The 472,985-nt window shown below is 45.6% G+C and overlaps 3 protein-coding genes and 1 non-coding gene across 15 annotated transcripts; 2 read left to right on the top strand and 2 right to left on the bottom strand.

The window, feature by feature from the left end:
* The first annotated feature begins 34,469 nt into the window (after positions 1-34,469).
* Positions 34,470-166,945, top strand: LOC126542247 (CREB-regulated transcription coactivator 1-like). 8 transcript variants are annotated; one of them, XM_050189228.3, is made up of 14 exons: positions 34,470-35,124; positions 44,451-44,525; positions 50,617-50,883; positions 52,081-52,157; positions 54,589-54,683; positions 67,781-67,861; positions 71,703-71,818; positions 75,451-75,527; positions 79,275-79,549; positions 87,059-87,258; positions 101,468-101,782; positions 144,439-144,723; positions 153,465-153,717; positions 165,318-166,945. In XM_050189228.3, exons 1-14 carry the CDS (start codon positions 35,014-35,016, stop codon positions 165,545-165,547), a joined length of 2,457 nt encoding a protein of 818 aa, XP_050045185.1. In that variant the 5' UTR covers positions 34,470-35,013; the 3' UTR covers positions 165,548-166,945. The 8 variants fall into 8 exon arrangements, with proteins under 8 accessions (XP_050045185.1, XP_050045183.1, XP_050045181.1 ...); XM_050189226.3 differs by having other exon boundaries at positions 34,909-35,124; positions 87,068-87,324; XM_050189224.3 differs by having other exon boundaries at positions 34,910-35,124; positions 54,589-54,677; positions 87,059-87,324.
* Positions 166,946-169,557: 2,612 nt separating this feature from the next.
* LOC129387704 (apolipoprotein D-like) lies at positions 169,558-188,228 on the bottom strand. 2 transcript variants are annotated; one of them, XR_008614886.2, is made up of 5 exons: positions 188,080-188,228; positions 187,810-187,943; positions 187,223-187,308; positions 185,525-185,617; positions 169,558-174,856 (listed from the first exon to the last, which is right to left on the bottom strand). XR_008614886.2 is itself a non-coding variant. In XM_072286413.1 (4 exons), exons 2-4 carry the CDS (start codon positions 187,245-187,247, stop codon positions 174,732-174,734), a joined length of 243 nt encoding a protein of 80 aa, XP_072142514.1. In that variant the 5' UTR covers positions 187,248-187,308; positions 187,810-188,228; the 3' UTR covers positions 169,559-174,731. The 2 variants fall into 2 exon arrangements, 1 of the variants encoding a protein (XP_072142514.1); XM_072286413.1 differs by having other exon boundaries at positions 169,559-174,856; positions 187,810-188,228.
* A 31,032-nt stretch (positions 188,229-219,260) lies between these two features.
* On the bottom strand, positions 219,261-450,929 carry para (sodium voltage-gated channel paralytic). 4 transcript variants are annotated; one of them, XM_072286410.1, is made up of 30 exons: positions 449,915-450,929; positions 297,747-298,205; positions 295,993-296,198; positions 294,223-294,351; positions 294,047-294,138; positions 293,222-293,419; positions 292,591-292,651; positions 291,300-291,444; positions 290,191-290,367; positions 287,241-287,507; positions 278,735-279,148; positions 276,651-276,750; positions 275,324-275,389; positions 273,426-273,703; positions 271,099-271,272; positions 267,147-267,322; positions 264,829-265,003; positions 263,621-263,782; positions 259,888-260,095; positions 259,643-259,764; positions 258,205-258,406; positions 250,982-251,262; positions 249,464-249,637; positions 240,596-240,718; positions 231,511-231,774; positions 229,450-229,506; positions 228,616-228,753; positions 228,045-228,152; positions 226,172-226,442; positions 219,261-225,501 (listed from the first exon to the last, which is right to left on the bottom strand). In XM_072286410.1, the coding sequence occupies exons 2-30, from the start codon at positions 298,098-298,100 to the stop codon at positions 224,411-224,413; spliced, it is 6,213 nt and encodes a 2,070-aa protein (XP_072142511.1). In that variant the 5' UTR covers positions 298,101-298,205; positions 449,915-450,929; the 3' UTR covers positions 219,261-224,410. The 4 variants fall into 4 exon arrangements, with proteins under 4 accessions (XP_072142511.1, XP_072142513.1, XP_054933093.1 ...); XM_072286412.1 differs by having other exon boundaries at positions 273,426-273,679; XM_055077118.2 differs by lacking the exon at positions 240,596-240,718 and adding an exon at positions 238,316-238,438 and having other exon boundaries at positions 449,915-450,928.
* Positions 382,575-382,646, top strand: TRNAR-CCU (transfer RNA arginine (anticodon CCU)). The gene has a single exon. It is a non-coding gene; the product is annotated as a tRNA-Arg (tRNA).
* Positions 450,930-472,985: the final 22,056 nt, after the last annotated feature.

Genomic DNA, 472,985 nt, shown 5'->3' with positions numbered 1-472,985 from the left:
GAGGTGAATTCTAGCCCTCACTAACCTTTGATCACTGCACCTTTACCCTACCTAACACTTCCACATCCTGCACAATGCTGGGATCGGCGGAAAGTATTTTTTTATTGAACATACCTTACAGGCCCCTTGACAGGGCATTGTAAGGGGGGTAATAAAAAGTACAAAGTAACTTGTCAGTGTACAAACGTACGGCTCAAATTTGCAATTTAACACAGAGGAGAGGAATCGATGCTAATGTGTTATGACGGCAAATATAAGGTTGGGCGGGAAAAGGATAACACGAAGAACAAAAAGGAAAAGAAAAAATATTGGCTGACAAATATGCGGATTCTAGACGCAGGCGTTATGAAATCAATTTCATTTCTTGTTTCGCCATTAGAGCTTTTCCAGGTCCACTTTTTGTTCCAACGCTTCCTAAAGAAGGTGTTCATTACTTGCAGTTTATTCCTTCCCGCGAGTTCTACCAACATCTCACCTCGAGTGTTTCTAGAATCCACGCAGTGGTTGCCAATCGCTTGTTCACCAGCCTGCTTTTTCCCCACTTTTGCATTGAAGATTCCCATGACTACAGTACATTGAGTTTTCACTTTTCGCATCGCTTATTCAATATCTTCATAAAACTGTTCTATTTCTTCGTCGTTACTGGAGGTTGGAGCGTAGGTTTGTACTACCGTTATTATATACCTCCTATTCAGCTTTATTACGATTACTTCTACCCTCTCGTTAATGCTGTAGAATTCGTCGAATTCGTCAATGTTTCCCACTATGTCCTTATGGATTAGGAATCCTGCTCCGAACTCTTTCTTATCTGGTAGTCCTCTACAGCAGAGGACGTGACCATTTGTCAGCGCTGTATAAGCCTCGCGTCCTCTTCTAACCTCACTAAGGCCAATGATATCCCAAACAATGCCTGATAGTTCCTCAAAGAGTCCTGCCAGGCTCGCTTCACTTGACAGATTTCGGGTGCTAAACATTGCAAAGGTCAGTTTAAATTGGCGGCCTGTCCGGGTCCAGAGATTCTTAGCACCCTCTGTTGCGTCACAGGCCTGACCGCCGCTTTGGTCAGGTGCTCCGCAGCTGCTGGGGACTTGAGGGCCATGGTTTAATCGAATGAGTCACTTGGGAGGGTGTGGCCAAATACTGCACCAGGGAGGCCAATTCCTGTTCTGGTGAGGGAGTGTCTTTTGTTGAAGCCCAGTGGGTCTTCCTAATTTGGTTGTACCTGGATTAGTATAGCTCCACTTGCTCTCGGCGTTTTTGCCGTTCTCAGGCGCCACTCCAAGCTTAGAGATATAGTGTACTGGAAGACGTGAGTTCGAGTTTCCTACCTTCAGATTAAAAAAAAAAAAGTAAGGACTTTAACTTCTGACTATGGCGACCAAGCATCCAAGCTATCTCAGTCAGATAGCCCTGCAGGCTGTCAGGCCACCTTATGTCGGAGAATTCCAGCCCAGAGGATCCTACATGCCTGAAAACATGCATGGGTTATTTGCGATATACGGATTTTGCTGATCGCAAGAGGTGGCACAACATAGTATTTCTCAGTCGTTCTAACATCGTGGCTTCGGAATCTCCCGTACGCATGCAGCCAGGAACGCTCCTAGGTACACAATATATTTTCGGCGAAATTGAACAGCACTTAAAACGAGTGTGGAAAAAAAGAAAAAGAGAAAAAGAACTTTCAGCGTTTACCGGGAATTCACGAGTCGCGTATGCACGGAGGTACACCCATCAGCTTACGGTCGCGTCCGCCTGCCTGTGGCATCGGAGAAGTCCTTTCAGAATGAGACGGAATTGATATGCCCTCCGTCTTTTGCGCCGCCGAAGGCCGATACGTCGGGTGTGAGAAGGGCGCGTTGTCAGAAACTTGGCAAATCCGAAGAGTGGTGAGGCGGGCCGCCAGAACAATATGGTTCTGAGCCGCGCGCAAAATAAACGACTTTGGAAGTGACCTTTGCACGGACAGCGCTTATACGATGCTTGCTTTAAGCTACAGCGAACACGTCTGCAATCAGTTGAACATTGTTTGCACACATTGCGCGCGTGGCGTGTCAACTATTTCTCGAGTGGGGTGAGGGCAAACCGTAAGCTATCTGATCTCTCTCTCTCTCTCTCTCTCTCTCTCTATATATATATATATATATATATATATATATATATATATATATATATATATATATATATATATATATATATATATATATATGTGTGTGTGTGTGTGTGTGTGTGTGTGTGTGTGTGTGTGTGTGTGGGTGGGTTAAGAAGCCTACAAATAAAAACACCAACGACAACACAGGGGAAATTACTGGTACTCACTAATTTAAACAAAGAAATTATAAATTAATGGAATTGAAAGCGGAAGAAGAAACTTGCTGCAGGTGGGGAGCGATCCCAAGTCTTCGCATTACGCTTGCGGTGCTCTACCAATTGAGCTACCGCGACGCCGTCTTTGCATCCACTTTCTGGGGCATTTATGTGTTACTACTAGAACGAACCCTGGAAGCGTTAGCCAGCGCCACCACTCACAAACCTTGGCGGCGGATGTGGAACATCCTTTCGGCTGCAGTCTTCACGAGTACGTGATCTTTTTGGTGAAGGCAACTGGTTAATAAATCCACACATGCTACCTGAAGGCATCAATCCTGCCGGATTCTAGATCCTGGTTATGTAGTGAATGAGAAGAAAGGGGGTTAACCGAGGGGCCCGACTTTTATTAATCATATCCTAAAAAGCCTACAAATAGACACACCAAGGGACACACAGGGGAAATTACTTGTACTTAGTAATTTATATAAAGAAATTATAAGTTAGTGAAATTGAAAGTGGGTTTATATATATATATATATATATATATATATATATATATATATATATATATATATATATATATATATATATATATATATAGAGAGAGAGAGAGAGAGAGAGAGAGATTAGAGCCTTCGTCACGGAAATCTCCCTCTTTCTATATATATGAAGAAAAAGAGACTACGACGTGCGTTGGATTTGCCTTTGTCAATGTGCGAACGAAAGCATGCGAGGGTGAGCAGACGATGGCTGCTCAATCTCGCACGCGCAAGGGAGGCAAGCAGGGAGGAAGCGCGCCGTCTTCTGTCGCGTGCAAGTCACCAGGGGCGTGAAGGGGCGTGGAGGCGGGGTGGTTTACTCCGGCGGCTGCTGCGTGTGGCACAGCCGCGCGGGCATTGAAAGCGAACTGCGAGGAGGACAGAGTCTAGGTGCGTCGAGTGCTGATAGCTTCGTGTGCGCTATGGTCTCGCCGCTTGGTTCGCGTTGAAGCGAGAGGCTGCACGAAGGTCAATTCGCTCGCTGCTGCTAGTCCTATCTTAAAACGCATCGTCTTACGTGACGGACGGACGGGTCTCCTCGTTGGGTATGCATAGAAATGCCCACGCATTTGAAGATTAAATGCACTGCTTAATCCATGCCCAGACGTAAACACAAACCGCAGTAAAATAACCGCAGACGAAACTTTTACTGCTAATGATGTAGGTGAGGCTTTCAATAACTTCTTTACGTAAGTTGGGGTGAGGTCACGTGATTTTGTGCGATTTATGAACCCGCAATTTAGTGAAACTGTATTCCTGTTTCCAGCGACTCCACAAGAGGTCAGGACTGAATTTATGTCTCAAGCCGCCGTGCTTGCTTAGTGGCTAAAGGGTGTTTGGCTGCTGAACACGACATTGCGGGATCCAATCCCGGGCGCGGCGGCCTCATTTCGGTGGGCGCGAAAGGCGAAAACTCCCGTGTACTTAGATTTAGGTGCACGTTAAAGAACCCCAGGTGGTCCAAATTAATCCGGAGTCCCCCACTACGGCGTGCCTCATAATCAGATGGTGGTTTTGACACGTGAAACCCATATATTTTTTTAAGTTTATGTCTCTTAAAACCAGCAGTTGATGCGACATGGATGACCTACAATTTCGGCCAATTAAACACGTCACTGCTATCGTGACCCCTGTTTTGTAGTACTTGATTAATTTAATCTTTTGATTAGGCACTTTTCCTAGGCGTCTTCAGGTGGCCAAGACTTCTACTATATTTGAAGACGACGACCAAACTAACATCAAATTACAGACCTAGCTAATTCATTTCTGCCAGTATTTTTCATACGTAATCGAAGAAAAAGAGAAAGAGATAATATTTAATGGCAGAAAGGTGGAGAGGTCGGCCTGAGTGAAATGCCTCTAGCCTGCTACTCCACGCCGGGGAAGGGATTTGGGGAATAACAGAAATAGGATGTAAAGAGGAAGGATGGTGGTGGTATGGTGAATATGATGAGGGCATGCACAGCACAATGTTTCTGTGTAATGCGTGCGTGCACACTTCACAGCACAGCAGAGTCATCCTCGCGAGCAGAGGTATAAGTTACTGCAGCGTAGCGAAGAGACTGTCTAAAGCGTTCATAATTTTTGCCGCTGTTAGCGCCACTGGGGTATTTAAACCGGACAGTAGCAGCTGCAGGGCGGCGATTATTTGTCGCATCATGGCTTTGATGACAGAATCCGATGGCGATATCTAAGTGCACTGTCCTTGCTCGCGCTGACAGTCGGAGGCCCGTGAGCGCGGCGGTAAGCGTGGCCATACATACGGTTCCGGGCTTGCGCGGCTCACTTGAAGCAATGGTTTACCTTTCGATGCCGATTCAATTACCTTCTGCTGGACCTGCGGAATTGGAGCCAGGAAGATCTCGCCTGGACCTACAGCTTGTCCACGCCGACGACGCGTTCGTCTCCTTCGGTGTTGCACTGACGCTGCCGCCTCCTTGTGGGACATACTTGTCTTGCTCATTTGGTTCAGTATTTTTTTCTCCTTTTTTACGTAATCGAAGAGTAACCGAATTGAGAGGAAATCATAAAATCGTGTTTACTCAGAAATTATCCCATCTGTTTATGTACGTAATCGAAGAGTTAATACATAAACAGATGGGATAATTTCTAAGTAAACACGATTTTATGATTTCCTCTCAATTCGGTTTCACAAAGCTGTGTTGAACAGAAACCGCTTTATTGTTGCACAAATAAATCACGCTGGAAGAATTTGACGAAATATACGCGCTCCGAATTTTTATTGATTACTTCGAGGCACTCGACAGAATTAAGCGCGTTACACTAGTTAGAAAACTGGAACATTATGGATTTCGGGGTAACTTCCTGACCGACATAAAGACCTGCTTAAAATACCGGCAGCAAAGATTTGAAATTAGTGGCTGCAGATATACTCAGACAAAATTAGCACATGTCGTGCCACAAGACAGCGCCCTAGGCCCGACTATTTTTTGTATATATGTATTCATGATTTAGTAAGCCTAGATAAAAATACAACTTTCATTATTTATGCAGATGACACGAGCCTATTTTTGTGGCCTGCGACCTACATACACCTATAGACAGAGCAAATGGTGTCTTCGAAATCACTGAACACACGGTGAATAAACGGTTGCTTAAAGAAATACAGAAACAAAAAAAATACGGAAACAAAGCTGTGCAGAGAATTGTAGACGCTCCACGCGATTCACACACTAAAACCATTTTCGATGCCCTTAATTTACAACCAGTCCCTCACACCTATGATACACTTTCACCGAAGCGATATCGGGCTTGGTCGGAGAAATAACGATTCCTTCCTGAGCGTTAGCATATTTAACACGCATGCCCGCCCATACAGTACACGCGATACACAGGTTTGTAAAATTCCTTACAAGCGTGCTAATTGCGGTCGACAAACGGTCTGCGACTTACTCCCAATAACACTAAACTCCGTGCCACAATAAAATAATGCGATCTTCCTTTTATACCTGCAGCTATTTTCCGTGTACATTACGCATGCGTGTAATATGCGCCCACTGTAGATTTACCACGATGTTTGACATTGCATAAAATTCATTTCTTTTTAAACAGAGAGTGCTGTTGCTGTTGCTTTGAGAAAAGAGGTGAATACCTTTGTCAAGCCTTAATGGCGTTTTGATTTCGCCCCACAGCATCCCTGTCGTGTATGATAGTGGTGGGTTTTCTTTGATGTTGAAATAAAGTGATTGATTGATTGATTGATTGATTGATTGATTGATTGATTGATTGATTGATTGATTGATTGATTGATTGATTGATTGATTGATTGATTGATTGATTGCGCGAGTCGCTACTGGTCTTCTTCGACTTCACCTTCGACATCGTCTTCGTGACGTTTCGGTCTTTAACAGTTATGACGCTGTCAAAGTCAGATACGGTCTTTGTCTTACGTTTCTTTAGCATTACTTTTATATATATTAGCAGACTAGAGCGCACTAGCTCACGTCGACCCCTCTGTCTTTCCTGTCAATAAATTCTATTCTATCTATTCCGTCACCCCGGCCCGCGAGGATAGGCGCCAGCGATTCATGATGGCGAACATATTTATCAGCGAAGACGGGCCCTTATTCGCAAAATACATTACGCCGGCACTGTTCGCACGAGCGAGCAGTTTCACTCATAGCTGTTACGTTCATCCTTGTTTTGTTGTGTCCTACCGCTACTGTTCGTACATGCGAAGCAAGGCGTTCGCGGTAACGCTGGCAACAAGCTAGGCCTTTCTTTCTCTTTTTTTTTTTCGGCAATGGCCATATAGGCATAACAAAATGTGAATACTTCGAAACACAACATGGCAGCGAGACCCAGATCGATCGTGTCACGTGTGCACGAAATCTGTCGCAGCGTGCCATGGCTGCTATACGAGTTCGCGTTGGGTATGTGTACGTCCGCAGACGCAAAAAGAGCGGCTCGGCCAGGGCCGTACCCAGAAATTATTTTAGTGCGAAAGCACTACTAGCCTATATACCAACCTGGACTTCACCTCTGCCTGTGTGAAGCCTCTTCATACGCGCGTTTCTTTTCTTCACGCGCGTTTCGCGTGCACAGCCCACAAGAACCACTTCTCTCTCTCTCTCTCCTTTTAATACAAACGCCCACGTGCGTATGTGTGAAAAAAATATGAAAAGTGAATCGGGATCGTCGTCGGTAATGTCTAAAGAAGAGATTCGTCGCGCCAAGCACAGCGAACAGCAACGAGCTCGGCGACCGAGGCAGCGGGCCAGAGTCGAACGACGAAGATGTGGCCAGGTGATGGCGACTAATGCTAAAGTTGCCGCTTTCGTGCGTTCGCAGTCACGATCTGTCCCAGCTTTGACATTTGCTACCTCAGGCGTTTCCATCTCTTCTTGGGGCTGTGGTCGATGCCGCCGCTAGCAGTGACCACCGCCCGATCGTGATTGATATTGACAACCCCCTGATTTCTTTATAGAAACATGCGCATACTTTTGTGGACTATTCAAAATTTCAAAATAATTTACAGTCAACTTTGTCTTCTATGACAGGTACGGAAAGAGATATTAAAGGGACGAACCTTTCTGCAATACTGAAAGGTACCGTTAAACAATCTGAGTTTGTAGTCTCATCGACAAAAAGGAGTACTGATTGTCCATGGTGGAATAGTGATTGCGCACGAGATTACAGACGCCGGAAAGCTGCATTGAAGAAACATATTTTCAATCAGTGCCCTACTAATTGGAATTATTATAAGTATGCTGCTGCTATGTTTAAAAGAACAATTTCGTTATCGAAGGATAATTATGATGAAAAACGGTACGACTTTTTATTGAAAATCGGTAATAAAAAAGTACTGTTCAGGCTTCTCCGTTCTCTCACGGCCGTTCCAGTGCCCATAAATATCGACTCAGTTGTTCTGTCACCAAAAGAATTGTTAAAATCATAAGGTAAAATTGCTAAAGGTTTAGAACAGTGCTTTACAACTCAGCTGCAGGTAAACTTCGTAGAGGCTCTGTCAGGGGATGATTTCTTAGAGGTAACAGTGGAAGAGCTTCAGCACGTTGTTCAACTGCTCCCTGGCACAGCTCCAGGTCCAGATGGCATTACATCAGGCATGTTGAAAATATTTCTTCACCTCTTCCCGCACGACCTCTCCAGTATAGTTAATTGCTCCCTCATGAACCTATGGATACCTCCTGATTTTGGAAACTCGCAAAAGTAATCCCCCCGCTTAAAAGGCAAGGAGCGGGAATGAATATAGGTAATATAAGGCCAATCGCACTAACTTCGAATGTTATAAAATTAATAGAAAGGGTATTGCACATTCGTATCATGAAATTTTTAAATGCTAATACATCATTGAGCCCATGTCAGATTGGATTTAGTCCTGGATGCTCGATATTGTGGACACATGTTGATTTAGAGGCACGCATTAAGCTTGCCCGGCGCAGGCGGCAGTGTACAGCTTTAGTGAACCTTGATTTAGCTAACGCATACGACAGCGTAGAACATGTCATACACTTTAATGCTTTAAATAGCAAGAGTTTTCCTCGATATATTATAAATTGCATATATGAATTTTTAAAGGATAGGAAATTTTATTGTTCTTAACGTGGCTTGTTGACGCAAAAATATAGTCAATCAAGAGGAGTTCCCCAAGGGTCTGTCCTTTCTCCCATTTTGTTTAACATTTTATTAAGCTCAGTTCCATTGTTTGATACTGTACAAGTATATGTCTGTGCGGACGACAGCATTCCTTGCCTCTGCGAGTGATATCCACTCATTACAAAAAACACTGCAGTCATAATTAGGAACGCTTGAAGCTTGGTTTACAGATTTTCGTATGTCGCTTAATGCCAACAATTGTGTTTCTACTGAATGTACCGCTAAATATCTCTCTCCAATACCGCCAGCAAATAATTCCCGCAAGTTGACTTTATCAAATATCAAGGTGTAATATATGACGCAAAACTGAGCTGGCGAAATCACGTTGACCACTTGAAAAATAGGGCAGCACGCGCTGTTGGCATGATAAGCAGACTCGGCCGACACTGCGCTGTGCTACGCAGGCGTATTCTAACAATGATTTATCGCTTGTACGTTCAACCGGTGCTGGAATTTGGGTGTGTGCTATTCTCTGGTGCGCCAGCATACAAAATTAACCCCCTGGTTCTTCTAGAGAGGAGGCTCTCCGGAATTGTCTTGGTTTACCAAAATTTGTAGCTAACAATGTTTTATATCAAGAAGCACGACCGCGTACTTTCCTCGGCCGATTCCGCATTCTAACAGTAAACGCGTATTTAAACATTTATGAATATTCTTCGAGGCGATCACAATTTGTACGTATTAGTGAAATGAGGACATTTTTCGATTAGCATTGTTCCCGCTTACATAGACCTCAGGTTTTCTTTGTAGAAGCTAAGCTAGACCCAATAAACGTTAATGTACGTGATATCTTTCATTTGTGCAGACAATCCCTTGCCTAATATAAAAATTTAATTTGATGACATATTTCCATCAGATATCAAACTCCTGCCCACTACATATTTAAATTGAATGCTACAAGGTCATTGAAAGCAAGTGGGAATAGATCATGTGATCGCGACTGATGCGTCAATGAGTGAAACGAAAGCGGGTGTGAGTATTTTCTCCGAGTCCCTATCCTGGTCATATGCATTACGCCTTCCGGATTTCACACCTATATTTCTGGCTGAACTATCAGTCGTTATCTTAGCTCTTCAAAAACTTCCTTCAAATTATTCAACAGCGGTTATAGTGACCGATTCACTGTCAGTATGCACATCACTCACTTCAACGGGTGAAAGGCCGTGGCTTAGAATCCTCCAAACTGATGACTTGGAATATTGTACCTGGGCGGCCACGTCTCGCACGCTAGCATGAGGGTTTGAGGCCATAAATGCTAGAACATCCGTGCGTAGGCTAGGACTCAAAAGATGGAGTCCTACGCCGCTGTCTCTTGGAGCTGCCGGTTTGTCTCAGGTTTTCACCATTTCTGATGACAGTCAACACATTTGGTCTACCGCCACACTTCCATGAGTGATACGTATTTGCGACCTTCCTCTTTTACCTTCTGCTCATTACAGGAAGACATGGCGACTGGGACGAAACAACACGCACCTTTAAACATTTGCACTAACGTTGTCAATTCGATTTCGTGGTGATAGGCTTTGTGGCAAAAAAAAAAAAAACCACCCGTGCGCTTTATCACCGCTAAGACAACAGCTAACACGGCTTGTATCCAAGTAACACCAAATGCGACGTTTACTACGGCCGAGGCGCGGCAGGTAAGATTTCATCACGATGTTTTACAGCGAAGCTGTATATGGCTAGCCGTTTTGTCCGTCCGTCCATCTGTCGTCTGTGCGCCCGAAAACTCCTCCGGCGCAAACCCATGCGAATGCACGCAAAAAAAAAAGTGAAAGAGAGGGGCGCGATGGCTGCGCCAGTAGTGGCGTCGTTGCTCTCCGTGGCAGCCGAGCGGGCACGCAGCGGTTTGTTTCCGGCTCCGAAATGGGTAGGCCACGCTTCATACGTACCCCTGAGGAGCAGGCAGCTTTCGATCAGCAACACCGCGAGCAGAACCGGGAACGAGCTCGTCTACGCCGTCCCGATGCTGCAGCCCGGGCACAAGAACAGGTTCGTGCAGAAACGAGCGCAAGCAGCAACTGCGTACCAAGGATCCGGCAGCCTCCCAAGCTGTCGTTTAATGAACTGTCGGGATTAACCCAGTGATAAACACCGGGGCCGCACCTTTCAACTTCGCTGGTTTACCCGTCTGTACGGAGTGCTCTGGCGGTGATTTTTTTTATTTGCTTCATTTCGTTCTGGCTAACTCAGAATGAGCCTGTTCGAGGGCGCTGCTTTATGATGAGGGTGGGAGCGAAGTCACGTAGTATTCGCCATATTTCGCAGGTTTTATTTATCAGCCGGAAAAAATTAGTACGCAGTTAGCACGTCGCTGAAGATACCGCAGGTAGATGTCCCTTGGCTGTGCCTACAAATGCCTCATTGACACTTTGATAATTGTCATAGTACGTCTTGTTACGTTTCGCCTACGACGCGCGGTATAGCCGGCGCGGATGCAACGGACGCCGGGGCTTCGTTCAAAGCGGCGGACATTTTGGCCCGTTCAGCGCCGCCGATACGAGTTCCCGCCACGCGCGTCCAGGCATGTTTCAGTGCCACGTGTCTTCAAGTGTGCGTGTGTGTGTGTGTGCATGGTGGTGCCCACGCTTGTCAAAGCGCGGCAGCCGGGGAGAGGAGCTCCCCAAGTGTGAAGCGAGGAGGTCTGACCGGCGCCGACTCGGCGGATGCGTCACTACACTCGTCTCAACATGTCTCTCAGCCTGTCCGTGCCCCGCATCACGTGCGCCTCTGACGAGGCGTTCCTTCTTCCCCTCAACTGCGAGAGTATAAAAGCAGCTGCCCCCGGACGCCAAGAGAGAGGCTTCGATTTCTTCCGTCGAGTTACGTGCTCTCCTGTATCTCCACTTCGGTCGACCTGACCGCCCGCTCTTTTGCGATGCTAGAATAAACAAGTTGTTCTGTTAGCAGTCGACTCATGCTTTGCCCGGACCTTCGGATGCTTCCAGTTGTGCCCCAGGCCGCCAGGCCAACGCTACCCTTGGGGCTTGCGACCCATCTGCAACAACTCGTGCCAGCGGTGCGATTGCAACAACGGGTGTCAGCGCTGAGATTCCAACAACTGTCTGTTAGCGGTGAGATCGCGACAACGGAGGCCAGCAGCGAAGATATGCAGTTGACTGTATGCTGAGCAGCACAACGACCATCCGGGAGCAGAGCAACGAGCCCTGTGTGATGACTGGTTGCCTGCAGCGGAACGACTGCGCTGAATTCTTGGCTGCGAGGTTTGGTGAGTGCGGGACTTTCTTCTTCTGAGCTTTGCCAGGCTTTTGTTAGTGTCAGAAACAGAGCTGGTAATTGTGGTTGTCGTTGCTGCCGGGTTAGTTTGCGGCAAGACAATAGTAGGCAGTAGAGAAAGCAGCATTCAGAGCAGCCATGGATTTGAAGTCGTTGCGCAAACCGAAATTGCTGGAGCTTGCAAGAGAGTTGGGTCTGGATGTCTCAGACAAACTCAGAAAACCAGAACTGCTGAGGGCTATTCTTGAGTTAGAAGCTGAGGATGACGAGCTGTCGGAATGCCTTGAGACCATTGAGGAGAGGGAGACGGCAAAAAGACAGGAGCGCGAACTTCAAGAGCAAAAACAGAAACAGGAGCGCGAACTTAAAGAACAGAAAGAGAAACAGGAGCGCGAACTTAAAGAACAGAAAGAGAAAGATGAGCGCGAACGAAAAGAACAAAAAGAGAAAGAAAACGAAGAGCGCGACCGTCAACACGCCTTGGAAATGAAGCGTCTCGAGGTAGAGATTGAACGCGCTCGTAATGGAAGTCAGGCACACGGTGCAGGAGAACGAGTATTGTTCAAAATGACTGACCTGATGCGGCCGTTTAAGCTTGGAGAGGACATTGGTTTGTTCCTGGTTAACTTTGAGCGAACATGCGAGAAGCAGGGGTTCTCTCGGGAAACGTGGCCACAGCGCTTGCTCACTTTGTTACCCGGCGAAGCGGCCGACGTAGTCGCTCGCTTGAAGAGAGAGGAGGCAGAGGATTTCGACCAAGTGAAATCGAGTCTGCTAAAAAAGTACAGGCTGTCAGCGGAGGCTTTCCGTCGGAAGTTTCGGGAAAATGAGAAAGACAGAAGTGAGTCATATACAGAGTTTGCCTACAGGTTAATGTCAAACATGCAGGAGTGGCTCAAAGAAGAGAAAGCGTTTGGTGACCACGAGAAAGTTCTGCAGTGTTTCGGGCTGGAACAGTTTTATAGTCGGTTACCTGAGAACGTGCGGTACTGGGTCTTGGATAGGCCAGACGTTAGTACGGTGGCTAGAGCCGCCGAGCTAGCCGAGGAGTTTGTGACGCGTCGGGCTCGCGGAGCTAAGGACGGTCAAAAGGGTGAATTTGGCTCCAAGTTTGAGAGGCCGAAGTTCACGCCCATGAGAGCAAAGGGGGACACACGTAGTTCGGATGCGAGTGAAAGCAGTCCGACCGAACGTAAGGAGACGGCGGCAACCGAAGCCGAACGCAGAAAGCGGTTCGAGACGAGGCAAGCGCGCGTTTGTTATACGTGCCAGAAGCCGGGTCACTTTTCGGCGCAGCGTCCAGAAACAAAAACAAAAGTCGTGTTTTTGTCATTATGCAGCACTGAAGAGAACATGAAGCTTCTCGAGCCTTACATGCGAGACCTCCTCGTGAACGGGAAAGAGTGCCGAGTGCTTCGTGATTCCGCAGCTACAATGGATGTAGTTCACCCCTCTTACGTAGAACCCGATAGGTTCACGGGCGAGTGCGCATGGATCAAGCAAGCCGTGGAAGCTCATAGCGTGTGTCTGCCCGTAGCAAAAGTGCTTATTGAAGGACCTTTCGGAGCGCTTGAGACGGAGGCCGCAGTGTCATCTATGCTGCCCCCCCAGTACCCGTACCTATTTTCGAACAGGTCCGATCACCTCCTGCGCGAGAAGGGGCTTTTGTTTGGTGAGGCTAGCGTTCAGGCCTTAACCAGATCGAAGGTTCGGGAGCTCGCTGCAAAGGCGGTAGTTGCGGGGCCGACGTTGTCGAACAATGAGAAAGGGTCAGAGGCGCAGCAAGCTGATATTCAGAGCACGCCCGAACTGAATAAAATTGAGCCTGTAGCGTTGAAGGCACCAGATACCGGAGAGGAAATGCCCGATAAGGGAAAGTTAGAAGAGCTATCTGCAGATTTGCTCATCGCGCCTACGTCAGACGGACTAAATTGGTTGCTAAAAGTCAGCCGGTCGGCTTTGATAGCCGAGCAAAAAAAGGATGGCAGCCTAGAAAACATACGCTGCAATGTCAAGGAAGGTATCGCCAAGAAAAATGCTCGTTTTGTGGAAAGAGGTGGGGTCCTGTACCGGAAGTATCTAGACCGCAGGGGAGTGGAGTTCGATCAGCTGATCGTGCCTCAGTGCTACCGTCAGGATCTGTTGCGCTTGTCGCATGGGGGTTCGTGGTCCGGACACCTAGGAGTTAAGAAAACTAAGGACCGTCTCTTGCAAGAGTACTATTGGCCAGGGTGTTTTCGGGACGCAGACCACTTTGTGAGGACATGTGACACCTGTCAGCGGGTGGGCAAACCAGGGGACAAATCGAGGGCGCCGTTGAAGTTGGTACCTATCATTACGGAGCCTTTTAGACGGCTCGTTATTGATACAGTGGGACCTCTGCCGGTAACAACCACGGGGTACAGACACATTTTGACTGTGATCTGCCCAGCGACAAAGTTCCCTGAAGCAGTGCCGCTTAAAGAACTCAGCTCAGTTGAGATAGTCAATGCACTACTGTCCATATTTGCGCGAGTTGGTTTTCCTGCGGAAATCCAGTCAGATCAGGGCACGGTGTTTACGAGCGCTTTGACGACAGCCTTTCTCGAAAGGTGCGGGGTAAAGCTGTTACACAGCTCAGTGTACCACCCACAGTCGAATTCCGTTGAGAAGCTCCACTCCGTCATGAAGCGCGTGTTGAGAGCATTGTGTTTTGAACAACAAACTGACTGGGAGCTGTGTCTGCCTGGGGTGAAGTTTCCATTAAGGACCGCGCCGCATGCGGCTACGGGGTTTTCGCCAGCTGAGCTAGTGTACGGTCGCTCGCTGCGATCTCCGCTTCGCATGCTTCGAGACGGATCACTGCCCTCTCCAATGGCTGCAGACTATCTCTTCCACAAATGGCCGCCTCCTGCGCTGGAGCCTCGCTTCGCAACAACATTCCTTTGAGGTGCGTTACAAAAAGGGGAGTCTCAACGGCAACGCCGATGGCTTAAGTCGAAGCCCCTAACGTAGGAATCAGCCTCAGAGTTATTTGTTACTGATGTTTTTCTTCCTGAGGCAGGATTTTTAACATATTGCTTTTGTTTAGTGTTTCAAAGTGATGACGTGCTTTCTAGTGCAATTTTCCAATTTGTGGACGCGTTCTGAGTGCTGCTAGACTACTGTAAGGAACTAGGCAGTGGTATAAAAGGGGAAAGAGCATGACATGGCTTAGTGAGGGTTGTGTCGTGCTTGCTGACTGAGCGGTTGAGTTTCGGCGTAGTTCTAACGCTTGCTGGGAACGAGAGAAAAATGGCAACTTTCCCGAAGTCACTTTGCAGTGTCCTGTGTGAACCTGAACGTGAGAACGAGGCCTTCTCTGTGCGCTGCGCTCAAGAAACGCCGAAGGACGCCCGACTTCGGTTATGAGCATCATCGAGCGACATCCCTCCGGACAGCGGATGCAGTCCCCTGACCATCGGGATCTCCTTCCCCCGGCGGGGCGGTCTGTTCCGTTTCGCCTGTATACGACGCGCGGTATAGCCGGCGCGGATGCAACGGACGCCGGGGCTTCGTTCAAAGCGGCGGACATTTTGGCCCGTTCAGCGCCGCCGATACGCCTCCCCGCCACGCGCGTCCAGGCATGTTTCAGTGCCACGTGTCTTCAAGTGTGCGTGTGTGTGTGTGTGCATGGTGGTGCCCACGCTTGTCAAAGCGCGGCAGCCGGGGAGAGGAGCTCCCCAAGTGTGAAGCGAGGAGGTCTGACCGGCGCCGGCTCGGCGGATGCGTCACTACACTCGTCTCAACATGTCTCTCAGCCTGTCCGTGCCCCGCAACACGTGCGCCTCTGACGAGGCGTTCCTTCTTCCCCTCAACTGCGAGAGTATAAAAGCAGCTGCCCCCGGACGCCAAGAGAGAGGCTCCGATTTCTTCCGTCGAGTTACGTGCTCTCCTGTATCTCCACTTCGGTCGACCTTACCGCCCGCTCTTTTGCGATGCTAGAATAAGCAAGTTGTTCTGTTAGCAGTCGACTCATGCTTTTCCCGGACCTTCGGATGCTTCCAGTTGTACCCCAGGCCGCCAGGCCAACGCTACCCTTGGGGCTTGCGACCCATCTGCAACAACTCGTGCCAGCGGTGCGATTGCAACAACGGGTGTCAGCGCTGAGATTCCAACAGTCTCGAACTAGATAATTAAATACAATGCGAAAGCTCTGCAGGACTATAAATAAAGTTGTTACCAACCAACCTAAGTAAATCTGAGTTACGGAAAAATTACTGGCAGCTACTCCACTGTACTGGGAACAATATGGACTAAGTTTCCTTCGAGTAACACATCGCTTCTTTTTTAATCTTGGTGCATGATAGTTAATTGGGACACCCTGTATATATTTATGATCTCTGCGTGCAAATGACGATGTTTTCATCCCTAATAAATGTTGTAAATTATTAGAAGTGTCTTTTAATGAGTACTTAGCTATGCTTACTGGAAAAAGAAGCGATACTGAGACACATACGATTCATGTTGATGAAACGCCGTTGATAAAGAGTCTGCCGAAGGGGTCACTAAAGTCTACAGGTTTATTTTTTTTTTCCGGGTCAAAAAATAAGGCAAAGCATTTTGAAGCGAGGTGAATATACAGCAACATATTCATTCTCTAGGTATAAGCTATCCATACCTTTAAAAATAATTGTTAATTGGCTACCTCTTTCTCTTAAAAAATATGATGAACTTTGCCCTGTGTATATATTTAAATATATCTTATATGTACATGGTGTTTACAGTGGAAATTTAAAGCAATGTTGAACTGAGAAAATACGGATGAGGCAGCCGCCGTTGGTACTTCAAGGGACTACTTCGGTTTTTGAAAGAGACGGGATTGGACAAGCGGCTGTGACAGTGATATCACGTACCACGCAAGAGTGATGGACTCTAACGGACGATGTGTGTGCTGTGCCATGTGCTCTCTCTCTCCCTTCCCCATCTTTCATCCCCCCATTCCGCTCCCATGTGTAGGGTAGCAAACCGGTTAAGCTAAACTGGTTAAGCTAAACTGGTTAACCTCCCTGCCTTTCCTTCTCCACTTTTTCCTTCCTTCTAAATCGCTTGTTCTCCTATTGTTAGGATTTGCAGAAGTAAAGCAAAGTATGAATTAAAATCTGTACACGTCCGCGCCAACAATGACTATAACCACAATAAAAAAAAAATTTACCCGCCGTGGTTGCTCAGTGGCTATGGTGTTGCGCTGGTGAGCAGGAGGTCGCGGAATCGAATCCCGGCCACGGCGGCTGCATTTCGATGGGGGCGAAATGCGAAAACACCCGTGTACTTAGATTTAGGCGCACGTTAAAGAACCCCAGGTAGTCGAAATTTCCGGAGTCCTCCCCTACGGCGTGCCTCAGAAAGTGGTTTTGGCACGTAAAACCCCATAATTTAATTAATTTGTTGAATAAAATTTTAAGTGAAAAGGCCGAGGCAAGCCAAAAGAGACCTCAAATCATGTGGATGACAAAACTCTGGCAATGACGCGTTAGATGGGGGGGGGGGGGGTCTTCGGCATCGCCGGGGGGGGGGGGGGGGGTCAGCCCCCCATCCCCGGAATATTCTGGAGGGGGCTCCATCCGCACATCCCACTCAATTCTCAATCAGTGATTGAGAATTATGTTTGGGAATGCTGCATCAGAACTAAATCTGACAGAAAGGGAGGAGGAGTCGGAATGCTCAACCATCAGGGAGCCAAATGGAAAAGAGTAAATTCAAAATGTCAACAGCATCTTTGGTTATCAGGTACAATGAGTGAAAATAAAACTTGGCTGGGCGTGACGTATTTGTGGACCGGAAATAATTGCACAGAGAAGAATCAAGAGTTAGTGGAATGCCTAAGTGTTGATGTTAAGGGTTTCGGGAATGATTCCTAAATTATCCTATTAATTGACATGAATGCCCACATATAGGATCTAGATGGCTATACCGACAACAACGGGAAGTCAATGCTAGATCTTTGATATTTGTCCAACATAACCTCGCTATCGTGAATACAAGGCCTAAGTGTTACGGGCAGAGCACGTGGGAAGTGGGAAGACCATTGATTACTGGCTGATGACAGAAGAAATTAATAATAAGTTGAGAGAAATTGGTCATTGACGAGGAAGGGTATAGCAGCATAGGGAGTGATCATCAACGCATCATTTTGAATATTGAATATGCAGTTGGGAAATAGAGCAAGGAGCGCGAAATGGTCAGTCCAAATTTGAACACTGAACAAATAACAAATATAGTCACAAGAGTCGAGGAAGAACTTGGCAAATGGCCAAACAAAGAGTGAGAATATAGTGAGCTTCTAAGTGTAATAACGACAGAAATACGGAAAAAGGAGCAACACGTTCGTTGGGAAGGAAAAAAGAAACCGAAAAGCTGGTGGAACACGGAGATAAGAGAAGCGATCGCCGAATGACAGAAAGCATCTCGAGAGCACCAACAGGCAAAAAAAAAAAAAAAAGCGCAGTTGCCGCAAGTTGCCAGAAAATGGAAAATCTACCGCGAGAAAAAAACCTATGTTTCAAATACTCGTGCAAGCAAAGACAAGAGGTGAAAGTGAACTTTGGTTGTCAGAAATACGTGAGCAAAAGGAGGCTGCACCTAGAATATTTTGGAACCACATAAAGTTATTAGGCAGGAAGTCAACAACAATACAACAACATATTCTATACGAAGATGGAAACACACTGGAAAGGAATGCGGCCTTAACTTACATCTGAAATATAACAGCCGAATCATTCCAAGGCAATGACGAGGTTGTACTTGGCTTGTACTTGGCAGACGAGTAAAAAATAGTATGAAAGAGAACCAGATGGAAAAGGAGCTGGTGCTGACAAATTTCAACTCGAAGAAAGCCGAAAATTTCGAAGCGCAAAGCCACAGGGCTATACGAGGTTCCCGTTAGGCTGATTAATGAACTAGGACCAAAAAGTAAGGAAGCTCTGTTGAAAGCAGTAGGAAAAAGTCTAAAAGATAGATGAATACCAGACAGTTGGCGACAAAATAGAATTAATTTAGTTTATAAAGGCAAAGGGGAGAAAGATAAAATTCACTCGTATAGACCGTTGAACATTACATCGGTAATATACAGGTAAGCAATGCAGGCTATTAAGTTAAAGCTGCAAGCATGGGCAGAGAATAATGAAGCTAAACATTTCGACAGGATGACATGTCCGGTTGGGAAATTGATTAGGACTTTCAGATTGACTCCAACCAAATAAGTGAAGTGTCTCCCCACCTTCCGTACTCTCCCCTCCTTTTTTTTACAAACGACCCTTTAAAAGCTGCACACCGCCACCCCCGAAGAACAACCCCTCAACAAGGAGCCGAATAGGCTCCGAAACGTCGGGCTAATAAAATTAACTTATCTTATTGGAGACAGTCTGAAACTCCTAAGCACAGATTAATTGCACTTTGGCAGAACTTCAGAATGGCTTTAGAATAAGTAGGCGTCTGGATGATAACTTATTCGTCCTTACTCAGTGTATTGAAATATCAAGAGTTGAATATAATGTGGCCTTTTTAGACATTACAGGAGCGTATAGGAACGTAGACTGAAATATTTTGCGTGATATTCTGGAAAGGGAAGGCTTAGACGACAATGTCTATACAGCTTTTGAGAGATATTTACCTAGAAAATACCATTTGCGTTGAACGGGAAGGGATGAGGAATGAGGAGAAAGTTGATATCAACAAGGGACTGAGGCAGGGGTGCCCTTTATTCCCACTGCTGTCTATGCTGTACATAGTGAAGATGCAAAGGGCGCTAGAAGGAAGTAATATCGGGTTTAATTTCTCTCTTTCATTCTCGGAATAACAATTTTATGTAGCTCGCATTGAGGAACAGAAAGCTGCATCGGGAGTTTTTCATGTTGCTCTACAATTTTTTTCATTGACACTTTTCATCTCATTATAATAGTTGAGACGTTGATTAATTAATTAAGACTAATTATGAAACTACGCAGAATGTAAAAAAGAAAATATTCTGAGTATCTCCAAGCGACGACAAACAACATTACCTTGGTTCTTTCCACCTACATGGCGTTTGCATATCTCTAAATCTTGGTGCATGATGGTTGGGACGCCTTGTATATTGGCTCTGCCAGTGTTAGCCTACGCACCGTCACCAGCGGCGCCATGGCCGTGAGTGACCATGAAGGATGTGTGTTGCGCCTAAGTGAACGGATGTGCCAGATTCATCAATTCACGTTCGCATATAAGAATGCTTTAGCATTGGCCGGTAGCTCCTCTGTTGTGATTGCCTAATGAGAGCGAGTTCTGTACAGTCACGAACAGCGGGCGAGCCATAGGCGTATCGGAAATGTTTCATGAATATAGAATATTTTTGTACCCCACAACGCTGGGGTACAACAATGAGGCGACATCTACTTCTAGACCTCCCTCCGCGCCTTATACATGGCCCAGTTTGACTCAGTCGAGCTCAATCTAAAGCTCATTTCTTAAAGTCACTTGTTCCGTGCAGCGCCGACAGAGCAGCTATGGCTGAGCACGGGCTTGGTATGGCCGTTTGTTAGGCTCAACAAACGATCCAGGCCCGCCTTGCTTTATCGCGAACGCTGCCAGCTCATGATTACTGCGTCGCAAGTCTCAAAGAGAGAGAGAGAGAGAGAGAGAGAGAGAGAGGAAAAAGAAAGAAAGAGACCGTTGGAATGCCAAAGGTCAATATTTAAGTCGCGCTTCATGCAGCGCTGACAGGACGTCTGGGTCGAGGGTCACGCTTTTGCAACTCCACTGAGTTAACGGCGTCCCTCAGCTCCCACAGCACTGCACGGAATCACTGGCACAAGGCTACCAGCAGGCGCTCGGCAGCCAGTCTGTTTACATAACTCGAGCTCATCATTGGATGCCGGAGCGCAGGCGTCGCGCGTTCGCTCGGGCCACTTCCTATAATAGTCTGTTGCGCTGGCAACCGCTTCTTCGTCTGCCAGCCGGATCTAGTCCCGCGGACCCATTCCTCTTTCGTGATCTACATAGGAAATTACGATATTTCATGGTTGGAGCAGGAAATTACGATATTTCATGGTTGGAACAGGTAATATGTACGTAGACATTTCCCGGCCTGTCGAATGTACTAAACCAGGATCTAATGTAAGAGGTAGGAGTTGCGCACTCGCTAAACAACATAATGCTTACTAGCCGTGGTAACGCGTAGTGACGAGCTATGGCGTACGTTGCGCTACTAAGCCCGAGGGCGCGGGATCGAATCCCGGCCGCGGCGGCCGCATTTCGATGGGGGTGAAATGCAAAGAACGCCCGTGCATTGGGTGTACGTTAGAGAAACCCAAATGGTCAAAATTAATCCGGAGTCCCTCACTGCGGCGTGCCTCATCACCAAATCGTGGTTTCGGCACGTAAAGCCACAGAATTTACTTTCTTAACTTACTGCTTCTCGCCCCCCCCTCCCCCCACTCCTATTACCCGCTTTGTTCTTCCTTTCTTTTTTTGCCTTGTATCTATTGCTTCATTCGTTATGTTGAATCACGCGGACTTAAATGACTATTGTCTCGTAACGTAAGCTAGGGGAGCTATCAACCTCGTGTCACAAAGTCTCCTTCACACTATAATATATATATATATATATATATATATATATATATATATATATATATATATATATATATATATATATATATATATATATTATACTAAACGATCACGAACGGTAACAATACATGCACCCTCAGCGCACTTCGAACGTTCGGTCCATTCCTCATCACAGCGGTGGATCTGAGTGAGCCTTTCAGAGAGTATGACTGGGAGCACGATACCCCCACCCCCCCCTTCCCTCGCCACTCCCCCTCAGCAGAGAACAGACGCATTCCATGACGATGAGAACAGCACGCTCGTAATTGAGTTGTCAGGGCCGCGTCACAGGTCGCTGTGTTTGGACGTGCAACATCTAACTGTTGCTCACTGTCGCACTCGAGCGTTAGTTGCTGCGGAGCCTTGTTTTCTTTCTATTTTGCGACGAGCCGGTTGGAACATCAGCAATACACACACTGGATACAGGTTCAAGTCTCTTCGAATACTTGAGAGAAAAATAATTTTACTGGTAAGCAGTCGATGCAGTGGCGGAGACCAAATCTTTGTGAAAAATTACCGATGTACATATCAACCATATATAGTTTTATCATTGTAACCACTTGATTGGTAATCTTTGCACATATTCTAAATTGAGGGTAGGGGAGAGTGGGGGAGTTCATCTTAAGAGAAAAGTTCAGAGGTAAGCCTGAACTACAGGCAGAAAAAGAAAATGATATGGAGAGAAAAGTAGAGGCGCATGAATTAAAAGAAAAGAAAAGAAAAAGGGGGGGGGGCAGGAACACCTATTATTACAGTGGCATATCCAGTTCACTTTTTTGGGAAAAAGCCGCGTCAATTGGCCTTCGGTGCCTGACACATCTAGTACTTTGGCCACGCACATAAAATAAGACTTTCAGAAAGTTGGCCGGTTCTTAGACAATGCTTGTCCCTTTCGCAAGTACAGCGGGCACCCACGAAGCACGTGGTCGATAATGTCCAGCACGGTGGAGCCATCGAAGTTAGCGCTATCCGCACGTACGGCAATAGTATATCGAGAAAAGGACACGCCTAGTCGCAATCTATGTAGAAGGCTTGCGTGACTTCTTTTAATGTGGCGGGGTATGCTAAATCGAAGGGCACGAGGACATACCGTGGCGCCGCCTGCCGCCAGCGCCTGAATGACGTGTTAGGTTGGATCCCGTGCCGCAGCGACTGAATCAGCACCGTCGCGTGCCTCCTCTTCCGTCGTACCGTCGCGGTATATCGGTTGGTTGCAGTACTTTTTACAGAGAGGCGCTTGTTCTTTGTTTTGAGTCTAAGGTATTATACGCTGTTATTAGATTCGTCGGACGATCCCACCGCTGTCAACCAGATGTAGGAGTCGTCGGACGATCTCGCCGCTGCCACCATTTGAAGGAGTTGAAGGTCGTAGAGAGGAACTCGGTGAACAGGATTTATTTACATTATTTACATCTTAGACAAGACATACATCGACAGTCTAGCGTGACTCCCAAATGGTGCACGCAAGACTAACATACAGCAAACAGCTTACGAGCACACAGCTCACGAGTACATTTCGAGCACGACAACGAGCACGCAGCTCACTAGTACATTTCTAGCACGACAACGAGCACACATTAGCAGCCGGCAAACGCTGCTTATAAGCACTTGGTCCCCCCCCCCCTTGATTCCAAGCGGACGGAAACGTTCGTCCAGTCATCGTTCGACGTCACCGTTCGACGCCACCGTAGATGACCCGCCCTTTTGGAGGAGGCGGGCTCACATGCACGTGTTGCACAGGTTTCAGTGCCGCCTCGAGGGCCGATGACCTTTGCAGAACAGCCGTCGCCTCTAAATTCCAGAGCGGACCTCGCACAGGAGCCTCCACCGCGGTTCATTGTCTGGCGTCTCTAAAGGCTCATGGGGAGGTTCAGCCAATTACCTCCCCTCGAGAACTCCCCTGAGCTGACCCCGCGCCCCGTGGCTGCCGGTTATCCGCAGTTCTCTGAAGTGCGCCCCGTCCGGTTGGAGTGGAACACGTGCAGCGGGCTGAAAGCTGCAGGCCGATCCTAATACTGTATACATATGCCGGGGGTTTCTCTGCGCCAGTTTGGGAGCGATTGTGCCCTTAAAGTACTGTCGCAGAACAGAACATACGGTAGCTGCTACAGAAGCTCGACGATCGTTAAATCCCTGTGGCATATTTCGAATGAAAAGTTCAATTCGCGAGTGTGAAGCAGTCGAGTACGTAAAGCGGGACACGTGCACGCGACTAGTGCAACCAGTCGCGCACTTGGCACAGCGACATGCCTCATAAATCTAGGGCCGTTAATTGGTTTGGACATGTGAAGGGATCTCGTGGTAGACGTTCGGAATTTCATGGTGCGCTTAACATTAGCGGTGTGCGTCATTCTTCATTCGAAACATTCGAATGACGAATCGAATAGCGTGCTATTCGATGCGGTCTTCGAATCGAACAGTCGCTATTCGTGACTGAGAATATTTTTCGAGTACTTTTCGAATATTTCAAATCGTCAACTGCGTCCAATTCAACATAAAAGAGCAGCGGTAAATTTTCGCCCTCGCGGGCACAGTATAGACATAAAACATCAAAACTTGCGTTGTGGCGCAGGCTACGTCGCTTAGGTAGCCATTCTTTACAGGCTATAGGCAGCGATCATTCGCACGCTCTGAAGAGTCCATTGTATGCGAATAAACTACTTATTTGCTCCTAATGCTCCATTTGTGCTTTTAATAACAACGCGTCATAGCTCACTATATGTAATGAGAGAAACTTGCTAACTTTAACAATACTAGGATGTAAATGTCGCTTTACGATATTGTGATAACGACTGTTCATTATTCGTAAGCTATTCGATATTCGATTTGACTCCATTCGCTTCTGGCACTATTCGATTCATATTCGATTCGATCTCAAAAATCACTATTCGCACACCTCTACGTAATATATACATAACTAGAACTAACACTGGGAGTGTTAGCCAGCACCATCACTAACAAACCTTCGCAAAGCAAAGGTTTTTGAGTGGTGGCACTGGCTCACGCTCCCAGGGTTAGTTATATTTATCATCATCATCATCATCAGCAGCAGCAGCAGCAGCAGCAGCAGCAGCAGCAGCAGCAGCAGCATCAGCCTGGTTACGTCCACTGCAGGGCAAAGGCCTCTCCCATACTTCTCCAACTACCCCGGTCATGTACTAATTATGGCCATGTTGTCCCTGCAAACTTCTTAATCTCATCCGCCCACCTAACTTTCTGCCACCCCCTGCTACGCGTCCCTCCCCTTCGAATCCAGTCCGTAACCCTTAATGACCATCGGTTATCTTCCCTCCTCATTACATGTCCTGCCCATGCCCATTTCTTTTTCTTGATTTCAACTAAGATGTCATTAACTCGCGTTTGTTCCCTCACCCAATCTGCTCTTTTCTTATCCCTTAACGTTACACCCATCATTCTTCTTTTCATAGCTCGTTGCGTCGTCCTCAATTTAAGTAGAACCCTTTTCGTAAGCCTCCAAGTTCATGCCGCGTGCGTGACTACTGGTAAGACACAGCTGTTATACACTTTTTTCTTGAGGGATAATGGCAATCTGCTGTTCATGATCTGAGAATGCCTGCCAAACGCACCCCAGCCCATTCTTATTCTTCTGATTATTTCCGTCTCATGATCCAGATCCGCAGTCACTACCTGTCCTAAGTAGATGTTTTCCCTTACCACTTCCAGTGCCTCGCTACCTATCGTAAACTGCTGTTCTCTTCCGAGACTGTGAAACATTACTTTAGTTTTCTGCTGATTAATTTTTACACCCACCCTCCTGCTTTGCCTCTCCAGGTCAGTGAGCATGCATTGCAGTTGGTCCCCTGAGTTCCTAAGCAAGGCAATATCATCAGCGAATCGCAAGTTGCTAAGGTATTCTCCATTAACTCTTATACCCAATTCTTCCCAATCCAGGTCTCTGAATACCTCCTGTAAACACGCTGTGAATAGCATTGGAGAGATCGTATCTCCCTGCCTGACGCCTTTCTTTATTGGGATTTTGTTGCTTTCTTTATGGAGGACTACAGTGGCTGTGGAACCGCTATAGATATCTTTCAGTATTTTTACATACGGCTCGTCTACACCCTGATTCTGTAATGCCTCCATGACTGCTGAGGTTTCGACTGAATCAAACGCTTTTTCGTAATTAATGAAAGCTATATATAAGGGTTGGTTTTATTCCGCACATTTATCTATCACCTGATTGATAGTGTGAATATGGTCTATAGTTGAGTAGCCTTTACGGAATCCTGCCTGATCCTTTGGTTGACGGAAGTCTAAAGTGTTCCTGATTCTATTTGCAATTACCTTAGTAAATACTTTGTAGGCAACGGACAGTAAACTGATCTGTCTATAATTTTTCAAGTATTTGGCATCCCCTTTCTTATGAATTAAGATTATGTTAGCGTTCTTCCAAGATTCCGGTATGCTCGAAGTCATGAGGCATTGCGTATACAGGGTGGTCAGTTTTTCTAGAACAACCTACCCACCATCCTTCAACAAATCTGCTGTTACCTGATCCTCCCCAGCTGCCTTCCCCCTTTGCATAACTCCCAAGGCTTTCTTTACTTCTTCAGGCGTTACCTGTGGGATTTTGAGTTCCTCTAGACTATTCTCTCTTCCATTATCATCGTGGGTGCCACTGGTACTGTATAAATCTCTATAGAACTCCTCAGCCACTTGAACTGTCTCATCCATAATAGTAACGATATTGCCGGCTTTGTCTCTTAACGCGCACATCTTATTCTTGCCAATTCCTGGTTTCTTCTTCACTGCTTTTAGGCTTCCTCCGTTCCTGAAAGCATGTTCAATTCTATCCATATTACACTTCCTTATGTCAGCTGTCTTACGCTTGTTGATTAACTCGGAAAGTTCTGCCAGTTCTATTCTAGCTGTAGGGTTAGAGGCTTTCATACATCGGCGTTTCTCAATCAGATCTTTCGTCTCCTGTGATAGCTTACTGATATCCTGTCTAACGAAGTTAGACAGGATATTAGTAACATATAATTATAGTAGTAACACATAAATACCGCAGAAAGGGTATGAGAAAACGGCGCTGCGGTAGCTCAATTGGTAGAGCATCGCACGCGTAATGCGAAGACGTGGCATCGTTCCCCACCTGCGGCAAGTTGCTTTTTCATCCACTTTCATTTCCATTAATTCATCATTTCTTTAATTCAATTAGTAGGTACAAGTGATTTCCCCTATGCTGTCATTGGTGTCATTGTTTGTTGCCTTCTTATGATATGATTAATAAATATCTGGCCCCTCGGTTAACGCCCTTTCTTCTAGTTTATATACACATATATTACTTTCTCGCTGTCTACTTACCATGATTTAAATGCGGCTCCATTATCTGCATACGACTTTATGCTGCGAGCATCTCCCTCACTTAATATCGTATATGGATAAATCGCTTTAGCGTCTTGCTTAAGTTTTATCACCCGTGGGATGCAAGGCCTTCGGGTTCAGTGCGGGCTTTTGTTAATTCTAGGGGTGTGCAAATATTCGAAACTTGCGAATAACGAATCGAATAGTATCGTATTCGATTCAATATTCGAATCGTATACTCACTTTTTGTAGATACGAATATTTTCCCAATGTTTCGAGAAAATTCATCCCCGCGGTCATAGTATATGTGCATAAAACATGAAAACTTACATAGTGGGGCAGGCGACGTCGCTCAGGGGGTCAGACGTTACCGTCTATGCAGCGATGATTGGCATTCTCCGAAAAGTCCTGTGTATGCGAACAATGCATACACAGGACCTAATGCTTCATTTGTGCTCTTAATAAACAACGCTTTATAAGGTGCAATGTAATGACAGAAGGTTGTTCACGTTATGAATACTAGGATGTGAACATTGCTTGATATTATTATTGAAAACGTTTATTCATTATACAAAAACAATTCGAAAATATTCGATTCGATTCGCTTCTGGCACTATTCGAATCGTGTTGATTCGGTCTCAAAAATTACTATTCGTGCATCCCTATGAACTTCCTGCATAAGAAGCATACATGTCGGGCCGTGTAGCAGTCTCAGTGTTGGCATGCGCCCCAGTGCATAATGAAACTTACTGTAATTTTCACTTTTAGCGTAGCAGACGCCCAAAGACAGACAAAAAAAAAAGAACAAGAGCGCGAAATTACGAAGTGAAGTGGAGAGTGGTCATATGTCTTGTTTTATACTGTAAAAGTTCATAATCTTTGTCTCCGTTTTGCATCAAGACCGTCTTTACTTACGTTTCTGGTGAAAAACATATCAAATATGCTTTTTCTTCATTACAGCAAACGCCATCACCAACTGCAACCCGGCCGCGTCTTGAACGCTGACAATATTTGACATGCAAGCTGAGTGATAACAAAATTCCGAGGAGAGGTCTCTAACCCATCCAGGCTGCCGAAAAAAATTCTGACTCGTTTCCTTTTGCATGGACCAGGTCTTGTCCTTGCATTCAAAACGAACAATCCGACTAAAACAAGAACAGGTCCCGGCCTTGATTGGGTGCATTCCGCGATGAACGTATTAAAAACACCTAGGAGACTTCTAGCAGCCTTTTGCTATTCTAATACGGCAATCAGTACAATTCAACGGCAAAGGACAATGTTCATTACATCAAAATAAAATACATCTCCTAAATGGCGAGATAATATCGCCGCGCATACTCGCGCTGCGGTGAAGCGATGTCACGTGATTTAACTTTCGACGACATGTTCGACGAAGGCGGTGATGGCGATTATCTTAAGTGGCATTCCCTTTGAAACGGGGCGCCGACAAATACTAACCCAGCCTGTTTGATCTAATCAATTCTTGCTAAACATATCGCCAGTATGGCATTTTGTCCATCTCTCCTCGATCTTTTATTTCCTCATTAAAACGTGCACATCTGTATTGTACAGTTTCCTTATGCCTGCAAGGACTCCGGTTTTGTCAATCTCTTCTGTGCTCTTTTTCCGTCAATGGTTCAAACGTCTCTCGCTTATCTCGACTGCTGCCGCTTTGAATCCCAGCTAGCGTTTCTGGGAGATGAACGCTTCCTACGAGGCCGTGCTGGGAGATTATCTTGGCATTCCGTGACGACGGGTTCAGTTGTTTCCGGACTTTTCCTGCGGCAAACACATGCGCCTCGTCCTGTTGCGGATATTTGCCCAGTGTGTTTTTGTCCTCGGGCAGCCAACACGGGCCTCAAATAGCAAGGCACTGACTGCCCTTCGTGTTATCGAGCAGAATTTCCCTCCTGATTGCTTTCTTGACGCATTTGTAAATCTCCACGGTCTTCTTTTCTCTCCCCTCCTTTGCCTCCACTTTGCCATCTCTGTTTCTCCATCTTCCTTTTTGATGACATATGGTGCTCCTGATCTATTTTCGCTAGCTTTAAATTAATGACGATGACCATAAAGGCTCTGGCACGCACCCACTCACGGGGATTTACCAAGAGTCGGTCAGATTTTACGTATGTGCTAAGCGAATAAATTTAGAAATCCGTAATTTTGATGAATAAATTAAAGCGAGTAAAATCCAAGACAATTCAGTAAACAGTAATTCTAATAGAACACACAAAAAGAAAGAAAATATATGTACATATTTATGAATGAAGCAATAAAAGAATAATTAAATGAATAATTCAATTAACAATGAAATCGGTTTGATTCAACAATGAATTTCTCTATGGCGATGCGCACATACCTCTGTGAGTGTCCAAGCACAAAAGCTCCTAAAGGCAGCAGCACTGGGAAGTTCAATGGAAGGTCGAACTGTCGCATTGTAACTGGCAATGTCCTTTTTCTCAGGGAGGAGAAACGCCGGCAGCCCAGTAAGTAATGTTAAGTTGTTTATAATGCTTTGCAGAAATGGCACAAAAGGGGAATTGCCAGACCGGATTTGTGCGTGTATAAATTTAGGAGGGGGACTCGACACAGCAGCCTCGATCGTTAATGTCACTTCTGTCTGTCTTGTTTTGTAAAATGTCCTGCCCCAAGGGAATTGTAAGTGGTGCAGTTCCGTGCTTGACGTTAGATTTGATTTTGATGGCAAAAGGGTGTATCTTCAAAACCTGACAGACGTGATGAAACCCGTCGTTGGAAGGAGGGTAAACACAGGGCATGTAATGGAAGTCTTAGCCAAACTACAGCCGCTTCATTCATAAATATATACCTCTGTGTCCAGGCACCCATATTAATCGTAAAGTCCGCAAACGACTTGGAGCCAGTGAGTGTAGAGTATTAAATATATGTGACTCGCCGGGAGCAGTAAGTGGTGTGCACACAACGATAAGGAGTCTGTGATTATTACCGCGGTTGTCGTGGAAGGCTGTAGCGTATACGCAGTGCTAGGACAACGGCTAGGAATTCCGCCAGGGATATTGGAAGGAAGTCTGCGAGCCGAACGGAAAAAATCCAATCAATGACATTGAAATAATACCAACTACGGCCATTTCCTCACACTGCGAATCATCTGTTGCCATGATTACGTTTGTGTGAAGCTGATTAAGTTGGTCCTGGAGTAAGCTGCTAAGAATATGCCAGCCAGGGAAGCTGCTTTGCATTGTTGGGACTTTGTCATCTTAAGTAATAACCAATGAACTTGAGATACTGCTTTCTGTGATTATATCATCTATATATACATTTAACGGACTCAATACCTGTGGCCAATACCTGTGGCCAATACCTCTGGCCAATCACCTGTGGCGCGTGAAACCGAAGAGACCATGAGACTCCAAGAAATAGAGCTTGTTGACTGATGAAGGTCGACTGGGACCTCTTTAGTGGAGATTCATAGAGCCTTATGAACGTTTGAACGGTGAGTATATTAAATCTAATTTTTAGGGAAGCGATAAAGTCGTTATTCCTTCATTTATTACTTACATTCAATATTTAAAATATACTTTATTTCTGCTAGGGATTCTGGGCGGTGGGTGGGTCCCTCATTCCAGTGCTCCACTGGTCTCTGCGGTTTGCTGAGCTCGATCTAGAAGAGCTCCCTGGTTTTCTAGGTCTGATTCCTTGTAGAGCACAGCGTTTGCTACAAACTTTGGTGGCGCAGACATAAGCGGAGCGCTTCCCGTTCCAGCAGAACTAGCGGACGCAGCTTATAAACAGGTGAGCCGGAGAATAGTACACAACCGAACTCAAGTATAGGACCGATATACCTGCGGTAAATCATTATGAGTGTGTCTCTGCACATGACCCATCAATTATTGCTTATCCTTCTCAGTATCCCCATTGTACGGGAAGCTTTTGAAGTTATATGTTCAATATATATGTTGACGGCCAGTCAGGATTTACATCATAAATAATTCCAAGGTGCCTAATTTTCCCACTTGTGAAATAGTTGAGTGACGGTATGAAAGGGATTTAATAACTGGGCCTTGTAGAGGAAAGACAAGATCAGCGCTCTTATTTACATTAAGGGACAAGCGGATGCTGCCCAGCCGTGCTTCTAACTCGCATAAGTATCCCTGTAATCACTCGTATAGTGACTGAATATCACTTGCCAAAGAAAAAGAAACGCTATATCATCAGCGTAAACGTACGTGCTTGCATTATGATGGCAAGAAGGAATGGAGCTGAGCAAGATATTAAACAACAGCGGGGATAAAACTGCGCCTTCCGGAACCTCAGGTGTTTGTCTGAATTTTCCCGATGAAATTCAACTTTGTGCACAGTAAAAATCCCTGCCCTGTAAGAACTCAGTGGTCCACGCTGCAAAGTATTCGCGTAATCGAATTTCCTGCATCCTCTCTTTTAAAATGGGGTATTCCGCATGATCGTATGCTCTAGAAACGCCTAATGTAGCTAGAGCCGCACATTGTTTGTGGTAACGTGCCAACTGAATTCGGCTCTCTAGCTCGACGTGAGGGCACCAGATTGACATCCCTGACCTAAATCCAATTTGGCATAGGCTCAACAATTCTCTTGTGGTCACAAATTAATTCGTATACGTGCATGTAATAATCTTTCTATTAACTTTACAAAATTTGATGTTAGAGAAATAGGCCGAATATTGTCTAGTACGTACCCTTTGCTTTGATCTTTAAGCAGTGGAATCAGCTTCGCGATTCTCCACGCAGGAGGGATCCATGCATATTGTATAGAATAATTTACGGCATGTAGCAAAACGTTTGCAGGGACGTTAAACAAAGTTTTAAGAATATTGGTAGTGAGTCCATCGGGACCTGGGGCTGCAGTTGGTAAACATGAAACAAGTAGGACAATTCTGACAAGAAAATCTCTTCTAAACCTTCTATTGTGCCCTGTCTCTGAGGAGAGGTGGGAAGACAGGTCGCGAATCGGGTCTCCAGATCTCTCGTAATTACATCTAGAGAGACAGCTTTTTCACATGTAGTTAAAGCTACGGACTCCAGGGTATAGGGACGCGGAATAATTTTTTGGGATATTAAAGACTGAAACAACGCACTTTTATTGTTTGATTTTGAAAGAAATTCAAAATCACAGACATTGTAATAATCTTTTGCCTGACATACCGCTATTTTACATGTTCCACTAATAACTTTATAGTTGTTCCAGTTTATAGGAGACTGGGCGGCCTGGGGCACAGCTGGAAACATCCGAAGGTCCTGGCAAAGGATGAGTCGACTGCTAACAGAACAACTTGTTTATTATAGCATCGCAAAAGAGCGGCCGGTCAGGTCGACCGAAGTGGAGAGACGGGAGACCGCGTTACTCGACGGAAGAAATCGGAGCCTCCCTCGGCGTCCGTGGGCTGCTGCTTTTATACTCTCGGAGTCGAGGGCAAGAAGGAACGGCTCGGGATGAGGCGCACGTGACGGCGCCGCACATCCGCCGGGCCGGCGCCGGTCAGACCTCCTCGCTTCCCAGTTGGGGAGCTCCTCTCCCGGCTGCCACGCTTTGACAAGCGTAGGCACGCACACACACACACACACACGCACACGCACACACATACACACACACACCCGAAGACACGTGGCATTGAAACATGTCTGGACGCGCTTGGGAGGAAGCGTTGCGGCAGCGCTGAACTGGGCCAAAATGTCCGCCGCTTTGAACGAAGCCCCGGCGTCCGTTGCATCCGCGCCGGCTATACCGCGCGTCGGAGGCGAAACGTAACACACTCCAAGCACAACAGGGAAATGATCACTGTTTGTCCCAACATCCACCATTTCCCATGAGGATATCGAAAGACCTGGACCAGAAAATGTAAGATCCAGCAAATATCTAAACTGTCCGCGAAGAAATGTAACCGAACCGGAATTCTGACATAAAAATTATTCATTATTGCTCCGTCCCATTGACGCTTTCCACACTAGTCTGATCTGGATCACCGTATGATACATGATGTGAGTTAAAGCCTCCATCCTATACAGTTTATTTACCGCAGTTTACCAGAACTAAGCCTAGTGGGCATGTATCCTGCACACCCGAAGGAAAGTATATATTAACCAACCAGAAATGCCTATTGCCAGAGAGATAATTTATACCGCTAGCATTTCACATTCTGGAGACATCAGCTGTAATTATATATTTGCCCTATCTCAATACTTGCTTGAGACCAGAATTAACTAGCCCCCACCTTTACAAAGGCGATCTAGGCGAAACAACCTACAATTACGCAAACAAAATATTTTTTTTTTTCAAAAGATAAGCAAGTTTCTTGCAGTGAAATAACAACTAGACAAATCTAGAAAGAACCCTGTACCTTGTACTTGGTTGTCAAGTTTGCTATCCTCTTCCTCAATTCTGTGTCCATGCTTGTAGTACCGGCGCTTTCAGTAGTGGCCCTTGCACCCAGGACATGACAGCGGTTTGGTTGAGACCAGTGACTTGCCTTAGCGACGAGCATTATGCCGCATGGCTATATAGAGTGTTAGAATATGTCCTCGTAAATGGGATTGAAATATATTCTGAACTATAGGGGTATATGCCCTGACGTCTACAATGTCACCATATTGTCGTACAGTCAGCACGGTTACAGGCTATGCGTTATCTAAATCCGCTTATTGTTTATTTGAGTGCCTGCCAACAACTCCAGCAGCACGGTGGAAGCTGCGAATTTGACTACGAAATGGCGTACGTGGCATCATATGAATACTTCCTGTACGGAATGCTACGGCGAGTTCATTTCCATCAGCAATAAGTGTCCGGTGCTCATTTAGCAAGGCGGACTCGTAATGTACGGCCACTTCGTGAGCAAGCAAGCTATAGGGTTCACGTCTAAACACTGAGGCAATAATCTGCATTTATTCGAAATTAAAGCTCGTGATTACTCAAACCATACAATGCACTTAAGAGTAATTTTGGTAACATCTCTTTGACGATATTCGTACCGAAAATCCTGGCAAAATGCTATTGGCGTTCTACGTACCATTTTCTCAGGTAGAAGGAGAGAGAAGTCAACATAAAACAGTTTACACACATTCACATGCACTTGTGCGTCTATCGTGCATCATCCACGGAACACTGTATTGTCGAATTCGCAATCTTGCCAGCTTTGATTGGCCCAGCGGGTTGCTACTGCTTCTCTGATCGGCCAAAAGCGCCACCATCACACACTTGACAAGATGCCAGAATTTGACATTGTCCAAAATAGCTTCCCACAATCGTATATATAAGTAGCTGATATCAAAAGCTGTGTAAGAATCGTCATTAGCATCGCTGATTATAAAGTTTCACTCAATAAATAAATAAATAAATAAATAAATAAATAAATATATATATATATATATATATATATATATATATATATATATATATATATATATATATATATATATATATATATATATATATATATATATATATATATATATATATATATATATATATATATAGCAGCATTAGCGTCACGTTTATAAATCGTAGAATTGACCCAGTCGGTGCTCGGAATACGTACACACATCCGCGCCAGTTTCAAGATGTTCTGAATCGGCCAAGAAAATTTATCCTCCATCGAAATAAATAATGAATAACCTTAACATCGGGATTACACGTAGCTTTGTCCTAGGCTGCTCAAGGAACGAGCGATAAGAACATAACTGCAGGAACCGAGGTGCTCGAAGTTGCTCCCGAAAGATACCCCATTTTGAGGGGAAATTATTTACAAGTGTTATGTCCTTCTTTTTCCATATTTCCAAAGCGCATCATTTTCTCTCTTCACGGGATGGGCGGTGAGTTTCTTAACGAGCGACCCTTACTCTTTGGCACGAACATTATTAAGCGAGTTTACCGTCGCAAGTGTATGGCTGCGTTCAACAAATACAATGCGGAACGAAGCGGAATGTGTTCACCTCTGTATCATTGCCCCGTCCCGATTTGCCACCATTTGAAAACATGTGGGCAAGAAAATGTATCGGGGGTGGAGAGGGAGGAGACAGAAACAGCTGTTGAGCTGCCAAAAATTGCATGCTTGCGCAGCATTCCTTTGCTGAACAGCACATGCACTGCAAACGCGTTCGCAAAAAAAAAAAAAAGAAAAGAAAGCACGCTAGCGATTGCAGCGCCAAGATTTTTTTGGTGTGCAGAATAAAAACTAGTGACAAAACTTGGGCCAATTCACTGAAACTTTCAGCAGCCACCGTCATCGCGCACACTCTTTGCTGCTATTGCATTTTTTTCGCGCTCGCTGCGCACCAGCGCGGCCAATGGTCGCATTACCTATCGTCGTTGTGGACGGGGTCGAGGGTATCGCGTAGTAGCGAGGCGCTTTTCTATCATGGCGAATCCGAGGAAATTCAGCGAGAAGATCGCTTTGCACAACCAGAAACAAGCTGAAGAAACGGCGGCGTTCGAGCAGATCATGCGGGAAGTGATGGGGGCAACCCGAGTAAGTGTCCGTTGTCATTCAATGCTGTGCAGTGCGGCGTCTCTGCGGCGCGCCACAACAAAACGGTCGCTGGAGCCTCACGGTGCGACCACGAAGAAAACATCGCGGACGGACGACCGTTTTCTTTTGCCTTGGACATCGATCAGCGCCCCTGTGTATTGTAGTTGGTGCATCCACGCGTTTGGAGCGTTCCGCAGTGCCCTGGCGCGCTTATGTGAAACCGTTTACCGGACTTGATCGTTCCTATGATACGCGTCTGATCGCAGGCGCTCTGCTGTCGCTGAAATGTATTGCTTACGAACCAGTTGGATCGCGCGCTGACGTTTCAACGCTCGTGTGCCGCACGGACCAACATCCCGGCCGCTCGCATTACCCCAAACGAAGCGGCGGTACGCTAAATTCAAGCGAGACGCTCCGAGGTGTCTGCGCGGCTGGCCCCCTTACAAAAACAGATCAATAGATACCCAGCAGCACACCACTTTTTCCAACGATTGCGTTGCGGGGAGAAAGGGGGGAAGCGACCTCGGTAAACTCCGTACGCGCGCTTTGTTTTCGCCTCCTGTGGTGCTTGCGAGTCCGTACAAAACGCGATGTTCGTCCGTGTACGGCTGTCCTGGACGAGCTTTCCGCGTGTATCGTTGACAGCCGCCCGTGATAACAGCTGCGCGCGATGACCCGTCTTATCCCCGTGTGCGCCGCGAGCCCCTCTCTAGCGAGCAGCACCTACCCAACGTTTGGCACAGGCCGGAATTTATGAGCACTCAGTACGTGCATGCTACCGTGATTGCGCTACGTAGTACTCTCTCTCGGACGCGGCATCTTATTCGCAGCGACCGCTGCCAGGCATGAACCGTTGTCGTGACTCTGGGCTGGTTACGTAACACTGAGCTCGAGCGGCATCGCTGCCGCATGTATTGTTTTGGAGGGAAACGCAATCGCGAACGCTGCTGCATTTCGTGCCTCGTGCGAAGCGTGCCGTATCGGAAATGCGAGTACCGCCGGCCGCCGCTGTCTGTTTAATCGCATGACGCACGCGCGCCTCAAACCACAAATCCTGTGGTTGCAGCGGCCGGCCATTCAACGAAATCTTGGGAGGCGAGCCACTCTTCTGATGGGGAATTCCGTGAACGCTGGTTATTCGCAGCGCTCCGTTGCGCGTATCAGCTGCGCAGACGCCGATGTTGTTTCTGATGTTCGTGCGGTGCGCATGCTGTAGACAGAACGGTGATTGCTGCCATAAATGCTAGCGCACTCACTGTTCACTGTAATAGTCCATTTTGACAGCTGTGATACAAACCGGAACTGAGACAGTAGCACTGCTCGCAGTTTGATTCACAAGAGTCCGCTACTTTTGAATGTCTCGCAGCGTGCGCGGTGCCTTGCGCGTTTCCTTTGTGAGCCTCACTTTACTTGATCGCTTTACCTTGATCAGATTGCTTGACAGACCGAGCCAACTTAACGCGCGGCAAAAAAAAAAAAAAAAAAAGAAAGATTGTTTGACAGCCCGAGCTAACATAACTCTCAGCAAAAGAAAGATGGCGGTTACATTGGACTCAAAGAAACCAGCCTAAGTTATGCACAGGTGTTTTTGAGGCTGCTCACAATAAAATATTGGGGGTGACAGGACAGCAGCTGCCATATGTGAGTAGTTGCAGTTCAGCTTGTGCCTCCTCCTTCTTCCCTTCTGAATTTCTTGTCAAATTATATGAAGGTATTTACAGCGTACATGAGGGATGTTATTTTGCCCTTTTTTGAACTGCCATTATACATGTTTACTTTAACAAAAAAAAAAAACAAGAAAACATACTCTGTTTTTATTCATGCCCGAACATTTCTCCAAGCAGTTCGCTTTATTATGGTGGAATGCTTCTATTTTCTGGGGAAATTCTGTGGAGACCTTGACCTTAATTGTTGATCATACTTTTTGTTATCATTTCATTTCCCCATATGAGTAACATATTTAATTTGATTTACTTCCACTGACATGATTTTCAAGTCTTTATCTATACTACTTGCCATAATCTATGGCAGCTTTTGGTATTCCTATGCCATATTCATCAACATTGTTGTTCTTTGCAAGCTGTGTTGCAGCATTGTATTATATTGCAGATTGATGTTTTGTGATGCTTATAATGATCAGCATGGCTCATACGCATGATAGTTAGTACTGCCTCCCCCCAAAAGAAGAGAAGGAAGGCAAGGCAGCACAACATATACATGAGTATATTTGGAGACCACACAGCTCTATGATATTTAAATTTGAGACAGCAAGGGAGACAAAATAACACTGAAAGCATGGTCTTCCATGACACTGCCTTTGCGTACATTCATTTGTATTGTTTCTGGGCCTAGACAATACTGTCTGAAGATCACTGAAGTTCATAGTAAAGTTTTAGCTCATTGAGGAAGTAATTGTGTTGACGAGATCACTTGGGCGTTTCTGGTACTTCGCTTTATTTTGCTCGCTCCAAATTGTTCTGCTGGTGTTGGTAGGGCATTGAATGCGCTTTAGCTGCAGTGTGGTGCAACAAAGTTAAGTTGTACTGGGTGCTTTCACTTTTTCTTCAAAATTAACCTTTTGAATCTGTAACCAGTTGCCCGCACCTGGTTGAAATTTCAAATGTCGCTCACAAAGCTGCTTAAAGCGTGTATATGGTATTGACATATGGCTGTGTGGAATAAAAAACTTCAGTTTATGATGGAAGATTTAAGTTGTAAAGTACAGCATCCGCTAGTGAGTGGACTTCCGTATGTCTGTGTTATTTCAATTCCAGTGTGCTGGAATGATGAGGCCTTTAAAGCAGGCTGCAGCTTGCAAAAATGGCTGTAGAACACAAAGATACAAACTACTTTATTTATCATTTCTTTGTAGATGTGATCGGGACATGCTAACGTTCTTTTGATAGAGGTTTAGTTTGCATAGAGGTAGAAAAGTGTAATTGCCGTTTTTTTTTTCTTTCACAATGCACTTATGTCCATGTAAATAAAGAAAAAGGAATGTTGCAGAGCTACAGTGGGGATCTCCTCATCTAAGTCTAAAGGTCAAGGGTGAGCAGACTGCGAAGCAGAGAAGCGATGCTGCATGCACATATGCTTCACTCGTAGTGAGTCAGATGATATATTAAATTTCTGGGGCTTATGTACAGGTGCTTGAAAATACAATATTTCAAAGGTTTATACGAGCAGCTTGTTTGTGAAAGCCAGCACATTTTGCATGTTTTGTATGAGCATTATTAATTTGAAACTATAACAGGAAAACCTTCCTGATAGCAAACCATTTGGGGCTATGCTGAATGTTTAATAAATGAGAGCTTTGTGACAAGTGCAGCTGCTCCACTGCCTTACTTCCACATGCAATGTAGCTCCTAATTGAATTGCCAGCTAACATTACAACTTAATTTCTAGGCCACTGGAGCGAGTTCTTTGGGTGCTGGTGTCACATATCTTAGTTTTGCATTGATGCTGTTCCAAGGGTAATAATCTGAGAGGGTCTGTGTTTTCTGTATAATAGAATGTCACAGTATGTGAAGCAGGGTGTGCAACTGAGACATAGTCGGTCGCAGACTAAAAAGAGTGCATAGACAAGTGCAGCTGAAAGGTAGTTTGTGTGTGGGCTTTAATTCTCCTGCTTGTGCACACACCCTCTTTGAGCATCAGGGTGGCACGAACCTCTCTTGCTTGATTGATTGAAAACATCTTTATTTGCTGAATATTTGTTGGAACTCGTGGGTGGGCCGCCTAGTCCAGTAGCCCACTAGTCTGCACTGGCCCTCCCCACCAGCCAGTGCTGATGGTCAGGATCATCGCTGAGCAGAATAGCTTCCCACTGCTTTTCTGAGGGATTTGGAATCGGGTCAACTATGGGATTAAATTGACATGCCCACACCATGTGGTAGAGGTTAGCTACCTCTCCACAGTGTGGGCATTGCGGAGAGTATAGTGTAGCGTACCACTGGTGTAACTTAGCTGGCGTTGGGTATGTATTGGTTTGTAGTCTCCTAAGGGTGTTCTCTTCTAACTTATTGAGGGATTTATGTGGTGTTGGGTACTCCTTCCTGGTTGTTCTGTATGGTGCGAGGTTGTCAGCATACACTGCTATAGCAATTACGTCGCAGCACCCTTTAAGGTCATCAGAGGGAGATGCCTGGTATAGAAGAGCTCGGGCATGCCTGTGAGCGGCTTCGTTTTCTCCTGGTAGTTCCAGGTGATTTGGAAACCACATGACTGAGGCTTGGCTGGGTGGATGCTTAATCAGCAATGACAACCCTGACCTGTGAATTAATTCATTATTGAAGTTGCGACAGGCGTTCTGGGAGCCAGTGAGCACATCAGCGTTGGTGTTAGACGCTATAGCTAATGCAATGTCTGCTTCCTCTGCGTGAGTGGGGTTGGATGTTTTCATCGCAGTTCACCATTGATCCTGAGGGAGTTTAGACCACAATAGTCATCACTCCATTCTTTGGTCCTGCGGCGTCCACATAAAGAGTGTCAGGTTGCTCGTCCCATTTCTTCTGCAGGCCTTCCCCTCTTGCTTTTCTCCTTTCGATGTTATATACGGCATGCATGTTCTGCGGAATGGAGTACACGTTGATGCGTCTCCTCACATCACGTGGTATCTCTTCCCTTTGGTCTATCGTATAGGGCAGATTAATCTTTTCGAGCAGATCTTTACCTGGTTTTGTGAGTGCGAGCCTATTGAGTTGTGAGAGGCATTGTGCCTCCCACATCTCTTTGAGGGTATTATGTACTCCTAGAGCCATGAGCTTTGCCGTTGGCGTGGAGTTTGGTAGCCCCAGTGCTGTCTTGTAGGCTTTCCTGATCAGTGTCTCGAACTTTTCAATTTCCGACCTGGAGAGGTTAAGGAATGCCGTCCCATACATTATCCAAGAGATTAAGAAAGCTTGCACTAAGCGGATAGCGTCCCTTTCTTTCATGCCATGGTGCTTATTTCTGATACAAAGTATCATCCAGAGGATTTGCTCGGTGGATGTTATAAGCTTCTTCATAGGGGTGGTGTTCTGTCGACCGTGCGGGATATACAGCCCTAGGATCTTGATCTCCGCGGGTTTCGGTACCGAGTAGTTGTCTATATACACCGTGATGTTCTGCGCCAGGGGTGTCCTCGGTTTCTTCAGGATGAGCAACTCGGACTTTTCTGGCGTACACTGGAGGCCTCTCTCCCTGGCGTACCAGTCCACCGTGTCTGCTGCTGCTTGAAGACGCTCCTCGATCTTGGCGTCACTGCCCGAGTTGCACCATACAGTGATATCATCCGCATACAATGTGTGTTTGATACCCGGGATTTCGGAGAGAAGGCCTGGGAGATCTTTCATAGCCAAATTGAACAAAAGGGGTGACAATCGCCCCTTGCGGAGTTCCTCTCGGGCCTAGAGTGATGGGATCTGATTTTAATCCACCGAAGTTTATAGTGGCTTGCCTTGCTGATAAGAAGTTTTTGATATAGTTGTAGGTTCGGACGCCACAGTTGGTGTCGGCGAGGCTTTGCAGAATATTTTTATGCAGAACGTTATCAAGTGCTCCTTTCAAATCAAGTGCCAGGATGGCCCTTGTCTGTGACTTGGGAGGTGTCTCAAGGAGGTCTTTGTACAGGTGCAAAAGGGTGTCCTGCGTCAATAGGTGAGGGCAAAAGCCGAATTCAATGTTAGGTTAGGAGGTTGTTCTCATCTAAGTATCTACTGAGTCTCTTGTTGATGACCCTCTCTATGAGTTTCCCCAAACACGAGATCAGCGATATCGGTCTTAGATTATCCAGTTTAAGGGGTTTTTTCGGCTTCGGAATGAACCGAACCTCGGCCGTTTTCCAGGATATTGGTAGAGTTCCTGTAAGCCCAATGCTGCTCGTTGAAGCATTCCACCAGCGAGGTGATAGTGTCATCGCTGAGGTTAAATAAGAGCTTTGCTGTTTTTTGGTCTGGACCTGGAGCTGCATTTTTTCTCATGGCCGCAATTTCCGGTTTGATTTCTTCTTTCGTGAGTAGGATGTCCAGCTTGGCATTCGGCAGCCCAGAATACTCCGGATGTTCCACGACTTGGGCCGTGCACAGATACCTGGTCTTGAGCTTTTCCCGCAAGTCTGTGTCCATACCCGGGATGGTGTGTACAATCTTCGTGAGCCTGTCTTTAGTGGCCGACTTGCTGCTGCTGGGGTCGATTAGGACACGCAGGAGCTTCCAAGTCTTTGACACACCTAGCTTCCCCTGAATACCATCGCAGAGCGTATTCCAGTTCTGTCTGGCCAAGGATATGGCGTAGGATTCTACCTTTTTGTTTATCTCCTCTATTTTTTTCTTGAGTTTGCGGTTAAGCTGTTGTCTTCGCCATCTCTTTGTCAATGAGCGTCTTGCTTCCCATAAATGTAGAAGGTGCGGATCGACCGCTGGGCAATCTTCTGTCGTGCAGACCTCTTTTGTAAAGGCTTTCCAAGTTTGCACCTCACCCTTAACCCATTCCTCTAGGTCTGTAATCGGGTTTGCAGTATATGCCTGGGCCTGTCTCCACCTGTCCCAGTTCGTAATTCTTGATGAGAGAGTGCTTTATGCAACAGGCTGTATTCGATTAGCAATACTGACAAGATCTGTTGCTGAGCCCTGTTGCATGGCTGTTGTAGAGCTGGGGCCGTATAACGTAAAACTATTCCATTCGGACTTTATTTCAATTTCCTGATGTCAAATTTACATAACCACTGACGCAAGCATCATGTGGTGACTCGTACCTTTTCTTTAACAGCCTGTTATATTATAGCGCTCCTAATGTTTAAACATTCGGAGCTGTAAAGGCTACTGTCCCCCTTAGTTTGCAAGGTGTTGGAGCAGCAAAAACTCTGCAGGGGCCAGCCCGTTATGTGACCTGACGGCAGGTCTGGTCCCATGCGTAGTGGCTTTGAAACCTTTGACGGAGAGCAAACGAACTCCGTGGCTGGCGAGGGATTAGTTTGGCCTTCCATGGTGTGTCTATTGGTGACATGAGCGGCTTGGTGGTACATTACCTTGCTTATGGGTGGGAAAATTTAGTTTCCCGTAAGTGATGTAAGGGTAATTGCTTTATTTTTTCACAATTCCTCTTCAGTCTTGCATGCATGCATATGTGCTTGTGCTGCGAGTGTAACTGTTGTGTGTTCGCCGTTTACTGCTCAACCAGTGTAGTGCTCCCACGGGTGTATCACAATCTGTCTGTAAAATTTTGAGGGAACTGAGTGTAATTTGTAATCTTTCTCCTCCTTGTTGTTAACATCAGTGATTAGGAAAAACTTTGTTTAGTTTTAAAGGCCAACTTCAAGGAAATTTTACTTTGTCTTAGTGGATATACTGTTGTAGCAACCTTGTAATCCTATCAGGCTAACCATTTATTTTTCACATTAGCAGCCTTTAAATAGCATCTAAGCAGACAATGCATGCATTTGGTGGTTAGTCAATATGACTTAAATTTCAGCACATCACCTTCGAGATTTCTCAGCTTGGTGTGAGTAGCTGCAGGCACCGTCTAATCTATGAGGTTATGTTAAGGAGCTGCGCTGGTCTCAACGCTCTGGGTCATGCCTCAGTTCTGATGACTGGTAATGGGGCTATTTCTTTTTTCGGTTTCCGGTGTCAAAACTTATTTTTGCTATCTTTTTTTCCCTACACTTGTATTTGAAACGTAAAGTTTGCACTGAGGCTGCTGTATACCTACACTATCTGTAACCGGGAGCAGCTTTAAAGGGGGGTGAGAGGAGGCAGCTGACTCCCTTCCTATGCATTGCCCCTCTTCTAGCACCATGTAGTGCAAAGTAATGGATTGCCATCATGCACTACAGTGGAAATGAAGAATCATGTTCTGTCCCCTCCGGCTCAACAGAAATATCCTGCTCCCACCCCTGCCTGTAACTTGGCTTTTTACACTGTCAAAAATTTCGTTGCAGTTGGCCCTAATGAGTTTCTGTAGTACCGGCAGCATTAACCCCTTTGAAATGATTTTTCATTGCGGGCAGTACCTTGGGGACATAATTTATTGGCAGATTCTACTGCCTCACTTTGTATATAGTAAGACCTAGGCATGGCTTTCATTACTTTGTATACAGCTCATCATTGTCCAAGCTAAAAAAAATTGGGCTGCAATGCATCCCCCACACACCCCCTTGTTGCTTTTGACCCACAAAACTGTGACAAAATCTTTAGATATGCTTCTCATCTGGCAGTTGCAAAAAATTTGTTTTCCTTTGTGGATATCTAGACTCGTTTGCCACATTAAAGTAGTGTGCTTTGCTTAGTCTGTTCTTTCTTGTCATGGAAAATGTTACTCATTGACCCTTTTTTTTACTCTTGCATCTTGAACAATGCTTATCCACCATTTGCTGTACTTAATGCATTCATACTGTGCTGAAATATGCATTCAACTTTTCTCTTTTTTTGTAAAGATTGTGTTCACTTTATAGACACTGAACTGTTTCATCCTTTTGACCAGAAGCTTTTGCAGATCCATACTTGTATGCAATTTCACCACATTATTGCCCAAAAAATATATTCAAGAATGTTTCACTATCATCAGTGATATTTCATGTGTGATTCTTAAAGACCACATGAATATTGGCATAGGGGGATCCACACGACGGTGTAATCATTCAATCAATTATGCGACATGGGTCGCTTTCAGTGACATCGAATCACTCGGTGGTTCAGTACCACAGAGTTTTAGTTCATTCAGACCATGGAATGAATTGATAGCTGTGCAAATCCATCCAACATGGTGCTGCCATCAACGTTCAGCTGCCTGCCATCTTAGCCTGGATGACCTCTACAGCTCTGCAAATATTGAAAGGCGATGCATTTGGACTAGGTGAAGTCCTTGTGTTTGGCTTTATGCTGTTGCTGTTGCTCTAAACTGTCAGCGCTTCTTGGCACCCCTCTGCAAGAATGAACTTGCAGATTGAAAAGTACTGTTCAGTTTTTTTTTGTTGTTGTTGTTGTCTTTAATGGAATTGCTATGGCATTTTGATACAGCATTCACTACTTTTAGCAATAAGCTTTTAAATGTAAAAAGAAGAAGGAAGGGAGGGGAGAAGGGAACAGAACTCCCTAATTTTCCATTCTAAAGTCCTTGTGAGATCCAGCCACTCACAAGAGATGTCATGTAGTCGTTATGTCAGAGATATATTGCTTCTGTATTATGTTGGTCTCTTCACTTCTAGGGTCAGAGATCTTGTGTTTGACTATATATATTAGTCCCTTGGTTTTGTGTTTTGTGAACATTATGATCTGTTTTTATCCTTGCAAAGCTTATGGAAGGGCAGTTATTTATTTCTCTTTATTTTGTTCTTGTTAAATTTTCAGAACAACCATGGGCAAGACAATATGGAGGGTTATGCAACTTCATATGACAGCTCTTACATCCAGCAAGCTGCCAATGTAAGCTGTTTTGCCACAACATTATTTTTGCATTGACACTTGTATCTGATATTGACAGGACACTACTACACTTTTGCTATCATTGCCAGATGGACAGATATATAATAGTGGTATTGTGTTTGGTTAGGGTAGTTATACCAGTTATGCTTTGGGCTATGTTTCAGGCACTGCTTTGTTTACGTCATTTACATATTCTGGTGGTGAAAGCTTATTTCTAGTTTCTCTTGTTGTATATGATGGGTGCGCTTCATGTGACATTGCAACTTGCCACATTTTATGCTCTGAGCTTTGTGAATATACTAAAAGTGCTTATTTGTTATGAATTTTGTTAGCATTTAAGTAACTGTTGCACGTTAAACAAGCACGAGCAAGGTTTGTCCAGCACCCCTACATTGTAATTTCAATTAGCAAAGCATAATAATAATAATAATAATAATAATCATCATCATCATCATCAGCCTACTTATGTCTACTGCAGGATGAAGGCCTCTCCCTGCGATCTCCAATTAGCTAAGCAACTCGCACCCTAATTGCTAATTGCTAAAACAGCTACTTTCCTTGTTCCTGCACTGTACATGGTGTACATTTATTTATTTATTTACTTACAAATACTGCTATCTCATTTAGAGACATAGCAGAGGTGGGTTACATGGCTTATGAACACACCATGTCAACCAACGTGGTTAGGCAGTTCTTTCTGAAATTGATTAGTCGGCAATGAACGCAGAGAACCATCTAAGTTATTCCATAATTCAACAGTGTGTGGAAAAAAAGAAAACTTGTAGCAATCTATTTTTGGAATGAAGGGATCGATGTTTAATGGGTGAGTACGTCGGGTTACTCCCGCAGTAGGTGTGGCTAGCGAGATAGGCGCTTCAATGTTGGTTGATCCATGTACGATTTTGTGCAGCAGGATTAGGCGGTCACATGTGCGACGAAACGACAACAGGTCCAGTGATAAAGCGTGTGCGTGGGATGACGGTGAAAACATACGGTCGTAACGGCCATAAATAAATCTAACAGCTTTTTTCTGAATGGATTCTAATTTGGAAATATCCTTTATGCGATAAGGCGACCACACTACAGAAGCATACTCTAAAACAGGTCTAATTAGTGATTTATAGGCCGTAAGCTTGCACTCTTTAGTGCCGTGTTTTAAAGTTAGTTTTAGGCACCCTAGTTTTTGCATCGCTTTAAAGCAGACTATATTGATGTGATTATGCCAACTAAGGTTAGTTGTGATAGCAAGTCCAAGGTATTTGAACTCGTTAACTTCGTTAATACTGTATCCTTGTGTGCTGTACGTAAATTTTAGGGGCTGTTTCTTATTAGTAAAAGACATTGCCACAGTCTTGCTGAAGTTAATGCTCATCTGCCATGTGTTACTCCAGTCTGAAAAGGATGAAAATACATTATTAAGCACTTCTTGATCACGAAGAGTAGAATGTTAGAATAGATCACACAATCATCTGCATAAAGACATATTTTCACTCGTGTGTTTCTGGCTACTTCAATAATGTCGTTAACAAAAATGATGAATAGGAGTGGCCCGAGAACTGAGCCCTGCGGCGCCCCTGACATGACCTGAGCTATAGAAGAGGTTTTGTAATTAAAAGTGACGGATTGGAATCGGAGGTGCAGGTAATCGGATATCCAGTCAATTAGTTTATTACCAGGAAAGATTGCAGCAAGTTTTAGAAGCAATTTTTTATCGCTTACCGTGTCAAATGCTTTTGAGTAGTTGACAAAGATGGCATCAAGCTGACCGCGGTTATTTAGTGATGAATACTGGTCGTCGCAGTGTTGTATTGATATGGTCAGTAGCAATAGCATAGGTCAGCATACTCACTCACGAGCACAATGACTCATGCTCTCTTTACATTCATTTCACACACTTAGTGAGTGATGAAAGGTGCGAGTTGTTGGAGTATGAATGGGAGTGAGTGCTGATGAATTTGAGTGGATGTGAAATATGAACGCAAGTGACTGGTGGCTAGTGTGAGTGGACGTGAGTATGTATGTGAGTGAGGCCCGGTGAGTGAGAGTGGATGCGAGTATGAGAGTGGCTGGATGCGGGTTAGTGTGAATGGAATTGCTGAATGCAAGTGGATGTTGGCGAGTGAGTGGGCAAAAGTAGGAATGTGAGTGAATGAGTGCAGGTGAGCTTGAGGGAGTACATAGGCCTGCGAAAATATTCGTGAGTGAATATGAGTCAATATTTGCTTATGCAGCTGGCCTATGGGCAATAGCATCCTTTTACACATCAAACAAGTACTGACCTAAAGTTTTATTTTTCATGTTTTTTGCTTTGTTAGATACCTGCTGAAGTCATAATAATGGCATGATGCATCAGTTTCTTGAGTATACAATTAGTCATTAACTGTGTCATCATTTATCATGAAGAGCTAAAGATGCACACCAAGTGCAGTGCAGCTGCGGAACAAAGCATGCCTTCTGTTTGTATCTGGAAGTTGGCTGTGGTGGTCATGTGGCATCACAAACTGCTGACGCTGGGCAAACAAAGCAACCCTCATCTTGGAGTACTAATCCTGGAGCTGCCAACACTGTGACTAAGGGCTTTGTCTTCATTAGGGTTAATAACGATCAGTTAGCCCGCTGCAGTTATTGAATGCCACACCATGAAAATGTTGTCAAAAGCTGGACATGCTCCACCAAATCAACCCTTCTGTCCATTTTACAGCAAAGCTGTTAAGGCAACAGTTTTTGTGTGGCAACAGTGAAACCTGCTGTCTGTTAAGGCCGCTGAGTGATGGCTTGGCTGGTAGAAACATGAATCAAACAACAGTCAGCAACGCAGCATGCATCAGAACCCTGATATTACTTTGAAACGTAATTATTGATGGTCTTAAAATAAAAGTTACCCTGCACATACCTCACTCGAATAAATCACTTCTTTGTATGGCTGATCTTACCCAGTAACCTGCAATTTTCGTTTCTCACATCATGTTTCGCCGGCTCCATGTCGGAGGTGAGCTAGGAGGTGCACAAATTGGTAAACATTTTGTGGCTGTCGCGTCTGGGCTTTTTGGCTAAGATCAATTTTAGTACCTGTTGTTATGAGTATGTTCATGCTGTACTGTTTCCTTCCTTTTTTAGATGGTTTCGTAGGAGAAACGTAGGTCTCTGTACAATGCTCAGATATAGTGAAGTGTTTGCAGTCTTTGCGAAGCATTTGCAGAGACCCTTGAGGCTGCCGATGGGTGTGAGAATTCTTATACAGCTTCGCTGTCTTTAATGTATCAGTTGCTCCGATTGGCATACATCTGTAAAGGATATTTTTATTCTGCTTCCCCTATATTTGACAACGGTTAAGCCTGGTCCTCTGCTTTAGCTTTTATAAAAGCATGAGGCACCCTTCCTGCCTTGTCTTCAGGGTTATCCCTTCATGTACTTATCACGCTCGGCTTTTGGTGATAGGTTCAGTGTGACCTGTTACCACTGCACATATCAGTGGTTTGTGAGGCTATGCTACAACCATTACCTGCGATTTATGGGATGCAGCCACCACTGCAATCACTGACGATTCCTACGATGCCACCAGGAGGCCCGATTTAAGCGCGAAGCCATGCTAAACTTGGTGCAAGATTTGAATACTTGGTGCAAGATTTGAACTAATACTTTGTTGTCCTCTTGATGCATTAAGGCTTGATCCCGTATTTAATAAGTGTATGGCCTTGCATCAAAGACAGGGAAAAAAAAATTGAGGCAGAAATTTGTGTCAGTACTCCTTTGAAGTTTGTTTTGCAAGGAAGTTGATTTTCTAAATTCATCAGTTTGCCTTAAATTACATGTACTAGACACAATCATTCTGTTTAGTGAAATTTACCTTGTTGCCTTTCTTTGGCATTCTGTTGGCCTTGGTGTAAAGATAGCAATGTTGGTATGATTTTTATCATTGTTTGTGTTAGCGGAAGGGTTAACATGTTGATGTTCAGCACTAGGACTTGTTTGGTGCACTTCATGCCTGTTTCTGCTGCGTCTGTATAATTTTCTGGACCACCTGATTGCCTATGTGGAACTTTGGCGCTGAGATAATGTGTTTGTTTGTAAATGTCCCAATTCCTGTCTTTCCTCTGTTTCTGTCCCTTTATTGCTATGTTTATTCAAAGGTACTGAAATAATTTGTAACTGCTTGTAGTGGTACATTTGCACATATCATGGGAATAAAACTTCAGGGCTTCTTTGCTGGAATGCTCAACAATGCTGTAGATGGTGTAGTGGCAAGAAGCCTCCTTCGCTTCTCAGGCCTGTTATGAAACAATTTCTATGAAGAATCTTGTAGGAAAGATTTCTAGAGTTGGGGTCATGCTGTCTTGTCATCATCTACTCTTGTATTTTTCATCTTGGGTGCCTTCTAAGTTGCTTTATTGCACAAATTGAACCCTGTTATATAGGCGCATGCATTTGTGGGAAGCATTCATGACAATATGCCAAAGTACCTAAGGAATAGTGTCCTTTCTTTAGGGATTGGTGTTGGCATTTGTCCTTTGTTTTTACGATGAACTCCTGCAACTTATATATAAAGCATCATTAAAGCCTTATGACTAATAAAAGCTTTGAGAGAGCAGGCATATATATATTCATGTGTACTTAACCATAAACAGCAAACAGCAGTTCTCATTGTGGTAAGAATGGTGCTGACATGGCCGCATTGTGGTCGTGAATGACATCGATAGCATCGACACTAAATGACATGTGCACATAGATAATCTGGAGTGCCTGGTCAATGCAGTATTATGTGCTCCCTATGTGGGTATTGTAGATGCATCAACTTGGGCAGTGCTTGGGAACTGTGGTCCTTTGCTTTTGTTACTGCTCTGCTGATTGCTAGTATTAAGAGTTGTTGCTTTGCCCTCCATAGGTTATGGTAGCATAAACTATGCAAAAGAACTACTGCAAGCACAGTTTGCATATACTCATGTCTCAGTACATAGGCCTTTTCTATAAAAGGTCCTTTGGAAGCGCAAGCTACTGCTATTTATTGCTGGTGCTCTGAATCAACCTGTACACCAGGATGGCTGTACAAGATAGGCTGAATAGCATCTCTGTCACTTCCTCTGGACAGCTGCTCGTGCCCTAGAGCAGGCATAACGGCAAAGAATGGCTAAATGTGTGCTGCTGTTGATGGATCTGAGATGCAAGCTCTTTTCTTCTCTATCATAAAAAATTTTGTTTAAAGTTGGAAAACAAGAAGTTAAAAATGGGGATTGGCAAGCTTTCTAAAGCTACCATGTATAGAACATTAAGCCTAGTAGTAGTGTGTTAACATTTGGCTTGTGACGCCATGATTTGCTACTTTCTGGAGTACACTGGTTCAAAAACAACCATGAAATGAAGCAGTTTATGGTTTGACAGTGCATGTTGTGTTGTTCACATGCTACTGCTTCAGAGGTATACTGATATGAAGATTTGAAGGCGCAATTTTTCTGTGTAATATATATTTTACATTTACTTGCAAACCAAGTCAAGTTCCTGGCTATGTTAATGAACTTTAGTGTATATCCCTGCAATGTCATTCTAGCTGCTGTTCTGCATGGCTTCCTTCTTTAATAGTTACTGGTAATGTAGTACAGAGGACCTGCAATATCTTAAATAAACCATTGCACCTAGAGTGACCACTCAGTCTAAAATCAACATATTCTGCTGAGCCTGATGATATTGATTGCAATATCACATTGCAGGACAGCAGCATGAACCCTGTGATGTGGCCAAACTTTACTGTTGTGGTGAGTGCAGGACAAAAAAATATCTATGCAGTGTGATTTAGAGAGCAGTGAGACACATATTGAGAGGCATCTCTCGTCTTTTAACAAATCTACAGCCTGTTGCTGACTGTTGCTTTGTACACGATTCATTCAATGGAAATAATGTTGAGTGTACAGCTTCTCAAAGTGCAAGTTATTCAGCTGAAATAGCTTGAGTGGCTCATGATTAGCCATGACTTTTCCATCAATTTAAAAAGAAATAAATTTTCTGCGTCAGTGTTTCTTTAAAAGGGTGCCGCACACATATGCTACTTTGCACTGTTATATATATATCTTCGCTTTGGTTTTGGTGTGGTGCTGTGCAGGGGGCATACTCGAAGCACCAGCTCAGCATCTCGCCTTCCCTGGGGGCCTATCGGGGCGGCTCATTGCCGAATGTGAACCAGATGAGTGGAGGGCCGGCCCACAGCATCGACCTGCAGGGGGCGCTCAGTCACCTCGAGGACATGCGCCAAGGCCGCGAGGCGTCTGCAGTGCTTCCTGACCGACCGCATGTGCGTGAACGGGGCCGTCATGCTACTGCTCCTCACAAAGGCCGACAAATGGCCTTTGACAAGCGTGTATCCTTCTGGGTATATGCACTGTCTGGCTGATTTTGGTGCACTGAAAGCAACCCGCACTAATTCAAAACTTCTTTGGGTCTAGATCTAAAAAATATTGACAAGCTTGAATGATGCAATACTGAGTAAAGTATAATTCATGCTAAACTATTGTTTTATGTATGAATAAATGTGCATAGCGGGCATTTATCTTGCTTTCTTTAACACTGCACCAGGCGTTGTCAGTTGCATATTATAAAGAAATTGCCAGTTTCGCCTGAAGGCAAAGCATCGGACGCGATAGCAAAGTTTATCGTTGTGCCTAGGGTGTCTCGGAACACCAGTGGGATGAGGAGCGTGCCAGTGGCATTGCAGGTGTTGAACCTCAATGGTGCACAAGATTAGACCCAAGGAAAGCTATTTCTGTTGATAGGAGTCCAAAAAAAAAAAGGAATTACAGAAATTTATCTCGATGTTGAGCAAGGTGTAGTATGCACACAGCTGTTCGGGAGGAATGCTAATGTGTGCATGCTGAACACTCGTGCCAGCAGTGGAAGCCCAAAGGCTCCAGCAGAGCCAATTGAGCAGAGTGGAATGGTGCGTCCACTTGGCTTTATTGCTTTTGGAGACAAATGCACTTCGTGTCCCTGGAGGCCTTCTAACCACCCTTGTGCATGGTGCATATACGCCATCGATAGCAGGACAGTGCGACAACGCCAGTGGTGATGGCGCAAGTGTGCCTCGGGCATCCGTATAATTGCTATTGCAATAATAAGAGTTTTGTTTGAAATCTGCAGATACAATATGGATGTATGCCTACCTTAGTCAACATATATGTGTGTAGGGGTAGCGAAACATTACAAAAAAGGTTTATTGTTCAGTAATCATAATGTATCGCATGAGGTTTCACTATAGCATTGTTGATGCGAATCATATTTTGATTAGGAAGTACTTTAAGATTATCGTTATTCAGCCAGTGTTGTCCACAAAGCCACATTTTGGTGTTGCTTTAGCTGGGGAGATAGGAAGGTTTGAGCTAAGAGCATACTTTGAATATACTGGCTTCAAATTGTGCTGAACACTTATTGAGTCAAGCAATCTTTTTTGTGTGCGATTTGTTTAAATCGACCTTATTCAAAGTTATATGAGTTGGTGTTAATTGCGAGTCCACTGTATGAGCATTTATGTCTTGTTGTTGATGGAAGTTAAGTGCCATTATGTCCTTGACAGTTTGGTGCTCAGGCCGACGTGTCTCCATACAGCTCGTCTCTCTACCTTTCCCCGCCACCTGACACCAGTTGGAGAAGGTAAGCCCCTTTAGCAAACAGAGTCATAGAGGTAATGTTAGTGCTATTCATTCAGTTGGGACAAACAAAATGCAGCATCTACTGTTATGAACCCAGTGGGTGTATAACTGCATGTTGACAACCTTTTCAGTGACAGTCATGCACTGTGAAATAATGTTGATGCAATGTTCATTGCCTTGATTATAAAGGAAATAGAATGACAGCACATCTGTAATAAGGAAAGGCTTCTAAGAGCAGGTGCACAGTGAATACAGTTTAGACCTAACATCCTGTAAGCTTTTGTTAGTTTTTATTCTTTTTGATACACCTACATTGTTAGAACAATAAGTGTACATATGTATGCATGCCACATGTCTGGAGTTGATCATTATATGTGCTCTGTCCTAATAGCCAAGGATGTTGTCAGTGTAAGTTAAAGCAAATTACGTTATATGCACAGTTCATGGACTGTTCTGCTGGTGTTCATAGTTTGTCAGCCCTGCCATGTGTAGTGAATTTTATCACAAGTGAATGACTGCAAAATTTTTTCTAAGCTTATGATAGCAACTCAGTACTGTAGCAATATGTGGAACTACTTCATACTTGTCAGCTTAATGTCATATATATGTACAGAAAACGGTATTAGGTCTAACGGCCCTTATCCTTCTTTTTCTGGTGCATTGATACAGCAGGTAGCTTTCTTCTATGTTTCTGTATTTTAAATCTTGTTTTCATCTGTATGAGTTTTAACTGATAGTGTGACACTCTTTGACTGGAAAATATATTGAAATCAAGCTGCAGTTTGCATGCAGTAGGCATGCTGAGCAGAGGTTGATGTAAGGCTAAATTATTCTTCCCATTTTTCATTGTTTTTATTTTTTCTTATTTTTCATGTGTGTTGCTACAGCTGAGCAGCAGTACGCTTTAGTGCACTGTTATTTTTTCCGCAGCTCCTATATACTGCTCTTTATATAATAGTTTTTCCTCTATGTTGTAAGGCAGACTGCTCTCTCTCTCTCTCTCTCTCTCTCTCTCTCTCTCTCTCTCTCTCTCTCTCTCTCTCTCTCTCTCTCTCTCTCTCTCTCTCTCTCTCTCCCTATATATATATATATATATCTATATATATACACACACACACACACAAAAAAAAAACGATTTAGTGTTAGAAGGCTTAACATTTTGCTAAACATGCAAGGTCATAATTGCCGGGAGCTTATATGTTGGCACAGTTTTAATTTCAAAGTAGGTGGGCTTTAAAAAAGCAATAATTTTGTGCATTCAAATGGTGTTTTTTAATCTCATTGGCCAAGCTGTCACAGTGCTGCTGAGAAAAAAAAAAGTTTAAGGCAGGTATGCAAACACTTTCCACGGGCATGGTGACCCGGTTTTTCATTGCATACTTTCTCCTGTAGCTACATCACACGTGTTGATCTGTCTTGCAGTAATTGATACTTGTGAGCATGACACATGATCTTGCCTTTCAAGTGCATCAAAGTTCAAGAAGACTGCCGACATTAAACAGCTACTTGTGCAGCAGGGCTTTGAGCATATGCAGCAACGTTTATGCAGAGCTTCCTCTGGAAAGAATATGTTTGAATTGCTGAATAGAGCTCTCCTGGGCCACATCGCAGAGTGCTGCCGATGTAACATGATGACAGTGGCCCATATGCAGTTGCCCTGGTCGGCAACACACAACCACTGCTGGTTTTAGGTGTGGTGCAGTCGCGCAGTGTTTGGTATGACTGTGTGCCACTTCGATGTGTGTGTGGGTGTGTTTTCGTGAACCTCAACAATTGTCTTGTAAACCAGATTTATGGTAGTGTGTGCTGCGGAACATTAGCATGTAGTGCTAAACTGTGGGATGAGAAACTGACGAAGTTGGCTTTTTTACTTGTGGAAGTAGACCATATTGTCCGGGGTGGACCAAGTGATGAAGAGTGACATCAGCTTTTAACAACTGTATTTCCTTTATTTCCTAGCAGTCTGGAAGGGGGCCACATGGGTGCGCAGATTGTTAGACTACTTCGTGGTCAAAAATATTTGCAAAATAGCTGGAACCTTTAGGCTGATGCTAGCTTATGTCAGCTTTGGCAGCTTGAGAAGTGGTCAAGAGAAGCAAACTTTTCGACCTGGGCAACCATTTTTACATACTACATGTTAACTAACTCCATGTGCAACTTGCTGCACCAAACTTAACTGAGATCTTCACAGCATCATACTGTACTTCCAGAACGTGTTGATTCACCTAGCTTAAGGGTTGAGATGTTGCTCGTCTGTGTTGTTTGCTTTGTGTTCGGTTAAAAAGTGCTGTTTTCTTTAGTTATCCTAACTGAAAACGCATGTATGCAAGCTGTTAGTGTATGTGTGAACAAAGAAAGGTGGGGTGCCATGAGAAGGCTGTGTTGAAAGTGCGTTCAGCACCTCACTTTCTCTCATGCTTTACTGTTTGCAGGACCAACTCGGATTCAGCACTGCACCAGAGTGCACAGACTCCTCAGGAAAATTTTCCTGGAGTTGGGCCTGCTTGTGGGCAGCGCAGAGGTACCGGTACGCACCGGGGGCTTCCCTTTCTCTCTTGCTCTGCCCTGTCTCGCTTGTCTCTTCTCTTTCTCTTGCCTTGCTTTTCTCTCTCTCTCTCTTTCTTCACTGTGCCTGGCTGGTGACTCAAGAATCTGGGACTCCATGTCAAGAAGGGTTTTGGTGTTGCCGCCTGCTTGATCCCCCCATACCTGTCGACCACGTCACCACTTGCATGAGCAGAGAGGACGGCCATTGGTGATGCGAACAGGGTGCTAATTGCTTGCGTGCATGCAAGCCAGATCTGTGCTGGCTTGGCATAGAAGGACGTTCTTTCTGGGCATTTTGCAATTTTTATCATTTTGTTTATGATTTTGTCTTTGTTATGAATGTGTTTGTTTACATCAGTGCTCCCTGGTAACTTTTTGTCTCACCAGCTATGATTGCCTGCTAACTTTGGCAGGCATTCAAAAAAGGTAGCAGTCTGCAACTGTGCACCCGAGTAGCGATCCTCGTGTGCCACCTGCTGTTCAGTCATAGCTAATGCTAATTACACTTCTCTTTTTATTGGTTTTGATGTGACACATTAGAGAACAAAAAGGTTCACACAAGATATGCAGACATAAGACATTTCTTTAATTAATAACCAAACCTCTTTGTAAATGAGAAAAGGACATAGTGCATTTATTTCTTTACAAATTTGACTGGAACAGATGTGGGACTCAAGGTTTTCTGGGAGCTCTGTCAACATTGCTGGCACCATGCTAACCGAAAAGAGCTTACAAAGGAGTTTACTGGTGCGACTAAAGAAGGCACTGGTAGATGATAAGATTACTGGTGGCCTTTGTATGTTAAGCATTTGAGCACCACTGTACAGGGATTTATTTTCTGTTGAAGCATAACTTTATTGAAAATGAAAACAGTTCTCGAGTTTCTTTTTTAACATCTGTGCCCCGTTGCTGGAACTGAAAGTCGAGTGGCTCTCGACATTTAAGTTCAGCTATGGTATCCTTTGCTGCTGCATATGTACTTCTTTTTGGCTTTGTATGTCCACTGTAAAGCTTGTACTGGCTGCTTCATGGGCAGTTTGTATCCTTGTGGGAGGCGGCGTGAAGAGGTAGCCACCATAGCCAAGATTTACAGTGGAACCCCGGTTGTACATCCCCCGGTTTTGCGATGACCCGGGTTTTACGACGGATTAGCGTAGTCCCGGCGAAGTCCCCATAGAAGCAATGCATTAAAAAACCCCGTTATCCGAAGAAATTTTATGCCTGACCCGCATTATATGATGACCCTCGCGAAGTGTGGGACGGAATGGCGGATGAAAGAAAAGTGCTGCGGGTCTCTTTCCTCACTCCATCTCTCCACATGCGGAGCGCTTGACACCACTCGACCGGTTCACTCCGGCGCAGCTTTCTTCCCTGCCTTGTCTCATCGTTGTTTCTCTTTCTCCCACCAGCAGCCGCCCGCGACGCTTGCTGTGCTGAAATAGTGCCTTTTCTTCTCCACAATCACTTTCTCCCTCTCTTCTCAATGGCGCCATCTCTCGTCGCGTTGGGGGAACGTTTCTCTCCTTCCAGTTTCCCAGCAGCAGATCACCGACAAGGTAGTGCGGAGAGGCCTAGGTTTATCGCAGATGTTCTTCGTTGTAATCCTAGCGACCAGCATTCTGCAGAGGTTTTGAGTTGTGTGGAGCAACGCGACGCTTGATGTCCCGAAATCGGACAGTTCTGTTGCTCGGCGATAAGCTGAATATTATCGAGGAAGCAGAAAAGTGGCATGGAGCCACGAAAGCCAGCATTGCCCGGGACCTTAAGATACCCAAATCTTTGCTTAAGATGATCCTGGCAAATACAGCGGGGATATTGCAGAATGCCAACAAGTTCGGGCTCAAGCGGAAAGCGGCAAAAGAAGGACAGCCTGAGAAGTTAAAAAAAGTTCTCGTCAAGTGGCTGCATCAAGCACGGAGCTCTGCGATCAACGTTGATGGCGCCATTCTACAAGAAAAGGTGGACCTTGTGGCATTGCGTCTGAGCATCGACGACTTTCAGGCATGGAACGGGTGGTTGGATCGCTTTAAAAAACGAAACAGGATTGTGTACAGCCGCTCCTGCGGAGAAAGCACTTCCGTGGACATTTCAACGGTGAATGAGTGGATGGAGTCGCTGCCGGAGATGATTGCTGCATGCAAGCCCTGTGACATTTTAAACGCCGATGAGAGCAGTATTTTTTACCATATGCAGCCCGAGCAAACCCTTGCGTTTAAGCATGACAGCTGTAATGATGGCAAGCGTAGTAAAGAGCGTGTGACGGCACTATTCTGTGCTAACGAGGACAGTTCTGACAGGCTGTCCGTGCTCGTTGTTGGAAAGTTTGCAAAGCCACGCTGCTTTAAGAACTTGAAGACGCTGCCATGCAGTTACAACTTCAACACAAAGGTGTGGATGATGTTTTCGCTCTTCAGCAATGTTTTGCAGCAGCTGGATAACAAAATGGGTGCTAAGGTGAGGAAAATATTGCTTTTCGTGGACAATGCACCATGCCACCCACCCGATATGTCCAGCCTGAGGAACATAAAGGTTGTTTCTTTTTCCGCCTAACTGCACAAGCCGGCTGCAGCCGCTGGATGCTGGCATCATTGAGTGCATCAAGCAAGTGTACCGGAAGCGGTTAGTGCAGCATCGGCTGGTGACTATGGAGCGCAGCGAGTCGGAAAAAAAAGATCACTGTGCTCGACGCCATGCATTTGATTACCAGTTCGTGGAACGCAGTGTCACGAAGCACAATCGCTAACTCGTTCAAGCACTGTGGCTTTAAGCGAGAGACTGCCTCCACTGCTGGGGATGCAACAACCTCGATGCCGCTTGAGGCCAATGCAGGCTTCGCTGACGATGATTTTGAGGGTTTAAAACTCGCCACAACCTTTGCCGAGTACGTGGAGATCGACAACAACGTTGTGATCTGCGGCGAGGTGTCGCTGGATGACGCTATCGAGCAGGCTTTGCCTAGTGCCAACATTGCTGCGACATCGGACGAGGACAACGACGACGCCACAAATGCCTTGCCTGTGCCTACCACGTTCACCGAGGTGCTACGGCACATAGACGGCATCCGGAACTTCATCTGTTCATGCGACGCTGCAGAGGACCTCCTTTTGTACGTTGCCCAACTCGAGCGACAGCTCTTGTTTCACGGATCAAACAAGGTCCAAAAGAAACTTACCGACTTTTTTAAAGTTTGCGCTTGCTGGCGGGAATCGCGGCAGTGGGCAGTGGAGTGCCGTAAAGGTTCGTTTGAACAAAGCAGGATTGGGACCTGTACTGCAGCATTAATTCTTATCGCATTCACTTTTTGGTAATTTGGGTTTCCAAGCCATGCAGAGTAGGTTAGTAGTTTACATTGAAGTTTCTCGTAAATCCGTCGCGCGAAATAAGTAGTATTTTACGACGCCTGCTTTTACAACGCTTTTTCACGGTCCCGAGAAAGTCGTATAATCGGGGCTCCACTGTATTTAGGCCGGCCAGCCATAGTGCCTCGGGATCTCGGGTGCTGCAGCTACCATGGCCACTCAGGTCGCATGTGCTCGCTTGTTCTATTCTCGTGCTGCCTGCACATGAGCCCATCTTCTTTGCCTGCTCTGGAGGCGATAGTCGCGTCGCTCTGGAGCCCCCCTCCTAGTGCGAAGCGCAACTGAAATAAAGTCGAGTGCTAAAGTCCAGGTGCAGATGGTGTTGTTGTTGCTAGTGTCGAGTTCACGTAATCTGAGAGAAATGTACTGGTCAGCAGTGAGTGAGGCGCAGCTACAGTGATACCGTAGTGCGAAATCGCGACCTGCTGCAGGCTCTCGTAGGTGCCCGGGCCTGTAGAAGTTGAGAGTTCCAAAATAAAACCGTCTGGCAACTTGGGACTTGCGTGGAGATAATGCAAGTGTTGGTCACTCATGTTGTTGAGGTAGTAGTGATTCTCAAGCTGAAGAAGCCAGATGACAGAGCTGCTGCTGCAAAACTTTGGTAGGCCATGCATCCGCGGAAGGTGTGAGCACAGAACATTGCAAGGCTGCTGCTGCTGCTTGTGGTGAAATGTTGAATGCCGATAGCATCAGGGTTGCGGTGCCGCTGAATGCATTGCGAAGGTTCTGCTTGTGGCGTCGCTGTGCCTGTGAGAGTGAAATTTGCGCATAATGGGGCTGGTGGGAGAGTCTCTGTATTGGTGATGAGTGAGGTTCGACAATCAGGTGATGCCACTCTGCTGAAGGTCAGCCCCCAAAGTACAGCGGTTTCAACGACATCCAGTCTCCCGAGGAGTTTTTGAGCCGGCTGGAGCTGTTTCGTTTAGTCACTGCCGACAAGAGGCTTACCCGCATTGTGCCTGCTACTCTGGAGCACAGCGCAAAGTTGTGGTGGTGCCTCTGGACCATGTTTGCATCGTGGGAGGAATTTACTTTTGCCTTCATTGTCTCTTCTATTGAATTCTTCTATTGATTGACGTGAAGCATTGCATGAAACAAGACCTCTGCACGCAGCACCCAGAGGAAAATTAAAAAGATTTTGTTTACGTGATCGTGGCCTATTATGACCGGATTGATGGCAAAGCTTCGGAATTAGAAAAGGTGGTCCGCGTGCTGCAGCAAATGCACCCACAACTCCAAGTCTTGGTAGAGGACAGTCTGCCAATCTCGCAGAGTTGGAGGTGGTTGCAGCACAAGCTGCTGGCAACAGGTTGGCCCCAATCTACCATATCCCTAAAGTGCAAGATCCAGTGGGCTATGAGCAGCCGCAACCAGCACTTCCTGTGTGTGCCAGGCCTATGTCGGGATGTTCTCAGCAGGGAATTTTTGAGTGCAACAGGCATCTCTATACATATAGCGCTAAGCGGATGGACTATTGGCCCTGACCTGCAATACATTGTGCTGTTAGCTAAGTAGCACAAGGGGCCAGCCACATTGCTCGCAATATTTATTTATTTATTTACAATAACTACAGTGCCCATGTGGGTCATAAGTGTAGGGGGGGTTATTAACATTGAAATACAAATACAATAATAGAAAAGGGTGGAGAGTCTTAGCACTTGCATACTCTCTTTGAAGAGGTTCTTGCAGCTCCTGATATAGGGAGTAGCATTCCAACCAAAGAAGGCAAGCACCACTCTGTAGCAACAAAATCACAACCAAGCATGAAGGAAGGGCTTGACGACTTCAGCCCTTTGTTCACTACAATTCTTGGGTGTAGCACCCTCGCTCAGCACTACATAGAGGCAGAGGATAGCGCCTGTGCAATGCAAGTTCCATCCAGTGAATGCTAAGAAGTGTGGTGAACTCGGAATGTACCATGGCTCAACTGTGACACTGCCAGTGCGACAACCGGGGAAAGAACCAGCATCCCGAGAAGGTGCCAGCAGAAAGAAAATAAAAAGTTGTCATCGAGATACCTGGGTGCACGCTTGTCTCTTCATTTCGTGCAGGTACCCACAGGAGCAGAAAATCGGAGCAGGGTCTTATAAGGAGAAGCAGTAGCCCTTGGACTAGTGCCCCAGTGCTCGTCGCGAAGTAGTAGAGAAGCTACCGGCTCGCTGTAGACTATGGACTGTTAAAGGTACCTGCCTACTCAGTGCCTCGAATGGACTGGCTGCTAGCACAACTTCTCAGAGCTCAGTGGTTCTCAAACTTTGATCTCTCCCAAGATTTTTTCCAGATTCCCGTTTGCAATGCCTACATTATGAAAACGGCCTTCATCTGCAATCGGGGCACATTTGAAGTCGCCAGGATGCCCTTCGGGGTGGCAGGTGGCCTGGCAACTTTTTAGATGATGTTCTAGTCTACTCAGAGAAGCTTGTAATTCACATTCAGCAGGTGAGGGAAGTACTGCTACGTATTGAAGGTGCTGGCCTTGCGATTAAGGGGGGACATGGGTTGTGGAGATTATTACCTGCATCTTATGGCCAAATCTGATGAAAATATACAAGCTTACTTAGTTTTTCGTGCTGATTTCAAATATGCAATAATCTTTCTTGTAGGTTCATTAGTTCAGGAGATTGACGGTGCTGCCACTATATTGTTTCCGGAGACAATGGGAAAAAAAACTGCTCAGCAGAAAGTGAATATTATTGCATAGCTAGATACTATAATGTGCAATAACTACAATGCTGCAAAAAGTTTTCAAATGAAATTTTAATTAGCCATTCTGCAGGTGATCAAAATTCTTTCCTTGACCTAAGGCTACCACACCAAAAGAAAATTCATAAAATGGAAATATACATATGCACAAATTTTGAAATTCTGCTCTCAGCACTTTGTAATATGTAGATTAGGCTTTCTGCTAAAGAAAGAATTAGTGCTCTAGCTGTTCTAGATCATGAGATATCACTTCGACAGTCTAGTGAAGTAACCCAAAAACATGTTTTGAGAAAAGTGAGAAAACGTGCAAAACCCTACTTTATTTACAAATTTACAGCTGTAACAGCTCAGTAGGCACCAGGCATGTAGTCCTGCTGACTCCCAGCCCCGGTGTGCCGTTTTTTGAGGGACTGGCGCAAATTTTCTGATGCTTTGCATTTCTTGGCTGATGCTGTCATTTGACGCCTATCTTTCTCGGCCATGAGGGTGCGACTTTGCTCGCTCGGATTTAGACATAGTTCTTTCATTATGTCCTTTGAGGCCCTTGCCCTTGCACACAACAATGTTCCCAGTATGACCCACGTTCAGTTCGGCGTAAAGTTCGTAAACCGACCGCGCGCAGTCGCTCGTCAGATTACGCGCCGCGCGATCGGCCGCTGGCGTCAACTTCGTCTTCACGTAGCTCTGGCACGTTTTCGTGTGAAGAGCCCGACGGCTGATGCCCATCAACGAGACAAACGTCATTGAGCGCGGTCTGTCGGTTCTCCGTTGCCTGCATGGCATGCGCAGCCAAAACGTTCACAGCAAAGGGTTTCATTCGTTCAGCACTGTGAACGCGCGGCGAGCTCCACACCGACGCAATCTTCCACAATTTGCGCACATAAAACGCAGCTTCACAGCGAGTCCGTATTCCCGCTCGTCTCGGACGATTTATAAGGCACCACTGCAGATGTTGCAGTTCGCAAATGTTAATAAAGTGTTCACGGCACTCAAATCCACAATCGTAAACGTAGTCCCATCAGGCGGGCGAAGTGCATCGTCGGTACTGTCACCCACACTCGCGTTTCCTCTCCGTCGCTGGAGCGGAAGACAACTCCGATAGCTTTGCTTTGGCTTTCGCTTCCTCCTCCTCCCGCTTGGAGGGTTGCCGGTAGATCGTATCTTGCCGTACGCGAGCGCTGGGTCGAAGGGTCAACGGCAGGCGGACTTGTCACAGTATCCGCAGCAGCCGATGCGGTCGTTAGGCCTGCCGTTGCTGCATCGACGATTTCGGCATCGGTCGCTGAGGTTGTGGCGTCCTGAGCGTTTTGCAGTGTTGAGCAGCGTTTCTTGAAGTTTTCGATGAGTGTCCGTCCCACTTTTTGCTCACCAAACTTGTGCCGCGTTCGAAATTTGCGTTCCGTTTCAGATATCGCGTTGACACTGGGGCAAGATGGCGCACCTCAGTGCGCGGCTCCAGGCGCGGAGCAGACGATGGCCATGCAGTTCCGCCAATCGGGAGGCAAGCTCAAGTCACGTGCACCGAGTGACGAATAGAAGGGCGTTCTAGTAACTTTCTTTGCCGTGCATTTTATAAGTGGCCAATGGCTGAATGGGGCCCGTTCTGGCGGGAATTTGAAGGGAAAAGTCGCCTCTTTCAAATGAGACCAAGATGTCCGCGCTAGCACACGTGGAAGAGCAGGCGCGCGTTTCGGAAAATATGCCGTTTCAGCGCAAGTTCCGCCTGAAATTCAGCTAGTGCATGTCGTATAAGGCGTCACTGCGGCTAAAATACTGATGTTATCGGTATGAAATTAACAATATAGATGCAATAATAGCTGTACATTCCAAAAATGCAAGAAAAAAAAATCGAGTTTATTTCGCGATTTTTGGTCGCCACAACCCGTGTCCCCCCTTAACCCAGACAAAATACTGGTGCGCCGTCTGTCCTTTAAGTTCTTGGGCAACATCATCTCACCTCGGCAGTGCAGACCAGATGTGAAAAGGTGTGTGCAGGGCTAGGTTACCCAAGACCCAGCACAACTAAGGTGTTCCAAGCCTTCCTGGGGCTTACTGGCTATTGTAGGAACGTCATCCCACACTTCTCACTGACAGCGCATCCACTCATGGACCTTTTGAAGAAGACAGCCGTGGCAGTGGGCAGAGAGTCAAGAGCAGGCTTTAGCTGCACTGAAGCAATCATTAGCTTTGGATGCAGTTGTGGGCCTTCCAGATCTAAACCGACCTTTTGTGGTTAAAACTTGATGCAAGCAGTGTCAGCATTTCAGCTGTGCTACTGCAGGCTGACCCTGATGTACTACAGCCTTCCTTCATTAGCAGGGTTCTTGCAGAGGCCGAAAGCCATTATACTGTCTAGGAGTGGAATTGCCTTGCAGTAGTGTGGGCAGTGGACAAATTAAGGGCCTATCTTGAATTTACTGAGTTTGAGATTCACTTTGATCACTCGTCCTTGTCATGAATGTTTACCACCGACCAAGCTTCATTCAGGGTCGAGCACTGGGTCCTACGACTGCAAGGCTTCAATTGCCAAATCAAGCACAGACAGGGACTAGCAAATACCTGCAGATGCCTTGAGCAGAGCCTCTATCCAGTGTGAAGACCGCCTAAGTGACAGTCTGCATGGGACACTGTTTTCCACTACTGGTCCAGAACCTGAAGCGAAAATTACGTTTGAGCAAATAGCAGTAGGCTTGGAAGAGGATGCCACACTCTTAGGTGACGCAGGATGGCTCATCCAAGAACAGGCTCTTGACGGCCATCTCCCAAAACTGAAGACTGTGGTCCAAGGGACTAAGCTCTCAAGCTCGGAGCCTGATCACCACCTTCACGATCTGGCAACGACAACAGAACTGGAGCCACGCGGACTGCTTGTTCAGCTAAGAGGCATCAAGAAGGTACCATGGCTACCTGATCATCTACAAAACCTGGCACTGAAGATGGCACACTACCACCCCACTGAAGGCCATGCCGGATTTTCCAAGGAAGGAAAGAAATCAACTTTATTCAGGTCCTGCAGGCCACGAGAGCCTTGGGCTCTCATGGAGTGGGCGTCTCCCACGACGGAACCGGGAGGTTAGAGTTTCCTGGCGGCGTCGTGAACCTGCTGGACGGCCCAGAGTTGAGGAGCGAGTTCTTCGCTCCGGATTGCTTTTTCAAACTTGCGCTTGTTCGGTTCGGAGTTTATGTGAGCTTGCGAGCACGGCCAGAGTAAAGGATATACGTTAAGGGATGTATTGCAATTGGTGCAATAAGACTTGTCGTAGAGCTCAGGCATGTAATGGTGTAATCTGTTTTGCGTGGGGTATGTGTCTGTCTGTAGCATTCTGAGTGTAACCGCTTGAGCTCGAGTGAGCGTGCGGTGTAGCGTGCTATACTGTCTGCGTTGTAGGTATTAGTGTTTAGTGATTTCATTGTATGTAGTGGGCGCGTCCTTATTCTCCGAGTGGTTGGGTGAAGCCGCGCGGTCTGTAAGCGCGCGCGCAGCCTCGTGTGCCGCCCCGCCTCGTTAAGGTTGGGGACGTCGCCGATCTTTGGTCCTAAGTGTGCCGGGAACCAGTATATGAAGTGGTTCTTAATCTCTTTCTTTGAAACAATTCTGAGAGCCTGTGCGCAGACCGTGCCCTTTTGGAAAGCTCTGATAGCGGCTATGGAGTCGCTGTAGATATGGGAAAGTTTGTCGTCGGTAACCTGTTCGGCCTGTTCAGGCTTCCTTGCAATTACCGTGGCTGCATATCTTGTGGATCCGCGGCCGTCCACAACCGCCACTGCGAAAGCTTTGTTTCCCGTGTATGCCGCCGCGTCCACAAAAGCTGAGCGTTCACGGTTCGCCAAGGCTTGGTTAAGAAGGAATTGTCCTCTCGCTTGTCGTCTGCCCGCGTTGTTTTCGGGGTGTACGTTTCTGGGTATAGGGCGGACCGTGATCTTGGCGCGGATGTCCCGTGGGAGGTCCGCAAAGTGTTTTTCTATGTCTCCTTGAGCAAAGCCTAGCTTCTCTAGGATCGTGCGCCCCGGAGGCGTCGTCGAAAGCCTAGCAAGCTGGGCGCGCTGCTGGGCTTCGGCAATTTCTTCCAGGGTGTTGTGCATGCCCAGGTTCCCAAGCTTCTCGTTGCTGGTTGGAATGCCGAGGGCTTGCTTGGTGACCTTTCTGATTTGGGCATTCAGTCTGTCTCTTTCGGATCGTGTCCAATTGAGCATTGCCGCAACGTATGCGAAGTGACAGGTGACGAACGCGTGTATGAGTTTGATGAGATTATGTTCCTTGAGGCCCCTGTGTCTATTGGCAATTCTTCTGATGAGCCCAATAGCGTTGTTGGTTTTGGTGATGAGCTTCTGAACCGTAGAGGCATTGACGTCTTTAGTCTCTACGATCATACCCAGGACTCTGATTTTGTCGACGCACGGTATACCATGAGACGTGTTGCAGGACGGTTCATCTAGCTGGGCATGTGGGTTGACATACCAATGTATGTACTGTGCTGTCTTTCAGTGTTCAAAAGCTCAATGCCAGCAGCCTGAGGGCCTCGTGAACAATGGGCCACAGCTCCCATGGAAGAGCTTAGTGTCAATATTATCGAGCCATTGCTATCGACACCTTGTGGCCACAAATGCTTGCTGGTGGCTATCGGCAAATTCACCAAGTTTCCAGAGCCCTTCCCTCTGAGACTGGCAACAAACACAAACATCTTAAGAGTGTATGGTTGCAGTTTTCTGTCGCCACGGCACACCTGTGGCCATCACTAATGACAATGGGAAGCCCTTTCGTGAGCACTTTATGGTGCAATCTTCTAAACAACTGTGGCACCAAGGACTGTCACACTGTGCCATACTGACCGGCACGACAAATGGTCGACCGCCATGATGCACTATTAAGCATTGCCTATGAGCATACTGCTCCAGCCACAAGGACTGGGACCAGCACATACCTGAGATCGCCCTTACTATGTATACTGCAGAGAGCGTAGTCGCTGGATATACTCCGGCCTTGCTGTGTTATGACTGTGAGCTCCGCACCCCATGGGAACCTGCAGATGACAAGGAAGGTACAGAGCCTCTGGCAGCGGCATGCCGTGCTTTTGCTGCAGAACTCCAGCAGTGCCTTGAAGAGGCCCTCAAGCTATGGAAACACCAAGCGGCTGCTTGGCAAGTGCAGAAGTCCAGTTACACATGTCGTTGGCAGCCAGGTGGTGACTTTGTGCTCTTAGTCACATCTTGAGTGATGCTGCCAAGGTGCCGGTGCCACTGGTGCGAAATGGACCTTATTGTGTAGTCAAACGGTTAGGCAACAATGACTTTGTTTTGACTGACCCTACTATGGGACAGTGTCGACTTATTGCCTACGCAGACCAATTTGTGCTCAACCATGAACCAAAGCTTCTTTCTTCCCATATTGCTTCACCTTCTGAGGGGGGGAGGGGGGAGTTGTGAGGGGAGAGTGGCGGTGTAAGTGGACCGAGAAATCCAGGTGAGGCGAGGCAAGGCATGGTTTTCGGAGGCTGTGCGCGCATTTGAGTCCTGTAGTTGCCAGAGGAAGGATCAGGTGGTGCGAGTGCGGCGGTGACAGAGTAAGGAAGACGTGGGTGGCACGAAGTGTGTGTGTTGCATGTGGTGTGCACGGATGGACAGCATGTGGAGAGCGTAGGGGAAGAGTTGTGGAGCGCGGTAATAAAGGGAATGTTTTCAACAAATGTGTCGGCCTGTCATCGTTCATAACGACATGCTCCACATTCTCGGGTACTTTGCATGCATGACAGTCTAGTGAGTCTGCGTGTCAGATGTGATCCAGATATGTTTGTGTTAACACACCTAGTCTGCCCCCTGACATAATACGCTGAAGACTGTGCTAATGTTGTGCTACTTTTAAAAGCATGGGGAAGATGGTGTGTATTTACAAATAAGTTAGCATAGTCGAGCTACAAGTGCTGGCAGTGCATGGAGGAAAAGCTCCAGAAGAGGTGGCCAACCTGTACCGAAAACTGTTATATTTTTCTTTTTGGTTTCACGCCAGCGTGAAAAAGACGTCGTAATGTTTCAGTTCAGGTTCGGCCAAAAATAATGTCTTTTTCCCGTTTTCAGTTTTCGATTCGGTTCCGGTTTGATACCGGGTGAATTGATACATTTGACCACTTAGTAAAGTATCTTGCTTCACAAATGCACTGTTGAAGTTACTGAATGTGGCATTTGTGGTAGCGGTAATGGTAGAGTGACTGGCACTATGACATTTCTAAACTTGCTTGCTCGCATATGCTTAGTGAGAATGTTTTCGTTTTTATGGCTAAATTTCTCCCATTTGCTTCTAAAATTGTGTTGGGTGTTGATGATTGCTTACACATTGGTTGGCCTTCTTTCATTTAAATTATCATCTGGGCTGTAGTTAGAGGTAGACTCTAGTGAAGACTGAAGTGTAAGTGTTAATGTTGTCACATACTTTAGCTACTTCACTCCATTCTTTTCAGTAGACCCGGTGGGAGTGCTTTGTACAAACCAAATCGCTTTGCCTATCTCGTCACCATTCTTGGTCATTCTTCACATGCTAATAGCATTTTAGCCTTAAGGCCTTTGCTCAGTTCTATTTGAACTAACAAATGGTCTTTTCTTTCTGTAACATCTGTAAGAGTATTTGGCAGCGGCCTGTAGCCTCTGTTACTACTAGCCAAGTGTACTTTATGAAAGTGCTTCGCAATAGTAGCTCACAATATTTCATTAAAATTCCTCTAAGTGCTAAATATGACTAAAGCAGGTAGCAGGTGTCATGAAAAAGCCGTTGTGCTGTATTGGGCTAGGTGAGAGAAAACTGTTGAAGCTTTTTCTATACTACTTTAGACGGTGTGCCAGTTTAATTGAGCAGATTTCTTAAAGCTGTCAAAAGCTCGCATAATTGTCATTGAATGAATGTTATTTGCATTGCCTTTGTCTGGTTTGGAGAAGGTATCCAATTGTGGTGCAGCTGTTAAGGTTGGGATGCCTGTTGGGGCCAAACAATCCCTGCAGCAACCCATGTTATCCACATCCCTTGCAGACCCTGTCACAGCTCGGGAATTGGACCAGATGTACCGTGACTGTACTGCACGAGTTGATGGCTTTGGGCAGGAAATCATGGGTACGCGAGCTTATGAGGATGCTCCTTTTTGTATGCGTAGCAAAGTGTTGTATAGTGTGGGGCAAGCTGAAACTGGGCCTGCCATTCTCGCTTTGTGTTGTTTAGTTGTTGGAATAGCAGTTGTGACCTATGCTGATGCATATTTACTTGCCCCGTTGATGCTGCATTTCGTTGCTTTACTTTACGTCATTACTTCATCGTGCAGGTGTGATGCCTACATGACGGTGATTTAACTGCAGTAGGTAGATGTGCTGTGAGGCTTAAAAGATTGAAAATTGTCAATTTTCTAGAAATGGCAGCTAAGGCTGCCATTTGTTTAGTAGCTTACATATTGTTCAAGGATATAGTAGGAGGCATGCCTCCTTTAAGGTTACTAGTGAAAGCCTATTCATGGTGCTTTAACTTACCTCAACAAGCTACATGGGGCAGTATGCATAATTCTTCAAAACAGAGGATGGGCATGTGCATTGGATGATTGCATATGCATGGGTACTGGCACTAGTACTTGCACTTATGCACGAGCACAAACAACTGGTGGAAGGCACATTTTGAAATATACACCAATCTATATCACTGTGTAGACTGGATCAGGGGTGGGAATACCTAGAGTGCCATTTGGGCTATTTTGATACTGAAGCAGTTTGCCGTACCAAATTGCACCAAAAGCGGAAAAATAACCAAAATTGTGCCAGGATGTGCCAGAACAGCTTTGGTATCTTTGTCTTTGGCAGGCATCATCGAAAGAGTGCTGGCGCTGTGCATGGCATTGTGTTGTTCGTGTCGGAGCCTGGGTAAAAGTGACTTTCATATTCTGGCCATCAGTGAGCACGAAAAGCTGCACCCAATGAAGTTCGCTGAATAAAACTAAATGTAGCAACATTCTTTTATCTTGCTACCCCAGCCGATGAGCAAGGGCAGGCGAGGAGGCCTGGGCCTTATCAGCATCTCTTGTTTGGTGCAGCGGAGTCACATGGCTGTGCTGGCACTGTTTCTGTGCAAAGGCGCGCGAGTGTCCATGTGCTGCTGGATGCACCTTTTGTTTTCTTGTTCTTTTTTTTGCTTTGGCTCATGCTGGCACCATGACAGTTACTCTTGATCACCGTGCCTAGCCCTATGATCGCGAATCCTGATACCTTATCAATTGCATTGCTGCATAGCACGATCACCACGATCAATAAGTTAAAACTGAAAGGGCAAGTGGCGATGGAAGGCACATGTGGCTATGAGACTTGGAAAAGGAAAAGCCAAGACAGGAGGAATGTGGCTCCCTTCAGCTTATTGAGGTGACTTGCACCCAATCACTCAATGTGAAGTCTAGATGTCTAGGTACTTCTAGTGAGTATAGTGAGTGGCAAATTGAAGTCAGGCATGTGCAGAATCTTGGTTTGAGCTAGCTGGCACTGTCATATCATCTAGAAATATCTCACTGTGGGGTTCACTAACCCTAGCTTCTTCACAGCTTTTGTTAGCAAATGCCTTGAGTCACTTCACCAGCACTTAATACAAAAATAGCATAAAAATGCCTTTAAGCTGCTCTTCAACACTTCTTTAATGCTGCAAAATGCAAGGCTTTGTGACTGTTATCCCACTTATTAATAATAATGCTATAAAGTAATGTTTGTATACTTCAGGCTGCTCCAATAATAAGATCCATGTGCTACAGACTGCTCCAAAATCAGAATTTGCTGCAGTCTGCTCCAGAATGAAATTTTATCTACTCCAAGAATTGCTAGAAAATTTCTTTGGGAATTTCCACCTCTGCTGGATTTTTCTCGAGCTGAAGTGCAGAGGGTGAGATCTGGATGGAGGGAACTGTTTGGGGGATGATGTGAGAGCAAGTGAGGAATAGAGACAGAGGCAGTTTTGTAATCTTCTCAAAGGCATTTGGGTAGGTGGCAATTATATCCTTCATGAATATACTTTCACTACACGGATTTCCGCAGCACTTGTTTGGTTACTCTTCGCTCCAAAATCTAGCTCTGAGTTGGAAGGTTTTTGCACCTCGATACTGCCAACTGCCAGCCTCTTGGCTAACCCTGTCAGTAGGACAATTGCCCCATTCAGATGGTGATCCAAATTCCCACTGCAGGGCAAATTTTTCTTCAGTTGTATAATGTTTCTTTGTGGACTGTGTGCAGGTTTCATTTGTAGTGTTGTGGTGTGGACAGCAACTCTCCCATTCAGACAGGGAACCTGCATTGGGAGCAAAAGCATTAGCTTTCCCATCTTCGATGCATTATTATAGTCTTTCTTTTTGAAACTCTGCATGATAATTTGTACCATCATAGCTGGGGGGCATAGTGTCTGCCACATTCTTGAGATTATGGGCCTCAAATATGCATTACGTGGATGGTCTATTCGAGGCCAGCTTGCCTTCCGCCATTTCGCCCAGCATTTTGGAAATCTTGCCTCATGGCAGCTGTAAATACTTTCCTAAGAACATCTCGTTCAATATCTTTGCAGTCAGAAATTTCTCAGCCTTGCTTAGTCTTTCCTGCTATAGTAAGTGGTTTCTGCTTGTGAATATGACAGAAAAAGAAAGAAGAAGAAGAAAAGCATTTTGAGGGTCACTCTGCCTGTCGGCTTCCGTCTTGGTCTGTTTAGCTTCCCTGTTCTGTATTTCATGCACATTGGTGTATCACACACCAATGTTCCTAATGTGTACAAAACTGCACTCACTTTGAATTTTGCTAGAACCTTGCCATTCAATTTACTAAAAACCAAGTAAAGGCCAAGCTAAGGGATGAAATAACAGAATAACTTTATCACACCCCTCCTGCGTTCTGTATGGTGGGAGACTAAATTTTATGTGTGTGACCTGACATTCAGCGTGAATATATACCATATTTACCCAGTTCTAACGCCCACCCAATTTTAACGAGCTTAAATAAAAGTGCACCTGAATGTAACATGCAGCTGATTCACACAAAAATAATATAGCATGCCCCCAGTGTTCGTGATTGGAAAAAGTATTCATGATGATTGGATTGAGTATTCATGATGAAACCGGCACGTAGTCGTCGCCATTTACACTTAATGGGCCACAGGTATTGAGTACACAGGGGCAATATACTTGAGCGATCGCTTAAGACACTGCTGTTACTGTTGTGAGACTCTGAACCAGACTTGTTGAAGTATGTGGCCAACAGCATTCCTGGCATTGTGCGCAGATGGCGAGTTTGGCTCAACGCCAGAAATGCTGTTAGTCATTACGCCGGTGCACTTAATGATGAGTCACGTGAAATCTCGTGAAAGTGATAGTACCTCTGAAAGTTATTGGCCGAGAACGCCACTCTAGATCAGAGTCAAGCGCAAAATGTACCCGCAGCATCTTTTGCAGAAATGTGCGGTGCTACCATTTTGTGATTTTCGTGACACTGCATTTGACGGCTCTGATGGTAGGCTGCTGCCAATGCTACGCATGGAGTTTTGGTTTCATGTCCGATTATAATGTGCAGGCAATTTTTGGACCCATTTTCTCTGAAGAAAATGATGCATGTTAAATTCGAGTAAATATGGTAAACACAAAAGATTCCTGATTTGAAGTGATTCATTGCCTATAGATTTGAAGGAAGGTAATTTAAGACGAGTTTGAGCACTTTCAATTTAGTGTTGTGAATATTGTCTGTTGTTTGAAATTAACTTTTCACTGTATTGGTCACTTCCCTGGTAATGCATCCCTTCCAACTGAAAAAGCATTTCTTGTGCACGTAACAGAGCATGTTGCATGACTACAAACATGCAACATGAATTTGTTTGTCATAGTTGCCCTGCGGCTTCAGTGGCCTCTCCGCAGCTGGCTGCTTTCGACACTTGTTTTCATTTGTGTCCCACTTAACAGGTATACAGGATATGAACAGCATGGCCATGGATGGAATGAATATGAAAAGCTACTGGGACCCAAAGGGAGGAGGGGGAGGCGACTGCTATGGGAACAGCCTTTCCAGTATGGGATGTGTAAGTACTCCAGCTTTTTATTTTTTATTTCTCCTATGGGACTTATGCGAACAAATTGTGCTTCCTGCTGTGCATTACTTCTTTAAATGCCATCTGCAATGACATTTTGGACCATGTCAAAAGCCTAGATTAAGATAGTGTTGACATAGAGGAGCCTCCCTGCAAAATGTGACGTGTGAAACACCGTATTTTACCATGTATAACCTGCCACCGCATATAACCCGTGCCCCCAACTTTAACAGTGCCAAAGGAAAATATAAAGCCTGCGCATGTAACCTGCGAAAATAACTGCATACAGCAACGCTCGCATCTTTGCAAAAACGGTCTCCATTTGCGGATGCACGTCCCGTCCAAGTCGTGTCTTCGACCAGCAGATCTCCCCCCCCCTCTTTAGTTATGCTGATAATCTTAGCTTCTTCTGCACTCTAAAGGACAGCTGTTGAGCGCAGCTTATCGTGGGCAGAGTTCTAGTTTGCCGGCACCTTGTGCACTATCGCTATTGCCGCATGCACTTTGCCAACTATTAAGCACAAGATTGCAACCCGTAAAGAGAAGGAGAGTGTTCAGCCATGAAGGTGGGGTTGAAGGGAGTTTTGACACGTAGAGGTTGGGAGAGGGTGGGGTTACCTAGGAGATAAAACATTGAATGGTGGAGAACCTTGCCTTGAGGTGTGGCTTCTCGGCAGCTCACACGGCACTGCCTTGATATGCGGCTTCACGGCAGCACGAGACACGTCTTCAGGACTGTCATGAAGCCACACCTCAATGCGAAATTTGCATATAACCCGCACCCCAAGTTTACTGTTAAATTTGTTGTATTTTTGGTGCGGCTTATACATACAAAAGTGCTGTAAGAGGGGAAGCATCAGTAAAAGCTTGCAAAGATAGCTGTTTTTGATAACGAAACTGAAAAAAAAAAAAAAGAAGGAAACACCACCATTACTGCTCGTCGGAAGTGACACATGGCCTGAAAACGCAGGCCTCCTCAGCATGACCTTAGAGATAAGCCCAGATCACATGTACGCTTACTGTTCATAGTGCTTCAGAATTCACAATCTAGATTTGGCTACTATCCTTTGGTGAAGTTGGTGCAGGACAAAGCCAGTCCGCACCACATAGCATGGCCAAACTGGAGCATACTGGCGCAAGCGTGTACTCTTGCAGTTGCATGTAGCTACATCTGCTGTATAGCATAGGTACCACAGCCGCCGCGAGGTGCCACAATGAGCCTGCTCACCGTCGACATGCTCGGACAACCGCATGCTCCACTTTCTGTGGGTGATGTAGCTCCCTGCGTCTGGTGACGCGAGCCAGCCCGAGTGCCCGGCACCAGCAGCGTGCTGGGACTTACGTCATAGCGATAACCACCAGATGCATGCATTGTCTGCTTAGGTGCTGTTTAAAGTCTACTAACAAGAAAACTATACAATTACCAGCCCTGTGGCTTTGCCAAGGTTGGTTCAGTAGTATACAGTAAAACCTCATTATAATGAAATTGAAAAGGAAAGAGGAACCGAAATTTCTTCGTTATATCCATTACTGCCTGTTACCTGAATATAGTGCCAAATGGTGTGCACAACTTTAAGTATGCATAGAAGAAGACTACTTTGTGAGCCATGGAACCACTGCATGACCACATGTGCGATGAAATCTTAATAAAACAGCAAAAGGTAGCACATCACGCAGGCTGGCGCAGGTTCGGGGCAGCTAAACATGGTCTGTGAGATTGCACTGGTGAAATATTGGGGGCCATGCTTAGCTGCACCAGCCTGCGTTGCATTGCAGTGAGAAACAGAAGTGTGATGGGGATAATGAGCTGCTGCTTATGCACAGCTACATGCATTGGTAAGGAAGACCAGCGTTGCTCGACAGCGCATTGAACATGGGCATGCAGGAGTTTTTAACTTGTGCACCAAATATGTTCAAAACCCAGCGGAGAAAGATACGTTTGGTGCGAAAGGGTCAGGTATTTATTGGTTTTGGAGACAAATCTAGTTCATTATATCTGCTGGCAGGACAATTTTACTTTGTTAAAACAGTCTTAAATTTATGGACTTGTATGGGGATTTCAAGGGGAATTTCACTTACTTCATTATATTCCATTTTGTTAGGATGAACTTTGACTGCGTACTACTTATATATAAAAAATTTAACCAAAGTAAAATTTTGCTGCAGTTGGCCTTTAAGTATACCACCTGTTATTTTTTTTTTTTCTGAGTGGATCTTTGAAATGTTGTCTGTGGCATGTATAAGTAGGCGAGTTGGTTATACGTGAGTACAACGAAGGCACCAAATAAAACAACGGACAAAGGAAGGCGACACAGGACAACCACGTAGACGCACTAACAACTGAGCGGTTTATTTCTTGACACAGGAATAAATAGCTGCTGCCAAGAATCAAAACAACAACAAAAAAAAGCACTGCCGTCATCTGCATCGCACAACGAAAACACGATACAGAACAGCTTCTAAGCGCTGCTCCCAAGATACGTTAGTTCCTTTGTCGATAGAAAAACTGAGGGTTTACTGATACAAGCATCACCACCTCCTCTTGATCTCAAGCGCCTCCAATATCTCCCTTGTCATTTGATCATCAGCTCTGTTCAAAACACAGTTGTTAGTGCGCCTGCGTGGTTGACCTGTGTCGCCTTCCTTCTTCCGCTGTTTTATTTGGCGCCTGCGTTGTAATCATGTAGTCTGTGGCAGATAACTTAATTGTGTTTTCTGGTGATTGAATGTGCAGGGTGACTTGTATAAGCATAGACTAACAAGAAGTGGCCAAGCTAGTAAATTTTGCTGCAAAAAATGTGAGGGGATTTGTGTGGGTATATTTTGGGCCCCTGCTGGAAAAAAGTGCCAGAGGTTTGGAATTTTTGTGCAAGAACTTAGTACTTAGTACTAAGTCTTAGTACTAAGTTTAGTACTAAGTCTTAGTACTAGACTAAGTTCTTAGTACTAAGAACTTAGTCAGCTTAGTACTGTATGGAATATCATTATACGCTAACTATTTATACAAATAGTATCATTTTTACACACGCATAGGCCAAATTGCGAGCAAATAAAAACCAATGCGTTCAAGGAATTTATTGTTTTCATTCATGGGACTCCTTTCAATGTAGGTAATGGGTTGGCATAGGCTCAAAAGATTGTGTTCAGAGTAGTACTTGTACAGCACTTCTTTGGGCAATAAATGCATGCTGGGAACATTCGTAACAAAAGGTGTTGTTTAAATGAAGTCCAGTTCAACTTACTGTGTGCATGCTAGCGGCACTCCGGTGCTATTACGCCGAGTTATGGATCGTAACAGTGGAATGTCCTCTTAGAAACCCGATGTGTTATGGTACTAGAAAAAATTTAAAGGTTAGATGACCAGCACTGAAAGAATTAAGGAAAAGTCGAAATTTCGAGCTAGTGCTTGAAGTTGCAAATCCTGGCGGCGGCGGCACTGCTGAGCTGAGGCCTCACTCTGGGCGTCCTGTTTTGAATTCATAGACCGGGGAGACCCCACTTAGGTTAAGAATGTTAAGAATGCTAACAATGTAGAGGTCCAGCCATTCAAAACATTTGTTAATGGCTACGAGCACATTTTTAAATGTTCACTGGCTTTTCCCTTGTGTGCTGACTTTATGCAGGAAATTTCAACCCAGCAACAGCAACAGCATCAGCAACAGCAGCACCGACCAAAATCCTGTGATGTCCCTGGAATCAAGTCAGTTTGCTATAGAAAACACTCTTCTACACTTTTATGAGTAGCTTCGGTGCTGTGAACGGGCATTTATCAAACCTGGTTGTTTTGATTGGTGCCTGTACAGTACATGTAGTAAGTGCAGCAGATGTAGTAAGTATAGTAGAACCCTGTTGATACATTTTTAGGGAAAAGAGTGCATGATCCAGAAAAACATAACATCTGATAATGCTTGTGGCAGTGTTATTGAGAAGACAATAAGCTGCACTCACAAGAAGTCTTATTTGAAGTGGCATAGAAAGCCATCGAGCTATTAAAAACCTGCTCAGTAAAGCTTGCTATCGCTGCCTGGTCAGATTGAATCTTAAACACTTTCTTGGAGCTGTTGTATTTTTGAATCATGCTGAATGCAGCTTTAGCTTGAAGAATAAGGGCATCTGTGGGGCTTGATCTTTTTGTTAGCCACAACGACATGAAGAAGCAAATAAGGTTAAGGGGAAATGGAAGTTGATGAAAGGCTAATTTGCCAAATGTGAGAGCTGAAGCCACATCTTTTGCATTATGTGGGTGTTGCTTTATCACTTAAGTTGCTGTGGTGACCATCCTCCTGTCGACTTTCTTGTGTATTTGTGTATGTGTGTGCAAGATTAGCGCAGGGGTAGTTTTCAAGAGCAGCTCACGACCAATACAGCTGTTTGTAATTTCCTTCTAGTACTTGGCGTTTGATGCTTTGATGATAATAGCCTCTTTTCAGCTTTCATGCAGCATTGTATAAAGTTGATTTCCATTAATTTGACCCTGAATGGACCGGTGAAATCCATAAATTTATATGACGGGTTGAATTATACAAGATGCACAAAGAATGCCCAAACACACCATTGATTCATTTGACAGTATTTGCCCAATTCTGGCATGCCCCCGAATCAAACGGGCACCCACTTTATGTGTCCAAAGTAAAGAACGAACGAAGGAATGGCATTAAAGCTCCTAAGCAAAGTAGAAATATCGTGTGCACTGGATTTTTTAGCAAGAAGAATTGGAGTTTTGCTATGGTGGCCGGTTTACCAAAGTCAGCTTCTCTGCACAGTTTGGAAAGTCAGCTTTGCCGCAAAACACCTGCGTTATGCGGTAAAACATGCAAACGTTTCGAAGGCTGTTTTGGTTTCTTATCCGTTTGCACCGTGCAGGCAGTTTTCGTCCATTTTTTTTTAATGCGTGCATTAGAATGGGATAAATATGGTAATCGGACATTGTGAGCTATGATTATTCTTTTAAAATCTTCCTAGGGCAGGCAAGAAATAGGTCTTTTTGACGGGATATTATTTTTGAAGCGTGTTCAACTCATTTACTGTCCCCTAAGCTCTGCCAAGACAGACGCTGCCACTAATGGGGTCGGTATTTGGATCATTGTAGGTCTCAGGTGTGTATATGCTGACTAGTCATGTTTGAATTATCTGGAGGAGGCCAACTTTAGGATTGAAATAAAGTTTGACCCCTTAGAAATGCATGGGCACCGGCTGAGACCTTCGGTCGGGTTCGAATTCACCGTAAAATTGAATTAACGGGAGTCAAATCAACTGAAGTCTAATTGGTATTAAAGCAACTGCACAAGGTATTGGAGGTCACGATACAGCATCCGCAAACATGAGTGTGGGGAGACTCCTTGTGTGTTTGTCCACCTCCTCTTGACTTTTGACTTGGTGAGCCGTGTTGAGACTGGCAATCAGTGATGGTCGGAACATGATAAGAACCTTTTTACGTTGCACGACAAGTACAGTGATGGCATGCGGTGGTCAACATAGGCACCACCGACGAACGAAGCTGGTGCATCACCAGTAGGTGATGCATGGTAGGTGATCTGCCATTGAAGTTTCTGGACATAACAACCTGAACGGGAAACATAACCAACAGGAAGTTAATAAGCATGACCCCATGGAAAACTAAACAGGGCGGTAAACAGTCCTGTTCGCCTTGTAACATATGAGCTGTGAAAACGTACAAACAGTAATGTATGAATGAGCTTCTACTGTGTAGAAACTTCATCTGCCTGACTTGAACCATCATTTCAAGGTTTTTTCAAGTTGTCCAATTAATCTTGCCATGATTAACCTCCTTGAACAAAAGCTCCTCTCAAATGACACTGGAGCAATATAGCCTGTATGAGTTTTCAACTGGCCAACCTGTAACTTAAAGGGCCCCTCACCAGGCCACATAGTAAATTTCGGTTATACACTGGAAGTTGTTATGTGCCCTCTAGGAAGCGTTCTGCTACAAGAATTTTTCAAATTGGTTCATGAAGAGCTGAAATAAAAATATTTCAGTGCCGCAAACCCATGATTTCAGGAGGCGAGAGCCACTGTCAAGAGAGACACTCTCTCCAATCGCCCCCCTGTGTATCCTCCGCAAGCGAATTCCTTCCCTGCATTCTCCCCTACCGTACCTCGAAGATTGCCTGATGCATGCGTCACAAGCTCTGCCTTCATTTTTTTTTTCTTCTCATTTTTTTGTGGTGCAGTGCGCTTCTGCTGACGCCGTCATGTGTGAGCTGTTGTGATTGTCTCGTTTTGCGCAGCGCACGATCTTGCGCGCTGTGCACGAGGACACCTGACTAGCGGTATAAGTCAGTGCTACGCGACTACTTAGGCAGACATAAGTGGTTTATATAGTGCGATTGCGCGCTGGAACATGGTAGAAAATTATATACTACTTTCGTTGTCTGCACGTGCGACTCCATGACATGGTAACAGGCAGACAGAACAGAAGTACATCTTCCTTGCTGTGGTGGGAAGTAAAACAAGAACACGCAGACATTCAGTCTGGGTGTTTTATTAATTCTCTAAGCTTTAATTTGTTTATTGAAGCAGCAAATTACACCAATAACAGATGTGGCTTTGAATAATTTGCAAAGTCATGTGTCACTACGAGCAACGTCACAGCAGTGCGATGTACGTAGGCGCACTTGTGCGATATTTGTCGACTCTCAGGCTGGGAGCGCGACGCCCGCGAGGAAAAGGGCAAACGGTGTTCGGTTTGAAATTTTAGCTCTTTCCGCAGCACACTTAGCATACTTAGCAGACACGATTGTTAGCGCCCATTGTATGTATGCACTGTGCTTGTCAGCTTGAAATGGCCACACCTGGTGAGTGGCCCTTTAAGATGGAAAACTTGCCCTTGCGTGACATGGTTGGGACAAAATGCAAATTAAGTTAGTGGAAAGTGTGCAAGTGGTGACTGCACTGCACCGTAGTCTGTTTTGTACTTTTGCAAGCAATGCCACGCAAGCTGTGGGTGTAGTGCAATCAGTAATAAAAAATAAAGTATCATTCTGCTCATTTTGTCATTGGCTGGTGTAGATCTGCAATTCCCTCTACATGGCAACTCTGTTTATTACGTCACAATTACTAGTATTTTATGTCCTGTCACATAATGTTTTCATAGGATTTTTGCTTCCAGTTAAATTTAGATGAATGTCATTTTGTACTGGCCATAGCCGAATGACAGTGGCTCACATGAATAGATACGAGCAGCCCAATATGCGAGGAAAAGTGCATGCTAGATCGTAGCCATTAGCTTGGCCAACTGCCTTGCAGGGAATCTGGCTTGACAATTGTGAGAAGGGCCCATTAACCTTCATTAGCTGACTAAGCAAACGCCAACATTCTGTATAACTAAAAAAAGGTGCCTGTGAACAATATTATGCCAAATTGCCGATAGCCCCTTTCTTTTTTGTCCCGTTATGATCAGGCGCAAACATGTGCTTTTGTCTTGCAGTATTTACCTGCCCCAGGACGAGAGCGGTGATGGCGTAGCATTGGCAGCCGGCAGCCCCAGTGCAACGGTGGCATCTCCTCAGGGGGCAGGGGGACCCAGCTCCGGAAACCTTCAGGCACCCCCCATGGGCAACGGCAACACGGGATCGCTTCCTGACCTGACTAGCCTGCACTTTCCGCCACCCCTGGCAACCCCACTCGACCCCTCGGAGGAGCTTGCTCACCAGCAGCATGGAGCCAGCCCGGGGCCACCGTCTCTGCCGCCCCTGCACCCTGGTCAGTGCTTCGCTCCTGCAGCTCTTGACAGTGCGGTGCTTCTGATGCAGTCAGCATACGCTGACACAATATTCGTGATTAGACTCCATTGTTTTACTTGTGTTAAGCAAGGAGGGAAAGGCGCTCCAGTTTGTTAAGGAGGGAAGGGAAGTTGGAACAGGTGTGCCCCGAAGGGATCTGCCAAAAGTGAGACTTCTAAAGGAGTGGCAGAAGAGGGGAGGGTTAGGTTTGTACGAGGTTGAAGCTGCTCAAACTATGGCCTTTATTACAGTTAGGTACTTAGTAGAAGAAGCGGTCTTCGTCTTGAGGTATGTCACGGTGGAGCACTCTCTTCTCAAAAGGGCAAATTCGAGTGCCCGCTGATCATAGATATTTTACCTTTTTCTTACAGCTTGATATTTACTGCACATTCTTGTAAGATTTATTTGAATTAAAACATTTAAACAAGCAGGATTTTCAGCTTACTAGGACTCTGTCACACTGCCATACATGTGGCACGGAGCATAATCTCCGAAATTTGCAATTCTTTATTTATTTCAGGTCTTGGAGGTTGTGCCTTGATGTGATGTTCAAGCTATGTGTTAAAGGTCGCAACTCAAAGCCAATTGATAAAACGAAAAGCAGCTGAAAAAGCTCTCTTACAAAGGTTTGGTACATCTTCTGTGCCATCGAGCGCGTTCTAGATGCCGCACTTATTGAATGCGCAACGCACAAGGTCCTCTGGTATGCTGGACCATACGTCCACGATCCACTTGCATAGCGTGGCTGGCGAAGCCCGCTTCAGCCGCTAGGTCGGCGTCACTGCAGACTCACTTGAGCGCATCCAATCTGCGTAACACCGCTTGACCGCGTCCTTGAACGGCTTGTTCACGCAAACATCTAAAGGCTGCAGCTGAGACATCATCCCATCCGGGATAACGACGAGTTCAGTGACAGGTTCGAGCTACAGCCTCCTCTCTGAGTCGGCCAAATGGCAATGAAATGTGTCCAGAGCGAGGATGGACGGGAATGACAACAGTGCGCCGGTCCGCCTACACTAGACGGACTTTATCCAGTCGAGCACAAGATCCTTGTTCATCCAGCCTTTCTCATGGCATCTCAAGACCACATTTTTTGGCAGCTCCTCACCTTTAGGCACTGTCTTGCACTTGAAGACGACATAGGGCGGGAGCTTGCTTCCGTCTGCTGTGCACGACAACATGACGGTAACTCGCGCTTTCTTGTTGCGGGTGGACCGGACATAAACTTGTTTAGAGCCCTTATCATGCACGGTGGGGGCGATGGCATGTGGGTCATTCCACGCCAAATCAACCAGCGTTTTTTCGACCATCACACATATAGCTGAAAAAATTTCCACATGTTTTTTAGAGTTCAAAACTCATCCTCCATGTTTATTTTTCCTTGCAAAAATTTTGTAGAATTTTGACGACACTTTGTTTTTCCTGCCAAGCTGAGCTAGACGGCATCAATCAACATTTTTTCTCAAAGACACACTGTGTGATCCACTCCTTCAAATTGCGTTTGTGGCAACCCAAAGATGCGATGTGACTGCGAAAATTGCAAATGTTATAAATATTCGAATACTTCGATTGGTTCTGGCCCTAGCAAAAGCGTGTAAAATTGCACAGTTTGAGTTTTTTTCTCGGAACGTAGAAAAACCTGGAAGTCAAACATAGAATATATGCCGGTAGGCCAGTTAACATAGTACAGCTAAAAAATATTTAAAGTATCGAAGGTTTAGCCGTTCGCATGAAAAAAAATTTTAAAATACCATTTTTTTGCAAAACGCTCCATATTTAAGGTAAAAAAAGGGGCCTTGGTGGTCGGCCTAAAAATATATGCATTACATCATTAGATAGCCCTGCGTGTCTACTTTGCGTGTGGGAAGTTATAAAAATGTATTATTTTTTAAACGCAAGAAATGATTTTTTTTAATTATCAGTATGTGGATTACCTAAACAGCGTACATATATGAAGCGTAGCCGTCCTGCAAAGACATATTGGCAACAAAGTGAGCCCAAGGAACTATTCAGGAAGGGGCTTGTGGCTTTTTTATTGTATGTAAACCAAGACAGGCGATTTCCAACGCCGTATCCCTGACTTTTTTTTCCATGGCTACGAAAATTTTATGTCAACCACGTTTGAATACATTAGCCTGAACATAGCCTGTATCACTTTTATAGCCGAGCAGGTGCCGGCTGTCGAACAGCTTCAACAGTTCTTGTCTACGACGAAGACGTGAATGCAACTTTTAGTTGAGAAAGTGACGTCGGCTGAAAATAATGTAAAGACCTTGTTCCGTTAATGCGCATAGCATTCGCAAACCTGGACGACAGTTCGACCTCCTGCTTAGATATTGCACTCTCCGGCACCCAAATTGGTTTTATATGTAAAAGGCTTTCACGTGCCCACTTGTGCAGCTCAAACGGTGTCAAAATCTGCCTTGAGAAAGGCCTTTGTAGGCTTGCCTTGGCAGCCAACCGTTTCAGGGTGCCACCCACCCCATCACAGGCACTTTTTCCGTGTGATGTAGCAAAAAAATGCCATGTAGCATCCAAACTAAAATCTTCCTTGTGGTAGCACAGGTTTGCAAAATTCTTTCTGTTCTTATACTGGGAAGCAGCCCCATCCGAAAAGGTAGTGCACATGTTCTACAAGCGGCATGTCTACTTTAAGTTGTTCCATCAGCACCTGCTGAAATGTCGAAACAGCGGCAGTCGTATGGTCGAGGCAGTCGGATATCACTACGTACGATTGCACATGTGGTTCATCAGAAGAGTCCGTTGAGCGAGAGTAGACTACAATCGGGTGTACTGTTGCTTGAGAGTTGTCCCAGTATATTTACTGTGGGGCGCTCTGAATGAGAAAGCTGTAGTTTTCAGAGAAATCCATTATAACTATGGCTTCTGCAGGCGTGAGAGCGGTCTTCAAATTGCGTAGGTGCCGAGCTTGGTGCTTGCTGACAAAGTGATGTGATCTTAAGTCGCTTATCATCTCAAGGAGACGGTCTACGAAGTCATTATGGGTAAACAACATTGTTTCCAATCGGCACCGCACTCCACTGACGGACAGAAATACTTGCTGCCAAATCCCGGTTCAGTGCAGGAGAGCTCAATATCAGCGATTTGAACGACGAATCTCCTGGGCAATTGTTGCATATACCGGTCATACAGCATTCATTCGTTATCTCACACACAGTCATCTGAAGGAGCGAATCGATTGTTTGTAAAATGCCCAAGGACTGCAGCATCAATTTTACATTTTGGTGGTAAATGCAAACACAAACGCAGTGCGTTCCCGGAGCACCGGCAAGTAAACAGTGGCGTGGCCTCAGGTAGGCGAACTTAGAAAAGCCGCATTTCAGCTCTGTGTGACTTTTCTTCCATTCCTCGTGCGCTTCCTTAAGATTCATTAGCAGCAATCTTTTTTGCTTGCCTCGGACGACGTCTTTCTTGCCTGGAAGACAGACGGATGTATGTTCATCCTCATAGAACTTTATTATGCTCCTTATTGTTCTGTCCTCTAGCGGTCTACTTAACTTTGATGTAGGAGAGCCCAAAATTCCTCCCTGTTGCCTAATTTTCATAGCAATGCGAACTTGACTTTCGGATGCACCAAAGTACTCAGCAACTTTTTTTCGGGACCATGAACTAGGCGCCAATGCCAGAAGAGAAATTTTTTTGGACCGTTTTCTTTCTCGTACGAATCGATCTCTCACGTCTTCAAGAAGCTTTTTATAGTCTTCCGCAAGTGCGGTGGTTGGTGCCATTTCATAGGCTACGCTTTGCACTTGAGCATCTTTACTATCATCATTGGGCAAGGTGCCGCCTGCAACATCCGCTTCTTCCTCATGGCGCTTCCGTTTTCTGCTCGAGGTCCTTCCAGTGCCATCTCGTGATGCAGCACAGCTTGTTGAGGTGGATGCATTCCCTTCAAATGTAGACTCGCATATTGTTTCACAATCTGCCAAGCACTTATTGGCTGCGTCTAACTTCGCCCACATTTGGAAACACCTGACTTTACATTGCGGACAGAGTCTTTCACCAGGAACCAGCCCCAAGAGAGACACTGCTGTAGCGAGGCCCAGAGATATGACCCACGTGCCCCGACGGTTTGACCCATGGTCGGAGAAAGGGTCCGAGCACATCTTTGACGCACATAGTGTCGTGAACTTCTTAATATAGACGTAATAATGGTGTGCACATACTGTTTCTAAACTGTCCTTGTCGCTTTTCGCACGCAATACCAGAAGACTAAGTTCACGTTCATCTAGGCTGTCAGTTCTAATCAGGCAGGTCTTTTTCACTTGTGTCGTCTTATGACAGTCTTTGGGTCCCAGTGAGCAGGGCTAAAGGTGTTCATCTGAAAATAGAAAATAAATTCACCGATTTGAGGGCTAGATTTTATTTATAATGTGTTGCGTGAATGATGCGAGCGCTCTTTCTGCGTTTAATTTATACTTATTTGTAAGTATTTCAATTTATGAATGTATGAAACATACCTTGCAAATTTGCAGGATTCTCTGGGGAAATTAAGGGGTCGTGAAGTTCCATGTGCAATTGGAGGATGCTTTACCTGGCACACACCAAGCACAAGCCGCATTGCACTGAAGCGTGCGTCTCTTCGCAATGAAATGCAGATGATCACACCGTCTGCCTTTCGTCTGCGTTGCAGACGATGCTAGCTTTGTCGTCTGGATCCCAGGCCAGCAAGGCTGGGCCGCGGAGCATCGGAATCAGTGCTCTACCTATATTGACGCGTCGGAAAAAAGCCGTTGCTGACACGAAAATTCAAAAAATCATTTCTTGCGTTTAAAAAATAATACCTTTTTATAACTTCCCGCATGCATAGTAGACACGTAGGGCTATCTAATGATGTAATGCATATACTTTTAGGCTGACCACCAAGGCCCCTTTCTTTACCTTGAATATGGAGCGTTTTGCAAAAAAATGGAATTTAAAAATTTTTTTTCATGGGAACGGCTAAACCTTCGATACTTTAAATATTTTTTAGCTGTACTATGTTAACTGGGCTACCGGCATATATTCTAGGTTTGACTTCCAGGTTTTTCTACGTTCCGAGAAAAAAACTCAAACTGTGCAATTTTACACGCTTTTGCTAGGGCCAGAACCAATCGAAGTATTCGAATATTTATAACATTTGCAATTTTCGCAGTCACATCGCATCTTTGGGTTGCCACAAACGCAATTTGAAGGAGTGGATCACACAGTGTGTCTTTGAGAAAAAATGTTGATTGATGCCGCCTAGCTCAGCTTGGCAGGAAAAACAAAGTGTTGTCAAAATTCTACAAACTTTTTGCAAGAAAAAATAAACATGGAGGATGAGTTTCGAACTCTAAAAAACATGTGCAAATTTTTTCAGCTATATCTGTGATGGTCGAAAAAACGCTAGTTGATTTGGCGTGGAATGACCCATGTGCAGATAAACTGGCGTTCGGTCAGCATTGCCGACTTGCCCTAGCTGGAAGTTCTTGGACTTGTGCAGCAAAATAATGTGGCGCTGGAAAGTCACAAGCACCTCTTTAAACGATTCGGGCAGCTTTTGCGAAATCGAAGTTTGGCGGCTTAGGGAAAATCCAGCACGGCACATGTAGCGATAAATCCAGTGCTTGCTCTCTTTGAAGGCGGAGCTCGGTAGCCCTTTTTCTCTTGCAAGCTCCTTAGCTTTTACCTGCATAGGCTCCACGCTCACAGCTAGATGTGTGACTCGCTGTTGGGGTACGAACTCCGTCAGGGCGAGTTCGATTTCCGGGAATGTCCCCCTCTTCCGGCTGCGAAAGCTTCTTCGCGTTCCGCTGCACGCGAAAAGGGCTTACTTCTGGCGACTCCACCCACGAATGCTTCCCTTGTTGATGCCAAACTGCCTCCCGACTGCACTGTTGCCGATGTCCTGTGCGGCTAAAGTAACCTTTATCTTGAAAGCAGCTGAGTAATGTTTTCGTGGTCCGGACATCTTGGTCCTTCATGCGGAATAAAAAAGATGCACTTCGCGAAGCGTGGTTTGCACGTGTGCTGCCAAGGTGCGTACTCAATAATAAAGAAACAATGCTGCAGCCATGCAACAAGAACAAAACCAAGCCGTAGCAACGCAGCAATAAGGAAGCCAAGCCGTAGCCACGCAGCAATATTGAAGTCAAGCCGTAGCCACGGAGCAATAATGAAACCAAGACTTCTAGCCCAAATATCTGACTGAAATTTTTGTTCGGATCCGCATATCATCATCATCTTAGCTACGCCCAATGCAGGGCAAAGGCCTCTCCCATACTTCTCCAACTACCCCAGTCATGTGGTTGCTTCGGATTCGCATACAGTACGAGGTAAAAATTTGTGGCGCTAAAAATAGGAAAAAAAACTCGTATTATATGCGGGTACTTCAGTACGTCACTCAGGCAGTCTAGGCAAACAAATGCTTCGTGAAGCCACAGTGGGGGCCCAACACGTGGTCTCTTGCCTCAAGATCATGGAGCAAAATCGAGATTTGCCGAGACATTTGGTTACCGGCACTTTTTATTCAGTGCGCGCTCACCTTCCAACTCGCTTGTAAGGCGTGTCTGATGCGGCTCGCGAACGGGCATGCATAGCACAACACCGCGCTTCGAGGGCACAATCTAGAAACTTGTGCGCAGCATTAAGAGAAAGTGCCGCAGTGGTAGCCATGTTTTTGTTTATTTGAAACGTTCAATTGGTTTCGAATGGGTATTGAAAAAAGAAAAGCCAACTGGAAATATTAAAACCTACCGTGCGCTCTGACGTTTTCACCACGTGTTGGGCTACCACACTGGCTTCAATCGCGTTGTGGTGTGCTCCCTCCTATCTTTTTCCTTCCTCCATGGAAGGAAGAGATGCGCCTCCATTGGCGACACTTTTCTGGGCAGAGCATGCGCTCGCAAAACCTGATGCGTCACTGCCTCCGCTCGCCTGCATTCTTTTCTTATCAGGCGCTGTCTCAGGTTTTCCGAACCTGTGCACTGTGACGTTCGCTCTCTGTGCCTTGTCGTCTGCTAGCCTACTGTTTCGGCTGCCGTGATGGATACACGGAAATCTTAGAATCCCCAGATTTCAGAACATTATTTCGTAGTACTGAGGTGTTAACATCACAGGGAAACTGAATAATGATCGTTATTCTGAAAAGTTAGGTACTGAAAAGTTAGGTATTCTGAAGTTCGTAGTCCTGAAATATTTTTACATTGAAACTATAAGAAGTCAGCAGGGGATTTCTGAAAAGCTTGTTAATCGGAAAAGTGCATTAATCTGGTGTTCGTGGTAGCGAGGTTTCACTGTATAGATGTATATCACTGAGCAAGGCAGGTGCCTCCAGTTACAGTTACAGGTCTGTGAGAGACCTGTAGCTCTTATGGCGGTGGTTGTGAATGAAACACTTGTGGTGAGGTCAACCTGTTTGGCCGCTCATAGAACCCAAAAAGTGCATGTCACAGTAGAGGTCTTTTGGTTTTGCTGACAAGGGCCTCCTGCGCTAATGTGTGGGTAGGCAATGCAGGTTCCCCGGGCTCTCCACGTGGCTGCACGAGCCCATCGGGGGGCCGACATGCGAGCCCAGGCCCTGCACCGTCACCGTCATCGCGGCGCCGGGCGCACCATAATTCGACAAGCATGGTGCTGGGCTCGGGAGGTCGCCTGCATGGTCCCAGCGGGCAGCAGGCTGCCACGGTGGGGGCACCCTCCGGGCAAGTACGTGCACACTCCCCCCTGCACCGCCGACACCACCGACCCCACCCACCCCGGATCACCGTTGAGGTAGGGAGGAAGGAGGAGCCCCCTCTGAGGAAGACAGCACTTGACACCTCAGGAGCTGTAGACCTTTTTCAGGCTTGGAGCTGGTCGTATGTGCGCGAAATTCAGATGTGCGCATTGAAAGGAGCGCATAACCATAGGATTCGTTATGATTGGCTTCAAGTGAAAAGTGCTTATTTTATTTGTGTTTCTGTTGCTGTAAATGCTTTCTGTTAAGTAAATTGGGTAAAAAGAAAGCTGGCATTTAATTATTTAGAGTATTTTGATACCACTCATTTTCTTGATATGCTTGAAGAAGACAGCTATGGACGTGTTGATGTCCAGTCCTCTTCTGGCAACTCTGCCACAGCCAAGCAGTTTGTCATCTTTTGTCTGTTCAGTCTGTTAATCTTTGTCTGTGTAGATTATTACAGACTACAGGCCACTGATTTCAGGATTTATGTTTATCACAGAGCCTATAGTGCGTATCTGTTGTCGCTACACTCTTCACTTGCAGGTTTCATGCTACACCTACTGTTATTATTAGAGACTGGATGTTTAGGCACTAAAGACTACTGTTTTAGGTGCCTACAACGGGCATTAAAGCTATCATTGAGACATATACAGTAAAAGCTCGTTAATTCACAACTCATTAATTCAGAATTTTTGAACATTCGAAGTAGCCGCTGCGGTCCGTCCAGCTATGCATTGAAAACAATATGTAACACATCCCGCTAATTCACACTAAAATCCGCACCGCCACTAATTCGAACTCTGTTCAGTCGTGGATAGGGAGCGTGCTAGTGCGCGGGAGCATGTTGACGATGCTGCCATTGCCGCACGGGTAGTCACTGGGTAGTTACTCTATGCGCAAGCCGTGCAGCTTTGCTTTTTACATCTGCGGCCCTTTGTTTAAGCCTGACTGAAGAGGGATGCATTTGTGTCTGGCCAGGGATGGCCAACACCTCTGTTGCAGGTCGCTTCTCTCCCGTGAGGCTCCGTATAATGCTCAAGGGTGATAAACTCATCGCCTTGCGCCATATGCTGTAAGTGCGAATGAAAGCGTGCAAGGGTGAGCCAACGAACGCGGCTCAATCTCATAGAGGATAGCAATAGGGGCTTGTTGGTACGGCATATCTTATTTTGTTATAGCGCAAGCTTGACACGGACAACAGAAGGCACATCTGACACACACAGCGCTGTGTGTGTCAGATGTGCCTTCTGTTGTCTGTGTCAAGCTTACGCTATAACAAAATAAGATCAATCTCGTATGCGCGAGCGAGGAAGGAGGGGTAAGGTGGGGCGGATGCGCGCCCTCTCCTGTCGCACGCGAGGCACGGGCTCTATGGCACGGGGGTGAAGCGGTGGGAGGGAGGGAGGCATGTTCTTCTCCAGCGGCGGCTGCTGCTTATGGAGCGGCCATGCGGGTGCCGTATCTTGAAAGCGATCTACGACGTGGCCAAAGTGTGCGCCCACCTAGGCTTCATCTTGAAAGCAATCTGTGATGTTTGGAGAGTGCTCATAGTGCTGGTAGCTTCGTATGTGACAGGCTTTCTACGTTTTGTTCGCATTGAAGCGAGAGCCGTTCGAAGGTCAATTTGCTTGCTGTTACTGTGGCAATTCCTCACTCCAGCTTTTTTCAGTGAGTTTCCGCAGTCATCGAGCGAGATGTGTTCATGTTTACCTGTGCGCACAGGACACTGTACTTGTTAATTTAGTTAGTATGCGAATGTTTACAAGTTGATACGGCCGATAAAGCTACTATCATTACTACGTATAGCTATCTACTAATTTGCTATCGTAATCGATGCTTCGCTTTTCGGGTAAAGCTGCGTCATTTTTTTTTCCTCCGCGCCAGTCGGCACGACGAATGCGCAAATGGAGCAAGAGCCATGGAGCAAGAGCTTGCGTGTTGGACAATGTTGGCCGCGTCCGGTTATGTTGGTTGCGCCAGTGCTTCGAAGTATAGGCATTGTTGTTCATGCCAACGGGACGTAGCGTGTATGCGTGCGTGCTCATGCCATATCCGACTATATATGCGCCTTAACCGAGCTATTTTTTTCTCTGACTTTCATTAGTTCGAATTTTGTATAATTCGAATTTTGTAGCATCCCCACCGAACTAGAATAAACTAGCTTTTACTGTATAGGCACCAGACACTGTCATTTAGGCATGTATAGGCTCAATTAATAAAAACTTCCACTGTGCATCTGAGAATAAACTACAATTTTTTAAGGAACACAGCCCACTAAACTCCTGTTTTGTGAAATTCACTTTATTTTCTGGATAAAACAAGAATGAGGCATGTTGCGTATGCTGCAAGATTTATCTGAAATTTAGTGTGACTAGACACCATGACAAAGTTGGGAAGACAGGGACAAACACACTAGCTCAAGATTTTCAGGTATTGTGTTGCGCCTTTCTTTACTCAGAATTGGTTTGTATGCAGTACTAAAGGAAGGCTTAACATACACCAAAGCTAAGGGAGATACTTGTACTTTGAAACTTTCTATAATCCAATGCCCTCTATGATTCTAAGATATTCGCCGGTCAGAACCTTTGACAGTTCTTTTCAGTACTGAAAACCTGAGATTCTTGTCTGAGACAGGTTGAAGTTTTGAACTAATGATCAGCAACATGTTCATTGGGGATTGCAGTGAACCTTACCTGAACTTCCAAAATGAGCCCCACATTTCATGTCAGAGTTGCACCGAAGCATTCAAGTTTCTCAATGATGTCAGACAAAAACATGAAGTCATAGTGCACAAGTACGCTAAGTCACTTTCAAGTGAATCGTTGCATAGTGCAATTCGAGCCCTTCTCACAGCGACGTTCTCATCGTTTACAAAGCTTTTACACCAACAAAGTTCTTGTGGTATTAATCAGCTGCCTTCAGCCAGGTTTCCAAGCAGGTGATAACATTATAAACAAACTAAGGCTAGGTCAAGACATAGAAGAAGGCATTTTTAGCCTCTGAAGATGTAATACGTATAGACATCAAAATTGAAATAGGCATTTATAGGCTCAATAAAAGGGCCACTAAATATTTTTAGGCCCGTAGTGTGTACTTATATAGGCACGATAGGGACATCAGGAAAAAAATAGACATGTTGCCTGAAGTTCCGGTCTCTAAATGTTATCATGAGTCTGCTTCTGAGAGTTACAAGAAAAGGATATGATACAGAAGGCAGATCTGTATCTCTTGACCTCTCCTTAGATTGTTTTTGTTATTGACGTGCTGCTGTGTGGACACTGCCACATCTGTCTGAGAACCGCTTTTTGGACATGCTCGACTATTTGGACTTCTTCAAGGCTATGTCATGTGTTCCATTGTGCCAGTGCATTAGGGTAACTGAAAATTTTGATGCCATGCTATATTTTACTTGGCTTTTTTGTATGTGGTCTGTGTGCCCCATCGATTTAGTATCACTGCTGGATTATCAAAGCAGCTATGCTTGCACATTTTGCCTTTAGTTGTACAGGGCATCACTGTTGTTACGAGTCAGTGTACTCCGAGTTTTATCCTCACTTGAGAGACAGTTGTTAGTGGGGGGTGGGTGATTTCTCCTCATTTTGCCGTAAGTGCTTCAAAGACTGACTGGTTGGCTTGGCGCAGATAGTTGCTGCGCGTTGGCGCATACTGTATTACATGCAGAGGGATGTAGAGGCTTTTGAATTTAGTGCTCACTGAAAAAGGTCTACATGCTTTGTCTACCGTTGGATCAAAATGTTTTGTGTTGGACCCGTGTTCCCAATGGGTCCTCTGTCATATAGGCACCTGCTTGATGCTCACTTGCTGTTCTCTGCTACTCCTTTTGCTGCTTACGCACGCTGTAGTGCCCTTGCTTTTGCAAACTTGTATGGTGCGCTGAATTGCCAAGTCACATTGCTGTACATTTCTTGCATGATTATTGTGGCCTTGCTGCCTTGTGAATGAAACAAATATACATCACCATAGATACTGCCGGGACTTAGCCAGCGCTCTCTTTGCTTCATAAAACAGTGACTATACAGTCAAACCTCGATATAATGAACATGGATGTGTCAAATTGTCAGATATAATGTGAATCTTAGTCTTTTTCTGGCAATATCTGCACGTAACAGATAGAGTAAAACCTTGTTAAACAAGTTAGGATTTCACGGGGCCGAAAAAAATGTCCGGATCAATTTAATGTTAAAATATTGAGGGTATCAAGTGAATAAACAGATGCTTACTATATCAACACGCTTTTACTTAATGAATCAGCTAGTCTTGTTTATACAGTCACCGACCGATTTTCTAGACCTGGTGGGAAACAAAAAATAGTCCGGAAAATCGAACAGTATAAAAACTTGTTCACTCCCCCCCCCCCCCCCCCCCCCAAATAATTTGATTAGGCTTAGAGTGGCTTAAAAGAAATCTCTAATAATGCCCTGCTTCATACTACGTTTGGAGGTGTTCAGGTTTGCTTGAATTTGCGCAAGCGTGACGTCATCTCCATATACAGTCGACAAGAGTGTCACCGCTTTGGCGATCTCTGTTGGCAGATATCGCCATGTAGATCGAAGAAATGAGCCACGTTACTTTGCACCACATGGCTCTTGCGAAGGCACGAGAGGTGGCACCGATCACACAAGTGCAAAGCTGCTCAAACACACACAAAGATGCGACGTCTCCGAGACATGGCAATAGCAACCGAAAGTTTAAAAAAAGGAAAAGAAAAAAAACATGAAGCAACTGATCTCGCTAAGGGAGTATGATGATAGTGCTGACCTGGAGTGCTGACCTGGAGTGATAGTGCTGACCCTGGAGTGTTTTGTCAGCTAATGAAGAGCGGCATGGCCCCTGAGACTGAATGATGGAGCGCATTGTCTATTGATAGCTTGCGCCTCCCAATCTTGGAGGCTATACAGCAGACCAGTGGAAGCTAAGCCAGCAGAAAATCCAACATGTCAGCCGTTAAAGTCAGGTAGCATGCCTTGGAATGAGTGATTTAGTCCGGAAAATCGAACTTTGGGGCCTAAATTCGTCCGAAAAATCGGTCGTAAAAATGCATTAGCTCTATGGGAACCCTGACAGGGCATCTATGAAATCCGGAATATCCATCAGTTCCGAATTTTTGGAGTCAGAAAAATTCGTCAGCTGCTGTATTTGGCACAAAAATGTGGAAGCTGCAAATCTCGTCATCTTGTGACTGATTAGCGCTCGCAGTGGCAAAGGCCTCCTGACTTCCTACGCAGTGCGGTCACAGTGCAATATCCAGGTCTTCATATGAGACATGCTTTCACTACTGCGTGCACATCCTGATTATTTTTTCGCCCGTGAGCTGGTCAACAACAGATCGTCTGTCCATCATGTAGCCGGCAAGTTTGATGCTAGCATGCGGGCCACGGTAGACTCTCTCCTCATCTTTGACAGCTTATGCTATATTTGTGCCATTGCTCGTACATTGCACTGAATCAAAACAAGATTACTGCTCTCGACAATAGTTGCAGTCGAAACTATAGGAGTGGAGCTGTCAATGGGTGATCTTGGATGGCGACCACGCAGTTTTGAAGGCATTCGGCCAACATGCACTGAGTCGAAACGAAACTACTCTTTGCCATATCCGCTGCGAACAAAACTGTAGTTGCTGTTGACGCAACCACGTATAGCAACTACGCTGTTTGAAGGCACACGGCCAACGTGCAGTGAGTCAAAGGGAAACTACTGTTTGCTGCAACCGCTGCACACAAAACCATGGTTGCTTTTGATGCGATCATAGATGGTGACTGTGCAGTTCTAAAGGCACTTGGGCAGTGCACTGTCACGCATGATGGTAAATACAAAAATAAAGGCTGTAGCTATAAAGCTGCAAACAGGCGCGACGTGCTTCAAACTTATTAGAGACTTTTAGCGTGTCCGCTATTCTGGCAAACTGGGGCGGTTTGGGCAGATTACTGGATGGTCGGGGGCGTAAACGTTAGCGGCCGGAGCAGTGAAGCCGCCTTGTGTTGTAGAGCTCAACCTTACAAACACAGAGCTAAAATTGCAGTAACCTACTTTATTCTGCTTCGCATGCCGGTGCAAAATTTCAGCAGCGGCGTAATTGTGTTCACAATTACGCCGCTGTCGAAAACTTACACCCCAGCTAAGAAGAATATATAATTGGCTCTGTGTTCAGGTTGAGCTTTGCACCACCAGCTGGCGCCTCCAATCTGGCCACTCACATTTATGCCCCCATTCATCCGGTAATCCGCCCGAACTGCCCCAGTTTGCCGGAATAGCGGACACGCTAAAAGTCTCTGTTATTGCTCATGTACGGTTTCCACTGGTGACTACGGCGATGTGGATTCTGCCTGTTTGTTTCGGTTGGACACTACTGCTGCTATTGCTGTTTTAGGTCGCACATTTGCAGTGCTCTGCGCTCAATGCGCTCCGATGGTTGTCAGAATTAATCGGGTGTATGGCCAAATACATGTATCTCCGAATTAACAAGTTTGATGCCATGAAATAATGCATACGCCTGCCAGGGCCAGAGAACAAGTTTGAACTGTCCGATTTTCCAAAATAATGTGGGTCAAATTAATGAGGTCTTATGTATGTGCTCATGACAAGTATCACCTGCCATGGTTGCTTAGTGGGTATGGTGTTGGGCTGCTAAGCACAAGGTCGCGGGATCAAATCTGGGCCATGGTGGCTGGATATCGATGGGGGCGAAATGCAAAAACACCCGTGTACTTAGATTTAGGTGCTCGTTAAAGAACCTCAGGTGGTCCAAATTTCTGGAGTGCCCCACTACACCGTGCCGCATAATCAAATTGGGGTTTTGGCACGTAGAACCCCAGAATAATTAATTTATTAATAACGAGTATCAGGAATATGTACAGTGTAATGAGATGTAACACTGTTTTAAAGAGGTTTGGGTGTAGTCACCTTTAAAAAATAATAATAAATAAGCAAGGAGTAATGGCTAGAGCATAGGCTAACCCTGCACCATATTTTATGCAGTAAGTGTAGTTAAATAAAGGACATGTCTGCATGAGCCAGCTTGGAAAGCAAAAATGACCTGCTTATATACTTTTAGTGTTAACATGCTCAACCCTTTCCGCAATTGTCAAGCCTGCTTCTTAACGTTGCACTTTTGCCAAACTAATTGTGCAGCATCATTGAAATGATAACGAAGTACCATGTGTGCATGCTGGCATTTCACAGTTGCACATGTTGTTGTGGGTGAGAGCCACATTGTCATTTTCCATTTTGCTGCGGAAGTCGCACTCACTGTACGCATGCCCATTGATTTGAACAGTGGCTGTGAACAGCTGGTGCCTCTAGGTTGGCAAGCTGCTCTGTGGGCAAGCTGGCTTGGCAACTAGAAGAAAGGCCTGTTCACAGAACCGCCGAAAAACGTAATACTAACGTCGGCGTACTGTACAAAGACTGCCTTGTGTTGAATCATCTGCTTTCCCAAGTCATTATCATATCTGCTAAGCTGTGACATTTGAATATTGTTCTGCTTTTCCTTAACTGAGATGAGTAATTTGGCCCTGCACGCTTAAGTTTATGCTGCTCTTAGAACAGCATCCATTAGTGTTGTCTGCCTGCATGTTGTTTACTGATGGGTTATGCTCTTAATGCACTGCCATTGTGTTGATGCTGTAGTTTGAAACTTGACAACACAGGTAACACAGCCCTACGGAGCTGTTATCTGCCTACTTAACCTACAGCTTTGTTACAACATTGGATTCTTTATGGCTTTGTTGTAACATGCCATGGTGGCTTGAGTCTGCTAGAATTTGGCTAATTCCTTGGTAATAATATATATATAGATATATGGCAATCTTTAGATTGCCCTTTATAAAACCTTGAAATAGTTGCAACAGAACATGGTCACTGTATGTGGTTACAGATATCTGAACCAAGCCACAATTAAACACAGTCGTGAGCATCACAAAGTTCAAGTTAATCACTTGTCTGAGCGTCGTTGTATAGTGTGCATAGGCTTGACAGCTTAGCCAGAAGCTTAAATCCTTTCCTCTTCTTGTGGCAATACCTTGCCACATTCTGGAACGCTTTCTTTTGTCTGGAAGCTTGCACCTGATGTTGGCCAGCTTCAAGTGAGCATGGTGAGCAGAAATGACCAGAGCATGATGGCATGCCTGAGAATGTACAACACAGAGGGCTGTATGTACTTGTGGCAGCGACCACTTCCAAAGTGCAGAAGTCGCATCATAGCACGGCCATTGCCTATGTGCAATAGAAGATGTCAGTTTTAAAGGACGTGATAAAGGAAAGTTGCAGACATTGCTCACAATTTTTACGAAGAGGGTTTGGTTTCGAGATGGGTGGTGATGGGGAAGACACTCTCAGCACTATGCCTGACTATCTGTAACATGCATGCCAAGTGCACGCCTGTGAAAAATGAAGCACATCACAACAAAAAGGGCTGTTAGAGGCTATTGCACTTATGATGTAATGAATGAGTTGCTTTTACATAGGGCTAAAGTTTAGTATGTCTGAAAGTGACGTAATGCCTCAGTACCAGTCTCAGTAACAGAGAAGCACCAGGGTGGTGTGTTGGGACAATAATTGTTCATGCAACATTGGTACTCCCAAACCACTTTATATCTCTGACCATGTCTGGCCCTGGTTTGGTTGATATAATAAAGAAGTAATTATGTTGTACTAGTTTGGAAGTCAGGCCAAATACATCCCAGCAACGTTTGTAAGCTCTTTACACAGAAATTCACAAAAGGATCATACAATTTTTTACGCCACTGGATAGCAACTTCGGTGCTGCGGTTTTTATCTGAAAAATATTGAAACATAAATAATACTGCAACCGTATGCAATACATTGAAAGAAAGTTTGGCTTCCATGTAACGCATAAATGCTGAGAGAATTTTCAAAGAGCAATGCATGAATTTAGCCGAACAAAATGTTTTGCCTTCAGTGCCCTTTTAAGTTGTACATGGGTAGGAACATGTTGTTTGAGAAGTAGGTTTCTGAACTTTCTGCTGCTGACACTTCTGCTGCCTGTTTTTAACTGGATTCCGCTCCTTGGGCCTTGCCTGCTATGCATGAGTGTACACCTGCACGCATGCACGTGTTGTTCTGGCAGGGGACTTGGCGGGACGAGAGCATTCCATGTCACAAGTCCCCACTCTCCACCAATAACACAAGGGGCAGTGCCCCAGGTGGGTTGCCAATAACACTGGGCTCTTTATGTTGAAGGGGCTCTTTCTCCTCTCGGTACTGACCTCCCCTTCTCCCTCCTGTGCCATCCGCGTGCCTGTAATGCCATGATGCTGCAAGGCATCGTCTGCTTTGTGGCTGCAGAAGTGCTCCCTCCGCTAACGGCTGCTGAGGACGGTCACTCTCCGCTTCTTGTCTCGTGAGAATTGTGAGATCTTCAGTGCCTTATGTTTGGAGTAGATGCTACTTCTAACAACATCATATATTTAAGTGCTGTGTGTGCACAGAAGAAAGACTGCACTGGGCGAGTGCCGACTCTTGTACAGTGAAATCTCGTTGATACGATCCCGTTACGTATGATTTCCCAGCTCTAATGTTCACAATTGAGAACATGAAAAATGACCCAATGCAGTTAAGTTTCCTTTTTTGCCAGTTCATGCCTACCTGGAAAACAGGATCTTGTAGCACCAACATTCAGTACATTGCCAAACTGTGATCATGTGATACGTTTTCCAGCTGCTAAATCCCAGGTAAAGAAGAAAAGACACAAGGCGTGCACAATCGAATACGGTAGCCACCCTCCGCTGCAGCTTCCCTGCAACACTCGGCCATCCGTCTCACGTGAAAACACCGATGTGCACTCAGTTTCCTATTCCGGCACCAGCAAATCTCCTTCGCCGCATTCACAGCTACCTTTGCCAACCCTTCACCTATCTGTTTTAAAGTGCGTGGGGTGTAGTTCCGTTGAAAGTCTACTGCAAGCTTTTAATAGGTGGTATCCCAAATGCGCCGCTGCTCCCTACTACTATTAGCGCGAAGTGCGCACCGTGTTTTGCCAGCATTGTAAGCGTCGTATGCTCGCGTCACACACCAGGTTGATTTCGTCCTGGTTTCTTGTTGCAGTCTTAAAATGCTGTGCAATATGAAAACAACAATGCATCTCGGGTCGCTTGGGGTCTCATCAGCTTGATATGCGTGGGCACCTCGTGCAGCAATGACTTGCACTGAATGGGCACGTGAATACTTCCTGCCAAAATGCCCCACCCGAAGAAGCTGCTGAGCAAGGCAAAACTTGAGGAGTGCAAACATAAGCTTGCTGAAGCCGAAAAAATGACAACGCTCGAGCCCCGCTAGCTTGGCACGTGTTGACATCTCATGCTGCAATGATTTGTGCAACACTTCGCATTACGTAACTGTTAACTGCACTTAAGTCTGTTAAACTTTTCAGTGAATTCGGATCGTAGGTTTTTTTCTCCTGTTCTTTGTTTCAGAACGTATGAACGAGGGTCTACTTTATTTGTTAATTGCAACACCTCTATCTCTTTGTCTTTCTTTTATATCTGTGTGTGTTCTCACATTCTAAGGGATATACGAACACGGGAAAATGCTTTCTTCCGACGTTTTGGCAGGGTTCCTGCCTTGGTCGGCTGTGAGAAAGGCCAGACCCCAGCCAAAATATCAAAAGAAAATTGTTCTGTTTACTTGCACAATAAACGTACTTCTAAAGTACACGCACCCCCAACTTTTCTCTTCCAAATTAAAATCGTTCTCTGCTCTTCCAATGGGAATTGTCATATTTCAGTGTTTACAAAGTCTGTATGCACTACTGGCGGAAGCAGCACGACAAGTCGCTCGCTACGAATTGGACGCACCATGCTTTGCGGGAGCCAAAGACTGGAGTGCTGTCACTATATTTTCAATTCAAATGGTGGTAATGTTTATTTACTGCCAATTTAAGTTATCGAATACATTTGCTTGTCATTAGTCTTCTAAATTTTTGCTTTTTCGAAAAATGTTCTGATAGAATTTGCTCTGCATACCCCCAAATTTGCCTCATTTTTTTAAAAGAGCGTTCATTGTGTGAGTAAATATGGTTAATGGTCTCATGTGTTTGTTCCTTCAGAGTTCCATAAAACAACTGGATCCGGTGGTGCATTTACTTGTGTACAGGGCATTCCAGCGAAAAGTAACAAACGTCTTAAAAATGACAGTGTGCTAGGGGGCTGAAACCAGCTCAGTGGTGTTGAGAATCACACAGCATAGTCTGCAGTATTTATTAATTAGTATAACCCATTACGTAACTTTTTAAATATTGGCTTCACCAAGAAAGTGTCAGTATGAAAGTTGTAGATCACATTTAAAGATGGCTGACTGAAGTGTTTGCAACTATGTACCGTTGATAGAGCTTCTTGTACTTGACTTTAAAGAAAGCCCGTGATATACAAAAACAAGCAAGGGATGGTGCCATTATTTTAGCGCTCCCAGATGACTGATCAAGAAAGGAAATCCTCTTGTCTCTGCAGCGTCGTCCACAAATACAAGCAAAGCCCTCGAGCGGCCAGTCGCTTGGTAATTTTCCGTGTTTCATGGGCTTCTTTCATGCTCAGAAAAACACTCTTATGTAGCATTTATTGAGCAACAGAAAGGTGTATCGGGAGTTTTTCATGTTGCTCTGCAATTTTCTCATTGAACTTTTGATCTAAATGTAGTATTTGAAAAGTTGATTAATTAATTAAGACTAATTCTGTAATTAGGTATAATGCAAAAGATAATCTGAGTATCTCCAAGTAACAGCAAACAACATTACCATTGTTCTGTCCAGCTATGTGGCATTTGTATATTTTTAAAGTTTGGTCAAGTTACGGGGGACACCCTGTATACTGTATAAAATGAGAAGGGAAACCGAGGGGCCTGATTTTCACTAGTGAAGTCATAAGAAGTCATGTGTCATTGTTTGCTGGCTTCTTATGATTTAACAATATATATATATATATATATATATATATATATATATATATATGTATGTATACTGTTTATAAACTGTCCACATTGCATCACTTTCTCAAGAAATAGGAACTCAAGATGTGCTGTAAAATGCTTTGATGTTCCAGCTAATATTCCTGCAGGAGGATTGCCATTTTAGGAAACGGTCCTGCTTTGAATACTGACCGATTTCGATTCTGCAGTTAAAGCAATTAATCAAAATTATAATCAGGTAAATATTGGTAATTAGCCTTTTTAATCCGGAATCTTTTTCGCCCAAGAAAAGCATTCGTGTTACAGTTTGAAATACTTGCATGTGAGGTAAGATCGTCCAGAATTATGGTACTTGCACATCACTTGCTACCTCAGGTGATATTTGTAGACTTGTTTAAAGATAACTGAAATGCGCACCTGGGACAAAAAAAAATATGCCATTATCTTTGCAAGTTTTTACCCGGAACAAACATAGACTTGGCAGGTGAACGGTCTCACATCTTATGTCAGTCTTTAAAGCAGTCGCTTTTGTAGAGGCGACTACTTGGAATTACGTGCCTGAATGGATGCAGCCGTACAGGCATTTAAGTGCTCACCCTCGTTGCAGGCACCCAGTGCAAAGCATTGTTTTCTGAATCAGAGATGGCGACATGATGACAAATTTTTTCTGGATGATCGCACATGGCGTCAAAATGTTGGTTTTTCTCACTTAAGCATCTGATTTGGATTTATGACCTCAGATTTGGTATGTCACGAAATGGCGACAACAGGGTAGAAGAGGTTAGCAATGATATTGGCAATTTTGTGCAAATTCCAATGTCAGCTGCTGCTATGAAGCTTTGTCTGCAAAAATTATCATTTTGTCTTGAACACCCTATTTTTTAAGTATAGTATGAAACAGTTGTCACTGAAACATGTGGTGTATATCTGTGCGATACATGTCGTGGTGCTCAGGGAAAACGTGGGGAAGGCGGGAGATGGAAATTCAAGATGATGACCAAAACGAGAACAAAGTAAAAGCGGGAGCTAACGTTTCAACAAGTGGACTTGTCGTTTTCAAGGCAACATATGCTTTCCTTGGTACAGTATATATAGGTAGGGTTCTCCTAAAGGGGAGAAGGGGTAAGATGGGGGGGGGGGGGCAACAACCGAAGGTGTGTTAGTGGCGAGGGTGTAGAATTGCGAATAAAGGAGTGCTGTGCACAAGGGCGGTGACACGGCCATGTGTCAGCTGGCATGTCAAAGGCCGTGTGCACAACAACACCCTCTGTTACCTGCTTTGCTGGTGGTCGTGGGCTATTGTGTCTCCGAAAGAAAGAAAAAAAAAAAGGAGCGGCAGAGAACGATGCTTGTAAAAAAAAAAAAAAAAATTACTGAAATGGAATAGCTATATAAATAAAAGAAAAAAAAAAGGGAAAGAAAGGCTCATTCTTCTGTGCTCTGTCTATTTGTCAGCACTGTAGTTAACGTTGCTGTAGTACTGACTTGCCATACTTGTTACTGTACTCCTAACAAGTTTTGTTGTGACTATTTCTAATATACTGTGTATGCTGCTTCTAAAAGTGTACCCTAGTGCCACATAGTGTTACTTTTTCATAGTGTTAATGTTAGTGACATTTGGAAGGCTGAATATGATGCAGATGAAGCTGTTTATATTATACTTTCATAATAGCAAGTATTCATGTTGTGTATATCTTGAATGTACATAATGTTGTGTGAATTAATGTGGTAGTTGTCTTCAAGGGTAGCAACTATTGCTCTTAAGAAGTTTAGCTCATTTGCAGTCGACTATGTTTTTTTTGTTCTCAACATTTTGGTTCTAACCACTTGAGATTACTTTTTGTGTTCAGGCAGCAGTGCATCTTAAACAAGAGTGCTGATATTCACTCTGTGAAGCTGAGGGAGTGGGCCAAATAGAGTTGGGGGTTGACTTTGATAGAGTTGACTTTGACTTTATGCTAAACGTATACATATACAATGTATCGTACCAACGAGGTGAGATGCAAGGAAACAGAAACAAATGGCCCAAATGGGCTTATATACTGTGAAATCTATGCTCTCACATGGATGTCATTATCACTGTGGTTTGGGTGTGTAATTCAAGAGTGAAAACACTGTCCTTCACTTTCTGCAGTTGTAATCAACCTTTTTGCACCAAATTAATAGAGGCATGGTTTTGAAAGAATATTGTAACAGTCTAATCTGGTGTGGGATGCTTGGAATCTAGAAGTTGTACTGCTTCCTTTTCCTTGGCAGGGCCTTACCATGGACACGAACGCACTTTCCTTGGATGGCTATGGGGGTAGTTCTCAACAAGCCCAGCAGCAACAGCAGCAGCATCAGCAACAGCAGCAACAGCAGCAACAGCAGCAGCATCAGCAGCAGCAACAGCATCAGCAGCATCAACAGCAGCAGCAACAACAGCATCAGCAGCAGCACCAGCACCAGCACCAGCAGCACCAGCACCAGCACCAGCAGCTGGGCTACTACCCACCCCATTCACCACAAGTTCTGGGCCAGAATCCCGGCTCTCCTCTGGGTTATCCCCCCTCATCACCTACCCTATCCCAAGTAAGTGACCACTTGTAAGTTGTGAGGCTTCCGCTGAGAAGTTTTCATCTTCTCTTTCTTGTAACTATAGTATTTCTCATCCTGGTGGCTAGGGTTGTGATCAGGCAGATTTTTTGCCTTGAAGTGAGCATAATACCCTTTTCTCAAGTATAACACAATACTGAATCAAAGAAGTTCAGTCTAACTTCTGAAGCATGCTTAGTAGGCTTGAGTGCATGTTCTTGATTGCAGCTTTTTTTTCTTTCCTTCTGTCTCATTTATTAATCAGATGTGTGGGGTGAGCGGTGTCTCGGTGTTTGAGTGAAAGCATTTCATAAACATACACTGAGGATCTCTCAAGGTTCCCCTTTTGTATGCTCCTGCTTGCACGACAAAGTTGGACACTGCACATATTAAAAGTCCTTGAATGGCCTATGGAAGGTGTATAGAGCAACTGGAAGGTTTATGTTGTTTACCAGGGGACGTATCCTGTAGGAGTCCACGTAGTGGACATGTCCATTTCGTCTGCTGCTGAAGTGCTCATTGGCTGTGGTGCCTGGCTGCTGTGGACGCGCAGGTCAGCCCAGCCAATCAGAACTTAACGGCAGACAAAATGGACGTGTCCACTAGGTGAACTTCTGCAGAATACCTCCACAGGTTTGGCTATGATGTCTGCTAACGTTAATTTATTTTAGTGGATTGGGGCTTCAGTGAGCACAGGGGCATGCTTTTTCAGCACGTATCCCATGACTCTGCCTTACTCTCTTATGGTGGCAAGACGCAAGTGCATGTTGCCACTGCAGTAGAAAACTATGTCCTGCTAGTTAACCCTTTCGCTGTCACGGACGTACCGGTACGTCATCGCGCTTCCCCCCCACGGTGTCACTGACGTACCGGTACGTTCTCTATCGTGCGTTCAAAATTTCGCGCCTGAGCGCAACGCTGGCGCTCCTGAATTGGCCACGCCATCTGTTGACTCTTTCTACAAGTTCGTATATTCTCCCCGACCTGTGTTAACCCATGTATTGAAGAGTACGGTGCGACTGCCACTCCCCACTTTCTCTTTGCTGAGTGGCGCGGTGGCTCCGCGTTCGCTGGATCATGCATCGCGCGCGTGTGGTTATGGGTTCAAGGGTTGTTCGGCCATCTCCGCTGGTTTGAAGGTTTTTATTTTTCTTCTGTTGGTGTGTCCGCTACGCCGCGTCAAGTTCAGGCGTACGTGCCGTTGCCTCTCCGAAAAGAGTGACTCGATTGCTGCTTTCGCTCTCTCGCCGAACCCTCGCTTCCGACTTGCAGCAGTAAACGTAAAGCCCTTCGAACTTAAGTTTACCCTTTTTCTATCTCCCTCTGTCTTCTTGATCATGCAACGTCCCATTTCTCTCCGTTGTGCGGGCGACTGAAAGCGCATCCTCCCAGCGTGCGGTTACTTTCGGATGGCTGAGCGCGCGGGACCTTCGTCTGCTCATTGGTGCGGTGGCTCAATTCCGATTTAGAATACGAGCCGAGCTCGGATTCGGTCTCGGACAGAGTCGCATGCGAGGAAGGGGGTTCCGCATCGTCAGATTCGGATGTTGAACGGATTTTATAGTCAGGCTGATGATGATGATGATGTTTACTAACAGCAGCTGCAGAACACTGAAATGTGCATATAGCATTGACTACGTTATTTGTATACCAATCATAATCAAAAATAAATTGCTGTGTTCATTCCCTGTTATGCTCGTTCCCTGAAACCAAGCCGACACTGGGGGTGCGTCACGGCCAGAAAGGTCCGACAGCGAAAGGGTTAATGCTATTGCCCAAGTGTGAATGCTTGAGCATGCACATTGCCTGGGGTGAATTGAAGGATGTGGCTACGTAGTCATTTACAAACTGCACACATGGTGACCTTGTCAGCATTTGTAGGCCTTGTAGCTTGCTTTGAGGGCTGGCAGATCCTCTTGATGTTTTTTTCTTTTCTATAAAATTAGTGCATTGCTGAAAAGTGGGGTAGAGGGACAGCAATGCATTAAGAATGGCTGGCCGCAGACAGGGGCAAGTCTTGATGTTTGTAAAGTTAGGTGAGCATTCTTCTGCTTTTCGTGAATTCTATATTTTGCCTAAATGTGTACAGTCGCCAACTGATAATTCGGACTTGATGGGGCCCCATAAAATTCTGATTAATTGGGTATCCGAAATAACGGATTCACGAGAAAATGAGTGACTTTATTCCAGACATAGCCAATAAAAGCTTGTTAATGCGTTGTTATTTGCATGCATGCTTGTATGTAACCAGGTCAGACTTGTACGTAAAGAATTACATGCAACTAATTACTTGTAATCAATTCAATTTTTCAGTGTTCTTGTAATTGATTGATTGCTTTTTTCTACTTAGTAACAATCATTGTAATTCAATTACTCTTTTCAGTAACCAATTATACATGTAACCAGTTACTTTGTTGGTGAGACAAACTATAACAGGCAACGTAGCTTTGAGCACTTTAATTTGGTGGGTCTGGATCCACCAGTAGGGATCGTATGTACGCATCGTGCACAGTAGTAGCATGCACATTGAGGGAATTTTCAGTGTGACTGATGATCTCTTCACAAGAAAACGAGGGAAGATGACCAACGAAAATTCTGCAAAGAAGTTGTTAGCAAAGACAAACAATGTGCGAAGGGCTGCAGAGGGCACACTGAAAGTGCGAGGCCAGCTCATTCGATTTGCTGTATTTGTGCAGTGCTAATAGAGAGTTTTAGTTTGTCCGGTACTCCGATGAACGCAGGCGAACTGAGTGTTTTACAGGAGGGGTGAAGGCAAGCATGTGAGCAGCCTGGTGGCATAGAGCTAACCAGACAAACAGCTAATATTGCCTTAATCAGTGTATTTTACTTTGCTGCCGGTGTAAATTTTCGGCAGCAACATAATCGTGTTGCTGCCAAAAGTTTACTCTAGGAGTGAAGCAGAATGCACTTGATCACTGCAGTATTAGCTCTGTGTTTGTCTGATCGAGCTCTGTGCTACCAGGTGGCTGAAACATGCAGAATGTTCACGTTTGTGCCTCCATTCATGCGATAAAATGCCCAGTCTGTTTGCGTTTACCTGAATACCGGACAAGCTAGAAAGTTATATGAAAGGCTGTGAGAAAAGTTATGTAAAAGTAATTGATTACATTTTATTATTACTCAATTACTTTTGTGGGGCAGTAATTGGTCGCTGTAATCGATTACATTTTTGAATGAAGTACAGTCGATCCTGCATATATCGAACTCAAAGGGGATCGCGAAATAGTTCGATATATCGATAATTCAAAATATAAAATATGCATGTCAAAAGCCTCTCTAACAACTCCACACATCTCAAGGCAGTTTCCCGATGTCGTGACCAACAGGAACTTACCGATCTGTGCCTCTAAGGCACGTAAAAAAACAAAAACACAGCGCGATGACCAGAGCATTTTATTTCGGAAGAAAAAAATCTGTGGCACCAGAAACTTGGGGGTGATCTGCTTTAATGGTTAGACGACATGATGGGCCGAACAATTTTCAAGAAGACAAACTTTGCGACCAGACTTCTCCAGTTCGGCATCCCACGCCTGTAGCCACTCAACGAAAAAAGTGTGTGTCATCCAAGCTTTCTTATTGGACGTGTATCGATCCGGGAGGCCTTTCGCGTTCTTAAAACAGCTTGGCGACCTGCTCTTTTCGATAACCAATGGCCGTAGTTTGCATCACCCATCCATATTTCCAGCAAGCAAAATCAAAACACGCACTTTGCTGTTCTTACTATGGCATGCACTGCCCTTCGGATGCAGTTTTGTTTGGCAGCATTTGGCAAAACAGTGCCGTCTCATCTGCGTTGAATATTTGCGACGGCGAAAAGCTGTCGGAAATATTTGGCCACCCTTCGGACAACCACTTCTCTATGTGACTTGTGCTAGTCGCCTCGCTTTTGCCCAAAAGGGTCTTTCCGATGATGATGTAGTGACTCTTAAATCGCTGCTGCCAGCCAGTGCCACCATTGAAGCTTTCTTCTCCGAAGGCCACAGCAAACCATTTGGCCTTCTCCATGAACATTGGGCCATCAACAGGTATGTTCTTGGCACGTGTCTCCAAAAACCAGGCGTACGATGCCTTCTTGACCTTGTCAAAGGTTGGGATGTGCACACGACACGCTCCAGGGTCACTGGACTGCACTGCCTTCAGCTTAACATCGGCTTTGTTCTTGAGGATTGTACTCAGGGTGTTGCGAGGAATTCCGAATGCCGCGGCGACCGACGACTTTTTCTCGCCAGCCTCCACCCTTCGAATGATGTCCGCCTTTGTTGAAAAATCCAAATGCTTGCGTTTTTTCGCGGCCATAGCTCCTAAACACGTGCCAAAAGTGGAAAGAAAAACGCACTGCACCACATGAGTCTCAAGCCTTCGCTTTGGCCTCGTGAATAAAAGGAACAAAGTGAATCGAAAGACGCACTACTCCGCGTCTCCGCGCTACCACAAGGCCAAGCCGCACTGATCTCGTTCGTCTCGCTGCGCCTGCGGTGTCAGCCAACTAAAACATAGGAAACGGGCGCCTGCGGTCAGCGTTGTTTCCCCCCTCCCGCGTCCCTTTCACACCCAATCGCGTGCCTTTTACCCACATGCCCTTTTCTCAGAGTGCGGGGCGGCGCGCGTGAGATCGCGGGAACATCGCGAGAGCTTAGTGAGGAGAAGCGCACTTGCGGGGGTGGAATGCAATGGGCGAAGCGTACTTGCAGGGGTGGAGTATGGTGGGAGAAGCGCACTTGCCGGGGCGCAGCTCAGCACGGAGTTCGATACATCAATATGCCGGTGAACGGGAGTTCTATATACACAAACAATAGCGCTATACTTTTGCATGGGATTTTGAAGGGGATTTTTCAACTGTTCGATATAGGCAATAATTCTATATATCCGGGTTCGATATATTCGGGATTGACTGTAATTGTAATTGTAATCAGTTGCTTCTTTTCTATCGTGCGTGCAAGTCTGGACCTGGTCAGCTTGTATTTTGGCAATTGTAATGCTATCGCTACAAATGGATGAAAGTGTGGTAAATGAATGCACCATAATATCCAGCCCTGGACAACTTGAACAGAGGCCAACTGTTGCAGGTTTCCTTGCAGCAGTCTTTGTCCAGCGATTCCCTCGCTTCTCCAGTGCCCACGTTGGCACAAACATTGAGGGTGGAATCAGCATTATTTGTAACTGCTTATTGATTCTAAGCGACAAAAACTTTTTACAGCAGCCAAATACAGTGCAGTCCACTTATAACGCTATCAAAACAAACGAAAAATCCAGTCATTGTAAAGATTATTGCTATGTCTGGACTGCCGTTAAAAAAAAAAGAAAGAAAGAAAAACTAATAAACATGTCTTTGTAGTTTCGTAATCAAATTTGCCACTTGCGCTAAAAGTAGATGTAGAAAGTAGGCAGTAAAAAATAAAATTTTTATTTATAGCTCTAAACGGTGTGTCAAGCGTTAGGTGTGCTGAAATACTCAGAAATCTGCACATGCTTTTGCAGAAGTTTCAGGTTCACAACAGCAGTGTGCATCGCGTTCAGCTGCTGCATAAACGCTGGGAGCAATAATTTAGCTTGCATGAAATAAACAAGTGACTCATTTGAGGGTCAGGGCTGGGAGGCCAAACACGCACAACAAACTGAATATGCAGCCTCCAGAACTTAGTGGCTTGGCTTGGCTTGGCCTGCAATCTTGGCATGGCTGGGGAATACAGGATTGACTTGGCTTTGCTACTTTCGGTTTTAAGGAGGCACTGGCGACAACAAACAAAAACTTTGCTTGGTGGCTGAATTAGTAAGCAGTTGTACAAACTTAGTTCGAATTATCAAACAACGTGCTGTAAGGCATTAGAAATTTCGGTCATCCTTATATGTTATGTTTATGAAGGGAGTGGCGGTGCTGCAAAGCTGTCTGAATAATCGATCATGTCCAAATTATCAGCGTCCAAATTATTGGTCGGCAACTGTAATAGGGAAATGTCAGTGTGATGGGCGGTAACTAGGCATTGTGCATTTATTGCACCCGTAAATATGGACATTGCTCTTGCCAGCTGTGGTGACACCACTCAGACATTCACTTAGCCGAAAGAGTAAGCTTGAGAAACTATGTGTGCTCTTATCTCGTGTACTAGACGTTAGGGGAATGCACATTCTTAAGCGGGCATGATGCAGGCTGCAGTACATAAACTTAGCTATGACATAATGTGTTATGATAGGGAAGTATGTCATCCTATGTTTTGTTGTACGTCCTGATCACTACAAAATTCATATCTATAGAATAGACTTAGTGCCTTATGAAACTAATGGGAAACTAACGTCACTTGTGATGTGGCCATAGTAACTTGCCTAGCTGAGAGGGCTGGGCCACATCCTGTTCCTAAGTCATTGAATACACGGGCATCCTGTAGCTTTCCAAAACATATTACAGTGGAAGAGCAAGCTATACAGGGGGCTCAAAGCATGGCACGATGACATTGCAGGTGGCCAACAGTATAATGTTTAGGCACACATTTGTTTGTTTGCAGTGACCCTCCACACCTTGGGTCCTAAAGGAAGGTAGCGGCAGCCGCAAGCTTGGTGCAGGCCCTGAAGGAAATACGTTAAAACCGAAAAACTGACCACTGACCTCAGTGTCAATGGGACACCAAAATATGGGAACACGTAGTGGGTTTTAAAAAGAATAAAAGGAGGAATCGCATGTCTTGCTACATTTGTGACAATTTGTTTGCTTACTGCACCATTGTTGCCCCTGGCATATGCTTGGTGTGTTGGCTTCATAGATTGTGTCGAATCTGTCCTTTTGCATGAAATCACAGTTCTGTAGTCTGTAACCTGCTTGGCTTTTTCTTTTTTGTTGCTATTGCTTGATTGTAAGCTATGTTGCAAAATCCTTCTGTTAAACTGAGGAAAAGGTACCACATACAGTCGCTGACCAAATTTTTGGACGCTGATGGGGCCACAGAAATATGAGAAAAAATTGGGCAATTCAAAAAATTAATTTCTTTTTTACAATGCTACCAGCATGAAAAATTAATTTGCAGACATTCACTAAATGTTGTGCTTAACAAGATAACATCCACTTGAAGTTTTGTGAAGGTAGATGCTGAAGAGTCATTTCGTCTGCGTCGTTGATTGCATGACGCCGGTAGTTTAGACTGTTTTGTGCAAGTTCGCTTCCGAGTTTTCTGCCTGCACACATGTTTGCTCCTTTCTATCCATAAGCACAGAGACAAACTTGGTAGACACACTTGCAGTAGTTGTTGGCTGGTTGCCTATGGAGTTGAACACCACTTCTGGTACAGCCATCAATCTAAATTGTGCATGTGATCTTCGGCTTGATTGTTGATGAGCCACTCATAAGAACCCTGCAACCCTGCTGACCAGCGGCGAATTTTCATGGTCATGTATACTCTATTCCCTAGGCCGTTAGGCCTAACCTTCAATGCTTTGTGGAGTATTGGCAACTAAAGTTACAGTCAAGAGCTGAGCTAATGTATATCTATTTGTAGTAGCTGCACGGCACTCAAAAGGCTGAAAAAACACTATGCCAACAAAAGTGCGGCGATGTGTGATGAGCTGACCAGCACCAACTTTGTTCATGGCTGCCACCTTTGTGACTTTGTGTACGTAGGCATTAGAAAAAAGTCAGCTAGACACCATACTGCGTCCAGAATTTTGATAGCTGTTATACATTGGTTTTATGGAGATGGGTGGCCACAGTGAGGTCCGAATAATCGAGCAGGTCCAACAAATTGGTCGTCCGAAAAATTAGTCAGCGACTGTATTGACAGAACACAAGACTATTATTGACTGTTAAATGAATTTTTATTGTGGAAAACACATTGAAGAGAATAGTTCGTTCAAATGTATGTACCTGTATATATATATATATATATATAAAAAGATGTCATTTCTAAGTTACTTCTGGCATAATTATGATTGGACATCCTTTTTTAACACGTGCACACACACAACCACAGACAAGCACAATTTGATGATAAAAATGAAAGTGCATGCTGGATTGAGTCACTATGGCGGCATGCTTAGAAAGGAATGCAACACCCACCTGGTAAAGCTTGATTAGTTCAGCCAGCCGCACTGAACCTTTACAGTTGCTTAAAAGGCATCTGCGTGGAGGTTGTCCAAATGTTTTTTGTTTCAGAGCTTTTAAGTCGGTGAAGCACTAACAGTTACGATAAAGAATTCTAAGGAAACATATTTATCCTAACCTATTAGTACCATTGCCTCAGAGCTGAGTTTTGTGTTCAATATTGCAAACAGTATTGCCATGGTAGGGTTCGATTCTAAAGGGGCACCTGATGAGCTAGGTAATAATAACCAAATGATATTTCAGCGAAAGAGAGTGTACGTGTCTATCTAAACAGTGCGACTACACCATAGTGAAGTAGAAAGGCACACTAACTATAACACATACACACATTGCTTAAAGCTAGTTTGGAAAAAGAATTTAGAGAGGCTGCTGAAGAAGAACCTCAGTGCGGCCATTAACAGCGAAAGGTGTTTCTCCACATAGCCATGGGCTCCATGTAATGTTTCCGTAGCAACAAAGTAATAATAGCTGCAATTCACAGCAAAGAACCATGAAAAAAAGCCATTGCAAAAAGCCAAGGAGGAAACAGCTGCCATTGTTAACAAGTGCACAAAGGTTCTGCTCTTGTTACCTTCTAATAATAGCTTTTTCTTGCTAAGGAACGTACAAAAGTGCTTCATCCTGTTTGAAAACTTTGCCTATGCTGATCTAAGTGAGCAAGAACATGCCTCGTGTCTTGTCATCATGCTCAATGTCAAAAGACTGTTATCTCAATGACAGAAGTCTAACAAACAGACACTGTTAAATTTTGCTGCCACTCTCAGCTTGTAGATCTTTTGGCACACGTTGCTTATGCTTGTTCCTGAGCATCCTCACACATGAGCATTAACATCATGCGCCCTTTCTGCATGCCAGTTTCCCAGTGCGGCAACGTGGTGTTAAGGTGCTTTTTTGCTTGCTGCTTCTGTTGCTTTTGTGTGTGTCATTGCAAAGGCTGTTAAAATGCATGTGCAGTGTATCAAGACCTGTTAAATGAGGACTGCAGTGTATGGTTACATTGCTAAATCAGAATGAAATCAATAAGGGGTCATCTATAGAAACATACAGGATGAACAGAAAAGCTTTGTTAAATTGAGAATTGGCAAATTGAAATTAGTTATGTCGAGGCTTGAGTGTATAGTGCCACTGAAGGGAATGTTCTAAAAATGCCCAGTTTTTCCTGCATATGGGCCCATTTACACACGTTAGTGCAATTGCATAAACAACTTTAGAGAAGCATTTCCAACCATTTACATACCTGCCAACTGCCGAATTTTCTGTAAAGCCTACAAATTCAGGCTCATATTGTGATTTTATTAATGTTGTGCCAAGTTCTATAATAAATAAGTTCTGTTTACAAAGAAGTTGTATAAGAAGGTGCAACACAAGATTGCAAGAAAAATGCATGCAAATAAGAAGTTCTGATGGTACTTGTGCTGCCCTCTCGTGGCAATGCAAGACGCCATATAGGCCACCGTGGCAGAATAGGAGAGGTGGCCAAACGAGCGCCGCGAGTGTGTCGCCGCACCTCTCTAGTTTCTTCAGCAGTCGTCAGGTGGCGAAAGGGGTTTTATGTGCTCAAAGATGCGCATTGCAAGCTTTCGCTGTGCTGTAAAAGGTCGGTTATTATCAAAAATTTTCTGGCTTTAAAACGCTGTTTATAATTTTAGTAGTTTGTAGAGGCTTTCCGTTGGGCTTGCCCATAAAAATAAGTATGTCAAGCTCTATGGAGCTTAAAGATTTCTAATCGGTGCGGGCAATCTCGACAAGACGGACACATAACGCCGATCGCAAGGGACACGGCATGTATTTTTCTGGAAGCGTGAAAATTCTTACCAGCGTGTGTACAATGTAAAAAAAAAAAATGGTTTTCACGTCATTCTGGCTAGCATTGGGCTCATGGACGTAGTTGAAGAAACTATGCCAAACAAAAGTAACAAGACATTTTATGGGCATTTAACTTGTGAATACAATTATGCTATGCTAGAAACTGAGTAATTTTTCAAGGTTGCAGTGTACAATGAAATACATGCACTACGACGGCACAATTGAGTGCAGGAAAGTATGGGAACACGAAATCTACGCCTTTTGTTGCGAAGCACTAGTTTAAATCGTTTTGATGGCTTCCTTAGTTTTTTAAATCTTGTCATAGGCTTTTCGATTTTTTTCTTTTGCATACTGGCGCATACTCATTGATACGTAGTAGTGCAGCAAATGAGCCATAATCGTTTTCTTGTGATCAGAGCATGCAAACATATATATATATAATGGTTAACATTACAATAGTACTTTTGGGACGACAGTAAATACCCTTTCTGTATAGTCGTGCAGGCTCATAACGAATTTTTTATTACAATTGTAATAAGGAAGAAGAAAGAGAGGTACTTGATCGTGAACATATAAAAAGGATATACGTTTCAAACGTTATTCATTTGACAATGACGCACTAGTCATCGCATAGTTCTCAGAACCAATCTGTATCCAGCAAAATAAAGAAATAAAACAATTAAATAAACAAGGAATAAACGACATGTCTGAAGTAACATGTAAATCCGCACGAAAAGTCCGTTTAAGCGATGGTAACAAACGTCAGAGACGTAAAAATACAGTCTGAATGCTCGTGACGCCCGCCGGCTACGTAGTTTCAAGTACGGCAGAGCGGAGAAATGGTCCCAGACTACCCCTGCTGCCACCTTACGCAAAGCGGCGGCAACTCGCGAGCCGTCGCATATTGCGCGGCGCATTGGCGAAGCGGTGCCGTTTGGCCACCTCTCCTATTCTACAATCGTCCTACAGGCATAGTTCTTTGTATACTTTTCAATGCCTACACCTGAGGTTCTATAGAATCACACTGATAAAGCTGGGGATCCTGTCAATTGCTGACAATAATACTGTATGTGGATGGGTATTCAGTATTGCCAACAACAGTGCAACGAGAGTTTCGCTTGTTGGGTCTCAAACCGTACTCTTGGAAATCTTCTGATCGTGAAAGAACACCAGAGGATACTTGCTTAGAGGGCATGTACTGAGCAAGTTTATCTAGACAACTTCATGACGCAAGCAAAATCGGCAACAGCAAAGTCACTGAAAAAGTTGCAGTTTGTTGCCCCTTGAGTTTATGCTGTTCCAAGTTTGCTGCTGCTTGTATGCCTCATTTAAAGGTAAATCATCACTAATAAAGTGTGCATGTATCCATCCCACAAAAGGCTCAAAGGAAAACGTTAAAAAGAGAAAGCAAAAAAGTTGTGCCAATTCTCTTCTTCCCCCTACCTGCAGGAAGGAACAAAATGTCCCTGTTTAGGCATGAATTTTATTAATTTTAACGTTCACGGGTTGTAAGGTATACATTTATCCTCCTCAACCTAATTTTGAACCTGCATTTGACCCCATGTGCTAAGTTAATTTGGCAGCTCTGCAATGGCATGGGTGTATCCCCACTGGTTCCACCAGGATAAGCTCCTCATTGTCCTTAACTGGTTCTGCTCTTTTGAGTTGAGTTGAATTTCGTTTACTTCGCGACAAACGTATGTCATGAAAACTTAAATGGTGGTGATGACAGGAAAAAAGAAAGTCCTAGGTTGTAGTGGACCTTTACTGTATTTACTCTATTGTAGTGCGCCCTCTATTGTAACGTGCACCTGTTTGCTATGACCTAAAAAAAGAAAAGTCCCTTACAGTACTGCGTATCTCATTCTTTCATACAGAAATACGACTTTCTCTCATATGGAAAAACAAAGATTTACTCCCAATACAGTAAAGTTACGATGAATAAAGAAAGCCGCATAAAGAAAGAAACCCGCTCATAATGCGAGGTTTTTTTCCTATTATTAGCGTCCCAAATTTTCGTGTCATACTATATGCGGATCCGAACAAAAATTTCAGTCAGAAATTTGGGCTAGAAGTTTTGGTTTCGTTATTGCTGCGTGGCTATGGCTTGACTTCGTTATTGGGCTTGACTTTGTTATTACTGTGTGGCTACGGTTTGGCTTCCTCATTGTTGCGTGGCTATGGCTTGGTTTCGTTATTGCTGCGTGACTACAGCATCGTTCCCTTATTGTTGAGTGTGCACCTTGGCAGCACACGTGCAAACCATGCTTCACGAAGTGCATCTTTTTTATTCTTCATTGAAGAACCAAGATGTCTGGACCACGAAAACAGTATTCGGCTGCTTTCAAGATAAAGGTTATTTTAGCTGCACAATACATCGGTAACATTGCAGCCGGCGTCAACGAGGGAAGCATTTGCGGGTGGCGTCGACAGAAGGAAGTCCTTTTCGCGTGCAGCGGAATGCGAAGAAGCTTTCGCGGCCTGAAGAGTGGGACATTCCCGGAAATTGAACTCGCCCTGACGGAGTTTGTACGGCAACAGCGAGCCGTGCATTTAGCTCCTAGTGTGGAACTTATGCAGGCAAAAGCTAAGGAGCTTGCAATAGAAAAAGTGCTACCGAGCTCTGCCTTCAAAGCGAGCAAGCACTGGATTTATCGCTACGTGTGCCATGCTGGATTTTCCTTACGCTGCTGAACTTCGATTTTGCAAAAGCTGCCCGAATCGTTCGAAGAGCTGCTTGTGGCTTTCCAGCGCCACAATATTTCGCTGCGCAAGTCCAAGAACCTCCAGCTAGGGCAAGTCGGCAATACTGACGAAACGCCTGTTTATCTGGGCACGCCATCACCTCTCACTGTGCTCGAAAAGGGCTCTAAACAAGTTTATGTCCGGTCCACTGGCAACGAGAGAATGCGAGTTACCGTTATGTTTTCGTGCACAGCAGATGGACGTAAGCTTCTGACCTATGTCGTCTTCAAGCGCCAGACAGTGCCTAAAGGTGTGGAGCTGCCAAAAAATGTGGTCGTGAGATGCCATGAGAAAGACTGGATGAACGAGAATTTTGTGCTTGACTGGATAAAGTCCGTCTGGTGTAGGCGGCCCGGCGCACTGTTGTCGTTCCCGTCCGTGCTAGACGCATTTCGTTGCCATTTGGCCAACTCAGGGAAGAAAGAGGCTGTTGCATGAATCCGGCACTGAACTCGTCGTTATCCCGGGTGGGATGACGTCCCAGCTGCAGCGCTTAGATGTTTGTGTGAACAAGCCATTCAAGGACGCGGTCAAGCGGTGTTACGCAGATTGTATAGGCTCAGGTGAGCCTGCAGTGATGCCGACCGTGCAGCTGAAGCGAGCTACACCAGCCGGGCTATGCAAGTGGATTGTGGACGCATGGGCCGGCATACCAGAGGACCTTGTGCGTCGCGCATTCAAGAAGTGCGGCATCTCGAACGCACTCGATGGCACAGAGGATGAGAACCTCTGAGAAGTACCTATGAGTACCTATGGGATGAGTACCTATGTGCAACAAAGAACTATTCGAAGAGAGCACAGCTGAGGAAGGCAGTGATTGAAGTGCGGAGTGCAATTTAAATAAATGTTTTCTTCGAGTTTTCGTAACTCGCATTATACGCGGATAAAACTTTTTTTTTTCCATTTCGCTTCCCAAAAATTTCACCTCGTACTATACAGAAAGTGGACAGTTGTCAAGGGGTGCCGAAGGTTTAGCCATCAATTTCCTTTCTTGCAAGTACATCAGACAAGCACAAAGCACATAATCGATAGTCCAATGTGTGATGCAGTTCTTACTGCATTGTACCCGGGCTGTCCACACAGGTCGTCGTCGACAGTACTGGGTAAAAGTCACGCCAAGTCTCAATCTATGTACTAGAATGCTTACATGACTTTTTTTGATGTGTGGTGTGCTGAATCGAAGCTCGGTATCAAGTAAATGGAGGCAGTGATGACAATGGTGTAGTTGAGACCAGTAACTTGCCTTAGCAATGCAAATGATGTTATATAACGTAGTGTTAGCGTCGGTTCTCATGAATGGGATTGAAATGTCGTCAGAATTATGGAGGGTGTAGGAGCCGGGGGTCGTGTGCTCGGAGTCTGGTGTCACAATAAGGGTCGCCCTGTAGCCTACGCTGCCAGGACATCTCGTAACGAGTAGCTGGCCTACGCTACCGGGGGGTGTCATATGGAGGCTAAACAGGGGCACACTGTCGTCCAATTTTTTTGGGGTGAGGGTTGCTTCTTTCGTGACGAGTACGAAGTTGAGAGGATGAGGAACGGAACAGGGGGTTTACATTACAAAGGCAAACTTATTTACATAGAACAAGGGGTACTCGTACTGGCCGGAGCATGGACCACGAGCTACAGGTCAGAGAAGACTACATCTTTCTGGGAGAGCACACAGCACACTAGAGCACACTAGCACACTCCAGCATCAAAGGTGTCTGCTTTTAACCCCCTTTGTTGTCCCTAGATCCCTAGGCCAGGGAAATGCATGGTCACACCATCTTCCAATCAGAGCGCTCGTAGTCGCTTTGAGGGCGAGAGTGTGCACAACCGCTCTGGCACCTTTGTTCACAGAACCCCATTAGAGAAGTACCCCCGAGCGCACATGGCTCACTGTCTCAGAGAAAGAAGGGGATGCTCGTAGACCGGGTTGTCACGCTTAACTCCATTTGCATGTTTTGGCTCCTGGTATGGCCCAGCATTTAGCTGCTTGTCTTTAGATCGGCTTTGGCGGCTAGCAGCAATAGTAGGGGAATGGCGTAGACCACACTTTCCCAGGAGTTCCTTGGTCTTAGTGTTGTGGTCGGCGACCAAGTGCCATTGATTAACCCTGTAGCCGTCAAACATGTCTCGCCTTGGTGTTGCCGCTGGTCTGTCCAAAGCGATGTAATTGTGAGCTTCACGAAGCAATTCATCACAGTAGGGCAGGAGAGGCTGGAAGGTTACTTCCCCCACTGGCCGATTGTAACAGCTTAGCCTCTTCGTTGGTGAGCTCATTTCTAATGGCCAGGAACCCCTCTAAATGTCATACGGTGGCCATTTTGCAAGGTGGACTCCTAAATCTTGGCCACTTTGTGATCAAGCAAGTTATAAGGTCCTCATCTGAGCATAGAGGCAATGATTTCCTTGAATATTGTTGAGAGAATTTCAGTGCTACCTGAAGTGAAAGCACTTGACGGTGTTATAGATGGGGACGAGAAGACAGGTACAACACAGGTCCCACTGCTAGATAATGCTACTGTTACCTAGAATACTGCTCTTAAGAAATTCTGGGAACTTCTGGACAGTGCCAAAAAATATCCTTTGCAATCTGAAGAAGCAGGCAGCTTTCATGTGGCAATGGATGTGGTGTAAGCTGTCTCACAGAATCGCAAGCAAGCAGAACATGCCCTGCTGCAAAGTGTGTTGCAAAGGGCATGCTGCAGTGCTCATGCACTATTGTTGCCGACTCGGCGAATGCTTTGGTATGGTGCACAAGATCAACTGCCAGGCCTTTAGCAGATGCTCATGAGTGAAGTGGCATTTACGCATCGCCATCATGTGAGGATAAAATAAGCATTCTTATCCGACCATGATCTTTCTGAAATGCTGTGGGCTCGCATACTGGCTTCTCTTGGGCCCAGTGTATGGGCTAATTGGGCTTGCTCAAAAGTCCTGATCACCTTACTCAAGATTATGTTTAACCCTTCGAGGGTCAACTTTTTTCGCCATACCTATGCGATCGCCCAGGGTCGATTTTTTTATTGCAGATTGCAATTCTTCTGAGGTACCTATTTCGAAAAAAATAATTACCGTAATTTTTCCAAGGTGACCGTAAACTGAGAAAAAAATATTTTGTGTTGGTATATATGTACTGTTTATTCATTAATAACAACAATAAACAAAGGAAATAAATTAATAAGAATAAAATATTTGATGCATTGTTATACACATAGTTCAAGGCTTAGAAAATGCGCAAACGAGAACATTTCGCAACTCTCAAATGTTCCTGCTCTTGCACTGATATTTATGTACATAGCGGAATCGAACTGCGTAAGTGAGCACACTCAAGAAATCTGTGTGGTTGTGTGCCTCAAGAAAGCAAAATGTGTGACAAACTTTTGCTAATCTCTATCTTATTGCCAACCAGAGGCAATTAGTTTTCGCGCATCTCCAAAAAAGAAAAAAAAAAAGAAATGCATGCACGGAAAAGGAAACGCATGTGCACCCCTGTGAGCCCTAAACGAGCGGGAAACGGGCAGTCGCCCTTTGAGCGATTAGTAACAAGATAGCCATCAGTTTTGCGAGCGCAAAAAGCCGAAACTGCTTGTGGAACAAAACCCAAACCTCTGCCCGCCTGCGCACATGCCAACACGTGAGCGGTTGTATGTAGACACGCTGGAGCAAACTAGCTCTAAAACAAACCATGCAACAAAAACCGAGAGAGGGAGGCACAAGAAAAACATTCCCTGTATTCCCACATAGTGACAGCACATGCCAGGAAAGAAAAAAATCAGGAAATTGGTGTTTTTAGACGTACAGACGGCGCCGTAAATATACGGCATCAACCATTTTGGACTTGTTCGCGATGCCGTATATCTACATCATTGACCCTCAAAGGGTTAATATGCTGTGACCACATTGATGTGTCGCTGACAACATCCTAAATGAGACACAGAAAAAAAAAAAAAACTGACTTCGAGCTCACTGCTGCTGCTCGAGGCCATAACAAAGTGGCAGCGAGCAGCCTAGCAAATGCGCATAAGCGGTGACGAGTCCGGGCACAAAATTTTGACTGGTGTAACGGGTGATAAACATGTGGGTTGACATCATGGCTGGAAAAGATTTCAACTTAACCGATATTTTGAGATATCAGAGATCAAATTAATGAGGGTTTACTAGATGTTCTGGCTTCTTTGGCTCCTGCTAGTTTAGCATTGGCTAGCATTGCACAATATTGTTCATATATTAGGCAATTGCAGGATGTCACCAACCGGGAAAACCGGGAATTCTCAGGGATTTTTAGTAGTCTGGAAAAACTCAGGGAAAACTCAGGGAATTTGTGCCTCTATCAGGGAAAAATTAGCTGTAATTTTATTGAAAGGGTCGAAAGTCGTGGTATTTCTGGCTCGAGTAACAGACAGGAATCATAACGAATCGTTTTTGACGTCCTGTCGTTGGCTGGAGGATTTGCCAGTGTAAAGTCAACGACCGACTTTCCGGATTTTCGATAATTTGGACGGCTTCGCGGCGCCACCACGTACCCCATAGAGTCAATGTATGAGAACGTCTGAAATTTCGGACGCAGGAACTCTTTGCTGTCCGGTTTTCCGGACGGTCTGCATGACCGCAGGTCCGAAACGGCATTAATCAAATCCACCACCGCTGTCATTTTGATTACCTCGCCGCCTCGAACCGGCGCTATCGCATGCAGATCCGCTGGAAGCCGTAAAGCCACCACTGCGGCAAGGCTACGCCTAGCTGCTTCGACGTTCGTTATTAAGCTTCTTGCCGTTCGGTGCCGTGTTTCTTCATTTCTCCGCTGTCAACAATAATTTTGGCTTCGAAGCTCGGAAAGCACGGCACATTCCATAATGCTGGTTCCTGAAAGTTAGTTTTGCCTCAGCACAGTCGCGTGACGCGGTGAAGCTTAACAAGCGTAGGAAGGGGCAATTGTCACGGGACGCAGTATGTATTCCTTAATTTTACACGCGTGCACCCACCCTCTCCTGTCATAGTAGGAGCACCGCTATGCCTAATGAGTGTACTGACAGGCATTCAGGGCTTTTCCAGACGTGCCCCTATCGATTTGAGCCCTTAAGAGAAGTAAAAGATGCATTTATTTTTTCGGACTGCCTGATTTTTCAGAAGTTTTCGCGGCCCCTAGGGGGTCCGAAAAATTGGATGTTAACTGTAAACTGACCAAGAGTATGCTTCAAATGGTCCGTAGTGCGAACGCGTGACTAAAGTAGCACAAGAACAGAAAGGACCGACGCATTGAGGAATGAAGTATGCGAGCACTTCTTTCAAGGAGCCTGAGCTCAAAAACACTCTTGGCAGATGCCGAGATGCAGGTGTCCCTCATACAAACCAAAATAAACTCTTTAAAGCAGTGAAACACAATACTGAGGTGTCGTGCGTGGGCTGAGAGTATGTCAGGACAGTTGAGGTTGACTTATGAGCTGTTGAGAGAGACTCTTAATTGTGACAAAATTCGGGCCTCATACCACTGAGCTTGCTATAATTGGTATAAATAGCTCATATTTGAAAATATTTGCTTCTGCATGCATCTCCTTTTTATTTGTATTTGAGAATTTGAGACTCGATTTGCAATTTCTTTCGAAGACATTTTATTTGCTGTGCATTTTACTAACCCCTCCCTTCTATTCTTTTTTTGAATAACATAAACACTACTCCTTAGTATTCAAATTGGACTAAGTCGATTTTTTTAAAAATCTTCATATGCTTACTAAAGAGTGACAGCATCGGGCGATATGGTTCCAGCCCGCCTTGACATAAAACATAGTTCTGCATCACTCAGGGAATTTCGCAAAGGCACTCAGGGGAAAACCTGGAAAACTCAGGGAATTTGGAAATGACAACTTGGTAGACACCCTGAATTGACTTGAGACTAAATGAACTGTATTCCTCGTAGCATTTGGTTGCTGATGTTAGTGAGTAGTCTGATCTGAAGCTCTGAATAGTGACCAGATGGAGAGAGAGAGAGAGGGAGTGAAAAACATTTAAGTCTGGAAGTTTAACCAGATTTGCACCTGTTTTGTTATTCAAGATTTTGGAAAAGTTATGAATAAAATTGCTGTGTGGAAGACTATTTAACAGTGCAGTCAGTATAATGTGTCAGTGCGAACATACATTGTAGATAAGCGGCACAGCTGGAGCTCCACATGTGAATTATGTATTTTTGTAATAGGAGCACATACAGTTCGGAGACCACACTCCTCGCGTTGCCTTCAGGGGCTAAAGCACTGTGTAAATGATGTCAGGAGCCCTGCTGTAAAACTCTTTCATTGAACCTTGGAATATTATGAGCTTAGGTTGAACTATTTAAGGCTGTCCTTGTGGAAGAGGGTGATTGAAGTAGCAGCTGTCTGGTTGGGCATAGTGGAGAAGCTAAAGGTTGGCTTGTTGGCCAAGAAACAATTGGAACCTTCATCAGTTTTGGTCATATGTATGTGGTGACAGATACAGGGTGGTCACAGGTCCTTGAAATCCAAACACTTGAAATTGAAAGGCATGTTTTCAAAGCCCTTGAAAGTCCTAGCATTCTTTTTTGAGTAATACAGTCTAAGATCAATCTTATGACCCGCTTTCTATGGCGGGTCAGTATGGACCCAGCAAACTTCAAATTTTAGAAACGGAGAGAGAAGAAAAAGAAAGACTGAGTCGTCACACCCACCTGCGTGCTGCACACTGTCGCCACACTCGCCTTTGATCTGTGCACCCCCTATGGCTCGCTTTCATTTCAGTCACACCCTCTCGCGCATCTCTCCCATCCCCCTTCCACCCCTTCCCTGTCGGCGTTGTTGGATTCGTGTTTCAGAGGAGTGGAAGGGAGACGGGAGAAAGGCGTGCAAGGCTGTCGATGCAGCGAAATCCTGCCGCATCAGGTGCCCGGCACAAAGGTGGGTGTAGCGGGTCGCTCTATTTTTGTTTCTTTTTTCTTTTCTTTTTTTCACACACTCCTTTCGCTTTATCTTGGAGGTGAACTGTGGTGCGCTCAAAGCTTGGGTGAGCCAAGGTGGCTGATAGGGTCATCCCACAGTGGGCAACTTATTCAGCTGCGGCGGAGTGAATGCAAAAGCTTCGCAGGCTTGGTTTTCCTACCATCTATGTAAAGATCTCGTCACCACAGCATGAAACTGCATCTTTCGTCGCAAACTCTCAAATGCAACAAAATGATTTTTTTCCCATAGTGAAATTAATTTCTTTTTTTCAAATTGTACAATAATTCACAAAGTTTTATAGCCCCTTCCATGCAAGAAAAATACGTTGGTGACTGTACCTGTTCGCATAAAATACTTAATTTCACTATGATGAAATTGGTGTTAATTAAGTAAAGTGCCGATTTTACTGGCTTCGAATGACAGAAAGCTGAGCTAATTGGTAAGGATTCATTATGCAAAAAAGGTGAGGTGTGCAGACAGGACACAAGAGAAGAGAAGTGCTCAACACGAAAGCCGAGAAGAGAAGTGGACAACACGAACGCGTTCGTGTTGTCCACTTCTCTTGTGTCCTGTCTGCATGCCTCACCTTTTTTACTGGCTTCGATATATCTAAGTTTAGCTATAGCATTTTGGAAACATTATAATAAAACATTACTACACAGGCTGCCATCCTGCATCCTTGAAAATCTGAATATCTTTGAATTTTCGTCTCCGAGACCTGTACAAACACTGCAGACAACGTTAAGTAACACCCTCTAAGATGGATGCCTGTCATCACAAGATAGTTACTCAATACCTTTGACTATGTGCACAAGTTATGGTGTCAATTCTCCCGTCTTTCCTTTCATGGATTGTTGCTCTTCGTGAGTCTGTAGTTATTCAGGCTCACAAACAAGGAATTTTGCCAAATGTGAAACATGTGCCCTCATTATGGCATCTGCCAGGTGTAAGTGGGATTGGGAAACTGAAATGTATCTAAGAATTTATAAATGCTGCAATTAAGGTCGTGGATTACTAGGCTTCGTTTTGCATGTGATGCACCTTTAATACATCACATGCACATTTAATGCATCACAGCACATTTTACCTGTGCCGACATATGGGGCAGAGACTTGGAGACTGACAAAGAAGCTTGAGAACAAGTTGAGGACCGCGCAAAGAGCGATGGAACGAAGAATGCTAGGCATAACTTTAAGAGACAGAAAAAGAGTGGTTTGGATCAGAGAGCAAACAGGTATAGACGATATTCTAATTGACATTAAGAGAAAGAAATGGCTCTGGGCAGGTCATGTAATGCGCAGAATAGGTAACCGTTCGACGATTAGGGTGACCGAATGGGTACCAAGAGAAGGGAAGCGCAGTATAGAACGACAGAAGACTAGGTGGTGCGACGAAATTCGGAAATTTACGGGTACTAGTTGGAATCGGTTGGCGCAAGACAGGGTTAATTGGAGATCGCATAGAGAGGCCTTCGTCCTGCAGTGGACATAAAATATGATGGTGATGAAGATCATGATGATGAAAATGATGAGGATGCACATTTAATACACTGTACCACTGATCGCTGTGAAGCATAGGAGCACAAGTTTTGGCGGCCCATGCAAAGAACAAGTGACAAGCCCCCAGTTATATTGGTGGGCCTATACGGTGCAAATTGCATCTGAAGTTTAGTGCATTTGCACTTTACTACCCTTTCCAATAGATGTACGGAGGGTTTCATGTACAAGTGTAGTATCAGAAACAAATTTGCATGAGGGCACATTTCGTTACACAGCACCAGAAAGGTGTTTGCTACAGTATGATTTTATGGCTTATGGCTAGTGCATGTTCTGATCAGAGTGTGGAAGCCTTAAGCCCAGACCACACGCACGCTTGCGAACGCACGCAAGCTCGCGTCCACGCGTCCACACATGCGCAGACGGTGCGGCATGGCTCGTACGTGGGGAAACATGGCTTGATCTTGGGGTTTCTCCTCCTTTCTCCTTTCTGTTATGCGCTTGGGCTCCCGCGCGTCGGCGCTCCTGGCTATGCAGCTAGGCGCGGAACATTCAACTCTCAGTAAAACAGATTTATATCATTCAAGAAAGTGCTTCTTCTTTCCGTTTTGTGCTGTTCTAACAGCTATAAAGATATAATAATTACGTTTATTGATATCGAAGCATCTTGAAACACTGTCAATAACAAAGTACGAAGCGGCGTCTGCCAAGGCGTCTGTGAGTGAGCCCAGTGAGCGCGGGCTGTCGCGCGTCTTTGTGGATGCAAATCGCCATTCCTCGCGAGGCGCGGCAGGCACTAGGCACGCGGACGCGAGCTTGCGCGCGTCCGCAAGCGTACGTGTGGTCTCGGCTTTAAGTTGCTGTCATTGAAAAAAAGCTTCACTTTTGCCTCTACTAATAGTTAAAGGGATACTAAAGGCAAATGTAAAGTCAACGTAAACTGTTGAAATACCACTGCAGAAACCTCTGTGGAGATGCACCACAGTGTGACAGTCATGGCGCTTGTGGGCAAAGGTTCACTGCAAGACCGATCGAGTACGTACACCTACTGCGCTAGGGCTAACTAGGTAGCGGTCCACCAAGTGCGAGAACGAGATGTTGCGGAAGCAAAGGTCCCACATAACCAACCCATTGCCGGCCTGTGAGCATCTGCTGCGGCAATGAAGTGCTCAGCAGAAGAGAGCTTGGGTATAGAGAGCTTGGAGGCCAGTTAGGGCACGTCCTGGTGACGTTTGCTTGCGATGTGGTTAATCCCTGGGAGGGAGAAGCACGGTTTACATTGGAAATTAGCTGCAGCACGCTAGCTGTGTTTGCCATGTTGCCATTGTGGCGGCGGTTTCCGGAGATTGAGCTAAGCAGAACGCACCAGCAGGGTGATGAGGCCCGGGAAGACACCTCAATCCCCACACCACGCAGCGCTTGTTTCATGCCAAGAAAAGACTTACTTTAAAGAAAATCGCATCTGAAAAGCCAACATACCTCTAGTGCAATTCAATTAGCCTGCCTCTGAGCGGGGAGCCCTGCCGTTGCATTTGCCATTACCGCCCTTTACTGCTGTTGCTGAGTAAAATGGTGCACAACAGCCAGCCCTGTGGTTTATTGCGCAATATGCAAAAGCGCGGCCAGAAACTGAGCTAACAAAGAGCCAACAGTGTGAAGCATAAGAGAAAGCACACGCCGACTCATAAACACAACCTTTGACGCTCGTTGTGATATGCCTCATTCTCTGCTACTTGCAGTTTGTGTGTGTTTCGTCAGCCAGCAAAATTAGTGCACTACTACGCGATAATGAAACTGCTGAAACACGAACACACGAGTGGCGCATAGTCGAGCGAAAATGAAATTTTTTGACTGCCTGTGTTGTCAAGGGATAAGGTCAAAAAGTTATTTTTTTCTAAGAATCGAAGTAGACAAGTAGCATTTTATTCCATCTTACAATGCAATGCAATCATCGTTTCATTATGAGTTCTTGAATACTAGTGACAGAACTATAATGTGTAGTTGCTGTGCCATCATGCTTAGTTAGTACAGTTAATCCTCAATATAACGAATTTAAATATAACGAATTTGAATATAACGAAATTCTCGATATAATGAAGTATCTAACTTTTCATAACCTCTTGTCCATAGAACACCATGTAATTAGAACCTCAATATAATGAAGTGTGTTTGTATGCGATGTTAATATAATGAAATTTCGATTCCACAGCAAAGGACCGCCGAGACAATAAATGTAAACTTCCGCGGATGCATATTGGTCAAATGATTCAATTACAAGTGGTTGCTTGCAAACGCACCTCTAAAGTCGCGATTGTCGCGACAAGAGCGATTGCCGAAGGGAAGCCGCATCATGTTCCGTGTAAAGCCCAAGTGCTATAAAATCCTGTCGCGCCCCACACACTTTATGCTTTAGGTGCGAGTGAGTGTGCGAGGGTGAGAAAGAAAGATGTGGCTTCACACACGAATGGAACCAAAGGGAAAGAGGGGGGGGGAGCGAGCTCGCGGTAATGCGATCAAGCGCAAGCGAGGAGTGGGGCAGGGGCGGGCGCCGAGATGGGGGGCAACTTGGCGTGCGGGGCGATTTTTGGCACACGTCTGGGCCGTGGCCGCGCATGGCTGTAAGTGCGCAGCTGAGCACACACAGCCACGCACCGTGCTGTAGAGGTAATCTGTCACGTGTGCAAAGAGTGGACATGCCGAGACAGTGTGGCATCATGTAAGCTGTCTTCCCGCACATTTAGTATTGAAGGTTGCATAATCTCGAGTTTCAGTGACCCTTTGGAGCGAGAAGCAAACGAAGCACTCACTCCCCGCCGCCAGCGCTTTTTCTGATAGCGTCATCCCAGTGTGGGCGACTCTATCAGCCGCAGGGGCGGAGTGCACGCGAAAGTGTGGCTGGCTTCGCATAATTCGTACCACTAGTGTGAAGATGTCTTCGATGTGGTATGAAACCATATCATTCGTCGCCGACTCCCAAATTTATCAAAAAGAATTGTTTTCTCATTCAAATTTCCTTTTTTTCGATTGCCCGATAACTTGGAAAATTGTGTGGCTCCTTGCCGTGTAAGAAAAATTGATCGGCGGCTGTACTTATTTGCATAAAAGGTCGAATTTTAGTACAACAAAATTTCTACATAACGAAGCAAATCGCCAATTTTACCTACTTACTTGAATGTCCCAGTGGAGTCTCAAATTGTGCACAGCATTTATCTCTGTTTCTCGATTATTGAAGCTCTGTCTTCGATAATATTGGTGCCTTAGACATTCTTGAGCATTAACCTCCTAACTGCCATTAATGATTTTTTAAAATTTATGGAAAGTGCAGATTTCTTTTTACCTGCATTTACTTTGCCATAAATCTCAGGCCAGAAATTCATCAAAGAATATCAGACCAGAAATTCCTACAGCCGTTTTCTTTACTGCTCTTTAAAACATAGTACAAGACATTGTGCAATATTTATTTATGTGTCAAAATTACAGGGTAGTGCAACCTTTGTCATGATGAGTTAACTTGTCTTTGGCAGTTAAAGGGTTAATTTATCACTTTAGTTTGACCTAATATTTGCTTTTAGTGTCCCTTTAAGCTCACCTTTTATGTAACAGTGCATTCTAAATGCTATTACTTAATCATTTGTGCATCTTAAATGGAATGAACAATTAAGGTAGCGACAATAAATCGCTTTAGTTTAGCATCTGCAGCTTTTGCGTATGCAACACGCAAGGGCACTGCATATACAAGTAGAATTTTGTCAGACTGCTTTTAGTCAAAAACTTTTTTTTTGTCCCCATTTAGATTCAATCCTACATCTGTTACTTGTGAGCTATCATGTGGTGGTTGTGTCATCACTGTGCCACTGCCATTATGCTGCCACCTTTGTTGTCACCAAGCTGTTGTCATGTAATCATTTTCATCATCCCACAGTCGTCACCATCATTATAATTTTTATCGTTATTGTTTTCCTTGTTATTGTTTCGCTAGTTGCTGTTTGGGCAGTACTTAAGGCTTTTCTTTAAGTAGTCTTCTGGCAATTTCTTCTGTTCTGTCATGCACATTCTGTGCATGTAAATTGAAGTTGTGCATATTGTCAGCAGTTTTTTGTTTTATCTGGTACAAAACTCGTGACCCGACGGCTGCCATAGAAGCCTGTGGTACAAAAATATGCATAACCTGTTTTGCATGCACTTTGCCCTGTCTTGTACAGCTTGCTGGCTATACACAACACGGTCTAGAAACTGAATTTATTCTTGAAATGAGGGAATAGTATATGTACAAAAGTCCTTTAACAGATTTTTCTGGTCATGAAACTCTGGCCTCAGTTTCCTGTAGTGCCACTGCCAGCCGCCAGGGGTGCCACAGTCTGTGAAAGTGCACCTATCTGTAGCAGCTGTTGCAGGCAGCCATTTTTCTTTTTTCTGGTGCCCTTTGGTTAATTTCTTGTTTTATTTTTGGGCAGTTTTGCCGTACTAGGTTATATTCAAACTTCAACACATGAGCCTGCTTTCTAAATTAAGGCAAGCCCCTGATAAAAAGTAAGTGAACAATCACAACACATGGCTGCCAGGAGACACATGGTGTGAATTTGTTTGTGATCCTTCGTAAGACACATCGGGGGTCTAATTTGCTGCATACGACGACTCAAAATATTTTGTACCTTCACCAAGAAGGTAAAAATAAATAAAAAGAAGAAGGAAATGTCTTAGCATAATGCTCTTTTGTTTTAAACCTGTTTCACATGGTGCATATTTACTTGGGATTTCACACTTGCAAATTCACAGGTGTGGCAAATGGGCCATCAGCCCCTTCGTCGGTGCGATTTTTCGATGTTCGACATGCTGAACTTCGCTGTGAAGAGGCACACACAGCGAGAATGAAGAAGCACTGTGACCTGTGTGGTTGATAAAGTAATGAGCTCGAGCCCCCCCAAAAAAAGTTTCACTTTGTTTTCATCGAAGTGGATCGACACCAAGAGTAAATTAGTCTTCCACTAGGTGCTTGCAAATGTGAAAATTGCAGCTGTTACAATTCTTGTGTGTGAAGCGACCATGTGAAGTTCACATTTTTTGGAAATCGTAGCTGCGAAAGAATGCTGTGTAACATTGCACTATGTGAAACAGGCTTAACACGAACAATGTCAATAAAAACACATCTACACACGTGCCCAAAATTTTTGCAACGGTGCGCCATCCACAATGTCACCTATGCCGACACTCACTGATTGATGGATAATCACTGCAAGCCGGTAAGTGTTAGTTCGCTGTCGTATCTGGCCATGCTTGCGATGCTGCCATAGCTCGTTAAAATGCTTATATTCGTCAGCAAAAATAATGTTTGCAAAGTTATGGCAAAATTGTTTTTGCAACGCTGTTGGTAGTGCAGAGCAAAACAGTTGTTACAACTTAAACAAAGCTTAAGCTTCGCCTTTAAGAGTGGAATGTGATAGCATTCAAAGATCCCGGACTGCTTCACGCGCTTCCTGGCCACTGCAGCATATGTAACCGTAATGTTTACTGGGAATTGTGGGCGGCGAACGCTATGCATGAAGTTGTTCATTTTCACTTTATTTACCTTAAAGACCCCTGGGGGGTATTACGTAAGGGGTGGGTCAATATATTCAACAAATAAATACAAGTCACTGCTTTATTATATAAGTGGTTACAGCATTTGTGTATGACAATTGGCACGTAATGGTGACAACGTCTGCAGAGGAGGGTGTTCCAGTCCACAACAGTGCGGGGAAAAAAGGAACCTGAAAAATTAGTAGTTCAAGAAAGAGGCTGGGCAATCTGAAACGGGTGTGCAGTGCGGTGAGATATGCCGGTCGGATGAGTAATGTAAGGTGTTTGAGTTAGAGTGCCATGGTAAAACTTGTGGAGTAAACAGAGGCTGGTGATGCAACAGCGAGCTTCGAGGCTTTCAAGACTGGAGCTTTTCTTCAGGGATGAAACGCTGATGTTACACGAATATGAAGAATGGACGAAGCAAATGACGTGGTTTTGAACAGACTCGAGTGCATTCTTTAGGTATATTTGGTGCGGGTTTCAGATTGGACTGGCATACTCAAGTTTAGGTCTGATGAGGTTTTTGTATGACAGCAGTTTCACGTGTTGCGGTGCATGACGAAGATGACGTTTTATAAATCCTAGAGATCTGTTGGCAGATGATATGATTGCGGTAATATGTGTTTGCCAAGAAAGGTCACTGCAGAGGGTGATGCTTTCTATATGTGATGCTTTCTGGATGCTTTCTATAGGTGAGTTAGCAAAGGCATACGAAAAAAAATAAAAGGGTTGTGTTGATGATGAAATGAGACCAGCTTCCATTTGTTGCCGTTTAGCATCATTAACCAGAGGCCATACCATTCATGGACGGGGTTAAGGTCGTCTCGAAGGGTAGCTTGATCCGAAATGTTAGTAATAGTATGATAAATTACACAGTCGTCAGCGAAGATACGGATTTCACACGATACTCTGAGTTCCAGATCATTAATATACATGAGGAACCAAAGCGGGCTGAGCACAGATCCCTGCGGTACGCCCAATGTTACAGAGAGAGTGCTGTAGCTGTGCTTGTTGATAGAAATGAACTGAGAGCGGTTAGTTAGAAAATGTTTAATTCATTCATATTAGGGTGTACATTTAAAACAGGGAGTTTTAGTAATAGGCGGTGGTGTGGTACTTTGTCAAATGCCTTCGGAAAATCTAAAAACAATGCATCGGTCTGCAGGTTACAGTCAAAGTTAGAATGTAGGTCTAAAGTGAAGATTGCCAATTGTGTTTTGCAGGAGAGTCCTCTACGAAACCCATGCTGAGCCGGATGAAGGAAATTGTTGAAATCTAGAAAGGTGATGATATGTGAATAATATACATGTTCCATGAGTTCGCAAGGCCCGCTGGTTAACGAGATGGATCAATAGTTTAACGGAGAATCTTCTATAGCTGATTTATGAGCCGGAATGACCCTTCCCACCTTCCAGTCGTCCGGTAGGGTGGGCGCCTGTTGAAACCGACCGAGAAAACAGTAAGGAAACATATATGGCTGAAATATGTTTTGTTCTTTAAAACTTTTGAGTTGATTTCGTAGACTCCAGTAGCTGATGAGAGTTTAATTCTGTCGATAAGGTTCATGATGCCTTGCGCAGTGAATTCAATTGATGTCATTGCTGAAAGTGTTACGCTAGGCAGAGTTGGCAATGATGAGCTAGTTTTGTCTGTGAAAATGGAAACAAACGCATGGTTAGATATGTCTGCACATTCACTATCAGTGGCTTCCTCGCCTGCGGTGTTCGTGAGAATGATGGCGCATGTTTCTTGCAGGTTTACTTTTTCCCAAAACCTCCTGGGGTTATTCGTTAGGATTTTTGGTAGATCAGTTTGATAGGAAGCGTGTTTGGTGCTACGAATTGCATCATAATACGAATCCACGGCTGCATAGTATTTATCCCATACATCTGCAGATGGATTCCATTTCGCTGCACTGTAAAGTCGTTTCTTTCTTCTTTCTAATCTTTTCAGATTGTCTGAGAACCATGGTTTTTGGCGGTTTGCACGAAAACTGATACAGGGAATAAATTTGTTTGTTAGTTCGTGTATCTTGTTGTACAGTTAAGCTGTGTACCTCTACCGTAAAAGGAAATTTTCGTGTCGTTGGTGTGGTAAGCAATTAACTCCCCATACGTGGGCCGATCCCGAAGTTAGTGCAATACCGACACGACCCACGGCGGAGGTGAAGCAGGCGTTCAGCACTGCCCATACGTGGGCTGATACCGAAGATAGTGCAATGCTGGGCCGACCTGTGGCGGAGATGAAGCAGGTGTTAAGCACTCCCCACACGTCAGCCGATCCCGAAGATAGTGCAATACCGGCCCGACCTGTGGCGGAGGTGAAGCAGGTGTTAAACACTCCCCATACGTGGGCTGATCCCGAAGATAGTGCAATACCGGGCTGACCTGTGGCAGAGGTGAAGCAGGCATTAAGTACTCTCAATACGTGGGCCAGTCCTGAAGATAGTGCAATGCCAGGCCGACCCGCGGCGGAGGGGCAGTTCACCATTAAAGGGACCCTGAAACGATTTTGACGATTTTCTACAAACGTACTGAGTCATTACAGTAAGTCCTTCTGATCGTTAATTGACACATCTAAGTGCTCCACGTAAAGCGTGTAATTTATCATAAGGTTTTAAAAATGCACATCGCTGCCGATTGCAGCACACTGCTCGACGGAATCTTAAGCCGCCCCTACCCTTATGACGGAAATCACCCATATGACGTCAGTGGGGCAAGCTATCCGATTGGCTGACCAGGGTGCATGATCGATAATTTTTCCAACTTTATGGTAAACAAATGATGTTCGTAATAGTATGGATGTTGGTTACCTTGTTTTTATAAAAAGAAAGTAACATAAAGAGAATGCACCAGAGCAATTTTTCAGTACACTTAAGCACTTCCGGCACACAGCAAGTTTCGTCTGCTTGTGTTACAACGTGCTCCGTTCTTGACGAGAGCTCCGCCGTCAGTGTCGATCTGTCATTTCGCGAGTGCTATGGTTCGACTTAGTTGCGTTGCGGACTGCAAACGTAGCGACTGGCAATATGTCCAGCTGTGACATCGTGTCTCTCTGCAAGCTAGTAGACAAGCAGACTGGCTGCAGCGCATCGGACTGCCGCTATCCGATCGGCGCCAGGATTTGCGCGATTGTGGCCGTCACTTTACACCGGAAGATTACTAACGCAATAGCATTTTGCGAGTTCGGTATTAGGGCAAGTGCAAGGGGACAGGGCCTGGCCGCTTGACTGTGCTGTTTAATGGGTGAGCAGAAGCGCAAATGTGAATGGTCTGCACGGTGCAGCCACTTGGTGGCATGGAGCTCAACCACACACAGTAGCAGTAACAAAACGTATTCGTCTTTGCTGGTGGTGTAAATTTTTCGCAGGAGTGCAATCATCAACACATTGTTTTTGTAGATGTTTAAAATGTTTTCCACTTGGTTAGAGCAACATTAGCTCTTTGTTTGGCTGGTTAAGCTCTGCGTCAACAAGTGGCTAGACCGTGCAGACCGATCAGGCCGCTCACGTATGTCTACGCTAAAGTTCCTTCATCAGCTTGAGTTTATGCCTACAGCCATCTGCCGAAACACCCAGCTTGCCTGTGGTTACCGGAATACCAGACACTCTCCAGGAATACCAGAATACTCTACCAGGCTCTCGCTTGGGGTCGACGGCCAAGCAGCCAGCGGAGAGGTTTCGTGCGGGTGGGGGTGTGCTCCAAAACAACCGGAAGTGAACGATGTGACGTCGCATCGTGACGCAGAACCAGTGAAGGCGGAGCTTAGCGCTGAACGCTAGGCGAACGAGTTGAGGAGGAAAAGCATGGCTAGGGAGGAGGGTAACTTGAAATAGCTTGTAGCTCCATTAATATGTAACGCTTCACTTAAATTGTGGTGTGAATGTTCTACTTAAGCTGTACCCTACGCGTCTACAAAATTTGTCCGAACCGTTTCAGGGGCCCTTTAAGGGCCCACATACACAGCTTCACTGGTCATCCTTCTTCAAAGAGTGGAAGGGCACTGAGTTTTTTTTTTTTAAACTGTCCAGTTACCACCGACAGACCGGCGATAAAACGTAGATTGAAAAGACAGCAGAAAAGCTTTTAGTTCATTATTAATTACTTCGTAATTTTCTCCGTCATACGTGCGGATCGTTTTCTTGAACGTTTGGCGGCGAGTGGGGGTAAACTTGAAGATGGCATGAATAACCTTGTCATCGCTAATTTCACGCAAGTAAGTAATCGATGATAAGCTTTCGGGGTTGTTGGTTAGAATGAAATCCAGAGTGTTTGATGATCCGGGCGTAACGCAAGTTGGTTCGAGCACCATTTGCCTCAGGTTAAAGTTTAAACACACGTCAACAAAGTCCTTTGCTTTCAGTGTTACCAGCAGTTACAGGGCCTACAGTCTGCCATTTTATACTTGGGTCGGTAAAATTTCCCAAGAAAAGAATTTGCGCATTGGGGTGTTTGCCAGTAATCTGGAGGAGTGCGTCATTAAGTTTATGTGTGTATTTTGGGTAACTTTTAGGAGCCCTGTAACAGACACCAAGGAGAACATTTTCCGGTGGGGCGCTGCATTTTAACCATAATATTTATAGGTCTGAAGCAATGTTAACAAATGAACATGGAATTTTCTTGTTAATAGCAATAAGAAAACTTCCCCTACGTGTGCATTGACGATCATTACGGTAAACATTAAAATTCAGTACGTCATGCAAAACCTCATTATCTGTGAAATCACTTGTTAGCCACGTTTCAGTTAAGATTAGTATGTTGCTGCCAGAAGACGAGAGGAGATTAAACAACGCTTCGCGCTTAGGAAGGAAGCTGCGTACATTGGTGTAGATTATGGAAAAGGAAAGAATAACTCGATGGTTAGTCTGCGGCTGCTTGCGCGTGTTCTGACGGCGAAACGATTTCTAGGCAATTTCTTTGATTGACTGTGTTCCTTGGTCAAAGATATACTATTTAGGTCCCATGTGCAGCGTTTTGTAACGGACAGAAAAAGGTGCAGACTTGGTCCTGACGAAAGCCATAAGGTGCTTTCGTGTTTTCGAACGGGTTGAGAAAAATCTTCGCCAATACTGAAACCTGTGTTTTTAAGCTGAGGGCCTTTTGAAAGGATAATCGCTTTTGTTTTGAAGGAAGCCAACCTTAATATTACTGGTCTTTGGTGATCTGTGCTGTGGTGGCCTAGACGGTGAGTGCACTCTGTGTCTTTACGTTGGATTACCAGGTTCAGGCTATCAAGGCAGGGCTGGATGATTATTTTTTCTGATTGTTCGTAACATTCTTTTTCATTTGAGTCGGGAAGTCCATAGAATACTAGGTTATTTCTTCTCAAGCAGTTTTCGAGGTCATCAAGACATGCATCTAACTCAGAAAGCTGGTGAGCAGTCCTCACAGTGTTAGTTTGAAGTGTTTCGAGTTCAGTTCGCAGGGGGCTAAGACACTCGCATTGGGTTTCAAGGTCAGCATTTGCTTGCTTAGGGCAGATATTGTATTATCTGTTGCTTGTTCATAGAAATTGTTGCTGGTAGAAATGTGACCTCTTGCGTGGGCCGCGACGCGGCGGAGGCGAGCGCCAAGTGGAGGTGTTACAAGGAACTTGGCACACCGCTTCGTGGCCTCCAAGATATTCCCACACCGGTGAGCGCAAATGGCGGATGCCATGGCCAGTCTATGAATGGTAGAAATGCTGGAAAAGGGTTTGTTTGAGTTTTCGCTGAACAGAATTATATTTTCTTTCATATGCACATTACAATTCGATGCTATCATGTCTGTTGGTTGTGTGTAAGTTGTACTTTATGATTTTTCTATCTATTTTAGCTTGAGAAATTGAATTAGTTCAGTAACTTCCTTGCGCCACATGGAGGGCCTGGGTATACGTCGTTCGAAAATATTTTAACCGAAACGACGCTGAACATCACAACGGGACGCCGCCATCGGATGCCACCGCCGGATTTTCTGCGGCACGGGGCCCTTTGTGTTATCGCGTTAATATGGCCACCAGGTGAGCCACTCGCTCAGCTGACAGCAGCTGACCGCTGGGAAGGCCTAGCTCACTGACTTTCTGATCTGTGGTCGACGGCACTTGCAGTCTCGCTGCAACTCCTAATAATTCATCAGCTTAATTAATGCCCACACAATTATGCCACTCTTTGATTAGAGGTTTTTGCAACACATAAAACACATAATCATAAAATGGTGATTTCTTAAAAAAGTATATGGAACGTCCGCGCATTTTTAATGCAAGTTTGATTCTTGAAAATGGTGTCATCCACAGAATTCTTTCCAAGTGTATATGCCTTGCAGTCTCACAGACTAGAATTTATAAATTGCAGTATGTACCGTAAGATAATTGGTAACTTAATTAGTGAATTTTTGCAATTAGTCAGTTATGCATTTCTTTTTTTTCGTGCAAATGATGTCCGCCCCTTTGAGTAAACCAGATCAACGACTGGAATTGTGCTATCAGCCTCAGGCAATCTTTAAACACGCTTAGCAGTCTTGGCAGAAACCCCTAGTGTATACGGTTCAACAGTTCTCGACTCTCCTTGTTTGCTACCATTGCACTTGCCACTGTGCATGTCCATTGGCAGGTATTGATGAGGACTAGGTGAGGAAAAAAAAAGGTGAGAGGGTTTCTTGGTCAGAAATGGCAACAGCTTGCCCTACCAACCTTTAGTGAAACTGATTACAGTAGTAAGAGCCTCTGTGACTTTGGAGCATGCTACTAGCAGGCATGAAGGGGATTGATTCTTCATCAGTGTGGGGCCTATAAGGTTGTCAATGAAGGCGGCAAAATGTTTTGCACTTGGGATTCCAATAATTGGCCTCATTCCACAGTGAACAAAACTGGTGAGCTATCAACCAACTGCAAGTACCTTCAACATCACCGTTCCTTGCTAGGCACAGTTATGCTGCACTCGAGCTTGGCCAGCAGCAGGTCTCTTGGAATATGGACTGTAACATTGCCACTGCAAATGCTGTTTTTGCTGTGAAAGCTCTTCTCGTGAAAGCTGTAAAACAGGTGGTCAAAAGTAGACTGTCAGCACTCTGAAGGACGTGCAACATGCTTGTGCTGGTCCTACAGCCACTCTGTGGTCACAAGCAGCCAAAATTTCAAATGATTTATGTCAGTTCTTTGAGTTGACTGGAAAAGCAGTGGCACAGGAAGCATGCTGGCTTTGAAGAAAATGCAACTTTGAAGAAGTTGCAACTGAAGATAGACACCCTGTGTGTGCAACTGCATGCTCTGTTAAGAAATGGGAGGAACAGATATCCTGCATGTCTTGGGAAAAAAAAAAAAAATTAAATTATTGGGTTTTACGTGCCAAAACCACTTTGATTATGAGGCACGCCTTAGTGGAGGACTCCGGTAATTTTGACCACCTGGGGTTCTTTAACGTGCACCTAAATCTAAGTAAACGGGTGTTTTCGCATTTCGCCCCCATCGAAATGCGGCCGCCGTGGCCGGGATTCGATCCCGCGACCTCGTGCTCAGCAGCCTAACACCATAGCCACTGAGCAACCACGGCGGGTCCTGCATGTCTTGGAAAACAGCTGCATTTCCTAACATTTGAGTTGAATGATGGGATGCTGGATAACTGGACCTCTCGGCAGGCTGGTGAGGATGCTGCATCAAATGAATTCACTGAACCGAAAACTCTCATAGTTTCTTGGGAAAGTGATGATGATAACGACCAGGCAGGCTGACAAGGGCACGGGCAATTTTGCACATAGCTTTTATACACTTGTCAGGTGTCAGGTGTAAGATGTCAGGTGTAAGATGTGCTCTTTGCCTGTGTGTTATTGCTCGTGTAATAAAACACAATAGGTGTAGGCTATAGTGCTATAGAATCCCCACTGGAATTTCAGTGGATTCCCTCGCATATCAGTATGTCTGGAAACGAAGATGCTGACAGTCTTGAGTGCCAAGTGGTGACATATAGGCCAACGAGTACTTCAAGACACTCTGAAGCTTTTCAGAACACTTATCTTGAGCTACTCCTAACCTTTGTGAGCCACTCTTGATCTTTGTGAACCATTCTTGATCTTTACCTTACCATCCCTGTGTGACCAAGGGACTCAGCCAATTGTAAGCATGATTACTGCACCGTATTTGTATGCTGTCAGCACAAACTCTGGCTTGGTGACATGAGATATGTCTGTGAACCTCACTAGTGTGCTCGTTTTGTCATGATCAGGGAGACGTGAAGCGCCATTTGTTAGACTGCCCAGAGTTCGTCAAAGAGCTACGGACTTTCCTTGAAGGGCTGAAACATAGAGCAGCATCGTGAGTGACCATGGAGGACTTGGTCTTTTCGCACAGACACTGGAATTTTAGAAGGAACATGTTTCATCTCCTAGTGAAGTTTCTTGAATATACTGATTTTTCTAGCACGTGGTAATGCTTAGCAGTACTTACTAATAGACACCACTCACTTGATGCAGTAAGACTGAACTTGGTGGAGTGTAGACATCATACCTTTGCTTCGTCTAGCCACTTTATTTATCAATCTTACCAGCTTTAGTGATAAGTGACATGCTTGCACCACATATAGCCCTGTGGCATACTTACATCATATAAGTTAAAATAGAAGCATAGGTGGAGCAATCGCTGGCATGTCTTTTTGCAAGGCTAGTTATGCCTGTTCAATCCGCCTCCTGTTGTGCAGAGCAGTGAGAGATTTCTGAAATGCTTCAGGAGTTACATGTAAGATTTTTTTTTCTTTTTAGCCTGGCTGTTGAAGACATCTGTAGCTGTAGATTCTGGCATGTTTGACTTTCTTCAGGCTGGAGTCATTTCTTTGCCACTGATACTAGCAGAATGCGGGTAGGATGAATGAACAGAGATAAGGTTTCAGGTGGTTTGTGCGGCGAGCAGGTACCAGTCAGGTTGAAAGCATATGTTCACATGACATCACAACCAGAAATTTTGGGTGGAACCGAAGAGATCCTTGTGATGAACTCTTAACATGTAAAGCATGCAAAACATGCAAGTGGCTGTGATGTGTATGGACTGGGAAGGAACGTTTAGAACATTTGAGTTCGAAGAATGGTCATTGCTGTGGACATTTCTGCAAAGATTTGAGAAGTAGAGCTGAGAAGGCTCTCTATGCTGTAGTGTGAAGGGACGAGAGCTTTGTTGGCTAAAAGACAGTGTCCTAGTAGTAAGAGATGAGGGTGGCCTAAGAAAAGGGGATATAAGCATCAAAAATAATTTAAATTTGAGGACCTCAGAAAGGAGTCAGTGACTGAATAGGTGACCTGGAGAAAACTAATAAAAGGCTGTGATCCCATATGGAAGTGGGACTCGACTAGTTGAAGAAAATTGAGTGAGCGGGATGATGACAGTGGCTGCTAATGTGTCTTGCCATGCAAGATCTGACATTGTGCATTCTTGGGTGCCGCAAAAGCCATGTCCTTTCTGACACTTGCCACAAATGCAGAGGATAAGGAATTTAAAGGTGGAAGGGAAGAAATTGTCATTGTGGGTAGTGTAGTGTCTGCCAAATATGCTCCAAGAATGCAGTCCGGATGCATGCTCTAGGGCAACAGTAGCACACCTTTCATTCTCCTGGTTCATCTCGTATGCACCTTCAGGCACATTGCATTATCAATGATAAATTGACAGGCACCACATTTGCTACATTTGGCTCACGGCTTCATCTATGACACGCGAACCATCTGAGAGCTTCCAGCTGTGTATGTTTGAAGAGTGTCCACTGGTCGCCCAAAAACACAGAATTCTTAGACATCTAAAACTAAGTATCAAAGCTTCTAGATTTTGGAGTTTTGAAAAGCATGCGTGAGCAACCTTGAGAACATTCACAGTGGACCAATGCGCCATGCATTTATGTTATGGGATGTCGGGAGCGGCTGACACTGCATCAAGCGCGCTAACGTGTTCTATTCTTGTGCTACCTGCACGCGAGCCCTCTTCTTCTTCGCCGGGTTTGGTGGCTCACGAACCGAGTAGAGGTCTGATGTTGGTGCTGGTGCATGCTGATGATCAGTACGGGTGGAAGCAGGCAATGTGGGATGGCAAAGCACTTCTTGTTGGGCTAGTTGGTAGCTATTCATTATAAAATATAAAGACGCCAAATAAACAGACACACACAAGAGAAGAAAACGGGACAGGGCGCCCTGTCCCGTTTTCTTCTCTTATGTGTGTCTGTTTCTTTGGCGTCTTCATATTTTATAATTATAGTGGGATGGCAAGACTCGGAATTACGTGATGGTTCAAATGGCAAGAGCTCTTGTGAGTGAGTGCTCGAGGTGACGTATTGAGCAAGGACGGCTGGCTGCAAGTATGCATAGAAGTCTGGGCCAGGGGATGACAGCCGGAGCCTGGAGAAGGAAGAACATTGTTGAGAAGGAGAACCTCGTTGAGAAGGAAGTGGCTGTCCAGCTGGATGAAGCAGATGCCCTGCATGTTGATGTAGAATTCGTAGACACCTTACAACTGCAGCACGTCCGCCGGATCGCATGAGGCCACGTCACTCGCCTTGGTAGAGTCGGTGTGATGACACTGGCATGGCTGGGCTCGGCCGTCTCGTTCACCAATTTATGGGAAGGCTGGACTCAGCCATTCGGGTCACCACTTTGTGGTAGGCGGCATGAAGAGGTAGCTGCCATAGCCATGGTTTATTTAGGCTGGCGAGCCATGGTGCTGCGAGATCTCTGGAGCGGCCGACATGCTAGTGTGTTCTATTCTCGCACTATATGCACCCGAGCCCTCTTCTTCGCCGATTTTGGGGGCGATAGTCACCCTGTTACATGTTTATCTGCTGCTTCTAATGGTACATTTGTGCCTTTCTAAAAAATGGAAAGCTGTAGTAAAAAGGAAGGTGTGTCTTGGTAGCACTGTTAGTGTGTGTATATTTATTTTATTGTTTCCATGGTTAGAATAAGGCGGGTTTTGTTGTACTTAGTAATTGACAGATTTCATCACAAGTCAGATGTAGACCAAGTAAAATTCCTGTTGTGGCAATTACATCCTTCTGTTTTTCATTTCTTTTTCTGTTTTTTCATATCAAACCAAATAAATCAAGTTTATTGTTTGGTTTCATTTGAATGCTGCTATGGCAGGATTTATGGAACTTGAAAAAAGGACCCCATTGCAACAAAATATTGTTACGCCCACAAAAGGGCGCCCACAATGTGACGCCCACAATGTGACGCTCTTAGGTGCATAGTGGGTTCACGAATGTGACGCGCTTAGGTGCATAGTGGGTTCACGCCTCAACAAACAGTATGTGGGGGCACCGAAGGGTAGTGAACGAGGACAACGACGTGTGGCTGGCTGGCTGAGTCTCGACAGGCGCTCAGTTGACCAAGGCCATCGCTTCTAACTCTACCCGGCTTCAAAGTAACGCCTTTTGTGGGCGTAACAGAGTGGTGGAGGTGCGGGGTACGACAGAACGTACCACGGAGTCGCAACATCTAGAACTTCGCCGGAGCCGTCGTCTTGCCGGTCTCTTGCCAACGACCTTCCCTATGGCTCAGGACGGAGGTGGACAAATGCCAGCTATAGTTTCACCTTCTCAAAGGTCAGCGCCAGTTGGACCTTTGCGGCACTACATGGAACCACGCTCGTTCGCGGGAAAAGTGGGCGAAGACGTCGACGAGTGGCTGATGCACTACGCAAGGGTGAGCCGCTACAACCGTTGGGATTCTGTCACTCAGCTTGAATATGTTGCACTCTTTCTGAGTGAGACAGCGCTGATGTGGTATGAAAACCACGAAGACTCCCTAACAACGTGGGAGCACTTTGTTGAGGAAATTAAGAAGTGTTTTGGCGACACCCACGCCAAACAGAAACGCGCCGAGAGAACACTTGCTCAAAGAGCTCAAGCTCCTGGAGAAACATGCACTATATACATAGAGGAAATCCTCAAGCTGTGCAAAATCGTAAATCCGCAGATGTCCGAGGAAGACCGAGTCGGACACCTCCTCAAAGGAATTGCAGAAGATGTGTACAATTTCCTCATAAGTCGGGAACACGTTGATTCCGTCTCAGATGTCGTGCGTCATTGCCGTACGTTTGAGACGTTGAAAACACGTCGCATTGTGCCAAAGTTTGGACGCCTGGCGAATGTGACAACCATTGCCAGCGTCGATGAGAGCCCGTCTGCCGATCTTTCGTCTACTATACGGCAGATCGTGCGTGAAGAACTGCTGCGGCACCAGGAACTTGCGCGCGACGTCATACGACAACCTGACGCTTATTATCCGCAACACATGGCGCCTGCCGCACCCTGCGCTTCCTGGCAACCGGCGGTATGTGTCACAGACGTCAACCACAGAGGTGCTCCATGGCCACGTGAGGACACATTTACGCCCGAACACCGACCAGCAGAACACCCTCGCCCCAGCAGGTTTGCACGCAGACCGACCGTTCCTCCTGTGCAGCAGGCTCAGCCGCTCCGCTCTGCTACACGACCCCCCACGGCTGAGCGCTTCGAAGGGCAGTTCATCGATCGTCGTTTACCTGTGTGCTATAGCTGTGGCGACTTGGGTCACATTGCCAGGTACTGCAATCGCCGCCAACCACCGAGGTTCGACCGATCGACGATGTCTAGGCGGTACCACGCTCCTCTGGGCGAAACATATTCGCCCTCGCACACATATTTAGGAAGCTTACCTCCACCACTCTGTTACGCCCACAAAAGGCGTTACTTTGAAGCCGGGTAGAGTTAGAAACGATGGCCTTGGTCAACTGAGCGCCTGTTGAGACTCAGCCAGCCAGCCACACGTCGTCGTCCTCGTTCACTACCCTTCGGTGCCCTCACATACTGTTTGTTGAGGTGTGAACCCACTATGCACCTAAGCGCGTCACATTCGTGAACCCACTATGCACCTAAGAGCGTCACAATATCTTTGTTGCAAGAATTGCAAGCAAGAGAAGTGGACATTAACAACCTTTATTCCTTGGAATCACTCAGAATTGAGTTTTCTATGTCTGGATAGCTGTGTCACGACTTAATTCTTCCTCCACACAAGTAGCTCCATCGTGATGTCATCATCATGCATTCTGATGAAATTTCACAATTTGTTGTAAGTGTGCTAGAGAATGTTTTGTTTAGGCAGTGCACTGGTTAGCTCAGATGCTAAGTTGGAGTAAGATATAGGTTAGCTTAGCCTCCTGGTTAGCTCAGATGGTAGAGCAACCTCCCCAGAAAGGCATTCGTCTTGTGTTCGAATCCTGGACCAAGACAATTCTTTCCTTGGCTGTGTAGTTTTCTTTCTGAGACATCCATATGTGTTGCCTTTGTAGCTTCATGCTATATTTGGCTGGACGACAATTTTCTCTTTCAATAGCTGTTATGAATTCTTTCAGTTTTAAATGTGTTCACAGGCTGGACCACTAAGTTGGTCACCATAACCTACCTATGCCATTGTTTTGATTACGTGTGTGGACATTGTGTAAACACTTCTTCAACACTCATAACAGTTGTACGGCACTAAGAGTAGTGATAAAAAATTATTGTGCAAGCGTATTTCATTTAACCTAATATCACTGCCTACTGTAACTAGGAACTGTGTTCAATATTGTAAGCAATATTGTTGCTGTATAAGTGATCCCAGAAGGGCACCATTAGGCGACTCCAAGGTGAGGTGGTATTCGAAAGCAGTTTTAAGGTAGGTGAACATGTATGTCCGTTTATTAAGCTTGCGACTGCCACAGCGAACTAGAAGTGCATTCTATAACACATACTTTATTGGAAGCCAGACTAAGCAAAAAAAGAAATTATAAGGTGCCATCAAAGCAGAAGTTTGGGGCCATGGCTAATGGCGGAACCTGTTTCACTGCTTGGCTTCAGACTGTGCACAAGGTTGCCATAGTAACAAGGTTAATCACTGCAATAAAATGTAGCACGAACGCATAAAAAACGAGTTGTTACAGAGCCGAGCCAAGGAATAAATACTGTTGTTATGGGCAGTACTGAGGTTCTGCTTGAGTAGCTCTTTGCAATTTCTTTTTTCCTAACTGGCTTTGAACAATGTGTGAATGGTGTAGCTAGCGTGCTCATCTAGCAGGCTGTATTGTAGTCGCATTTTTTTATGTCGTACCAGCTTATAGTGCCAATACAAAAAATTGACAATAGGTAGGATTGTTAGATTACCCTTCTGGAGACTTTAGAACATTTGGCTTATCCCCAGTTGCAAAGGAAGTTGGGACTATAGAGTATGCTCAATACTTCTACAATTCATCTTTGCTCAAGACAGAAGGAGCTCTTTGGTAGCTGTGCCAGCGATCTTGGAGGTCATGCTCTGCCGTGCACTTCTGCCTGCTTTGACTAAGGGGATTGCATAGAGGGGGAAATATTGACAGACTGCTGTAACGGGAGGCTGCACCAGCAAGTTCTGTAAAAGAATCAATAAAATGTGATATACCACATTTTGTTTTATGTTGAAATGTGACGTCAATAATTTTTTTAGTATCGGCAGTTAACTACAGTTTGGAAATTGTAAATGGCAAATTTATTAAAATCTAGGCCTACCCTTGAAATTTGGATGGTCAGAAAAAGAAAAAAAATTTCCTTGAATGTAAGCTGAATGAACAAAGGGCATTCCATTGCGGAAAGAACATGTATGTCATTATAGTTTTTGATGCTCATCGCAAGCACGTGCATCAATCACATCTTCATCAACATCATTGGCCTTTTGTTTCATTGTTTCTGTCATTGGAGCACCTCCTTTTGTTGAAATTTAATTTTTGCTGAGGTGACCATTCGCTTGCAAGCATGGGTGTAGGGGCTTCATGAACACAGGTGTGTAATGAGGTCAAACAGCATGACATATGCAAACACGGCCTCAAAGAACAATGAGACACTATTTTCAAACAAACTGTTCAATGCCAGCCTGTCAGCTGCAATCATGGTCTCTGAGCTCGGGCAGTATCCCGCCAGATCTCGGAGGCATTACTGCAATATAGTGGCCACGAAGTGACGTTAAGTGTCTGACACTTGTAGCCGAGTTGCATTTCTTTATCTAAGCCAACACCTGACTTTCGTACATTAAGTATAAAAAAATGAAGGTATTGGTCACATACAAGTAAACACAGTACGTGCAGATTTCCATGATTAGATCTGGTAACCTATTTTCACAGTGGCACCACTATTATTGTCCTACACTTACAGTAAAGCCTTGTTATAACAAAGTTGAACGGGGGGAGCCAAAAAATCTTTGTTATATCCATTAGTTCCCTTTATTGCAATATATGCCCAATGTGGTACACAGCCTTTATTGTGCATAGAATAAAATGACTCTATTGCCCGTGGAACAGCTGCATGGCCACATATGTGATGAAATTTTAATAAAACAGCAAAAAAAATTTTTTTGACAGGCTCAACACATGACTTCTTAGCACCCGACACAACTGCCTTTATGATTGCTGCTTTCTCTTCGAATCTGATAGTCTTTAGTTTCTGCTTCTCACTTTGCTCGTATGTAGTGCTGTGAAAATGGTGAAATGGCGAGGTTGAAGAAAACAGCTTGAACCGTTATGATAGAGCAGTACGTGGCACGCAACACAGTGTGCTGGCTACACCAGGCTAGTTCACTTGTGTCCATAAGCCCCTGTGGGTCTGTAGACCACAGATTCAGAAATATTATGTTGGGCCATTTTGCTGATGACGGTAATGTTGAAGAGGTCATTCTTGGTCACTAGTGGCCACATGCCCGCTAGAGTGGAAGGCAGAAACAAGCATCCGCTAATATTTTGGCACATATGAAAGAACACATGATTAGAACTATTGAAGCAAATTTGGGACTGGTGGTTCTCGTAACGTTGGTGCAGCTTTGGGGCATTCAATTTTTACTGAATATAGAGTGCCAGAACGGGCATGTTGGTAACGTTGCATCTTGGTTAGCAGTGTGACAACCTGCATGGGAAGTAAGAGAAGTGACAGGAAAAAGCGCTTTCCTGTCACTCTTCTTACTTCCCATGTAGATCATTGCGCTACTAACCAAGATGAATAGAGAGTGAAGCAAATTTGGTTGATCTATGCAGACGCCAGCCAGTCCTCGGCCGCGGCAGTTGTACCAAGGCGGTGCACCACCTTCCGAGCGGTCAGGCAGTGCCCCTGCATCCCCAGTGTCTCATGGTGCGCCATCTCCTGTGTCTTCTCCAAGTGCGGTGGGCAGTCCTTACGGTGCCGGTGGTTACCGGACAGGGTCTGCCCTAGGCAGCACGTCACCCTTGCAGCAGCAGATGGAACAGTTCCGGGTTGCAGCCGGCAGCACTGACGACTCTGCTTCACCCTCTGCCGTTGCAACGCAGAACCAATACTTTGTGGTGAGTGCTGAAGACATGCCATTAAAAAGCAGCTGTTGTTGCCTGTTGTGGTTGCGTGAGTGTAAACTCTGTTATCAGCGTTGATGTTGCACATTAAATCGGCTATCTGCATCAGCTGCCTATGACAGGCAGCTATGACAGGCAGCTATGACACGGAGGCTATAACAATGGAATTCTTTTGATTTTCCTGTAATTCATCAGATTTCACTAACACTATAGATTGTACTCGACATTTCATTATTACTTCGGCTGTCAGCTCGACTGCACTGTTGTGAAGCAGCTTTAGAGGCTGTGGGTCACTTTCACCAATAGTTATTCAGGCCTTATAAGAACGGGTGACGGTGCCATGCACAGCTCTTGCCGTTGAAAAAGAACCTTTAAAGGGACTGACAACTGGCCAGAATGTATGGTGAGACGTTGATAGAAATGAAATAACCATGATTTATAGTGATAGAATCCAGCACACTGTTCGTGATTTAAGTAGGCATTATAATTTTAAATTGGCAAAGAATGTCTAAAAAACCAGTAAGTGGCAAGGCCTGGTGGTGAAATCTTGGTACTGCGGATGCAGTCTATGGGATGTAGTCTACAACGTAAGTCAGCGGTTATTAAGTACAAGATAATTATTGCTTAAAATTGCAGTTGCTCTATTATTAGACACTTGTGCTTTATTCTATGCTTCAGATATCAAGAGCACACGCATGGCTATGGCAACACGCTGAACTGCGTATCACATGTAAAAGCGTCGTTTCGTTTTCGATCCGATTGGTTTCATTTTGTCTGGTTAAATATCAAAGCAGTTGGACAGGAAACCATGAAAACACGGAGCTGTTATAGCAGAAATAATTTAACACTTTGGAATACATTAATCGCAGGAACATTGACTTGATAAACAAAATAATGCTTTCTCACACTTACGGCCGCACTTGTCGTCCGCCTCTCACGAATGCTGGCGTATGATCGCTACCGCACTCATCTGTCACCATTTTCAGCATGCTTCCATTGAACGACTACATCCTCACTGCATATAGAAACATTCTGCCAAAAAAGTGTTCCACACTGTTTTCCACGTTACTACTTCATGATTAGGCACTTTGATAGGTAAGCTTTCCATTGCATTAAAAAAAACCACTTGTGAGACAAGGTTTAGGCAGCCAGTCTCCTCTTTATTCTCTTGAGAGAGAGCCCCACCACCAGGCCCCAAAACGGTGATGATGAGTATGTACAGGTGAGAATATGAAGCGTATGAATAATGCTCACACTATATAGGTACCATGAAAATTGGTTATCAGTCCCTTTAAACTCATGTTATGTCAATGTCCTTCATATGACAGGCAAAGACCCTTCCTCTGTGATAGTTCCAAAGTTAAACAGTGGATTGCTTATGGAGGAAAGGATTTTGGGACCTTGGCAACAGAAGACTTGTTTGTAAGTCAATAGAACTTTGCTGGGCTTCCTCAATCTAAGAGTCTGTGTGAACACATATGGCAGTCTGGTGGATGATCATGTCCATGTGTGCTGAAAGCAATTGCTATTTCGTTTTCTACTATCCTTTCTGTCCCTTATCTCCTCAAGCATAAGGTATAGCCAGAAGCATTTAGTTCTGGTTAGCTTTCCTAACTTTCCTTCTCTCCATTTTGTAAAGAGTTGTGGTGATTGTGTTGTGAAATTGCCCATTTACTAAAAGCTCTGCTCTCAAGTGCGCCTTTTTTGTTCCAAATGTAATAGAAGAATCTGGAAGACATCATGCTTTCACATATGCTTCACAACTGTGTACTTATACTGTCGATTTCTGTTCATTTGACCTTGATGGGACCGACGGAGTTGATGTTTCATCCAGAGTGTCGAATTAAGAGAAGAGGCAGGAAAAAATATCCACACGATTTGCCTGCTTCATTTTGCATTATTTAACTCATCACAATGTGTCCCAAAATTTCTTGCTCATGTAGAACCCAGTTTTTATGGGATCTTCATCATCATCATCATCAGCCTGGTTATGCCCACTGCAGGGCAAAGGCCTCTCCCATACTTCTCCAACTACCCCGGTCATGTACTAATTGTGGCCATGTTGTCCCTGCAAACTTCTTAATCTCATCCGCCCACCTAACTTTCTGCCGCCCTCTGCTACGCTTTCCCTCCTCATTACGTGTCCTGCCCATGCCCATTTCTTTTTCTTGATTTCAACTAAGATATCATTAACTCGCGTTTGTTCCCTCACCCAATCTGCTCTTTTCTTATCCCTTAACGTTACACCTATCATTCTTCTTTCCATAGCTCGTTGCGTCGTCCTCAATTTAAGTAGAACCCTTTTCGTAAGCCTCCAGGTTTCTGCCCCATACGTGAGTACTGGTAAGACACGGCTGTTATAAACTTTTCTCTTGAGGGATAATCGCAACCTGCTGTTCATGATCTGAGAATGCCTGCCAAACGCACCTCAGCCCATTCTTATTCTTCTGATTATTTCAGTCTCATGATCCGGATCCGCAGTCACTACCTGTCCTAAGTAGATGTATTTCCTTACCACTTCCAGTGCCTAACTACCTATTGTAAACTGCTGTTCCCTTCCGAGACTGTTAAACATTACTTTAGTTTTCTGCAGATTAATTTTTAGACCCACCCTTCGGCTTTGCCTCTCCAGATCAGTGAGCATGCATTGCAGTTGGTCCCCTGAGTTACTAAGCAAGGCAATAATATAATCAGCGAATCGCAAGTTACTAAGGTATTCTCCATTAACTCTTATCCCCAATTCTTCCCAATCCAGGTCTCTGAATACCTCCTGTAAACACGCTGTGAATAGCATCGGAGAGATCGTATCTCCCTGCCTGACACCTTTCTTTATTGGGATTTTGTTGCTTTCTTTATGGAGGACTACGGTGGCTGTGGAGCCGCTATAGAAATCTTTCAGTATTTTTACATACGGCTCGTCTACACCCTGATTCCGGAATGCCTCCATGACTGCTGAGGTTTCGACTGAATCAAACGCTTTATCGTAATCAATGAAAGCTATATATAAAGGTTGGTTATATTCCGCACATTTTTCTATCACCTGATTGATAGTGTGAATAGGGTCTATTGTTGAGTAGCCTTTACGGAATCCTGCCTGGTCCTTTGGTTGACGGAAGTCTAAGGTGTTCCTGATTCTATTTGCAATTACCTTAGTAAATACTTTGTAGGCAACGGACAGTAAACTGATGGGTCTATAATTTTTCAAGTCTTTGGCGTCCCCTTTCTTATGGATCATAATGGAAAACAATGTGCACCGTAATCTAAGGCCCATCTGATTTTGTAACATTACAAATGTAGCTTGTCTTTTATTCTGGCAATCAGGAATAGGACAAAAATTGCAGAGTTTACAGAATTCAAATTTATTTACACATCCATTGTCATCAACCTCAGCTTTTCATTGCTGTGGATGATGGCAGGTTGCCCTCCTTGCAGCACGTTGTCATTTGAAATTCAGCATTTCTCTTTCCACTTAATTACAATTGCAAAGAAAGGGATGGTGGCCTCTGCCTTGACTAACCTCCTTGCCAGTTGTTCCTGTGACATGTACACAGTATCTGGAGTGCCTAAAATGTGATGCAATTCTATTGTCGCTAGCTTAGCACAAAAATATATTTTCCTTTGAATCAGCTTTCATAATTTAAACTTCGTAAGCGGCACATTGTCATTGACACCCTACGCGAAAGCTTGTTCTGCTGCCAATTTGTGATGACAGTAACACTGGCTCTGTTGGCAGGCTGTTGCTGCCGCAAATGCGGTTTAGGTTTCGTATCCTATTGTAACATGCATGCAATTTTTAGACCAGTTAGCTTTGAAAAAAGGGCACGCGTTAGAATTGGGTAAATAGGATAGTCATTTATTGTAGCCTCCAGTTTTCGCTTTGAAATGTACCAAAGGGAGGCTGGAAAGGGGGTTTTTCAGTGGGAGATAATGTGTCTTTGATATATCCACTGTCCTCTAGTGCAACCAAGTCTGATACTGCAACCATTGGTGTCGCTGTTGTGGTCAGGCACATGTGGGCTGGCCAGTCAAGTTCAAAACATTGAGTAAGGGCTTAATTTAGGATTGAAATTGTGGAGGAGAGGTCAGTTAGACCATCTGCATTTATCCAATGGTTCTGAGGGAGTGCATGGGCTTTGAGGAAAAATGAAGATGACAGTGCGTGGGCTGTGGCTGCACTATTCCAGAGCTGGCTTGGTTGTCTCCTGCGTTTGCCTCGATGGCTCCCTAAGTTCAGGAATATGGATCTCTCAATGGCTCAGCAGTGGGACAGTTGCATAACAGCCCCCCCTTGCCAGAGAGTGCGAGAAAAAATAAACATGTACAAGCAAAAATAAAATAAGAGACAGCAGAAAAAGGATGGAAAAGTACATACAAAAGAAGAAGACAACGTAAAAGAAGCTAACAACGTAACATCCACAGTGCGACTTTTTGCGGATGACTGTGTGGTTTATCGGGAAATAAAAAATACTAATGACACTGTACTACTCCAGGAAGACTTAGCTACTATATCTAACTGGTGTTCACAATGGAAGATGACACTTAACGATACTAAATGCAAAGTAATGCGTTTTTCGCGTCGCGTCAATCCGTGCCCCGCTCCCTACACTATTTGTTCCTCCCTGCTAACACCGGTAACATCTTACAAATACCTCGGTGTCATCATAACGTCAAACCTAGCTTGGAAGGCACATATCATTTCTATCATCGCGTCCGCTAACCGCATGCTTGGATATCTGAAACGGAATTTTTCCTTAGCCCCGACACCTATTAAACTTCTTCTGTACAAATCGCTTGTCCGCTCCAAATTAGAATACGCTAATTCAGTATGGGACCCTTTCACTAACTCTCTTATCGACGCCCTCGAAGCCGTACAGAACAGAGCAGCCCGTTTCATCTTTCGTAACTATGATCGTTTGTCCAGCGTCACAGAAATGAAAAACACATTGTCACTAACCCCTCTCTCAACGCGCAGAAAAATATCACGCCTGTGTCTGTTTTTTAAAATTTACCACATGAATTCCACCCTTAAAGATACATTACTCACGCCGCCAACATATGTTTCATCCCGCTTAGATCATCCATGCAAAGTTGGTGTTTCACAGTGCCGTACAACATCCTGCAGGAATTCTTTCATTCCAAAAACATCGTTGGACTGGAATCAGCTACCATGTGATATTGCACTTTCGAAAGATTTTGATGAATTTAAGAAGAAATTATCAACATATTATTGCTTGCCATAGCTTTGGTTCCATTTGCATTTTTCTCGTTATCATGCGCATCCTTCTGTATTTTCCCCCCAGATTTGCTGTGTTCATGTTTGTGCTAATGGTGGCGTTTTTCAATTTTTGCAATTTTCGACTTTTCTGTGCGTGACTTAGCGTTTTTTGGTAATTGTATAAATTTTGAACTCACTTCATGTTCTGGGTAGTGAATTATGTATTTGTTCCGGTATATATATATTTGTTTTATATATATGCGTTGTCTCCTTTTGTACAAATTTATTGAAATGTGTGTACCACTCCCCTCAATAATGCCCTCTGGGCCATGAGGGTATCTGAAATAAATAAATAAATAAATAAATAAATAAATAAAGATGTTGCAGTAATGCTGACGTAACAATGGGTACTATCTGCAGAGTTGTTTGAGATGTGTCCAGTTAGGGATAGGAACAGTTTACAATCTATGTACAGGCTATGCGTGATGTCTACTGTGATCGTAACCCTAGAGAAGTAGAGGTAGTAAACGAAAAGAAGTGCAATTCGGGAGCAGACAAGGAAGGATATGTGAATAGCAGTTGTTGAGACTGAATTGAATATGAATTGAATAGTGTCAGAAATGAATTGAATAAAATTGAATATTGAATACTTTTCATATAGTTTTCGAATAATGAGCAGCTATTTTCACAATTGATATGAAACGGTATTCATATCCTCCTATTATTCATAAGCTTAGCAATTTTCCATCATCACACTGCGCATTATCAAGTGTTGCTTATATAAAAATCCACAAATGGAGCATTAGGAACAATTAAGCAGTTTGTTTGCATATACAGGACTTTTAGAGAGTGCAAATGATCCCTGTAACATAGCCTGTTGCGCTATGTAAGTTCTCAAGTTATATGCGCATGTATGCGCATATGCCCTTGGGGATGAAATTATCATACTTTTGCTCCAATTTTATGTTTGATTGTGCACAATTCACATTTTAAATAATTCAAACACTATTAAAGAAATATTCAGATTTACGAATAGTGGCTATTCGATTCAAAGGCTGAACAAAATAAGACACTGTTCGATCTAATATTTGTAAGTTTCGAACATTCTTAAGCTCCTGTAGACAAGGCAAGACAGCCACGATGTCGCAGTTGCTGAGAGTCGCTGAGAGTGATGATCAGGGTATCGTTGACGATGCTGGGGATGAGGCAACATGGTAGAATATTCGCAAAAGACTCGAAGGAACCTGAAGAAGGTGTGACACAGGTGGTGTGTCGCGTCTTGCAACATGAGGGGCAATGCCTAGAGAAGTGACGTAAGTGTCTCTTGCACTCGCAGCATCATAGTGGTTGAGGCCAGAGTGGTAGTGGACCATATGTTGATGTGGCAGTCAGTAGCGAGAACACCTACCTGTGGTGGAGCGCTTACGGTAGGCAGAGCTCTTGCGTGAGTTGTGGAATGCGCCTATAAAGTTTTTCATGCATAAGTATCCTGCTAGATTTAGGTATCTGTTGAGGTTTGGATGGTTGTTGGCTCACTTGAAGTTGCAGTAGGGATTGTAGTAGCAGGTAAGGTTAATTTTGCATGTGAGTAGTTTCGCTAGGATAAGTTGTTAAACGATGTGTAGGGCATGAGTTGGGATGATGGCAACGTTGAGGGAGGGCTCGGTGGGCTGACGTTGTGGTGGACGAAAGTATATGGATTCCTGGCTTCACAGTCAGCGAGAATGTAATGTGACACTGGTGGTTCAAGTAGAGCCAACACAAAGGCCCAGAGTGCATCATAAGCCTGTGGCCCTGGAGGCAGGACATCACGACGCAGAGCAGGAGGAAGCACAGCTACGGTGATCTGGTGTTTGTCCTGCTGTGACCTTATTCCATGGAAGTAAAATCTTGCCTTGAGCTTGAGTAACCATATGTTTGAGCTTTCCGGCCAAAGCTCTAGGAACGGTGGTGGCGGGAGCTTGCTGTCCCACCAGGCAGGCTGCCATGCTGCCAAGGTCAGTAGTGACTAAGCAGGAGATTGTGAGGCCGGTTAGACTTCCCATTTATTCAAGGGTTCCGAGACAGCACATGGGCTCCAAGGAGAAATGAAGACTGTGCTACCTGGATTGGGGCTGCACTGTTCTGGAGCTGGCTTGGTTCTCTCCTGCTTGTACCTTGCCTGCTTGTACCTCGCATGCTCCACGACTGGTTGGTGGCAGTGAGGCTGCCACAAAATAAATGTTTTGGCCCCAGAAATGTATGGGTGCTGGGTGGAACATTCAGTCGGGATTGAATTAACTAAAAAAAATTGAATTTGCTGGAGTCACATTATCGAAAGTCAACTGTATATTGTTGCCAAGTTTAATTGCTTTGTGCTAGTTATTGGTTGGCGTGGTTATGGCATAAATTGACACTAAAGAAGTACACTAAGTCAGGCTAGACTGGTTATTTACACTTTCTAAACTCTATCTATGTTCCTTTCTTCTTTTCCTTTCTTTTTTTGTTAGAAGGCAAGTCATTGTGGGAGAAAATAAACACCATAGGTTCGCTTCTCAAATTTAAGACCTTAATTGTGGCATTAATGACTTCAATATGGCAACAAACATTTTACATTTTCTTTGTATATTTCAGATTCTTCATATGCATGAAATGTCTAAAGAGTTACCAAGCTAAGTTGTCATATGTTCCGCGTTTAATTTTACCCCCCTTTTATGAATAAATGTGAGTGGAGCAGTGACACATGTTGTGCTGTGCTGACACGGCAACTTCTATGCAGCCTTTCTACCTCCTCCTTGCTCTACAGTATCAAGCCACTGCACTCAATAAAAAAGTGACCTGTGTAGTATACTGGAAGTACCTGTCTAGCTAAGTTAATATCATTCTTTAGTGCCCCTTCAAAAGTTTGGTCAGCACACGTAGGTGCTGAGTAATGTCATTAATTATGCTAGTTTGTATCCGATAATCTTGAAAAAGGGGAGTTTGTGTTTGGAGGGTTTGTCTTGTGGTTTTGTGCGCTGCACCCTTCTTTTCAACATGTAGGTGCTGTTACTGGTCATTGAGGTCTTTGCCGAGAAATGAAGTTGATCGCATGGTTTTATTCAGTATTAGCTTATTTTAAGTATCTGCTTGTACATTTAAGGGGCGTTCACACAAGAGAGCGATCCACTTCCTTGTTGCACCACATGACATTGTCATGCCTGACAAAGGCCTGACACATGTCATTCCATGACTGTTTCCTGTGGAACAGATCATGAAACAGTTCATGGACATTGAGGATGCTTTGTCCAAAGCTGCAAAAAGTCCTCCGTGGCTGAGGAGGTGTTAGGTGCCGAGTTTAGCTGCTGATCCTGCTGGGCAGTGGCCCGCAGCCTTGCCGCTTTCGCGGGATGGAGTTCAGCAGAAACGACGTCGAGGGTAATCCTTCCTCCAAGCCCAAATGATAGGCCGACCGTGTGCATACCCCTACTTTTATATGTGTGCCTAATGCTTCTTTCGAAGTGACTGACTCTCTGTTTACTCACAATTGTGGGATTTGCAGATGCCTGACGGGAGGTACTGTAGCAACCCAAACATCCCAACCAGTGCTTCCTCGGGGAGCGTGTTCTTCCCGGACATGGGTCCAGGGTCGGGAATGGCCGGGGATGCCTTAAGCTGTTCCATGCCTTACTCTCACGACTCGCTATATTACACGGGTGACTTGCAGTACTCAGCAAAAACGGCTGCCAGTCCTTCGAGTGGAGCACCACAAACGCCCCAGACACCTACCAGCATCCCTGACATCATCCTAACAGGTGGATTTTTTTTTTTTTTTGCTGCTGAAGATAATTGCAGTAGTTCAGTGTCTCTGCCACATGTTGCCACTGATGTATATAGAAATAAATGTTAGATGGTTGCATTTGCCATTGCTTCGTTGTAGTAAAAGTTAATCTTGACTTATTTGGTTTGAAGAGCAGACTGAGGGAAAATACGTACATAGGTAGTCTTAATGTCAACTGCATAAAGCCACCAACTGACTTGAGGAAACCAAAATATTTTGTGATGCTTCATTATTCGTACATCTTCACATCGCTGAAACTTGTCCTATAGATGTGGTGATAATGGCCAAAATTTCAGCGGCGTCACAATGTACCGTTCAGTTTGTCAGATTTGGCCTGTGCAGACACGGGTAAACTCAACTCAAACTCAAAGAAAAGACATGATCATTTGGCTGGCGTGGAGCAGTCTATTCCTGTTTGAAGTTGGCCAGGGAGATTCAAAAAAGAAAAACCAAGAGCTCTAGAGAAATCATATCGACTGCATAGTAGCGGCAGTTGTGTGTACTTACAGCCAGTATTTTTCTTTTCGTAACGAAGTATTAATTAATTAATTGCTTTAATAAGCGAACATTTTAATTATTGTTTGAATCACAAACATGTCAATTACAAAGTTGTAGGGCGCCCTAAATAACCTCCGTATCAAGCATTTATTTCGTGCTTAACCTCCGTATTCAGAAATGCAACTTAAGTCGAAGCCCATGCTTGATTTGATTTTGATGACGCCTGGCGTGAACGTGCCCAAAGATGCTCACTGTGTTTCTTTCGGCGCGTTCACGATAACCGTCACCTAGATCAAGTCAAGCATAGGCTTCAACTTAAGTTGCATTTCTGAATACGGGTTAAGTGTGTGGTTGTTTTTTCCAAGAAAAACAAAAGCCCGCGAAATACGCGAAATATGACATAGATGCACGCTCGCACGCTGCTACTCAAGCGCCTCCAAGCAACCTTTGAAAGATGCAGCTGCATTCATTTATCATCGCATCATACAAGGCTTCGTCATGTAGGATGGCTCGAGAGGTTTCGTAATCTAACTAGCGTGGTGTGATAAGCGTCAGCATCTGCAGATGCCAGAATGTTGTGCTCGATCATGAGGCACTCAGGATAGCTTTAACCTTCGCGTATCATGAAACAAAGCTACAAAAGAAATTCATCATCATCATCATCAGCCTGGTTACGCCCACTGCAGGGCAAAGGCCTCTCCCATACTTCTCCAACTACCCCGGTCATTCAAAGAAATTCAACCAATGTTTAAAAAAAGAACTGTTTGCAAAAGAGCACAAAAAAAGAAAAAGGCAGTTCTTGGAAGAATAGAAAAGAGCTAGTCAGGAGTTTATTTCAATAAAAAATAAACCAAAAGCATGTAAGGCGTCTCAGCCATCCACGAAGAAGCATCCAAAGGTGCATCTGGTTTAGCGATTTAACCTTTCTGTCTCTTGAACTCCGGAAGAAAGGCAAAACAAAGCAATTCCTTACCTATGCCTACGTTTGTCGCGAGTTTTTTTATGTAAGGATAGGACGACATCATGAAGGTGTGTTACAACAGTAATGTTTTACACCAGTTTTGAGTGTTTATTTTTCACTGCCACTTATAACATGTGCTCAAACAGGTTACCATATGAAGCAATACAGTATTTGCTTCTTTCCAACACTTGTGGTGCTGCAGCTATCATGGACGACGTTGGAATCTCGCGGCAGACTCTGCTGACTTTTGCCTTTAGGGCGTCCGGTGTGGTAGTTTCACTGCTATACATGCGATTTTCCACGTAGCCCCACAAGAAGAAGTCCAGCGGTGTCATGTCCAGCACAGGTCTGTGCCAGCCAATCCACTGTCCATGAAGAAGCTTGCCGAGCCATGCTTGAGACTGACTACTACTATGCGCAGGAGCACCATGTGTTGAAACTAGATGTTCCGAAAGTGCGCAAGTGCAACATTGCAACAGACGTTGCACACGGGACTCTCGAGGATGTTGTTGCCGTAGTGTTGCACCATTAGTGTGTTGTCAAAAAAGATGGGTCCGATAATGTTGCCATCATAAATACCGCACCACACATGAAACGATCACTGGTATTGGTGTCGTGTTTGTGCTAGCCAGTAGGGATTCCTATCACTCCTAGTGCGCATTGTGAAGATTGACTTGTGCGTTTGCTGGAGAAATTAGCCCCATCCGTCCAAAGCAGCGAGTGAGAAAGTCCGGTTCTTCTTCACATTTCGTGAAAATCCAATTGGCAAAGTAAAGTCTGTTTTCAAGATCTCGGCCTTAATGTTTTTGATGATGTACAAGGTACAGGTGCATATAACCTTTTTTTAAAATCCTCTACACTGATGACCGTGAGGTCCGGCCTCCGCACTGGTGTCGTGCACATTACCATGAGGGTTAGCAGCAAAGAATACCAAAACATCCGTTTTCGCTTCTTGAACTATCATCGCAGTCCTGTGTCGCTTTCTTGTGAAGCTACCCATTTCGCAAAGGACTTCATACATTCTAAGTATTGTTGACGTACTAGGGCATCCTCCACAATGCCACATCCGGAATAGCTTGGCTGCCTTTCTCTTGTCGCCATGCGTCGCCCCCAGTGCCAGGATCTTATTAGCCTTTACGATCATTCGTGAAGGACATGACTGTCTTTTTGAAAAGCAGGTCACTGGTGTGATACCGTTGAGATATCCCGTTATTATCTATGCACTGGCACGTCAAGCAAAAATAATTTACGTAATCGACAACAGCATATGCTGGCCGTACAGCTACGCCAAAACGCATTAGATGGACATAGCCTGCGCGAGGATTGTTTCTATTGCTAAAGGGAACAAAAGTAACATACGTTCCGGGTGTACCTACCTACAGAACAAGATGAGTGTGCAAAATTACAGGTCCAAGTGTGCCATCACGGTTTCCCGGCTTCTAAACCCCCCCCCCCTTCTACTGCTCCGTTAGGCTTATTCATGCGTCAGCGACGTGTTCTGATGATGCTGCGACCATCACATAGCGTGAAGCCCTGTGTCGAGCTGCCGCCGCTAGTAAAGTCGTGTATCCATGCCTCTTTGCTTGGGAGCGCTTGAGTACCGGCGCGCAAGCACATATTTATTTTGTATTTTGGATGTTCACGCACTCTTATATTTTTTTTATCGGAAGAACCGAGGAAAAGCTCAGCACGAAACAAATGCTTGATTCGGAGGTTATTTGAGGTGCCGTACAACTTTGTGATTGATATGTTTGTGATTCAAGTAATAATTCATAAGCCCGCTAATTAAAATTAATTAATCAATTAATTAATAGCTTGTGATGCAAAAAATACTGGCTGTAAGTGCACACGACTGCGGCTACTATACAGTCGGTACAATTTCTCTAGAGTTTTTCGATATTTAAAAAAAAATCTTGGTCCAAGTTAACTGGGACACCCGGTGTACTGGGTGCTTCCTGGAATAAAATTGTGAATTTGGTGCTCTTTTTGTCTCTTATTTCTTCTGTTGATTTTAACCTTGCACCACACATTCTTAAGCTATGCACCAACTACGGTAACTGAACACAGTACTTTAATGCCTACTTTTGTCTGTCATTAGCGATGGCATGACATAGGCTGATATACATAATGATCTGGCCTCGCGCAAGTGTACATACATGCTTATCAGCTTTTGTTGCCACTTTTAAAATAGGGCACTTTTTTTTCATTACATCTGGCTTTTTGGACTTTAGATGTTCCTCCAAGTACGAATAATCAATTGGCAGCTGTACGTGCATGTTAAAAGCACTTTGTGTACTTTAATATTGGGCTTTTGGGAGTGTGACACCTACTAGATGCATTTCATTTCTGATATGCATTACCTGATGGGAGACTCAGGATTGAATTTTCGAAAAGGTGCCTGGCACTTGTTCTCTTGCACCACTGCTTGTGATGGTGCTCTGATCAGATCTGGTGTATAGCCTGCCTCAAACAAGTGGCAAGTTTTGAATTCAAACAATGCAAACGGATCACTTTTTTTTTCAGTCAGCAAGGTAGTTTGTATCTTTTGTTTCTTTGTAGTTAGGGTTGCCGTGGAACAATGACTGTGTGTGCATTATTTTCCTACTCACAAGCAGGTAGGGTTCCCAACTCTTTTCAGAAAGCCTGGGCGGGGTAGAGGAGAGAAAGGGCAAGGTGAAGAACTATTTGCTATTTTCATTTTGCAATACCACATTCTGCAGTGCTTGTTAATGACTTTGGGATATGTCGCAATTCAAGTGGAATTATGGTTCATCATAACTTAGTATTCAACACGTACCTGATTTTGTGGTCTATTGACAAGCTGTTATAATGAATACTCTCTTTGCTGCAACATTGCTTCCTAGACAGGAGGGACATTCAATGGAAAATTTAGGAGTTGGGTGTCATTCCAGGCTGCATGTTGTTCACTATGCTTGTAGTGCACCCACGCTAGTGAGTAGAGTTGTTCGAGTTGCACCACGCTTAATGCAGGACAAATATTGGTTCATTTGTCCCGACTTTTTGGGAAATTTGGGATAGTCCTGCAGAGTCGGGGATAGTTGGCAGCCCTACATGCAGGTTAAGCTTCTTGCAGAATATTGACAATCACGCTACACTAAAACATTCTGTTTTGAGTCGATGGCTACATTTGGATTGCTAATTTATTTTTCTTAATATTGCATTGTTCAAAAAAAATTTTCAGGTAATCAAAAGCCTCCCCTGCACATTATATATTCACATTTGTGCAACTACTAAGTTATGATACATGAATTTTCCTGGCATGAATGAAAGTGAGCCAGAGAATCGACCATGCCCAAAGAAGGGAGCTAGTTTGGGCTGGTTAGTTCACAACCAAATGAACAGGAACACTAGTGAGGACCAGAGTTGCGGAGTGGTACTCTCCATTTCATTCCCACTCCATTCTGGAGAGTTCCGCTCCTTTTAACTCCTCAGAATGGGGAGAGTTGGACCATTTCCACTGCTGGAGAGGCTGAGCTGGTCCATTCCATTCCTCCTATTTCAGGAAATGAAATGTTTTCTCTATAATTGTTTACTGTTTGCGCTTGCATGCCTAGCAAAAAAAAAAAAAAAAGTTTTTTGAAGTCTTAACAATATAACAAATAATGTTACATGCTATTCTTTCACACAAGGAAAAACATGCCTTGTGGCCTCTGATGTCTTCAGGGTGGCGTTGCCTGCATTATCTCTTGTTATGACTCATTCGAGTAAGGCAAAGTACAATACAATCTTACACTGTGTCCTCGGTCTAGTGGGTGGGTGCAGTTATTTGAGGAAAAAGCAGGAGAGAAAAATTAAGGTGGTGGTCGCTAAAGAGAATGCTGCTGTCGCAATAAATGAGTTCAGAGCCGATGAAATCACTAAAGTCTGACGCCTTTTCTTTTGTTTGACATTTACTGGCACATTAACCTTTTTTCTACCGTGAAAGAAGAAAATTTTACCACATTTACAGGAAATTTTTCGCTCAATTTTCAGAGCTTCCTTTTTTCTGAATAAAACAGCACCATTATTTCAATTCAATGGTGCTCCTTTATTTCACAAATTGCACAAGGAGATAGCTTGAAGAAGGCTTCACTGCATGGCTCTAGTGTCTTGCAATAAAGTATTTTGCATAGCTCGATACACTATGAAAAAAGAGAATACAAACAAAAAATAACCTAAACGGTGCAGAAACATGCACATGAATAGTGGCTACTTCTCTGCAGCTCCTAAAGCAGTTATTAGGCCGTCTTTGTATGGTAGACTCGCGGGCAGCCGCAAGGTCCTCCGGTTCATCCACAATCTTTGTCATCAGACTCCTCAGATGAGAACATATTACTTTCCATTTCCATTCGAAAACTCTACAGAGCTGTCGTGTAATGATGAGTCACCATTTACTTTCTTTTACGTGCGCTTTCATTGCCTCGTTTCGAGGAGGCAGCCATGCTTTATGCGGGGTTGTCAGAGGCGGCAATATAATGAAAGGCGATACACAAGTGGGACAACATGAATGAGTATGGCCATCTAGTGGCGGGAAACGCAACTAGATCCAATAGGACGAGTATAATCGTCGTAGGTTCACTGTGTGACAAATTTTTGTTTATGACGGCTGTAGTTGTCATTGGTAACGTTGCTACAAAATTCCATGATGACTATACTCGTCAACGGGAGGTAAAGCATCATTTTCCAGCACACCTTTCCGACTGCCTGTTATTGCGCCTTATGCATATTCTACAGTGGCCAAAAAATATATGGCGTTCCTTCCAAATCACTGTAGATTTGTGCAGGGTCCAATTGTTTGCAACGTGACCGTTTTTGGTCTGCGTTGTTTTGTCATAGGTCAAGCATGTGCTTGCTATATCAAATAAATCTTGGCAACTTAACTCCTTAACTAAATAAATGCCAGCAAGTTCACTAGAACTACGGCATTAACTTAACTCCTCAAAGGGGCCCTGAACCACTTTTTATCGAAGTCGAGAAATGCATGTTTAGTTAAATTAGACTATTTTAGAAATACTTTGCCACGAAAAGTACTTCAGTGCGTTCAGCAGAAGCGGCGTTATTGGCGATCAAACATTGCGTGAGCGATGCTTCCATTTCTTTAATGACTTGCACTGTGAAGGTGGAGCAGTGCTTGCCCACAATGCTTTGCCTACTGAACGTCACCCTGGCACACAGTTCAAATTTGATTTTGGATGTTCACATAGATGCCGCTATTTCCGACCTTGGCACCTACGACTTGCCAAATGTGGTTGTCCTCAGTGAGCCGCAGTGCACTAAGCCAGCAGACTCATCGCGGCACCCCGCGGCAGCCGCGGTAGCTACGCTACATAGCAGGCCGCAGCTACGTATAATTGCAGTGTGTATGCACAGCGTTTGCTGTGTGCATGAGAGGGCTTGAGTGCCTGCTCCAACTCATATGTTCCAGAGTGGCTTTGCCATTTGGTGCGGACTGGCTTTGTCTTGCACCAGCTTGACTGACAGATAGTAGCCACATCAAACTTGCACATTTTGAAGTGCTGTCAATACGTAGTGAAGTATGCCAAGGTGTCTAACCAGGAGTGGCCAGGAGTAAGCCCACACTGGCAAGCGTGCGTGCAGTCTGACCTAAAGTTTCTTGTGGTCATAGGCTAATTTAGTGTTCAAAACTAGTTGAAATTAGCGAGGCCCTACGGCTACGACACTATATGCAGGGTGGCCAAAGATTAACTCCTACGAAGGTGGTCGCGGCCGAGCGTGAGCACACGAGTCTGTTTCTTCTGGAAGTGCGCAATTATTACTGAAATTTGAAAGCATGTTCTTGATTACTTCAGCCTACTTATTAAACTGCATCAATAAGTATACACAATAAAAGTAGGAAGAAGTGCACTGATCCAAACGCCATTCTTGATTGATGTCAGCTATTGGCCAATGGCAGCCGCATGCGGGAATCAGCTACATTACGAAATAAAGCGCCTAGAGGAGTGTGAGGAGCAGGCGTCTGTTGAAAAGAGAGTGTTTGAGAGAAAGGTGACCTTGCGCTTCGCTTGCAAACTCCACACGCTGTGCATGACTGCCAATTTTGGCCGAGATGTTCACAGCAGCGTATGCTAACCACCGACTGTGTTTTTTCACCAAGCCCGAGGGGTGGTTCAGGACCCGTTTAACAAACAGTTAGAGTTAACCCTAACTAAATGTTGCTGTCTTTAAGTTCACCAGTGTAATGAAGAAAAGTTTCCTGGTCATCAGCAGTCTGGAATTGATGGCACCCAGTGCTGTTCATAATTATCACAGTAGAGGTAGTCACCTGTAGGTAGATACTGAAGGAGGCATATTGTGTAAAAATTAAGAAATGTAATACATTGACCAAGCCGATCTTTAATTGACAAATTTAATCGTTTTGTAGTCATGCTAAAGATGAACATTTAGCGGTCCTCGACTACAGTGCAGTCCACTTATAACGATACCACATATAACGATATATCGGTTATAACGATGGGTCGACATGAGAGTGTCATTTTATGCATTAGGTCTATGGGGAAAAAAACCATTTATAACGATAGGTTATTCACCGCATATCGGATATAACGATCAAAATTTTGCAGTCTGGACGGCGTTTTCCGTGCCAAATAATCGTAACGTTTGCGTTGCTTAGTTCCCTGAAACGAACGATGTCGAGACGAGGCGATGTTTACCTCCGTAAGTTCGTATCTGCCGCCATTACCGCGCAGCGCGTCTCGCCCCGCCCGCGCACGAGTAGGCCAGCCAACGTTGGCGCAGCGCGCCACAAGATGGCGCTAGCTGCTTCATGCGCGTCGGCCACAGTCGCTCCGAAAGAGAGAGAAAGAAAAAAAAAAGAAGCGACAAGCAAAGCGGCGCGGTGGCGCCCGTCCCGCGTCTCTCTCGCGATAGCAGGCTGACGCCACCGAAGCAGCGTGCAACCAACGGTTCAACCCAGTTCGAAGATGGCGCCGACAAAGCGCAAAGCTGTGTCGCTTGACACGAAGATGGATATTTTGCAGGACTCTCGATGCGGCTTCAAGGTGAGCGCCCTCGTGAAGAAGTATGAGCTCGTCCAGTTAACGATATCAACCATCTTGAAAACCGGGAGCACCGCGATTGTGAAGGCAGGAGCTATCAGCGGCCATTCCGATCAGCGGAAAAGGGGTTAGAGACCCCTTGTACGCCGATGTTGAAGAGGCGCTTTACCAGTGGTTCATCACCAATGGCTTAAAGAAGGCGGGCTTTCTGCGTAAGGACGAACTTCCCCAACCCGCTGAGACCGACCCGGTGGAAGTCGCTGACATAACCGAGCTCTGGGAGCTCGTTCCTACTGGTGACACAGGTGGTGTGTCGAAGGAGGAGCTTTTGACTGCAGACAGTGCTGCCTCGTTTTGCGATGAGGTCACCAACGAGGCGATCGCCGAAGATGTGCTGTCTCGACAGACGCAAAGTTGTGCGACGGTGGCGACGGCATCAGCGACAGTGACAACGAGATCGACAGTGGCTCCTTGACCTCGACCACGATGTCCACGCAAAGTGCACTGTCGTCGATCGACTCCTTAATTGATTTTATGCATGCTAAAGGATTGCCGCCAGTGTTCGCGCAGCAGCTGGAATCCATGCACACCGCGGTTGTGAAGCTGAAGCTGCCGCAAAAGCAAGTGCAGATTTCGGACTATTTCGGCGCGCCTAATCCTTGACACGGTCATTGGCGCTAGAAATAAAGTTTGTTTTTCACGGCCTACTGTATACATCATCTATTCTTTAGAGCAAGGAGCAAATTCGAGTTCAGAGCTGCAAAGGTAAAGAGCGCAAACGCGTTGAAAAAAAAATTTTTTTTTTTGATAACTGCAGTCCAGATATAGCGATCATCGGTTATAACGATCATATTTTTCGTCTTTATCGATATCGTTATAAGTGGACTGCACTGTATATGTCCGTTCCATTATAACTTCATTCCAGAATCTTGTGCTCCCATTCCATTTCAGTTCCATCTACCAAACTGGTACCATCATTCCATTCCCATTCCATTCCAGGTGTTTGAAAACTTAGAATTATGATGGAATCATTCCAGCTTCGAAGTTGCCACTCTGCAACTCTGGTGAGGACGGGACAAAGAAGAACGAATATATTAGTTTGTAATTTTCTCCTTACCCTTGCTGTAAGGCTTACGCGTCTCAGGCACATGGAATTGGCCTCATGCCCACACTTGACACTCTCCCGGCAGCTCTTCATTACTGCTGCCATTCTTGTTCTCTTGTGGACTGGCACATCCTAAAGCCCTTCCACAGTACCTTCCACAATCCTACCCTTCTTACTTTCACTGTCACATTCCAACAAAAACCATGAGTGCCGCCACCTTCCTGCTGTAGCTGAAGTTAACCATTTGACTGTAGGGTTTTTTTCACAAGCTAGTTCATTGGAAATTTCCTGCTACATACACACTTATTCTTCTTCGTCAGTTTCTTCAGACGCAGAATTCATCAGCATTTTGCAAATTCCTTCTGCTCTCAAAGCACGGGCAGGCCTGCCACTGTTGCTTGCCATGGCTGTTCTGTGGAGACAGAGGAACAGAGCACCAAGACATTTGCTCCGCCTGCTATATAAGAAATTTACCTTACAAGTTTTGTGTGTTTACTACCTCTCTATCGATTGTGCACTAGGTACAAAATGTTAATTTTTGATTGAGTTGCTTCTTGAGAGGTAGGAAATGTACTGAAAACACAAAACAAGTGTACTCTGGAGGGGTAGTTAAAGGGACATTAAAGGCAAATATTAAGTCAAGCTAAAGTGATAGATAGTGCTCCAGAATCTCCAAGGCACCAATATTATCGTGAATAGAGCCTTAATGGTCGAGAAATTGAAGTAAATGCAGAACATGGTTAGAGACCCCTGGGTTATTCATGTACTTGGCCGGCGATGAAAGCACTCCTCATTTAAATTCTGTCACTAGTACTCAACCACTCGTTGCAAAAAACTTCCTTGTACTGTATTATAGGACGAAATAATACGCTACTTCTCGAGTTAAATTTCATTTAAAAGAAAAAGAACTCATTGAAATTACCTTCGACAATGACGTGGGCGATCAGAAGGTTTCATTTTTGCTAGACTCTGCACCACCCACGCTTTCGTGTTTCAGTAGTTTCGTTATTGCGTAGTGCTGCGCTGGTTTTGCTGTCTCGCAAAACTCGCACAAACTTGAAGTAGCAGAGAATTCAACTTAAATCCAATGTCGCGGGATGCCCGAATGGTCTACGCCACTTGACTGAAAAGCAGCTGCAGCGGCGAATCCACCGCTCTGTCTTGGCTCAGTATCCGCCATCTGTCAGGCACCACTCTACTCATCGACGGCAGCAAAGGGTGGTGTTGTCATATGCAATGTCACCACTCCCCTGGTTGGGTGGCAGATTTGAATTTCGAAAGACGTATTCGGACCGTTCAGATGCAATATTCTTGTAAACTAACTCTTGGCACAAAACAAGCTTCGCGAGGTTTCTGGAACGTTATTTTAAAAAGTCAACGTCGACTTAGTATTTGCCTTTGGTGTCCCTTTAAAGGGTTAAGGGGACAGGGGCTCATCTTGTTGGGAAGTGGGACTAGTTTCTAGCAATGAATCAGGAGTCAGTGGCTGCACATAAAAGAGTGCTGCTACTCAACTTAATGGCTGAATGTGTTATCAGTTGAGGGGGCTTTAACTGCCTTGACTGACCTCCTCTCCTTGTATATAAGATAACTATCTGTCAGTCCTCATCAGTAATGTTAAGAATACATTGCTAGGGCACTGGCAAACAGTTCAACTTATTAAAGTTGCAGTTTGAGCTTGTTGGTGACTCGTTACGAGCAGTAGACGTAGCACATTGTTTAGGAGAACAAAAGAAGTGATAGGACTCACTTAGCACTAGGTCTTATGAACTGCCAAGATTTTAAGTGTGGTTGTTGTTAAAAGTGTCCTGCCCCTTCCTCTTTCACCCTTGTCCTCAACCCATTCTGTCTACTGCTTGTAGTAGTCCAACCCAACTACTACTGTTTGCCAGACCATGTACTTGTTTTTGGTAATTTTTTGTCTATCGGTGTCTCTTTGCGCATCTTGTCTGCTTCAAGGTGGTCACGCTCACGCATTGTGATGCACTTTACAGGGCCTGGCACGGATGAGGCAGCTCTGCTCAAAGGGGCACTGCAGCAGGGCAAGGTGGATGGCCAGTCTCTGGGCTCATTTGACTCAGCTGACCTGTTCTCTGCTGAGGAGGCCCTCCGCGCAGGCCTTGACCCTATCGACATTGACGGCCTGCAGATCCTGACCGATCCTGACATGGCGGTGATCAGTGACCCTGCCGCTGAAGAAGCCTTCCGCCTCGACCGGTCGTAGTGGTCGCCACAGCTATGGCCGCCCCAGGAAGAGGAAGAGTACGAGGAGGAAGAAGAAGTGCTTAGGGCGCCAGAGACTCCGCGGGCGCAGCCAGATGCGGGGCGAGCCACGGCTAGCGAAGACCGCCACGATTGAACCGAGGACACACACAGACCTTGCACTCCCTCCTTGCCTCCTGCGCTCTCCCTGTATCTCTTACTGTCATGCTTGACTTGGGATGTTCTTTCCACTCTCCCCATTTTTATACCCATGTTGGTAGCACTTTTGTGTGCTCTCACCTACAACCAGAGGTGAGCTTGTTTGTGGGGAGGGAGATCACCAACATGTGCAGAACAGTCCAAAGCAAGCCAACTGCTTATGCTGAGCATATAATGACTGTGTGCTAGGCATATGTTTCATCTTGACAAAATCCATTATTGGTCATGCTTTGAGTGCTATTGACCAGTGTACCTTCAGTTGGTGGACAAACTTCTGCGTTGGCATCCCTGCGTGACTTGCATGTTTGTGATTTTAGAGGGCATGAAGCACGCGAAAAGGTGAATGCAGTGCTTTTGATGCAGCAAGGTGAATAGTGGGTCTCAGCAGTGTTCTTAAGGAAGAACGAAAGTCATTTGCCCTCCTGTTTTTCTCCCGAGTGTCTTGCTGTTTGCGGAAATCTTGGGATCACATGCAGTCCTATCTGCGTGTCTGCAGACTGGAGAAACTGATGAAAGTCTGGCAAGCACCCATTTGGCCTGTGCAATTGTAGGCAAGCTTTGCCTTCACATTAGCCGAGAAAGTGCGGGTGGCACCCATTTGGGCTAATTGCACCTAAGATGTCACTGTGAGATTGCAAGATGCAGCTTTCTTTCTTGTTTTTTGCAAATGCTGCAAATAACAGCTGAGATGGGGTGGCGGCTGTCTTGAGAGGCTGATGGCCTAATGCTGTGACCTCATAGCAGCAGTTTGTGGCATGTCAGTCTCCACTTTGTTGCAGCGATTGCTGCTAGCACTTTTTAAAGGCAGTGGAAATTCCTGCTCATGGTGCATTGACGAAAGCAAGTGGCATTAATGCACCAAACTTGCAGCTTCGGTGCAATGGTGACACCCAGTAGTTGCGCCAGGCTTTCTTGTGCAGTTGTGGCATTCCAAGCCCCATTTTATCAACTTTCATTGAAACGGGCAACAGGGGTCGGTAAGTGTGTGCCCAACTGCCTTCGTACTGCGGCAGAGTCACCAGACAGCTCTCATAGCACTTCAGGATATAAAGTTGTTTGTACAGTATGAATTTGTATTGAAAGTTGCTTGTTTGTCCATCCAGAAGCCTTAGCCCTGTGGCAGTGACAGCAGGCAAAATTGACGCTAGGCTTTAGAGCCATATTGTTTGTTGTGTAAATATATATGACGTGAAGAGTTTAAGTCTGATTACCTCTTTATTTTTGTTGTTGTCATGGTTTGGCGTGCATGCATGCCCAAAGCTGTCGCCCATTTTTTGTATACTGAATATTAAATGGGGAGTCGGGTCTCGGGATTGATAGATCATGTAAGAGATCGAACTTTTTTCAAAATGGAAACATTGCTACTTCACAGTACTTTCATCCTCACCTTCATACGTGGTTCTCATGTTATATATCAGTATTTGAGCTGTAATGTCAACTTGTATAGCATTTTCTTTTCTTCATTTCCTTAAAATGCAAATTTTGGACCCAAAGTAACCTGCGAGAACAGTACCTTGACATCAATTTTAGCTAGCACAATATATATTTCATTCAGAATGAAGCATAATGAGCCGATCACAGTATCTTGCTAGGGAAATCCCTAATATATAATTCAAGGTTTTCCTCCTGTGTCATTTCCTAGGATCATAGTGTATTTATGGTAGGACTACTGAGCACCAGTGTGGTAAAGAATCAAAATGTTTTGATCTGATAAGTGCTTCGAACATTATGTTTCTAATACAGTTAACTTCCGTTAATACGGCCCTGACGGGACTGGCGAAATTGATCAAATTATTCGGCGGCTTGAGTTAAAGAAGATGCAAAAAGGACTGTCAAAACACACCACTGATTCATTTGGCAGTATTTGCACGATGCTAACGTGCCCCCAACTCAAACGTGCACCCACTTTCTATGTGTCCAAAGCATAAATATAATGTAGAGAACATTAAAGCTCATAAACAAAGTAGAAATCTAACACGAGCCCGATTTTTTAGCAAGGAAAATGAGAAGTCATCTAATATGTGTTGCACAGTGGCAACCGGTTCTCTAAAGTCAGCTTCGCCGCATTGCAGTGTACGTGGAAAAGCATACAAAGGCCGCAGACACTAATTTTGGTAGCATTTTCGCAGGGAAGAAAAGGGTGCTTGTTAGAATTTGGTAATTATCGTAATTAGCCATTGTGAGCTGCCGTTATTGCTTGGAAATCTTCCTAAGGCAGGCCGAAAATAGGCGTTTTTGACGGGAGATGGCGTGGGCTCAGCGCATTCACGGTTAGCCAAGCTCAGCTGAGACAGATGCTGCTAGTAAAGGGGTCGCATTTAAATTTTTTTAAGGGAGTCGGCCAGGCGCATGCATGCTGAATGGGCAAGTTCAAATTATTCATAGAAGACCAGTTTTAGGATCGAAATAACAATAGTTTGGCTCATAAAAATGCATGGGTGTTGGCTGGGATCTTCGATCGGGATCAGGTTAAGCAAAAAATTGAATTAACTGGAGTCGAATTCTTGGAAGCCTACTGGGTCGTTTTCATGCGAAACGTCCCAGACCCAAAAGTGAGCATCATTGATTTTCTTGAAAAAATTTGGCTACATGGCTATTGTGTGAATAAGATTTTACCAAAGAATTTTCATTAAAAAAAAATGTTTTTGCTGAGTGCCTGCTGGTAGTATTGGTTGTCGACTTAAAAAATTGTTTTCTCGCTTGAGACAAAATTTAATTGAATGAAAATTTCTAAATCACAAGCTAAGATCTTGGTGCATATATTCAGCTATCTGATATATTTTTAAATTCAGGGCCTTAATTCTTAAATTTAGCTTGAATATCACAAGAGATTCACTTCTTGCCAGGTTGGGAGGTATTTTTCTCAAAAAATACATTTATTAATTATTTCAAATCATCTTTAACAGAGACTCTAGTAACAGGCAAAAAGGGAGAAAAATTATGGTAGCTAAAAAATAATGCAGTTTATGCAAAAAAATTTTTGAAAACGCAACTTTTATTGCTTTTTTACTGAGCCAAATAAACATGAAAAATTCTAAAATGCACTCAATTATAACGTCATACAAAAGAAGGATGGCAATATAATGCTCTAAAATTAAAGATGTGTTATTGCACCTAGTTTCAGTCCTGAATAAAAAAAACTTACCTCCAACCAACTTTCGCACCTTTGCGGAAATTTCAGAGGGCTCACGTGATCAAAAAATTTTTTTAAACGAAAATACTTTGGTGAAACCTTATTCACGCAATAGCTATGTAGACCAATTTTTTTTTTTTGGGAAAATCAATGATGGTCACTTTTGGGTCTGGGATGTTTTTCGTGGAATGACCCTACTGTGTACCTATCATAAGAAGCCAACAAACACTGACACCAATGACAACATAGGGGAAATTACTTGTGCTTAATAAATGAAAATAAAGAAACGATAAATTAATGGAAATTAAAGTGGATGAAAAAACAACTTGCCGCAGTGGGAACCGAACCCACAACCTTCGCATTTCGCGTGCGATGCTCTACCAATTGAGCTACCACGGCGCTGTTTCCCCATCCACTTTCTTGGGTATTTATGTGTCCTAGTAGAACCCTGGGAGTGTTAGCCAGCGCCACCACTCAAAGACCTTGGCGGCGGACGTACCATGTCCGCCGCCAAGGTCTTTGAGTGGTGGTGCTGGCTAACACTCCGAGGGTTCTACTAGGACACATAAATACCCAAGATAGTGGATGGGGAAACAACGCCGTGGTAGCTCAAATGGTAGAGCATCGCACGCGAAATGCGAAGGTTGTGGGTTCGGTTCCCACTGCGGCAAGTTGTTTTTTCATCCACTTTAATTTCCATTAATTTATCGTTTCTTTATTTTCATTTATTAAGCACAAGTAATTTCCCCTATGTTGTCCTTGGTGTCAGTGTTTGTTGGCTTCTTATGACATGACTAATAAAAATCGAGCCCCGCGGTTAACACCCTTTCTTGTCGTTGCGTACTGTGTACCTGTGGTTCTTAAACTTTTACCTTTTGTGGAAGAACTTGATGCACTCTAAGTCATTCATGGTCTTACCAACTTTAGTATGGCACTTCGCCTGGTTGTATGATTGCAGGCTGTAAAAACCTTGAGTTGAAGGGGGAGCCAAAATGAATTACTTCGTTACAACCATTACCCTATTATAATAATTTGCCTTCACAGCTATCATTGCTTGCTAAATGGGAGAGAGTGGGGGGGCAGTTTCTTTTGGTTAAGCCAACACAAATGCAGCAGCCAATCACGAACGGTGAAAAATTGAAAGAAAGAGCTCACATGCTTAAATTATTCTTCCAATGAAGCCAATAGCCCTTTATTGGATATCCACCTCTCACTTTAGTGAAGTGCTTTGAAAATGAAAGGATCTTTTTCAGTGTTGATTGACCGGAAGCCCCTCCGTACACGTTGCCACTGACCAAGTTAACCACTGCCAACCTACCCTTCTCCGCACTCTTCTCTTCCTTATCCCCTCAGCTTCTGGCATCAAGCGGAATTTTTGTAGTCTCGGCTTCTTGTTCCTAGCAAAATCTGTCTCATCTGCCATTTGCTACAATTGTGTCAAAGTGCGAGCATGCATCATCAGTAAAAACAGAAACTTCAGAAGTAGGAATTATGGGAGTTGAACTGGTGCAATGGCCAAATTGGAAAATGGTGACGCGCATCAAAGGTTGGCACTACTTAGCAAAAAGAGTGGTGACTCTTGGATGGAGGGCTTTAGATTGACTCACTAGCAATATGCTTGCATTAAATGATGAAAAAAATGAAACTGAAGAAATGTGCCGAATTACATTAAACCTAATATAAAATTAAGAAAAAACAACCATCCAATGACAAATACTGTGGTTATGGGTTATGCTTCCTTCTGGTGCTATTAGCTAAATGTGGGAAATTGATTTCAGTTTGCGTTTTGCTTCCACTCCCCATATTCGTGTGTATAACTCACTCCTGCATCTAGCCTCTACTCCCAGTTGCAGCCTTCAGAAAATGGTTAAAGGACACCCTCAAGTAAAACTTGTGCCAATAACTGCATGCAACCACACAAAGCTCTTTCTATGAAAAAAGAACTTGGCACAATTTAAGGCAGAATACATAGCTCCAGAAACATTTTTGTTTTGTGCCATTAGAGTTTTGTATGTGCGTGACCATTGCTGTGCGTTGCTGTGAAGTTGGCCCTTAAGCAAAATTTGTGCACACCCACACCCCAATGTTGTACTTAAGCATCTTGAACCTTTGGTGCAGGTAATACGAGTGCAAATGCAGCATGTTCCTGTCTGTGGTGTACTGTGGAGTAACTGCCTCATACTATGGCTGTGTTCCAGTACTCGCTGTAGACGGCAAAGTAGATGGCTAAGCGGACAGTGGCCATCTTAAGTCTGGTTACAATACTCACGAAGACGTCAAAGTAGACAGCTTAGCGAAGACAGCATCAAAGTTAAGGACGATGCAGGCTACTTTCCTGTCTAAACAAGATGGCGGCTGAGCAGGGCACTTGGAAAGCGACGGGAAGGTTGTCTGCGCACAAGAAAATGTATACACGCTATCCTATGCCCTTAATACAAGCTGCCTCCTGTTTTTCATGATGGTAGATGCAAAGGCTTAAAATACAGAAATGTGTGCTTTTCTGAACTTTTTCTTGTGGCCCTGAGGTGGCGTCATGTCACAGAATCATCTTTCATACATTTTCCAGACGGCTCGAAGTGCGTTCCATTACGGGGCATCGAAGCTGTCTCCTTAGCTGTCTCCTTAGCTGTCTATGTAGACTTGTCTCTGATGCTGGCCAGAATTGGAACACAACCTATGTCTATAAAAGCAGAGGCACTTAACACAGCATTGTAGCAAAGATGCGTAACTGTACCTCTTATGAGTTACCTCTTGACTTAAAGAGGTCTCGCTGTTTATAGTGAGATTAAATATTTTTTTTCATTCTGTGGCATTGAGGCAACAATTTTGTACGAACACTATTGCAGTCTCCCTATAGCTTATTTTAACGGTTTCTATGCCCAGTGTGTACATGTTACGTGTAGAACTGTAGCATTCATATTGATGACATTGTGTCATTTTTGTTATGGCTATACTGGAATTTAAACACAGTGGCTATTTCGTTGTTGTGATAGCCTAGTCTTCACCACATTTCACCATTTATGGTGAAATTTCAGTATTCAGAAACCACCACTATTTGAACATTTTCCATTGTACATCGTGGGGTTTGTTTCATAGCAGACTTTCCTTTTCTCTTAAGTTTTCTACATTTATTGCATGTGTGTGTGTGAATTGTGACATACCAATCACAAATCGCTCTCTTGCATCAGTCATTTTATTATAAATTTGTATTGACATTGGTCGATATGGGGCATCTGCAGAATGGTTTTTTGCATGTTTGTACATGTGATCTCTGCTAAAATGTCTACACACAGACTGACTAAAACTACAGGCTCACTGTACTTACTGGTCATGTAAATTTGGTTGTGGTTATTTGTAGAGGCAAAAATACTTTGAGAAATATTGCCACATTAGCCTCGAGAAGTGCCAAGTAGTTGTGCTTTGGGAGCTTTTCTGGTGACTCTGCATGTGGATGCGCTACTGATATTGCAATTGGTAAAATTAAAAGGGAAGCTTTGTGCAGAAAATGGAAGGTGTTATATGATACTAGTATTGTAGAAACTTTCTTTTAACAGCTATTTCTTTTAGCACAATACTGAGGCATGTTCTGTTGTCTAGTTTCTGCACTGAAAACGGTTAGGCTTACGTGCAAGCATTTACACTTGTGCGCTGTGGGCATGTGCAATGAACTCTTGGTGGGGACGCTCAGCTTAATTTAGGCTGTGTAAATTTCTTTATTTGTTTGTCGCTGTAGATACTAAACGAATTCTTTATTGTCACCTAGCATTCCAAGCAACGCTTAACAGTTACGACCATGAAATTGATGCCCTTAAAATCTTGTCAGCTTACGGTTGAGCCAACAAAAATGATCGAAGAAGCACTTGTTAAATGCACATTTCGGGAGTGAGCTTTGAGAAAAGCTTTGAGAGAAGCTTGTTATTGCTGTCAAGGCTTCTTTGCCGTGGCAATTTGGGAGCACTGATGTGGTTTGTACAAAAGCAAGGACAGGTGTTTGAAGGAGGCAGGCAGTGTGTTGGTCACTGCACCATAGCATTAGTTTAGTTCCATCTAGAAAGTTTTGCATTTGAGTGAGTTGCTTGACGACAAGTGATGGGGAGCAGCATTCAGAGCTTGAAGAAAGAGGCAATGTTGTCACATTCAGCCAGCACGAGTATAAATGCATTTGTTGGAGGACTTGGATGCTTGGTCAAAGGAGTCCCAGGTGTTCCGTTCGGGATGAGGTCCTTGCTTTCCATGTGTCATTCTCTTCTTGTGCTTCGTTCCCAAGATTTTCCGCTTGAGGCACTCGTGCGCAGGTTCTTGTTAACAGGGGCTTGCGCATGCATCTTTTCTTTTTCAATGATGGAGGGCAACATGCACACTGTCACAGGGACCGAACATACCTCTTCCTTTCTGCACCTATCTCTCCTGCTGTTCATGAGAAAGGAGGAGGAATGATGAACGATGACATGTGTTTTTTGCTGTACAGTTTCACTAGTTTTTTTTTTTTTCTATACTTCTCTTTCTAGCTCTCTGTATTTCGCCCTCCCTCCTTGATAGCGTCATTTCTCGGTGCAGAATTTTGTGTGGGGAATGTTTCAGAACCATGGGTCACCGCATTCCCTATCGTCTCATTATCAGGCGTTTTTGTAGTGAACTTGTGGCCATTCGCAGAAAATGCGTGCCCACCACGTTGTGGCTAAGGCTCAGTTGAAGAGGCTTCTCCTGCAGGCTTGATTTATGAGAACTGCTTGTCAGGCAGCAGTGGTGTTGGGAGAATATTGTTAAAAGTACGAAAATGTAATGAACTTTTCAGACAGTAACAATACAGGCTTGAAAGCTTGAATCACTGTGACGCATGTGAGACTGGAAGGATGGAGATTATGGGCAGGGAAATACAGAATTGACGTACGGTTATTGCTGAATTTCGGTAACCATTCGTGCTTTTCTGCTTGTGTGAATGTGCAAAGTGTTGTTAGTATAATTTGAGGCATGTTTTAGCAACCAAAAATGCGCTGTACTTGGTATTGGGGTGACCACAATCGCGACCCAGCTGTCTAAAGTACTGCATCTCGTTGTGCTGCTGTCTTGCCTGGCAGCATTCTTAAGCATGCTGTGGGCATTGATGCAGGAGGAGCCTGTGTATGCTGCAGCCAAGCAACAGCCGCATGTTTTTGTATAATACTGTACAGCATAAACAGGAGCCCGCACTTTTCTTGCGGAAACAAACTGCCATACTGCTCCCCCCTCTGACTTGGTGTAGCAGATCTGACACCAGAAAACGGATTTGAGTGCCGTGTGTGAAAGCAATCAACTTGTAAAAAGTTTCGTTTGTTCTAATGTCTTCCCCCCACTCCCCTTTTTTTAATATCTCGCCTTTTTCTCTTGGTTCTTATGGCCACTCGCCCATACTTTTGCGAGTGTTCAGCACGCGATGTCTTGTTCATTGACGTTTGTTGACATATAACGGCTGCCCGTTCTTTCACCCAACCACCCCTCTGCCGTCGTTTCGTGACCCTCCCGGGACGCTGCGTGTGAATGGCACCGCCTAGACCACAAACGTGGTCGCCGTTCAAAGAGCGCGTCGCTGCACCCTTTGTTCGGGATTTGTTAGCGTCTTCTTGCCAAGTTGTCTGCTCAAGATATTATGTTGTTCGTGTTCGTAATGGTTTTATCATTTGTACAGTGAATCATTATCAATGAAGAAAAGTTACAAAGTTTTCCCATCTGGTCTGTTGTCGTTTTATTTGACTGTGTGGTAGTGGAGCCTGCATGTCCGACTGCGGGACCCAGAACTTCATGCTGGTGGGTGTTGGCGACGGACTAGTAGCCGCATTGGTAGCCAAGGCTGCGGTACACTCTACCGAAGCAGTGGCTACTTGCAAGGTGTCTTGCTGAACAGGCGTGGTGGAATGCCGGTCCACTGCTGGACGTAACCACGCAGGTTTGCGAGGTAAGGCTCCGTCACGGTGTGGTTTCGGCAGAGGATCCAAACGTACACTGGGTGAATGCAGAACAAGTGTGCAGGCTAAAGTGCTCTGAAAACCAGCAATTTGAAGTAAATCATATTTTATTGGCGGCATTCAATATAACGAACTTCTTTATATAACAATGTATTTAACTTTTCATAACCTCTTGTCCATAGAACACCACATAATTAGAACCTCAGTATAAAGAAGTGTGTGTATGCGATTTCAATATAGCGACATTTCGCTTCCACTGCAAAGGAATGCCGAGACAATAAATGTAAACTTGGACGCAGATGGGCATATAATTGAATTACAAGCGGCTGCTTGCAAACTCACCTCAAATCGCGCACGGCGCGACAAAAGCGACCGCCGAAGTGAAGCTGCATCATGTACACTCTTAAACAAATGTACACCCTTTGGGTCCTATCTTGCCACACAACAATGATCGCCATCTGTCTTGCTTGCATTTCCTTTCTTGAAAACGCTGCGCTCGCTACTTTCCTGTCGAGAATGTTCTGTCATGCTGATAACGCACATGCCGTTCGTGACATGGGAAGTACCGGGCTCGCAGCGTTAAAGAAGGGAAATGCGGACACGACAGATGATTACTGTTGTGTGGCAACATACAACCCAAAGGGTGTAATTTTGCTGAAGAGTGTACCGCATAAAGTCCAAGTGCGATAAGATCCGCTTTGTGCTTTAGGTGCGAGTGAGTGTGCGAGGGTCAGAAAGAAAGATGGTGGCTTCACGCACGAGTGCCGCCTCTCCGCGCGAGCAAAGGGAAAGGGGGGAGGGGAGTGAGCTCGCGGTAACGCGACCAAGCGCGCGCGACGTACGGGAGGTGCCGGCATTGCGGCCGTGGCTGCGCATGGGTGAGCGCATACACAGCCTCGCACCCTGCTTTAAAGGTAATCTGCCGCATGTGCAAAGAGTGGGTGTGCCGAGACGGCGTGGCATCATGTAAGCGGTCTTCTCGCGCGTTAAGTATTGAAGCTTGCGTAATCTCGAGTTTCGGTGTCCCGTTAATTGAAGCGACAGGTAGACGAAGCATTCGCTCCCCGCTGCCGGTGCTTTTCATGATACCATCGCCCCAGTGCGGACGACGCACTGCGGAGTGCATGCGAAAGCGAAGATATCGTCGACGTGGCATGAAACGGTATCATTCGTCGCCGATTCTCAAATTCAGCAAAATGAATTGTTATCTCATTCAAATGGTATTTTGGTGACCAGTTAATTTTCGTTAGTTGTGCATTATGAGTGCTGTGTTATACCAAAGATGCATCCATTTAGTCCACTTTCGTAGGTAAGTAGCCGTGAAATCGTAAATGTATTGTTGTAGTGCCCGAGGTCAATGAAGCAAGGCAACTAATGTTGTGTCGCAGCTAGACTTATTTGCTGTGATCGCATAACCCTTTACCTCACGTGTTTTAAACAAAGAAAAGAAAATTTACATAATGCTCTAATCTTTTCGATGTGCTTGATTGAACAGCACATTAAATAAATGCCTGAAATACACTCAGAATAATATATCTTCAGAACACTCATAAAAGTTTGTTTACTTCTAGAGAAGTTTGGCGTCGCTGCACTGCTTGAAGTTGGCTTTTTGAGCGTCAATCAAGTAAACAGTTGAACGTCCCGAACACAACTCCTGTGGCCTGCGAGAATTGTGACGAAATGGACTGTCACGCACAATCGCATTTAGTTGTGTAGGAGGGCCCTAGTGCGGCACACATCAAGCCCAATATCGCAAGGACTGCCATTCAGCAGACTTCATGCAGCACCTTCGTGCTGCCTTTCGCTTCAACACGAATTCAGCGGCGAGAGCACATCGCTCGCGAAGCTATCAGCATTCACCGCTCTCTGCCCCCATCGCCGCCAGTGTAGGGAATTATTGGAAGTACATGACTTTGCCTAAACTTCGTCCTTCTGGGTTCAAACGGCTTCGCGACTTTGCAAACACCTCATTTTAAGCAATGTACTGCGTAATAAATAATCAAATAAGCATCAATAAAATTGTCCGACGGCAGGATTCGAACTCAGGACCTCCATAGCACCGACGCCCGATATTTAGACCATTGCGCCACGGACGCCACGCATTTTTTTTCTTTATTGCCTCGCTTGACACAGAGCTTACGAGCTCAGAAGAACAGAATAACAAGATCCTAGTACCGAGAACCGTCAGCTATTTGCTGACTACAAGTCATCAGTATTTCGGCATGTGCAACAACATTTCCAATCTTGGAACCCACTCCGGTACATACGTCTGCACCTTCTGCACTTCGACAAAATGGGACGCAGATTCGCAAAAATATCCGCGAGCTGGCCTAACGTCGATATCCGCATTGTGTACAACAGTCCGAGTTCGCCATATACTGTGCAGGCCCAGGAGCATAACCATATCAAAACGCACATCGTCGTTTTCGACCGTGGGATAACGGATTCCATGCGGACTTAATGGCAACTCTTTTTTCAAGGTTCTCTGTAAGATGTCCCAGAAAAATACCCCACCCCAGCAATCTAAAAACACATGCTCAATTGTCTCTGGTGTTTTGCATAATAAACAATGAGTACCCCGCGGAACAAATAAACAATTTTCTTCTAAGCATGTTTTAACAGGTAAGGTTCCTGTGTGCAGCTTAAAAAAAAAAAAGTTTTAGCCCCTGGCGCAACGAGCATTTTTTTAACGCGTTTCAAATCATCTTTTCCTTTGCCTGCGCAGTATAATTCACGGTACAATGGCACAGGAAATAACGCATCAACAAGGTCTTTGTTTATTACCTTTTTGCCCAACACATAATCTGTGCTGATGATACACGTCTTCTCTTTTCAGGAACAAATATACACGATCTCGTGAATCTAGCTAACTTGACATTAGAAAACGTATGCAGCTGGACACTTAGAAATTCTTTACAAATTAACTGCTCTAAAACTAAAGCTGTTCTTTTTCGCTCTAAATCCCGACTATATGAGCTCACTCATTCTTATAATCTCATGTTGACTAATAATAAAATTGAATTTTCTTCTACAGCAAAATCGCTAGGTGTAATTTTTCACCAATATATGAAATAGGATCACGATACGGAACTCTTACAAAACAAACTTTGCAAGGTCTTGGGCGTACTGAGAAAATGTCTGCGTGTATTGCCAGTTCCTCAAAAGCTTTCGATATTTAAGCCACTCTTCTCATTACATCTGCGTTATTGTAACTTAATTTGGGGTAACGGAACACAGCAATCCATAAATAATCTTGTTATTCTACAAAAATAGGCCGTATGTTCTGTTGCAAACCTACCATTTAATGTACATACTTCAGAACTATTTGTTAAATATAATGTAATTAAATTAAACGTGCTATATGAATAAACTTTATTACTTTCCTTTAGATCTGATACCGTAAAAAATCGCGTCTATATACACAGTGTAGCCAACCTGCAGCTAAATTCTTCGTCGTGCGTAAACAGACACTCGAAACAATGGTATCTGCCACAGCCGCGCACAAGCTATGGCTTTCAAACATCAAGGTATTGCTTGCCGAAGACATTAAACAATTTCAAGATTTCTTATGAAAACGTTCGCACACTCTCTAACGCTTCTGTTTTAAGCATGCTGTTTTCAATATGTTCATAGTTAAATTTCACTTTTTGTAAAACATGTTTTCTGTGGATATCATGTGTTTTCTCATTTGACACCGACGTTGAAATGTATTTTTCTTTTACTGCCATGCTGCCGTAGTGAACCGGGGACGTGGGGCTAGTCAAGCTGCTTTTAATGCAGCTTTTTTTCCCATCGTCCCAACCGCTTATGGGAAACTCCATGTATGGGTAAATAAATGAACTTGAGCTTGAAAATGAACTTAGTACAGTTTTTTTACGTGACACCTCAGTCAAACATTGCAAAGAAAAACGCACCGATAAGAAGGGAGAAGATGACACCACTTCTTTTGGATATCCCCGTACTGGTCCTTGCTGACACACCGAAGACACAACAAACTCCGGTAGCACTTCACCGAGCCTCAATTGAATCATAGTTCTGAGAAAGGTATCATCTACATTTCTGAGAAAAACGGACGCATGCATTGACAAGCGACATACAACGCCCTTATGAATTTATCGCGGGCAAGCCATTACCTTGAGACGCTTGACGCGTTTCGATTTGGTCACTTCGACAAGCTGAACTGTTGCAATTAGTAGCGACTGTGCGTGTTCGCAGCGTCTTCTGCATTTAGAAAAGTAAAGAGGGCTCTGAAATTTGCGAAAATGAAGGCATACAAAGCATAATGAATCCACAAGCACGTAGATTAGACAATGGCGGCCGCATTTCGACGGGGGCAAAAAGCGAAAAAACCCGCGTACTTAGATTTAGGTGCACGTTAAAGAACCCCAGGTGGTCAAAATTTCCGGAGTCCCCCACCACGGCGTGCCTCATAATCAGAAAGTGGTTTTGGCATGTAAAACCCCACAATTTTTTTTTCGTAGATTAGACAAGTCCACGTACTTCTCATCATTCACACGGTGGCTCAATGATAGCAGCTCCAGAGTTCCCTCTAGTACATTGTAGGAAACTCTATGCAAGGTAAGACCCCCGGAGCCTTGCACGCGATAAAGGAAGACGGCGCGCTACTTCCCCGCATTCCTCCCTTGCACGAACGCGCCATACGCAGCCGCCGCCAGAGTACGGTTCATCACGGTTGATAGTGTCATACTCTGACATCTGCAGCATTTCTTTACCTGTTGTTCAGCACCAGACCTGACTTGCCAAGGGGAGCGAAGGTACCCAGCGCGAGGGAGGGTACCGGGCTTAGGTAGGTACCTCATACCAATGAATCGTGGCACATTGTTACTGCGGATGTCTTTTATTGAAGAATACTTTCGCCGGCGGTGTATTTCCGCTTTGTCAAGGGTATTGCGCCTGGAGATCCCTCGGAACGAAGGATGCTTCACCGGCAGACGTGCAGCTGTGGAGTGCAATTCAAGCTTCGTCGTTTACTCAAGGCGACTATGTTTCGTATCATGGGCTTTTCGAACGCACAGAGCTGACAGGCGAGACGAGTGCCCGCCCGCACTACGACTGGGCGTGGCGCCGACGGTGACGCGTAAACAATGACAGCTCACTTCAATACGACAACGCCGCCCTCCGACTACTGCGAAGGCCAGTCTCCCGATCCTGACAGATTGACCGTCACGAAGAGGCCACTAATTGGTGAAAGGGGCCATTGTCGAGGACTCCCGTGGGAACGGCGTCGACATCAGGTTCACAGTTTGCCACGTGGTTATCTCGTATGCGGGGGCGATTGTGCAACGTTGGGGACCAGGGAGTCCAGCAAAAAGGTGGAACGTTGGGGGTGGGATATTGTGAACGGTTCAGCGTTTGCGATTGGCCATGAGAAAGAACAGCGAATTCCCTCAACGAGTGAAAGGGGGAAATAAACGGGATAAAAAGCGGATCTGGACTGCTTACGAGGAGGCTCGGACATGCAAAGACTTTATCATATAGTGTGCTCCGAGATATGAAGCCGTTTCTGTAAAACTCGATCGTGTACACCTGTATATAAGCCTTTTTACTTATCTCTTGAACGTCGCTCGGGACCTTCTTTTTTTTTTTTTTCTCCCGGCACCTGGCGCACTGCACCATCCATAGAACCTTCGTGGCCGCACGGACTCTCGACTTCACCACAAGGGCGCAGACGCGGGTGTACGGAAGCGGCTGCCATATTTTTTCTGCAGAGTTTATGGACCACGCCCCGCACCAACATTGCACGCGAGACAGAACTACAGACTATAGCACCTCCATACACGTTTTCGCCAACGGTGGCGAATGGATGGAGATGTTTTACTGCAGACGAATCGAGGTATTCCGGAGCACTTATCTGCGGTCGCGTAGTGCAGCTCGCACGGAGGAAGGAAACTAAGGAGAGGCCCTACCCCCTCCGCGCGCTAGGAGAAAAGTGTGGCGGAAATAACGTAGTAGGTTCTCATTTTTTTGCTGCTTTTTTTTTTTTTTTTTTTTTGTATGGCCACGCCTTTTGGGCCACAATGGCGGCGTTGTTATGGTTTTGAGCGCTCACACGTGTTGCTCTGGTAGGTTTCGGGCCGTGGCAAACGCGCTGAGTGGGCGGGTTTGCGTTAGTCACCGTGTCTTGTTGCGCTGTGTTACCTGCACCGTGCTCTGCCAGATGTTGCGCGAGCGCGCGCGCTCCGCGCGCGACACCACGCGCAGCGCGGCGTGGTTTCGCGAAAGATGTAAACAAGAGAGGAGGGTGGCCCAAAAGGCGGAGCATCGCCATGAGCAACGCCAAATTCCGGCTTCACTTTTGCTTCACAAAGAGTGACGTCAGGGCCTCTCCTTAGTTTCCTTCCTCCGTGGCAGCTCGTGTCCCCACATTTTTCTAGCACAACTCACGCATGCGCACGCGGGTCAGGGAAATGCGGCGTATCTCTCGCGTGTCTTCGCCCTTGACAAAACGAAAACACGTGCAACGCAGGTGCTGTTCTGGGCTGGTTGTATTTTGGACATCGTCAAATTCCGCCGTAATGTCGAATTCGCGAAGTTCAAATTGGCTCACAGGGCTGTAATAGCCTCTCTGATTGGCTCAAAACTCCACCATTGCAGAACATGACAATATGACGAATTTAAAAAAAAAAAAAAAAAAAATGATTCTTGGGTTTTACGTGCGAAAACCACGATATGATTATGAGGCACGCCGTAGTGAGGGACTCTAGAATAATTTTGACCACCTGGGATTCTTTACCGTGCACAATTTGACCTTTGTGTTGGGTCTTGTAACGGTACGGAAGGCGAACCGTTATTTAGGACCGCACCCAACAATAACATTCCTGAAATTCCGCCATATTATCCAATTCGCCAACCCTTTGTCTTTGACAAGCTGACAGGACGGCTACACCACCTCCGAATGGCTCAAAACGCTAACAATTGCGCAATTCAACAGAAGGAATCTTGTCAATGTCCAGCGTGGTTGATGTAAAGAACTAGGAGGGAACATTGTGCTGCGCTGTTGAAACCTAAAGAATTCACTGCTGCGCTCAGAGCACTCTTCCAAAAAGACAATGGCTGCGACAGCAACGTATGGTTAGCGCCCTCGCACGTTGCAAAGAATACGATAAATGCGTATACGTTGCAATGAACGACCGAAGATGCTCATAGGAAGAAAACGCGCGCTGAGTGGTTCGCAAAGGATCTCACCCTCCCCCCACCCCCCCGAACAAGTGGGCGTCAATCGAAACCTATACCGAGCAGTGGCGGAGCCAATTTTTTTTTTTTTTTTCTAAAGGGCAGAGGGAAGGGGGGGGGGGGGGGTGTTGACGTGCCCAGTGCCCGGTGTGCATTCCCCCCCTCCCCCTTATCTACGCTACTGACGCTGAGAAATGAGCGTGCGCACTGGGCCGCCGAGTCCATAGGCGTATCTACAGGGGGAGGGGGGCATACTCCCCCCCACTTTTAACAGTGGGGGGGGGGGGGGGTGCTAGTTATGTCATTTGCCCCACCCCTCCCACTTCTGAAAGCGGGCACTTTCGGCTGCACGCTGGAAAGTCCAACAAACCTACAATTGAAGCTAAATATTCTTTCCTAATTGAGTGACCGCATTAGTAACGTTTTTCTTTACTGCGCAACCCCGCTTGGACAGCGAGGATTGTTGTTTGTGTCTTCTCGGGAAGCTGTGTAGCGGACCACACACTGGATTCGCCATATACGCTCGCGTTGTGGAGAACGCCTGGCGCTAGGCAGCTCCAGCCCTAAGAAACTGTCAGCTTGCGCAACTTGCATCATGTCCAGGTTTTTGGGGACCGCTATATCCGTATTCGAAAACACAATCAGCTTGCTACCATTGACCTGCGGGCAAGGGGAAGTCCAGATAAAGTATTATAATCAGCTCCGCCCAACGACTGGTGTGCCGTACGGCATGAAATCGGCCAAATATGCTGGAACTATTTAATCTCTGTGCACACATAGCCTACATAGTGTTGCAGTCCCAGTATGTTATCACGATCAAAAATATAATCAGACCTTTTACAGTATAACTGTGGAATTGCATTCCGTAATCACGACAATCAAAGACATGCCCGTGAAAGTGATCTTTGTCGAACGTGCGAGCCATTTCAATACCAATAGAATTCAAGTTTTTCTCATTCTTTTTCTAAAGGCATTAAACCGCCGTTTTTCTCATTGTTTTCGTGCATCATACGAGATTCATAGTTTCTTTCTCCGTTGTCCTCGGTGAGCTAAACAAGACACCTGTTTATGTCCGGGGAAAATTAGAGCATTTTATGGCCAATTTGTAGGCAATGTTCCAAATAGGTAAGTTACATGCGCATTTGCAGTATAGTACGCATGCAAGTAGTCCATAGCGTAGTTATTCTATTTTGCGAGCAGTGTAAAACTTATATGGCTGCGCTGGCATAATTACTACAACTGAGGTCAAATTTTCACGTAAATAATGGAACAGTACGCCAAGTTCAGATGTGATGGTAAAAAAAAATTAAATTATGGGGTTTTACGTGCCAAAACCACTTTCTGATTATGAGGCACGCCGTAGTGGGAGACTCCGGAAATTTCAACCACCTGGGCTTCTTTAACGTGCACCTAAATCTAAGTACGCGGGTGCTTTCGCATTTCGCCCCCATCGCAATGCGGCCGCCGTGGCCGGGATTCGATCCCTCGACCTCGTGCTCAGCAGCCTAATACCATAGCCACTGAGCAACCACGGTGGGTCGATGTGATGGTAAATACGCGTTGATCATATACGGCCTTTAAAAAAATTGTAAGCAAGTGTTCGAAAATATCACGCTGCGGCTATTAGCTGTCCCAATAGAACTCTGCGTTTCAGATATATTATACTTTGAAGGAATAGGCAGCATTTTGAGTGCAATGCGTAACACAGTTTTAACGTTTCTGGCTTATTTTGAGACGTTAAGAATAATTACTGAACCCTCATATTTTTATTTTTATTTTTCCATGCGTGATATTTAAGTTCGCCTGGTGTCCTCGCTGAAGTAAAGGAGCTTCCTTATGTTTGCTGACTGTAAGGACAAGATAATGGGTGATATGGAGGTAAAGTTCGAAGTAGATGGGTTATTGGGGCTCTCGCAATAAATTACGCATGCAAGAACCCTAGAGTGTTATCAGCGTGTCTAACGAGCGGGGCAGAATTTAGCCCGCTGCCCTGGGAGAACATTAAAAGCCACCAAGTCCAAATTTAGGGAAAATTGGTCGTACGCTGTGGAAACTCTCTGTGCGAAGTTAAATACGGTTGCATCAAACACAACCTTTAATAAAAAAATGTGATTAAAGTGTTAGAGCGTGTGATATGGCCGCTATCAGTTATGCTTCCCAGTTTCCCGACATAGCTGTAGATTACAACAGGTTCATATTTCGCGGAAAGGGGAGGGGGGTCATGGTGATTGTGCAATGTTCGACAAAATTTTTACATTCCTGGTCCAGTTAGAAGCGTTGCAAATAATTACCGAGCCATCGATTTCCTTTCCCTGTTTTCAGGCGTCATAACAATTAAGTTCCGACTTGGTTTCAGCGATGTCCTCGGTGAACTAAACAAAATATTTTGTTTACATTCGGTGAATATAAAGGGCGCGTTATGGGCAATATGTGGATAAACTTCATACACAGGGGACTAATTGTGACATTTGCAGTAAATTACGCATGCAAGCGATCCGGAGCTTTAGAATGTGTTTTGCGAACAAGGAATTTATCTCGTTGCTCCGAGAGAATTTTGAACTCAAGTGATATCAAATCTAGCGGAAATTGAGCGGGGGGGGGGGGAGGGGGGCAAGAAGGGAGGGAGGACACCATGGTAAATGCAATGGCGAAGTAACATGTATGTTGATGAATACCTGCCTTTTTAAAAATTCCCAGCAAGTAGTGTTCTAAAGCATCACATGGGGGCAATTTTCAAACGGAGCCGTCATATATATACAGGCAGCGTATGAAACTGTGCGATATGATTACAAGAAACTGAAATTCTTATTGCAAGTGTTCGAAAGAAACAGCTTCGCTAGAAATGAGGTTGTAAATCTCCAACGTCTCACGCATCTGCTGACTTTTTTCTTGTGAATATTGCAATTAATATATGTTGATTGTACCTCGTTGCGTATAACCACGACAACACTATTACATAAACTAGCGATACATTTATGCTGTACACTTAAATATAAAGTGCAATTTTTTTTTAATTATTCAACTTGTTTTGTAGCAAATGTGCATTTCCTAATGTGCACTGTACTGCTGCTACTGGACGGGATCCTGGACCTCTGTGGGGCACTCGTTGCCATTTGTCCTTGCATCATCTTGAGATTTTGTATATAGTTGCAAGAAATAACTGCAAATTCAAATATATGTTCAGGCCCCCATGGTTCACTATGTGGGATTGATAAATAGGTTTCTGTCTGTTAAATATAAATATAAGTGACAGAACCATTTCCAGGCTCTTGCACTTATTGTATTAGTAATTCACAAGTATATATATATATATATATATATATATATATTTGGTGGGCCAAGCGTTTATAGAAAAATGCAAAGCACAACTTCGCGGTTGTCTTCGGTAAACCGGAGATAATCTTTATATCTAGTAAGAAAGGGCACTAAATGAAGTAGCATGGCTTTGACAGGAGGAATAACGCTGAGTATTACCGGTGCATTAACGCATGGTCACGGGCAACTCACGTACTAGTGTGCAGCCATAGAGAGCGGCGACAGCGGTACACGATGGCGCACTTGTCATAGTCCGTGTAAAGGATCCAAAAAGGGCGCTGCTCCGGATCTGAAACCAGATTAGAGCAGTAGGCTACACCTGGGTCTTATCCAGCGGCATGTGCATATCGAGTAGCATGGTGCAAAGAACGTGATGCATATTACGCAGTGAGCTGTCGCCAACGCCGCAGGGCTCTTGGCAGCTTGTAGAAATAAATAAACCAAACCAACTCAAATCAAATTTGACTGGCTCTAACTGAAGCGTATACCATTAGAAGCCTTAGTGGAATAGCCTCGTATCATCTATACATAGCAGTCAATTTCAATTGGCTGTTTGTCTGCGAACGGCTGTACGGTATAGCTGAAATGTTTCACTTCACGAATCACCACCATTCATTCACCGAACAATTTATAGTTGTTGAGAAGCCGGGGACGTATGACAAAGCTGCCTTTTCTTTTTCTTTTTTCGTGCTCCTGTGCACAATGTTTTTTTAACATTAGTTGAATTTCTTTTGTAGCTTTGCTTTATGATACGCGAAGGTTAAAGCTATTTCGAGTGACTCATGATCGCACCACATTCTTGCGTCCGCAGATGCTGACGCTGATCGCACCACGCTAGTTAGATCGCGAAATCTCTCGAGCCATCCTACATGACGAAGCATTGTATGACGCGGCGATAAATGAATGCAGCCGTATCTTTCAAAGGTTGCTTGGAGGCGCTCGAGTAGCGGCGCGCGGGCGTGCATCTATTTCATATTTCGCGTATTTCGCGGGCTTTTGTTTTCCTTGGAAAAAACAACCAGACACTTAAGTATGAAATAAAAGCTTGATTCGGAGGTTATTTAAGTTACCCTACAACCTTGTAATTGACATATTTGCGACTCGGCACTAATTTAAGGGTTCACTAATTAAAAACAATTAATTAATTGATACTTCGTGAGGACAATATGCTGGCTGTAAGTACACACGACTGCCGCTACTATGCAGTCGGCACGATTTCTCTAGAACTTTTGGTTTTCTTTAAATCTTAATCCAAGTTAATTGGGACACCCGGTATATAAGACTACTAGGAATTGACTGCGAAATCTTTGGTTTGATAGTGCGAAGGTGAATAGCCAGCTGAATGCGCACAAAGTTGGGTCAACAGATGTCCGAAGACGGTTCACTGGGATTGATCACGTAATTGACCGGAGGTGTGAGTTCAACGAAGCGGTATAGGGCCTTCATACTTGGGCAGTAGTTTCGACGAGAGTCCAGGCGCAGTGGAAGGAACCGAAAGCCACACAAGCGCTCCGGGGAGGAACGTGAACACAGAAGTGGTGTCGCCGCGAACGCCCTTCTGGCGCTCTTGGTCATTTCGAGGCCCGCGCGAGATCGTGACACTCTTCGGCATGTCTAGCTGCGGCAGAAATAGGCGCATACGAAGATGCATCCGGCTTGTACGGAAGGATTGTGTCGATTGTGTGCGACGGGTGCCGGTCGTACAAAAAGGAAAAGGGGTGAAGAGTCAGTGGTGCTTCGAGTGGGGATATTGTAGGCGTAGGTTGCGAAAGGCAGAATGGTATATGTATATACCATATAGCGTGTCTGAGTGCGCGGGCTATACAAATTGTAGCCCTGAGACCCCCTCTCCACTGAAAGAACATTTTAAAGGTTTATGTCGTTGTATACTTACTTCTAGCGTAAAACTTCATTGACATCTTGGATGGTTCTGTATGGTTGAGGATCGTAAGCTCGCCCAGGACTCGGTTGGTGTGCCCGCTGCATGAAGCCCGCGCATATTCAGTGATCGAGCATTGCACAGGTTAGGATATAGGACACGGCACACTTGAAATCAAACGCTTGTTAAATATCGGAACCAGCTTCTTAAATATCGGAAATATCGGAACCGATATCGGAAATATCGGAACGCTTGTTAAATATCGGAACTGATTTACTGAAATGATCGGCTGGAACTGGTTCAATTGATGGCCCCCTGTAGATCAGAGCTGCGAATTGTTTATGAATTAATTAGTAGCATATTTATTGGTATCATTTGGCACGGAAAAATTGTGCTAAGGGAAGCACGCGCTAAGCGAAAAACGCTTTTCAAAACAATTATATCTACTCAGGTGTATTCCACCCCAGAGCGCGTCAGCGGCGTCGGCCGTCAGATACGCCTAAGCTAGGTTAGTCTATAAACTATAATTATTTCCCAGGTTGAACGGGATATTTACGTGAGTGAGAATATTAGCAGTTCGATGGCGTTGTGTGCGTGCTTACTTGGGCAGCACCGCGCTGTTGACTGCAGAGAACTTGCCCTGGCCGTCGTAGTAGTACTCGACGCTGACGCAGTGCAGCCGCTGATTGCTTCGCCTGGCAAAGGTGCGCTCGATCTCGAACCACTTGCCTGAAAACTGCACCGGTCGTGGTGCGACAGAAAGCACATGGACCAGTTGCCAGAGGCCAGAACATATACCTTTCCAGCTCTAAGCTCACGTCTTCTTTCTTTCTAGAAGCACAATTATTGTTCTTGATTTCAGTAAAACTTACAATACTTGGAAATCAGCAGTCACATTATTTGCGTAGACCAGGCAAAGACCATGCCCGCTCACCTAGTCACCATTACGCACGCGCACTGCACTCCGGCTTCTCCGCTCGCGCCATTATCTCGGCATGGCAGCTGCCGTCACGGTTACAGGCTGCGCTGTCGCGTGTTACAACAGCGTTTCCGAGTTTTTCGATTTTTTATTTCGCCAGCCAAGAGGAGAAGGATGACAGTTTTCTTTGCCAATGCCTCCGCCCCGTTGTCAGACTAAACGGCGCACGCAACAGCCGCGTCACATCAGGGAGGAGCTTTGCGCCGATCCTAACTCTCTTGTATGCGTAATCATGCGAACGACAATTAAAATTTTGAATCGGATATCTCGGAGCACAGACACGCTAGAAGAATTCTTCAAAGTGATACTGTGTAGAAACACGATTGCCTCTAGAGAGAGAGAGAAAATAATGCAGAGAAACGCAGGAAGGTTAACCAGAGGTAGTTCCGGTTGGCTATCCTGCGCAGGGGAAAGGGTTAAGGGGGATAAAAAGAGAAACAGAGTGGAAGGGGGAGATAGAAAGAAAGGGAGACAAGCACGAACAAAGCGCGTACACTACAGAGCGGTAGGGGGCGGCATTCTTAGAGTCTGTCGTGAAGCCCCGTGGACCGCAAGAACCTTAATAGCGCGAGTAAGGCCTTCAACGCGGATGTTCTTTCGGAGCATTGGCCTAAAGCTTTCAGTTCTGAAAGTGGACGATTGTCCAACTGGTCCAGTACTCTGCACATCACTTGTCTCTCAGCATTGTACCGCGGGCAGACACAGATAATGTGTGCTAGCGTCTCGTCGATGTTACATGTGTCGCACGTGGGGCTGTTGGCCATTCCTATGAGGAAAGCATATGAGTTTGTAAAGGCAACGCCTAGCCACAGACGGTAGAGCACGGTCTGTCCACGTCGTGGTAATCCAGGCGGGAGGTGCATCTAAGTTTTCAATGCAAACATACCCTCTTACTGCAGTCAACAAAAAGTTAATTATTCAGTTTTAGTTGATTCGGCGACTGACAGGGATAATTATCATCTCACTTTGTGTCCCCCTGGCCACATCACTTATTTGCACAGGTGGTCTTCGCATGAATCCAGTGCCTAATTTTAAGAAAACCATAAAGCTTAATATTGAACACCCAGTATAATCCCGAGGACAATCCGAACAAATATCAAAATTTTAAGTCGGCACACCGTGTATTCAACGTGTTTCGAACTTGTTTAGCACAACCAGGCTTTCTGTTAACTCTTTACGGCTTCCACTGTGGGAGCCGGGCTGAGTACGTTGATGCTTGTCGCTACGAGCATACCGCCATCAACGCAGTCTTTGAAATCCGCCTTCACATACGTTGTATACGAGGGAACCTCTTTTCACTCTATCACATAACTCGGCAGGACGGTAGTCACTCACTCTTGAGCGCTGTTTTGTCTTCTTACTCCCGCGCATTGTCTTGTGATAACTTCTGCTCTCAACCACGTTCTTTCTCAAGGTAGAATGGTAAGTGAGGAACTGTAGTCCATAGGAGTTTGAATTAGTCGGAGTCGACTGTGCCCGGCGCTTGCCGAAGCACATAAATAATTCCGTCATTGCGTGCGTCCATGCCCATGGTCTCGCGAGCTCGTCGAGGGTGGCTTCTCTCCAATATCTAGGCGTAGGGAGCAGCCAGCTTCGGCAATATTCCACGCTCAACGGTGATTGAACCTGTTTGTGGCGCATGCATAAGTTACATTATGGAGTTTAACGACCCGAAACTGCACAATGAGGGTTATTAAGAACGCCTAATGTCGACCATTTGGTGCTCTTTAACGCGCACCTAAATGATCTAAGTACACGAGCGTTGTCGCACTTGGCCCCCATTGAAATACGGCCGCCGCTGCCGGGGATCGAATTCGCGACCTCGTGCTCAGCAGCGCAACGTCACAGCCGCTGGCGATGACGGTTGTAACGATGCGACAAACACGGTGTACAGAAGACATTGTAAGTGAACGAACGTACCGTAACATTGTTAGCATTTACGCGTATGTGTAGGCGTTCATGTTACCGTGGCAACGGTATACGTGCGTTGTTCGCGCTGCAGGCCGAAGAGCGTGCTCAAGCGCAATGGTGCTATAGCAAAGGAAGCTTAGACATTTCAGCAGGCGCCCGTGTAAGTTAGCATGCACGCGACTGTAAACTTCGTCAGGAGTGCAAAGACTAACCTCAAGCTTATTGATCACTATTCCAAGGTTGTGGAAGGTGAGCTAAAGGTAGAGGAGCTGGAGAAGGTCATCTACGGAAGTATCGGAAGGGTAGCTATAAGGCGCTCCCCTAAGGTTCGTGAAGATGTTACTTGTTGCCCGAAAATTATATCGCACCTAGGTTTTCGAGTGTTTGCATTAACTTTTCTTGCTTGTCCCCACTCGTGTTCATGATAGAAGCGTTCTTGTCTACGGGGAAGGCACTCGCGCATACATGGTTTGCAAGCTTCAGCTTCACACACGTCCTCTCTCCATCGCATGCATATTGTCTCCATCAACTTCAATAAAGAAAAGACCAGTCTCTGAACATTATACGTTCAACGTGCTTGCGCCGCATTCACTTCGCCAACGTGACAGGCAGACCTAACCTTGTTTGGATCCAGCTTCTCCTGCACCTTGACCGCCGGACAACTGCCGATGTCAATGACTTGACCCAACACCGGACGCGTTACTGTGGCCAGAGCTACCAACAGCAGCAGCAGCAGCAGCGGTTTCGATACCATCGCCGGGGTTTTCCTTTTCGGTGTCGTCTGTCACGCGTACGCAGAAAAGCGATCTTTTTGCACGACAATGGAGGCCGACATGGAGTCAGTTCAGCGTGAGAGGGCTGCATAGGCGGGGTGCTGCGTGCGGGTGGTGTCGATTGCGGGCCGTCAGGAACTGCGCTTCGCTGTGCCGCGCCAATTGGGACGTTCCCGACTCGTTTCAGCGGTCGGAGCGGGCCGTTGAACGTTGAACTGAAAAGACGCATACACTACGCGTGCTGCGTTTTCCTCTAACGGCAAGGAGCAAATTCGTGGAAAGTGCAATGCATCGTTTGAACATCAGTGCGTACAACACACATTTTTTTTAAAATTTTGCGTGTGGAGATGTTGGCCTATTTCAGTTGAGAGCTTAGTTTTCTTTTTCTTTTTTACATAGTAAGGAGAGAGAGAACGTCAATTAAGAATTGTAAACGCATGCGTTAGCTTTCGTTAATGTGTAGATAATTATCGGCATATTAATGCAAGCTAACGCATGCATTTGGACACTGCAATATTTGTGGCGTTTATAGATAACACGGCAGCAACGAAGTCCGTCCTTATTTGTAGCTGCTGCTCAGTGCTGCTAGAAATATTGTTGCTTGAACAACCGGGATATATACCTAACTTGTACTATAGAAAATTGGCCGTGTGTTTAACTTGCATGTACCACATGCATGCCCGCGTCTTAAAAAATGACAAGAAAAGAAAATCAGAGCCATTCCGCTCTGTGAAGCTGGATGACCAGTGGAGCTGTATATATGCTCATAAATATGTTGATAATAAATATGTTGATTGAAAGTAAAAGACGCATACCATCATAAATTTCGTCTTGTTTCAGGATTCTTGTTTTGTTTTATTAAGTTGCATACTGAATGCTTTCTTTATTTTTAACCTTCTTTTGTTTGCTTTCTTGGATTTATTACTTGGTCACCAAGGTGGCTATCGCTTTGTGATCGCTATGATATAAGGGCAGTGGATCTGTGGCGACACTGGAAAGGTTCTTGGCCATGTGAGGTATATATACGATCGATGACGCGTCGTGGGCACACTGATGTTTCTGTAACATTGAATGCCGAACGTTTCCAAGAGAAACGCTCCGAACCACTTTCCGTCTGGCCGAGACACGTCTACGTTGGAATCACCCACAATTACGATGGGAGTGGAGTCGGCAGGGCTGATCCAACCAAAGGTGCATACGCCTGGCGTTTGCGGCACGATCTTCGTCCGCATTACGTGCCGCCCGCCGTCGTTGCGTGCATTCCCGCTCCTGTTCACGACGGTGTTCTTCGTAGACGCGCTGTTCTTCCGCGGTCCTCATCGCACGCGGCCTACCCATTGTCCGGGTGGAAGGGAACTGAGATAAATCAGTTGAAGTCATAGCGCTGGATTGACACGGACAAGAAAGACGACAGGACGTGCGCTAACTGTCAACTGAATTTTACACGCTCGATCCAAATAGGTCGCGAAGCTTCGGACGAAAAGCGGTTCAGAACATCTTGTCAGCGACATTAGCAACAGTGGTTATGGGAACAGCGATTCAAGCGCGACTATGTTTGGAAGGAACAAACAATGGGAAAGAAAAAAGTGTCTGTTAATTAAAGGAGACACAGATTAATTCAACGAAAATGAAATTTCCAATCAATTATATATATGCGTGACGGATAAAGAAAATACAGCTCTATTTTAGTTTATCATTATCAATAAATACCTTTTCTCAGCGCCCACCATAGGAGGGAGGCGTTGGCGCCACTATCACTTGCACTGCATTTCTTGAAGTGCGCAGAATGGCGCGCTCGTAAAGTTCACCTGTTACAATACGCCCCCTCACACGTCGTGCGGTTTTGCTTGTCGACGTTTGTCTGAATTTGGTGACCCGGGTAGCTTCATCATTTCTTAACCTGTTCAGTCAAACATAGTGAGTTAGGACCGCGATATAATTGTTTAGTTGTTTTCGCGCCTCCAAAGAAAGTATGTTCTGTGCACCCGTACGGCTGGCCTTTTCCTGCATCGCTTTCTGCACTGAAAGCTTGAAACGCCCATCAAGTCGAGTGGCGGGGCATTTAAATGTACAGCTCTAATGGTAGGCCATCAAAACAAATTTCACGCCTTCAAGAACACAATGATGCCCCTTCTGCTTTTAACGGATATGGCGTCACATTATTTTTCTTCCGCCGGAAGTGTTCCCTCGTAACACAGATGGCGCTAAGCCTCATGAACTGCCTAACAAGCTAAGAGGCAAGTGATATGCAACGTCTGGCTAATATCTACGGACAGGAAGGCGGTAAGTTAGGTCTCGAATTTAGCGTTAAAAATTAGGTGTTATGGTATTCAATGAAAACAGCGAACAGACAGTGACAATACAGGGCCAGGAAATACCTTGAGTAAAATAATATAAGTACCTTGGTATATGGATAAACGAAGGCAATAGATACGTGGAAACACAGGAAAAAACAATAACAGTAAAGGGGTAGAGAAATGCGGCCATAATGAAACACACAGCACTAGGGGGATACAATGGGTACGAGGTGCTCCGAGGCATGTGGAATTGTGTAATGGTTCCAGGACTTGCATCTGGAAATGCGGTTATTTGATTGAATAGAGGGGTACAATCAGGACTCGATGTCAACCATAGTTCAGTGGGACGCCTCGCATTGGGCACTTACTGGAAGACTACAAATCAAGCTGCGATATGGGCTGGAATAGTTTTGAAGCGAGGGAAGCTCACAATAAAATTAATTATGAAGATCGACTGAGGAATATGGAAGAGAGTAAATGGGCTGGGGGAGTGTTCAGGTATTTGTACAGGAATAACTCGATTCACAGTGGAGAAAAATAGCTAGGAAGCTTACCAGCAAGTATGCGGCCTATATGGTGATCAACACAACAACAAAGAACGTCATGCGGAAAGTCAGAGAGGTTGAGATAATATCATGGGTGACAGCAATGAAAAAAAAAAAAAAAAGCCTACCATGAATAACTATACTTGAGAGGAAAAAGAAACGAAATCGGGAAAGCAACAATTTATGATAACTCAAAGGGAAGCTCATTACTTTTCGAAGCGACCGCAGGATGCATTAGAACACGCACTTATAAAGCGAGATATAAGAAGGAAGAAGAAGCATGTGCTTGCGGCGGTAAATCTAGGGAAACGATGGAGCATGTTTTATTAGAATGTGAAGATATCTGCCCAGCGGTCTATTTAGGAGTCACTGGCCTCCTTGAAGTTCTTGGGTTCAGCGAGAGCAGGGGGAAAGTAAACATGTGCGCAAAAGAGATTAGTAAGAGGATATTGGAAGATTGGTGGAAGTAGGGAAACCATAAAGAGCGGAGGCGTACAAGAACAAAGTTCACTATAGCGGTTCAGAAACTTTGGTTATGGGAACTCATCGTGGGTTTGTTTTCCTTTCTTTCTTTATTTTTTAACATAGGTAGGACATTAGGCAATAAAATAACAAGAGCTTGGTGGCGCAACCCACCACACCGTTCCAAAGGAGACGCTCATAACATCCATCCGCCGATGAACCACCATGTTTCGAACGTATGGGCTGCTATGGAAGCTTCGCAACCAGGTATATTTACCTTGGATTTTATTTCAGAAAAGCATGTCACTTATACCGGCGCAAACGAATGGAAATCATCGCACGCGCAACCCAACATTTTCCAGATAGGCAGTTTCCTTTTTGCTTAGAGTAATCGACGGAGCGCTGACGCAGTAAGCGCCTTCTTTTGCAATCAAGCTTGCTTCTACAATTTTCTTCGTATCTTTATCTGTATTTCTAAACACGACTACACAATCCTTAAACAGTGGTTTACACCCGCAATCATCGCAATTCACGGAGACATGTCCATCTGGTTAACAGTTCAATTTTTGCTTGTGTTACCTTAGCCTGTCATTGAGGCATCTGCCTGTCTGCTCTACTTTGCCGCACGAGAAAGGGAAGCGATATACGACACCTTGCGCGCATTGCACAAACGGTGGCCGATGGTTTTTCTCGCAGCCTCGGCGGGTCTTTCTCAACGGAGCGGTGGCTTTACATATGCTTTATAGTTTCTGTGGTGCTGAAAATACGACGTCCACTTCCACTTTTCGGGCCACCTTCTTTAACCCATGTGATATCGCATGCATGTACGGTACAACCACCTTATTTCTCCTTTCTCCTTTACCACCCGGTACCGCTAGTCTTCTCAGCGCATTTTCCGCCAGCGATAAAAGTATGTGGATATAGTAGCCTGCATCCGGTAGCCGCTGTTTTTGTCTAAAAAAACTCCCAGGCATCCGATGGGGGCATGATTTGCGGAGCGCATTCACAAAACATAGGTTTGCGATTGCTCGCTACACCAACTTTGGATGTGACGAGGCATGCGGAAGCAGGATCTTTGTTTCCCAACAGCAATGACTGACAGTCAAATTTAGTTTGATGTCTAAAAACTGGATAGCTTTATTGTTAGGCAGCTCATGTGTAATGCCCAGATTGTCAAGACATTCATTGAACACGGCAGCCACGTCATTCACTGTTTCAGTGTTATTTGAATTGAAATCATACATCGCGAGGTAGTAGTCCACATATGTAAAGGTTTTGAAAATCTTTAGCGTCGCGAGTTTTTCCTTTAGACGTCTGTCGTGATGCGAGAAGAAGGTGGCGCTCAAAGCAGGGGCCAGGCATGACCCGATACACACTCCTTCCTTCTGAAGATATATAGATGCGCGTTTTGACACTTCTCGAAATTAAACGCAAGTGGGGCATACCCGGCGATACGCTTTTTCTTTTTATTCAAATGAATATTAGGAGAGGTTGGCGCCTTTATGGCGACACCGGTTACTCCTTGTCCCTTAGCAAAGGAAACAAATATGCACAGAAAAAGACAGAAGCAGTCCCGCTATTACTCAAACAATCTTGTTTCATTTTCTTTCGTTGTCTTTAGCGCGAGCCAAACGTTTTGATTCCGCTCGAAGGCTTGTGTCACGTGAAGCCTGTACTGGAATCAGCAGTTCGTGTTTGACGCGTGACGTCAACAGCCATCGGCAGCCGCGACTGCCGTATCTGATCTGCCGTCATGTAATGCATGTGTGCAAAAGCAATTTACGATAATAAAGCGGGGCTTTCGTGCAGCTGCGCGGAATCCAGCAGCTGCCACCGTTGGACTTTGACTGCACATCAGAGTGGCCGGCGAAAGCGGGTACCAAAGCTCCTGTTTCTACAAGAGAGAGAGAAAACAAGGATAGGAAAGGAAGGGAGGTCAACCAGAAGAGCATCCGGTTTGCTACTCTAGGGGTGGGGGAAAGTGAATAGAAAGAGGGAAAAATGGAGAGAGTAAGCACTGAGTACGTGTGGGAGGGACACCATACACAAGGACACTATAAACGGTCTCTTAAGCCGGTGCACTTCACGTATTGCACTAGTGCACGAATCGCTTTTCGAGCCAGTGACGGGTGTGGCCACGGTCCGAGTATCTTTGATTCAGTGAACGGTCTCGAGTCCAGTCGGTGGAAAGTTGCCCGCAGAGAGGGGCGTTAGACATCGTAGCAAGGGCAGGTACACAGTAGGTGCTCGATGGTTTCCTCGTACCCACAGAAGTCGCACATCGGGCTCTCGGCCATTCCCAAACGATAGGAGTATGCGTTCGTGAACGCCGCTCCCAGTTACAAGCGGCACAGCAAGGTTGTTTCGCCGCGGGAAAGGCTAGATGGCAGTTGTAGCCGTAGCGTGGGGTCCAGTTTATGTAATCGGCAATTGAAGGCATTTGAACACCAGAGATCTTGTGACTTCTTGCGTGCAAGTAGGCGAAGTTTCGTGGCAGCGTCCCACCTCGCCAAACGTGTTGGACTTGTCTGTGTGTCTTCGTGGGCAGACCGGGCAGCCTTGTCAGCTAGGTTGTTGCCGACGATGCCACAGTGAGCAGGAATCCATTGAAATATAATGTGGTGCCCTCTTTCTAGAGCATGGTGGTGCACTTCCCTGATGTCAGATATCACCTGCTCGTAAGTTCTGTGATGTAATGTAGACTTGACACTGTGAAGAGCTGCCTTAGAATCGCAAAATACGACCCACTTCTCTGTTGGCTCTTCAGTGATGTACGTCATAGCGGCATGGAGAGCTGCAAGTTCTGCCGACGTAGATGCAGGCATGTGTGACAATTTTAAGCTAACTGTAACCTGCCTAGCTGGAACGACGAATGCGGCAGTTGAGCTGGCAGGTGAGGTCGTATCATAGGTATATATATATATATATATATATATATATATATGAATGTGGTCATGATACGTCTGGTGTAGTAATAGGAGCGTAAGTTGCTTGAGAGCTGGCGATGGATGATTGGACTTTTTTGTAATTCTAGGAATAGCAAAATTCACTTGAGGCTGTCGCAGGCACCGCAGGGGAGATGCAGGCTTCGCCGCCGGTGTAAAAGATGTCGGTATGCACTCTTGATGAGCGCTGCGCAAAAGGCAGGCGAGTAGGTAGACTTCCTCACTGCGCTACATGTCTTGGCGGACTGGAGGAACCGATTAGACAGACTTGTAGGGCTCCGCGACGCAAAGCTCTCAGAAGCTCTACAAATGGATTCACAGCTCACGCTGGCTTCAGCGCTGGCTAACTAAGGCCACATTATAGTCCAGCGTAGCGTTGACGGGCGTGCACACTAGGCACAGCGACGCCAGGCCAGCGAAAGCCGCGGCCGACGTAACCGACATCCGCCGGCGTCCCCCGAGCCGGCGCGAGATGCGGCATGCTGCATTCCGCGGCGGCCTCGCCACCCAGAATGCACCGCGTCCGCCTCTCGCCGCTGGTGGCTGCGCGTCCCCCTGCGCATTGCAACGAGCTTGCAGTTTCATATCATCCTGAAACTCCTAGCTTCGTATAAAATGCGCATGCGTCTACGCGGCGCGGCGCACGTGGCGGAGGGGTCGGTTTTCGCGCCACCGCAACGCGAAGAACGTGACGTCGCCAACCTCCGCCGATGCTGGCTTACGCGCACGCTGCATTAGACTATAAGGTGGCGTTAAGTCTCGCTAAATCAAAACATCCAACAGCAGCGAAGTACTCCATGGGCACAAGGCAGCCAGCTCAGGCAGTCATCGGAATTTCGCGACCGTAACCCCACTGTGGACGCTGTGAGTCAACGGAGGCGCCCGCAACCAAAAGTGACACCCGCAAGTGTACCGTGGCCTGCACCAAGAAAGGGTCGACTTCCGCTTAACGAAAGGTACGCCCTTCCGCTGTCAATCGGGAAACGGACGGGAGCCTTTCGTGGGAGCAAAAAGTTCAGCAGCATGTTACACTTCTGTAACACGTGAAAGTGAAAGCTTGCTGCACACGTGTTAGTGCATTAAGTTAGACGATGGGAGGGGTCAGACTTCTTGGAAGACATAACCAGCCGAAGTGTGAAGTAAACGTATGGCGCTGTAGGTAGACCTCCTCGACGAAACATTCGGGCACCTAATGCATTACCTAAAGATCCTTTCGTTCTTTCTTTCGTTCTCTCTTTTTTCTGTCTTTCTTTCATTATTTCTTTCTTTGTTCTTTTTTTCGGTATTTCTATCTTTGTTCTTTATTCATATTCAGCCATTCAATCTTTGCTTGCTTACAGGGATATGCGCAATTCCTGATGATGATACTTTTTGTCTCACTGGGCTATATATGGTCGCCGCTTTTTTCGAGTATGAGTCTTTCTATCGAGCCACTTGAGGGTTTCGCGTTAATAGACGCAAATGGTCACGTGCGATTTGTTCAGGTACGGATAAAAAGTTGCAAAGGTTGCCGGAACCGGATCCGGACGTAGCGAGTGCGCGTAATAGTTGTAGACAAGTCTGTAGCTTGTGAAAATGTCGCCTTTCAGACGCCCCTTGAGGCAGTGTTGATTGGGGCAATTCTTTTCAGCAAGTTGGTAACCGTATGCTCCATATATATATAGGTTACAGACTTCAGTAACTTCATTGATCAGTTTCCGGTGCCCTACAAACCAATGAGTGATTTTAACGCTCACAACACGATGTGGGGAGACTGGCGATGCGACGCGAGAGGTTGATTCACTGAAAGCTTTTTAGTAAACTCCGGTGCATGCCCCTTCAATAATAGCATTACAATCTTCATCATAATTCATAATCATCAATATACTTCTCAATTGGCTCTGCTTCTCTTTTCCTTCACTTAGAATGGAATGTAATAAAAAATACATTCGGAAGGGACCACTTTCCAGTAACTGTAAACTTAGTAACAAAACATGACTCCTCAAAGTTTCCAAAACAGCCTCCGCCGATTGGAAACCTTTTAAAGAATCGACTTTTTTTTATCACGAGATTTTATCAACGAATTTATTGTAGATGGCGCAGTAGCGTATTTCACCGCTTTTATCATTGTCATAGCAGAGAAATGTATTCCGCCAACAAGTGATAGCTCGTGCAAAAGACCAGTGCCTTGGTGGAATGGGGACTGCAAGCAGGCGCGAAAGAAACAAAATACGGTGCATACGGTCGTCGATTGCCAACAGCGGAAAATGTGATCGTGTTCGAACACATTAAATCACAGGGAAGGCGGATACGACGGCAAGCTAGGAGGGCAAGCTGGTAGGGGTACCCCTCAGTCATTGATTCCTATAGGAGGCAAACTCATGGAACGAGTTGCGATGTCTTAAGGGGCAACACATGCATCCGTTGCCCTTGGTAGATAAAGAAAGAAGCAAATAGGAAAACCAGGCTGACGCTCTTGGTGAGCACTTCAAGCACGTGTCTAGTTCTATCTACTATTCAGAGTCGTTCCATAAATACAAATAGTAGAACGGAAGCAACTCAACCGCCAATGTAGCTCAAACGAGCCTTATAATAATCCTGCCATCGTTGCCACACTTAGAGCTTGCTTGACCGCATGTCAGAGCTCTGCACCGGGGCCTGACAGAATCATGTACGACATGATTAAATACCTCGACCCCGACACAGAAATCACGCTACTCACACTTTTCAATATTAATTAGGCTGCTGGATATCTACCATCCAAATGGAAGGAGGCTGTTGTTATTCCGGTGTTTAAGCACTGCAGATATTCTTCATCGGTGACTAGTTATAGGCCTTTAGCGCTTACGAGTCACCTTCGTAAGCATGTTGAAAAATAAATCAATTGCCGTCTTGTACATTTCCTCGAGTCTAGTAAACTGCTTGACCCATTTCAGTGTGGTTTTAGACAAGGCCGGTCTGCAACCGACCGTCTCGCACGCATCGAGGCAAACATCCGGGATGGATTTATCGACAAGCAATACTTCTTGACCATATTCCTCGATATGAAAATGCATGCGGGACTACGTGGCGCTACTTAATATTGCGAGACCTGTCGGAGATGGGCATTCGAGGAAATATGCTTAAGAATATAGAAATGTATACCTGTCCAACCGCACATTCCGAGTCAGAGTTGGCAATGCACTGTCGCGCTCATTTGCACAAGAAACTGCTGTACCTCAAGGAGGTGTGCTCAGCTGCACGCTCTTCATTGTTAAGATGACCTCGCTCCGTCCACAGCTACCTCCAACAATTCTATATTCTGTCACGTAGACGATGTGCAATTAACTTTTAATTATTGTAATTTCGCGGTGTGCGAGCGACAAGTAGAGCATGGCTTGAACAAAGTGCCCAAATGGGCAGAAGAAAACATATTCAAATTTAACCCATAGAGCAGTTGCTGTGTTCTTTTCTCGAGAAGGTGAGGGTCGATTCGGGATCCCAGTATCGAACTGTACGGGCAACGAATACCTGTGAACAAAGAGCACAAGTTTATAGGCATCGTGATTGATTCAAAACTGACCTTCATTCCACACACCAAATATCTCAAGGTAACACGCCTAAAAACGATGAGCTTACTGAAAATTCTGCCTCCTACAACATGGGACAGTGACAGGAATTGCTTACTGAACTTGTACAAGAGCCTTGTCCGATCATGTTTGGATTATGGAGCCGTGGTACATCACTCTGCCGCGCCGAGTGCATTAAAGATGCTGGATCCCGTCCACTGCCTAGATATTAGCCTGTGCACAGGCGCCTTCAGAGCAAGCCCTATTTAAAGTCTATACGTGGAATCGAATGAGTTGCCTCTTCACCTGCAAAGAACACGTACACACAAGTTTCACATACTTCCTCAAAATAAAGTATAACCCTCGACACCCTTGCTACACAAAAAGAGCAGCGCTTCAAGACGGGATCCAAAGCAGATGCCCCGTATTGAAGCGCTGCTCTTTCTGTAGTAATGAACCAACTGGCCCGTCAGTCAATTTTTGGACACCTTGCTACACACCCATTAACGATATGACATGTGCCTATAGGCGCCGAATAGGGAGGTGGAGGGGGGGGGGGCGAGGGCTTTGGGGCCCGAGCCCCCTCCGAAGTTTACCGGGGGCACGGGGCAGAGACCCCCTACCCCCGGCGATGTGAAAGACTACTCACCCCCGCTCTCCCCGCCCCTAAAATGTCATTAACAGAGTTCTGTTACCCACATCATTTGAGGTTTCTTTGGGTTGCCTCTACCCTTCATTTAAAATTTTATTGTGGCTAAAAGCTTACTGCGTCATTGTTGGCGCGGACGTGCATGGCTTTTAATTCCTACCTTCACTTTATTTCTGCAAATCCTAATAGGAGATCAAGTCCATTAGAAGCACCAGCGGCGGCTACTTCATCCGTATTTTCTGACTTCAACATTATTTTTTAATTTCCCCGGTAAACACCGTGTACAAACACAATATATATATAAATATACACACAGGACAAAGTTGATTACATGTTTTAAAGAGAATGAGGTAACCAATGTGCCATACTGCGTGCCTGTCATCGAGGAAACGGTTGATAAAGGTCGGATTAGTGCGCTAAGGTTGATAACGACCGACAAGGGTTGATAAGTGTTTGTATTGGTCGGATCAGGTTTCATAACATTGATAATGACACCTGGCTGTACGTGGAAATGAGCAAGTGGCACAATGCTTACGCATACTTAGACAGCCTCCAGAGGAGTTTTACCGCTTGCTCGTAATATTTCTACCGCCTTCTTTCGTTGCGAATCATAAGCGCAGCGGCACACGCAACACACACGCTCAACGACAGGAATGACAACATGGTGACATGCTGATAACGGCAAGATGACGTGTGGTGGCGAGAACACCACCTTCGGCTTTTGCTTGTAGCTTTCTTTCACGCATGAGCTTGAAGAGACTTGCAGCTTCCATACTTCTTTATGCCTTCGCTGTGGCACGCAACGGGCAGGTTTGTTATTATGATTATTCGTTTTATAAGGGATAGTAGCCGAACAAATGGCGACTGACTGAGGGGCCGTGAGTGATTTTTCAACTGCAGCTATCTCCAGTAACAATAGAATGAGGTCATTATGCGTTTGTGCACTTGTATTACGGCGCTTTCAAGCCTGCTTTAAGGCGACACCACCAGGATGTCGGCCGCGAAATGAACTAAATGAGCTCTCCGCCGACAGTCGGCAGATTATCGGCGCCGGTACAGCGTGACAGAAGCGCCGACACGAAGGAAGAAACGCTGTCGCCGAAATCGGTGTCGTGTTGGCCTAGCGTGAAAGAGCCTTTAGCAATTTCTGGTGTGGCTTTCCTGCTTGTGCGTTGGATGCGAGGGCGCCTGTAGAACTTCAGTGCAAGACCCACATGCGGGCATCGTTCTTTGTAAACGCGCTTGAGAACGTTACGTTTCAGCCACGAAAACGCGTAATGAGGACATTTCTGTTTAAGTGATGTTATTCATACCCTGACAAAGCAAAAGAAAAGCCATGCAATAAATGACTTAGTGCAAACAATTACATTGGACGTTTCTTAACTTATACCCACGGAATGTTATAGTTTTGTAGAATTGCGTTCCGTTGACTTGATCCGAGGACACCTAAGCACTTCTTATGAGATGTGAATGCGAAAGCATTATTGCCCAATTGAACGCCGCTTAGTGGTCCTTAGTGCTTTGCGCTGCGAGTAATGTACCGCAGCGGTACGTGCTGCCTGAGTCAGGAAGCAGCAGCAGCCTGCGGTGCCAACGCCGCATGCCACCGACGTCCTGCGCGACGAGAGACCGAGGAAGCAGCAGCGGGCACTAAGGCCGCCAGGCACGCGCAGCAGCTATAGCCTAGTCGGGGTGAGAGAGAGGGAGCGATACCAACGCCCTCAGATGTTGGCGATACGGACCAGGCACCGGCTTCAGAGACCGAGGGCGACGTGGCGTCGTGGCGATTTCCTCTTCCCTCACGCAATACCTGGCGCGCTGATGCCGCGGCAGATGCCCGGTTTCGCCCACTCTTCTCCGTTGAGGCGCGCTCGTGGCGTGGCGTGCAGCCCAATGGGAATTTAGGCGCCGTTTCACTTGTGCCTGTAATAGCGCAATTGCTCCTCCATTCTGTAACTGTCCTTGCAAGATAGACGCCCTAAGCACGTCGATGGATACCTTGGGCACGACAATAGCTAGGCTGTGCGAGAAAATTGGGGCAATTGAAGCGCTTCTTAATAGAAATGGATGAATGTTCGGGTAAGAAAAATGCCTCCACATCCTGGCAGTGGAATTGTAGGGGGTACCAGAGGAAAAGAGCGTTGCTGTAACAATACCTCGAGCTGCAACAGGAAGCACCCGTAGCCATAGTTATGCATGAAACGGGCAAGGCCCCTGTTAGATTCTAGGTTTACCAAAGCTTTGACAGCGGCAAGGGGGATAAATGCCGAGTCGCCACCTGCGTTAAGCGAAACATTGCAACCATTGTCCATGATGTCTCCCCAAGTCAGGCAGAGGCTGTTCTCGTTGAGATTATCACAGGAAAGAAAAATAGAGATATCATATTCCTGCTGAATGTGTACAGCGCACCTTACTTTACTTTATTCCGCAAAGCACTCAAAGCAGCAGATGGGAGACCTTTCATCATTATGGGACTTCAACGCAGCTCACGAGGAATGGGGATACACATACAGAGACCTCAAAATTCGACGAATCTGGGAGGCTATACAAACGCGAGGGCTTACTCTACATACTGACCCATGCGTCCCTACGTGCATAGGCAACAGTATAACCAGGGACACTGCACCCGACCTCACGATAAGTCATATGGTGGGAACAGTAACGTGGAGAAGCACAGGACAAAATCTAGGCAGCGACCACTTTATTATTTCGCTCACGCTAGCGAAAGGCGTCAAGACTCGCCTCATCAAACAGCCGAAATTACCGGAGTGGGATAAATTTAGAGATAAGAAAGGAGGCCTCACTGCCAGACGATACCTACAATATCTACGAGTGGACGCACCTCCTTAAAACGCACATAGGCCAAGCGACTATAACTGTAAAGGATGAGGACGCACCCCCAGCGCTAGACAGCAAACTGCTGAGCATGTGGAGCAGGAAGAGTAACCTGGAGAAAAGACTCAAGGCACAAAAATGGAACAGGAATATCAGACGCGAACTAGCCAGACTAAACAAAGAAATCGAAACATATACGATTAAACTCAACGAGCAGAATTGGTACAGTAAGTGAGATGAGATGGAAGCCAGTATGAGTCTCTCCAAAACCTGGAGCCTTCTCAGACATCTGATCGACCCTAGTAAATAAAAGAATGCAAGCTAGTACAAACCAGGTGAGAGCGAGGCAGGGCTTCGTAGGCACAGATGACGAGCTCATTAGCGATCTCCAAGAGGCATATCTTGGAAAAGCAGAGAGCGAGGTGTTTAAGGACTACGAGGGACCTCTTAACACAGATCTCGATGCCCCCATCACCACGACAGAGGTAAGAGCAGAGCTTAATAACCTCAGAAAGAGATCGGCCCCCGGTCCGGACTGAATAACGAACACATCTTTCAGGAATCTAGACGATGGGTCCATCATCGCACTAACCAAATACATGAACCAGGTGTGGGAGGAAGGAGAACTCCCAAAGACACGGAAACAGGTGGACGTAGTCTTTATTCCAAAGCCAGGCAAAGTACCCGGCTTGAACAACATGCGACCAATCTCCCTCACCTCGTGTGTAGGGAAATTGATGGAGCATGTTGTTTAAACGAGACTGACCAGGTACACGGAGGAGAACGATCTCTGGCCGCATGAAATGCTTGGATTCAGGCCAGGGCTCATTACACAAGATGTCATGCTCAGACTTAAGCGTGACATCATAGACCGATACTACTCAACTGACACCAGGGAGATCGTAGGCCTCGACCCCACGAAGGCACTTGACAACGTTAGCCACAAGGCTATCTTGGCAGGCCTCGAAGAGGTAGGCTTGGGACACAGGGTATATGCATACGTCAAAGACTTTCTGTCACAGAGGGAGGCGAATATAAAATTTCTGGATGTAAAATCCCCTCCCATCACACTTGGGAGCAAGGGGACCCCGCAAGGGTCGGTGTTATCACCCTTCCTATTCAACATAGCAATGAGCAGTCTCCCGGCGGAACTCAATAAGATTAAATCGATAAACTTTAGTATGTACGCGGATGATATCAACATTTGGGTTAACAGGGGGAGTGACGCAGCTATCGAACTTAAACTACAGACAGCGGCGAATATGGTGGAAGATTATGCGTCCAGCAAGGGCTTGGCGCGCTCACCACAGAAATCGGAGCTGTTAATCATTGCGCCAAAACATCAAAGAGGACACGCTGGGGGCAGCAGACCCATCAGTGTTTTCGTAAACAGAAATGAGGTTCCCAAGGCGGAGGAAATCAGAATTCTGGGCATGTATATCCAGACAAATGGATACAACGTCACGACAATCAAGTTAGAAGGATGCGCGGCGTAGGTCACGGGGATTTTAGGAGAGTTGCACTCAAAGGCAGGGGCCTCTAAGAGAACAGCCTCCCCAGACTCATGAAAGCCTTTATTACCAGCGGAATAGCGTATGCCACAATATATAATGTGTTTAAACAAGAAGAAAAAGAGAAAATAGATGCGATCATTACGAAGAGCGTTAAGAGAGCCTTAGGGCTCCTAGACTCGACCTCGACACACCTCCTTTTCAAAATGGGGGTTCACAACACGCTAGTTGAGCTCACTGAGGCAGTACGGGTGTCTCAGTTTGAAAGATTAGGCCAGTCCAAAACAGGGAGAAAAATTATGGAATGGGTAGGAATCCAATGCGACATGGGTGCCCCGACTGTCAAGAAGGACATTCCGTTGGTCGTGCGTAAACGCTTCCGATTTGCTCCCCTACCTAAAAATATGCATCCTATCTACAACAAAAAGAGGAATTCCGGATCAAGCTACAGAACAGGTATTCGGCTTTAACTCAGGAAGAGGACCTTAGTGTTGAAGCAAGGAATTACAATCTTATGGGAATTATTAAGGAGTGTGCAATAGAGGTCGGTGGTAACTCCGTTACACAGGATACGAATAAGCTATCGCAGGAGACGAAATATCTGATCAAGAAAAGCCACTGTATGAAAACCTGTAACCTTACAGCTGGAATAGAACTGGCAGAACTTTCCAAGTCAATCAACAAGCGTAAGACAGCTGACATAAGGAAGTATAATATGGATAGAATTGAACATGCTCTAAGGGACGGAGGAAGCCTAAAAGCAGTGAAGAAGAAAATAGGAATAGGCAAGAATCAGATGTATGCGTTTAGAGGCAAAGCCGGGAATATTATTGCTAATATAGATGAGATAGTTCAAGTGGCTGAGGAGTTCTATAGAGATTTATACAGTACCAGTGGCACCCACCACGATAATAGAAGAGAGAATAGGCTAGAGGAATTTGAAATCCCCACAAGTCACACCGGAAGAAGTAAAGAAAGCCTTGGGAGCTATGCAAAGGGGGAAGGCAGCTGGGGAGGATCAGGTAACAGCAGATTTGTTGAAGGATGGTGGGCAGATTGTTCTAGAAAAACTGGCCGCCCTCTATACGCAATGCCTCATGACCTCGAGCGTACCAGAATCTAGGAAGAACGCTAACATAATCCTAATCCATAATAAAGGGGACGCCAAAGACTTGAAAATTATAGACCGATCAGCTTACTGTCCGTTGACTACAAAGTATTTACTAAGGTAATCGCAAATAGAATCGGGAACACCTTAGACTTCTGTCAACCAAAGGACCAGGCAGGATTTCGTAAAGGCTACTCAACAATAGACCGTATCCACACTCAGGCACCGTACCCAGCCCCCCCCCCCCCCCCCCCCTTTCGCCCACGCCACCACTCCTCACACACAAAAATCCCTAAAGCGCCGACAAATCAATCTACTCAGCGGTCAACATTTTGCTGCCTTTTACATCGAAAGCAGTGTATGAATCACTTCCGTAGTTTTTGTCGTCGTCCGTTAAGAGAAAAAAAATGATCATGTGGGCCGATCCTACTGATAGTGCAAAAAGGGTCCAAGATCAATGGCACATACCTCTGTGGACTCGGGAACCTATAACGCGCCCATCGGAATCTTGGGGATGGGCCCACGTATGGGGAGCGCTTAACGCCTGCTTCACCTCCGCCGCGGTTGGGCCCGGTATTGCAATATCTTCGGGATCAGCCTACGTATGGGAAGTCCTGGATCAGCCTACGTATGGGAAGTCCTTAACGCCTGCTTCCACCTCCGCCGCGGGTCGCCCCGATATTGCACTATCTTAAGGCCGACCCACAGCGGAGGTGAAATACTTTGCTTTTATTTTGAGAGCTTTGACTGTCGTCAGCTTTCGCTGCTATTCCATCTTCACAGAGTGGAATGGTTGTCAAGTTTTTCACTCCTTTTGGATGGCGGTATATATAGTTATCGGCATCTCTTGGGGTAGGGAGGCCAGTTTTCTCATCGATTCGCTGCCCGCGCGATTAACTCATGGTGAATTCAGTTGTCACCATCTATTGCAGCAGGCAGGGTGTAGTTTATTGCTTTACTTATAATATTAATTTTATTTACCACGGCCAATACAATTTTTATGTCACCATCTATTCAGCGATCACGTGCATCGCTGTTGCTTCGTTAGTTCAACCATCTTTGTTTAGACTGATCCAGAGGTCAGGAAAGGGACTCGGTTCATAATCAGCTGTTCTGTATGCTCGTGGAATGAGTTTTGGCCGGAGAAAACTACAGTTGTGTTTAACCTTTGCTTTTGCTTCATTATTTCCTCGAGTAACGGCTCGGCGCAATGCTGGCAGATCCGCAGAACCCTATATCCGCGATATCGTTTAGATAAGGTGGAAAATAAAATATTGCGAAACGGCGTCCATCATTAGACCCTGCAGTAACCGTTCAACCCATAAGCAATATGACTGTCACTCTTATCTCGTCAGGTTTTTGCCCAATTGTACAACACTTTTCGTGTAAAATTGGCATCTGGAAACAAGAGTCGCAAGGAGATGAGAAATTAAGCGACCTACTAAGGGAGAAAGCCAAGGCAACAGCCAAATAGGGAGGAAAACCGAACATTATTTGTGAAAATATTTATGGATCAATATCTTTTTACTTAAACAGAAAGTACAGAAAACGCTGCTAGAAGTGGAGAATAATTTCGTGTGTTTTGAATGACACAGTTATCAATCGAGCCGCCTGACGTAGCCAGTTCCCTGCTGTGCTAATGAGGGTGTTTTTGTAACCTTCCGCGGTGGGCGCAGTAAGTATAGAACCACAGCGTCCTGTATTCTACGCGGTTGTACGGGACTGGTGACCACGCATCGTTACGAAACTTCCCAAATAACAATACGAGTCGGTGTTGGCACTTGGTAGAGCAGTAAAGGAGGGATACAAAAGAACTGTGATCGTTCCGCAAATATACATTTCTCTATAATTCTTCCAGAGCTAATTCCAAAAACGCTACTAGAAATCGTTATTTTGCACTTTAGCTGGTTAACTTGTTCTTGGCAAGGTTCTTCCTGCGCATCTTTCATGGACGAGTCCATTTGATGTGGTTCTTTGTTTGCTATGTAAAGAAGAGGTGTATCTCACAGGCGTGCCTGTGAGATACTCGTTATTTCTATTCTATTCTGCGGGTTTACGCGTCTTTATGGCGAATGGTGCGCATTATTCACTTTTGTACTTGTAAAGGTACCCTCCCCCTCATTTGCATAAAAAAGTTAGCTTGGGTGGGGCTACCCCCCCCCCCCCCCCCCCCGAGAAAAAGTCCTGCGTACGTGCCTGTCCACACTATCAATCAGGTGATAGAGAAATGTGCGGAATATAACCAACCCTTATAAATAGCTTTCATTGATTACGATAAAGCGTTTGATTCAGTCGAAACCTCAGCGGTCATGGAGGCATTACGGAATCAGGGCGTAGACGAGCCGTATGTAAAAATACTGAAAAATATCTATAGCGGCTCCACAGCCACCGTAATCCTTCATAAAGAAAGCAACAAAATCCCAATAAAGAAAGGCGTCAGGCAGGGAGATACGATCTCTCCAATGCTATTCACAGCGTGTTTACAGGAGGTATTCAGAGACCTGGATTGGAAAGAATTTGGGATAAGAGTTAATGGAGAATACCTTAGTAACTTGCGATTCGCTGATGATATTGCCTTGCTTAGTAACTCAGGAGACCAATTGCAATGCATGCTCACTGACCTGGAGAGGCAAAGTAGAAGGGTGGGTCTGAAAATTAATCTACAGAAAACTAAAGTAATGTTTAACAGTCTCGGAAGAGAACAGCAGTTTACGATAGGTAGCGAGGCACTGGAAGTGGTAAGGGAATACATCTACTTAGGGCAGGTAGTGACCGCGGATCCAGATCATGAGACGGAAATAATCAGAAGAATAAGAATGGGCTGGGGTGCGTTTGGCAAGCATTCTCAGATCATGAACAGCAGTTTGCCATTATCCCTTAAGAGAAAAGTATATAACAGCTGTGTCTTACCTGTACTCACGTACGGGGCAGAAACCTGGATGCTTACGAAAAGGGTTCTACTTAAATTGAGGACGACGCAACGAGCTATGGAAAGAAGAATGATAGGTGTAACATTAGGGATAAGAAAAGAGCAGATTGGGTGAGGGAACAAACGCGAGTTAATGACATCTTAGTTGAAATCAAGAAAAGAAATGGGCATGGGCAGGACATGTAATGAGGAGGGAAGATGACCGATGGTCATTAAGGGTTACGGACTGGATTCCAAGGGAAGGGAAGCGTAGCAGGGGGCGGCATAAAGTTAGGTGGGCAGATGAGATTAAGAAGTTTGCAGGGACAACATGGCCACAATTAATACATGACCGGGGTAGTTGGAGAAGTATGAGAGAGGCCTTTGCCCTGCAGTGGGCGTAACCAGACTGATGATGATGATGAAATTACACAGTCGTCGCCGAAGATACGGATTTTACACGGTACTCTGAGTGCCAGATCATTAATATACATGAGCAACAAAAGCGGGCCGAGCACAGATCCCTGCGGCACGCCCAGTGTTACAGAGAGAGTGTTGTAGCTGTGATTGTTGATAGAAATGAACTGATGATGATGATGATGGCTGATGGTTGATGATGATGATGATGAAACGCTTCCGAATTGCTCCCCTACCTAAATATATGCATCTTATCTACAACAAAAAGAGAAGGGCTCCTAGGGCTAAGGTTCTAGTAAATAAACTTAAAAACACATCGGCTCATAAAGTAGCGTACGTGGACGCCGCTTGCGGCAGAGGCGGGGCTGCGGTATCGACGGTGCTTGATGGCGACGGGTGCGTTAAGATAGCGTGCTCCACGCGCCCGAGGGACGCCTGTACAGCAGAGGAGGTTGCAGTAGCGCTCGCTTGTGCGGGTACAAAAGCGGGAGTCATATTATGCGATAGCAAATTAGCTATCCGAAATTTTAGCGAAGGGAGAATCTCGGAAGACGCCCTCCAAATTCTATTCAAAAACCCTCCTAGGAGGGACATAACCTTTATTTGGGTTCCGGCCCATGAAGACGTCCCAGGTAACGACGCCGCTGACGCGCTTGCCCGAGCACTCTACTACCGGGCAACTCTAGAGCAGCCAGTTCCAGGGATCAAAGATAACATCACCACCTACAGGGAAATTGTAGATCATTACAACGCCGAAAGAAGAATCTTTCCGCCTCCGCATCGGTCTCTCTCTCTGGAGGATGCTCGCATTTGGCGGCACCTCCAGTGAAACAATTATACATCACCATATTGGATCTGCTTAACGCAGAATGTGGTTGTCCTTACGGACTCAAAGGCCGCATTACAAGAAGTATACCATGGTTTGCCATCCCTCAAGTTCCCACGCAAATCACTAGCCATCGTGAAAGAACTCAACAACAAAGGCTTCACAGTAAAGTTTCAGTGGATTCCCTCCCACATTGGTATCTCAGGAAACGAAAAAGCTGATGCGCTTGCATACGCAGCGCTCTATCATCCTCCCAAAATCAAGGCTCCAAAGAGTAATCAAGTGCGAAAATCTGACATTCGAAATCACTTTGCGTCGCTTTGGGTTCCACAGCATATGCCCTGCGTAACCAAGAGATTGCACCGAGAGGAAGCCACACTTCTATATCGAATAAGGACAGGATCTGCTAATACACCGGCCTGGTTATTTAAAACGGGGTGAATCAATTCTCCCAACTGTACGGCATGCAACGAGACAGGAGACATTGAGCACTTTTTGTGGTCCTGCCAGCAATTCCAAGATGAAAGAGACACTCTCTTGAAGAATCTGCAAAACAAGGACCTTCCGCATGCGCGCCTGCAACACCTTATATTTCGCGAGGGATCAGTTATAGCGCGCAAAGAAACTTCACGTCTCCTCATCGATTTCTGAAGAGAGACTGGTTTGATGGACATATGGTGAAACCCTTCAGCGGTATTGTGCGAGACGCTCAGGCGGAGCAATTGCCGGCCTTGTTCGCCAGGCTAAACCCGCCTGTTGCTACAATTCACCACCACCACCACCAACTCAGACGAGGGACTTTAACGACGCCCTCTGCAAAACTTGTAAGGAGAAAAGTACGCTAGACCATGTAATATGGGAGTGGGCTGGATCCCCAGGGACCAAGGGAAACATTGACAGTAGAGAAGCCTGGGACGCCTTGCTCCAAAGCGAGGCTGAAGACGACCAGCGTCGAGCAATCCGCCTGGCCGTTGAGGCCGTGAAGACTCGCCGTCCTCAACGCGTGGGGACTGCTTCGTCCTCCTCCCCCTACCTGCGCGTAGGTTAAGAGGCGGGCACCCCAGCTCGGTGGAATAATAAAGTTTTCAATCAATCAATCAATCAATCAATCAATCAATCAATCAATCAATCAATCAATCAATCAATCAATCAATCAATCAATCAATCAATCAATCAATCAATCAATCAATCAATCAATCAATCAATCAATTAGGCACCGTTTCGTTGCAACAGACGCCTGTTACTTTTTCGCTCAATGGACAATTTAGTGCTTTAATTCGTATCACAAATATTTTGGTTAACTTGATAGGAATGAAAACAGCATGCCGTCAGTTTCATACTTTTCTAATGCGCAACTCGTTCAAAAGTTTGGACCAACTTAAGTTACGTAGAAGACCCTGCGTACGTCTTACAACCCAGCGCCTGGAGGAGCATGCCAGGTGATAAGCCAGGCTAATATCTCCAGCATAACATTAAAGTTTGTGTGTGTCTCTCTCTCCCTGCATACGCTGGCGCGAACATGTTACGGCAGACGCTGCCACCGACGACTCCGGATATACCCAAGCAAGTAAAAAGCCCATAACAACCATAGCTATAAAAGTTGAGCAGAGTTTTAATACACCGAACATCCAGACCCATTCATGCAACTCGGGCATGACCGCTTTGCCGAGGTTTGTACTGCACTCACGACTTTATGAATCTTTGCACTGTTCATTAATGTCTTTTTCAACTCACCAGAGCGACTTTCGTTTTCCGCGCTATTCGGATCTAACTTGCCCGAGCTCACAAAACTTGAACGGTCACGCGTCATTTATAGATACACAAGGCTCGCCTGTGGTCATAATCTCACTGCATATCAGGTTTTAACAGCAGCGAAATCATCAGTAGGCGAGTTACAAATTATGAATGCATGATTGATCTCGCGTGACTTCGCGTGCGGATTAATGAAAGCGAGTGTATTGGAGAGATGCGGGCTTTATGCCTGGAGGTTCAAGCTATCCATCTATACTAATGAGGCCGCCGAACAAACGGCCGCTCTGTTCTCTGAGGCTTGGCGGCAATTGAATACATGGAGTCGTGTTCACTTCGATGAGCGGGGACAAGAGCCGACAAGTTCCTCATTTTATATGCGCTTTGAAGCTTGCCCGTAACGGCGTTTAGTCGGAGCTCAAGATGGTGACGTTGTCCCATCTTGAGCTCCGACTAAACAACTGGTCAATCACCACCGTGACTGATGGATAATCTGGCGCTACCCACGCAGCTTTTTTTGATATGGTTTGCCGGAGGCCAGTTCAAGTGGGAGGGTTCCGTAAGCTGAAATCGTCGCCTATTACTTGACTTATCAGACGTAAGTAAGCGCTGAGGATGTTCACGCGCACCGCTGCTCTTAACGTGTATGGGGTTGTCTGCCAACATCGTTTCATTGTACTGGTTAGAATCAGTAGGTAGTGTAAAGTAACTGGTAAGATGAAGCGGGGGTCAGCTGCGACATAGGGCCGGCGGCGAAGCATGAATTAAGCTATCATCATTACGTTGTCATGGAAGCGGTTAGCGTCGTAACATATATAGGCTAAGAAGTGATTAAATTTAAGGCACCGTAGCTGGCTTCAAACCAGGGTCATTTCGATTTGCCATGTGGCTCTCCAATCGGCTGTATCATTAGGGCGTCGGCAAACTGCATCCACTAATGGCGTATAATGCCTCGCGACGAATTCGCAGCAGTGTGTGCGAGAGTAGAGTGATGGGAATGCTACAGGCTATCACGTGACCTCGACGCGAAGCCGTTAATAGGGGTCGCCCGCGCGGTGCGAGGGATATTTGGGCCAGTCATGTCTTTGCACTAGCAGTGAATGGTTGTTCTTTCGTTCTTTCTTTCTTTAATCAGCGCAACGGGAAACATTGCTGACAGTGAAGTCGGCACTATATATATATATATATATATATATATATATATATATAACGGAATAATAAATGGACTAAAATAAACTGGAACTACGAGAGTGCTGAGAGGCGGAGAAAACGGAAGCAGTACTGTTGCGATGTTAGGCGACGAAGAGATACTTCATGGTGGCTACAGCGCGACAGGCGCTGTAGACGACAGACGAGATACTTGTCAGCTGAACTGACTATCATGATCACCTGGAATGATTTTAAAAGTTAATGAGATGGTGAATATAGTAAACAGAGCTGAATGTCCAGCCTTCTCGCATTGATGACCATTTGCGTGCGCAATCTGAGCTGCCCAAGGCTGATTGAGCTTGCGCCTGTTAATTTGACAGCAATATTTCGATTTGCTGCAACATTGTACCCAATGAAGCACGAACAAGGAAATGCGCTGGTACGGAGGTACGGATTGTCGGAAGTTCTTGGGGCCGAAAAAAAAAAGAAAAATAGGAGGCTTGTCATATTGTGATAGACTTGTGCGCAGAAAAACAATCGACACGTACCACGAGCTAAAAAAAAAAAATGCGATCAGAGAACTGATGAAGGGAAATATGCAAACTGCCAGGCTCAGTGTCATGCAGTGCCCCCTCCTTTTTTTTTGGTCTTTGCCCTAAGTCGATTTGCTGCAGCCACGAACGGCTGCCAGGTTAATCTTAAAGGCAATGTCTTTCTTGCTCCTCTTCTGGACCAATCCCGGAAATACTGGGGTCTAAAAAATGTGGGCCGACCCCGAAGGTAGTCCAGTCCGAGTGGGCCGTTTTCATGGGCACTTGCGCTCTAAGAACGTGGGCCGATCACGAAGATAGTGCAGTAAAAAAAAAACAATTAAGCAGTCCAACGCTCCTACGGGTGACGCGATAGAGCATCGTGCGCATTGACCCCACACCCATGGTCACCCCTAAATCGCCCAGGAAGGCAATCGACTTCAACTAGAGCTTGAATCGTCTTCCAACTCCTTTTTTTCTGTTTGCTCTAGAGCATACGGTTCGAGCCGATCAATATTTGTGGCAGTCAAATCTGTAAGAAAATAGAGCGAACTAAGGCTAGACATAATTAGATGATTACGCGTGCTGAATGAAAGCTGCAAAGATCATTGGACTCGGCAGCTGAAACGGTGTCCTGGCAGTCGTTCTAACTTGTGATGCCGAGGTATATGCTGATCCACTTGACCGATCATGGAGCCTGTTGGAAAATGATCTGCTTGTCATGGGTGTCGCTGATCTGGATAACATTGCCGAGTATCAAACGTGCACAACTGAATAACAAGTAGAATTCTGTTGTGATAAATTATTAAAAATTTATTCAATGATGTATTTACAGGAAATGTGGTACAAATTGTGAAGTTGAAAACATCTTACAAAGTAAGTACAAGCTTAAAAGGCTTAAGTGAGTGTTGCTTTTTTCCCCGTCCTTATATCCAGAGAGGTAACGGTCTTAATTGTTAGCTTTTCTCTGCTGTTTCGCTCGTAAATAAGAGGGGGGAATGAAACGGGCTTCGGAAAGGGAAGAAAAACATGCTGAGAGGAGGTCGGAGGAGGGAAAGGGAACATTCATATTTTTTATCTCTCCTTTCGGCCGTACTATGCCGCCAATTTCAGCTAGGACTTGTTTTCCGCACCCCCTGAAAATTGTCTCGATTATGAAACTATCGAAGATAAACAAAAAACGGATGAATGATCCAGCGGGACGTCCTTAAAGGAAGTAACATCTTTTTAAATGAACTTTCATCTGTGTTTTGCCGATTCATAGCAGCTCTTTCTTTAGACGGGCGCTCGCTCACATATTATTCTGTCTAGTCATCGAGCGAACAACTGGCCTGCAACCCTATAGAACAGTCGACGCTACGCTCACGACCTGACTCGAGTCGTACGGCGAACAAAACTCATCGTGGACAAAACAAAACAGGTGACGAGACCACAATTCATGGATCACTAATATCGAGAGCAATTGTCTGTTTATTGTTATTATTGTTCATTATTATTACTTTTTGGTTCGCAGTCAACGCGTAGGCTCTGCTTTACTTCCGTGAATGCTGGCCAATTATAACCTGTAGCGGATCATTCGGTCTGCCTGTGCGCATGCGTTCGCTTGGTACTCGTTCAGACGTTCCGCGTCAGCACCAACGGAATGCAACACTGAACAAGTGAGTGTTCAGAAACGATATCATTCTTGCTGGTGACTCAGTGGCCCTGTCCACAGTTATTCACCGTCCAGCAAGGATCATCCTCTCGCGACCGTTTAGAGGCGCGGTGAAGTGGTTCGGTGAAAAAGAAACGTTCTCGCAAATGACTTGAGCCCCAATTACACGAGCAAAGTTAAATGTCACTTCACAGACTTTAGTTCGCTTTGGAGAAGCAGTGTTCGAAAATCGACTAGGAAGCGGAGGAAAGCAACCGACACTGCAAGTCCGTCAGCAGTTGTCAAAAGCATTGCAGCTTCAACATCTCGTAAATGGTGCTTCCGGCAGTTAGACCTCTACAAACTCGCTTAAGTAAAATGACATTTGCTTAAATCCGCGTGTCAGGGACATTTCTCGGACAGGGGTCTAGCGACACCTCTGCTGACGTTTGAACGCACACACACACATACACACTGACAAAAGTATTGTTTCTAAAGTGGGCAGGGAAGTTCAGGGCAAGGCACGATGCGCGGACCTGCGCTGGGCGTCGCAGCGAAGGGAGTTCCTGCTCTACGCTATAACTACGGGAGTCTTTTCCGTGAAGGTTGTCTCTTCAACATTAACATTAACGCCTTGCTTCTCTTATCACGAGGCAAAGACAACGATCAACGAACTAACAATGTGTCAACGGCCACGTTGTTATCAGCTGACGGGGACTGCATTGGGAGCTTAAAGATAGCGCGCTCTTGTTATCATTAAATTGCGCCCGTAGCACGTACGTCCGTGGCAAAAGAAACAAACAGTGTCTACAGCGCAGGGTTGCCTTGCACACAGAAAAAGGCGTCGGCCTTGCAGAATACACGACAGTGCCTTTCTTTGGCAAACATCGATGCACGCTGGTTAACGTGCTAACGTGCATATAGTAGTCAACGCGCTGGTAAACATGCGCTGTATGCGTGCTTTAACGATCAATGGTCTTTCATAACAAATATTGCTTTATCGGACCAGAAGTAAAAGTGCAAAAGGTAAGAAGTAGCTTCCAAGGTGTCATGAAGCGTAAAAAAAAAAAGCGAATTCACAAGACAACTACAGTGAGCAGCTACCGCTTACGAAACATGCAGACGCACATGCCCTTTTTCGGCCATGACGGCTGCACTGCAAAGATCATTTGCATCTCCGTACTTAACAGCACCATTTGAAACGCGGCTTGCGATAGCACACACGTGTCGGGTAGCGGCGTAACTGTGTCTTCGTTGAAACGGTCACGTCTGAGCAGGCAGTAGCGCGCCGTGCAGAGTATGTAGCTCAAGATCATCCCTCAACTTTTCCCAAAGAGCGCCGTGGCACAGGTAGACCGAATAGCACTCGCGGTTAAGGCCAGTTGCAAGTATCGTAAGCCTCCTCTCAAAATCGCAAGCAAAACAAATAACTACATTCACCCCTCGTGTCACGCTGCTTTCAACAGAGGCGCAGCGTAACGGCAGTTAACGTTCCTCATAATAATAACTTCTCTTTGGAGCTCTGCGTACCGCAGAATCCTAAACCGTCTGTATACCGTGTAACAGTATCGCTCTCTCTATATAAGCCGAGACGGCCAACAACAACGTGGAAACCATAAGCTGCGCACGAAACGGCGAACTGCTGCGAAAAAATGAACTGTCTTAGATTAAAAAAAGAAAGAGAGAAAGAAAATAAAAAGTATCTTCTCACTATCGGTAGCGGCGATGGCGGTGGCTCCGAAAAAAAAAGAAAAAGAAACCTTTACGGCAGCGCCCAAACTTGCAACGGGAAGAAACGTCGTGAGGGCGCTGGTGGTTAAACGGAAGAGGGAGAGAGTATTAGGTTGATGGGGGGCAAGAGGAGGGGGCCGCACGTTCATGGGCTATCCCCTCACTCTCTCTCTTTCGGAGAGAAGACAACCGAAGCACATGCACTCGCCGTTTGATCCTAAGTGTTAGTCAGAAAAAGACCCTCAACGTTCTCTAGGTCATAGCTGCTCAGTCCTATAGCATGGAAATTCTTGTACACTACGTCTAAGCGTCCGCGTTTTTTTGCAAAAAGACGACGCATGGAGAGAGAGAGACGTTGACAGCGCGCTCGCGAGTGTGTGAGAAAAGTGGCTTACATTTTGTGCGGAACAATTTGTGTGTCTGAGTCAGATAATCAACCGTTAGCGGTCGCTGCTGCCCTTCGTATACATACATAACTCTCTCTCTCTCTCGCTCTGTCTCTCTCTCTTTCATTTGCTTTCACATATATAGACATCGCCCACCATTCGCGGCGTTGCGCACAACCATACTTCTTTTTTCGCGTGTTTCTCACTCTCATTGTTATCTCGAGCATGGTGGGCGATGCTGGTCCGAACCCATTTTTCGCATCTTTCATCTCCTTTCTCTCGCTCAGTCTCTTCTTTTTTCTAGCTTTATGGCTTGCCGAAAAAAGAGCGGCTTGTATGTTTACAGGCTCTCAAAAGAACGGAACAAACGTATGAAGCGCGATCTGTCCGTAGGCGCACACCTTGCCATGCATTCCGTGATGGAATAAAGTGATTTGTAGCACTTTGTTTTTTTTCTTCTTCTTACTCTTCTTTTGCTGAAGAAACGCCAAACGAAAAAGCTTACAAGGATGGTGAAATAGGTGCATGGGATGGCAACATAAATGAAGTATATGGGTTGGGTCGGCGCGATATACTCTCTTTTGGGATTGTGTAGGGGACAAACAGGGGACAAGGGGATGTAACCGGTTCTTAATAAGTGAGAAAGACACAACCATCAGCGGGCTCGAGTCAAAAGTTCACACTATTTGCCCTCGCGTTTTGCGAAAAAGTGACAATGTGCGCCATGATAACAGGGAACGACAATATGCGGTGGTGGCAGGTGGGTGGGATCTGTCGTTGCAGACTGGAGGACGAAAAAGAGAGAGGAGCCAATGACAACAAGTAAAAAAAGCACGTTGCGCTCGTTTTTTCTTTTGTGTGCATGGCATCACTTAGCCACAGCCGTGATAGAGCAACCGAAAGCAATGGTGCTTCGAGCTGGGCAAAGGGAGGTGAAAAAAAAAAAAAAACGATGTTCAACAGCACGCGCGCATGCGTGTCTCTCTGTGTATGTGTGAAAACAGCCTACCTAGAAACGTGCCACCATTGTTTGCAGTAGCCCAGCTGTATTTTTCTCTCTCTCTCTCGCTCGCTCGCTTCCTTTTCACCTTTTTTTTTTTTACATTGCATTCATTCACTTGATGCACAGCGTGAGTTTTTCCGCGGTACACAAGGAGCAAAACAGAAACAGATACAATAAAATTGCAGATAGCAAAAAACGCATTGTTGCGTGTGGCCAACACTTGTCATTGCAAACGCACAAGTGCTATATATATATAATATATATGTATTTTAAAACCATGGAAGCAGTATACAACCTTCGCGATGCAGCCTCGTTAACAACACAGCAGGAGGCGAGCCCGCCGCACTATAGAACAAAACGCAAGGGGGGTGGGGGGAGGGGGCATGCTGTCAATCCCAAACTACCCAAATGTCGGAAGTGGAGACGGGAAACAGCAGACAGGATGGCTAGGGAGGTGGCTTTGAGGGAGAGGGCGGGGAGGAGCGAGGTAGAGCCAGCGCCTTCACATATAGGAGGCGTCGCTAGAGCCTACCTTTCTGCCTGCCTCGGACAGTTCGTTCGGTCCTTACGTTTGATCTGCTACTCGATAAACGCGGCTATGTCGAGATGCATGCTTTTTTGACCTTTATAAACCAATTACATTTCCATGTGAAAGGTAGACGTTTGCTGCTTTGTGTTGTTAAAAATATTCAAATCAGTAATTCTTACGCTACCACGGAATGCCTCGTAAAACGGCAGCCTATGCTGGCGTATGTACCCACTGTGTCAGAGAAAACGTGGAAGTCACGGTGTAGGGCCGACGTATCTACACAAAACTGTGGTTTTCCAATCGTTAGCGCTTTCATTGCTACACAAGAGAATGCCGAGACGTTTCGGTCACGGATGGTTCTATTCGAAACCAGGCGCGTAGCCAGGATTTCTTTTTCGGGTGCGTGGGAGCTAAGGTTCCATTATTCACTGTTAAGTTTCCCATGCTTGGTGCATATAATACAACTATTACCTTGAGCAAGCCATTTGTCTGCTTGAAGGTGTGTACCATCCTGTACTTGTCTAGGGCGGGCGTTCGAAGGATATGCGCCTTTGTTCATAGGCGACGTGCCAGACATAAAAGCGGGAGCAGGGCGCCGGCCGGAAAAATTTCGGGGAGGGGGGGGGAAAGCCCGGTGGACACACCCTCCTTCCCTCGCCTGGCTACGCCACTGTTCGAAACAAACGGGGCGTTTATACTTAGCCACCTGGTTTAACTCCATTTTTTGTGGAGGCATTTTCACCGGACGACTCTGATTTTACTATGTTTCTTGATTAATACTTTTGCGGTACTGTTGTTGCACAGACACTGCCGGTACGCAAAACCGAAGCGCCGCCTTTCATGTCTCACGCCTTGCGACTTCGAAATCACGAATCACGAAACTTTTCGCCAGGAAACTATAGCGAATCGATTTAGCGTCATATCAGCGGGTTCACGGTTTCGTATGACAAGTTTAAAGGCTGCAATAAGTACCCGGAAAGCTTTGAGATTATGCTAGTGTAAATATAATTAACACTTATGTGGATGTCTTTGGTTTGTGCTCATCTTCGGCTTTTCTTTCATCTTTACCGTCGAGAAGCGACTGGTGAGAACGTTGCGATCTACAAGGGCAGCAAGTTGATATTCATAAGAACCGCTTCGACTGCCTCTCATATACGGGCTGCGTCGAAATCTGCCCCTGTTACTCCTAAGGCGCATTCGACAGAGACCAAGTTATAAAGGGTAGCAGGCTAGAGCACGCTAGCTCAAGCCGACCTCTTTGCCTTCCTTCCAATAAATTCTCCCTCTCTCTCTCAAGTTATATAGTGCAGCTCCGCACAGCGACTGACTTCCCTGTAGGGTCAACAAAGAGCTTCTACGACGACTAAGTATGGGTGTAAGGTCGCTGCAAACCCAGCCGCAGCATGATTATGTAGCGTTGAAAATGACAGGGAAAGATCAGTTTTTTTTTTCTTCTTCCGATTCTTAAGGAAACAGTGGTAATCACAGTGCCGAGAAGCTCTTTCGCTATACAGTACGAATTTGCGAACGCTGAATTGCTCTGGTCGCTTTCAAGACATGATTTTTTTTTCTGTTAGCACAGCCGAAATAGGTTAGCTATATACTGGAAGGACTTAAGCTCGGCAGCGACTGCCGAAGGCTGCATACATAGTGTAAGCTGCTTCGTACTTTTCCCTTTCACGAGGAAAATAAAAGTGAATGTCAGGCCTTTGCCGCGAGCTTAATAGCAAACACCCAGAGCGCTTTTAACGCTGCGCCTACTATAGCATACACCAAAGCCAATTGTTTTACATCCGCCGGTTAAGTAAACGCCGACGACGTTGCAACGCATTGCGATAACAGCGAGTCTGAAGCGGGGATAAAATATATGTAGTACCGGGACATCATAGGATAGGACCAGTGGAACCAGGGTAAAACTTATCTAAAGCAACAAACAAAATTTGAGCCCTTGGCGGAGGCGCTGATGGCATGCCGTACGTAGATGCTACATAAATGGAGTTAACCGCATGTGACATCCGGATCGGCAACACAGGGTGCAGCGTTAAGTGAGCACGACTTGTCATCGCTATACGCCTTGCCATGCTGTATTCATTTGACCGAGGCAAGACGTTACTTTAGCGTGTACGGAATGCTCGGGAAGAAAATGTTGGAAACAGGGTTAGCACGCCTGGAAAAAACAGAAGAAAAAAAAAACGCCATCGCGATGATGAACTTTTTCTTTCTTTCGAGCAGCTCAGCCCTGCGGCATAGATGTGTATTAAATAAAAGCGTGAAAGCCCTGCCTCGTTCGAGTGCACTCTGAGCGGACGCGTGCTGGCACGAGGCGTGCTTGCGCGCGATGTCGCGAAAGAAAATAGTTATTTGCTACGTGTTGAGCTTTGCCCGAGGAAGACCTCGGGAAACCGAGCGAGCGAGCGGGAGGCTGCAGAGAGGAGAGTCGCGGCTCCATGCACACACAACGAGCGAGCCGCGGCCACCACAGCCTCTGCTCGATTGACTCGCCCGCGTCAAGCGTCTGCTCGATCGACTGTTGCCTGGAGATGGATGAAGCACAAGCGAGTATTTCTTCTCTTTTTTGACGGCGTGGCTATGATGTTGGCTCCCTCAGGAGCCGCGCGGGGACGCCTAGCTGCGCTGGTACAGTGCGCATTAGTGATCAGCCTAAAGACGTGTCGACGGCGACGCCCGACAGCTGCTCGCGATAGCGGAATCGAAAGCTGCTCGTAGGGCGTTGCGCGCCAGCAGAAGGCGAACCGTTGGATGGTAACTCGAGATGGGCGAGAGAGAGAGGACCGGCGATCATTGCGTTCCCGGGCCGAGTTGGCGACGGCCTTCCGAAGTCTAGCGCCAATGGACGTTAAGTAGAGTATTGGTCCTTCCTTCGAGAGGCTTGAGAGAAATATATCTATATATTCTCATTTGTTCCGCTTTTTGAGACGGGGCTTTACGTGTACGGTCACGGTGTGGCGCGGCTTCGCTGAAAACGAAAGAAGAAAAAAAAACAAGTAAGCGATTACTGTATACGGTTTCAGCGCGTTTGTCATCTGTGTCGCTGGACAAGGCTTTGCGGCACGTACTCCTGGACTCTGTGGAACTAGATCCGTCCTCGCTCTCTCCTAAAAAAAAAAAAAATAAGAAAGAAATAGAAAAAGAATGACGGCGCCTGCACTGCTGAAACAACGAACTCACGCTGCAGGAGTTTTGCTACACCTAAGCGCGGCTCCTCAGGCCAAGATCATTGTTGCTCTCCTGAGGCAAAGGCGGGTGCGGGAGAGTGCATCCCATGTCACCGAAGCAGGCACAAGGCAGGAAAGAGGGCGTAGGCTCACTCGTGCAACGTGGGAGGGGAGTGGAGAGGTGAATAACGCAAATGAACAGCTTGGCTGGCGGTGGCTTATGTTTGCATGCACGCTCCTGGAGTCGCCTTAGACGTCCCGATGAAAAAACTCGACAACACTTGGCTAACAACTTTGCAGGACGCGGCAACGGGACGAAAAACGAGAGAGAGAAAAACCAGGACACTCGTTGCATGGTTGAAAGCTGATGCAGTCAATGAAAAGCAGGTATTAACCCATAAAGGCACATAGGAAATAAAATCTGTTTGTGAACGGCTTCTGGAGCAAGCCTTCCTCGCAGATATACACCTTATGTACACATGCCTTTTTTTTGTCTTGAGCGCACGCTAGCGGCGCCTGTGGGCCCGGACGTCGGCGGGAGCTCGCGGCGGGTCTGCTTGCTGTCTCTCTATTTTTTTTTAATTTCCTCTCCCTCTCTCGGCCAAAGTATCAGCTTGTATTAAGTAGACTATGTGTTATGTAGAGTGTTAACGGCAAAAAAGCAAACTTTGTTGTGCTGAGCATTGTATGCGTTTCCCTTAAACCCGGAGAGGAGCATTTCCCGCGACGGGAGGCCTCCCCCGATTTTTTTTTCTTCTCTCGGAGCGTGCGCATAAGGTCCAAGCAGGCTTGGCCGCAGCCGGCGACGGTCCGGCCCACATCGAGCAGCCCCATCTGGCGGCGAGCGGCGTTAGTAAGGTGCACGAGGCGCGCACTCGCGCGCTGTTGGTGGGCAGTCCCGAGGGGTCCGGCGACGGCAACGGCAAGGAGGCCGCATCATCAGGTGTGCACGTCGTGCGGCATTTCAATCTTTTTTTTTTCTTGGAAGAGAGAAAGATCGCGGCGGTGGCAGCAGCGGCGGCGGCGGCGGCGGCAGCGGCGTCAGCAGCAGTCCTCCTCTCACGAGAGGCTGAGTCCCGGCGCGGGTGGTTGCAAGAGCAGCCCCGCGTCGTGGTCCTTGTGTGCATACATTGTTGGCGAGTGCAGCATCTTTTGCTCGCTATAGAGAGGGTCACCGGTCACCTCCAGGTGCAACTAGCGCTTCTTTTTTTTTCTTTACACCACACATATATGTATAATATATATTATTTATATTTATATATATTTATATATATATTCATCTTCTTCATCTTCGTCTTAAAATTCAAAATCGCAGCAAGCATTTTTTTCTTCTTTTCTGCATTGCAGAAGTGGCAGTTCCAAAGCTACGGTGCTTTTTCTCATCGACGTTGGCCGGATGCAGTGGAGAGAAAGAGAAGACACACACACTCACAACGCGACCTGTTGCAGTAAAGTGCGCCGAAGGAAGAGAGAAAGGGTGTGCTGCTGCGTCGAGGGTATGTAGCAATTGGAGTTAATTGTAAAGTTGAGTCCCTTGAGTTAAACAATGCTAGAGAGAGAAGAGCGGCGGGTTGAGGGAATCCTGGCCGCCCGCGGAGTGCGGACGGGCAGGCGTCTACTCTTGTCACACGTCCGTCGAGCGGCTGGCGACGCTGGGCGAACGCGAGTGCAGCACCACACGGTGTCCATTGCGTGTCACGTGACCGTCGCTGTCCACCACTATGGCCGTCTGCTGCTGGGCGGCGGCCGCCGTCGGAGGCTCCCCGTCGGAGGCGGCGTCGTCCCCGCCGCCGCCGCCTCCCTTGTATCGGCGCCAGGCCCGCTGAATGACGCGGGCGCAGTACTCCTCGCGCTGGCGCCATAGCGTCGAACTGACCGGCTCGTAGCCCGGCCGGTCCAGGTGTATGACGGTCTCGGTGATCTCGGGTGGCTCCTCGATGGCGTGGCCCTTGCGGGCGAAGAAGTCCCGAGTGAGGGCGTCCAGAATGTCGACGCAGTACACCATGTCGTCCTTGCAGATGGGTATGTCCAGGGCGATCAGCTTGTACTTGTTGGGCTTGGGTATCTGCAGGGGCTCCTCCAGCGCATTCACAAAGTTGGTCAGGTTGGAGTAGGCCACGTACTGGGTGCCCTTTGGATCGAATTGTTGCCAGATCTCGTAGTACATGTCGTAGTCGTCGTCGGTCAGGCCCTCTTGCACGTCCTCGGTGGCCTGACTGTAGTTCTCGAGTATGACGGCGATATACATGTTGATGATGACGAGGAAGCTGATTATGAGGTACGAGACGAGGTAGGCGACCGCGATGCCCCGCTTGCCGCAGTTGCCCTCCGATTCGTCGGTGGGCCGGTTGCAGTCATGCTCGTCCATGATGGCGGCCAGCACGCCGTCCCAGCCGGCTGACGTGCACATTTGGAATAGCAGTATCATCGACTGGCCGAAGGTCTCGAAGTTAAAGTTCTCGTCGACGCCGTAGCGGTGCTTCACGTGCATGAAGAAGGACATGCCGAAGATTGCGTAGATGAACATCACAAGGAACAGGAGCAGGCAGATGTTAAACAGCGCCGGCAATGACATGGCCAGGGCGAACAGCAGGGTCCGGATGCCCCGCGCGCCCTTGACCAGCCGCAGCACACGGCCCACTTTCACGACGCGCACCACACGCAGCAGCGTAGGCGACACGAAGTAGGCCGCGATCAGGTCCTTGAGCACCGTACCTGCGCGAGAAGAGGCACCTGTGGTCGTGGCTCTGACATCCATGGCCGACCGAGCACAGCATCAAAAGGAAACTCTGTCGGAGGCCAAGGGTCGTCCGCTTGAATGGCGGACACAGAGTCGCAGCCTACTTCGCACAGCCGTCATGTGCCCCGTCCCGTCGTGGCAGAGGCGTCCGCCAGGCGACGTCGTCTCCTCGCCGGTTTCTCTTCAAAATGAGTGATGCAGGCGAGCATCGGACAACGACACCGGCGTCTCTTCTTTTGCAAAAAAATAAAAGGCCGACGAGGAGACGCACTTTCCTAACGGATGCTGCTGCTGTGACGGTGACGGGTCGGATGACGGCTGCGTGAATCAGGCCTAGCTATAGAACGGACTGTCTTACGCACAAATCGAAAAATTAAAGTTGCGCTTAAACATGGGCTATCCCATTTTCTGGTTTAGATACGCTAGGTACACGAGACGTTTCCACTCAGGCGGATTCTTGCACTGGTCTGAAAGCGTAGGCGTAATACGCTAAGGAGTATTTTCATTACAGTTTGGTTAAGACGTGCACCGAAACGTGCAACACCAACTTACTTGTGTAAATTGGAATAATGATTGCAGTGCTCAGTCTAATTTTTACCCAGAACACGTTATTTTATATAAGGTGTAATGCCACTGGTCCCTTACCTAGAATAGAGAGGATGACGACTACGAAGTCGAACATGTTCCATGGTTCTCGAAAGTAGTGCCAGCGCAGGGCGAATATTTTGAGCAGGCATTCGGCTGTGAAGACAGCGATGAAGAAGATGTTGAGCCGCTCTAAGATGGACTCGTACAACTTGGATTGCTTATAATGGTCAAGCGCCATGACCGTCATGTTAAGGGCAATGAAGATCATGATCGCCATGTCGAACATTTTGTTTGTGGTCAGGTCGAAAACCATTGCTTGGATTTTGAACTGCAAAAAGAAGAAGAAAATGCTTTGAGCGAGTGTTTGGAGTCACTTAAATCAAGTTGCCATGCAACGGTTCAATGGACCCTGCACTAAATGTATAAAATATGTCCCTAATTCGACTGGCTTTTCCTGATCTGAAAATACCAGGCTATACGTTAGCGGGAACATTAGGTAACAGAATAAAGTTAGCAAAGCGATGTGCGAAGAAAACTGACTTGTATCAACTCTTTCCTCGTTCTTTTTGTATATGAGGATTGTTTACAACTGGATAAATTTCGTTTTATGCGAAGTTGAATATTTGTCTGCACATGCAGCAGAGCAATATCGTAGGTTTTAAGGAGTTTGGAGGGCTTAGTTAAATTTGTCTACATAAATCCCAAAACCACCCGCACTTTAATGAGACATCACATGCAAGGGTTAACTTTAGCAAAAGTACCAGGACAAAGGAGCCACAGAACTGCAGACAACAAAGACGAATCAGGCATGGTATCGAGTCGAACAGGCATTGTTTAATCATTTTCGAATCTTGCTTATATAGGTATTTTGTAGTTTGTTTGCTGTCAGTTGGATGCGCCAGTCTCCTTTACAGTTTGATTCTTTCCAGTTCACATAAATGTAGCGTGTATACAAGAACTCGGTTGGTTTTGCGGGTCGAATGACCTTGTTTAGTACACCCGTTGTCACACGTGATGAAGAATATGGCATCGCGAATTTGTAGCAAACGAATTTTCTGCCCTTGAAGGAAATGATTAGTATGCGCCAAACCACTCAATCGACAAAGACTCTATGCCGCAGAGAAAGAAAAGAATATTGAGTAAAATTTAAAAGGTTGGTGATATCTCAACAAAAGCTTTCAACATTAGTGCAACAAAAATTGAACATCGAGCGGGCATAGCGACCAAATGAATCCCGTCATCTAACGTGTTTCAGCCATTCGCAACCATTCAGTGGATGGATGCCACTGAAGATCGAAAAACGTGGCTCCACATAGACTGTAAGTTACTAATATTTTTTGGCGACACTAGCATAAAATAAAATTATAGAATTTAGGGATTATGCCAGTTAATCCTTGATATATAAGAAAAGTGACAGCAAGCGACTAATGTCATGTGCTTTTAAGTGAGTCCCAACACTTTAGCAGAGTTCTAACAAAGCTTACATTTATCACTCCCATAAATTATTTGGCATAATATTAGTCCTACGGCTGTTTACATGTCGCTCATATCAAGTTGAAGCAACATCTTAGACGTGTACAGCTAACAAGTACAAGCGTTTTCAATAAGGGTTTTGTGTCGGCAACGTGTTCAGCTTTTAATTCCCCAAGCGCTGCAGCTAAAACCATCGCGTTCATTCGGTTTGCTTAAGTTTGTGAAAGTAATGCTAGAATGGTACAGCAAAAATTTTGCAAACAAAATTGCCTTTCTAGATAGCCGTCCGTGTAAACGGGAAAGTAATTTGACTAGGCATGGTCTCGGTGCTCTGACACAGAGATGGGATGTCAGCAAATTAGGCAGTTGACTTTACCCGTAAGACTAATCAGTAGGCCTTTGTATTAATTATGAGACAAAAGGCAACCTAATTAAACAAGAGGCAGCATACGCTTACCCTTGGCCTTGGAATTGCCTTGGCTGGCTTTTTGGATCCCATTTTCTTCATGGCATTATAGTATTTCTTTTGGTCTTCTGTCATGAACATTTCCAACGATCCTCCCGCCTAAAATATAGATGAAAAACAAAGCTACAGTTTCAGGCATAGATATTAGTTTATTGCATCGTAAGAAAGCTAATGGAACATACAGCGCTCGTGAATGACATGTATCACAGTGAAATTAGTGGTTTCATGCATAATTAGAGGAAAAAGCACGTCGCAATATGGCTTTGCAAGCCCCTTTGAAAGCGTTCCGCCCCAGAAAATTAATAAATTGACAAAGAAAATAAAAACAGTAGGAACACGTTTTATGAGCCAGTATCTGAGTTTTTAACCTGATGAATTCGAAATACATTGCTATTCTTACAAATATAGAAGGCTATCAGAAAGTGGCTTATTAAAACAATGAAATGTATTCAGTTTATGAACCATGATGTACGTGAGGGCAACTAGCGTAGGAAGAAAATAAATGCGAAAATGAGTATGCAGAGACAACATGGTAAGCCGAAAGTATTCCTTTAGTACCCACCTTCTTTTTCTGTTCATTGAAATTGTCGATAATTACACCGATGAATAGATTCAAGGTGAAGAAGGAGCCGAAGATAATGAAGAATACGAAATATAGGTACATGTAGATGTTAGCTTCGTATTCCGGTTGGTCCTCTTTCTGTGGAAAACAAAAGCGGTACACGCAGTCAGTTCTGACATAATCAGATTTGTGTGCGTTTCATTGAGGTTGTTCAAGCTTAGCTTCAAGGATTAGCGGAGCCAGCAGTAATGAGCTTTAAAGAACATGAAATCGTCATGAAGATATTAACGCAATCTGCGGGATTTCTTTCACACCATGCAGTTTCTTGCTTCTCAAGCATGCTTGTATTTATGTTTTCGCCTTTAGTTAGCTGAAACGATAATGCATGTTTAATGACAACAAATTCAGCCTAGTCGTAGTTCTTGCAAGCTGTCGTAGTATACTGAAGAATTATGTACAGGAACAGGTTAGAAACTCTGAAATAGATCGGTCGACAACAATTCAGTGCCTATGATAGTTGTGATAACGTCTGGACTCCATTATGAACACGCATCAAATGAATACGTAACGAAAATAGGTGGTGATGGACTATGAGAAATTCCATCAGCAGTAGTTGGCTACCGTGAAATCCGGCTAACTGTTCAAGTCGCAGAAGGACTTGAATGGGTGGCAATCATTTTTTAGTTTATCCTTTAGGGTGATGTTAACTGACTCCTTCAGTTCAAACATGCTAGTTGTGTCGTCAACTACAATTGTTGCTCTGAGGATAGTAGCCCGTTATAAGTAACAAATATGAGGAACATCTAAGTCACGGAAATAAAAGGGATAACTCACTCCGCCTCTGGAGTCGATCGCATTGTCCATAATATCCGTCCAGCCTTTGAACGTTGCCTAAGTAAAAAAAAGTAGATATTTGTACATAAGACATGGCAGCTGCAAATTCAATATAAATATTCCGAATCTACATGACGTGTTATAATCTGTAAGCGTTGGCCCGAAGTTTGTAACAACTTAATATGGTGGATACCTTACGTTGTTAGGTAATAATTGTCATTTCTGCAAGGCAATAGTGTAAAAACTGTAATTTATCATGGCAAGCTTTTCTTTTTGTGCATAAGAATGTGTATGCATCGTAACAGCTATTACGCATGCGCATATGAAGTTACTGACGTCGTGGGGAAGTTATATTTACTCTGCTAAATTAGAGCGTGTTTCACGACAGTACCATCAGTGCTGGAAATACTCAGTGTTGAAAATATGATGGTGATGGTGATGGTAATATCCCAGAATATTGTTCTTTTATGTTTTGATTGTTTTTAGACGTTTTCTTAATTATTTTTTTAAGCTATAGCTCTAAGTTATCACTGCGTTGGTGAGTCAACAGCCGGAATGGGAAAAGGCAGAACAACGTCCGATTTCTTCAAACGGCACTAGCTTTCGAGATTTTGCTTAGCCAATAAAAGTAGCTGTGTTGTTCTCAGATAATTCACTAAGAGGTTCTTTTGTATACCTTTAGAAGTACACAGTGACAAATGGAGGCGCATAACGCTTTGGGATAAAATGGGAACGCATTGAACTTAACCAAGTTCTCTTGAGAAATTTTACCAGGGCATTTTACTGGTTTATTTGCGTCTATAAAGCATCAATAATGTCGCTTAAACGCCGAAAAGGCAAAACTATTGTTAATGTAACTAAAGACTTGTTACATTTAGCTGCTTTGTCGCTAATTTACACTGGCGCCAGAGCGTGCCTATAGCAGCGTAGTACAAACTGATCAAAGTGATGACCATTGTTATCTCAACTGTTCAAAAAGCACGCAAGAAACACGCAATCGTTTAACTAGATTATGTTCTGAAATATGGCAATAAATAATGTCCATAAATTTGGAAAATTTGCCGCTAGCTGTCCGAGGAAAGTGTGAAGTGGTTTGGGGAACGCCCTTTAAATTTCACTGCAGTACGACCGCTTCTTGATCTATTTGGACCACTTCACCGGCATAAATTATAGAACAGCCTCTCACTTTGTAGAAGTGTGGCTTTATTCTGGGAACTCTTATGCGATTGACAGCTACTTTTATGTACCATTGAGACCCTATGACGATGCGGCTGAAAGTAGACATCAGAGACGTGCGCCTTGAATTGATGTAACACTAAGAAGCACTCTTCGTGTATGTCATGTTCGCTTTATTCAGAAGCTCTCCAGTGAAGAAGCCTCACATGACATCTGCTTTTTATGCTGGATTTTCTAATTCTAGACTTTGGTCATTTTTAACAATGCTAAAATGGTCAGAAACTCTGTCGTTTGGGAATACCCGTTGAGAAGAACATGTATTGTACTCAAGAAATCTACTGTTAACGGCAAGTGGAAAGCTGTCACGAGGTATATGCCGTCAAAAACTGCACTCTGGCCGGCCGAGAAGAAGCTATGAAACAAAGACAGCTAATAAAGAACACTTGAATCACTGGAACGTTCAAGAATATCAAGAAAAGACAGCTGCTTGGGGACAAACTAATGTCACTTGTAATGGCCAACGCGTCCCGTGTTTCACATTAAAAAAAATTATGGGGTTTTACGTGCCAAAACCACTTTCTGATTATGAGGCACGCGTAGTGGAGGACTCCAGAAATTTGGACCACCTGGGGTCCTTTACGTGCACCTAAATCTAAGTACACGTGTGTTTTCGCCCCCATTGAAATGTGGCCGCCGTGGCCGGGATTCGATCCCGCGACCTCGTGCTTTGTCATTTACCCATTGCCACTAATGAACCACGGCACTACGCAAACTAAGCAATCCGCCGTATGCGTGGCATCGTTAAGATAGCGGACGCACTACGTCAGCTACTGTTCAGTGTTAAGTAGGCGCGTGAGAGGTTGAGTGAGCGTTAACACAACTGACCACTTGGAAGAGGGCCAAGTATGCGTTGAGGACGTTGTCGAAGTTGATCATGGGGTTGTCCCAAGTGTAGTTGTTGGCTTCACATGCCTTGCGGTTTGCGATGTAGGAGCTGTTCAGCCGCGTGCCATTGGCATCGACGCAGCGGTAGAACTTTCCCGCCAGCATCTGGACGCCCATGATGGAGAAGATGAGCCAAAAGATGAGGCACACCAGCAGCACGTTGAAGATGGCTGGGATGGCTTGCACCAGGGCGTTGACAACAACCTACAACCACGGCAGAGGCGAAGGGGGCAAGAAACACACCAGTGTCAGACGGGCAGCCATCACGCTGGAGTCACAAAAGCGACAGAGAGCGGACGTGTTCCCAAGCCTCCTCCTCCTCCTCCTCCTCCTCCTCCTCCTCCTCCTCCTCCTCCTCATTGCGTTCTTTTTCAGTGACTAAAATATTGTGAGTAGCGAGCACTATCACGTCATTCGAGCCGTTACGTCTTGCGCCGTTCTGTAACCAAAGAGAGTGTGCGACCAGTGGTGGGGTTTGCCAGCGGTGACAAAATTGAGCTATTGTTGCATATTTTTGCATTGTTGCAAAATCATGGCTACGGCAAAAAACCTTAGTGTGCTAACATCGCGGGAGATACATTACCACAGTGATGCTTTGTTTTCGGTTGCCGGTATAGTGCACGCAGCTCTGCATGGGCACTTCGTGACTATGACTTCCTGGAGCAAAAATAAAAAAAAAATTATGGGGTTTTACGTGCCAAAACCACTTTCTGATTATGAGGCACGCCGTAGTGGAGGACTCCGGAAATTTCGACCACCTGGGGTTCTTTAACGTGCACACAAATCTAACTACACGGGTGTTTTCGCATTTCGTCCCCATCGAAATGCGGCCGCCGTGGCCGGGATTCGATCCCGCAACCTCCTGCTCAGCAGCCCAACACCATAGCCACTGAGCAAGCACGGCGGGTCGAGCAAAAATGGTTGAAGACGTGTTGTCGACTTATTACTTCACTGAGCGTCCTACGTTTAATGAAACATTATTCCCTGTGCATGCATTTTCAGTCAATATGCAATCCAAAGCCGTCTACCGGGCTTTTCGCTATGCCGGTGGTAACTTGCTTCGTATGTGAAACAACCCGTAGCTTGGTTGAAAACGTCAAAACATTGATCTTGCTGCTCCTTCTAGGTTGTAGTTTTTTAAAGCTGGGGAGCAAGTGACCCCTTAGGCGGTAGTTGTCGTGTTTAGATTGAACCAAACCATTCGAGTGGTCGAGCCCATTTGGCCAAGCATTTCTCCTATTGGAGTGATTGGAATAGTGTCGCACTTCTGAGTTCGTACACTTCTCGCATTGCTTCTTGAAATAAGCGCGCATTTCTGCCACTCGTTTTTTTACGCGGCATCGCACCTACACAGGGCAAAAACGTTTCTGCCTGTTTGGGCTACCTGTACAGTGACGGACGCAGAGACTCCGACTATGATGACATGTAAGTGCTCGCAAGTAAAGTTAACACCTTCCTTGTTACTTAATGGATACGATCTGTCATGAGTTGAACTGTATTATTAGAGTAATAAGAGTAGAAGGTGGCCTGGATTATCGAAATTTTAACGCGAAAGAGCGAGGTGGTCTCTCTTTTCGTACGTGACCTTCTGGCGCAACTATACTGAACCGTCTAGTTTGATGAAAGTGCTAGAAACGCAAGGGATTCTAGTGATTATACTGAATATACTTGGCGCACGAAAAGAAAAAAAGAAAGTTGGAGCCTCAAGCAATAGGCTTTCAGTGTATTGAGATATCGTGCGCAACCAACAGATCATATGACCTTCCTTGTTACTTAACGTTTACGAGCTGTCATGATTTGAACTGTCTTATTAGAGTAATAAGAGTAGAAGGTGGCCTGGGTTATCGAAATTTGGACGGCACTGAGGGGAGGCGGCTGAGTAGTAGTGCTAGTATCAAGCGTGGCTGACAACATGTAAGCATGAGAAAGGTAAGAAATAGTGTGCAAATTGCTTATCGCTAGACGTTATTTATTGTAAAAAGAAAGTTCTGCAAACATGGCGAACGCAGGAATGCACCTCTTGTTTCACCTAGCGAAGAAGGGAATTCGTATTACTTACTACGAGTACTTGATTGAGTTAGCTGTGACTAACTTGCGCATGCTTGTACGCTATGCATTCTTTGTGGTTTTGAATCTCTGTTCTCACAAGCTATCCATAAATTGCATTTTCACTATCTTTTACAATGCGAGTTGTGTGCGTAGACCTGGATATTCTTCCTACGCACGTAAATTTTGACCACGAAATACGCCCGCAGGCGAATTTTGCGAGCAAGCTCTCGAGTATGCCCGGTTGCGTTGAAAGTTATAGCTTTCAGGCAGAAGTCTTCTACTGGCAATGCTTTATTTGCTTATTTGGCTGTGTTGCCATTTAAGTGGCATGGATGGTCGATGCCTTTGCGGAGGCAGCCTGTAACGTGGGACATAGTTGCTACTTTGGGGTTGATGACAAATTGAAGAAGGGGTTTTCGACTTGTGCTCGCACTCGTTCACAAAATGGTGCAGATGCACGAAATGTGACTTTTCTGGTCAAATTCAACAACTGGGGTTTTTGTGTACGCCTCTGGCGTCTAGGAAAGGACATCCGCGCAATAGTGCTTGCCTCCGAGCGTGCGCCGCCAGGTGTGTGTAAAACACCGCTATTCCTGTTTACAACTTTGCCACGTACGCTGCCACTGCTGCTCTTGATGAATGCCGGTAAAGAAAGGACGTATAAGGTACACGTGCTAATAAGTGGCCCGCTTCATTTCTAGCCACTGGCGCAGCGGAGCATCAGCAGAATGATGTATTTCCACTGGCATGCAGTATATTTCAAAACTCAAGATGCAATATATTGCAAAAGATAGCGGCTCAGCAAAACTCAGTCTTCCAAAATTCACAGCACTTGTCATCTGGTTTTATTTTGATTTGATTTCTCTATGGAACCATGACTGCCTCGCTAGGATCTACTGTAGTTTATCCAGATTTATGAAAACTGTATTTTTAAGTCCACGTTGAGAAATGCGTGAGTCGTGACTAAGCAACAACTGTGTACCACAAAGAATGCAAGCATTCGCACAAAACTAATAATAGAATTAAAGTCTGTGTAAGTAGCTAAATGTATTAAATAAACACACTACTACAAGAGTGTTTATTGGTAAGACAAACCAGAGCGAAGACCTGATGCTGTATGCGATCGAGATTCGCTGTAACATGCTCGCTGCGTAATGTGTTCAAATTAGTTATGTATCATGGCGCTCAACGCATTTGGTGTTACAGAGTTGATTGCTTGCTTCAAATAAACATGCGTTCATATGCACACGGCAGAAATATAAGAGAGGCAAAATTAACCAGACAATATTATACAAACGAGCAATTTTTTTTTTATTATCGATAAACATATCTGAGGATTAACCTTCGAGGCAATAAAAAATGAAACAACCAAAATAGATAATTAAGTTTAATCGAAAGTATTCATGCAGCAGGGATTTCTTCAAGTAATAAATAATATGAAAAATTGTGCGAAAAGTTCTACTCTACTATTTGTACAAAGCAACATGTCCAAACAAGCTCAGGAGCACATTTCACAAGAATACAGAAGAACAAAACAATTAGAGGCAATAAATGAAAACTAGATGCAAGAGCTGTTTATGAGGAGGAAAAGATGATGTTGTGAGTTGTGTAGTACATTGAAATGTTTCCTTTTCCACGAATAGCCAACACTGGGCAAGAACGGAGCAAGTCAAGCACTGCACGCACAAGCTTTATAATTTTCTAACTTATGACTTATCGATTGCTGCTCAGTTTTACTTATTAGTGCGAGCTGCTCCGTTCACCAGGTTGCCGACTCGTTTGACAACAGTGTTGTGAGACGTGAAACACGCAAACATGCGACATCGATACGCGACGAACAAACATCGTTGAGTCGCTCACCTTAGAAGTAGGGGCACGGTTGGAACGAACGGAACACCACAGTGTTTCACCGGCAAGATAAAATTGCGAACGACAAATACTTACCTGGTGCGTAATAACAGCAATCAGGATTGATGGTGCTTGCGTGTGGAATGTCAGCGCATGCAGGCTCAGGCGCATGCAGGGTCGCATAGTAAAACAGGCATTGCATTCCAGTCTCTCAAAGCACGAACACTGTATGTATCGTGTGCTGTTTGAACCTCACGAGTCCCCGCAAGTCAACTCGACAAGAAGTGGACGTCAGTGATCTCTGACATGTCAATGACTCGGGATGTAGACATGGGTGTGGTTTAAATGTGGAGCGCAAATTTGTCCCTGAGGAGCTGTCTTCGGGGCCACGTGTTCAGTGTGTTCTAACAATGTGAACACTACATTGACTGTTTATATTTTACAAATAGCCAACACATTCGTTGTGAGTGTTTCTGACCATGCTTCGCAGGCATATGTACATGTGAAGCACGCTCACTTGAGCCAACTGTTCGCAGCCATACATTGTATTTAACATATCAGTGAAGCAGTCAACGCGCACATACTAATCGATGCATTATCAGCAGCATTGTGCCTACCATAAAATAAAGTTGACTTTTGCAAGGGCTCAGTGTCGGTGGCAAAGTACTAAGTGCGGATGCATTGCAGACGAGCACTAAATGTGCGTCGGTAACAGACACAACCTACTGTATTACTTGGGCATGTGTCCTCTAACGTGCACTCTACGTCGCACTGGGCATCAAGGAAGTGGTGTTTGGTGGTGTATGAACATTTAGTACAAAAGCAGCGCGAGTCAAACGGAAACGGTTAGAAGAGTAAGAACGAGATAAGAAAACGTCCAGAAACGCGTTGGTTTAGCACATATTTAACAAGCTTTCATTGTTGCAGCCACGCTTAGCAAAATGTTTTGGCAGCTCCCAAAAAGAGGCGCTGTGGTCGCCATCCACAACACATAGCTCGTAGAGAAACAGCCATAAGCTGAAAAGCACGTGAAAAAGGAAACCACCGAGCAGCATAAAGGCATGTGCCAATCACAATAAGCGTACTGAAGCAACTTGCAAAGCTTTTTCTCCTCTCTTATTTGGATGTAAATCGCGATAAAGAATATACGCGTTGTATACACTATGGTGGCGTTACCGTTGCTTCCTACGCTTTCGTGGAAGCGCAAATAATAAAGCGATATGTATCAGCAAGCATTTTGTAACACTGCACAGTTTGATACTTAAGTGTGTTTTATCGTAGAAGTTGAAACAAGATATGCATAATCACATTAAGGAAAGAAAATTACTGCTGAAAGTCGGCACGTCGTGCCTGTGTGACAATAGACGTTCTCTGCCTTTACTATACGTGCTTTTGTCCTAGAATAGACATCTCGACTACTGGTGGATTAATTTCACGTTGAATACAATTTGACAAAAACTGTTCGTACTTTCTGGTTTGTAAACTGATGTCTGCTGTAGAGTACTTAAGTGTAAACCGAATGGTGCTTGCTCACGGTTGTTAGGATGGCTTAGCTGCCTGCGCTGCCGCTTAGTTACGCTAACTAAAAATAATGAATGAAATAAAGCAACAGAACTTGTTTAGTGATTTGAATTAGCCGTACAGTAGGAAGGTAGGCGTTGGAAACAGTGCACAAGAAATTACGATGTGGCTGCTGTACTTAGCGCCACTACTCTTATGCGCAGCCACTACCCCTTCGACACCACCCGATTCCAATGGTGAAACATTGCGTTAGGAGCATCGTTTAAGTCGCAAAAGCATTTCTTGATCATGACAGAGACATGGTGAATATGTGATCATATTAATTACAGCGTGGCACTACATTTTTTGCTATTTATTTTTACGCTATGTTAAATATTGTACCATGGCGGGCTTGCTGGTCATCAATTACTGACGGCAAACGTTTAATTTGGATATTAGTACTTCTGGGTGTCACCCAAAGAGCTGTAGGTGTTTGCTTATTGTTTGGAAAAAGAAAAAAAAACACTCCAGCAAAATAAAGAAGGCGGAAGTTTTCGTTTTAACAGCACCATTGCCTCGTTTTGTAAATAACTTTATGGATATCTGACCAGTTTGATGCAAGCCGTCGCTTTGTGATACTGGTCGCCTTACTGAGAATTCTCATCACAGTAAAGGTAGCTTTCTTGTTGTTGATCAGTAATTGTACCCTATAACTAACCTTTCCTGCTAGCGAGCTGGTTTCTTAACTTTGTTCTTGATGCGTTATCATCAGTATCAATATAAAGTGTGATTTAGCTGACCCGTCGTACAAGGTCGCGTCGTATTCGATTGGCAAATTAACCGTAAAAATTATGACGAACCAGCAACAGTGCAAGCCTCGTAACTTTATCGTAAGCTAGCGCTTTTTGCACGAGTACGACCATCAACTCATGTGCAATATTGTACAAGGTGACACATTTGCAAAGGTAGAAACGTTTAGAGACATGCAGGAGCTGCCGCATTTCATCAATTGTAGCACCAGACCGTGACGCCTCACCCCTTTAAGTTTAGCGATAACCAGTAATTTGCTCTTGTTATCAATATATTTCGACCAAATTTTAGAAACTAGCGAGTAATTTAGTCTCTCTCGGCCTTTCTCAAGAGATGCCCCTTTCCGTGCTATCAGTTAGTCGAAGCGAAGCTCTTGGCGCAGTGCTTCAGCATTGTGACCAGCATGAGCGCGGCGACGACAACGCCTATGTAATAAATGCAGGTGCGCACGGGCCTACACACAGACACGCACAAAACCAGACATGGTGACGACAACGACCACCGAGCATGTCAAGCCCACACGGTGCGTTCTACTCACCCTCATGCCCTGGAACCGGGACAGAGCCCGGAGTGGTCGCAGGGCTCTGAGCGTCCGCATCGTCTTGAAGGCTTGGATGCGGCCCGCCCCCAGCGCTGACGCGATTAGATTGACCACTGACACCTGGCGAAAGGAACAGTCCGCGGCAGCTGTTGGTCGAAGCGTGCGGCACGCGCGACAGTGCGCGCCTGCTGCTCTGCGCTGGTGGCTTTGGTTCGGAGGGGGGTCACTTACCTGGGGGACATTTGGAATGGGGGGGACGGGGAGAGGACGGACGGGCGGATTGGGGGGATCGCACTGGGATGCTACTCCCGTGGACCGGAGGGCAATACGAGCTCGTCACGCTTGTAAACCACGTCCGCGAAATGTTCGACACACTAAGTGAGCCTGGCATTTCGCTTCGTATGACCTCAGAATTTTTTCGTATTGCGAACGAGACTGGGTTGGTATCAGCTGTATCGAAATGCCAGATCATGGTGTACTTTCGTGTTACTGTGGCACTGTTCGAGAGTTTACGGCGACGTGCTACGCTGAAAGTGGGATAACGTTTTTTCGCAGATTCAAGTAATGCACAACAGAAGGTCCTTCCACTGGCGTTATGCCTTCTTTTTTTTTCAAATTTCATGGTTTTTGCTCCGAACTAAGTGACGAAAGTAGGAATCTTGTGAACATTCTCTTCACAAGTGTAAAGTCTGCGCATCGCATCGCTGTTGATTCGTCCAAGTGTCCCTTGTTTCTTGTACAACGTCCACGTATAGCAAGGACAACGGACAACATAGACACAAGACATATGCGTCGCCGCTAGTTCTCGCCAACCTCCCTCATTGTTTACTGTCTGCAAGTGTACCGCCTAGAACTTTTCGGTGAGAACTGGACACTAAGAACCCTTTTTAAAGGATCTCCATTGTTTCTACTCTTCCTGACATTGCCAATTTAGCGCATGGAATGCTGTTTTCGTAATCGGACTACTGTAAGGTCCCTAACGTATTGTCTAGAACTAGGAGTCTACAGATCAATCAAACACACCAGCTTTAACCCATGCCTGTTCGCTTTGCTACGTGAAAGTATTGGTACCTAATTTTGTCTAATGGCTAGTACTCGTTGAAATTTCACATAAAGAGATGTGTACAGTGGATTTTATTGGTTTTGTACCCTCTCTTTTGGAGGGTTCGTTTTAGATAAACATTGTAAGTTATTGACATGTAAACATAAGGACTCGATCGTTGCAAAATTTTCAAAGTAAGTACGCTTCCCTTAGTTCGTAAAATAAACCTCTTGTTAACACTGATATCTCAGCTGCCAACTAATTTGTAATGCTGGTCATCATGTCATTTATAATGCTTTTCAAGTGCCTGGCATCCGCTGACAGCGACGTTCACCCTACAACCTTTACACTAATCATATTGAAACGTGGTCCTTACTGTAAATCATGGCAAAGTGTGTCTTCTATCATTGGCTATTACTGCTGTAAAAGCTACTGCCGCAGTAGGAACCAACAGCTGAGGAAGGCTGGTGAGAGCAGTTGCGACCAGAAGCCATTCGTGGCGCATGCCTCACACGAGACTAGGACAGCACCACAGACGGACAGCAGACACGACACACACGCGCGCGCGTGCGCACGCCGCAGGTGAGTGCGAGGCAAACAATGCTTTTTTTTTTTTAGCGAGTGAAATGATCCGCTGCGCCGCGCTCTGCCCACAGTGCTTGCCATATGTGCCGCGTTGTTTGAACGCTGGAAGCACGAGACCTAGATGTCTCCAGTTTTACTGATAGCTTGAGACTGATCATAATTCGGCAGTATTTTGCCCTATAATTGCTCTATAATGATCATGTCATGCGCCGGATGCTAAAGAGACGCAGGATTTCGTTTTGCTGAGCTCGTGAAGAGTTTTAGGTCGCTGAAACACACATGGTTATCATAAAGCGCGTTATTAGACGCCTTGTTTGCCAGTAATTTACGGCTTGGCATACTTCAAATTTTGTTCACTGTCAGTAGTTCAAATGGGTTAAGGCGAAAAGTGCTGCGCAGTCGAGCTCTTCTCGATGACAAGAACACAGTTTGGCCTCGAACGAACTTGACGCACGCGACGTAGCTGCACCCGGAGGCGCCATCTGTCTGGCTGGCAAGCGCAGCGGGCAGGTGCCCGTACACAGGATCTTGATGTACGCTTCACAACGCCTGCCGTAGCAGACCTTGAGAGATGAATGAAGTATGTGTGTGGTATGTGTGTGTGCATGTGGGTGCTCCCTAATCTGGGTGGTTGGTGTGTGGCTACTTACGCGCATTCCCTCCAGGCGGGACATCGCCCTCAGAGGTCTGAGCGCTCGTAGGGTGCGCATGGTTTTAAAGGCGGGGATTCGTCCGTAGCCCATCATGGCTACGGCCATGTTAAAGAAGGACACCTGGGACGGAGGCAGGTTGGTGTGGTTGTTGGGTGGAAAGGGCAAGGAAGAACCGAGGCCGAACGACGAGGCCTCGGGGAAAGAGAAAGCGAAAACAACGAGGCGGCACTGCACAGAAGGCTGCAGCACAAAGGTAGTGAGAACAGAATACGAACGACATGGCAGTGGCTCGAGCATACGCTGGCTCTTTAGTGAAATCTCGCCCGTATAAATGGGTCCAGTTTGCCGCAGGGTCCGTTGTAACTTCCTTTTTTAAAGAAATCGGGGGCCGCTGAGTGCTGACTGACAGACTGAGTGAAAAATACTGACTGATTGACTGACTGTCTGACTGACTTGTGCGTGAATAGAACTCTGCTCCTCAATCTCCACAGCACTGAAGAGCTGGAAGCGTCACAGAAATTTACAAATCTACGTAGTATTAGCTCTAATGGCGTGTTAGCAAAGCATACTGGCTGCACATGTAGATTGCTGTAATACCAGCAGAGTAACCATCGTTTTTTATCAGGTTATTTCTTACGTTTGCGTACTAAAGCTTTGGAATATTTCACAGTGGTGATAGCCAGATTCATCTCCTTTTTTTACGCCAATAAACGATCCTTCTTATATTACATTATACCATTAAAGGTCACAATGCCTTAAATTTAGTTACTCGTTTTTCTGTGATGCGCAGATTTGTGAGCTGCACAAATATTTTACTCTATTCTAGCTTCTTGCGGTTCATTCGTATCAAAGTGCGGCCAACAGCGCACAAGGCGAGTGCGTGTTTGTTACTGGTGGACACTGAGATAGGGCGCGTTTGTATTCATTCTCATTTCCTTTGTGTACATTTACGCGACACGGGCGTTGAGAGAGCGATCAAGAAAGCGACCTTTGGTCGTAAGTTTGATTACAGTCGAATCGATAATGTGAACTTCAGAGCTGGAACCTCTTTTCAGGGGATTATATTTCTATATTATTGATATTTGCGTAATATATTTTGCGGACACAGTTGGGGTAGTGCCACCAGGTCGCCTCTTCATAGCCCTGTCATCAACACAGGTCAAATGCATACACATAATTTATAAACAGATTACAGTTCTCTCTTATGCACGTATCAATGTTAGGTTAGCTGCTATTTCGAGGAGCCGTTCTTGTTAAGAACGTTATGGTTTACCGCGTGCATTTGTCGAAGTCACTGATGGCAGAGCGACAGAACCCCAGATGCACAAAGCTGTTCGCAAGCAGAGACGGTCGGCCCGTCAAACAGGATATCTAACGACATGAATGACTGAGGCTCCTAATTATGACAGAGGCATCCTACATGCGAAAAATCTATGTTTGGCCCCTGTGTAGGTCACCCACATTCGATTTAACTGCACATTTCGGCAAAGTTAAGTTAAAGTAGGTCCATAAGCGTTAAGTTTGAATGAACTGTGCTTTCTAAAAAAATTCAAATGTCAGGCTGCAGGATTGCGCCCAGAGTAATTCCATGGTCTGAGAATTTCAGTAGTTCTTAGCGGCTGCTAAGGGTCTGGTGGCGATGCTCACATGTCACTTTTGAGCTTGTAGTAGTATCACACACATGGTGAACCAACCGGCAAAGTCAAAAAGAAAGTTCTGCATTTGAATCGTACCCTTTATGTTTTATACTCTCCTTGCAGCCTTGTTACGTAGTTTATTATCTGAGTAATCTGCTTGATTGGATGCTTGCACGGGCTACATTGCATTTGAAGAGCCACAGATAAGAAATACTTTTTCTTTCTTTATAAGTATACAGGATGTCCCAGCTACCTTTAGCCACAGTTTAAAAATATGCCGATGCACTCTAAGACAACGTGACCAAATGCATGGGGATGACTATTTTATGGAGTAAGTCACACTGTATTCTTTGATTCTGCTTAATTCCTAATTAGTCAAGATTAATTAATGGACTTCTGAAGCAACAAAGCTAGGCAAGAAATTCCGATGAGAAAGTTGTCGAGCGGTTTGCAAAACGTTCGATTAAACAGTTCCTAACTTTCAATCTCCTGAGTATTAGTTTTATTCCCTCTTACTGCAGATACCCGCGAAATACAAAGCAATACCACGTGACATGCCCGCTTGCACGCCGTGATTGCAGTGCTCTCGAACGTTCCGCGTTCAACTGAACATAGCATTTAGCCGGGTGTGCTGCCGCGTAAAAGCGACATGACAACCGTTATCGCATCGCAGCGCAAGCGATGACGGTTGCTGGTGTCAATCGCACAGTCAACGCCTGCTTCGCTGCCCTGTCGCGCCAGCAGAACCTGCTAAATGCTATTTTCGTTTGGATTCCTGATATATAAGGATATAGCGGGCAGCATTGACGAATTCTACATTCTCAATGGGAGGGTTGCAGTACTCGTCCTGCACCAACAGGCACACGTTGGAATCATTTGGCGCAGTACAGAGGAAATTAGAGATCGCAGGGAGAGGCCTTTGTCCTGTAGCGGACATGAAGACAGGATGATGATGATGCTGCTGATGATGACGACGACGACGACGACGACGCGATGGTGATGATGAGCAGTAGTCGTAATAAAGCTGAGTATGAGGTATAGAATAAAGCTAGTAGAAGCCTACGCTGAGGTTGCAGTGGTGGCGTAGAGGTAGAGCATCCGCCTCGCGTGCAAAAGGACCGTGGCTCAAATCCCCGTGGTGGGCAATTTTCCACCGGATTAAAAAGAAAGAATCCGCGTGTTGATAAAATTGCCTAAACAGGCCTGGAGTGTGGCCTGATCCCGGTGACCAGAACCGGCAACGCACTCATTCACCAGAGCAGGATTGGCGACCCTGGTGCAATACTTGGCCACAACCTCCTGTATGAATACGACAATCAAACTCCGGCCCTCAGTCCTCAGGGGCTGCGAAGCCAACTGACCACGGCGGCGGTCAGACAGGCCGCCAATGGAATCTGAACCTGACAACGTTTAACGCTAGAACGTTATCTAGCGATGCGAGCTTAGCAGTGCTATTGGAGGAATTAGCGGACATTAAATGGGATATAATAGGGCTCACTGAGGCTAGGAGGACAAATTAAGCATATACAGTGCTAAAAAGCGGGCACGTCCTGTGCTACCGGGGCTTAGCGGAGAGATGAGAACTAGGAGTCGGATTCCTGATTAATAAGGATTATAGCTGGTAACATACAGGAACTCTATAGCATTAACGAGAGGGTGGCAGGTCTTGTTGTGAAACTTAATAAGAGGTATAAATTGAAGGTCGTACAGGTCTACGCGCCTATATCCGGTCATGATGTCGAGGAAGTCGAAAGCTTCTATGAAGACGTGGAATCGGTGATGGGTAAAGTCAAAAGAAAATACACTATACTTATGGGCGACATTAATGCCAGGGTAGGGAAGAAGCAGGCTCGAGACAAGTCAGTGGGGAAATATGGCATAGGCGCTAGGAATAGCAAGGGAGAACTATTTGTAGAATCTGCAGAACGTAATAATTTGCGGATAATGAATACCTTCTTCCGCAAGCGGGATAACCGAAAGTGGAAATGGAGGAGTCTGAAAGGCGAGACTAGAAATGAAATAGACTTCATACTCTGCGCTAACCCTGGCATCATACAATATGTGGACGGGCTCGGCAAGGTGCGCTGCAGTGAGCATAGGATGGTAAGAACTCGAATTAGCCTTGACTTGAGGAGGGAACGGAAGAAACTGGGACATAAGATGCCAATCAATGAGTTAGCGGTAAGAGGGAAAATAGAGGAGTTCCGTATCAAGCTACAGAACAGGTACTTGGCTGTAACTCAGGAAGAGGGCCTTAGTGTTGAAGCAATGAACGACAATCTTATGGGCATCATTAAAGAGTGTGCAATAAACGTCGGTGGTAACTTCGTTAGACAGGATACCGGTAAGCTATCGCAGGACACGAAAGATCGCATTAAGAAACGCCAATATATGAAAGCCTCTAACCCTACAGCTAGAACAGAACTGGCAGAACTTTCAAAGTTTATCAACAAGCTTAAGATAGCTGACATAAGGAAGTATGGATAGAATTGAGCATGCTCTCAGGAACGGAGGAAGCCTAAAAGAAATGAAAAAGAAACTAGGAATAGGCAAGAATCAGATGTATGTGTTGAGAGACAAAGCCGGGAATATCATTACTTATATGGATAAGATAGTTCAAGTGGCTGGTAGTTCTATAGAGATTTATACAGTACCAGTGGCGCCCACGATCATAATGGAAGAGGGAATAGTCTAGAGGAATTTGACATCCCACAAGTAGCGCTGGAAGAAATAAAGAAATCCTTGGGAGCTATGCAAAGGGGGAAGGCAGCTGGGGGAGGATCAGGTAACAGCAGACTTGTTGAAGGATGGTGGGCAGATTGTTCTGGAAAAACTAGCCAACCTGTATACGCTATGCCTCATGACCTCGAGCGTACCGGAATCTTGGAAGAACGCTAACATAATCCTAATCCATAAGAAAGGGGACGCCAAAGACTTGAAAAGTTATAGACCGATCAGCTTACTGCCCGTTGCCTACAAAGTATTTACTAAGGTAATTGCAAATAGAATCAGGAACACCTTAGACTTCCGTCAACCAAAGGACCAGGCAGGATTCCGTAAAGGCTACTCAACAATAGACCATATTCACACTATCAATCAGGTGATAGAGAAATGTGCGGAATATAACCAACCCCAATATATAGCTTTCATTGATTACGAGAAAGCGTTTGATTCAGTCGAAAACTCAGCATTCATGGAAGCATTACGGAACCAGGGAGTAGATGAGCCGTATGTAAAGATACTGAAAGATATCTATAGCGGCTCCACAGCCACCGTACTCCTCCATAAAGAAAGCAACAAAATCCCAATAAAGAAAGGCGTCAAGCAGGGAGATACGATCTCTCCTATGCTATTCACAGCGTGTTTACAGGAGGTATTCAGAGACCTGGATTGGAAAGAATTGGAGATAAGAGTTAATGGAGAATACCTTAGTAACTTGCGATTCGCTGATGATATTGCCTTGCTTAGTAACTCAGGGGACCAATTGCAATGTATGCTCACTGAACTGGAGAGGCAAAGCAGAAGGGTAGGTCTAAAAATTAATCTGCAGAAAACTAAAGTAATGTTTAACAGTCTCGGAAGAGAACAGCAGTTTTCGATAGGTAGCGAGGAACTGGAAGTGGTAAGGGAATGCATCTACTTAGGGCAGGTAGTGACCGCGGATCCGGATCATGAGACTGAAATAATCAGAAGAATAAGAGTGGGCTGGAGTGAGTTTGGCAGGCATTCTCAGATCATGAACAGCAGGTTGCCATCATCTCTCAAGAGAAAAGTGTATAACAGCTGTGTCTTACCAGTGCTCACGTATGGGGCAGAAACCTGGAGGCTTACGAAAAGGGTTCTACTTAAATTGAGGACGACGCAACGAGCTATGGAAAGAAGAATGATGGGTGTAACGTTAAGGGATAAGAAAAGAGGAGATTGGGTGAGGGAACAAACGCGAGTTAATGACATCTTAGTTGAAATCAGGAAAAAGAAATGGGCATGGGCAGGCCATGTAATGAGGAGGGAACATAACCGATGGTCATTAAGGGTTACGGACTGGATTCCAAGGAAAGGGAAGCGTAGCAGGGGGCGGCAGAAAGTTAGGGGGGCGGATGAGATTAAGAAGTTTGCAGGGACAGCATGGCCACAATTAGCACATGACCGGGGTAGTTGGAGAAGTATGGGAGAGGCCTTTGCCCTGCAGTGGGCGTAGCCAGGCTGCTGCTGCTGATGATGATGATGATGAAGCCTACGCTACAACCTCCGGCCACGATCGTGAAGATATTGAATCAGAGATGAGAAAAGTGCAAACTCAGTATACTGTAGTCATGGCCGACTGCAATGCAAAAGTGGGGAAAATGCAGGCTGGTGAACAAGGAATTGACAACTACGGCATCGATTCTGGGAATAGTAGAGGAGAGGTGATAGTAGAATTCGCAGAAAAGAATAAGTTCCTTTAGGGCTTTTCCAGGTCCAGTTACCGTTGCTACGCTTCCTGTAGAAGTTATTCATTATTCGAAGCTAATTCCTTTCCGCGAATTCAACGATAATCTCTCCTTTAGTGTTCCTAGAGTCGATGCCGCAGTTGCCAATTACTTGTTCGCAGCCTGCTTTTCCCCCACTTTTGCATTGAAGTCGGCTAGGGCTACAGTATAATGAGTTTGCGCTTTTCTCATCGCTTATTCAATATCTTCAACATCGTGACAGGAGGTTGGAGCGTAGGCTTGTACTACCTTTATTCTATACCTCGTACTCAGCTTTATTACGACTACTGCTCATCATCGTCGTCGTCATCGTCGTCATCATCATCATCATTATCATCATCCTGTCTTCCTGTCCGCTGCAGGACGTAGGCTAATCTCTAATTTCCCCTGTGCTGTGCCAACTGATTCCAACTTGTGCCTGTTGGTGCAGGAAGACTACTGCTACCCTCTCATTGATGCTGTAGAATTCGTCAATGTTGCCCGCTATATCCTTATAGACAAGGAATCCTACCCCGTATTGTCTCTTATCTGGAAGTCCCCTGTAGCAGACGACGCGGCCGTTCTACACTGTATGTGCCTCCCCTCACTATCCTTCTATCCTCACTAAGGCCAATAATATCCCACGCAGTGCCTGATAATTACTTATAGAGTCCTGCTAAACTAAATTCACTCTAGAGGGTTCGTGTGTTGAACGTCGCCAGGTTCGGTTTCCAGTGGCGGCCTGTCCGGGTCCAGAGATTCTTTGCACCCTCTGGTGCGTCGCAGGTCTGACCGTCGCCTTGGTCAGGTGCTCCACAGTCACCGGGGAGTGAGGGTTACGGATTAATTGCAGGAGTCATGAGGGAGGTAGCGGCCGAATACTGCACCAGGGATGCCAATTCCTGTTCTGGTGAGGGAGTGTCTTTCTTGAAGCATAGTGACTTGCCACATACAATAGTCAGCAACATGCATTTGGTCGCGTCGTCCTAGAGTGCAGCGACATATCTTTAAGCTCTGGTTAAGGTTAGCTGGGACACCCTGTATTTTACTAGTTAGGCAGACATTAGACTAATAGTTAGTCATTTAACTAATAATTATCCTCAAGAGTATGATTACAATGTTTGAAGGTTGATGCGTGCAAGCGAAGCTGAAGCAGTTAACTCCTGCTATATAACCTTTCATACGACCGCCTTGACGACTATTTTCACCGTCAACCAACCAAAGATTATCCGCCCAATGCGGAACGAGCTATGAGTGTTTCAAATGCACATTGTATGACAGTTGTTACTACGCTTGAACTTGCAAGGTTATTGTCACAACGCATACTATTAGACTGAAAGAGTGTCATGTTGCGGGCCAAGCGGTGCCATGTCTTATTACCGGCATTGCGCAGGTCCAGATAATGAAGGCTTATAATATGTCATACATATTAAAATCGATTTTTGCGTCTAATTAAGTTGAATCTGCTAATTAATCGTTCCTGGATGTGTTACTAGCCATAATATACAGTAAATCCTCCGTATAACGATACTGCTTTATTCAGTATTCTTGCGTTATCCAAAGTTTTTCCTGGTGCCGACAGCAGGACATTAATTTTAAAGCGATATTTTATTTCATATGAAGTAACATTGAACTCGACTTAGTACGTATAAATCTACACGGTGGTACTCGGTGCAGCGTAGGCCCTGAGCCTTTGGTTTTAGTTGTGCCAGTCTCGAAAGGCGAAGTTCGTAGCGAAGCGTAGCACGCCACCTGACGGCAGCTTCTTGAATCTATATATCATGCGATGATCACGAACAAATGAGGCGGCTGCTTATCGGTGTCAACAGAATAACTACAGAGACTAACTGCCCTGCTCGGTTTAAAAAAAAAAAAACTATGAATGCTTAGAAATTTTGAATGATAAGGCATAATAAATAACGTAACAGGAATGTTTCAAGCCACAAGCACGAATATTAGCCATGTCCGTGTACTAACCCCAGTGTGGCTGCACGTTCGCAGAGTCGGAGTCCCCTCACCAATTTCTGTAGGAAAACACTGCCGAAGGTGGCCTTTTCGCGGACGGTGGACTTCGCTAAATATCATCCATGTTGGGGACGTGCTTCGAAACAAACTGGAGTACGGCGGCAGTGAATAGGGCCTTATTAGTTACTTAAAGGTCTCGCCAGGTGTCAGGCGTTCTCGCAAGGCGTCTGTCTGACGCTGCTTGCGTCCTTTTGTATCTTCAAAATAAATATCTGGCTTGTCGACGCTGTAAAGCGCAGATTTGTTTCAGAATGAGTTTTAGGAATTCCCACCAAGATGAAGCAGACTTCCCGCATTACTGTGGCTGTTTTAGGGCATCTATACTTTTAGCAAACTATGTACTGTTTATAAAGAACTCCGTTTCCTGTGTCGATCACTTATTTGTGACGAGGCTTTACTGTGCAATGTCTTTCAAAGAAAATACGTATATGCGAGGCAATATAACGCAGTGCATAGCTGCTTTTAATATTGTCTTGCAGGATCCAACGTAGTAACAAAAGTCATTCTTGAATCTTTTTTTTATGTAGAACGCTAGTATGAAAATATGACATAGCCTCGGGTGTGTTGCGTTGAGGCCGACGCCCTTACAAACCTGTATTAATTTGCACGAATGATTCACATGTGCATTTGAAAACGTGAACTTATAATTAATGTGTATTTATGAGGACCAGTACGCTATGAGAAATGCTATTTGTGCATGCCGCAGCTGTGCGAATTCCAGAATGAACGAGCACTGCTGATGTGTGGTCACTTACGAGCACGATGACAAAATCCAGCCAGCACCAGGCATTGGTGAAGTATTTCTTGAAGCCAAAGGCAACCCACTTGAGAATCATCTCGAAGAAAAAAATCACTGTAAAGCACTTGTCCGTGTATGTGAGGACAGCCTTGAGCATAGGTCGGTCTTTCAAGTTGACGTCTTCGAGCGCCTGCCAAGTCAGAAGTGAAAGACATGTGAAACGTGGCAGGGAAGCACTGACAGCCAATGTCTATACGAGAAAAAAAGAAAGTCGCGTTTTGCCGGGTAAGGCGAAGCCTTTATTGAGATAGCGAATTATTAGACAGCTATACGCAGTAAGGTTAGTATATTCATTAGCTGTACAATGGGCTGTAAACATTCGCTTACTAACTAGAATTACAAGCATGGTGTCATACGCGCACAGGCAAACATGTGCACATCTAACTTGATTACCCCAGACACTCGCTGTTCGAATGCTCGCGTGATGATGAGCGGAAGCAACGGAGCGTGAGTTCCCCTTCGTGCTCCGTCTCGCTTCGACGCGAACCAGGCGCGCGAAAACACAGCGCACACGACGCCGTCAGCTATCGCGGGTCGGCTAGCTTTCGAACCCACCGCAGGTTGCCACCAATACAGGACGCGCAGCCGCCGCGCTTAGCCGCGCCAGGTGCGGCCGCGGCTGGAGACGTGCACACAATTCCCGCTGCTTACGCGCGCGAGAAGTTGGCGCGCACCCTCCCCGTCTTCCTCCCTTGAGCGCCCGAGAAGACACAGCCGTAACAAGCCACCATCCTTCTCGGCTCACCCTCGCATGCTTTCCCTCACACCTAGAGCATACAGCGCGCGTCCGCAATTTTAGCACACGTCGACATTATACGGAACTACACGGCGACGCCGACGTCAACGGCAATTCGCCTGGAGTGTCCATATATTCGCTACCGCAATAATAATAATAATAATAATAATAATAATAATAATAATAATAATAATAATAATAATAAAGAAATTTTTGCACTCTACCCGCGGCGGCGGCTCAGTGACTATGGTGTTCGGCTGTCAGACGCCGTCTGTCAGTGCTTCGACCCTGATAATCAGAGGGATGCCACAAGCGTCCTTTGGGTGCCATGCTCAGTGTTATGCGTTCCGCTCATTAAGTTTATGTGCAAGCTTGGCTGTCATTTCTATTAAATAGGAGTTGTGCAGAATTATCCCAATGTGATTTAATGTCTGACGCCTTCTGTCGGTGACGCGAGTGCTTGGACGGTGATTAGAAGAGGCATGCCGTCAGCAGCCTTCGCGACTTCTCACGGTGCAAACGATATCATGGGGCAAACTACCTTTGGGTGCCAATTCAGTGCCGCAACGTGAGCTGGCGTGATGCCGCGAACAAGTGTTTTAAATGCGTTCCATTACTTTGACTTGAAGCTCTCTCAACAGGTAACTGGCCGAAATTGGAGCACACTCTGTGCTGATCTAGGCACGTTTTCTCCTGACAAAAGGGAGGCGGTGCAGCAGAACAAAGCGATGAACTTACCAGCGCCAGGCTGCTGGTGAGAATGAGAACGACGACGATGGTTTCGAAGTACTTGTGTTCCACGAGCGCGAACACTTTGGTGCGCACGATCTTGTAGCGCTGCCAAAATACCTTGCTCTCGTCGTAACAGCAAGCGAAGGCGAAGCGCGTATAGCACCAATCGGGGCAGCAGTCGGCTGGCAACTCGGGGATGATGATGTCCGAGGTGGCCGTTTCTAGTTTGTCTGTATCCACATCTTCCGTGTCCAGGTTGATGGGCTCTTCGGCGGGGGCTTCTTCTCCTGCGCGATTCGAGGGAGGAATGGCTCAGCGAAAGCAAGTGGGAAAGACAACTGTATCGATACGTGGACGCTAATCCCATTACAAAAGAAAATTTGGCAGAGACACTTAAGACTGCTTACGTGTGGGAATGCGGAACCATTATAGTCCTTTTGGTGAAATCTTTCTTTTCCCGCGCATTTCTTGTCCGCGCAAGCTCTCGCCCGCGTTCTACCAGCGCCTCGGTAAGGCCAAATCAAAACGCGCCAAGCGGTTCAACGCGCTCGCTTGGCCGCGAGGGGTTCGTAATTTGAAGGACCGCTCAGCGCCTTTCAATCGGACACTAATGCTTTTTATTTTATACACTCATTTTATACAGTCATGACGTCGCACCATCTCCTCCCCGTTGGCTGCCCCGTTACGTGTGCAATGACGCACACACTAGGCACACCTTTTGTCAACGAGGACCGTGAAGCCGTCCAGTAAAACAAGGATACTGTTTGTCGCCTCTTTTATTTGCCTTGTATTTAGAGCCGTTATGTTTGAAAATAATTAAAAGCTAATCTATTCGTGGGTTTATCTACGCAGGAATTGAGACTAGAGATTTGGCTTACGCAGATGACGTGGCAATTTTCTGCCGCGATGCAGAAAGTGTGGATGAAACTATGAAAAAGGCTGTTTCTTTTTGCACCGAAACTGGAAGTGTTGTCAGCTTAAAAGTGCCTAGGTTTATGGCACGGCAGCTGGCCACAGGCACCCGATATTTTTGCAATATGAACTGGAGCGTTACCCCTGGAAAATATCTTGGGGTGCCATTACAACATTATCGTGACAGTGCCGCGTATTGGATCGAAGAAGTAAAAAGAGTTAGTTAAAGGTCAGACAGAAAAATGGGGCGGGCATAATTTTTCGTTGTTTTCAAGAGCTAGTGTTTGCAATTTGTTTTTAGCTACAAAGGGGTATTATGTACTACAAGCGTTATTCATGGCAAGAATTTCGGTGCAGAAACTTCACAGTTTGTTTGCGGTATATATGTCGGTATCCACTTGGGAAAGAACTAGCCGGTGTAACTTGTTTCATTCGGTGAATAATGGAGGAATAGGGCTAACACATTTGTTTTTGAAACAGATTGTTGGTAGGTTCTTTTTCTTAAGGGACCAAAGTGATATATTTCTGCGTACTGTTATTCAAGTGAGATTAAGGCCCAAACAATGAAATGTGCCTTTCCTTCGACCGCTTCCTAACCTTACGTGAGGCCTCCTTACAGCAAAGGACCGATGGAGGAAGCAAGCGTACTCTGAAAGCGCCCTTCGCCCGTCCTTACGTAAGGAATGGTTGCCGCATGCCTGGGTTCGAGATGATCTCCTAAGAGCATTACGCGAACACCATTATCCAATAAAAAGATGAATCGTCGCATAATTTTTTAATTTATGTGCTGATGTAGAGACGCGTGTACGCTTTCTTCTACTTTTGTTTAATAAACGTAAAAAGAGTACCACATTATAGCGCAGAACTTGATAGGCTACAGCAACGCTGGCACCGCCGGCGTCGTGCAAGACCTAGCAACGCTCTAGCAACGCCTACGAACGCTACTCATGCCGAACGTGCGACTGAAACGAACATGCCTGGCAAGACGTACCGTGCTCACGCTTCTTCGCAGGAGGGCGGCAGTGCGCATGCGCAAGCAAACACCACGTGGCTAAGCAGTGAGGTGAAGCGCTCGTTTAGGGCCAGGAGCTGCGTAAGGACGCTCTCAGGGCCAAAGAATGAAATGTTCCTTACCTCAGTAAGGAAGCCTTCATTGCGGTGAGGCCACCTTATGTCACTCTGAAAGCTGCCTTACTGAGGGACCCTCGGTTAAGGCTTCCTTGATGCTTCCTCAGCGTAAGGTAGCTCCGAAGCTACTACCTTCATGCGTCCTCACGCCGCTCCTGGCCCTGAACGAGCGCTTCACCTCACTGCTTAGCTACGTGACGCTTACTTGCGCATGCGCGCTGTCGCCCACCTGCGGAGAAGCGCGAGCACGGTACGTCTTGCCAGGCATCTTCGTTTCAGTCACGCGTGTGGCATGATAGTGTTGCTAGGCGTTGCTAGGCGTTGCACGACGCCGGCGTGCCAGCATTGCTGGAGCACATCAAGTTTTGCACTGTGATGTGGTACTTTTTTGCGTTTAGTAAAGAAAACTAGAAGAAAGCGTCCACGCATCTCTATATTAGCTCTTCAATTTAAAAATTGTGCGACGATACAACATTTCTTTATTGAATAGTGGTGTTAGCGTGAAGCTTTTTAGTGATAATCTCGAACCCAGGCATGCGGCAACGGCTCCTTACGTGAGGACGGGCGAAGAGAGCTTTCAGGCCCGGATTCTGAAACGCTCCTTTCCTAACTAAGGATGCCTCACACGCTGTGAGGCGACCTGGCGTCAATTCTGGAACGTACCTTACTAAGGGGCACTAAGTTAGGGCCTCCTTGGTGCTTCCCCGCGCTTAGGGAGCCGGCATGCTACCTTCATGCGTCCTAACCGCGCTCCTCTACCTGAACGTATGCTTCTCCGCATGACTTTGCACGCGGTACGCTCGGCTAGGGTAGGTGCCGTGCGCAGCCAAGGCCGCGGTAGCCAGCCGCCGTGTACTGACGCCCAGTTTGGTTACGCGGACCGCGTTTTGTGCCATATCTTTTTTGCACTGTGATCTTGTGGAAAGCGAGCGGCGAGAATGACGGCCTTGCAAGACGATAGCTTCGAAAGCTATGCACGGTTTCGTCGACGAGCAAATGAACTCCGTTACGGGACTGTGTACAAGCCTCCACCTTTGACTCTAGCCCGGCGCCTGACTGACAGGCAGAATCCACTGGAATACTACGACGAAGGGGACTTTCTAGCCCGGTATCGTTTTTCCAAGCGAGCTGTTACAGCCATACTGGCAGAGCTGCAACTGCAACTTCGCGTCGACGCACGTGCGGCATGCTGTTATATTCTGTGCACAGCCGCTCCCACGCTTTCGCCTTCGCGTTCAGCGACACAGCATCTGTTTTCTTGCTTTCAATCACATTGCTGTACCTTTGTAGAAGTTCCGTGAACAAGTCCTTTTCTTCTTCCGTAAAATATGCTTTGCCCGGCATGGCAAATACACATACACACACACACACACGAAAGAAAGCGCACGCAAAGAAAGGAAAAAAGCGACGCCTGACCAAACGAACTCAGATGCTGCCATAGTTGCTAGACTGAGATTGCTTTCTTGCCACGCGCATCCTTTTCGAACCATTTTTACGTTATTAACCAAAGAAATGTAATTTATGCCCCAGTATAAAAGTAGAAATGCAATTTTAACAGTCCCGGCACTTTGTCTCGGCAACTCATTACAAATATTTCGCATTTTTTGTGGGTAATCTCGAAACCAGAAGCCTCTAACGTTACACTTCCTTTGGCGAGGCGCTCCTTCCGCAGGGAAGGCGAAAGGAAGCTTTTAGAATTCGCGGTGGCCTTCCGAGGGCGCCTAACGTTTAGGTAGCATGGAGGGCTCCTTGCGGAAGGTAAGGAAACGGTCTAAGGTTAGGAGGATTTCAGAATCCGGCCCTCAGAGTACGCTTGCTTCCTCCATCGGTCCTTCGCTGTAAGGAGGCCTCACGTAAAGTTAGGAAGCGCTCGAAGGAAAGGAACGTTTCATTGTTTGGGCCTGAAGGTAGCTTCGCAGTCACCTTATGCTGAAGCACCAAGGAAGCCTTCGCTGAGGGTGCCTCAGTAAGGAAGCTTTCAAAGTGACATAAGGTGGCCTCACCGCAATGAAGGCTTCCTTACTGAGGTAAGGAGGGTTTAATTGTTCGGCCCTAAGTTTTTCCTTGCCTGAGTGGGTTGTCTCATCAATAAATAAACAAACTCGAACACCAATTGGCTTTCTGAGGGAAGTTATGTCATTTTCTTAATTGAAAGCGCATTTTTCGAATGAATTTTTTACTTCTGTGACGCGTAAGAAACTTTATAGTGATCTGGTTGATGTTTTCTTGCCGCATCTTGTTTAAAGCACGATGTATAACTTAGCACCTGAACGCAATGTGCTGAAACGCGTTAAAAAATGCAGGTTAGATCTTCAGCGAAAACCTTCTTTTTCCAATTGCATTCGGGCACTCTCCTTGTGAAGCCATGGCTACAAAGCAAGGGCTTCTTTGTTGCATGGTCTGTTAACTGCATCATATGTAAGAAACCTGAAACTATTGAGCACATCTTCTTGGATTGCCATGATTGCGTTTTCTTGTGGGACGTTCTAAACGAACTCTGAAGAAAGAACTGCCGTTAAGTCCTTTCGGTATTGGGTTCTTACCATTTGCAGACACAGGGGGAGCGCCGGCTGACTTGATAATGCTTTTGTGTATGAGCAGCGTGTGGAAAACCCGTATGGTTATCAGGGATGCCCGCGTAGATGAAAGGTATGCGAGGGAGCACCTAAGGGAAAGTCTTAGGTACACGGGTGATGCCCTCAAGCACATGACTGAACCGCCAGAATGGTTTCAGGAGCTTGACAGTTTGGTATCTGTAATATCCGCTTTGAGGGCCTTTTAAATATGTACAGTATCTCGAAATGATGTAATATTATTTTTCTGCATCAAGTGACCTACATTGTACGCGTTTGCGTGGTGTTGTAAAAAGGTAATAAAGAAAAAAAAGGCCGCTGTGGTGTCGGCGAGTGTGCTCGTCTCTCACTGCGGAGGCCCCGGTTCGATTCTCACCCAGACCGAAATTTCCAATTTTCTTTTTTGCACAAGTCATTAATTTACTCTACTTGCAGGATGCTCCCTGAGAAATTTGACACAATCCGAGCTTTGCTGTTTTACAGCGCAGCTGTATATGGCTAGCCGACTTGTCCGTTTGTCGCCTGTGCGCTGAAAACTCCTCCTTCCTGCACAACCCCATGCGCATGCGCTAAAAAAAAGAGAAAGCGAGGCGTATGATTGGCTGCTCCAGTGGTGACGGCGTTGTTCTCCGTCTCAGCCGAGCGAGCGCGCAGCAGTTTCTCTCCGGCTCTGAAATGGGTAGGCCACGCGTCGTACGTACTCCTGAGGAGCAGGCAGCTTTCGATCAGCAATGTCGCGAGCAGAACCAGGAATGAGCTCGTCTACGCCGTGCCGATGCTGCAGCCCGGACACAAGAACAGGCCCGTGCAGCCGAGCGGAAGCAGCAGCTACGTACCGAGGATCCGGCAGCCTACCAAGCCGTCGTTTAATGAACCATCGGGATTAACCCAGTGATAAACATCGGGGCCGCACCTTTCAGCTTCACTGGTTGAAGGGACACTAAAGGTTACTGTTAAGTCAATTTAAAGTGGTAGAGCAATGTTCTAGAACGTCTAAGGCGTCAATATAATCGCGAACAGAGCCTTAGTAACCGAGAAATTGAGGTAAATGCATGACACGATTTGAGACCCCCCAGCGACATTCCGGTGCTAGCCCGATGACGAAGGCACTCATCATAATTTATCTCACTAGTACTCAACCACTCGTATTAAAAAGATAATTTCCTTAGATTATAAGTCGGAAGAAAATACTACTTGTCTACTTTTATTCGATTCTAAGAAAAAATAACATTTTGACGTTACCCTTCAGTAGTATGAGTGGTCGAAATGTTTCGTTTTCGCTCGACTCTGCGCGCTCGACTCCGCGCCGCGTGCGCTTTGGAGTTTCAGTTGTTTCGTTACCGCGTCGTGCTGCGCTGGTTCCGCTGGCTCGCGAAACTTGCTTTTGGAACAAGCAGCGAGAATGCCACATCCATGTGATGTCGTGGGATGCCCGAACGGTCCCCGGAACTTGGCCAAGGGCAGTTGCAGCGGCGAATCCAACGTTACTTATCACTGTGTGCCAAGGAGTGAACCTCTCCGTTCGAAGTGGTTAAGTGCCGTACCTCTGCTACAGCGCATTGGCAAAGAGCCGAAAAATCACGTAGTGTGCTCGCTGCACTTTCGTCCAGAGAATTACGAGTTCAACGCCGACTTACTGAAGTCGTGTGGAGTGCCTTTCAAATGCTTTCCCGTAGCGCTGTTCCGTCGGTCTTGCCTGCATTCTCCGAAGCGCAAGAACAACTGCAGATCGAAGACGGGGCGGTGAGTGCGGCATTTGGTTTTCACGAAGAAAAAGCTACAAATGTGCGAACAAGTACAGCCATGACATAAAGTTGCCGTCGTAGTAGTACGAAACGACGCCAGCAGCGCGAGCCCTCAGCAGCAGGTCACGTTCGTCAGTGCATAAATTGCTGAAGTCGAGCCCAGCATCGCGAACCAATGTGTCGTTGTCAGGGTCGTCCATTGCAACGAGCGTCAAAGTTGGCGTCATAAAATAAAGAACCGGCGTATCGTCGCGCGCTTCCTCTTCCGCTGGCCACCATAGTTCCGCTTTAGCGCTGCGGTCGGCTCTGTTTCGACTCTGTTTCTGGCCACACGTTTGCGTTTTGCGCAGAAAAGCCGTAGCACCGCCTGCGGGCGCCATTTTACTCACGGACGGCGCAACGTCACTATGAGACCATGACGTCACCACTCCTCGATCGGAGGGCGGGCAATTTGAACTGCGCTAGAGGTACGCGCGGACGCTTCAGAACGCATTTTCTATTAAAATAAGTCTCTTCTTCGCACGAAACAAGCGTTTCGAGGTTTCTGGGATGGTATTTCAACAGTTCACGTTGACTTGATATTAACCTTTAGTGTCCCTTTAACCATCTGTATGAAGTGCTTGGGCGGTGATTTTTTTACTCTTTGCGCCGTCGGCCATTTTTGGTGCCACCTTTTGGTTGCGCCGACTACGCCGACGCAATTTCGCGTAATGGGCCGTATAATGCATTCGCATTAAAACACACTTTTGTGTCGAATAGTACAGACGATTGTATCGGAGCCGTTTCGTAAGAAATGTTAATTGACTAAAGGTCTGACGTAGGGATGGAAGCGGGAGTATGAAACAAATGCGAGGCTTAAGCAGTGGCATACCTTCCTTAGTACCGAGGTCCTCTTTGCTGGCGTCCTTCTTCTCCTCCTCGAGGTTATTCCCCAGATACAGGGAACTGTTGCTAAGGTCTTTGGACGGCTTGTTCACAAGGAGGGCCTTCTCCTTGGGGCTGGACGCTGACTTTTCGCTGAGGGTATCCTCGTCCTTTTGCGGGTACACCTTATTACCCTGCGCCTCTTTCTCCTGCAAAGGGAATGGTGGGCTGTTCAATTTGCTGGGGAATCAGTTCATTTGCTTTATCGAACCTTTTCACGTAGAATAAATAAATAAATAAATAAATAAATAAATAAATAAATAAAGTAGGAATAAAAGGCCCACTTAGCTCGGTAAAACCTATAGTGAGATTAATTAAAAGTGAAATGTCAAATAAAGGGATTGAGAAGACTGAATAAAATAAAGATAAGCTAAACTTCCAAAATACTCACCATTTTTCTCGATGCGCTAATGCTTCGGTAGGACAGTCAACGACAACAAGAACAGCAACCAAAAGTAGAAATTTTTCGAGATTCCCAGACAAGTTCGCTAAGATAGCATACACATTAAGTACTCTGAGACCCGTGGCATTTTCTGTATTAGACATCAGGAAGGTTGTTCGCACCACGCGGCATAAACATTGCAAGAAAATATGGCTCGACGAACAGGCAAAGTCGTCACTCCTTTACAGAGTTGACCCAATTCACAGGTATTCGCCAAACCGAAATTGATCGCACGTTCGAGACGCTCTTCCATTGTCTATAGCTTTCACGTAGTGCACACACCTCTCTTCTTGTGTCGCATCAAAAGAAGAATGTCCTCACATTGTAGTTTATTTGATAATATAGACGCTCAAGCGGAGCATGTTGTCATGCAGTCTCCTCGATATGACCGTTGGTGCGTTCGTCCGCGTGACCATGTGAACATCTATAACAGATATCATCTAAGAGTGACCAAAATGCTCGGACCCTAGTTACCCTGATAAGCAGAGGCGTGCCGTGAGCAGGTTTCGGGATTTTCTTAGTGGACATTAATCTTGTGGAGGGCTTATAGGTGAAATCGTGTGCTTCGTCTTCTCTACAATGTGCTTCTTTAGTAACGCATTGATGCAGTGGCATTGTTGTTCTTATATATTTGCACATTAAGGGTCTTGTGTGGGCTCTCATTCCTGTGTATGTGACCGCCCCTTGGTATTGGACTGTCGTTTCGGTGCTGGTGCCCCTAGAGGCACTCTGTGTGTTTGTCACGTGTTCGTGTGTGTCTAGTGCGTGTTGATGATTTCTTTTTGCTTTTCGTCTTTTGTTGTTGTTTGAATAATGAGTTTGCGATTTTGGAATAGCCCGCTCTAATTGTGGCCTACGTTCACATTTTTCTACACCTAATATAAAAGGAACAGGTACTCCTCGTGGATCCCCAAGAACGTAATGCACAAGAAAAGAGACCCACCTTTTCCTTGTTGTCTTTCTCTAGCTGCTTGTTCTTAGGCTCGATCATAGGTCCCACCCAAACAGAATTCATCACAGGCTTTGAGTTGTTTTTCAACTTCATTTTAACGGCCTTGCCATCACCTGGAATAAAATCGGTAGGAAAGAGCTGTTGGAGCTTAGAGGAACTACGAACACGACTGTTCATTAGCAGAATGCTATAATGCAAAGATCGCAACCGACGTGAGTCTGATGCTCTGACGTTACCCTGAATGGCGATATCGAGGCCGTCCCCAACGACAACCTCGAGGTCGTTGTTGTGTTGGGGCTTTTTGTCTCGCATTGGCACCCGGCCGTCGAGGAGAACCACTTCTCTTGCGACGCCCGGGTCAGCCTCCAACTCTTCGCCTGCGCCGCCACCACGAATGTCTGTTGTCTGGTCCCCGATCTGGTTGCGTGGTTTCCGACGAAAGGCCTGCAATGAGGTCAGTCATTGCGGTTAAGCTGTGTATAGTGTCGCCGCTGCCGTATCTTCGAAGGCGGACTGAAAATGTGCCGTCACGCGGACGTCATAAAAACACAGTTGGGCCGTTCGAGTGTTTCGAGTTGTGTCAGGCACATGGTGCCCACTTTGAATGCGTCGTTTACAAGTCATAGTATAACACAGCGTTACGTTACCAGCTTGCTGATTCTGGCACTTGAAGCTACGCCCACTCCTTTTTATTTTTACAGCAAAACTGTTTACCGGACGGACCTGTATGAATTAGCTGTACGCGTGGTCTCGTCAGGGGGAGGGGGGCTATCTAGGCTGGCTAACGTCCCTAAAGTGAACAAAAATGATGGCGGCGCTACGAGGTATCGTAGGGGAGGGGTGGTATCTCGGGTGGATAGCGTCCGTAAAGTGAATAAAAATGATAACGAACGATATTACGGGGCATTAGAAAGAAAGGACACGTGATTTCACCGCACGCCGCACCTGCGCAGTGGGGGAGTGCACCCGCGCTGGCCGCCGTTGCTGCCGGCCGCGCCTGCTGTCGTCTGCTCTCAATACAACCGCGCGGCAGTTGTGGTGGGAAAACACGGGGATGTACGCCGCAGTAGCAGCCGCAAGGTCTAAGAACGGGATTGCGCATTGGAGAGGTAGGCCACTGCAACCGTTGCAACTCCAACAAAAATGGGAAAAGTGGGAAGACCACGCATTGTGCGCGCAGCTGAAGAACAAGCTGAGTACGAGGAAGGGCGTCGACAGCAGAGACGCGAGTATAACCAACGACAACGTGTCCGTGGGAAAGCGGAGTATGCGGCCAGTGCCTTTGCCTCCGAAGAACGTCAGCGAGCGCAGATGCGAGAGTCTAATCGCCGGCGTCGCACGCAAGCTACCGATGAAGATCGCTCACTGGAGGCCGCTTGTAAGCGTCGAGCTAGGTCGTTCAAGTCTGCGTCCAAGCGACAGAAGCCTGAGTTGCTGCCTCCTTCGAATTTCACCGGGTCAAATTCCAAATTCAAGAGAATGTTTCTGGACGCGGAGTTTGACCATAGCTGCTCGGTCTGCGATCGGCAGCTTCGCAGGCTAATCCGCCACCGTATGAATGATTCGGCCCGAATTTCTTTTATTTGCTGATACGACAATGCTCAAGAACTCTAATTTACCGTACTTAAACAATGTAATAAAAACGTAATTCACTGCATAAATCACACGGCGGTAATATTCCCAACTTCTCTCACACATGTTAGCTACTGCTATAGGCAAGTAAACAGAGAAGAATAAAACACTTCCTAATAGGATGCAAGTCGCTAAACGCTTCCTTTAAACCGTATTACCCACGCGCTTTACTTTGGTATGGATGTGCAGAGGAAAGTAGCCGTTGCACTATAATGTATGATTTGCGTTCACCGAACGCCGTTGTCGCGCAACGCATGACACCATTGAAGCTAAGTTTAGCCTCTGGCTCTGCTTTCAGAGAGGCATATGGCTCGGCAATACGTATGTCGATCCGAGCGGGAATGATCGCGCTTGAGGGGGCTCATTCAGCTGTAGTAGGTATAATCCATCAAACTCAAACCTGTGCGAATTAGAAATTATAAGGCTTACAATTGTGCGATTGGTCACAGGAATTTGAGATTGCTCGGATATAAGGCCCCGGCGTTTCACACGTAGGGTAAAGAAATAGCGGGAACATAGTCGGGCAACAAAACAAAGGAATGCCACTTCGCGCCCACAACCTTCACCACGGCGCGTCAACTACGCACAATTGCAATATTAAACCGTAGGACCCTCACTAGCTGCATCATAGTTAATGATGTAAGCTTTGCAATGCGTGAATAAATGTCGATTGTGTATTTTACCTGTGAACAAGACTTCCGTGTGGGAGCTGAAACGTCTTCCTTTAAATTTTACTTATTCGGCGTAGTGCCTCGGGCTTTGTCTACCTTTTAACCGTGTATTTTGTCACGTCATTTCTGCAGGCTCGTGCCCGTATACGCCTTCGGCGGCACGCGCGAGACGTTTACGTACTTCACTGCGGCTGCGTCCCCGATACAGCCTGCCTGGTAATTCTTTTTCATTGTGTGAAACAATAAATGGGTTAATCGCGACAGGTGACCTATAGTCGCATCCAGCTTCCCCTGATATAAAAGGGAAAGCTACGGAGGCAAAGCGCACGGGTGGCACGGGTGGCTCCTGAAGATAGTTCCACAGTACCATTAATCTTTGTTTAGGCTAGGGAACGAAAAACATTAACACGTTACTTTCTACCACACTTATATAAAAATATCACCGCCCAAGCACTCAGTAGAGATGGTTAACTAGCGCAGCTGAAACGTGCGGCCTTGGTATTTATCACTAGGTTAATCCCGACAGTTCATTAAACGACGGCTTGGTAGGCTGCCGGATCCTCAGTACGCAGTTGCTGCTTGCGCTCGGCTGCACGAGCCTGTTCTTGTGCCCGGGCTGCAGTATCGGCAGGGGTAGACGAGCTCGTTCCCGGTTCTGCTAGCGGCGTTGCTGATCGAGAGCTGCCTGCTCCTATGGAATACGTATGACGACGGGTTTGTGCGACCATCTGTGACTTTTAATGCAATTTCTTTAAGACCACACGCGTCAGCGAACTCGCCGCAATTTCCTTCTTTCCTTCCCTCCTCTGTCTTCCTGTGATCTTTATTTTCCCCTTTCCCATTCCCCCGGTGTAGGGTAGCCAACCGGACGTTATTCTGGTTAACCTCCCTGCCTTCTACTTTTCTCTTCCCTCCTATGACGCGTGGCCTACCAATTTCGGAGCCGGAGAGAAACCGCTGTGCACGCGCACGACTGCGACGGAGAGCAACGACGTCCCTACTGGCTCAGCTAATCCAGCGCCACCTAGATAGCACAGGGCCTTTTCTCTCCGATTCATGACGTCATGTTACCTAGCCCGACTGCCATAGAATCTAATCGGGGATGCTCCCGAGTAGGCAACAGTGATTTTGACGTCACTGCTTTCATCACGCCAGCCTTGTCAATGGAAATTTAAATTTCGGGCGAGGTAGCGTGACCTTATTGATCGGGGTATACAAACCTTGTGCTATTTAGGTGGTGTTGGCTGATCGCGCGCCTCTCTCTCTCTCTCTCTCTCTCTTTTCGCGCACTCGCATGGAGTTGCGCCGGAGGAGTTTTCGGCGTACATGCGACCGACAGATGGACGGACGGACGGAAGGACCAATCGGCTAGCCATATACAGCTTCGCTGTAAAATAAGACATACAGCACACCACTCAGTGTTATATCTGAATTTTATCTGCTCGCTTCACTATTCCGCGCTCAGGCAAATGTAATATCATCGCAAGTAGCAAGCTACACTGATCGTGCATGTGCTCTGAGAAACCGAATCAGAAAGCGCTGACAAGCGTTAGCTGACTACTTGGCGCATTGGCACATGTGTAGAAGTTTCGCCCCTCTAGCTTTCTCTTCACTGCCACAGAACGCTGTCCGGGGATATACTAACGAGAAACAAGGCCAGGTGTACCTTTAAAACTTTCATAGAGTTGGACTTGATCCATCGACTGGCCCGGTGAAACCGGTCAATGGCTTCTTGTAATTTCTTAGTGTCGCCGCTGTCAGGATTCGCTTGAGACAGATTGGACGCCCCGAACGAGGACAGCAGCAAGGCGAGGAAAAGGTTGAGCACCTGTGGCGTCGAAGGAAAAACACACCTCGTTATTCCCGAACGCTTGCAAACCGTTCAAGACCTGCTGTGTGAGTTGTGGTGGAAAGCGAACTCGGCGTACTGATTAACGTCTGTCTTTACGTTCAGTTTTGACGACTGCACCAAATCACACGCTTTGCGTCGCATGTTCACAAATAATCTTACCTAAGATAAGCCGGGGCTAGTGGAAGAAAGGCACCGAAGTAGCATGCTGGTGTAGCTTTGTTCAAGATTGGCGGATTCACGTTTTGGCTTCTCATGATCGTTTCCGTATTGATTTCAGCATACTTTACAAGCATGTTATTGTCAAATGACATGAATGTTGTTCAGGTGCCTCACAGCTCAGTCTAGTACGATGAAATTTATGCTAAACCCCCCTGAGAGCTAGAACTATAGCTGGCGCATCGACGCTGCTTAAAGGGACTACCTAGAGTAGCTTTAGTTTTCCTCCGGTACGTATAATTTTTATCTCTAACGATTGTTTTATAAGCAGCAAGAAGCTTTGCCTGTGGACACATTTTACACCGTTGAAAAGGTTTATGCAGCTGTACTGAGGGTTTGCGCAGAGGTTCGAGGGCCATATTGTATTGTTTATCATTGTACACCGTTAAAGAAATACAAAAAAGAAAAACGTCGCCCGTTCAGTAAGAAATAGCAACAGAGCGGCGAGTTCGTCCTGTATGCTTGCAGTGACGTAAAATCGCACAGGGTTTCGATGTTCTACGAAAACGAATATACCTCTTAAACGCCGAGTTATCGGTTTGAAATGTTTAATATGCTGTTTCACTACATAACGCAGCCGCCAACAGCGCGAGCATTATGTGCCTTTATACAGATGTTCCCAGCCCCATTTACTCACTTTTTCAGGAGTGTCACGTGATAATTTTATGGCGCCTTTAGTGAAGAAGTCAGGGTCCTGACATAGGACACGAACAAATCTTCTTTTTTTTTCATTCGTATGTTTGATTCCCAACCAATGGCTTGACAGAAAATTGAAACATGGAAAGGGCAGAGAGGCGTGTACGTACCACAAGGTTCCCGATGACTACCGTAGCGAGAAAGAAGGGGATGCAGGGCCAGCCAGAGACCCACATGCAGTCCCACATGGACTGGATCCACTCCCCGCACAACACCCGGAACACAATCATGAACGAATGCATGAAGTCAACAAAGTTCCACCGAGGAACCAGGTTATCTTTGAACCTGCAAAAGTAAGAAATGAAGAAAGACGATTAGGCGCATACGTTTCCGAACACTGCATCGGTACATCGCGAGTGCTCGACACTAATTATGGCACACCATACAGCCATAAAGAATGACAGACCAGGTAAATTGGAATATAGATTTACTCAAATACACAACGATTAGTTTTCATTATGTTTTGCAGATGCATGAGCAGAAGGAAGAAAAGAAAGATGCACATCTTGTAAGTAAGTCAGCTGCGGCTATCACTGCTTTATTTACTAATTTATAAAACAGCGAGCCATCATTTCGTATTTGAACGGATTACTAGCATACAAAAGCTGGGTTGACCATGGTTGACCATATAGAGCCACGTGTGTACAAGTCACATAGGTGCAGCTTTCTATGCAGATATGCAATGCTTGTGACAATGGCGATGAAAAAGGAAAGTGATTCCAAACCACGCAAACATGCAGCTGCTTCTCAAAGGTGGCACGTTTCAGGTTTCATTGAGTGCACCGTAAAGGCGCTGCGCGGACTCTTGCAGTTATCTCGGAACAGTGCTGCGGCGAACACTGCTTCTGTCGGTGACTTCGCGTGACGAAAGCTGTGACCGTTCGCAGCTCACGCAATTGTCTCATGTTCAGACGGTTTTAGCTCAGAGTTCACGTATGCGTCTAGCCAGAAGAAGAAGCACGGTAAAGCTTGCTTGGTAAAGCTTGGTAAAGGAAAAGAAGACAAGGGAAGAAAAATAAGAAGAAAGCAAAGCACAACACAGGAAATCGCACACACATATAGTGTGAGCACTATAGAGACAGCAGTCCAGCCTTGTAGTTGAGAAAAATTGCAGGACAGCTTTGTAAGCTTCGTGTGAAAAAACAAATCACTGAGCACAAATCTTCTGAAAATTGCTCAGAAGTACAGAGCGATTAGTGCATGAATAACATTCAACATTCGAAAAGCAAGCACCCAAACGTTTCGCTGTCGAATCCGCAAGCCGGGGCCGTGGGGCTCGGCGCATGTTCCTCTCGGTGCAGGAGATGTGCTACATATACGGCCGGTCACGGAAAACCAAACTGAAAATTTTACCGACCCGAGCAGAACTTTAAGCAATCCTGCATGCACTCAAGGCACTAAAATAAATCGAGCCTGACGAGCGTCTCGACATGTGTGCCTACACGGATTCCTCAAAAGCCCTGACTGAACTCAAAAAGGGGCATAACACATTATCGCCAGCCAGGCGCGTGCACATAATCGCCGAAGAACTCGCAGCAGGCATACTGTAATGTAATGTACTAGTAGAATGGGTAACCGCCCACATGTGAACCCCTGGAAATGAACGTACCCCCGAGCCTTGCCATTGCACAGTAAATAAGATACTACATTGTCCCTTCAAGTACAGCGTGAGCAAGAACGACGGGGAACAAGTGCTCCAATTCCACCATGCTCCGTTATCTTTCCGTCCCACCCAAAGACAAAGGAGGAAGTAATCCTGCAACGCAGTCTGTCTTGGGGCTGCCGTCACACCGACCATCTTGGAACGTTGGTGGCAGCGTCTTCAGGACTGTGAAGCGCAAGAGGAAGTGCTACCCTGCTCATAGTGCAACAACCCAAGAAAAGGCAGCCGTCGCGGCACATCTTCTTTGGAAGTGCGCTGCTACAGAAGACATACGAAGAAGGGACCTTCATCGAGAACTGATGTCACCTGCTGACCCGGATGGCCTTCGAGCGTGGGTTCGCGGCACACATTTTTATTCACTCATCGCCTATATCATGGACTCTGGCCTGAATTAGGTCCGAAGTCGACTTTTTGATCTTTTAAAAAAGTAAGTTTTTACCGTCACCGTTTTTTCACCGAGACGGTTTTCTACTGTTATTCGCGCACTAGTAAAGCTGGCTGGTGGTGGCTTTCATCTTTCATGCTTCAACAAGCATATAATGTCAACGAAAAAATTGTGAAGGATTACGGAGAGTTGAAACCCGGAAAAGGTTGACTCTTTACTCTTTAGAATATGGACTTTTTACCTTAGGCCCTTTTTACGGGCCTACTCCAGCTGGTAACTGTGCGTGCCAGCTCTACGTGGTGGAGGTAGCTCTAGTAGCTTTGTCCACGCCGAGGTTTCCCATAGTAACACAATGTGATTATGAAATAGAGGACGCTTACTTGTGCTTATTTTCTTCGTAGTTCTTGCCAAAGAGTTGCATTCCCATCACGGCGAAGATGAAGATGATGATTCCCAGGACGAAGGTCAAGTTCCCGAGGGCACCGATGGTTTTCCCCATGATAGAGATGAGCAGGTTAAGGGTAGGCCACGATTTGGCTAGCTTGAATACACGTAGCTGTAAAAAAAGAATAGGTTCAGCGTAAGCTACTCGCTCCATATGCATATGGTCAATTACGCTTATGTCGCGTTTTCTTTTGCAAATTGAAATTTATTCAGCATCAAGAATATTTGCAGACGTATACACGACTGTCTAGATGTGTAGGCATGGGCTGGTTATAGTTCTTATTCTTCTAAATAAAGAAAACACAAAAAGCATTAACGTTAGTCTCATAATATGTAAAGTGTCTTCACAGATAATCAGTAATTAAAGAAGAATCTGGATGCATAATCGGTGCTTGCGCAGGAGCTTTGTACGCTTTGGCGGGTACAATTTTCGCGAACCATTCAGCAAAAAATATTAATAACGATTTCATAATTAGCTTTTAAGGCATTGCATTTATGGTATATACTTTTATCAGAAACTTGAATTCGAACTAGATTTATGCTTGATATGTCAGAGCGTTTCTCTTCCGAGATATTCATAATCATATTTGACATTCAGTACTGTAATTTTGCATTCAGAGGTGGCAGTATCCAGGTAATCAGTCTTGTTTGTTCCAGCCAAGAGCATGAGCACTGCTGTTATCAGCGTCAGCTAGCTTAAGAACTGGTGTCTCATAAGGAATGAGTTGAGTTGCGCGGGACGCTCGTCTTCCCGCACATGTTTTCCTGGACATGAATCTCAGCACATGATCAATAGACGACAGCCTCTTTTTAAGGTGTGCGCAATGGGAGCACCTAGAAAGATTCTTATCAGTCACCATACCCAAGAATCGATAAGATTTTTTAATAAGTTATAGTTCCTCCATTGATGGAGACGGTGTATAAGCGTTCTGCGTTTGATTGGGAATGCAACTAAAGTACGTTTCTCGGAGGACACAATAAAGCTTCGTGTTCCAAGAAAGACTAATGTCAGGGTTGCTGCGCGCTGGAGTCGCGCCCGCACTTGAAATCGAGTAACTAAAGACGTCCAGAGACAAATATCATCGGCATATATCGAAAAACAAACTGTGTTAGGTAAACATTTCGCGAGACCTATGAGAGTCACATTGAACTAAGCGGGGCTTAACAATATTTTTCTGGGGGATGGTACAATGTTCAGATGTGGGGTCATTTTCAGGTTGTGAGTGTCTCAGATCGTAAATTGAGTCAGTGCGTCGGTGCCGTAGCTCTTCAAGCCGTCGAATCGCTGGAATTCTCTTGAGTGCAGCGTCGAAGTCTATTCGGTTTGATTACAGCAGTAACTGACACTTAGCAGTGTTCATTGTTTCTGCGGTTGTGTCGCTTGTTTTACTGTCGAGGTCTTTGCGACATGTGTCCTTCCTACGTGATCTGAACGTAATGCTATCAATTCCCTTTACAGACGTCACCAGGGAGAGACTCGGCGAGTATGTTGATCTTTAAATAGGTGTGTGTGTTTGTGTGATCACTCCCGTGAGTGGGAATGTCGCGAAAGAATTTATCTTTTGATGTGAAGCACTGTGACACCAGAGCCAAGTCCTGACATCTGTTATATGTAAGACCCCGCAGTTACCACTAACTACACGCCGTGATATTTCCTTTCTATTATTATTTCATAGATTCATTCACACAGTTGGCCTAACTTTATCAAACCTGAAAAAAGAAACAGCCTCGACGTCACAAAGACGGAACAATCAGATCAGCTACGCCAAAATTTATGGCAATAAAAACGCTTTTAATTTTTCGGCTTTGCCCCGTGCGGTCCGTTTATGGAACGCTCTACCAGATAACATCGCTTGCCAATCTAAACACAGTGTATTTCGCAGTCTTCTAATCGGGGAATATGCCATTTCAACCGCCTAACACGTCTTGCCTTTTTTAAATTTCTTTCCTACATTTTTCTACAAGTTAATAAAAGAATTTCAGTGATCCTGATTTTTTTACTATACTTACAACTGTATACATGCAAAAACGTTTATAATGTTGTTATGATATTATGTTATTGTGCTTGCTGTTTATTGTTATTGCTCTACATATTGTATTTGCTAATGTCGTATTAGTTTTCCATGTTGCGTAAGTATTCCTTTCATTGTACTGATGCTTTTTTCCGATTCCATACTAATGTGTTATCGTATTCCCCCCCCCCCCCCCCCTCCTTATACAATGCCTTCTCGGAGGCCTGTGAGGTACATGTAAATAAATAAATAAATAAATAAATAAATAAATAAATAAATAGGTCCAGCTACCATTGTTAATGAAGCAAAAGTCACAATCAGAGGCAGATGACAGCATTCCTTCTCTTGGAGGTTATATTGGTGCTCCCCGTAAACATGTGATGCGCATTGATGTCACCACTGAGGATCCAGGAGCGATTGGCCTCCAAAAATATAATTTCTCAGACTGTCACATTCAAATGTGAGAGGCCGGATGGCGAAATACAACCACCAACAAAAGTGCGGCATTCTTTTCTTTTCGATACGAAGAAGTATGTGATGGTTGTCGTCCTGAGGTTGAACAGCATATGAAACGTAAGTCCGTGCGGATATAAACGAGATCTTTACTAAGTCCTTCGCGCGTGAAAGAAACAATAGCTTCGTATCCAGACAATGTGTAAGGAGCTGGTATGTCTGGTTCGGTTCTACGCCTTTGTGTGTGTGTCTGCCAAAACGCGCGTAGCCCCTGCGCAGGCAGCACTTGCATAGCCAGTATTGCCTTTTTTTTAAATTACTGATAGTTTAATTTGAATGTCCTGTATAATGTGACGTACGTATCGTGTACCAGCATTAGCTGCATATCACAAGCAGCTGGGAGATGATTTACTCAAGTCATCAGAAAAATGAGTCGAACGTCATGAATTTATTTGTTCGCCGTAGCGCTCTATTTGAGACATCAGTAATGTACCATTAGCATATCGGGTACGTGAAGAAACAAGATGGCTTCAGGCATTTGCAACCACCGTGCACCTTTGACACGATGTCTAAACCATGTGGCTCGGGCACATAACGTTGCTCGGTAAAGTTACAAGTAAACTAAATTAAGGAGCCGTGATAAAACAGGCCGAAGGGACAGTAAGGGAATAGCCAATGCCGCCCCGACAAAGCTACTCTCGCCTACCGAGACGTTGGACCCGGATTTTTATGTTCGTGCCGTCTTGTGAAACTCAAGTCAACAAGCACTGGACACTAAGTGTTCCAACCTTCAAGCTCTCTTTAATTAATGGCCACGAAGTTTATTTCCGCACTGTGAAGTCAACTGTACAGAGCACGACTCTCCATAGTTAATTCGACATTTGCAGCAGCCCTTGGTGTCGAATGGAACGAAAACGGAATGCATAGCTTCTTAACAGTAAAAGTAGGTTAGGCCGACATGCTAAACATGGTAACAGTACCTTGGAGGACTGTTATTTAGGCTTTAGAGTAATATGGTATTTTATTCTATCCTGTGTACTTTTTGCCATGGAGTTCTTGCCATGGAGAGTGAAAAAGCGTATCGTAACGTCTGCTGCAACTTCGGCCTCAAATAAAACCCATTTGAACAACTACACCAAAACAATTACTAGCAAATAAATCTGCAGGTTTACACATTGCTGGAAGGGTTTCTTAAGTTGCTGTACCGAAATGGGCTCGTTGACAGGCGCACACAAACACTCATATCGGCCAGACATACTTACAAGGCATACACATCACCTTTGTTTCAACAGCAGCAAAGTCATATCTGTGTGTGTGATGTCGATGGTGTTGACATTTAAATCTACATATGCGGGCGCTGTGTATGTTGTACAGTGGGGAGACAACTTGCCTTGAAGGCAGTGTGCACCAGTCGTTAACTCACCAGACGAAAAGAACGTAGCACAGACAATCCTTGGACGTTTTCCAAACTGAGTTCAATTAAGGAGAGCGCGACGATGAGGAAATCGAAGATATTCCAGCCTTCGCGGAAATAGTTTTTTGGACTCATGGCCATAAGCTTCATTCCAGCTTCTATCGCGAATGTCGCGGTAAAGAACTGCAAGAGAAAGAGAATCATGGAAAACAAATGAGGTTGAATAGAGGGGCAGCACAAGGTAGTTTTGGCCTCGGCGGTAGGATATTCAAGTTGCATTGTAAAGTATCACGTTAAATACCTAAATGCACAGAAAGACGGCAGCTCATGATCAGGGCCGGCACTCATGAACACGTTCTTGCTGAAGAGCGTTTAATAAAGCAAATGTTGAGGTATTGCGGCGGAGAAGGGGGAGATGGTAGTGAAAGAGCTGACATTCCCTTGTTGGCAAATCTTTGTGAGTGCGGCCCCACTTTCCAATGCTTCACTTCAGAGACTGGCAGAATAACTGAAAAGTTCGACTTGCCGCTGCGCACACGAAGCCACTTTTGAAGCATTCTCATTAGCATTACTCGAGCGATCTACATACTGCATTGCCCCTCATTCCTTTTTTTTTCTCTTACAGAGCTTTCATGTAAGTTACACAATTGTTTTGCCGTAACTTACACAAACAGTTTGCATGCTCAAACATTGTCCTTTGAATGCGCAGCAAGGTAGCACTTCAATGACGCTGCTTTCAGCATCGAGTTAGAAAACGACAGGATGCTATATCTATTACAGCATCATTCGCTTCTACTCAAGCTACATGCCCAAACGTACGCACGCAGAAAAGCACTCAAGCAACTACAAAGCAGGGCTGTCCTTACAATCAATTTCGCGACGCATGTGGCTGCCGGAATAGCGCAGAGTTGATGAGCGGTCGTAACTTACCGGTGCGAGGCATGCAACTTCGCCGTTCCTCTCATCGGAACAACCAGTGAAAGGAAATGTGCGTCTCCGGCTTGTTTCAACGCGAAACCATTCAGACAGAGCTCTACAATTCTGGCAAAGGGCGGTATCAGAATAAAGGCTTTGCCTACTGGCATGCAGCTACAGTGACGTCTTGCAACGCTGTGATCATGGTTTCTACGGATGCTGAAAGAAACAGACAAAAGCACTACCAGGCACTGAAAAGCGTGAACTACGCTGCGTCTGGTGACAAGATCCCTACACTCGCTGTTGTCTATCGATGCCTTACATGCCTTAATGGAGATAGCCCGGACTTTCTCTTACCTCACAAAAATATTTTTGTAGACTATAATAATGCCTCCTTCTGATGACCAATGTACATGAGACGTATAACTGTTAATAACGCTTGAATTTTCTTCATCATTCTTTGTGCATATGCCAAAGTTATGATGCCAGCTTCACTTTCTCACAAAATAAATGTGCAATGGCTGGCATTTCATCTTACCTCTGCATAAAGTCACACTCGTACTTCACAAACACGCTCATACTAAACCCACCGACTTCAGACTGCCGTAAAGCTTTGAGATCTAAGAGGCACAACACACAGGTACAGTCATGCCAGTAATGGATTTGCCTTTCCCTTACGAGACGCAAACTTACGTAGCAGCTTAAGTTGCACGAACAAAAGAATTACACGCTAGGCATCACTCATATAAGCAACAATAATATAACAGAACTGTACGAGTTATACATTTACGTGGGTTTTTCCTACCTTGTTTGCACTTTCCATCTTTATATTATGCGCTCTTTCTTTGTACTTTCTGTCAAGCATCATTAACAGAACTTTAAACGTGAACGCCATGCTATAACACTGTTGGCGCCAGACAAATATAGTTTTATCAAAATAGTTTAAATATATATGTATATACCAAGGAACTTGTTTTCCAGAGCACTTGCTTCTCAGCACATGCCCAAGAGTCGAACCGTCGTGAAGTGCAGAAAGTAGACAAATGGCTCAAGACCCGTGCAAAAATGAAACATTCTACGCATTCACCAAGCGTGATGAATTCAACTAGGAAAAGAACTTGCTATTCTCACCTCTCGAAGCCCCTCCGAAAACGGCGCCGGAGGGGCGGGGGTGCCAAGTGTCAAACGCTCTGCTTGGACACCTTGCTTTCGCGCATTAAAAAAAAAAAAAAAAAAAAAGAGAAGACACTACGCTCTGGCAGAAGAAAAGCACACTACTTTGGGTGCAAGAGATAGAAAAAAGAGAAAGATGCGGTCGTGGAAGCACCAAGCAGAACTACACACAGGCACTGGGCGAAGAGCACAGCACAGGCGGTGGCGACGACGCACTGGGCACTACGCAGCGAGGCACTTTCACTTACGTAATTCCCCTTCTTGAGGACATTATCAAAGTCTGGGTCCATGTTATGATGGTCCATGGCCATGAATAGCGTGTTGACCACGATGCATAGAGTGATGAATAGCTCCATGAACGGGTCAAACACGATGAGTCCTAGTATCTCCTGGATCCGGATCCAGTACCAACAGCAGTCCCACACGCAGAACATGTCTATACACTTCAAGCAATTGGCCATGCACTTGTCTTTGAACTTGGGCCTCTCCTGCTCCTCCCTTTCTGTGGGGAAATAATAAATGGACACTGAATAATGTTTAAGTATGGCCGCCAGTGAGCCCGTGGGGGGCGTCTAACGCCGCCAACTAGGGACACACGATACGAAAAAAAGAATCACAGGCAGCTACACGAGGGGGCAAGAAACGACGGGCTTCACCAAACTGCGGCAGGCACACGAGACACACACGCACACACACCGCCGGAGGGGGCTGCACTTACTCAGCCATCGTCGTCTTTGCACTACAGAGCTTAACGTCTGTCTTGGATCAAGTTCCGGTAACTACGGCTTGTGTTAATGTAGCTTTGTGTGCATGTTTTCATCCATGCATGGATGTTTTAATATGAAGCTTTAGAATTCGCACTTCGTGGGTGAGAAAGTGCGCGCTATTGTCTCTCAGTTTGTTTATTACTCTCTTGGCCGATAAACAGTAATCATAATTCAGAAGTCTTCTCCTTGTCTGAGACATAAAAGAAGTCCGGAGATGGCACTTCCACATTTCTCTCCGCACTCAAAATTTATGCACACCGCCATACAACATACGTTATTTACTAGCTCGTCGAGAGACGCGCTGAGCACTCAAATCAGAATTAGCGGGTTTCAATATAAATCTATGTAGACCGTTTTCAAAAGTTTCAACTTATAAAGCGCCTCCAATCTTGAAAAATTTGATGTTAACTGTGGTTCTGAAAGTTCAGATTCTCTCCCGTCTTCTCAAGAACATATAACGACTTTTCGACTGAGTCAGTGTTCCCCCTCAGCGTGAAAACTTGCAAAATAAAAATAAATCACGCGGTGTAATATGTCATGTCACCAAGACCAGACAACTTGCAGGCGTTTCACATGCCTTGTGAAATCATCAACATCATTTCACGAAGGCTACAAACAAAGCTAAAATGCACACTTGAAATAAATCCGCATGCTCGTATATTCTTGTAGGAACACACCACTACAAATCAGAAGAAAACAACTGAGTAGGTTTCACACACAAGTACGATACTGTACCGTGCATAAGGACATGTCAACTAGGGTAGACACGCGGTCGAGTCCTCGAACGTGAAAACTCGCTTCCATTATAACCTATGCTAGAAAAATGTCTTTCATCTTCACGTTTTCAGCTTTTACGCTTTGGAGGACTAGCAACACAGAGCCGAACACGCATGGTGAGTAAAGGTAGCAGAGAGGGCAAATATTTCTTTAAAAGCCATTACCTGGTGAAACGTAACCAGAAACCGAGAAAGCGTCTGATATTTAACTGCACAGTTCAGGCGTTCATGGCCGCATTGTATATAAATTTACATTTCTTGACTTAACAGAAGTGTCGATAAAAAGGCCCAGGACATATGTTAGTCATATGCATCCTACACCAGGTTTAAATTTGGTCATAAATTAGATCGTGGGTACAATATGCCTCAGTTGAGCGGTGGACTGACCACGTTGGCCAAGGCGTGGTTCTATCACTCATTACAGGAGAAAAACAAAATGAAGAAGGCAGGCTTCAGCACGAGTGCCAGCACTCCAAGGCGAGAACCTACGAAGGGGTCGTGCTCTCTTGCGAAACACAAGGTCACACACAAAAAAGGAAAGGTCAAAGGAGGCGGGCGGGTTGGCTTCAAAGGGTTGGAGTGAGAATCGGAGTTGATAGATACCTCTCTCACTGGCTTTGCTCTGGCGCCCCGCGGCCTGCTCGATGATGTCGTTTAGCACCATCACGTCTGCAGAGAAAGCAAGCATATGCGTTACACTTTGCTCGCGTATGAGCGATCTCTCAGGTTTTTGAAATGCGATAAAGCTGAGGTTGGCGAAGCTTCATCGTAAGCCAGTTAGTGCTAATTCGCTTTGATAGCGGTAAGCGCAGTTATTTTTGCAAATATAGATGACACTTAGTTAAAACGATAAGAGGAAACATATTCTTGCTCTAAATTTAGGTGTCACATGTTTATTGGCAGATACCTCAGGGTGTGGAACGGAAGTAAAAAGAAAGTCCAATAAGTAAAAAGGGGAGTTCGTGGCTGTCAAGGAAGTCGCGCTTATTAGCACTTATCCCCCAAACTAAAGTTTTCAAGTGCCGTGATGCATCAGTAAAAAAAAAAAAGTAATGTAAAAGGCGCATTTGTACCTTATTAAGTAAAAAGAAAAGCGACATCGCGCTGTTATTGGGTTCCAAATATCACTAAGTAGGCTCCTAGCTTATATTGTCTGCTATATAACTTTCCTATGTTTTAATCGTGTGCGTAGTGTCAATGTTTTCACGAAGCTTCCCGCATTTGTATCCCAGCTACTTGCAACGTCGTCTTCTAAGTGATGGCATCTGCATGCATCCTACTGCACTGATAACACAAGTTAGTCACATATCGGTAGGTATCAACAATCAATTACGCACAAGCATATTGCCTGTACAGATGTTTAGGATTTCACGTAAGCTTGTACAGCACTGAGAACATTTCACTAAATGCAGTATTCGACGCAGTCTTGGAATACTTCATTTGAAAAGTGGAATGCACAAAATAGGAAGGAATTACTTGGAGGTGACAGTGCTCGTGTTATAGTCTGTTACTCTAGGCACGAATAGGTGGAACTGTACCTACCGATGAAATCAATTTTTTCTTTTTGCGCAGCGCCTGTGTTTTTATAACGTTCTGGTGGCTTATTGTGTGCACGATGTGATTTCGACTATCACTGGTGTTTTCTTAAGGTCTTGTCAAGACTCACTGGTTGTTTCCTTATAACAAAAAGCACCGTTATCGCCGATCCCTCAACCACACGTATGGCTAGTAAAATCATAAATTAAATAATTCCGTAACTAAATAATGAACTCGTATAACAATTCTTGTTTAGCGTTACACAACTGTTTATTAAAAGATATTATTTTTGAGTACTGCCATCGCATTCAACGTAAGTTTGTTTTTCTCCTGAGCTGATCATGTCAGGCCCGACATGGTGACGCCGAGTTGGCGAAAAGCCGATGACACTTACCTTTCATATCTACGAGGCCTTGCCTCTGCGACGGCTCAATAAAAGGGTTGTCCGGTTGCTTCTTCACAGCCAAACATTCCTCCCCATCCAGAGTCATTTCCTGGAATGTAAATTTCCATTCACAAGTTGCAGAATTGGCGCAATTGTACCAGTCATGCAGTATTTTTATTTTATTTATTTAAGTGCTGCCGGCCTGTAGTTCACGCCTAAGGCAGGAGTGTGTATTAAATGCAATTCACGATATTGTATAAGAATGGGCACTACATGCGCACAACTGCGTAGCAGAACATGCGCGAAAATCCAACACAAGAGTAAGAATACAAGAATGTGCCGTCACACACACTGCGAGGAATCTACGTGTTAAATACAAGAAAGAGCAGCGCAACCTTTAAAACACAGTCTTTGAAAAGCGCTAATCACATATTTGTGTACAATTTTTACAACGCAAATCCTGAAAAAAAAAAGACGCTAATTACTGTAATAATATTAATTTAACTATGTAGGTAAAATAAATGTACAGGCATTAACAACATAAGTATTGCATATGGGAATGATAAAATGAAGTAATGCAAGGACTGTTCGCAAGCATCACGCCAAATTTTGCCTTTCAGACTTTTTTTTACTGCGAGTTGGTTTTGGTGCGCGCGCTGTTAGAGAAAGGAGAGGGCTTTAAAGTTCGATTGACACAGACGAGTCTGTAGGCCAGGCACGGTTCAAACATGCAAATGACTCTACTTTTGCACCACTTTTGTGAGTACACCTCATCTGCTGGCGAAATATATTATATTTGGTCTAAATATAATAGCTGAATGCTTTGAGAACAGGTCAGGGGATTCATACATAGATTGGTTAGGATGCAAAACGTCAATAGATTTTACGAAATTACATAGAACATCTGGCGATGATCCGACAAATTCTTGAATCGCCCAGCTTGCGAACTTACGAATAAACGCCAAAGAAAGAAAGCGCTTCAAACAGAACGACTTCCACGGGCAACATAAACAAAAAAAAAAATTGGTTGTGATAATGCTTGATTAGGCGCTGATATAGTTCTGGATTTTCACTGTGCGTGCAGCGACAACATTCGTAAATGGTATTGTCGGAAATTCTTGACCTTAATTAGATTATATTATATTAAGCTTCTCTTCATAGAATAGAGAAACACGGCAAAAGTAGTTTATTGTTGTTTGCGGTGGAATAATAATAAAAAATGATGTGACATGCCATGCGGCCATGCACGGTGTCTGTATTGATGATAAGCAATTCAGTTTTTATGCAGTGCGGAAATGACTTTAAGAGAAATACAGTATTGGCAATACACAAAACATCGGCTACAAAAAGCATGCTAACGAGCACGCGAGCCCGAATCGACGAAGAGGGCTGGCCAGGTAACATAATTTAGCTTTCTAACTAAGGTATCTTTTCTTTTTTTTTTTTGATCAGAACGTTCGGTGGGATCACATCTATGGGCTAGGAGCGCAAAAAATTGTACTGCTTAGGGTGCTGGCTTACACATGAAAACGACAAGCACATGAAAAGTATTGTCGACTTATATTGGACGCCGAGTCGACATGCCTATTTCACGTGGCGCAATGTCCGCGTTGTAATCGAGGCTGAATGGCCTTACAATCGGTCGTAATTTCAAGGAAAACCCGCATAACGCAATCCATCCATTATTAAACAGCTGGAACTGCCTGGTGGGCAGTAGGAGTTGTACGTCGACAGCACGTCGGAAACACGTTCCATGTGGTTGCCGCTAAGGCACGTTATGCGGAGCAGCCTGGAAAAGGTGGTTCGTCTTACTCTGGGTAACGTCGCGCTATGTGTACTGCTTCAAATGGAACGTGAGGTCGCGCAGGTGAGGTCGTTTCTACAGCAGCAGACGGCGGGTGTGCTAGGACCGGTGGAGGCGATCTTAGCGGTGGTGCGGAAAGCATGATGAATGCGGCAGAGGCCGGAGTGCAAGCGCATAATGAAAGGAGATAAAAAAAAAGAGGGGAGAGACCGAGACAGTAAGAGAAAGAGAGAAAGAAAGAAGAAGAGCGAAAAAGGGAGAGTGAAAGAAAAGAGAGGGCGAGAGAGACCTCGTAGTAGTAGCATCCCTGCAGGTTTCGCGATCGCGAGCGCAGCTGGCTCTCCTTGGTGAGCACACCACCAGCGCCGGGTCCCGCGGCCGCCGCGGCGCCCCCTCGGCAGAAGACGTCCCCGCCGTGCGACGTGTACGACAGGCGCGACGAGTGCGACGTATAGCTGGAGTGCCGCGACGCCAGGTTGGCGTACATGGGCAGCAGGATGGCGCCGTTGTCTTCGGACATGGGCGTGACGGCGTTGCTGTCGTCGGCATACGGCAGGTGTTCCTGAGCGTCCCGGTACGTCTGCAGAACGAGGGGCTTGCGATCGCCCAGGCGACGCCCGTTACTGCGCCAGCTCACGCTCAGCTGACTACCGCGGCTGCCCCTACGGAGGTTAAAGGGCGAGCCGGGTAGGCTCAGGCTGGCCTGCTCCACGGGCAAGTCCGCATGATGGAGGAACAGGAAAGGTAGGGAGATAGACAGAACAGAGTGAGAGGAAAGAGAGAGAGAGAGAGAGAGAAAGCAGACAAAGCGGGGAGTCAGAGGCACTGCAAGCAACGCTACCGCCGCTAGCCAGGGAGTGAGAAGATGAGACAAGTACGTGATTATAGCTCTTCAGACGAATGCTATGCCTATGGGTGAGCTTACGACTTTCATAGATTTTTCCAGGTGTCTCAATGGCAATTATCTTGTTCGTGTGCCTCATACACGGCAAAAATCCCTCGGCATTGTTCATTAACTACTGTGACAAGCTCTTCAGCTTTCTGCATGACATTTGGATTAATAACAAGCTGGTCGAAACGATCGCGTAGCATTTGAGACCGTATGCCGTATCTTTCTGAACACCTGGGAAAATATTAATGAAGTCTTAAGCTGCCCGAATATACTAAACTAAATACTTTTCTGCTTTTCAATGCAAGCCAGCCTTATAACAGAATAGAAAATATTATTAGCACGTAACATTAATCGACCAACCAACCAACGAGGTTGCGATAAGACAACGTACCGCAATGTGCCCGTTTTTTTCTTTGCCTGAGTGACCTATAAAAGGTTTCTCCCCGGCTAGCGGCGGCAACACATGTTCAGTTCTACGTGTGCACCGTGAACGTGCAAACCGCGAGGCTGTGAGCACCGGCAAGGGTGACAGGTGTGTCACAGTGGTGTCAATGAAGTCGAAGATGTATGACGTCGTACTGCACAGCAAAGGTTTACACATTTAGCACTTAGCTGATAAGACGGCACTAAAGAGTGTTAATATATACTACGAGAAATGACTAAACGAATTAATAACCATGATTGCTGTGGCTTCCAAAACAGTGTCTGCGCGGTAAGTATGTCTATAAGTGTATGGTAATACAGTGACAAGGTGCAAATCGATGTTTGCAGATTCGTGCGCTTCCAATTTTATAATTCTACGATCCTGCATTTCTAGTTTCCTAAAAAAAGAAAAGGGAATGCTCATTTTTGGTTAATCGTATCACGATGTCAATAGCAGGCAGTAGTTGAGTGAATTCTGCACACAGAAAACACTCTTTATTCAGAACATGGCAAACAAAAATACATAAACTGTCAACGTTGCCAAAGCATCTCGAAGTATCGTTTTAAGCTGCACGGCGGCTTGGAGGCGTGACAGTTGTATATATATTCTTATTCGTTGCTTTGAAACGAAGATATCTTTGAACACCTTTGAAGTTGAACCATGTCTGACAGATTCCCAAGTAGGACAGTATAATTTGTTGGATCTGATTCCTAGAAAATTAATGAGAAAGGATGCTAGGAGCTGCCGCAAGGCAGTGAAGTCTTTGTCAAATAAACAAACTTCTACAAGTTATCTGCTTGTTCGTATTTGTCTTTATTACGATACTATTGTTTTCCACTAGAAATGGGACCAATTGTCTTGTATGATCAGAGAGAACTGACCAATCCCATTCAAACCGCCTCTACTTTTTATTTCCTGAAATGTAGCGCAGAACACATTCACTTGGCCAAAACTCGCACAGTTGTAGCAACTGCGAAGAAAGCAACGTGGACTGGAAACAAAACTAATATGTCCTGTCATTACTCAAGAAACAGTCACTAGTTCACTGCTTGGAAGCACCTTGACTGTATCGCAGACACTGCTTTCGCTTCTCAACTGAAACCGAAAGCTATCTTTCCTTCATACCGCACACTTTACATACAAATAATCAAAAAGTGACACTACGCATCACTTGAAAAAATATAACCCGCCAGTTCTACGGACTAGAGGGACGCCGTAGCCGCTGCATGCATCTAAACTCTGAGCACAGCGCGAAAGCAGACGCTCAGTCCGGTAGACCTAGAATCTAAACAGGCCATACGTGCACATTTTCTTTTTCTTTTTTATTTTGCACGCCGATCGCTAGGCAGACAGTGCGAAGGCCACACAAAGCGCCTCGGCACGTGGACTGTCTTTTCTACGCATTTCTAAGGAGAAGTCCTCCTTGCCTACGCAGGGAAGAAAACGGGATGCTACGTCTCAGCAGTGTAGAGAAATGTCAAACTGCCTGGACATGGGGGATGTGTTCAGAGACTGCTCAGGGGAGTGTCTACAGTTCGTCTCTGTCCCCGGAAAAATCTACGCGTATAGGAAGATTGACAGACAGAGTGAGAGATAGATAGAAAAAAAGAAAGAAAGAAAGAGAGAGAGAGAGAGAGACGCAACCTGCACCTCTACGTGGGCATCAGGATCACTACGTCACAGGGGGGCAGGCTGGCGTCGCAGCACGGCTTCATTCCGGGAGGGCTAGGTTGTTGCGGGGCAAGGGAGCGTCGCGCGTGCGTGTTTTACTTACCCTGGACCAATGCGAAAGGGGACGTTTCTGTGGCACCCGCGGTGCGAATAGCCTTCGTCACTTTTCCCATTTAGTGATGCGCTGCAAAAACATCCGGGCTTCGGGGTATCACGTGACACATGCAGGATGAACACAGCCTTGCTTGGCCAGGTCGCCCAACACATAAGAAAGATCGCGGCAGAAAGAGAAGCCGACAGAAGAGAGAGATTGGGTGAAGCAGCGGGATAAACAGGGATTCAACTCAACGCAGAATGGCGCACCACCCAAAAGCAGTGAACGGGCAGGCGAAAACGCAACAAGACAAAGCCGAAAGTCTCGCTAAAGGCGGAACGCACAGCCATGAGCAGTTATAACGCGAACACCAAGCACTAGCCAAAAGTGATGGCTGACAGCTGAAAAATGTTCGCTGTACGCTTTTTGGGTATACTCTGCTGAGCTATGGCAGTTTAGCAAATTACGTTTTACAATGAAGAACTTCTCTGAGTCCTAAGTTCGGACAAAAGGTGTGCTCAAATTTCTTGCCAAGCAGCCAGCATGTGAATTGACTAAACTAATCTTAAATACAATATTATTGTGCTGCATAGTGACTAGAGGACAATGTCCAATAAAGCAGCACCAAGATTTAGTTATAAACACTAATTTACGTTTATAAAGCACATTTATGGATATACCTAGCAGTAGGAATTATAATAGTGCTAGTTGGTAACACATACCGGGAGGAATACAGCGCCGGGACTGCCAGACACGAACGACGGACACGAGCGAGCACTCCGTTTTTCGTGACTTGCCGTCATTTTTAGAGACCTGCCTTTTGAGTGAAGTATGTCTCGTCTCACACAGTGTAATACATTCTCTCCCTGGTCTCTACAGCAGTTCTTTACTAAACTGTAGGACGCGTAGCCATGTATTACACTTGCCACGTGGTGATAGATTAGAACAGCTTTGCTTTGCCGTTAGCGCTGCCATGCTGCAAAGACAACCGTAGGTTAGAATTTTTCTTCATATTCTTAGGAATCGCTAAGCAATCTTATTTAGAATTGGCTCTGGGCTGGTTAGGTCTGAGTTGCATTGTTCTGCACACTTCGGATCAAAGGACAAGCCAAACACTTAAGGACACACTTAAGATGGAAATGCGCAAATCAGGGAAGCTTGCATGCCCGCTATGATGGCATGTAGATGAATGATGACATTGTAACTTTTTTTAGGAGTGTTGAGCAAGCACCGTGAGAAATGTTCCGGATTCGCGTTATGCGTGCTCACGCTTGTACAGCAGGGTGTTTTTTTTTTGCAACGAAATCTTAAAAAGCAATTGGAAGCACGCATGAGCAAGGGTTCTTGTATGTGTAGCAGCACTGTGTTGTTGCAAACGTGAACATGACATATATAAACACAAGTGTAGAATTTCGTGTAATCGTCTGCTTTTCAGCACAAGTACACAACAGATACACACACTTGTTTTGTTTTAAACGAACACAGAATAACGTGTACTAACGAAACAAAGGTCGTTTACTTCGATTATCTTAAACGGACGGTGTAATTGCGTTGTACGTGTGGACCCGTTAGCCGTCTGAAGAAATATATTTAGTGCTAAGTTCTTTAATAGAACCAATGGATATATCTTTGTATGCTAAGGTTTTCTTACTGAAGGAGAGCCTGCTATGGTAAACAGAGGATCAACAACAACATTGAGTTCTAATTTCCTGACGGCTCATGAGTCTTATGGATGTGACATAAAGCATTGAAGATCTTGCATGCTCCGTGCATCGGCGTGCGTCGAAAAGGTCGTCTGGTAGCAGCTCCACACTCATGCACACAGTAGTCCAGCCAGGGTGGACGCAAGTGGCATCATGTAAAGCGGAGACACCCAAGCAGAGCAGCCGCATGCACTAAATGGGAAGGCACCCACGAGTCTGAAAAGAAACTCGTCGTCTCTGCCACTGGAGGCTATCGGCTAACGAGGGGGACACTCCAGCCTCTCAGTTGCTACTGGTGTCGCAAGGGGACCTACAGGGAGCGACACTGTGTACGAAAAAGGGAATGTGCCACCTTTACGAGTACAAAAATACTCGAAGGAGCCGTGCTCGTTGCAGATATGCTCGATGGCTGCATTGTTCCGCACCAGGACGTCCGGTGAAGGAGGTGGGGAGGGAGGGATGTGATGCAGAACAAGTTCTATAGTATCACGACACCGCTACAACAGCTACGGGGGCAGTATACGCAATCCACTTTCGCGAGGGGCGGTCAAGTGGTCGCACCCAATATACGGGCATGAGAGCAGGACGCCGCTGTATACTTTTATAAGCAGGTTACCGCACAACTGCAAGCATGTTTCTTTCCCTTCTACTTCCAATCCTAATTCAACGAGCGGCTGCTGTTCCTGCGTTTTTAATTTTAGAGTTTATAGAAGGGTTTGCGGGCAGCGTACGAAAACAATGTTCATTATAACCAGCCGTGTGCAATTTCGCAAATGGCAGAACACATGGGTGCTCCCTCGCGCTAAATGCTGCATGTCGACGCGGAAACCATATTCCAAAACGCAGGAGGTGTTCAATACCAAATTGACATTATCGGATGCAAGCGGTTTCAAGTTGTTTAGGAGTAAAGATTCAACGACTTACACAACAGCTCTAGAGAGCTAAAAGGTAGGCACAGCTGACGGTAGTAGAAAACAATATCACGCTATTAGGGATAAGGTCTGGCAACAAAAATGAAAATGCAAGGTGCCATACGGTGGAATTGTTTTGTAATACAGACAGACGTCAGCAATTTTCCTGCAGTAACATAAAGACAAATGATTCCTTTTTTGTTCAACACCTTTGCGCCCTTTCGTCAAGCGGCAGGAGGGAATTGTCCACGGCTGGTTTTATGAAGGAGCAAGTCGACGTGACAAAGAAATAGGCATGTCTAGTCTAGTTCTAGCTAAGAACTAAGCTTGCACAATATTCTACAACAGGACAATGCTAAGAACCACACGAAAATAAAAAGTACAAGAAGAAGAAAGGCGAAACCGAACAAGCTCTTCAGCCACACCAGTAAGAAAAAGAAAGCAAAAACCAAATCGAAGAGTTAAGATAAGTGGAAAAGTGAAATCAGTCGAAAAACACGGGACTAGTCAACACCGGCAACGAAAGCGCAAACAGAAGAGGGACAACACACAAACTCAGGCCGACAAGTGAAGAGGGTTGCCCGAATAGGAGGGACCCCCTTTCCCGATACTCACAAAGGGACTGCTATAACGCCGCCCTAATATCTGCAAACAAACAAAGAGTTTTTGAACCCACGTGTTGGTCAGCTGGGCGCAGTGATGCGCGTCACATGCATGCGGCCAGCCTTCTCACCGGGAAGGCAAGCCTTTTGCTTTGTACACAGGTTTTGTTCGCTTGCGCGACCGAACCTCGTTATAACGAATAATCTGAAATAACGAATTTTTGGACAAAGCGAGATAAATTACCATAGTTTGTTGTTAAGACGGTTTTTAACAAAACCTTAATCTCAGTATTTACCATACGAGATGTCGGCCATAGAAAACTTTATTTCTTTCACCGCGCTCATTATCGAACGTACAAAGCGAAAAAAGGAAGGCTGGGATCTTACGTAGCGCCAGCTATGGGTTGAAGCTGGAATCGCAACATCTGGCGACTCGAAGAACTTCTCAAAATACTTTATAGACCTGCGAACTCATCTCGGCATATCCTGCTCAGTATGTTCAATGTAGCTCGGTGTGAAAAATAAGTATGCCAGTGTTAGAAGGATGGTTCAGGTTCTGAATAGCGCATTTTTGAGGGGTTCCGTGTTTGCTCGTGATCTCAGGCTTTTTACTAGAGCCAGATCGCAGGACTGTGCCGCTTATTATTGTCGACTTTATTCAAAGGTTCTATACGACAGTGCTATTACATCGACAATATTTCGCTATAACGAGGTTCTACAATATTCTGACCTGTAAACTTCAAACTGTGACGACAAAAAAAAAATTGTTTATGGCGAATTTTATTCGTAAGCTGCTGAAGTCATGTTTCAAATATCTGGCATCGCAGTGAGCGAAACACGCGTCAATTCTAAAATGAAATACTTGACTAGACGACGCTAGACTTCCTTATTTCTGCAAGAACATGGGACGGGACAGGGAGCACAGCGAAACTAAATACAGCGTAAGAATCGCGCTAAATTTCTGGTGACTGCATTAGCATTGAGAAGCCGCAAACCTTAAGCTTAAAGCATGCTACCTTACTGAAACTGCATTCTCTGTGGCGAAACGAAGGGGAATCGAGGTTTTGACGTATTCTCAGACTAGCTTCAAAAATGCAGTCAATTTTTGCTCCCAAGCTGTCTCAGCAGGCTAATTGTAAAAAAAAAAAAGAAAGCGAGAGAAGGCAGCTTAAAGCGATGTATAACTAATTCACTGAATATGAACTACAGCTTGTACAAGAACCGTCATTCTTCTACAGCTTAGGGCACTCAGAGGAAGGACGTATAAACCTCACAACAGTTTGCTTACGACATTTCCTTTCACGTCTTGTGGTTTGTGCATTGTGATTCAAGCTCAGGCGGCTATAATTCGCAGATACGTATAATTAAACTTAACGACGAATAATCAGAAATAGGTAGCGGTGGAGAACAAATCGGCAGTTTATTTAAGCGGGACCCGCCTATTTAGTATATTTCTTTTTTCGGGTTTTCGGGAGCAATCGCCTGAGGATTCCCACGTGCTCTGTGCCACGATATTGTGTGTGTAGGCTGGGTTGTGATGACGCACATGCGAAAGGCAGCAAGGTGTGAGAGCAATGTGTGTCCTTGTTGACTTTCTTGTGTTCTGTGTCCCATCTTGCGCTGATTACATCATCAAGAAAGGCAGCGACCTTCGATAAGTTCCGTGGCTGTTTGCTTCGAGAAATAAAACACAGAGGAAGCTCTATTCGTGAAGGAAGGAGCCCCTTAGGCTTTACATGCGACGATAGTGAGTGCCCTTTCTGCATAAAACTTGGACAGGTTGGCAAAGGTAACGCCTAAACGTTGCTCTAGCCATGCGTGTACCTGAACAATTGGTTGAGATAGTGCTCCTCATATTACTTCGCAGTTCTTTTGCCTATAGTTTCAAAGGTTCATAGCGAAAGAAAGCTCGAACCTAAGGGCATTTATTTAAGTTTTTTTGATCAAATGAGTTGCGCAAATGTAGCTGTGACTTATGTTCTGCAGAGCTCGCATTCGAGAGTAGAGCCTTCGGGCCTTCTTATATTAAAGCGCAACTATCGGTGTCTCAGTATAATATGTGCAATCTAATACGTCGCTTGTCCTGACGTTTAAGTAAATGCCGGAGGCTTAACCGTCACTGTATTGACATATGGTCACGCAATGGAGTTGTAATTCTATCCCCAGCAGTCCCACGCTACGGAAGGTAAGCAGAACTTCTGCCGTCATTCCTCACCGTCTCGGAGCACCTGCCGTTGCGGGAGGTCCTCACAATATAGCGAAACAGAAGCTTTCATCAAACGCACTCAGTTACCTGGGGAGCTTTCCGAAATAACAGTTTATCGGATTAGCTATGCAAGCACTGACTTAGCCCTGATCCGAAAGTAATTTTCCGTGTCTCACTGTCGAATTTTCTTCCTCGAGCTGAGCGAAAGTGCGCCCTAACACGCGGCGTTATCTGCGTACGTGTGTTATTGTGGCGCAGAGAGGGTGGGTGGGCGTAGGATTACCTTCCGCACCTTAGAGTTGGCGGCGGAGCGTGGCCGCGACTCCGGGTAGCAGAGGTCGTCTAGCTGCTCGGCAGCCGCGTCTGCGCTCCTTAGGCTCGCCCGCTCCCGGAGGTCCCTGGGATCCTCAGCGCCCCGGTCCTGACCCACGAAGAGCTCGTACGAGCGGCACGAGAACTCCGAGGGGCTCTTGACCACCTGACCGCCGCCGTGGCCGTTGTCGCCGGTGTCGTGCGGCCGACCACCACCGGCCGCCAATTCGGCGCGGGCCTCCTCTTCCTGCGATGGGGCAAACAGACAGTGAGCATGCGGAAACCATTTTTTGGCTTTCTCGAAGAAGAAGAGCGTGTGCTCAATTAAACCGTGGCGTTTAATTCCTCGAAACTGCACAGTGAGTCCTGAGGAACGCCGTAAGGACGGAGGGGGGGGGGGGGGGGGTGCTCCGGATTTATTTGACCAGCTGGGAGTTTTTTAACGTGCAGCCAAAGCAAGGTGCACGAGCGTTTGGGCATGCCATTGCAATGGGAATGCGGCCACCGCAGAGGGGATCGAATCCGTGACATCCTTCTCGGCACCGCAATGCCATAGCCACTGAGCCGCCACGGTGGGTTGAAGAAAAGTGCATACATACATGAGGCAGCGTGAAGGGACAACAGAACCCTAAAAGCGGAATTTCGAGTCGGCCCAACGGGCCTCGCAGATGTAGACTTGTCGAACAAGAAGACAACAAGCCATAAGACGCAGATCGTTGCCTGCACTTTGATAAGCATAGTTCAGCACAATGGTTGCGTCGGGCTGTTAGTTTCCTTGTCCTTACCACATAGGCCAGGCATTGCATTGTTAGAGCTTCATATTGACGAATAAGCCACTTAGATGATCATACTTGATTTATAAGTTTCAGTTTTACGAGGACATAGCAATAGCACAATAAGACAGGTCTGTTGATTTCGCAAGAAGGAAGCTACGAGGTGAACAGTGCGCCGCTTCCATTCTTTACGAACCGCGAGGACAAGAAATTCGCAACTATAGTAAATACACGATTAGTTTCACGAATAAAAGAGTGCGGCATCTTCATGCAACGCTCCGCGTTATCGAAATTCCTTTAGTGAAATTGAACTACGATCCAAATTCGGGGGCATACTTAAGAGTGCTTACGTGTGGGAATGCGAAAGCACTGTAGTTTCTTTGGAGAAATGTTTTCCGCGCATTCCTTGCCCCCGCGAACTCTCGCCTGGATTCTAACGGCGCCTCGGTAAGGCCAAACCAAAACGCGCGAATTGTCTGAATGCGCTCGCTTGCCCGCGAGGAGTTCATAACTCAGAGGACCGCTCAGCGCCGTTCAATCGGACATTAATGTTGGTTTTTATTTTATACGCTCATTTTATACGTTCATGACGTGGCGCCACCTCTTGCCCATTGGCTGAGCTGTCATGTGTGCAATGACGCACGCGCTAGATACATGTTCAGTCAACAAAACCGTGGAGCCGCCATGGCGTCAGGGATGCGTGCTCGTCTCGCACCACAGAAGTCTGGGTTCGATTCCCACCCAGACCGAAAATTAGGAAATTTTCTATTCAATGGCATTAGTGTACTTTGTTTACAGGAACGTTCCTGAAGAATTTCACGTCAATTCGAGTATATTGCGACGTGTTTTTACTCTTTTCGGCGTCGGTCGTATTTGGTAGCACTTTTTGATCACGCGGACGGATTTTTGCGTGATAGGGCATATAATGATTTCGCATCATTAAAATGCGCAATTACAGTTTCACATTCATGAAGGAGCCATGGAAAAGTCAGTGCTCCAAGTCTTTCCGGAATAGGACCGCTCACTGATCTTTTTTGTATTAAACAAGTACGAGAAAGCTACACTTCGGAAAACGCTAGACCTAGGAATATCGTATTTCACATCTTGTTGTTGACTCAGTCGCGTAGGCATTTGGCTCAATATAGGTAACACACAAGGACATACGAGAATGCCAGTGTACGCAGTAGCGCTGCTTTCAGCTCATCGTGGAAGCAGCTTTTGTGGTGCAGTCTTTGCACCTCTACGTGTTATTTTCTATATCTTACCTAATATGAGCGAAAGAAAAGGCGTGAAGCTGCATATGCTGTCCCGCTGTGACCTCTTCTTGTAGTTGCATTCTCTAAGAGTCAGTGTGAAGAAACACGTGCTACGTAGTAAGCACCGTGGTATAACGAGGTACCATTCATTGAGTTGCTAACTCGAGCGAAGACGTTCACCATGGCCTTCAGAGTATATGCGTAAACACAAGATCACGATAGCCCGCCATTTAAACCTTAGAAAGTATTCAGTCTTTCTTTGTGCGCGTTCTCGTTTAACGCCTGTTTTAAGTCGATCATATGTGCGCTATTTTGCTACTTCATGAAAAATTTAGGGTTCTCGGTCAGGCCTTGCAAGAAGATGCTCTGCGCTAACTGTTAAAGGACTGCGGCAGTAACGCAGTTGTACTGAAACAACAACAACAACAACAACAACAACAACAACAACAACAACAACAACAACAACAACAACAACAACAACAACAACAACAACAACAACAACACGGTTTTTTAACACGTCTACGTGCTTCCGCTGTTTGTTGCCATTTTAACAAAATTAGGTTCCTTTGTCCCATCGAAGTTGATACAAAACGTGCAATATCGTTTCCGAACACACTGTCCACAGCAGTTTACTTTAATAGTTTAAGTACAACGTTAAACCCCACTGCTACAGCGCGTTGTACATCTGCAAGCGAACATTTTTGTCAGTGATTATGGCTTGCTTGTATAACCGCTGAAATGGCATTTGGACCTTGACAACGCGCATTTGACAAAGAACGATGGATGCCACAGTGCTCTACTTTGTAAATGGTGGAAGCTTCGGTCGTGAAAAAGGTGTTGTTGAAAGCCTGTTGCAACGTTGGTCTGCAACAAAGACGTGGAAAAATTGAGTCGTACTCACGGCCCGCATGGCTTCTTCGAGAAGGCGGTCCTCCTCCGCCTCCTCTTCGGCCTTCTTTTGTAATTCGTCATACGACATGGCTACGATAGCCAAGATCAGATTCACTAGATAGAAGGAGCCCAAGAATATTATCACCACGAAAAAACACATGTGCCAGGGACCCGCCGCTCTTAGCACCTGTTGGAAATGAAAGGGGGGTTGGGAGGAGGAGAGAAAGAGCAGAGGAAGAAATAACAGCATGTTTAAAAAGGAAGAGGTGGAAAAAAAAAAGTGAACCACTACAGTAGGTAAGTGTCACAGTCGGATCGCACAACGGTTTTGTTCAGGAATAAGGATAGGCCAGAGGCGAGAGGCAATGGCTTTTTATATCACGAAGGCAAATAGTAAATGCGTGCGTCGTCACTGGAAACAGTGCCTCTAGAAACAACTTATACAGCTTAGCGTTCTGTGTTGTTGTTTGTGTTTTCAGTAGTAATAAAGCGGCTGGTGTGTGTATATCTTCGTGCGCGTGATTAACAACCTCCAGTTGAGACTGAGCGCTTCGCTTCGTCCATTCTCTACGTGCGCCTGTTTATTTAGCGCTAGTATTTTACTACAAACTCGGGTCGTTTGATTTCTGGAATGACATTCCTCGTGATTCTACAGCTGGCATTCTCTGTTACTTTTTGCCGATAACTGTTATCAACGTTCGCAAACTCACTGACTCGTGCTGAAGCGCTTGAATATGTTGTCGATGTCATTGTTTACTCTTTCATAACCTTACAGAAATATTGCATACAGAAGTCCGCTAAAGCCGACCGACATAGAATAATAACATAACATGAATAATAATAACATGAATTTTAAGAAATAATAATACACCCTAACATATGTTAGTATGCATTATATTTGGTAGTTCCTGTATGATCTCAACACCAATATATTTTCTTGAATCGAAGCTGCATAGACCCGTTATATGATGTTCTACACTAATATAGGGGGCACTACTGAGCGCTCGATAAAAAAAAAAAAAAGTCAAAACTCCGTTCTTTTGAATTAGTAGGGAACACGCACCTGCGCTCTAATGAGCTCCGAATAAATCAAAGTATGGCAGAGAAGATGTCACTCACCATTTGATACAATAATTCCCAAGCATCTTGTGTCATTAACCTGAATGCCGAAAGAAATGCCCAACCAAAAGTATCGAAATTGGTGTAGCCATAGTCTGGATTTTCTCCTATACCCTGGATACACATGTAGCCCTCTTGACATTGCCTGCGAGGAGAACGAGGGAAAACTATAGCTACTGAGGGCGCACATTTTCACCAATGATACACAAGCAACTGACGCTCGATAAGCAAACGTTACAAAACGCATGCGTAGCTAGCACGGTTGACTCCCACGATAAAACGGACCTGGGCAGTTTAACAACTACTTTGATTTTGTTACATGACGGCTACGAAAAGAAAAGACAAGTAAAAGAAAACGCAAAGGTATACGTCTGTATTCGATCGCCATTTCTGTCGCTGAAGTCTTCCGTGGACTAAACGCTGCCGAAGCAGGAATGGTATGGTATGGTATGGTATGGTATGGTATGGTAAAACTTTATTCTGGTCCTTCGGAACGCGCGTCAGCACGTAGCGGGCCGCCATCCTGCTGCGCTGCTGGCCCGATGGACAGCCCATAACTGTGCTTCAAGATCGGGGCTGCTTAGGGCAGCCTCCCATTTGGATGACGTGATGCCGTCGCCGTCGCGTAACGCGGGGCACCACCAGAGCATGCGTTCCAAGTTAGCTACGTCTGAAGCGGGTACAATGCGGGTAACTTGGAGGGATGGCGCATATATTGACACGCGCGTTTTCTGCTATTAAGTGCGTGCAGGAGATATGAATAGCGTTTGGTCGAGTTGATTTAAGTCCATGGTGTAAAAATTCCGCCCTTCAGTGCATTGCGCTGCAGAAATTTTACACCGTGTGCAGCAGATAGTGACTTCATAGATGGTGCCGGCAACTTATTTACTTTACATGTGCGCGCGTAGAGACGTACGCATCGGTGCATTAATTTTTTTTTTCGATCAGTTTTTTATTAGCATCGCTAGCGGCATTCTGACATTGCACGTATAGCGAAGCGCTCTAAGAGGAATCACATTTGCGGGTTACATCAATATTGCTACAAACTGAACAACACCATTATGAGCGTTCCCAAAACATCAAGAATCGATCGGTCCGTCAGTAGCGTTTACTGACACGCCTTGCCGAAGGAGAGAAAATTGAATTAGTGACAATGTTAGTCGCGTCCGATGAACCATTAAGTGCAATAATGATCTCTACGCTGCAGGTGAAACTGGTTGTGGTGTAATAGCATAGGGACTAACAAGCTTTATCAACACAGGGTACAGAATACGAGAGTGGGAGTGCTTACTTTGCACCACTCGAATTGCCACACAATGGATGCATGCCATCATCATCAGTAGCCCAATTTGCTGAAAAACGGATAGAGAGAAAAGACGCGTCAGAGAAGCGCTGGTAAAAGTGCCTCACGATTACTTTCTTGCTTTCGGCACGTGACCACGCCTTGAGGCGAAGCAGAGTGAAGAACGAGCATAAAAAGAAGAAGAAAAAGAGGAAGGAGAAGAGAAATGAGAGAGCGTAAAAACAGAGGTGTGCAATAAATAAGGACGTTTGATCCAACGGTAAACAAGTACACGGCGTTTGTGACGCACGAGATTGCTTTCACAGGCATACACAGCAGGGAAGAAGTTTGCGCATGTTGGAAGTTCAATCGTAAACTGGGATACATAGCGCAAAAAACGACACAAGGACGAAGCAGGAACACACTTGTTCCATGTGTCGTCCTTGTGTCGTTTTTCGCGCTATGTATCCCTTGTTTACATACACAGCAGGTGTATACGTGGCCACGGGCGAGGAAGCGATAGGAGGGCGTGCAATTTTCACAGCAATCTCTGTAGCTCGTTGAGGACGAACACGTGCACTGGCCGCCGAACCGAACGGGGCAGAGAGAAGAAGCCGAGCAGCCGGCGTGCGATACTTACTTTCATTATCGATGAAACTTGCATATTCAGCATCTGAGAGATTGGCTGGGGGTATGAGTACGCATTTTTGCGTCAGTACCCCCATGTATATTTGCAATCCAAGTAAGGCAAAAACCGACAGTGAGAACATTGTCAAAATGATCACATCCCTGAGGTTTTTCACAGACTCTATCACGGCTCCGACGATAGTCTTTAGACCTGCAAAGCGTGGAAGGAAGGCCAAATCGGATCTCGTTAGAACCAGAGAGACACCCACGACGTGGCTTTAGATACACCATTCGTATGCGCTCGCTGCTAAACGTAGGTCTGCGTAACAACAACAGAGTGCTAAGGGAACGCAAATAAGAGGCAGCCATTTTGAAAGAACATGAAACTTATCACTGAAATTCAGTACAGCAGAGAGAACGAGCTCCAAACAGCCGAGAGCAGTTCAGGAATATTCGGAAAAGGATCACGTGGAACATAGGCCTCACATTATGCTTCGACTTGGATTGATATCTGATCTCCAGTTTGCGCATTGAGCACGCAGTCTTGCTAAGCCTCAAGAAAGTGTTAGTTGAGAAAACTTAAGAGTGGTAAAGTAACGCACCCGCAAAGCGGGCATGTGAATTTCTACAGTTATAAACTGTCTTTTTCTGATTTAAGGCAAATATTATTGAGGATGGCAGATAGCTCGTTTCTTATATTATTGCATTGTACAATAGCCGTTCTCTGCTTTACTTTGGGTGCATTTAGTCTTAGCCCTTTCGTTGCTTGGACACGGCGCTTCTACATTGTTTAGCGCGCAACAAACATATATTACAGAAATCCACGTGATAGACTTACCAGGAACTATGGCTACGGTTTTCAAGGCTCTGAGAACACGAAAGGTTCGCAAGGCGCTCAGGTTTCCCAAATTAACAAACATTGTAACATACCTGCAAGACGAAGTAAACATGTCAGTGCGGCTAGTAAAAGTAACTCTCTTAAAACAATCAAGCCGAGATGGGGGAGATACTCACGCTAGAGAAATAACAACAAAATCCAACCAATTCCATGGATCTCGAAGATATGTAAACTGTTCTAGAATAAATCCTCGAGCCATCATTTTGATAAATGATTCAAACGTGTATATTGTGGTGAATATCGTCCTAAGAGAGAGAGAAAAGACATGAGCACCTTATTTATTTGGTTGTTTTTAAGTTCACGATTGCCATGAGATGCTCGCACATTTAAATTGTGTCGGCTGAAATTTTTCACATAACAAGGGTACATGCACACACACACACACACACACACACACACACACACACACACACACACACACACACACACACACACACACACACACACGCACACGCACACGCACACACACACACACACACACACACACACACACACACACACACAAAAGATATGCGTGAGTACGGTTCACATATCGGAGGTGACAATTGTCACATATTTACAGCTAATAAACTTCGCGCCAGCATTTTCATTACATTGCTAGCATATGCAGAACACGGAAATTGCTTCCATTATTAAGGAACAAACTTGCTCGCTATTTCGTTTCGTTATTCATCACCCTTAACTACGCAGTCGCTGAATTGATTTCAATCTTCAGCCACAATGAAGATGAAGAAAGTAGTTGTGAATTTGTCACTGTTTTTCACTGGGTGCATCTGCCCTGAATTACAGCGTGCATGCTTTGCTGCTTGAATATTGCATTTTCAAACTGTCCCGAAATATGTTCTGCCTAACCCCTGTCAAAGCAGACAGTCATTGGAAAGCAACTCGGCCATGGTACGCACGTCGTTGCAGTGCTACATTAAATGAACGTATCAACGCCCAGCTCACTTGCCCATTTTTCATTTAGGCGTTGCCGCAGAATTTTTTAAGCAGCACACAGTTAAACAGATGCCAAAACATTGCTCTCTACGAAAGTCCGTGCTAAGTTCACCGTTGTGCCAACTTTGTAAAGGGAGATATGAAGTGACGGATCTTAACTTTACACTGGGGTACTTAAAGAAACAATATGTTTGGAGTATTTTGAGTGCGTTCCAAACGAAGAACAACGCTACAGTATACGCATCCTTCAATGCGTAAGTCACAACTTTTTCTATATTAAATACTTAAAGTAGCACTTAACGAAACAAGTATTTATGAGAAGGCAACAACATTAATTCTTTAACATCATTTATAAGAACCGATTCGCGATGTGACCTATAAAATCATGGTAGGAACACAAACTTGCGGTTAGAAGAAGCCGGCCTGTATCTACAAAGCTTGGCTTACGCAAGTGCCTTCCCTGATGGGCGTTCAGGCGTTCTCTACTCATGATAGCTATCAGCATGGCAACGGAAAGACCGCCACGACGGTGGCGATCTTTCTGCCACTGTAAGATAAGTTTTTCCGAATACTGGCTCTGAGACAAGCATATCTTAATTTTATGCGCAGATGGCGAAAAGTTTCTGCTTTTGGCCGGTTCGACTCTGCGCGGTCATATTGTTTCCTGTCACGTGATCGATTAATCGTAGTCTGCCCTTAGAAATCTTTTTTTCCCCTAAAATCAGTCACGGAAACAGGGACGCGAATTTTGGTACGTGCTTCATGGTACCCGAAATAATTATGTTGTGCCGTTTTTCTAAAAGGCCTCTGGGAAACGAAGCGCCGTCCTTTCTGGTTTTAGTTCGACTCGTGTCCTCAGTTACATTCTTCATTGCGAGCGGTCTTGTAAGCTCACTGAATATCGCCTCTGAGTCAAAACAAGCATCGCTTAAGTCAAGGCTACTCACTCCGTTTGTTCAATTTTGTCGTTGCTGGGCATGGTCATGAGGACGCAATTGACGAGAATGGTTACGATGACAAAGAAGCTGAAAAGTGGGTGCACTAGGATGCAGATGGCCAGTCTCCTGACCGGGTTGAAGGGGCTTAGCAGAAACAGCGCATTCGTCGAGCTGAACCGAAAGATGTCCTTGCTCTTGCTCACGACCACGAACGTCTGCGAAGAAGCAGTGCAGTCGGGCAAAGTCAGCAGATGTGGGAAAAATGCAATTCTGGCATTGGGTTTGAGACACTCTCGAAGGTCCTTTTAATGTTCATGCTCTAGATTTATGCAGCTATTCAGAGATTAACTATGGTTCTACCACCGTTTTTCGCAAATGATCGTTAAGCTTTGAAATGTAACTGCTTACAACAGCCTCGCATTGTTGTGAAAGCAGATGAGATGACACAGAAAGAAAAGACGTTGCTTGTGGAAGTAACTGCACGTAGCCACAAAGGTTCGATATAACCTACGTACTCCTTTTGCTGGATTCTGCTCCTTTCTTATCATCAGCCCTTCACGGCCGGCCGGTCCCGGTGATAATGAGGGCGAAGCACACGGCTCGAACCACTGACGAAACGCGAAAAGGGATCGTGTTGGAACAAAATTGCTACATTATCCCAACCCAGTAAATGTTTGTGCTCGCTTTCCCCTGCAGCGTAAGAGGAAACCTCGTAAAGTTCACTCAGAGTGAGTACCTCGTAGATAAGGCACATCGCTGGCCCTTTTTTAGCGGCATTTCGGGGCCCACACCGATGTCGGAATGCCCACCCGCGTGCAAAAGTAAGAGACCCCGCCTTGCATGAATTTTTAAAGCTGCGACTAAGCACCACCTGGCGGCCTATTTGGCGCCGTTTCTTACTTACGTATAGGCCCGTGCAATAACGAAAATCTCAAACAGAAACCATGACTGCTTGACCGATTGAGGCAAGAACGTGGCTCTAGATCAACAGTGGTGTCCGTTACTTTTGCATAAGGTATCGTAGCGCACCCTTCGGCTCGCAGTTAGCCGAAAAATACGAAAAAAAAATGTAGGGCGTTGGTGCGCGCTCAGTTATAATTTCTGCAGATTACTTCTCGATTGTGTTGCGCCGCAGTATGCATGAGGTTTGGCCCGTGTGTTCTCGCAGTTGTTGATTTTTGCACAATTTAATTCGCTGGGCATAACTGCCTTCGGAAAAGCTGTGATGATTCGCGTGTTAGGCGATCTCATGTTTCGAGATGAACCGCGGTCACTCGCACAGCTGTGCTAGCGGGAAAGGCAGAGTACGCGCGGTCTTCGGCTTCCGACACAGGCAGCCAGCCACTGTCAGGAGTTTCGTCACCGCCTCTAACCTACCTCCAACTCCCGTAATCGTAGCACGGAATTCCCGTCGTCAGCGTAGCCCGTGCAGCGCCTAATTGAGCATTCGGTCAATCAACCGCGCGAGTTTGAGGAAAGAAAAGCAACTGCGTTGGTATTAACAAAAAGCTCTTATGCCACATTTGTTCGCAAAAGAAAATTCTAGCCAAGCACTATGCTGGACCCACTATCTATTAGCGATGGCAGCCAGCCAACGGCGAAGATCCCTTACGAAAAAAAAGATCTTTGTGAATTCAGCCCCAACAAACGAGAGGAGGGATAAGGGAACGGATAGGGTACGAGTAAGGGTGAAGGAATAAATGAGGCACAAGGAAGTAGAAAAGGGATCAAGTGGTACGTAAAACAAGTTCGTGCGTGTGTACCCTCTTGTTCTCGTAGAACTTGTCGATGTCTTCGATGGGCGTGGCGATGAGCTCGGGCGGGAAGTCGTTGATGATGCGCTTCGGCAGCGGTCCGCCGGCTTCCAAGTCCGGATCGGCGTCCCTGTGCTCTCGCGAGTGGTGCACGTAGTCGTCGCCGGCCGGGATGCCTTCTTCTATGCGCTGGGCGATCAGCGCCTTCCGTGCAGCGTCCTCGGCGATGCGCGCCTCCTGGGCGGCTAGGGACTCGCGCGTGAAAGGCCGAAACAACTGCACCGGTTCCTCGGGCTCCTCCGGCTCGCGGGGGGCTCCCTCGTGCGACGGCGCGGCGGCCGACGCGGGTTCGCCGCGCATCATCGCTGCGGGCCGCCCGGGGAAGCCCCGCCGCCCCCTCCTCGGTCGCCGCCGCGCTGCCCGCCGCTGCTGCTGCTGCTCTTGCCGCTGCCGCCGCGGCCGCTACGCCTGCGCGGAAGGAAACGGGAGACGCTTAAGCCACTTGCCGCGACACAGCCTACACCGTGTGCCGGAACTCGAGTTCAGTGCAACACGTGTGGAAAAAAGAAGAAAAATAAAACATGGAGACAGCACGAGAACATGCACTGAACAATTGACTTGTAAGAACGCTTCCCAGGAATCATGGGCTCTGTGTCGGTACAGTACACATCGATCCACTTGTCATTGTTTGCCGAACATTAGTATACCGGCAATAAAGGTTGTAGTTTGTTAAAGTGGCATAACCAGAGTAACGCGTCATGGTGTCGATGTCAAAACACCCACAGAACTTGCAATATATCATATGAGAAAAACTGAACACAGGTTGCGAGCAGGGTCATGACATGACCTATAATTTAGACCAGATTTAAAACACATGTAGCATTAAGAGCTGGTTGTGCTACTGTTTGGTGACAAAAACAACAAGGTTCAAAATAGGCATGTTGATGAGACTGACAGATTGCTAAAAAAATCACCGACGATTACGATACTTCCTAATACTAAAGTTGAGCGCAGGTCTATATGTGTTTTCATTTTCCAATATATTGGCTGGCGCGGACACTCTCTCTCGCGCGGCACGTCGCAAACGGAGCGAAGTGTGGCGCGACTGCGTTGCTAATCGGGAGATCACAAGAGACAGCGCGTGGACGCGATTCACAGCAGCTGCCGCAGACAGACCTCCGCTCATGCAGCGCTTTGTTTCGATACAGACGACGCTCGCTACTTTGACGCCATCTCTTAGCCATCGTCGCCGCAAAGCCCGTCTTGCGCTGCATCACGCTTTTCTTTTCACGCTTTCGCCATACCCTCCTCCTCCGCTTTCGCCTCATGGTGCCGCTGTACCCTCCTCCATCGCTTTCTTCCTCGCGCTTTTTTCGTTTTCACCCTGTTTTATTTCCCGCTGCGCACCGCGAGTTCGCTTTCATCTTTCGTTGTGCTCGTTCGCTCGGTTACGAGGTACAACACCGACGCCGACGTACGCCGCAGGAATGGGCCCCCCACCTAGCTACGCTCTGAAAATAAAGACGTCAGTTCCGATTCTTACAGGGCTCGCTTCTTGAAATGAAAGTGATTGAAGTGATGTGAAAGGAGGGATGATAGCCAGACAAAACGCATACAGAACCGAGAAATGATACACAAGATAAAGGCAAAGATGACGATGCAACGCATTCCTGAAGGCTAAGTTAGAAGGACAGGAAAACACAGGTGTTTGTACCGTTCATTGCAAACATATAAGGCAGGGCAGTCTGTAAAATTTTTCATTCAGCTAAAGCTCATTTCATGGCCAGTGGACTTGAGCCTTCATCAGAGCTCTCGAATAAACAATGCTCACTTCTGTCTACACTGTTCGTTTCGCTTGCGTTGCATGTGGGATTCAGCACTTCTCGTTATCATTGAAGGGAGCCGGGACGTCATGTCATCAAGTCCGACTGCAAAACCAAGAATCTCATGATAAACTTGTTTAGCTATAGGACAGCATGAAAAACAAACTTCTCAAAACAACTGTATATATTCAGATTACGCATTGCTGTTAAATGAAGGAGATGGTTTCGCGGAGTGTAGACGCGGGCTTTTAGGCCAGTAAACACATTTAGACGCAGTGAGCACTCCGACTGACTTCGAGGCAACTTTGACTAGTTACATTAAAGGTTTCATTCCGTCCTCCCGCGCAGTCATATTCTTGGTGAGGTTTGTACCGCTCATTGCAAACAGGTCAGACTATAGATCATCAATTGACCGTGACAGCTCTGTTAACCTGCATCATCTGCCATTGGCTTATAGATTCTGTCAGTGCATGTTACCATCTATGTTATGGTCAAACACAGGACTTCAACTTCAGTCATGGAACTAGCAGCAGTGCGCGTAGTAATTTTTTATTTTCTGAACCAAAGAGCTCAACCTCGTGTTATCTTCACCTCCTCACGATCTGCACTACAGTCATCGAATTCACAAACAAAATCAAGAGAGAGAATGAGAGAGAGAGAGAGACGAAGAAGGAAAGGTATGGAGGTTAAGCAAGGACGTGCCCGGTTGGCTGTGCACTAAAATCTGCATACTCTGTAATATCATTGTGTTGCGGTTGTTGGCCACCCACTGTGTCAAGAAAGGCGACATTCTTACTGGCCGCGTTGCCAAGGCACCGCGCACAGAGACAACTTCATATGGCAAATCAGTTCTGTGAAAGCCCACAAGGTGGAGGAAAGTACATGAAAGGGAAAAACTGGCATCCACCCGAACTGTAGCACGAAGCAACAATTCGGGCGGATAAAAGGAAGGCGGGTGATGGAAATTCAACACGCTAGACAGAACGTAAACAAGGTAAAAGCGGGAGCCAACGTTTCGACAGGCGGACTTGTCTTCTTCAAGGCTGCCTTGAGTTGTCGATTAATTCGGGTGGATGTAGCACGAAGCTATAATTTTCCCTTTCATGTCTGTACTTTCCTCACGTTGCAGGCTTCCGCAGAAGTGATTTGCCATATCAAGTGTCCCAGTGACTAGAGTTGTCAATTAATTCGCCCTTGCAGTGCGATCGGCTAGTCTACTGGTTAGCTCAGATGGTAGAGCGACCGCCCCGGAAATGCGTTGGTCCCGGGTTCGAGTCCTGGATCAGGACGAATTCGTTTTCAACTGCGAAGCTTTCTTTCTGAGAAACCCGTTTGGCTTTCCTTTGTAGCTTCGTGCTGCAATTCGGGCGGATGCCAATTTTCCCCTTTCAGAGACAACTTCACTGCTCTTTTCATGGAGGGACACAGCGACTCTGGTTCCTACTGTCGCATGGTGTTCACGACGGTCTGTCTGGTGGGACGAGAGCCTTGAGTACGAATCTCTTTATGAAACTGATTCATCGTGTGACTTTCTGATGACGCGAAACGTCAGACAGCAAGATCGAACATGTTTTCACTGCACCAGGCTCAACGTGACTCACATGAACTACTTTAATTGTAAAGACACCAACAAGTCTGTTGTCAGACTTGTCGGTGTGTTCCGTGAGCAATGTTCCCTTGGACTTGCAACATGCTTCTTGCGATTGAAGCCGTTATTCGTAAAACGGATCATCTTTGTTGAGATACGCTGCGCGTGCACTGCGACTTGAGCGTGTATCTACAGTACAATCTCGGCTCGTAGAAAAGCATGGTGTGACATTTGCGTGCACCGTAAGCGTTTCTAGTTTTCTGGAATACTACATGCCTTAATGATATTTTATGAATATAGTCATGCGGTCATGCGTGTCCGTGGGTGCATGTGCCACCTTTGCGTTGTCGGTCATTACCTATATTATACTTTTCAGCTGGCAGCTGTTGGTGTAGCATTGCAGGCCGTGCGGTAGTCAAACGTCTACAGCTCTGCACCAATATGTTCAGCACCACAATCGGGATGCACCTCTCCTCACGAACAGTTCTTGCGTAAGAAAAGTTTTTCATGCATGAATGCGGTCTTTGGGCCCGCACTGACTAAGTTTCTTTGTGTAAGAGCGTTACTTCAATTATCAGATTTTCAATTATCAGACTATCAATTATCAGATTATCAGACTATCAGAATCATGATAGCGATAGTCGTGGTAATGGCACGAACGCCCCTACGACGGCACTTGCAACAAAAAATGGTGTTGTGAATAGGTGTTGCAGGTATGCAGGAAGCTTCTCTTACGTAAAAGCGTTTCCTCATTGGCTACATGCCAATTTCTATAAACGAATTTTAATTTGTTCTTAAAATATGGGAGCGCTGCTCCTTTACTTGGTCTGTTCCAAGGGCTGATGTGAGCGGGGCGCGGCGGAGGATGCGTTGAGAGGCGACGGTGGAAGCCTTACAGGCGAGTTCTCCGGCGATCGCGAATATACGAAATACTGGCAGTAGGCTTTTTCAGAAAATTAAGGTTGCCCTACACTAGGTGGCCGACCGCTCGCTTACAGCGCCATTGAGCCAAGGGTAGGCTTGCAAACAGTGAGGATACAGTAAGGGAGATATGGTGGCCAGTACTGCGGCACTAGTTTGTGCGCTTCTGCTTCATTTCCATTTTTAGGGCGATGTTCCGCCATCTTGTGTAGGTCAAACTAGATGTGCGGAGAAGCGCACTTGCAGAATTATTTCGCATATTGCACCACCCGACCGTCTCTTGTAATAACACTGGTATAGATCACTAGACGCCCAGCAAACAGAATTTTGTTAGAAATGCAACGGGGGAGACAGGAAAGTTATTTGCGGGCTGCGATGGACCCTTCTGGAACCACACGGCGTTGCGGGCACGCACGCGCGACGCATTCTTCCTCTTTTTCTCAAACATTTTTTTCAGGTTCTCAATACGAGCATTCATTACAGCCCGATTGTGCCCGTCTTCCCAAACCAATTCACTTCTCGGACGTAAATTTGTTAACTGGGGAATACTAAGAAGGGTAATTAGAAAACAACTCGTTGTGCGGGATCGGTTCGTAAGAACAGGAGCCGGTCTATATGTTTAGGTGAATTATTAGTGAATTTGGCCGATAATTTACAAATAGCTTTATAAATAAAAAGCTTTGGTGAATTCAACCCCAAATCTTGCCTTGGTAGTTTCTGCTGTTCTTATAATCTAGATTATTATTGCCAATAATTGTTTTTTCCATGGCATTTAGTGTCATGCCTATTTACATACAGCTTGTGCGATTGTATTTCATATACTGTAATTAATGCTGCGGCAATGGCACCGCAACAACAACAACAACAACAACAAAATATTGCGATGTGAGACAGAGATGGTTCTGTCGGCGTAATTATGCGTGCGCTTAAACGCCTACCTAAGCTGTTTCTAGAAATTTCGCAAGCAGCCTTACTTGCCAGAAACACTTGCGGTTGTCATGGCTACGTCATGTAGAAACCAACAAAAATTTCCTTTCATGTTCTATGACTGTTAAGTGAAACATGTGGTGGATTTAGCAGAAAAGAATATTTTATGAAACGCTTACCCTTCTCTACCACTAAATTCAACCTATTTTTTTATTGATATGATGTAAGGAGATGTTGACGCACAATTTAAAGCGCCTGCTACTCCTTAGCTCTTTAATGGGTCTAGCCTACAACATACAGGGTTCAAGGTTACATATCTGCTTATCGCAATAAACGCCAGAAATCGCAATACCTACACGCCGCAATAAAATTCTGCAAGTTAGCTTTTGTGCAGTACGAACCACCGGCGTGCCTTCAGCAGTGTGCAGTGCAGAGAAGCTCGAATTATAATCGTGCTGCGCAGGATGCACACGAAAAGAAAAAAAAGAACAGGATCGACAGACCTGCGCTCTGTTCTGTCCTCTTTTTCTTTTCTTGTGCGTCTTGCGCAATACCTTTATAGTTAAAGTATGAACCATTTAGTCCGTAAGAGAAGCTCTATCGCTAAAGATTGAATGCTGTCAATGTTAGCAAAAGAGAGTTCATATGTATTCGTGGGCCTCAACGAACGAATTGAGCTATTTGTGTTCTTATATGCAGATCGCTTATTTTGACACGTGCGTTGCACCAACGTTATGTGCACAAGAACGAGCGTGACTAAATATTAACAGTGCGCTGTGATGAAAGAGAAGATAGCTGGATTCCTAGCTCGATGCTTTCGTAGCAAACGCGCCGCAGTCTCCGATCATGTCGGCGCAAACAAAGCGACGGCGGGGTCATTGCAGGAAATTACTGCCGCTTCGCGAGATGACCGAGGCGTCGAAGGGGGAGGGGGAGTGTTAGGGAAGGACGTGAGCGAACGTAGCGTAGGGGCGGCAGACAGCGTGAAGATTCGGACGCCGAGATTGGCGCGAGCTCGTCGAACTGCGTCGGATCAAAGGCGAGCCTGAGCCGGTTCATCGGCGGAGTAACGAGGTGAAAAGAATGAAAGAAAATGCAAACGCGAAGCTGGCTGGTGTGCATGAAAAGAGCGAGGTTACGAAGGGGGCTTTTTCTTCGCTTTCGCTTTCGCCGTCGATCAGGCGGAAACGGCGCAAAGGCATCGGCTTGGCGCGAGAAGAACCGGGTGAGGCCGGGAGTGGCAAAGATTGAGAAAGAGGGAGGGTGGGAGTGGCAGTTGACTTTGGAGAGCAAGATGCGACGGCGACGACTTGGTCGCGGTGGCCTGACGGCGCGTCGCGGCGAGCTAAGGGATAAAGCGTTCCCATCACTGACGAAAGAAAGAGGGAACACCGGCAGAGAGACCTCAGCCGAAGACGCTCAAGAGAAGACGGGAGGGAGAGAGAGTGCATTGGGGAGCAGATTCCCCCTTCTGGCCACGCCCTATTTCAGCTTTTTACGACAGACGAAGACGCGAGCGAGCTCAACAATAACAGCGTCGCAGTATTCACTTGTCAAGCAGTTAGGAAGGAACCTTGGCCGGAAAGCCTAACGGGGCATTTGGCAAAGGAAAAGAAGCAAGGAGGGGCGTAAACTGGCCGAGGGTGTAGGGTAGGCCAATCGTTCCAGGGAAAAGTTAACGCGCGTGGGAGAGGATAGGGGCGAGCGATAGACGTGACGGGGCACAGCGGGCGCCAGTTAGAAGGGAAGGAGAATTGAGCCGCAAAAAAAGGAATACAACGGGGAAGAGAGGCGATTCTTAGGAAGGGAAACGGCGTGAGGCACGGGGAACGCATTTTGGAGTGGGGAAGGAAGCGGGGGAAGAGTGAGGGAAAAGTGGCGCATGCGTCCTGTGCTTCCGAAAGGTGCCGCGCGGTCGAGGTCGCGCTAGGAGTACGGGTACACTCCGGCGGCACTGAGCAGTCGGCGCGCCGTTGGTGCAGTGGTTGCTGCGCCCCTGCGAGGCCGCCGCTTGTCTGGAGCAGGCCGCAGATCTCGCGCTCTGGCGAGATTGGACGAGATCGGGTGGCGGCGTGACGTCAAGCGTGGCGCGTGTGGCTGGCCGCAGAACAACGTACTTTTTTTTCTTTCTTTCTTTGCGTTAGTCGTTTTTCTCAGGCTGCAATCGGGTCAGATGTGTGCCGGCGAGCTTGAAACAGAATAACGCGTACTGCGCAGCATTTGCTTTCTTTATTTTCTTTCTTTTTCTTGCGAGGCAGTGGAAGAGAAAAAGGCAATCATGAAACAATTTGCTCGGTTCTTTGAGGAGACACTGCGTTGATGTCTTGCACAAAATTGCAATGTTTAAATACCGCACGTATGATTAATAGTCGTCTATGCCCACAGTGATACACATGACGCATGCACACTTTTGCGTCTGTCTGCAGATCACGCCGTGTTAAGAAACCTTATCATGTGAGCAGCGAAAAGGCAAAAGCTCTCCTTGCTTCAACAGAGCGCAAGAAAAAAAAAATATAACGCATCGGAGTCATCTTCCATGTGTTAAATTAATGGAGTAAGGACGGCATTAACTCTTAACTTGCAGTTTATATAGTTGGCACAAGATTTAGCTCAGATTGACGAGGGGAAGAGGGTGCGGGGGAGCGTGCCCATTATTTTCGTTCTTAATGTACAGAACATTTATACTGTCTGACGCATGTCGCCTACACTACACACTAGGCACTACACAGGGCGGAAAGCAAAACAATGTTAAGTAGTCTAACCATTATTTACGATATAAAAGACCGTATAGCACAACTGCGAACGGTAACCTTCTCAATCAGCACTATTAAGTATAAGCAATATATGGTACAAGTATGCACATAACCATGATACACGTATAAAGAAGAAATTTCTGCAAGCTATCTTGACGTTTGAAAGAGTCGGTGTAGAGAGGCCGTATTATGGCCGGTAAGCGTGAAAGAGCTTCTGAAGACTATGTAGGTACAGCTAACAAAATTCGTTCAGTTCATGAGAACATTATATTCAGTGTAGGCGCATGCATACAAAGAAAATTGTCACAAGTTCAGAATTTCACAAAATGTCAAGTGCGAATAATTAAATATAGAAAAATGAAATAGTCATTCAAAATAAATTGGGACGAGGAAAAATACTGAATATCTTTTTCTTTCCCTTTACGGGGCACACATTCGTCGCGGCCTCTTGGCGTGCAGTAACGGGAGAGAGAGAGAGAGAGAAACGAAGAGAGGAAGGTAGAGAGATTAACCAAGGACGTGCCCGGTTGGTTACCCTACATTTGGGGAGGGGGAAAGGGAAGTAACGGAAGTGCCGCCGTTAGTATGTCATGCGATATGTCGTGTAAGGCGATTCCATTCGCTGACTGCTAAATGAGGAAATGTAAAGTGTAGGATATTGGTTTCGCGCAGAAGGCTGTTAGGCCTTGTTGGCGTTAATGAATACGAGGAAACATATGCGTCTTGGAGTAGTTAGCTCAGCTGTGTGGTATTTTGAGTCTATTAGGAAATGATGGCATCTAATGCTGCCCTCATTTAAGTTCGCGCGGGGTGATGGGTTCCGTGTCTTTTAACACGCGGGTGTTATTTGTGCGCAACAGCTGAGCTATTTGGACCATACGCAACACCATATAAGGTCCGTTCAATTCACCTGCGCCTCTGTGAATCAGTTCACGGCGATGCACGAGAAGTTCAGAAACTTTGCAGCCCCATTTCTGCTCCATTTCTGTAGGCAGAACGCGACACTCAAAATGAATGCCGAGGTGCAGACGCGGTACAGGCGTCCTGTTTTGTCCGAATAGTGTGAACCGAATGCGTAAGTTTGAGGTATGTTCCGAACCGCATTTGTGGTAAGCTTAGATACAGCCCGTGGTTGCATAGACGGAGCTGACGCCCGTAAGTGGGGTTTTTAGCGGTTCTTTCGCCTGTATGCTGAGTCGACTGCTGCGCTGCTGCTTCGCACCTGTACGTCTGCGCAGAGTCGGGGCCGACAGTAGAGAGGGTGCAGGTAAATCGTGTACCAGCTCTGCACGTTTCCTGCACCTTTTGAAACGAACGCCGTGGTTCTGAAGGCCCCATTACTGCACCGCTGAAACGCATGGCAAAGTGCCGTAACTCGTGAACTAGTTCAGCTAGTGCAGGGAATCGAAAAGACCCATTATTGCTTGTGTTTCGCAGAATTACACGCTAGCTCACAGTGTCGTTGTAAATCAGTACCTGGACCATATTTCGTAACGACCCACTACATTTTCTTTACTTTTATACCTTCGTAAATGACTTGGACGTCGCCGTGACGCTGTGATAGCTGAGATAGGTCATAACGAGTGACAAAGAATGAAGAATGGAAAATACAACGAATTGTTGCAAGATACATCTCCCGTTTTTGCGCATGTTCAAATGCAGCTGGTATTCTTTATTAACAGAAAATTAAATCTCGCTCACATCAACAGAACGCTCAGGTTTCTTGTTGTTTGCTAATTACCTTGTGCTAAAATTCTACATCCTAAATTTAGATGCGAGAGAGAGAGAGAGAGAGAGAGAAAGCAAGGACTGGAAAGGCAGGGAGGTCAACCAGAAGAGTATCCGGTTTGCTACCCTACACTGGGGGTGGGGGAAAGGGGAATAGAAAAAGGAGAAAGGGAGAGAGTGAGCACTGAGTACGTGTGGGCGGGACACTATGCATAGGGACACTACAAACGGTCTCTTAAACCGGTGTTCCTCAAGTATTGCAGTAATGCACGATTCGCTTTTCGTGCCAGTGAGACTTTCCTGAAACCTTAATGACTTTAGTTCTTGGCAAAAGACAAGGTTTTATAAAAAGAAAATCTGTATCTTTCCTATCGCCATAATCCCAGGACAGTAATTACGGCAATCTGCTGATTTTGTCGGCCTCATTTACTGCGGACTTTACTGGCTCACTTGTCTGAGACAGCCGCACCTTGAGCTACCGTGGAGACCAATAAACACTAAAAATAAACACTGGAGTTTTAAGTGCCAGAATCACGATCTGATTATGAGGCATGCCGAAGTCGGGGCGGGCTCCGGATTGATTTTGATCCCGGGGTTTTCTTTAACGGGCACCCAATGCACTACACACGAGCGTGTTTTTCCATACCGCCCCCCGTCGAAATGCGGCGGCCGCCACCGGAATCGATCCCGTGACCTCGAGCTCAGCAGTGCACTGCCATAGCCGCTGAACGACCGCGGCGGGTACGGCGGGTTCTGCTGAGTCAAGTTCAAACTTCTTGTGAAGTTGGCAGCTTCAGGTAAATCTCCTTTCCTGTGGGTTTATATTGGGCTTTGTTTCATGTTTTACTCTAATTTCATTTTTTTCCCGAGGCAAATGAGCGTGGTGTTATTCAGAAGCCGGCGCTCGACAGCATGCTTTTTTTCGTGCCGTCTTTTTTTTTTTGTTTAGCTAGTCACGAGAAAGTGGGAAAGTAGGCTATGATATAACCGACTGTCTTGAAGACCTTAACCTTATTTGAAGCAACAAGACGGACAGGAGAAATGAGGGAAATTTAAAACATTAACAATAGCAGGCGTAATAGGCCGAGCTCAAACACCTAGAGTGACCTCTGCATGCACTTTCTTTGTGCTTAGAGCGGGCTTTTTTTATTATGAGTTTTCATTTCAGTCATGGCAAGCACTAACCGCACTTAAGCAGGGAAAGAACGCGAGAACGACTGGCTGCCTGCGCGACGTTGTGCACTATGCGATAAATGTGAAGTGCTCCGGGATTCTACACTGCGTCCTTAATCGCGTTCCACGCAGGTTTTAATTATGTACGACTACGTAAGTGGAACACATCTAAAAAAATACTCCATTTACCAAGCGCAATTTAGCACAGGCTGTAAGCTCGGTAAAAATGGTATGCGAGTCATCCTTAGACGTTTTTGTCGAAGAGAGTATTTTTAACTTGACGTCTACATTTTGCCAATACCGTTACGCGCGAGGCTTATTATAACACAGCAGCCTTGTCGGTGACATCTCCTCCTTGCCTATGTTACCAGAAAACAGCAACATTGCTGGTGACATCCGTTGCCAAAGTACGCGAAATTGTTATTGAGATGCGAGAATACGCTACACGAATCTGTGCTCATGACAAAGGCGTCGGCAGCAGTAATACGATGCTCGCGAATATACATTTGGCTATGTGGGCAACTCTTTTGCTGCGCGAGAAAGCTCGTAACGTAATTTAAAAAAAAAAAAAAAAAAAAAAAAAGAAGAAGAAGAAGAAGAAGAAGAAGAAGAAGAAGAAGGAGCACTACATACTTAGCCCGGTGCACGCATGTTATCGTGTGCGCATGTCAGCGACACAGAAGATGTTGATGGGAAGTCGTAATCGGTTCCCATCAATGCTTGTAGCTACAGTATTTCGAGCGGCCGTGGCCATTTCATAAATCGGTAGACATAGAACTGCTTAACTCCTGCCACGCTTTTGGCGGTTACGTGGGTGGTAAATGTATGGAAGAAATAACGGGAAGGATGTATAGCTTGCCCCCTCATTCAGCATGTTAAAGCACGAAGAGGGAGCACCAGCCATCAGGCACAACTCTGTTACTGAAATTTCTAAAATGTTACAGCGTTATGAACATTCCTTGCTACGTTGTATGCAACGCGAGGCAGATTAACGGAGACGAGAACAGCGCAGAACATTAATTGCATGTAGTGACCTCTTCCAACAGCTTAAGGAGGATAGTAGAAATAGCAACCATGCGAGGAAGAAGAGAATAAAGATGCGCGGTTCGCGGCCTGCGTACGATCACGACACGGTTGAGAGAGATGTTTCGGAGAACAGCCAAGTCAGTTTCTTTTTATCTCATGCGCGATCAGAGGATCTACGTTTTATCATTTAAAATGTTTCAGCGATTGTCAGGACCGCCTTTGAAATGGAAACGAAGATTTCCACTTCCGGCTACACATACTCAAATTTGACGAAGGAAGTAAACTGTGTTGCGTCGACCGACTGCGGCTTGTGTCGCGTCATACTTCTGTGGCGAAGGGAGCGTTGCAGGCGATCGTTGCTATCCTGGGCCGCCGAACCTGCTAAGAGCTGAAGTCGCTGCATATGTACGTGTACGCAATGTTGTCAACGTGCGCGCTCAGGCATAACGCCATGCATCGTCGAGTGAGATCCGTGCACTAATATTCTATGCTGAACAACACACCCTTTACCTTTCTTTTCGACCTTTGCGAAATGTGTTCTTGGAAGAATTCTCCCTATTTAATCTCTGTACCTCGACCAGGTTGTCTCTATAGATAAATAAAAAAGAAACAAAGGAACAAACAAATCATACCGCGGTGACCACCGAACAAGGGACGAATGCAAAGAAAACAATTGACGCTCGCTTGGCTGCGGGGCGTTTAAGCACGATTAGCGCGGTGCGTATACCCGCTGCAGGAGGCCCGAAGGCTTCTTAATCTGACTACGAGAATCCCCTCCGGCGAATCCCTGCTCTACCCTGCCTAAGCCGCTGAGACTGTCGTGGTATTAAGGAGGGCGCTTCTAGATAAGAAGCTTTAGCGGCTCGAGATAAGACAACGGACACTCGACACGGAGCACGCAAATCCTCATTGCAGTGGACTCCAGTCCGTCTCGAAACGCGATGTCGTGTCGCTGACAGAGTATATACGGCTTCTTCGAACGAGACGCCACTGTAGCATTTACGAGAAGCGTTTCATCAGATGGAGTTGAAATACAGAACTGAACTAAATTACCGACACTGACATTATAGTGTTCGGGAGTTCTACGAAACAGCCAGCGCGCGGGAAAGCAGAGCGAGCAGTGCCTCAGGCCTGTTTCAGTTATAGCCCGTAATTCTGCGAACGCTACACAATTTTATAAAAAGAATAAGTACTTGTAGTGCTTGCAAAATAACATACGCAGTCATGAACTTTTGGTGGGCTTTTAATAATTTTTTTACCACGCGTATATACTGGTTCACTCATAAGCTAAAAGTATCGAGTCTATAGCATGAATATTTAAGCTATTTCCTCATAAATGGGCGAGAGTTTGGAGCCATCGGTCTTCGTCTTCTAGTGACGAAAATCTACTTGAAGTTATTGCCACATCAGCATCTTGCAGATATTTTGTACAGATGGCAGCAAGAAATGCACCACGCCTTGCTAAAATCTGCATATGAGAGGCACTTGTTTTCTGCATTTACAAAACAAACAAAGATAAACAAACAAACAAACGAACAAACAAAGAAGCAAGCAAGCAAACAAACAAACCAGAAACACACTTTTTCAGTTCAATTAAAGTTTGTTACATACATTCGGAATGATACATAGTTATGTATATACAGTTGTGCATATACTTATAAATGAACATCACCGCATAATGTATAAATGACGACAGTGTCTTTTTGCCTGCCACAAGAGTGTTAAGAACAAGGACCTCGTCGTTAGTTCGTGCCAGTTCCTGTACGACAACAATGTTGTTGTCAGAATTTGTACGGAGAGAGATTAAAATCCAGTCTCTGTGCGTGAGAGTGGCTGGGAGCGCAGCGCCCCTACAGCGGAGGTAAACCACCCTGGCGGTGAGAAAGGCGACCTCTATGCTTTTGGGAGCACCGTATGCATGCATGCTGCTGTCTTCAAGGGCAATAAAATTCATTTTGCATGTGTCACTAAGACGCCAACGTTCCTACAAATCCACAATGGTTTCTATAACCAAGAGAAAGTTGCATTCTTAAAGGTCTGGCCACACTAGGCCGACACGCCGCTGATTTTGGCCTGCTGACCTGCTGCGACAGCTTTATTCGTTGCGTCCACGTAGCTGTCGCACTGTGCCAACATCAAAGGTCTGCGGACTCTCCGCTGACGGCCGCGTTGGCGGCGCTTCAGCGGGAGCGCAGTCGTTGGCAGACAGTGAGACAATTTTCGCCACACTGCAACGAGGCGACCAACCTATTCCCACACCGATGTGGCTGCCGTTAAATTTTTGCCGCGGATTTCGACATGTGCTGCTCGCATTTTTATTCGCGTTACCCATTCTCAAAAAGCCATTTTGCATAGTCGCGGCACTAGAGCGCATCTTTCTGTGTTTCAATATTCATTTAACATAGCGTAGCACTTGTTTACATCGGCACGTACGCACACCGTTCGGCGTTTGCTTCAATTACAGTGTAAAGCGAGCAGCTAGCACTGATAAAATAATTCTGCGTCCACAAAACATTACCGGAATAAAAACTGCAGCAAATGTCAAAGTCGTACCGGATGACATATTCAGTGGTAGCTTAACTTATCGCTATCCCACCTGCGCTGCGCATTTTTGTTTCAGTAGAGAGAGAGAGAGAGAAAGAGGGAGAGAGAGGTAAGGCAGGGAGGTTAACCAGATCGGTAGATCCGGTTTGCTACCTCACGCTGGGGAGAGAGGGGAGGGGGAGGTAAAGCGATAGCGAAGTAGAGATAAAGAAAGAAGGGAGCATAGACATACAATCACAGTCAAATGCTGTCAGCGTATACCGTCACAGCACAGCACATTAGCGCTTGCAGCACTATAAACATATGTTTAGGCAACAGCCGCTTGTCCAATCCTGTTGCCCTTAAGAAGTGCAACAGTGCTCTCGTCGCCCTCCGTTGTCATGGTTTGTGATTTCGGCATTCAAAAATAAGTTCCTCTATTAGAGGTCTTTGGTTGAATCGCGCTATCGCGATTTCGAGCTATCGTCTCTGCAAATTGTAGCGAGGACAGTCACAGAGAAGGTGTTGAAGAGTCTCCTCGCTACCACAGTCAACACACGAGGCGTCGTCGGCCCATCCGATTCGGAATACAAAGGACTTAGTGAAGGCCACCCCTTTTTTCAGCACAGTACATATTATACTTGCTTCAGTGGAATATGTGCTGTGATAATGACGGTCATTGTGAATTACCTGAATTATTTTTTCTGTCTGAATGTAATCTACTCGAGTGCATGGGGCTCACCTTCAGTATTTTACTATACGAAAAGCGCTAATAACGTACAAAAGCATAGCGCAGTTCATACAAGCTGTAGTGTTTCAGTCGATATTTGGTGATTGTGACAACACCTGAAGAACTATATGTACTGCAGCTGTATGACATGCGCATCAAAGATAAAAAAGAACACGCAAACGAACGAACAAGCAAGCAATAAACAGGCGTTCATATTTCACACAGCTATATGTGATTGCTTATGACGGTGACAAGCTCCTAATATTTTCCCACCTCTACCTCTTCTCCCAGTGCAGGATCGCAAACCGGTCTCAGTCGTGGTCAAGCTCCCTGCCTTTCATAGATCGCTCTCCTTCTCCTTAAGGCTCTTGACTTGACAATAGTATTTGATCTGATCAGCCGTACAGAAGTTTGAAATTACCTTATATTGGCCCATATACTGTGTTGACTGTTCTTGACGGAACAGAAACCTTGAAATTTTATTAATTAACCTGCGTCCAGGTACTGCGGGCAAGCTGAACTTGGAGTGTAGTGGCGGATGCTGTTGAGCGAGTTCTCCATTGTGGCATCCTTATCTTTGTTATCGTCATCTTTACTATCACTTATTTATTTATTCTAGTGGTGGTGGTGGTGGGCAAAGTTTGGTTTTATCATGCTCTCCGCCTCGACTTCTGCTTCACGGGACTTCAAAGGTATCGGCGTTCGCCTACCAATCCGTTCCAGCCACGCTGTCGCCGGAAGGGCTCTTCGTTTTACAACAACGACTGTTTTCTTTAAATGTGCGCCGTTTGTAATACTAAATATAGAAAGCAAATTCGCAGAGCTCTTTTTTTATTTGCCAGCCGTATTCCCTTACACGTCTGACATCACGATCGGCTGCCATCTGCTTTTACGAACTGTTCTGGTGTACCAACTTTTTGTAAGTACGGGCCCCAGAGCCTGTAGTTACTTATAAAACAACGCACGCACGAAATTGATTGGTAAGTAGATGCGCCTGCTATTCGTTATAGCAAACACACGCCCTAAATATTGTTCCGTATAAGTTTCATTAAGTGGAACAATTTTGCATATATGTTCCACTTACTTAGTGGAACCTAAGTGGAATCAGTTGAAGATCTACTTAACTAGCAGAACTATGTAGGACGAGATTGAGAAATACACTGTAATAGCAGTTGCATGAAGCTCCGCCGAAAGAAGAGTCTAAGCACAACGACATGCGTTCCACAAAGGGTTTTACATAGTAAGTGATACATTTTTGCAAGTATATATGTTCCGATTACTTGATAAAATATATGTGATACGACATTAAAAGGGCACTGTTGGCTAAATTAGCCGGCCATTCTGGTTCTTATGAACCAAAGACTATGCGTATTCGGACGCAGTTCAAAAATAAGTGCGCATAATTGGCAGAGAGAAAGACAATGTGTTTGCCTACGTTCTCGGTATACAGGGCGTTTTTTTAGCTCGACCAAGTTTTGAAATATAGCCTGTGGCAGTTAGCGCAATTCCAACCATTGAGTTAAATTACTCGATGGGCTGCCATTACCTTTACAATAAATCAAAATCCTTAATTGAAATATTAGCCAACTTACGCTGATTAACTTTTCAATTATTTATTTCACGGTACATATAATCTATGAATTCTTGCCGGTGAGCTCGCAAGGCTTATCAACTTGGAACGGATCCTCTGGACACCACCAGTTTCGAGATATTAATTTTCAAAGTGTCCGACGAAATGCATTGACGTTCCAGTTACCTTTGTGCTTCAATGTAAAGAACATCCGTTCTCTTAAAAAAGTAAGTGAAACAACAGTGCTTTCTTACCGCAACTTTGACGGCGCATATCTCGAAACCAGTGCCATCTTCAGAATACGTTCGAAGCTGATATGCCTTCAAAACTCACTAGCTGCAATTCGTAGATTGAAATATGTGCGGTAAAGTAATTGTCAACACACAATTAACGTACTTATGGTAATTATTCAGTAAAAGATTTACATTCCTTGTAATGGTAACGGCCACCTGACAGAGTAATTTAGATCAAGGGTTAGAATTGTGCTAAATGCGACAGGCAAGTTTAAGAAATTTGGTCCAGCTAAGAAAGGTATAAGAAATTCAGTGCCCTTCCACTCTGTGAAGACGGATGACCAGCGGAGTTGTGAATGTGGGCCCCGTACTGGCAAACTGAACCTCCGCCACGGGTGGGCCCGGTATTGCACTATCTTCGGGATCGGTCCACGTATGAAAAATAGTTGGTCTATGCCCACGGAGACTAGATCCGCCAGAACCTTGCCATAAACAGCTTCGCTGTAAAAAGAAAACACGGTATATTGTGCGTGTAAGCATGATCGACCATACTTCAAGGTGCTGGCGCTCGCCGGTAGCAACTTTCACTTTTAAAATCCTTTACGAATGAGCATCTGCCGAGAAGAAAGAAAGAAAACATAGAAAGCAAAGAGGCTCTCGCTGGGAGCACGTCAGCAGCTCACGTCCGTGCTTAAAAGAAGAACGTAGATAAAGAACCAGGCTTCGACGCTCTCGTTGCATCGAACGCAGCGGCCTGGTTTAAGCTGGAATAAGCCCCGGCACTGCGTTTTCCATCAAAGCATTGCACACCTCGCAAACGAGCTTCCGACGAGCTGAAGTGTGTCGCACCGAAGTAGGCAGTTGGAAATTTCTGTTCGGAGTGGAAGTGCGTGGAATCGAGTGACGAGCAGCCTATAAAGGTGTGGTTTCAGATTGGTTTCAGTATTGTTGTTTCAGATTTTTTTGTTAACGTACTTATAGTTAGCTCTAGCTATATGTGTCTTGTGCAGGCCAGCCTGTCATTGTTGTCTTTTTCTGCCGTGCAGTTTGCGCCAAGCTGTTTGCAATATTACTGAACTACACACCTTTGTTACTATTAAGAAGAATAGCTTATATTTGAGCTAGTTGTTATAGATTCATCGTGGCGCCTTAGGGCGAAAAGCAGAAGAGAATAAGAATACGGACGACTTCGCCACACGCCGATGAAATACTTAATTAAAACCGCACAAACAAGTATTTCAAAACGAATAGCGTCGAAAGAAAAAGAGTGCAAACAAGAACGTTACGAGTGAAATTGCTGTCCACACCTCCTTCATTCTTTGTCTGGTTTGTACGCCTGCATGACTCGGGTGTCGCATGTTTGGAGCTATTTACTTGTGTGGTTACCTAAAAAAATTAAATGTGCGTATAGGAGAGGTTGGCATCATGGGTGTTGCCCACTACTGCTTTCTTATGCAAACTGTGCTTATATAAAAAAAAAAATGGACGGCTAAAATAAACAAACGACAAATAAAAAGACAGAGACATTATTGAAGTGTTTCAGTAGCGAGAAGCACTGTTGTGTGTCCTGTTGGTATCGTGTGTGACGTGTGGTCTCGTGTTGGTTCTGTCTGGCGCAACAGATACCACGATGTTACTAGTGTATTTTCCGGAATATAGTCCGCACACATTGCAAGCTTAAAAAGCAGAAATTTCGCAGGGTGTGAACTATACATGATGTTATTTTTTAAGATAGGAGTCGCGTTTGACAAAAACAAGACAAGACAGATCCTGCAAAATTTTTCCGGGCTAGATCAGTCAGTGAAATCGGCTCGGCAATTAATGTCGCTGCGCGTAAGCCATGTTTCCAGCTCATACTAAGTACTTGTTTCAAAACGTGGAACGCAGTTATACGTGACCGCATATTTGCGCAAACCGGAGCAGTTTTCATGGTATCAAAAAGACAAAGAAATAAAATTTTCTCACCTAGGCTACACTATGTGCAGACAAGCTGCAAAACCCATTTTCAGTGGAAGTTTGTCCCGGCGGACTACACAGCGGACTACGTAAGAAAATCTTTTTATTCTAAGCCCAAATGTACCCTGCGGACTATACACGGTGCACGGACTGTAGTCAGGAAAATACGGTATTACGATAAGGAACCAGTCTAATAATATGCTACTCTTTTGCGTAAGCCTGTCTCGCAAGTTTTGTATGTGGTTCAGTCAGATACCTGATGGCAAATGATTTTCTCTCACCACCTCGTTGTAACGTGTAACTACTACCTTTTTTATGTATGAATTGCGTACTCAACGTCAACAGCCTTTGTAAGGTTTTGAGAGCTATCATCCTATCTCGCGGTAAAACTCAGCGTCTGCGCCTGCTACTAGTTACGGCCTTATATATTACAAAGAAGCGTCGGCGGGCTCTGCACAACTAGATATGCGCACTGAAAAAGAATAATTTAGGATCGTAATTCTTATTAACTTGCTGTAGATAGACTCCTACAACGCGGCACCCGGTCGTCGATAAAGAGGGTGACACGTTAATAACGATATTTAGAGTCAATGACCGCCACTGTTTAAGGATACTAAATTTATTTAGCTACTGAACATTGACCGCGAATTAGCATTGTACACACTCTCAACGCAAACATACAGGGTGTCCCAACCAGCATGCACCAAGATTTAAACATCTGAAAATGCCACGTAGCTGGACAGAACCAAGGTATTGTCGTTTCCCGTCGCTTGGAGATACTAAGATTATTTTTGAATTCCGCCTAATTAGATAATTAGTCTTAATTACTTAACTTCCCAAATATTGTATTTAGATGAAAAGTGTCAATAAGAAAATTGTAGAGCAACATGAAAAACTCCTGATACAGCTTTCTTTTGCTCAGTACGTGCTACATAAAAGGCAGGTAAGTGACAACGACTACACGTTACCGTTCAGTCCCGATCCTTAAACAAACACACACTGGTTCTTCAGACAGAGCAACTCGATCTGACGTTGGCTGGAAAGAGGGTCCGAGAATTTCATTCTTCGTGAGGGGACGGTTGTGAATCTTGTGATGCAGACTGCTTTCATTCTTTTTTTTTTTTTTTGTGGCGAAGAGAGGACATTAGCACAAAACAGGTGCAATCGTCCCTTTTGCACCGAGAAACTTCACGACACAGAGTTGAGGGTTTGTTGGTGCAGGGGAAACGCGGAAACACCGAATGTCACTAATAGAAAAGCACATTAAGAACCAAGGGAAGCAGAAAGCCATCAGAAATTTGCTTGCCGTAGGCTGAACTGTCATATAGAACATATTATGTTGGGAAAGTAACTAAAGTGCCCGAAAACTCGGTTTGTTGGTGTTGTGGGAAATTCCAAAAGGCAGGTTTTGCATGCAGGTTGAAGTTTGTGGTGCAGACGCAAAATTTGGCAACTGCATGGCTCTAAGTGAGAAGAAAGCCTTTCATTTTTTTTTTACTTATCGCTGTGTATGTCACTTAACTTGTTTTCTAAAAACTTATGAGACATTTTCTGTTGCGTAGTTGTACTTTGAGCAACGTATCCAACCGTGCGGACGTGTAGGAATGTTCAGCCCAATTGTTAAGCACTTCGTCCATACAACAGACTGAGAGACACCCTGGAAGACGTAGCCGCTTATCATTTGGTCTGTATATAACACCGCAAAAATGACATGGCCATCGCCGTAGAATGAAGGTCAGCTAAATACGTTATGGCTGATCCAATGAATTTGTTGGAATCAGCGTTAAGAGAAGCTCTCTTGAATCGTTTCAATTTAATGCATTGCAGAGACACGTAATGTGTACAACTGTGCTTTACTTCAAACCTGTGCGATTGATTACTCTTTGTGCTTAAGAACAAACACATGTTCACATGGCCTGATAGTCTGCGACGTTGATGCAACGATGAACTGCTGGCTAATGCGACGTTTTGCGAGTACTCAAGGAAGCGTTGTGGGCAGAAGTTTGTGTACAGAGAAATGAATGAAACATGGCGGTGGCATGTTTAGCGTTTCAGCACCTAGCTAACACGTGATCAATCAGTCAACTTCACCAGGCGACCACGTGATCCGTGTTACCGCGGAGACTTCACACTCAGTCTATCCGGCGTGTCATCGCCGAAGCAGGGGGGCAGGGGCATATTTTCCCATTTCTTTTCCGTTCATTCCATTATTTCTGTTTCCGTGCTGTTTCTCTAGAACTGAGGGGAGCTAGGTCACACTTGGAGGTTTGAAAGGAAAGGTATGGCCGGCAGGCTGCGGTCAATCAATCAATCAATCAATCAATCAATCAATCAATCAATCAATCAATCAATCAATCAATCAATCAATCAATCAATCAATCAATCAATCAATCAATCAATCAATCAATCAATCAATCAATCAATCAATCAATCGCGTATGCAACGCAAGACCCGAAATATACTTGTTTAAGAGCTGCTGTGGCTTTTAATACCTGTTAAACACGCGATTGGCGCTTGTGTCGTGTCCTTACACTGTGGATGATCACAATGAACATGATCTTAGTGAAAGAGCTCTTTAGAATCATCCTTTCTTTCTCTTTCTCTCCTTGATCACGGAATGACAGATCAAAGTGCAAATCTGTTACGTCCGCTCCACTTGCACGCTCGCGTGCTCGACTTGGCCTTCGAGCTTTCACCCTGCATTTTTCAAGAGAGCGGCTTTACGCCTCATGGAGCAACGCGCTTCTTCGCAAACGACGCGTTCTCGTGTTTCTGACATTTCTTCTTTCTTTCTTTTTGAAAGGTGGGCGTTCTAAGGCTCACCGTGGTAGCTATCGATCCGGAACTGCTTCTCTCAAAAATTAACGCAACTGCTCCATCGGAGTTCACACTCGGAAAACGGGGACGCGTTAATCAACCGAGTGCTGCTGCATCACTGAGAAGCCTTCAACAGAAACAAAGACGAAACCTCATGGAAGCGAGCCGTCTTGTTCCTTGATGCCCGAGGCGTGAACGGGAAAGAATTACGTGCTGCGCGTGTAACCTTTGACTTCTTTTTTCCAGCCTAATTACGAAATGAAGTAGTCACGCGAATGAAACATGTACTTTCTAATTGTTAGTTCACATCTCGCTCTGTAGGTGACACACTGACTCTGTGGTGGTTATACTCTGATTCTGTATTGACCAAACGCTTTTTATTTGTTTCTTATTGTTTACCGCACCAATTTCGCATTTTTTTTTTACTTTTGTGTGTGCCTATGTACCTTATGATGTGTGTGAGAGAGAGAGAGAGAGAATGAAGAGGAAAGGCAGGGAGGTTAACCAGATATGAGTCTCCGGTTTGCTACCCTACACTGGGGATGGGGGATAGGGGTTGGAAAGATGATAGAGAGAAAAACAAAAATAAAATTAAAAAAAAGGAAATAAAAAAATAAAAAAAGGGAACGCGCACACATGGAGACACACACACAAAAGGCGTTCCAGTTAAAGTCGTTCACACAGGCCGGTAGATCGCAAGAAGCGCAAAAGCGCTTGCACGGCCTTCTTCTGTGAAGGTAGGTCCTTTCGATGTTGTAGAATTCTGTTTTCGGATAGCGTGAAATTGATATTGGTGTCTGTGTGATATACTGTACTGTAGATGTCTCCTATGTGGCCTATAAATGCGAAAGTGTACTTAGGGGTGCAAAATTAAGAAGTGACCAAACTGAAGACTATATGATGGCTCATAAACAATGCATTTCATAAGTGGCTGTTGCAGTATCTACATGAAAGGGGCGTCCATGTTTACTTGTAATTTCATAATGGAGCCTGACAACCAGGACAAATAAATAAATAAATAAATAAATAAATAAATAAATAAATAAATAAATAAATAAATAAATATGTTGCATGCACGCGCTGCTTTACGATTTCTATTGTTGAAGTAGTATCATGGAAGAGAGAGAGAGAGAAATAAAAGGAAGGCAGGGATGTTAACCCGTCAAGAGTCCGTGGCTACCCTAAGCTGGAGGAAGGGAGGAGGGGAATAGAAAGAAAGGAGAGAAAGAGAGACAGAGAGGTAGCGAGACGTGCACGGACAGCACTGTTGAGTCAAAGGCGCTCGCACAAAAGTGCAAAAGTGCCTTCACTGCCTTCTAAACCGATGATCGGTGGGGACGGTGTTCTAGTATTGTCTTTTCACTCAGAAAACGATAATATAATTTCTTGAATGCGACTGATTGTTTTTGTACTTCAAACTGAGGACAGTGGCAAAATTGGTGGTCAGTTTTGCACCTAGCAGCTGCAGGCGTCATATGCAGGATTGTCAGCCATTCCAATTCCTGGTAAACAAGCATTCTTCACACTCATCACCGACACCGAAAAGGCGCTTCGCGTCGGTGCAGTCCGGCCGGAGTTCCGACAGTTTGTGCAGTCTAGTGCACCTTGTATGTGCGGTATTCTACTCAGCTAACGTGAGTGTGCGTGCTAGAATGCCAAGCTGTCCCGTAGCGTCTGTCCTTGAGAAAGGAATGGGTACGCAGCCGTCTTCTTGGTTTGACGTTCGAGCTGCCTTATCTACGTCATAATTTACAATAGTACCGCAATGGCCTGGTATCCATTGAAAAGAGAACTACATCAACTAGTTCCGGTGGCACTCTAGCTATGCCAACAAGGGGAATAACCCAAAGGTTCAAGACTTCCCATATCACTGCGTCCACAGCTGCAGAGCTCGCGGCTCTCCGCCGTGCGCTTCTTGTGATCATTAGAGGGAGTCCTGGAAAATGGTCAGTCTTCTGCGATTCAAGGCCGGCCTTGCTGTGTATACAGTCGTTTCTCCGACAGGGCAGTCACGATCAATTGACGTGCGAAATCGTGAAATTTATCCATCTCTTGAGAGAAAAAGGTCATGGTCATGGAACGAAGATTAACCAACGTCATATAAAGAGCCAGATATCACCATGAAATTAATGATAAAAGAAACATAGGATTTTGATTGAATTGTTGCGCGTTGCCACTTATTTACGCTACCTTCAGCAATAAAGATGCTACGGTGTTTTACAGTTATTCACGCGTCAAAGAGTTAACGCGCACACGTATTATTGGGGTCAGAATTAGTAAAAAAAAGCAACAACAACAAGAACAACAACAAAAATACCAACAAGGAAAGCACGGCAGGAACGGATTCCAGGCGTTACCTTTGATTCCACGCAATCATTGCGCTAAAACGACTTTTGCAATCCACCAAGATCGCCCATGCATTTTGTTGGACCTACTATTAAAGTGCCGCGAGGTGACTGACAGTCTGAAAGAGCATGAGTGTGAAGCCGAAGTTCCTCAGAAGAGGCACTTAAGACGTCTAGATTCTTTTGCCGTGACATAAGTTCACTTGGACGGAGGAGTTATCTTATTGTTATGCGTTTCTTTTTAAAGATAGACCATGTTTTGTGGGATAGTATCCATGCAGATCCAATGCACTGGCTGGAATCTATGTGCAGCGAATAATTCGGGAAGCGGTTAAATAAATGCTATAAAATTGAATCCGGTGCGTATTATTATGTTAATTTTAAACCAAGGCAATGGCTAAACTGAAGAATGTTTTCTCTTTATGCGCCGCGCAGGTCACGATTTTGCCGTCATGCAACTTTTATGTTTATGCACACACTACACTAGTCACAAGCAAGACGTCGACGCAGCGATGTCGTGAAGACGAAGACAATGTTCGATGTGTCTCGAGAGAATAATGGCAAGGACAGGCGCATGCACGCAGATAGAAATACGGTACATATAGTATACAAGTACATTCGAGCCTTCTATACCTCTTGTGTCACAGTTGGAGATACATATTGTGGGGTATTGACCAATAATGGGAACCCACCTGCAGCCGCCCGAGAATGAGGTATGTCAAATATAAGACACATAAGAAAGTTAAGGAAGCCCTTGAAAATGCAACAAACATAAAACATCGCTTTTGTCCTTGTGATATGTCAGCGTCTGCGTCTCACACTGTACATCCTCATGAGGTTCTGTTTCAGTTTGGCATAGCTTGTGAATGGTGTAGTGCACAAACGTAAATATTGCATGACATTAACAGTGCACAAACATAAACATTGCACGAAATTACACGTTATACTGTATTAACGCAAAAACAACTGTACGGATCAAATTTAGTTACATATAATTTAATTAGCCGCTTCGCCACAGAAAACTGTTGCTACGTCGGCGATATCCACAGTGGACTTTCTATTATTCTCTTAATATTTCCCTTCCCTTTCCCCTTCCCCAGTGTAGAGTAGTAGCCAGCCGGGCTCAGTCCTGGTTAAATTTCCTGCTTTTCATGTATCAATTTCTCTCTCTCTCTCTCTCTCTCTCTTGACATACATTACAACATGTAAGTTGGCTCTGCATAACTTTTATTGCGATTACAATCATATGGACACTCCATATGCATTTCTGCCGCCGCCTTCGGCGTCGTCGTGCGGTTCTGTATAAAGTCCAAGATCGATAAAATTGTTGCCGCGCGCCTTGTGTTGTATGTGCGATGGAATCATGCCAGGATGAGCCCGCGATCGCGGCTAAATCTCGCGCACGCAAGCGAGGAAAGGGGCAGGAAGCACGCGGCCGTCTTCAGTCGCGCGCAAGGATCCGGGAGGAGGTTAGGGAGGGGCAGGGCGCGCTCTACTCCGCTGCATCTTGAAAGCCATCTGCGATGGGGACAGAGTACACCGCGCGCTGTGTTTTCGCGGCTAAGTTCGCTTTGATGCGAGACGCGGCCAGAGCATCAATTCACTCGATGCTGCTGCAGCTGCGCTACCTCACTCCAGCGTTTTGACAGCGAGTTTCCGCGGTCATCGAGTGAGATGTGTTCATGTTGGCTTGTGCACCTCTGACACATTAGTTTATTTAGTATGCCTATGTTTACAAGTTTATGCGGCCGATAAAACTACCATACGTATTTCGTATAGCTAGCTGTCCACTTACTTGCTATCGCAATCGATGCTTCGCCTTTCGGGCGAAACTGCGACATTTTTTAAACATACGGTAAACAAAAAAGTATATATATATATATATATATATATATATATATATATATATATATGGGTAAGCGTTAATCAGTGTTCGGTGGTTTTAACAGAATATTCCTTGTTAAGCAGTTGAGCAGTTGAGGTGGCCCCGTCTGGTTACTCAATTAAAACATGCATAAAATTGCAGTAATTTTGACTTTTGTCCATTGGATTTGGTTGACAACAACGTTAAAAGTTAATAAGTCTGGAGACATTTGATATAAGCACAAAAGTAAAGTCTGAATTATTATTACTTGGTAACAAAGAGGAGAAAGGACAAGCAAGGAGTAGGCTGGCAACTGTCACCGAAAGGGCCACAACGCATCCCACCTCTTCAGGAAAGAGGAGGAGACAGAAGCATTGAAATGGAAGATATGAAGAAGAAAAAAAAAGGTAATGACAGAATAAGAATGACAGATCCTAAAAGAACAATGCAAAAGCATGACAACAAACGAAGTGCGGCGGGTTACTGTAGGCCACGCTACTAAAATTATATATATATATATATATATATATATATATATATATAATTTTATATATAATTTTAGTATATATATATATATATATATATATATAATTTTAGTAGCGTGGCCTACAGTAACCCGCCGCACTTCGTTTGTTGTCATGCTTTTGCATTGTTCTTTTAGGATCTGTCATTCTTATTCTGTCATTACCTTTTTTTTTTTTCTTCATATCTTCCATTTCAATGCTTCTGTCTCCTCCTCTTTCCTGAAGAGGTGGGATGCGTTGTGGCCCTTTCGGTGACAGTTGCCAGCCTACTCCTTGCTTGTCCTTTCTCCTCTTTGTTACCAAGTAATAATAATTCAGACTTTACTTTTGTGCTTATATCAAATGTCTCCAGACTTATTAACTTTTAACGTTGTTGTCAACCAAATCCAATGGACAAAAGTCAAAATTACTGCAATTTTATACATGTTTTAATTGAGTAACCAGACGGGGCCACCTCAACTGCTCAACTGCTTAACAAGGAATATTCTGTTAAAACCACCGAACACTGATTAACGCTTACCCATCCTTGTAATACTGCTTGCGGTCACTGTGAAGCAACTCGCACACTTGCATATACTGCGTGATATACACTGGTGATACAGAATACGAAGGTGAATGGTTATCCGTGTGGATGGTTTTGGTTTGGAAAGCACGCAACACATCGGGCTCTGTGTAGACTTTTTTTGTGTGTTGTTAACTGGATTGCGAAGAATTTCAGGCCGTATCACATTTGATAGGTGGCCTTCAGGCGGGTTTGAAACAGAACAGCGCGGTTTTCACGGGGACAAGTAGGGAGAAACGACACGGACGAGCGCTGACTTGACGTGAAAACCGCGCTGTTCTGTTTCAAATATGTCTTACCAACTCGCCCAAACGTCTGTTTTAACGAGCTTCAGGCGGGGCAATTGCCGGCAACTTTTGCAAGGTTAGGTCCGCCTGCGCCAAGCAGCACTCCTCCTTCTCCTCATGTATTTAGCGGGTCTAGCTTTCTTTATATTTTATTGATATGATATAAGGAGATGTTGACGCACAATGTAAGGTGCCCGCTACTCCTTAGCATTTGAAAGGGCCTAGCTTGCAACGTACAGGGTACAAGATTACATATCAAGTGACCTTTTCATACAAGCACCAGGACTTGTCAAGCAACGTATTCACAGTAACACTATGACGCAAGAAACACATGCTCGTACAATATACAAGTTAAATGACTCTACAGTTCTGTAGGAAAAAGTTTCAAAAATACAAATGATCCTGTCGCCTAATAACACAGTCTCTACTGAGTGTTATATTGTGTGTCGCTATTCTCCCTTTTTACGTAAATTTGTTTCGTTTGCCAAGTGACAAGGAGTAGCCGGTGCCACTATAAAGGCGCCAGCCTCTCCTAACATTCACTTCAATAAAAAAATAATAATAAAAAAAACATAGTCTCTATCAGCGGTTGGTACATACATCGTTCAAGTGCATTATCACACATAGTCACAACAGAACAGTCAACATAACATAATCCACAAACACATACATATACACAGCGACATTGAAATGAAAGGAATAATAAAGTAGTTAATCACAGCCAACAATGCCGCTGTCTACAAGAAACGTGTCTAGTGCTTTTACCGCGCTCTTCTGCAAGGACGTTGTTGGCCAAGGACCCAAAAGTTTCTTTAAACTGAAAGGTCTGCGGTCTAATGTAATAAGGGTTGATTTAAGTCCGCGTCTTGGGTGTCGTGATGTGGGAAATCTAGAGGGAGGTGATGTTTATCGTCGTCTACGAAATCACAATCACACTTGGGAGTTTCCGCACGGCAAATTCTGTGTAATAAATGTTTTGTGTAGGCTGGTGCCTAGCCTTAATCGATGAATAAGGGTTTTCATATTTCCTCCTAATGAGAATGAAACTTTAAATTCAATAAACGGATCAATATGATACAAATCCGAGCTCTTAGAATTCTGATCAAACCACGTATTTCTACACATTTTGAAAGACGTCGTTCTTATTATGATGCAGCGTAATTCATTCTTTGATATTGGGAGCGGAACCACATCATCTTTGAGGTGTGCTTGTCGTGCTGCTTCATCGGCTGCTGCGTTGCCAGGAATGTTACAATGTCTTGGTATCCACTGGAATGGTATTTCATGCTTCACTTGGCTTGCATGGGAGAGGTCTTTAAGTGTTCAGTATATTATACTATGACTTATTGTTTTTCCTTTTGTGCTCTAGAGTGACGTTACAGCCGCCTGTGAATCGCTGCAAATTACCCATTTTTGCTGATATCTTATAGACAATATAAATATTATCGCACATAGGATTGCGAACAGTTCAGCCGTTGTTGAGGAAGTCGCACGAGATAACTTAAATGATTCTTCTTTGTTGAGGTACGGTATAATGAATGCTGAAGTTGAAGAGGTTGCTGTACTGGAGCCACTTGAATAGACGTGTCTGTATCCTGAATACCGTATATATATCTGGTAAAGTGCTAGTTGTTCAGCAGCTTGAATGAACATATCTCTTTTTCTGAATATCTCGTCTACTGACAATTCGATTTTTGGAAGTGTAAGCATCCATGGAGGATACCGTCTGAATTCCAAAATTCATTTATTGACAATGTATGAAGATTTTTTTGAATTTCTTTATGAACATAATCACTATCTGGTTTGATTATGTCTAGAGCCAATGGGTGGCTTTTATGCTGCGTCTGAAAACGAATATAATGTCGGCATGTTTCTGTAGTTTTCATATCTGGAAACGGTGATTGGCGAGCCTCAGCTATGACAAGACAGTTAGAGGTTGCTCGTGGAACTCCTAGACATATGCGTAGTCCTCTAGCCGAAAGTCTTTGAAGCTACTCTTCTGACGTGTGGGAAAGTCCGTGTAAAATGGGCGCGGAATATGCAATTTTTTTTGTCGTATTAATTGTAAACAGCCACCATGGACGATACTTCGCCCCATGATGTGCCTGCAAGTCTGCGAAGTACAGTCATTATTGCATTCACTTCGTTTTCGTTTTCGAGTATGGTGATGTCGGGTGCCCAGGATAGTTGCCTAACAAGTATTATGCCAAGAAATCGAGGCTGTGTGACAATCATTACGCGGCGGCTGCATTATGGTGAAGTCGGAATGATAAAAAAGAAGTGAGAGAAATGTCGATTAGGAAGAATTTGTCAATATCACCCCGGGAGCTTTCCCTTGTAGCGAGCTTCATAGGCCAGATCCAGATACAGCGCCAAGTTGCGAAAATCGGTCATTAAGACCGCGTAGACGTGTTAAAAGCAGCGGCTTTTCTTCTTCTTCTTCTTTTTCTTTTTTTTTGAAGCGTTGTAGGAACGACTACCCCTGTCCGTGCCAGGCGTAACCAGTCTGCATACGCAACAAAGTTGAACAATATTTTTGAATGTTACCGCGTCGTGATTTACAACAAGAAAGGTAAGTAGAGTCGCCTGACTAACACAACTACCAATACGGATAGAGGTACTGTGACCGGTTAGGTATAGAATAACAGAAAAGGAGCCACGACAAAACGAAACTGTCTTTATGTTTATGAGAATGCAACGCAACACAAAAAAAAAACGCATGTGGAAACGAGCTGTCAGGCGTTATAAAAAGAAAAGCTAACGTGTTTATTTGTTATCCTGTAGAATATTAAAAAAAGCAAATGTCTAGACATTTCGCCTTCCCAACTGGGTCAAGTAGGAACACGGCACGTTTATTCAAACATCTGAACTGTCCCGCTAAATTCGGGTTGGTTGGTAACCCTAGTGCCACTGTACTATATTCTGTAACTTAGAGAAAGTTGTCTCCTGACACGGTCAGCAGATATCAGATTATGAAAGTGCAGAACCAATTATTCACAATAAAACGCTCGCATGTTGCTGTTAGAGAGCTATAGCTTTGCGTAATACATCTACGTTGCTGCGATATTACTATGTTAATGCATCTACGTTAGGCCATCGGTGCATGAGCCTTGTATACCGTGGGCTACCGTCGCGGTAACCGTCGGTTATTGTGATTGCATAATAAACACAGCAGCGCCCAGATGGCCCGGAGTGCCCACTCTGATCCACATTTACGCTTGCTCTTTGCCCCCGATATCAGGAATTAAGTAATAAAAATTCGGGCAGAACTTGCTAAGATGGCTGTCCATGTGCGCGAATATATATTTTTTAGATGAAAATGAATTAAAAGAAATTGGCAGGCATTTCGATATCACATTACAAGCCAACTTTGCTGAGGCAGTCAGTGATACAGACAGTCTATTATCGCTTATAGAAGACAAATTAAACATTTGTTCAAAATTCCTGAAGGTTACGCTGGTGTACACTATGAATACGAAAGCCTCAGAGCTATACGCCGCAAAGCTGAAAGAAAATACCTACGCACAGGCCTTATTGAAGATTACCGATAATATCAAAAGGTGTATGATCGTATAGGTTGCCAGCTGAAGCGCCTAGGTACAAAGCGCTGGCAGGAATTCTGCACTTCTGTTACTCCCCCTACACCTGAATCGAAATGATGTAATGTTCTGCGCTCTTGAATGGGCCAGTAACGCACTAACAACCATTCAGAGCTCTAGCTTTAGACCGGAAAGTATCGGAAACGACCGCTGCAAACGAGTTCTGTCAGCTTATTGCACGCCCAAGTGCATCAGTAAACACACCTGAATACACTAACTCTGTCGAAGAAGCCAAAGCATCGATCAATTTTTTTTATCAATATCCATCATCACGACCTGGATCAGCCGTTTTCATTAGAAGAATTAAAGAACGCACTTGTATCGGGCCGCCAGAGGACAGCGGTGGGACCTGACGGCGTCACATACGCTGCCTTGAGAAACCTGGGTCATGTGGCCACAAAAACTTTGATAAAATTACTGAACGATGGGTGGATATCAGAATATTTTCCCCTTTCCTGGAAAATTGCTCGAGTGGTCTCGCTACTAAAACCGGGTAAAACTCCTTGATCGCTAGATTCTTTCCGCCCGGTCAGTCTGACAATTTGCCTATGTAAACTTATGGAAAAGATGATGGACGCTAGGCTGCAGTGGTGGACAGAATGCACCAACGCACTACCCGAAAATATGGCGGGCTTCCGCAGGCACCGTGTACCATGGATGCTATTTTAGATCTTGTTACATACGTAGATCATGATAGCAGCTGTGGAAGAATCACCATTGCAGTGTTTCTAGACATAAAGCGTGCATTTGGCACAGCCAGCCACACTCACGTACAACATGGGTTAATTCAGTTGGGCATAGTTGGCCGAATACTGAGATGGATTGCGTATTTCTCTTGATGCAAGAAAATCTCTATTGAAACTGCTGATGACAAAAGCACAGTGCATAAAGTGAATCAAGGCGTTCCGCAGGGTAGTGTATTCAGTCGATCCATTTCTATATAATTGTGTTATGGCTGAATTACCCCATCTCCTGCCTGCTGCCTTGAATTATTCGCTATATGCAGACGACTTGTGCACATGGGCATCTGACTCGAGTACTTAAGCCGTTTAGCGAAAGCTACAAGCTGGCCTAGCACTAATTGATGATTTTTTGAGAAGCAGAGGTATGATTATTTCCCATGAGGAAACGGCTGTACTTCCTTTTACAAGGAAATGCCTCAAGAGATGCCAGCTCGTCCTAGGCTCTCAGCGTCTGCAACTTGTGCGACAACACAAGTTCTTGGGTATTAGCATAGACAGACGGCTATCATGGGCTGCCCAAATAAAAGCATTAGAGGAGAAAGTCAACTCCCTAATCAATATTCTTCGTTGATTTGCTGGAGTGAGATGGGGTAGTTGAACCTCTTCCTTATTAGGCATTCACCCGGCAATCATTAGACAAAGGATAACATACTCTGGTCCTGTGGTACATGAAACATCCTGTAATCTAGACGAAAGAATTCAAAGATTGCTGGCCAGAAGCCTTCGCATATGTCTTGGTGTTCCGCGTGCATCTACCAGTGCCTTGGTAATTGCTGAGTCCCCCCAAATTTTCATGCACCAAATTTTAACAAAATTTTCAACCAAATTTTTATGCACTAAGGTTTACGGAAACTTGTCGTGCCTTTTTTTCGTTTCGCAACACAACACACGAAATTGTCCACTATGCCAAGACCTTCAGGATAGAACCGCTGGACGCACACATGAAGAAATACAGCGGTGCGAAAACCTACTGCTTGCTTACGAACACTGGCCTACTTGCGCAACTATTCCCCCATGGCGACAAGAAGTTCCAAAAATAGTCACTTCAATTCCGGGAGTAGGTCGCAGATGTGATATGCCCGTAGTTGCGATAAAGCAATTAACTCTATCACATCTTTACACTAAGTACGTAGATCGCATTCACGTCTATACCGATGAATCATGCTGGAAACAAAGCTCTACATCTGCGTTTTATATACCTGCATACCAAGAGAAAAGAGCTTATAAGCTTTGCCAATTCACAACGTCCACAATGGCAGAACTTTACGCAATATCTTCTGCTTTACGTTACGTATATTATCAGTCAGAACCACTTCGCCGGGTAATTCTAAGTGACTCACAAGCCTCGTTGCTGTGCTTAAAGGAATCAGCTTAAGAAAAGTAAACAGCACATTGACATACGAAATACAGTAGACATACGCCACAGCGAAAGATTTACAACACATGACTTTCCAGGGGATTCGAGGTCATTGTGAAATCATAGGAAATGTAACAACTGATCACATGGCACGTGCAGCACATCAAGAGAATGAATTATCACTACTTCTTCTAGCGGCGAGTGATGCGCGATGTCTACTGAACAAACTATGCGATAGATTGTCCAAGGAAACTTGGTTTATAAATGATGCGCAGAACTCTCAATTATACGATATAGATCATGGAATATAATTCAATATTCCGTTTGAAGTTAGTCGATTTGTTGATACAACAGTTCAAAGGCTTCGGCTAGGCACTGCCTATACGAAAAGCTTCCTGTATAGGATAAGAAAAACTAAGTGCTACATGCTCATGTGAAGAGGCTGAAGACGACATAGAACACATTCTACACTGTAAGAATCATGATACTCCCTGCAAGAACCTTTCGAAGAAGCAGCATGGCTTCGATCGACGGCGACTATGTTTAGGAAAAATTTTAGGTCTATGGCCAACAGAAAAACTACAAAACATCGCTGCGCGCGCCTTAGTACAATTTTTGAAGAAATAAGAAATATCACGAAAATACTAAGTCATACAACAGTTATTGCTCGCATTGGTATTACTAACAGGCACCTTTAATTACATCTTCATTGTGTCTTCGTTCTCGTGTAACATTTGTATTTGTTGTATTTAGAGTGCGGCATTCAAGAGGGACCTAATCCGCAACATCTCTTTGTGAACAACTCGGTTTTGTGAACATCCATGCTCTGTGAACACTTGTGTTTTGTGAGTATTTATGCCATGTGAACTCTTGCGCGAACATTTGTTTACATTGCAGTACTGAGACTTAGTATGTGAATGTTCGTTCATGTGTTTATTAGTCCAGTTTTGTTATTGTTGACAACTTTTCGACGATAACTATCATGTAAGAGAAAAGTAGCCGACGCCGCACATAGGCACCAGCCTCCCCTTAAATACATTTATTACAAAAAATCTAGCGAGTTTTTTTCATTGAAAAGAGACGGGAACGAGGTCGTAAAATTGAAAAGCTGAGCACGTTTTTTTTTCAAATGCAAGTTGACGTATGTTACGGTCTTCTTTTTTTTTTGATCGGCGAACGTAGGTGGAAGCAGAATCACATAGGCTGTAAGGGCGTCATTCCTTGCCTTGTCCATTTAGTCTGCATCTGGAGCACGGCTTACATCGTAGATATAGAAACATAAGCCACTCCCGGCACTTTCCACACTTACACTGTAGGTTATATCGGGCGCGTACCTGTGCTTCTCGTCACCAAGTATAGTTCGCATCAACACTTTCGTTTTCTTTATTCAAATGGCTTCTGCATAATTTTACGCTTTTCTTATCGCTGGCGGGGTGCGCTGTGTACCAAATGCATGCGGCGTCGGTTTGCATTACCACTCCGAGAAAAAAAAAAAGAAACTGTAACCCGCACTGCGTTCCGAAGTTCCAGACAGTTTTCAATACCTTCGATCGAGTCGAAATGTTGGAGGCATGTCAGAAAGCACGAACAGAAAGAATGAGAGAAAAAAAGTAAAGTAAAATGGAAACGAAATATTGACTGAGGCAAGTCGAATCGACGCGATGCTTGTTTTCTGACGTGCCATCGCAGTATTTTTCTGTCGTCTGCCTCTTTTCATTTTTTCTTTCTTTCTCTCCAAGTCAAGTGGAGAGTTCCTGTCGCGATGCCTTCCTTCCTTCCGTCCCCCTTTCCTCGTTTTATCCTTCTTTGTGGAGCCGCTACGAAGCGCGCTACACGACGACAACGTCTCATTCGGGGCCGGGGCCTTTTGTTTCTCGAGCTCTGCGAGGCCGCTAATTTTCGGAAGCACGTTTCTCGCGGATGGCACGGCTGCGTCTGAGCCGCTGTGGCTGGTCGCACTGTCGGCAGGGAGGTGCGCAGGGGGAGGGGGGATGAGCTCTATTAGCGCACGAGAAGGAAGCTGCTGTTCCTCGCCTCATCGCCCGTTCCTTTCTGTTGTCGGCACTCCCTTCTTTTTTTGTTTCCCTTTTGGTTCTCTTTTCTTCATTACGGCTCTCACCGGGCACTTTTTCTTGCTTGTGTCGGTTTTGCTAAGAAAGAATACGGAGAGAAAGAAGAAAGGTAATTCAAAGAAAATGTAAGAGAGAGAGAGAGAGAGAGAGAGAGAGAAAGGGCGTCCTTGTTATCTTCCATATTTAGCAAAGAGAAACGCACAAATGACGCGAGAGGAAAAAAAAACATCTGCAGATGACCCAGCGATATTATACTACTTAACTCAACTAGTGAGGCAGCAATTACTCGTCAGGCTTGCCATAATTTCTCCAAACTACGTACAAGACTCCTGCCACACTTTCTAATCTTCAGAGGAAAAAAAAAGAAGAAAAGAACTGCATGTAACTATAACGACCACAGTGATGACGACGGCCCGTCATTACCTGACTTATTAAGTTAATTTTACTTCTTTATTACATGCTGTAAACGCGATGTACAAGAAGGGAAGGCATAAAAATACAAATCACATTAAGAAAAAGCAATTTGTAAGATATAAAACATACAACCAAAACTATAGTGACATGCTGTAATGCGTGGTATAGATAATTCTAACCTCTAAAGGTGGGCGAAAAATGAAAAGGCTATTCGAATGTATCTATTACGAAAAAAAGTCGCAGTTTCGCCTTAAAGGCGAAGCATTGATTGCGATAGCAAATGAGTAGACAGCTGTACGAAGTAAGAACCGCACTCTTATCGGCCGTATAAACTTGTAAACAATCGCTTGCTAACAAGCATGGTGCCACAGGCGCACAAGCAAACACAAACGCATCTCACTCAGTGAGTGCGGAAGCTCGTTCTCAAAACGCTACAGTGAGGATTCGCGGCAGCAGCAGCGAGCGAATTTGCCTTTGTGCTGCTTCTCGCTTCAACGCGAACTATACCGCGAAAACACAGCGCGCGGCACACTCTGTCGTCATCGAAGATGGCTTTCAAAGTACAGCGGCCCGGAGTAGAACGCGCCTGCCAAAAAAGGAAAAAGAAAAGGAAAAATGCGTTTTAAATTTTGAAGAACCCACAGGAGCTACATTTTATGCTTTTTTTTATTGTGATCTTTTTTTGCAGATAAGCACTCCAATATTTAGGCGTTCAGGACATCTAGACGCTTCTGGCAGGAAAGTAGTTACCGGCATGATAACGCACTACGCCAATGACATCTGACGTAACAGTTCATTTATGAATTATGCGTCCATAAATATATGAGAGCCTCGCTTTGTACCCGTCTTTTCATTTTCGTACTTTTGTGGCCAGACACATCGAAACAATTTTAAATGACAAAGTTTAATTAGTCACCATTTAAGGAAAACAGTTAGAACCGCGCATCCAAACATTGTAAGTTCATGTTGTAGTGCAGTCATAGCGAATTTCACGCTTCAGCGATTTTCGATAGTCCGCAGTTACGCTCCTGTGGTTACTGACCCGACGGCTCTCGACGGGCATCGGATTTGATGAGGAGACAAATTCACGAGCGAGCAGGAATGCTCATTAAATATACGCAGAGAACAACACGACGGAGACTACAAGCACACGCTTAGCCGACGTGAGGACCTGATTTAATAAACAACGCATCCAACTTCGCCTCTTCAGATAAAACCGGACGCCAGCGACGAGTGCAGTCATAGTTTACACCTGCCCAACTACGATGTTCTCATCTTGCTCGGAGTCGTGGGTCTCTTTCCTGCAGTCAATGTAAGAGCATCTGCGTCGGCTGTAATATTTACGAGGCATGCGTACGTACTCGTAACGAAAAAAAAAAAAAAGGAAGCGATAACGAAAAGACAATGAATACTAATGATTAAAAAAGAAACCGCCGCACCTTAAACAGGCATCGCCCCCCTCGCGTTTAACTTCTGACCACGCTCGCAGACCTTGTCGCTGGGAGCGCCACGCTCGATCTCCCTCAAACTGCGGCCAGTGAGATGAGCTGACCCTCGTCCTGTTTTCTTCTTCAATTTGCTTGATTGCAATCAAGCGCCCAGAGATACGACACACTCGAGCGCGAAGATGGGGGCGCGAAGTAATGAGCATGCAAGTAAAGGAGCAAGAAAAAAGAAAAGAAAAAGGGTAACGGATAAAGATAGGCGATGGGAAAGGCAGAAGCATCGGTAGCACGGCCCGCGCGGCAGCAGCACAATCAGCCGTGCCGCGGGTCGAGAGGTGAATATTTCAGTGGCGCTCGGGTGCGGTCCCGCGTCGTCCCCGCGCATGGCTGCTGCTGCGGCGGCGGCGGCGGCCGCTGGTCAGGCAGTGGACGACGCTTCATCAGCGCCGGCAGCAGCGCGACGCTCAGGGATACCCTTGCCTAATAGCGGCCGGCGCGGGACAGCGGCGCGGCGGGGTGCGCGGCGCACGGTCAAGGTCGGCCTGGGATGTAGAGCGCGACACGCTGCAAAGCGCGGTACGGTACGGGACCCCCCCGCCGCCGCTGACGCCATTGGTGGCGGCGGCGGCCCACGGCGGCGCCGCAGTATCGGCCACCCCGGCCGCACGTACTACAGATACTGCTACACAATACGTGCCGCCGCGGCTGCGCAGCGCCGCTGAACGACCATCAGCGGTTCGGAAGGACGCACCCGAGGACGCGCGGCTCCGAAAGCCTCGGCGCTCGAACAGAACTGCCACCGCTCCGCGACGTCCGAAACGCCCTCTGGCCGGGGCGATTCGTGCTGATTAGCTGTGCGGGTTCAACGCGCTTCAATTTTTTTTCGGGCCCAGTGAAGTTTCCAAAGCATTAGGGCTCGTATTCACAAAACCTCACGTATACGTATAAGAGTGTTACCCGTTGGCTGACGTTCGGGGCACCTGCGAAACTCGGTAGTGGTTGCGGTGATAACGAGGTGACCTCCGAGGCGAAGGGTAATATCGGACAGTACTTGCGATAACAGCAAGGCAGATGTAAGATAGGGGTTCCTTTCGCTCAGTGTTATTCCTTTTCTATCACCCACCATTCACGGCAGGTCGGTCCCGGTGACAACATCGGGGAAGCGCCACGTTTACGGCATCAGTGGCCAGTGATGAAGCGTGAAAAGAAAAAAGAAAGAAGGATTGGAAAAGAGTCGTTACGTTATTCCGGCCCACTTTTGTTAATGCAGACATGAGGGCGCGAAAAATGGGTCCACCTTTATGACAGTGAATTTCATTTCCCATTCTTCTTTTTTAATCATTGGTCGCGCCAAATGATTGATTCCCGCGATAACGGCGACGCGGCTTCTTGCGAGCCAATGACGAAGGCAGGCATAATTGCAACTCAAATTGAGCGTCCCAAAATATGTTCCCTGATCTCTTCACCGATCTCTCGTTGCCGTAGTGGCTACTTAAGTTTCAGGAATGTCTTTGTTTGATCTTGGCAGAAGAGTTTTTCTCACGATACATGGAACACGAAGCCATTTGCTTGAAGTGATTTAGTTAAGTTCCACAAGACTCTGTCCGGTTGCTTGAAAAGTTTGCCACATCACTGCCACGACAAAGAATGACACAAATATGGTGCAAAGAAATGGAAGTGGGAACAAGTAACCTTAAACGATGACCAAAAGGTCGCTAACGATTCGGCGTCGCACGCCGTTCTCATGTGAGGACGGCGTAGGAGAAAGCGATGCAGTGGAGACGAGCAGCTGTAATGAACAGAAACAAAATAGCTTCCCACTTTTAACCGGAAGTAACCGAGCAGACGAATATACCTTCGAAGGGCATTTCATCCACACTCTGTTCGCAGCGCATAGCTCCGAGCGAACTGCAGGATAAAAACGTTTAATATATGTTGTACTGGCAGTCCTAAGCTAGGTTTCCTTCACATTGCATAAGGAAAATCCCAAAATTTTCCTCGGCAGCTGGGTTAATGGAAAGACGGCCGAAATCTGCAAAACTACTTCCGTTGATCCAGCGAGATATTAACCAAATTTTGACCATTAACACTTTGATTAGTGGGTTTAAAGCATAACTATAAACGGCGAAGCAGAAGATAATCAACATTTAAAATTTCAAGAAACAAGTGTGAAAGAAATATCCGACAAGCGTATGTTTCAAAAAAGATATATTACAATTTTTATCTTTAAGGCACCGTCGAGAGAACGCATGTGCTGAGCACGCAAGAAAGAGTAAGCGAGCATAGAATACGCTGCACAGTCTTTCTGGCATCTCATGCACTGCAAGCCGGTAACGAACACCTTCCCGAGACTTTCCTCAACTACGGTGGCGAATTTGGTGGACGCTTACATGCAAACGTGTCGCGACACTGGCTCTATGTCAACGCAGAGTCTCCAGCTGCGGACATGGAGCGGTCACTCGAGCGTCACGACCGCTGAAGCGGCGCCGAACGTGCAGCTGAGCTCCGCGTCAACCGCGGAACGCGACATGTATTAGGAGTTCGGCTTCCTGGGCGTTACTCGTGATTCACAACTGTGCAGGGATGCGCTGCAGGACGCGGGCTGCAAGTGAGGCACACAAATACACACACACAGGAACCAACTGAAGTTTGTTGCAATTTCGCGCGTTCATATTTAAGCTACGTAACGCTCGCTACATTACCATATATATATATATATATATATATATATATATATATATATATATATATATATATATATATATATTTACGACAGCAGAATAGATGGCGTGATAACGCACATAGAACGTTCGCTAATTTTGGTTTCGGTTTGTATAATTTCTAGGGTGCATTTTATCTTTGTAGGTGCTGATTAGACTGCAGTTCGAACTTCACTTTTCACTGCACTTTCAACACTTCAGAGTCGCTCCACAAATGGGAGGGTAGCGAGACACGTCGTCTGAAACGGTAATTGCACTTTCATAGCACACTTCCGTGGGAACGAAAGGCAAACCTTCTGCAGAGCCAGAACTTTCAACCCATGCCCCCTCAAGGTTTATTGGAATTCAACAAACTGCAGGGCTGTTTCAAAAGCAACTATTTGTCGAAAGAGTTGTGGATGAGGGTTATAAAATAACTGGCGACAGGCGGCGACGTGCCCCACTCCTCGGTGTCGAGGAAGAACTTCGAGTACGCTTCTATTTGTGAATACCGGGGTTAGAGTCATGCTTGAGTGTTATATGAGTGAGTTTGAGTGAGTGGGCCTATGAACGAACCGTTCGTTACTTTGATGGCGTGCAAAGCGCCGCCGCCGTAGGGAGCTTACATACGCGACCGGCCGGCCCGGCGGATATCCCGTATGTAGACTTTTTCATTGTAGGCCGGCTGCTCGCATGTTTGCGATCTGGCAGGCGAGCTTTGTATAGCTGCCAGAGCATAAGAATAGTCCACCGATTTAGTCTTGTCGGAATGGCATGTAAACGCTGGAAGCGACGAAATATACCAGCTACCAAGTGTTTCTTGTGTAGAGATACATCGGTCACAAAGTACGCTTGAACGTGCTTTCCTATCAAAACTGTTAAAATTGTTCCGGCCGGAACCTTAAAGACAAGAGCAAGTACACGTTCTTTTTCTTCGGTCAGCGATATGCTGCTGGTATGTTTGGTGGCTTTTTTCGAAGAGTCCCTTGCACATCGCCCTACCAAGAAGTGCTGAAGTTGGATAAAAGAATCAGGCGTGGCAACTGACTGCAATACATATCGCGAAACGAGTTACTGTTGAATGAATGAAGGAAAATTAGGTGGCGTTGTTTAGCAGCCGAGGGTTAGAAATCTGGGTTCAAGAAGTTCAACTTAAAAGCGTTTGCTATGCTTTATAGCGGTTTGCTCCCTCAAGCACTTAGCTTCGACCGTCTGTAGAAAGCCGTTATCTAATGCGTCGCCTCCAACCTAAGAACTGAAAAAAATCGGTGAGCTCTCCGCGTAAAACGAAGCGCGCAGTTTCCCACACGGCATGTTTATCTCGTCGGCGTAACATGCGGAGGCCGCGCGACACACCTTTACAACGCGTCGAAACGCTCATTTTTTTAGCTCGCCAAAGAGAGCCCCCTTGGCGCCGCGAAGCCCGTCCCTTAAAAACGGGGCGCAAACATCGGCCCCTCGGCGCGAAGAAAAGGGGCCGGCCGTTGCCGCGGCGTGACGTATTGCGCGGCGCGCGCCGTTGTCGCAGCCGCCGCTGCCGCCGGCGTTCTGGAGGAGAATCCGTGCACTTGACAGCAGCAGCGGCCTCTGCTTCGAATTGATGCGCCCCGGAAAGCTCTCTCGCTGCCTCCGCTGCCAGAATGAGTACGCCGCCGCCTCTCGGCGTCGCACTCCAAACACGTAGAGACGTCGTTGCGCGCGCGCGGAGTATGGTCATCTGTATGTCGCATCGTCCGGAAATCTCGTTCCGTAAGAAAAGGAAAAAAAAAAAGTTTCCGTGCGAAATACCCGGGTTATGTTGTAGTGCATAGTTTGTTTGGTTTACCTCTACTCTATCTTTCTCCTCTTTTCATTCCCTCCTCCCGAAAGAGTAAGCAGGCGTTGTGCCCCTCTCGGTGGCAGTTGTCAGCTTGCGCCGGCCCTCCCTGTTTCCTTTGTGTGCTTGTATGTTGCTATATCTAATAATAATAATAATAATAATAATAATAATAATAATAATAATAATAATAATAATAATAATAATAATAATAATATTTTCTGCCCCCCCCCCCCCCCCCCCCCACTTCTGCTCCAGTGTAGGGTAACAGATCTGAAACCTCTCTTCCAGTTAAACTCCCTGCCTTTACTATCTCATTTTTCTGTCTTTTCTCGGTTTTTGCAGCCGTCCCATCTCAGACCACGAAAGAAAGAAGGGGTGGTTAATGTTACACCTTCCATGCGCGCTTTCTAACGGAGGCTGCGAGGTTTCCGTGTTTGTAGCAAAAGCTTCTTTCTCTTTCTCTTTCTATTCTTTCTATTTACGTTATTTTTACTGCAGCTTTTAACCTCAAGGGTATTCATGGAGCGCTGCGATCGCAGCGTCGAATGACTAATGTGATCATGGCTTGATGCGCAAATATATTACGCACTCGGGGCCCAATACAATTTCATATACGTAGAAAAAAAGATGGCTGGTTACCAATTTGCAAGAAGAAGAAGACCTACAGAAACGTAGACACAGCACCTGTGTGTCCGCGTGTCTGTGTCGTTAAATTTGCGTGCAGGATAAATTTGAAATATATTGCACCAATTTTCCCAACAAAAAGTACTCCTGGTTAACAACCTGCACCGGTGTCTTAGTTGATATAAAACGCATGACGATTAGTGCCTGACATTAAAGCACCGGATCTGGGTGACACAGTGTTCAGTCACTTTGCGTCGCCTTAACAAAGTTTTGTCGGAACTACGCGCACCTACAAAGCTCTGCTAGTCTGCTCACACCAGCAGGCATGTCATTTATTAAGATGACGGATACACGCAATTACACCAGATAGATACGCATAGATACACTAACCAAGCACACTTAAAAATTGTTCGGTGCACTTTTCTGGACCAAGAAAGTCCTCGTAATGTAGAATTATACCACTTGCTGTATAATATTATTGCCAGATTAACATTTACCAATACATTTTTCTTAATGGGAGGCATGGGCGTTTGAAGCCGTGAAATCGCTAGTGACAGCCGACTATCCATACATTTCAGATTAGCGTGCACGTCATCGTTTTTCTGAAGCATGCCCTTTGGTTGGAGCATCAGTCTTTTCAGACGACATCTCATTCAGTGTGCGTAGAAAAACCCCATAGAAAACTTCTGCTTTCTATGAGGTGTCGAGAGAGTCGTCCCTTGAGTGAATGCATGATCTGCTGCGCATGCTCGTGAAAGACGTTATCCCACTAGGGCAACGCGAAGCTATTGCGGACGCGGACAATCAGTCATCCTATGCGACCTGCAGCAAACTGTGGCTTGTCGCACTGGTCGGGCTTGTCTCAAGGGCTTATGCCAATCCAACGGAGGCGCAAAACAAAAGTCACCGCAGTGTGATAAAGTTTTGAGCCGGAGAAGCCTTCCCTGATATCGCTCGCCGATCAGCGGCCTAGAGCGAAAGTGTGATCAGTGTATTCATTCCGTGTTTTTCCTTTGTATTAGCTTTCAATTTCTACTGTCCCAAGTAGAGGGATCTTGCCCTCTCACTGTACTCTAAGGACATGCGCCATGATGAGAGGTGCGCGTTCCCTTTCGACCGAACAACTGGAGAATCAAACCACAGCGACTATGATGAAAGCATTTAAAAAGCATAATTGCAATAGTTGTGACGGCGTACAGGCAGAGAGATAGGCAGGCAAGAGGAGAAGCAACAATAAACTGTAAACACGTTATTGGGTGAACTTACTTCATATAAGCTAATATATAGCTCGGTAGCTACAATAGCAATATAGAATCGCGACCCAAGCACTCCGCACAGGTGGTTACCCAGCGAAGCTGAAACGTGCGGCCCTAGTGTTTATCACTGGGTTAATCTCGACAGTTCCTTAAACGACGGCTTCGTAGGCTGCCGGATCCTCGGTAAGCCGTTGCTGCTTGTGCTCGGCTGCACGAGCCTGTTATTGTTGTGCCCGGACTGCAGCATCGACACGGCATGGACTAGCTCGTTCCCGGTTTTTATCGCGGCTTTGCTGATCGAAAGCAGCCTGCACCTCAGGGGTACGTATAACACGTGGCTTATCCATTTCGAAGCCGGAGAGAAACCGCTGCATGCGCACTTGGCTGCGACGGAGAGCAGTGACGTCACTACTGGCGCAGCTAGTCCAACACCACCTAAATAGCACAAAACCTTTTCACTCCGATCCATGACGCCATGTTACTTGGCCCGACTGCCACAGTATTTAATGGGGATGCTCCCGACCAGGCAACAGTGATTTTGACGTCACCAATTTCATCGCGTCAGCCTTGCCAATGGAAATTGCGGGCCAAGTAGCGTGACGTCATAGATCGGATGGAGTAAACAGGCCTTGTCCTATCTAGGTGGCGTTAGTTAATCGCATGCCTATCTCTCTCTCTCTCTCTCTCTCTTGTTTTCTTTCTCGCGCTTGCGCATAGGGTTGCCCCGGAGGAGTTTTCGGCGTACAGGCGACCGACAGACGGACGGACGGACGAATCGGCTAGCCACTTCGCTGTAAAACGCGGCACAACAACCTGTTGGCACACCTACAAACTGATATGTGACGGGCTTGTTTACTACCACGTTCAAGAGTTATGCGTTATCTGAGACAGCGAGCGCGTCCCCGCGCGAGAGCAGAAAACACGATAAAAACGCCTCGTAGCGACAACTCATAAACCTCGCGCGTCGATATCAGACTTTTTTTAAACGTACTGCCTACATTACCCGACCCTGATCTCATTTCTCTCGCAATTTACTCTTCCTAATGATTTCAATAGTAGCATATTCATAATGCACTACGACTTGTTTGTGTGTATGTGTGTGTGTGCTGCTTCTTTTTCATATGTGCTTTTAGCCTGTGCTACTTTATGCGGGCGCGCGTCGTGCCTTTATTAGATTTATATGTTTTGTCGCCGCCTATATACATCGCAATCTGTGATCGATCGTCGACGAGCGCTCTTGAGAAAGACGTTTCACTCGCTCGATATTTTAACAAAATGAACGCAAGAGCGTCGTGACGCTAATCATCGGCTGTTTTAGACCGCGCCTCGGAGGGATATAAATAGCGCAGCGGAAAGTTTCGCTGCGCTCGGTTCACGAACCGTGCAAGTCAGTTCCGCCGCCTCTTTTAATGCAGCAGTTTTTTTCTTCCAAGAAGGCACGTTTCCCACTCAAGCATCTTCGCATCCAAAAGCTTTGTCACGCTCGTTTCTACAGCAACTTACACCAGTAAATATTACCGCTGCCTTTCGGCCAAGAACGTTTTCTTTTTCTTTCTTTGACGGTTTCTATCCTCTTCAGTCGGGAATTATAATCTACTACTCATAAATGCATCAAAGTTGCATGAATGCGACACTGTAGAAAAGTCAAGGCCGTAGGATGACGCCTTGTAGTACATGCAGTACTTATAATTACGGAGTGATGAAATATTTTATTAGTGTACAGTCATTGATGTTGCCTTTTTTGTGACTAAGAGATTGACAGGCTCAAAGCACGTGAGCAGGTTAGTCATTGGATGCAAGCATTACGATAAAGGAAAGGTGATTCGTTTGCTAACGCTAACGGAATGCAGAACGTCGAACTTTTGGCAAACGAGGCAATGCCTTCACCAGAGCAGCTCTAAGTAGCAATACTCAGTGGGCTTAACCGAAATCAAGTTACATTGCAGGAGGTTAGATTTACCCGCAACGTAATGTCAGAGGTTTCTTTTTTGCCACCACTGGACAAAACTGGCAAAAAACAAGTCGCGTACACAAATGTTTACACCGTGACTGCAAGGGCTACATATCTTCATTGCAATATTGCTTGCTTGCTTGATTTATTGATTGTCTGACTTACTGACTGACTGCATGCATGCAAACTGATTGATTGGTTGATTGATTGAATTATGCGTCTAAATGATGGACCAGATCGGCGCAAGACACCGCAGTGCAGGCGCAGTGGGCTCTAAGAAAACACTGATAAAGCCATTCGTCGCCTCATACGAGTTTGCTTTTAGCTCTATCAATTAAAGATCTTCCATTGGTTTTAGATTGCCCTGTTCTTATCCTCATTTTTCGCTTTTAGAACAAGCAGGCATTTGGCGGCTCAAAAAAAAAAAAAAAAGCAGTCCCAAGCAGTGAAAGCTGTCAAAACAGCGAAACTGGTGGTCGTTTTTCAAGTTTGAACACGTGTTTAGCTCGATTTTCAAAGTCTGTCTCGTTGTCGTCGTTTTGCTAGATTCGAGCTTCGGTTCCGGATTGCGCACACTCTTCAGTTCTGTGAGGTTGTGATCAAACCAGTCCGTCACACACCTTGCAGCTGTGGCCGCATTCACGCTCGAGGAATTCTTTCTTCGACCGTCCATCGGTACCCTCCGTGGGAGGAATCTCTCTGCGTCGACATCTCTGCTCGGCCTCCTATTCTCGAAGTTCGGGGCTAGCTTGCCTCTGCTGGTACTTGGCTTGGGTTGCTGTCTCTTGAAAGGGGGAGGGGGATTTGGCTTGCCTCCACCGGTGCTTGCGCTTCCCGTTCTCGATCCGGTGGTAGCGGCAGCGGCTTCCCTCCGCTAGCGCTTTGCTTGCGCTTTCCCCTCTCGAAGCTCGGGATTCGCGCGACGTCGGCGCTGCCGCTTTCGTGCGAGCTGCCGCTGCCGCTCGCGCCGAGCGGAATCCATGGGGCGAAATGGCGCGCGCCGGCGAAACACCTGATCCTGTACCCCTTTCCTCCCACTCCCCCGGCGCGTGCTCTGATTGGTCTGCTCCTCCCCATCCTCCGATGCGCCCTCTGATTGGTCTGCTCCTATCTCGGTGGGGCCCCGCGCCTACCCTCGGCGCACCCTCTGGCGGTGAGTTCTGGAACCTGCCCCCGTGTGTGACACCGGACGCCGGACGGCGAAGGCTCGACTTAGCACAGCTTTTCTGTTAATAGCAACGCTTAGTTGCTTCATTGTTTTAATTATTAGGAACTCTTCAAGCCAGAAGCATGCTAGTCTGTCGTTCTTGTAATGCTTTGTAGGGGTTCCTTGGCGCTGGCAAAAGTCTGCTCGCCGTACCGAGTCATCATCAACGCCCATGCATGTCACCTTCTTGTTTTGTCTCTCGTCTTTCTACTCTGCTATACGTTTACCGTAACCCAAAACCAACTATCCCACTAACAAAGCATTACAAGCCATCTGCTATCGCAGTATGTAGGCGTCACAACAGGGCTAACTCACATGCAAACATTCACTTATTCATTGCGAGCGTAGTTGTAACAGCCCGATTGCTGTTCAAGGGCAACTTCTACAGCCCGCGGCCTGCTTAGACCGTTTATATCGTGGGTCTGAAAGCCAAATTCAATAATCGTTGCACCCACGGACGTCTGCGTGCCGTCATTCGTCCGTCTTCCAATAACAGTAAGAGATAGAGCGCCCTCTCACAAATCGGGCGCAACAAGCGTTCGAAAAGTCTTTGCGGGTAACGCAGGAAGCGCACAATATATATATATATATATATATATATATATATATATATATATATATATATATATATATAATACTTCTCCGTTAAAAAATAAGCAAGCGATTTTAAGACCTTTAAGATGCGATTGATTGTAGCTTGTCGATATATCCTAACAAGTATCTCTTTTACGTGTGTTCAGAGTACGCCTGTCAACTTCGTCTTTGTTTGAGACAGCGCATGCATAAGACAGGCAGAAGGCGATGACACTCCGCAGCGATCATAACAAAAGTTAGTGTTGCAAGTTTAACAAATTGCCTTCATATGCACAATAAGAGGTAAACACGGTAGCGACGGGACAATTCTAGCTACAATAAAAATAAATAAATAAATAAAGATCAATTGGACAAAGCGTTTAAGAGTCTTGTGAAAGAGCATCCTACCGTTAGGCTCTGCTATGCTCTGCTATGCTGTGGTTTGGTAAACAGACTAGTATTCTTTGTGCTTGTTTGTTTCTTGTTATATAAATGAAACATAATTCTAAAGTAAGTTTAACTACGAGTGCAGCGTTGTGCTGTATTCATACATTATTTCTTTTTCCTTGCGTGTTCTGCCTCAAAGATTATCAAATAAACAATCACTACCTAGCACAAAGTAAAATATTGATCCAGCTAGACCTCCCGACTTTTGTTTGTTCTTATTTTTTGATATAGCAAAATGTTAAATCGCACTCTGTAACGTACTTTTTAAGCGTAGATACGAGGTGTTTGCTCATTAATGCGGAAAAGATTACCTTTCTGCCTCACTCCAAAGAAGAAGTATGGTTGGAATGCTCACCCGCCCGTTTACGTCAGCTTCAACTGTACGCTCGCTGTCCACACTGCCCGTAAGCAACGGGCTTAAAGTGAGCACGACGTCAGCTGCCGGGCCGTGCCCTTGACGTTCTGACAGTGGTTCTCGGCAGAAAACGGGCTGCGCTTTGCTGCCCACACTTTCCGCGACAGCGCTCTGTTTTGGAGTGCGGCATCACACCGTTTGGCATAGTGAAATATTTTGCGTAACTGAAGGTCAGCTTTCGCAAAAACAAAAAACGTTCAGGTGCGTGAAGAAACAACGGGGACGATGGAACGAGGGTGAGACAGAATGAATGTGAAATTTGCATACTAACGTTAAACAAAAACAAGAGCTATTAACTTCTCGCGTCCAGAATCTTGTTCGTGAAGTAGCTAATTTTTTTTTTAAGGAAAAGAAATTGCCCGCAATCTAGTCTATCAACTTATCGGCCCTCCCTGCACGCAGTGGCATCGTAATTTCTCACACAAACGGTGGAGTCATTACAAAAGTGTGAAGTCACCGCTGTCGTCGCCAGGGCATGTCAGCTCTTGCTGACGCGTGCTGGCGATGCATAGGCCTACGAATTGCACTCGCCGTCATTCGCCTTCCGAGAAACGACGCTTTAATCTTGCTGCGAACCAAAGTCGGCGGCCATGGCTGGAACGTTAAGGCGCCGTCGTGTTCTTCACACATTTGCTGCGGACTGTGCAGCGTGTGTCACTGATCAGCGAAGAGCGAAGCGCACCCTATCCGGGCGCGGAAATGAATTGTAAGGAATGACCTATGATTGCGCGTTTGGTGAGCTTGGTGAGCATGTTAGGAACATCGTTCTGCATCTTACGCGAGTTACTTATGCGTGCATGAACAGAAACTATATACTGCAACAATCCTGGATTCATTGAAAGGTGTAAAACAAGTGCAGATGCACATATATTGGGCAGGCTTAAATAGATATTAGTTTTCGGTGTGAAGTCTACGAACGATTATTTCGTCAGTTTCTTTTACCCTAAAGCGTATGGCAGTAGAAGACAAGCAGGTGACATTCGCGCGTGGTACGTGGGTATCGGCAGCAATATTCGCAACCAATACAGCTAGTTGTAAGGCATAAGACGCTGCCTGCTCTCCAAGTGAGTACAATATAAATTTCAGAGAAAAAACAAAAACAAAAAACGTTTCCACTTTTAGACGCCGATGAAGAGGTGAGCGTCTGGTGCTAGTGCTAAGAGGAAGGAGATTAACTAAGAGTGAGAGGAGGGTGATGATCTAAAGAAACAGTCCTGTGGAGGCGAACAATATTCCACAATTAAACATACATACTGTTCACGAATTTCGCGTATTCGTAAATCAATAACGATAACTCAGGATAGCTAAGGTTAAGCTCGCGTATGCCTCGTGCTTCACCCCTTTGTCGTGTAAATTTTTGTTTTACAAATTGCTCCTAAACAATATTCTACTTATACTTTGCTTGTAAAGCGGCCCCATAATATACTAGCAAACCTGGCAGAACTCCCACGTATACTAATAGCCGTGAGTCTTTGGGAAAAAGAACTGCAGAACACCAGACGCCACGGAAGACTGGGAGACGCGAGAGGGACGCACGAACAGAAAATAGTAATAGAAGACGCAGAAATGACGAGGCAATTTTTATGGCAAAGGCCGGACTCTCGAGGCCCCAGAGAGTGGCAGACGTATGCCGATTGGCCTCCATTTCTGGCCATTACGCGTGCGCAAGAAGGGGGGGGGGGGCAAGAGAGGCCGACCATATTTTCCCCTAGTTTCTTTCGCGTCTAACCCTACCAGGAACAGAGAAGAAGCTATGCCAACGGCAACAGCAGTGGAGCGGCATGAATCATGCATGTCTACGCCTACATTTTTTTTCTATTTCTATCCTTATTTTCTCCTGACCCGGCCATGCTGTCGGCGAGAGCCAGGCGGAGGTTTTCTGGAACCGGGCCGGCGTGACCCTGCCAACTAGAGGCAGACCCCGGCTAAGCAAGCGAACCGCTCGAGTCTACTTTTACTATTGCCGACGTTCGTCCAACCTTCGAGTAGGGCCACGAGGGAGTGGATCGCCTTGTGGTTAGCGATACATTTTTGAACTGTTTTGGCTGCACGAGTATTCTTTTATGGGCACGAACTAGAAGAAACTAACACTGTCGTAGGCAATGGCTTCAGGTTTTTAAGCCGAGGTCCGGAGATCCCTCTAGGTTACAGTAATAAAACCGAAAGGCTTTTGGTTGTATCGGCCATAACGCTTTGGGTTCCATCAGTGACTCTGTTTTGCTGAAAGCGTCTGTTCTGGAACATCAAAATGCATCGCTGGAGCTCCACGAGACACTATAGAACTTATAGTAATACAGTTGAGTTCCCGTGAGAAGTTGCACAGACGTACAAGGAGCGCATACACGAAACGTAAGGAGCGAGAAACTTTAGCATCAAAATACGGAGTGGCAGGGATTGCGGACAGAGGTGCACAGACAGATTGGCAGCAATAAAAGAAACCCGATGTGCTCCTTTTTAACTATTTAGTTTCATTCAAGATCTCACGATAAATGTCGCGTAGGAAGGTAAACGACACGCAGCTCTGGATTTTTTCAGGAGCGCCGAAAACCCGATTACGTTGCCCGACCTTTTCTCGCTTTTCAGTCTTTCTCAAAAACCGAAGCCAATGTTTACGCGTGGTCGCTTTCGCCTCGTTATTCAGCGCAAAGCCCAGCACCCGCGCAGCCGTTTGCAAACGCATCGGGTCGGCCGAACCTCCTACCTCAAAGAGTAACCCACTTTCCACAGCTCTCTTGCTCGTTTCGTTTTCTCTTTGGCCCCTTTCCCAGATACCTAAAGCGTGCTTCTCTGCAAGCGCAGTGTTTATGCGGCGAAGCCGACGCAAAACGCGCACGTTCGTGCTTGGGGAGGAAATAATAATAAAAGAAAAGATCAGAAAAAGCAAGCAACAAAACAGAAAGAAAGAATAAAGGAAAGAAAGGGAGAACGAGCGAAATAAATAAATAAAGAAAGAAAGGGTGGAAAGGGTAGACGGCGGCCTTGTGCCCTTCTCCTTTATATCCGTTCGAAGCTCCCTGCACCGGAAGCCGCAGCGCTGGAATAAACAGCAACAAAAGTGGTAGCAGCGTCCAACGGCAGCAGCAGCAGTAGATGCAGCGCGAGCGGCATGCTTCTCTCCTTTTCCCTCGCCGTTTCCTCCTCGCGTCACGGTGGCGCCAACGGGGAAACTGGGGCAAGCGCCATTACGACTCTCATAAGCGGAGTGGCGCCTGCGTCGGTCGTGTTTGGCGCGCGCTCTTGGCCGAGGGGCACGCCTCCCTTCTCTGCGCTCTGCGTTTCGTTGCCCCTTCCTCTCTCTCTCCCCCTCTCTTTCTCGCTGTATAGCACGCAGTGGGCCATAGTGAGGCTGGCTGGCCGGAATTTAATATGTAAAAATCGCTCTCGGAGAGGCGAAGGAAGGGGGCGATGCTGGTGATGAGGCACAGGGCTGTGACGTTGTCATTGCGCCCTACTATTCCGACGCGGCGCGATGCCACAGCGAGGTACACGCCATCGTCGCCGCCGCTTGCACTACGCTCGCCTGCTCTATTTCGCCCAGTTCTGTAGAGTATATTTTTTTCTTCTCTTCAACCGTCTTTCTCTTTGTCTGACACAGACAAGCGCTGCTGAGCCAGCATACGAACTGGCAGACGGAACAAAAGGCTGCGAAGGGCGGAGGGTGACAGCGCCGCCAATATTTGTCGAAAGCTACCCGAGCGTAAAAAAAATCAGAAAATAAGTTGCGCAAAATAAAACAATAAAGGTGATCTAGGTAAAGGGGTCGCCAGCGTTCCAAGGGTGGAACAATATGGTGCGCGTTGTTATGGAAACGCGATTTCTGGAGCTTCACAAGCAGACGGTGGACGGCAAGTGTCGTAGATTCGTTTCCCTGAGTTAGTGCCGGCTCGCTAATGAAGATATTTGAGGCAGCGTCATCGCGTTGCTTTTCCCCCAACAAATGGCAGACAGCTTCGACCATAAACGACGGAAATGTGTCATCCATGCAAGCTATTGGGCGCGCAGTGCAGTATCAAAAGGAAATGGTTTCTTGCCTTCACTTTCGCCGTGGGAGAGCAAGGGTAAAATCAATTTAGTTGTCAGCGTCCTTGTCTGTTTTTTCTTCCTACCTTTTCTATCTTTTATTTTTATTTGATTTGAATCTCAAGGGTCCCCAGAAGGGACTTTACATGAGGGCAATTTGTGCTGAACAGGGCCAGTCTCCATACACCGCATTCAATTTTTAGTCGCTACGGATTTTAGGTAATAATTGGCAGTTTATTGGTTGGTGTGGATTTTGGTTGTTCGGTTCTACACTGTTACAGGATTTACCAATTTGCCTGAAGGCCTGAAAGCTGCACATCAAACAGAAAGCAATGACGAACACTTACTTTATCAAAACAATGAAACACCAAAAAGGGGGTAATTTGTGCGAATTTCTTATCGGCTTTAGCATGTGTTGGAAATATTGATGACAGCCAACCGAACGCATGAATAAGATACGCAGCACTGAACTGTTTAACTGAGGCTACTGAAAGAAAACACGAAATGATATTGCAGTGGGTCCCGGGACATGCTGGTATGGCAGGCAACGAATAAGCGAACTAGTTCGTAAATCGGCCCACGAAGATGCAGAAATTCAACTCATCCCTTTATCACCAATGCACACACAACGTACATTAAGAGTATTAAAGAAGAACTTGTGCATGTCAACCTGGTTTAATGACAATGCTAAGGAATCAGTTCTTTACGAAGTGGACGCTCAACTCAAATACCAGCTGGACGTAGAGCTTTCGTAAAGTACCGAGACACTAGTTCATCGACTGCGCCTTGGGACAGCATACACCAAACTTTTCCTATATCGCATAAAACGGGCTTTTTCCTCGGCTTGCTCCTGTGGCCACGACGATGAGGATGTTCGCCATCTACTCCTCGAATGTCCCATATACGCGACGCAAAGACGGCAGCTAGAACAAGAGCTACACCCTATTGATACTCATCAACCTTTCTCACTCGCAAAACTGCTGGGCCCATGGCCATCGGAAATAGCATAGCGAAAAACATTGAATGCATTCGAACATTTTTACGATGACACGGGCATCCTTAGCAAGTACTAGATGTTGCACTGAATAGTCAGACGATGTAGCTACAACTTGCTTCTGTTACTTGTAACTGATAGCGCTTGTACATTACGTGGTATACTCTTGTATTCGGTGTATTCTCATCTGTTTATATGCGCATCACAGTCCACATCACGGCCGTTTGTGAGTGTTTGTGACTTTGTTTACAAACTCGCTGTGGTGCGACTTGTCTTTGTATATATGTATGTTCCTGGGTGTATAGGACAGTATGCTGTGGATTTCTTGCCCTATGACGTGGTTTCTTTTCATTTTCTTACTACCTATGCTTCTATATTGTTGTTTCTGCCATGCGAAAAGGAGTAGCCATCACAATTACAGGGTGACTAGATCTCTTTCTTCTATTTTCGTTTCAATAATAATAAGAAAAAGACCTGTCGAAAAGCGAACAAATAAGTTGGACAATAATAACTATGGAAGAAGATAAAGGAGATTACTAGGCATAGTATCAAATCTTAATAACATACTGCAGCACACTATTATCACACTGATAGCGCATTTCAATACAATAAAGTTTCTCCATAAGTAAATGGCACAGATTCTCAGTTTGAGTTGCGCTTTAGATCTATCTATACATCACTCTGCAACAGTAAGACGTTGTCTAGGTCGGATTGGTTTATTTTGGAAGCATATGTCGCATCAAAACGTGACTCTTCGTCTGACAGAAGTGCGATGAAAGTTATGACGCTGTCGGCTTTTGACAGTGAACGAGCTGTAACAGCTATAACCGAGGGGAACCGATGAGTCCTCCGATAATGGAGTTACCACATGCAGCTGTCAGCGGGATTCCACCATTTGCAATATATTGACACGAGTTACCATATTTCTATGTGTAGGCACTCCTCATTCACTGATATTCTTTCTGGCCAATCTAGCATTTGTCACAAGACAAATCTGTCTACACACTCACAGAGATCCCTTCTTCATTTTCGCACATCGCGTACAGTGGATGCAATGCCAAGCCTGCTGCGAAGCACGCGCAGCGGGGCGTACGTAGTCAATTTCCTTGCGCGTCAAATTGCGTATCCCCAACATAGCCCAAGGGCGTAGTCTATCGATTGAGTTCTTATTACGGGCTTGTATCTAACTCTTTTCGTTTAAATACTCCGGTTAAATACTGAATTCTGCATATTCACGTACGTGGAAAACACCGGGCCCTATAACGTAAAACTATTTCAATCTGTTTTTACCCGAATCTCCTTACGTCAAATTTGCGTAACCGCCGACGCAAGCAACGGGTGGTGACCCGCAGCGTTGTCTGAATAGTCAAATCAAACGCTTTCTTCGTTTATGGGAGGTCACTTTTGCTTGCTTTAAGCACGAAGAACATTGCCTGAATTGAGTGGTTTTTCTTATCTAATTGGCTGACACAAGGCGAGGAGCCCACTCAAGTGGAGAGGGTTTCGATGAGACCGTGCCAGCGCAGCGAAAATAGATAACCGGGTGAGGAGGGTGGTGCCAGTGTGCGATTGTGGTGCTGTCTGCTACCCCTTAGTTACTTGCTGTGGTTGGTCGATAATAACAGCGGCGTGCAACGGAAGGCTAAGAATGACGCTAAAATGGATCCTCAGCAAAGAAGGGCTGGCAGCGCGATGTCGCATACGCGCCGAAAGTGCTCGATAACGTTATACTGCCACGCAAAAAAAAATTGTTATACGCAAATAAAGCCATGCTCTGCGGCAGGTGCGAGTAGCCAGTGCCTGAGCGATCGGCGAGCAGCCATGTTCTATTCCTTTCGGAACCGGGCTATTCAGACAAGAATCCAGTTTTGTTCGGCATATTAATGTCTCTTTAACGCGTGCACGTCACTTTGACGCGGTGAGTTACCGCGGTTTTGTGGCGTCGAGTGGCAGACAGGTGAAGCGGGCGCAGCCCGAAAACTTTTGACCAGTGTTACAGGGCTAATGGCAAAAAAGCGTCGAAACAGGAATAATAATTATTTTTTTCGTTTGGTCTAATCATGCATAATCAGTGTGTACACGTCGTATCAGATGGAGAGCTATCGCGGTTTTCGTTACGCCGCGTGACAGACAATCGAAGTGGGGGTGGCCCGAAAATTTTCTGGCCAATCGTGAAAGGCTGATTGCAGAATTGGAATAGCAAAGTTTGGGATAGCTTTACGTTATAGCACCCGCCATTTTTCCTTGCCTAAACTCAGCGAAGGTGCATTACCGTGGTGGAGGTTCGCATGTCGATGCTACACGCTGTATTTTCGTACCAACTCGGCCTGTTCGAAATGCACTTCACGTAGGCTTGGCGATGGCGACACAATGGGATATATTAATTTACTGCCAATTTTCACGAAAGCCGACGGCAAGACCGTGACTAAACTTCTTCCATGCACTCCAGTGTACATCCGACTCTTTATCGGCGATGAATATTGTAACACGAAGCTTTCTTAGCGATCCGTTCTAGAAGTTCCTGACCGTGACCTCTACTGTCTTGCCGAATAGGCGTGTGCCTCACTTCGCGTAGCACGTGCGTGCCTAACCAAGCGAGCATGCTTTCGCGCGCCGGTTTCCATTAGGCCATGAACGCAGGAATGGAGTGGGAAGGACAGTTAATGATCAACGTTACCCGTATAGTTCGTGTCGTACTCCCATATACATCTCCGCTCACCGGTCTTCTCCTGACAGACATCACCTTCGTCTTTGGAACATCACTGCGTCGACGTCTCGCAGTGCGCATTCGCATGAACTGGTGTTCGCGTGACGGTTTAAGTTGTCAATGGCGTAAAGATAAACATTGCGTCACATTAAATCTGCATCCGGTACGGTGCACAAGCATAAACATTGCATAAAACTACGCGCTGCATAGATTACAATAAAGACAACATTACATATCCCATTTTGTTTCATAGCAATTAACCGCTTCAATGTTCATTTCAACATCAGATATTTCAACATGTGTGTTGTATCAGCAAAATTTATATGTAATCGCTTGCGAGTTAACCTTGAAAAATAATGAAGGCTATGTGCATTATGAAATGTTAGGGGTTTCACGTTATGCTCAAAGTTAATCACTCGGTCACTTCAACGGTACTGTTCATTGCTTATTCACTATAAAACCTAGCTTACAAGAGAAAGGTGAGGACTTGGAACTCACGATGAAGGCTAGGATTCCTTTTCTGCTCTGTTGGGCATTTTGTGGCCACAAACCTGACTTTGAGATACTCAGATTATTTTCTTGCATTCCGCCTAATTACATAGTTAGGCTGTAGCGACGAGCGACCGCGTAGATTGGTCGAGTCCCGCCCTTCTGAGAGAAAGCAAGCCGACACGACCCATCTCTTAGCGTAGCGTTTTTTTTTATGATGATGACGATGAACCTCTCTCATGGCTCACACCCACTAAGGGGGAGAGGCCAAGAATCGGGCGGCAGGAGGTAGCTAAAGGAGGAGGAGGAGGAAGTAAACTTTATTGCTCTAGAAAGAATAATTCAGCGGTCGGGCCGGATGTCTTCACCTTCTATTGGTTGATGACGATCTCCGGCCTGCATAGTTGGCGCCCCTATTCCAGGGCACCACTGAGCGCGGCTGCTCGTCAAGCATGATCCACCAGCCTCCGTTGGAGGCTAGGGTCGCTTCTGGAGAGCACGCTCTCCCTCTGCTCCGCACTCGGATATTCTATTTTGTGGAATGCCTTATTCGTATTGCACTCCCATGCGACGTGATACAGTTTGGGTATTGCGCCACACCACGGGCAAGTGTCCCTGTATTGACTTGGGAACATTTTGCATAGTATATGTAAATTTGGGAAAGTTCCTGTCTGCAGCTTTCGCCAGTAAACTGCCTGTTGTTGAGTGAGTGTATATGGGGTGGGGGATATCTGATCCTCGCCTCTATATGGTAATTTAGTATGTCAGAGTACGTTGGTATTACTGTCATGAAATCCTCAAGATCTCTGTTTAGGTCCGCTCGGTTTGTATGCTCGCTAGCGGTCCTTTCAACCCTTTGGTTTCCCTCAATCTCAGTGTGCCTCGGTGGCAAAAAGATGGTGTGTCTAATGCGTTTATTCTGTTGGCCAGCGCGGAGGAAGATTTGGAGCGCTTTTTGACCAATTCTGCCGTTAATGTAGTTTCGGCATGCTTTCTTGGAGTCTGTTAGAATTATGAGGGATCTATTTGTGCGGTAGCCCTCCACAGCTGCTAGAGCAAAAGCTAAAAGAAATTCTTACTTGAAGACAATAAACGCAAAACAAAATAAATAAAAAATATCCTCGAACACCAGCCCGTGCCAGCGCGTGCCAGCGCGTGCCAGCGACACCTGCCTCGTGTAGACGTGAACGTCTGCCTAATTCCGATGCGACGCCGATGCTGCTACTGCTACAATTCTTAATTAATTGGTCACCTTCTTAAATATTATAATTAGATTAAAAGTGTCAATGAAAAAATTGTAGAGCAACATGAAGAACTGTTGATACAGCTGTTTGTGGCTGAGTACGTGCTACATGAAAGTAATTTTCCAAGCATGGAAGCAGCCCGCGAGATTGGCCGCTCGAGGCACTTTGCGTGTATTCGCGGGCTTCTAGTATGCTTGCAAAGATACTTTCATGTAGCACGTACTGAGCAACAGAAAGCGGTCTGGGGAATTATTCATGTTGCTCCAGAATTTTCTCATTGACACTTTTCATCTAATTATGATATTTGAGTAGTTGATTAAATAATTAAAACTAATTATGGAATTAGGCTGAATGCAAAAAAAAATAATCTGCGTATCTCCAAGTGACGACAATCAACATTACCTTGGTTTTTGTCCGGCTACGTGGCATTTGCACATCTTGCACATAGTTAGGCGCAAGTTGCATAGTACACCCGGTAGATGGGCTATTGACATCACACGGCCATTGCGTTCGCATATTGGTGCGAACTGCTTTAAGGATGCGGTGGAACTGAACGGAACATGAAATCAGCTACGCAAGAAGACGAAAAAGAGGCGCAGACAAGGAATTGAAAACTGTGCGCGTCGCTTCAGCGTCGCACCCGTACTCCCATTTCTGCGCGGCATCGTTTGTTCCAGCTTCGCCTCCATGGCTGTGTTGAGAAGTGCCGCTGTTCTTGCACAATCGTGCGAAGATGTTGTTATGTTTGCTGACTAAGAAGATAGAAAATTATTTGCACCGAAAATGTCTGTCAAATGAAGTGGTGATCTGTCTCATAGTTCGGCGTAGTGTGGCGAGTTTTCAGAAGGCAACATTTAACATGCTTCGCTGTGACCTGATCAGTAGTCGCTTTCGCGCAAAACGTAAGAGCTGTTTCGAAGGCTCTACCATGAGTTACGGCGGCAGGCGGGGCCACCTTTGCTTATGTAAAGTAATATTGCAGTGGCATGACAATTGTATTTCGCTTTTGCTGCGTCCTGGTTTCAGCGTTTCGATTCTGGTATATGTTTATTAGAATGGAATGTGGCACAGTGCATGGTTAGAAAATGTACAAAAGGAGGTCCCCAAGTGAATCATTCTAATGGGACCTCTTGCTATAATGTCTTTCTATGGACACTTCGAACAACTCACTGTTCGTGGATGTCACTAAATGGAGTTCCATGTGAACAGTGGTCACAGCATTACCAATTTTTAAGCGCATAAATGACATGGCGTGCTAGACATATTCCAAGAGTCTGTAGATCATGGTTAGTGACTGGTATAATGTAGCGCTTTACAAACCTGGCTGACTTCCACACATGGGTACAAATGTTTTTGATTTTTGTTGGGGGTAATAAAATTTTTTTAGTGTGCTGCGCTTGGACATGATGCTTGGAGAGAATGTAAATGTTTGGAAATAATGTTCTGCCCACTGCCGGTGACCCGGAAGGACCACCAAAAAATTATTCAGGGTAGAATAAAAGAGAGCCCGCGTTTTCATCACTTGTGTGTATCCCCTGCTTACCAAGTCTTAGTGAGTTATAAATTTCATTTACATACATTTTGTCCTTTGCGTATATGGCAATGCTTCCTGCTCGTGAGCCCATGATGATTATTATTATTAAAGGCGGAATGCTTGAAGCCTGCTTCAGCTCCGACGTTGGTGGAACCGGTATCGCACAATCTCCGGGATCGGCCCACGCTTACATTTTCTGTTGTTGACGCCCGGACATAAAAAGTACATGCAATCCTAGCCATATACAGCTTCGCTGTAAAAAAGTAAGTAATCGTAACAGGCAACAATTTTAACCGGTGAATCGTGATAACGTAGCTCGAGGCACGAAAAGACAGCCGGAGCTAAACGAGTCGATAAACTAACAGTCTAGGTGAAACTGATGACAAACACATCGCAGCTGAATAAGACACGGGCAAACGTATTCACGAGAAAGACACAACGTGTGCAGGCCGCGCACGAGGTGGAGCTATATAGTCGGTGGGCGACAAGATCCAGCGACGCTAATGCAAAGATCCGACGAGCGTTCGGCGGTGTCGTTAGACGCGCCCTAACGAAGCAGCGGCAACCATTAGTCGTTCAGGGCGGGGCGTCAAATTAAGTCTCGGATGCACGGGTCGTTTCGTGGGAAGCAACTGCCGCTCTCAGTACCGCGAAGCCGAAGGCCCAGCGCACCCCGCTCTCCCCAACCTTCGTCCAATTTGTGCGCTGGTACTCGCCGCCCGCAGAATTAACGGCGTTGCAAATCCTTATCACGCACTCGAGCTTACGTCCTTGCGACAGACAATATTAACAGTTTGCAAATAAAAAAGCGCAACGTCATGTTGTATTCTTACACCGCTACGTGGGTCTAACTTGTGTCGACAGTAATAAGTGGAGCCCGAAGATGATTCGCGGATGAGGAGGTAGGGTTTATGCGAAGCGTAACTGGATTGCGGATAGCAGGTGACCCGAAGTCTCGTTTGGATCTCGCTTGGACGGTGTTGGCTCGAGACAGCTGTTGTGTTGCGAAATGTTTCTAGAGAAGTTGCAAAGTTTCGTCCGAGTCGCGCAATCAATTCTGGGCTTCGCGTAATCTTCTGCGTCATGACTTTCTGTTTGCCGGCATAACGCAACTTTGCGTGGGCGTGTGTGGCAACCTTTTTTCGACCGGCGGCGTATTGACATTTGTAATTATAGGTATAGCCGGCAAAAGAGAGTTTTGATTGCTTTTTTACGCTATCTAGACATAGGTAATCATTTATTTCCTAGACATGTGTCTCGTTTGCGGAAGGATGATGGCCATTCGCAAAAAGCGCTGTATTAGTGAATTATTATTAATGCGATTAGCAATCTTTGCCTACTTCAGACGCTTTGCTATCTATCTATCTATCTATCTATCTATCTATCTATCTATCTATCTATCTATCTATCTATCTATCTATCTATCTATCTATCTATCTATCTATCTATCTATCTATCTATCTATCTATCTATCTATCTATCTATCTATCTATCTATCTATCTATCTATCTATCTATCTATCTATCTATCTATCTATCTATCTATCTATCTATCTATCTATCTATCTATCTATCTATCTATCTATCTATCTATCTATCTATCTATCTATCTATCTATCTATCTATCTATCTATCTATCTATCTATCTATCTATCTATCTATCTATCTATCTATCTATCTATCTATCTAATCTTGCGCCGACCCAGTGACCCACGTTGTCTACCAACTTGGGCAACTAAATATGTGCTCTGGCCGTAATGCCGTGACGGTCATTCCATCGTCATCATTAAAGCTTCCTCATTTGGCTCTCGTCATGCAGTCATCGTCACGCCTTTTACTCCGATCAGGTGACCCAAGTTTTCCAATAGGTTGGGCCGCTAGGTGTGAGCTCAAGGCCGGGGTAACGCCGTGGTTGTTGCATTGTCGTCATTCATGGTTTTTCTTCCGACTTTCATCAGGCCTTCGTCGTCATACAGTAGCTCTGCATTCTTCGCCACACCGTCACCGTGAGGCTGTCCTGGTCGTTTCACCGTTGTCACTCCAGTTTCATCATTCAACTCTCGTCATTCCACCGTCGTCATACAGTTTTCCTAATACAATCGTCGTCACGCGATCATCGTCACATGCTTGTCGCCATTCCGTTGTTTCTCATACCACTGTCATGCCATTAGCGTCTTTGCATCGTTGTCGCACAGTCGTCGTCATGCATTTGTTGTCATCAAAAAAGTTATGAGGTTTAACGTGCCAAAACCACTTTCTGATTATGAGGCACGCCGTAGTGGAGGACTCCGGAAATTTCGACCACCTGGGGATCTTTAACGTGCACCTAAATCTAAGTACATGGGTGTTTTCGCATTTCGCCCCCGTCGAAACGCGGCCGCCGTGGCCGGGATTCGATCCCGCGACCTCGTGCGCAGCAGCCCAACACCATAGCCACTGAGCAACCACGGCGGGTGCATTTGTTGTCATACCTTCGTCGTGAAGTCATCGTGGTTGTTCTATTGTCACTCTCACCTCGACATGTTGTCGTCGTCATGCCACTGTCGTCGAAAAGCCGTCGTCATGCCATTGTCGCCATGGTGTCGTCGTCACGTGGTCGTTTTACTATCGATGTCACTTCAGAAACGTATTCTTATTGTCGTCATGCCGCCTTCATTCAAACTTATAGTTATGCGACTCTCACCACACCATCATTGTCACACAGTAGTCGTGATCCCATTGTCGTCGTGCCCTTGTCGTCATACTGCCTTGGTCGTTCTATCGACGTCATTCTGTCTTCATCATTATGTCATAATCATGTTGTCGTCATTGAATATCGTGATTATGGCACCTTTGTCATGCCATCGTTGTCATGCTGTCGATCTGATTCATCCGTTGTCGCACTGTCGTCAACATAACGTCATGGGCATGCCTTCGTCATCACTCCAGCTTCGTAATCAGGTTGTCGTCCTGCCGCCGTCGTCACGCTGTCGTCGTCATACACTCGTCATTATTCCATTGTTCTGAAGCCTCGCAGTCACGGTGCCATCGTTATACTATCATCATCATCATTTGCCATGCCATGCTCTTCGTGTCGTCGTCGTCACACCGCCTATGTCGTTCCATTGACAATATCCCATCATCGTAACTACGCTGTCATTGCCCGTGGTAAGCGAGTGTCACAGCAAAGTGGGTCGATGCCTAAGACAGTGTACTGTGTAAGGACGTCGGCTAATGGAAAAGAGTCCTTACGAACGACAAGCGCTTTGTGAATCTGGTCCGAGATTCATCGCACAGTCGTAAAAAAACTGCACTAGTTCTTAATTTTTTTCAACGTTTTTAGAAAAATACTTAATGATATTTAGGAGATAATTGCTTCTTCGAATGGTATGGACTACTACATGTACATAGAATGGACACATAATAATAGAAAAGGGGAAAGGGCACAACCATGCATAGCGTAACACGGCACTTTACTGAATAAAGGTCACATGTAGATACAAAAGCCATATTAATGCAAAAAACGAAGTCTCGTAAGTACATACAGACGAGCCAGAGAGAATCTTAAAGCCAGGTTTTCTTCGTACGACACTTCTTCAACTGACAGATAACACGGTGCAGCTTCTTTCATTTCTTTTCTAAGAACGTATGTGTTTATTCAGCGCAACACTCATCCGTCTGCACCCTTACTCTATAACACGCTAGATTCCAAACACAAGGTTTCCGAAGGGCTTCCCTTTTGTGAGCACTACCCTTCCATGAGAAAACAACAAAGGGTTTGCGAGTTTCCTCACGAGCAGGCACGCTTCGCAGCGCGCTCTCGAAGGGCGCGGAGAATGCACAACGCGACGCGAAATCTACACGTAAGCCCGAGTGCTTGCGAGTGGGCCGCACGTGTCTCCATCGCACTCTTGTAAGGGCGAAATTGCGAATAGCGTCTTCGTTAAAAAAATAATGGGGTTTTACGTGCGAAAACCACGATCTGATCATGAGGTACGCCGTAGTGGGTGTCTCTGGAAATTTGGACCGCCTGGGGTTCTGTAACATGTACCTAAATCTAGGTACATGGGTGTTTTCGCATTTCCCCCCCCCATCGACATGCGAATAGCGTGTTCGTGTGGTCACCTTGATTTTTAAGTTGTGTGCTTCGAACAGTCCTATCATCGCGTTAACAGCAAAAAATGTTTGCCGTACAGGAACCACGCGCAGAGAAGCGATATGACAAGCGCGCGTCGCTGTTGCGCCCTTTGTGTGTCTTTGGTTTTCGAGAGCCCCCCCCCCCCCCCCCTTCAACAAAAGAAAAGGTCGTTTAATATCAACTAGCCAGATCTCCCACACCGTCAATCGCAGTTCCTAGTACTGGGGACGAGCTTGTGGCGCAGCGGTAGTGGTGAAGTGCGAAAGCGATCAAAGCAGAAGAACAAAATACAACCGAGTAGAAGCTTCCGTTCTGCTCGCGGTCTCTGCATATTCTTTATTCGCCCCGTGCGACACACCGGCGCAAGATGTATTCAGCATGCGCGTGGAATACATGCAGCTCGGAGTGCACAAACGAACGATCCACGACAAACACATATAACAGTACGGTGGAAGAAATAAATTGCATCGGAAAAGAAGAAAATAGAACGACACTACGTGGTGTCATCGCTTTGCTTTTGCCGTGCACACTGGTTCGTCCCCGCAACTGCAGTGTGAGTTTGCAGGTGACTGAAGCCTACCGTGGTGGCGCAGTGGTGACGGCGCTCCACCATAAACGTTAGTTCTGAGCGAAAAAATAAAATAAAAATAAAACTAAGGAAATAAAAAAAGTTGGAAAAAGAAAGACAGGATGATCGAGGTCAGCGCAGCAGGCTGCAATCTCATTTACTGCGGCAGCAGCTGCTCGCTCAACACCGGCCCCCCAAATTTGTGTAAGCTTCCAGCATTTTTTTTTGTCCATGCTCCCCTGCCTGTATGCAATGACACACCGGCTACGAAGCCGACGAAGATAGGGGAGCTACTACAATGACGGCGGTGTGATGATGACGCGGGAGGCAACAAGGATGACGAAGAAACGACAACGACACTTGGTTGACCGACAGCTAAAAAAACCATCTTTGCGAGAGAAACGCCGAAATTGACGGCTGTACGCTGAAATTCGCGTTGCCAGCGGCTGCAGCTTCGCACACCGTTTACGCTGCGTGTCACGCCTGCCGTTGTTTCCGAAAACATGCAAAAGGTGACACCACCTACCATGTCGGCGTCGAGCACGCTACAATCTCCGTACCAACTGCTTGGTGGCTTAGGGGTTAGTGCACTCGACTTTCAACTGCACGTTTCCGCAGTGGCGTTAGTTTGATCCCCCAATACAATGCCCAGTGCAACCTTCACTGGCAAGGCAACTACTTCTGTTGCTGAAATTAACGGAATTATACCCTTACAGACCCACCGTGGTAGCTCAATGGCTATGGCGTTGTGCAGCTGAGCGCGATGTCGCGGATTCAATGCTAGCCACGGCGGCCTCATTTTTATGAGTGTGGAATAAAAAAGCAAAACGAAATGAACACTCGTGTACCATGCATTGGCTGTGTGCTAAGAAAGCCTAAGTGGACAAAATTAACGCGGAGTCCCGCACTGCGGTATGCCTCATAACCAGATCGCGATCTTGGCACGTAAAACCCCAAGATTTTATTTTTAAGTATTCCTTACTACGGCGTTACGAATTTGCAGTAAAGGAAAAGTTCCTTCCGCCCCCCTCCCCCCCACTCCCCACTTTTTTATGTAGAAGGCGCGCGATGGGATGGAGTGCTTGCGAGCCAGTTTGAGCGTTGCCGTACGTCGTGTTTTTTATTGGCATCAAGTAACACGTCGGCTCCCGCTAGTTATGGTTAAGGTATAACGTGACACTTCATTACAGTCGGCTTATAAAAGCCGTTCATTCGAAGTTCATGCAAGTGTTGGGTCCGCATTTACCGGGAACAATTCCCAGAAAAATGGAAACACTGCGCAATATTTTTTTTGAACCTTGCCAATGAACCAGCAGCCATTCCGGATAATTTTCTTGTGCCTTTGCCCTCACCCCGCACATGCACGCCGGTACGCACGCACGCACGCACGCACGCACGCACGTACGCACGCACGCACGCACGCACGCACGCACGCACGCACGCACGCACGCACGCACGCACGCACGCACGCACGCACGCACGCACGCACGCACGCACGCACAAAGGAAATACAGGAATTGCGAAGAAAATGTGAATGGCGTTGTGATCACGGCCGCGGGACTGAGAAAAACGCTCGACACACTGTGCGCAAAATGAAGAGCTCCGTAAGCAAGCGAAAGGACACTGCAGAGAAGTTAATACAATTTTGCCGTTGAGATAAATCATCCTTCTACTCACGCATAGAGGTGCCATACAGGAGATGACGTGGCCGGCATTTGCAGTCGACCGGAACTGTGTTTCGAACAGTTTATTCGTTCGCTTCAGAAACGCGGCCCTTACTGCATTTTCTTCCTCAGGTGCCTTATTCCAGCGTAGATGAAGACCATCCTGCCTATAGATTGAATCCGAATAAAGAAATTTATGCTTCTCTGATTCATTTTGAGGGGTTGCGGCTTGACCTGCCGGTGCTGAAAGAAGAAAAAGAAAAATTAGACGACGCTTAAGCTTCGCTTTTAAGAATGGAACGCGATAGCATTCAGAGATTCCTCACAGCTTCTCACGCTTCCTGGCAAATGGAGCGTATGTGACCGTAATGTTTACCGGGAAACGCTTGCCGCGAATGCTATGCACGAAGGCGAGCTTTTCGGTGGAAGCACGGCCTTTTCTGTGGGCCGCGATGCGGCGGAGGCGAGCGCCGGCTGGAGTTATTGCAAGTAACCGGGCGCGCCTCTCCATGGCCCCCAAGACATCCATCGCGCCGGTGCGCGCAAGATGGAGGACGCCGCGGCAGGTTTGTGAACGCCGCGGCCGGTTTGTGTGTGTGAAGAGGTTTCTTTGAGTTTTCGCGTACCAGAATTATGTTTTCTCGTATAGTCAAATTACAATTCGAGAGCTATCATGTCTGTAGGTTCTGTGCAAGTCGTAGTTTACGATTTTTCTACGTATTTTAGCTTGAGAAATTAAATTAGTTCAGTCAATTTCTTGCGTCATGTGGAAGGCCTGGGTATAGGTGGTTGGAGAATATTTTTTCTGACACGACGTCCGACGCCGTTTTTTTCTGCGACACGGGCTCCTTAACGCTATCGTGTTAAAGCTAACACTGCGGTTATGTTGAAGTGTACCAGAATGGGCGACTTAGTCCGGCGGACGCCTTGACAAGCGCCGAGGGGGATGCGAAAAGCGCTGAAATTGCGGAGGCGCTGCTGTCGCTTATCCTGAAACTCCGGCTGTTGCGGAAGCGCCTACAGGCTGAGGCGAGCTCGGGCGGAGTAGCTGTCTTCTGCTCAACGCACCATCGTTGTTTCGTCGTCTGCATCGTTTTCCCGCTCTTTCTCTATTTTATTGACTACAGGTTGGTGGGGAATAAGATCACTGTTTCCGCCACCAAGTATGAAAACTAGGTGCAACAGAGTGAAACGCCGGTCAAAGCTCCTGCTGCAGCGGTGGGCTTTCCGACGAGACAAGCGTCCTGCCGGCGCGCAGGGCCGGTCATTCAGGTGAGGGCGACGGTGGCGCCAACTACTTTCAATAAAAAAGAGCCTCAGCAGTAAGCCCGCCCTGGACCTACTCCCCCTTCTAGTACACTCTAGTCTTGTTTACAGACTAGGGATTTTACTGTGCTGTGTGTAGTACAGTATGTAGTGAATGCGTCGACATTTCTCGATAAAGCTTGGTTTACTGTTCTTGATAAAGCTTGTGGCCTGTAAATAACATTGAATTCCGTTGACTTCAATAACCGCATTTTAATCTAATTGCTGATCCTAAAGAATGACTTTAATCGAAAAAAGTTGACCTAAAATAACGAAATTTCCACAAGTACAAGAGCAGCTTATAATACAAGTACTTTTGAACTACTGCTGCTGGCGGGTGTGGATGAGCTGCATACGCCACTGTATATTAACTAATGGTTTCGTGAAACTGATTTTCTCTGCCTTTACAGTGTCACGCGCATTGCAATTTAATACGGCGGTAATGTGCGCTGTTAACGCAGCAAATTGCCCGAATCGTATAACTTTGAGATTCATAATACGAAGTAACTGAGTTGTGAACATGATAGCTCACAATATTTGGAGTTCAGTATCTTCTTCACTCGTGTCGGCACCTATCTTTTTTTCTATAGAGGGCTGTAGCTTAATCTGCATCTTCAAATGAAGGAAATATGAACCAAACATTCGGAGTAGCTGACAAGCCCAGTCAGTTCCTAATTTTAATTTCTTCAAACAGGCGCAGCCGAAATGAAAATTTCTTGTTTATGTGGCAAGAGGTCTGTGTAAAGCTTGTGACTTAGGTTAATAATAAGTTCACAAGAAACACCCTTCCCATCATACAAGGGCAGTCTTGATCCATGGTCCGAGGATCGGGCAGTCCCGTCGTTTTCATGCGGCTGGTTTTCTCATTCCTTGCTAGTATTGTGTCAGCGCCTTCGACTGCGTGATACCGTTCGCGTGAGTGCACGCATTCACCGTATCTTTCCAGCCTCTATCTGTCATCTTTCTGTTGAGCTTTTCCCCCCCCTTGCGCAGAGTAATCAACCAGACACTTATGGGATTAGCATCCCTGCCTTCTCCCTTTCTTTTCTCCTCTCTGTAAATGCAGCGGGAGATCTGCGGACAAAACAGAGGCTCCCTGCTTGTGAAGATTAAAACGGGCTTAAGGCACTTAAGCGCACACGAAAGGAAACTGACAAGGTTATTTGAACTACTGCTGGAAAGTTCGCAGGAACTGATCAATAAAGTCTATATTTGCAGCAAATTCTCGTTAGCATAGCATTTATTTATCCGTAGCGTTTAGAGGATACTGTAAGGGTATCACCACCACATTCTCTAATGATTGTGCAAGTGGGGGCGTTTTTTTTCTTGACGAGGTACTTGAGTTTTATTTAGCGGTAGTAACGAAAAGTGGCCCTTTTTGAAGGACTAGAAACTTGTGTGGGTTTCGTGTCATGGTTGAAGCCACTCGCAATTACAATCTCGGCGGAGTAGTGCTAGCCGTAGGCGGACCTAGCCCTGTAAAAGGTGCCAGCGATTGCTAGGCGCGAGCTCCACTTATCAGAAGTGGTAGGATCCTGATAGGAGCCAGTCACGTGGCATCTGGTAACACAAGGGAATACTAATGCCAAGGATAGGTTTTAACAGGGGTACAACAGGCTACGCGCCATCCATTCCACCGTCGACCTACATAGCTTATCATTCACACTTTAAGCATTCTATAAAGCTTACCAAAATTCACCGCACAGTTACGAACGCCCTGGAAAAGAAATGTGTAGGTGTTTCTAACCGTGCAGTCAGTTTTGCTAAGGTCTGCTGTATCTTTATAGCTTTTTGTCGTGTTGATGACCGCGAGAGATGTGGGCCCGTGCCCGGTATGTTCTTCCTGGACATGTGGCTGCGCTCTTTTCTATACAGAGGGTGCTTTTTTTTAGACAATGCAGATTTTTTTTATACAAGGGCTATATGCGCAGCGAACGTTCTTGCAGACGAGTTCCTAGGCGAGGCGGACATACATTACTGCTAATAAAATGAGCCCCGGAAGATAAACTAACAGAAAATTATTAACTAACTTTTTTTTAATGCCTTTGTGGCAGTGTTTAAATACCGAATTCGAAGCCAGTGACTGTGCGGTTTCTGAAGGTGCTCTACAAATCTGCGTATCGTACTTGGGGTCCTCAATCAATAATTAGAAAGTAGTGTAATTAAGCTTAATTAATTAGGCAGTTATGGGGAAAAAAAAAAAAAAGACGTCTGAGTTACTATAGGCTATTGCGAATAGTATGCGTTCGGTTCAATTCACTTGCGACGCTCCTTTCATTTTTAAATTCTTGGCTCAAGTTATGTGGTATATTGGTTTGGTAAACAATGGCTTTTATTTACAATGCGTGAGTAATGGACGTATTTGCTGTTGTCTATGGGGCGTTTATCACTGCGAGTGAATGACCGCTTAGCTAATTCAGGCGCCCAAAACTACCACTGTCGATGGCAGCGGAAAATGCCTGTTCGTCCAACAATCTTGTGGCACAGCCGTTTTAAGAAATGGCTCCCGTGTGTGCACGTGTGTTTATTTTGTGTCTTGGACTCCCGCGTGTCTTAACTTCTAACTAACTTCTTAACTTAGTTAACTTAATTGACTTCTTAACTAGCTAACCCAGGCCAAAATTTTGATCAAGCACATTATCTCAACTGGATTCCCTAGGAAGCAGCTGGCATCCTGCATAGCAACTGCGATGCGACTGTATAAACAGAAATAAAAATTCTTCTGCCGCTAAAAAGTATGTATGTAATATGTTGTGTTACAGGCTCAGCTGGGCAAAACAGTTATTCATCTTCTGTTAAGTTTATGCCCGGATTTTTGAATCTAATAGCAAGTTTTAATAGTTGTAGTGTTAGTGTGTACGTGAAGTTCGCTATGCACATCCTACGTACGACAAACCTTCGGCATTTTATAAAACGACGCAGTCACAAAAGATAATGAATTTTGCGGGAGCTCACGAGGCTCCGGTAAGCCACACATAAGCCGCTTTATTTTCTGCATAAGAAAGAGACACATGAAGTACTTGTCCTAGGAGATGTCTTTTTTTTTTAAATATATAACTTGACTTCTGTGTACGAAAGCAGAATCATAAATTCAAGAAAATTTAAACTAATCCTCTAGCGCTTGAAGGAAATGCTTATTCACAGTGGTTTGTTCGATATGACTTATCACAGCATCGGTGTCAAGTAGACGAAATATATTCATTTCTTTCAGGACCCCGCAAGTGGCCCGGCATTTTAACTTCCTAAATCTTGTGAGGGACATTTCCCTTGACTCGAAGGCTTGTCTGTGCTTGTTTTCCCAGAAAATTCAACAGCAGGCGTAACTTGCACTGCTGGTGCTGCGCTACCAAAGTCGTTTACAAAGACTAATGCCGTGATTATTCACAAAGCAGTGATACACATGCCGAGAGAGGGGTTTCTGCCCACGCACTGTCATTTTCCTGGCATGTAAGCTTTAGCTCAAGAGAAACTAGAAGGCAAGAGATAAAGATAAAGAAAGGGAACAAGGTGGGTAAGCAAGCCCTGCATCTGCGCGATGGTAGGCTAACCAATTAGGTCGGCCGAACCTGCTGCATAAAAAAAAAAAACGACTTCTTCCCCCTGATTGTTTTTATTGCGATGGCAACTATACGGACTCTCGAGGCGCGCTTGCGTCGTCGCCGTTGGAGTTGTCGTGCTGTCACGGTATGGACGCGCATGCGCGAACTCGTGCGGGATCGCTTATATCCGGAGACGCACAATGCGTTTGACTGCAAAAAGCGACGAGGCGAACTCGACGCACCGTCAAGCGGCGCTCGAAAGTCCCTGCCGGTGCAAATACCGCGTTATGGCTTCCGCTGCTGGCATGAGCGCTCTGCATTCACACATTAGCGTCCCTGCTGAGAAGCTGCGTGCAAATTACACCATGGTGCGTACACTAGTCTGAACGGAAGGACCGGCAAACGTCAAGGAAATTCTAAGGCTTCTTTTTTTTTTTTTTTTTTTGGCGCTGATGAGCGCTGGCGGTTTTCCTTGTCTCATCTCCTTCATCATCTAGATACGAAGCCTGCTAAAGTAGAGAGGAGGCGATCCACATCATTCCAGTTTCTGCGGAACACCTTAGACACCTTCAGCACAACGTAAAACTTTGTTGTCACTTTCCACGCCTTCGCCTTCGTGAGACACTGACAAAGTCCCATTTTGTTTTCGTTCCTCCTCTAACCTAAAGCGTGCTTCACTGCAAGAACACCGTTGCTGCGGCGGAGCTGTACTAAAAGGCGCACGTTTGTGTCGTGTAAGAAAATAAAAATAAATAAATAAATAAATAAATAAATAAATAAATAAATAAATAAATAAATAAATAAATAAATAAATAAACGGAAAGAAAAAGAACCACTGCCGCTTGTCTCCATCGCGCGTTGCGAGCTCGTCGGTGGGTTCCGCGATCACGATATTGCAGGGAACTTTTCGTTCTGATCGGCAGTTTGGTGGCATGAACATAAGCGTACTGACTTCACAGCAACACATGAAGTCGAGCCGAGGCTGCAGTCTTTTCATCCAGGCAGGGATGCAAATGTGCTGCTTGTGGATGGTACGGAAATCTCCGAGCCCGTCGAACACCTCGTAGATAATTTTGTGAGTTGGGAGTCATTAGGAATGGCACATATACAACGCCTCCATTGCAGACCATGCTTACTAACTCATCGAGCCTAGCCGATGTCCAGCGTTGAATATTTGAGCTGTGAGTTTGCCGAAATGACGGCGCGGCTCGTAACGCACCTGCCTGGAATTAAAGTTGTACTAGATAGCGGAAGCATTAGCGTTCATCGGAGGAACACGCTAGAAAAGAAAGGTGACTCGCCATCCCGGCACTGCGAAAATGGATGGGTGGGTAAGTAGGTGGGTGGGTGGATGGATGGATGGATGGATGGATGGATGGATGGATGGATGGATGGATGGATGGATGGATGGATGGATGGATGGATGGATGGATGGATGGATAATGTGACATGAAATTCTTTTACTTCCTTATCATGCCTATCCTATAACCTTTCTGCACAAATCTGTTAGCAGGTCACTTGTTGGTAAGTTGAAGCCCGGTTTTGACTTGTTTTTCCGTGTTTCATCAGTGTAATTTTGTTCTTATGCAGGACTGTTTATTTCGGGCCGTACTGTGGACTTGTGTTGCGTGCTCAAAACTCATCTTAAAATTGAATTAAGTTGATGGCTTTTACGTGACAAAACCACGATCTGATTATGAGGTGCGTACCTAGGAAGGGGGGACTCCAGAAATTTGAATCACCTGGGGTCATTTAACGTGCACCTGAATGTAAGTACGCGGTTTTTTTTTCTCATTTCGCATTTCTGTAAATTCAATGATTGAGCAAGATGGTACGCGTTCAGACTGAGTAATGAGAAGCCCCCTTCAGTACTCAGTGCGCAATGACAAAACACAAAGAAGAAAGAGACGACACAAACACTGCTTCTTCTTCGGTCTTCGTGCGCTGCGTTCGCGGCCTATCCCCCACAGTGGGTTTGTGCTATTCGCTCAGTCTTCATCGTCGTTGTCGTCGTCGTCGTCGTCGTCGTCGTCGTCGTCGTCATCGTCATCGTCATCATCCGCAGAACCACGTAGGCGTCAAAGAATGGGCCGGTGATAGGTCATAGCGCTATAGCCACGCAGGCTCAGACATTCACGTTTATGTGAATATAGTTAAATAATGCCGTTTTCTTGTCAGCCATATCCGTTTCGTCACTATACCATTCCAAAGCACATCGAGAGAAAAATACATGCACCTCTGAGAAAGTGCAATTGGCACAAGGGTCACTCATACTAAGCTTGTACTTTCCCTATATATGAACCCTTTTATAGTGTGGTTGTAGTTTACTTAACACGCACGCAAGAAAAGGTGAAAAATGATCATACATTTATACATCAAACAGCGCAAGACTGTTGGAATAAACTGAACAAGAAAATAGAGATCCATGCGGCATCCAGCATGCTCTGCAGCGGTAGACGTATTCGGGGAAGCGTCGATCAATGCTGCAATAACCTTTTTTGTTCCCATTCAATTTAATGTTGTGGAACTTCCTCAGTCATGTTTCTAGAAGAGTACCTAGTCATTGCGCAACGTGCCATATCATTACACGTACCTCCTGAGCACATGTAATGCTTTATTATAGGCAATGGTACACGTCACTTCTTATGACTTGCCCATTTCATTCACGGAATATGTATTGCCTTATTTGGTCTCCATGCATATTTATTACGTGCTTGCACTCCAAAAGAGCACGTAACGCTCTGGTAATGCGGATATAAAATGGAATGTAATAGAGAAAATCTCAAGTATCCATCTTGCAGTCTTCACAAAAGGAAAACTAAAATCTAATAGTAATATATTGTAATAACAGTTGATCGAACTAGGCCGACTATCAATAGCCTTCTTTAAATTGCAGAAAACGTTTAACAAACGCTTCTGCGGGAAATACGTATGTCTTCCCAATTTTTATACAGTTTTCCGTTGATCGGAAAGCGTAAAACTTGCAATGAACTTAAATTGGCTGGAAGAAAACATATTTGAAGAACATATGTTTAAGTCTAAGTAAACAAGCGATATTTATTCACAGAGGGTCGGATGGGGTTGACAAAGCGCCTAGCACACGATGTAGATTGGCCAGTGCTTCCACTTTACTGCGGCTGCTGGGAAAACCAACCTGACTACCCGCCGTGGTGGCTTACTGGCTGTCGCATTGAGCTGCTGAGCGCGAGGTCGAGGTTTTGACATCCGGTCGTGGTGGACGCAGTTTACTGGGGCGAAATGCAAAAACGCCGATTTACCGTGCATTAGGTGCACGTTAAGGAACCCAAGGGGGTCAAAATTAATCCGGTGTTCCCAACTATGACTTGTCTCATAATCATGTCGTGATATTGTGAAGTAACACCCCATAATTTAACTTAAATTACTTTAAGTTACCCACTTGTCATGCAGCTGCATTACTAGCCCTTCCTTCTTTACACCGAAAATTCTTTGCAGAAGGCTTGATATCTATTACGATAGGCGCATGTGGTTATACCACACGATATAAGGGAACATCTTGTGGCTCTCGTACAGTTCTGCGTATGAAGCGCTTCATGCAGAGGTCCATTTATGTGTACGTCGTTCACAAATTTGCACGATGCGATCGCCCGCTGTGGTTCCAGTAAGCAGCAGCACTCCTCGCTTTCCAAAGCTGTTGAGAACAAGGACGAGATATATGGTCTCGGCCTCCACAGCTATCGACTACATTGATGCAGGTCCCACTGCGCTTTCAGTCTTCAGATACAGCGATGCGTGCAGTGTAATCAAAGAGCACTTATCGCCTTGTAATATTTTGTCAAGAATTGCGAAACGTCTTGGATCTAGGACAGTACGTTTGAAGAGACCTGCTAATAAAAAACACTTTCCGCTTATACGACTTCTCATGTTCCACTCAAATTACACTAATGAGTTGTAGGATACCGATAGGTGCATGTATGATTTTGGCAATCCATGGATACTATCGTAAGGTGGTGTTTTAGTTGCGCAAGCAGGAACATGTTTCTGCTCGCTTTACTACAACACCTTACGATGCCGTACCGACAATTCCACACTGTAACACTGATCCATAAGTACGCTTCGTTCGAACGACGCTTTTGCCTTAAACGATGCATCTCGGGTCCTGCCTATAAGAAGGAAGTGGTACTCAAAAGAAAAGGAAGACGGCGTCCATCAGTGAAGGATACGACAGCTGTGGCGAAGACGGCGACACAATGACGCGGCGCTGACGTGCTCAATACTTCTGGGGACGCGCTCACCCACTCACTCCCACAAACACAGTCACGCACGCACACGCGCGGCCACCAAGTCGGTCTTGCCGGCCTGCTAGATCCGGCGGGACTAGACTAATGACCGCGCCGAGCGCGAACGGGAGGTGCGCCACTCCCCTCTTTTCTTTCGGCTCACGCAACCTCACAGCGCCGTGAATACCTCTCTTCGCCGTCGCGCCGTCGTCCTTACTTTTCGGATCCCGCCGCCGTATTCTCGTCCTTTACCGCGCTTTCTCTTCTAGCGGCGGAGAGAAAGACCACGCCGGCTCGGCACTGGCGAAAGTGGCCGCCATTTGTCAAGCCTTATTCCTCGATATTAAAGGCCGCCGCGAGTGTCCGGTACGTGTCCTCGGTTCCGTCCGCTGCGCCGAGCTCTCGCCCGCTTTGCGTTCGCCAAGCGCTGGCGGTGGCCGTCTTGCGAGTCGTGCCCGTCGGATCGCTGGCGGTGGTTTGTGGCCGTATCGCGAAAGCTGCTGTTCGAGTTCGTGCCGTGCAGATCGGCTGCATGCCACCCTTTCAAACAGCTGGTTTAGAAGCGCTTCGCACTTCTAAAGCGTCTGCGTGTGGTGCAATAAAGCGATCATGCAAGGGTAACTGCAGCTCATGGAAAGTGTATAAAGGGACAGCAGTAACTTAAAGGATCCGCTAGTCTTTATGAAGTCAGCTCCATTAAAATTTGTCCCAAGGTTGTGGCGACAAAGTGTAATGGTGACGTAACGTGGACAACTGTGTCTTTGTCGAGAAACCTGCGCAACTATGCAGCTCGAAGTCCGCAAGGTGGTGCCGGACCTGTACAGGCAACGTCAACTGGATTGGGAATGCTTCACCGCTTATTACAGCACAGATCGCGAAATTTGTTCTAATTGTGCGCACGTCTCAGTTAACTGCGTTTGTCACCCCAGTTCAATATGATGCAGAATACATTTAGCTAAAGCACTCGTATCTGAACTTTGGTGTTAGCAGAACTAAGTTAAATCGGTATACAGTACGTCTAATGGCCCAGTGCATGTAGTTCCCTCACTTATTATGCAGTGCAAAAAATGTAACGACAGAAACGATTGCGTTTCAAGATTCACTGCGACATATTGTATTGCGCATACGCATCAGTATGGATCTGTCACAACATAAGTTCAACGTGGAAAGGAGAAACGACGGCTCTAGGGAAAGAAAAAACAAATAATCGTAAAATCTTCGACTGCCACGGTATTGGTTAAATATAACCACTCTCTGAACGAAAGTCGAAAAGATCGTAGTAAAAGCGACATGGGCGGGGAGTCGTCTTATTGCTCTCACGGGGAAGGAAGCCAGCTGCCCTCGAAGTACAGCGCCCAGACCGTACGCTACAGCGGGAGACAAAGGGAGAGAGAGGCTGGCTAGAGTAGAGGTATATACGTTTTGGTTCCAGCCCCTCTAGGGTGCAGCGATCATCTGTGACGTCACTGCAGTTGGCATGAAAAGCCGGCTGCCGCAGCGACCACTGTCACTCTCCTCCTCCTCCTTCTTCCTTTCTCCCGAAAAAAAAAAAGAGCCGAGTCGCTCCAGCCTCTTTTCCCACATTTTGCTTCTCTGTCTTTCACTGTCCCCCTCTCTCCTTCTTTTTCTCCTTCACTTCTTTGTTCTCGGCTTCTATCATGGTTATTCTTGGCGTCCCCTTCCTCGCTCTTTCAGCGGATCGCCCGTTGTTCGCTCTATCCCTTCTTCCTTCACACTCCCTCCTTACGGCGACGGCCAGCCCCAGGCTAGAAATTGATTCGATTGGGCCGGGGCGGCAGCCAAGGCAGCGGAGGCGGCGGCAGTGACGACGCAGAGCCAGCGCGCGCGCGCGCGACGCCGACCGAGACGTGCGCTTCGGACGGCGGAACGCCGGGGAGGGGAAAGACGCCCCTTGACGCGTTGTTTTTCTCGGCCACCGCTCGCGAAGAAGAAGAGGTGCTTACACTCGGCGTGTTTCCGAGTGGCGGCGTCTTCTTCTTGGGGAAGGCGTCTCCGGCAAGAAGATATCCCCATTTAGGGAGTCGGCAGCGCCGCTGTCAAGGACGCAGCTCATCGCGGGCCGCGTCAACTGCACCGCCGCCTCTATTCCGGCCGTCGTGGTCGTTGAACGTAATTGAACTTATCATCCCACCCGTCGCGTGCGTGGCAAGCGCTAAAGCGCCACCTCAGGCCTCCCCTCCCCCTCGACCCTCCATTATCCGATGATTAATTCTGTCGTGAGCGGAATTGTGCACTACAGTGGGCGGCTGCGGAAAAAAGGAAGCACGGTCGGTGTTGTTAGCTAAGAGACGGCCTAGCGAACGGGGCTCGTTTCAGTGTTTTTAGATGCGTGGTTCGGGGAATCATGGTTGCGGGAAAGCACGGGACATATGAAGGCGCCGTCAAGGTTCACGGCCCATCTCACCGCCGTCCGGAAAGGTCGTGCACGGGAGGACATGTCAGTGTACGTGCTGTTCACGCGGTCGTTTACCTTTCTTTCATGGTTGTCAGAAAAAGCAATATAGTATCACGTTAGGGCAGAAACCGCCATGAGACGTGCCAAATGCTCTTGTGCCACTCCTGCAACTTTTCAAAATGAGCAGCAAAGTGTCTTCATTGTGTGGAACATTGCAGTCGTAGCATCAGTACATAACTAAGATTCCTTCGAGCCGAAAAGGCATTACCTAATTGAAAGACAATGTGCTAAAGACTTGGCTAAAATGATTAAGGGGTTCTTAACAAGCCTCTCTAGGCTGAGATAATCTCTGACTGTGAGATTCCAACACAAAGAAGCAGTGCATTATTCTTGCTCTAAGGCACTGAGCAGAGAGTTAGAGTTGTTTATTCAATTTACATTAACATTGGAAACAAATCTTTTCAGGACGGATGCTCTCAAATTCATATTTGTCTAGGCCTAGCTGCCATTGTCGCAGTCGTTATACGTCGTGATTTTCGTAGCTTGGTTTCTGTAACACTGCTTCAAACTTTTGCTTGCATTTAGTTCATATTCTTCAATGGCATTTGTCTCTGATTCCTGCTCTGAGGTTCATTAGCGTGGCCTTTACTGATATCTATCGAGTAAGATGAAATGGTTTCTCTTGGCTATTGCAATCAAAGGGCGCCACGAAGAAGAAAGTGCCGGGATTTTAACTTCCCAAAGCTTTTCTGCCGTCGTTTACTTGATGCTCAATTCGTCTTTTCTTCTTGTTTTGTGGAGGAGTTTAATGTTGTTTCTCTGCTAAAGCATAACGCCAGACGTCAACTTCTGCCACTTTTGGCATTCTCTTGATGCGAGGAAATGGTGGTTGTCTATTTTTCGTGTGTATCTTTGTCTCAACATATCGCAACTGAACTAGCTTAAAGCACAGTCCGAAGACGCCTATAAACAGAGCTTGAAGTTTGTTTCCATTCCAAGACCTGCGACTTACAGATAACCGCGACGCCGAACCAAATGCCAAAAAGCCAAAAAATGCCAAAAAAGCTCAACATCATCGGCTAATAACGTATACTCAAGGTTGTGAACCCGCCGTGGTTGCTTAGTGGCTATGGTGTTGGGCTGCTGAGTGCAAGGTTGCGGGGTCGAATCCCGGCCACGGCGGCCGCATTTCGATGGGGGCGAAATGCGAAAACACCCGTGTACTTAGGTGCACGTTAAAGATCACCAGGTGGTACAAATTTCCGTAGTCCCCCACTACGGCGTGCTTCATAATCAGCAAGTGATTTTGGCACGTAAATCCCCATAATTTAATTAATTAAGGTCATGCTATCCCGCGAAGTTTGGGGTGGGACGCACCATATCTGCATAATGTTCAACCGGTTCCAGCACCATGATACTACATCGAACATGAAGGTCGCATTCATTTTCAAAGATATGAACGTGGGCACTTAACAAGGCAGACGACAAACCAATGGTGATAATATAGCCAGGTGCGGTCGCGACAGCTACAACTTAGGTCTTGCTCATGGCTCAGAGCGGACATATTACATTAAGAAATTATTACAACACGTGCAGATAGTTAGAGAGAATACGTGTTTGTGTGATATGTGCCCTTGCCAGGTCATGCACGCACAGCATTGACGAAATATATACAAAAGCATCTTAGCTTATATGTTTCTCTGCAGCGGGCCCGGCTCACAATGGTACACACGGTACTGAACAAACTCATAACTTCATGTACACCGAACGACTTCATAACCTGGTGCGACACCTATTGTCCCATAGAAGACAGAGCCAAGCATTGCTAATTATTCAACCGGCTCAAGAATTTACAAGCAACACACTTTTTGGCATATTCATCGCGCCTACGCACGCACGCATGCTAGAAACAAGGTGATGCTTAAGGTCAGAAACAGGTGCTAATCCTACCCGAAGATGGTATACAATAACAGACTGCGCAAACCAACGTGTCATGTATGTGGCAAGTATCCGAACGCGCTACATATCCTCACCTGGAACGCCCCACAGTGCTCTTCCCCCCCACATGCAAAGTTATTCGAGCATCGCACTCTCAGTGCCTTGCGATTGAGAGAGCTGGCGCCCTATAACGTAAAACCATTCAAATATGTTTTTATTCCAATCTCTTGACGTCGAATTTGCGTAACCGCCGACGCAAGCATCGGAGGGTGACCCACAAGGTTGTCTGAACAGACCAATCAAACGCTCTCCTCGATCATAGGAGGTCACTTTTGCTTGCTTTAAAAACGAATAACATTGCCTACACTGAGCGGCTTGTCTTATCTAATTGGCTGATAAGAGGCGAGGAGCACGCTCAAGTGGAGAGGGATTCGATGGGGCTGAGCCAGTGCACTGAAAATCAATAACCGGATGAAGCGGGTGGTGCCGGCGTCTGCGATTGGTGCGTTGTCCCTTAATTCGCTTGCGGTGGCTGGTCGAAAATCGCGATGGCATGCAATGGAAGGTTAAGAATGCCGCTAAAGAGGATCCTCAGCAAAGAAAAGTTGGCTGAGCGAGGTCGTGAACGTGCCGAAAGGGCTCGAAAACGTTACACGGCCACGCAAAAAGTTTTATTGTACGCAAATAAACCCATGCTCTCCGGCAGGTGCGAGTAGCCAGGGCCTAAGCGATCGGCGGCAGCCATCTTTTATTCCTTTCAGAACGGGGCAGCCTGCGCCTATTCAGAGAAAAATGCAGTTTTGTTCGGCATATTAATGCATCTTTAACGCGTGCACGTCAGTTTGGCGCGGTGTTTTTTCGCGTTTTTGTGACTTCGCGTGACAGGCAGGTGAAGTGGGTGCAGCCCGAGAACATTTGAGCAATAGCAGAGTGCTAAGGCTGAAAAGGCGTCGAATCTGAAATCACTATTTTTTTTTCAGTACAATCATGCATAATCATAGTGTACACGTCTTATCAGATGAGGAGCTATCGCTTCCGTGACGTCATGTCACTGACAGGCGAAGTGGGGGTGGGCCAAAAAAGTTTTTGACCAATCGCTGAGGGCTGATTGCAGAATTGGAATAGAAAAGTTTGGAATAGCTTTCCGTTGTAGCGCCCCTGGATAGCTCCACCGCAAACATTAATCCTGACATTATATGGCCATTGCTGACGGTCCACATGAAGCGCGTCATCGGGTGCAATCGATTAGACTCGGCATCACAGTCAGAGACCCAGCTGGATTCTGACGGCGTCGACTTTGACTGTAGGAGTCCTGTTTGAAATGTTCCTCCCTCTTTCTCTTTTGCGTATAATGTAAATTACGGAAGTAATAATTGTAAGGGAAAATTTTCTTGTTACTAAAAGCATAATAATAATAAAAATGCTTATATATAGTGATTACCTTGTTATGTTCTTTTTTCCTTTCATAGTTAAGCGTTGTGCCAGAACATCTAAGCAGCCATTCGGTTAACGTCTCTACTTGCTACCCCAAAGAAGCACCGAAGTTAAATTGAATTTTTCAATTCATGCACTGAAGAATTCTCTACCGTGACGCAAACGTGCTCAAGTGCCACTTTCTAGAGGCTGTCAACGTTGCCAGTTTACTGTTCTAGTAAGTTCAATTAGCGCCGGGAGGAATTGTTTAAAGCTGTGTTGAGAGAGAGAGAGAGAGAAAGCAAGGGTAGGAAAGGCAGGGTGGTCAACCAGAACAGTATCCGGTTTCCTACCCTACACTGGGGGAGGGGAAAGGGGAATAGAAAGAGGAAGAAAGGGAGAGAGTAAGTACTGAGTACGTGTGGGAGGGACAGCGTACACAATGACACTATAAGCGGTCTCTTAAGCTCGTGCACTTCAAGTACCGCACTAGTGCACGAATCGCTTTTCGAGCCAGTGACGGTTGTGGCCGCGGTCCGAGTATCTTCGACTCGGTGAACGGTCTCGAGTCTAGTTTGCGTAAAGTTGCCCGCAGAGAGAGGCGTTGGTCATCGTAGCGAGGGCAGGTACACAATAGGTGCTCGATGGTCTCCTTGCACCCACAGGAGTCGCACATCGGGCTCTCGGCCATTTCCATACGGTAGGAGTATGCGTTCGTGAACGCCACTCCCAACGACAAGCGACACAACAAGGTTGCTTCGCCGCGGGAAAGGCTAGATGGCAGTTGTAGCCGTAGCGTGGGGTCCAGTTTACGTAATCTGCAGTTGAAGCCACTTGAAATCCAGAGATCTTGGGACTTCTTGCGCGCAAGTAGGCGAAGTTTCCTGGCAGCGTCCGACCTCGCCAAAGGTATTGAACGCGTCTGGGTATCTTCGTGGGCACACCGGGCAGCCTTGTCAGCTAGGCTGTTGCCGACGATGCCACAGTGAGCAGGAATCCACTGAAATATAATGTGGTGTCCTCTTTCCAGAGCAAAGTGGTGCAGTTCCCTGATTTCAGATGTCATTTGCTCGTAAGTTCTGTGACGTAATGCGGACTTTATGCTATGAAGGGCTGCCTTAGAGTCACAAAATACGACCCATTTCTCTGTTGGCTCTTCGGTGATGTACATCATAGCGGCATGGAGAGCTGCAAGTTCTGCCGATGTAGATGTAGTCGTGTGCGACAATTTGAATTTAACTGTAACGATCTTGGTTGGAACGACGAATGCGGCAGTTGAGCTGGTAGGTGAGGTCGAACCATCGGTATATATATGTATGCGGTCATGATACGTCTGGTGCAGTAATAGGAGTGTAAGTTGCTTCAGAGCCGGCGATGGATGATTGGACTTTTTTGTAATTCCAGGAATAGCAAAATTCACTTCAGGCTGTCGCAGGCACCACAGGGGGGAGGAAGGCTTCGCCGCCGGTGTAAAAGATGCTGGTTGAGGTTTCGGCAGTAACGTAGGCGAATCATTATACGGAGATTTCGATTAATCACGAGTTGGGAAAATAACGAAAGCGGACAGACAGAGAAGAAAAAGGGAACCGGAAGTAAGGAAGACGCAACACCAACCAAGCAGCAAGCTTTGCTGGAGGACCTTTTAAACAACCCTGCTGTGAATCTTAATTCGTCCTACTGACTTTCATATCTTCCGAACAGTGTATCATTCGGTGAGGTCAGCTGTAGTACAGGAAGGAAGAACGTTTTTTTTGTGTGTGTTTGAAGAAGGAGGCGAAAACGAACAAGGAAGCAGTCTTTGAGTACCGAGAAATGAAAAAAGAGAAAAGAAAAGGAAGCGACTCTTCGAGTTAAGCTGAATTATCGCAGCTGAAGTAGATGAGAGAAAAAAAAAAGATTAAGCTATTCCGGTCCAACGCAAAACACGGAACGAGGTGCCAGACATCGCACAAAGGGATCGCGCCCGCGCCGCCGATGAAGAGACACGCTTGGCGCTGCTGCAGCGCCGCCTTCTTCGACAGCTTCGCGGGCCGCGCCTCTGTTTCTTTGTCTTTTGCGCCCATGCGCGAGGTTAGCTTGCACTTCACACGATTTTCACAGATCCCCTGAAATTTCTTGCATCGCCGAGGAGCCTTAAGCCTCGCCTTTCCGACACTCCCTTCCCAATTTTTTTTTTCGTTTCCTCTTTTCTTGCTCAAGAGGGCGTGCACGTGTGCGTGCGTATATGTGTGTCTCACAATTTTCTTGCAAACACCGCTTCACTTGGACTTTTTGTCGCTATTGCGGAAACGCGGGAAGAGAGGACGGCAAAACGGAGCGAGTGAGAACTTCTACAGAAACGCTTTCATCTTTTAGTCGTTTCCTTCTTGGCTTCTTATATTCTTCTTGGCTCGGATATTATGCACCTGTGAAAAAAAAAAACACTTGTATCGTAGTTTCTTGCTTCTTACACGATACCAACACGATGTTTGGCGTCCTAATTTGCTTCATCGTTATGTTCTTCTGCCCTCTCTCCCTCCTCCCCCCCCCTTTTTTTTTGAAGCAAGGCTTCTCTTCTGTCGCTGTTGTTTCTCCGAGGGGAGACAATGTTTAAAATAAAGCCTGTTGTGTTTTATGCATGGCCCGATGTTTGCCAGTCATTTAGCTTCCCTCCTGCAGCCCCCTGCAACGTACGTTCTCTGCATTTATACGCCGCCTTCGCGCCACTCGCATTTAGGCTAGGACCTCGGGGCTTCTTTACGGTGTGTATATTTTGCCATGGCACGTTTTGCGGGCGTTTTGTTTTGTGTACCGCCAAAAGCGTGAACGTTCTCGCGCGTCTCAGTAGGGCGTAAATCTTGAGAGCGTGCTAGAAATGAAATAAAATAACAAAGGAATTCGGAACGACGTTCAAAAGGGGGCAGATTTTTTGCCGTGTTCGCTGTGCTTGCCCTATCGTGAGGCCTCTCTAAACTTTATCGCCTAACACGCCATGTTAATCTCAGCGTTCTGCCGTACACACGGGCTTACTTTCCTGTTTATTGTGCTTTGCTGCGCCATCTTCATGATTTGTTCCTTTTTATCCGGGAGGGCGCTCTGGCTGTCCTACTATTTAGCGCGCCTGCGAAACATCACAGCATCGGTAAGTTAAAACTCATTTGAATGGTAACCATTTTGACTTTCTTCTGTGTAGATGTTTAGGTATGCTGAGAAGTTTGGCAGCGTAAATAGATGAAAGTCAGCATTGCACGCACATGTTTGTTGACAGCCATGTCGCTTCACATAAATTTAATTCTAACTATTGAGTGAAGGACGTCTGAGATTCAGGTAACGCAGATTAATCTTCATTAACGTTCCTCACTAGATGCTCGATAACATTCTTTGCAAGAAATAAATTTAAAGTATTCGTATCGTTCGGAGAGTTCTTATGTGGCGTTGCGACGTTAAATACGTATTTGGAACCAGCTGAAGTAGAATACTCGTATCATATTGAACGAATTGTTATGTCTTATTGACTTCATAGAAGTTGCCTGAAGGTACTGGCGTTGCGAGGTTCAGCCTTGAGACATAAAAAAATTAATACGAATCTTTAAATTGCCTGAAGGTATTGACGTTGCGAAGTTCAGACTTGACAGAGAAAAAAAACAATATGAATCTTTTTGGCAACGTGCTCAGGAAAGTGCTAGTGTCTACCCCCGTCTTCCTCCCAATTTGAGAAAGGAAATACTTACGGAGAGTGGCACTTGAGAACACATGCGTCTTAGCTTTCTTCTTTCTAGTCACGATTATACCCCTGCACTGCGCGTTCAGCCTTTTATACGCAGTTCGTTGGGTTTGAAGAAGATGCTGCGTCATTTGTACAAACCATGCGAATTTCTGCCTGATCAGGCTTGCTACTATAATGGCACAATTGTTACACAAATTGTCGTGTCGGATACCATTGTTTACACGTATTCTCACCACATGGAAGATTCTCTGGATGTAAGGAGTGACTTCTGCTGTGTCACCTTCTTCCCGCTTTTGACACACCAGGATCAGGCTACATCTCAATAAAAAAGCATCGCTCTATTCTGTTTTATTTGGCCTCATTGTGATTTGGTTTAGGCTGTTAAATCTGATTTTCACGGTAACTTGAAACGTCGCAGGCTTCATGCATGAGAATTATTATTATTATTATTATTATTATTATTATTATTATTATTATTATTTGTTTTGAAAAAACATACATGCACTTTACAGGAAAGGGTAAGCGAGGAGCAAGCTGGAAACTGCCACCGGAAGGGGCACAACCCTGCCTACTCTTCAGAAAGGAAGAGACAGAAACATAGAAATGGAATAACATTCTTCCTAAATAAAGCGCATTGCCGGGAGATTCTTGTGCCTATTTTTCACGATGTTTAACAGGAGGCACTTGTAAGTACAAGGGAGAAAGCAACATACTTTTTCTATTATGTGAAACCACTGTGCCAGGAATAAACGAGAAGAAAGGGGGTTAACCGAGGGGCCCGATTTTTATTAATCTTATCATAATAAGTCAACAAACAATGACACGAAGGGCAACACAGGGGAAATTACTTGTATTTAATAATTGGAATAAATAAATTATAAATTAATGAAAATTAATGTTAGTTAGTTCTAGTAGTAACACATAAATACCCCTAAATGTGGACGGGAAGACGGTGCCGCGGTAGCTCAATTGGTGGAGCATCGCACGCCTAATGCGAAGACGTGGGATCATTCCCCACCTGCGGCAAGTTGTTTTTTCATCCACTTTCATTTCCATTAATTTATAATTTCTTTATTATAGTTAGTAAGTAGAAGTAATTTCCCCCTGCGTTGTCCTTCGTGTCTTTGTTTGCTGACTTCTTATGATGTGCCAGGAACAGTTATATTGAGGCTGAGCACGCTGGTGTCATCAGAGCCACAATAATCCGCATATCACAAACGGAGTATTTTTCCATATTACTGCCTAAAAGCAGGCTTCTGAAAAGAAATGGTAGTGCACCGCAAGAATTTTCATACAAAGGGAAAGCCAGCTTTTCAGAACATCGAACTGGCGTATCGGTTTATTTCCATACTGGCGGCCGCAAAAACCGTGCGAAGCGTTTCCGAGCGCAGTGTTGATGCTACTGCATATACACATAGAAGTAATATATGTATCCTCGAGACGCAGTACTGATCCCAAAAAGGAGCGATAACGCTACATTCGTGTCTGTCTGTTGAAGGACTTTGGGTGGAGTAAAGACCAACGTGAACTGTAAGGTCTCGACATGTGCCATCAGCTAGTCCGCAAAAAGAAGCCGTATTGAGGGCTGCGGTGTTCATTCTTGTGAGTCAACCAATGGAACCTACTCGCATTCGTATCCTCAGCCGTCAGCGTTAGATTGGAGGTATGACGCAAGCAGCAGCACACTCACCGTGAGGTAAAGAGGCTTCAGAGAGCCAAGTGGAATTAAAACATAAGAATTAGCAGTGTGCCTTAGAAAGAGAACAATTCCAATGTGTCACAGCGAGGTACACTCCCCCGCGGAGCTGCTTCTGTTTGCATGGTTCAGACTTGCTGCAGGAAATGTATCAGTGATCTGCAATCCCTCGAGACATGCCTCCCGAACATAACGGTAGCCGACGCTAGGCCCGTGCCAAGGCACTGCTGAGTTCATTTGGTGGGGAGAGGACTACGCGCTTCGTAAACGCGGCAGAATACACAAAACAAGGCCGCTTCGAGGCGGTAGGCGTAGACGTTAACTCTCGGCTTACGTACACGTGTAGCGTCAGCATGGAATACCCAGAAACAGCGGAATAGCTTGCGATAGCGCTTGCGCTTACCGACCCCCTATGCGAGGTACTTCTTAGCGACTGACAATCCGTAGTTCGCAACTACGCGTGGAGGCGCATTTCCTCCGAAGCTCTCCAGATCCTAAGGAAAGCTGGTCGATAGCACTTTGATAGCACTGCAATCATGTGGTTCCCAGCGCACGTCGCCACCCCCACCGACGAGGGCCCCCCTAAGAACGAAGTAGCACACCGCTCTGCGCGAGAAATTACCGGCTGCGCAGAGTCGGGAACCCCCTCTTCGATTTCGGACCTGCTGGTGCGAAGCACGCGAGAACGCTTAGTCAGATGCAATGACATCACCAAGCAATGCCAGTTAGGCAGGCGGATATTGCCCCCACCTTATACCCTAACTGGAACGTCGCCAGGCAGTCGTCTGGCGACAACTGCAGACACACACCTTCCCCGGTCCGGTGCGATTGCGGCACATTTTCACCGCGCAATACCCGAGTGCTCTTTGCAAGTTAAGTCAGGCAACTAGAGCAACGCTCTCGCACATGTTGTGGGAGCGTCCTGTTATAGCAGCTAAAATGGCAGTAGCTCCGGAGGCTCTTGTCTCGAAGTGGGCCGCCGCTCTGCGCAGCTCCAACTTCAAGACACAAGAGTGGACAGCAGAAGGGCAGCGGATTGGGCGAGTTGGTGTTCCATGGTAACAATAAAATTCAAACAGCGCTAGACGACAGGACCAGAAAGAGGAGGAGACAAAGACGGCGCTGAAAGACACAGCGCCGTGTTTGTCTCCTCCTCTTTCTGGTCCTGTCGTCTAGCGCTATTTGAATTTTATTGTTAATAAGAGTGGACAGTCCACCAGGCCCAAGAGGCGGATACGAGGCAAGGCCTCGAAGTACCCTCATGGGGGACCTGAGCCCGGGTCGTTAAACATCGCCGGATTTTCAATAAAGTTTTTTTCCATCCATATGCAATTGGAAGCATTCGAGCCAATAATTATTGACTTAAGTTTTCAGTCCACATTTCGAAAGCACATATTTAAAGAGAGTGGTAGTACAGTGCTTTCATTTCTTCCAAATGTAGTTTACGATGCCTATTTCTGAGCCACCTGATCCAGCAATGAAGGCATGGAGGCAGCTGCAGGTATCCCCTCAGCAACACGAGTGGGCAGGTAAGCAGTTCTTAACCGACAGAGTTTTTGTTTCACAGGTCTGCTGATGAATGCGATCCGCTCCTGCTCGTCATAACTCCACACCGTACAGTGACTTTAGCATGCCAGTTTCTTGTGTCGTCCTGGTGCGTGTGCTTGAATCGCTTCTGCTGACGCAATTCAACTCACAGATGCTGAACTTCTGTGCAAATACCTAGAAGTCATTATTAGCGTTTAAGTATTCGTAACTGTGAAAATAATTGTTTTCGAAACGGAAGCGTCGACACAGGAACGCGAAAACCAGGACACAACTTAGCATCGCCAACTCATATGAAAATAGAAAAATCAGTATCTTCACCTTGTTTTTGTCAAAAGTACGACAAAATTACCCTAAATTGATTCCTAATTTTGGAAAGGTTATCATCATTGCATGACGCTGGCAGAAAAATATACAGATTGTACTGGTATAACTGAATCAATATTGGCATGCACATTCATGCGTATCATGCAGGTATGAGAGAAGATTTGGATACGTTAATCTATCTACATGTGCTTCTAAAGTGTTTGAACTGCAAAAAAACTTGTGCCAGCTCGCAAACTGTTCAGCGCATAAATCATATTTGCAGGTGCCCGGCGCTCGTCTTTAAATTTCGGACAACTCATCAACGTTACCAATGCGGCGAGATATATTCGTTTCTCTATTATTACTTTCTATTCTCACCCTTTCATTTTTTTTTTGCTTCCTGTACTCAAGAACCGTGGCCGCGACACCTGGTACCATCGGGTGACGCTATCGTGACTCCCCCTTAACTGCGGTCTATATACACCGCCACTTAATGACGAAGGGCACCAGCAGAAACGCCAGCAGCGTTGCCGTGCCCAGAGAAGCTTAACAAAACAGCGATGCCGCTGTCTGTTCTCTCTCCCTTCTCTCTTGCTGCCTCTGCCGCTTTCCGTTTCTCACTCCCCATAGGCCCGGCGACGCTATAGCGCAACGTCTATGCAGAGGGACATGACGGCGACGTGCTGCTGGCTGAGTACTGGGCGCTGCTGTGTCGGGGCTGCGCGTATGTGTGTGCGCGCTCGCATGGGCTGTCCTTGGGCGGCCCCGCCGTACCGCCTCTAATGGTGGCGGCCGCTGACGCCGGCGGCGGCGGCGGGGTCCGTTTGGGCCGGACACACCGCTACGCACTCGGACCCCCGCCACAACTCGCCGAAGGCTCGGGGCAGCGCGCACCCGAGCGAAGGGTGGGGGATCGATTCTACGACCTTGGCGAAGGAAAGGAAGAAAAACAAAGGCCCCGGGAAGGAAACGTGCGAGTGCTTTCGGCTAAGAGTTCGCGGGAGAGGAGTGGGGAAGGGTTCGTATAGGGAGGCTTATTTTTGGTGCACCCCTACGCTGCCCCTCTCCCTTCGATTCCCCCTTCCCTTTTTCTCATCAACCTTCGGCCTTCTGTGGCACCACCGCAACTCTCTTGTCCCCGACATAAGCTCTCTCTCTCTCGTGCGAAACGAACCTGCCCCTTTCTCCCCGAACGCGCACACACTTCTCTCAACTGTGTTCGGACGTGCTGCGCTGCGGCCCCGAGGCTTAAGTTATTGCTCTCACACACTTTCTATCACTCTCCGCGCGTGCCTTTCATCATAGGCACGCTAAAGTCCCGCTCTGCTCTTCGCCCCCTCTACGGTCCACTACGCCGCTTCTACTGTGTCTCTTGTCTTTGGCTTCTTCAAGCTTTCGCCAACTTATATTAGGTTTCTGAAAATTGTCCCCTTTTTATAGCTTATTTGCTTATTTTAAGCTTCTCTCATCGACCCCACTGCTCGTCTTTTTGTCGCTTCGTTTCCTTCACTTACGGCTACCGGGACCGTAAAATGGGCGCCCCCCGAGGAGTTTCGCCCAGCTCATTGAAATTGTTTTTCACAACCGCAGCCCGTTTTTCTGCCACCGCAGTTTGGGGGCGCAGGAAGCTTCCTTCCCTCGCTTTCTTAGGCGTCGGCGTTTTGTCTTTGCGCTTGGAGTCTGTTTTGGAGCGTCGCCTTGTTTTCCGTGGAGTAAAACGAAAAATAGCGCAGTTTGCAGAGCCGCTGTAGAGAGTTTGTTGTTCAGTCTGGAAATAAGTCCTCAGAGGCGGCACGTCTATCTCGGCAAAAGGACGGGTCAAGCTCCTCCCACGTGACAAATCGTAGCTTGAGGCCAGCGTTCAGGAGAGCGTACGTAGCGGTGACAAAGAAATGGCGCGTCCTGAACGCTGAGTGCGTACTTAACTGGTGGACATAAGTTCGTAGAAAGTCCAGCGAGTGTCATTGTTGCAGTCGTTGTTGCATTGTTGCAGAGATGCAGTCGCTTACCAAGACAACACTGTTAATCTCGCTCCGCTAGGTTCCTCTTTGCAAATATCTCGTACCTAATTGGTGGAGTCTATCTGAAACGAGATTGAGATGTTCCACTTGTTGAAACCTATGCGGAACGTGATTAAAAGCTATAAGATACTGCACGATGAAATAACGTGGGAATGGGAGGTGGATACGCTCACCTGGATGGAGGGTGTACAATACCGCGGTCACGGACCGCGCTATGGAAAAACTGTCTACTGATCCGGAAAAGAAATCGTTGGCAAGTTCGAACGAAAACAAAGGGCAGGCTGGTATGTTGTCGGTTCTTAGAGGAATTCTCTACCTTTTGTTGATTGCACGGGGTGCTGTAAAAGTTGTTAGTGATTAAAGCAACAAACAAACAAACAAACAAACAAACAAACAAGCAAACAAACAAATGATTTGTGTATATTTTTCTATAATGTGGCTATGGCCTATAGATTGCTGCTCACTCCATTGTCAGGACGATGGACATGAGAGCGTAGTGCTTTGTCGCTGGGGCCGTGGTATAAAGTAGAATTAACATGCATAGTTCGGATGGAAAGCTTTCAAATCTTGACAGCTTAGCCTTTTCTGACTCACAACTGATTCAGACGACACCTCGTACCATAAACAGCCACATGTGGCATCCTGCCTGCGATCTGCATACGATCGATGCGCTATGCATTATTTATTACAACAAAAGACTGACACATCTGCTTCTCAGGGTGAACAGTCTATACGTAATGGTTTGGAAACGTCAATCCCCCGTTTCTCTTCTGCGCCCTTCGTTCCTAGCCTTTTTGTTTTGGTAAGCAACTGCACTTGTTTCAACTACAGTGGGCGCAACTTGGTCGTGCAAGTATGGTGCAATTTTACATGAAGCCGCTTATGGCTTTCGTTTCTGGCAGATCCATAATAAAGGCGGCTACCACGATCGCTTGTCTGAAGCCAAAGTGATGTAAACGAACTCATGACTTGACCATGATAAGGAGAGACAGAGCCTGCGTTAGCCAGCATATGAATTTGTGAACTATAAAGATATTTAGTAGGCCGCATCATGTAACGGACGCTGTAACAGATTTTTCAGTTACGTAACATGAGAAATGGCAGAGGATAAAGCGCTTGAATTGCACCGTTTGACAGTGTTCACATTGACAGCGCGTTAACACTGATAGACAGCGATAGAGAGAGAGTTGGAGAGACATTTATTTTTGTTGCCGGGCCACGCGCCTAGCATGCTAAGTCTATAACAAGCTGGCAACAGTGTGAACATGTTGCAAAATCATTAGCGTTAGAATAAGCGGCGTGTGTTTAAATTAAGCGTTCAGGGTGGTTTCTATCGGCCCGGTAAAAATGAAGTTATTGTCACGTTCTAGGATCATTGAACGAGTACCGGGATCGTCGCTGCCTAGTACACTTGTGGTATCGTAACTACTTGTACAGCGTAGGGTCATTCCACCCTTGTTTATTGCTATGCTTTCGCTGTCTCTGGGCTGTGGCTTAAGCGTTGAAGTGGCCATAGACACGGCAGGCGTGATATTCATACGCAGGGCCAACTACTGTATGTGACATGCGATGCAGGGTAAAGGTAAGTGTAAAGCGATTGACATAAGCAAGAAACGTTTAGGGCATTAGGGGAAACAAGAACTGGGGTGAATACGGAGGTGGAGTCATCACAGGCATAGGTATACGTTTCAGACATAAAGCAGATAGGCTCAATTACGATAGCTCACAAAGGTGTTTCTTGCTACCCCGATTCAAAGGGGATGCTGTTAGAAATCATCAAGTGAATTATCAGCTGCGCAAAACTTCTTTTTATTTATTTATTTCATTATTTATTTATTTATTTATCATACCGGCTGCGGCGAACAGGAAGATGGGCGACGTGTTTTCCGTGAACCGGATTGGTGTCCGCGCGGCGATGGTGAGCGACTGTACCACGTGTTCCTAGCAGAGTTATCGGCGCTGCTAGACTCGGCGGTGGGCGAAACATTGCGGGCATTCCCATCAAAACGGCTCAGGTTTGTCGGCGTGTGAGGTGTTGAGGGCCAGGATTTACGACAGTATCGGGCGACATGTCCAATGCTGCGACAGGTGAAATATATCGGCTGGTCATCCACAGTTCTCCGCTAAGTCGGGCTGCGATAACGCGGAGAGACGCGTCGGGGTGGAGAGAAAATAGTAGAACGGCGTTCGTTGGCTCTGAAGTTGGCGATAGCACAGACAGAATGTAGACGAATGCTTTCAAGTTCCTGGCGAACGATGGCTTGTACGAGGGGAACTCAAAACGAGGTAGCATCAGGGCTACGCGAACAGAAAGCTGTGGGCGCCATCGCATCCTGTTAACGTCGAACGATTCGCCCCACGTCTTCTGATGGCGACGCATGCTGCTGTGCGGGCTGATCTTCACACGCCGAGGTTGCGGCAGTATTGGGAAGGTTGGTGAATGGTTGCAGGACGCGTCGGCTTTTAGCCTGCTAGAATCGTCGGCACTCTTTGATGATAGCATCAACTGCAGAGCAGCTTTTGTACATGATCAGATTAAAGGCGTCGTCCGCGATTCCCTTCAGCACGCGCCCGACCTTCTCAGCTTCTGTCATGTCGTGATCGGGTTTACGAAAAAGTGCCAGCACGTCCTGGATGTACGAGACATAGGACTTCGTGGGGGATTGGGCATAGGAGACCAGTTCCTGCTTTGTGGCAATCTTATGGCCGGCTAGTTTGCCAAACAACTCTGTTAACTTCTCTTTGCATTAGTCCCAGCTGGTTAGCTTCTCTTCGTGGTTCTCGTACCACATCTTTGCTGAGCCTCTTATGTAGAACAACAGGTTAGTTACCATAAGCGTAGGGTCCCATCTGTCGATTCCACTCACGCGTTCGTATATAGCAACCCACTCTTTAACGTCGGCGCCATCGATCCCACAGGAAGTTCCGGGATCCTTGGGTTGCACAACCACAGCCGAAGGGGACAGCGACGTAGCTTGCGACGGTGACGTTGGAGGTGGCAACGACGTTGATCCCGCGTACTCACCGTCATTCAGGGTGGGGGTGGTGATGCGACGTCCACTGCGCAGCTCCGCTTCCAGCCGTGGTACCTCGCACCTCCACCAATATGTTACGGGGATGTTGGGAGTATAGACAGACTGTATTTACAATATATCTACAAGCAGAGTCAATGTGGTTAAGATGGCTGACCAGTAACAACACGCAGCAGCCAGCGTCTCGCGATCTTCCTCTTCCTCTCTTTTCTTTTATCCTCCCGTAACAACATTATCACCTCTAACCTGAAATTCCAAATGAGACAGAAAATGCACTCAAGGATAAAGTTGTTAAGGATGTACTCAAAGAAAAATTGAATGTACTGTGTGATCCTGTCGGTCGGATTCACAGATTAGGAAAGCAAGGTGACAAGCGACCTGTAATTCTGTATCTTCAGAATTTTAATGAAAAGAAAGAAATACTGCAAAATGCAAGAAAACTGAAGGGAACTAGTATTTTCATCCAGAACGACTACTCGCAATCTACCTTAAAGAAGCGCAAGCTTCTGTGGGAAAGTGCAAGAAACGATAAACTTCAAGGAAAGAAGGTGTCACTTATACACGACAAGCTCAAAGTAGACAGGCATGTTTTCTTTTGGGACGAATCGCAGAACAAACGGGTACAGGTTGCAGATAGTCGCTCTCGGCAAACGCAGTCGTGAAACTATGAACCTTCAAGGAATAAGCAACTGCGATTATTAAATATTAATGCTAGAAGTATTGTAAATAAAGCAGATTCCTTAGAAATACTGTTACTTCAACACGACCCTCGCATTACTGTTATTACCGAAACTTGGCTTCGCGAAGATATTAACGGCCAAGACATCTTTCCTCCCTGCTATAGTGTTTATCGCGTGGATAGGTCTTCTAGGGGAGGAGGTGTGGCGGTACTAATTAAAGATCCGATAGAGGCTGTCGTTCTGGACATAATACCTACGTTGGAATGTATATGCATAAAGGTATCTCTTTGGGGTTATACCCTCGTTATATTCGCAATCCACAGACCTCCTGACTCCCCTCCTGAATTTTCGCATGAATTACGGTCTTGTATGAATAACTATTTACACAGTAAGATTATCCTATTAGGCGATTTTAATTTGCCCGGTGTAGACTGGATGCGCCTTCAGCCTGGGCCACATCACAGTCAGAATATTAATGTACTCTTTGATATCATATTAACACATGATCTCAGACAAGTTGTTCTTGAACCAACATGTGTGCAAGGTTCGTCATCTTTATTTTTGGACCTTGTTTTCTTAGCTCGGATATTCGATGAATTCACGGTGGTGATCGAGCAGGGGCTATCCGACCACTGTCTTGTTTGTGTTGGCTTACAGCTTGTTTCCTGTGCTAAAACTTAAAAAATCATCTGTCCATTTTGTCAAAGATTATTCTCGCGCGAACGACGCATGCGCGATTGATTACTTGGAAAATTGTCTAACTGATTTTGACAAAAATAATGTTAACTTACTTTGGACCCGCTTTAAGGACATGTGTCATTTTTGCATTGATAAACTCATACCAAATAAGAAAAAACAAGTTCACAAGCAAACACCATGGATCAATTGCACATCATTCATATGAAACGTAAAATTAAGAGATTAAAGAAGGCCCGTACGCAGCCAAACTTAATATCTGAACTACAAGACAAGCTTGCACTTGCCGTGCGTAAATCAAAGGATTATTATTTTAACTCATCTCTGCCTAATTTTATTACAAACGATCCAAGTAAATTTTGGAATTACATTGCCGAGAAGAAGAAACCAATATCCCAAATGACAATAAATGGACAGATGGTTACGGAGAAGGTTGAACTTGGTCATCACTTTAATATGTTTTTTCACAGTGTCTTCTCAACTCCCAGTAATTGTTCACGTAACTGCCCAGCGTACCAACCGTTTGATGTGAATTTTATATCGTATGCTGGTGTACTGTCTATGGTGCTGAACCTAAAACCGAAATGTTCAAGTGGGCCTGATAATATCTCTAATTTGTTTCTCCGTAAATATGCTGTAACCTTATCAAAGTTTCTTGTTATAATATTCCGTGCTTCATTATTGTCGTCTGCATTACCGAATGACTGGAGAACAGCCCGAATAGCACCAATTCATAAAAAGGGAGACCGTCTACTTGTAGATAATTACCGTCCTATTTCTTTAACGTCATCATGCTGCAAACTCATCGAACATATTATAGCAAAAAGCATAACCACATATCTAGAAAAACATTCAATTTTAACTAATTTCCAGCACGCGTTCAGAAGAGGGTATTCGACTGTCACACAGCTGGTCACTGTAGTTCATTCGTTTGCATCAACCCTTGACAAGAACGGACAAACAGACATAATTTTCCTTGACTTCCGTAAGGCATTCGATACGGTCCCTCATGATAAATTAATCCTAAAACTTGAAAATGCAGGAATCCCTCAGATGTATATCTCTTGGATTTCAGCTTATTTGTCTAACCGGAAACAATTCGTTGAGATAAATGGCGAAAAATCGGGCTGCCTTCCGGTCACATAGGGTGTTCCCCAGGGCAGTGTGCTCGGTCCTCTTCTTTTCGTTCTATATATTAATGATATTGTTAACACGGTTGAAGGTGGTGTACAGATTCGATTATTTGCCGATGACTGTGTGCTCTTTAAAGATATTGTTTCTCTCCATGATCAAACTAGTTTATGTTGTAGTTTAAATAACATTCTTGCATGGTGCGGGTGCTGGGGAATGACACTAAACACAGATAAAAGCGTACTACTGCGAATGACACATAAGAAATCACCCCTGTTTTATACATATAAGTTAGGTCCATCACCTCTTCGTGAAGTCACTAGCGAAAAATACCTAGGAGTGACCCTTAACAATTCACTATCATGGAATGATCACATAACTAACACTTGCGCTTCAGCCTTCAGAAAACTATGCCTGCTGAGACACAAACTTAAGAAAGCCCCACCTAACGTTAAAATGCTATGCTACATCTCCCTAATTAGACCTAAGCTCGAATATGCTTGCATAGTTTGGGATCCATACACAAAAACTAATATCAATAGCCTTGAGAGAATTCCGAGAAAAGCGGTCAGATTTATATTTAAGAAATTTTCCAGATGTGATTCCCCCACCGAACTTATGAAAATTAACAACCTTGAACCACTCGAACTTAGAAGAAAAAAACAGAGACTTGAATTCCTTAAACTACTTCACACTAACAATTTATCCCTTGACCCATCTGAACATTTATCGCAGTTATCGACCAGAACTACACGCCACCGCAGACATGATGCATTAACCCCTTACTTTACAAGAACAAACACATATAAGTTCTCTTTTTTTCCTCGAACTGTAACCGAATGGAATTGTATAAATTGAATCTACTTCCTAATCTTGTTTTTCATTGTTCTGTTTGTTTTGTCAATCTGATTTTCTTTGTATGTACCATATGTCGCCCTCCCTGCTTGGACCACGTGTCCGCAGTATTCAATAAATAAATAAATAAATAAATAAATAAATAAATAAATAAATAAATAAATAAATAAATAAATAAATAAATAAATAAATAAACAACAGCTTTTCTCACGTGCAATTCCCCGTTCTGGCACGTGAATTACTGCGGCATGAGGCCCGTCCTTGGCGAGGGTTCTGTGCTTAATCCCTTTCTCCGCCTCTTTCAGAAAGGCTGCCCCCCCCCCCCTTCTTCTTTTTCTTTTTTTGCTTGCATAGTCATGATTGTATCCGAGCGCTGTACAAAGGAGCGTGCAAGTTTGCCCTAGAACCTAAATTCCGGTAACAATAATGAGGTGCTTGGAGAATGGAACAGCTTAACGATCTAAAAGGGCAAAAAGACACAGACAAGGAAAGGTAGAAAAGGCACGAGCACTGTCCTTTAATTAGAGGTTTGTTGAAAATGTTGAAAATATGTGACAATTAAGTATAAAGCTTTAGTTTAAAGGCAGCGCTTCTGCTGTCCCTATACCTTTCCTTGCATGCCTATCACTTTTTGCGCTGCGATTCCTGAGTGTAAATGTCGGGATTAAGGAAAGCATGACAAGTTGCTGAATCTTCCTCGTAAAACGAACAGTGTCAAAAAACGACGATTTCTTAACCGAAGCGCGAACGCCAGCCGGTGTATATGTGAGTCGGTGCTTATGCGCTGCATGGTGAGGCATGTGTAGTGGCTGCTGAGAGGCGTCAGCTGAAGGTCGACGCTGCGTGCGGTGACTGAGCAAATGACGTTCAATGGCACACGCGTTGAAGGAACACGGGCAATCGTATAATCGCGCTCCAGATTGGGTGGCGGTAAATTCCGGATAATTAGTTGTGGCTCCCACTATACTGCCACATTAGCAAGGTGGCAGTACGCTCAATTGCTGTATGTTAAACGTGCAGCAACTGCAGCAATAAAAACGATGGAAAAGAAAAAGAACAGCGCTGAACGCGGCATACACGAGGAATCAGAACCAGTTTATGACCGACGTGTTTTGCTTCTTGCTGTACCATGTTCACCGCTGGACTCTTCCCGTTTTAGCAATACTCATAATTGTGAAACAGCCTAAGCAAATGCCGTTTCCCGGAGAAAAGATATGAGAAAAGGGTGGCTCCAGTAGCTTAGGTGCTGTTGTGCTGAAACTATTCGCAGTTACCGCTGACGCTGCACCTTGTCTCCCTGAGTTGTCTCCTCGCTCGTCATTCGTGCTTCCCGAATGCGAGCCTCTCACACGCGCCCGTTTTGCGCGCTCGGCGTCAGCTCGCTCGTCGCGCGCGGCACAGCGAGCTCCGTTGCCGTGTCGGTCGGCCGAGCGGCCGGCCTCGGTGCGCGAGGCGCCCTTTTCTTTTGTCTTCTCGCGGTGCCTGATTGTGGTCATCCAATTAATTAACGCCGCTGCTCGTCGTCCCTTTCGCGCGGCCATTGTTGGCTCACTGGCGGTCGCCTGCTTGCTCTTCTCGTCGCCGCTGTTCGCGGCACAAACACTGTGTCCCCTCTCGCTCCCCGTGGCCTTTCAATGTCCGCCCAGCCCTCGACCTTCCTCGGTCGCACCGCTATGAATGCAGCGAAGGCGCTGAGGGCAGCAGAATTGCAAATGTGGTGGAGCTGTTACGTGTTTCTCTCTTCTGCACTCTGTATGAGTAAGCGCCTCCTAAATACATTTCGTTGTCCTAATTTTTTTTAATACGTGACCCGTATGTGTGCAGCCAAAAAAGGAAAATAACGAAATGAATGCTAACTCCGTATGGCTGATTGAGGCATAAAAAAAAAACGTGCACGTGAGCGAGCTTTTTTAGTATAACAATCTTGCCAATGCGTGACAGCGTATATGACGAGGGAAGTGTGCCAAATAATTAAGTAAGAGGTTTTTAATAGAACAGTCTGTAAGGTATGACGTAAAGGCAGTACTAAGTCTTCTTTGCAATATCTTATGTAGATTTCGGTGTTTCCACTTGCTGTCGCATCCTTTGACTGTACTGTAGCTTGTCCTATTTCTTATTGTTAATAGTCATAGTCATTATTACCGGCACTACAGCAACCACCACCACCACCCTACTTTAGACGTGTAAACTCCCCAAGAAGCATCTTGGTAACGGCTGATCAATGCAGGAAATTTTTAAATAACAGATTCAAAATGCACTTCAGCCTGATATAGGAAGAAGAAAAACATTAAGCATATAGTAAGTTGCATACAATATGATAATTTGGACAAAATTAGTATTATTGACACTAAATATGACTACTGGCCAAACGTCTGTCATTCGGGTCGTAGTGCTCTTTGATAAAGAAGTCAGGAAGTTTCCTTCTACAGTCATCCAAAGTCATCAGGTATAAGAAACAGTTCACAGTCGGCTGTGTTTCCCGCAAGAACCTCCTTCCGTCAAATACATAAAGCTTTTTGTTCGTAAGTCATATTTATCTGTCATTAATCAGCCGCCTTCGCTAGTAATATTGCTTGCATTTATTCTGCACATCTTTCTCATCTGCACGTCATCATCGCTATCAGCAGCTGCAGCCTACCTCTTCATCGCCTGTGATTGGTGACCATCATCTCGGGCTGCGCTAGGTCTTCGTCGAGTATCTCTGGACAATTAAACATTGTCCTGTGCGGTACATTATATATGTTCAACGTAGCAATTGACCGACGCCGCCTCCTACAAAAAGCTTTTGCGTAAGAAGATTTTTGTGAATACGAGCCCTTGCTTTTCTTTCTTTCTTTCTTTCTTTCTTTCTTTCTTTCTTTCTTTCTTTCTTTCTTTCTTTCTCTCTCTCTCTCTCTCTCTTTCTCTCTCTCATGAATGCTAGCCTACGCTGCTAAGAGTGTGATCATTCTTTATGAGAGTGTGTTACGTGTTTCGCCACTATATATCCGAGGAGACGAACATGAAACATTAAGAACGACTCCTACCTTTCGCCCGTCTTTCCTTGCGCTCGTCCCTTTATGTTTCTTTATTTGCCATGCGCGTCGTAGGAAGCGTCGTGTTGCGAGTGTTTTCTCTTCTTTCTGCGCACGTACGCGAGAGCAAAATTGGAGAAGTTATTTGTCAAGCACGACCACTTCTCCGAAGCCCACGCGGCGACTTTCCGCGTTTCGATCTTGCGAGCGACGACAAATATATTGAGGAAGTACTCGAGGTTCCCGGCACAGAACTTGACAAAAGTAACATCCCCGAGTACAAACTGGCCACAAAAAGAAATACGAGAAAACGCATAGTTTGGGGCGCTTCCTGCGAAGTCCGTGTGCACAAACATCGGGGCAAGAAGGAAGCAAAGAAAAGTAAAATACCTTCCAGGAAGGTATCTCGACTCTGCGCTCTCTGGTCTCTTCGGCAACAACAGTGGGAAGAGTAGTGCCGAAGGAAGGAAAGTACAAAAAAGAAAACGTCTGCATAAACGTGTACCGTAGAACTACACTTCTTTTGTATAGTTTCGTGTTCGGCCACACTACTTCAGCCATGCGATGCAGTTGCAGAGTTGTTATCGCATGGAACTAATGAACCTGTCAGCACGCTAGTTCGAGAATAATTGCACGTTGACCCCTTGCACGAAAGCGCAGCTTGCGGGTGTCAGCAAACATAAACTAAGATGGCTGAAAGCCAAGCACAATGCTAACCACTGTAATTGCAGCGAATGCGAACGACCCAAGCTGAAACGTGTCTCCTATGAATGCTTAGTCGCGTGCCTGCTTGGAATGTTTTCTGCAGGGAATTTCGTGAGTACAAGCTGGTGCTGTCTCATACGAGCTGCCTCCGCGTGACAGAGAGTGAGGTGCTCGCGATCGATTCATTCCTTCCTGACGAAACCAGCGAGGGTGCGTAGGCAAACATTTCACGGTAACCTGGTGCTGGATGCTCCAGACTCAGTTTAATAACCTATTATTTCATGTCGAAATTGCCAAATCTTGTAAGTGGAAACACGCGTAGGTATCCTTTTTCTTTGTACTTGAAAGAAGGGTCCTCCTGGCAGCAGTGGGCCCTGCATGCCAGGGAAGTGCTTAAGAAAGCAAGGGAGATGTCGGTTATAAGATGCACACATAGCAGACGCCTCGTAACAACTACGTGCATGTTTGATGCAAATAAACCAAGCTACTTTACGCACAGGTAACGAATCGGAAAGTTGGTCAAATGCACTGAGCCGATGTAAGGCAACACGAACTTGTGGTTATCACCTTCCTTTTAACACGCATGAAGCATGTAATATTTTGCTGTTTAAAGCAACAATACAGGAAGGTAGGTTAGCGTGCGATTTGCGTGTCAGTGTAATGCAAATAGGGCTGATATCTAGAGGGCTATCGTGGACTATACATGTTGAATTCTTTATCTAGTCATCAACAACTATAAAAGCAGCATTGAAACACGCGTTCAATTTGTTTTATTGAACGAGCTATACAACGGCAACCCCTGCACGAAGTGATTCCGACATAACTACGAAATATCGTCGTCAGTAGTCAGCACGTCCATTTCACGTAACAGGGTCGTTCGATATTCAAAATGCGTATAGCGTTGGGTATCCAGTTTTCTTCCGGTGGGCACGTGGATTGAATTAGGGCGAGAAAAAAGAACGCAGCCGTAGCCAATGCCTGTAAAGAATGTACTGGCGAAAATATGCACCTGCCGCGGTAAATCACTGGCACGGCGTTGCGCTGCTGAGCGCAGGTCATAGATTCGATCCTGGCCGTAGCGGCCACATTTTGACGGGAGCGGCATGCGAAAAGCGCTTGTGTATAGCGCAGCACTTTAAAGAATCCCAGGTGTTCAAAATTGATCCGGAGTCCTCCACTACAGCGTCCCCCATTACTAAATGTGGAGTTCCGGGACGCTAAACTCCACAATTTTTTAAAGTATACGTTGGTAATGCGTTACTGTGTCGCTGTTTAAAACTGATAGAAGCGCATTCCTTCTCACCGTTTTGTGTTAGCTCGTTCAGTCTTTGAAAGCACGCTTACTTGTTTGCCGGAGTAGCCGTTAGTGCATGGGGATGGTGTTACCGTGTATGGGCCTTGCACAACTACTGCCAGCATTCCTTCCGCCTGAGTGACGCAGCCGATAACTTTCTGCATAGGCCTGCGCGCTGGTTAATCAGGCGTCATGACACGTGAGACGCTTCTACTCCCCCCCACCGAACCCTTCCCCTTTTTTCCCCCACTTGATGGCGTACAAGTCTTAAATGAAATCTCGGTGTCAGTTATGTAACCAACGTGCCATTGCTTCATACGTGCTACGCATTGCGTAAAGAACGCAACGCATGGTGAATGCCGACACGCGCTCGCTGATTAGCATCAACGGCTTTTTTACATCGTCTATTAATTTTTTTTTTTTTCTGGGGGGGGGGGGGGGGGTGGTTTACGTACCAAAACCACTTTCTGATTATGAGGCACGCCGTAGTGGAGGACTCCGGAAATTTCGACCACCTGGGGTTCTTTAACGTGCACCTAAATCTAAGTACACGGGTGTTTTCGCATTTTGCCCCCGTCTATTAATGGAAATTTCGACAGCAACCGTCACCATCAGAGCAGCCTTACGGTTCGCTATTGCCGACGCTGTGTGTAATGACTCGGCATACAGCTCCAGTCTCCGCCTACCGAGCGCGCGCGTATCCACTTCCATAGCTTACGCACTTAGTACGTTGCGTCCGATGCGGTTGCCCTTTAACGCGGTACGCGACGTCTGCAGAGCTTCCGCGGTTGGCGAGCCGGAGAGTGCACACACGGAACACACGTACGCCGGCCAGGGCTCCCTCCGACGTACTCTCGCCGGCGCGTACTATGTGGAAGAAGCAGCCGGCTGGCCCACTAATGCGATTATTGCACCCGAGCGCGGCGCGAAGCCTAACGGGAAGTTCCAGAGGAGAGGGCACAACCAAGGAGCGACCCCGATGCATGGGCGCTGCCAAGATAAGTTCGAGCCCGGGCGCCCCGGTTATACGGCAACTCTCTACAACCGCGCAGTGTTGGGGAAGCTGTGGGAGGTTCGTGCGTGGTAACTATAGCGCGCGAGATAAAGCAGTGCAGAGCTGGGACATAGCGGCTATACGCATCGCTTACAAGTACCAATGCGCCGAAGTGCTTCACAAAAGCGCCATGCGTAGGAAGTCACCGCCCACCGGAGAACTTGTGCGCTCAGTATCATGAATGACTGACTCGTAGCTGTGTCTTCTTGAATACTGCACGGTTTTAGAACGACAAGCTCAGCGCTCTAAGCGCTATGGAAAAGGAAAATATGAAATAGTGACTTCGAGCGTTCTGGGCTGCATTCCGATGATCAGCATTTACTTTTTTGCCCGCTAAGACTTAATCTCTGGTGTTTTGACGCGTCTTACTTCGTCGTTGTGTCTACGCACGGCATTTACCAAGATGGGTATCTGTTGGAAGCGCTCTAAGCGTTCGTTACTGGCAAGATAACCAGGCGTACTTAGCTTTTCGTATTCTATTTTTTCAATATGAACGTGGGATGTGTAGGCGCAACTCCTGGGAATCGCTATAAAGTCTACTCATAACTACTCTTCATGATGGCTTCAAGTGCATCTTTTAATTGTTCGACCACTGCAGAGAACAAATATAGATCAATGTAATCATGGTACTTCAGTTTCTAGCAGCTAAACATCGGCTTAGTGCTTATGCAAGAAGTAGTAAAAAAAAAACAAAGTTAACAAAACTGCTATTACTTCTGCTCGAACACTTTATCGTTTTGAGATGCTCACAGAATTACAAAATGTAAATATCAAATTATGATATGCGATACTGCCAAATGGGCTTCGTGCTTTCTTCCACTATACCAGCTTCACCAAGTAAACCAATATTCGGGGAGCACACCTGGCCAGGAAAACGAAAACTAATGTCAGCAAGTCAACCATTTCGGAATAACATCCCGCGCTTTATGTGCCAACTATGTTTTGACGCTGTGGAACAGTGCCAATAAGCTTCTGCGAGTTACCTGGGCACTAAGCAAGCAACTCAGGCTTTGACATTGTGAATATTTCCGCCGTGCAAACTCGCGCCCGCATCAAAGCAAAGGTCTGACGCTGGCAAGCACCGATGTGGGCCCGAGCTCATTGTTGGAACTTCGCTCTGCCGCCGCCTTTCCAGTTACGGCCAGACAAACAAACTTTGCCTTCAGATGATCGTAAACAAAGAGGTTCCTTCGCCATCGATCCCGTTCTCTCGACGGCGTCCTCGCATGCACAGAATCCCTAAGTGGGCAGCGCGTTCAATCAGAAGCCGCGCTCTCAGACTCGCAGCTCAAGAGCGCGAGAGTGAAAAGGAAAAGGCACAGCTGCACAAGCCAGGCTGATGCGCGGAAAGCGAAAGCAGATTCGCAGGGACGGCCCGGAGTGCCGCGTCAGTGCTCGAGTGATTCTCGTAGCGCGGAGTAGAGATCGCGCGGTGCCTGCCGGGGCGCAAAGCCCCGCAGACAAGCGTTTAATCGGTCCGCGGAGGAAGAGAATTAGTCCCGGCCAAAGCGGTAGCGCCTTTTCCACAATTCGTTCCTCTCCCAGGAGAGCGGATGGAGCTGATCGTGGCCGCTGGCGAGGCGTAGCTGCCTAAACCCTGCCCGCTGTACGCGAAGCGAGAAAGCCGCTAAGCAGGGGATGCGAGCACGTTGTCCGAACCATCGGCCCGGTGAAGTTCTCCTACGCCTGCGAGCAAATCATCCCGTACAGAGACGGAAACGAGTCATACGATAGTATTTGCTCACGCTCTCCTTCTCGCTGCTCTTTCGCGAAACTCGACCAGCTAGCGGAAAGGGGTGTAAGGCTGCGGAGCAGCAAAGGGAATGGAGAGAACTGGCGCAAGCGGTAAGTGGGGAGAGGGCGGGCAACGGTGGGTCCTTGGTGGCCAGACAAGCGACTAAAGCGGTGATCCAGGCGCCCCACTCTCCCTCGCGATCAATGTTGCCATGGGAACAAGGCTGGGAACGACGGGTCACCAGCGAGCGTGGACGTCTGTGCCATTGGATGGCGACGGCTTTGCCCTGTGCAGGCATTTCGCGCTGGCCCCCTCGATATACGCGCCGCCGCAAATCAAAACCAAAGCCTCCCTTCCCCTTTTGCCGCATGTATCGGTCTCCAATGGAGGGGAAGTGATGAGGTCTTTTCTTCTTCCCCGATGTGCTAACGGCTGTCTGGGTCGCAGGGAGGGAGAATAAGCGCGGGGACTGCAGATGTGATTGAGATTTGATTGCGCACTTGAGCTGAATGCTTCGGTTAGATATCTCATGTGCAGGCCACGCGAAGCCTAATGTCGTCGTAGTGGAAGACTTGAGTACATTTCGTGGGCGGTGACCTTAAAAAAGCAGTCATGTTGACACACTTACTGAAGCCGTCAAAAGAAAATCAGTGAATGAATGAAAGACGGTGCGCGGATTTCGCGACTAGTAAAGCATGTAGTCACTGTAGGAGAGGTCTTTCAAATGCTTCATACCAATTCATTCCAAAAGTCACTGCTCCTGCTCGCATGAAATCAGTGAGAATTTTAATGTGTCAAATTTTCAAACACAGTGAACTTTACTTGATTAATTAAGCTAGTAGAGGTATTAGGAAATGTCTTGAACATATTGCCGTTAATTAGCAGTATGTAACGCATATGACGCAGAGAAATAGATTTCCATAAAAATTGTTTTGCGAATGCAAAATTATGGTGAGTCACCAATAGAGGCTGCAAATAAAAGCAAAATACGTAATGACAGCGCTTCTGGCGTGATTAATAAAGAAGAAAAAAGCTAAATGGGTGGTCATTCGCTGTATTAAAACACAAGCGTTAATATACAAACAGAGAACATAGCTTAGTTTCAATTGTTTCTTTGTGCACGTATTTGACTCATTCAGGCCCTCCGCGTGCGTGCGCGAGCTCACCGCGGCTTTGCTCCCCCTCCCCTCCCTCTCTCTATCGTATCTTTCTATTCCCTCTTTCCAGCCCCCCAGAGTAAGGTAGCTAACCAGACGCATTAATGGTTAACATCCCCACCTTCTCTCTTTATTTCCTCCTCCTCCTCCCTTCTTTTCGAATGAAAAATGCTGCTATGGGGCAGGCTCTCTTTCTTTTCCCATACAAAGGCAGTCCGCATGTTGACAATGCATCAACAAAACAGAAAATAAAAAAGAATTCCAACGAATATTCCTCTTAGTTAAGAACTTTTTATCAAAAATGGTAACACAAAAGAGCACTACAATAATATCTAAACGAAACAGCGCGCATTCAAGTTCCAACTGCACCGTAAGGCCTATTCATTTGGTATGACAAATGGAAGGCTGAGCTAAGAATAACACGAGAGTATGGCACGGAGTCTTGTGCGGTTGTCTCAGTTTCTTAATTTCTTCATCGAAAAAGAAAGACGGCTCGTAGTGGACAGAGATACCGGTAACAAAGCCTTTATTTCACTTTCAATGTCAAAGAATGGTACTACGTCATAAGCGAAAGCTCCGCGCTGTCTTGTTGCTAATCTAGCGAACTGAAAGCTTGGTTCTTTTTCAGGCTCAACGTTTTGTTAGCGCATCGATATTTTGTGACTTTCAAACGTCTGTATAGTTTTCTAACTCGTAATAATTGCAAAGTGTGCCCATTTTCGAATCGTAGAGCATAACTGCATTAATTTCGCACTGACAATAACAACTGGCAATAGCTAAAGAGAGGAGGAGGCAGGTTCTATAATGATAACTGGAAAGCTTTGCCAGGCGGAGCGCTTAGCGTGATGCTGTAGAGGAGTATGTTTACAAATGAAATGCACAACCCACTCAAACGCACGCAATGTTTGTCAGAGCATGTCGCTGAGACGAGTGTCTCTCAAGAAGGGAAAAAGCACCCCCGTAGAGCGGGACGCTCAGGCGACACCACTGTGCGTGGTTCAACTACGTCTAGCAATTCGTGAACCGCCACTACGTTAGTGACGGCGTGATCAGTGCAAAGAACAGAATGGTCATTTAGGATGTGAAGAGGTAGTAAGAACCGATTAATTGAGCTATGACCTCTCGTAGATAGCCTGCAAGGCAGAGCGTCAATCCTAACCGCCTAGTTTTAACCAGCGTTTTGTGTTGTTATCGTGCAGAAGAATACGGTGCAGACATGCACAATCGTTGTCCACGCCGATGGCCTGAGTCGCTCCCGATTTATTTATTTATTTATTTATTATGAATAAGAAATGTTGGCAACAAGCAGAATATGTTGCCACGGCCATTGGAGCTGCGGACTAAAGGCACCACCCTCTAGACATATGACAAGAGCAAAGTTATTTCTCTCTCTCTCTCTCCCAGGCTTCTACACAATTACGTATAAATTGTTAAATGAATGAAGGGTGATGATCGGTGAAGGGAAACTGTTTAGCTATTTAGCAGTTCGTAGCCAAGCACGGGACAGTAAATAGCAGATAAATAAATAAATAAATAAATAAATAAATAAATAGCACGCTGCGAGCACCGCGTAGCAATGCGCGCAGTTTGTTTACTGAAGAGTGTCCGTAACTGTCATTGAACAACGAGGCACTTTTAAACGGAGAACAACGTTGCTTATTATAGTAAACGATAAGAAGTGCACTAATCTCACGTTCTTGTAGAAAGATAATTCCGGATGACAAATTAGATCCGTTTGCTTTCCTAAGCAAAACCAAACACAAAAGAAATACATCGGTGAAAAACTATAAGGCTCTATTTTAGAATTGTCTAACTGCAAAGCAAGAGCAGCGACTGCTAACATGCAAACTCTGGTACATAAAGCTCTTCAGGGGGACAAAACGAATATTTTAATTTGCACCTACATGACAATTGTGCCATATTTCCTCGAGTTTCACGGAAGATATATGTAGAAAGTGGGCGCTTGCTTGGTAGAGCCCCGTATGAGATGAAAAGTTTTGTTGATTATAATGAGTACTCTAACGAATGCGGATTGCACGGACTTCACATCTTCTTTGTTGCTGTTAAAGGCTTAAAGAGTTATAAACATAACGTCTAACTCATCGAAAATTGCAAATTTTTGGGAGAATAGAATTTCAGGACCAAGAAATATTTGTTGTCAGCCCTCCATTAATAGTGCTTTGTGCAATAAATTTTTTAAAACAAGTTTAGCGGTGCCCTCATTGGAGCACATTTGCATGTCCCATGCGTGCGTGAATGACAAGGGTTTGAGCTAGAGCTTCCGATTAAATTGTGTGACAACACGACATTACACTTTATTGCAATACATAGCACGACACAACATTTTTAAGTTTCTCATATCTTTCATTCGGCGTTTGAGTTGTAGCCTGTGTTGCTGTTACACGTAAAAGACGAAAATGCAAGCAATATTGCGGTAATAAATAAACGGTGACTTCACCTCACTTTGGCTTGCCAGTATACTTTATTTGATGTTAGAGACTTTGGTTTGCCGTTCTTGCTAACGCACACGTGTCGGAGCATACGAGTGTGCATGTCTCGACGAGGTGCTTGAATTCGATGACTTGCTTGAGAACACTAGGAAAAAAGGGCTGCTCCGCTATTTTGTTTGAGAGCATTATTTACACGCGAGACAAAAGAGGTCAGTGAGGCGTATATTGAAAACCGTAACAAAATGTGGATGCGTAGTGTAAATATGCTCAACAAATACTGTTTGCTTGCACTTTGTCTTTATTCGTATGTGTGTATGTGTGTATGTGTATGTGTTTCTATCGGTATAGGGGCCATGTATTTATCTTGTCGCCTCATGACGTTCGTGTTGCCCACCACAGCAGTGCCAATACACCCGCGAAGGTCAGGAGGCATTGTATAGCTCAGAAAGAACGTTATTAAACTCTGACTTGGTACTACTGAGTACCAAAATACAAACGCAGACGCCTGAATTTTACGATGGAATAGGTGGATAAACCGCGTAGTTAGGCCTTTCCTTAATAACATCACGATGTCTCGCCGTAGCTCCCGCCTCCGTTCTTGAGCCTCCTCCCTGCTGGATTCTGCGATTCTGCGATTCAAGGCCGGCCTTGCAATGTGTGCAGTCATTTCTCCGACATGCAGCTCACGATCAGCTCACATGCGAAATCGTGGAACTTGTCCATCACTTAAGAGAAAAAGGCCATGATATCTCTTTCCAGTGGATACCAGGTAATTGCGGTATCATAGGAAATGATGACGCCGATAAGGCAGCTCGGACATCAAACCAAGAAGACCGCTGCGTCCCCATTCCTCTCTCAAGGACCGACGCCGTGAGACAACTTGGCATTTTAGCATGCACGATCTCCTTAGCAGAGTGGAACACCGCACATACAAGGCGCACAAGACTGCACAGACTAAACCTGTCACTTCAACTCAGACCTCCAGCCGGTCTACACCGACGTGAAGCGTCTCTTCTGTGTCGGTTATGGCTTGGAGTTGCTTTCACGAATGCCTACTCAGCACTAATTGGGATGGCTGATAGTCTTGCATGTGATGTTTGCGGATGCGAGGAGAACATTGAACACTTATTGTGCCATTGTCCTAAATTTCAAGCACAAAGACAATCTTTGTCCAACACATTGAGGAAATTAGATGATCGTCCTCTGAGTGAACAGACGTTACTAGAGCACCGTCCCGACTGATCATCGGCTCAGAAGGAAGTGAAGGCACTTGTATGCTTTCTCAGAACTTCTGGTTTGCGCGAGCGTCTTTAACTCAAGTGCTGTCCGTACACGTATCTACACCTTCTCTCTCCCTTCTCTCGCTTCCTCTTCTCCCTTCCCCCAGCGTAGGGTAGCCAACCACACTATTGACTGGTTAACATCCCTGCCTTCCTATATTTCTCTCTCTCTCCCTGCTGGATGCTATAGTAAGCCATAGCTTTAAGGGCCCCATCGCGCATTGAGCACGCCGTTCGCGGCGTTGAGCGTGGGTTGACCGCAGTTGACCATGTGCGAAATGCATCTACCAATCATAGCGCTGCGCGCGCCGCGTTTATACCAATGACAGAGAGGCGCGCGCCGTGTACTATCCACCAGTCATAGCGCGGAACACCGCGTTCCTACGATCCGCGGCAGCGGCGCTGCGGGGGGGGGGGGGGGGAGGGGGGGCAACAAAAGTAAGAACCAGAAAGCTGGCCTTCGTGCATAGCGTTCGCCGCAAGCGTTTCCCGGTAAATATAACGGTTGCATAAGCTGCAATTTCCGGGAAGCGTCAGAAGCAGTCAGATACCCTTTAATGCTATCGCGTTCTACTCTTAAAAGCGAAGCTAGAGCGTCTCTGAAGTTTTTCTGTCAACTGTACTTTTAATAAGCTGAATCTGTTTTCTGGCTTTAGTCGTGTTTTCAACAATGCAGTCTGAATATGAAAAAAAGAGCAAAAGCGTCTCATCATTTTCACGATAAAAATTACAAGCTCGACAAGAACACTTAATATTTTCATTATTTTTTTACTGCCTTGTTTAAAAGGACTAGAAATATTAGTACCGAATTACTGGTGGGGCAAAATGTATAGCGTTTCCTCACTATTTTCTATGTAACTAATGCCCAGTCAGGGGAAGGGAAAACAGACGCGTTCACTGATATTTCCTTTTAATCACGTGGTATTTCCACAAAGCGTTCGCTAGGGCGCCTTGTGGGTGACCGAGTGACCCGCGTATTGATCGTGCTTCAAGAGAGCAAGCATTGCGCTTCACGAGAGCGCCGATCCTAAAAACTCTCCGCGGCCACAGACACCACACAATAGCGCGAAGCGCTGGAAAAGCAGTGACGGGATGTTCATTCGCGCATCCCCAGATTTCTCACTACTAACTGCGCGACGCCGGTGTCATCTGCACGAATGTCGGTTTCAAAATTGGGGCAGCTGAATAAAAAAGCGAAACGTCGAAACAAGAAAGTAGGGAAGGCGCTTCAACAGCCCTGGCGACATCGTTGCAAACGCAGCGGACAACGCCTGCATTGCGCGATGGCGACCGGAGAAGCAAAGCGCTGGCGCCTATAGGTGGCGTGACAGTCGGCTGGCGCCGCCGCGTGTGGGGAAAGGGCAGGTTTTCGCCGGAGTCGGCGCCCTCCCCCGCGTCGACGCTGGATGGTATGTCTCCGAATAAAATAAAGAGTGCAGCGCCGGCACAGCGATCGAGCTCCGCTTAGCGTCAACGGCCAAGTTCTGCGCAGCGGTCTGGATGCTGCGCTTGCGGCTCGCATAACGCTGCTCCTCACGGCATCACTTCGCTCTCGCGCGAGAATACTCACTCTCTCCGCAATGCCGTCGACCATCAGAGATGTCCGAAGGTAGCGCTACGTTTTAGAATCCGCGCGTCAAATCTTAGCATAAGCCGAATAACGTACGTGCGAACGTGACTATATCGCGGTGGGAACGTGAAATACTTTCTTATATCGTAGGTGCGAGTTCGTACGTGCACGCACCCGGGTTTCTATTCATCTGCGGTGCACGGAACTTCGCGAGCGGTGTTATGTTCACCGAGCGCTTGGCCAACTAGTCTTCGTCGTCGCTTAGCGTACGCGGTCGCGCACGCCCCTTTGAGCACGCTTGCTTGCACGATTCTGCATGCTATCGTTGGCGCTGAAGATGCCACGTTGAACCGCACCTCCCTTCCACCTCGAACGCAGCTTTCCAGTTGGACTCCTTGTCTTTCGTTGCTGCGCGCGTGTTTGTGTTTCGTAGGAGTTTCCGCTTCCTCCTTTTGTCTTTCCGATAGGCGCTTTCTAGCGCTATGCCCCCAAATGTGTGTTGCGGTTTCCCGCTTTCTTTGGCATTTCGTTGCTTAGCTTTTGCTGTCAGTGAAAGTTCAGGGTGCGACGGTTGCTTCTGTTCTGCTGTCTTCCCTTCCGCTCGTTCCTTCTCTTTGCCGCCCATCTCCATCGCGAGCGCACGTCGTTTGCCCTCATGGAGGTTTCTAGTTCTTTCGTTTCACACTCTGACCGGAGCACGTTTTGGGTCACGATACGGGCATACGCATCACAATATGCGCGTTATATTACGTTTTTTTTTCTCTTTTCTTCCTACTCCCCCCCTTTTTTTTACTTTTCATTTATGCGAGGTAGATGGGCGGGCACGAAAACCGAAGACTGCCGCTTCCCAAATGCGGTGCACGTCGCTTTTCTTTCTGTGTCCCTTTGTCAGCGTATTTTCCTCAGGGGAGCACTGACGCATCGCTGGTTCCATTGCTTAAGCGTTGATACCTAGATTGGTCCAACTAGGGACACCGAGGCTGCTGATGCTTCTAGATTGGGCACACGATGACAGCACCGCAAGGAAAAGTAGGTCGGGCTAATCTAAGTTTAAATAATGTGGTTGAGGGTACGCCAAACACACACAAACGTTTCACGACTACGTTGAACAAAATATCTCGGCTGTTATAAGGACTGAGACGTGCGTACCAGAGCAATTCAAGTGTTATCCCAAACATTTTGAGATACTACCTAAACTGGACAAAAATATATGCATAATATGGGTACCATTTTTCAGTTGAAGCTGTAGCCTAAAGCTGTGTTCAAATTCAGGAGAAAGTTGTGCTTTTGTGCAAACGTCGTCGTCACGCCATGAATAATAATAATAATAATAATAATAATAATAATAATAATAATAATAATAATAATAATAATAATAATAATAATAATAATAATAATAATAATAAAGAGCACTTATGTAAGCAACGCAGACTTTCTAAATAGTAATAGATGTTTACAGATGGCATTGCTTCAAGTACATGCAGCAAGCCTTTCAAAACAAGCATCGAAGGAGAGGTGAGAATAGCAGTGCAAAGATGAACGATAAAGAAGTACATGAAAAAAAAAACCGCGCGTTTGACAAGTTGTTCTTTGCAAGATTATCGCCCACTGAATCTGTGCCACTCCAGCACGATGGGAATGTTGAACGTATATCCTGGGAATGCGGACAGCAAGGACAGTGCCTTAAGTCTGCACTAAAAATAACGCAGAGCATTACCGCGGTTGCGTGCCAGATCACGCTACATGGACCTTTATCAAGACGGTAAGCTGGGCCAGTTGGTTAGGGTTCATTTTAAGGTTCGTAACAGCGCAACAAAGGCATGGAGAAAAGGAAAGTAAAAAAAAAACAACAACATGGCGCTGACCCTCAACTGATACTTAAAAAAATAGGCTAATGTCATTTATAAACACGCGAGCCAATTGACAAGAAAAATCACTCAGGCTTACAATATTAAGATTACGGACATGGCATGTATCAGCGAACCGCCTATCGCTCTTCACGACAAGGAATTTCGTTACTTTTGTCACTCTTGATTATGCGTAAAGTTCGTCGCAGCTGCCTTGATGTATCTCTGTGTCTTTCGCATGTCATAGTTTTTGAACTGGCACCTGTATATATATGTTAGACGTTTCTTCAATAACGTATCAGTTGAGAGTCAGTGCCGTGTTGTCTTTTTTTACCTTGCTTTTGTAGGTGTCTTGCGATGCGCCGTTGCTAACCTTAAGCTGGACCTTTATCCTCGCGAGGCAACTTCCACGTTGTAGTGCGCCTTGCATTCAGTTCCTCATAAAATGAAGTCACAAGTGATTACGTAAAGTATTCGCTATGTGTGTAAGGCCAGGTGCATGCGACACTTCATGGAAATGATTTAATCGCGTTCTTGTCACCGATTTATATTGATAGAATTGATACTAATTTGACCTAGACATTTCGTCGCCACAGGCGACAAAAAGGATCCGCAAAGTACGTTTTTTTTTCGGTGTGTGTGTGTGAAAACATTTATTGTAATGAGGTCCGGAGGCTCGACTTCTTAAGCCAAGGCGGGCCGCTCCCACGTTGGCACTGTCAGGCCAGTGCCCCGAGTTCGCCACACGCGGTGAAACAGCTGGTACCTTCATCTTCCGCGTTTAAACAAAGAGTGGCTTATATGCGTCAATACATACGAGGATACGATTACTTTTTTCCACGCACATGAATCTGATGCACAATAAAAACCTAACTGAAAAACCATTATGTCCCTCAGTTGTCTTCACGTTTCAGGAGGTTGCACATGCAAAGGCGACGACTTTTAATTCTCTCCTCGATTAAAAGTAAATTTTGGGGTTTTAGGTTCCAAAATGACGATCGGATTATGAGGCACGCCCTGTTGCGGGGGCCTCCGGATTAATTTCGACCACCTGCTGTTCTTTAATGTGAACCCAATGCACGGTACACGGGCGTTTTTTGCAACTTGGCTGTTTTGGGTGCGAAGAGTGCGCGATAGTTCTTAATTCTCGCGTTGTTTGCGTGGTTATCCGCAGTAAAAAGAAAGTGCTTGCACTGGTATACCAGACTTTAGAGAATGAATACATCTAGCGGGTGCTGAGGCTTTCAGCTGATTGAACGACAACAACGCAGTTTTTGTGAAATTAGACATAAGTCAGATAATTAAGTTAACCGAATACGCCGTTAGTGTTTCTTTAGACGGCTTTTGATTCCCTGTTATTTTTCTTTCTCAAAAGCTTTACGCCACCGTATGCTTGTCGCCGTTCAGGGGTTTGCTTAGAGCTAATGGTGTTCTCGTTTGTTTCCACGTAGAAAATCAAACACGAGAAGGCACACTTTCCGTAATCGATCTTCTTTCTCAAGAGCAGGCTCCGTGCTTTCCGCTGAGCAGCCAACTTCTAATTCCTTTGTTTTATTTACAGAGCGGGATATTTCCGGCTCTTGTGGCCATGGATTAGGCTTAAGCCCGGCTTAGGATAACGCCTAATTCCGCTCATATCGCTCAGTGCTAGCGCCCGCGCTAAGCCGCTTGAGTGAAGGCTGCACGCTTGGCCGGAAATAAATGCTATATAAAACTGCGAAGGGAACTACAAAGACTTGGGAGGCGCATTGTTTGTTTTTTCTTACGCCAGGCGGAAAAGCACGGCAAGAAGTGAAGCACGGCTTTCCCCTTCGGGCTCTTTGCGGTTAAACGCATAGTTATGTTTGTTTGCTGCTTTAGCAAGGAACAGTTAAGTGACGCTTTAGTGACTTTTGAGACATCCGATAAAGATGGTAAAGCGATCGGCACTGGTTTTAAAAATGTTGTCTCGGACTAGCACTAGAGTAGAAATAAATTTTGCCTCTGCCATCGATAGAAAGAATGTGACTGATTGTAGAATTACATGACTAGAAAAAGGCTCTCTTCCGACACCACGATAATACAATGAGAAGAAGCAAGGTATTGGAATCCATGTTTCAACGTTCAGCGCAATATTAGCAAGTCCCTGGGATGGCGTTAACGAATCATCTTCAGAACATTACTTTTGAAGTTATGACGCTTTTTAATCGGCAAGCAGGAGCTCTCAGATCAGAATATAAAGTACCAACCACGCACGACAAATTTTCTACACGGACGCCTTCGGCGTGGCACCATCTGGCGTCGGCGCCGATTTAACGTCCCGCAATTTCTCGGCAACACATTCGCACGTTCTAAATGGGCACCATTGTCAACGTGGTGTATCAGTTTTCAGCAGCAGCCAAATGCTACCAGTTTAGGCTGCACATAATTAATGATTGTGCAGTGCGAAATGCGAGCGCCGTCGCCGGGCGACGCGACGCCGAAGTATACACCGGAAATGCGCTTGATGTGGTTGCTGCATGCATTAAATGTGAAGCGCGACCTGATAAGCTTGGAGTCAGCGAAAGCGCCTCCTGGCCTTCACGTCTTTGTAACAGCCCGAGATACCCATGTCTCGATTTTATTGAGTCAACATTAGAAACACTAAGTGCAAGTATGTAACAACTACGCACAGAGTCTGAGAATGGCCTAGATGTCTGCCAATCTTTCCGAGGCTATCTACCTTCGGCACAAGTCAAAGTAGCTTGCTACTGCGGCCGCGACGAGAAGGACGTTCGCAATTTGCACCTCAAGTGCCCCAGACTCGCTACGCACACACGGAAACTAGAGTAAGAACTTCGGGGAATCGATCCCATATCGATCCGTTTCTCTCGCCCCACACCGCAAGATCCACGGCCATCGAAAGCAACACGGCGGAAGGCATTGAATGTGCTTGAATATATTTTGAGGACCCATTCATGCCCAGTATGTACTATGGGTGCCACGCGGCTGTACTTTATTCACTCTCTCCCTTTTACAAAACGTACTTTGCAGTTTGGTGAAAGTGTTCTGTGACGCTACACGTAGGGCCGGGTAGCGTTGTGTGAGCCCAACATTTTTTAACTGCAAATCTGCACACGCGTGAATCATTCTCAACTTCGTGCGTCTCGTACACTCTAAAAACCGTTTACACCTTTATGGGTGTATATTTGCCACACAACAATAATCTTCATCTGTCTTTCTTGCGTTTCCTTTCTTGAAAATGCTGCACTCGTTACTTTTCTGTCGAGAACGCTCTGTCATGCTGATAACGCGCATGTCGTTCGTGACTTGGAAGTACCGGGCTCGCAGCGTTAAAAAAAGGAAATGCAAGCAAAACACATGACGATTATTGTTGTGGGGCAAATATACACCCTAAATGGCGCAACTGTGTTTAGAGTGTATATACCGCAGCCCGATTTCGCCTGTTGTATCTACATACGCGTAATATCTAAGCTGCACATTTTTCTCATATGTGTGCCCATAGACCTCGGTCTACATCGCAAGCTCGTATACTCCTGCCTTTCGGGCTTCTGTATAGATTATTATAAACTTTTATTTAGCCTTTTATGTTCGTACGCTCATGCATACCTCGGATTATATCGCGACTTCTTTTGCATCACCTATCTCTGCGTGTGATCTTGTGAAATTGTGACGTTATCTATCAGGAATTTTCTGATATTAGTATTACTCTATATAGCTACTGTGTGCAAATGAGTAGATGTCACAGCTGAACGCTGGCAAAAGCTTTCTTTTACTTTCAATTCATTAAAAGAAAAGAAGGAGAAGTGGGAATACTGCGCCAAGTAAAAGGTAGGTGATAAAAAAGCTTGGAAGATACTGGAAATAGCAAAAAAGAAAGCATAAAGCACAGCGACGAAAGGAATAAAGAGGCAGCCGCGTTTTGCATTATTGAGTTACGCGAGAAGCGAAGAGACGTACTTTGCGGCAACAACAAAAGAAGCTCGACTCGACTCGGCTTGGTTTCGCCTCGCCGCCTGGGCCTTTATTGGCGGAATACCTTAGCTTCATAGTTTGCTTTTAAATGTTGCGTTGTTCCGGCCGAGGAGAATTTCCTTTTCGATGCGAAAAATGTCGCCGCAAATGCTACTCAAATTTGCCGACTTTTTATTTCATTAGAAGCAGCAAAGAGATGGTAACGATAACAAAGGTAAGAGGTCGGAATACAACATGAAAAAAAAAAAAGAAGACATCGCGTCTCCCGCAGACTGTCATTTCCCATACTACGCGGATCAATATTCTGCGACATTTTCAAGCCTTAGCGTGCCTTGGCTCTCGCACCGTTGTTCTTGGCGTGCTGCGCCGAACCAGGCTTTTCATCACATTGGAAGAACACGCCTTTACGGGGCCACGTGGGTGATAAGGTTGAGATAAGAGCGGTATAAGCCGAGGAAGGGAACCGTATTAGCGAGAAATTCCGAAATTGGCGCTTACAGTACGGTTTTGGCTCGTCCAAGTATGTTTCTTTAACTTCCTGCATAAATGTGGGAAATAAAGAAACAATACAAAGAGACGCCAACTAGCTTACCTTTCTATTTTACTTCAAAACAAAAACGAATTTGAATAAAATAAGCTGACGAAGAGCCCCTGAGCAAGCCCGCCTGTCGTATTCGATTAATTATTCAAGGACTGCTGATGACCCAACTGGAGCTGACTTTTCGGAGCGCAGGAAGGCGAGCACGCATTTACGTTGTATAGGGAGAGAGAGAGAAAAAATAAGTCGGCTATAGGGCATGCTATTCAACATGTAGCGCACTGCATAGGTTCCCGACTGTTCGGAAAAGTGGAAATGGTTGGTGCACGCGGTTAGATTTTGTTTTCGTCAATGATATTGTCGATAGTGCTGAACTGCCTTGGCTTATGAATTTATGAAATTAGCAAGGTCGGCGCTTGAGTTCAGCTGAAGCAAGAACGCGCCGAGGTTAACAGAATCAGGTCTTAACTACACTGACGACTGCACTCTTCCCCTCGTTCTGCAGAATTTCCACTAGGTATGTGGCATACCTATGCAAATGTGTCCTATTTAGTTAGTGGAACTCAGCTACGTGGAACAAGATTGAGAGTATACACCGGGCGATAAAAATAAATAAAAAATGTTGAGGACGTGTAAGCTTTGCCTTTAATAATGGAACGCGATAGAATTCAAAAACCCCTGACTACTTTTCATGCTTCCCGGCAACGGCAGTTTTTATAACCGTAACGTTTACCGGGAAACGATGGCGGTGAACGCTATGCACGAAGGCGAGCTCTCTGGTAGAAACGCGGCCTCTCGCGTGGGTCGATCTCCTGTTATTGTTTCGCAATTTAATATTTCAGTCTGGGAAGAGATAACATAAGAGATATGCGCTGTCGGTGTTTTCTTTTTTCATTGCATTTGTTATTGGGATGCCGGTCTCTAAATCCCGAGGAATAACTTGGTAAAGAATCAAAGACAGGGCATGAACAACTTTGGTGGTAGAAGAGTGGTTGGGTATGCGTGGTTAGAAATTTGGTCCGACATTATTTTTGCCGAGGCGGCGTCCGACGCAGGTCGCCGGTGCGCGGGACGCCGTCGCCTGATTTTCTGCGACGCGGGGCCCTTAACGCTTTCGCGTTAAACTGCAGTGCAGTATGAAATCTTGCTTGGAGATCTTCGAGGTGAAAACAGACTTGTTATCCGAAAGCGGTAGGATCAGTGTGAGAGACTGTCTTTAGTTCGAGAGAACACGCCTTCCTTATTTTTTGACGTGAATCGTTTTTAAAAACGCTCAAAGGCGCTCGCTTGCTCAAACCGATGTAACGAAAACATGTTACAGCATCATAGCTTATATATTTGGGACCAAACTACCCTCGTGCTTTACTTTAGTATCGCTGTGTAGAGGAGAGCAACCATTACTCGAACGTGCATGCGTCGCGTTCGCTGAGGACGCCGTAGTCGCGCCATTGATGACGCAATCGGAGCTAAATTTAGCCTCGCGCGCGATGTTCACAGAGGCGTAGCTCGGCAGCAAGCTTGGCGATCTGACCGGGAATCGTCGCGTTTGAGAGCGCTCATCATGCCATTAGCAGTTATAACTTATGAAACTATAACTGGTGTTCATCGGCAGTTGTAAGGCGCACCATTGTGCAGTGCGTTGGTGGAATGTTGCGCTTGTTCGGACCCCCGAAAGGAAACGAGGAGCAGAAGATACTCCTTAGTTTAATGACTAAACCATTGTCGGTGACTGCCATAGGCAAGTCTTGCTGCTCCCCTGGATATCTTCAACCAGCAAGATTGAATATAGTTAATCCGAACCTTTGTGATCCGTTTGGCTTTTAGATTTAATATTTCCTCGCAATTCGCAGAATCTGTGTCGCGGAGGAGAGAGTGATCATGCATATGCTAATTAAGTTCTCTACATGTTATTGACAATGCCAGTGTTTGTTTTACTGCGCGAATGTAAAGACAGGGACATCACACACGAACATACACAAATAGTATAAGCACAGTTCATCATAATGTCTTAGTGTTTAATCATCAAAGTTTATATTCATGATAGTTGCTTCATAATCATCAACCAAATTGCCCCTTAAAATTTTCTTGTCAGTATTCGCATGTACAGCATGTATTAGCTGAACAGGGTAGCTCAAATTGTAGTCGAAGGACTAAGACTAATTGCCTGCAATTTTTCCGTAACCTGCGCTTGCATTACAAAAAGAAAGATTTAATAATTTTTTTGTTTGGATTCACACTAATCGCTTCCCTCTCTCCATATGCCAGTCGCGTGCCGATTGAGTTCACTGCCACATCTAGAGAGGCTCACATTTATTTTCAGTGCTCAAGTTGCCGTTTAATAGCTGTAATCTATGGCGATAGCTGTAAAGAGTCAATGCTCTCTCGTGTAAGAGAAATAATACAGTTTAAAAAAATGAAACCCAGTCTTGCCAGTCTTCTCTGGAAGAAGGAAAGCATTGTTTCTGGCTGCGCAGCGTTATATACTAGTAAGTTTAATATAAAACTAAGCAATGCGCTCAAAATTTGTTCAATAAAAAGGCCGTTTGGAAAAAGAAACCGTACGTAGCAGGCCAAATGCTAAAACTTAAGATGAAATGCGAGGTCGAGCGTTTCAGACACATCTGCAAAGCAACGTTTGGTTGCACAGACGTGAGACACCCGAGGAGCACCACGTTGGGTAACTGCACTACTATAACAAGTCTCTGACATACTGGAACAAAATAATAATAATAAAAAACACAGGTTAAACAGTTCATTGTCATTAAGTTTACGCGCTGCTCTTGGACTAGAGAAAAGAAGCTGTACGACATGTCTGCTTTTCCGGACGGCCCGTTTCGCGAGACAGCGCCTGTCTATTTCAGTGCAATGAAGCGTCGCTGCATATATTGCGGGCTCTTTCGTTTTCGGTTTCGCGTACGTTTCGACACGCCTGCTTTAAGGCGTCAGACAAGCCTTTCTGAGGACACGTTTTGGCAGCTTGCACGTTGAAATAAACTGTGCTCGAGTGTACTGAGGACAAATATATGCACTCACAGGACAGGGCCTGTCGTGCTAGGGTCGGTTAAATAGCTTAGCCTGTAAACACGTAGCAAGCGAATCGCGCAGGAAGAAAGAAGCAAGGAACAAGAAAGGAAGAAATTGGCGGACCCAATGCACTGTGGGAATCGATGCAAGCGAAGCTTTGTATGCTACTTGCTTTGATTGACGATAATTAGCGGTGACGTTGGCGGCGAATGTGTAATTTCTTCAGCGCTTAGTCCAACACGAGAGCAGTCAGTTGATGTTAGGCGTTACTTTGCGTGCGCCGCTGCTGTTTGTCAGCGTAGTCCACAGAACACACAGGGAGACGTATTTGCTCGAGGCGTCGTTGTGTGTCATTGTTCGTAATCTCTGAGAGTGTTGAGCATTGCCTCACATGGCATATCGCGTCGTGGCAGAAGTGTTAAAGTGTAATTGACTTATGGGGCTGTACGTAATCCAAATAATTATTATATTTATATGTGTACATTGTATACACCCATTGGCTGTGTACACCACGTTTAGCTGCGTAGCGAAGACGCTCCTGTTCCGCGCGACGCTTCTTTCGTGCCGGGGTGTCCTCGACGCTGAGCGCAAGCTTTGGAGCCATTTTGCTGGCGCGCGTTTACTTGCTCCATCTGCATACGTGGCCAGCACACTGTTGAGACGCCAGCTCCAAGTAGCGCAAGCGGCACAATAGTGCCGCTTGCGAGTAGTGTTTTTTTCACAAACGACTACTTATTCTTAATTGGCATGGCGGACAGTCCCAATTGCAGCAGATGTAATGTCGAGGAAACGACCAAACATATCTTGTGTGACTGCCCTGCATACGAAGGCGACAGGCGCGCCCTTTGTTTGTAGAGCTTTGGAGAACTTAGACAACCGTTGTCTGACAGACAAGATATTGGGCCCATGGCCTCGTGCGTCTGCTATGTGCTAGGCCACAAAGGCGCTGGTGCGTTTCTTGAAATGCACCAGCCTCTATGACCGCCTGTGACTGACTCAGTGGTGCACTCTTGTGCGCGTAACAGTGGACACTGTGACCTTCTTTCTTCCTTCTCCTCTTTGAGTGCCATTTCCCGCTTCCCCAGTGCAGGGTAACCTACCGGGCTCAGCCTGGTTAACCTCGCTGCTTTTCCCTTATGACTTATCTCTCTCTCTCTCTTTCAAACTTTAGACGATTGTAATGTTTATGCTATCACAGCCCAGTAAGCGATTTCTCGAGCCCAGCACTTGCCTTTTCGTCACATAGGAAGGCAAGGACAGCACGTGAATTACGCACAAACTGTGAAACGTTGGTACGGCGGTGGCGGCCGGATGGATGTATGGATGGATGTATGGATGGATGGATTAATGGATGGATGGATGTTATGAGCGTCCCCTTTGGAACCGGGCGGTAGTTGCGCCACCAAGCTTTTAATATTATACTGCCTATAAAAAAAAACAAAAAACAATGTGAATTCCCAAAACCAAATTTTCTCACCACCTATTGCCAACTTTGCTTTTGTACGTCTCCGTTTTCTGTTGTTTCCCTACTTTTCTTCCACCAACCTTCCAATCGCCTCTTACTAATCTTTATTGCGGACATGTTTACTTTTCCCCTGCTCTCGCTGAACCAAAGGGTTTCAAGGAGGCCAGTGGTGCCTCCTTGAAGCCGGGATGTGCGGGGGCGAGCAACGCCTGGCGGTGTGGCAAGAAACCCAGCGGCGAGCGTGGCAAGACCATCGCAGCAGCGCTCGGAAAGTCGGGAGAAGAGACAAAGAAAGCTTCGCTTTAAAGAGAAGGGCTGTGGCAACTGCAGAGGGCTCAAATGCCTCAGTGTCGCCAAATTGCGGGCCATCTACAATTCTCCATTATTGCATGGCAGTGGCACTCGTATGTTATGACGTCTGCATTGCATATCACTCGAAATGGAATGTGCATGGCAGCTGTGAATGTACCTTCACGGCATCTTTCTGGAGTAGCATAAGATTGCATGAGCTGTTATGAGCGAACTTTCAGAGCTTTTATGATTGCTCCCGCGCGCCTACTGGAACACTCTATTAGTTTTCAAAAGGCTCGGTATTTCGTTACAGTTATAGATACCGGTTCGGCGCGGAGCTTCGCTTAAAACATAATATAGTGAGAGGAGGACGTCTTTTACGTAAATTAAATAAGATAATTTTGTTAAAAGTCATAAACCATCAGTGATGAAATTTTCAGCATTCTGCTGAGCACAAAGTTGTCGTTAGTTCTATTAGGTGTTGTGGCGATGGGTCGAAATGCAAGAGACCTTTTAGACAATGGATGTTCCTTTCGGACGTTAGAACAACAAATAAGAATTCATTCAGTGTCGCAGAGATTTAAAATATTAATTGATATGGCTCAACGTCTCAAAGGAAAACGGGGTCTCTGAGCGACGCCTTAATTCGTAATGGAGAGCTCCGGATTAATTTTGACCGGCTGGAAATTTTTTAATGACTACAAGCTTGTTACACGAGCATTTCTGTATTCCGCAGCCACCTGAATGCCACCGCCTTTACTTCACCTTGAGCAACAGGACGACATAGTCTGCGAGCCACCGCAGTGGGTTAGACTGAAGATGATAGAAAAAACAAAGATTAGGAGCTAAAGCTTTCTCACATAGATAGATAGATAGATAGATAGATAGATAGATAGATAGATAGATAGATAGATAGATAGATAGATAGATAGATAGATAGATAGATAGATAGATAGATAGATAGATAGATAGATAGATAGATAGATAGATAGATAGATAGATAGATAGATAGATAGATAGATAGATAGATAGATAGATAGATAGATAGATAGATAGATAGATAGATAGATAGATAGATAGATAGATAGATAGATAGATAGATAGATAGATAGATAGATAGATAGATAGATAGATAGATAGATAGATAGATAGATAGATAGATAGATAGATAGATAGATAGATAGATAGATAGATAGATAGATAGATAGATAGATAGATAGATAGATAGATAGATAGATAGATAGATAGATAGATAGATAGATAGATAGATAGATAGATAGATAGATAGATAGATAGATAGATAGATAGATAGATAGATAGATAGATAGATAGATAGATAGATAGATAGATAGATAGATAGATAGATAGATAGATAGATAGATAGATAGATAGATAGATAGATAGATAGATAGATAGATAGATAGATAGATAGATAGATAGATAGATAGATAGATAGATAGATAGATAGATAGATAGATAGATAGATAGATAGATAGATAGATAGATAGATAGATAGATAGATAGATAGATAGATAGATAGATAGATAGATAGATAGATAGATAGATAGATAGATAGATAGATAGATAGATAGATAGATAGATAGATAGATAGATAGATAGATAGATAGATAGATAGATAGATAGATAGATAGATAGATAGATAGATAGATAGATAGATAGATAGATAGATAGATAGATAGATAGATAGATAGATAGATAGATAGATAAAAAGAAAGAGATAATTTTTTTTTCTGGGAATAGGAAAGGCTTGCTGATTGCAGTGCGAGATTCTAGCCCAGGGCTTAGATCAGCTGCAAAGAGGTAGACTATGCACGTTGTTTAGCAGTGCGACACCTTGGTAGCACAGAGTCCAATTGCCCAAGCACACATCTATACAGTGTAGGATCGGCCTGGGTCATTGTAAGATTCCAATGATCATGAACAAAGAACGCGCGCGCGAGCCAACGTATACTCGTGTGAGCTTTAGAATACATTTGCGCGATAAAAATCAGTGGGTTATTGCGAGAAGATGGAAGCAACGCTGTACTCATTTTCTTTCTGGTGTGTTTCCCTTCGTGGAAGTTCGTTGGCGAAAGCGTAATGATAGTGGTGCATCACTAGTCTTCCTTGGCGCCTATTTCATTCACGAATGTATTGTCCACAGCATGTTTGGTGAAGTTGCAAAGAGAGTGAATATTTCGATCGTGCATAAAATTGTATGGGCGCTCTACCGTATTGCGTCCTGCAAAACTGACTCTACCGACGCGCTCACTGCAAAGCCACGTTTCTTGTTAAAGTGCCATTGTGCCCAGGTGTGACATTTTACTAAGGTTTCGGGCTAAATGGAAGTGCGAGTGCACGAAGCCCTGCGCTTTGTATGAAATTGTATGAAATGGTTGCGTTTGCAAAAAATAACTGCTAACGTTTGCCATTACTTATTTGACAAAGTTTTGGTGTAATGACTTAGATTTCAAAACTCTACACAGAATAAGGGAGAAGCTTGGGCGATTTGGTGATTCAATATCGACATTTTTGCACAGCGCGAAAGACGAGGACTGAAGGAAGGACACAACACAGGCGACCTTTGCATCAGCCGTCTATTGCCCTCACAAAAAAACGAAATCAAATATCTGGCTGTGATGCAATAGGGGTTCATGTGTGACTTAATGCAAAAGTTGTTTTTTCATTACTTTCGCAAATAAAGCTCAGTTGAAGTAAGCGCCTGTGTTGTGTTCTTCCTTCAGTCCTCGCCTTTCGCGCTGTGCAAGCATGTCGGTATATATACAGAACAGTTCAGTATTGACGAAAGAAAGAAACCATACGGCGGTTTTAAACTGAAGGAAGTCGACGATATGCGGGTACAATATCGCCTGAGCAAGGTGTTATCCGTAGAAGGTGAAAAGTGTAACGCAACTACTTATTAAGCCTTCGGCACAATATTTGAATTTGAGCTACAGAGGCGAGTTCTTTAGCTCATTAAAAGTACAAGTTACTTGTGGAAGCTTCTGTTGTGTTATTGTGTTTTTTTCTAAACGCACTGTGTTGCTCCATAGCATTACTAGAGTCTTCTAATCATTTCTTATCGATTATCTTTCCTTATTCGGCTCCTAACAAGCGCTCAGCGATCGGAGTGCAGCCGCGTCTACATTAGCCCTCGTTCGATGGCATCAGAAATGAGCCTCAACCTGCTTTTACGCGAACGCGCCTTGGCCTTTGAATGGAGGACTGCCAGGCGTCCCGCTTTCGCTTTTCCATTTGATACGATTTGATAGGCGTTTACATGGACTCCCTGTAAGCGACTTCAACTTGCAAGGTCTGGTACTTTAAAGCGATGCGTCTTCCTAGGGCATCATCCGGGTTTATACAGATACGAGACACTTAAAATATTGATGTGATGCAAAACTTCTATTAATTTAAACAAGACTTTTGTCAATGCCATTTAAAAAGCGACTTTTATATTAGTATTCTGACCAGTTGCCACCCGAATTGTGAATTTTTGCAAATGTGTGCAAACTCGCGCCTTATTCTGTATTTGGTGTGCGTGGCGGGCAATGCAAGAGTACGCTCTGGTGTTGTTATTACCAAAACCAAGAGAAGAAGACAATGAGAAATGGAAGGGAAAATTAGCGAGCATCTTGTGACAAACTTGACGACAGCTTAATGGCCTATGCGGCTGTTCATTTAGAACGACTGAACGATGTCGTTCCCACTTCCGCAACCGGACACAAGTCAATACCTGTAACGCACCACTGACAGTAGTTCGGCAGTCAGTAACAATAAGCTACGGCAGACCTATCGCACTTGTTGGAATCAGTGTTAAGCGAAGTTTTCTTGTAAGGTTACAATCAAGTGTTATGCAATGAGAAACACGATGTGTGCATTGTTGCTTCGTTTCCAAGTAGGTGCAAGCGATCGTTCGCGTTATTCTCTTATTGCGGACGTCCTGCGCCATGTGACTTCGCTATATAGACTAGTGTAACGGATCGTGTTCGGCACAGCGTGTCTTGTGACTCAGCGAATACGTGCCTTCTCGGCGAGACGGCGATACGCGCAGACCCCCAAACATGCGACTCAGGTGTTCCGCGTGGCCGCATGTTAACGCTGTCGCCGCCAGCGGCCTAATCTTAATCGGTGCGAAACCGACTGAGCAGACGGGCTAGGTATAGCAAACAAAGCTTCTCTTAAATTACAGAATTATGCGCTTGAAGCCTTATATTTGTTGCAGTGAGGATGTTTAAGTGTAATTTGTTGATTCGTTGCGGATCACCAAGGGGCTGCGGACCTTGTCAAGCCATAAAAGGCTTTTTGTTCGCGGTCCTCAACATTGTGGTGTTGAAAATAAAGTGATTTGAATTGAATTGAATTGAATATTCCGTAGAGAAGAGTGCCGTTCACCGGCATATGTGTAGGACTAGAACAAATGGGGGGGCTACATGTGAGCCTATTCGTTACATATATGCTGTCTTGCGGCTAAGAAGGCGAACGAAAAATGAACGACCACGAGAAAGCGGCAAGGCTCTCAAGAGAGCTATTACTTTGAAACAGTTGATAAGTACAAGCAAATCAACCGCGTAAAACGTACGCATTCTGCTATTGAACAAGTCACCCGAGCATCGCGAATCAAGATGTAGCCAGATCTGAACGTAAAATAAATTACCGACTTTCACGCTATGAACAACAAATAATAAAAAAAATGCCACGACAACGTGGGAGGTGTCATTACACGAAAACAGCAACGTTTCAGTTAAATAATGTGATTAGGGCTATGATCTGTTAACACAGCCAGTATTTTAACTACAGAACGCTCTTTGATATTTCTGACTTTTTTTTGTTTGCTTTTATATTAAATTGACGGTTCACGTACGTTTGTGAAAGCTACATTCCCGCGGGAATTTCTCATTTCAGTTGATGTTATACAATGAACAATTTGTTACTTGTCTGGAAACTGCAGATAAAATGATTGATGATGATCATTTATGGATTTCAATAACGTAAACGTCATATATGGCGAAAGTGCGCACAAAATAGTTGTCAACATGTTCAACTATATCCAAATAAAGCAAGTGTAATTCCTACTTCCTTTCGCGCTCGGTTTTCACTTGGTGCAGCAAATGAATATTAAAGAAAATGAAAGACACTATTGTGCTGTTGTGCGCCGACACTTTGTTGCTTACGGTGGAAGAAAACAGATATTTCGGTAATTGTCTTCTACAAGTAGTGATTATCTCATGCCACAGTGACTATATCATTATAACATATGGTATCTCGTGGTAGCGAATCATGTGATGTGGTATGATAGGCTATGATCTCATATCATTGTATGATATGGTGTCACATTGACCAAGGCATTCAAGTGACAATCAAAAGAACATACTGTGTTACAGACGATAACCTAACATGAAATAGACCGGACAGGCGACGACTTATCAATTTTATGTCACATGTTGGTCTTAGGCGCTTTGTAAATGTCTTAGGCGCTTTGTAAACCAGCTTTTGGCCTTAGCCGGTCAGTAAGTTTTTATATTCATTCCGTCTGGTTTCACTGACTTTTAAGTCTGATGTATCCTTCAAATACATAATCTTTTTGTGTGTAACGTCGGAAAATGTTGTGTTAAACATGTTTGCGTCTACGGGACAGCAATAATTTAGCGCCTTGTCGCTCTGTAGCAGTTGATTAGGTAATTTAATGACGCAACATTTAATGTCGTAGTGCAAAAAGTGAACAAAACATAGGAGGCCACGGATTGTTAAAGATATGGAATGTTTTTAATTGTAAGTGCATTCGGCTGCAATCAACTTAGCAATTACGTACGCTGTAGAGCATTTCGTAAAGGTGTTTTTAAGTTTATGAAAAAATTTTGCTTGCTCACAAAAGTCCCGGAGGGTGTGAGTGTGTTTGTGTGCGTGTGCGTGTGTGTTACTTATAAATGCACGATGATGATTACTAACTGTTGGTTACCAACTGTTCCCACTAGGAAAATGACATCACAAGAGAAGACAAATAAAAGAAGTTGCACCAGTGCATGCGCCGCTAGTCTTCATTGCACTATATTTTGTATCGCTAAGTTTCAATAATAGAGTTTTGTGCACTATGCGGTCAAATTTCTTTTCTGTGCCTTTTAGTTTTAATCATTTGCCGAGTCGGCGCGATTGGTACCCACCACCTAACGTGGACCAACCAGCTCTTCAAGATGGCCTTGTCAATGATTAAGTGGCTTGAACTACAACCCATGCTTCCTAATTGCTCAAGTGGTTACACAAACGTATGTACACACGCACAGGGGCCCACAAAGACGAGAAAGAGACAAACAGAAGCCGTTAAGTGCCTAAAGGAAGGCGTCTCGCCAGTTCCCATTCCCCGATCCGAAAATTTTCAATGGCCTTAGCTCTCTTTCTCACTCTCTCTCACACACGAACGCACATATATACCCCACTGTTTCAGCTCGCGAGATTTTTCGAACCCAAGTAGAGTCCATTAGTCAGCACCTAACCGAGCTCCATTCGTTCGGATACAGAGACATAAACGAAGCGCCGCGTTTTCTCAAAACACAACAGGCACAGAAACAGAAAAAGAAAACCGACCACCGCATCGACGTCGTCCGCGATACGGCACATAACCCGACGCCAAGAGGCAAGGCCATATTGAACAGATGAACGGCAAGGGAACGGGATGGAGTGAAAGTCAACGAAAGAAATAGAAGGAAAAAAGGAAAGAGACAGAGCCAGATAAGAACAAAACGAAACCAGCGGCACACACACACACACATGTACACACGCCGGCGCGGCGTTCGCGCACCCTGAGACCCAGTATCGACCACTTCCTTCACGGCGTTCGGCGGCGGTGCCGTCGGCGGCCGCCGTATTTAGGGAGCGTGGACTCGCAGCTCAGCCGACCCAAAATCGCGAAGGGGTGGTGGCGGCCGCGGCGTTCTGGCGCAAAATCGTACTCAGTTTTCCCAGCCCAACTTCCCCGCTTTATGCTTGATGGCAAGTTTTCTTTCTTTCTTTCTTTCTTTCTTTCTTTCTTTCTTTCTTTCTTTCTTTCTTTCTTTCTTTCTTTCTTTCTTTCTTTCTTTCTTTCTAAGCACACCAACGTGCGCATTTATTTTGGCTCCGCCGCATAAGCGATATTATTGCAGTAAAGCACGCTTTAGGTATGTGGAGGAGTGGCCAGAGGGGAAATGGAAGGAATAAAAGAGCAGCGGAAAGTCGGTTACCCTCTCAGGTAGCAGGCTGAACTAGCGGTGAATGTATTCTACACGATTCGCAAAGGTCTAAAGACACACCGCAGTAGCTTAGGTTCTTTTCCTTCTTCTCTTCGAAAGTCCTTTTTGCTTTTTGATGCCACGGCTGGATTGAGACAAGGCCTGAAATTACCATCCCCGCATACCTTTCTTAATGCAAGCTCCTTCCAAGCTTGATCAGAAAGTGCTCACTACCTCGCGCGCACTTAGAGATCGGCCAGAGACGAGCTAGGGCAAAAAATAGAGCCTATATACGCCGCCGCTGCGTTTCTTAGCCGCGGTGGTAGAGAAAGGGGGCACGCAGTATGATCCCGGAGCCATTGCCGGGCCTCGATAAAGGTAGCAGGAGAAGCGAAGGTGAGCAGATTTAGTACAACGGCGAATGGGTTCTTGCGAAAGAACAGCTCGTTTCAGCGCAGGTGTACCCGGCAAGATTCCTACAGGAACTTGATCGGCGTCGCAAGATTCTTTCGTGTATGGCGTTTGCGGTGTGTGATTTGGGAAATAACCGTAAACAGGGAACCTGCGGTCTTGTAGACCACCGCCGCTGATTGTTAGTTACACGCTGCTTGTGCACTGTTCGCATTTATGCCTCCATTTAATGTTTTTTATAGCCGTGCGTGGCCACCGATAGCCGGTGTGGTCTGAGACTTAATATACTAGAAACGTCGAACCGTGTGAACGGCTCGTAAGCTTTCGCATTTATCTTTTTGTTTATGCCGCGGAGATTTGCTAACGCTACTTCTAGACAAGTATTTTTTTTTATTTCACCGGTTTGAACCGGTTAGTGCGAGAAAGTGGCATCTCGCGTAGTCTGCGGAAACTTGATGGATACTGCAATGAGTGTTGAAGGTTACACCCACAGATGTACAGCATAAGGACAAATATTAATGGAGTGTGGTTAAACTTGTCGCTGGGCAAAAAAGGCGCAGTTTCGACCGAAAGGCGAAGCGCCGATTGCGATAGCAAATTAGTGGATAGCTATAGAAAGTGAGGATAGTAGCTTTATCGGCCTTATAATGTTATAAATATTCGCTTACTAACTAAATTAACAATGAGTTAATGTGTAAGCACAACAGAACGAGGACGTAGAAAAAAATCGACACACAGAGACAGCGCTGCGTCCTCGTTCAGTCGCGATTACACATTCTATCATGGATTCAAACCTACTAGCCCGCCAACGTGTTTCAACTAAATTAACAAGCACGGTGTCACGCGCGCAGAGAAACTCGCTGTCAAAATGCTGGTATGAGGAATCGCGGCAGGAGCGATCATGTTGACTTTCATGCATATCTCGCTTCAACGCCAACACAGAATGCGCAGCTACCAGCACTAAGCGCACTCTGCAATGATCGCAGATCATTTTGAAGGTGAAGCCCGCGCGGGCGGGCACTTTGGCCACGTCACAGATCGCGTTCAAGATACGGCGCCCCCACGGCCGCGCCGTAAGTAGCAGCCGCCGGAGAAGTACGGCCCCCCCACGGCCGCGCCGTAAGTAGCAGCCGCCGGAGAAGTACGGCCCCCCCACGGCCGCGCCGTAAGTAGCAGCCGCCGGAGAAGTACGGCCCCCTCTCCCTCGCCTCACCCCCATGCCTCGCGCGCGACAGAAGAGGGCGTGCTTCCTGCCCGCCTTCGTCACTCGCACACACGAGATTGAGCCGCGGTCGCCGGTTCACCCTCGCACGCTTTCACTCGCACATACAGCGTACGACGCGCGGCGACTATTTCATCGCCCTTGGACTTTATACGGAACCTCACGGGGACGGCGACGGCAGAAATGAGCCTGGAGTGTCCATAGAATTGCTATGGCAGTAAAATCAATACGTGCGTTACTGAAGTTTTCAAAGTGCACTGGCCACAGGTGGGCGACTGTTTGTGGTGCGGTAGACCCTTGAAGGCAGAGCCGTGTTCCCGCTTTCTGTCTTTTTTTACATTCTGTCTTCCTATAACTCCCATGTAACGTAGCAAACCGGTCATTCGTACTGTTGACTTCCTTACCTTTTCTCTTTTTACACACTCTCTCCCTTCCTACACACACAAACAAAACAGTTGGAGTCTACGTGTCGAAAAGGTAAACCTGTAATAGCGTCGAGAAGGAGGAGGAAAATAAAGAAGAAAACGTAGCGAGGTAAACCAGACACGCATCCGGTTTGCTACATTACGCGGGGCGATGGGGTTTAAGGGATGAACAGAAGGAAGTGAGAGGGAAGGAGGAAGGTACTATCAATATGAACATGTGCGGTTGTCCATCACTTCACGCCTACAATCGGTCACTGAGGCCAGTCAATTTCATGAGTGTGCGAAAACGATTAGACATCAGACCATTTTCTGAGACAAAGATTTTTGAACCATGACCCCACGCGTCGAAGTCTCGCAAAGCGACGCGAGCATTTCTACGGTTCATGAATAACGTCGAGATTACGGAGTGTATGCATGGGCCAGAACGAAACATTAAAAGATTCTTCCACGTACTGAAATATGCTTTAGAGCTTTTACTGAAGCGTTTTTCTGGTGTTATCTCAAGTTCTTGTTAAGTTTCTTGCACAGCAAGAATGAACCACACGATGATGCTGAAGAGTTCCTTAAATTTCTGTATTCAATCTTACCACATATGCCCTGTCAGAATGTATCGACCGTTTAAATATCTACAGAAACCATACTGCATATGGCTGAGTGACCCTCACTCACTCTCACTTACACACGCTTTATTCAGGTGTGTTCGCTTGATCAGATTTACCAGTACCAGTTGCGTTCACCCTAACATCAGCGCGCTTGCAAGGCTGTGGGATTTGAGTTTATGCGAGTGCATTCATGTGTGTGTGAGAGAGAGAGAGAGAAAGAAAGAAAGATAGAGAGAGGAGGGAGAGGGAGAGAAACGGGGTGGGTAAGGCAGGGAGGTTAACCGGAAGAGATTCTGGTTTGCTGCCCTGCATGGAGGGAACGGCAAGGGGAAATGAAAGACGGAATAATAGCGGGGAGGTAAAACAATGACACGAGAAAAGTAAAGAGAAAAGGTGGGGACCGTCCGTGAGAATTATAGTATCTCTAATGGACCGCTCGTGCGCAAGAACCTAAAGAGTTCCTTGAGTGAGTGTGATGCTTCAGACCTGCTTGATGAGCATTACCTTGGGGTAATCACACTCCTGCGGGCACCCATTCACTAAATCACAGGCATTCACAGGCATCACTCACATTCATGCTCACAGCACTCGCACTCACTGGTGCTAGTTAGGAGTCATATTGACGCAATGACTGCGGGTGAGTGTGCTCAAGAAAGAAAGTGCAGAGTTCATTACTGAGGCCAAGAAGTTGAAGGTAAAACTGTTAGTCAATGTTCACCTACCAAAAGTTAGAGAGAGGGATTGATAAAGATCTCCTTTGTGTACCAGTGCTAACAAATATGCCAGTCGCCCTTATGAAACGTCCCAACAGAGCTTTATACAAAAGACAAACATGGGAATGCCGGCGATAAAGTACTCGTTAATAGCCAGCAGCAAAAGGATGCGAAAATGATGGATACTATTGATATCACTAGTTTTTTGGAAACATTATCCCTATCGAATTCTCTTCTGGCAGCCTACGTCGTTTTCTTGAATAAAATTTGTATTTTACAACATGACAAAGATTAATTAAACCTATCACTGCTGACATCTATGTGCCTTCAGCGCTCCCACAGAAAAGTAAAGTTATGCAGCACATAAAAGACAACCAATTGGAATTTTTTCCATATAAATTTTACACAAATTTTGTCATACGTATTCACTGGCCGAATCTCCTTGTATGAGGCCGATGTGTTTTTAGCGCAGCTTTTTGTCGCTACGACGAAATCGATTGCGTCGTGCCGAGAGGTCTTCAGATCGATTTCACGGCAGGAAATTTGTCGCCGCGACGAGCATTTCTCTCCCATCGACAGTTCCACAAAAATGTGTGTTTGAATCACAGACGAGTAAACAAAAGTTTTTGTTCTATGGCAGCGCCACTAAGCATCATGTCGCCTCACAGCGCGAAGCTTCGTCGTAAATCGTGCTAGCTTCACCCGCACTGAAGACCTTACAAATACAGGTGCACATCTTACTCCGAGGTTTCTTTCTTTTCGTTTGTGTTTAGTAAGGCACAATTATAACCACAGACTATTAACGTGTAGGCTGTTCTTTAGTGACCATTATAAAAAAAAATGATATGCGTCAAGAAGCTACACCCATCATATCAAACGGTCACGTCGTATACCTAAGACACATGATGCACTTACTCGCTTGCCCTGATGACAGTTATACCTGATTTTTACCAGCTAATGTCTCAACAACGATGACAAATACCGATTAATTCGTGCAGCGAGCCGCTCTCGCTACACAGACATAGCCGATCAAGTATGTTGGCATTAATAACCCGCATAGGAATCAATAGCGGGAGGCTGTCTTTCCTTGACGACACGATTCCACAGCATTCATTTCGTAGACACTCCGTTCGCATTGATGGAGCGCACGAGTGTGGAGAACAAAAGCCGATATTGCCAAGGCGGATTGCCGAAACAATCAACAGCGTCACCGTGATAAATAGGTCGGCAAGGGTTAAGACCAATATTCAAGAATTTATAGAGGATCATATGTAGCAGGTACAAGTGGCTCCTCTACGCTGAAGGAACATCAGCGTGCCCAAGAAATAACGGTGGCGCCCGTGCGCATATGCGAAACCCGAGCTCTACTTGAGCCATTAATATCTCAACGAATGGCATGGAATAATTGACAACATAATTGACGGTTGGCGTATCGCAAGAGACAGAATGGTCAGCCAAGCTGCCAGTTCTTCACACGCTCAAAGACTCGATATCGTCCGCTAATTTTGGCTTCGCTGTTCCTAAAGGTCTTGAATATCTATTGTGAGCGTACTATTTCCGTATTGTTCGTAAAGCGGGGACTGTGGTGGTCCTACGTTTGTATTCTTTCACTCGTATCACATCTGTGCGCTGCCCAGGCCTACATGTAGAACTCCCGTGTGTCTACAGGCACGCTTCCTATGGCTGTTGGCACAAATGTGCCCATTCGGATGAGTATGCGTCACTGTGACGCTCCACATGCACACTAGAATGAAATATTATTATGAGTGTTGGCAGACATCCAGTTTTTTGGGGTATGCAATTAATCATACTATATACGGTCGTTTTTAAATCTAAGCTTCCCGCAAATATGAGTGTCTGAGAGCAGCACTACCGCTGCTTTAAAGCGGTAGACTGCGCTGACACCTTCTCTCTCTTTTTTTATTAGGTTCCTCAGGGTGTCTTTTAAGATTAGAAACTAGAGCTACGCTACGCCATCAGCACACCATACGCAGTTGAAACCTGTTGCTTTCACATCTCTTCTAAAATCCTCGTATTGACATGCTGTCCTGAACATAAGTAATAAAAATTATTTAATTAATTACTTGAAACACAAATCAAGAAGAACACACAAATACTCGAGGCTTCTTTAGGCGGTTGTTATGAGTAGGCGCTTGGTTTATTCCTCATAGAAGGTTTCACTTTTGTGGGAACATTAGCTCTGAAATTGTGCGAACGTCATCAATATACCACATACATCCTCAGCAGGACTGAAACGTGCCGTTAGTATGACCTGCTGGAACCATTCAGCAGTGAAAAAGGGCATTGTTTCAATACGCGAAACAAGAGAAAGAGCATTATGTGGTCAGCGATCTCTAATACGTTGCCCACGTTTGCAATCGGCTATGACTACGTGAATGGGTGACCGACCAAAGCGGGCCGACTAAATGGATAGCGCATAAGACGACGTCGCGAAGACGCAGCCCATCGAAACGGCGGTATCGTTGACTCATCGAGACGATGCTTGCTGCGCCGCGTCGCGTAAGCGCGCCTTCATGCACGAGCGTGGCGCGAAAGAAGCATCGCTGACCTTCACAGTGTCAGAGACGTTGCGCCATGGCACGGGGGTGATTGCTACGACCTTTGAGTCCGGAGCATAATGTGTGGCTCTAGCGTGGCCTTGGGTAATCGCTTTGCATTTTTATAGATACACTAAGACCGTGGCCGACATCCCGGCTGGTTTCGGAAAGCACAGGCGGGCGCATTTTTCTAACTGTAACGTATTTCAGATGTGTTTTTGGAGCAGCATAGCAAGAGGTAGGCGCGTTTCCTTCATTCTACGTGATATGAAAAGGGGTTTCATTCCAGTGGAAATGTGTACAATGCGCTTAACGCTCATGCCACGAAACCAGATAGAATACGTTTCGGCAGAGATTACACTGCCAATGGATGCACCGGCGCAGCGAGACGCCGTGCCAAAATACGCCGGTAACGTGCTATATATGGCTGGCACTGAAATGTCCTGTAAAAGATTGCTAGTTTCTATGTAGCTCTCGATATGATATATTGACACCGAAAGTTATCTGCCTTTAGGGCCGCGCGCTGTGGCTGCAAACCAACCTGCGCTTTAGAGCGCAGCTCTCAGGCGCCCGTTCCTGCGTTAAGCGTCGGCGTCCCTCGACGTCCCTCGGCGTCGTACTTCGCCGTAACCGAGCGAACGAGCACAGCGAAGAATGAAAGAGCGAATGCGGAGCGCAACGGAGGAGGAAAGACGACGATAGGGAAGGGAGTGCGAAGAGGAAAGCGGAGGAGGAGGGTACGGTACAAGCGTGAGAAGAAAAGTGTAGTGCTGCAGAGATGTGTTCTGAAGTGATGATCGCTGCGAGATGGTGCCAGAGTAGCGCACGTCGTCTGTTCAGCGATCACGCCTTCCATAAGGCATGCGGCGAGCGCGTCTACCAGTGCCACATATGGAAGTAAAGCGCTGAATTAGCGGAAGTCTTTCTGCGGCGGCTGCTGTGAATCACGCCCACGCGTCACCCACGCGCTGCCTTTTGCAATCTCCTGATTATCGAGGCAGTCGCGCCACATTTTGCTTCGTTTGCAACGTGCCGCACGAGACAGATTGTCCGCGGCAGCTAATATATCGCGAAATGAAAACACGTATAGAGCTGTGCCGGAATTTCGCCTTAAGGAGTATCGTAATCGTGGGTGAATTTTTTTAACAGTGCTTGCATCGAAATGTGTTGGTGGTGCCTCGTGTTTGTATAAATCAAATACAGTGTGAGCTTCTCATCAAGCAATAACTGTGGCTTGTGTGACTATTTATGTAGTTTAGTTCACTTTGCGTGTCAAGCTTTCATGTTGCACACAGCGCCCACCAAAGAATTTGATTTCTTTTTGCTGTAGAGCATACATTTGGTGTGGTATGTAAGAGATCAGCCTTCGATAGCAATGTACTTACAATGGTAGAAAATGTTAGCGAAATTCTTGTTCCCCATTGACTGCTGGGCCTATGGTGAGGACGATTGAGGTGATGCTGTTCGTTCAGCTAACATCATCTAGATTCACGAAGCGAAATCATACTTATTTGGTTGTTCCTTTTGCAATGTTTTTTAAATGCGAGCTCAACCGGCAGGAGGTTCCACTATGTGGGCACGCGTCGTAGCCCTTCAGTGATGCTGAAATAGACAGACACAATGACGCCTTGCACTATGATTGATGGATATTGTTTCTTGGCGCAAGGGCCAGAAATGGCCAAAGAGCGCCATGGCCTTTCACTATGAAGCTTCTTTAAAAGGCTTACCATTTGAGCTTAAAACAACTGCATGTGAGGCCTGTTCTCCCCAGAATAACAATACGAGAAAAACAACTACAGCAGAAGTAAGCTATTGCGCTTATCCAAATCAATACGAATTGGCCTGCTTGAATATAGTAGGACAAGAGAGCGCGAAAGTCAAATTACTGTTACCACTTACACTAATAAATAATAAGCATATAAGTTTTGCTAAAACTTCGATTAAGCTCAAGTAATGACACTAATCAACCTACTTAATATCATTAGTGCGCACAGAAGGAAAGGTGGAATAATAACTCTCGACTCCGCCGGTCTCTCGTGCCGTCTCCTGTTCCCCTAATCACTCACCCTAAGATGTAACAAATAGGAAATAAAGAATATAAATGGCTTTATTTTGGTATATGGTGCTCGGCGTGTGCAGTATGTTAGATGGTTAATCTAAAAATATAATGCATAAGATAACACGTCTGAAGGTTGCAAATGCAAACTTGACAATTAAAAAAATTGCTGTGGCGCCGTATAAGGCGAAGCAATGAAAATTATAGCAAGGCTCACAGTTGTGCTGAAGGTGTCTCAGAACGCTGGCGTGATGATTAGATTATACTTTTCTAACCAACGTACTGTTTCTTCTGTATTTCGGCGAGGCCATGTTTACCATTGAGGTGCCTCATTGTGTTCTTTGTATTATGGCGCAGGAAACTAAGCGCATCTGACGCATGTTTGAGCCGCAGGCAGAAACCTTTATTTCGTGCTAACCATTACAGACGCTGGCATAAGAAGCCAAAACTTAAAGCGTTTCGGGAGAACGGTTGTTTACGCCATATTTAACACGGGCTTACAGGCACATAAAAATGTGCTTCATGGGTACAGCTACGAATTGTTAATAAGGGTAGAAGTTCGGGTTTTACGACGAGCTTCACGTCGGAATGCGGCTACAATCGATCCTGTCTCACTCACTATATATTGTGAAGAACCATAGTTGTGCACTTTCTTTGAGCACATGCAGTAATGAGCCATAAATGAGAAGAGAGATACGTCATAAGGGAAAGGTACGGAAGTTAACCAGGCTGAGCCTGGTAGGTCACCCTGCACTGGAGAAGGAAGAAAGAAGGTCACAGTATCCACTGTTACGTGCACAAGAGTGCACCACTGAGTCAGTTACAAGCGATCATGCAGGTTGGTGCATATCAAGAAAAGCACCAGCGCCTTTGTGGCCTTGCACATAACAGACACATGGGGCCGCGGGCCCAAGATCTTCTTCTCTGGGAAAGGACGGTCGTCTAAGTGCTCCAAAGCTGTACGAAGGGCACTCCTCTCGTCTTCGTATGTAGGGAAGTCGCACAGGATATGTTTGGTCGTTTTTTCGACGCCACATCTGCTGCAATTGGGAGTGTCTGCCATTCCAATTAGAAATGAGTAGGCGTTTGTGAAAGAAACAGCTGCTCGCAAGCGGCGCAGTAACGTTTCTTCCCGTCGGTTATAACCAGGTAAAAGTTGCAATGTCATATGCGGGTCCATCGTATATAGGTGCCGGTTGGTGAACTCCGGTGTGTTCCATTTTCTTACGCTAATAATATGGGCAAGACCGCTGACGTACCGCGCTGCATCCGTTCTAGAAATGGTATCGAGGTACTTTCACGTACATCACGTGCCTCGCAGGTACCTTTGTCGGCACTTTCATTGCCAGCAATGTTACAGTGCCCGGGTAGCCACTGAAATTCATTGTCCTGGCCTCCGTCCACCGCTTGATGGTCATGTGGGCTGTGGCCACATAAAGGAGAAACCAGTTCTGAAAGCACAGGCCATCGGAGTTTAGGTGGTCGCCTCTAATGAGATACGTGCTTTATTCATAAGACAGCAAACGCATCCGCTCGGTCCACGATAACGACACTGGAAAAGACCAAGAAACATATCTGACAAAACCAGTTTTGAAGCGAGTTTAAACACCCTCGCAGCAAGCAGGCATTGTGGTTCAGTGATAACCGCTGTTTTATTTGCATTTCCGCGAAGAGAAATTGGGTTGTCGTTCAGTTGCTAAAGACGGCAAAAAAAAAAAAAGAACAAAAGACTGGTTGTTGAGAAACGCGAAAGTGGCGACTGCCGCTTGCTTAGAAGGTATTGATCGCAATACCATGTTTCCCGTGTGAGCGCAGGACAAATATTATTTAGGACTTATTATATTAGGACTTCAGAGGCTTTGACGACCGTTCTTTCCCATCCTCGTGCACTTAAAACATCATCATCATCAAAAACAACAACAACCACATGGAACTGGCGATGACGACACAATGACCCTCATTTAAGAAATAGTCTGCGCTAAGCATTGCATTGTTTGCCTAAAGTCAAAAGGATGCGTCAAGAAACATTAGTAAGTATCCTTAGCAATATGTTTCGACAGTCACAATTATAATGAACACTATTTCAGGTAAATAAAACAACCGTAAAATTGATGAACCGATGCTTATCTCGCCGGTGCAAGTTTAGCTGGTCTAGCGTAATCAACATATTGAGGGCGCTGTATTAACGGGACGACTCCAAATAGATGTCAACCGTCAGAGCTAGATTAAAAAAAAACAGCATAAGCGTTACAAGCGCGAGGCATGGGTGTGCTTTGCTGAATAGGAATCGAGATTCAACTTAACGCTGAGCTCGCATTTCTATAGTTTAGGTCCTAGAAATATTGCGGCTTACTAGTGTTACCCTAATTAAAGGAGGGGGCATTTACTGGCACTACATTATATAAGCAAGATACTTGAAGATAGTAATATACTCGAACATTTTTGACACCATTCCTGAGGTTCTATATGTGACACTTTTTTGGATCCGCGAAATCATTAAGCAACACAGATGTTTAGATGTTTGACGTCTGACCCTTCAGTTATACACTATAAGCCACTTGTGTGCAAAAATAAATATAAGAATAAATAATAAACATTCAAACTACGGTATACATAAATTTTTATGCTGTTTTGTGAAAAGAATGTAGAGGCGAACGAAGGCTTACAAAGAGAACTTTATTATTGTAGGCCACTAAATACTCTCAGGGAGCCGACAGGCATTACGTTTAACATGAAACAAATATACGCATAATGATTTTAACAGATCAATGCTTCATTAAACACAGTAACCTTAAGTGAGACACGAAATGGCAGTACGATATGGCAACACTACACGGCAGTACACAGATGGCAGCACGATATGTACGACGCCTTACTAAAATTTGCATGCGAGAAGTAGTTGTTTCCTTTATTTACAAACAAAAAACACAGACAGACAGACAGACAGACAGACAGACAGACAGACAGACAGACAGACAGACAGACAGACAGACAGACAGACAGACACAGACAGACAGACAGACAGACAGACAGACAGACAGACAGACAGACAGACAGACTGACTGACTGACTGACTGACTGACTGACTGACTAACTAACTAACTAACTAACTAACTAACTAACTAACTAACTAACTAACTAACTAACTAACTAACTAACTAACTAACTAACTAACTAACTAACTAACTAACTAACTAATTAACTAACTAACAAACTTGCAATTGTATTTGCTGGCTGGTAAACAATTAGGCACGGCCGGGAAATAAAGCTTGTCTTCCCATAACTTAAATAAACAGCTGTACCGGCGCTTTATAATGGCGCTGCACCACTGACCGCTAGTTACTCTGCTAGGCATATGCTATACTGATTTCAACAGTAAATTGCGCCAGTGCTGCGCTCTGGTCAGAGGTTGCCTCCGCAGACTCTGGTCAGAGGTTGCGGTTTTGCGATTACATATTTAACTCTGAGGATACAATGATGACCGAACAACCTTTATAAAGAAATCGCTGTCACAATTAGTAGTTAATCTGGCAAAAAGAACAAGAAACAAAAACAAGAAAGACAAACGTAAAAACCGAACTGTTTCTTAATATCTTATTGTGAAGCTGATATACATATCTTGAATAACCGAATAAACAACTTCTGTGGAAAAGTTCTGTGGAAATCTGGAAGAGTCGTTTCATAAAAGACTAAAGACACGACGGCGCACAAATCGAAACACAACAAAACAGCCGCCTACCAAATATTTAAATTCACTCTTTCACGCATGCTCTTCGCCACTGTCCGGAGTACAGTGGGCAGAGACAATCGCTTTCTGTCGTGCTGAACCAGTTGGAAGACCAGCCTCTGTCTGAAGAAATAATTTTGAAACATCGACGCAACTTAACATCGCATCGGAAGGCTGTGCAAGCGCTTACAGTATCGACCGGCCTCCGTGAACGCCTGTGATTGGAACGCCTCTTTTTTCTGTAACCTTTTTTTTCTTTTTTCTTCTTTTTCGTCTTTTTTTCTTAATTTCTCACCTCTCGCTCTGTGTCGTCTTTGCAACGCCTATATCCCCCACCCGAGTGCAGGGTAGCAAATCGGAAACTCGCCTTTGGTTAACCTCTTTGTCTTTCCTCTCTCGTGCGGATGACGCTGCCCGATCGGCCCACGATGGGGCCCATATTATACCCATACCACTGTCAAGAACAGATGCAGCCACAAGTCTTCGTCTCTCGCACGCGAGCTTACGCAAACTCCGTGGAACACCAGTGAATTCACGAACGCACGTCTTCACAGATTGGATCGACGTTTGCAACTCCGTCTTCCACCAGGGTTACCACGAGCGGAAGCAACACTTCTGTGCCGCCTCTGGCTGAGCGTGGCATTCACGAACTCCTATTCCTTTCGCATTGGACTGGCCGACAGCCCTAGTTGCGACACCTGCGGCTACGAGGAGACGATCGCGCACCTCCTCCGTGACTGTTCCCGTTACAATGCACCAAGAAAAGCGCTCGTGACCGCGCTCGAAAAACTGGACAATTGTCTCTTCACAGAAGAGAAAGTTCTAGGACACCGGCCCAGATGGTTTTCGGCGCTCAAGGCCTTAAGGGCTTTCCTGAAGTTTTCAAGGGCTTGTGAATTGTGCGACTGCCTTTCACTGTTGTAGCGCGTAGCATCGCGTTACTGTGTGAATTTTTCTCTTTTTTTTGTGTTTCTCTTCTTTCTTCTCTCATTCCCTTTCCCATTTCTCCAGCACAAGTTAGCTAGCTGGTACTTACACTGGCTAACCTCCCTGTTTTTCCTCCCCTTTTCTCTCTCTCTTTCCTATTTCAAAATTTGTTATTAAGCAGCGCCAGCTTCGTTACCGTGGTGATTTATTACAGCGAAGCTATCTATTGCTAGGATTCCGCGATTTTTTTTCGCGTCCTTGGCGTCCACAGGAAACCCACTGGGCCGATGCCGGCGACAGTGCAGGGCCAGGAGCAATGGCTCATACCTCCGTAAGGATGAAAGCGAACGTACAGTACAGCTTTCGTTTCAATACGAAACACGCAAATAAAAACAGCCGTCGGAGAGGTTAGGCCTTTCTGTCCTGACTTGGGAGTGGCCCGCTACGTGCTAGTGCACGTTCCGATGGACCTCAATAAAGTTTTACATTCCATTCCATTCTATTCTATTCAAACATGATGATTAACGACGAGGCGCGCGCACTTCCGCGTTGATCAACGTACGTTGCCGCCAATCCCTCGCCGGTTGTCGTTGTCAAAGACTGCAACGTAGACATCTCAAAACCGGAAACAAAGCAGTGGTTCACCCCCTTCATGGAAGATTTTGGCCTCGGTTACTTCAACGATCCGATTCGACCAATTACGGGTCATGCATCAATTTAACTTAGCCAGAAACATTTATTAAATAATAACGGAAAAAATCTGTTTGTGTCGTAGCGAACAGAGAGCAGTAATTATAGAAGTAATTTCAGAGTAATAAATAAAATAAAGGTTTTGTAAACTGAATTGAAACATTTGTTCGTGTCATATATCACTTTGAGGAGCAATGTGCGCAATGGGCGCACCTCATAGGATTTGTGTTTGACAAATTTAGGTGCAACATATATATCTGCAGCTTCGCTGACCAACCATCTTCACAGGAGCGGATTGGCGGAGATTTCAGTAGTGTCTCGACCTCTACAGGCTTGTCTTCAACACTGCTTCACTATAATTAGTTCACTTAGGTTTCCTAGCAGCGAGTGTATCTTTAGTTATCTGATTAAGCCGGCCTGCGTGTTTCGTTCTCGTGTAGTTGTGAAGAAACACATACTAAATAAGACATAACGGCAGAGTAAATCTACACCCAAGTTCTAAGCTGCGGCATGGATTGCCTGGGTTCGACTTCTCGGCCGAAAGAGAGAGAGAGCAATAATTGAAATATGTTTCTCTCTCTCTGGGCCAAAAGAAGATGCAACAGCCAGATGGCAACGTCTCCGTCAATGTTAATATATCCACAGTTGTGAAATATATGTTTTATATGCATGTTGAGCACATGTGCCAAACGGCGCAACTAATACTTGTGTTTGTTTTCTGCAAGCTAATCGTAATGACTGATGTGCGCTTTCGCAATCTGTGCTTTCCAAAAATAGTTTCTACTGGCCCTACCCAGTGATATCGCCACTCGTGACATAAAAATGATTGACAAATTCTATTGTTTGTTTGCTTATTGGTTGGTTGGTTTGTGATGCGAACAAAGTGAAATTATTCCTAAGGTATACTTGGACTTGTGTCAGCACTTCAGATAGGCACCCTTTCTCTGTACAAAATGTGCTTCAACCCTGGTCGTGCCCTAAGAAACAAAGATAAGTTTTCGAAGCACTACTAAGTTTTTTTTCGCGGGCAATGACTTCATTCTTTGCGAACAATGATTTATGCACATACCTGATTTTTTATATGTTCTCATGAATTTTTTGTGCTTTCGTTGTTCTGGTGCACTCATAATCTATTCCTTCTTTTTTTTCCCCTTATTTTCCTTCGTGACCAATGGTCTTGCCTTTTTAGCGCTTTGATAGAACATAATGCAAATAAGTTGTGCAGGAGCTAGCAAGGTGGACCAAGTTTATGAAAGGGGAATATTATCTACAAAGACTGAAATTTCGGCGAGTTTGTAAAAATTAGTACTTGACCTAAAGCTCGAAACACGAGGACACAAGAAGGAAGACCACACAAGATGTTTAATTTGAAGTAGCGATCACACTGCCTGGTCTTCCTTCCTGTGTCCTCGTTTTTTTGCGCTTTAAGTAAAGCGGGAACATTATCATCAAACCAAGAGTAACATGAAACCAGAAAGGAAGCCCATACGGGTTTATCACAAACAAAGCTTTGCAGTTGAAGAAAGGTTCATCTTTGTTCGGGTATAGTACCCATGACCACCGCCTTTCTGGCGTGGTCGCTGAGAAGCACGTGTGGGTTTTCTTTTATTGCGTTAGAAATTATACAGCGACTCTAGGCGCACTCTTGCCGCCGCCGTAGGCACCGCAATGGTCGTGACGTTCCCCATAAAGTCCAAGGGCGATAACACCGTCGCCTCGCGTCGTATGCAGCATGTGCGAGTGAGAACATGCGAGGGTGAGCCGACGATCGCGCCTCAATCTCGCGCGCGCAAGGGAGGAAAGCGGGGAGGAAGTGCGCCGTCTTCCGTCGCTCGCAAGGAACCGGTGGGAGGGGAGGTAAGGGGCACGTATCACTTCGACAGTAACTGCGTACGGCGCGACCTCGCGCGGTCACGTGGGCTTTATGTTGAAAGCGATCTGCTTTGGGGTCGGAGTCTAGGTGGATCGACGGCTTGCAGCTTTGCTTGTGCTGTGTTCTCGCCGCTAAGTTTGCGTTGAAGCGATAGAGAGCCCGAAGGTCACTTCGCTCGCTGCTGCTGCCGCGCTTCCTCACGCCAGCGTTTTGACAGCCAGTGTCAGCGTTCGTCGAGTGTGAGTGTTTGTCTTTGTGCGCTGACACTATGCTTGTTGACTTAGTTAGTAAGCAAGTGTTTGCAAGTTTTCACGGTCGATAAAACTATTATTATTACTTAACATGGCTGTCTACTAGTTGCAAACGCAATCGATGCTTCCCTTTCGGGCGAAACTTCGAATTTAAATTAAATTAATTAAATTGAGTTGTATTAACTTAAATTATGGGGTTTACGTTCCAAAAGCACCATCTGATTATTAGACACGCTGTAGTGAGGCACTCCTTAAGAAAGTGAACCATCTGGGGTTATTTAACGTGCATTTTCCTAAGTGCACGGGTGTTTTCCCATTTCTCCTCCAGCGAAATGCGGCCGGCGTGACCGGGATTTGATCCAGCGGCCTCGTGCTTATATCAGATTGAGAGAGAGAGAGAGAGAGAGAGAGAGAGAGAGAGAATATGGCAAAGGAAAGACAGGGAGGTTAACCAGAGATTATCTCCTGTTTGATACCTTGTACCGGGGTGGGGCAAAGGGATGCGATAGAGGAGAGAGAAAAAAAAGAACGAAAAAATAAACGTCCACACACACACACATACACGCAATACAGAACTGCCTCTGTGGACATTGTCACGCAGTCTGCGAAGGCGTTCCTAGTGTTACACAGTGTCATCGTCCCAACCTACGTCACACACTGTAGAGCCACAATTTGTCACAAAGTCCGGTGTCTCTTAAATAACGCAACAGTGCCTTCATACGGTTTGCGCTGATTCGCGTAGGCCAGTTTCCAAGGATGTTGTTTTCCTTTTATTGTGCGCTTGTTCAGTTGGTCTAGGGTGGCTGGGAGGGCTGCTCTTTGTCGGTTGAAAGGAGGACACTCACAAAGAATTTGCTCGATTGTTTCGTTGCACCCGCAGAAGTCATAGAGAGAGTGGGCTGTTGGCCATTCCGATGAGAAAAGAGTACGCATTTGAATATGCTACTACAAGCTATAGACGGACTAGAAGGGTGCCGTTACGTGGTGTAAGGTCGGGCGGAATACGGAGCTGTAAATCAGGGTCCAGGGTATGGAGGCGTGCACTTGTGAATTCAGATGAATTCCATTGAGCTATTGTTAGGTCACGCGCAATCGCGGAAGGTTTTTTCGCTGTGTCGGCTCTTGAAAGAGGAATGGCAACGCAGTTGACGCAGTCATGGGCAGATTGGGCAGCTCCGTCCGCTCGATCATTGCCATGTATGCCACAGTGACTGAGCAACCACTGATATATCGTGTTCTTAGTCAACTATGCGATGGTAGACTTCTCTGATCTCTGCGACGAGCTGCTCATGTGACCCACGACGCAGTGCTCAAAGTACATTTGTGTTTATAGCAGCCCAACACTAAGCAACCACGGCGGGTAAACGGCGACTTTGTAGCTTTGTGCTCTTGGGGGGACGGCGCTATTCCTCTTCCCTCTTATTTCTCTCCTGTTCCAGTTATACATGAAATAGCGTGAAAAAATTGATGTAGAGTACTTTCCATTTCCCATCTTATATTCAGCAGAACTAAAGAAATAATCGATGATAATAACATAAGTAATCAAATGAAAGAATGGCAGTGAAACTAAGTAACGATGAAGCCGCTACGGATTTTGTATGGACCTGTTTGCACAGTATATTGCAATTGTTGCAGCATTGAATTTGTTGTTCTATTTCTTAGCCGAGATGTTGAGATAGCCTGCCCCCTTTTCTGCGAGCAAAAATTCCATGTTTCACGGCTAATACAGAAGAAGCAGCGGAAGAAGTGGCTGGGTGGTTGGTGGTGGCCGCTCCGCGAGCGGTCCGCTGCGAAAGCTTTCCAAGATCAATTGTTCCGAGCTCATGGCGTATTGATTGGCCCCTCGACTTCCCCTCGATACGGCGTGTTGACGTCTGAAACGCGCGGTCTCATTGTGCGGCGCGTGGGCACGTCGGATGTGAGTCGCGCGTCTTTGAGCGAAGAGGACCCCGCCTCCAGCCGAGCCATTCACAGTGCCGCTGTCGGTATGCGACGCAGTATGCCGCAGAGCGGTCGCTCATACTCGCAGATACGCTCTTACTTCTTTTACTTCTGTTGGTCGCCCGGTCCGTGTTGATGGCGCAGGTTTCAATAAATGTGAGCGTTTTCTCACTGTTGCGCGGGCCAGCAAGTGTTATGGAACTACATTATTGCTGTAAAGAATCAGTTTCTCTCGTGTCGCCACATTATTCTTTCAGAAGATTTGGCGGTGTAGAGACGGCAACGCATTTGTTGTCAACAATTGCAATTTCATAACAGTAAATCAATTTCGACTGTTCTTTCTTTAACCGATACGTCTCGACAATATCCTTGATGTCTAAAAGACGCGTCAGCAAAATAGACTTGTCCTCTGCAAACATGTCTGCACAACAGCTTTGATTTTAAGAGACGTGTCGATGACGGTTTTTTTTTGTTTCTTCAGACGCGTCTGCGCGACCCCTTTGTGTTTTACGGACGCATCTTCACAGCAGCTTCGATACTTGTTGACCGGAATTAGACGGCTTAGACAGCGAAATTGCACTGCACGGGCATCGGTAGCGCTTTGTGGCTGGGCCGAATAAGTAGAAACGGGTACCTTCCCACTGCTGTACTGTGCGACCATTGTATCGTGTTTACACGGGAAGTCGCGCCAGGCACTCGATACGGCAGTGGTGAGGGAGCGGGTGGCGAATGCAAACGCTTCTCTGCGTTGTGCAAATGGGTTGTCAGTATAGTGAAGGACGGGGGCACCCATAGGTTCTCCTTATGACTGATCAAACGTACAGCGTCTGATGACCCACCGTTAGGCTCGTCCGGTAACGGCGAGAGCATCGAGGAAAGGGTTGGTCTCGGTTATTTGTTGGACTGTCCTCATGCGGCAAAAGCTCGCCAAGGGTTTGTCGTGATTTCGCGAGATGGGTGATATCGCTGGCATTATTCACTCGCAAGACACGCAACTGTTGGTTCCTTGTTTTCGACATTCATGGCTCTAGAGTCTCCTTAGCTAATTCGGCTTACTGATGCGCAAAGTAAAAAAAGAAACTAAGAAAAAGAGAAAAGAAAAGCAGAGAAAACAGAAGAAAAAAGAAGGAGATAGAGCGCTCTTTCTGTCTCCTTATTTTTTTTCGTGTTTTCTTCTTGTTTGCACCACAGTATGCCGGATTAGCTGTGCACCAACTCACACAACGTAGTACCCTGCTAAGTCTTAGCGTTCGTGAGGTCCTTTTTTATTCCCGTCGTCACTCAGTTGTTATCTACAGCACCTGATATGCAATTCATGATGGTCACTACCTATTCAGCTTTCACTATGGCTAGCGGACGATGCACATTCTGGCTTCGCGTTGCAGTTTTATTCAATATCCGATTATCATCCCCACCGGACGATTAGACCAGGGACTAATCACGCAAATCATAGTTTACTAAATGCTCACACTTGTGCCTACAGTCGTGATTGATGTCTGAATCATGTAGACGTTCGAAATGGTGTTTCGCCATATTGATTTCGCTTAAGGCTGTCTTGTTTAGCACGAAAAGATTGCCATGTATAATCCCGGCTCATTTAAAAGTAAATGTTATTTTTTTCGCTTTCGTAGTCCTATTTACGATGATGTCATCACTCATAATGCCTGCGTTAACCAAAGCAATATAGAATGAAGTCAAACTTTACTGAGTGAAGCATTTTGGCGTTATCAGTAAAGTTTTATCAGGCTCACAACATTGTGGTCATCTCAGCAATGAAATTTTGTGAAAACGCGGGGCCGCGTCGACAAATGTTAATGAAACATCAGTTTTTTTGTACAAGTGACTTTTACTACAAGAAGGAAATGCCCTATAGTATGTTTGCCACTCGGGGCGCATTTGCATGCACAACAAGATTTTTTCTCATTCTTTGGACGATGGCCCTTTTTCTACAGGTAAAATACGGGAACTCAACCACGCTGTTCGTGGGCGCGAAAGCCTCTGAAGGTTGACTGGCCTGTGTTGTCGCCTTTGGTCACGCGCGATTTTATTCGTTGGTGTATGTGTTAACAAAACCTTCTGTTTCTCTGTCTCATCTTTCTATTAGCTTCTCATCCTTCCATTAAACATATGTGGTACAGGAAGAGGCTCCTTTCTCTCTCCATGAAAACATAAATTCTTCCCTCTTTCAGTATGCCGTAGCAAACGAGACCTTTTTATTGTTAAATTTCCTACCTCTAACGCTTCATATTTTATCTTTCTCTGATGAATAACATTCAATTTTTTAATTAGTTACCTGAATAAATATAACACCATGACGATGTCACACAAGAACAGCGCTACCAGCTGTCAGTAGCACAAAATAGAACTGTAGCTTCTGAATTGTTGAGTAACGCTGTAACCAGATTGCTTATGAGGCACGACAGGCTGAACACGCTGAACTTCTGAAGTTTCTACATGGTCAAGGGGCAGCAGTTTCTAGTCTTTCTTTCATATCGAGTGAGAAAATTTCGCTTCATCTGCCGATTTTAATACTGAAGTGGTTCAGCTGTAATGTCATTCGTTGGACACGATACTCATGGTTGGCTTGAAAACATTTTCTGCTAAATTTTAAAATCCTTTGTTCTGCACTTCACAGAGTAAGCTTCTGATTTGCCCTACATGGGCGTTCCATTTATTCTCACCTGGGAGGCGAACCAAGCTCAGGGAATATTTTAAGGCGCATTCCTCATTAGGTAAAGCGCTTAAGTACAAAGACACATACCAACAACAGCAACAATATAAAGAGAAAGGTATTAATCAACTCATAAGGACATAAACAAGACGAGCATGAAGCTTAGCGCAAGTTGCTTCTTGACGCATTGATGCCTGCATGACGTCTATGACATCAGCGGTAACATAACGCTCAGCTTACTTGAAAAGACGAACGTGTTGCAAAATGTCCAGAAAGCACGAAAGCAGTGCAAACGAATGGCATCGTTGGGACGTTCTATGCATCTAATTTCGCGCCGTAACTGGTTAGCAATAGTTGGGACTTGCCTTCTGGGAAAATAATTAGCATGTTTACATTACAAAATTGATATGATTACGAGAAGTATCTTTAGAGAAGCAATAATTCAATAGACCAATTACAGTATATAGTTATCGCGAACAAACATTTTCACCTCACCGGCTGATTTCTCGGCTTGTGATTTTCTGTATAGGTGCAAATTTATGAAAGCATGCGGTACATTATTGTCTTACGTTAACGACGCCTACTCCATCTAATTTGGTTGCAATAACAAATACAAAATAAAGGTAATTTAAGTTATGGGGTATTACGTGCCAAAAATTGAGGACGACGCAACGAGCTATGGAAAGAAGAATGATGGGTGTAACGTTAAGGGATAAGAAAAGAGCAGATTGGGTGAGGGAACAAACGCGAGTTAATGACATCTTAGTTTAAATCAAGAAAAAGAAATGGGCATGGGCAGGACATGTAATGAGGAGGGAAGATGACCAATGGTCATTAAGGGTTACGGACTGGATTCTAAGGGAAGGGAAGCGTAGCAGGGGGCGGCAGAAAGTTACGTGGGCGGATGAGATTAAGAAGTTTGCAGGGACGACATGGCTACAATTAGTACATGACCGGGGTTGTTGGAGAAGTATGGGAGAGGCCTTTGCCCTGCAGTGGGCGTAACCAGCCTGATGATGATGATGATGTGCCAAAACCACTTTCTGATTATGAGGCACGCCGTAGTAGAGGACTCCGGAAATTTCGACCACCTGGGGTTCTTTAACGTGTACCTAAATCTAAGTACAAGGGTATTTTCGTATTTCGCCTCCATCGAAATGTGCCCGCCGTGGCCGGGATTCGATCGCGCGTCCTCGTGCTCAACAGCCTAACACCATATCCACTGAGCAACCACGGCGGGTAAAATAAAAGTCATGACGTAAAGTAAGAACGCAATGTAAAAGAAACGCAAAGCAAAGTGTCAGAACACCCACACAAACAAAGAAAAAATACACAGAAGACCAACAAAAAGAAAGCATCTTGAGCGAGAATCTAAAACAGGTTGGAGTATAGCGTACGCACATATACACAAAAGACATCTAAAATGTAATGCACATCACTCGGTGACGAGAAAATAATGCAATATGGTGGATGGACACACAACACTACGGGAAAGCCGTTACCTATGAAGCACATCACTGTGCTTTAACATATTCAAGTAAGCGTGTCCTGCATAAATCCACTTGGACAAATGGCGAATAAAAAAAAAAAAAACGGGAAAAGAAATAAACAATATGCATAAAAAAACGCTGACAGATGTTACGCATTTGTCTACTGATTAAAATAGACAAAAACCTCAGTAATTTCTATTAGTCATAAATGCAAGCCTCCCCTAAACCAAATTCACTGGTTGCGAAACAACCGCTGACGCACAAGGGCGTGTCCGAGCCAGTTGCCTTGCGTCTACGCTGCAGTGAGCACATCAACGAAAATAAAGAGAAGAAACGGCTGTTCCGAGCTCGATTTCCTAAGCACACTTGAAGGCTCCGCTGTTACCTACGCGTTTTATTTGTTTGAGGGGTACTCGACAAAACAGGCATCTCAACGTATAAGCACTCGTACTGTGAGAGCTTTCTTTTTTTCTTGTCGATAAGTGCACCAGCGGCAGATATATGGCGTATGTATGGTTGCTCGTAGCTGCTAACGTATCGTGGTGAAAGATAAATGCTAACATTAAGCAACCACACAATGTTCTCGTATCCTTTCGATACCACAATGGCAGCAATGGGTATGATTCTAGCTTATCGACAGGCTGATTCTTTCACTCAAACAGGGGGGCAGTCAATCCTGTGCGCTTTGGCAATAAGTTGCAGCTATTATGGCATAAGCAACGTCGCTTTGTTATAGATACGAGTTGCGACTCAGCGGATCCGACATTGGAATAGGCAAGGTGTCGGCTTGCAGCCGATATGAGCAACTTTTGCAAATTACGCCAACACATCACGGCAACGAAACCCTCAATGCAGACATTATTTGCTTCTAAATATGAAAATATGGGCGGTTATAATATCGTAGAAGAGAATAATAAGCGCTTTTAAAAATTGCACGGTAGGATATGGGTTTTTTGTTTAAAGGTTCACGTTTCAAAACACCGCTGGCCACGGCCACCGTTAATACGGCGAGACGCTCAGTGTAGATCAATGAAACAGCGGGTGGGTTTGACACTGTGACCTTTCCCTCGCATAGACTATCTGATCTAGGCACGTGCTGTCTTGCGAGGCCGCAAACTGATTGTGACGTGTCCTGATTACAAAGTAGAACAGTCTCGAGATAATCCTACCCGAAGTGACCTCTGGCTAGGCCTCTACACCCGTACATGTACGTGTTTCCAAGAGCCATTACGTGGATACAGAGACGTACAACGCGAGGAGTGGTTGGGCACTCGTACCGCCTGCTTTCGGCACCACAATATGCTAGTCAAAATACCGGTATTTTTTTTTTCAAGTAATCCTATTCGCAGCCGTAAACAGCGACTCTGCTATCCAAAACAAACCGGCACTCGACTGTCCACCACTTGGTCGTTCAGGCGTCACGGTAAGCTAAACATCTCGAGACCGCGCTCAACTGCTCTATCGATCCTTTCAGATCCATTCTTGCGACTTAAAATTGGTGTCTGCAGCCGCGGCCGGACAGAGAAGCAGCTGAGAACATCGGGACCCCCGGGAAGGCACTGCGCATATTTGGACAACCGCTTAGGCCTAGTGTCGGCGCACGTCCCGTCCCGAAAGTGGGTCACCGGCATTGGCAGCGCTCCTCGCACGACCTGCTCTGCCCTTCGAGCGCAGAAAAGGGTCTCGCCAGCGCCCGTCTGAGGGCGAAAGCTTTCACCGGCGCTGCGACACGGGCCGTGTAAAGACTCGTTTACATGGGCGTCTCCCGTCGGCTCATAGGTACGGAGCTCGCGGGTGCGTGTAGCCGTCGTGCGAGGTAGGTGTGTATATGTGTGCACTGGCTGTGGAAGGAATGACGCTGCACTCTGGTGTTTCTGTGTGCGACGACTGGCTCGGCGGTCGCTCGCGTGTCGCCTTTCCGTGCATGCTTCTTTCTCCGGTATAGTGGTCGGATGACCGCGAGTCGCGTGCGAGAACTGTCCGGAACGGGAAACGGTCGTGGGCCGTTGGCTTTAGGCCTAGTGGCGCCCTTGCCCCTTTGCCCCCTCCCCTCTGCCCCGCGTCTCCAACAAGCCAGGTCGCGGGGCATCGGTGGTCCGAGTCCCGGCCCGCATAACAGCGTGGGGCCGTGGCTGCGGCTGGCGTCGGCTGCGGGGGCGAGAGAGGGGTTTGCCCCAAGCGGATCGGCTCACCTTGGAGAAGTGTCTGCAGCTAGAAGCTCGTCTTGATTCCGGGCCGTGGGTGTTCCGAAGGGAAGCATCATAACGCGGCGGTGGGCGGCTCGCACAGCGCGCAGGGCTGGCCCACTAGGCTGCTGCTGCTGCACACGCCGCCGGGGCGCGGGCGCATGTTCTCGGCCGCGGGTGGGCCTTCGCCGCAGCTGCCGCAGGCCTAGCGCGGAGGGCGGGCGCCCCTAGGCCGGCTCGTTCACGCGGTGACGCACGGGGGGCAACCTCCATTTACAGAGCATCGTCCCCGGGCTGCCACCATTGGAGCGCGGACGGCGGCGGCGACACCGTTGCTGAGGAGGCTGCTGCGCCGAAGCTCCGTCGGGGACCCGCTGCTGGACCGCGCGGTAACGCTATGCCACTCTGCGGCCACACGAACCGGGATTCCTCCCAAAGAAACAAGAACTGCTCGTGCGCTGCTGTTGGTCGTCGCCTACTTCCCGGGGGCGGCGCAGTGCCACGATCGCATCCTCGGCGCCGGTGGCGGTATATTCCGTGCGGGTTTCCTTCTTGGTTTCGGCGGCGGCCCGTTCTTGGGCGGTTCGTGACGCGAGCCCGCTGCTGCAGCTGCAGCCCTGCTTCGATCCAGGCTTGTCCTGCTGCCTGGGCGAGTCGCTGTTCCTTCGATCGGCGCCACTCCCCCCCCGGGCCGCTTGGACCTGCGGTGCCACCCCCTCTTTCCCTGGCCCCATCCTTCCTCAAAACTTGTCTCCCTCTTTTTGTGCCGACGGCGCCATCTAGGGAACGAAGTAGGGACCGGAACTCAGACCGCTCTCGGCGTGTCTCGTTGGGAATGAGAAAGTCCGCGAGACATTGCTTTTTGTGACATTGATTCTGGAATAAAAGGGAAAGGGTGCGCAGGTTTTTGGGGTTCTTTAGGGAGGTGCCGGAAGTACAGGAACTGCGCAGACGCGAAGGAAGTGGGGATAGGGGCGCCGGTTCAGCGCAAATGTGGGTCATTCTTCGCCTCCTTTGTTTCGCCCTCGTCTTCGAGTCGTGCGCTGTCAAATGTATCGGGTATCGGGGCTGCTCTTGCTGCACGCTTGCGGGCATCGCCAGGGGTTCGCACACCACGCATAAGTTATGTTCTGGTCGCGAGTGGCTGGGGCCGAATTTAGTAGAGCATATGCAAAAAGCAGGTCTCGTTTGCTTATAGTAGTTAGACATATTGGAGATCATCTGGAAAGGGCAAAATTTTTGGAGAGTGTTGGAGAGATTATAACATATTTTCAAGCCAACGTATTGCTAGCGGCGATGGACGTCGGCAACTGTGAGATAATTACTGACGACTTGTAACTCTCTTAACATACTTAGCTAATCTTTCAGTCCTTTACAGAACTTTTTGCTCTTAGCTGTGTCGAAGATTTTCGACTTGGGTTGTTTCTGAGCCTATTATTCGCAAATCCAATGCAGTTGACAGCAAGTTTGCGTATTCATACTATCAAACTGAAGCTAGTATCAAGGTTCGTATCAATGGGCATGTTTCAAGTACAGGCAGCTTCGATATGTGCAACTGCAACATAATCTGTAAACAATGGTTATATAAACAGATAATTAGTGTACAGTGTCGACAACTATTGGAAACAGGAGAATGAAATTTGTAGATTTTACGGACTCCAATATGAGTGTGGCTATGAAAGTATTATTACACTTCCGTTTTTTGAAATAAACCTGTCGGTAAGGATTCTAAAAGCAAAATGCAAGAAGAGGAGCTTGATCCTTTGTGAAACCAGGCAAATAAGCGCCAATATGGCAATCACTTATTCTGCAACAGTCTATTGGAATGAGGCGTAGAAAATTGTTATGTGTAGGGCCAAACTGTATGCAGGAATAACAAGCTATGGTGTATAGTACCTTTATGTCGTCTATTGTAATGTGGCATTTTTGCTCGACACTTTTTTGATTGCATGCAAATCTCGTTCTCCTCAGCAAGACATCATGAATTCTGGTGTGGAGCACATCCACGGGCAAACAGTGACTTACAATTAGTTCTTTGTATAGAGAGAGTAATTGGTCCTTAATAGTACTATGCAAATCCGGAGCATACGTTGCAATATACGTTAAACGAAGGTTTCTTGAAGTGGATAAAGAAATGTTAAGCAATTAAATGCGATGCGTACAACTCAAACTTTATTTTAGGCCTACGCAACGTGTAATACCATGCTGTATATAAGAATATGCACACCACTGGCCACAGCTTTAGCGTCAGGCAATGTTTACGTCTATTCATTTCACAGTTCATAAAGCTATGTCCAAATGCAGGGAGCAGTTCATGCGAAGGCACACTTTAAATTTAGGATGCAGTGACGTCACGAGGACGAAGATGTTGCTTGATGTTCATTGAGGAAAGAATGATGAGGAGAAGTGTATGGCAGAGAGAACCACGACGCATATCTAAACACATTTAGGATTTGGAGACCTTTCTTGTCACAGTAGCACATGCCCATACTGTAGGATTGTTTAACATATGGCTCGTAGCAAGTGCAGTTGCATAATATTGAGTTATCTAAATATAAGAAACTTAAGAAAATCAAAATAGTCGTCTAATATCATGCGCTGTTTCATTAAAAGACGTATGAGCTGGTGTTATATGAGCAGGTTTTATGTGGTGATTGCGTGAACAGAGGCGCATTCAGTCGCACTACTGTGTCGGCAGGGAAAACAAAAAAATGCGTCGCTTTAGAAACTGATTCTTAGGAAACTTATAAAGTTATTTCAGCAGCATCTTGATCCGTGGCAGTGCGCTATGTTATAATAAATATCCTTGAGCAGTTCGGAATGTGTTCTGCTTCACCTATTTGTATTGAATGCTTGCGCCGATGCATGTATTTTGGAATAGAATGTACGCTAGGACCTTCTGATTAATCTAAGGCAAGAAGTAAGGGCCACAAATATAAGGCTCCCACACTACAATGCCTCTTTCTGCTTTTGGACCTGAAAATCACTTCACTCGATCATTATTCTATTAATTGTTGATTTTTTTCTGCGATACTGTAAATAATATGCTTCTAAACCGGAGGAAGGAAATGAAAAGATGGCATTGCGTTAAATAAAGCCGTAATTCGGCGGTTTGAATACCGCTAAACGCGGCGAGCGCTGTGCTGCTGAAGCTCACTGGAAGTGCCGCAACTTTCTGAAAACTGAGACAGCAAGGAATAATCGACAGAGACAAGTGACATGCCCAAACGGAGGTGTTTGCTTAGAATTGTCATAACCATGTCATCGGCGCTGTTGTAAGCACATATAGCTCAGCCTGAATTGACACAAAAAAAGTGGGAGGTTATGGACATGAACGCATCTGCTCGAATATCATGCTTTACTTCAAAAGAAGGATTACCATACGGTGAATTTCATCCTATGATTCGCACGGAGGAACTGGACGAAAGACGTGGGAATTATGACATAAGCTTTCGCGACGTGGGTAGGTATAGGTGTCGGATATTCGAGTGGCATTCAGGACGAAAAAGCCGTTAGCTCTAGTAATCCCATCATAACCTTTGCAGGCGTTGGTGACGTCAAAGTCCTATATCTGGCTCGGTCAGGCGTTCAGAGGGAGAGCCATTTCTCGGGAGTAGGAATTTATCCAGTCCCGAATTCTCCGAGCACTCGTTCTGTTATTCTCACTGGACTTTTCGGGTTTTACGCCCCTGGGCCTACAGACATTTAACTCTCGGATTGCACCGAGAGGTGCGTGTAATCGCCGAAAAGCGATAACTTCTGGCGGCTTTACCTCTTGAACAGCGTTCTCTCGGAATAGCGACAATTTAGACACGGATTATTACTCAGCTCACCGCCACATGCGTTGGCCTCGTTTTTTATTCGACAATTTGACAGATTTGTTAATGAACACGTGTCCGTTTGCTTATGCAACACCCCGGCTGAAATCCCTTGAGCCTACGTATGAAGTTACAGCGTTTGCCCGGTTCTTCTCGACGGGAAGAAACGCTACTGTGCCGCCTGTGAGTAGGCGTTTCTTTTACGAACGCGTATCCATTCGTAAGTGGAATGGTGAACAGTGCCAAAAGCAACATATGTGGCGTAGAAGAAATATTAATACACCTCCCGTGTGACTGGCCATCCTGCGAAGATGATAGATTCGCTCTGCAGGCAGCTTTAGGGCACTTAGATGGTAGGCCTTTTTTTTTTCAGAGGAGGCGATCCTGGTTATATGGCCTCGCGTGTCTGCGATTATCAAAGCCTCAAAGAGCGTTTCTTGAGAGGAACCAGCCTGTGTGACCTTTTCGCATAAACTGAACGATAAAACCTTCATTACATATATGAACCGTGCATACTGTCAACCTCTCTTCATATTCTCCATCTTTCAGCCCCCTTTACCATTTCCCCAATGCAGGATAGGCAACCGAGCTTAGCCTCGTTAAAATTCCTGCCTTTGGCTAACACTGCTCTCTCTCTCTCGGCAGAAATGCAGTGCACGGAAATAAAGCAAGCATCGCTAAAGAAAACAGTGACGGAGTTCCTTTTCCGAGGCTTCGTCAAGCTGCAGCGCGCACCTTCTGCTATAGCATACATATTCATATTTATACAGATATATGATTATATGGTTTTTGGTTTAAATACTAGTTCAGGGTCATCATGCAGGGTGTAATATCACTCAGCCCGGCAGGCCGCCACATCGCTTCAATGGCACTGTTTTGATTATGTCCCATGGCGCAAGTGCTGATCATGATAGCTGGCCATGACAGCAACGCTAGCAGCTGCCGAAGCGTCAGTGTCATCACAGTATAATTTGTGCCTAAATATTTATCATTTTCTATCTTCTGTCTCTTTGATTTGATCGGTCACTCCCTCCCCTGTTCTTGTGAGCAAGTAAATGTTTCACTATACCAACCACGTTGCATTATGAGTTTTTTTTGTGTGTGCGATAGCACTCATAATGTCGATGCCACTGGCAATGACGCACTGGCTGCAAAGTAGTTTTCCATTTTCGCAAGCCTTAGTGCTTTCGGTGAGTTGCTGCTTCAAAGTGTGTTGGCATAACCGATGTGGAATAAATGTCATGAATTATCTATTAATCAGTACATTGACATCTACACTTTTCCTTCGTTTTCTATTAAAATTCATTTTTAGGGTGCTTTCATCTTAACCATCTTCTATCTTATTCGAGCCACAAGGCCAATGTTCTCATTTTTAGTGTGACGTTGAAACACTGCAAGAGCATACTTCTTGTAAAGGATAAAACGTGTCTCTAGTCCGCAGTGTTCTTGTGGCCGTCCAGACGAAGATGTGCATCATCTTCTTCTCGAGTGCACGAAATACGATACACAAAGAACGGTAGTGCAAGCTAATTTGTTTATATTAGACAGAAGACCATTCACTCTAAATAAGATGCTTAGCCCATGGTCAACTGCGGGCCTTCAAAAAAGAGCAATTCTTGCTGTGAAATAGTTTTTAGAGGACACCAACATGTTGGGAAAACATTAAGTTTCAGATGATCCGAATACGCTAGAAAGGAAGGAAAAACTTTATTGCTCTTTTTACAGCTTTCAGCGGCTAACAGAGGTCTTCATGTTTTACAGAAGTCCCCGTCGTCTTGAGTGGTCGGCGCCCCTATTCCAGAGCACCGCTGAGTCTGGCACTTTGAGAGCGTGTTGCACCAATCCTTTTTGGACTGTGAGCACGCCACTGGTGATCAGGGCCTCCCACTGTTCCGCACTGATTTTTTTTTCTTTGTGGAAAGAGAAGTTATTTCTGCACTCCCGTGTGATGTGATATAGTGTTGGGATGGCCCCACACCATGGGCATGTGTCCCTGTATTGACTGGGAAACATTTTATGTAGGATGTGTAGATTGGAGAATGTTCCTGTCTGCAGCCTTCGCCAGCCGACTGCCTCGTGTTGTGTTAAAGATGGGTGGGGTGGTGGATATATTATCCTTCTGCCTCTGTGATGGTTTAGTATTTCGGCGTACGTTGGTTCCACCGTCATAGTGGTATCCGGATCCATTGACTGTCCCAATCGGTATGTGAGCTCGCGAGCTAGACTGTCGGCCCTCTGGTTACCCTCTATTCCGGTGTGACCCGGCACCCAGAAAATCGTATGCAGTATCCTTTCGTTCGAAAGCCCAGCCTCGAGGAGGATTCGCAGCGCCCCTTTGTTGATTGTACCTGCCGTGTAATTGCTGCATGCTTCTTTGGAGTCTGTGAGTATTATCAAGGATCTGTTTCTACGGTAACCCTCCGCCGCTGCAAGAGCCACAGCTGCTTCTTCCCCTTCTGTTACCGTGCAGCTCCTTAGGGTTGCGCTGCTTATCAGCTCTCCCATGTGATCCACGGTCACTGCCGCAACTCTATGTTCTTTGGTGTTGTGGTCACACGGGTATAGGGCTGCATCCGTGTATACCACATTGTTTTTAGTGGCCAGGTGTTTTTCTACGTATTCTGCTCGCGCCTGTCTTCTGGCCGCATGCAGATTCGGGTCCATATTCCTCGGTAGGGGGCTAGCTCTCAGTGTCTGGCGAAAAGAGTCTGGTATGTTAGCCATCCTATCCTTCGTTGCTTCTATGTTTTTATAGCCTAATCTTTAAAGGAGCGCCCTGCCGGTGGTTGACTGCTGGAGCCTGTACAGCTGCGCACCCAGTTGTGCCTCCTTGAGCTCTTCAAATGTGTTGTGGATGCCTAGCTTGAGTAGCTTGTCGTTCGACGTGTTTCTGGGTGGATGCAACACCGTCTTGTATGCTTTCCTGATGAGAGTCTCGGCTTGTTCTCTCTCTTGTTGATGTGAATACGCTAAATGAGTAACATAAATATTTCTCGTGGTTCATAATTGTTTTATGTGGAGATCGCCACTTTTACGAAATATGTATAATTCTGTTCTGTACTTGCATTGTATTACATGTGTTATGTGTTTTGGCTGTTCAAGAGAAAACAAGGGTAGGAAAGGCAGGGAGGTCAACCAGAACAGCATCCGGTTTGCTACCCTACACTGGGGGTGGGGGAAAGGGGAATAGAAAGAGGAAGAAAGGGAGAGAGGAAGCACTGAGTACGTGTGGGAGCGACACCATACACAAGGACACTATAAACGGTCTGTTAAGCCCGTGCACTTCAAGTACCGCACTAGTGCACGAATCGCTTTTCGAGCCAGTGACGGGTGTGGCCACGGTCCGAGTATCTTTGACTCCGTGAAAGATCTCGAGTCTAGTCTGCGTAAAGTTGCCCGCAGAGAGAGGCGTTGGACATCGTAGCGAGGGCAGGTACACAATAGGTGCTCGATGGTCTCCTCGCACCCACAGGAGTCGCACATCGGGCTCTCGGCCATTCCCATACGGTAGGAGTATGCGTTCGTGAACGCCACTCCCAGCCACAAGCGACACAACAAGGTTGCTTCGCCGCGGGGAAGGCTAGATGGCAGTTGTAGCCGTAGCGTGGGGTCCAGTTTACGTAATCTGCAATTGAAGCCACTTGAAATCCAGAGATCTTGGGACTTCTTATGCGCAAGTTGGCGAAGTTCTCTGGCAGCGTCCGACCTCGCCAAAGGTGTTGGACGCGTCTTGGTATCTTCGTGGGCACACCGGGCAGCCTTGTCAGCTAGGTTGTTGCCGACGATGCCACAGTGAGCAGGAATCCACTGAAATATAATGTGGTGTCCACTTTCCAGAGCATGGTGGTGCAGTTCCCTGATTTCAGATGTCATTTGCTCGTAAGTTCTGTGACGTAATGCGGACTTGATGCTGTGAAGGGCTGCCTTAGAGTCACAAAATACGACCCATTTCTCTATAGGCTCTTCGGTGATGTACATCATAGCGGCATGGAGAGCTGCAAGTTCTGCCGATGTAGATGTAGTCGTGTGCGACAATTTGAATTTAACTGTAACATTCTTGGCTGGAACGACGAATGCGGCAGTTGAGCTGGTAGGTGAAGTGGAACCATCGGTATATATATGTATGCGGTCATGATACGTCTGGTGCAGTAATATGAGCGTAAGTTGCTTCAGAGCCGGCGATGGATGATTGGACTTTTTTGTAATTCCAGGAATAGCAAAATTCACTTGAGGCTGTCGCAGGCACCACAGGGGAGAGGAAGGCTTCGCCGCCGCTGTAAATGATGCCGGTATGTACTCATGATGAGCGCTAATAACTCGTGAAAAGGTCGCTTGAGGTCTCTCGGCTGGTAGGGAGGCCAAATGATGGTCGGGGATCCTTGACAGATGGCGAATGTGCGCTCTGAGAGAGTCGACAGCTACATGTGTCTGGATTGTATGGTCTCCTGCGATGGCGATTGTCGCTGCTGTTGAGGTGCGTCTAGGCAGCCCTAAACACGTGCGTAGGGCTTGACCTTGTATGCTCTCCAAGGCGCGAAAGTTCGTCTTGCATGCATTTGACAATACTGGTAGGCTGTAACGAAGGAGTCCGAGAAACAAAGCCCTGTACAGCTGCAACATAGAATGGACTGGTGTACCCCAGTTTTTCCCGCATAGAAATTGGAAGACCTGAGCAATGGCGACTAGCTTCTTCTTCAGATAGACGCAGTGAGGGCTCCACGAGAGGTTGCGGTCAATGATGACGCCCAGAAAGCGATGCGTCTTAACATAGAGTACAGCTTGACCATTGATGGTAACAGGATATGATGACATTTGTTTCCGCGTAAAACCAAGTAATGCGCACTTTTCAGTAGACACACTGAGGCCTTGCTCTCGGAGATAAGAAGCCGTCATGGTTGCCGCCCGCTGAAGCCTGGCTCTTAGCTGAGGGCGAGTCATCGCAGAGGCCCAGATGCAAATGTCGTCGGCGTATATGGAGACATGTACTGTCTGCGGTAGGTAATCCGCTAGTCCTACCAGGACGAGGTTGAACAAAATAGGGCTCAGCGGCACACCACGGCAGATGGAATGGTCTGAAGTTGGGCCGTCTTCGGTCTGTAAGAAAAAACGCCTCTCAGTCAAATAGTCCCGAATCCATTGATACATCCGGCCACCAACTCCAACAGCCTCAAGTGAGTTTAGTATGGCCTCGTGGGCGACGTTGTCGTATGCTCCTTTTATATCCAGAAAAAGTGCCGCAGATAGGCGCTTGAGGCTTTTTTGATTTTGGACCCATGTTACGATGTCAATGACGTTGTCGATGGACGTGCGACCTCGACGAAAACCTGTCATGGCGTCCGGGTAGATGTTGAATCGTTCTAGGTACCATTCCAATCGAGCAAGAATCATTCTTTCCATCACTTTGCCGACGCAGCTCGAAAGCGCAATCGGACGATATGATGAGATCTCAAGCGGAGACTTTCCAGGTTTCAGAATGGGGATCAAGCGGCTCGATTTCCATTGTTTAGGAACGGCGCCGTTCTGCCAAGATTCATTGTAGTAGTTGAGCAGCTCATCACGTGCGTCATGTCCAAGGTGGCATAGGGCAGCATACGTGATGCCATCAGGTCCTGGTGACGAAGAACGCCGGCAGGTCGCCAACGCAGCATCGAGCTCCTCGAGTGAAAATAGCACGTTCATTTCTGGTACACGTGCCTCAGGGATGTCATTCAATGCTGCGTCATTAATGATGGCCACGGACCCAGCAACCCGTGCACAGAACTCTTCAGCCACTTGAAGTTCCGAGCGGAGTTGGTAGAGGGCCAGAGCAGCGAAGGGCTTCCTTTGATGCGGAGATGAGCGAAGACCCCTAACCGTTCTCCATATGTGCGAGAGCGATTTGCGGGGATCAAGCGACTGACAGAATGCTTTCCATCTCTTATCTTCCAATTTATCCATGCGACGCTGGACTTTCTTTTGTATGCGTCGTGAAGCCCTCAGATCCAAGACGGACTTCGTGCGCCGATACCTCCTCTCCGCTTGTCGGCGTGCTGCACGCAGCTTCTCCAGTTCCATGTCCAAGTCTGTTCGCCTTGTTGACCTTGGAAGCGAGCAGATGGATGTTTTCAATGCCTCTGCGATTGCTTCTTCGATAGTGTTTGAGAGGCCTTCCCGACATGTGTCATCCATATCCTTCTGAAATTTTGACCAATCAACTGTACGCAAGGCAGTAGAGGAGCGTTGCTCAACTCCTCTAATCTTTATGTATGTTGGAATATGGTCGCTTCCATGTGTTTCTATGTCTGTAAACCATTGGACGCTCGGGGCAAAGCGCCGTGACACCAAAGTTAAATCCAAGCAGCTACTGTAGGTCGTGCCTCGCAGAAATGTAGGGCTGCCGTCATTCACGCAGCACAAATCATGGTCGGCAGCAAAGGAGGCAAGGCTCCTGCCTTTGGAGTCAATTTTAGTGCTTCCCCATAGCTGGTGATGCGCGTTGAAATCACCTGTGATAACCCAGGGGCCATTGTTCATTAGTAATATTTTCTTTAGTCGTTCACCGTCAAAGTGACCCGCTGGGGATATGTAGGCTCCGATTAGTGTAAATGACACATTCTTCTTTTGGACATTTACGCAGACATATTGGTTGTCGTCATGAGGCTCTATCGCATTAGCGACATATGTTAAGTCCGTGCGGATATAGATGATCACTTTCGTGCTCGCACCGCATGTGGACGAGACGAAAGATTCATAACCGGACAGTCTGAGTGGAGTTGATGTATTTGGTTCGCAAATGACCAGTATGGGGAAGCGATGTGTGAAAATGAATTGGCGAAAGTCTGATATACGGGTCCTTAGACCCCTGGCATTCCATTGAAAGATCGACGCACTTTTACGTTCAGTGCGGAAGGGGACTATTGATCGAGCCATGATGCTTAAACGATGCTAGCAAGCACTGGATTTAGTGCATCCAGTATTTGCAGAGCGCTTCGAGCTGCTGGTGTTTGCAGCTTGTTCAGTATAATGCGCATTGTATTAATTAGCGATTGCAGCATATCAGCCACCTGCCTGTCGTGGTCGCACAAATCGCCGACAGTAGACGTCGGGGGTTGTCCAGCGAAAGCTTGCTGTGTGTCTGTTGGCGAATGTTGTCGTTTCGGTAGAGCCGGCCAAGATTCGGCAGATGTGGTCTTCTCAGTGGACTTGCTCTTCGCGGTCCTGTCCACATTGTCTGGCCTGGGCGGTGGAGGAGGAGGTGGTGGCTGTTCAAAATATCTTACTTTATATAGGCGTACGTGTACTGAACTAATGCACAAAACTTTGCGACTCATGTACTGTTGGACTGTGTATTTTTTATTCATCCAGGGTTCTACTGAGTGTTATATTTTGTGTCGCTTTTCTCCTTTTTTACGCAAATTTGTTTCGTTTGCCAAGTGACAAGGAGTAGCCGGTGCCACCATAAAATCGCCAACCTCTCCTAACATTCACTTCAATAATAATTAAAAAAAAAGCATACGCGCGGCGTCGTCTCTCTCAAGGACTTCCCTCAACATAGAGTGCAGCAGAACTAGAGTGCTGCATAGCTAACTGGTACCTTTTCATGCAACTTTTCTTTGTTGCTTGTGGTTCGGCGTCGCATTTACGAACGCGCATTGTTTCGTATCAGCATGATGGGAAGTACCTCGTGCCGTGTTTGTGATTGCGATCAGACTAGAGAACACATCCTCATCTATTTCCCTTCTTTTGACAATGAAAGACAGATGTTGTGTGCTACTCCAGACTGGACAACACAGCGTTCACAGAAGCAAAATATACTGGAACCGCAGGCTCGACCCTCATTCGCGCAGTGGGCCACAAGAGCACTGCTGCACTTTTTGAAGAGGTCTTGGATTTACGACCGCCTCTGATTTCGGGGTGGACGCTATTGTGTGTTGTGAGCGCATAACTTCTAGGTTCACTTCGTTCTTCTTTACCTTTGTTTCCTTTTCTGCCCACTCCTTCCTCCCTTAATGTAGGGTAGCAAACCAGGAGTAACCTGGTTAACCTCCCTGCCCTTTCATCTCTCTCTCTCTCTCTTTCTCACACTCACACACACAGGCTCAACTCTGGCACTGGTGTAGCCTTTATTTGCACATGCAGGCAGGCTTGAGATATGGAAGTTGACACCTGAGGACTCGCCGTACTCCACAAGTTCCCTCATAATTCACTGTGACGCGTGGATGGGAGATACTTTCTTACCCGTAGCGGTGGCTCTGTGGCTATAGGGCATTATGCTGCTGTGCACAGGGTGGTGGGCGTGATTTCCAGCAGCAGCGCCCGCATTTCAATGACCGTATAATGTAAAAGCGCCCTTGTACTTAGGTTTGCGCATGTGTTAAGGAACCCCAGGTGGTCAAACTTAACTCGGATCTCTCCATTGCGGCGTTATTCATGGCCCCAGTGCGGCCTTGGGACATTAAACTCCATGAAAAATAAAGGGACACTTTGAATGGTTCTCGGTGTTGTAAGTTGGTTGTAAGAAACAGCAGCTATAGGTGGGTTTCAAATGTTCCCAATTTGTTGCACGTGTGAACGACTTTCGAAAAATATATGTATTTTGCTAGTTTTACTGAGAGTTTTTTTCAATAATCACTGCGCGCACCAGCTGGAATGGAGGAATGCAAGTTGGCGATACAATAAAGCATAATAAAAGGAAGAAAGACATCTCCCAATAACTTCGTAGCGGTACTCTGCGTTAAGGACGATGCGCTGCACCCTAAAAAATAAGCGGTGAACAAAGAGCCCGTATTCATTGTACGCGCTCTAGTACTTGAATATTGATGATAACACGTGTCTTCTCTTGTAATTTCATTTTTTCATATCGCCACGCGCTTATGTTTAACTTTTTTTGCACAGGGCCAGTTTACTGGAATGCCACTGTTATAGGCTTATCGCTCTCGCACATGAGACGCTTTTTGCATCTGAGACTTTGTGAAGGTCATCTAGAATTCGATGGTGAGAAGGCGCGTTTAATCAAATTACACGTGTTAGGTAACCACTGTTGTACATTCTGGAATCTACGAGATCGAGCACCGGATATTGGTCTGAAATGTATGGTTACTAATGTACACATGCCAGTACGGAATTAGAATTGACGACTGATGACTATAGTCGCCGCTATCGCTGTGATTTGAATGTGGTTTGTCCTTCTGAGCATAAGTTCGCTTCTGTCGGTGCCATAGCCTTTTGACCATTCAGCGTTTATAATCCAACAGCATATTATTTACAAGCCAGAAAGACTTGAGTTGTCTAGTCAAGTTTATAGACCTCCTGGGGGCTGAATACCAAGTGGCCACCGCTTTCTATTGCTGAACGTGAGGTCGCTAGTTCGACTACCGGCCGTGGCGGCCGCGTTCATATGGAAAGGGAATGGAAGGCTGAAGAAGCAAGCGTACTTGGACTAAGTCGAGCGTTAAAACATACCAGAAGGTGAATATTAACTCTGACGATTCCACTACGGCGCTTCCCATAACGGAAGTGTTGGCTTAGCACGTTAAACTTGCTGTTTTAATTATTCCAGGTCGTGGTAAAAGGGAGAGGTTCCTGAAAGGACATCGAATGCACGCTACTGCTTCGGTGAGCCCTCAAATCGCTTTTCTTTCTTACCCCGCTATTTCCGCATTTCGCTGCTATTCGCTTCTCTGCTTTCAATTCTCCTATCTCTCTAATTACCGTCGCCGTTTTCGCGCTTAAGCTAACCAACCGGCGAACTCGGAGGCCAAACGCGCAGTTGTAGTTGCTCCCTCTATGACTTCTACATGCTCCAGCTACCGACCGGCAGCCAGGTAAGCGAACACGTTTCGTCCGGTTTTACTTCTGCTTTGCTTACTACAGCGAGCACGTCCCCTTCCTCCCCCCCCCTCTCTCTCTACCGCTCACGCACAGACAGGGCGCGGCGCTTTGCGTTGGGACGCGTGCAGCGTGCAAAGCAAGCATGTAGCCAGCCAGCGAGCCGCTCGACTCGCGCACAAGGTAACGAAAGAAAGAAAAGAATCCGAAACAGAAGCTAGGGTGGCGCGGTCGCTTCGCTCTACCCGGCGGCAGCCGCACCGAGACATGGCCCCCGCGGCTCCGCCGTTTCCGATTTATTAAACATTTACTAGTTTACTGCGGTGCTGATGAGTAGTGGCTGCGCGGGCCGGCGCCTGTTACCCAGGCACGCTTCGCCACGCTTGACCGCCGGGGCCGACCCCTAACTGCGGCCGCCGCTCGCACGCGGAACAAGACGCGACACGACCACCCGCGCGCTGTGCGCGGAGAAGAACGAAAGGGCACGCGCGCGCGTTCGCAGCGAACGAGAGAAGGAAAAAAGAAAGGAGAGAGTTCGCGTGATAGGTGCAAAGCGGCGCAGCGTCGCGCACCTGGAAAGAGAATGAAGAGGTGCGGCCTCAGAACCAAAACGATGTGGAGAGAGGAACGAAAGAAGCGCACGTCTTAGAATCTCTTGTAATAACAAGGAATGTATAAGGAGCTGCTTCATTTAGCACCGTGGGCCGCGACCACGGTCAAAGCCAGCTGTTATGATAGCGGCAACAGAGGCGAGAAGAAAATAATAGAAAAAAGAATGGGTTAAAGGGAGTGTTGCGCGTGGGGTTAACCCCAATAATGGAAGCGCTCGTCCGTTCATGAGCATCTTGACACCGGAGCGACAAGCTCTGCGCTGGCTGCTATAATACGGGACGTAGCTCACGTGTCCCTTTTATCGTTCATTTTTTTTTTCTCTTTCGACCTCCGCGGCCACTTTGCAAATGTCGAATTTAGCTTTTGTTCGAGAGGTACCTTTAAGTGAACGTTGGTGCAATAGCAGCCTTCTAGAGTTTTGACAGTTCACACAGGATGGAAGCATAGCTTTCTCGAATCTACGTAGTTGAACTTAGTCTATTAGAAATGTTTTTCTTTCTTGTTTTTTCTTGTTGTTTTGGGGGGTGGGGGGCAGGACAGCCGTCGTTTTATTAATTATTTAGGCAATAAGGATCCCATTTATTAAACATGTCGTCGGATGTCGCTCAAGTCGCTGCCAAGCAAACTTGAAAAGACCGATGCCGGCATCTTTCTCCGAGGACATGGTTCACCTGCGAATTAAGCGTGACCGACAAAGCACTTAGCCGTTCTTTCTTTTTTTTTTTCTTTTTCGTTCGCCGTCAAGTCTGCTCCCTTTCGCTGATAGGAACAAATCACGCTACGGGATCGACCGCTCAGGCGACGGCCTGTACTCGCGCGGCGGCTGGCAATACGTCCAGTTGATTGGAATAAGTTATGCTCCGCAGCCAGTACGCCTCCGACGATGCAAAATCTGGAACGGAAATTTGGTCCCCGATGCATGGCGTGCCGGCACACGGGTAATAAGGACGACGCGCATGAATTCGCCGCTACAGGCTGCCGCCAGAACGAAGCTCGTAGCGGAGCTGAAAGCTTCTGAGCTTATGGAGACACACAGTTTGACCGTTCCAGGTGGCATGGTGACTACTGATGCCTGCAGAGAAAAAGCAAAAAAAGAAGGCTCCGTTATAGTTCTCCTCTTGTTAACGGAGTAAGCGGATATGGCTTGCGTGCAGCTATTGTCATGGGTAGTCGGCAGATACCGGCCCTGTACTGCTTTTAGGGCGTGCCGACGGCGCGGACATAACGCGAGGTGGGACTCGGCCACAGAGGAGCGCATGCCGATGCTACAGTATAGTGAAACCAGCTCCGCGATTGCTCGTTCCAGCGCCGTATACGCCGCGAAATTGCAAATGCGGGAAATGCTCTCGCTTACCAATTCACGTCTGGTGCGGTTCATAGTTAAGGTACCCTCGTACAAAACGTGAGACGTAATCCATTCGGATTGTATTCTATACTGTCATCTATTTTTTTTTTTTTGGATGACGCTGCAATCCGTAAAGCTTTACTTATTTGCTGCTCTATGTAGAAGCTTTAGTTCGTAGCATAGCGTGTATTTTATTTGTAACAAGGTTTTCAACAGACAACTGCGCGGGCGATGTTTACAGTATAAACAATACACACCTAGGATGAAGTCCCAAGCGGTTGCGAAGTGAGAACGAGTTTTAAAATGGAAGGTGGTGGGCACGCAGTGTAAACAAAAGGATGGTGCGTGGCTCATTTATTATTGCGATAGCAGTTGTATGGACACTCAAGGCCCATTTCTGCCGTCGGCATAGCCGTCGCCGTCGGTGTCGATGTGAGGTTCCGTATAAAGTCCACGGGCGATAAAATCGTCGCCGCGCGCCGTATGATGTATGTGCAAGTTAAAGCGTGCGACGTTGAGGCGGCGATCGCGGCTCAATCTCGTGCACGCAACGGCGGAAAGCAGGGAGGACGCGCGCCACCTACCATCGCGCGCAATGCTTCGGGAGGAGGGTACGGAGGGGCGGCGCGTTCTACTCCGGACGGCCCGGGCCGCCGCGCGCGCCTGACCGGGCCGCTGTGTCTTGAAGACCACCTGGTACCGAATCCGCGCAGCGCTGTGTTTTCGCGGTATAGCTCACTTTGATGCGAGCGGTTGCACGAAGGTCAATACGCTCGCTGCTACTGCCACGTTTCCTCACTGCAGCGTTCTGACAGCGAGTTTCCGCGGTCATCGAATGAGATATGTTGATTTTGGCTTGTGCGCGCGTCACACCATGCTTGTTGATTTAGTTAGTGCGCCTATGTTCACAATTTTATACGGCCGATAAAACTGCTATTCTTACTTCGTAGAGCTGTCCACTAATTTGCTATCGCAATCGATGCTTCGCCTTTCGGGCGAAACTGCGACATTCAATAAATAATAATTAAATAATTGATTAATTATGTTTTGTTCATTCAGGCTGCCTGAGAGTGTTACAGAATTGAGTAGTAATGTAAGAATATTAAAATAAAATAAAGCCAAGTTTAAAGACATAAAGAGGGGGGAAGAATGTCCATAGAAAAATGACTATGTACACAAAGAACCAAAATGAATAAGTTCATCCACCCACAAACTAACACAATGGCCAATGCACCAGCATAACTTTATACAAAAGAGTAATGAGTTTGCCAGCAAAAAACTTAATGCAAGGTCAACAGAAGAAAAACAGTAAAGAAGTGAGCACACTTACGATAAAATAAAATAAAAAAAGTATTTTACTGCGGCGCTTAAAAAATACATTCTCAGTAATAGTGGTGATAGAGGTAGGCAGGCGGATACATTAGTTAGTATTTCGAATAAAGAAATTTGAAAACAAAATTAGAGCGACAGCTAATTTGTGCTACTGATCTATGCGAGGGGATGCGTACGCTGGCTCAAAGAGCAGCTCAGCTTTTAACTGCTGGGCGTAGTGATTAACATTGTAAGAAAGCAGGACGAAAAACTACGTCAGGAGTACTCGACGTGGATTACTACAGTGAAAACAGCATAAGAAATGAAGTAAATACGGCGTAAACAAAACATTAGCATGTAAAGATGCGCCTGTGTAGTCCTATTTTTCTTTTCTCTATCGCGTTCGCTTTATAACTCCGTCAGGAAGAAATACAACCGCATGGTCTAGTGTGCACGCGACAGCACGTGACATTGCACCGAAGTCCAGTGGCATTGCAGGTAGTTTAATTCACTGCTTTACTTCACTGTACAAAAAACTGTTCATGACATATTGTACACTTCAAGCTTAAATGCCTACTTTAACCACCGACTTTGAATGCTACATAACGTATCATAAGCGTCATCAGAAAATCTGAAACATGGGGTCGGTGTACAAGTGGTTGTCGACAGGCGTAAGATGAGTGGGTCGGCGGGACCCTTTGACACAATTCGGATGTCATGATAAACGGTTTTTTCTTGGTGGGGCGTACGTGTCAAAAAACAAAAATCTTGATATCTTCTTGATGTTAAGTATGAAGACGTAATAAATAACTATGTTTGGAGGTTGAAGAACAACACAAACTACGAAGGATCACCAAGCAAGATCCTCAGAGTAGTGTTTACTTGGTCGACTTGAGACGTGGCAACATTTGCTCCTCCCGGTGGACTTGAGTCATGAATTAAGCATAGTGCTGCGCGGTGGCGTATGTGAGTTACAGGATTGGTGGACAGCCGCCGAGTTGAATGTGGAAAAAGTCAACCGAGTCTACTTGTGCGCTGTCAAAACACGCACTGAATTATCTAGGCAACGGGCGTTTTCGAGGGCAATCCATTTCTTATTTAGCAGAGGCTGAAAGATAAGCGTGTGTAAAATTTGCACGCCCCTCTTAAGCCTCATTTTGTGCTTGTTTACTTTTTTTTGTTGCAGTGCCAATGCCAATACGTTTTCGTTCTTGCTACACGAGTACATAAACGTCTGGCTCATCTGGAGTTCCAAATGTATCCAAAAACGTGCAAAGAAAAAGTGCAAGTCTGACGAACATGCTTGTATCTATGGGACGCGATGCTTTAGTCAAGTGGGCGGTTGGCAACAAAGCTCGAATAAGATACGGCCGCATTTGGGCTCCAATCAGAGATGGCAAATCGCCGGATGTCGTAACCACCATATCACAGCAACAAAGTCACGGTGAAGAGATGACAGCGGAATTCTCGCACTGCAGCAGACTTGTCAAATAGCGTCCACAGAAACTAATGACATATAAACCGGAAATTAACTGCTAAGCAAACAAAGATAAGCTTTCGCTTGGCTTATGATGTCAAGATGGAGCTCCAAGAATGGGTTACAAGCCGTGACAGCGGGGATGCTGTAACTTAAGTAAGATATAATATCAAGCGGATATTAAGTTTTTTCCCTGACGCCCCATCAAGAAGCAACCACTTATCCACGACATATAAACCGTATCAAAGAGTCGCACCGAACCATTCATTTTATGTAAGCTAAATAAGAAATAGAATGACCCCGAAAACGCAACGTTAATTTTGATCCCATCAGCATCTTTAACATTCGTCTAAATCTAGGTACACGTACGTTTTTCCGTATTGCTTCCAATAGAAAAGCTGCGTTCCCTATAGTGCGTACGGGCAAGTCAAACTTCGAAAACAGGCGCTCATTTTTCAAATTGAACCACCATTTGCGCCAAATTGGCAAACAGTAGTAAATTGTTTGGAGAAGAGCACATAGATACATTATACACACAGCTTTGGTTGCAAACGCCAAGCAGTACTCAAAGACGTTTTTGATCTATTGACTTGTAGTTTTTAATGTGCAAGAAAGAAGTCATGACTGCACATGATGCGCGGGACAAATTTTTGATGAGTTCGATTTTTGAAACAAGCATTTGTTTAAATTTCTAAAAACCCTCAGTTGTCTTCTCGTACAGCTGGGATTCTATTATTGTATTTATTTTATGTACTAAAAAGACTGAATGCTTGCAGCCAATTTCAATAGTAATTACTATTCTGTAACGTTGTAATAAGTTTTGTCAACCTCGTTTTGACACTATCAGTACCAGCATATGCTGCGTGTAAATAAGTGTAAGCGTTTAAGTCCCCGCGTGAATGAAACTGGGCACCCAGAAGGCACATCATTTTTCGCTATCGACGCAGGATCTGAAGACCACTCTAACCTCATAACATCACAAGCCACGTGCAATCTAATTTCATGATGAGAGCAGCATTCCGGGCAAGTTGGTAATCCATTGCTTAAATGATATTGCGCGGCATAAAAAACGACACGGACGTGAGAGAAGACGACACACCAAGCGCTTGGTGTGTCGTCTTCTCTCACGTCCGTGTTGTTTTTTATGTCGCGCAATATCATTTAAGCAATCTAATTTCATACGCGAATTTCGTTGTCTAGTAAATTTGCACGATCTCCTCTTGTTCTTTGTTGCACCATGAATATATACAACAGCGCGTCGCGTGACATCACTCTGCCAGATGATGCTACCTTACTCAAAGTTTTATTTCCTCCAGACGCGAACCGTGAAGGATTCTCACGACACAGTTCGACAAAGATTTTCCGATCGAAGCGCTGTCCGCTTGGGGACGATTACCTTCAGAACTTCAGATCATTGAAGTTGGCGATTTCCGGGTCGCTTCCTTTCGTCGCGCTTCACACTCTTCTTTCGGCCTGTTTTTCACCAGCAAACAAACACGCAAAAAGGCGAGTGTCCAAGCTGCCGTTCGCGAGATCCATTCTCCGCTGGGTCTCGCACAGCAGCGATGGTGCAGAAAGGAGGCCGAAAGCGTTGACACCCCCTTCCTCGGTCCGCACGCCATTCCTGTCTAACGTACATGCAGAAGATTCGTGTTGGGCAGCCGCTTTCTCTTTTCGATGTAACCCTGCCTTTCTTTAACCTTCTGAGTATATTTTATTGTTTCAGTTTTTTGCTTGTCGCTGCTATCCGTGCGTGTTTGAAACTACACTGAACCAAAGCGGGAGAACAGGGGAGGGGGTTGTGCAAGGAAAGAGGCTTGGCTTGGCGCACGGAGGGTTCCAACATGAAAGGGGTAAAGGGCGAAAGCAGCTTCGCCATAAAAGCTGTGAGCGAGGGCTGGCCCTCCCATTCGGAATTCCGTGACGGCTGCGTTCATAGTTGGGCGACCCTGTAGGCGTTGCCCGGGCAACGTGCAATGTCCACCATGACGCGTCTGCCGTTGCACTGCATTTGTGCTGGACGGTGCAGCAGAGTCGCCATGTGGGCGGGAAGAAATTCGCTGCTCATGTTTGCAGTCTTCGCTGCGGGCAATTGCAGGTGGTGGTGCATGTGGTGAATTCTTATTCTATACGCAGCGCACCTTAATTTTTGTTCCGCTGCTTTCTAACTTAGTTATTACTTTCACTTAACGAAGGTATAGCGTGCGTGGCTGCTCATGGAATATTAATGTATCATGCTAGTGCTCGTAGCATGCGTGCAGAGAAAGCAGAGATTGACACTTCGATTAGCAACTCTTTTTTGTTTTACTTCATGCTTTTCTAACAGAAAAATCTGTAACGGGATGACGTAGGTAGCGCTTTCATTTCCGTGCTTGTTTTGCAAAAGTTTCTAATTTTATGGGACAGTAACCGTTCATCCCTAAAAGCAGACTTTCGGTAATCTATTGGTTACCACGCAATTGGCAGAGAGAGTTCGGCATAACTTTTGGAGGCATCTGTGGTTTGGCTTGATCTGATGTCACATCAGTGGGAAGAAGTGATGCAGTGTTTCGCGGTTATTCACTGTAAATAAGCAGAAAGCGTGCTACCATTCTGGAAGTGACGCTTAACGATCACTGACCGACGACTAGTCAGTGTCATGGTAATGAGGAGGTATCGAAAGCGGCGAGAATCATTCGACATTAATCTTTGAAGGAAACACATAAAGAGAGCACATTCGAAATCACTTTGCGTCGCTTTGGCTTCCACCGCATATGCCCTGCGTAACCAAGAGATTGCACCGAGAGGAAGCCTCACTTCTATATTGAATAAGGACAGGATCTGCTAATACACCGGCCTGGTTATATAAAACGGGGCGAATCAATTCTCCGAACTGTACGGCATGCAACGAGACAGGAGACATTGAGCATTTTTTGTGGTCCTGCCAGCAATTCCAAGATGAAAGAGACACTCTCCTGAAGAATCTGCAAAACAAGGACCTTCCGCATGCGCGCCTGCAACACCTTATATTTCCCGAGGGATCAGTTATAGCTCGCAAAGAAACTTTACGTCTCCTCATCGAATTCTTAAGAGAGACTGGTTTGACGGACATATGGTGAAACCCTTCAGCGGTATTGTGCGAGACGCTCGGGCGGAGCAATTGCCGGCCTTGATCGCCAGGCTAAACCCGCCTCTTGCTACAATTCATCATCACCACCACCACCACCACCAGAGCACACTGGCTTCAACCGGACAAACTCTACTCTTCTTGGCGATCATGCATTCACGAGCATCTACGGAGGGCAGAATGCGTGATGCATGCCTGGACGAGGCCTTCGAGCAGTTCGCGATGTGTTGTAATAATAGCCCATTTGTATTCGTCGCAGGCAACGAACTATAAAATACGAAAATGTAAAACTATGAACCATTCATTCGTCTTAATGCTTTATCCATACATCATTACTTCTTTTGTGTGGCGCCGTATTTCTAATCGGGGAAAGCCTATTGCGGCATTCCTAGTATGGACGCCTCGAGAGCGAAGATAATTTTGTCTTCGAGCTCTAGTTCAACTTTTTCTAAATCTCAAAATAACCTATTCAAAATTGTCTGCAGAAAACAAAAATGCTCTAGCACTACTTGACGTTTCTTGAATCTGTATGTACAATACATTCAAGAAATAGATACTCTGATTCACGCACAATGTTGCTAAAAAGTACATCGTACATTACATCAATACTAAAAAAATTCTTTATTTAACGAATACTATCTGAAAATGTTCTATAGACCAGAATTGTGTTAAACCACGTTTAGGTAAATGAAGTGACCCGCGGTACGACAAATTAAGATAAAAAATTAAAAGAAAATCGCAGTTTCGCCTGAAAGGCGAAGCATCGATTGCGACAGCAAGTTAGTCGACAGCTAGCTACTTGAAGTAAGGATAGTAGTTTTATCGGCCTTATAAACTTGTAAACATCGACGTATTATACTCGCGGACCACTTTCTGTGGCTATGCAGGGAAAGCTACGGGCGCGTGGCAGCTGCACATGTGTTACCGCGCCAAGTAGTCCGGCAGTGTTTGACGGTGCTTTTGGTTGCTCGGAACTGATGCTGAATCGACACAGCTTCCACTTATGACGGTTTCGCGTTTCCCCAGACGCGGAAGGGAAAAGCCACAAAAGGAGTAAACCTTTACACTCAGTGGTGTGTTCTGTTTTGTTTAACTCTTGCTAATACGGTATTTATGTTTTTTCTCATCCCCAGCACAAGCTAACGTGAATTAAAGGCATGACTCTTTTCAGAAGCGCTCTCACTTTTATTGCCCGTGGACTTTATACGGAACCTCACAGCGACGGCAACGCCGACGGCAGAAAATGCGACTGGAGTGTCCATGTAATTGCTACCGCAATAAAAGAATATTGATAGTTGCAGGAAACCTTATGTGATATTAAGTGCATAGCAAGATGCCACACTGTATATGGCACACCAATACTACACGTAAATGGCACAACATAAAATAAAAACACAACCTGAATACACAAATCATCATATCATGATCATAATGAACATCTTATTTTAAGTAAGTGCATTGCGGAGAAAAGGCCTCTTCCGGCTATCTCCAACTACTCCTGTCGTGCTTTAGCTGAAACTATCATATCCCGGCAGATTTCGTAATTTCAGCGCACTGTCTAGTTCTCTGCCATCACTTACGGCGATTTCTTTCCCTTGGTA

This window comes from Dermacentor andersoni, chromosome 2 (genome assembly GCF_023375885.2).
Source record: "Dermacentor andersoni chromosome 2, qqDerAnde1_hic_scaffold, whole genome shotgun sequence".
Taxonomy (NCBI): domain Eukaryota; kingdom Metazoa; phylum Arthropoda; class Arachnida; order Ixodida; family Ixodidae; genus Dermacentor; species Dermacentor andersoni.
This window is presented reverse-complemented; position numbering and strand designations above follow the sequence as displayed.

Coding starts and splice junctions, on each gene's coding strand:
- LOC126542247 (XM_050189223.3), top strand. CDS start 35,014: ATGGCGAATCCGAGGAAATTCAGCGAGAAGATCGCTTTGCACAACCAG. Junction 35,125..44,450: donor AAGTGATGGGGGCAACCCGA/GTAAGTGTCCGT, acceptor TTAAATTTTCAG/AACAACCATGGGCAAGACAA. Junction 79,550..87,058: donor TCTGCCGCCCCTGCACCCTG/GTCAGTGCTTCG, acceptor ATGTGTGGGTAG/GCAATGCAGGTTCCCCGGGC.
- LOC129387704 (XM_072286413.1), bottom strand. CDS start 187,247: ATGTCAATGAAGTTTTACGCTAGAA. Junction 185,618..187,222: donor AATGAAGTTTTACGCTAGAA/GTAAGTATACAA, acceptor ATCTGGTTTCAG/ATCCGGAGCAGCGCCCTTTT. Junction 174,857..185,524: donor CTCTCTATGGCTGCACACTA/GTACGTGAGTTG, acceptor GCATTCACCCAG/TGTACGTTTGGATCCTCTGC.
- para (XM_072286410.1), bottom strand. CDS start 298,100: ATGATGCGCGGCGAACCCGCGTCGGCCGCCGCGCCGTCGCACGAGGGA. Junction 276,751..278,734: donor AGGGATGCTACTACTACGAG/GTCTCTCTCGCC, acceptor TTTACATTCCAG/GAAATGACTCTGGATGGGGA. Junction 225,502..226,171: donor CGTCATCCTCTCTATTCTAG/GTAAGGGACCAG, acceptor CTTCTCGCGCAG/GTACGGTGCTCAAGGACCTG.